Here is a 518,338-nt window from a genome sequence, read left to right as displayed (position 1 = left end):
GCAGTCTCATAGGGCTGAACCCTTAACATGTGGAACTGATCTCCAGGTGACAGAATTGAGATGAGTTGTAGGACACTATAGGGGAGGAAAAACTTTTCCCTTCCTCCTTCCTAGGCTCTGTGGCTGGCCTAATCATTGAATTGACATAAGAGGGAGTCACAGGCTAACTAAGCAGATTTAGTGTTGTACATATGAGAACTCATAAAAATATAAGACTCAAAGAAGTAACCAAAGCAGACAGGTTTTTTTACCTTTTAGATAAAGAAATAGTAAATCTGTGAAGAATTGACAAGAGAAAGAAGTTGGGGCTTGGGGTAGCAAAGTAGTGAAGGAGTAAGCAAGGTTTATATATACAGCATTCTGGACCCTCAGTTCCCTATCTCTGGTGATAAGGATGTCTTCTGCCCAGGTACCCTTCACATGGGAAATTTATTTCTTGCTTTCAGGGAGATAAAAGAGGATCATGATGTCCTTGTTGCACTGTTTCTTAAGGAACTTTAATTCAAAATAATCCAAAAGTCAAACAGGCATAATTGGGGGCAGCCTGCCCTGAACCCCAACAACACAAGTAAAAGGAAGACGACTGGCCCAAAATGGAGTCACTTATGCAAAGCCCTATGTCAATGAGCTGAGAGCTAATAACTTCATTACAATTTCAGCTCTCCCAGAAGTGGAATCTTAAACCAGTCAATGAGAAATCACCTGATCAGCACTAGTTAGGTAATCAGCTTACTAGATCCTCATCATCTCTTAAAGGAAAGTGACTTTAGCAACCTTGTGATAACCAACCCACTTTTTCGCCTAGTATGACTTCCTTGTTCCTGCTCCCTTTTGCCTATACAAGTCTTTCATACAGCTCCTCGGTGCTTTTTTCTATCTGCTAGATGGGGTGCTGCCTTCTTCTAATCAATTTTTGCTCAAACTCTTATAAATTGCTAATATGTCTAAGTTTCTGTCTTTTAACAACACCCAGCTGGTGTCAGACAATTGCTTGGTGGTGTGGGAAAACCCACACACTGGAATTGGGGCCAGAAATGGAAAGGCATGGGCACTGGGTGGGGCAGTTGGTGAAGCATCTGACTCCTGATTTCAGCTCAGGTCACGATCTCAGGTTCATGAGATCCAGCCCCTCACTGGGCTCTATGGTCAGCGTGGAATCAGCTTCAGATTCTCTTTCCCACTCCCTCTGTCCCTCCTGCTCGTTCCCTGTCTCTCACTCTCTCAAATAAATAAATAAATAAATAAGTCTTTAAAAAAAAAAACACAACAGAAATGTAGAGGCCAAGGCCAGGAGACTTTCCCAACGAAAGGATCTTAGCAATGCTGGGATTTGTGTTCGGTGCTCAGGACCCATTTCTTTCTTCTTCTTATTTTTTTTTTTTAAGATTTTATTCATTTATTTGACAGACAGAAATCACAAGTAGGCAGAGAGGCAGACAGAGAGAGAGAGGAGGAAGCAGGCTCCCCGATGAGCAGAGAGCCCGATGCGGGGCTTGATCCCAGAACCCTGAGATCATGACCTGAGCCGAAGGCAGAGGCTTTAACCCACTGAGCCACCCAGGCACCCCTCAGGACCCATTTCTTAAGAGAGATGCTCTGAAAGCATTTCAGTTCCCAAACTTTGTCTGTTGGGGCACACGGGAATGTGTTCTTTGTGAATAGGCATGTTGCAGTATTTCTTTACTGTTTACAGCAATAAATTATTATACACAATTGAAATATCCTTAAAAATAGATGTTATGGTGCTCACCTTGGAACACATATACTAAAAAAAAAAAATGATGTTATGGTAAGTTTGCAATTACATCAAAATAACAAATTACCAAGAAACAATAATTTGGAGGAAAGAGAGCGTATTGTGGTCCAGATGAAATAAAATTAGCCACAAGTTGATCACAATTGAAGTTGGGTAATGGGTCAGAGTGGGGAGAGAATTCATTCTATTTTTCTGTCTAGTTTTTGTATACGTTTGAAATTTTCCATAGTAAAAATTTTATTTATTTTTAAAAGATTTTGTTTATTCATTTATTAGAGGTCGGGGAGAAGGAGCAGGGGGAGGGGCAGAAGCAGTCTCCCTGCTGAGCAGGGAACCCAACATGGGGCTCCATCCCAGGACTCCAGGATCATGACCTGAGCTGGAGACAGACACTTAATTGGCTGAGCCATCCAAGAGCCCCCATAGTAAAAATTTTATTTTTTTAAGATTTTTTTTATTTCTTTATTTAACAGAGAGAGAGATCACAAGTAGGCATGGAGGCCGGCAGAGAGAGGGGGGGAAGCAGCCTCCCTGCTGAGCAGAGCGCCCGATGTGGGGCTCGATCCCAGGACCCTGAGATCATGACCTGAGCTGAAGGCAGAGGCTTAACCCACTGAGCCACCCAGGAGCCCCATAGTAAAAATGTTAAACAGGAAGAGAGAGAGAGAGAGATTATGGCATGTCCACAGAATGGAATATCATGCAGCCCTCAAAAAGAAGAAAAGCAGTATTTCTATACCACTTGGGAACCATGTCTAAGACATATTGGTAACTGAAAAACAAGCAAGGTACACACCCATGTGTATAATATGTTTACTCTTATGAGAAAGGCACGCCCTCTCTATATTTGCTTAACAGTATAGAACATCCCTGCAAGGCATACACACTAGCATATCCCAGAAGATGGACCCAGGAAGTCCCTAGAGCTCAGTCCTCTTATTTCTTCTCTCTGCACTCACTCCCTGGTGATCCAAATCAGTTGAACCAGCCATGACTCTAAGAGCCATCAACTCTCAAATGTAGAGCTTATATATGCAACCTGAATGTCTAACAGATACCTCAAACTGAATGTAGGGAAAGAACTGTCTCATCCTCCGCTTCTCCCCATCCCACCAGCAGCCCATCTCAATTCGTAAAGACTAACCTCCTCCCAGGTGCTCGGGCAGCAAACCCTGGCTCAACCCATGAGTTCTTGCTTCCTTTCATAGCCTATATCCAATTCATGAAAGCATCCTGCTGCTTTAATGCCAGAATCCAACCACCTGTTAGCACTTGACTGAAGCTGTCTTCTCTTAACCTGGATTGCGGTAACGGGAAAATTCACTCTTTTTGGCAGATGGTTCTATGAACTTTGGCAAATGCCGACTCATAACCACCCCTACAGTCAAGATACAAAAGAGTTCCACAACCCTCCGAGTAACCCCTTTGGGATCAAACCGTCCCATACCTTTAAATCCTGGAAGCCACTGATCTATGTTCCTGTCCCTATAAGACTTGCCTTTCCCAGAATAATATATATATATAGAAGAAGGGAGTAGGTAGCCTCTGAGTCTAGCTTCTTCCACTTAGTATAATCATTTGACATTCATCCATGTTGCTGCATGTAACCACACTGTGAGTTCCTTCTCATTGCTGAGCAGTATTCCACTGAGTGGATGGACCACCATTTGCTTACCCATTCATCCGCTAAAGGACAGGAAGACATTTTACCAGAAATGCACTGATATTTTTGACTTTTAAATTAGGCCAAAATATTACCTATTTGATAAATAAGTAAATATTTTTTAAAAGATTTTATTTGTTTATTTGACAGAGAGAGAGAGAGAGCGAGCAAGTGAGCACAAGCCGGCAGAGAGGCAGAGGGAGAGGGAGAATCAGGCTCCCTGCAGAGCAGGAAGCCCGATGCCAGGCTTGATCCCAGGACCCTGCAATCATAACCTGAGCCAAAGGCAGACACTTAACGACTGAGCCACCCAGGCGCCCCAGTAAATATTTTTTAAATATAAAATAATGTCCTAAAGGAACCAGTGGAACTGAGATCCTTTTGTTTTTAGTCAGTGGAAGAGTCGTAAATGCTTTTGCACTGTTGCCTGTGGATGGACTTCTCACCACCTGCCCCAGGCCCACCCCTCTCTGCTCTGGCCATCGTGAACCTCTGCGACCCTGCATATGGGCAATGCTGATCCAGCTTGCCCTGCACTTGCTCACCAGCTATGCCCTTTGCCTGGCATACCTTCTGGAAGCTTCCTCCATATTTCCCTCACTAGTCACAGTTTTAGTAAATGACAGAAATCCTCCATGAAACTGAAGCAAAAGTGAAAAACGATAAAAGGAGATTCACTGGCTATTCACTATTGCTAAAATCACAGGCTCCAGGGGCTGTCCACTCGTGCTTGAATCCTACCCTGCCACCTGAAAGCTGTGTAGTCTTGGGCAAGTTACAGAACCTCTTGTGCCTCAGTTCTGTCATGTGTGACATAGGACATAAGAGTCCTTAACTCCCAGGGTTGCAAGGATTAGATGAAGTGGTATTTGTGTAGAACCTAGAACAACGTCTGGCATAGAGTAATTGCTGTATTAGTGTTTGTTAAGTTCAATAAATCAACCAAACTAAAAGGTCTAGAGGAAGCACTCATCTTCACGTCAGCCTCATCCAGGGGCTCAGACAATGACACAAAGTCACCAGCTTTGTTCTTCACCCCTCTGGGTTGCTTCCATTGCAGGCAGACTCTCTCCTCATGATGACAGGATAGCTGCCAGCACCGCCAAGCTTACATCCTCAGCAACCGCAAGTCCCCACATTGAGTCTCATTGTCCCGGATGAAGTTGTGTGTCCCTGCACCAAGCACAGACATAAAATGCTCTGCCTAGGCAGGTGTCAGTCATTAGCTCACTCCAAGGGCTGGGGCTGGGCGGAGTGGAGGTGTTGTTGCCAGCAAGATAAAATCACACTATGCCTCACTTATGCAAAGTTGTCTATCCATCCCACTGAATTGAGTTTGCTTTAGGCCAATCTGGTGCTCTGAAGTCCCCCCACCCCCGGCCACCCCCAATCCTAGTCGGCTGAGGGTTCCTTACACATCTTTGACTGCCCAGGGCCTGACACAGGCAAATGTTCCCTAAGTGTTTCTTTTTTTTTTTTTTTTTTTTAAGATTTTATTATTTATTTGACAGACAGAGATCACAAGTAGGCAGAGAGGCAGACAGAGAGAGAGAGAGGAGGAAGCAGGCTCCCCGCAGAGCAGAGAGCCCAACGCGGGGCTCGATCCCAGGACCCTGGGATCACGACCTGAGCCGAAGGCAGAGGCTTTAACCCACTGAGCCACCCAGGCGCCACCACCCTAAGTGTTTCTTGACTGGACTCACCCCCCCACAAACCTCTAGCCCATAAATACAAGCCCCTCTGCAGCAGACTTCTGGGTCTCATACAGTTCCACAGGCTGGGCACGGTCCCTGGGAAGTGATTGGCAGGAAACGGCCTGCAGAATTGTGATTATTTGGGATTTGTTCTTAATGTTAATGCAATGCTGGTTCCTTTCTGTTTCTTTAATGCCATTTTGTACTAAGGTAGTTCAAAGTTCTTTACAAGCAGCTAGTAATTAATTCAACTTCATTAAGGCCAATTAATCCAGGATTAATTATAAATTTGCCCAGAGGAAGTTATTATACTTTGCTCTTTGATTTAGGTTTTGGCTTCTAAAGATTCTTTTAGGAGTGAAATGGAAATTTCCCTTTTCTCTGAGGGTAACTACCTTGCCAGCGATTCTGTTAACCATGTACCTTCCTCAATATGCCCCATACTAACCTCAGATGAGACTGTCACTTGGGCCATCAGCTGCTGCATGCCATTCCCAGTACTAAACAGATCTGTTGATGCCACTAGCCACAGGGTGAGGAAGAGGGTGTCCTGGCAAGAATTGGTCCCACATAGTTTCAGATCAGAGCCCTAGCTCATGCTGGCTGTGTGACCATTTCTTCCATCCATGCATGGACATGATAATGTTTTACAAGATCATTATAGTCTATACTGGCTAGAATCTACTCCCTTCTTTTCTGAAAGTCTCCTTGGTTCTCCTTGGAGGCATCACACCACCTCTTCTCCAGGTCACAGTGGAGACTGCCTCCCCTCTACTTTCAGAGTGAGCCTGAGACCCAGGTCCAGCGGTAGCAACTGGTTGGGTAGGGAGCATGCGATCCAACTGGCACAGCTGGAGGAAAGCCTGGAATTGTTTCCCAGGGCAAGCAATACAAAAGTGTGTGCCCTGACACCGGACTACAACCTGTAGAAATCAGTCTGGGCTGTGGTGAGCTCCCAGGAGGGGAGGCTGGCTGGGGTAGTATAATGGACCTCCAAAGATGTCCCTGTCCTACAATCTTTTACCCCATAGTAAAAGGGACTTTGCGGGTGTGACTCAGTGAAGGATCTTGAGAAGGAAAGGTTATCCTGGATTATCCTGTGGGCCTGCTCAAATCACAAGGGTCCTTTTCAGAGGGAGGCAGGAGGGTCAGAATCAGAGAGATGGTATCATGAAATGCTCCACTGGCCATAACTGTCTTTGAAGATGGAAGATGGACGCAAGCCCTCCACAGGCTGGAAAAGGCAGGGCAGTGGATTTGCTCCTAGATCCTCCAGAAAGGAAAGAAGCCCTGCCAACATCTTGATTTTAGTCCGCTAAGACCCATTTTGGATACTGACCTCCAGACCTCTAAGAGAATAAATGTTGTTTTAAGCCACTGAGTGTGTGCTAATTTGTTGCCCCAGCAACAGGAAATGAATGCAAGCATTTAATTGGAGGTCTGAGTCTATTTTCATCTTTATTACACAAATGAGAATCTCCTAATTCCCTCCCAACTGATCAGAGGCTTTTACCAGGCTTGCTCCACATCTTAGACCTAAGGATCACTAAGACTTACACCATAAACAAACTCAGTCCCTGTCTTCTGCTCAGACCTGCTACTTTCATCCAGGGTACCCTGACCTCTGACTGCAATGTGCATCTGACATCAGTAGGACAGAGCCCTTGAAGCCCTCAGAAGCTGCAGGCTCTGGCTGTTTTCCTAGGCTGACACTGGGACTTGGTAGATGCCACTAGCTTCCCCCATTGCAGTGGGACATGCCTGCTGAAATGGAAAACCTGTTCCCCAGAATAGTTACAGTAGGAGACAGAGGACTAGCCCTTGCTAACCTGACCCTGTCTCCAGCCTGACTTCCGCCTCTACCCCCTACAGCAGTTTCTGTGGGTTCCCTGGGGTACTGTTTCTGCTGAAAAAAGCATGGCAAAAATGACCCACTAAGTCCAGGAAACACACAGAGAAGGAAGATATAAAAGGGGAGACAAAAGTCCATCCCTTTGTATTCCAAGGCTCTGATACTACTTTCTGTGCCCTTCCCGACACTAGAGCCCCATGTAAAAGATCTCGTTTAATTTTCTTAGTAATCCTATATGTGAGTGTTGTTACTGCTGTTTCACAGCACAGTGGAGTGGACCTAGAGAGATAACTTGCTCAGAAAACATCAGGATTTGAAGCCAGAGTAGGAGGCCTCCATGCTGCCAGGAATGCAGGACCCTTCTGTTCCCGGCCAGCTGATCCTTGTTCTTTTAGTTTCCTTCAGCCCCAGTGATGTGCACCATCTTCATAATCTGTGTCCCATCCAGGTACCACCTACCTCTTAACATGTTCCCTTAAAGTAACCTGCTTTTCAGCTTAAATAAAAGGATTTGCCTATACATCAGAAAACGATCACAGTAAGTAGGCAGAACCACAAAACCCTTGGTTGCAGAGTCCTTAGGGAGATGAGCAAGTGGTAGAAAAGGGTTAAAGTTACACTCTTCCCCCTAAGACTTGTAGAAAGAGAATTAGAAAGGGAATAATGTTCCTACTATAAAAATCAATATTATTTAATTTTAGGTCTTTGTACCACCTCTAAGTTACAAGAAAAATTATCTCTGTCTGCTCTGTCCCCAGAAATCAGCCCAGGCTGAAATAACAAGCATGCCAATTAGGCTGGCAATGACCAGAAAGGGGCATGATTCCGAACGCTGAATGCCGGGGAGGATGTAGGAATGCAAGATCAGTGAACAAGCCGATTAGTTTTTGAAAGTGGTTCTTTCACATGGGTATTTGATTTGATGCTGATTGGCAGGGATCTTGGTACCATGGCTCTGAAGTGTACTCTGCACATTGGGAATTATCCTGTTTATAATAAGCATAATAGTCTCCTTGGTGTGCCATATTCTCTCCAAAGCTTTAAATGCAAGTTCCCAGCCACTGCCAGTGAGGAACAAAAACAACTGACCTAAAGAATGTAAACCTGACATCGTGACCTGTGAATACCATACAAGATTCAGCAAAACACAGGATTCTAGAGCAGTATCTGGGAGTAGCACTAATGCTTTACATTTTGATTACATCTTTTGGGTGGACTAAAAATCTGATCAAAAGGGGGAAAACTGTTAAAAACAAGACAACAAGCTCCCAGTGGACTCACTTATGCCAACCCCCACATCACCAAACCAAGACTTAATTAGTGTTGCTCTTCCAAGGAATAGAATCTTTTTTTAAAATTTCATTTTATTTATTTGACAGAGAACGAGAGAGAGAACACAAAGGGAGAGAGCACGGAGGGAGAGGGAGAAGCAGACTCCCCGCTGAGCAGGGAGCCCAATGTGGGGCTCTATTCCAGGACCCAAGGTAATGACCTGAGCTGAAGGTAGATGCTTGCTTAGCTGGCTGAGCCACGCAGGTTCCCTAAAAATAGAATCTTAAACTAATGATCAGGAATCGTCTGATTGGTGCTAGATAATCTGCCTGATAGAGCCTGCATCCCTTAATAGCATGTAACCTTGTAATAACCAACCCATTTTTGGGGGAGTTGTTGTTTTTTTTTTTTTTTTAACTGGGACTTCCTTATTCCTTCTCCCTTCTGCCTAAAAAGTCTTTCACTTTGTGCAGCTCCTCAGAGATCCTTTCTGCTAACTGGGTTCTACCTGATTAATGAATTGTTGAATCCAGCCAATAACATCTTTAAAATGTGCTCAGTTGAATTTTGTTTTTTAAGACTGCAAAGGATATCAAACGATACAGATCAATAGCCAGATGAAGAGAGACACATAGGGCAAGGTATGGGGAAAGCTACCACCATCTAAGCACATTATCTTCCCCAAATCTCCATGTGTTCATCAAGCTCTCTGAACCCTGTCCTTTTGGGTTTCTATGGAGGCTTATGTACGCATGATTGACGAAATCATTGGCCATTGGAAACTGATCCAACCTCTAGCCCCTCTCATCTCCCTGGAGGCCAGGGGGTAGGATTGAAAATGCCGACCCTTTAATCCCTTGGTTAGTTCTCCTGGTAACCAGCTCCCATCGTAAGGTGTAGTCCAAAAGTCACCTTATTAACATAATAGACATTTGAGCTTTCATAACTTAGAAAATACCAAGGGCTTTAGGAGCTTGATGCCAGAAACAGTGCAAAGACCTGTTAAAGAACAAAATTCATTTGAAGATTAATTGGCTTCATTTAATGATTCATGAATAGAGCAACATCCCATCTTAGCACATAGAAGGGAGTTCCAGGGAGTTGTACAAAATGAAAGGCTTTTATAGGAAGAAGAGGGCAGAAAAAGAAAGTTTCTAGGAAGGAGAGGATTGTTTCAGGCCATGTCTCCTTCCTGTGGGGGAAGATAGGGGTCTATAATGCAGATTATCTCAGTAGTGTTAACCAGATAATCCCACACTGACTGGTTAAAATCATATTTCTGGAAGGGGTTGAAACTGCAATTAGGTTAAGTGTTAGTCTTGGTTTGCTGCCATGGGGCTTAACACAAGTGGCTCTATTTTGGATCTCTTGTTTCTTTTTTGCCAGACCAAATATGTATTTCTTATTATAAATCACAGTATCACAGCTTCTGTGAACAGTGCTGCTATGAACATTAGTGTACAGCTATCTGCTGAGTTCCTGTTTTCAGTTCTTTGGAATATATACCTAGGAGTGGAATTGCTGGGTTGTACGGTAAATTTGTGTTTAACTTTTTGAGGAGCAATGAATTGTTTTTCACAGCAGCTGTGCTATTATGCACTCCTGTCAGCAATCCCCAAGGGTTCCAACATCTCCATATCCTTGCCAATACTTGTTATTTTGTTTTTTTCCTTTCCTTCCCTTCTTTCCTCCTTCCTTCTCCTCCTCCCCTCCCCACTTCTTGTTCTTGTTCTTGTTCTTCTCCTTCTCCTCCTTCCCCACAACCTCTCCCTCCCTCCTCCTCCAACTTCTCCTTCTTCTTCATGATAGCCACCCTAATGGGGTGAAGAAGTATCTCAGTGATTTGTACTTCCCTGATGACCAATGACATGGGTCATCTTTTCATGTACTTATTGGACATCTGTGTATCTTCTTGAGAGACATGTCTATCAAGTCCTTTGCTCACTTTTTTTAAAAAAAGATTTTATTTATTTATTTGACAGACAAAGATCACAAGTAGGCAGAGAGGCAGGCAGAGAGAGGAGGAAGTAGGCTCTCTGAGGAGCAGAGAGCCCGATGCGGGCCTTGATCCCAGGACCCTGGGATCATGACCTGAGCCGAAGGCAGAGGCTTTAACCCACTGAGTCACCCAGATGCCCTTTTGCTCACTTTTTAAAGGGTTGTTCTTTTTTTTGTGTGTGTTGACTTATAGGAGCCCTTTCTATTTCCTAGATACTAAACACTCATCAGATATGTGTTCTTGTTCTTCTTCTTTGAAGATTAATGTGATTAATAACTAATGTGATTAATATAAAGAGATATATAAAGAGAGAATATAAAGAATATAAGAGAATATAATATATAAATAAAGAATATAAGAATATAATAATGTGATTAATAATGTGATTAATAGGGCGCCTGGGTGGCTCAGTGGGTTAAGCCGCTGCCTTCGGCTCAGGTCATGATCTCAGGGTCCTGGGATCAAGTCCCACATCGGGATCTCTGCTCAGCAGGGAGCCTGTTTCCCTTCCTCTCTCTCTGCCTGCCTCTCTGCCTACTTGTGATCTATCTCTGTCAAATAAATAAATAAAAATCTTTAAAAAAATAATGTGATTAATAACTATTTTCTATTTTGTGGGTTATTTTTTCACTTCTGTTGAGAGATAAAGTCTTCGATGCACAAAAGTTTCAAATTTTGATTAAGTCAAACTTCTCTATTTTTTTGTTAGTTTCTTATGCCTTTGGTGCCATATTTAAGAAACTGGTGCCAAATTTGGGGCACTTGGGTGGTGCAGGCAGTTGAGCATCCAACTCCTGGCTTCAGCTCAGATCATGATCTCAGGGTCATGAAATTAAGCCCCACATCCAGCTATGGGCCCAGTATGGAATTTGCTTAGAGTTTCCCTCTCCCTCTGCCCTTCCCCCTGTTCTCACTCTCTCTCTCTCTAATAAATAAATAAATCTAATTTAAAAAAAGAGATACCATTGTCAAATACAAGGTTATGAAGATTTGCCACTGTGTTTTCTTCTGAGAGTTTTTTTATAAGATTATATTTACTCATTTGAGAGAGAGAGCGCACCAGTGGTTGGTCGGGGGGGTACAAAGGGAGAGGGAGAAACAGGCTTCCTGTTGAGCAGAGAGCCCAACTCCATGCTCGATCCCAACACCCTGGGACCATGACACGAGCCAAAGGTAGATACTTAACTGACTGAGCTGTCAGGTGTGCCTCTTCTAAGAGTTTTATAGGTTAAGTTCCTTAGAGCAGATTTGGGCTCTATTTTGAGTTAATTTTTTGTATATTTTGTAAGATAAGGGACCAACTTCTTTGTTTTGCACATGGATATCCAGTTTCCCCAGCACAGTTTGTGGAAGAGGCTGTCCTTTCCCATTGACCCACTGAATGGTCTTTGTACCCTTGATCACACATGTGAGAGTTCATTACTGAGTTCTTTATTCTGCCTTCAGGAGGCAGCAGTGAAGGCAGGGGTAGGCTTGACCTGGGCTTCTGCGTTCAAAGGTCAAGTGTGAAAGAAGCCAAAGAAAAGAAGAAGCAGAAGAGGGTTGAGAAACAAGTAGCTGAGATGGTCAAGCTTGGAGTGGAGAAAAGTGGAGTCAAGAACTAGAGATGAAAGAGCAAGGAGTTGGACTACCTCACAAGGAGGTAGAGTTTTGGAAACATGATATTCACTGTCAACATTATTTAAATAAAGGGAGAGGACGAAGACCAGGAGAAGCTGAGGAAGACAGTTCCAGGGAGGATCCCGAGCAGAGCCAGGGTGGGAGGGGTTGGTTGAGCGGGGCCTCCCGACGGAGGCAAAGCAAAGGCTTGGGAGTCAGAAAACTGTTAAGGAAGCAAAAGTCAAAACTTAAGCTCTAAACTTGTTTTCTTCATCTCCAAATCGGAGGTAATAACTTGAGCTGAAGGGTATGACGTTCAAATGCGATGATAGGATGGTAGGATTAGGAACCCGACTCCAGGACCCCACTTCACTGCCGCACTATCAAAGCCCGAATAAGATCCCTTCTCTTAAAAAAAAAAAAAAAAAAAAAATCCCTTCTCTTCTCACTTTAGGACCAGAGCAGGAAGTGCCGGCTGCGGGGGAAGCCAACTCCGAGACACAGCCGGAAGTGGGTGGGCGGAGCCCTACCGGCAGCCTCGATGGGCATAGACAAGAGCCAATGGAGAGCGGAGGCGTTCCCGCCCTCGCCAATGGATCGCCGAGGAAGGCGGGCCTTGACAAACCGCCCTAGTAACAGCCGCATGGTAACCCAGGTGTGGGGCGTGTGGTGCTCGCTCACGGTATTCCACGCTGGTTTTGGCTCCCGGCGTCTGCAAGATGAAGATTGAGGAGGTGAAGAGCACCACGAAGACGCAGCGCATCGCCTCCCACAGCCACGTAAAGGGGCTGGGGCTGGACGAGAGCGGCCTGGCCAAGCAAGCGGCCTCGGGGCTCGTGGGCCAGGAGAACGCGCGAGAGGTGTGCCGGGCCCGGGAGTTGTGAGGCCGCTGAAGTGGGGGCTCAGGGCGGGGCGCGCGCATGGATGTCCCGCCGACCTTTCCTTAGGGCGGTGAGAATGGATTATGGGGTGGGGGACGGCGAGGGAGGTCCGCGCTGGGATTCGGAGAGGGGGAGTCCCGGGAGAACCGGTGATGACCCCGCGCGGGCGGTTCACCTTACTGACAGCATCGCTCTTGAGTTCCCTCTGCACCTTGCTCTCCTCGTGACGCAGCGATAAGCTGGGAAGAAGTTAGTTAAGGTCCCTGCTTTCTTGGAGCTTACATTTTAGTGTGGTTTGAGACGATAAACGTTTAGCCGGTAAATAAAATAATTATTACATTTTGGTGGAGGTCAGTTTCCCCAGGGCCTTGTCGGACATGGTAAGGAATTTGGATTTCTTTTGCAGCGGGAAGCCATGGGGATTTTAAAGTAGGGACGTGATCAACCTTAGAAAACTCACTTTGGTTCACAGGGCTTGGGGGCTGAAGGAGGGAAATGAAATTAGGGAGAGGAGCAGTCTGCTTCAGCCATGCTGCAGCGTCCTTTTTGACCATTCCAATCAAATCCACTTTTCTTAAGTGGCAATGATGCCAAGTAATTTTGCTTACATTATAACCATGAAACCATTCAAACTCTTTGTATTATTTTATTGCAGATGAAAAAATTGAGGGTTCCCACTTGAGGTCACTGCACCTACCCATTTGCCACTCAGTTTAGTAATGATGGTGCTGGGATTTGTATCCACAGGTATTGCTGGCTCTCAAATCAGTGCTCTCCCTATGATATTACAGCCACATTTTAGCCTGTGCTCTAAGGTGAGATCCATGCCCCTTGGCCTTGCCGTGGTTTAGTAGTTACAGACATCTGCACTTAATACCAGCTTAAGACTATAGCCGTTTGGCTAGAAGAAAGGGTCAAAGAAAAGCCTCTGGTTTCTATTTTGAGCATGATCTTTTAAAAAATGGAAACATTTGGGTGCCTGGGTGGCTCAGTGGGTTAAGCCGCTGCCTTCGGCTCAGGTCGTGATCTCAGGGTCCTGGGATCGAGTCCCACATCGGGCTCTCGGCTCAGCAGGGAGCCTGCTTCTCTCTCTCTCTGCCTGCCTCTCTGCCTGCTTGTGATCTCTCTCTGTCAAATAAATAAATAAAATCTTAAAAAAAAAATGGAAACATTGACTGGGTCAGGGGGACTTTGAAACTTCTCTTTGCCAGCTTCTGCTTACTGAGGACCTGTTACTGAAAATAGTTAACACTGGCTGAATGTTTGCTATGTACCAGGCAGCTTTATTTCCGTTGTTCAGTTTTCACCTCCACCCTGATAACTGGCCTACTTTACTCTGTCTCCTTTCAGATGTTAAGAAAGAAAAAGACTTGTATAGTGAATACCTATGGGCGTAAATACTACAATGAACATTTTACTCTGTAGGTTTATCCTCCATCTGTTCATTTATCCATCCATCAATCCACTTTTGGATTTCAAAGTAAGTTGCAGACAGTGGTACACTTTACCCTTAAGCCCTTAGTGTGTGCCACTATTATGACCTGTTTTCAGAGGAGGAGATTTGATTCACACAGGTTAGGTAGGTAGATCATTCAGGTCATTCAGAGGGTAGTGGTAGAGACAGAATTTAAAACCAAGCCTGTCTGATTCCAAAATCCATGCTTTTTTTCTTTCTTTCTTTCTTTCTTTCTCTCTCTCTCTCTCTTTTTTTTAAGATTTTATTTATTTATTAGCGAAATCATGAGTAGGGGAGTGGAGCAGAGGGCAAGGGAGAAGCAGACACCCTGCTAAGCAGGGAGCCTGATGCAGGACTCCATCCCAGGACCCCAGGATCATGACCTGAGCAGAGAGCAGATGCTTAACTGACTGAGCCACCCAGGCGCCGTCTAGTATCAGTGCTCTTAACGTCTGAGATGACGCTTTACGCCTCCTTATGAATATGAGCTTCCTGACAAGAGAGTTGATTAAGTATTATTATATACACCAAATCTTACTCATTATCAGGGCTCAGTATTTATTTATTTATTGAATTAATAGGCATCCCGCTGCAGCTTCCGGGTCCTGGCATGACTCTTGTCATATCAGCAGTCTCCCTGGTTTTTAATATCTCATCTGAAAAATGAAGAGAGTTAGACTAGTTAAAGGCCTTTCCAGTTCTTTTTAAATTTTAGAATTCACTGAACATATCTCACTGGAAAGAATTTGGTGCTTAAACTGAGAGAGAGTAAATGGAAGAGGTCCTAGTGTTTCAGTAAGAGCACACGTCCATGCTTTGGAAACTTTCTTCCCCAAGAATGCTGAGGATTATAATATCACAGCGCTCTAGGGAAAGACCATAGTGGGTAGCCTCTTTCTTCTTAGAAATGCAGCAGCTGAAAAATAGCTTGTAGCCTTTCTTCAGGGCACTGTGCTTTTCCAACTGAGCCCAAAATGGAATACAGCCCGTCCACATGTATTCTTTAAACCCACATTTTTGGAATGGCTGTGGAAGTGTGGGACCAAGGTACTTCTCCAGAGAGAAGAGCTCTGGCGTGCCCTAAGTCTTATATTAGGTTATTAAGTCAATGTAAGAAACCTTGTAGTCCTGGGATATGTGTTCAATAAGTGTGACTCTCAGCCTTCTTTGTATAAAGTTAAATATTCTAAAATATATAAAAATCAGTAACCCATTTGTGGAATTTGCACTTCTACACACATATATTTATATATCTATATGTATATGTATGTACGTGCTGTAAATGGCTTAATAGTACCCAGAGTTAGTATGAACTTAAGGTTTAACAACAAATCATCATGTAATTTACTTAAAAAAATGTTTTTAAAAGATTTTATTTATTTGACAGAAAGAGAGAAAGAACACAAGCAGGAGAGTGGGAAAGGGAGAAGCAGCTTCCTGCTGAGCAGGGAACCCAGTGCTGAGCTCCATCCCAGGACCTAAAGGCAGACAGGAGCTAAAGGCAGACACTTAACGACTGAGCCACCCAGGTGCCCCAAGTAATTTACTCTTAAGGATTTGAAAGACAGTCGATTAATCTTAGGGTGCTCTCAGTTTAACCTCAATGCAGCATTTGCTTTGCAACATTCTGGGAATTAACTGATGGCCAACTAGTACTGTATGCTTTGATTCTTAACCCTTAATGGGTTAATTTGGGACTCTGTTGAAAGCTGTGAGTCTCCTCCCTGGAACATATGTACACAGTTTTGTTTTCAGTTTTATTCCCAATCTCGGGATGTGTGTGAGCCCCTGGAGTCTATCCTTGGCTCCCAGGCTAGAAATCACTGCTCCCTTTAGTACCCCTACCAACCATTCTCTACATAGCACCATCAAGGTCTTTTAAAAAGAAATCATCATGGGATGCAGAGCCCAAGACCATTTCAGTGACTTACTATTACATGTAGATTAAAATCCAAACTTTGTTAAGTACTAAAATCCTGTTGTGAGTCCTGGCCCCTGCCTGCCTCTTAAACCTCATCTTCCCATTCTCCTTTTACCTATGCTTTGGTCACTGCAGCCTTTCTGTTCCTTGGATATGCCAGGCTCATTCCTGCATTTTGATTTTACTGTTTCCTTTGTCTGGAACACTGCCTCCCCTTTGCCCAGAGCTTCATATATCAAATACAGTGTCCTCAGAGAGGCCTTCCCAGATCATTACCACCCCCCACCCCGCCCTTTTTTTTTTTTTTTTAAAGATTTTATTTATTTATTTGACAAATCATGAGTAGGCAGAGAGGCAGGCAGAGAGAGAGGAGGAAGCAGGCTCCCTGCTGAGCAGAGAGCCCGATGCGGGGCTCAACATGCGGGGCTCAGTTGGAGGACCCTGAGATCATGACCTGAGCCGAAGGCAGAGGCTTAACCCACTGAGCCACCCAGGCACCCTGCAGTAGTGATCTACCATGTTTTTGTGTGTGTCCCTTCCACTAGGCCACAAGCTCCCAAGACCACAAGGCTTTCTTTTCTGTCACCCTCCACTGCTCCCAATACCTAGAACATTGCCTGCAGTGTAGTGGCGCTCGGTGTTGGCTGAATATATGTGAATTGTTTGGACCAGAAACTGGACTTTATCCCCATGTGAAACATTTTAATACTCATTTATTATTTCTTTCCATTGTGGTGTCTAGGCATGTGGTGTGATAGTAGAATTAATCAAAAGCAAGAAAATGGCTGGAAGAGCTGTCTTGTTGGCAGGACCTCCTGGAACTGGCAAGGTACTCATTTTCTTTCATTTTTCAAATCTACCCAAGAGAATGATCTTAATGTTTAAGCCAAATTGAATTCGTGTCTTAACTAGTCTTTGTTTAGCTAAATTGGTTATATGTATGTTTGAAAAACTAATGTGCAGTAATACAATTGAGTATCTAAAATCCATGCTCCTAAAATTCAAATTATCCTGGCTGACCTCCAAAGAAGAGAGGATGAAGTCCTTGGAGGGGCCTCCATTGTGTCTAGAATTTGTCCTTTATCTCTTTCTAGTCTCCTTTGCCTTGGAAATAAATTTCTGTTGGCCTAGGACTTCATTAAATCTTGGGGATGACATCTTACTTGAGGGGGAAAGAAAATCAGTCAGTGACCATTTTTTTGAAGGTTGTGTGAGGAATGGTGAAAAAAGAAAGAAGAAAGGAATTAGATGCTTTTTATCTTTAAGGGACTTCCAGTGTCCAGGGCAGAGAGAAGAAACCATGAGAGCACAAAATACTTCAGTTGACCACTAAGCTGTGAGATACTGACCTATACTTTTTAATATGTAATCATAATAAATATACAATTATGTATTTAATGTCTTAAATGCAGCTGGATGTGAGCCAGAGGTGGTACTGAGGCCTGGTAAAGCTGGAAGGATCGAGACTTGACATTTGGCCTGCAGGGTTGGGAGAGAGTTAGGCTTTGCAGGGGAGATATCGACTTCCAGGCAGAGGAGGCAGTAGGCTTGTTGGGGTCTGTGAGAGGACTAGGCAGGTACACGAAATGGACCAGAGCCCCCAGTCTCTGAGTCATGCATGTTCCTCAACAGGGCCACTTGTGGAACTGTGGGAGCTTGGGATTGTGTTTGTAAAGACATAAGCTTTAAATTCCAGCTCTGGTGTTGACTTGCCGTGGGGACCCGAGGGAGGTATCTTCACCTTTATTGAAGGAGCATGCGCCTCATTTCAGACGGCAATTACACTGGTCAGTTGTAAGATAATGACTTGAATTATCACTTTGAAATCATGTAATTGAGTTGATGGTATATCTTATACTGGTTTCTTATAATAGAGGAGGAAGTGCTGTATTCATGAGGAGCTTTTAAAGTGCCATGTAAGGGGTGCCTGGGTGTCTCAGTGGGTTAAAGCCTCTGTCTTCGGCTCAGGTCATGATCTCAGGGTCCTGGGATTGAGCCCCACATTGGGCTCTCTGATCAACAGGGAGCCTGCTTCCCTTCCTCTCTCTCTGCCTACCTGTGATCTCTCTCTCTCTGTCAAATAAATAAATAAAATCTTTTTTAAAAAATGTTTAAAAAAAAAAATAAAGTGCCATGTAAATGTGAGCTTTAATGATCTCGCTGTAGGCAACATCTGGTTGTTCAATGTATTTACCATTTATTTGCTTACTGTTCCTTATATCTTAGACCTTCCCTCTCTCTCCATTCTTCTTCTTAAAGTACATCATTTAGAAATTGCTTCTAAGGGCGCCTGGGTGGCTCAGTGGGTTAAGCCGCTGCCTTCGGCTCAGGTCATGATCTCAGGGTCCTGGGATCGAGTCCCACATCGGGCTCTTTGCTCAGCAGGGAGCCTGCTTCCCTCCCTCTCTCTCTGCCTGCCTCTCTGCCTACTTGTGATCTCTCTCTCTTTCTCTCTCTCTCGCTCTGTCAAATAAATAAATAAATAAATCTTAAAAAAAAAAAAAAAAAAGAAATTGCTTCTAGAAGTTTGTTGGTGGCCAGCTCAGGTTTCTAAGTATTTTGTTGCCCTTGTTTTTTTGTTTTGTTTTGTTTTTTAAAGATTTTATTTATTTATTTGATAGAGAGAGACAGCGAGAGAGGGAATACAAGCAGGGGGAGTGGGAGAAGGAGAAGTGGGCTTCCTGCTGAGCAGGGAGCCCAATTCAGGGCTCCATCCCAGGATCCCGGGATCATGACCTGAGCCGAAGGCAGACACTCAATGACTAAACCACCCAGGCGTCCCTATTGCCCTTGTTTTGAAAGATCTTTATGTTGGATATATAATTTTTTGGAGAGCTGTTTTCTCTTGTATTCTGTATTGTCTCTCTTTTTTTTTTTCTGTATTCTCTTGATGCCTGCTACCTGTTGGCTTTCTTTTTGCTTTTGAAAGTCTACTTTTTTTCTTTTTTTAAAGGTTTTATTTATTTATTTGACAGACAGAGATCACAAGCAGGCAGAGAGGCAGGCGGGGCAGGGGGGGAAGCAGGCTCCCTGCCAAGCAGAGAGCCTGATGCGGGGCTCAGTCCCAGGACCCTGAGATCATGACCTGAGCTGAAGGCAGAGGCTTAACCCACAGAGCCAGCCAGGTGCCCTGAAAGTCTACTTTTGAGGATTTTGTCTTTCTGGCTGTTTTTGAGACATTTTTGGGTTTGGTATCTCACAATGAGATGTGTCTCTTGATGCCTCTTCACTGTGGAGTGCAGTACCATTATAGTTTCACCTCTTTAGACATTGCCTTTCCTTCTTCTCTTTGAGCTCTTCTGGAACTCCGGTCAGATGATGTCTGATTACAGAGGTTCTCAACCCCAGGCAGTTTTGCCCCTGTAAGGGACATTGGCCAGGTCTAAAGAGAGTATTGGTTGTCAGAAGCTGGTTAGGCAGGGACTGCAGTTGGCATCTCATGGGTGGAGGCCACAAGTGCTGCCAAACACTGTGCAGTGCGCAGGACGGACCTTACAGGAAGGAATTATCCAGCACAAAGCTCCAGTAGTGCCAACATTGGGAAACCCTGGGCCAGAGCGTCTTATTTTGTCTTCTTTGTCTTTCAGCCTTTTTTTCATATTTTCTCTCTCTGGCTCTGCTGCATTCTGAGCAATTTCTTTAGACCTCTGTTCCAGCCTAATTGTTTTGTAGGCTATAACTAAGCTGCTGTTTAATTCATCCCATTGAATATTCTTCTTTTTTTCATTTTGAAAAATTTGAAACCTAAACAGAGTTGGAAGAATGGGATGATGATCCCTTTTATACCCCACATGTAAATAAGTAATTGTAAATATTTTGTAACACTTGCATTTTTGCTGTTTCTGAACCATGTGAAAGTCAGTGCAAAGACATTCTCCTATGACACCAAAGTACCAGTGTCCGCCTAAGAAAATTTAATGTTGCTAACATTATTAGCTGATGCCTAGTGTATGTTAAAATTTCTCCAAGTCATTCCAGGTTGGGGTTGTTTCATTTTTTATATTTTTAAATTCAGAATATAATTGTGTCTTTAGTCTCTTTTTAACTAAGCAGTTACCCTCCCTGGCCTTTCTTCATTTTGTTTTCTTTTTTGACATCGGCAGTTTTGAAGAGTCCAGGACAGTTCTTTTGTAAGAAGGTCCTACAGCTGGCCTGCAGTGATTGTCTGATTGTTTCATCAGTAGGAAACATTAAACACTTAATGGAACCCTGCACTGGTGATGTTGTATCCCACTGCATCCTAGCAGGAGCTGACAGGACAGGCGGGCCAGAGGCCAAGTTCTGCTGTGAAGGTCGTGGTTCCTTTTGTAATTAATTAGTAATCAGAAGCACTGAGATGTTGCGAACATCCTTTCACTGTAAGGGTGTAGCCCTCCCTCATGGTTATTGCTATATCAGTTACCAAATAGCTGGTTGCTAAACGGTGATTTTCCAAATCTGTCATTCCACATGTATTAGCTTGCTTTTGGTTTTGTTTTTGGTAAAAAAGGAACATCCCTATCAAGTTTGAAATTTTTTTTCCTATAAAATACGGATTTTAAAAAAAAAAATCGGCGGGGAGCCTGCTTCCTCCTCTCTCTCTGCCTGCCTCTCAGCCTGCTTGTGATCTCTCTCTGTCAAATAAATAAATAAAATCTTTAAAAAAAATAGTTTAAAAAAAAAATCTGGCTTTTTTTTTTTTAATTTTATTTATTTTATTTGAGAGAGAATGAGTGAGAGAGAGCTTGAGAGAGTAGAAGATCAGAGGGAGAAGCAGACTCCCCAAAGAGCTGGAAGCCCGATGTGGGACTTGATCCTGGAAGTCTGGGATCATGACCTGAGCAGTCGCTCAACCAGCTGAGCCACCCAGGTGCCCAAATCTGGCTATTTTTGATAACCTCTTGTTCCTTGTTCGTGACTCAGTGTCTTCATTTTTTTCTGTATTCTCTGTCTGCTTATGAGCTCATGTTTGGTTGATCAAGTGTGCGAGGCTCCTTCTGAGAGTGCTTGTAAGGGGTCCGACTGCCCTACCCAGGGCACTTGCAGTGAATTTTGTGGCATGGGTTTTCTGGTCAGCCATGTAAAGAGTAATCTGAAGGTGGTTTGAAAGCATGCTGTGGGGGTGCCTGGGTGGCTCAGTGGGTTAAGCCTCTGCCTTCGGCTCAGGTCATGATCCCAGGGTCCTGGGATTGAGCCCTGCATCGGGCACTCTGCTCAGCGGGGAGCCTGCCTCCACCTTTCTCTCTGCCTGCCTCTCTGCCTACTTGTGATCTCTATCTGTCAAATAAATAAATAAAATCTTTAAAAAAAAAAGAAAGAAAGAAAGAAAGAAGGCATGCTGTGGAGACTTTACTCCTCACCCAGAGCCATGGCAGGACAGATAAGTTTATACCTTGTACGTCAGGGTATTTTTTGTTACGGCTCCACTTCTCTACTCATGCATGGTCCTTCGGGGCCTCCGTTTTATTCAGGGGTTTCTCTTACCACTATATCTTGCTGAAGCTTCTCCTGTCTGTCAAACCTTCTGAACTTTCCAGGTGATGGTAGTTTACTACTCTGGATTTTTTATTATTATTTCTTTATTTCTCGGTGTTTTGTAACAGGAAGGATTTTCCGTGGCTCTTTCTGGTGTGTCATATTCCTGGTAGCATAAATTCTTCATTCCTTTTATTTATTTATTTGAGAAAGAGCAAGAGCACATGTGTTAGTGCAAGCACTGGGGAGGGGCAGAGGGAAAGGGACAAGCAGATTCCGGGCTTGATCTCGTGACCCTGAGATCATGACCTGAGCCAAAATCAAGAGTTTGAGGCTTAACTGAGTTCCCAGGTGCCCTCTTTGTTCCTTTTTTTTTTCTCATTTTTTATTTATTTTTTGTAAATATGTAATATATTTTTATCCCCAGGGGTACAGGTCTGTGAATCGCCAGGTTTACACACTTCACAGCACTCATCATAGCACATACCCTCCCCAATGTCCATAGCTCCACCCCTCCTTCTCCCAAACCCCCCTCCCCCCAGCAACCCTCAGTTTGTTTTGTGAGACTAAGAGTCACTTATGGTTTGTCACCCTCCCAATCCCTTTGTTCCTTTTGTAATATTGTAGCATTTTCCTCCTAGGAAATAAGAGAAGTTCTCAGCACTATAGACCCTTTCCATGTGTATGAAGGTGTGTGGTAACTCTCCTACTTTACAGTACACTATGGGACCCATGGTTCAGGCAGCTTAACTAAGTGGCAGGCAGAGATGTGCTTGTTCTAGAGCTGCAAATATATGGTTCGTATGGAGAATCCACTCCTGAGGACCTCACGTTATTAATAATGGGGCTTTATATTTGGGCCCTGGAGAAAGGAGATGTTCAGATCAGATTGAAAATAGGTTTCTTCAGACTTCTTTTGGCAACAGGCTCTTTTTTGTGTGCCACTTGCCACTTAACGTAGGGGTGCTCACAAAGAAATTGTGTCTTGGGGCATGGGGTTTGCATTTTGGCTTTGCTGCTTGGTAACTGACCTTGGGAGAGTTGTTTGTGTGTTTCATTTTCTAAATCTATCAAATACAATATCAGATATCAAGTACAATATCAAATACTAGATCATCAAGTTCATAGGCTAGTTGGGAGGATTCAGTGAGACCTCATGCAAGTGATCAAGCACCATCTAGCACAGATGTGGGTGTAGTAGCTATATTGTATACCTACCTTCTGGGAACCATTAAATGGAAGAAACTAGACACACCTGAAGCACTTTTAACCAAGTAGTTGTCTTACTTTAGTGGGACGATACTGATCATCTCTTCTGTATTAGGTGGAGGATGGGGGGATGCCATTGAACTAGATATAGTTTCTGTCTTTGAAGTTCACAGTTGAAGGTGTGGAGGCAGGGCCTGTGGAGATAACCTGGGTCTGAGAGAGGAGCGGCCGAGAAGGTGGTGGGTTTGGATAGAAGGTAGATGTGGTACTAGAGTCTGCTTCTCACACTGTACCCTGTCACGCTCCAGAGACTTTCTCTTTGCTTTTAGAATCCCAGAGAACAACAGTTTTAGAGGTGTCGGCCCCAAGGGCACAAACTCAGATGCCCCCTCAGGTCATGGGGGAGGGAAGTGCCTGAGTACAAGCACGAGAGAGGCCAGAGTCGCCTGCCCTCACCCAAGGTGGCAGCTGTTCCAGAGGCCCACACTAGGTGCCACGACATGGTAATGAGAGCTCACTGTGGCCAGACCTCATTCCTCAAAAGAAGCAAATACCTGGATTTTTATGTGAAGTTTCCCAACATTAAAAACTGGGCAACAAATTGAGTTTAAAAACACGTATGAGACTCAGCAGGGTGAAACAGAACCAGGCTGTGGGCGACTGATTGGGGACTTATATGACTTAAGCTAGGACTTTGATTTGGCAGGTGGGGAAATCGAGCACCAGAGATTTGCCATGTACCCAGGGTCATCATGAAAATTAGTTGCAGAATGAGGACTACAACCCAGTTTTTGCCCTGCCTGCTAATGCTTTTTTTTTTTTTTAAGATTTATTAACCTATTTATTTGGCAGAGAGAGACACAGAACACCAAGTTGAGCAAAGATGAAAATAGGCATTCAGACACTGTGGCATTTCCCTGTTCTGTACCAGCTCTAACAATTTGGATTTTCATACTCGATCCATGACCATGCAGCTGTTAAGTCTGCTTGTGTTTAGCATCTGCCAACTGTAGCTCTCTGACTAAAAATCAGTTTGTAGTTTACAAGGGCATGTTCAAGTGTAACCTAGGACCAGCTCATAACTTAAGAACTTAGCTCCCATGTCATCCTTCACCGTGTGTGGGCCACTTAATACAAAGTGAATGCCATGTGATTCATTCTTTGATTAGTGGTTTTCTGATGGGCTGGAGGTTGGTGTCCTGTGCCTGTAAAAACCACCCTGGAGTAGTGTTCGGAGCAATTAGGACAGGGCCCTGTTTTGATACTGAGGAAAGTGTTTTAGAAGACTACTGATTACGACGGGAACATAATCTCTGGAACCTACTGCCAGACTTCAAGTTCCCAGTCTGCCATTTTCTAGATTATGGTTCCCAGGATGTGTTATTTAATCTCTCCCATGCCTCCATTTCCTCATTTGTAAAGTGGGGAGAGTTTAGTGTCTACTTCGTAGGGTGCGTAGAGGGTCATGTGAAGTACTTAGAGTTGGGGCCACGCTGTAAGTGTCAGTGAGTGGTAACTCTTGTAATTACAGGAATGATTAAAGATGCCATTTGGGTTATAAATTGCCTGTCCACAGAAGTCTTTCAGCATTTATTGTGTGAAACACGTCAAATGATATTACAATTAGGACTAGATTTTCAGTTTTTCCTGGTTCATATTTTTTAATACCATATGTTTCTGAATTATTCTATTTTCAAGAATGTAAAACAAGTGCATTTCCACTTTTCTGTAGACAGCTCTAGCTCTGGCTATTGCTCAGGAGCTGGGTAGTAAGGTCCCTTTCTGCCCGATGGTGGGAAGTGAAGTTTACTCCACGGAGATCAAGAAGACGGAGGTGCTGATGGAGAACTTCCGCAGAGCCATTGGTGAGTATTGCGTCTGTGGCAAGAGTTCTCACTTGCCCAGTGCTCTGAAGCCGCATTGTTGTATGAATGCCTTTATGACTTTTATTTGTTGTACTACCATTTTTCTTTTGGCACCATTAGTGTTATCTTTGCAAGCCAAACAAGTACCCAACTTTTCAACTGAAGCACTTTAGCAGTTGGCAATTGTGGGCCCTGGCTTGGGGCTGGGGTTTCTCACCTGACAAAATACATGTGGCTGTGAAGTGATTTTTTAGAAAACAAGTCAGATTTTCCTGGCAGCCTTATGCTTTTAGAGATGACTGTCCACTGAAAAGGCTTGGACTTAAGCCAAAAGCTTTGTGTGTCGTGATGCTGGAATGCTCCTGATCCTGGATATTGAGCCAGAATTGTGGCCTGTCAGAGAGCACAGAAACCATGTGGGGACAGGCAGAGATTTCAGGCTTATGGTGCCACCCTCGTGGGGCTGGGGGCAACCATATCAAGTGCTTGTTATATGCCAGGCCCCTCCAACATTGATTATACCCTTTTGTTCCCCAAGAGAAAGCTCTCTGACTCATTTTGCATCTGATGAAACAGAGTTTCCAGAAGTTAAATGACTTGTCTACAGTCACCCAGCTAGTAAGTAGCAGGACTACAGTCTGATCCTGTATCTGGTTCTGGAGCCCATGCTATGAAGATCTGCTGTGAAAAAAAAATGGCCTTTCCCAAATATTTACTTCTTGTCAGCCAGGATGTCTGGGTCAGTCTCCTTGCCCCATTTTTGTTGAACTAGCTCTGGGAAAATCCCAGCTTCCCTCATATCTATGTAGATATAGCTTATTCCTTCTAAGATATCAGAAACTACTTGATGTTTGTCTGCATACGTGGGCATCTGTCTTTAGGATACAGTTGCTGAGTCATGGGTTATGAACACTTGTCAGAGTGCCTGTACAGTTTTCCAGGCCCGTTGGTTGTCAAAACAAGGTAAACAGTCTTTTTTTTTTTTTTTTTTTTTAAGATTTTAGTTATTTGAGAGAAAGTGTGAGAGAGAGAACACAAGTTGAGAGGTGGGTAGGGGGAGCAGCAGACTTCCTGCTGAGCAGGGAGTCTGACTCGGGGCTCAATCCTGGGACCCTAGTCATGACCTGAGCTGAAGGCAAACACTTCACCAACTGAGACAGCCAGGTGCCCCCAAGGTAAACATTCTTAAGAAGGAAAATTGCTAGAAAACTTCGAGGAAATGGGGAAAGTAAGAAAGAGTAGATTTGTCTAGCCCACAATCCTTGCCTTGAGACTGCTAAAGTCTAGGTCAGGGGTACGATCATGTAGGGCCTGAGGCCATGATTAGGGCTTTTCATTTTTCACTGAGTGAAAGGAAAAGCAGTTGGAGAGGAGTTTCGGTTGTCCAAGAATCCCGCAGGCTGGGGGATGGAAAAGTGGACAGTGAGGAGAGGGAGGCGGGTAGCAGGGAGACTGAGGAGTCTGAGCAGATGGTGGGGGCTTGGGCCAGGGTGGTGATGGCAGAGGTGATAAGAAGTGGTCAGATTCTGGATGTAGTGGGATGTAGAGCTGACAGAATTTCCTGAAGGATTAGATGGTGTGTAAGAAAGAGAGGTGGCCATGTTGGGGGGTGGGAAAGAATGGAGAGGAGCAGATTGGGTATTTATTAAATGTCTGCTGTGGATAGAATATCCACTGCAGGGGCGCCTGGGTGGCTCAGTGGGTTAAGCTGCTGCCTTCGGCTCGGGTCATGATCTCAGGGTCCTGGGATCGAGTCCCATATCAGGCTCTCTGCTCGGCGGGGAGCCTGCTTCCTCCTCTCTCTCTCTGCCTACTTGTAATCTCTCTCTGTTGAATAAATAAATAAAATCTTTTAAAAAAAAAAAAAAAAAAAAGAATATCCACTGCAGCCCCAGTTCCTGGCACAGAGTGAATGCTTAGTAAGGTTTTTCCGAATGAGAAAAGGGGATGGACTATAAAGCTGGTAGAAAACAGAAGGCTTTAGCTAAAGATAGCCCTCAGTGTGTGTCTGGTAATAGATATACTTTGGTTTACACAGGGCTTTTATTTTTTTAAAAAATTTTTTGGAGATTTTATTTATTTATTTATTTGACAGAGAGAGAGGGAGGGAGCGGGAGAGGGAGAGTGAGGCCCCCTGCTGAGCAGGGAACCCAATTCGGGGCTCGAACCCAGGACCCTGGGATCATGACCTCAGCTGAAGGCAGACACCTAAGGACTGAGCCACCCAGGCGCCCCATGGAGTTGGAGTTAGTTGCCAGTGTTTAGAAGTTGGGGAATGTCCTATAAAATCCTCCTTTCTGGCTTTTGGAGAGAAGCGTTCATTCCCACACAATGAGTGATAGCCAGGTTGGGGCTGAGCCAGGTTGGGGCTGAGAGGTGCTCCTTGGCAGAGCGGGCTTGGCCCCGGGGGGATCTGTGCTGCTCCTGGACATTCACTGGGTCCCTGCAAGCACCACAGTGTGGGGCTCTTGTTCTAAGCTAGCGGGATTGTGAGCCGTGTCTGTAGGCTAAGCTTTGTGTTATGTAGATATGGGGTTTTTAAAACTGTAAAATATTCCTTGCTGGAAATCTTTGTTACTGGAAACACTGCATTTTTTTTTTTTTTTTTTGGGTGGCTGTTTTAAACAAATACCATGTACATATAGAAAAGTAGGTGCAGTGCACATGTAGTTTAACGATTAATTATGAGGTCAACACAGTCACCAGTCAGCTCGTGGTACAGAGCAGGGCCAGCACGCAGCTGTTGCCAGGCCCTGGCTGGCCATACCCCCTCACTTCTCCCACGCCAGCCTGCGGGTGCCAGAACTGTGTGTTTGCGCTTCTGTGTGCGTCAGGGCCGGTAATGGCAGTGGGGCTGAATTTTGCCCCTTACCTTTTATCTAAATGGAACCTACTGCAGGTGTAGCTTTTTGAGCAGTGTTCATGTTTGTGAGTTTCAGCCAGTGTTCTTAATGTGTTCTATTGTCTTTGAACTTGCATCATATATGCAGTAACAGTGGACATGGCTCGCAAGACCCTTTTCAGGGTTCAAAATCTTTGAGTCCTTTTTAAAAACTCGTGAGCAGGGCACCTGGGTGGCTCAGTGGTGAAGCGTCTGCCTTCGGCTTACCATGATCTTATCATGATCGTGTCATGATCCCAGGGTGGGATCGAGCCCCGCATCAGGCTCCCTGCTGGGCGGGAAGCCTGCTTCTCCTTCTCCCGCTCCCCCTGCTTGTGTTCCCTCTCTCGCTGTGTCTCTCTGTCAAATAAATAAAATCTTAAAAAACAAAAAACTCCGTGAACATGTGCCAAAGATTTTGTTCAACTACTAGTTCATGAGAGAAACTGTAAGATACTAGAACTGACTCAATTATCAGAGTACATCTAAAATGTATTTTTATTTACTGAAAAGTATTTTTCTGACATCAACAATCTGACAAAACTGACTTTTACATAAGTGCATGTGTTTAGGTCACTTAAAAGTAACTTTAATGCTTTTAAATTGGAAAAAATAGAGGTACATTTCCTGGGCATCTGCTTTGTGATCTGCGATTTTTGAGGGGAGGGGGCAGTGCAGTTCTTTTGATGGCAGTGAGGTAAAGAGAATTTCTTGATCCTGTCACAGAATAAAAAGGCAGGCCATTGACTGTCTTCAAAAAGGAACCCTGCCCATCTTCCTCTGCCTTTGAATTCCTGTGAAGTTGGCAGAGGGGTGGGGAGGAAGCGGTAAGCTGACCAGAAATAAAAAGCAAGGAGTCTGTGCTGTTTCCTTGACGTGATGAAGGTCCCTGTCAGGGATTTAGAAACCTGAGCCAGCAGATGAAACCTGTGTCATTTGTGTTGCCATTGCCAGAGATAGCGCCAGCTCGGCCCCTGCCCTGGCTAACAGCCGCTTTCATTGTCCGTCAACCACATCCCCTGCCTGCTTGTCAGCACACAGCGACTTCTAAACAAATATGGGGACTAGTGAGAGATGGGAATGCCTTTCTTCCCCACTCAAGGAATTTCATGTCATGGTCATTAACAGGAAATAGAGGGAGCATTCCATTGGAAGGCATTTATCTCTGTGGGATATAAAAGTTTTGATTAAAAAAAAAATCAAAGTTCATTTTAAAAGTATAGAATTTTCTGAGTATGTCACAGTCTTCTGATACATTCATGTAGGTTTCAAAAATTTTTGTCTTGATCTTTAGGAACTAAGAATTTGGAAAGGCAGGAATGAAACACAGCCTCTCTTTTGGGGCCATTCCAAAACTTCCATTTGTAGGCTATCAGATTGAACGAAGGTAGAGCAGAACGTCTCCTTAACTTTAACATCTCAGAGCCTTTGTCCTGGTTGGGTTTCTGGGGAAAGAAGGTAACCGACCCAGTAATAAGATAACAAGCACGTTTAAAAGTGGGAAGTGATCGAGAGTGTCGGACACCGTTGGCCGTGTTTCTTTGTGCCATTGGGCTGTTTCCATATCGGAACAGAGGTGGCTTGGTGGTGAGCACATCTGAACCCTATCTGGGCCACCTGTCATCAGAAGCAGTTTACAGCCCTACATTGTGTGTAGGATGGAGTTCTTTACTCCTAAAATGAGTGATTTGCAGCTGTGGCTGGACATTAGAATCACTGGGGAAGCTTGAAATGAATGATGATGGCAGTCCCAACCCCTGAGATTCAGAGGCAAATGGTCCAAGTCCAGCCAGGGCCTGAAGAATTGTAGAGGCCTGTCGTGATGCTGGAGGGTGAGAGAACCATGATGTAGACTCCAGCTGAGCTGTAGAATACTGTTTTCTAAATGCGAGCCATCAGTGTTCCTCCTTTGCCAGGTCTCACTAGTATTACTTAAATTTTTCTTTTTTAAAGTGACTTGGTCATTTTGTGTGTACATAACAAAAAAGTGCGTGGATCATAAGTGTATATAGCTCAGTGAATTATCATAAACTGAAAACCCCTGCACTCAGCACCCATTCAAGAAAGAGAATTGCCAATACCCCAAGTACCCTTTGTGTCCACCCCAATCTCCGTCCTTCCTTTTCCAAATTAATGCCTGTCTTGCTTTTAACATTATAGTAGTCATGCCTGTTTCTGAACCTCATATATGTAATCAGGAGGTATAAATGTATATATTCTGTGCTTGACTTCTTTTCCATAAAATAGCTTTTCCAAAATACTTGGGTGCTAGGTGGTCTATGGGATGGTGTGTGAGATTCATCAGGATTGTTGCACATAGCATGCCCATACCTGGTGCATATATATCTTAAGGAGCAGAGTTCCAGGAATATAAGGTATCCATGTTTTCAACTTTAGGAGATGATACCATCTTGTGTCTAAAGTGTTTGTATCAGTTTACACCTCTATTTGCAGTGGAAACCTTCCTGCTCTTCTATATCCTCACAAGCTCCCATGGTTAGCTTTTAACTGTAGGTTGTAGAACAGTATTTCATTGCTTTTTTCTTTTAGTTTGGTAAGTTTCAAATGTACCAAAAGGAGTCACGTGATGACCTTCCCTCCTGGTCCCATCACCAGGCTTCAGCTCATACTTAATCTTGATTGATCTATAGCCCCCATCATTCCCCTCCCAGATCCTTTGAAGTTAATTGCAGACCTTTTTCATCCATAAATATTTCCCCATGCATCTCTACAAAATGAGGACTTACAGAAAACCCCACTGTACCACTGTCAATGCCTAGAAAAAATGAACAATATATTCCTTGATGTCATCAAATACCTACTTAGTATTCAGATTTCCAGTTGTCCCGTGTTAGTGTGTTTTTTTTTTTTTTCCGAAAAATTTTTAAATTATTATTTGAATCAGGATACAAATAAGGGTCTGTATGATAGCTTGGTTGATATGTGTCTTTATATATTTTTAACTATGGGTTTCCCTTACATTTCAGTTTTTTCCTTTGGGCAAAGCATAAATTAGATGGAGACTAGGCTCACACCCTGGGGCTGGCAGAAAGGGCCTCCTGAGGTCAGTGGGCACATGCTACCTGAAGGGGAAAGGACAGAGCCAAGTGGTGTGGGAAAGGTTGTCAGCCACTCGGGCCCTGTGGTGTGGTGTGATGTGGTGTGGCCTAGTGGGAAGAAGCTGGTGTCAGAGCCAAAGACTTGGACTCTAGTCTGGGGTCTACCATGAGGGAGGAAAGGACCCTTGACTCCATCTCTTAGAGCTGACCTCCCTCTGTCAAATCTGTAAAAGGACATAGGAGTGCTGACTCTGGTTGTTTTCACAGGGCTGGGTTGGGATATCCTGGCCCCTCCTCTCGCCCTTACGATTCCAGTGTAGGATGAAATGAGGCAGTGACACGTGTGCCCTCTGTAGAATGGGTGGGAAGGCCGCTTATGCAGGCTGCCACAGTTAGAGGTTTATAGTGTGCGCCTCCTGATGTGGCCTGCAGCTTTCCTTAAATGTAGGGATTTCTTCTGGATGCATCTTCAACTAGTTTGACTCAAGGATGTTTCCCTCCTTGCCTCTGGATTGATGGCAAGTACAGTGATTGAAAATGATTTTCTTGGGGCGCCTGGGTGGCTCAGTGAGTTAAGCCTCTGCCTTTAGCTTGGGTCATGATCCCAGGGTCCTGGGATCGAGCCCTGCATCTTGGGCTCCCTGCTCAGCGGGAAGCCTGCTTCTCCCTCTACCCCTGCCTGCTGCTCTGCCTGCTTCTGCTCTCTCTCTCGCTGTCAAATAAATAAATAAAAATATTTTTAAAAAAATAAAATGATTTTCTTTTGATGTAGAATCCTTGGAAAACAGATTTATTGGCTGACTTACCTGAAATACTTCTGTGGTTTTGGAGAAAAGCATTTTGTGTCCCTTGACACCAAGACTTTGGGAATTTGGGAGAGCTTCTGTGTGCACATGTGTTTTCGGAGAAGCGGTGTTCAGTGGTATACATTGGTTTACTTGTTGTAAGGAAATCTTTACTTACTGTTAATTATCATTGCTTTGTTAGACAAACCCAATCTTCTTTTTGTTATTTTAGCATATTATTAAAGCGTAATATATACGTATGGGTGTGTACACACACACACACACACACAGACACACACACAAAATCACAATCATAGATGTTTAGCTCAATGAGTTTTCATAAAGTTAACACACTCATGTAACCAGCACTGAGATCAAGAGACACATTAGAACTTGAGAAGCTCCTTAAAAAAAGCACTCCCGAAGCTTCTTTTGTCCCCTCCAGTCACTCCTCCCTGTCCCCCTGCACCAGTGAGCAGGGACATGCCTGTGTTTACTTTGGAGGAGTCAGAAAGGTTTGATACAGACTAGACCTCGGTTTTAGGGTTGGGGGTGTTATGGTGGACCCGGGCTGTTGCATCACCTGGCAGCCTCCTTAGAGAGCTCATTACAGAGAATGTGTGGAAGTATCTGTAGACATATTTCTTGGGTGCTAGATGTTCTGCCTGATGACACCTCCAACCCCCTCAAGTAACTTCCTCCATTCATTCACTTACATGTGTGGCTGTTGTTGACAGTCTAGCAGAGCGAGAGTCGGATTTCCTGAGTGCCAGCAGTCCCATGTATGAGTGCTGGGTAGAAGGCACAGGTTGCCATGGGAGTCATCTGGAGGGTAAGGAAGAAGGTGTGTAAGGCAGGCTTTCTAGAAGGAGTAGGTATTTGGGGGCGCCTGGGTGGTACAGTCTTTTAAGTGTCTGCCTTTGGCTCAGGTCATGATTCTGGAATCATGGGATCAAGCCCCACGGCTTCTCCCTCTCCCTCTGCCTGCGGCTCCCCCTGCTTGTGCTTTCTCTCCTTGTCAAAGAAAGAAAGAAAGAAAGAAAGGAGTAGGTATTTGAACTGGGGAGTTGGCAAAGCCAAAAAGGAGGGAAGTACTTCAGGCAGTGAAAACATTTCATAAAAAGGCACTGAGATCTTGTTCTAAAAATTAATTTGCTGGGACTCCTGGGTGGCTTCGTCAGTTAAGCCACTGCCTTCGGCTCAGATCACGATCCCAGGATTCTGGGGTCGAGTCCTGCATGGGACTCCTTGCTCAGCAGGGATCCTGCTTCCCTCTCTGACTCTGCCTGCCTCTCTGCCTGCTTGTGCATGCTCTCTCTCTCTCTCTCTCTCTCTCTCCACCCCTGACAAATAAATAAAAAAAGTTTAAAAAAATCAATTTGCTAATAGTTCTTAGTTTGTCTGACAACATTTATTGAACAGCTAATGTTCCTGATGTTTAGAACAAGGAGAGACATTTACCTTTGCTGTTAATATTCTAATCTGAAAATTGTGCTTTATTATTGAGGGTTTGCTTTGGAAATTGTGGCCTTGGAAAACTTGTAAAACAACCAACCCATTGCAAATATGGAATGACAAACTGGGTCTTTCTTTGGGTGTGCCCTGAGGGTCAGCCAAAGTCCTGGGGCACCGGGCAGGTCACGTATCACTCGCTGTTGGCACGGACCTCTAACTATACCTAGCTTAGGCCTGATTGTGTCTCAAGGATGTGGGTAGTTGCTCCATTGGTTTTAAATTCTTTTCGAGAGTCAAAATTGGCAGGAAACGAGGGCATAGGAGGCTGCTGCTCTAGTGGAGTAGAAGAGTTTGGGTTCAGAGACTGGGTTAAAGACTAAAGCTGAATTTCATCCCCGTGGAGGTGTAGCCGATGTCAGAAACAAGCATTTGAGCATTTGAGAATGCTAGCTTGTCTCTGTAGTTCTAGATTTGAACCTAGAAAGTCCTTTTGGAAAGTTGAAATACATTTTTTTCCACATTCTGAAGAGCTCCTCCAGGTTACGTTTATGTCTGCAGTGTTTTTCTACCCAGAGTGATACCCTTGAGTGGGCATTAGTAAGGCGGGTGTCTTGGTGACACGGAAGTTTTGTGGCTAAAAAGGCTATTGAGTAAGGAGAGAGAATGTGAATATGTGAGAGAGAATTGTGCTTCACCAGGGCTCACCTGCCATCTCTTCCAGGGCTGCGGATAAAGGAGACCAAGGAGGTTTATGAAGGCGAAGTCACAGAGCTGACTCCATGTGAGACAGAGAACCCCATGGGAGGGTACGGCAAAACCATTAGCCATGTGATCATAGGACTTAAAACAGCCAAAGGAACCAAGCAGTTGAAAGTGAGTACCTGTGTGTGGACTCTTGTCTTGCCTCAGAATCTTGGCACTGTGTGGCCTTGTTCAAGTGATGTAACCTCTCTGTGTCTCACTTTTCTCTGTGTGGTCTGGGTGATCATACGTCAGAGGGCTGTTTGGAGATGTTACGTGTATTAAGCACTACCTAGAACAGGGTGAGTACACAAGAAGACCCAGTCAGGATAGCTCTTATTTTCTCATTGACTCCTAGGATGCAGTAAGTTAAAACGTGAGCTGTGTGGCTAGTCGTGTCTACCTTTTGCCATCCTGTATTCCATAATCTGACCATGTATCAAAGGCCCTGGCCCTGTCTCTGAACCTGCGGATTAATGTTCATGCTCACAGAAAGAAGCGGCTTTGAGTCATCTGGTAAGAGTTGTAGAACAGATGGCGGATGGACATCCCAAGAGACCAAACACAGAATTCTGACTGCAGTTCCTTTTATGTGTCAGGGCCTAGAAACTTTAGTGGCCTCAGTTGACTGTGCTCAGCCAGAGCTTTGTGGAGAAGCCCTGGTGGTGGCGGTGTGGGAGGCCATCACCCTCCTCAGACACTTGTCCTGTCAGCCTTGGGTATAGGGGCGCCCAGTGAGGGGAGGAGTGTGGTTTGGAGTGTGCAGCAAAGTCTGAAAGGGAGACCAGGCTGTGCTGCTGACACCAGTGTGGCTTTTGGCAAGTGACTTAATCTCTGAGCAGTAGTTTCTTTATCTATTAAATGGGGATAATGATTGCCTAACTTGTAGTGTTCTTAGAAGGATATAGAAGTTGTAGCTTTGGGGTAGCGCCTAGTTATCTGAGAAGTGGTAACTCTTGATGTTATTGTGAGAGTCTTCAGTTAGAGAAACGCCACAATTGGGATTGTAGGCTTTGCCTTATCTATTTATTTATTTATTTGACGGACAGAGATCACAAGTAGGCAGAGAGGCAGGCAGAGAGAGAGGGGGATGCAGGCTTCCTGTTGAGCAGAGAGCCCAATGTGGGGCTCGATCCCAGAACTCTGAGATCATGACCCGAGCCGAAGGCAGAGGCTCAACCCACTGAGCTACCCAGGCACCCCTAGGCTTTGCCTTATTTATAATAAACAATATCATAGTAATTATAATAGCATCTCAGCTCTTATTTGCTGGGTGTGCCAGGCCCAGGCTAAGTGCTTTAACAGATACTTAGTCTGTTGTCATGTCTAGCTTTCTACGTGTATGTGTGCTGTGTGTGTAATTTCCCTCATGTTCCAGATGAAGGAACCGAGGCCTCATCAGGAGGTTAAGCGCTTATCCTAGGCTTGCACAGCTGGTTAAGTGGCAGAGCGGACTGTCCGAGTCCCAGCCATTATGCTGTCCACCCTCCAACTTGCTGGGGGACCTTTGGGAGTCAGTTGGGTGCTCTGGGCCTCCATTTGCCCCTCTGCGAACTGTGGTAGATTGACCATATAATTTCTCCATCTTCACTCTCCTTTTTTTTATGGATTTTATGGTTCTTTGATTCTTTAAGGTGGTTTCTTGGTCACTGCTTTATGGAGATCATAAAAATGTCACTTCTTCAGAGGGTCATTTTTCTTTTTCCTAACAGGGTTTCCATCTCAGGAGCTTGCCTCTGCAAATATCTCTTTTAAACCTCCCCCTCATCTCTCCCATTCTGTATTAATTAGATTTCTTGGTAGGATCTGCCGCTTTTCCAGTAATTACATCTTCAGTCAATTCATTTGGGAAATTAACCGATATTAAAATGCTTGAGAAAAAAAAAAAGGAATACTCCCCAGTGTAGGAGAGCTGAAGTAAGGCACGCAGTTTACATTCCAGCTCTCCACTGGGATGCTTTGCACACTTTCTTCAAGAAGATAACCTAAGGGAGAAAACGAATTTTTTTTTCTTCCCAAATGAGTACTTCTAGCTACTTTGAGCGTATGTACAAGGTATTTGGACAAACGGACCTCAGATCCTTGGTGTAGGTATTGAATTGCAAAGGAGAATAATCATACTTGCCATCATTATTGTGTGCCTCACTCGTGCCAGGCCCTGCATCAGGGGCTTACCAAGCACTGTTCTCATGCTCTAGGAGGCTGCCGGGCCCTACCCCGCCAATGACACAGAGCCCCGGGTTTACTCTTGTGATTGCTGTCTCTAACAGCTTTTTGAGTTTTAATTTAATTTAATTTAATTAATTAATTTATTTATTTTTATTTTACAGAGATCACAAGTAGTCAGAGAGGCGGGGGGGGGGGGAAGCAGGCTCCCTGCTGAGCAGAGAGCCCGATGTGGGACTCAGTCCCAGGACCCTGAGATCATGACCTGAGCCGAAGGCAGAGGCTTAACCACTGAGCCACCCAGGTGCCCCTTGAGTTTTAATTTTAAATAAAATTCACCCATCTTGAGCATACAACTCTAGGAATTTTAGTCTGTTTACAGAATGGTACAGGTAGCGCCACAGTCCAATTTTATTTATTTTATTTTTATTTTTATTTTTTCAATTTAGAACATTTTCATCACCCTGAAAGAAACCTCCTGCCCGGTGACAGTAGCACCCATTCCCACCCACATGCCCTGTAACCACTGATCACTTTCTGTTTGTATGTGTTTGTCTTTTCTGAACATTTCAGTATCAGCGGAATCATACAGCATGTGTTCTTTCATGTCTGGTTTCTTTCACTGAGTCCTGAGTTTTTACTTTCTAATTTTGTTTGAGACAAAGCCCAAGTCTTTTTCACATTATAAAATAAATACAAAGTTTGAGAAAAACAGCTCTCCTTGAAGTTTAACGGAAACTTATGTTCAAATCCTAAGTCCTGACAAAAGATGCTGTTTTAGAATATTGAACATGAAGGGTAGCCTGAGTTTGGACAACCAGAAGAAAAGCTGTGGTCAAAAATACGCTTCCCTCCTTTCCTGGAGGTATAAGCAGGCAGGCCCTGGGGAGCAGACAGAGATTTGGATCAGAAGGTTTGCTTTGTGTTTCCCTCTGGATGTTTACACCTGGGTGCTGTTGTACACATGAGGAAACTGAGGCTCAGAGAGCCTTGTCTAAAATCAGAGGACCACCAAGTGCCAGCCACGAAGAGCAAGCAGGTTCCAGTAGGTGCTTCACATGCGGGCAGTTCTACCCCCACCGGAGGTGAGGAGGAGAGGAGCTGAAGTAGGGAGCGCAATCTCAAAAGGGGTCATAGGGCCTGTGATCACGCAGACACTCACCCGAAAGCAGTCAGAGCCATATTTGTCAGTTTGCAACCTCAGGAGTAAGAGGAAGGAAGATAACAGGTCTATCCTTGTGTTCCCCTTGTGTGCACTCACTCTCCGGCTGTCTCTAGGACACACATCCCCAAAGGCAGTTGTCTCATATGTCCACACGCACACACATACATATCCACAGATGCACACACGTACCCCACCCCTGCACAGATACACTTTCTCCATAGTCATCAGCTACCTCAAGTCTCTTGTGGAAAGGGGCCTTACAGCATGTCAGAAATAGGTACTGTATGTATTATAGTTCCCTGAGTTAAATGTATTTGGGTTTGTTTGTTTTTTTCTTTTAAGCTGGACCCCAGCATTTTTGAAAGTTTGCAGAAAGAACGGGTAGAGGCTGGAGATGTGATCTACATTGAAGCCAACAGTGGGGCCGTGAAGGTAACACCACTCTTGGTTCGCATGGGGAGGCCTAGGTGATGGGGGGTGGGGGGGTAGGGGTGCTGTCTTCAGGGGGTATGGGGTACGGGGAGGGGCTGGCGTCTGGTGGGGGTGCTGAGGGAAGGTCAGCAGTTGCCCCTCCATGTTGAATAAAGTTTGCTTTCCCTTTATCTTCATTCTTTAACCTTCTCATGATTAAAACAGACAGTCTGTTCGAAAAATACTAAAGCCTGTTTAGAGGGGGAGTACCGGCAGAGAAAGCAGAACAACTGTAGTCATTTTCAAATTGAAGTGTGCAGTGTTTAATCTTCCTTTTATCTCTTTGGTATTTTCTTCCCAAGATATATGCATGTGGAAAGGAATGCTGCATTAGTTGGCATTCTTTTTATATCTGATTTTCAGTGTCCTGTACAGTGTTCCTCACTGTTTAATGGATGAGCATAATACTTCATATCATACGATAAATCACCCACCTACAAAAGAGTCTGAACGGCTCCCTCCGTCTCCAGTTAATCTACTGGATTTGCCCTTTATCAGGAATTGCATACAGTTAAAAGAAAGAGAGTGGGGGAAAAGATTCTTGGAGAAAGTATCGGGTGTTTTTCAACTGGGTTTTTGGAGCCCGGTGATGAGCAGATAGCTTCCTTCTCTTGGCAGCAGGGGCGTGGGGTGCACTTGGAATTTGTCAAGTAGGCTGTCAGGCCCGTGGCTGGGAACGGAGACTTTTATCTCACTTAGCGCTGTGCCATTTGGGGACTTGGCAGCCACTGCTCACCGGGCACTCAGGTTTCTTTCTTTCTGCAGAGGCAGGGCAGGTGTGATACCTACGCCACTGAATTCGACCTTGAAGCTGAAGAGTATGTCCCCTTGCCAAAGGGGGATGTGCACAAGAAGAAAGAAATCATCCAGGATGTGACCTTGCACGACTTGGATGTGGCCAACGCACGGCCGCAGGTACCGCTTTGAGGCCGGCGTGATCTGGCGCACGAGCCCTTTTGTGTGCACGCGGAAGCTCTGGGAATGAATTGTCAGTCTTGCTGCTGTTTCTTAGGGCAGACGGTCCTTTTCTATCTGTAATGTTCAGCAATTAACATCGACATGAGCTACGAGGGACTCTTTTGTTCCAACTCAAATGCTCTAGTCACAGATGATTTCATGTGTATTGTTTCTTATCCCAGCCAAGCCTCTGGCCCTGCACTAGCCAGCTTCTTCCGTGGCTTCCCTCCAGCAAGCGGTCTCACGCCTGGGATTCTCTGGGTGTTAACGGTGGGGGGCAGGAGTGTTCTTTGAGCCCTTTGCAGGATTTCTGAAAGCCTGACAAAGCTGTGTCTTTCCCCCTGCTTAGCAAATCTTCAGTGTTTAAGCTCAGAGCGGGAGTTGTGTCTGCTCCTTATGCCCACCGGATGGGTCCTTATGCCTTGACTAGTAGAATGTGGGGCAAGTACAGTATGACTATGACGTCTCTGCAAGATGTATGATTGTAAAACCCCAGCTCTCCTCTGCTGCTAGTCCTTCAGTGTGATTTCCTCTTCATCCTTAAAGAGTCCATCTCTGCACTAGCAGGGAATAGGCTTTCTAACTGAAACGTTGATTCCTGGGTGTTTCGCTGCTTAGAGCCCTGGCCAGAGGATTGCTGAAGAATCGTTTTGGAGACAATAGGTCCCTCTGTGTGTGGAACTGCTGTCCCCAGGCCAGCCTCCCGGGAGCCTTCACCTTGGTTAGATTCAGGGATTGTGTCACTCCGACACTAATTAGCTCCGCTGTTTAGTCGCTTGGTGTCCCTGGGTTTTGTGTGATTTAGGGCGCTCTGGTTTTGAGTTTCCTCCTCTGTGAAGCAGGCCTAATAGTTCCTACCCTGCAGCATCAGATGTTGTAGGTTCTCAGGAAACACTCACTACATTTTACAACTGAGCTTTTAGTGAGCACCTCCACCTCTGTCCCCGGGCCTGGCCAGAATGGGCTGATGAAATGCTAGGCAGGTGACAGAACAGCCCCTCTTGTGGACCACCTTGGGAGGGGCCGGTGGGAGGGCGTGGTGGGTGGTGAGCATGTTAGCAACCGGCCATCCTGCAGGGTCAGCTTCCTGACCACGCTCTAGGCCAGGACTCACTGAAAGTGACTGTGCAGTCGAGTCTAGAGAGGGGAGGCGTGGGAACACAGATAAGTTGCTTCCTGCAACAGTCCATTCGTCCCCTTGGGAACCAGAGCATTGGCAGAGGGTAGGCGTTGGATGCCCCATGAGGGCATTTGACCTGAGCTCTGATGGGCAACTGGAGCTTCCCAGAAAAGAGCCCGTGCTTCCTGGCAGGCGGACTAGAATGCAGAAGCACTGAATCGTACAAGAGCACGGGTGTTCAGAGAAGAGTATGGTCCTGTGTGCTAATCAGGGAATTCGGGATCTGAAAAGGGTACGGGCTGGAGAAGGAGATTGGGGCAGGCCTCACAGAGCTGGGACTTCCCATGAAGAAATTGTGCTCCTTCTTATACGCCAAGGGGAGCCTCTTAAAAATTCCTCTGTGTTTAGAAGCTCCTCACGCTTTCCCGTGAGGGTGTCTGAGGCCTCCACACCCAGGAGCCTGTGTCTGGTTGACATTGGGAAGCAGTGTGGTGATGGTGGCAGTGAAACTTCTGCAGCTGCCTCAGAAAGCAGGACTGACTCTGTGAATCTTCTGTTTTGCAGGGGGGACAAGACATCCTGTCTATGATGGGCCAGCTGATGAAGCCGAAGAAGACAGAAATCACAGGTAAGAGAAATAGCAAGGCCTGTGAGCAAAAACCAGAACCTAGGGCCCTGGATTCTGATGTGCTGTGTAAGGCTTTTCTGGGCCTGAGGAAATGCCTTGGGACCGGTTCTTTCTCCCTTGTCATTCAGAGCCTGGGTTCCCCCTTGCAGTCTGCGGCTGCTTTAGGCTGCTCTCGGTAGAGCATACCGTGTGCCATACCGTGTGCCAGCTGGCACACCCTCTTGAGGGCATTCAGTATCCTTGCTCTCTTCTTTGAAGATGGAGGCTGTCGCAATCTCTGGTCCCTTCAAGGTCCTGGAAACGGGGATGGTGTCACTCCGGCTGTGCAGGATGGCTCCTGCCAGGCACTCCCAAGCACAGTAAGCCCCACGGCCTCAGTCCCAGGTCCCCTCACCCTGCAGCTGCAAGGCCGCTCACAGCCTGCCTGGCTCAGCCGCCTGGGCACCTCCCAGAGTCTGGCAGGAATGTTGCTGCTTCCTTGTGGACCTTGAGTGTACCCTGCTTCTCTTCCCAATGGCTACATCTGTCTTTTTTTGAAGCCCCACCTATAGTTCTGTCACTTTAAAATGTGAGATATTAAAGCCTCTGTTGTCGGTTCCATGTGAGGCAGTGGCGTGATCTGAGACCTTTCTAGTAGAGTTGCCAAGAGCAGTTTCTATGTTTCCACCATGACCTTCTCTTTTGTGCATCCCAGCCTCCTGGTTGTGGGAGATGCAGCAGCAGGTCCTCATGCTCTGTGTTTGGGAGCAGCTCCCTCTCGTGGAACTGCAGGGGCTGGCTCGGAGAACAAGAACAGGGACCTTAGCTGACCCCATGTAATTCTTGAGACAACCATCCCCCTAGAGCTCTGAGGTTGGACCTTTCCTCAAAACCTGCATTCCTCGGGGTGCACGGGTGGCTCAGTGGGTTAAGCCGCTGCCTTCGGCTCGGGTCATGATCTCAGGGTCCTGAGATCGAGTCCCATATCAGGCTCTCTGCTCAGCAGGGGGCCTGCTTCCCTTCATCTCTCTCTGCCTGCTTGTGATCTCTGTCAAATTAAAAAAAAATAAACCTGCATTCCTCACAGGCTTCTTTCCGGAAAGGATTCTGTGTGCACCTGATTCCTCTATCTAGGCACTTGATTGAAAGTTAATTAACCTAAGCTTTGTCCTAGCTGAGTGCAGAATAGGACAATTTACATAGGAAAACTCATTTCACACAGGGCTCCCCAACTTCTTGTCTCTGGGATGTGGCAGGGCCCTGGGTGGGCGGGTGAGTAATAAGGCAAAGTGGAGAGTGACCAGGGGACGCACGCCTCTGCGAAGACACGCAAAACTGTAAAAGCCATTTGAGGGCTTAACAGAACCTGTTGGCAGGGGAGGCTGCCAGTTCTGTGACTTCTCCATGGTGATTATCCCCATTTTCAGATCATGATACTGAAATGAGGATGTAACCTGCCTGGGGTCATATAGTTAGCAGTTAAAGTGGGCCCCAAACTTGGCTTTGGATCAATTGGGCTGGGGGAAGAGGAGAAGAGGTGACCGCTTCCCCACCTGACCTTGCCTGTGTCTTCTTACTGTCTCCTAGACAAACTTCGAGGGGAAATTAACAAGGTGGTGAATAAGTACATTGATCAGGGCATCGCTGAGCTGGTTCCAGGTGTACTCTTTGTCGATGAGGTCCACATGCTGGACATCGAGTGCTTCACCTACCTGCACCGGGCCCTGGAATCTTCTATTGCCCCCATCGTCATCTTTGCATCCAACCGAGGCAACTGTGTCATCAGGTAGGGTGGCTCCCTGCTGGCTGTGGGGCTTTACCGCCTTCATCTGGATTCATGTTTTCCTCTGGGATCACTTTCAACCCATAATGTCATGGGTCAGGATGGAGGTGAAGGGAGATCATGTTCATTCTGAGAGCAACCCGCCAAAGTGTCTTGTCTTCACAGGCAGTTCATGCATCAGCCACATTCCATCATGGCCACCAAAGGCAACAGTCACCTGTTAACTAAATATGAGGGCCTCCTGCATGGTTTCTGGGGTTAACATTGTGGTGTGATTCGGTCATTCCGTTGGAATGAGCAAAGGCAAGGTCAGATAGGCTGGCCTAGAGTGACCTTACGTATGTGAATTTCTATCCTCATATTAGCTGTGGGGGTTAAGTATTCGTGGCTTTGTGTTTTAGATGAAGAAACAATGGCAGAATAACTCCTGGTCATAAAGATCGGCTGAGGACCTGGAGCCTTCTGATAATGAATGCAATAACAAAACCAGGATTTTCTCTCTGGAGCCACACTGGTGCCTGACCCTTCCCCTACTAGTACCCCCCTTAGGCCTGCCTTCGGGAAGGGTAGATGTTGAGGCCTGGAAGGCACATGCCTGCATGATGCTCAAGGTCAGAGGACTTTATTGAGATTCTTTTTCTCCTGAGTACTCTGCAAACGAGCAGGTGAGCCCCAGACAACACACTATCTTCTGAGCTCTCAAGGGCCCCGTCCTTGGTCGATTTCTCACTCTTCTGATTTTTTGTGCTCCTGTTTGAATGCTGGGGCCTGGTCCCGACAGTGCTGGGGCATGAAGCAGGGTGGCAAGAAGCCCTTTTCAAGCCTGCCAGGGAGCAGTGGAGAACAGAGCCCTATTCTACACTGGGTGCTCCTGGCAGTAGGGGTGGTAGGAATCTAGAAAGAGACCCTAAGGCCCATGGGTATCTCAGCACAGAGCTGGAGTCAGACCAAGTTAGGAACCCAAATTGCTGGTTCACCTAGACTGGCCTCTGAATGATGGTAGGTTGTATCCAGGACTTTAGCTGGCTCTTGACAGGGCTTTGTCTCCATTGATTGTTCCAGAGCTGTGCTGCTGGCTCAGGGGCAGCTCACCTCTCAGGTGATCGCTCTGGCAGAGAATTAGGATTTGCTCATATGGTTCAAGTTCATGTGGAAGCAGCTTGTAGTCACTCTTTGAATTCCTGTATTGTTTTTTTTTTTTTTAAGATTTTATTTATTTATTTGTCAGAGACAGAGGGAGAGAGAGCGAGTGAGCACAGGCAGACAGAGAGGCAGGCAGAGGCAGAGGGAGAAGCAGGCTCCCTGCCAAGCAGGGAGTCCGATGTGGGACTCGATCCCAGAACCCTGGGATCATGACCCGAGCCGAAGGCAGCGGCTTAACCCACTGAGCCACCCAGGCGTCCCCTGTATTGGTGTCTTGACAAGACTATCATCCCAGGTGTTTTCTGCATTCTTGGGGAGAAGGCAGCTTGTTCCAGGGCCAGGCCAGCCGTTGGTGAGAGGAGCTGGCTGCCTGGGCAGCCTCTGGAATCCTGGTTTGTGGCCTGGTGCCTCGCGAGCCTGGCACCCCTGTTGCATAGACCCTGTAGCTTTGCTGGACTTGTGTTTGCTTTGGTCAGGCCAGGCTTCAGTCTGGAGTTGATGAAAGGCTTAGCCTGGGCCGATGGCACCCCCTGCTGGGGAGGTCTGCTAACAGCCCAGCGTCCCCAGACAGAGTTCACCGAGGGCTGCTGGGGGCTCTGGCTGCCCACGGCTGCCAGACTATAGTCACCCCAGTGGGAGGAAGGTGCTCGGAGTGTGGAGCTTTCTGCAGCTCTGCTGAAGCAACCAGAATCGGGGCATCTGCTCTAGATGAGGTTTTGGTGCGAAGCCCTGGAGCAGGTAGGGATTTTGTTGTAGTGCTGAGAATGATGTGCAGTTAGCAACAGTAGAAATAAGAGCCAGCATATACTGAGTTGGTCCTTCTTTGCACCTTTTTTTTTTTAAGATTGTATTTATTTATTTGACAGAGATCACAAGCAGGCAGAATAGCAGGCAGATGAAGGGGGCGGAGGGATCCAGCTCCCTGCTGAGCAGAGAGCCCAATGCGGGGCTTGATCCCAGAACCCTGGGATCATGACCTGAGCTGAAGGCAGAGGCTTTCACCCACTGAGCCACCCAGGCGCCCCATTCTTTGCACCTTCTGTGCACACTGCTGGTCACATCTCAGCTTACTGAGGAAGGCATCGGTGTTCTCACTGTTCAGATGAGGATACCGAGGCTCCACCATGATGGGGGACTTGGCCAAGGTCATACATCTCAGCAATAAGGCTGGGATTTGAATCTAAGGTGTTGGACTTCAGAGCCAATGCTCCCAACAAGATGTGAAGTGATGACATTTCTGGAATATTGGCACAGTTTGGGCAACATCTGACTTGCTTCCCGATAGACTTTACTTCTGGGGGGAACTGTTGACCTTCCATGCCCTTCAAAACTGTATCTGATCTTCAGAGCTCGAAAGGAAAGGGAAGAGGAGGGAGGGAGCTCTCTGTAAATGAGGGCTTTCTCTGTGCCCAAAACGGTCCACAGCACTCTACATAGGTTACCCCATGTAATCTCAAGCATCCTGACGATTCTGTAGGCAGGTGACCTTATTTCCAGGGAGGTGGAAATAAGGTCACACAGGAGGTGACGTGAATGGGCCACAAGTCTGAGGGTCGGCTGGCTCCAAATTTCCTGCCACCCCGGTTCTCCTGCACTGTTTCTTGATGGTGTGGGGGGTGGAGGGGGGTTGAGCTGGTGCAGGTCTGTGAAAGTGCAAATTGCCCCCTCTTCCTCTAGGTCTTGTTTCCTTGTGCACAGGAGATGGGGAGCCATTCCTGCAGGAGCACCTTGAGGCCTCAGGCTCCTCCTGGGCACCTCTGGGCGCCCTCCCTTGCCACCCTAAGAAGGCCCTTCTGTGCCAGGACCCTCAGCCATTAAATGAGAGCCCAGCCTTGGTCCCAGCTCCCCAGACTTGGGAGGTTTTTTTTTTTCCTGTGGGGGGGGAATAGCTCCCGGAGTTAAGGAGTCTGCAGGAGTTTCTCTCCACAAGTCACAGTGTTGCACCAAAGAGCAAAACTTATAACAGTGTGGTCTCCACTCAATGTGTTCCTGAGGCAGAAGATGATACATTTGAAGAAAACAGCTTAATGGATATAGAATTCACATACCCTATGATTCACCCATCTAAAGTGTGCAGTTCAGGGTTTTTTTTTGTTTAGTCACAAAGTTATCCAGACATCACCACTACCCATTTTAGAACATTTTTGTCACCCCAGAAAGAAATCCTTCACCCATCAACAGTGATCCTGTTGCCACGCCTCACCCCCAGCTGGTTTCCCCCACGCTCCCTCCCCGCGGCCCCCAGCAACCATTCATCTAGTTTCTCTATGCATTTGCCTTCTCCAGACAGTTCGTATGAACAGCTCCGCACATCCTGTGCTCTTTGGTGCCTGGCTTCTCTCATGGAGCTTAGTGTTTTCAAGGTCCGTCCGTGTCGTAACCCATGTCAGCCTTTGTGGGTTTTTAAGGCTACGTAGCATTCCAAAATGGAACGTTTAGTCATACATTGACTGTTTTGTTAGTTGACGGACATTGGGTGATTGGGTTGTTTCGCTCTGTGGCTGAATACTCTTGCCTGAACATCTGTGTACAACTTTTAATGTAGACTGGTTTAATTTTTCTTGGGGACATACCTATCAGTAGAATTACTGGGTTAGATGGGAACTCCTTTTAACATTTCAAGGAACAGCTGGACAATTCTCCACAGTGGCTGCACTCTTCTCGCCAGCAGTGTCTGAGGGGTCGGTTTCTCCACATCCTAGATGACACTTAGTCTTTTACAGTCTGGCCTTTACACCAGTCTTTTACAGTCTGGTCTTCCAAGCGGTGTGGTGTGGTAACCCACTGTAGTTTTTTTTTTTTTTTTAAGATTATTTATTTATTTATTTGAGAGAGAGAGAGTGTGAGAGAGAGCATGAGCGAGGAGAAGGTCAGAGAGTGAAGCAGACTCCCCATGGAGCTGGGAGCCTGATGTGGGACTCGATCCCGGGACTCCAGGATCACGCCCTGAGCCGAAGGCAGTCGTCCAACCAACTGCGCCACCCAGGCGTCCCAACCCACTGTAGTTTTGACTGGCATCTGGCTGTTGAGTTGGAGTATCTTTTCATGTGTTTTCAGCCATTTGCATATCTTCTTGCCTGTTATTATCATTTGCCCATTTTTTGTTGTTGTTCGGGTTGTCTTTTTATTAGCGAATTCTTCGTGTATTCTGGATACTAGACCTGTAGTAGGTGTATGCAAATATATCCTCCCATCCTGTGGGTGGTTTTTTCAGTTTCTTCATAGTGCCTTTACGTTTTGATGCAGTCCAGTTTTTCTGTTAATTTCTTTGGTTGCTTGTGTGTTTTGGTCTCATATCTGAGAAACCTTTTAAGGTCACAGATATTTAGATCTGTGATCTCCTCTAAGAGTTCTGTGTTTTAGCCCTTACATTTCGGTTAATGATTATTTGTGTCTTTTTTGTGTGTAGTATACGAGGTGTGTCCAGCTTCACTCCTTTGCATGTAGATGTCTGGCTGTCTCAGGACCACTTGTTCGTCACTGAATCTCCCTGGCAGCCTCCTCAGAAAAGCAAATGGTTTCCTTCTTAGCTCTCTGCCCGGGTCCACTGTGTCTCCTGTCATCAGAAAAGCTTTGTGGTGTCTGTGTCCCTGCAGCCACAGAGTGATGTAAAGAAGCAGTCAGGCAGTGATTCTCAGCTGGCGATACTCTGACTTGTCACGACTTTGGATGCTGCTGGCTTCTGGTGGGTTGAGGCCAGAGGGGCTGCTGAATATCCTGTACAATGGACAGGAGCAGCCCCTACAAAAATTAATTGGTCTACAATGTCCAAAGTTTCAGCGGGTGAGCCCTGAGTTGTAGTAGTAAGATAGAGGCATTCACAGATGAGTCAGCCCTTTGCACCTGTAGGTGTAGCTGTAGGATACATTTCTAGATGCGCGGTGACCTTGTTCTGCAGGCAGGCCATGTTGGATTCCCAGGAGAATTAGGCCTGTGACGTCGAAGCACAAAACTGCATCTATGGAAGAGGCACGGCATTAACGCAGTCTGAGCAATTGTCAAATGGCCTGTTGGGCTGACACCAGAGCTGGAAAGGAGCCTCTGGGTACAAGAACGAATCTGCAGTTTTAACCAAAATGTAATTATTACAGTTTATTATTAGTGATATGACAATTACGGCAGCCTCATTAGGCAGTGAGGGCTCTGCACCGAGATCTCCTTCTGGGCTCACCACCCGCGCAGGCAGCACTGGTAGAGAGGGGCTTCCATTCCCTCGCCCACTTAGCAAGTGATGTGACAGACCCTTATGTGGGACTTTTGCAGAAAAGAATCCCAGAAACCATTTTTTACTAATATGTCTCCTAAAAGAAACTTTGTACCTAATATTCAAAGCTTGGACAAATGTTTCAGCTTTAATTCCTGAAGAATGCTTGGTGCTCTTTATTTTTTTTTTTTTTTTCCTCAAAAGATTTTTCTTATTTATTTGACAGAGAGAGAGCACAAGTAGGCTGAGAGGCAGGCAGAGGGAGAAGGAGAAGCAGGCTGTCACTGAGCAGAGAGCCCAATGTGGGGCTCAATCCCAGGACCCTGAGGTGATGACCTGAGCCGAAGGCAGAGGCTGAACCAACTGAGCCACCCAGGCACCCTGCTTGGCACTCTTTAAGTGGAACTTTTTGTTTAAATTTTTAGTTTTGCGGATTCAAAACCATGAGAATTTTTTCTTTTTCTTGTTTTTTTTTTCTTGCATAAAAAGGGGAATATCAAATTAAATTTAAAGAAGAAAATCAGAAATTATCTAAAAAAAAAAAAAACTGGAGCAGATAAGCTCCAGAAAAAGAGTCTTGGTGAATGACTTTATTGGGAAGGTTGGAGAAAAATAAAGATGCCCTTTAGCTTAAGAATTTGTAGGTTTAGGCACCTGGGTGGCTCAGTTTGTTGAGTGTCTGCCTTCAGCTTGGGTCATGAACCCAGGGTCCTGGGATCGAGCCCCCCATCATCAGGCTCCCTGCTCAGTGGACAGTCTGCTTTTCCCTCTCCCTCTGCTGCTCCCCCTGCTTGTGCTCTCTCTTCTTGCACTCTCTCTCCCTCTCTCTAATAAAAAAAATCTTTTAAAAAAAAACAATTTGTAGGTTATCTGCAAATCAGCTCATTTCAGGAGTAGAAGAATCCGTGGTTCTTAATATAAAAATTTATGCAGTTTTCTCTTTTGAGTGTCTTCTGTACTTAAGGAGGCAATCATTACAAACTCTCCTGTGTCCCCTGCACGATAAATTCTTTGTTCCAGCCAACTCTAGTGGAGGGGCAGCTTGTGCAACACCATCTGCCTGGACAAAGAGCATCGCAGTATTCCATTTTGTTGATTCACCTGTCTCTTTACATGTGTCCTCATTAATTTCTGTGGTAGTCACAGTCTCTCCCACGTCTCTTAATACCACATTTAAATGTTGATGAGAAGCATATAATCTGTCTCAAAGCTCTGTGTTGCTTCTCACATTCCCATAAGTTCACTCGTCCAGGCTGATACATTTCTAGATGCGCGGTGACCTTGTTCTGCAGGCAGAACCAGGGAGAGACCCAGGGACTGCTCGTGCAGACCCAGGGACTGCTCTGCGGTGCTGGTGGTTTGCTGCTACTCCCCTCGTCTGCCGTGGTTCAAGCCCCCATGAGAGATTTTGACATTTGATTAGACGTACTTCATTTTTCTTCTAATCTTTTCTTCTTCTTTTGAAGAATTTTCTTTTCTTTTTTTTAAGATTTTATTTATTTATTTGAGAGGGAGAGGGGGAAGCAGATTCCCTGCCGAGCAGGGAGCCTGAGAGCCTGATGTGAGACTTGAGCCCAGCACTCCAGGACCCCAGGATCATGACCTGAGCCACAGGCAGACCCTTAACCCACTGAGCCACCCAGACGCCCTTAACCTTTTTTCCTTCAGACTTTTTATCTTTGTTATTACAACTGAATCAAAGATGATTTACCATGAGTGTTCAGAGTTTGGGATATTTAACATGGCAAAGTTGAGATCTTTTAAAGAATTCTCCAGAGAAATCCCGAGTAGAACTTAAAAAAACCAAACTTGCCACCTAAACAGAATTAGATACCTGAAAATCAATTGTCGTTTTCAAAGGTTATTTTGAATACGAAGTTGAATGTGAAGATCGTAAGCATCCCAAACACTGAGAGTTGAATCATGATAGAATTTAATCTTTACAATTCTTCCTTGTTATTTTGGAAATATTTTTTGATGGGTGAGATTTGTTTTCTCTGAAGTTTATATTTGCTACTAGTCTATTTCCCTGTTTATTTTTAAAGATCTTAATTGTTTTTTCATGTTAGATGTAACAATTACTCATTAAATGTTTTTATTTTAAGCGTTTTATTCTTTCTTTGAATTGTTTTTATTTTGGGAAAATTTCTGTAACAGAATTTGCAGTTTGAATTCTTTTTAAGTATACACCTGTCTTGAAAACGTTCCTGTCTCTGCAAACACTGTGCCCATTAAGCAGTGAGTCCAGGCTTCCCCTTTCCCAAGTCCACAGTAACTTTTACTGTACTCTGTGCCTATGAATTTTCTTTTGCTCGCTATTCCCCCAGAGGAATCCTGCAACATCTGCCCTCTTATGACGGGCTTCTTTCACTTAGCATGCTGTTGTAGTGTGCCTCCAAGCGTTTTAGGCCTGCGATAGTCAGTATACATTTACACTTCAACTGACTGGCTAGAATTTCATCAGCTAGATTTCTTTACTGAAGTTATACTTCTTGAAAGCTCACTTATATCTGAAACTGAATATTCTGATAGTATTAACAACTAAACCCAAATGACCTGCCTTGTTCTGTGTTCTACTGATGAGTTACGATGGTAGACTGTGCAGTCTGGGATAAGTTCAGGAATGCTAGAGTCAGTGCTGACATCGAGTGGCTGCCGCCATGACTCCCGGAGGCTGGGGCAGGGGCGCCTTAGTGTATTGGGCTTCAGACACAGTGGCTGAAGCTGGCCTCATGTGCTGCCAACTCTGCTCAGCACATGTCCTCTTGAGTAGCTGGTGCCTCGTGGCCTCTTAGGTTGGAAGGGCTCCCTCCTGCGCTACCCTTCCTATGACTTGGCTAAGGATTCGAGAGAAAAACAGGCACAAAGGATATGATCAGACAGTTCCCAAAAAGAAAGAAAATAATTAATGGATATAAGGGAAACATTGAAATGATTCATTAGTAATCAAGGAAATGTAAATTCAAACAAAGTGTCACCCTTTCTTTTTCTAAACCGTTAAAGCAGCAAAATCCTTAAGAATTAGCATACCCGGTGCCGGCTATAGTGCACTGAGATCAAATTGCTTGTGTAGCCGTGGATTCTTTCAGACATATTCAGGATTATAGCAGGCACTCAGAGTTGCTGAGGAAATGTTCATGGCTGTATGCATGAAATTTTTGATCAGACATCATTAATAATGGCAACAGTTGGAAACCACCTAAATACCCAATGGTTTGGGTTATGGAAAATACTCGATAGGTCATTTATTTATTTATTTATTTTTAAGATTTTATTTGAGAGATAGTGAGAGAGAGCATGTGCACACACGAGCAGTTGGGAGGGGCAGAGGCAGAGGGGAGAAGCAGACTCTCTAGGGAGCAGGGAGTCCAATGTGGGGATATGAGGCTCGATCCCAGGACCCTGGGATCACAGCCTGAGCCCAAGGCAGATACTTAACTGACTGAGCTACCCAGGTGCCCCGTTGATGGGTTATTAAGACTGAAGCAACATGGACAAAAGCAAAACAAAAAACCAAAAACTACACACATAACATGACTTAATAAGGGCATCTCTGTGAAAATTTGGTAAATATCTATAAGACTTTCATTTATTTATTTTTAAGATTTTATTTATTTATTCGACAAACAGAGATCACAATTAGGCAGAGAGGCAAGCGGGGGGAGGGGAAGAAGGCTCCCCGCTGAGCAGAGACCCCGATGCGGGGCTCGATCCCAGGACCCAGAGATCATGACCTGAGCCCAAGGCAGAGGCTTAACCCACTGAGCCACCCAGGCGCCCCTATATGAGTATTTTAAATAGGATTTTAGGTGGCCTTTTTTCCCTCTTTCCCCAATTTCCTGTTGTATTGATAATTTGCTACAATAACGAAGTTGCTTTTGGTGCCACCTGAATGTTAGTTGGTTCACTCTGTGGTCATGGGTCGACTGAGGATGTGAATTGCCTACCTTGTCATGGTGAGTACCTCAGCCATGTCTCCAGTCTCGTTTCTGGTCTGAGAGGCCTGGGTGATGTGATCATTCTGGCCCTTGCAGGGGTACTGAGGACATCACCTCTCCTCATGGCATCCCCCTTGACCTTCTGGACCGTGTGATGATCATCCGGACCATGCTGTACACCCCACAGGAAATGAAACAGGTGAGGCTCCCTTTCAGCCCTTCTCTCTTCCCCCCTCATCTGCTCCTAGCGTTCCCCGATGCTCTGCAGAAAGGTCTCCGTGGAGCAGACCTGGCTCCCGCCACCGTCCTGGCACTTAGCTGCTGGCCTTAGGCAAATTGCAGTACTCCGGGGCTTCAGTCCTCCCATCTGGAAGCTGGGTGGGCTGAAACTGTGCCTCAGGTGTCCCAAAACCTTAGCCATCTGTGGGTCCTGGCCCTTGTATTTGCTACTTTAGCCATTCTGATAAACTTCAGGAAAGGGACTGTGAAAAAATCAGCTTGATGACAGCCATTAGGGAGGCCACCAGCTGTAGGACAGAGGCAGTAAGATATGATTTAGTGATCACAGGGCTCTTCTGCTGAGTAGGCAAAGCCAAGTGCTCCATCCCACCAAGACCCACAGCAGGCTGGCTCCGACAGGGCACAGAACCTGGAGCAGGATGAGAGCCTGTCTGCTGCAACCAGAGTGATTAGTGGTGGGTTTCCTGGGGGCTGTGGAGGCCATAGAGATGATGGTGACACAGGGTCCCAGCTTAGAGGGGCATCTGGAAGTGGTAGTCCCAAAACCAACCTATGAGAGGCTGAAAGAGGTATACCTGACACAGAGCGTATGCTCAGTATTCTCTGTGAGCTCAATTTGTGTTAGGCCTGAGGGTGGGAGATGACAGGTGTCTGTGGTCAGGCCTTACCCCAAAGGGGATCCGTCCCAGTTTTCCCCATAGGGTTCGTCTCTTGCTTGATCTGGATTTGGAGTACCATGTGCCCAGGTGCTTTACAGTTTGATTTCTACTCCCCTTCCTGGTACTGCCAGGTAGTCCTGGATCCCCTCTCTTCCTGTGGATGGCTCAGTCCCTGAGTGGCAAGTCCTGGGTGCGGAGCCCAGGCCACATGCCCAGCAGTGGGTTGTGCCCTAGGTTGGTGTCCCCCTGGGGCAGCACTGCCATGCTGTTGCCCTGCCCTGCCCGTCCTTGTGCCGGAGGGTCTCGCTGCCAGCATGGGTCTCTCCCTGTGGGCTCCATGTGGCCACAGACCAGGTGGACCAGGGCTGCACTAATGTCTCAGCGGGCCCTGCCTGCACCCTCGCCTCTCACAGAGCGCAGGCCCTCTTTGTTGGATGTCATGCTGGGCCTGTGGACACGCTTAGCCAGCAGGATTCCATTCGATCCCCAGTACCTATGAGTTGGGAGAGCTCTTATCACTGTCATTCTTAGAGATGAGGATGCAGACACCGAGGCCCACTCGTCTGCCCAAGTTCATAAAGCTTGTCAGTGGCCAGTAAGTGACAGGACTGACAAACTGGGGCCCAGGCTGCCTGGTCCGGAAGCCCATGTTCTTCATCACTGCGCCACCAGCTTCCACCTGCTAGAAATAGCTCATTTGTGGGGGGGACTCCCTGTGGCAGTTTGTCAGCAGGGCCTTTCCTTTTGGAGCTCTGAGGGCCTCTCCTGGGCACTCCTTGGTGGCCCCCCTGCTCACTGTGGCCCCGCAGCCTGGCCCCTCGGATGTTTGTTGACCAGCACCTGCCAAGTGCCATGGCGATATAGGGAGCTGGAGACTGCCAGAGTGGTAGTAGTGCAAGGTGGCCGTGGGCACGTTTGGAACAGAGTGTCCATGACTGGGGCCCTGTCACCAGATTGTGGTCTCCGGCTCCTGGGTGAAAACTGGGTGGAAGGCAAGGCATTTGCTGAACAGAAGCAGAGGCAGAAGCAAAGGAAAAGTTGATCGCCACCCCAATCCTTACTGTGGGGACAAGAGCCCCATGTTGTCCTGCCAGGAGAGGCCAGCCCCACCTGCTCGAGGTGCTTTGTGGCTGAGTGACTTTAGCCATTGGTGCACCTTTGTGATCCTTGGCCTTCTTGATCCTCCAGAAGGTCTGCTTTCTCTTTTCCAGGTTGTTATGAGGACTAAGTGACAGTAACTGAGGGAGGGGACTGGGCTGGCGGTCCTTTGTCCCAGTGCAGTTATTACAGCTACTAATGGCTTATAGGTTTTCACTGTCACCCGCTGGGGGCCTTATAGCAGCTCCCAGTAAGCAGGCTTTGAGGCTCCCGAACAGCAAGGGTCCTGTGGTCACAGAGATAAGCTGCAGAGCTGGGACCCCGCACAGAGCCAGTTCACCTTTGTTGCCTCCATTCAACCCTGGAATACTGGGTCGGAGCTGTCCTGGAATGTTCCGTGCTGTGCCTCTGGCTCCTTGGCTGGTTCCCTTCTTGGTGGAGTCAGGAGGGCCTCTTCTCAGGCTTTCTCTTGGGTGAGCAGAGGTCAGACCAGCTGCCAGGATGCACATTGCTTTGTTCTGGTGGGTTCAAGGGATAACCTCAGCATTTTTACTTAGCCCGGGTAGGTTTTTAAAGAAACAAAGTAAATGTAACTTGTGTACTCTGCCATCAGTACCGACACCCTCATAAACTATCCCTGCAGGTTATTAAATGATTAAAGATCTAATTTATGAACTGTCCGTTTCTGAGCAGTCTGAAGCAGAAGCTCTTGGGATTGCTCTGACCTGCTCTCTCTCTCTCTCGCTCTCTCTCTCTTGAGAGCAGCCCTGACATTCCTGAAGCCCGACTTTGAATGCTGTACAACTTGCTGAAGGCCAGATGCTCTGGGCTGAAGCTCTCCCCTTCAGTATCACTGAATGTACTCCCCTCAGTAATACTGAAGGCTTCCTGATTCAGTATTTGCATCTCCCTAGAGTTTCTGAAGCCCCCCCCCCACACACACACACACACTCCGGGACATTTTTCTTGGCAGGACCAGGAGGCTTCGTTAATCCCCAGCTGTCAGGGAAAAGCCCTTTTCTGTTAGAGCCCAAACCTGCCTGGCTCTGGCTGTCGTGGTCAGAGGCCTTCTGCTGGAGCCAGGAGCAGGGATCGCTCTTTCTACTCCATTCTGTGCCATCCTTATGCCCATCCTGTAACTTCCCTCTTCTCAGCGGCATTTAGCTTTATCCCCTAGACGGTGGAACTCCTCACGCACAACAGAGTCTTTCGCTGGAGGTCAGATGCCAGCAGCCCACTGGCTGAATGAGAGGTTCTGTGTAGCCAGTGCTATGATTGTGAATGACTCGAACAAGTTGCCAACGTTTAGAAATTGGGACGTTTCATACAGAAGTCTAAGTTTGGAGTCTCTTTGGACTGAATGAAACCTCCCTACGACTATCTGCCCTCTGCCTTGGTGGCACCGGCAGCCGGCAGCAGACAGGCCACCTTTCCTGGCTTGCGCGGCCCCTGGCCTGGTCCAGTTCTTCGGGACCCGGCTTTGCTCGGGAGCACGACTTTTCCCGGTCACGGCAGCTGACCTGCCCTCACCGGAGTTCCCAGGCGCTAAGCTGCCAGCAGGTCTCTGCCCAAGAGCCACAGGCCGGGTGTGAGGAGTCCGGCTCCTAAACCGCCCCTCCCTCTCTGCCCCTTGCAAGGCTTTAGCCGAGGGCTCAGTCTTTCCCATTTCCTATGCCTCTACCTCGGCTGTTTTTATGGCTTTAATTTAAACAAGGGCTTCTTGATATCTTGTTTACGAAGCTGCCAAAGTGAAAAATTCCTGTATTATATGAGGCTCGAAGTCCTCGAGTTATCTCGGCTCCCCAACACACAACATCATTATCCCAGCTGCCCCTTATCACTCAGCGCCGGCGCACCCGCAGGATCCCGGGGCCGCGTGTGTTACCGCCGCCCCACCGCCGGCCCGCCTCCCCTCCAGCTTCCCGGGGATCCTCACACCGCAGCGGGCGTCAGCCTTTCCGTGAGAGATTAGATATCTCCCAGTGATGTTATGAGGGCTGGTAAATCTTTAAAAGAAACTTTTTTGATTTATTTAACCATTGTATTTATCAAGCAAATAAAAAATGTCTCTTCCTGCCTGAGTGCTCATATAGGTGGTGGTGCCCAGGCTGGGGAGGCAGGTTTCGGAGGGGCCTGTGTTCTCCAGATCCTGGGACTGCATCAGGGAGGATGGAGAGACAGGAGCTGAGTACCCTGGTGCACACCTCCTTGGGCTACCAGCTGCCGTCTAGGCACTGCCAGCCCCAGCTGTGAGCTCTTCACAAGGGCTGTGGGGTGTCTTGCGCCCCGAGGTGTGCCAGGCCAGCAGCCCCAGGTGGAGGCCAGCTCTCTGCCCCTCCAGAGGTTTGGGCCTCTTTGGCATTGTTGGTGCGGGACAAGACATATGGGACAAGGTCGCGTTTAAAGCACTTGATAAAGGGAGCACTTGAGGCCGGTTGCTGTTGATCATAGTCTTTCTCCTCCAAAAGATCATTAAAATCCGAGCCCAGACAGAAGGAATCAACATCAGCGAGGAGGCGCTGAACCACCTGGGGGAGATCGGTACCAAGACGACTCTGAGGTGAGCGCGTCTGCCTGGAGCTGCTCCCCACCTGCCTCCTACCTGCTGGGGCCTGCCCAAGGGCCCTGGGGGGGCCACCAGGGACCGCATTCTGCGACATAAAGGCAGGTCCCTCTCTCAGGGCATAGGACCACGTCTGTCCTCACTGCTCTGATGGGGCTTGTCCTGGGCACTGTGATTTCGAATGCAGAATATTGCAGTGAAGGTGCTCATAGAGCTAGAGTAACGGGTTGGGTCCCCTTGTCCTGCAGCGGATGCTCCCCTGTGTGGAGAGCTTGCTAGCTTCCTTGGTGCAGGCGACGGACGACCCAGAGATCAGGGTCCAAGGCATATAGCTCAGCGGCCAGGCCCTGCTTGGCCTCTCCCCTGGGGCTCTTCTCCAGGCTGGGGGGGGGAAGGAGGGGGTGCAGATGAGGGGGAAGGACGAGTGTGGACACAGATTGCTCTCCTAACTGTTCACCAGTGGTCCAAAGCCCACTGCCTGCAGGATGTCCGTCTTATTGCTTCTGAAACCATGACCTCCCAGCCCCTAACTAGTTCCTAGTTCTGTTTTCCTTTGAGTCTGTTGGTTGCTCCAAGGTCGAAGCAGAACTGCGAGCCATTTCATTTGGTTGGAGGGGTGCTCTGAGAACTCCCAGTGTTTCGTGCCTTCGTGTGGGGAACGTGCTTTTAGTTGGCTGTGTGTTCATTTGCCTGCTGTGTGCTGGGTCTGGGCCTTAGCATTCCTGGCCTGCACCTGTGTGCCCACAGTCCGTGATTCCCCCTCCTTTTTATTTTTTTTTTTTAAAGATTTTATTTATTTGACATACAGAGATCACAAGCAGACAGAAAGGCAGGCAGAGAGAGAGAGGGGAGAAAGCAGGCTCCCCGCTGAGCAGAGAGCCCGATGTGGGGCTCGATCCCAGGACCCTGGGATCATGACCTGAGCCAAAGGCAGCGGCTTAACACACTGAGCCACCCAGGCGCCCCCCCCTCCTTTTTAAAAAAAAGATTTATTTTATTTACTTTTCTAAGTAGGCTCCATGCCCAGTGTGGAGCCCAACATAGGGCTCGAGCTCATGACCCTGAGACCAAGACCTGAGCTGACATCAAGAGACGCTTAGCCAACTGAGGCACCCAGGCATCCCAGAACGATTTTGTTTTTAAGGAATCTCTACCAGCTATACGGGGCTCAAACTCATAATGCCGGGATCGAGAGCTGCACGCTTTACCGGCTGAGTCGGCCAGAGCTCCTGCAGCCTCCCGGAAGAGCAGTGCTGTTACTGCAGTTATGGGGGACTTTGAGGCCGGCAGAGATTTAGGGGCTAGGATGTGTTGTGCTGGTGACTTCTTTCCTCTCATGGAGTCACTGTGGCAGGTCCTGTGGGTGTGGTGAGAGGGCTCCCACCTGTGGCCCTGTCTCACCCCTGCCCTTTGCTCCCATCACTCTAGGTACTCAGTGCAGCTGCTGACCCCAGCCAACTTGCTGGCCAAGATCAATGGGAAGGACAGTATCGAGAAAGAGCACGTCGAGGAGATCAGCGAGCTCTTCTATGATGCCAAGTCCTCAGCCAAAATCCTGGCTGACCAGCAGGATAAGTACATGAAGTGAGATGGCCTGGGTGTTCTGCAAGAAACTTCGGGCATGCCTGGCTGGGTGCCATCTGCGAGCAGGAGGCTGGCTCTGTGCGCGGGCTGTCCCCTTCAGCCGTGATGGGCAGCACCTGCTCGGTGTGGAAAGGATTGCTTTTTAAATTATCCTTAACTTCTGCGGTTGCTTTGAAGGAACCCTGCCTCACCTGGCATGTTTTCTAATAAATCGAGGTTATTTTGATGACCTGTCTCTCGTAATTTTTTCTTACAAATAGACTTTGCACTTTAGCACAGTTTTAGAGGGCCCGAGTTGTTGTGAAGGTAGAATAGGGAGCTCCCAGCCCCCCATCACCACTTTCCTTAATGTTAACATCTTGCAGGGCTGGATGGCTCCTCGTCCCAGCTAGGGAGCCAGTGTTCTTATGTTGTACCCCGCTCACCCTTCCTGGGTTCCGGAACAGCCTCCTCTGGCCTGGGATCCTGCCCAAGACGCCACGGTACATGTCGCCCTTACACCTCCTTCATTTGCTCTTGGCTTGGACAGTTCCTTAAATGCTCCTTGTTTTCACTACCTTAATGGAGAGCAGCGTGCCGGTTGGACATCCTGTCGGATATCCCACAGTGCTGTTGGTTTGATGTGTCCCTTATGGTCTCTCGGGGTTTTGGGTTCTTGGTGGCAATGCAGTGCCATTGCCATCACACCACACCAAGGGTGTGCGTTGGCATGACCTTCCCCTGTCGATGGTTGGCCGCAGTCACCTGGCTGTGGTCACATGCACGCTCTGTAGTGTCCTCTCTGGAAGGAGTCACTAAGCACAGCCCACATTGTAAGGCTGAGGAGTTGTGCTCCATCTCCCGCTTTTTTTTTTTTTTTTTTTAAGATTTATTGAGAGAGAGAGCATGCATGCATGACAAGAGGGGAGGGGTAGAGGGAGAAGAAGACACCCCGCTGAGCTCAATCCCATGACCCTGAAATCATGACCTGAGCTGAAGGCAGACACTTAACAGACTGAGCCACCCAGGCTCCTGAGAGCTGGACATCTGGATAAATTATTTGGCATTCTGCACAGGAGGTAACTGGTCTCCCCATTCGCTCCCATTTGTCTATTTACTGAATCCCTTGTATCCAGATGAATCCGGGATATTTATCATATACTTGGGGTTACAATCTGGTACTATGTTATCTGTTCTGTGGCTCTGATTGGTTCGGCTTTGACCCTTGAGAGCTCTTCCGGTTAGCTCCTGTGTTCCTTTGACATATTAGTCCACTGAGTGGGGCTTTTAGCCCTTTGAGAGGAAGGGGCAGCGGCAGCCCTGACGGACAGATGCCACAGTGGGACATCTCACCTGGTAGGGAGAACATAGCTTTCTGCCCCTTCCTCGGCCAGTCCTCGTCGGCTGGCTTAGCCACAGAAGCGATGCCTCAGTGAAGGCTCAGTGTTGGCTTTCTGCCCACCAGAGGACAGGAGAGGGGACCCACCAAGATGGGTATCTTGATCCAGTCAGGGCTTTAATCCTAGTCAGCCCTGATGGCCTTGTGGGGCAGGCATAACTGTTGTTCCATGAGTGATAGCCACCTGAGCATGTCTAGAACACTCCACGCAGGAGAGCTGACACGGGTGTCTATCTAGCTCCCCAAGGGTCCCCTGACCACACTCATCCCCAGGAAGGCCCCAGCTAAGCTGTGTGATCAGAGTGGATCTTCTGTGGGCCTGGATCCCGAGGGAGGTGCCTGCATGGGAGCCTTATGGGGGGACTTGGGGGTGAGGGGAGACCGGGTCCAGTCGGGAGATGGTGGGACGCTTCCTGAAATCAGGGCTGAGCACTGCAGCCTTACCCAGGCTACCCAGATCTTCTGTCTTTGTGTCTGTGCCTCTGGCCTCCCAACTCAAGCTATGGTAGAAAAGAAGAATGACACCTAAGGTGTGGCAAGACCTATTAGGTCCTAGAGTCAGTCCAAGTGAGGAGGGATGGGGGGAAGGGTGTGGTCACAGCCCTCTGGGATCTTGGCCTTGGCGGTACCCAGGAGCCAGCCCACCTCACTCATCTGTGCTCCAGTAAGGGAGATGGTTCTGGATAGGTAGGAAGGTTGGGTTATTTTAATTTTCCTCCTATTTTTTCCAGCAAGGCCTGTGATTATTACATTAATCTTCCAGGCGAAGTTTTTACGACCGATCCCTCGCGGACTATGAGAAGTTTCTCCATCCATTACCAAGAGGGAAACAGACCCTGGTGGGGAGGAAAATATTTGTTACATCTTATCAGGCTGACACACAATCTAACAACAATTACAGCAGCCCCATTTTTTGCACGATTTCAGCTCCAGAGTGAAAAATTGTGGTAATATTAAAGTGAGTCAGGGTGGGGGCTGGTCCTAGAAGAGGCTGGTATTCTAAGCTCTGATCTGGGGGACCTCTCCCGGGGGCCTCCGAGCAAGCCAATTGGGTGGCTGAGTGGAAGGAGTGTTTACATGTAAATCCCAGCTCCCCGTCCTGTGCTAATGGTCCTGGAGATGCTGGAGATGCTATGTGAACGCCAGAAGGGCTCCTGAAAGACAATGTCCCAGCCCTCGCTGGGAAAACCGCTTGTCCCCCTCCTCCTCAGCCCAAATACCTTCCCAAATACCATCACACCTCTTAGGGTGCCCTCCCTAGATTGGTTCATGGGATGCTGTGTTTTTAGAACCAGATAGATAGATGCTGGTGTCGCACCAGAAAGGGACATCTTGGTTCGCAATCATTCCTCAACGTTTTTCTAATAAAACAGCTGTACAACATTGGGGACGGACTACCTGTTGGCCTCCATTTCTGACCTCAGGGTCAGCAGGCTTTTGCCAGGAAAACAGCAAACACCAGTCACCCGGTGGTTCTCCGTGCCTGCCACGGCCAGCCCTGGGATGTCAGCTGGTCACACCTGAGCAGCAACTGCTTGAGGGGTCCCAGACAGGCAACAGGTGGGAGACAGGAGCAAGCGGGTTCTGGGGACATGGCACACAGGGATGTGGTTTTGATTGGGTTTGGCCCTTGGTCCTGATGAGGCCTTTCGTCCTTCCGGTCCTCTGAGCTTTGGTTTCCTCCTCCAGAAGATGGGGGCAGTCTATCCCAGTAGATGATGGGTATGGGGACATGGTGAGGTGGTGTGTGTTTGCCTCAGTCACTCCAGATAGTAAAATTCAGGGAGCTCCCAATCCCTGTCCCTCCTGGGAAAAGAGAAGGTCACAGTGTGTCCAACAGGAGGCAGAAGCTGGCTAGGCTCCATCCCTCCCCATCGCAGGCCGCAGCCTTGAAAAGGCCTAGAAATCCCAGGTGGATGGACCCTTCCGTTAAACCCAGAAGGACCAGCCCCTGCTCAGGGCCAAACAAGCTCCAGAGCTGAGAGCTGGTCAGGGCACACACTTTTCCCTCGGTTTCCACAACTTCCAGAAACAATATGCTGCCCCTCACTGGGCCCCTTGGGCTCCCCAACCCCTGAGCGAGGACCAGCCAAGGTGGGAGCAGCGGGAGTGGAGAAATGGCTGCCCCCTTGTACCAGCCAAGTAGTGACAACCGCTTAACCAGGTCAGCCCTACCTTTTGGTCTCTGGGAAACCGTCCAGCCAGGTAGCAGACGGGGGTCCATGCACCTGGGCCCACCTGCTGGGCCCTCACCACGCCTCCCCCTCCCATCCATCCCGGGATGGCTGCGGGAGGCCGGCGCAGGGTGACTGGGCAGCCCAGGGTGCAGGGACAGCCGTGCAGCGGGGCCGGGGGGCCGGGGAAGGGGTGGGCCGGCTGCGGGGGCTGGCTGTCGGCCCGGCTGGCCCCGTCGCCCCTCCCCGTCACTCGGAGGCAGGCGCAGTGATTAATGGCCGGGCCGCGCCGCCCGTGCCGCCATCAGCGCGCGTCTGGGCGGCGATGGATGCGGCTGTCAGGCCGGCCCGGCCCGCGCTGACCCCCGGCCCCGGCCCAGCGCGATCAATGGGCGGCGCGCGGCGGGCGGCGGCTGGGCCGGCGCGATAAGATGGGCCGATGGGCGCCCGCCGATTGCCCGCTCCGTCACCCGCCGTCACCGTCCCCGTCACGCCGCCCGCGCGCAGATCGGCGCCGTCAGCGCCGCGTGATTAATGGGGACGCGGGCAGCGGCGGGGAGGGCGCGGGCGCGCGGACCCCGCAGCGGAGGGACGCACGGCGGCGGCGGGGGTTGCCGGCTGGGGCCCCTAAAGCCCGGCGTGCCACCTGCCATGGGCCTCGCGCCCCGCACACCGCACTCTCCTACCGGGGTACCGGGGTCACCGAGGAGCCACGGAGTGCGTGCGGGTCGGGGGCACACGCTGGTTGCGCGTGTGCACCAGCCCAGGCAGGACCCAGGACACGCGTGCGGGGGACCCAGTCACGAGGGCTGGGGCAAGGACGTGCACAGCTGGCACAGAGGTGTCGCTAAAGCCTGCTCTGGCCCACGTGCCCCGGTCACACAGGGGCCTGCGTGACCCCGGCTGTTAGCACACGGCGGGCTGGGAGTTGGGGGGGACAGGTTATGTGACCTCTGTTCCCTGCCCCTGCCTGGCCCAGGCCTCGGCCCTTGCAGGTCTATCCCTACAGTCCCAGCCACCTTTGGAAACGCCTAGGTGTGACCCAGTCAGACCCCTACTCAAAACCCTCGCATAGATCCGCATGGCCCAGGGGACAAATCGTAAGGCTTGTGATTGCCCCTGCGCCTCCCGCCTCAGCCCTGCACCTGAAGGGTACACTCACAGCGCTCCCCTGAGCGACACCCCAAATCCAGAACACCCCGCTTCAGCTCGGCGTTCTGAGTTCATTCATCCTGTCGACACACCAGGTGACTGCGGAGAAGAGCCGGCAGACCGCCAGCGCCGAAGTCCACGGATGCGCTGGAGGTGACCCGTCCCCCCGCCTCTCCTGGGGAAAGAGCCAGGCCACCTGGGACAGTCAGCCTCAGAGGCACCCACTCGTCAATAAACTGATAGGAAGGAGCCGTGGGCCTGGTGCTAAAAAAGGCGCTGGGAGGGCTTCCCAGAGGAGGTGACCAGAGCTCAGGGAGAGGCCAGCCGCCCCAGGCCAGGGATAGCAGGGGCAGGGGGCCTAGCAGGCGGGAAGCCCGAGTGGCCGGAGTGACCGAAGGCAGCGCGGGAGGGGGGCCCAGCTGCGGCCTGTTTGGTGGGCGGCGGTGTCTCAGGGGTGAGCGACAGCGGGGACAATGCCAGTCCCTCTCCCTTTTCGATTCCCGGCGTTCTGGAGAGCTTCCCCACCGCGGCGCGGCGCCCGTGACCGCGGAGCCACAGCGCCCTCGCGCGGCCAGATGCGCACAGCGCCTGCCCACCGTTGTGCCCTGGGCCGCCGCATGCCGGTACTGGAGGGTGGCGGGCTTGCCTTAGGGTCTGAGATCCCAGCGCAGCTGTCCAGCCTGCTTCCCTACAATGGAGGCCAAGGCCAGGGCGGGCAGGGAGGGAGTGTCTGTCCAAAATTGGCTGTGGGAATAGGGCAGCCAGGTAAAATTATTGAGCTGGGATTAATAATAACAATAACAACACTATATAACAGAATATATATATAACAATAACAAAAAATATATATCCGTATATATTTAAGTGGATAATTTAGATCATGGTTCCAAATGTAAAAAAACAAAAGGAGTGCACAGTGAAGAATCTTCATCTCCCCCTGCCCTCACCCATCCTGTCTTCCCTCTCCAGAAGCAGCCCGCCTTACACCAGCGTAACTCTCCAGAGATGTTCTCTGTGTACAAGCCAGTGCCACTGCATAGCATGCTTCCCAACGTGTATGAAAAAATTTGAAAGGTAAAAAGTTGCAGGAACTGTACGGTGACTACCCATATCATCTAGACGCTCTCCAGCCTTCCCTGCATCCAACTCCATCTAATCTTTTTTCATTCATTCCAAATCAAGTTGTAGCCATTACACTTCATGCGTAAATACTGTAGCATACATACAGCAACCTAGAGTTCGTGTGTGTGTGTGTGTGTGTGTGTGTGTTTAAAGATTTATTTGAGAGAGAGCATGAGCAGGACGAGGGGTAGAGGGGGAAACAGGCTTCCTGCTGAGCAGGGAGTGTGATGCTGGGCTCAATCCCAGGACCCGGGGATCATTACCTGAGCTGAAGGCAAATGCTTAACCATCTGAGCCACCCAGGCACCCCATGTTTTCCTTTTAAGGTTTAATTTATACACTGTGAAATGCACTAATCCTAAATGGACCAATCCATTGAGTTTTGACAAATAAAATGCAAACCCCTATCAAAGATGTTACTGTTGCCCTAGAAAGCTCTCTGGTGCCTTTTCGGAGTCTCAAACACACTAGAGACAGAGACAGAGACAGATGTCTGGATGTTCTCACCATAGATAAACTTCCCCTGCTCTGGGACTTCTTAGGACTGGGATTGCATGGTGTGTGTGCTCTGTCTTGTGACTGGTTCCTTTCAGTCCCTCAGGTCCCTGTTCCTGGGATTCACCCACGCCCCAGTGTGCATCTGCGGTTGGTCCTGATTTCTGGAGATGCCGCTGTCTGGGTGAACCACCCTTTACTCATCCGTTTACCTGCTGTTGGCTGGCCTATTCTCACTTCTCAGCTTTCATGAATAAGCTATTTCTTTTAAGGAGGAAAATGTTAGAGATGCCTGTCTTATTTTTAATTCTTTTCCAATATTCATCAAATATATTCTCATAAGGGGCGCCTGGGTGGCTCAGTGGGTTTGGCGGCTGCCTTCGGCTCAGGTCATGATCTCAGGGTCCTGGGATCGAGTCCCGCATCGGGCTCTCTGCTCAGCAGGGAGCCCGCTTCCCTCTCTCTCTCTCTCTGCCTGCCTCTCCATCTACTTGTGATTTCTCTCTGTCAAAATAAATAAATAAAATCTTTGAAAAAAAAATATTCTCATAAAATAGTGAATGGTATTAAAGAATGTGCATGCGATGTACACTGTTTTTAAGTAATCTCTACACCCAACGTGGAGCTTGAACTCAACCACCTGGAGATCAAGAGGTGTCTCTGAGCCAGCCAGGTGCCCCAAACATTCTCACAGAAGTCTTTGTATAAGCACAAATTTTTATTTCTCTTGGGTAAATACCCAGGAGTGGAAGAGCCAGGTGTAGGTAGGAAGAGCCAGGTGTAGGTACAGCTAGGTTGCTGTATGTATGCTACAGGGTGTATGTTCAGATTCCTGAGAAATTGCTAGACCTGTTCCCGATGCATGATCTACCCCTCTCCAACATCTTAAACACAGAGTGTGGCACACGCTCATCCTGCTTCTTGGCAGTTTTCTTCTCCCTCAATAGCACATCTTGGGGGCACCTGGGTGGCTCAGTGGGTTAAAGCCTCTGCCTTCGGCTCAGGTCATGATCCCAGGGTCCTGGGATTGAGCCCCGCATCAGGAATTTGCCAGGCCAACAAAGAGAGACTGGGGAGGGCCTGGAGGCCCAGTAGACGTTGCAGAATGCACATTGCTGGGGTGTGAGTTCTCCGAGGGTACAATAAAATCCTCACCTCTTTACCCCCAGGGGCTTAATGACGTGTGTTGAGTGGAAAGGAGTGGGTGATGTGGAGGTGGGCTGGCCAAAGGTTCTGGGGCAGGGTGATGGAAAGCCCCAGAATGTTTGGGGCAGGGGAGTGAGGAAGATATTGCCACCAAGGGGCACTCCTGGGACTCTCCAGAACCAGGCACTGGTGGGTGTTAAAGTTTGTACTAGAGCTTTTGCTAATCCTTAGACGGTGATCACATGCCCAGCCCTGGCCCTCAGCAAGCCACACTCTTCCCTAGAACATGGGCTACCTCTCTAGGCAGGGATCAGAGGCTTGTCTGTCTTCCACACTGCGCCTGAGTTCTTGACTTCTCAGCCTGGCTGGGACTTGGGCCCAGGACAGGCTTTCAGCGGGAGCAGGATGGGGTGGGGCGTGGGGCAGGGGTGTCAACAGGTAGAGGACTGGAGCAGGGTCACCAGCTGGGACTGAGGATGCCCCGGACAAGGGCGGGTTCCCTCTGGGTTCCCAGCTGAGGTCAGCATGGGGAAGCTCCCAGGAATGCGGCAGGTTTCCGAAGCCCCTCATTCCTGGTTCCAATGATACCACTCACAGAGGTACCCACAGGCAGACCCAGAGCCTCACAAGAATGTGGGGGCAGGAACAGTGTCTTTGGACTTTGTGTCCCAACGCTGCGACTAAAGTGGCTGTGTGACAGCTGGTCACACTGCATCTCCGTTTCTGCACCTAATGGGGAAGAGCTGCTTCCCCAAAGGCCTCTGGCGGTTTGAAGGCGGGAGGAGGCCACGTGGAGGGGTGGCTACACAAAGGTCCCACCTGGCAGCGTGGTGAGGAGAGGCAGAGCCTGGTACCCGGAGCCACATTCCTGGCAGTGAGGAAGGGGGCGGTGCCTCCCTGGGGGTCAGAGCTTTGAGTTTCAAGTTTCGGGAGGTCAGAGCCCAGCCCCGGCCTGCCTCAGCATTCCATAGTGGCTGCTTGTCCGGCTCCGGACTGGGGCCTCCGAGCTTGCTCCTGTGGCCAGGGGGCAGGAGGGAGCATGGGACAGAGAGCCACACACCCTGTCTGGGGGCAGCCTTGGCACAGCATCAACAGGCGGCTTCTGTAGGGCCAGGCTCCAACCCCTGTCCCTCTTGTGGTCTCATTGCCCTGGCCCAAGGCCATTTTGGAAATCTGAAGTTTTCTAAGACAAAGCCTAAGGCTGTCCTTGGGACACCCAGCTCACCTGTCACTTGGGAGTCACTGAGGAAGCACCAGCTAGTGGCAGTGGTAGAGGGTTTGGGGTGAGGCCTTGTCTGCGACAAGCATGTTGGCTTCCAAATCCAGGTCTGGGTGAGTGGGAAGTGTTTTCCTCACATCATCCTGGAAACATTGTCTGCTGTTCTCATTAGAATGGAAACCCTTGGGAAGACTCCTGCATGGCTGCTGTCTGCGACCACCATCCACGCGATGCTAGGATCCAGGGCAGGGTGGCAACCCTCCTGGCTTTGTGATGGGTCTGGCTGGCCAGGGACCGGATGTGCAGGCATGCCCACCATTGCAGCCGAGGGCCACTTACCTACCCCTTGGCCTGGGCTGCAAGGCTGGGGTGATGTGGGCCACAGGGACAGAGTGGTGGGCCGTAGTCACAAGTGAGACGCCAGTCCCCTCCCGTGTTCCCGGGAGGGCCTCGGGGCTGCGCACATGCCAGCCCCGCAGCAGCCAGTCACCTGCGTCTCACTTCACCAGAAGCCAGGGAATGCAGCAGATGCCACCAGAAGGCAGTTTCCCAGGCAAAATGCCTTTCTAAGGAGGCACTTCCATCCCAGGGAGACCTAGGGTGCCCTGTGCCAAAGCAGGACTTGACCATGCCTCACACACCCCAGCTCTGCACCCACTGACCTTCTTGGGAGCTGTAAACCAAGAGAACGTGACCAAGTGGCTTGTAAAAATTGGCTTTATTTGTCACTTATTCACCTTAACTCATTTATGCCATTTTGGCGTCCACAGTGACAGTCCCCTGGAAGCTGGGGTCAGCCCCCTACCCACTGTGATCACAGACCACAGAGCAAGAGCCACGCAGGGCCCCACCCATGAGGCTGGCGCCCACAGCGTAACCACGGGTGGGGCCGAGCAGATGGCGTGCCGCAGGGGGAGCATTGAGTCTCTGCTCAGGACTGGGTCTGACAAGGCCACGTGTGATATGGTGGGATGCCCTGGACTGAGGGGTCGACAGACCTGTCGGGCCCATCCTGCTTCTGCTGCTGACTTGCCAGGTGGATTCAGGCAAGTCGCTTCCTGTCCCTCGGTTGGTCTGTTCCTGGTTAGCGCTGTGAGTGAGGTGTCCTAGGAGCTCAGACTCGGCTCTACTGAGTCGTGACCATGGCTCTGCTTCGAAGGCCACTGTGTGCCGGCTGCTGGTGGGGCATCTCTCTCCGCAGGGCCCCGGGTGCTTCCTTAGAGCTGGGGCTTCCTCCAGGGAGAATTCTTCAGGCTTGTGGCACCCAACTCTGCTGTCCCTGCTGCCAAGTACCACCTGTCCCTAGAGGAGCCTCCCTGCCGGCCTCGGAAAAGGTTCCACTGCCTAAACCCTAGGTCCCCTGTTACCACAAACAGAACTCATTCTAGACATCACCATGAGTCTTTTCCAATCACAGGCTGGAGCAACTTACTAAAAAACACAAACAAAAACCAAAACCTAAGCTCTCTGACCCTGATTTTGCCACGGATGTGGGGCCCGCACCCTCCTCTCTGCGGGGTGGTGCTGACTGAAGCTAGAAGACAGGTGGCATCTGGGCATTTACTTAACATGTATTTGGTCCTAGGCACAGTGGCCTGTAAAAGTGAAGCCACTGTCTTTTCCTGTGTGAGGGCTGCTGTAGGCGAGCGGTAGGCCCATCCAGCGACAACCGGAAGGAGGGTACAGACATACATCACTTCAAGGGTCACGCAGCGTCCACCCGGCTGGGCCAGGCGCCAGCCTGCAGAATCCTGGCCTCACTCCTTCAGAGGACACAAACCGACGACAGCCAGCCAGACACAATGGAGCCAAGCTGACTCCGTGCTCTTCAGCCTCAAAGCCCAACCAGAACAGTCAACGAGAATAGCCAAGAGGCACATGCAGAAAAATTAACAGACGGCCCAAGAATGTCTTCTGGAAAACCCATCCCTTTCTTTCGAAGAGGTTTGTTCCTAAAAAACTACTTATAAAAGGGGGAAAACAATGGTGTCTTCCAGAGAAACAGTTTGAAGCCAGGTATTCTAACCCCTGATTGTGATAGGGACTCACCAGTGAGTCATGTCCACCAGAAAACATGATTTGCTCTCAGCCTCGTGCCCTATGGCAACGACGGAGACACAGCTATGAGGTTTGTGCTTCTAATCAAAAAGTTCCCGTGCTTGGGGAACAGCTCAGACCACTGCAGCTGCCTACGGCACTGAGCAGGTGCAAAGGTTAAAAAAAAAAAAGTTGTCTGGGGACAGTCCTTTGCCATCCCCACCTCTGGCAGTGAGCTCCATAAAACCTCCCTCCTACCGTTCTTTCTGCCAATGCCAGCATAAAAAGCAAAATTTCAAACTGGAAAAATTCTAGCACTTTACAAAGTGGAATGAAAGAGTATGAAATTCAAAAACATTATTAAACAAAAGTCCTGGTGCTGTAGCAGCACTCCTGCAATGAGCACCCCACGGGCCTCACTGTCCCCCTCCCTTGCAATTCCAGGCAGGGCCCCTCTCCTGGTCCAGGGAGACGTGGCTCAGAAGAGAAGGGCCCCCATGCTGCCGACCTCGCTCTGCTCCTTTACGAAGATTTCAAAGTATTGGTAGATGATCGTGACTGCGAGCAGAATCCCGGTTCCAGACCCGATGGCACCCAGGAAGTCGGCCAGGACGGAGAGGGCCCCGATGCACAGCCCACCAAAGGCCGCGGCAGTGGGAATGTACCTGAGGAACAGGGGACTGATGAGCCATGAGCCACCATGCAGACCCCCAGCCCCAGCCTGGCCTCGGGAAGGGACCGGAGCTTCGGACATGCCCACATCTGATTTAAGATCCTGACTCCGAGGTCACTCCACTACCTCCTTGAACCTTCACCACTCACACACCTTGATGGTCTGGACTAGGGCTGTGGTGTCCAGTAGGTGCCACATGAGCCACATAGCACTCATGAAATGGGACTAGTCCAAATCGAGATGCTGAAGACATCACATGAGGTTTTGAAAACAGGAATATAAAATAATTTACGATGCTTTTTCTTATGTTTATCTACAACTTGAAATTAAATTCTAGACATGGGAAGTTAAATAAAATATATCATTAAATTTACTCAGATTCGTTTTCATTTTAAGATATAGCCTACACACAAGGTTTTGTAAGTTTCACATATATTTTTACCTTTTTAATGTGGCTAGTAGAAAATTTAAAATTTCCTAAGTGGCATGCAATCTGTTAGGACTGAACGGTGGGTGTAAATGGAGAGGCCGCAGAGGAATTAAACGAACGAAACTGCAAACCACCCCTGCTAGAGATCTGAAAACAACCTGAAACTTGAAACACTGGCTTTTCCCGTGGTTGCTTCCTTCAGGTGAGGCAAGCAAGCTACAGGCAGCGGGACAAGCCTGGCTGGCCCCCTGACCTAGGGAACAGTTTCGTGGGAACACAGCCCCTTCATCCATGTAGGTACTGTCAGCGGCCGCTTCCCAGTGGCGGTGGAGGAAACGAGTAGTAGCGACAGGCTTGAAAAGCCTGAGATACTTAACATCACCACCCCTGCTGCCTGAGGCAGCTCCATGGTAAGTGGAGAGGAGGTGCAGATGGCCAAGTCCCCCATGAGCACCCCAAGGGCCAGCCTACAGCTCTCTTCTGCCCTTCACCCAACACCCAGCTGGTCACCAAGTGCTACGGCCGCCCTCTCCTCTGTGTTCCCAGGTTCCTGCAGCACTTGGAGCCCTCCTGCCCCTGGCCCACATTCCCACAGCGGCCTCTCAGCAGTCAGCTGGCCCTCCCTCTGGTGGCTCTGCCTCTAGCACTGGGTCTCCTAAAGGGACCCTGGACACTGCCCCTTCCCCCAGCAGCCAGCTGGCTGCCCATACCCTTACTACACCCTCTTGTACCCGCAAAGCCACATGCCTCTGTCTTACTCCCTGGCGGCTCTCTCTTTGAGGAGAGGGCAGCATGCTTTTATTACCCTCTCCCCAGTCTCCAGCATTAAGCAAGAGTGTAGAGGAATTACAGACACAGGGGCCTTTTCTATCTCGTTACCCAAGGGTAGGAGTTAACGGACTGGAAACCCCTAAGCCAGATCAGGATACCTGGTATGGAAGGAAACCACAAATTCAGAGTCTGAGGGCCAGGGGTCAGCACTCACCGATTGAGCTCATGGACCATGGAAGTCTCTCGATGGCCCCGCATCACCATCTGCTGCTCCTTTAGCTGCTTTGCAACCTGCATGACACCCACCAAGGAGACACCGTTAAATTGGAGACCTGAACTTGAAGGAAGGTGGATGCCTCCTGGTGGGGCTCAACACTCGCAGCTTTTCCTCTTCTGCGCCCTAAGCCCTCACACAGGTAACTCTGACTTCACCGCAGAGAAGTCATGGGGCGAAATGTGACAGCACACTGTGGCTCTAGCTTCCCCAACACAGCACTGGCTTCCTGCTGGCATTCATCTTTGGCCACTGAGGGTTCACAACTGCCCCGCCATGAGCATGAAGCATCTGTGGGTGTCCACAGACCACTTTCTTAGCAAGAGGAGACAGGCAGAGACCCCTCAGACCCCAAATGGGTGAGGACTACTGTTTCCTGGATTAACCTCCTCTCAAGAAATTTGCTGTTAACTCCTATATACTCACATCTTTGGCAGAGGAGCCCGAGACCTCAATCCAGGTTTTGGAGAAGAACGCACACGAGCCAAGCATGAACACTATGTACACCACGGCATGGACGGGATCTTCTAACACGGAGCCAAAGGATTCTGGCGGGGACAGGTAGTAGCACAGGCCGCCAACAGGATACGCACGTGCCGGGCCCCCGGAGGAAGTATCCTGGAAAGGTTACGCACAAAGCCTGTGAAGGCCGCTTCGTCGTACCTCCGCATCAGGACAGAAATGGTTTTGAGCAGATGACACAGATGACGATTTTGCTCAAGGGCCCATAGTACAGTTCCCTCAACAAAAAGGGAACTGAACATGCTGAATGTGTAAAAGGCATGATCAGCAAATACCTATGGGTGAAATACGTGCTCATAGTGAGATGCACCGGTGCACAGCCTGCAACCTGCGCTAAAACTGATGGTTTTAGCCCCGAGCAGCTGTACTTACAGACCAGGTGCCCAGCAGGCTGACCAGCAGGTTGCCACTGAAGCGGGCAGACAGCATCTGGGAGATGACATACAGGTTGGACACCAGGGCGGACTGCAGGATGATGGGGATGTTGGAGGTGTAGAAGAGCTTGATCGGGTAGGTGTTGTACTGGCCTCGGTAACGGGCTGACTTGATGGGTAGGTCCACGCGGAAGCCCTGAGACGCCAAACAGAGTGGAATGCCCTTCACTGCCTCATCCGGCCTGCTGCCCAGAAACCCAGCCCAGCCGGGGACAGCTGCCAGGGAGCCAGCTGCAAGCATAGCTTCCAGGACTGTGGTTCCCCTGCCTTACCCACCTCTGCACCTGGGGGAACCAGAACAGAAGGTTCCCAGAAGGGGTGCCTGGATGGCTCAGTCGGTTAAGTGTCTGCCTTCAGCTCAGGTCATGATCCCAGGGTTCTGGGATCAAGCCCCATGGTGGGCTCCTTGTTCAGCAGAGAGCCTGCTTCTCCTTCTGCTCCTCCCCACTACTTGTGGGCTCTCACACTCTCTCTCTTGTTCTTTCCTCTCAAATAAATAAAAATCTTAAAAAAAAAAAAAGGTCTCCCAGAAATACTGGCTCAAAACTGCACCAAAGCCTGGCAGAGATAATCCTATAATCCTACTTGTCAGAAACCAAAATCCAGCACATTATATCCAGCTCTATGTAGAATATACTAGAAAAGCCTGAAGAACACATGCTCAAGTTCTAGCAGTGCTTCTCTTGCCTGTACTTTCAGTGGCCCCAAGACCCATGCCACCACAGCATCTGCCTCGCACCCCAGAACAGCTGTTTAAGAGGTTTCTGATAATACGCAGAAAAGCCAAGCTTTTCTTTTTCTTTTCTAAGATCTTATTTATTGGATAGACAGAGAGTGAGCACAAGCAGGGGGAGTGGCAGGCAGAAAGAGAGGGAGAAGCAGGCTCCTCGAAGAGCGAGGAGTCTGCTGTGAGACTTGAAGCTGAGCTAAAGGCAGACGCTTAACCGACTGAGCCACCTAGGTGCCCCAAAGCCAAGATTTTCTATGAATATGACCTCTCCCTCGGAAAGCCTTGGAGGAAGGGTTTCTTTTATATCATTTTCACAAACTCTCAATGCCTAGGACTCAGAATATGTAAGATTTAAAATAAAATCTTCATGCTCCAAACACATACTTGCCAAGCCCCTAAAGAGTCCACTTATTGGTAATGAGGCATCTGAGTCTCAGCCAAAGGAATAGTCATTTGCTCCTCAGAAAAAGCACTTGCCTGGTTTAAATACCTTTCCAACAAGCATTCAATTACTCTCTCAACTGCTGTCTCTTCTTGTCAATAAATATTAGAATACAAAGTGGCTGATCAAAAAATACAAAGATTAGCCCGACTAGAGAAAAGTGACCAGCAGTGCCACTCTCCTGTTCAGAAGCAAGTGACACAGACGAATCAGCTGAAAGATAAGAGGAAAGCCTTTTCTAAGATGAAGCTCCTGCCTGCAATTATGGTACAAACTGGTTAAGACAGAGAGAAGATGTTAGTTTGCTTGCTTTTCATTTCTCTTAAACTAAGAACTTAATATCTTCTCTATCTGCCGACAGCCCCAACCCAAAGTAACATGATTCCAGAAATACTAGCTCTGCCTCACGTGTGTTCAGCAAGTCCCCTGACTCAGTAGGAGGCACCTACCCTGCTCGCCTTGGGCTTTGCGTCCTTTAAATGCCATCTCATTTCAATACAATGGGATGGGACAGGCCCCGCCAGGGTGTGGGTGAGGGATGCCTAAGCCAACACATGCTGACACACAAAGGCAGACCATTAAAACTTGGTGCACTGGGATCTGGACACACCTGGAAATAGATCACCACTGCGAAGACAAAGATGGTGGCAATCAGATTCATGAGGTTGGGAAGATTCTGGCGGTAGAAGGCCTCTCGAAGGGCTCGGACCTTGTCAGTGCGTGTGGCCAGTAGATGGAACAGTGCGATGATGGCGCCTTCAAATTCCATTCCTGTTGGTGAAGGAGATGATGTGCGTGGTAAACAAACAAACCATCAACTAAATTTGGCTCTACTGATTTTCTCAGTGGCTAAAAAGACGAAGTCCCACCCTTCACAGTGCTCACTCCCAAAACCCCAGGGAGAGAGTTCTCTCATCTACTGCTTCTGTAGATAATGCAAACCTGCAGAAAGGGCTAGTCTACCTTTTTTTTTTTTTTTAAAGATTTTATTTGTTTATTTGACAGACAGAGATCACCAGTAGACAGAGAGGCAGGCAGAGAGAGAGAGAGAGAGAGGGAAGCAGGCTCCCTGCTGAGCAGAGAGCCCGATGCGGGACTCGATCCCAGGACGCTGAGATCACGACCTGAGCCGAAGGCAGCGGCTTAACCCACTGAGCCACCCAGGCGCCCTATTCTACCTTTTGATTTAACTCATCTCAGTTCTTCAGCATGAGTCATCAGCGGCTACTGGACATGTGGCATGACGATCAGTTACAAAACCATAAAGGCAGGGTCTGCTGAACTCTGGCTGAAGGGGCCCTACACTGAAGGAGGGCCTCCAAGCTGCCAGATTCTCTTCCCAGAAATGCCCGGGCAGTCCAAGCATCTGCGGCTCTGAGGGGCAGGTGGGGGCTCTGCTCCTGACACTGATGGTCAAGTGGAAAGGACCACATGTGTGCCCCCCGCATGGCTGATCCAAATCTGAGTTGATACCCTACCCCGAGAGGATGTGGAAGGAGGTAGCCGGTATGAGCTGGGAAGTCACAGCCATGACGCAGACTGAGCTTCCCAAAGAATGGAGGGAAAGAACGAGACTGGGTACTTAACCTGAGGAGCAGGCAGCAGAGGGACAAGTTAGAGGAACTTGGGGCACACAGGGCATTAGTAAGGCCTAGAGGTGTCTTAATTTTCAGGAAGTTTATAGAGTTAAACAAACCAAAGCTAAAGCAGGTAACAAGAGCGCTGCGTTGCTGTGTAATCTCTGCTAACCCACGACAGTCTACGCCATAAAATACTCAGGCAGCGCGCATGCCTGAGCTAGTGTCTAGAGCCATGGTCTCTGAGGGTGGCTGGAGGTACCGGTACCAGTGGCATGAGGTGTGCCTTGGCACACCTGCTACAGCATGTGCTCAAGTTTTGAACACATGGTGGCTGGCACCACCTGCTCTGTTCCCAAACCATTTTAAGAGGATGCTTCAGGCCAACCTTCCAATGGGGATCACCACTGACCTCTTCTGGAATGCGGCTTCTGTGAAAGAAACACTATTCTAATGGTCTGTAATTCCTCACCTCACCCTGTGATGCTGTGCTCAGTCCTCACGCACCCCCACTCCCAGGCTTGTGACAATGCTGCCTTCCCAGGGCACAGGGTTCAGGGATCTCAGAGCAGGGGCCAAGACAGGCCTTCAGAGTCCACCGCCCCAGCTGCCGGGGAGGAAGAACTTATTCCCTTCTGCCCTCCGTCCACACTGCCCCCAACTCCCGTACCTCTGGCCACAGCTCTGACTCCTCTACACCTTGTTCATTCTGCACCAGCTACACATGCTGACCCTGATCACTACACTCCCACCTCAGGGCCTTTGCAGCTGCTTGTTCCCTCTAAATGGGACATTCCTCCCCCACAGAGCTGCAAGACTCCCTACCTTCTGCAGAACTTTGTTCCAAGGTAGGGGGATGCTGGGAGGGGGGTCTTCCTGATCACCCAGACTAACCCTGTGACAACCCTCCCAGCATCTCCATCTTCTTTCTCTGTCTCGTTGTTTCCTAGGTACCTGTTCCAACACCTGCCATGTGGAACACTCAGCTTACTCCGTATTCCTAGTGTCTGACCCTTCACAGATATCAGGTAAAGTATTTGTTGAGTGAAGGGCAATGCCAAGAGTAAGCTCTAGTTCTCCTACTTTTTAACATAATTTCTTAAAATTCGCCACCTGCTCCATCTCTGGGAACAAGAGAGAACTTCCAAGTGCGAAGAGTTACTTCAGGCGCAGAGGTAGCTTTGTACCTGCACGGTCCCACTAATTCCATTTAAGCTGTTCCCACTTGCCCTTCACAGGTCTGTGACATCTGTGACCTGTGCCTTCCTCCAGGGTCCAGTCCTCGGGACCCCACTCTTCCCTCTCCCCCGAACCCACAGCTCTCATGGCAACACTCACTGCCCACTTGAGCGGCTTGGAGTGACCCCTCCCAGCTGCGCTTCTCTCTGGCTCAGTCTTAAACACAACCAGCTGAAAGCCCAACACTTTTAAAGCCAGAAACAAACCCAACTCTGCTCTGCAATTTTCCGTCACCCTTGAAAGAACCTCCTCTGTCCCGTCTATTACGCTCTTAGCACCTTGTGCCTTGGTCTGTGCTTTCCACGACGGGCTGGCTGGTCAAAGCTGGACAACGGAACAGCCGCCGGGCTGTGTTCTCCACCTGTCTTCCCCTCCAGTCCAGGCTGAATCACCCCTCCCCTGCTCCAACCCCCACTGCCTCACTGGCCTGCTCCTCAGTGGAAGGTGGCTCCTCTGCTGGGGCTTCTGAACCTTTACTGACTCCTCCCCTCCCGGCCCCAACTCTGGTGCCGCATCTTCAGACTTCAGGATGCCCCCAGGCCAGTTACAGTGACAGTCTTCATACCCCTGAACCCCTAAGATCCTTTCTCCCGCCTGCCTTTTCACACCCATCCCTGAAAAACATTACCCTCCACCCTCTCCTTTCTCCCAATTTGTCCTGAATTTCCTACAATTCCGGAAGTGCCCAGGGAGGAACCAAGTCCCTCTTCTCTGAGGCTCTTCTGACAGTTCCTACGTCAAGCTACGCTCTTTCCCTTGTAATCTACTGGGTGCATGTGGCCTTCATTTGTCCAGGGACCTACTTTGAGTATCACTAATGAGATCATGTGGTCTCTGGACGCCAGGGACTGTTTCCAGCATTCATCTCAAAGAAAAATACTCAAAACAAAAACAAAAACAAAAAAACAAACAAAAAAACCCCACAAAAAACCCCAAAAATAAAATAAAAAACAATACCCAAACATGCATGAGTATTTATTTCTCGCAAGTCTCCTCAGAGTGTGTAACATATTTAGTGATGAAAAAACCTGATTTTCCTTTCCTAGTAAGTCACATTTCCCTAAATATTTAGGAAGTTTTATTAAAGACACTGCCTGTAACAAGAGTCTCTTCTTTGTAGGCATAACATGCAACACTTACATGTAACATGCATCTACTCTGAGCCAGGACTCACAGAATTTCATATTATTTCTCATTAATCCTGGTACCTACAGCTGATATGCAGAGGAATGTGCCCAAGGCCATTTAACCACTACCAGCAACAGCCAGGACTTAAACCTAGTGAGCTCCAAGTTCAGGCCTCTCTCCCAAAACTGCTCCAGATCCGAGCAAGTGTGTTGGTTCCATAATCTCTGCTTAATCACTGTGAGCGACTGCCAAGATATGTAAAGATGAACCTCTGAGGATGTGCACTATCTCACTGTTGCAACAACAGTGACACTGGAAACGACGTCAATGTCCGTCACAAGACTATAATAAATGCTGCCTCATCCTTGCAATGGAAGTCCACACTGCACTAAGGAAAACGAGGCAAAATTATGTATTCCGACATGGCAAATGTCCATGAAATACACAAAAAAATGCAAGCTGGACATCTTTATGAGCACAGACCTATCTGTGTTTTAAAAATTCTATAGATAGTGATCACTTTAAAAAACAAAAACAGAAACTCTGCAGATACACACAGGAAAATCAGAAGAGATGTACCTAAAACTAACCTGATTCTTCCTGGGAATGGGGGAACTTCTGTTTCTTGTCTTGCACACGCTGATACTTTCTACTAAACCCTGTCCCCAGGAAAGACCAGGGCCCTTACCTCGGCCAGTGTTGACAGTGGTGGGGCTGAACGCCTTCCACACGATGGTCTCGCAGATGTTAGTGGCAATGAAGAGGGAGATCCCAGAGCCCAGGCCGTATCCTTTTTGCAGAAGTTCATCCAAAAGTAAGACAATTAAGCCAGCAACAAAGAGCTGTGAAAATTTAAAAAGAAAAGAAAAAAATAAAATAAAGCAACCCACACAGACTGCTGTTCATAGGCCTGTTCCTTTCCTTCTGCAGTACCAAGCTTTTCTGCTTCTCAACACTAAAGGCAGGGTAGACCTTGGACAGTAGAGCCTTTCTCTGGTGAACTTGGAAAGGCCACCACATGGGCCCTGGCTTCTTCTCATGCTTCTGTTATGCCCACCTCAGATCTGTCATTCAGGAAGTCTTAAGTATGAGGAGCTACACAGAAGGGGGGACACATGAGAGCCGCACTGACCTGTATGGTGATTAACAGGCAGATTCCAGCGCCCATTTCAGAAGGATCTCCGTACATTCCTGTCATCACGTACACGATGGACTGGCCGATGGTAATGATCATGCCAAATACTGGAATCACAAGAAACGGTCTTCTCAAAGTGGGACACTACACAGTCTGGAGAAAACAGTTCTGGAACACCTACTGTGTGCCAGGCACTGGGGAGGACGATGATGGGAGATGTAGAATGCAGGCATGGCCTGTGAGGAGCTCAATCCAGGAAGGCTCAGCAGCTCCATGGCCAAACTACAAGAGTACTGAGTATAAGTACTCAAATGCCTTCTAACAAAAGCCTGCAACCTCTTCAATTCCAGCTTCTCCAAAATCACTTTCCTTTCAGTGATGGCAGAGTTGAAATGTACTAATACAGTTCATTCCTTTTTTGTCCTTAAGATTTCATTTATTTGTCTGACAGAGAGAAAGCAAGAGAGCACAAGCAGGGGAGAGAGAGAAACAGAGTCCCCACTGAGCAGAGGGCCCAATGCGGGGCTGAATTCCAGGACCCTGGGATTATGACCTGAGCACAAAGCAGACGCTTCACCAACTGAGCCACCCAGGCGTCCCACTAATCTAGTTCTTATGAAAGGAGAGTCAGGGAGCAAGGGAAGATGACATCCAGAGGCATGTGATCTGGTGATGGTGTCAACCTGCAGCACCCAAACTCAAGTCAGGTCGCTTAGGTTTTGGAGAGCTCCCTAACTTGAATACATGCCCGGGCCCTCTACTGGCCTATCATTTGGGTCTGAGTCCAGCACACTGAATATTATCTCTGGGATAAAATGATCCATCCCTTCTCAGCTTGTAGTTAATATAGTTTTAAAGGAAAAACTCACAAAGCAGTCAATTTAGTTACTAGTTCCATTTCCTCAGCCACAAAGCTCTTCTGGCCAACGAGGTAAATTCCTTTTTGTATGCACACATCTTTGTTTCTTGTAGCTCATTAATCTCTGTTGTTAGGCACAGTGGAATCCACATGTTTTTATTGATTTCACAATACTAGATGGGTTTGGGATTCAATTTTAGCTTTTCTGCTTAGTTTGTGCATGAAATACAATTTTATTCTAAAATGCCCATCAAATAATTTCTATTTAACTTTTTAAAAAAGCACCTAATAAAACAGATATCTTGAGACAGAAAAATTACAAAAAACTGTTCAAGAATAAAGAGAAAAGAGCTAATTTGTGCTTTTGAAAAATAATACATCCTGATTTGTACCTGAAACTGGTAAGTCTGAACTGGATTAGTCTTTCTTGCTCAGTCATTTCACCTACTAACTCCAGAAGATCTCTAGAACATGCTGGTGTGGAATAAAACAAGGCTGTGCAGGCAACTCTAAATGTGATTTCCTAATTAATGCATTTCGCTTCACAACCAGAGGCTGTATGTGGTTCATTCTGAGAACTGGTTACTATTACTAATGACACATTACTTGCTATAAAGCAATACACTATCCTCACTGTTACAGATGAAAAGACTGAAACTTCAGAGACGTCATCTAACTTCATCCCAGGTCACAGAGCTAGGAAACCGCAGAGCTGGACAGAAAGGATCCCTATCCCCTAAGTGGAATCCTTTCAAACTCTGAGCAGAGAGAAAATACCACGTGTTGGGTAGCTACGGCGCACCAGGCGCTGAAAGAGGTTTTATACACGCTATTCAAATGAAGTCTTAAAATAGCTCTGAAGTTTTCCTTCTAAGTGGTAAGAAACTTGTGGCTGGTGGAGGGCGAGACCTCCAAGCCCTGCTCCTTCCCCTTGATGACACCCGGTGACACCCACCCCCCGCCTCATCGACTCTATCCAAGTGCTCTCTCGTTAACATAGCCCACAGTACACCTACAGGGTTGGTGGGCCAAGGAGGTTACATCGTACAAAAAAACCTATTTTGATGCCCTAAACTTCAGAGCAAATTTGAATTCTCACCTGCAGACATCTGAACATTATTCAAAATCTCACTTACACTTTTGGGCTCCATTGAAGAGGGCTCGGTCTTTTGGGGTGTCACCAACTTCAATTATTTTGGCACCAGCCAAGAGCTGCATGATGAGGCCGGAGGTGACAATGGGAGAGATACCCAGCTCCATCAATGTGCCTTGAAGAAAGAGCAAGGCAAAACACAGCCAATATGAGCTTGGAAAAGCAACACATAATATTAAGAAAATGAATGAGCAAAATTCAACGGTGTGCCCTGTATACAAATCTGATGTATTTCAGTTTGCTAGCAGCATTTAATTTCAAAATTAATCCCCAAATATCAACGATTAGCGTATAATTCAATTCATTCTATTCAGTCTGCCAGGCAACATCTTATTCTATTTAGGAAGTCACGTGGCATTTAAATAGACGACAGCCTTTAAATTCACCCCAAACAGATTCATTCTGGTTTTACAGAGATAAGGTTCGTCTCTTCATCAGTTAATAAAAAAAAGGATAACATTCAAATAAATTCCGGAGTTTGGAAAGAAGGTCTGCACCGTTGTATCTAGTTGTGAATAAACTTCTATTTCCATTATGCTAAAATGAGCTATACTTCCAACTGATTTAGAACTTAATTTGAAATGTTCAGAAAGTAAGTTAATCAAAAGCAATATCAACATAAATGTTCAAATTCTCCCCACCCATAGGTAAATGGGTTAGAGTATACAAAACGCTGTTACATATTTTTTTGGACACGTATATACAACCCATAGATATGAAGATGTAGCTCAGAAATAAGTTACATATTCTAAAGAATGTTATCAAAACAGAAGAAAGACCGGTACAAATGTCATCATTTCAGCTGTTTAAAAGCATTCTAGTTTTTCCACGTTTTTTTATCCTCCATGACCTAGACTTATCTTGTTATTACAGGTTTTGTGTTGCATTCAAATGCCACAGCGCTGAATTGGCCATCTGCTCAGGCTATTCAGCACAGCGCACCAACATTCCTCCCTAACACTCTGAATTCCACATAAAGCCGAAGCCTGTGATTTAACCGAAGGAGGCCAGTCAAATCCACACCGGAGAGAGGTACAGAAGGCCAGAGTCCTACCTCTGTTTGAGGCAAGAATCACTCTCATCCAATAGAAAGGGTCAGCTGAATCTGAAGACATGATACCAAACAGCGGGATCTGGAAACAAGCAGAGAAAAGGAGTCAGCACGCTGACAGTCAGCACGCTGACCCCCAGCCTGCTCTTCACCCTACCCCAATTCTGGAACAGGAACTGCGCTTACCTGGCAGCATACTAAGAAGATAAAGAGGGTGATTGCAGTCCACAGCACTTTCTCCTTAAACTGAATCTATAGTGGAAGAGAATGCATTAAGGCAGTATTTACAAAGACAAGTGCATAGACATGAACTCGAATTGGACCCCTTTCTCTGGCTCACCAGAGAAGTGAGCCTTGAACACTCCAAGCCGAGTGCCAAACATAAGCACTGAAACGTAAGGATGTGTGTTGCAGGCTTTCTATGTACAAGACAGGCATACAGAGACCTTTCACATACGATTTCACTGGAGCCTCATGTCACTTAATGTTATCTTTACAATGAGAGAATGGTCTTAGGAAAGCTAACTTGTCCCAAATCTCACAGCTGAAGTGAGTTTTGAGTGCAAAACCTGTGCTCTTAGTCACCAGAATTAACAGTTTAGGATCAGACCCCAGATGGAACAATGTTGCAACAGCAAGGGATTCCTAAAACAGACCAGACCTTACAAGGAGCCAAAGATAGTGATCATTCAAAAAGGTTCTGTAGCTGATAAAATCTTGCAATTCTGTAGCTAACTAATTTGCAATGTGTGACAGTTTGATAGTGTATTTGCTATGAATTAAGGGTAAAACAATGTAATAAAAAATACTGGGGGGGGGAGGCAGGGAGAGTTACACCTTTAACCTACTCAGTGCCTACCAACAGCACCTACTTAAGACTTTTCACATCTCCATGGGTACACATGTAGGCCAAGTGACTACTGGGAATTATTTTATAGATGATGAGTGAGTACCATCAGGAAAATTTAGAATCCCTGCCCAAGGTCCCCCTGGTACCAAGTAGAACTGGCAGCTTTTCCAGGTGTTCTGCCTCAACTGACTGCCTTCCCTAGTACTTGCTGCCTATCCTGCAAGAAGGGGTTTAAAGGGCTTAAAAAAACACTAACTATTGTGTGGACTGAGGATTTTGATATGGAAAAATATCTTCTGAGCGACAGCATGAAGTGAATAGAACTGTGCTCTGAAAAAGTACTTTTTAACTGGACGGGAGGAGGAGTCCCAAGTCTACATGAGCTCCAAGACAGAGTCTGGCTCTCTGGTCAGAACAGAAGTTGAGGTCTTCCATGACTGCCACTTTAGGCAGGCCCCAAGGAGACCAGCACACAAAGGCGGCGGGCACTTAGGGTCTGACACCCCACATGACGCTGGGGTGAAGTCACAAAACCCTCCTTCCTCTTGAGAATGCTCCCCTTCCCATCTGTCACCTCACCAAACCAAGAAATTAGGAGGCCAAGGGAAGGCAACACCACTTCCAGCTAACCAGGAACACAACAGGCCTGTGTTGAAAGGATTCTTCATGGGAAAAAAAGAGTAGATGATTTTTATAAGACTCCTCATTTCTTAATAACCAAGTCTCCTTTCCTGGATGCAGCCAAATTCAACAGCAAAAGTTCAAAAGCTCTTTATCCCAGTCCTGTCTACTTTACCTTTGAAATAGCTGCTGAATCAGCCAACAATCACTTCTCATCAAAAAGCTTTTGATATTGATAAAATCTTGCAATGCTGTAGGTTAACTAATTTGCAATAGGTGACAGTTCAACAGTGTATTTCCTATGAATTAAGGGTAAAACAATGTAATAAAAAGTACTGGGAGCGGGGAGACAGGGAGCCTACCCCATATACCCTGTGTTACAAAAGCTTTGAAACCACTCTCATCTTCCACTGACTTCTAGAACATTTTCTCATCACCTGGCCCTTCCATTGCTCCCCATCACCCTTTATGTTCTAGAAATATGGAACTACAGCTAACACCCTCCCACCTGCTCGTCTGCTTTGCACACATATATTCTTTATACCTGGAATTCCTTTCCCTCCCCTCAAAACAAAAAACAAAACAGAACAAAAACCCTTCTATTCTTCCATTAAAACCACCAGAAACCACATCTTCCAGAATTAATCCCTTTCTGAGCCACTGCTACAACCTGCACTTATTTTCACTGCTCCATCTACCACACTTAGTTACAAAGCCAAGGTCAGACACCTATTAAAAGGTTTGTGAAGGGTGGGTCCCAGGCTTGTCTACCTCCAGAGCCATACCCTTTCTACTATGCTAGGGAGTTGGGGTAGAAGGGACAACTTTGTATTCTGCCCATTGAAAAGGGCACGTATGTGGAACACTTACACAAAATGATTTCAAGTTAAAAAAAAAGGGGGGAGACTTCAAGACGTAAGTGTCCATATTGACGTTAAGTACACAGATGTGTATGTGAATGCATGAACAACAGTCTTAAAAGAATCTAAAGGCAAAAATCTTTCACTATTCATTCTCTTGAATGTAAGAATCTAAATAAAACTTCCCCACTGTTTAACCGCTACACCAGCATTGGCAAAACTTGCTATCCTGGGCTGTAGCTGTGTAGGAGCGGGAATTCTGATAAAGGTTCTACATTTTTATCTTCTCATGTTTTAATGTGTCTGCTGTAAAAAGCAGGGTTCACAAAAACGCCCTTTTTCTCTGTACCTTTTATGGAGACTGTCAGAGTCCTAACTCATTTATTTGCACAGGATAAAAGGACTGCTCTTACCCCCTTTTAACACATGCATACCAAAACCTCCTGGGGGGGGGGGACCCAGCCACGGAGCGCTCGTGCTGGAGGTGAAGAAGGAAAGGAAACTCAATCCGAGTATCCTGAGGCTTCTGGGGCCTTACTCATTCATCTCCGAGTTCCACTTTTGGGACCGAGCAAACCGGAGGCTTTGTTTGCTGGAGTAATATCCTCAAAAGATGCTCCAAATATAGCACCATGATTTCGGTGGAAATTCCCACACAACCAGGTCACCTTCCGACAAGACTCAGGAGTACACACCGCTACACGCCAGGAGGAAGGGGTGCGAAACCGAGTTCCCATCTGGTGTGCTGAAGCCATTTTAATTGTACTGTAAACTTCGGGCGCCCAGACAGTTCATGAAACCTCGGTGGACGGCGATTTCGGGAACTTACCTTCCTCTCCGGTTTTTGAATTTCCGGCAGGATGACACAGAAGGGCTTGATGACTTCCAGAAATTTGACTTTGATGGGAGAGACAAAAGCAGAGTTAGGGCACGTAAAAACCTTCCCCGCTCCCTTGGGGAAGCCCTTCGCCCAGCGTGAGCAGGAGCAGGGACTAGAGGAGCAGACCGCGCACGGAGGCTCGCGGGCACCCCAGGAAGGGCCGGGGCGCGGGCCACGGTCTAGGGGAGCCGGGCGGGCCTGGGGGGTGGCCGCTCGTCTGGACCGGTGAGGGGAAGGGGCATTTTGATCCTTCCCGGCCTTGCCGGGGCTGCCCTGAGGGACTCACTCGCCATGGCGGTGGCTGCTCGGGCTCCGGGTTCCCCTTCGGCTCCGCTCCACTCCGAGTGAAGTGAGGCTGTCCGCGGCCCAGCCCGCTCCCGAGCGCTGCACCTCCGCCGAGAGACACGTCAGTGCTAGCACCGCGGCAGCGGCGCGGCGCGGCGCGGGGCGGAGCTGGGGGCGGGCCGCAGGCTGCTTCCGCTTCCTGCCACGCGCTGTGGGCCAGCCGCGGACCCTCACCGTCGCCGCCGAGACCACAACTCCCGGCATGCAGCGGGGCTCCTGGGCCTCCCGGGAAGAGGGTGCGAGACTCCGGGGCGGGGCGGGGCGCGGGGCACGCCGGGATTGGGAGTGTGCGGCTGCACTGTCCTGGCCAAGCGGGAACGCGCGGGTGGAGGGTGTGTCGTGGCTCCAGAGGGCGGACGTTGTGGTCTGGTGGAGAAACTGAGGCCGCTGTTTCGGGCCGCTGCGCCCAAAGCTCTGAAAGTAAGGCGGTGTCTCAGGTCACCTTTATGCCCTTCATAGTGCTTATAACTCTGAATTAGTGAATAGAGCGTAAGCTCCTTTGATGCGGAGCCAGTGTCCCAGCGCAGACGGAAATGCCCAGCTCCTAGTAGTTGCTTGGTTGGTGAGGCCGACGGAACACCCTCGTTTATTGAGTCATTCAGCAAATCCGGAGGCTTGCCCTGGGCACGGGGTCTCGGCAATGACTCCTGCCCAGTCCTTGCCATCTGAGGACGAATGGGATGAATTCCTGGAAGATAGGAGCAGAGAACTGGGACAGCTCAGGAAATAGGTTGGGGAATCCAGGAAGGCCTCCCAGGAGAGTTGATTTTGTGCTAAACCTTGACAGATTCCGGCGACGAGACATGAGGGAGGAAGGTGCGCCAGGTTGAGGAAACCTTTTGAGCAAGGCATGGCGGTATGACCGCCTGAGATCTATGGGGGGAAAATGCTCTGTTTGGCTGCAGCAAAGGCTATGTGAAGGAAACAATAATTTAACGTTCGTGGGGGACAATGGGTGAGGATGCTAGACGGAGAATTGAATTTATTTTCGAGCCATGTGTAATTACAAGGTAGCATGTGGTGAGTGCTCTAAAACAGACGAGAGAGACTTCATGTTGATCCTTTAGAGGAAGAGGAGGTGGGTGATGCTGGCTGGGGATTAGGGAAGGTTTCAGGAACTAAATCATGACCTGGACTGATCTAAGTTGGAGGTGCAGATGTGGCAAGATACTTCTCGGGTAATATTAATTTGGGGATTGCTATTTCTATTTGACCCCCTCCCTCCCATTTCTAGGGTGTAGCCAGGATTTGCAAATATTTACCTCAGAAATTTTGGCAGGACAGAGAGCCTTTTTCTGAGACCCAAACCCAGAGGTGGGAAGTTAACAATGACTACGGGAGGCAGGCAGGTAGCTTTAATTAGTGAAATGGTGCAGGTGTGACATCATGTGATATTCATCCACCGCACAAAAAAAAGCGACCACGGAGTCTGCTTGTGGAGCTGCTTCTGAAATGGAGGACCCACTGATAATCTCTTCTGGAGTTTTGATCAGAGGCTAAACTTGTAGCCCCTGGACTAAATCCAGCAGACAGACCAGAGTTGATTTAGTCAGTATGCATCCTGAACCATACTGATGGTTAAAATATTGAAGTACCTAATACTAAAGGGTATTATAGCAATTGTGGTAAGTGTTACAGTTAGTTAATATAAATTTTAATATAAACTCACTGGTGATAGTTTTAGGATATTAGTACCGTTGGAAATGGTATTAATGATATAGCGACATCCAAGAAATATTCATGATATAGTTTGATCTGTGTCACTGAAGGGACTGGCTAAGTTGTTCATGTAAACAAAATATTGATTGCTTCAGGAGAATCACTGGCTTAAAATAATTTTATTCTTGGCCCTTTGTAATTCTTTTGAAAGTAGTTGTGCAGTGCTTTATACACTTAAGGTGTTATTATAAAATATTAAAACCCAATACCTAGAATGAAGAGAGAAAATCTGGATAAAATTTTAAGACTTTTAAATATAATAAACACGAATCTTGTTAATTCATAGGAAAAAGAAGGAACTATAATAGTAGTGAATCCTGGCCTGACACCTGTTGTCTGTTTTGGTGTGGTGCAAGAATCTGCACAAAATGAAACTCATAATAAATAAACTTTATTATATAAAATTTGCAATCTGGAATGAAAAATAACTTGATTTTTTTCCAACCAAGAATTTGACTTCTGTCACTTGGTAGTGACAGAAAAGTTGGGTGCAAATAGTGCTTAAAAGTTTTGTATTTACTACTGAGTATTTACACTAAAGATAAAAATGTAGTGATCTGAAGGGGAAGGTACACCTGAATGTTTATAGCAGCAATGTCCACAATAGCCAAAGTATGGAAAGAATCTAGATGTTCATCAACAGATGAATGGATAAAGAGATGTGGTATATACCACATCTCTCTCTCTCTCTCTCTATATATATATATATATATATATCAGCCATCAAAAGAAATGAAATCTTGCCATTTGCAATGACATGGATGGAACTAGAGGGTATCATGGTTAGCGATATAAGTCAATTGGAGAAAGACAACTATCATATGATATCTCTGATATGAGGAATTTGAGAGATTGGGCGGGGGTTGTGGGGTTTAGGGAGGGAGAAGATGAAATGAGATGGTACCACAAACCATGAGAGACTCTTAATCTCAGGAAACAAACTGAGGGTTGCTGGGGGATGGGGTGGGAGGAAGGGGTTGGCTGGTTTGTGGACATTGGGAGGAGGGTATGTGCTATGGTGAGTGCTGTGAATTGTGTAAGACTGATGATTAACAGACCTTTACCCCAGAAACAAATAATACATTATTTGTTAATTTTTTAAAAAGTTAATTTTTTAGTAACCTAAAAAGAATGACAAAAGGCAAAGTAGTCCACAATTATTAAAATTCCTCTTTAGAATTTGTTAAAAAGTTTTGTATTTAAAGATTAAAGTTCTAAATGTTTAATTCATCAGGATGCTGTTAAAACTTGTTCAAGTGAAATCTTTGACACTATATAACTGGGCATTTTTATAAAAATATTTAATTGAATTTATTTTTTTTTTTAAGATTTTATTTGTTTATTTGACAGAGAGAGAAATCACAAGTAGGCAGAGAAGCAGGCAGAGATGGGGGGAAGCAGGCTCCCTGCTGAGCAGAGAGCCCAATGCGGGGCTCCATCCCAGGACCCTGAGATCATGACCTGCACGGAAGGCAGAGGTGTAACCCACTGAGCCACCCAGTTGCCCCTTTAATAGAATTTCTAAAGGAATGCTATTGATATGGATTTGGGTACTATGGACCCACTTGTTGCAAAACGTAGATGAGAAAACTTTTTGGAAAACAAATCAAGGCAGTTCATTTAATTTTTTACTTACTAGATCACCAGTTTATTATAAAAAGAGTACTTGGAACAGCCAGATGGGAGACATGCATAGGGCAAGATATGTGGAAAAGGGCACCCAGCTTCTCTGCCCTCTCCAGGTGGGCAAGTGTCCCTGAATCTGCATGTTTCACCAACAGGGAGGCTCTCCAAACCCTGTCCTCTTGGGTTTTTATGGAGACTTCATTACCATAGGCATAATTGATTAAATGATTGGCCATTGGCAGTTGATTGAACCTCTAGCCCTTCTACCCAGGCAGATCATTTTAAATCACCATCAAAGAAACTTATTTTGTTTTACTTACAGGTGTTTGGATAGTTTGCTTATAATACAAATTTTGTGGTTTTGAAGATAAGGGTTTTTCTTGATCTGATGGTACTGAGAACCACATTTAATACAGTGTATTGAAGTTTTTTCACAAGTTCAATACAAGAAACTTGTATTGGGCAAGAAAAATTATATTTAATTGAAAAATATTTCCATAAAAATGTCATTGAAATATTGTACGACAACTAAAAAAAAAAAGTCATTGGATTTTGTACACAAAGTACCAGTGTAATATTGGAGTCTGGGGTTTTAGCCAAAAGCTTAGAAAAAATTTGGATGTATTAACTTGGCACTAAATTATCAAATTTAACTAATTTTGGGTAAAGCAATACAAGATATAAGTCAAGTAATTCTCGTGTTTTCCTCAATATGCTGTATTTACTATCACACATCAAATAAAGATCAGAAAGAACTGCAAATTACATAAAGAAAATCAAACCTTGATGGACAGCTTGAAGTGCTAGAGCTTCAAAAGCAGTTTGGAAATCAGTAAATTCTGTATATTCATTGTCAGAGAAAACAGAATGGTTAGTGATTTCAAAAACATGTTTGAAGTGTTTTGGCCTTAATAAATGATATTTTCACGGAAATGTCAAAATATGTTTCAGCTTAATGAGAAAAATGCTTTAATTATTGTGGCTGATATTTTAGTGAACTATAGATGAAACAGGAGGATGTATGTAAACTGTCATAGTCTGTTAGGGTTGCTATAACCGAATGCCACAGACTGAGTGACTTATAAACAACAGAAATGTATTTCTCACAATTTCAGAGGCTAGAAGTCAGATAAAGGTGCCAGCATGGGGCAGGTTCTGGTGAGAGCCCCCTTCCAGGGTTGCAGACAGCAGACTTTTTGCATCCTCGCAGGTGGAGAGCAGAGGAAACAAGGTCTCTAGTGACTTTTTGTTTGTTTGAGAGAGAGAGAGGGTACGAGTTGGGTAGGGGGTAGAGGGAGAGAGAGAAAATCCCAGGCAGGCCTCACGCACAGCGTGGAGCCCAATGTGGTGGTCAGTGTCACGAACCAGAGATGTCAACGACGCTGAGATTATGACCTAAGCCGAAATCAGGAGTCGGATACTTAACCAACTGAGCCACGCAGGCACCTCTCTCCAGTGACTCTTACTAGAACACTAATCCTTATGACCTCCATGTTGTGTCTTTATCTAATTCGTTAGATATTAAAGAGACGTTAAAGAGACGGGTAGGACTTCAGTATGAATTTTGGGGAGACATTCTGTCCATACCATAAACAGATAAAGGAAACTTTGAAACAGAAGTGGAAGGTAGAGATATTAAAAAAAAAGATAGGTATACTGTTTGAAACTAAGCAAAGTACCAATTTCAATTGAAAAACTGTTAAGATGAAAAGGTATTTGAGGACAAACGTGAAAAATGTAATGAACTTTTCAATTCTTTCAGCTGAAATCTGGCCAGCTGGTTTGTGCAGTTCTGAAGTTTGAGGGTGAACAATTAAGCCAACTCACTAAAAGGCAATTCAACAAATGACTTGTGTGATTTAGTCACTAACATAACTACTGACTATAGAAGAGCCTCAGATGAAGTCTGGAAAATGTTTAAATGTAACTGCTATTCATCAGAAGCTGCGGATTCAACACTGAACTATCACTGATGTTCAGAAAAACTGTCTATTTAACTCATCTAGTGATTATCAACTTAACTCATCTAGTGATTATCAATTTAATGTAGAAGTTGCTGGAAGAATTTGATGTTGCTCCTTAGGTCAAATCATGACTTATACAGGACAAAATTTAGTGACAGCTGCACCAAAAGGTGAATAATTTCCAAATATAAACAAATGATTTACCCTTACTGGAATGATCTGATAAATTATTTTTTTGCCACAAACTATATATATTTTTAAATTTCTTTTCAGCATAACAGAATTCATTGTTTATGCATCACACCCAGTGCTCCATGCAATACGTGCCCTCCATAACACCCACCACCTGGCTCCCCCCACCTCCCACCCCTCGTCCCTTCAAAACCCTCAGATTGTTTTTCAGAGTCCATAGTCTCTCATGGTTCATCTCCCCTTCCAATCTCCCTCAACTCCCTTCTCCTCTCCATCTCCCCATGTCCTGTTATTTGTTATGCTCCACAAATAAGTGAAACCATATGATAATTGACTCTCTCTGCTTGACTTACTTCACTCAGCATAATCTCTTCCAGTCCTGTCCATGTTGATACAAAAGTTGGGTATTCATCCTTTCTGATGGAGGCATAATACTCCATAGTGTATATGGACCACATCTTCCTTATCCATTTGTCCATTGAAGGGCATCTTGGTTCTTTCCACAGTTTGGCGACTGTGGCCATTGCTGCTATAAACATTGGGGTACAGATGGCCCTTCTTTTCACTACATCTGGATCTTTGGGATATACCCAGTAAGGCAATTGCAGAGTCATAGGGAAGCTCTATTTTTAATTTCTTAAGGAATCTCCACACTGTTCTCCAAAGCCACAAACTATATTTTAACGTCATTTTATACTATAGTTTATTTAGAAAATAGCATGACATGTTTTGAAATTTTGATTTACATATTGATCTGTATATTTATATTACTATATTTTGCCTATCTCTGTGGGAGATAGTTTTTGTTGTCTTTTTACAAATCAAGAGAGACTGCATACAGCATAAAATCTATATTTTTTACTTCTTTTGAAAATCAGAAGACCTTGCAGCATTGCACCTACATTCCTACCTGTGAGAATTCAGCCACATTGCGTTTGCTCCCTTTCGATCAGTCCTGAGCTCTTCAGCTCTCCATCATCTCTACCTTTGCCTGTTACTTGCCTGATCTCTATGAATTTTTGAAATTGTGGCCCCTGCTTTAGAGTTTTAAGCCTGGATTCTGGCAGGATGATGGTGTCATTTGCTCCACTTACTAAATCAGAGGAATCAGGAAAAGAACAGATTGTCTACCCTCACCTCCATGGTGGGTGGGCAAGTGTGTGAGTGTGTGTGAGAAAGAGAGGGAGAACCACGGCTTGATTTTAAACATACAGTTTGATATGCTGGTGGTACATATCAGGGAGGAGAGGTCGGTAAGCAGAGCTGGTGCTGAGAGATGGGTTAGGGTTAGAAGGGTTTGAAGTCCTCTTCTATGAGAGTAGATGAGATTTCCAAAGAACAACGTACAGAGAGAAACCAGATACAAGGAAAGACCTTGAGTGAGAGCATCACCCATATCTAAGGGTGAGGAGAAGGAGGAGTGGTGGTTCAAGAAGTAGAAAGGTTGAATGGAGGGGGCTTGTTCTTTTGGCAAGATTGTGACTGTACTAGTTAGGATGTAAATTTGGCTTTCGCTGCAGAGATTCCAAAAGACAGTACAATAAACCAAAGGAAGCCTGGGTAGCAGTAGAACTAAGCTCTGCCTGTCTTATCACTCCCCTCACATTAGAGTGGCATCCTTGTACACAAAATCCATCATGGCACATCACTGCGTCTACATTTGGCACGCTTTCCCTTTTAACACACAACCTGGAAGTCAAGCACATAACTTTGGCTCACAACCCATTACCTATCACCTGGTCATGTGACCACACTTAAAAGGAGGCTGGGAAATGTAGTCATTTCCTAGAGAGTTATGTACTGGCTACAAATCAGAATAACCTCAGAAGGGGGGGGAGAATGGATATTGGGAGACAACCGTGGTGTAGGATGTTAACATAGGAATTACCTTAGATACAAGTCTAGAGATTGAGTTTTGGATTGGAGATTTGCCAAATTGAATGTGTTCATTTTCTCTTTTCTGTGGAGGAAATTGTTCCTTTCTATTTTTATTTTGTTATGTTTAAAAATTTTATTTGTTAAGGTTATTTATTTATTTGAGGGAGAGCGTGAACGAGAGAGAGCAGGAGAGGGGAGAAGGGCAGAAGGATAGGGAGAAACAGACATCCCCCTGAGCAGAGACAACCTCCCCCCTGCAACGAGGGCTTGATCCCAGGACCTCGGGATCATGACCTGAATCAAAGGCAGATGCTTAACTGACTGAGCCACCTAGGCACCCCTGAGTTCAGATTTTACTTAGTCAAAGAGAGGTGATAATATCCTTATGGAGTGGTTGTGAAGGTTAAGTAGAATAACACACATGAGAAAACCTAACAAAATAACAGGTCTAGACAGCCTAACACTTGCTAATTTCCTTTTTGCTATTAATCCAAGCCTCTCTGAAGCATCCAGAGGCAAATTCCTCTTTCTTGCAAGAAGAAGTGACTATAATAATCATTACTGCACTCGCTACCACATACTTTTTGCTGTGCTCCGTGTGCACTGTTAGGTAGGAATGCCTCCCAGGGCCACACAGTCTGGGCCACTGGGTTCCCCCATCAGGCCAGTCACAGACTCCAATGAGGATGACGTCACCTGGGGGTGGCAGTGCAGCAGTCCTGTTTCATGTGCACTGATCAGTCCTTACTGATATTGTGAAGCAGGTATTATTAACCTATTTTGCAAAGAACTTTGTGACTTAGGTTAAGGAATTTGCCCAGTGTTACTGAATGACTCCGGGACCCAAACCTATGGAAACCGTATCCTTTGGAGATACTTGCTGCAGCATTGTAAAAATAATCTCAGGATCCACAGTTACTACAGTCTTCCAGTGAGGGAAGGGGAGGCAGAGGGAGAGGACAGACCATTTCAGTTTTAAAAACCATCTCCAACCCCCCCAAATAAAAACCGCCTACCAGAATCCGGGAACTGAGACTATTGCCAGCTGTCTCATTTACTATTCTTAGCCTCTAGGAAAGGGACAGAAACATAAACAGTCTGGAGCATCTTCTACCTCTTCCAAATAATTTGAAGCAAATATAGCAATTGTGAAATGTGTCATATTGACAAGCTTTGGAAGGATATGGTTTATTTATTTACTCAGTAGACACAATCTGAGTGTGGTAGCACAGACATCTTCCAGGGTCCCGTCAGGGTCAGATGGTGCTGCTTCTTGGATTTTTCCTGTGAAAATAAATGCTCATAATTTTGGAAAGGACCTCAAGCACTTTTGTTCCAAACATGTTGGCCTCAAAGAGAGTTAGTTCTCTGTTGTCTCTTATTTGTAGGATTTTAAAAAGATTTTATTTGTTTATTTGAAAGAGAGAGGGAGAATCAGAGTCCCTGCTGAGAAGAGAGCCTGATGTGGAACTTGATCCCAGGACCCTAAGATCAGGACCTGAGTGGAAGGCAGACACTTAACCGACTGAGCCACTCTGGTGCCCTATAGGATGTCTTGATCAACACCTCTTTGAGGGCAAAGAGCCCTTACAAAGTCGTTTGTTTCAAAGCAAATGAATTCCAGATACTTTTTAAGAAAACAGTTTATCTATCACAAATAAACCCATTTGCAGTGGTTATCTCTGGCCTTCAACACTTAGATTTGGGGAAACATCCCCTGTCCCGATGTCAGATCTGAGCCAGCACTGGCATGGTACTCGATATGACACTTATAAAATGCTCAGCATGCCTCCTCACTTGTCCAGCTAACTTAATGGCAACCTTCGCTCTAAAGAGTGCAGCTGGGGAGTAAGTCAGAGGAGGACTCCCATGAGAGGGGTCCTAGTGTCCACCTTACCTTAAAAGAAACATGACAGAATCTATTTGCTCTTCTAGCGGTACAGTGAGATAAAATTCAAAAACCATAAAGTCCACCCATTGAAGGTGGCTTTTAGTATATTCTCATGTTCATACAAACGTCACCATTACCCGACTTCAGAACATTCTCATTGCCCCCAAAAGAAACCCCATACTCATTAGCTGTCACTGTGTGGGTTTTTGTGTTGCTATTTGTTTTCAGTTCTCTCAGTTATGTATACATGGTGTGGCCTTGCTAAGTCATACGGTATCATCATGTTGAACTCTTTGGGGAATTGTCAAACTATGTTCCAAAGCAGTTGCACCATTTTACATTCCTGCCGGCTATGTACAAGGGTCCAACTTCTCCACATCATTCCTAATAGTTAGTATTGTCTGTTGTTTTTTTTAAATTACCGTCTTTGTGGGTGTAAAGTGGTGTCTTGTTGAGGTTTTGATTTCCATTTTTGATGGCTAGTGATGTGAATGTCTTTAATGATCCTGAGAATTTTCTTTTTAACACTTTTTGGCTACTCGTATATTTTATTTGGAGGACATCTGTTCGAATTCTTTGCCCACATTTAAATTGAGTTGCCTTTCTACTCTTGAGTTACAAAAGTTTTAAAATACATTTTGGATACAAGTCCCTTAACAAATATATGACCTGTAAATATTTTCTCCCCTTCTGAGAATTGTCCTTTCGCTTTCTTGACGGTAACCTTTGAAGCACAAAAGTTTTTACTTTTGAGGAAATCTAATTTACCTATTTTTCTTTTTTTGCTTGTGCTTTGGATACCATAAGAAATTCTTTCCTAATCTAAGGCCAAGAAGATTTACACCCATTTTTTTCTAAGGGTTTTATAGGGTTCTAAGGGTTCTCAGATCCATTTTGAGTTAATTTTTGTATGTGGTGTGAGGTAGGGTCCATCTTTACTGCTTTGCATGTGCATATTGTCCCTGCACCATTTGTTGACAAGACTATTCGTTCCCTCCAAATTCTTTTTTTTTTTTTTAAAGATTTCATTTATTCATTCGACAGATAGAGATCACAAGCAGGCAGAGAGGCAGGCAGAGAGAGAGAGAGGGGGAAGCAGGCTCCCTGCCAAGCAGGAAGCCTGACATGGGGCTCAATCCCAGGACCCTGGGATCATGACCAGAGCCGAAGGCAGATGCTTTAACCGACGGAGCCACCCAGGCGCCCCCCCTCCAAATTCTTATGCAGAAGCCCTGACCAGCCCCCAGTACCTCAGAATGTGACTGTATTTGGAGGTAAGACCTTGAAAGTGTTGATGAGTTAAAATGGAGGCATTAGGGTGGGACCTCACCCATCATCTGACTGGTGTCTGTGTAAGAGGAGAAAGTGTGGATACACGGAAAGACCCTGGGTAAGCACCTGCATAGAGGGATGGTCATGTGAGGAGGCAGCAGGAGGACAGCCATCTGCAAGCCAAGGAGAGAGGACTCAGAAGAAACCAACTCTGTCGATATCTTGATCATCGACTTCCTCCCCCAAGAACCATGAGAAGTAAATGTCTCTTGCTTAAGGTACACAGTCTACCATATTTTGTTATGGCAGCCTTAACAAACTAATACACCTGGGATGAAATAAGAATAGACTCAAGAGCAATTGATAGATGGGAGTCCTTTTCCCCACACTGCTGTCTCAGAGTGATATGTCTGCATTTTCTTCCTGTGGCAGCTCTCATTTCCTGTTGCTGTCAGTGTCTTTCTCTGGTAATTTCCTGTCCCCTTTACTACCTTGATATCACCTGAAAAAACAATATCCATGGTAGTTAAACCTGTACTTCTACTGATGTCAGTGCAATTGGTAAAGACCTCCCCCAATTTTCTCCTTCATGAAAACAAGAAAACTGCCAAAAATGGTAAAAAAAAAAAATCAACTTATTTGGAGCTCTGAAAAGTAGCCAATGGCTTGCAACAATCTGGGTGAGCATTTATTCAAGAAAAACAGCTGAATCATGATAAAGGTAATGAGCTTTGTGGTGTTTTCATGTGCCTGTCCTCCTCTCCCTGCCACCCCCAGCTCTCCAGCTCTCCAGCTCTCCAGCTCTTCTCTTCCTCCGGGAAGACCAGGAGGTGCAGTCATGATGAAAACCAATAGCCTGGCAGTCACTGGAGGGTAAAGTATGGGGTGGAGCTCCTTGGAAGCCCCATTTCAAGAGAATTACCAATATTTGACTTGCTTGGAGGGTCTCCAGAAGGCCCCGCTTGAAAGATCCACTTTATTTGACTTGATTCGGAGCTCAGAAACCCCCAGTGCCAAAAACTTATTCCCCAAGGACATTCCCCAGTAACATGTACAGGCAAGTGTTCAGCTTCACAACTGCCTGAAGTAGCAAATAACACTTGAGACAAGTAATAGGTTAGCCGAAAAGCTTAAAGGGCAGATCTGGGGAATGGTCCTCCATAGCAGCTTTGAAAAGCTCTGAAATATTCCTGCAAATCTAGAAGGCCACATGCATGGGTTGAGCATTCCCGTGATTATGGCTGTTCACGTGCTCAGCAAAGACATGAAGGGCCCTAAACTCTAACATCTGGCTGACCTTGAGTATCTACCCCAGCAGGAAATGGAAGGTCAGGTGGAGTTGTCTGCTGACCAGCTGAATGTTGAAGGTTTGCCCATGCAGAGAACCCCTCTGTGTAGATCGGGAGAATATGTGCTTAAGGAAATCCCTGTCTAATCCACTGACACTGACCACTTACCACTAAGCTAACCACAGGGCTGATGACTCAGATAACTCAGCAGACTTCAGTGGTCACACCACAACAAAGAAGACAGAATTAGTTCATATAAAGCACTAAACAAACAATAACAACAATAAATATAAGCCCGAGAGAGGGACAAAATCTGCCTCCAGAGTTGTCCCATTATATTGTTTAAAATATACCACTTTCGGGGCACCTGGGTGGCTCAGTTGGTTAAGCATCTGCCTTTGGCTTAGGTCATGATCTTGGGGTCCTGGAATCAAGACCCATGTCTGGCTCACTGCTTCTCCCCCTCCCTCTCCCTCTGATCCTGCCCAGGCTTGTGCTCTTGCCCTCTTGCTCTCTGTCAAATAAATAAATAAAAATTTTTAAAAAGATGAAAAGATAAAATATCCAATTTTCAACAAAGACTTGAAAACATGCAAAAAGAAGGAAGATAAAAAAGGAAGGAAGTAAGGAAGGAGAAAAGAAAGGAAGAAAGAGAGAAAGAGAAAAGAAAAGAAAGAGAGAGAAAGAGAAAAGAGAGAAAATACAGTCCATACACAGCAAACAAAGGCAATCCATAGAAGCTGTTCTTGGGGAAGTCTAGATGATGGACTTCCATGACCTTAAATCAGCTCTTTTCCACATGAACAGAGTTAGAACATGTCTAAAAAATTAAAAAGAAACTAGGAGAACACTATCTCTCCACATAGAAAATCTCAATAAGGAGCTGGAAATTGCAAAAACAGAAATTATGTAGTAAAATAAATACAGTTGTTGGGGCTGATTACACGTTAAAACCTGTTTAACCCCTAGGGCCTTCCTAGGCCTGCTTAGCCATAGTGACTCCATGTTGCCCTGGTAGCCATTTTGTTGTCTAATAAATGCCTCAGCAGTTACTGATATCAGTTCTGGGTAACCGTTACTAAAACACACACCTAAAACAAGGCCAAACAGGTGGAAACATCCAATCAGCCAAAACCACATACATAGAGGTCTGCAGTAGTGCCCTATAAAACTAGCCTGTAAGACCAGGGGTTGTTGCTCTCTTTGGAGGCAGTCCTGGCTGGTCAGTCTGACTTCTAATGCTTGGCATAGAATAAAGGTTTTCATAACTTTCACTTTGTCTCAGTCTCGTTCCCCTGGCCAGCCAGTCTGACTTCTAATGCTTGGCATAGAATAAAGCTTTGCATAACTTTCACTTTGTCTCAGTCTCGTTCCTTTGATAACAGACCCCAACATTTGGGGGCTCGTCTGGGATCAAATGATGAGCCCTGAGTCAGCATCAGAATTTCTGGGAAAAGCCTCCGGAGGTAAGATCTCGAGATTTTATTCTGTGAGATCTGGTCTGTCTGTCTGGTTGCAGAGCTCCAGGGTATAGCCCACCAGGGAGAAACTGGATGCAGCATTGCTCCCCAGGGCTGGAGTGGATGTGGGGATGTCCCATCCCTCCACTGGGAGATTGCCAGGGGGTACGGGTCCCCCTAGGCGGTCAGGGGACCGAGAAAATCCCCACCAGCGGGTGTTTGCAGGGGACTGAGAAAATCCCCACTGGCCGCTGGGTCTGTGGTTGTCTTTGTCTTGTCTTTTTGTTGTCTGTTATGTTGTTTGTTGTGTTTGAAGGACTGGGGCAAGCAGAGAGTAAGGGGACTCTGACTTTATCTCTCTGTTCCTCCTAATAGATGTGGGGCTTCTCTCTTACTCATTTCTTGTGTTAATGGCTATAACTGAAGCCAACTGTGGTTAGTCTAACTCAAGACAGAGACTTTAAGGAATATTCCTAAGCAACTGCCGAAACTCCCTCTGTTTCGGGGAAATGCCATGTCTTCTCTGGCCCGATGTGGACTGCCTAGCCCCTCCCCACTTGCTGGCAGGAAAGCATGGTGTCTACTCCTCTGTTGGGGCTGATGGCCTCTAAGGCTGGGAGCCCTTTCTCTGCCTTCTGGCGGCACTTTGTTCTTCTGTCTCCCCCTTCTGTTTCTGCACCAACTTGGGTGCAGCCTGCATAACTGGCCTCTAGACCATCCTCAGTGCTTCCTGCACCATGGCTCCTTCCCTCTTCACTGTCAAGGAGCAAGAAAAGCAGCCCCTGGACCTAACACCCCCCCAATCCAGATCTTTCCAACCGTGTCTCAGGTAAACATTAAAAGTGGGGTGGGCCCAGGTGAAACGTAAATCAGTATTTGAACTAAGTTAAGTTTGTTGGTTTGATTAAGATAGATATGTTTTTAAAGTTAATAGCAGTAAACGTGAAACTTCAATCAAAGTTTACTGAAGGTCAAATAAGATCATGTTATTTGTTAAAATCTGTTAGCTAAGAAATAACTGAACTGATGGCTAATTGTCCGTCTCAAAGTTTTAATGGGTAATTATTAAAATAGCTTTCAAAGTCTTTGATAACCTGAAAGTTTAAAGTTTTGGTTGGATAACAAATGGAATTAAATTATGGACATCTAGGTCTTAACCAAATGGGATAAAATGCTAAAACATTGAGTACTTGATGTAGGTTTGTACTTTTGGCTTCTTACTGCAAAAAAAACTAAGAATATTTAAATCTGTTGGTAAACATGTTTTGTGCTTAACTGATTGATAAATTTACCATCTAAAGAATTCTGTTATAACAGTTCACAATTGGTTTATATTTAATCATCACTAGAGATTAAGGTGTTTCTAAGAGTACAAAATTCTGCTAACTGTAAGACTGATGAAAATAAGGGAAACAACTCTGTATGTGGGAAAGTAGATATGTAAGAAAGATAAGGAAGGGAAATGCATTTTGTTAAAGTTAAAAGGTAATTTTGTCCTAAATGAGATGGTTGTTTGAAAGGAAATGGCTTGGGACAAAACCTAAATGCAAAAGAAAGTTGTAAAAGGCTTGTGAAGGTAAATCTTCAGAAAAAAATTTTTAGGTATGGTCAGGATGGACTAAGATTGAAATAAAAAAAGATAAAAAAGCTGGTTTTCTCTCTGTTTAAAAGGGAAAAGTTTTCTTAGAATTAAGTAATCTGCTGTTAAGAAGAAAATGTAAATGGTTTTCTCTTTGCCTGCCCAGAGAAACCAGTTTCTATGTTTTGTTTTATCAGATCTTAAACATCCATAATCCTATTTAGGCATGTGTTTTAAAAGGTTTTAACAACTTCCCCAAGATTTAAATCTTGAACAAAATCTTGATTCTCTTGTAAAAAAATTTTATCTTCAAGGAGAGTCATATAAAGGACTTTCAGGACAAAATACAGGTATACAATATATTAAACTAAAATGGGTAAAAATTTCCAGAACTAGTAACATGGGATTGTGATCCCCAGCGAATGGAAGACTACTGCCCAAAGGAACCCCCTGACTGGAATCCAAACTCTGATTAAGGTAAGGAGAGCCTACGTTTCTACTTCCAGGCTCTGCTTGGAGGCCTCTGTGGGGTTGCAAGGAGACTCATAAGTTTATCTAAAATTAGTGCGGTGACTCAAGGTAAGGATGAGTCTCCAGGAGCTTTCCTAGAAAGGCTTATTGAAGCCTATAAAATGTATAGCCCGATCGACCCTGAGGTGCCCAAAAATCAAAGGGCAATAAGTATTGCCTTTGCCAGTCAGCCAGCCCCAGATACAAGAGGAAACTTAAGAAAATTAAAGGATTCGAAAAGAAAAAAACTGACTGAGTTAGTGGGAGCAACAGAAAAAATGTTTAACAACAGGGATACACAAAAAGATTAAAAACAGACTAGAAAAATAGTTAAAGTTTTGGCGTTACATGAGGCGGGAAGAAGACAGGGGTAAACAGGTCAGTAAAAAGGGAAAAGGCAGGTAGGAGATGGCCAGTGAAAAGAAAAGCCTAAGCACAGAAAAAGCAGGCGGAAAGACTTACATTCAGACCAATGTGCTTACTGCAAGGAAAAAGGACACTGAACCAGGGAGTGCCCTAAAAGGAAAATAGCAATGCTGGCCACCAAAAACTGAAGGGGCCATGTTTTGGAACCCCTCCCCAAACCTCGGGCTAAAATTGAGGTAAAGGGAAAATCAATTGATTTTTTTGGTGGACGAAGGAGCCCAATTTTCATCATTACTAAATCCTATGGAAAAACTATCTGGAGAGGAAGTCTGGGTACAAGGGGCAAATGGCACAAAAAGACCTAAATGAATAACAAAAAGGACTTTAAATTTGGTCTCGGGAGAGGTCCAGCATCAATTCTTGGTCCTCCCTAATTCCTCGTATAACCTGATAGGAAGAGATCTCCTCCACAAACTACGGGTTGACATTCAGTTCTCGGAAGGAGACGCGACTCTGACTTTGGGACAGCCCATTGTGCAGATGCTTGTGGCAGCAGTAGATAAACACCTACTTTACAAGCCAGTCTCAAAACCAGAGGAGACAGGGGAGGGAAGCCTTCTCCAAATCCCACAGATCAAGTTTCTTGAAGTCTGGGCAGAAGGAAAGCCCCGTGGCCTGGCCAAGTGATGGCTTCCAGCAGTGATACAGTTAAAAGCGATGGCCACAGCTGTTCGTGTCTCCATGGAACCCACCTTTGCTGCCCGTCTAAAAGGCTGAGATTGGGGAGTACCGACCCATTCAGAACTTGCAGGAAATCAACAAACGGGTTAAATATATCCACCTGATGGCGCCTAACCCCTATACCCTACTCTCCTTCCTGGGCCCCCAAAAAACTATAAAAAAGGGGGCCTATTAACAGCTGAAGGAAAAAAAACTAAAAACAGAGAAAAAATATTGGCTCTCCTCCAGGCTATTTGGGACCCAAAAGAGGTGGCTGTTATGCATTGCCCCTGGCACCAAAGGGGACTGATCTGGTTTCAAAAGAAAACCAACTAGCAGATGGAGCCACAAAACAAACAGCCCAAGAAACGGTGCAAGAAACGGTGGTTACACTCCTGGCTCCAGCCCTACCTAAAAAACCAGACTATTCAGAGAAAGATTTAAAATATTTACAAAAATGGACTAAATTAGACTATAAAGGGGATTGGGCTAAGACTAAAACAGGAAAGGTAATTCTTCCTTGAAGACTAGGAAAAAAATTAGTAAGCCAAATACATCAGGGCACTCATTTAGAAACATGCAAGCTTAAAGAGCTCTTGGGCAAGCAGTTTCAGGTATCTAAATTAGGGTGTATGGCTCAGGATGTGGTTGATAGATATGCTCAATGTCAGGTGGTAAATGTGGGAGAAACTAAGTTGGGAAGAGAAAAAGAGAAAGAGGTAGAAAACCAGGAGTTTATTGGGAAGTGGATTTTACAGAGATAAAATGAGGAAAATATGGACACAAGTATATGTTAGTTTTTGTGGATACATTTTCAGGCTGAGTAGATGCCTTTTCTGCCAAACATGAGATGGCAGAAGCGGTAGCCAAAAAAACCAAAACTACTAGAAAAAATAATTCCTAGGTTTGGGTTACCTCTTGCAATCGGGGCAGACAATGGCCCTGCATTTGTGAGTTCAGTCTCACAGACATTGGCCAAGGCCATGGGCACTAATTGGAAACTACACTGTGCCTACCGGCCCAGAGTTCCGGACAAGTAAAGAAAACAATCTGAACTCTTAAAAAAAACCTTGACAAAGTTAACTCTGGAAACTGGATGGGTGGATCTCCTTCCCTTCGCCCTCCTTAGGGCGCAGTGTACACCCTACTTAAACAAGGTTACCCCATTTAAAACAATGTTCGGGAGACCCCCTCCACTCTGCCCACAGCTACAAGAGGTTACCCTAGCAAAAATGATCAGTCTGTACTCCAGTCACTGCAGGCACTACAGTCTGTCTTAAAAAGAGCCCATGCAGGGATCTGAGCTGCCTACACTGAGATGGAGACAGAGGTGGAACCACATCCTTACCAACCCGGAGACTTGGTTTGGATATGCCACCACCAAGTGGAAAACTTGGAGCCTTGTTAGAAGGGACCATTTACTGTCATCCTATGAAGGACCCGAGGGATTCCGACATCTTACTGCAGGGATAAAATGAACAAAGCGTGTGGTTCCCATCCTATTCCTAAAAAAAGGGGAGCTCTGCATAGCCCTGGGAGACAAATGCTGCTTCTGGGTAGGTGAGCATGAACAACAATGCAGGAACTCCCAGGGATGATATAAAAGTTTGTTCAACTGGTCTCCATGGATGACTTCCCTAATATCAGCAATTACAGGCCCTCTGGTTTTACTAATACTAATGCTACTTTTTGGCCCTTGCATTATTAATGCCCTAATGTAATTTGTACAAAAAAAGAATTGGGGCGATAAAATGTTAGTCCTACAAACTTAATATAACCCCTTACAGCAGGAGGACATAGAACTGGCTGAAGAGTCAAGAAATTGACTAATCTCCAAAGAAAAGGGGGGAATGTTGGGGCCGATTCCAAGTTAAAACCTGTTAAACCCCTAGGGCCTGCCTGGGCCTGCTTAGCCATAGTGACTCCATGTTGCCTAGGTAGCCATTTTGTTGTCTAATAAATGCCTCATCAGTTACTGATATCGGTTCCGGGTAACCATTACTAAAACACACACCTAAAATAAGGCCAAACAGGTGGAAACATCCAATCAGCCAAAGCCACATACGTAGAGGTCTGCGGTTGTGCCCTATAAAACTAGCCTGTAAGGCCGAGGGGTCATCGCTCTCTTTGGAGGTGGCCCTGGCTGGTCAGTCTGACTTCTAATGCTTGGCATAGAATAAAGGTTTTCATAACTTTCACTTTGTCTCAGTCTCGTTCCTTTGATAACGGACCCCAACAGAGTCACTGAAATGAAAAAAAAAAAATCCACAGAGAAGCTCAACAGCAGATTTCAACAGTCAGGAGAAAGAATCCACAAACACAAAGATAGAACAGTTGAGATGATTCTTTCTGAGAGAAACACAAAAAAGAGCAAACCAAGCCCAAGGCAAGCAGAAGGGAATCTATAACGAGTAGTCATATTGATGACCATGAGACCCAAAATGGGGGGTTCAGTTTAGTACAGTAGTTAGGCTTTCTTACGGGGGATTGTAAGGCGTATTTTGTATAAATTCAGGTCCCAGATACAAAAGTGTGTTGATCGTAGGATAAACTCCAGACTTCCAGAATGCCTAGTCCCAGTGTTGTTTCTGCTGGGACGTCTGTGGGCGGTGGGAGTCCCTTGGGTTGTGGGCAGCACCTTGCATCTACCCTCTGTAACACCTTCACACCTTCATTCCCTCCCAAGAAACCGCCTTCAGAGTGCAAAGGATGAGTTCACTCTGATGTAAATAAAGCAAGTCATTAACGAGAAAGCTCTCACAGCACAGTTCACTATGATCTAGGCACACATGTGATTTTATGTATTTCTCAATGGTATCAGCTAAATACTGTTGGTCTAGGAATTACACTTATTAGAGAATCTTTATTCTCCCATGTTAGGAATAAATGAAGTGTTACACCGGTAATGACTTACATTTCCAAGGCTCTTGTTGCGAATCATGGGGTCAACTTGTATATGCCTTCCATAAGGATGCCTTCCATCCTTCCAGGATGGGCAAGGATGCCAGAGAACTCACAAAACAAAACAGAAAAATCTGTGAAACAATTCGAGCCCTCCCTCCCCCACCTGTAGTTGTGTCCATGCCACTGACCTGTGGCAGAGATGGGGCCATATCTTCTTGGAGAGAGTCCCTCTTCTTGGATTGATCTGTTTGCTCCCCTGTGGCATTGTATTAATTGCCTCTCATTTTCTGTTTCCTTACAACTTTTAAAAAAAAAAGATTTGTTTATTTGATGGGGGGAGAGCATGAGTGGAAGGGGCAGAGGGAGAGGGAGTCGGAGAGAATCTCACATGTACTGCCAGCTGAGCACCAAGCCCTACATAGGGCTGGAGCTCACCACCTTGAGATCATGATCTAAGCCCAAACCAAGAGCCAGCCACCCAACCAACTGAGCGATCCAGGCCCCCCTCTAATATGAATATTTTTGCTGCACAACAAGTTACATCAAAACTTGGCATTTTAAAGCAACCATTTTACCGTGCAAGTAAGTTTTGAGAATTTGGGCAGGTCGCTGTGGGAATGGCTCAGCTCTGCTCCTCTGTGTTTGAGGCCTCCACTGGGAAAATTTGGCCACTGGGGCCAAGCTGCCAGATAAAATACAGGACCCTTAGTTAAAGTTGAATTTCAGGGGCTCCAGGGTGGCTTAGTGGGTTAAGCCTCTGCCTTCAGCTCAGGTCATGATCTCGGGGTTCTGGGATCGAGCCCCACATCTCTGCCTGCTGCTCTCTGCCTACTTGTGATTTCTCTGTCAAATAAATAAAATATTTAAAAAAAAGTTGAATTTCAGGTCAACAACAAGGAATTGTAAGACATACTTATCCTAAGAAGTATTTTTTGAATTTGAAATTCATTTGAAATTTATTTATTTTCTTATCCTATCTATCTATCTACCTAGCTATGTATCTCCCTAGCTATCAGGTCATCCTGGCTAGGGATGGCTTGACAGGTGGGGGCTAGACTCACTTGGATTCCTTCTCACTTCCATGTCTGGCCGTCTGCTGGTGCTTCCACAGGGGCTGTGGAACAGAGCAGAAGTATTTGCAGCTGCTTTGCGTGGCCTGGGCTTCCTTGCAGCATGGTAGACTTGGGCTAGTCAGACCAACACAGGGGCTCAGGACTCCATGTGGCTCAGTTGGTTAAGTGGTCAACTCTTGATTTTGGCTCAGGTCATGATTTCATGGTCGTGAGATTGAGCCCCATATTCTTTCTTGCCCTCTCCCTGCCCCTACCCACCCCCCACAAAGGAACATGGAAAGGTAATCTATGATATTATAAATTCAGGGTAGTGAGTACCTTCGGGCGTTAGGGCAGTGGTTGGGAAGGGACACGGGGGTTTTGGGGGGGCTGGTCACGATCTGATTCTTATTCTTGCTGCTGGGCAGTGGGTGTGCGCATGTTTGGAAATCCACCCCTCTGAGTGCTTAGGATTTGTGTGCTTCTCTCCATCTGTCCTCCTCGATTTCCATCTGAGTTGGTCCACAATCAACGTGGTAAATTTAACCACATCACCCTTTAGGCAAGGTTTCTGTGCCAAACAACAGAGCAAAACCGATCCCTGTTGTCACCTTGCTTGTGTGACATTCCAAGTCCTGGCAGCCACCTGTAGCCCAATTAGCAGGGGTCTGGATACACGGGGAGTCGTGAGGCACCAATTCAGGCTTGACCTGTCTCTTCAGAAAGACTCCGAAGGGCCTCAGGAGTCAGAGAACACAGCTGGTTCGCTTTTTCCAATTATAAAATAATTCAGGGCATTAGAGAATATTGGAAGATACATAAAAATACAAACACATGGTTGAGAATCTCCTGTAATACCCCATTGGGAGAGACTCTAATGTGGGTCGGTTTCCGCTGTCTTTCTTCATTACCTACTTTTAACATAATTGTGACCACATATTATTTTGTATATTGCTGTTATATAATCTCTTAAATCATTGTAAATTTTAAAGTATCTTAATATTTAAATGAGTCCTCTAAATATTTTCAATAATTCACACATTATTTTCCTCCTGTCACTAACAGTTTTTCCATTAGCTTCATATTAATACTATACCCATGGGAGGAACAGCCAAGGAGCCTCCGCAGTTTATGAAACGATTTCCCTGAAATGGTGGATTTAGATTGCTCACATTTTTTTCCTCTTATAAATCCCAGTCACATTGGGATGAATGTCTTCATGACTAAAATGTTGCCTACATATCCTGTTAAGTCATTAGGATAGAATCCCCAAAGTGAGAATTTCTAGGTCAAAGCAATAAACACTTTATTTTATTTTTTAGAGAGAGGGCCCAGTGCGGGGCTCCATCTCACAACTCTGAGATCAGGACCTGAGCGGAAATCAAAGAGTCAGACATTTAACGGACTGAACCACCCAGGCTCCCCTTTGATCCATATAAACACATTTCTTGAAGACAGACTCTACCTAGCTTGACTCTTAATAAATGATATCAGTCAGATGGTATGTTATTTTACTTTTTAAAGATTTTATCTTTAAGTAATCTCTACACCCAGCATGGGGCTTGAACTCACAACCCTGAGATCAAGAGTCATAAGCTCCACCAACTGAGCCAGACAGCCCAGCCTCATGATATTTTAAACAAAAAAGGCCCCATAGTTCTCAGTGAGGTAAAAAATAGGGCCACAGACATGCATCTAGCAATTAGGGTGACTTTGTTGGCAAGGCCAGCTCCCGAGCCTTCTAGAATATTCCCCCACCCACCCGCATGGCATCCTCCTGGTGCTTGGGGCCTGTGGTTTTCTGCAGGATGGTGGCATTCTACTGGGTTGTGTGGGGAGGTCTCATGTTTAGGGGACGGGAGCCCTCAACACTAGGGGGCTGAGGTCTTCTGTCTGTCAGTGTTTGCTGCACAGGTGAAGGGCTGAAGAAAGCAAGGCTGCTATGAGTTGTAGGGTCTGAGATGCAGCTCTACTCAGGCTTGGCTCCCAGTTCTCAATATCCATTGCCACTTGCTCTTCCAAAAGCAACGAGCGCTGGGGAACAATGGAGAACAATGGGAAACCAGGCACGGAGGTCATACTTGGAAAAATGTTGACGTCTTTGTCTTTCCCTTTTGACTACTGAGCCCACAGCTTTCTCTCTGGGGAGGCCTGTCTGGGATGAGATCAGAATTCCTACAGAAAGTATCCAGAGGAAAAAAGATGATTACATTCATGTTCTGATATGAAAAATAGATGTTTGCAGTGAGACAATAGGCTTGAAAGCCAGCACTATGGAGCGAGAAAGGGTTTTCTAGTTCATTTAGCTCCCGTGTCACCGATCCAGATTCGTGGGCAGCTGAGAACCTGCTCTTTGTTGGGGGGACACCTTCTACCTGTGAGGCTGGGCCAGAGTCTTAGTGTTCAGTCTAATTTTATGAAAAAGAGGCCCTCCTGCTTTGCAAGGCCAGCCGGATGGTGGAGAGGAGAGGGATGGAGGGAGGGGTGGGGAAAGAGCCAGGTCTCCGTCCCCCCGTGGGGGGTACCTTGAGGGGTCCTCCTTCGGGGAGGTGGGGTGGCTGGGTAGCATGCTGGCAAGGTGGAATATACCTTGGGCCGTGTGAGGGGCTCCTTAGCACCCCTGAGCTTTCCTCCAGTCTTATGGGAGAGCAGGCCCTGGTTGAAGGACAGTAAGTTGACCCGGCAGGGTCTGGCTGACCCCACATCAAAGGGGGGCTGGATGGACTGTCTGGGACATACTGGGCCCTGAGCAAGGAGGGTGGGCAGAGGTAGGGGATAGAAGGGAGGGAGGTGGAGGGCAGAGGGGTAGGGGAGAGAGAAAGGATGAGGGAGGAGAGGAAAACAGGAACTATCTGGCCTTCCACTCCAGCTGGGGATGGGACACCCAGGGGCATCCCTCGCCTGGACAGCAGGGGCGCTAAAGGCCACAGGCAGGTCCAAGGCTGCCTGTCCTCTGGGGCAGCCTGAACCAACCACCGATGTACCCCGCCAGAGCCAGGAAGGGAGGACAGGAACATGTGCCGGAGTGATTCTACCTAGAGACGAAGCACAGAGGACTTGTTTAAACTTCTAGTTCAGAGGAAAACCATCCCACTATCTGAATGGCTCCCCCTGCCCCAGCCCCATCCCTCTCCCCGCCCCCCTCCTCCCCATGAGCTGGGTCTTGTGCAGGAGCCTGGGTCAGTTCTAGAGAGGAAGATAAAAAGTAATTTCTCCTGGGTTTGGGGGAAGTGGGAGAATCTGTGTGATCCCATGACAGGCTTGTCTACTTCCTGCTCTGGTCTCCTGCCCCTTCTTTCCCACTACACCTGCCCTCCCACCCTGATATTTTGGTTGGGGCACCCCCTCAATGCGAGGGGAAAAGCATTGGCCTCTGAGCCAAGCAGTGGTCTCCTGGCATGGCTCAGGTCCATTCCTAGGGATATTGTGATTCGAGGGCCTTCTATTTCTACCTCTTCCAAGTCCAAGGGTCCTCCCTGCCCCAACCCAGGAGTTACCCCCGATAGCATGCTCCTAACTTTATTTCAGCATCTGCTTCCTGGAATCCTGGGGGAACCTAGCTGATAGGATCATAGGAAGAATTAGCTACCTTTCCAGCACAGCTGGGACCCAGGCCTGCTGGATCTGAGGTCATGCCTCCATAACTGTCCCCTTAAAGAAGAGGCTTGGGACAAAGTCCCAGAGAGATAAATCTAAGGGAGAGTCTTATGCTGTTGGAATTAGGGGCTCAGGTGTTGCAGTCAGAAGGCCCAGCCTCAAACCCAGGTCTCTGATGAACGTTGACACAGTAGGCAAGCAACTCAACCTGTGAATCATAATCTCCTGAACCAGTACAGAGGACAAATGGAATAGGACTCCCTCACCGCGGGGCTGCGAGAGCTCGGTGAGCGTAAGTGAGTAAAGTCCTTAGCACACTGGGCACTTTCTAAAGCAGCTCATAATTAATAGCTCCTCTCTGTGCCCCCCAAATTACCCCCCCCTGCCCCTGGAGTTTTGTTAAAAACAGCTCTTCATTAACATGAGCCCAGTGAAAATTAGCATGGGTCTAAAAAGAAATCAGAAAATTAGGACGTGAATAAGAAAGAAAAATCAAGGTCATTATCTTGCTTCATAAATTTCCTTGTCCTGTTTCCTAACCGTGCTTAACCCAACCATCACTTTGACAATGCCCAGGTTTGGAAACTTGAACCCGTCCCCTTGTCATCATGCCCTCCACCCCAATACCGACCTCCCAATGTTTTCTGCACCCCTCTCCCCCATCCCGCCCTTGTTTGGGCATATCACTGTCCGCCAGGACACATGCATCTCTAACTGCTCCTTCTCCCTCCCAGTGGCATGTCCAGCTCACCTGTGGAAGCTTTAGAAGCTCTCCTGTCTGTTGCTCAATGGTCCTCGATGGTGTTTGTGTTCAGTTATGGTTAGGTTTGGCTGCTTATTACCGAAAACCTCCAATACCAGCAGCTTATCCATGATAAGATTAATTTCTTTCATTTTTGAGAAGTCTGGAAGTAGCCTTTCCAGGGTCCCTGACAGGCTGCATGGTTTCAGATACCCAGGCTCTTTCTATCTTAGGGCTCTTCCACGTGTGGCGCCTCATGGTCCAATGTGGCTACTCAAGGGCCAGCCCTATTCCCACAGGGTAGCCAGTAGGAAGGGAGAAGAAAGGTCACCCTTCCTTCCTAAAAGACCCTTTCTGCAAATCTCCAGACTTACTGTGGTGATCATTTCACAATGTATACAAAACAAAACAAAACAAAACAAAATCAAAAGCACAAGAAAGAACCGATGCCTTCGCACCTCTGTCTTTCAAAGCATGTGTCTGGTAAAATCTCAACTATGCTTTCCCTGCGCTGGCCCAGCTGAATGGGACTGGGCAGACTGGATTGGCTGTGAATCCACCTGACCTTGGATGGTCCCTAGCCCTGCCCAGTATGTGAACTCCACCGGTGTTTTCTCCTCAGATCGTGCTTCTCTTTCCTGGGAGACTTTTTTAAAAGCTTTTTGTTTGTTTGTTTATTTAAGATTTTTAATTTATCCATTTGACACAGAGAGAGAGAGAATGCAAGCAGGCAGAGGGGGAGGGAGAGGAGAAGCAGGTTCCCCGTCAAGCAGAGAGCCTGATGTGGGCCATCCCAGGACCCTGAGATCATGACTTGAGCCAAAGGCAGACGCTTAACTGACCGAGCTACCCAGGTGCCCCAACTTTAGACCCTTTCTACTGACTTGCTCGCATTGAAGATTAGGTTTGCTTTCTTCCGCCTTTTTCCACATCCTCTACCAACCCCACCATGTTTGTGCCCAATATAGCTGTGTCCCCATTTTGGTCAACTTGATGCTACTGTCGTCACAACTACGTACCTATTGTTCCCAGCAAAATAGTGTCCATTTCCTTCCTCACACATGTTTTCCTCTGCGAGTTAACTACTTTTTTCATTTGTTTGACTTTGTAAGTGCCAGTCTCTCACTTATCCTCACATCCTTGGACAAGCTCAGTGACAATGCTCAATGTAGAGGGAAGAATCAGGTACCCTGTAAGGGTCTTTGCTTAGAGGTCCCTCTTGCTCGTTGGGTTCCTATTTGGACTAGTGCCCTCCTGGCCTGCAGCCCACCGGTGTCCTGGTGCCCATCTCCTCACAGAGATGTTCCTTTATGCCTCCTCAGGGCTGAGTCTCATTTCTTGGACATTAAGCCTTCCCCTTTCCCAGTGAACTTCCTGGTTTGGTGGACTACTTCCTCTCTCACATCTTAGAGGCATGCGGCATGGGTCCTTGGGGGACTGAAATGTCTTTATCTTACTTTCTTTTTTTTAAAAATTATTTTTATTTATTTGTTTGACAGAGATCACAAGTAGGCAGAGAGGCAGACAGAGGGAGAGGAAGAAGCAGGCTCCCCACCGAGCAGAGAGGCCGATGCGGGGCTCCATCCCAGGACCCCAGGATCATGACCCAAGTCGAAGGCAGAGACTTGAATCCACTGAGCCACCCAGGTGCTCCTCTTTCACTCTTGTGGGGAAGCTTGGTTGCTATGTAGAATCTGGGTTAGAAATACTTGTTCTTCAAATTTTTGAAGCTGTCCCCAATGCTGTTGAGAAGCCTGAAGTCATTCTGATGGCTGGTTCTTCATGTGCGTCTACTTAATTTCCTCCAGAATCCTTTAGTGGAAATGGGTGGGTGAGGTGCAGACCTGGCAGCTGGGGGTCTGGGAGGTGAGTGGGGGAAGAGGCTCGGGACTTCAGGCTCTCTTGCAAACCCCTGTCTCCTGCTGGGCCTCTGTGCCCCATCCAGGGTCCCCTTGTTCATGTCCCTAGATGTAGTGTGGCCTACAGATAAAGCACAAGATTCCTAATTAAATTTGAATTTTGGAGAAACCATGGTGAATGTTTTAGGATAGTGTCCTATGTAACACTTGGACATACTTATACTAAAAAAAATTATTAGGTGTTTATCGGAAATTCAAATTCAGTTGTGTATCTTTTTTTTTTTTTTTAATTTGCTAAATAGGGCACACCTATCCCAAGGCAACCTCTTTTTTCCTGTCTGGGGAGGTCAGTCACCCAGGTGAGAGGGCTGGGGAGGCATACCCGCACAGACTTTGATTTCCAACCCAGATTTCTACAGAGCAGCCCAACTCACGCGAGGGCAACAATAGATGGAGGACATTTTTGGCCCCTGATCCTCCTATCTTCAGCCTCTCCCAGCACAGCCCTGCCTTTCCAGGGACGTGGCTGTCCAGTTTTCACGCTTCCCCCTCTGCATGCCCCATCCTTGCACACAACGGGCAGAGAGAGGAAGACGAAATGACTCCGTGTTTGTCTGTTTTCCAGATTCGGAAGTTCCATTCACATCTTTCCCCTGTTACCATCTCTTTCTTGTTCTCTTTGGCTAGTGGGTTTTTTTTTTTTAATTCTTTGATTCTCATTTCTGAGGTGTGTCCTGAGGGAGCAGAGAGAATTCTGGGGTGAACTTTTGGTAAAAGATACACAGAAAAGTGTGTAAATTATGAGCTCAGAGCGAAATGAAGTCTTCCAAGGTGAATGCGACCTCGTGACCAGCACACAGCTCAAGAGAAAGAAGCATGATTAGTACCCCAGAGGGCCCCTGAAACCCATTCTAGTCCCTATCACCTCTTTAAGGATAGCTACTACCCTGCCTTTTGGAAAACATTTTGCAAGGAGCAAACAGTAAATAGCTTAAGCCTTTTAGGCCAGAGGGTCTCTGTTGCAGCTACTGAACACTGTCCTTGTAGCATGAAAGCAGCCACGGGCAACAGTAAATAATGGACTTGGCTGGATGGCAATAAAACTTTATTTACAACAGAGTGTTGGGCAGCATTTGGTCTGTGGGCTGTAGTTTGCCGATCTCTGTTCTGGGCAATGACTTTGCCTATTGTTAGACTTTACAGAAAGGAAATATTGCTGCATATACTCGTTTATGTCTGTCTTCTTCCCCTCAACATTTTGTTGGTGATATTCAACCATACTGTTGCTTACAGTTATAGTCTATTAGTTATTTTTTTAAAGGTTTTGTTTATTTTTTCCTTCCTCCCTCCCTCCCTCCCTTCCTTTTTAAGATTTTATTTTTTTAAGTAATCTCTATCCTCAGTGTGGGGCTTGAACTCACAACCCTGAGATCAAGATCCACATGCTCTATTGACTGAGCCAGCCAGGCGCCCCTAGATTATTAATTCATTTTGCTGTGTAGTATGTTGTTGTGTATATACAAAATATATTTGTCCATTCTACCATCAAAGGGCATTTTGGTAGTTGCCATTTTGGGCTATAATGAAGAGTGGCATGAACTCTTTTGTACATGATTCTTGGTAGATACATGCACTATTTTGCTTAAAAAACGTATACTCCCAGGAGTAGGACTATTGGCAGGATGCTTAAGTAACTATTTTTGATCAGCTGTATTCCAAAGAGAGCTATTACATGACAGGTGAACTTGGTCGCTTTGGGTTCACGTTCTCCTTCCTTCTTCCCAGGGTGCTGCTTAAAGAACTCCTGGGTGTGTGTGTCTGGTTATTGGTTGGGCTCTTTTCATGGTGGCCTTGCTCGAGTCAATAGCTTCTCCTGGTCCTCAGATTCAGCTACAACAAAATGTAGAAAACGCTCTTCAGGCCGTTGTTGGAAGGTGGTGTAACAGGGTACATGTCTGGTTCTGAACGCGTGGTGCAAACAATGGCTGCCACTCCCTTGTAGGGTCTGGGCCCCTTCCTGGTTTTGGATGATTGATTGGTTTGGGGGTCTTGGTTTCGCTCAAGAACTTTAAAGAAATCACAGGTGAAAGTGTCTGCAGGTATGGGCCTCAGAAGGCGCCTGTCATCCGGAAGGAGCTCCATTCACGTTCAAGTTTGATAAAGTGATGCTGGGCTCCATCTGGAAATATAGGCTGCAGGCTGAGATGCAGTGAGCCCACAACTCAGTGGTCCCCGCCTGGATATTTGCCCTAGAGAAGCACCTGCCCCTTGAGGGTGACCAGGAAACTTGGCTGGGACTGGCAGAGAATTGGAAATCAAATAACCATCAGTAGCCAAATAGATGACTACATTTGGATGACAGGAGTACTTTATAGCGGTTAGAAGAGGACTTAGACCTACGTGGGTCATGGGTTCACGGGGATAAATCTCATACTTGTAATGGCGAGTGAAAATATCAGGTTGCAGATCCGCATGTAAGGTCTGATAAGATGTGTATGAAGTTTAGAGCACAAAATGATACTCTGTTTTGCTGATGGTAAAACACACACGCAGGATATAATATTTATAATATATGTGCAGTAAATGTGTAAAAATGTGGAGGAGAAGGATTCATGCCAGCTTCAGGGGAGTGCTTACCTCGGGGAAGGGAGAGAGAAAAATGGGTTTGGGGAGGCTGAGAAATGAAGCTGATGTGGCCAACTGTTCACCTTGTCAAAGATAAGTGTTTGTTACATTGCTCTCTGCATTTTTAGAGATATTGGCTCCATTTAAAAAACTTTAAATTATTTAAAAAATGCTCAGAGTTCCATTTTTGGAATGGAAGTGTGAGGAGCTCCTTAGATCCACTAAAAAAGCAAGACTGGGAAAATCTTCTAAGAAATCATTTAAAAGCTCTGGAAATTGTCCTAAGGGCACACGGCAAAGGAAGAACCGTTTATTCAAAAAAACCTCCTGAAACAGGGTAAGAACAATGAGTCTGTGACATTTGAACCATGACTCCTTCCCTTCCCGACCCTCTTAGCTTTGACAACAGAAGCTCTGCTCCAGGTGAGGCAGCCAGAACCCAGGACCCAGCTCCTCCAAGCTCCCAGTTCAAGGTTATGGTTTCCCCCTGGGAGGGGCTGGCTGCCAGCATTTCTTATCAGTCCTGTGTCAGAAGGTCTTAAGACCATCCCCAGATGCTGTGATTTGCTCAAAGGACTCACACAGCTTAGCAGTACTCATACCATGGCTGGGACTTACTACAGTCAAAGAAGGCAAAGCAAAGTCAACAAAGAACACAGGAAGGTGTGGGGGGGTGAGGATCCCAGTGGAAATAGGTGCCAGCTTCCCAGCGGAGTCACACAGGACACAATCAATGTCCTCTACCACACATGGGGGATGCCACCAGTCAGGGGCGCTCAAGAGAGATGCAGTGACCAGGATTTTTATTGGAGATTGGTCACGTAGGTAGCTTCTGCCTAGCACATAGCAAAATTCTAGACCCTGAGAAGGAAGTCAGATGTTCAGTGTAAAGCATGTGGTTTTGCATAAACAATGAGGCACATAAGCCAGTCTTATCAGTCCGGGGAGTGGGTACCTTCCAAACCCAACTTGCCAGATGCTGAGCAAGGACAGCTTTGTAAGAAGGCCTTTCCAAAGCAGCGAGGACTTCAGAGTTAACTCTTTTGCACCTGAGCCTCTCCCTGCCTCTCAGCTACCTGTTGCAGAGGCTAAATTCTAGATGAGTGTGGCCACAAGTTAAAGGCTCCTTCCTTCCATGTAGCTCCCGTTCACGGAGTAGAGGCTCTCCCTTAGGCATGATACACTATGTGTATCAAAATAACTATTGTCCCAGCTCCTTCACAGCGTGGAAATTCTGTACCAGAAGAGGCAAGCTGAGAAGCCAGGGGCAAAGCGGTGTGTCACTCCAAGAGACCCCTTGCCTCTGCCACAAACATGTATGGAGTCCTGTTATAGACTGCGCAAATTAGGCCAGGGGTGTGAGGTGACCAGAACTGGTCCCCATCCTCAAGGAACTCATGATCTTAGGGGATGAGGGGATGGCGGGCCCATACATAGAAGATTCTGGCACTGTGGACTTTTCAGAAGTCCCACTGGCCTGACTGGCAGTGGCCACAGGGACAGACTTCTATTGGAGTGTTTCTCAAAGCAGGTTCCATGTAGTACCTGCAGGAGAGTCTGGATGGGGTATGGAGAGAGAGAAGAGAAAGGGTTGGGGTTGGGGAGAAGGAAGGGTACACAGAAAAATGCATATTCTCAGGCTTCTCCCTAGACTTTCTGACTGGGACTTTGAACTGTTAGCGTGTTCCTAGGTGCTTTCTATCAGCCTACGGTAGAGGCTTCAGTGCAAGAACTGCATTTTTAATGCAGTTCAAATGCCCTGTCTTCTTCATCTGAAATGCACACCCTACTTCCTGTTTGTTGAAGCCCTTTTGCTTCAGCTCTTTGGAGAGAGCTTCTGCAAGCTCAGGATCCCCTGGAACTTCTTTTGTGTTTCCCTCCTGTGATTTCTGCCACCCAAATAATGATAGAATAATTGCTCAGAGCAGCAAGACAGGCGCCGACCAGCGCCCTCTGCCAGAACTCTGCTCAGCATCTCAGCATCAAGCCTGTATCCCTGAGCATCTGCGCCTTATCTCGATTCACTCTGTGCATCCGTTAGCAAGACGTGTCCTGAGGTATCAGAAAAGCCTTAGAGAGGTTACTTTTTGAATCTGGATATGCTAAAAAATTTTCCATATAAATGAATGGTGATTGCTCCTTGCTTTAAGCCATTCTGTCTTGTGTGAGTTTTCAGAGGAATGCCCTACTTTTGGAGAGGAGGGGAAACCAGTAGGACCGTTATGTTTTCCCTAGATGTCTGCCTACAGAGGCTCTAAGGCTGGGGCCTGCGATCTTTCTGGTACAAAGGGAGATGAGCTTGTGTTGGAGAAATGGGAAGCATGTTAGATCCACGGAGACATCTCCTGGACACATGTGGAAGGATTGTAAGGGAATTGAAACAGAAGTGACTATTCTGCCAGAGGGCTTGGTGAGCTTTTATCTTAGTATGCCGCCTGCTATTGTTGGTGGGCCCCCAAGGTGGGAGGCTAGGGGTCAGCCTCCTGAGCCACCCGCTTGGCCTCCTGTGGGGTCCGGCTGTCCTGTCCTCTGAGCCAACCTGGAATGGTCAACGCCTGCCTTGCAATGTGCCTGGCCAGTGGCAGGTGAGCCATACGATTTGCTCAATGACTGACCCTTTCATTTCTCTTGACAGGGTAGTCTTACTATTTTCTTAATACAGAAAAGGAAGCTCAGATTCAGACAAGTTAAGTGGCTGGGCCAACGTCACTCAGCCGGGGGTGGGGGCTGGGGTCAGATCCAGGGAATGCTATGTAGGTCCCACTCTAAAGCATGTTTTAAAAAAAATATTGTACACGTATAAAATATGTTTTAAATAGATAGGAAAACATAGGGAACAATACGACCGATACTCGTGTGACCATCACTCGGCTAAACAAACCCTGACGTTGTGGCATGTACTTGGTTGGGAATCCTTGAAGTCCAGGAAACATTCTGATGAACCTAAAGTCTGCTTTGGGTCCTTCTCCATCACGTTTCTCTCTCTCCCCACACACAACCCTGTCTGAGGTCATTGTGAATCTTTGTCATCTGTGCTATTTATTTATTTTTTTTTTAAGATTTTATTTATTTGACAGAGATCACAAGTAGGCAGAGAGGCAGGCAGAGAGAGGGGGGGAAGCAGGCTCCCTGCTGAGCAGAGAACCTGATGCAGGGGCTCAATCCCAGGACCGTGGGATCATGACCCCAGCCGAAAGCAGAGGCTTTAACCCACTGAACCACCCAGGCACCCCAACTTTTATGACATATGTACACATCTCTAAGCCATAGACAGCATCGTTTTGCATGTTTTAAGCTTTATGGAAGTAGTTTCCTATGGGATCTATAATTCTATTTTCTTGTTTTTATTCAATACAATGTTTCTGAGATGTATCCACACAGATATGCACTTTCTGGTTTGTTCTAACTTCCACAGAGGGTTGAAGGCACCAGAGAAGCCATCCATTCTCCTTTTGAGGGACATAGGGGTCATTTTCTGACACCCTGCCTTTTACTGCAAAGAGTGCTGCTGTAAATGCCTGGTGGACAAGGGTTTCTCGCCGGTGTGCACCTAGGAGATGTCCCGCACCAAGCCATGCTCCAAAGAGGCATCCCCGAAGTGCTCCGTGGGGCAGTGGGGGTGGGGCCAGGAGGGGTCAGGACAGCCTTCTCATTCTTGCCCTCTGCTTTCCGCCAACGCGGGGTTGCGAAGTCATCTCTTCGGGTCGGCATTGCTTTTCTCTGAATTCTAGTGAGGCTGAGCACCTTGTCATTTGTTTACGAGCCATTCAGGTTTCCCGCTCTGTGACATCAGCTTACCCCTCTTGCTCGTTTTTAGTTTTTGTCTCCCCCCCCCCCACCACCACCCAGTAGACCTTATTTCTGTGCTCTGTTTCCAGACGACGTCTAAGGGACTTCGTCACTCCTGTTCTTGCTTCTCCTGATCCCCGCGGTGGGGGGTGTGTCGGGAGCCGGCTCTGCACCTGTAAGTTGACTGCCGGGGCCTGGGAAGCGAGCCAGGTTCTGGAGTCTGGGGCTCCGGCGCAGGAAGGCATCCGGTGCAGCCACCAGGGGGAGGAGCTGCTTCACTGACCGCGGTCTCTCGCTCACTGTCGCCTTGGGGGAGCCGCGGGCTCCAGGAGAGGGGCGGGGCGGGGCTAGCGCCCCAGGAGGGGCGTGGCCTGAAGCCCCAGCGCAGTAAGACCCCCCAGAAGGTGGCGCGGGAGGCGTGGCGCTGGCTGAGCTGGCCCTTGCTACCTGGCACCTGACGCCTGGGCAGAACAGCCCTTATCCACGGGACAGTGATCCCTTCCCTGCCTGAGGAGACAGGGGTCTGGGGCTGGAGCCACCAGATCCAAGTCTGTTTTCCAGGTGGCCCTTGGGTTTTCCTGCTCAATATGCTACCATCCTTCCTCCTTCTTGGTTTTAAATGAACCAAAGAGCAATCCCGGCAGCTCGACCTCCCTTCTCCAGGGAGCCTGATGTAATTAGTGTTCTTGGCTCTGGAGTCCTGACTCCACTGAGTTTCACATCCCGCCTGGCAGCTGGCTCCTGTCTGACCCACAACCACGGCAGGCAGAACTTGGGCTGGACCAGGCGCGGGAGAGCCAGGAGAGCTGAAACCCTGGACTGTGAGAGTCTGGTCTGGTGGCTCCCAGCATGGAGACAGGGCTGCCAGGCTGGCGGCTTTGGGTCCCCAGGAAGCAGCCCATGGGTGCTCCCACCGGGACCCCGAGTTGGAGGGACACCGGGCAAGTGGTTGGCACACAGGGGCCGGTCTGGGTGTGAATCCCGAGTCAGTGTGCCCCCAACCCTGTGACCTTGGACAAGCATCAGGTTTCCTGTCTCTAAAATGCTGCACACAACAGCAGCAACTACCTCACAGGGCTGGCGGATCTTTGGAGGTTAAATGACTGGAGCATGTAGGGCACTGTAGGGAGCTGCTGTTGGGTCAACTGCCATTAATCATATAGAGAAAAACCTCCAGCAGGCAGTACGAAGGGATGGGAAATTATGCATCTTTCTGAAAGACAAAGTATGTGCTTAGTTCAGTTGCCAGACAGAGTATATTAAAAAAAATATGGTTTCTCCCTTCTGTCTCTGATCCCAGTCTCCCAGTTCCAGAGTCCTGGAGGGATGCACTGTACCAGTTTCTCAGGATTCTTGCCACATATCCCCATTCCCCGCCTCCGCACCCCCCCCCAGTCAGTGCTATACATGTATAAACACACACATAGTGACATACTATTGGGAAAATAATGACAATCTCTTGTCAACCCAGAAAACCTCTCCACAAAGGGAGAAGAGAAAGAAAACAGTTTTGTTATTGCACAAGCATTGAACCAATCTGCAATGTGCCTCTTAGGTGATCTACTAAAGAGATCGCAAAGCTTACCCTTTCCTACAGCCTGGCAGGCACAAACCACCATACACAAGCTAGTTGTCCTTATCCAAAGGAAAAGTAAAATTCTTCCTATCCCCTGACAAGCAGGCAGTTGCATCTTGGGGCCTGGCTTTAAACTCCTGGGAGAAGGGGAGACGGGCACCAACCTTCTGGATGTTTACATTTGAGAGAGGGAGACTTGGCTTAAGAAAAAGCCAGTCCTAGGTTGCAAAACTGTCAAGAAACTTATTTAGCTTTTATTTATTTTTTAAAATGTTTATTTACTTATTTTTTCTAGCAATCTCTACACCCAGTGCGGGGCTTGAACTCATGCCGCTGAGATCAAGCGTCACATGCTCTTCTGACTGAGGCAGCCAGGTGCCCCCTTGTTGAACTTTTAAAGAAGATTTATGTACATCTCAATAAAACAGAAATAGCATTTAGGATCTTCCTAACGTCTTTTTAGAGTTTGCCAGTGTCTTCTATTTCAAGATAAGTCTTGCTTTTTTTTTTTTTTAGATCCAGTCTGATAATCTCTGAATTATAATAAAAATTATTTTTATTTGAGTGTCTAGCTTATTTATATCTAGTGTAGGTATTCATATGTTTGTGATTACATCTCCCATCTCGCTCTTCGTTTTTGATTTGTCTTCTGTTCTTTGTGCCTTTTCCTTCTTTTCCTGCCTCCTTTGCACAGTAATTGTTTTAGTATTCCCTTTAATCATCACTATTGTTAGCTGTACTTTTTAATTTTATTTTGCTGCAGTTGCTCTAGGGTTTACAATAAGTGCCGTCAACTTACTGCCTTCGACTTTCAGATAATATTAGACCTCTTCTGATACAGCACAAAGCCCTCCTAACAGCATATGCTTTATTTCTCAGTTCCTTTCCTTTGCTCTGTTGTTTTTACATAATTTACTTCTGTGTATATCATGAATCCCACAATGACTGTTATCAGTTTTACTTTAGTCAATGGTCTTTCATTGTATTTATTATTTTTCATTTTGTTTACTTTCAGAGGTAGAGTTTAGTGATTCAGCAGTTCCATATGACACCCGGTGCTCACTACATCGAGTGCCCTCCTTAGTGCCCATCACCCAGTTATCCCATCCCCCTACTCACCCCCTCAGCAACCCTCAGTTTGATCCCTCTAGCTGAGAGTCTCTTGTAGTTTGTCTCCCTCTCTGATTTCGTCTTAATTTTCCTTCCCTTCCCCTGTGTTCATCTGTTTTGTTTCTTAAACTCCACATGTAAGTGAGATCATACAATAGTTGTCTTTCTCTGACTGACTTATTTCTTTTAGCCTAATACTTTCTAGTTCCTCCACATTGTTGCAAATGACAAGATTACATTCTTTTGGATGGCTAATATTCCACTGTATATATGCACCACATCTTCTTTATCCACTCATCTGTTAGTGGACAGCTGGGCTCTTTCCATAAATTGGCTATTGTGGACATTGTTGTTACAAACATTGGGGGTGCATGTGCCCCTTAGAATCAGTAATTTTGTATCCTTTGGATAAAAACTAAGTAGTGAAATTGCTGGGTCATAGGGCAGCTCTATTTTTAACTTCTTGAGGAACCTCCATACTGTTTTCCAGAGTGGCTGCACCAACTTGCATTCCCACCAACAGTGCAGAAGGGTTCCCCTCTCTCTGCGTCCTCACCAACATTTATTGTTTCCTGTGTTGTTAATTTTAGCCATTCTGACTGGTGTGAGGTGGTGTCTCATTGTGGTTTTGATTTGTATTTTACTGATGCCTAGTGATGCTGAGCATTTTTTCACATGTCTATTGGCCATCTGGATGTCTTCTTCGCAGAAATGTCTGTTCATGTCTTCTGCCCAGTTTTTGAGACAGTCAATTGTCTTCTAAAAAATCATTCACTTCAGACCCAAGTGGCACATTGTAATTAAATTTCTACTCATTTACATTGTGCAGTCAATTGTTGAACAATGTGGGGGTCAGTCTCCTCATTCCCACTGTACCCTTGGTTGACCTCTTGCCTGGCTTCCGCCAACAGCTGTCTATCAGGTGGCCCACACCTATCCATCCTGAGGTATGACCTTCAAAGTGATCTTTATAAAATCCCACACTGGCTTCCACACGTGCACATCCAGGGTCCTTCCCAGCCTGGCCCAGTCTGCCTCTCCAGCCACCAATCCACATACTTCTGGCACAGAGCTTCTCTCTGTAACCTGAACACACCAGGCCCTTTCCTATGCTGGGCCCTTTGCCTAGGGTGTTCCTGAGCCTAGAACACCCTTCTTTGTCTATCCAGCAAACCCAAGCCTGAGGGTCTCCTATCCTCTGAGCCTGCAGCACCCTCTAAAACCAAGGGTCCTCTTCCCTGGGCTTCCCCCAGCACCTTGGGTCACATTGGTTGTACCAGAGAAGCATTTAAGTTAGGTTATGGCTTGTGTCTAGTTGTTACTATACTTCTTTGAGTCTATGGCCAGTATCAAAGGCTTCATGTTAAAGCAGAGTGGAAATAATCCTGTAGGCAAGGAGGGTCTTTCCTTCTCATGGTCCCCACCCCCCAACCCCCATAAGGATGTCATGGAGGTCTCTGAGACCACAGCTCTCATAGTCACACAACTGCATTTACACTTGCCTTGTAACCCCTGGGGCTCCCAACCTTCAGTGAGCCTGGAAAGTCCTGCACATGTTGTGCACAGACGTACTCTATGGCTAAGTCAGGCATTCATTTAGTATGGTAGGCAGAATAATGGTGTCCCTCAAGTGTGTACATCCTAACCCTTGGAAACCTTGCCTGTTGAATGTTTTGTGGCCAAGGGAAATTAAACTGCCGGCCAGTTGACCTTAAGATGGGAAGATGATTCTAGATACCTGGGCAGGATACCTGGATACCACCAGAAATGGGGAGGGATCAGAAGTGGGAGACAGAGGAGGCAGAACAGAAGAGATCCTTGGCTTTGAAGATGGAAGAAGGAAATACAAGCCAAGACATGCCAGTGGCCTCTGGAGACTGAAACAGGCAAGGACGTGGATTTGACTCTAGAGCCTCACCTCCCGGAGGAGCGCAGTCCTGGGGCATCCTGATGTTGGCTGACTGACGTCCATTTCAGATTTTGAGACTACAGAAGTGTGAGATCACAGCTCTGTATGGTAATGAGCTACTAAATTTGTGGTTGTTTTTCTGGCGCGATAGAAACAAATGCAGAGATACCCTGAACTACACTGCACTTTTCCTGTTGTGGGTGTAGACCCTACTTCCTCATAAGGTGTCAAGTCCCCATGTTTGCTTTCTTTCCTCCTCCAGAACGTGAACTCATCGAGGGCAGAGCCCCGCATCACAGCTCAGACCATGAGAAAGACCAGGTTCTCCCACTGCTGGTGTTTTGTGATCTGCCTCATGCAGCACCCCTCTGAGAAATGCCTCCATGGCCTCCCGCTTTATCCAGGATACTCTGGTAGTGCCAGGTCTGGGGCTGGGGGAGTGGCTCAACCAGCGTGGGGTGCTGTCAGATCCGTGCCATGGGGACATTCCTGGCCCCTGCCCTCTTCCTGGTCCACCCTCCCAGGGCCCACCCCTCCGAGGCTGCAGGCCCAGTGTTGGCACGCTCTCCTTAGAATGGGCTCTGGGGACCCTCCAGCACTGCAAGGGCAGAGTAGGGGCCATCGGTGGAGGATGCTGGGCCTCAGACCCAAAGGAAGTGCCCTGGGATGCTCAGTACTTCCTGGGCACAGGAAATGAGAGAAATGGACATTGAATTGCAATATAAAGAAAAACAAAGGCGACCTTTCATTAGTGCATTTTTATTCTGGAAGTTCAAACTGAAAGCATCTGCTCATTATAAAGTCAATCAGTGGGAACAGTGGTGCTTTCTTGGTGCACACAAGCCAGACCCAGACATGCTGGCCGCCGCCATCTTTTGCCAGCCCCCGGCATCCAGATCATTTCCCTACTGTGTTCTGCGTTCCATGTCCAGAAATCTTGCCTCACGAAGATCAGAACTAGCAAAGAGTTGAAGTCATCAAGAGTGCTCCATGACATACATATCCCCGCATGAAGAGATGACCTTCAGTTGAGGTCAAAACTGGAGCAGTAGGAATTCAAAGTGGCATCTCTGACAATCTCGGACAACAGGAGGGTAAAGGTGTCTTGTGTTTAACTACGAATATGAAAGTCAGACAAGAAGCACCCAGGATACTAAAAGCAAAACCTTGCTTATTCCCCTGCCCACCACCTGGAGGAGCTGAGGGGCTGAGTCTGGGAAATGAAGAACCATCTCACACCGAATGCATAGCTCCCCTATGGTCCCCCCAGAGCGCACTCAAGCCCTGGGTTGCTGTGGGCACTGTGCTTTGGGAAATGCGGATGACAATGAAAATGGTTCTAGAAATAATGGCAGCTAAAGGCTGTTTGTTGTTTCAGTATCTGACAGCCACTTTGCTTAGCACTTTCTCACTCAGTCCTCATACCAACACTAAAAAGCATTTTTCTCCCTTTTCTGCATACGGGGAAAATGAGGCTTTGGAGAGGTTATCTTGCTGGAGAGATCACACAGCTAGCGAAGCAGCAAGGCTGGCAGGAGAGCCTAGATCTTGAACCCGATGGATGGATAAGTTGTATCATGACACACTGACGAGGGCTTCCTGGATGCAGGAAGTGCAGCAGCTTCTAGTGTGTGCTTGAGGGGTGGGGCAGGCTCTGCGGTTCTGCTAAGAGGAAGTCGGGGAAACAGAGCTGGGGAGACTCTCTGCGACCACGGCTGCCACAGCCAGCACAGCCCACTCAGAGGAACTACTCTGCCTTTGTAGCAAGACCCCCCCCACCTCCCCCCCGCCACACACAGAGATTAGGAGCCTTGGCCAGGGAGAAGCATCAGCTTCTCTTCACTTTGCTCAGTGCAGGTTCCAAGCGGCGCCATTGCAAAGTGACAGGCATGGCCCCTGCCCTCCTCGAGTCTGGCCTACTTGGGGACAACCTGCGTGGGGTCTTAGTGGACCCCCGTCATGGTGGCAGAAGCAGGTTTCCCACTGGGCCTGCCTCTTCAGCCTGCTTCAGCAGCTGGAACCTGGGAACATGGGCTCATGGTCGTCATGGTCACATGACCTGGCACCAGACAAGAGCTGTCTCAATCCAGCATTGTCTCCCTCTGAGAAGGTTCTAGGGAATTTACTGAGAACTCCTGTTTCTAAAAAGAGCCCTGTGCAATGGGAAACTCTGGAGAAGTAATCGAGGAACAGCTATGAAAGTGCACTCTTTGAATCTACTGTACTTCCAGAAGTATGAATGGTAAGTCAGGTAGATGGATTCCCCATGTGTCATTTAAATGTCACCCCTAAAGTATATTCAGGGACTGGCTGTTTTCTAATTATGCTCAACTGTGGGCTGGAGCAGGCGGCTCCATCCCTATTGGTAGTCTTGGGGAAGATCCTGCAAAGGCTAGGTAAGAGGGCAGGCAGCTGGCAGCCAAAGGGATGTGCTTCTTCTCTTCTCCACACCAGAGCCTTGTCAGGGCCAACCTGCACAAGGTCATGTGTGCTAGAGGGCAGCCTGGATAAGTCTAGTCCGGGACACTGCCAGGGCCTGGATGAGGGTAGAGTTTCTCTGCGCACTGTGGTTGGGCTTGAGTGCCTGAGCTGTTAGGAACTTGTGGTTCACTGCTAGCCCCATTTTGGGCAACGTTGCTGCAGTAGAAGAGTATTCTACACGAGAATAGAAAGTCTCTGTAAGATTGAAACTGGAAGAGAGCACTGAGGGACGTTTTCCTTTAACATCACAAGATGGTGAGATGATTCCCCTGCTCAGAGACCAGGTCCACAGTCTTTGCTTTTACAGGTGTTGGTCACTTGTCTATAATCTCCTTTTCCAGCCTTGGTAGCAGAGCCCATGGCCTGGGCAATCTGACCCAGCTCTGGGCTGTGGCTCAGCTGTTTCTGTGATGTCCCTATGAGCTGCACCCATGGGATTGCTTCTTCACCATCTGAGGCCCCAGTAAAAGGTCTGCTCCTTGGCAATGCTGTCCTTGAGTCCCCAGCAGTGTGAGGTCCCTGCATCCCTTGATTCCTATGGCACTTATCCTGTGTTCTTCCTGTGCTGTTGCCACATTTGACCTTGTAATATTTTGTCCATGCTAGCCAACTGCAGGTCCCTATCATAATATCCAGCACACACTGCTTTGCACATGGACCACTATGCAAAAAACACACATGTTCAGGGTGACTGGCTGGTGACTGCGGGCTTTCTCCATTCCTAGTGCCTCCCGTGTTAGACACAGCAGGAGGTCCTACAGCAAATACTGACCTCAGTGTTCATGGCCTTCTTCCACCAGATCTGAAGGTGGGGGGATGAGGTCTCGGGGGTTCATCCTGGCCACCAGACAAACATCATAACTGTCATGCATGAGGACATTGATGGCTACAACATTCCATTGGTTCTCCCATGGGTCCAGCTCCAGTATTTCTTTGGAGATAACCTCATGTCGATCTGAAAAATAGCAAAGTAGGAAGACAAAATGTCATGAGGTCTGAAATTCAGAGGTTATCTTTACTCTATTGGAAAATACCCTCTAAAAGGCATCAAGCACCAAAAATTCATGAACAAACAACTGAACAAACATACTTTCAATGGAAGACACGGTGTCCCTAACGTTTAAGAAACTAAAAAAGGCCATGTTATAATGCACATTAAAAATTATTATTATTATTTTAAAGATTTTATTTATTTATTTGACAGGCAGAGATTACAAGGAGGCAGAGAGGCAGACAGAGGGGGTGGGGAAGCAGGCTTCCCGCTGAGCAGAGAGCCCGATGCAGGGCTCGATCCCAGGACTCCGGGATCATGACCTGAGCCAAAGGCAGAAGCTTCAACCCACTGAGCCACCCAGGCATCCCCCAAAATTATTTTAATAATTGACATATTAATAGGGCATACTGTTGTCCAAATTTAGTAATTGATTATGGGAGCTAGGGATGGAATTGCCCTTATTTCTATACCTAGAGGGGAGATACAGCTGGTAACCGTGTGTGAGTTGCTGGCCTCCCTGAGCTTATGTTTCCTTAAAGGCAGATGGGGATGCTAATACTCAGCCCAAGGTTCTTGCAGGAAATAGATGGCACACTCTAGCTGAGTAATTTGAAGAGAATTTAGTGAAGGGACCGTTGGAAGGGTGCGGACAGGGCTCAGGAAGACCCACTGTAAAGAACAGCCATTACCACCCTTAGACCTGAGAGGCAGCAAGGGGAGGAATGGGTACTGGGCTTGGAGAGGGCAGCTGTCTAAAGAGTGCAGCCTGCCAGGAGCTGACGTAGGCAGGGAAGATGGAGCAGCCATCCTCAGCAAGCCCACAGGGAGGGGGCAGGGACAGTAAATTCCCTGACTCTACCCTCCTTTTAACCAACAGTCTCTGTTCTTGGCTCCCACTGGATGGACTCAACCAGAAGCTAGAGGAGAAAGACATCTGTGAATGCACCAGTATTTGTCAACTTCACAGGACATAGAGCATGACAGAGAATGGGGCAGAGTGAGTCTGGAGGATTTCCAGCCTAGATGATTATTTCACAATTTTATGATGATCAGAGGAGATAATGTATGCATAAGTGCCCAATCCTGGCATATTAAAGTCAATTTTTGAAAATGATCCACGCATGCTTGCAAATGATGGTTATTTTGTAGTTGTTGGTGCAGTGTTCCATGTGCATTCATTGGGTCATGTTAGTCAACCCTCCTGTGTATTTATGGATGTTTGTGGGCTTATTCTTCCAGTTACTGAGGGAACTGTGTTAAAATATCTCACTTAGATTGTGGATTTGTCTGTTTTTCCCTTTAGTACCGTCAATTTTTAGTCTACACATTTTGAGTCTGTTATTAAGAACATATAAATTTTACCATTTATAAATTTATTATTATGAGTGATCCTTGTACTCTAGGATAAGTTCCGTCAGCATTTTTTTTTTTCTCTTTAAGATTTTATTTATTTGACAGAGAGAGAGAGAGAGCACAAGCAGGGAGAGTGGCAAGCAGAGGGAGAGGGAAAAGCAGGCTCACCCGCAGAGCAGGAAGCCCAATGCAGGACTCGATGCCAGGACCCTGGGATCATGACCTGAGCTGAAGCAGTCACTCAACCAACTGAGCTACCCAGGTGCCGCTCCATCAGCATTCTCTTGACTGATATTATAAATTCTGAAAAGTAGGATTTTTAAGAACCACTCTAATGATCTTCATCTTTTAACCTGGAGCATTTAGTCTGTTTACATTTAATGCAATTACTCATATATTTTGGTTTAAATCTACTGCCTCATTTGTGGATTGTCCCTATCTTACTTATTCTTTCTTTTCTCCTTTAATGCCAACTTTTGGTTTGGTCAAGTATTTTTTAATCATTCCATTTCCTTCTCTCTATTGATTTAGAAGATATAATCCCTGTTTATATTTTTTTGGTGGTTATTCTAAAAAGTAAAACATGCATAATTAACTTATAAAGACCTAAACATAATCAATACTTGACCCTCTTCTTGGAGGGCTTTATAATAGTTTAATTATATTTACTGTCATCCTGATGTATTAGCTATTGTTGATGTGCATTTTAATTCTATATATCTTTCAGCTCTGCAAGACATTATCATTATTGTTTTATACAGTAAATGCTCATTCAGAATTAACCCACACATTTATACTTCATTGCTCTTCATTATTTCTTGCATCTTAGAGTTCATCTAAGATACTTCTCTTGTGCCTCAAGTATATTTGTAAGAGGTCTAGCATGTTGTTTCCTTGAAAATGTCTTTTTTCACCTGCCTTTTCTGAAAGAATTTTCACTCCCCAAACACCATAAAATAGTAAGAGTAGCTATTCATTCTATGCATACTGTGTACTGTGTCTAATGTGCTAGTTGCATTTCAGGCATTATGTTATATCATCCACACAGTAAGCCTGCAAGCAGGTACTATTGTTATTCCAGTTTTATAGGTTAGGAAAAACTTACAGCAATTGAATGCTGTAGCTACATTAGAAGCGGCAGAACCACAAAATACATCCAGATGTGTGGCCCTCAAGACCCTTGCTCATAACTACTAAGCTGTTGAATCAAGGAGGACATCATGGTATCACTGTATTTTTCACAGCTTGTTGATGAGACCAATAAGTGGGGTGTAAACCTTATACAAATTTGGTGATTCTCTTTAAGGAAATATTACAAAATTACAAAACCAAAATTAGGTATGAAAATAAAGATTCGCTTTTTTCCAGCTTTCCTGAAGTTGATTGACAAAAACTGTCTCTGTTTATGGTACACATTGTGAAATGAATACCAGAATCACGCTAATTAACAGATCCATAACCCCACGTAGTTACCTTTGTGTGTGTGTGTGTGTGTGTGTGTGTGTGTGTATGTGCATGTGTGTGGTGAGAACACTAAAGCAAATTTCAAGTGTATGATACATGTTGTTAACTATAGTCATCATGCTATGCATTTTCAGAACTTACTCATCTTATAACTGAAAGTTTTTAGCCTTTGACAACCGTCACCATTCCCTCTACCTGAAGTCCCTGGCAACTACCATTCCACACTCCACCTCTGTGAAATTGACTATTTTAGATTGCACATATAAGTGAGATGGTATAGTATTTGGGGTTTATTTGTGTGTGTCCAGATTATTTCATTTAGCATATTGTCTTCCAGGTTCATCCTTGTTGCAAATGGGCAGGATTTCTTTCCTTTTAATGATTGAGTAACAGTCCCTGGTGCATACACGTGTGTTTATCACATTTTCTTTCTTTCTTTCTTTCTTTTTTTAAAAGATTTTTAAAAAAATTTACTTATTTGGCAGAGACAGAGAGGGAGAGAGAGATCACAAGTAGGCAGAGAGGCAGGCAGAGGGGGAGGGGGAAGCAGGCTCCCCACTGAGCAGAGAGTCTGATGCGGGGCTCGATGCCAGGACTCCAGGGTTATGACCTGAGCAGAAGGCAGAGGCTTAACCCACTGAGCCACCCAGGCACCCCTTTATCACATTTTATTTACAACAACTCTGTCTAGCTAAACTTTCTGTGATGAAGGAAATGTCATATAATCCATGCTGTGCAATACAGCAACCATTAGACACATATGGTATTGAATAATTCAAAATGTAGCTAGTGAGACTGAAGAACTGATTTTGAACTCTTATTTAATTGTATTAGCTTGAATTAACACAAAGCTCTAAATCTCTTTTTGTTTCAGTTTTTTAAAATATCTCTTTGATCTATCAATTTCTGAGAACAGTATCTTAAAGTCCATGCAATTTTTGTGGATTTATCCTTTTATCTTATGATTTGTAGAAGTTTCTGTTTTATATATTTCAAAGTCATTAAATGCAAAAGGGCCATGCCTGTTGTATTGGTTAAGGTTCTTGGTAGCAACAGCAGAAACCAATTAGGGTGGGCTTTAGCAAAATGGGGATTTATTGGAAGGAAGAGAGCTCAACAGATTGAGGAGAGCTGGAGGTTTGGCAGGAGGCTCTGACAGGGTAGAGCACTGCCATGGCTCCTTCCCATGGCTGGCTACTGTGGCTATGGACACTACTTCTAGAAAGGCTGCCAGTGTGGAAAAACCTGACAGATGTCCAGTACAGGTGTTCTATCTTCTTGCTTGTTAATCCTATGGAGATGGAACAGCCTTTTCCATCTTCGTTACTGCCATCATCTTGGAATGCATCTTTTACTATTGCCACACCCGCTAACTGTTTTTGTTTTGCTTTGTTTTAGCTGGGGAAGGCTTCTGGTGTCCTTATTCAAATTAATGCAGGCTGGGCCCTTTTACAATTTCAGAGTAAACAGTTTTCTTCACTAATTTTGCTTCCTTCTGCTCATTTCAGTGTTTATTGGGGAGACATTTTTAAAAAAGATTTATTTATTTGAAAGAGAGTGAACATCTGGCGGGGAGGGGCAGAGGAAGAGGGAGGAGAGAGAGAATCCTCAAGCTGACTCCATGCCCAGTGCAGAGCCCAATGTGAGACTTGATCCCAGAAACCTGAGATCATGACCTGAGTTGAAAGCAAGAGTCAGATGCTTAACCAACTATGCCACTCAGGTGCCCCTGGGAGACATTTTTTAAAAGCCATCTATGCTTTCTAACATATTAAGACACTAATCTAACATATTAATCCACTAATCCATTAATCTAACAGATTTCTAGAAATCTGTTACTTTATTTACATGGAATGAAAATTATAGCCTCAGTGGCAAAGAGGCCAACCAGTGAGTTTTATTTATTTTTAAATATTATATGTTTTTATTTGAGAGAGAGAGAGAGAAATAGAGCACAAGTGGGGTGAGAGACAGAGGGAGAAGCAGACTCCCCACTGAGCGGAGAGCCCGAGGTAGGGCTTGATCCCGGTATCCTGGGATCATGACCCGAGTAGAAGGCAGATGCTCAATGTACTGAGCCACCCAGGGGCCCTGAGAGTTTTCTTGAGTATGAAAGCTCTGAGATAGTGTACTAGAACACAGGTCTGACTGTGGAGACTTGAATTCTCAGGAAGAGTGCGGACCCCACCACAGTTGTCACCCAGAATCATGTGGCAGCACCTCAGGCCTATGTGGGGCCATCCTGAACGCTGTCCTAAATTTTTACGAACGGAGCTCATAAAGCGAGGAATCAGTGGTTGGCATTTGTGTTTACCTAATTATGTGAGTTTGGGTTCTGGAAACATTACGAGACTAAGAAGGGGCAAGAAACTGGAGGCTGAACTCAGTGTCAGCTTTTTTCAAGGCAGTTAATTTTCCAAAAATAGACACACTTAATGCAACAGCATCTTAATTATTGAAGGAGTTAGGAAGCTCTCCCTGCATCCTGACACCTCCAGTAGTAAGCAATTTAAAACACCATTTTACATGAAGTATAAAAAATTCACATTTTTTTTTTGAAGTAAATGATGATATGGCAAAGGAACTCCATATGTGAGGTAGACTGCCTTGGGCTGTACCCCCAGGTGTTTTAGGGGGTGCTCTCCCATGTTGAAGGTCCTTCTGTGGAAAAATTGGAGAAGGAGACTTCAGTCTAAATGTCATCCTTGAATTCAATCAGACTAGTGAAAAACCCAAAGTCTTAGGATATTTTTTGTCCTCTGTAGAATTGTTTCCCTTTGACTTGCTCTTCTGTGAAATGTTAACTGCTATTTTATTCATTATAAGAGTACTATTGAGGGCATTTTCCACAACTCTAAATGAGGCTGTGGGGAGAAGTTTCTCCCACGTTTAGAAGATATGTACCTTCTAAACCGTGGTTTGTTCTTCCTTTGAGGACACTGCAAACAGGACATCTCTCTTTTCTGCTCTGGCCTCTAGTGACCTCAGAGATAAGATAGCAGTCCATAGATCGCCAATGAAAAAGACCTTTAGGCACTTTTATGTAACAACGTCGCCTCATCTTGCTTTTCTATCTTTATTTTCCCTCCATTCATTTTCCCAATTTATTTTAATTTCTATCTTATTGTGGAATATGCCTCTCTAATAGCCATCTCAAATTCGATTTCATTTTGAATGAATGGACATGTGAATAAATAATCAATTATAGAATGAATAATGGACCCCAGGCCAAGTTGGTTTGTCCCCAGCTGAGGGGTGTTACCTATATTCTCCAGGATGGCCAGTGAAAGGGGCCTTTAAATGCCCCTGACTCACGCAGGAAGAGGAGGATCATGAGTGTCGCAAAAAGGCATAACCAGTAGCTAATGGCCTCGGCTGGTGGAGGAGGCCAAGAGTTCATTCAAAATGGCAAAAAAGAAACAAATGAATGGCTGAGTATATGTAGTTGTCTATCTGCAAAGGATGTGAAAGGGAGAGCAATGGCTCTTTATGGCCCTCTAGAGATTTCAGTGTAATTACAAAATCATGTTACATAGTTACAGTCTTTGTGTATAAATTCAATGAGTTGATCAAAGATTTTATATTTTCCACCAAGTTGAAGGAATGGATAAAGTAAAGCCTCTTTTGATCAAGGGATAATTTTTATTCAACATAATGGATTGTAAATGAACTCCTACTAAGTATCCTGGGATTATTTATGAGAAATATAGAATGTGTTGTATGCTTAAATTTGCATGTAGGAGTTAAGATAGGAAATTATTCTTTCAAGAAATTTTTTGACTTTTATTTTCCCAAGAGGAAGACGTCATTTTAAAAAATGGGATTATGGGGCACCTGGGTGACTCAGTCAGATAAGCATCTTCCTTCAGCTCAGGTCATGATCTCAGGGTCCTGGGATTGAGCCTCCCTAAGCAGGGAGCCTGGTTCCCCCTTTCTTCCTGCCTCCAGCTGTCCCTGCTTGTGGTTGTGCTTGCACTCTCTCTCTCTCTCTCTGTGTCAAATAAACAAATAAAATTAAAAAAATGTGTTATTCAAACATTTAAAAAAATAAAAATGGGATTATGCTTTCTTTAAGCACAAGTAGAAGATATAGGAGACAAAATTAACCGATACAGACCATTGTATTTAATGTAAATATTGGTATGTTGGATTTAGGTCACTATTTTATTATTTCTTTTATTTTTGTACCTTAATTTTTCCTTTCCTTCATTTTGAATTATTTGAATATTCTTAATACCCCATTTTAATTTATCTTCAGTTTTTAGCCACACCTGCTTATATATTTTTTAAAGATTTTATTTATTTATTTGACAGAGAGAGATCACAAGTAGGCAGAGAGGCAGGCAGAGAGAGAGGGGGAAGCAGGCCCCCTGCTGAGCAGAGAGCCTGATGCAGGACTCGATCCCAGGACCCTGAGATCATGACCTGAGCCGAAGGCAGTGGCTTAACCCACTGAGCCACCCAGGCGCCCTATGTTTTTTTTTTTAAGTAGTTGTCCTAAGGATTGCAATATGCATATTTTTAAAAAAGATTTTATTTATTTATCTGACACAGAGAGAGACACAGCAAGAGAGGGAATACAAGCAGGGAGAGTGGGAAAGGGAGAAGCAGCCTTCCCACCAAGCACAGCGCCCAATGTGTGACTCAAACCCAGGACCTTGGGATCATAACCTGAGCCGAAGGAAGACACCTAATGACTGAGCCACCCAGGCGTCCTGCAATATACATATTTATAACAGACTAATTAATATATTTCCAGTGGAAAACAGGAAGCTTATTACCATATAGTTCCTATGTCTACCTTTGGGGAAATGGTCCTCTCTGTATAACATTAATATACACTGAAAATGGGGCACCTGGGAGCTCAGGTTAAGTGTCTGCCTTTGGCTCAGGTCCTGGGACTGAGCCCCAAGTCAGGCTCTCCGGTTAGTGGGGAGTCTGCTTCTCCCTCTACGTCTTCCCCTCCTCCTCTCTCTGCTTGTGCTCACTGTCTCTTCCTCTCTCTCTCTCTCTAAAATAAATTTTAATAAAACCCATAAACTGAAAACACTGTCAGACCATTCACCATAGCAACTTCATTCTAAGCATGTCGCCTGAGGCAAGGGAAACAAAAGCAAAAATCAATTATTGGGACTTCATCAAGATAAAAAGTTTCTGCACAGTGAAGGAAACAATCAATGAATTAAAGGACAACCTACAGAAGGAGAGAAGATATTTGCAAATGACATATCCAATAAAAAGTCTACAATATGTAGAATCCATATATATATATGTAAACTTACCAGACTCAACACCCCAAAACCAAAAATTCCAACTAAAAAATGGGCAGAAGACATGAACAGACATTTCTCCAAAGAAAACACCCAGATGTCCAACAGACACATGAAAAGATTCTCAACATCACTCACCAGGGAAATGCAAATCAAAACTTCAATGAAATATCACCTTACACCTGTAAGAATGGCTAAAATCAATAACCCAAGAAACAACAGGTGTTGGAGAGGATGTGGAGAAAAAGAAATACTTGTGCTTTGTTGGTGGGAATACCAAGTGGTGCAGTCACTGTGGAAAACAGTATGGAGGTTGCGACCCAGTAATCACACTATTGGGTATTTACCCAAAGAATACAAGAACACTAATCCAAAGGGATACATGTACTCTTATGTTTATAGCAGCATTATTTACAATAGTCAAGATACGGAAGCAGCTCAAGTGTTCATCAATGATGGATGCCATATTTATCTATCGATTGATCAGTTGATTGATAGGTAATGGAATATTACTTAGCCATAAAAAGAATGAAATCTTGCCATTTGCAATGACGTGGATAGAGCTAAAGAGTATTACACTAAGTGAAATAAGTCAGTCAGAGAAAGACAAATATCACATGATTTCACTCATGTATGGAATTTAAGTAAAGGGGAGAGAGAGAGAGAGGCAAAGAAATCCTTAACTTTAGAGAACAAACTGATGGTTACCAGAAGGGATGGGTTGGTGGATGGATGAAATAGGTGTTGGGGATTCTGTTTCTCTTCCTTGATTCCTGAAGTTCCAACTTTCTCTGAATCATTTGCCTTTGATCTGAGGAATTTTCTTTAACTTTCTGTTGGCAGGTCTGTTGGCCATAAATCTCTTAGTTCTTCTCCATCCGAGAATGTTTTTTTTTTTTTTAAAGATTTTATTTATTTATTTGACAGAGAGAAATCACAAGTAGATGGAGAGGCAGGCAGAGAGAGAGAGAGAGAGAGGGAAGCAGGCTCCCTGCTGAGCAGAGAGCCCGACATGGGACTCGATCCCAGGACCCTGAGATCATGACCTGAGCCGAAGGCAGGCAGCGGCTTAACCCACTGAGCCACCCAGGCGCCCCATCCGAGAATGTTTTATCTTAATTTTGCCTTCATTCCTGAAGGGTATTTTTGCTGCTTATTCAATTCCAGATAATTATTTTTTTTCAGAGCTTAAAAGCTTTGTTCCATTGCCTTATGACCTAGCTTGAGAAATTCACACTCATTTTAATACTTTCCCTTCATATGTTATCTGTTGTTCTTCTCTGGCTTCTTCAAGATCTTTTCCTTATCTTTAGTTTTTAGAAGTTTGGTTATGATGTGTCTGGGTGTGGGTTTTTTCAAGTTTATCCTGTTTTTATTTTTATTTATTATTATTATTATTTTTTTAAGATTTTATTTATTTGACAGATAGAGATCACAAGTAGGCAGAGAGGCAGGCAGAGAGAGAGGGGGGGAAACAGGATCCCTGCTGAGCAGAGAGCCCGATGTGGGGCTCGATCCCAGGACTCTGAGATCATGACCTGAGCTGAAGGCAGAGGCTTAACCCACTGAGCCACCCAGACACCCTATCCTGTTTTTAGTTCGCTGAGTTTCTTTATTTAAATTTAAATTCAATTAATTAACATATAGTGTATTATTAGTTTCAGAGGTAGAGTTTAGTGATTCATCAGTTTTATATAATACTCAGCGCTCATTATATCACGTGCCCTCCTTAATGTCCATCACCCATTTACCCCATTCCCCTGCCCTGCCTCCAGCAACCTCAATTTGTTTCCTATGATTAAGAGTCTCTTATGGTTTGTCTCCCTTACTGATTTCATCTTGTTTTATTTTCCCTCCCTTCCCTTATGATCCTCTGTTTTGTTTCTTAAATTCCACATGAATGAAATCATATGATAGATCTCATTCTGAAATAAGACAATCAGAAAGATTGACTTATTTCAGTTTGCTGAGTTTCTTGACTCTATAAGTGCATTTCATAGTCAAATATGGCAATTTTTCATTATTCTTTAAATTTCTTTTCTTCACCCATATTTCTTCTTTCCTTCTGGGATCATGACATGAGTATTAGACCTCTTAGCATTGCCTCATAGGTGCCCAAAGCTCTGTTCAGTTTTTTCCCCCAATTTTTTCTCTTTGTTTTTCTGACTGGATAATTTTATCTGTCTTCAAATACACTCACTTTTCATTCTTTCCTGTCCTCTCCATTGTGATCTTGAGTCCATTCAGTAATCTGTTATTTTGTTTTTCTGTTCTAAAATTTCCATTTGCTGGGACGCCTGGGTGGCTCAGTTGGTTAAGCAGCTGCCTTCAGCTCAGGTCATAATCCCAGCGTCCTGGGATCGAGTCCCACATCGGGCTCCTTGTTCAGCAGGGAGCCTGCTTCTCCCTCTGCCTCTGCATCTGCCTCTCTGTCTGCCTGTGCTCCCTCTCTCTCCCTCTCTCTGACAAATAAATAAATAAAATATTTTAAAAAAAATAAAATTTCCATTTGGTTCTTCTTCTTTTTTTTTTTTTAATTACTTCTGCTTCTCTACTGAGACTTTCTATCTTTATATACCTTTCAAAAGTAGTCACTTCTTGGAGCACCATTATAATAACTGCTTTAAAGCATCTGCCTAGTTATTTCAAAATTTGTGACATCTCGGAGTTGGCATGTTGTCTTGTCTTCTCCCTTGTGAGATGTTGATATTTTCTTGGTTCTTGGTATGTCAAGTAATTTTGAATTATATATAAGCATTGTGAATATTATGATTCTGGGTCTTGTTTAAATCCTATGGAAAATATTGATTTTTTTTCTAAGCAGAAAACTGACCCAGTGAGGTACAACACCAGTTCCCACCTACCTTTTGTGGGCTGTGCTCCTGATGTCAGCTCAGGGTTCAAAGCCCTCACAGTGTCACTGGGCTCTGTGTGTGTGTGTGTGTGTGTGTGTGTGTGTGTTTGTTATGCAGTGGCCAGGCAGGAACTGGGCAGTGATTACTATTCAGATCAATTCTCAAAGACTTTAGTATACCATTTAGGACTAAACCATCCATGTGCAGGTGAGGTATGAACCCAGGAATTCATAACCAACTTTATGGGATTGATTTTTTTTTGTTGTTGTTGTTGTCAAATGATCCTTTATTGAAATATTTTCCTCTGCAGTTCTAACTAACCAGCATTCCACTGCACCACTGTTGATGTCATCTATGAGGCCATGAAGGTGGCGGCCATCAACATTGCAGCCCACAGAGTGGGCAGTCCCCAGGATCTCTTTAGTGGTTCCGGAGATGGAACTTGGCTAAAGCTAAGTGGCTTTAGTGGCTAAAGCTTGGTGCTGCATCTGTCAGGCAAGGTCGACAATCTCATCAAAAGTGATATTTCCACTGTGCTTCATGTTTTTCTGCTTCTTTCTGTCTCTTGGCAGTTCCTTAAGGGCTTTGACAATCAGGGCAGAGGCAGAAGGTACCACTTCATTCTGAGTCTCTCTGTTCTGAATGATCAGTTTCACTGTAATCCTTAGACCCTTCCAATGACTGTTTGCCTTGCTGATGCCATCACCAACATTTTTGGGGGACAGACCCAGGTGGCTGATGTGGCACGGACCGCCCCACCCATCCACCTCAGGTATACGACTTTGACATCCATGGGGTTGAACTTAGGGGGCATGGTGGAGGTGGCTGGTGTCAGATGAACCTGGATTTGGGGCAAATGAGGACAGTTGCGCCTTCACTTCCTCTGAGTCAGAAGCCAAAAGCTATGGGATCATTTTCTTGAGCTTGTCCCTACCTTCAATCTTCCTGACACCTTTTTCCCCCCGTAGGAATTCCCTTATTCCCCTTCTTGGTCTTCTGGCTAAAAAGCTGGGGCTTTATTTTTTTTTTTAAGATTTTATTTATTTATTTGAGAGAGAGAGAGACAGTGAGAGAGAGCATGAGAGGGGAGAAGGTCAGAGAGCGAAGCAGACTCCCCATGGAGCTGGGAGCCTGATGTGGGACTTGATCCCGGGACTCCAGGATCACGCCCTGAGCCGAAGGTAGTCGTCCAACCAACTGAGCCACCCAGGCATCCCAAAAGCTGGGGCTTTAGATTCCCCATGGTGCTGCCCACTTTCCTTGAATTTGTTTGCTTCCAAGTCTAAGGGCCAGTAGCTCGAGAGAGAAAGGCAATGGGATCTTTCCTCCCATTCTTGGGACCAAAGGTCCCCTGGTCAAGAGAAAGGGGTGTCAGCCCAGTCTCTGCTATTGTCAGTCATCACCTGGCGTTGCCTGAGGACTGGGGTGGGAGAGAATGGAAAAAGAAGAAGACAACATCCCCCACTTCCTCTGACCCATGTGGTCCTCTTTCTTGTTCTTTGAAACAGAAGTAGAGGGCTTCTCTTAGAGCTCTTTCTGTCCACCCTTGGTGCAAAGTTCTGGGTTTCAGGTCGCCTTTGAGTCTCAACCAACAGGTACCAAGGGAAACAATTGCGGGAACTTATCATTGATTTGCTGGTACTGCAAGTTCTGGTTTTTTCTTCCCCAATCTGCCTATGACCATTTAGTTTCAGAGCTCGCAGGTAGCTGCTCCATGCGTTCTGCCCAGGGGCATTGCTTGCATTCAATGGGAATGCAGACTCCATCTTGACTGGAACCCAGCTTACAGTCTCTAGTGGAAATCGGGGAGATGGCCCTAGCTTTTGGTCCAAAGAGATGTTGGGGGCTACCTTAGCAAAAAAAAAAAAATAAAGAACAGAGTTCCTATGACACATACATGCAACGGACACTACCCAGCTGTAACACTGAGCAAGGATGACCTCTGTTACCTGATTCGGAAAGACTCCTGGGAGACGTTGTTTAGTGAAAAAATAAAAATGCATGGTTTTAAAGAATCGCCTCACAAATAGTAACTCTACAGTGAAGTTAGGCAATACCTTGGCCAGGTAAATAAAAATAACATTGCCGGTGAGGGGCAATGGACTTGAGTTGTCTCTAGATGTCATGTGCTGAGGACATAGCACGGATGTAATATTCTAGCCTGAAATGTATAATCCAGGTTTAATTACAAGGAATCTTCAACTGGATCTCAGAAGAGGAATATTTTATTTAAAAGGAGGAAAGACTGTATTATTTTAAAATGTCAGTGTTATAAAAGGCAAAAAGATGTATGTAGAAATATTTCAGAGTTAAGCAAACTGAAGAGACATATCAAGAAAATGCTATACCTGATGGTAGATGGGTATGGAAAGGAAAAAAATGGTGTGAGGGACTTTATTAAGTCAGTTGACAAAATTAGAATACTAAGAGTAGAATATATTAAAGTATGAATCAATGTTAAAATTCCTAAAATTATTAGTTACACTGTGGTTATGTAAGAGAATATTCTTTTTATTCTGCACACTCCAATATCTAGGGGTAAGGACTGTGATACATACAACTTCTCAAATATGAATAGAACAAAATTCTGTATCTGTCTGCGTGTATGAATATATACATACCTATGGCCAGATGATTCTGTGACTAAGAAAATGCTAAATAAAGCAAAAGGGGCAACATGTTAGCAATAGGTGAATCTGTGTATTGATTATGCTGTATTGATTATGTTTTTGTTTTGCCACTTTACTGTAAGCTTGAAACTAATTCTGAGTCATTTTAAAAAGAACAGAGTTCCCTAAATCCTATTCTGTCTTGGCCATTGTGATGTCAATGCTGCAGGCTCCCAGGCCCTTTCTGCTGCCTGCAGTCCCACGCGATAGTAGACGGGCCCAGTGTTTCCTGGCTTGGAGACTGGAGAGAAAATCGTATGTCATGCGAACCAATCAATGTCAGTCTTTCCAGTTCGCAAAAACTTCTAAAACATAGATAGATCTGTATGCCAACTCAGCACAGAACACTGAGGCTGCATTCCTATTCTGGGATGCGTTCTAGAAAAAAGAACGCGAAACCAGTGATTACATGGTAAGAAGAAACTTGTGCAAGATGAAAACAGTGAACAGTCGGCGAAAACCACCAGAAGCCGAATCTGTTCAGAGGCAGCATTTTAGTTAGAAGTAATAAACCGTCTTTGTTTGAAGGTGGGTGGTTAGGATGGTGTAGCAGCCACCATCGGTGGCATCAGTGACAGATCAGCTGTCAGCCACATCCTCTTGGTGATGTTTGTTCCAGAACATGCTGATCACATCCTCCTGCTACTATTGACAAGGAGTCAATCTGAGGATAAGTACCTCAGATTCCCCACCACAGGGAACAACCCGGAGGCTGATCCATACTGTCTCTTGAGTTTTCCAACAAGATTGAATGCCAGTGGCCCATGGTGGTAATCCGCCAGTTAATTCTTCCTCATGGCCTCTTTCCTTTCCTGTCTCACTCGCGTCTCCTCTCTTAATGCCTCCCAGAACTATGTAAACTCAAATCCTGTCTCACTGTTTATTTTTGGAGGAGCTCAGCCTAAAGCAGATGGTTACTTTTATTTATTGGAAACTTAATTGGAAAATGAGGCCAATCAGTGTGGAGGGAAAAGCTGGTGTGGAACAGCGAGTTAGTCCCTTAGCAGTTAGGACAGGAGCGATGCAGTAAGGCTGCAGGATTTTGGGATGATATGTTAGCCTGTCACTGTCTAGTGACAGGAGGTCCTATCTGTTGGAGGATACTACTTCCTGATCCCCTGCACATGAACTGATCCCCACTCCATTGCTCTGGTGTCTAGAGAACAGTGCTGGATGACCGGAGTGCCAGAACAAGGTGAAACTGATGGCTGTCGCGCCATCTTGGCTTGTATCATGGAAGGTCTCTGGGAAGAACACAGATGGAAGTGAGAGAAGAGGAAGGCAGACTTGGGATGAGAAGCAGTAGAAGAAGACACTTGTATGGCTCTCTCAAAAAGAGTTTGAGAACCCATCATTTTGGCTTCTTTGCCTTGGTGACCAGCAAGCTGAGCTAAATTCTGGAAATTTCCCTTAGCTTAGGTTTTCTGATAAAACTATCTTCTCCACTTAATACGAGGCATGTTTTTAGTTTCATTGCTCCTATGCTTATTCTTTAAATGGTCTCCATTCTTTTTGCAAGTACAAACGGTAGATACGACATATAAAAAACAAAAGTAGCAAATCTCCTTCAGGATATTACAATTTTAGTACAGTTTCTCCAGGGAAGATTGAAATAACGATGGTAAAACAGACAAATTCAATTATACTGTATTTCTCTCTGTGGCTGATAGTCCTAAGATAAAACAGAAGTTGATTGTGTAGTTGCCACCAAATCTTTTTGTTCCTTTCTCAACTTTTTATTTTGAGAAACTGGAAGTAGTGGAAACTGGAGTACAGAGAATACCAGCAGACTTTCCATCTGGATTTAATAATAGTTAACATGTCTCCATATTCTTACTGCTTCCCTCATGTGTACACATGAACACACATTTTCTTTTTCAGAAACATTTAAAAATTAGTAGCAGACATGACACTTCACCCCTAAATACTCAGCATGCTTCTTCTAAGAATAAAAATATTTCTTTACATAATTACAATACCGTTATCAGACCTAAGAAAAAAACATTAATTCCATCATATTAAATAATATCCTGTCCATGTTCTGATTTCTGCACTTGTCCCCAAACTGTCCTTATATGACTGCTCTTTTCAATCAGAATGCAATAAACACTCACACTTTATATTTGGTTTTTATGTCTTTCTGATCGCTTTTCATTTAGGATGGCACTGTTTTTGTTTGTTTGTTTGTTTGTTTGTTTGTTTGTTTTTAATTTCCTATGACACTAAATAACTTTTTTGGGTTTGGACCAGTTTTCTTGTTTGAATGTCCACATTCTGAATCTGTCTGTTCCCGCAGAGGGTCATTTAGCTGTTCCTCTCCTTGCATTCCCTATAAACTGGAAGTCTGGAGGCTTGATTAGACACAAGTTAATAATTTTGGTGATGGTAGGTAGGCAAGATCTTCCTACTGTATTACCCAGAAAGAATAGACAGCCGATCCTTGAACAACATGGGTTTGAATCACATGAGCCTGCTTATATACAGATTTGTTTCTATAAATAGTACTATAAGTATATTTTCTCCTTCTCATGATTTTAACCATATTTTCTTCTCTCTAGCTTACTTTAATATAACTATTTTAGTATATAATGCATATAACATACAAAATACGTGTTAATTGACTGTGTTATCAGTAAGGCTTCTGGTCAAGAGGAGGTTATTAGATAAGTTTTGGGAGAGTCCAAACTTATACATGGATTTTTGACTGCATGGGGGTGGGGGTCGGCACCTCCCACCCCTGCATTGTTCAAGGGTCAACTGTATCATACAATTATCCTATTTTTAATGATGATTATTTGGTTACAATGGTGACCGTCCAATTTCACTGTTGTGGAAGTCTGTATTTTTCCTCATAGTTAGTATCAGTATTGTGGTTAATATTGGGCAGTACTTTGGTGCTATGTCCGGATCCTGTTCTTCATAGCCTTTCAGTCAATGCTTTTCATATCCACTGATGATTTGCCTGAACCAATTACTATATTAGGGGTTGCAAAATGACAAGTCCATGTATCCTTCGATCGTTCCTTTTACATTTATTATATATTTAATCAATTACAATCAGTAATGACTTCGGATGTTTAGATTATTCCAAATTTGGCCACTGACTACCCTTTTAGGCTGGCTTCTCTGTCTTTTGATATGACTCCCTTAAGCGTTTTCTGGTATGCTTTCTGGTAGTACAAGATCACAGTTTTTGTGCTCCAAACCTGGAATCAGCTGTTTCTCTACGGAGCACAGCTACCTTCTAAGTCTCTGGCTGAAAACGTTATTCCACTAATGTAGCAACTTCCAGTTTTGCTCTCACTTTGCTCCTTCAGGGCTGGGACCACATACATTCGTTCTCCAGGGCTTAACATAGGTTTATTACCCAGAAGTCACTCAACAAAGCTTTGTTGAATGAATGAAGAGCGGACATCAGCCAGAGTAGTGGTTCTCAATTCCGACTGCGTATTAGAAGAATCTGAAGAGCTTTGAGAACATGTGGATGCCCCGGTCACATACCCAAATATTCCCATTTAATTTGTTTGGCATGGAGAGACAATATAGCCACCTGGTTAAAAAAATGCAGACTTCGGGGCCAGATGATCTGGATTTTGGACCCCAGATTCGACATTTACCCTCTGTGTGACCTCTTTCGGTGGCTTCTGTTTCTGCTGTGAGGATCCACCTCACAGGCTCCTGTGAGAATTAAATCAATTAACATATGCAAAGTGCTCAGAACAGCTCCTGGCAGAGTCTACACTAGCTAACTGTTAGCTGTCCATTTTTTTTTTTTTTTAGATTTTATTTATCTATTTGACAGAGAGAGAGGCAGTGAGAAAGGGAACACAAGCAGGGGGAGAGGGAGAGAGAGAGGGGAAGCAGGGGAGCAGGGGATCAGGACCTGAGCCTAAGGCAGATGCCTGATGACTGAGCCACCCAGGCACTCCTTAGCTGTCCATTGGAGTCTACATTTGTTAGCGAGGTGATTAATTTTTTGAAGTGCTTCCCAATGTGTTTTCTCTTTTTGATAACTCAGGGTTGTCCTCAGCAGCCTTTCTACCTTTAGGACTGGGCCCTGAGAGGCTGAATGAGAGAAGACAGAGGGGTGGTTTGAGAGGAATTCTTGCTGGAGCTAGGGGAGGCAGAGAGCTCTCAGGTCCTGGGTGGAGGAAGGACAGATTCCTAGAATTATCCAAGGAAGATGGTGAAAATGTGTCAGATGGGCTAAGGGGGACTGGAAGCAGAAGGGACTTAGGGCTGGACTCTGGGGGAACCTCTCTGCCAGAGCCTCGCCCACTAGGGTAGCCAGATAGAGCTGAAATGGAGAAAACCACGGGCTCCCTCAACTTGCTCACGGAGGTCCCGTGTCACCTTGGAAGGAATGGGAGAGTAGCTACAGATTGCAAATACGGGTAAGTGCCAACCGGCTAGTGCGGGGGTAGGAGGTGAGGGGATCCTCCACCAGAGATTTAGGGGGAAACATGCTAAAACCAGAGGCTGGAGGAAAGCTGAGTCTCAAAGAGCCAGTAGCTGGAATGAGCTGAGGTGGGGGCTTTGCCAGCGGGAAGGCAACTGGGCCCTCTGGGAGGAGCCCCTCCTCGTGGGATAGCCGAGTAATCCTGGGGGCTCACTGGAGCTAGAAAACATGGGGATGGGTCTTCGGTATTCAGTTCATTACAGCTGTCACCGAGATGTCTGCTCCCCAGGATCACCTGGTCCCTTGAAAGGCAAGATTTCTGTGTGTCAAACATTGACACTGGGGTCTTTTGCAAGATCCTACAGCCACTAGGTTGTCTTCTCCTCCTGGAGGCTTTTATGAGCAGCAAATAGTTTCCTGCCACTAGGGGTCACCTGCCACCACTGTCTCTCTCTCTCTCTCTCTCTCTCTCTCTCTCTCTCTCGGTCTCTAGAAACCTACATTTCTGTCCCTAGATGAGCCATTTCTGCCTCTTCCAAGCAAAGAACTCGCCCATGCACTTTTCCTGTGGGCAATTCAGCTAATTCTCCTCATAAGTGCCAAACACAAAAGCCACATTACTTTGGGGGGAAAAGAAAGAAGAGCTCCTTTCCCCTTAATACCAGATTTATTGTGATATAATATACATGCCATAAAATTAATCTTTTAAAAAATGTATAATTCAGTGTGTTTTAGTATATTCACAGAGCTGTGCAACTGTCACCACATCTAATTTCAAAACATTTCTCCTTAAAAAGCAACCCTGTACCCTGTACCCATTAGCAGTCATTTCTTGTTCCTGATTCCCCCTGACAACCACAAGTCTACTTTCTATCTCGATGCATTTGCCTTTTCTGCACATTTCATATAAATGGAATCATACACGGTCTTTTGCGGCAGCCTTCTTTTACTTCGTATAATGTTTCCAAGCTTCAGTTACGTGGTAGTTTGTGTTAGTATGCTGTTCCTTTTTATTGCCAAATAGTATTTCACTGTATGAATGCACCCTATTTCCTTTGTGCATTCATTAGTTGATAGCGATTTGGGTTCTACTTTCAGGCTGTTAAAAATACTGCTGTTGTGAACATTTGTGTATGGGTGTTTGTGTGGACTTCTATTTTTAATTCTCTTGGGTCTATACCTAGGAGTGGAATTGCTGGGTCCTAGGACAACTCTGTGTTTAACCTTCTGAGGAACTCCCAGAGTTTTCTAAAGCAGCTGCCCTATTTTACATTTTCATCAGCAGTGCAGGAGGGCTCCAGTTTCTCCAGCCCTTGTCAATATTTGTTATTTATTTTCTTTGTCATAGACATCCCAGTGGTGGTGAAGTGTTAACCTCATTATGGTTTGATTTGCATTTCCCCGATGGCTCATGAGGCTGAGCACGGGCCATTTGTTTATATTCATTGGAGAAATGTCTGTTCAGGTCCTTTGTCAATTTTAAAAAAAATGGGTTCTTTTTCTTTTTATGATTGAATTGTAAGAGTTCTTAATATATTCTAGATACAAATCTTCTTATCAGATATGCGGTTTGCAAATATTTTCTCTTTTCCTGTGGGTTGTCTTTTCATTTCCTTGGTGGTGCCCTTTGAAGCACAAAAGTTTTTAATTTCCATGCACCATTTCCTCACTTTCTCTTTTTTGTTTGTGCTCAGACGTACCTAAGAAACCATGGCCTCATTTGGGATCACAAAGATTTATGTCCGAGTTTTCTTCTAAGAGTTTCACAGTTTTAGCTCTTATGTTGGGGTTGTGGATCTACTTTGAGTTCATTTTTGTCCATGGGTGAGGTAGGAGTCCAAATTCATTCACTTGCATGTGGACATCCAATTATTCCTTCACCACTTGTTGGAAAGGGATCCTTTCTTCATTGAGTTGTCTTGGCACCCTTGTACCGCCCTGGAACGTCAAGTGTATTCCACTGATCTGTATGTCTGCTATTGTGCTGGTTCCACACAGTCTTGATTATTACAGCTTTGAAGGGAGTTTTGAAATTAGGAAGCGTGAGTCTTCTAATTTTGTTCAAGACTTTTGCATAGTCTCGGTCTCTTGCATTTCCATATAAATTTTAGGATCGGTTTGTCAATTTTTCTGTGCAATCTTTTGGATTTTGTTTAGGTTTTAATTTCTTTTCATGATGTTCTGCACTTTTCAGTGAACAAGTCCTGCACTTTTTAGGTCACTTAGATTACTATGCATTTTATTCTTTTTGATACTATTATAAATGGCACTGTTTTCTTAATTCCATTTGCAGATTGTTCATTGTGAGGGTATAGAAAATATAATTTTTTTTTTTTTGTATATTGGTCTTGCATCCTACAACCTTGTTGAATTCATTAGCTCTAAAAGTTTTTTTTTGTGTTTGGATTCTTTGGGATTTTTCTAAATAAAAGATCATGTCGTATACAATTATTTATTCTTTTCTGATCTCAGTGCGTTTTGTTTGTTTTTCTTTCCCAATTGCCTTCATTGGAACCTCTAGTATAATATTGAATAGAATTCTTGTCCTGTTTCCGATTTTAGGGAGAAAGCTTTCAGTCCTTGACCACTAAGTATGATGTTAGCTGGGTTGGCCCTTATCAGGTTGTGGAAATTCCCTTCCATTTCTAGTTTGCTAGGTGTTACTGTCATGGAAGGGTGTTGGATTCTGACGGATCTTTTTCTGCATGTATTGAAATGATCAACCTCTTTTTTGCCCTTTACTCTACAAATACGATGTCTTGAATTGGTTAACTTTCACATGGTGAACCAACTTTTCATTCATGGGATAAATCCTGCTTGGCATGGTGTATAATTTTTTTTTGTATGTTGCTTGTATTTTGTTGAGGATTTTTGCATCCTTATTCTTAAGGGTATTGGCCTATAGTTGTTTTGCAATGTCTTTTGTCTAGTTTTGATATCAGGATGAATTGGAAAATGCTCTCTCTTCTCTATTTTGTAAGTTTGTGAAGGACTGGTGTTAATGAGCTCTGATGTTTTTGAAACATAATGCTGGCTTCCTCACTCTGTTGGAGGTGGAGAAAGAGGTTTTGTATTTGCTTTTGTGTTTGTTTCTGTCCCCTGACCCCATTCTGCGCTGGTGAGTTCCAGGACTCTGTCAAGAACTCTGCAGAGAATGAGATTTTACAGGGTAGCTTGTTACAGTTTTGTGGACACCGAGAGATGATGTGAACCCCCAAGGTCTGAGATGAAGGGCAATGTCATTCACAGAGACAGTAGTAGTCAATGCATCAGCATTCTTTATTTGAGACCCACAGAACAGCATGAAGAGTGACAGGTGATACCTGTGTAGTCAATGGGCTGCATTATAGGAGAGGAACCATGAGCTTAGGGACCCTAAATCTTTTTTTTTTTTAAGATTTATTTATTTATTTAGGGGGACAGAGGGACAGAGAGGGACATAGCAGACTCCCCACTGCGCATGGACCCTGATGTGGGGCTTGATCCCACGGCCCTGAGATCATGACCTAAGCCAAAATCAAGAGTCAGGTGCCTAACTGACAGAGCCATTCAGGGGCCCCAGGACCCTGAATCTTTCATAATGGCCAGTAAGTATACCTGCCTTTTGCTGCAGAGGAAGACACTGTTTGTGTTTTCTGGGCTGTATGCTATACAAACATGCTTAAAAATATAGTCCAGGACAAAGACAGTCAGTGCTGTCACAAGACATGCCTGAGACTCATGGAGAATCAGCTCCCAACAGACGTCCTAGATAATATTTTCCTTCATATCCCTCCCCCCAATCCCCAGTACTCCTGCATTATATGTACTATTATTTATACATTTTAAGTTTAGTTTTTGATTTATCAGTTCTACATGCACATGATGTAAAAGAGTCAAACAACTTTACAAGGTGTATTCCTTAAAAACAGTCATCTCCTCCCCTCCCCGCCATTTACTGCTCCTCTTTCAACTCTGGCTGAGTCTGCTGGCATTGGGCATTGCTTCTGTAAATAATACTTTTTACACTACTGACGCTGCTTGATTTCTCAGAGGAAGGTATTGCCTCTCGGCGCCCACCATGGAAAATGGAAAATGCGGTTCCACCTTTCTTTCACATCCCCGTGTTTGCCTACTTCCTGGTTTCCTGTTTTTCCCGAATAGTTAAGGTGTGATGTTGGTCAGCGCAGGATTTAATACTTACATTATTAGACGCTATTATTATAAAAGCTATTCACAGATGAGCCTTGTGCCATACTTCTCCTTTCCTGTGCAGCTTCTTGTTTTCTCCAAGCCAATTGCTCGGTTTGGTTCGTTTTCATTGCTCTTCTCCAAATGTCTAAATGTCTGGATCTTCCAAAACCTGAAGATCTCATCCGTTTTCTCTGCTGGCAGTCTTCTCCCACTAAGCCTTTCGAGCCGCCCCATTCTGTGCTGATCTCCCCTCAGATCACCCCTCAACATCTTCCTGGGAATTTCTTCTTTTCTATCGTGTTTGATCCTGTTCCCTGGATCCAGTGTTGATTCTTTTTTGGTTTATCTGTCCATTTTTGGTGAATCGTATCCTAATAAAAGGGCACAGAGGAGTTACATGTTTTGAGACATTGCTTGGCTGAATTTGTGCCCTCCCGCTTAATGAATAATTCAGCAGGTATAGAAGTGTGGGTGGAAAATAATTTCCCCATAGGATCTTTGAAGGCATTTACTTCATTTTCTTCTGGATTCCAAGGTCTTGGTTCAGAATTGGATGCCGTTCTGATTCTTGACATTTTGTATGAAATTTATTCCCCTCTCTGTCTGGAAGTTTTGGGGATCTTTTATTTGTCCCTAAGTGCTTTAGTTTGGGTTGGTTTTCATTCACTGTGTGTATTTCATGTGGTGTATCCTTGTGAACTGGTGACTTCAGTTCTGGGAAAATTTCTTAATTTATTTTACAGATGATTTATTCCTCCCCATGTTCTCTGCTCTTTTTTTACTGGAACTCTTCTTATTCAAACGATGGACACTTTGGACTTGTTTCCTGTCTTACTTTCCATCGAACTGGTTTTCGCTCTGCTTTCTGAGAAGTTCCTCCCACTATACCCTCCAAATTTCCTATTGTATATTTAATTTTGCCTATCATACTTTTAATTTCCAAGAACTCCTTGAAATATGCTTTTCCTGTTCATTGACAGCAGTGTTTTCTCTTACGTCTCTGAGGACACTTCTTCTGTTACAATTTCCGTTTCCTCCAAGTTGCTCTTTTTTATTTGTTTTGACTTTTTCTCTGATTTACACACTTTTCCTCAAATCTCTGAGAGCCTCCAGCTGTTTGTTCATCTTTAAGAGTGGGATGCTGTGAAAGCTTTCTCTGTGAGGTTCTCCATGGGGTGATTTGGCTTTGCCTTATCAGGGCTGGCCAAAGACAAGTCTTCGAGTCCCATGCCTGGAGGGTATGGTTGTCCACATTCTGGAAGCCAGGAAGGAAGAAAGGTGGGGATCTCAATATTCTGTGTGCAGCTGTTCACTTACTCTACCTGCTTCAGTACTGAGCACCCGCCTTCCGCTCCTGGCCTCAGCCTTGGTCTCCATTAGGGTGGAGGCAGGGCTCTGCGTCTCTACTGAGAGTAAGGAGGAGAGTCAGGTCTTCCTTTCCTCTGGCAGCATCACCTTCATTCCCTCCTCCAGAGGTGCCTGTTGTTGCCAGTCACTGAGGTTGCCCAGGGTTCTGTGCTACAAATCTGGGGGTTTTGTCTGTATGCTTGCTTTACCTGTGGCCAGTTCAGGATCGAACTTTCTCAGGCCTGGTTAATTACTACTTATTCATTGGCCCTCCAGCTTCCAGAATTTGGTTGCTGTTGCCCTCCCTCTTCTTTCCTTTGTCCGACTGGGTTTATTCCTTTCACTGTCATTTTAGTGGGGCTTGGGGAGAAAATAGAGGTGTTCAAACTAGTATTTTAACCAAAACCAAACTATTAAATTTATCACATGTTTATGAATCTGTCTTTCTTGACATGTTGGACATACTGCTGGCATCCCAAATGCTTATCAAAAGTTACATTTCAATCACCTTTTTACTGAATTCACTGAGTAGATTATAAAAGATTAATTTCTTGATTGTGGTTTTCTCACTAAATAAATGGGATGACTAGGTTCGTGTCACACGAGGAGAGAAAATTCAGTGCCTGTTTTTAGATCTGATGCTGAGGTTGCTGGTTCATCATAAGCATGCTATTATACAATTGCTCCATTTTCATAAAACCCCAGTGATGATTCGTTTAGCTTATCCCAGAAAATCCACTGTGTTAGAACCAAATAATTAAAATGGACTTTGAGAGTCATATGGTAAATCCCTTTCCCTCTGGCTGAAAGCATCACTACAGTACCAAGAAAAGAGATTGTTTCTTGGTATGAGTGTAGACAGGTTTGAAAAGCTGGAAGGTATCAATTCTCTAACTTGATATTATACAAGGAAAGATAAGATAAAGATGGAAGACAAAACAGAATTATCTTTCAGGTCCTTAGATGCTAATTGCCACCCATCCCTCTGGATGCCCTGGGGCTACCTTTTGTAATTCTCTGTTCTTCTCTTCTGGTCAGGAGAAAGCCAAAAGCCAGAGGATGGAGAGGAGATTTGTGATCGCAGCTGGAGGAGAGCCCTGGTTGGGTGTGCGGGTCCAGCAGCTGGGATCTCTCTCCTGGCTCCTTGTGTCCTGGCTTGCGCCCAGAGCATGAACCAGGGGAAATCCATCAGATCTCCTTCCTGAGCCAGGTTTCTTGCTACCATGATAGATTCCTTTACATAAGGATGTGATGTTTCATATAAAAGATATTAAAATAGTTTTTAAAAAACCTCTTTGGAAAGTCCTTTGAAGAAAGAGAGGGAAAAGGGAAATGAAAGCTTTTTATTATGGGAATGTTCAAGCGTACACAGAAGTAGTGAAATAATGTGCTGATGCATCCATTAGCCAACTTTAACAATTATCGACATTTTACTGATGCCATAAAATCTGCTCTTGCCCCCCTCACTCCATTGACTTTTTTAAAAAAGTATTTGCTGGAGTAGATGAAAGTGAGTTTCAGACAGCATATCCTTGTCACCCATAAATACTCTTAAATGATCTCTAATTGTTCACATTCTTCTTTTTCCTTTCTCCTTTATACAAACCCACAATGCCACTATTATCATAACCTAACAATGAACAATTCCCTACTATCCTCTAATATTCTAGTCCATGTTAAAATTTTCCGGACTATCTGAAAAATATCTTTTTATGCAAGATTTGTCCAATTCAAGAGCCAAATAAGTCCTACTCATTGTATTTGGTTCATTTATCTCCTGTCTCTTTTAGTTTGTAATGATAACCTCATTCTTTAACTTCCATATAACGATGTACATTAAAAATGAAGGTGGGCTTATTAAAGACTTGGCCTTGTTGCAATGTCAGCTTTATTTGAATCTGGCACCCTTCCAAAGTTTGAAGTGCTCTCAAGGCATGCTTTTCATGGCTATGTACTGGCCTAGTGCTTCTATTAGCGAGGTTAGAATTGAACAGTTAGTCATTTTAATATAACTGCACTCTGCCTTATTTACTGATGCAACCAATCAAGCTTTGCAGGAAGTTGCTTATTAGCTTTGTGCGTATTTAAAAATGTCCCCGTTACATTAAAAATGATAAATCCATACTGTATATTGCAAAGATGGTACAATTTGATAGGTGGGAACTAAGTGTGGTAATAAATACATGCATTAGGCATTACTTTAGAAATGCTTTCAAGCAATTTATTTGAAGTGGGAGCAGTGGAGAAGGGAGAAGCGCGTCCTCTGAGGACGGACTCTCTTGGTCAACAAGGACAGCAATAAAACCCAGCACTTCTCGTCGCGACTCCACTTCCACGTGTTCTTCAAGCGTCAGCCCTGCAATGAGGATTTGACTTGCTTTTCCCAACTCTGTTCTCGTACTCAGCTAAGAGTTACTGAGTGTCTGCTCTATGGCAGACGCATTATAAACTAGATCTCATTTCACCCGAACGGTAGCCTGTGAAGGCAGTAGCCCTCTTTTGCTGATGTGAAAAGCCAAGTTCAGACCTTGGCTCTGAAGGCCGGGCTTTTGCCAGGGCTCACCCTGCTCTCAGGATTATTCTTTGGCGGCCATGTCAATTAAGGGGAGAGGTTAAAGTCAATGCCGAGCGAGGTTATCAAGCATTTGCAATGGGATCAATACCTGCTCCGTGGAATCCCCCGCAGACATAGAGCTTCCCATCCACGGCTCCTGCATTGGTGGAATTGGTTCGGAGGGAGAGCAGGGGACTTGGCATAGGTGGGCCCTCTCTCCAGAAGTCCCCATCAGGGTTATAGATCTCCACCACATCAAGGCACTTTCGAACCTGGCCTTTGTCTCGACCTACACAGCCAATTCCACCTACAGAGAACAGTACACGGAAATGAGATGACTGAGAATTTCTCTGTGACTCGCACCCCCTTCCACCTACAATTTGTATCACACATTACAGGCCTTTGACTTTTCTGTCTTGCCTGGTGCTCCTTCTCAGGTAATTTCTAAGCAATAGTGATGTCTGTTCTGTGCTCCATAGCCAAGTTGAATATCACCTTTTTTTAGAGTGTTCTGTTTGTGCTTATGCATGAAACTGATCCACTGCAGGCTTTATGTTCTACAACATCCAACGCTGGTTCACACCATGAACAACCCCATTAGGGGTTGTTTCATGTTTGCTTGCCAGGGCAGCTTGACTCGGACATCTGTCTTTCAGATGATCCTTGCCAGCGATTTCACTGACCTGCCAGTAGGGGGCGTCCTTTCTGTTCCTCATCGATGTAAACCTGTCTCTTCCTCTCCTAACTTGCGGGGACTTTTCCCCATTAGGGAAGGGCCATTCTTCGACAGATTTCAGGTTGGGGGGTCAAAGAAAGGATCCAAACCCAAATGCCCGGTGCCTCTTCCATTTTCAGATGATACAGTTCATTGAACAGATACTGGTAATAAGTGAGAGTGGTGATGGCAGAGGACTTTGGAGGAAGGCTCTTTTATAAAATTTTTATTATTTATTTTCCCCCCTTTGCTGACGGAGCCCAGCCTGTTTCCTGTGTGGATCCAGGGCGTGAGGCTATCAACTCAGGAAGCTCTTAGCAGCTTTCTCTCTTATCCGACTGGATAAATAATTTAGCCCATTACGGTGCCAAGTCTGAGCCGCAGCCTTTCCGAGGAGGGGAACACACTGGCCTTGGTTAACTGCAAGGCTCTGTGCTTCACGGCCCTCTTCCAGGGTGGCGCTGTGGTAGCTGGAGGCTTCCTAGTCCAGCAAAAAGTGGCATTTCCAGTTTGTGGGGCAAGACAGCTTCGAGAAGAGGACTTCTCCCCAGGAGCTAAACCTGGCCACTTCCCAACAGGTAAGAACGAGATGCTTTAGTTACCTGCTCCCCAAGACCCAGGAGAGATATTGCTAGGCTGGATGATATTACAACCACTTTGGAAGACCTATGAACAAGGGGAAGCGAACAGGTTAAGTGCAAGTCCCTGGGAGCCAGGCTGGGGCACAACGAGCAACCAGCGTCCTGAACATAACTTAGATGTTTCAATGAAGGTCCATTAGAAAAGCTTCCCCAACATCGTGCATATGAAGAATGGGCATTATTCTTTCGGTTTTTGAAATAATTAGAGCGCTTGCCGTTTTTGTTTCTCTGTTACTGAGTGTATTTAATTATAACGTTCAGCCCTTCCTCCGCTCTTGGAAACATGTGCCCTTTCTGTTTGGTTGGCAGACAGCGCACACGCTCCCCTCGAGGGTGCCATGGCTGGCGGGGTATTGTCTCAGCTTCTGACCATTAACGCCTGAATGCGTTCTCCTTCTCACTTGGATGTAATCCCACCATCAAGTACACTTAGAGCATCACTCTAACAGCCGACTAATGAGCTTAAACTGAAGGTGAATCCTGATTAGATAAATAATCAAATATAAGTGTGATCTTTATTAATAAGTCAGCAGCAGCACTACAAGAGAACTCTTTTGATGAGAGAAATCTAGGGTAGAATCAGTACATCTTCAGAATTTCAATGAGATACCTCCATATCTTTAATTTATATGCTACCAGAACCTCTCAGCCTGACTTTTCTGTATTCAAAACAGGCCAATGGGTAGAAACTGTCTTTGCGAGTCATGCCCAAATGGACCTCGAACGCCAACTCTGCACCTCAGTGTTTTAATGGAGGTGGGGGAGGGGAGGGAAAAAATGACAGGACAGTGCCTCCCTCCCCTCGTTTCTGTTTCTACAAAGATGAAGACCAGCTCTTCTTGGGTTTGGCTGCTACAGATTCATCCCTTTCTTTCCTCTTCTTAGCAGGCTCACACGCAAAGCCTGTCAGGGAGCTGGCTGAGGGCAGAGGTGAGCCACCCGCCTAGGACTCCCTGTCTTCAGCTCCCTGCCTACAGTGGCCCTGGCTCCCGGCTCTTGCCTGCTGAGCCGCCTTCAGGTGGCGGGCTTACTCTGTTCTTCCCTGGGCTGGATCCAAAAGAGGAAGGGGATTGTGTAATTGGTCTGACAAGCTCTCAAAGTTGCTTGCATTGCCAAAGAAGCTTTTGAAACAAGCTTTAGTAAATGTCTTTGCTGTCGTAGGCTCCCTTGTGACACAGAAAAAGCAGGTAGGCTTTTGGGAACAGACAGATCTTGGTTCATATGCTTGTGTCCATTTCCTAACATGGGTCCCTTTGATTGCTCTAAGCCTCAACCTTCTCATCTGTAAATTAAAGATAATAATATCACGTTCATAAGTTGTGGCAAAGATTAAGTGATTACATAACTGTAAAGGGGTAAAAAGCCATTACTCTGGGAATTTCTTTATTCTCATGTACTGCTTGTGAACAAAGTGTTTGGCACCTTGCAACCATTCGGTCATGTTAATTCTTTCTCCTGCATGTTCTAGAGTGTTGGGTAAATAAGCCAGTGTTCACCAAAGTGGCTGAAATCTTACATTTGCTCACTCCGAATTTAACTATTTTCTAGGTCTACAGTTGATGGCCTACTGACTGTATGGTCAAATCTCTCTTAAAATTTTCTTCCAAGGTTGGATAGAGACAATCAAAATGTCAAAGGGCTACCGTTTAAATAGGCCAAGCGTTCACCTCAACCATTGGCTGGGGAGGAAAGCTCCCTGACAAGATTTAGAGGAATTCATTTGTTGGTGAACATCTGAGAGAGGTAGACTCTGGCAGGTGACATCCTAAAGGCCAGGCAAGGATTTTGCAATCCCAGGCCTCCAGGAGGGAAGCTGGCCCACACATCTGAGAGGACAGACTACTTCCTGACTCGCACGTCAAAGGCAATCTATTCACTGCTGATATGATGCCTGTGACCATTTGTTCTCACTGGAGTTGTCTGCTCTCTGAGCTTTTTCTACTCTCATTTTAGAGTTCCCAATGCAGAGCCCAAGACCCTGGAAGACAAAATCTTATAACTTTCTTAGTCTAACCAGGCGTCTCGGGTGTTTTTAGAAAAAAAAAAGTCTTCAAGGACTGGATTGAAAGCGCGCTTATCTGCCATTTACAAAATTCTGGGTGGTGCTGGCCTTGCTTATTTAGTGTGTCTTGGCTCACAGATCGTGGGCTGATAGTCCTCATTTATGATAAGGCCTTCCTCTTCACCTGCTAACCCTTTACCGTGCTTTGCCAGTTTTTTTTTTTTTCTCACCAGGTTAAGAAAACAATCAACTCTCTGCATTTGCTTTGCTCTTCAAAACACAATACCATGAAAATCAAATAAAAGAGCTGAAAAGGAAGACCAAGTTCCATTTGTTAAAGCTTGATTTTGCTTGATTTTGGAGGGAAAATCAGCTGTTTGAAAGATCTCACATTTCCACCAGAATAAGAAATACATTTCCCAGTGGAAATGTGGGTAGCGGGATAGTAAATTCTGGCACTGAGCCTGTGGGTGCCAAATAAGCTGCAGTTACAAAATTGCTGTCCCCTCTGATTCTGAATGGCCCCTGGGCTTCACGTCTTAATCCGGTACTGGGCGTCAGTGGATTTCACTGTGTGAGTGAAGTCTGGCCCCATCCTGTCAGTTCTTTCAAGCCCTGGACCCATCTTTCCCTTGTTCCTTCCCTGTTCCTCTTCATGAGCTTGTCCTGCAGGCCCTGGCAGGTCTGAAGGCTGAGCTGGTTCAGGGAGACCAAGGGAGAGCCTGGGAACGCTGGGTAGCAGCAAGTGTGCCCGGTGACGTAGAGATGTCACAGCAGGTCAGAGGTGACAAGGCACAGCCTCAGATAAGTAGCACCACTATCCAGCTTGGTTTAGCACCATCTGTATCTCAGCCATCGCCCTGTTCTGTTGGTTGCGCCTCAACGCGTCTCCTGTCTGTCCCTTCCTTGAAAGATACGCAAGCTTTCATGACCCAGACACGGCCTGGAGCCTCACCTTTCCCCCAGCGCACTCCACCGCATTGGGCAGTGGGCACGCTGGGCTGCGTGCTGTTCCCCAAACAGGTTACAGCTGTAGAGCTCTTGGCCTTTGCTTGGCCTGGTCTCTGCCTAGAATGACCTCTTCTCTGCCTCCCCCACTTCATAACCTCCTACTTCTCTTTTAAGTCTCAGTTCAATAGTCCCCACTAAGAAATCCTTCATGTCCAGGGGACCTGGCTGGCTCAGTCCATACAGCATGTGACTCTTGATCTCCGGGTTGTGAGTTAGAGCCCCAAGCTGGGTGTAGAGATTACTTAAAAATAAAAAATAAAAATAAAAATAAAGAAGACTTTCATGTCTCTCTACACAAAATTGTTCATTCCTTTCTTTGGCTCCCACTATCTTTTGAACAGAAATCAGATTCTTATAAGATATATTGTTCTTTATTTAGGTTTGTCTTGCTATTAGTTCAGATTATAAGTCACATGAGGGCAGAATCGTGTCTGTCTAATTTACATCTGTATTCTCAACACTTTTTAGAGATAGTTAAGAAATAAAAATTTAACTAAATGTATAAAAGGATCAGCTCCTTACCCTCACCCCAGGTATCTTATCTTCTTATAGTTTTTTCTTGTCAAAACAAAAAGCAATGACTTTCTTCCCAGAACGGGACAAGCCCTGAGTCCAGAGAGCTGAAAACTCACTTCCGGTCAGCTTAGAAATGTCATCTTCTTTAGGATCTAGGACTCTAGGTCCAGTCTGCTGTTGGGATTGTCTCTACCCCCAGGTTGGCCTGCCTAAAGAATCAGTCACTTCTCTTAACCCGGGCTGGACCTAATCTGACAGGACACAGGTCAACACTCTGCTAATACTTATCTGAAGTGGCCTTGTGAGAACTAGTCACCGGATACAGTGCACAGCTGAAAAATGTGGATACACAGGATATGAATCCTTCTCTGAGCCACTAAGTATAATGTCTTCTGTGTAAGGGATCTTAATAATATTTACTGACTAACTATTCATCTTTGGCATATTTATCTCATGTGTAAACAAAATGATTTGCAGGAAGTCATCATTTTGTGCTCATTTCCATATTTGCCCAAGGACTAATAGAGAAAGAGAGTGATAAAAAAATGATCACATCTATGAATTAGGATAAACTAGTTGATGAAGGTAATACATTCTACTCCTTTATGATGTTTTAAAACATATATTATGTTATCTCTGGCTTAGTGAGTTGAAGATACCAGACGTAATTAAAGATTTTCTTAAGGATTCAGGAGTAACCATATGACCCGTTGTCATTAATATGCCATAGATATGGACTAGTTGACTCTATACCTCAGGCTTCATGAGAACAGACCTAAGATTTACTTTCTTGAACAAATCCTTGCCATTGGTGTGGCTTTTAGCAATTTATCTCTTCTCATAGAAAAAAGCATAGAATGTATAGTTGCACAATCCTTTGGCTACGGAACACTATGCTTTTCTGCAAACATATGCAACTAAATCAGTGGCCAAGACAACCCTCTCCAAAGACACTTCTCGTTCATTTTCAGCACTTTTTCATCAGCAGCTTTCTCATTGTAGGAGCTTCCAACTTTGACTTCAGGATAAGGAACACTTTAAACTTCTAATTAATTTTAAGCAGTGTATGTTTTAAATATCCCCCTTGTGTTTGTCCTAGATATCAGAAAATAACATGCTTAAGATTCTTTTGTCCGTAAGACACAGTCTACTGGGAAACCAAAGGCAAATATGAAACCATAAGTGATATAGCACTATAATTATACATGGATTGAATAAAGCAGAATTTCTAACTAACGGTCATAATGAAATGTGGGACTGTCAACTCTCCGTGAACTTTTAGGGTATCAGTGATAAAAATTCCAAATAGCTAAATTGTAATTTGGGAGCTGCAGGCAAACTTCGGTCTCTTAGAGACTTATTTCGGGATTCCCTGCTGAGAGTGCCAGATAATCAAGGTTAAAATCCTTCAGATGGGGGCGACTGGGTGGCTTAGTTAGTTAAGGGTCTGACTCTTGATTTTGGCTCAGGTCATGATGTCAGGGTCATGAGATTGAGCCCCGCATTGGGCTCTGTGCTCAGCGGGGAGTTTGTTTGAGATTCTCTCCCTTTCTGTGGCTTTTCCTCCTGCTGAGTCTCCCTCTCTCTCTTTCAAATACCCAAATAAACCTTTTTAAGACTCCTTCATTGATTAACTGGAAACACATTTCGTGGACATCCACAACAAAAAGATGATGAGGTTTCACTCCAGTTCAAAGTCCCCTCAGCTGATGAATCTCTAAATCCAAGCCTTTTCTCAGAGAAAGATGACACAAAGAATACCTTGTCTGACGTCTTTGGCCATTGTAAAAACATAGTGCCCCCCCTCTTTTCTTTTCTTTCTGTCTCTCTTTCTTTCTTTTCTTTTTTTTTGTCCTGCATGAACTTAAGAAATGTCTATCTAAGTCCAGAACACTTCTGGGATTTGATCAGACCATACCCAACAGCCTGCTCTGATAACTTATGAATGCCAGAATACTTTTTTTAAAAAAGATTTTATTTATTTATTTGACAGAAAGAGTGAGCATGAAAGAGAGCATGCGCAGCAGGGAGGCAGAAGCAGGCTCCCCGCTGAGCAGAGAGCCTGATGCGGGGCTCGATCCCAGGACCCTGAGATCATGACCTGAGCAGAAGGCAGATGGCCCCCAGTGCCAGGATACTTTGACCGAATGAGCTTGCCATCCTCCTAGGGTATCTGACTACACTCTGCCCAGGGGAAGGGAGTTTGACTTGTTCATCTCTGCATCTGTTCTACAAACTGGCCCCGGGGCTGGTTTATGTCGTACGTGCTTAGTAAATATTCTGGGCATGTGATCCCTCCACCTCTTCACTGTTCTCACCCTTATTTGTATTTCTCCAAATGTAGTGTCCTATGATTATTCATGCCAGAACTGCCTGGATGCTTCCTACCATTCAGATTCCTAAGTCCCACTCCAGACCTCCTAGCTCAGAGTATGCTGAGCGTGAGGGTCAGGGAGCTGCCATTTTAACAAACTGAGGTAATTTGAGAAACACTTATGTTAAATTTTTAAAAAATGCTTAGAGAGTTTTATCCAAAGAAAAAGGCAGAAGTTTACCATAATGAAACTTAACTTCTTTGATCTCATACAATCATTCAACTCTAGAGAAATCTTTGAAGTGCATTTACTCTAGTGACTGGAACCTTCAGGGTGACTTGCCCTCTGCCACCTGCAGTGGCTCTCCAGCTGGGAGGCAGACCGCAGTGCGACCCTTTCAGTAAGCTAGTGAGGCCTAGAGTGGTCTCCTGGAGAAAGTGACACCAGTGGTTTGGGGCATCAGCTGTGCAGGAAGACTTTTGTTGGCTGGCTCCCCACACAGGGAAAGGAAAAGTTCAACTTTAAAAAAATTACTCACAATGCCTGTAACTCTGATGATCTTTGTGGCTTTTTAGGGGGTGGAAGAACAGGACAAACTGTAGAGATGAGAGAAGTCAGTGCGGTAAACCAGTATTGACCAAGCTCCTATCACAGAAGCCAGGTCCTGGGCTGGCTCTTGGAAGGGATGTGGACACGGAAGATGCAGGATCTCTTCCCGTAAGCCGTCTGACTGTAGTGTGAGGAGGGCGATGACCGACCCAGAGCCGCTTGTGCAGGGAACCAGAGCAATTAACTCTCACTTAGTGCTCCCACAACCACCAAGGGCGTTTTTTGCCAGACGTTGAAGGATGTGTAGGAGTTAGTGAAATGGAGGTGGAGGCATTAAAAACAGAGGCGGGAGAATAGCACAGGCACAGAGTGGAGGTGTGTTCAGGAAATGACTGTCAGTTCCCGTGGCTGGAATTTACGTCTTGTGGGGTTGGGAGGGAAGAGGCTGGAGGAGATGAGTCTGCATAGACAGGCTGCGGCCAGTTTGGGACATGTCTGAACATTTCCTCAAATAGATGCTGGTGCTCACTTTCTGTATTGGATTTTCCTGACCCACCAAGCTGAAGCACCTTCTGAATACAATTTGGCTTTTTAAGAACACTTGCCAGAAATCCATATTTATGAGTATCCATTGTCATTTCAGAAGCAAGTGTAATTAATTCAAAAGTAGGAGATCTAAAATGCTTGCTAGTTTATTTCACAATGGCTTTCTTTTTTTTTTTTTCCAAAGAAACCCCTGGTACCATATTTAAAATCAATTTTTTGTAATACACTCAACAAGAGCTCATGGCTAGGGTTTCATGGGGTGGAGCCCAGAGGTTTTTTATTTCTTATTTTATTTTTCAGAAGTTTGGTATTTCTCAGAAGTTTACCAATAGGAGTCTGCATTTAATCATCTCCTACATTATTACTTTTAAAAATATAATTTTAAACCTTGAAAACAAGGAGTTAACATTTTCTTACAGTAATAGGATATATTACCCTAAATTTTTTAGGCTGCCTGTTTAAAGGACATTTTTTGGAAGACTAGGATATATATGAGTTAAAGTAGCTTAACTATAATAAGCCTTCATAGTATACATGACAAAAGATTGTTCTTAAAAACTAAAGCATTTAAAGATGGAATGGCTTTCAACAGTACTGTCTGGTCTCTTCCCAGAGAGTTTTGTTTGGTTCCAACATTGAGCCCACGGCCCACTCCCTTCCGCGCATCCCAGTGAAAATGGCTGCACTCCTGAGAAAGTCCTCAGAAAAAAAGCCAAAATGAAAATCAGTCAGTTTTAAATCCCTGGGTTTTCAATAGGGTGTCATTAACTCATAAGGCTTATATAAACTCTTGAAATTATTGTAGACTCTCTAGGAAGTTATGCAACAGAAGGGCCAGCTATAGTGTGCAAAACTGATAAAATACATATATGACAAAGTGAATAGTGGAGTCACTTACCCAAACAATCTGTATTTTTATGTTAAGAAGGCAACTGAGAGATTTCCAGGAAAAACTATCCATTATCTGACAAATAGGCCTCTTGGCTAGATTGCCATAATCCCAGGAGCTGTTTTCAACTAAGTTCAAGTTGTTTTGTGTGGCAAGACACTTTTCAAAGACATTTCTGTAGAAATTTAAGACATGTTAACTGAAGCCAATATTCAAACATCTTGAGAACTCCCATCAAACCTCTAGGTTAGCCATGGCCACGGTGTCCGGTGGTTCAAACTGAAAAAATACATTCCAGACAATGTTTTCTAAGAGTCCCTCATGTGCTAATGTGCACCTGCTCTACACAGAAAAGCCGTCTTGTGCATGGGTAGGATGTCGTTGGTGCATATTTATAATGGGAGGGAATGAAAACAGTGGATCGGCTGAACATTTTCGAAGAGCTTTAGAAAGAGGGTAGAACTGGACACACAGCCACTGGGGATCTTAAACTGAGCTTCTTCCCACTTTTTCCCCACACTCCCACCCTGCCCCAGAAGTATTTACTCCATGGGGCATCCTTAGACGGAGGAGACCATCAGAACAAGATTCTGTTATAACCACTGTCATGTTCTCCTTTGTGTAATTTTAGTCTTTACTCCTTTGATCATATTTTTTTTCCCTTTACTGGTGTACCAAGGGCTGATGACCATCCTAACTTTTTAATTTACCTCTCTAAGTGATTGCCTATGCAGCTAGTATGCTATGGAGATATGTCAAGCTGATGTTACCAATAATGATGCAACACAAACATGAAAAAGATGTCCCTGTGCCCAGAGAGGGGGATAACAATTTTCTCGAGATTATTAAAAAAAAAAAAAACCCACAAAATATACACACAGGTGCCTCCAAATGGTGTCATTTAGACCAAGTTCTCACACTGGTGCTTACGCCATAACCTCATTGCAGTTTCAACCTCCCCCGGAAATGTGGCCTTAACTGGTCAGGCAGGAACTTTTTAGTCCCTGCCCTGAGTCTGCCCTTGGGTCCTCTCCAGCCCCCCTAGGAAAGATGAGGTCATCTGCACAATCAGACACCTTGCTTTTCCCCCTAGAAAGCAGCCTTGCCTAAAACAAGCCTCTCCTTTTTGCTAATAACTTTCTTGTCCCTACCCTCTGTCTGTAACAACCTTCCATTATGTACCAATCCTCAGAGTGCCTCTCCACTTGCTAGATGGGGTGCTGCCCCATCAAGAATTGTTGAATAAAGCCAATTACATCTTCAGTTTTATTTGGGTGAATTTTGTTATCTAATAGGATGTAATAACGACTGTTTATCATGAGCTCTAGAGACAAAATACCTCCAGCTCCAGTAAAGCCAATCACATCTCCATTGCAATGTTCAGGTTCTTTCCTTCTGGGTGGGAGTCAGGCTCTTTGCCAACCCAGGACCGGGACCAATTAATTGTTCTATCAGTCTGTTAGATGAGGAGTATGACCCTCCAATACCCTCTGGCAGGCTATGTTTTCTTATAAAGGGTCTGAAGGGATAAAACCCTTCCCACGCTGATGGGACAGATTCCTAAGGATAACAATCCCATCCCCAGGTGCTGCTCAACTCAGGTGATCCTCGAAAATTTCTCCCTCGCTTTGGCGGATATCGAAAATAGTAAACAAACTATTTGTTTACTATTAAAACTCCTTTGCCCAAATAGCCATGGAAATTAGCATAACCTTTGATTTTCTATTGCTAACCCAGAAGAGTCTGTGCTATTGCTGACACTTCATTTTGTACCTCAATTACCACAGAGGTGGTAGAACAACTTCTATCCATGCAAAAAGAAGAGGCAAACTCTTAAGGAAGACTTAGGGAATTGATGGGCCTTGTTTTGATGATGCGACCTGGAAAAGTTGAGATCGTGCCATGAGAATGTCCTCCACTCCCTTCTTGTATTACTTTGTTATACTTATATATCATACAGCTTGATTTATTTTTCCAGAGTCTTAAGTCTACAGTGCCATGTAGACCATGTAGGCACTGTCCTAACAAATGTTTCAACAACTGATTTGAAGAAAAAAACAGGATGAACTCATGCCAAGCGACAAGCAAATTAAAAATCAGACCCACAAGTAAAACCTTGTCTTCAAAAAGAATCAACAATATTGGAGAGCATCTGGACAGCCCCAATAGTGTCTCCTGTTGCTTAGGGTAGTAAAAAACTAGAAAGGGGGAGAATGAGAATATATCAAATTTCCACACTCCTACCAAAGCCTAGCTGTTCTGTGGCTAGAGTAACCAATCAGTATCAGAAGTGATTTTCAGCCTGATTAATCAATCAGTGACAACATGCTTCAGTTAACCTGCTTCTAGAACCAGTCAGTTATGGGGAGCTGCAGACTCTGAGTCAGCTGACCCGCTCACTGACTCCTCAGCTACAACTGGCAGGACCCATCCCTGTCTCTATAATGAACACCAACCATACTTCTAACGCTGACAGCAACCCACTCCCACCTGTGTAACAAAGACAATCCAAAATAAACTCCTGCCCACAACCCTGAGATTAGTAGTCAGCTCTGTTCAGTCGCGGGATCTCTGACCAGTTAGCCATTCCTACACATAAGGAAGGAATACGCTCTGCTTTTTTTTTTTTTTTTAATTCCAGATATTAAGTGCTGGTCTCATCCTTGAACAGTGATCAATAATTGACACTTAATTGAGAAACAGACTAATTTATGATGCACTCAGAAATGAAGATATTAAAGCATGAAAGTACCTCAAGCTCACCTTCCTCTACCAAGCTTTGACTTATGTTGTCCCTGGTGCCAAGCATCTTTCTCCTTTTCCTTCTGCTGACTAAGTCTTACCTATAGAGTGAGTGACTTTACCCTCCATATGTCCCCACGGTTGTACTTAACTGTATGCACAACTGATCTGACTGTATCTTCTTCTGGTCCACCAGGTCCTTCTGGGCATATAGTGTGATTTCATTTCTAGATGCTCAGCACCCAGCCCAGAGTCTGACATATCATATGCCCAACAGGTATTTGTTGAACAACTCGAATTACAATATGATAAGAAAATACAGTATCTCTCCAATGGAAATTATTAGTCTATCTGATCAGTCAATGTTATGCAATTGAATCTTGCCTATTATTTAAAAAGGCTTACCTTCCACTGAGTTATTTCTCCCCTTAATTCAGAAAGGCCAAATTTTGCTCATTTTCATTAATCTAGTTCCTAAGAACTGTTTTCATTCCTAAGTCTCTTGATGTTGCTTCTTTCCCATTAGCCCAGGCTCTTTCTACCTCCTTCTTCCTACTTCCCTCACTATACAAATTATGGGTTTCTATACCATATTTTCTTTCCTTACTAAGTGTGTATCCCCCTCCCCTTTACACGTTTTTAGCTCAATGACATGTTTTAAAATTTTAATTTTTAAAAAATTTTATTGTAGTAAGAACATTTAACATGTGATCTATTCTCTTAACACATTAAAAAATGTGCAATACAGTATTGTTGACTCTAGATACAATGTTGTACAGTAGCTCTCTGATTGTATCCATCTTGCTTAACTAAGACTTTATGCCCATTGATTAATAACCCCCATTTTCTCCTTCCTCAGACCCTGGCAATACCATTCTACTCTTTGATTCTGTGAATTTTACTATTAACGATACCTCAGATAAGTGAAATCATGCAGTTTTTGTCTTTCTGTGACTGGCTTATTTCACTTAGCATAATATCCTCAAGGTTCATCCATATTTTTGCATATTACAGAATTTCCTTCTTTTTTAAGGTTGAATAATAGTCCATTGCATGTACATGCTACATTTTATTTGTTCATCTGTCAATGAACCCTTAGGTTGTTTCCAACCCTTGGCTATTGTGAATAGTGCTTCAACAAACATGGGAGTGCTAATATCTCTTTGAGATCCTAATTTCAAATATTTGGATGAATATCCATATTTGGATAAAATCCCAGAATAAGCTCTGGGATTGCTGGATTATATGGTATTTTTAAATTTTTTATTTAAATTAGTTAAATTAATTTACTTTATTTTTTATTTTTTAATTTCTTTTAATTTCTTTTTAAGTTTTTGGGGAATCGCCATACTATTTTCTATAGTGACTACACTATTTTGGATTAAGGACTTAAGTATAAGACATGAAACTATAAAACTCTTAGACGAATACTTAGGAGAAGAACTTAGCGACATTGGTTTTACAGTGGTTTCATGGATATGACACCAAAAGCACAGCAACAAAAACAAAAATAAACAAATGGGACTACATCAAACTATTGAGTTTCTGCACAACAAAGGAAATAATTAGCAGGGTGAAAAGGCATCCTGAAATGGGAGGAAATATTTGCATACCATGTATCTGGTAAGGGGTTTGTAATTTTAATTTTTATACATATTGCCAATATTATTATAAGTTCAGATAGCAATAAGCAAAATTTAAAAACTACAAAAGTAACAGAAATCACATTATATTCTTACCCAAACCCTATGAGTCAAACTATAAAGCCAATCCTTAAACTGGAAAGAAAGCAAGCATAGATAATAAAACTTGCATTTTACCCAAGCCATAATTTAGCTACTTCCCTGGCAAACCATTACAAAAGTTATTAGAGTCAGAGGGCAAAATTAGCTAAATTTGATTTTTTAGCTCCTTTCCTTTCTCTAGCTCACCATCCAGCTTGCACATCAACTGTATAGCAACTAAAATTCAGGTACTGGAAAGAAGCAGAGACCTCACTTGCTTCAGTCTCTAAAGAGTAAGAATTTCTTTTTCTTTTTTTTTTTTTTTAAGATTTCATTTATTTATTTGACAGACAGAGATCACAAGTAAGCAGAGAAGCAGGCAGAGAGAGAGGAGGAAGCAGGCTCCCTGCCGAGCAGACAGTCTGATGCGGGGCTCGATCCCTGAGCCAAAGGCAGAGGCTTAACCCACTGAGCCACCCAGGCGCCCCAAGAGTGAGAATTTCTTAAGAGACCCAGTTAGAACTTTAACTTCAAACATGCAACCATTCTGTTTCTCAACTTGGATTTTGTGAGAAGACCCTACAGAGCCTGTTAAACAGGACTTAGAGATGAGATGTCACAGGACTTACATGCTTACATAGTGGTAAACAAGATTTCCTAAATCAGCGCCTACGGAGAGCATCTAGCTTATGATTTTTGGCAAGAGGTAAGGAAATAGTGAAATCCTAAAGCCCTAATCTTGAAGGCAGAGAGTTGCAGGGTCAGCACCACCCAATATATAACTCAGCAGGGTTACTGACCCCCACCCTCAGCTGACTCAAGGTAGAGACAGAACCAGGTACTTTCCTAAGGGCCTCTGTAAACCCCTGATGATGGCTACTGAAGCAGTCTTAGTTGAATGGCTGGACCAAAATCAGTAACCTTGATGTAAGAAGGTAGAAAGTGAGGCTCTGTTGTCAGATGACTGGTTCTGTTTCTGCCATGCCATTTAATACCTGTGAGCTTGAATAAAACACTTACCCTGAGATCTTGTTCTTTTCCTTTTTCCCCTTTATAAAATTGTCAAATAAACATATCATACAAAAAGAATTCCATCTAAGGAAATGAAGTACAGCAATCATTTTTCCACTTCTTGGTAACATGTAGTAGTAGGTATTGGCAGGCTATCGATCCTAACGCAACTAGAAAAAAATGGGTAAAGAAAGTGGGTAAATTGAAAAAAAAAAATCACATTTTTAAAGATGTTAGGCCTTGAAAAAAAATAAGGACTGGATGAGCTAAAATTCCAGAGAAGAAAGAGCCCTTTCTGGGCCATTTTTTTGTACCTGGGATATTTGCTTATTTTGGACCAAGGCAAAGAACTGGATTGGACACAGACAGGGGTACTCTGGTGAGGGGATTAGAAACCAGGGTGGGGGGCAGGGGGGAGTTGTGTGGGGCTAGTGTGACAGATTAAAAACCAGAGAATCTGCAAAGAGGAACTTCCCACATGTGGCCAATTTTTTTTGTTGTTGTTTTTGAAAATGCTGAGTTATAAAGGCAATCTGGGATTCTGGGCCAAATACTTTTAATGGTCAAAGGAACATCCCAGAATTGCATGGTATGTAGAAGACCAAACCCAACTAAAGTGAGGGGCCCTGCTGTAAAGGAGAGGTCTCCCCTTGAGATATTGTCAGGTCTTAAAGCTGTTCATGAAAGCTAACGGGCAAAGCTAAAAAAACTCAAGGGAAGAACTGAATCCCCACAATCTTAGGGGAGAGGACAGAGATCCATGAATTGCTCAGTCCAAAGCCTGGAAGACCAGGAAACAGGGACACACAACAGGCAAACTGAGTGTTACTAAAGCTTGACCCAGCCCTGGCCAGCTCAATCCCTGTTTGGCTTTAGGTGACTAGTTCCTTGCTCTGTCTTACCAATGAAGGGCAGAGTCTTCCCTGGTGGAAGGACAGCACTGGGGACCTCTTTGGTGCCTTCCCATTGTTCAGCAGACAATGAATTACCAGGCATGTTAGTAGGCAAGGGCCAATAAAAAGAAAAAAAATAATCGGAGCAGACTCCTGAATTATTCAAATATTTGAAGTAGTAGACCATTAAAACAACTCATTAATAATATAAAATAGAGGAAAAATGGACAAAGGGGAATGAAATATTGAAGAAATTCATGCAAGAGTTGGAATCCATGAAAAAGAATAAGGTGGACATTCTGGAAACACAAAAATCATATCTGAAAATAAGAACTCATAGGATAGTTAACAGCAGTCTGAACACTATGGAAGATGGGATAAGTGAATCTGAAGATAGCTCAATAAAAATACTCAATCTGAAGTATAGGAAGAAAAAAGTATGAATGGAGAGTTCGGATAAGATCATGGCTTACATCTAAAGTCAAACATACATCTAATTAGAGTCTCACAAAGGGAAAGAAGGGAGAGAAAAAAGTAGAAGCAATATTCAGCAAGATAACAGCTGAAGATTTTCCCCAGATTGATAAAAACATCAATCTGTAAATTCCAAAAGCTCAGTGAACCCCAAACAGAAGGAAAACAAAGACATCACACTTAGGCAGATCTCAGTGAAATTGCAGAAAACAAAGGTAAAGAGAAAGTATTAAAGGAAATATTTCCCCCCAGTCTACAGTGTATCTTCAATTTCTTAACAATGTCTTTCAGAGAATGAAAGTTTTAAAGTATGATAAAGTCTAATATATCAATATTTCCTTTCATAGATTAAGGTTTTAGTGCTATATATAATAACTCATTGCATATCTCAAGGTCATGAAGATTTTCTTTATTACTCTGGGAGTTTTAAATTCTTGTGTTGTACTTTTTTTTGAGAGAGAGAGAGAGAGAGAGCATGTGTAAGTTGGGAGGTGTTGCAGAGGGAGTGAGAGAGAGAGAATCTTATGCAGGCTCCATGCTCAGCCTGGAGCCCAATGCAGGGCTTGATCTCACAACCCTAAGATCATTACATGAGCCAAAACCAGGAGTTGGACCCTTAACCAACTGAGCCACTGAGATACCCCATTGTTTTACATTTATATACATGATCTATTTTCAGTTAATTTTTGTGTAAATGTGAAGTTTAGGCTGAAGTTCTTTTATTCTCTTACATATGACTGATTGTTCCAATTATCTTGATTGTATTAGATTTTAATTTATAGAGGTGGCTGAGTGGGGAGAGATCAATGACATTGAAATAAGAATAATTAGTTACAATTCCTAAGAGAAGTGGGCATGCCATGCCACTAGGGGCCACAGGGAGAAGAAACAAGGTCAGTCAGGAGGCAGAAAGGGCAAAGGGAAAGCATATATATAAGCTCTTTTTACTACAGGGCAGGAAGTTGTTAGGTTGAGATAGCCCCTATTTGGCACGAAGAGAAACACAGATGTTAGGAACTGTGGTTGGAAATGATTTGTTATATCATTTTCAAACATCCACAAAACCCAGAAGGCAAGAGGGATGTAAACTTTGGCAGTTAGTTTGGTCCCATGATCAATGGAAGCCAAATCTTAAATGACAGAAACTATGAAAGTCCATTAGAACACCAATGCTCTCTGTTGAAAGACTATCCTTTCTTCACTGAATTTCTTTTGCATCTTTGTCAAAACCCAACTGACCATACTTGTGTGGACCTATTTTTTGGGCTCTGTATTATGTTCCATGGATTATCTACCTAACTTTGTGTGAATGCCACACTGTCTTCATTTTAGCTTTATAGAAAGACCTTACAACCAAATAGTGTGATTCTTCCAACTTCATTCTTTTTCAAAATTGTTTTAACTACTCTAGTTTCTTTGTCTTCCCATATAAATTTTAGATGACATTGTCTACAGCTGCAAAAGAATTTCTGGCATTTTGATTATAGTTGATGGCATTAAGGTTATAGAACAATTTGGGGGAGAATTGACATTTTTACTTGCATCTTCCAATCCTCCTTGATTTCATCAGCATTTTGTAAGTTTAGCATATAGGTCCTATACATGTTTTGTTAGATCTATATATAAATATTCCATTTTGGGGGAGCAATTGTAAATTGATTTTTCAAATTGTTTTTGTACTTTGCCAAAGTATGGAAATAAGATTGATCTTTTGTATTCTTTGGCAACACTAAATCCATTAATTCTAAGAATTTAAGAAATCGATTCTTTGAGATTTTCTACACAGAAGATTCTATGTAGATGTCATTTAAAACAGAATTTTAGTTCTTCTTTTTCTTTGTCTTTTATTTCTTTTTCTTTCCTTATTGCATTAAGATTCCTAGTATGATGTTGAATAGTGACTGTGGACATTCTTGCCTTCTGCGTGAAGTTAGAGGGAAAGCATTCAATTTTCCCATTAAGAATAATGTTAACTGTAACTTTTTCATAGGTCCCCTTTAACAGGTTGAGAAGTTGAGGAAGTTCCCTTCTCTTCTGAGTTTGCTGAGAGTTTCTTTCTTTTTTTTAATATTTAAAAAAAATTTTTTTAAAGATTTTATTTATTTATCATAGAGAAGCGAGAGCGAGCACAGGCAGACAGAGTGGCAGGCAGAGGCAGAGGAGAAGCACAGGCAGACAGAGAGGCAGGCAGAGGCAGAGGGAGAAGCAGGCTCCCTGCCAAGCAAGGAGCCCAATGCGGGACTCAATCCCAGGACGCTGGGATCACGAACCGAGCTGAAGGCAGTTGCTTAACCAAATGAGCCACCCAGGCGTCCCAATATTTTTAAAATTTTTAATAAACATATAATGTATTATTAGCCCCAGGGGTACAGGTCTGTGAATCTCTAGGTTTACACACTTCACTTGCTGAGAGTTTCTAATCGTGGATGGGTGTTAAAGGGATTTTTCTGTGTCAATTTGACGTGATCACGTGTTTCTTCTATAGACTTAATATAGTAGAGTACATTGATCAATTTCTGAAAATTGAACAAATCTTGCATTCCCAGGATGAAACTAATTTTTGATCATGGTGCATTATTCTTTTATATATTGCGGTGTTGAACTTGCCAATGTTTTCTTGAGCATTTTTGTGTCTATGTTCATGAGGGATATTTGTCTGTAATTTTCTTTTTCTGTGCCATCTTTGGTTTCATATCAGGCAGTACTGCCTCATAAAATGAGTTGTGGAGTGTTTTCCTTCCTATATGTTTGGAAAGAGGTTACAGAATTGGTGTTCTTTCTTTCTTTTTTTTAAAAAGATTTTATTTATTTATTTGATAGAGAGAGATCACAAGTAGGCAGAGAGGCAGGCAGAGAGAGAGAGAGGGAAGCAGGCTCCCTGCTGAGCAGAGAGCCTGATGCGGGACTCGATCCCAGGACCCTGAGATCATGACCTGAGCCGAAGGCAGCGGCTCAATCCACTGAGCCACCCAGGCACCCTGGTGTTATTTCTTTCTTAAGTGTTTGGCTAAATTTATCAGTGAAAACTTCTAAGCCTAGCCATTTATTTTTTGGAATGTTATAAACTAAGAATTCAACATGTTTAATAGTTTTGAGTTACTGATTTCATCTTGAGTGGCTTTATGTAGTTTGTGGTTTTCAAGGAATTGGTCCATTTCATTTAAGTTGTTGAATATATATCTAGAGTTGTTTGTAGCACTGCTCTATTATCATTTTGATGTCTGTGAAGACTGTAATAATATGCCCTATCTCATTTTTGATACTGATAGTTTGCACCTTATTTCTCTTTTTATGTCATTCTTGCTAGAAGTTTATCAACTGTATCAATCTTTTCAAAGAAACAGCTTTAGTTTCATTGATCGTCTCAATTTTTTGTTTTTACTTTAAGCTTTCAATTTCATTGTTTTCCATTATTTCCTTTCTTCTTCTTCTTCTTTTTTAAAAAAAGTTATTTATTTATTTATTTGAGAGAGAGAGTGTGACAGAGAGAATGAGCATGAGAAGTGGGAGGGTCAGAGGGAGAAGCAGACTCCCTGCCTGATGCCGGGCTTGATGCTGGGACTCCAGGATCATGACCTGAGCCGAAGGCAGTTGCTTAACCAGCTGAGCCACCCAGGCGTCCCTTCTTCTTCTTCTTTCTTTAAAAGATTTTATTTATTTATATGACAGAGAGTCAGATCACAGGTAGGTGGCGGTGGATGGGTGGGTGGAGCAGGCTCCCCGCTGAGCAGAGAGCCAGATGCAGGGCTCGATCCCAGGACTCTGAGATCATGACCTGAGCTGAAGGCAGAGGTTTGACCCACTGAACCACCCAGGCACCCCTCCTTTCTTCTTCTTAATTTGGATTTATGTTGCTCTTCTTTTTATAGTTTTCTAGGGTGAGTGCTTAGATATTTAAGACCTTTCCTTTTTTCTAACATAAGCACTAAATGCTACAAATTAAATTCTAAGCAGTACTTTCACAGCACTCCATAATTTTTGATACAGTGTATTTTCATTCAGCGCAATGTATTTTCTTTTCTTTTTTAAAGTTTTTATCTAAATTCTAGTTAATGTACAGCATAATATTATTTTTAGGTTGTATAATATAGTAATTTAACACTTTTGTACAACACCTGTGCTCATCACAAGTGCACTCTTTAATCCCCATCACCTACTTAACCCACCCCCCACCTCCCTTCTGGTAACCATCAGTTTGTTCTCTACAGTTAAGGACATGTTTATTATTGAGAGGAATGTTAAATAAATCTTTGTTGATTTGTCTCTTTTGCCTTTTGGTTCAGTCAGTTTTTCCTTCACGTATTTGGAAATTCTATTGGTTAGGTGCATACACCTTTACTGTTGTTATGTCTTCTTGGTAAATCAATCATTTTATCATTATGTAATGTCTTCCTTTATCCCTGGTAATTTTCTTTGACATTAATAGAGCCACTCCAGCTTTCACTTAATTAGTTTTGCATCATTTATTTTTTTCCATCCTTTCACTCTAAAGTTATCTGCATCATTATAGTTGCAGTGGATTTCTTGTAGACAGCATATTATTAGATCATTCTAATTTTAATCCATCCTGACAGTTTCTGTCTTCTGATGGGTATCATTATTCCATTTGCATTTAAGGTAAGTATTTTTATGGCTGGAATAAGGTCTACCATTTTATTGTTTGTGTTCTGTCTATTCCTTCTGCTCTCTGTTGTTGCTGTTCCTCTTTTTTTCCTTCTCTACTCTCAGATTATTTGAACATTTTTTAGTTTTCTATCTTAATGAATTTATTGTGATTTGACTTGCTGTTTATAGTTCTTCCAGTCACTGGTTTGGGGATTAATAAGTTACTTAACATTTCATAATCTAGTTAGAATCAGTATTTCGTCATTGTAATTGGAATGTAGAAAACTTGCCCCCCTCTAAATCCTGTTAACCTTCCCTCTTTATGCTATAAAATAGATGTCTCATCTATTACATGCATTGAAAACCCCATCAGAAAATGTATTTTTATTGGGAAGGGCATGTGCTTTTGGGTAAATTAGAACGGGAGGCGAACCATGAGAGACTATGGACTCTGAAAAACAATCTGAGGGGTTTGAAGTGGCGGGGGGTGGGAGGTTGGGGTACCACGTGGTGGGTATTATAGAGGGCACGGCTTGCATGGAGCACTGGGTGTGGTGAAAAAATAATGAATACTGTTTTTCTGAAAATAAATAAATTGGAAAAAAATTAAAAAAATGTATTTTTTACTTTCAATCATTAAAGGCATTCTAAAGCACTCAAAAGAAGAATTTTCTATTCTTCTATTTTCATTCCTGATATTTCCAGTTTCCTTTTGTCATCATGTCCCTCTGTCTGAAGAACTTCCTTAAAAATTCTTTTGGAGTAAATCTCTTGCTACTTGCTACTTGCTAAATTGTTTTAGAGTATATCTATTCCCATGCATTTTAGTTTTCTTTCCTTGAAAGTATTTTGTTTCTACTTCTGAAAGATATTTCATGAAATATACAATTCTATGTTGACAGTTTTCTAACACTTTAAAAATGTTTTTCTTTTTTTAATTTTTATTTTATTATGTTATGTTAGTCACCATACAGTACATCATTAGTTTTTGATGTAGTGTTTTTCCACTGCCGACTTGCTCTTGTGGTTTTTGATGAGAAATCATCATCTTTTCATGTGTTTACCAGATAGGCATGTATCTTCTTATGTGAAATGTCTATTCAAACCTTTTGTCCATCTTAAACTGGATTGTTTTCTTATAATTGAGTTGCAAAAATTATTTACAAGCTATTTGTATTCTGAATACAATTTAAAAAAAAGATTTATGTATTTATTTGAGAGATAGAAAGCAGGGAGAGGCAGAGGGGGATGGAGAAAGAATCTGAAGCAGAGTCCACACTAAGCATTGAGCACAGAGCCTAAAACAGGGCTTGATACCACAACCAGGAGACCACGATCTGAGCTGAGACCAAGAGTTAGATGCTCAACCGAATGAGCCACTCAGGCACCCCCTGAATACAAATCTTTTATCAGATATATGATTTATAGTTATTTTCTCCCAGTCTCTGGCTTGTGTTTTCCTTTTATTTTTTAATGTTGCCCTTTGAAGAACAAAATTTTTTTAATTTTAAGAAAGTCCAAACTCAACACTTTTCCTCTTATGGATCATGCTTTTAGTTTCATATTTTTGCTTATCCAAAGTCACCACATTTTGTCCTATGTTTTCTTAAGTCTGGAATCCATACAGAATTTTTGTGTTTTTTTCTTTATTTTTTCCTCCTCCCGTCACCCTGTGGTGTGAGGTATTGGGTTAAGCTCATTGGTTTGTATATAGATATCAAATTATCTTGGCGTATTTGTTGAGAATTTCATCTTTCTCCACTGAATTGCCTTGACAACTTTGTCAAAGACCAATTGACTATAAATATAAAAATTTATTACTAGACTCTCTTTTTATGTTCTATTGATTTAGCTGCCTGTCTTTAGGCTAATAGCACTATATCATAATTACTATGTAATAGGTTTTTAAAATGAGTTAAGTCCTCAAACTTTCTTCTTTTTCAAAGTCATTTTTGTTATTCTACATCCCTTATGTTTTCACATAATTTTAGAATTAGCTTGTCAACTAAAAAAATGTTGGTGGGTATTGTGGGGAGCACATATTGCATGGAGCACTGGGTGTGGTGCATAACACTGAAAAAAAATTAAATTAAATTAAAAAAATTAAAAAAATGTTGGTTATTTACAATAGCCAAATTATGGAAACAGCCCGTATCCACTGATAGATGAATGGATAAAGAAGGTATGGCATATATATAATGCAATTAAATCTTATTCAGCCACAAAAGGGAAATCTTGCCATTGGCAACAAGCTACAGAGTATAATTTTAAGTGAAATAAGTTAGTCAGAGAAAGACAAATACCATATGATTTCACTCATACATGGAATTTAAGAAAATTAGCAAAGGAAAAAAAGAGATAAACCAAAAACAGACTTTTAATTATAAATAACAAATATGGAAAAAAAAAAAAAGAACAAACATGGTTACCAGAGGGGAGGTGGGTGGGGGTTGGGTGAAATAGGTGAAGGGGATAAAGAGTGCAGTCATCTTGTTGAGCATTGACTAATATACAGAATTGGTGAATCACTATACTGTACACTTGAAACTAACATTGTATGTTAACTATACTGGAATTAAAGAAATTTTAAAAAGATTCAAGACAAAAAATAGAAATAAAAACAGTGCTGGGATATTATAGGGGTTGTACTGAACATATAGCTCAATTTGGGGGAATTTCCTATCTTAACAATGTCAAATCTTTGAATACATAATCAAGGAATATATCTCCATTTATTTGGATCTTCTTTAACTCTCAGGAGTGTTTTATAGTTTTCGGCATATGATTCTCACAGTTTGGGGGTTAAATGTATTAATATATTTCTCCTTCTCCTTCTTTTAAGTAGGCTCCATGCAGAGTGGAGCCCAATACAGGACTTGAACTCATGACCCTGAGATAAAGACCAGAGCTAAGATCAAGAGTTGGATGCTTAACTGCATTACCCAAGTGCCCCTCTTCTTCTTTTTGATACTGTTGGAAATATAACTATTTTCTCAATTTTGTTTTTAGAATGTTCATTTATAGCACATAGAAATACAGTTAATTTTTGTATACTGACCTCATATCCTGTGATCTCTTTAATCTGTGATGTTGGCTAAAATTATTAGCTTTAGTAGTCTTTCTTTTTTTAATTTACTTTTTGTAGCTTCATTAGGACTTTTTTACACACAAGAATATATATAATCTGTGAATAAGGACTTTTTAATTCTTCATTTCTAATCTGTATACCTTTAACTTCTTTCTCTTGCCTTATTGCATGAGTTGGAACCTCTGGTTCAATGTTGACTAGGAGGAGCAAGAGCAGGTATCTTTCCCTGTTCCTGATTGGAGGTAGAAAGATCACCACTAAGTATCATGTTAGCTGTAGGTTTTTCATAGACACCTTCTAACAAGTTGAGGAAATTCACAGACACTTTTTAACAAGTTGAGGAAATTCCCTTCTATTCCTAATTTGTTGAGAATTTTATCAATAATGGGGGTTGACAACTTTTGTAGCAACATGGACGGGACTGGAAGAGATTATGCTGAGTGAAATAAGTCAAGCAGAGAGAGTCAATTATCATATGGTTTCACTTATTTGTGGAGCATAACAAATAGCATGGAGGACAAGGGGTGTTAGAGAGGAGAAGGGAGTTGGGGTAAATTGGAGGGGGAGGTGAACCACGAGAGACTATGGACTCTGAAAAACAATCTGAGGGGTTTGAAGTGGCGGGGGGTGGGAGGTTGGGGTACCAGGTGGTGGGTATTATAGAGGGCACGGATTGCATGGAGCACTGGGTGTGGTGAAAAAATAATGAATACTGTTTTTCTGAAAATAAATAAATTGGAAAAAAAAATAAAGTACACCAAGACGGTAAGAAAAAAAATAATAATAATGGGGGTTGAATTCTGTCAAATGCTTTTTCTACATCTATTGAGGTGATCATTTGGTTTTTATCCTTTATTAATATGGTGTATTAATTGAGTTTCAGATATTGAACCAACCTTGCATTCCTGCATTTCTGGATTAAATCCCACTTGTCCATGGCATATAATCATTTTTTATGTTGCTGGATTCAGTTTGCTTACTGTTTCTTAAGGGTTTTTTATGACACATAATTATTTTTTATGTTGTTAGATTCAATTTGCTAAGTGTTTCTTAAAGATTTTTGAATCTATGGTCATGAGGGATATACACCTGTGGTTTTCATTCAATTTAAAATATTTTATTTCCTCTGTGATTTTTTACTCAATATTGTAGAATTATGCTGTGTAATTTCCATATATTTGAGGATTTCCTTTTTTCTGTCTTTGATTTATAACTTAATTATTTTATCGTTATTTACTTTGAATAACATCAATTTTTTTAAAGATTTTATTTATTTATTTGACAGATAGAGATCACAAGTAGGCAGAGAGGCAGGCAGAGAGAGAGAGAGAGAGAGGGAGAAGCAGGCTCCCCGTTGAGCAGAGAAGCCTGATGTGGGGCTCAATCCCAGGACCCTGGGATGGTGGCCTGAGCCGAAGGCAGAGGCTTAACCCACTGAGCAACCCAGGTGCCCCAAATAACATAAATTTTTAAAAATCTATTGAGGGACACCTGGGTGGCTCAGTCATTATCAGCTTAGATCATGATCCCCAGATCATGATCCCCAGGTCCTGGGATCAAGCCCCACATCAGGCTTCTAATTCTGCCTCTCCCTCTGCCCCTCCCCCTGCTTGTGCTCCCCCCCATAAACAAATAAAATCTTTTAAAATTTTTTTAAAGGGGCGTCTGGGTGGCTCAGTGGGTTAGGCCGCTGCCTTTGACTCAGGTCATGATCAGACAAGGTCCTGGGATGGAGTCCCGCATCGTGCTCTCTGCTCAGCAGGGAGCCTGCTTCCCTCTCTCTCTCTCTGCCTGCCTCTCCATCTACTTGTGATTTCTCTCTGTCAAATAAATACATAAAAATCTTAAAAAAAAATTTTTTTTAAAAATCTAGAGACTTATTTTATGACCTGGCATATGATAAAGCCTGGAGAGTGTGTCTTGTACATTTGAAAAGAACATGTATTTTGCAATTATGTGTACTATAAACGTCAGGTAGTTTAAGTTGGTCGATAGTGTTGTTCAAGTCTTTATAATTTTGCTGATATTCTGTCCAGTTGTTCAATCAATTATTGAAGGTGGGATACAAATCTCCTAATGGTGATTTTCTAGTTCTAGATTTTGCCTCATGTATTTTAGAACTCTGTTGTTCAGTGTGATATATTCCTGATATATTGATCATTTTATTATAAAATTTCTCTTTGAAGTAATAGTTATTTTCTTAAAGTCGATTTTGGATGATAATGACATACTATCTTCAATCCTCTTAAAGTTACTCTGTGCATAGTACATCTTTCTCTATAAAATAATAAAACTTTCAACTTACTTATGTATTTGAATATAAAGTGTGTCTCTTATAGACAGCGTATATTTTCTTATTCAGTCTGAAATCTCTGCCTTTTGATAGAAGTATTTGGTCCATTCCCATTTAATGTAATTTTTTATACAGTTAGATTTACAACTGTTATATTGCTATTTGTTTTCTGTCTCATGTCGTTTTTGTTCCTCTGTTCCTTCTTCACTGCCTTATTTTGTTTTTCATTTTCTAAGTGTACCATGGTAAATCTTGATTTTTAAACTGTTCGAAATTTTTTTTAGTTGCTCTAGAAATTCTAATGTGTGTGTTACTTTATCACAATCTACTTCAGATTAATATGGTTTTAATTTTATTAAAATATAGCAACACTGTTCCAATTTATCTTTTCCTCTCCAATTCTGATATTGTTATATGTACTATATCTATATATGTAATAAATCCAACAGTATAGTTCCATGATTATTGTTTTATCTGCTTTTATATCATTCAAAGAAGTTAAGAGGTGAAAAAATAGAATATGTGTAAAGTCTTCTATATTTACCTACATATTTGTCATTTCCAGTGCTTTTCCTTTCTTTTGTGGATTAGAGTTATTCTGGTGTATTTCTTTTTAATGTTAAGGATTTCAGTACTTCTTTAATAATCCTTTAGTATTTCTTGTAAGTCTGGTAGCCACAAATTATCTCAGCCTTTATTTATCAGAGTATGTCTTTGCTGCATTTTCATTTCATTTCATTTTATTTTATTTTTAAGGATTTTATTTATTTATTTGACAGAGATCCCAAGTAGGCAGAGAGGCAGGTGGGGTGGGGTGAGCAAGCTCCCCACCGAGCAGAGAGCCTGATGTGGGGCTCAATCCCAGGACCTTGAGATCATGACCTGAGCTGAAGGCAGGTCCCAACCCTCTGAGTCACCAGGGGCCCCTGCACTTTCATTTCAAAAGAATAATTTTGCTGAACATAACAGATGGACACAGAAACGTTCTTTGTTACTTTCCTTGGAGTATTTTGAATATATTATTTCAGTACTATCTTGCCTCCACTATTTCTGATGATAGTCACCTGTTCAGCATATTATTGTTCCCGTCTACATGATGTCACTCTTTTCTTACTGCTTGTAAGAATTTTTTTTTCTATGATATATGATGTATTTTAATGATTAGTCTACATTGTGTTTAGGTGAGGATCTCTGTGAATTTATCTTACTTGCAGTTTGATGAACCTCTTACATGTATAAAGTTTTTTCCATCAAGTTTAAGAAGCTTTTGACCATTATTACTTGAAAAAAAAATTCTGTTCCTGTCTTCTTTTGGGAATCATACTTTGTTGGTAGACTTGATGATATTTCATATCATCTCTGAGGTTTTCCTAATTTTCCTCCAATTACCCCCCTCTCCTCTTTAGATTAATAATCTCCACTGATCTATTTAAAATGCACAGATTCTTTCTTCTGTCAGCTCAAATCTATTTTTGAGCCCACTTAGCACATTTTTCGTTTGTTTCTTTTAAATAATTTCTACTTCTTCGTTGATATCATTGGGGAGCCAATGTCATTTTATTTTCCTTTAATTATTTAAAATTCTTTAAAAATAGTTTTTGTTCATTTAATGAACATATATTTAATAGCTAATCTGAAGTCTATGCCTGCTAAATCCAACATTGGGGGCCCCTCAGAGAGATAGGTTTATTGAATGTTTCCCTGCCTCCACCCCAGAATGGGTTTCACTTCCTTGTTTGTTTTCCTTTGTATGTAAACTTCTGTTGGTAACTAGACATTTAAAATAATATACTGTAGCAACTTTTAATTTTATTTTTCCTGCTAGGTTATTTTTCTCTTTTGTTATTGTTACTGTTGTTTTTAACTAATTTGCTTAGATTTAATATGCCTCTCCTATGGTTTGCTTTGGTCTCTTCTCCATTTAAAAAAAAATTCCCTCTCTCTCTTTAAAAGCATATGGGTGGTGCTCGCTTCGGCAGCACATATACTAAAAGCATATGGGTGGGCGCCTGGGTGGCTCAGTGGGTTGAGCCGCTGCCTTCGGCTCAGGTCATGATCTCAGGGTCCTGGGATGGAGCCCCGCATCGGGCTCTCTGCTCGGCGGGGAGCCTGCTTCCTCCTCTCTCTCTGCCTGCTTGTGATCTCTCTCTGTCAAATAAATAAATAAAATCTTAAAAAAAAAAATAAAAGCATATGGGTTGGGGCACCTGGGTGGCTCAGTGGGTTAAAGCCTCTGCCTTCGGCTCAGGTCATGATCCCAGGGTCCTGGGATCGAGCCCCACATTGGGCTCTCTGCTCGGCGGGGAGCCTGCTTCCTCCTCTTTCTGACTGCCTCTCTGCCTACTTGTAATCTCTGTCTGCCAAATAAATAAATAAAATCTTTAAAAAAAAAAAAAGCATATGGGTTACTCTTATTTCTTCATGGCTCAGGTCTAGTCAAGACTAATTGTTTATACTCCCAACACTAGTAAGGCTTCCAACCTCGCTTTGTTGATCTGTGTGTAGGTTTTGTGTGTTGGAAGCACATTCAAAGCTCAGGTAGTTTGCAAGTCTACCATGACTTTTACTTTCTGCCTGGCCTTCTCAGATCTCTGTACATGCGCTCAGACTCCCGGTCACCCAGGAATGTGTGAAGAGCTTATATCCTCTTATGGGCTCCATGTCTGCGCAACTTCCCTAGTCTCCAGGGATGTGTGAAGAATTTATCAAGACCGTCTAGGACTCTCATAACCAGGTTTTTCCTGGAAAGTCACTATTCAGTTTCTGGCTAATTCTCCCATCCATTGCTGTCCCAAGCAGGACTAAAATCTCAGGTTAGGTGAGATGCTGGCTTTTCCCATTTGTCACCATAAGTATGGGTTTCCCACCCTTCACTCCCAAACTCCCTATGGCAAACAAAGTTACTGGTTTTTACAGCTAGCCCACTCTGCTAGAATTCCCATGCTGGATCAACTGAGGTAGGGAACTGGGATAGCTGAGGAAAGAATGCCAAGGACTGCCTGAAGATTTACCTCAAGTTTAGCTCTTTTGAGAAGCTAACCTCTTCTCAGTTTGTTGATTTTGGCTGGTTCCTAGAGACCTGAAATGGTTGTTTCTGAAAAATCTGTCTGGTTTTACAGTAGCTTTTGGGGGAGAGGATGTCGACTCATTCACTTCTTTGTAACTGGGAGCCTCCTGCTTTTCACTTCCCTTTTGGTCTGCCAAATTCCTATTGCCATAACAGGTCTTAGAAGCTCTTTAGAAAATTTAAAAAAAAATGTTTTCCCAACATTTGTTTTTCAGTATTTTCAGTGGAAGGATTAGTCTAGATATCTAGTCTGCTATACAGAATAGTTACTACTTTATCAGTTTTTTATGACTATTAAATGAATTTCTTTATGCAAAAAATTCAGCAGTGTCTAGAACACAAAGGGGCTCAAAAAAAAAAAACAAAAAACAAAAAACAACCAACCAGTAATTATAACCAAGTCTGAACACTTAAATTGTAGGGATTTTACAACTTTTATTTAATCATGGCTCTAATATGTAGGCATTCCAACTTTAATATGAGTCAAAAAATGATTTACTAGACCCAGGACATGCAGGTAGTAAATGGTGGAGCCAGAATCTCAATCCAAATCCACTTAACTCCAAATCTGGGACATTCCCCACTTTACCACACTGCTTCCATGGGGAAGGAAATTTCAGAGGCTGTTATTTTGGGGCAGCCTCTAGAGTAATTAGGAGATAGTAAGAAATTAAACCTATTACATTATGAGGGAGAAGGGTTATAATAATAATTGGCACTGACCCCCATCATAGTGGGGCATCCATTGATTCCCAAAAGCAGACAGGGCTAACTAACTAACAAATGACTGTAACACACCTGTACGGACCATTGAAACAGATAAAGTTTTAGGGTTCTATATGGTATTTGCCCAAATTCCAATTATACATACAATGAACAACAAAATCTGAACTGAGGCTGCCACAGAAACACCTGAACAACTGAACTTCATTCCATTTCAAAGCTTCCAAGTATATTTGGGAATTAAGTAGCAAATGTTGGGAATGTGGTCTCTTTTGGATCAAATCTTACAAGATGGGGACATTTATTTGAGTGATTATGAATTGGTCCTCAGTTCTGAAACCAGATTCTAAGCTACTACAGATCCAGAAACCAGATTCTAAGCTGCTACAAAAGTAGTAGCTTAGAACTACTTGCCAGTTCTAAGACTAGCAAGAGACTTGACTGGTCTCTCCATTTCCAGTCTCTCCGCACCTTTGATCTGTTCTTTAACCCTCATCTCACCAGTACTCCCCAAACATTCTTTAATCATGTTGCTTCTGCATAGTTTTTCAGTACTATTATACTCTTGATTCTCCACTATAGTCCTTTGTAACCTGGCTCCTGGTTTACCTATAAACTCCCTCCTGCAGCTGCCTGTGCCTGGTGGGTTCCTCCAAGCTTTTGTTAGAGCTTTCTCTTCCTCATCTTCTCCCCTGCTTCTCCCCTACTGCTCTGCTCTATCTCCCTCCCTGGGTGTACACTTCTCTGTCATCTATCCAGATCTTACTGGTCCTGCAACATCTGCCTCCTTTCATTCATGTGGACAAGTGGACACTTGTTCATGCCAACAAGGGTGAGCTCCAAAGGTTGTCTCTAAGGTGCATTTCCCCATGTAACTTCTCAAAAAACAAACAAAACACTACATTTTTATCCCACATCTAGCCTAGTTGTGGCTCCACATTGCAGAAGTCTCGTTTTTGTTCAGTTGATAAATCGCTTTTATCCCACTTTTGACTACCTCCAACTTTAATATAATTAGGAGATCTGCCCTTGTCTCCCCGGAGTTATACATCTATTTAGGCAATCTATCCTGGTTTAGATATTGTCTCTTCTGGGCCTATGACACAGCATATGGTTATAACAAAGTAACGAATATACTGCCAGAGGAAAAACTTAATTATAATTATGAGTCTCATAACTGAGGTAGTCATAAATTATGTTGCATAATGTTCTTAAAATTATAAAACTATTAATATTTGAGTGCATTAATTATTTTGCTTCATGCTGTGCAGGCAGCCAAGAGATAATGGCTTCCCTTTAGCGAAAAAACTCCCCCAAACAAACAAACAAACGCCCCAAACCCAAAAACCCCAAATGCTATTCAAACACTTGGTTTGCTCTCAGCCCATATCTCATGTTTTTTCTTTGCCATCTTTTTGGTGCCCATTACCTCCCCTATGTTTTTGCCAGTTAGTCATCAATGTGCATGGGATGAAGTAAGAATACTGGAATACTAATCAGTTTACCAGCTGGTCAGCCTCCATGTCCCAGTCTCACCCTTTCCCACACAGGACAGGGACAACGGAGAGGGAGGAAAGGTGATAAAATGTGCTTAGAAAAGCAATGGACTTAATAAAAGAGCAAAAAATAAGAAGTGAAGAAGGATAAGGGAAACATAGGAAATGTTCTAGAACTTTTACCCACTTTAGTGGAAATGAACCAGTCTTTCACCAGCTCCTACTGGTTAGTACAAGACCACATGTATTTAAGAAATAAGAAAAATACATTCAGATGAGAATTATTTGATAACACCTCTACAGAAGTTTGGTGGGTGAACCAAAATGAAGAGAGCTGGTATAATGTGTGTCTTACCTATGATGGCTTACTTTATGAGCACAGAAAATCACAGCTGGTTGCAAACACCCGCACTTCATCAACTAAAGGTGGCCAAAGACTTATTCCCATTTCAAAATATTTTACTTGATACTAAATATAAAGATGTTTCACTAATGATCTTGAATTACAAGGGACTTGAAAATTCCATACAAATAATTTTGCTTTCCTTAAGTCAATGGAATTCCATTTAATCTTACCTGACTGTGCTCTAGGAAAACAAGAAACAAAGGAACATTTTCGGCTAGTAGATACACCAGAACTGGGATGCGAGAGGAAGGGAGACCAGGTCGCTTTTACTGAGGCAAAGTACGGAGAAAAATAAAAGTAGTCATACTCTTTTAGCAATCTGCTTCTTCTTACCCAAAACATAAATCTCACTGTTGACTACTGCTGTACTGAATCGGTATTTAGAGAACTTCATGGGCGCCCGCTCTCTCCATTGATCTTGGCCGGGGTCATACTGCAACAGTCTGTTGCTTAGTCGATCTGGTTCTTCATCAGGGAGATCCATCTGTGTGAAATATGACAGCCGATATAATAACATACCACTGGGAAATCTCTGTGAGTACGTGAGTGCAATTAATCCAAGCAGGCGACCAAGGAGATGAAGAGGACTTAGCTGCTGAGCCTCATACTCACAAACACACCGGATCCCCTGACTTGGGATGATAAGTCTACTGCCAATGTCAGAGGAATTTACATCCTGTAATAATGGGGCTGGGGGATTGGCTCATAGCCTGGGATCTGAGCAAGGAGACAAGATAGCACTTATTACAAAAATGAAGCAACTGTAGAGCCTTGAAAATGAAACCCAACTTTCTTGAACAATATTTAAAGTGTAATTTTGTTTCAACAAACTTTATAGTGCTGGAGTTTAATGATTTTTTTGAGAAACTAAGTTTAATAATTCATAAGGCATTTTCTTTATATTTTTCTGATCCAAATGGAATAAAATTAAGAAAACATTTTAGTGTTTTAGTAATTAGAGTATTTTTATACCAAAATTATGACCTATATGGGAATGGTCTGAACTTCATCTTCAAGATTGATGGATTAATATACATTATTTGCTGTTATTATTATGTATTTATTTTTATATACATTTTTAATGACTAGAGATAGTAAAAATTGAATAATTTATTCTTACACACATGAATATGGTTTCCTCTATCATAAACTTCAGGCAAAGTAGTGTTCCTGTTTTTTTTTGTCTTCGATGTGTCAAGAACTTTTATGACTTCAGTCTAAGGATGCTTTTCAAGTGTCTTTTGTTTTGGATGCAGGTGTTTGACACAGAAATAATTGCCACACTTATGAAAGTTGTAATTAATTTAATTACTTTAAATACACCAGGAATTATGATCACTGTGATGCATTCACAACCCCAGGTTATCTTGCAACTTAATGTAGTGTTTTAGGTAGAGACCAGCAAAAGCTTTCGTTATGCAATAAATACCCACATGTCATTTGTTCTAAGACATTATACAGTAACATGTTTGACTTTATTGTTTTAATTTTCCTTCTAAGTTTTAAGTATTTGATCTTTATTTTAGTGGCAAGAAAAACCAAAGAAAAGCTTCTACATTGTCTTTGGAGCTTATTCATGCAAGATTAACTAAGTAATGTATAGCTCTGAAAATGCTTAATTACAAATAATTGGTCAGGTTTCAGCCACTTGCTGTGATTAAATCTGTACTACTTTTTGGTACACAGGAAACCTGCCATAATGTATTAAATGTGAAGTTTAAGGTTTAAAAGCAGGTATGATATGCTATAAATGGCAAAATTCAAGCTTATGAAATGAATGCCAAAAGCATCAGTTTTATCAGTTATTATCACGAAGCAAATTGCCAAAACAAGAAAGCATATAGGCAAAAATAAGTTTACTTTTAGTCATGGGGATGGACAATGAGTTAGTAAGATTCATCTCATGAGAACGACTGGCAAGCCAGGGCAGAAGGCAGCTGGCCTGCTGCTACTACCATGAGAACTGAAGGCACTGGGGGGACACCCAGAGAGAAGAGGAAGAGCCACTGTGGTTGCCCTTTATTGACTTTGCAGTCTTGGCTTGCCATCTCTTCGCTGGGCTTCCATGCAAATGGTATCCTGGTTTCTCTATCCGCTGGTGCCCAGCAAAGCCATAAAACGTTTAAAATCACAATCTACTTTTGTGGAAATAATGAGCCATCACAGGTTGAATATTCTGGTTTCCCATGTAGAGTAAGAACTTGAAATTTGGAAAAGACCTGAGAGTTCCTTGTCCCAGCTCATGCAACCATTAAGCAGACAGAAGTGGGATGAGGAGCCGGTGTCTCCGTCTCTTACTTAGATGCTCCCTACAGATAATTTCTCAGCATAAGCATCTTTCATAATTAGCAAGAATGGGAAGGATTATAAAGAGCATAGCATGAATACTGAATGCAGTCATGTCTATGAATAACACACTTTAAAATTCATTCTCCTAAACTGCTTTAACACTTTACAATCTTAAGTTTAATATTCTATAAAATAAAAGGCATTTTACCAAGATGTAAGACATGCTCTTTTAGTGTTCAGCAACTACAATATTTTTCAACCCAGCGGCCAGACATAGCACAGCCATGCCAATTAAATATACAGGAAATTTCTTAACCTGAGGGGTCCAGCCTCCGATCACGTATAGTTTATTATTCACGGTTACTACGGCATGGCATGCCAACTGCAGTGGAAGGGGACACACCCTTCTCCAACTGTCCCGTTCTACAGAGTACTTATCCACACAGTTTGTAATGAGATACTGGTTTTTGACTTTCATCTGTCCTCCTATAACATAGAGGTCATTATGGACACTGCCCAGAGCATAGAGCTCTCGAAATTCAGCGGTGCATAACTTTTCCCAAAACTGGTTTCCTCTGTCGTGATACCTGCAAATTGAGAGAGAGAACCCAGGATTAGTGTTAACTGGAAAACTTACCCAAGAAACACACTTAAATTTCTTTTCCAGCTAGAAACACCACGATTTGGTTCATCTAACGGGAGAGGAAGAAACATTAATACAAGATCGTAATGTAGGTTTGTGCTTCTTTTTTTTTTTTTTTTGGCAAGGGTTGAAGAACAAACTGTAATATGCATGGAAATAATTAACCAGATCTCCCTGCAGAATTTTAGAAAATATATTGACAAAATATAGATTATCTAGGACTAGCTTTCATTACCTAATTCTGGGAAAGAAAATCTAGAACAAATAGGAATGCTTGCAGCAAGTCATTCGTAATTTTACTAAAAAAAAGGAATAAGCAAAAATGAAGAATAAAAAAATGACTTATTCTGTGGGCTAGAAGTCTCACTTTAATACTATATTTAAGCAATCAACTTTCCAGTAGAGAATCTCAAAATATCTCAATTCAGAGATTTCTGATGGGACAAGGTAAGGGATGTAGAATTTTAAGGTTTGTTCTTGTAGTTCTGACTTAGAACAGAGTCAAGAGCACATGTAAGTGTCTGCTACATTTAACATCTCTTTTCATAGTCTGGGTATAATATTACTGAAATTATCAGTAATTGCTCCCATGAAAAAATATCTCAGTCTGGAAAGGGTTTTGGGAGGTAGGGACATCAGGATATACAGTCTTTCAATACCTCCTAGAGTCCAACACATTAATTGATGGGGTGTGTGTGTGTGTGTGTGTGTGGCATTATGTAGTAATTAAATGTATGATTTTGTGGGTATCCTTTGTCTTGCCTCTTGATAACTGTAAGTCTGTTTTCTCCAATCCTGATTTGGGATGCATAGTCTAAGAAGAATAAAAGTATTTATGAGGACAGTGGGATGTGAAATTAGATCTGTCCTAGAAAATCCAGAATATATTCTGGAATTTGAAACTAAAACAAAACCAGGAAAATATGGAAAATAAGAAAAAAAAAGCTGTTCTGTTTGGAAATAAATGAAGAAATGATGAATGTTCTACACAGAGTACAGTTTTAAAGTACAGAGTACCATACAGTTTAAAGTATGCTACTTATTTCGTATCAAACACTTGACAGTAAATTGGATTATTGGAGTTTTGTCCAGTTGTTCTGAGTCAACTCTTACATTTTTCCCTAGAGAGAACTCCTTACTTTAGGCTTAACAGGGAAGCTGGAAGATATTCCCTTCCTGGAGGGCATGTCTGGCTTGTCATAGTCTAAATGCAGAAACTCAACAAACCCAGTCATCACTGTCTTTCTGTATAATGTAGGTAGGAAACCAGTCCCTAGAATACAGTTGATATTTTTACCACTACTTTTAATTGTACTGGATTTTAGAAGAGGAAGGAGGATTAGGTGGCAAGCGTGGGGGATACTGAAGTAAAGCCAGGGGAAAGTATATCAACAGAACTAAAAAATGGGATTTTGGCTTTCTGAGACATGGGTTAAGAAAACAGGTCAAGTATGAAGCACATCCCATGAAGGTTGGGAAGTATGTGTTTGTTGGGCAAGCTTGCTAATCTGATTTTTAACACCTTGAACTGAAAGTGGGGAGAGAAAACACCCAGATAAAATTATAACACATCTTATTAAGAAAAATGGATATGACATGAAAAGGAAATAGTGACAAAAGTGGCTCAACATTCACAGAGGTTGATAGTGTTAAGACAACACTTACATGCTCAATGGTGTGTACACCTAAGTAAGAGAGAGAGTTGAACACAGAAAGGTATATCTTTTCTGAAAAGAAATGGCCTACTAGAGTGTACAGGTATCCTTCCTAAGTCAAGAAGAAATAGATCTGCATAGTAATCTATGAACTATATAGAGTAGAGGCAAGTTGAAGAACATTTAGGCAAAGATAAAAGGGATAAGAACAGAAATAATAGAGTAGGAATGTACTGCAAGATGACCATTTCTCACACATATCACAAAACTGGCACTAATGTGACCTTCAGGAGTGCTCTAAGATTTAATTATCCAGATATCTGCTGGAAGTCTGGCTCGTTGAAGCCCAAAGCTATGCATCTGAAATTTTCATTATTTGCTATGCTGACCATTTCATTATTGGAGGAGGTGAGCAGGGTAAGTGATACTTTGGGCCTAACACTGAGCCCTGAGAATGAGCTGGTTGGTGATGGGAACATGGCTGAGTTGAATACAGGTAAGAAGGAAAACACAGAGTATATAGTTAGACATGTGTCATCAGAAAGGGAAGTGGGTTAAGCCGCTGCCTTCGGCTCAGGTCATGATCTCAGGGTCCTGGGATCGAGCCTCTCTGCTCGGCAGGGAGCTGGCTTCCCCCTCTCTGCCTGTCTCACTGCCTACTTGTGATCTCTGTCAAATAAATAAATAAAATCTTTAAGAAAAAAGTTAAGAGGAAAGATGCCTGAGGATCTTAAGAAAAAGATACTTGGACAGGGATGGATATTTATTAAAAATAATGGCAGTCAAGAAATGGGCAGAAGACAGGAACAGACATTTCTCCAAAGAAGACACACAAATGGTCAACAGACACATGAAAAAATGCTCCACATCACTCAGCATCAGGGAAATACAAATGAAAACCACAATGAAATTCCTCCTCACACTGGTCCGAATGGCTAAAATTTACAAGTCAGGAAACAGCAAATATTGGTGAGGATGCAGAGAGAGGGAAACCCTTTTACACTGTTGGTGGGAATGGAAGCTGGTACAGCCACTCTGGAAAACAATATGGAAGTTCCTTAAAAAGTTAAAAATACAGCTACTCTATGACCTAGCAATTGCATTACTAGGTATCCAAAGGATACAAACAGTGATTTGAAGGGGCATCTGTACCCTGATGTTTATAGCAGCAACCTCTACAAGTATGGAAAAAGCTTGGAGGTCCATCAACAGATGAATGGATAAAGAAGATGTGATATATATGTGTGTGTGTGTGTGTGTGTGTGTATGACAGATGAATGGATAAAGATGTGATATATATGTAAATTATATATATATTAAAATTTTACATATATAAAGTTTATATTTATATATTACTGAGCCACCAAAAAATGAAATCTTACCATTTGCAATAATGTGGATGGAACTAGAGGGTATTATGCTAAATGAAATAAGTCAATCAGAAAAGACAATTATCATACGATTTCACTCATAGTAGAATTTAAAAAAACAAAATGGAGGATCATAGGGGAAGGGAGGGAAAAATAAAATAGGACATAATCAGAGAGGGAGACAAACCATAAGAGACTCTTAAGTCTAGGAAACAAACTGAGGGTTGCTGGAAGGGAGGTGGGAGAGGGGATAGGGTAACTGGGTGATGGGAATTAAGGAGGGCACATGATATAGTGAGCACTGGGTATTACATGCTTCTGATGAATCACTAGACTCTACCTCTGAAATGTACTATATATTAATTGAATTTAAATAAAAAATTAAAACTATGGCAGAACTGTGGACCATCTTGATGAGGAAGAAGAAGCTTTGCAAAGAACCTGAGATACTTGTATAAGTGACTCTATGATGAAAAGAAGGGCCCTTGGGATCTGACATCTGATTATTCTGATTATTGGGATCTGGTTATTCTGAAGAAGGTTGTGCTTACTGCCCAGGACGTGCTTGGCCCTTAAGGGCACAGGGCCTGGTCACTCACCCAGGGCTCTGCCGTCCCTCCCCCATCACTACCAGGGGAGATGAAGGTGAAAAGGGGACAGGCCTATCACTTAAAGCAGATAATGGAATGTTAAAAGATGACAGGAAAATAGTAGACTTCTTAATTCTTTCTTTGTCCCAACTTTGCCAGCAAGAAGAATTCCTTTCTCACTGAAAAGTCTGAACAAATCCTCCTAAGAGGGAACTGAGAAGGGGAGGACGCTGAAGGACAGCTTTACTACCTAGTGCTTATTCTATGTACCTATTTCTTATTTACCCAGTTAGACAGAAGCCCCGAATGCTCACTGAATACTTGAAGAAACAGTAAACGAATGTATAGTCCTCACACAGGAGACCTAGAGGACATGCTACTTCTTAGCAGACACTCCCTTCTCCTGTGATTCTGGGCCTTGAAGCCTAGAACTCTTAGGCCATGAACATTTTATGCTCTTGGAGGTTCAGGAAAGATCTACAAATTAGGGATACAGAGTGAAAACTGACAGATAATTAGCAATTTTGGGGTGAAGAAAATTAGTAATTATTTACTACTCTGAATTATGAACTGAAAAATCTTTTCAAAGAAATCCATATGAACCAACTTTTCCTCTTGTTAAAAGTCATCTTACATTCTCCAAACTTGTACTAAGCAATTGTACCCTTTCATATGGACCAATAATGAAATCTGAGCATGAAACTGTACAGTGGAATCACAACATATATACATTTAACTTATGGAAATCCAGCTGCATGTGCATTACAAATAAAAGGAGAAAGAATAATTTTAAAATGTGGGTAATTTCATTATGAATTTTCTATACATGTAAAATATGTCAATTACAGGGTAATTTTGACTACATGTCATTGAAGAGATGATCCTCTTTCAGGAGGACTTTCTTCTACCCTTGCTAATGTCAGAGCAATTTGCAAATATTGGAGACATACAAACCTATAGATTTCAACATTCTTATTCTTTTGTCTAGAGAGTTTAGAGGCACTTGCTTCTCCAGACACAATTATGGTGTTGTTTTCCATGACCACACCGGCACACACGGTTCCCAAGCCCTCTCCATACTTGGGAGACGAGACAAAATAGGTCTTTCGTGAAGCGGGATCGTAACAAAAACTGGCGTCCCCATAGTTCCTGTGTCTTGACCTGATGCCTGAAGAATTGTTGCCAATGCAAAGCAAAAGACTAGTAGTCTCCATGCCGTAACGAAGATTCAGAGAGTGCTGCTGGGGTGTCTTGATGGCTTTGAATGCGTTCTGAATTATGTCAATGCAATCCGCGTCACACAGAAGCATTGTGTTCCTATTTAGGGCTTGTCTTAAAAAAGAAGGATTTATAAGTTCCAACCGGACTTGCTTCAAAAGTTCAACCAGATGCTCCGTGCGCAATTCTTGGTTATGATTTACCCATTTCAGGACTAAGTCCAGAATGCTCTCCTCCCTGGATATGTTAAGGTCATCCGATTTAATAAGCGTCAGAAATTGGTGTGCTTCGATTTCCAATATTTCTTCATGTAAGCTCACCTCAGCAAAGTGCTGATATAAATATTTCTTCGACTGATCAGATAAATCTTCAGCTCCAATCTGCTTTGCAAAATAATAGATACCCACACAGTTCGAGGCATCCATATGGTCCATCATATATTTTTGACACACGTTGAAGATTTCTTCCATCTGCATAAAATAGGCAGCCATAGCTACGGTCTGCACATTGGTGTTATTGATCTCTAAAGCCGCATTGTACATGTAATTCAGTATCACGGACACGCTTTCTGCTGTGATATCATAAAGTATGACTTCCCTTTGAGTACATTCGAGTAGTCCACAGGTGAACATAGCTTTGAAATAAGGACTAAATGCAGCCAGGACCAGCCTGTGGCAAGGAAATTTCTCCCCTTCTGCTATGAGTACAACATCGATCATTTCTGCTAATTCTTTCATGTTCTTAACTTGATTCAATAAATTCAAACTATGTTGGTATTTTTCTTTTCCCTCAGCTTTGCACTCCATGATACACTTTTCAGTGCTTCTAAGTACGTCTTTTTCAAATGTAGCTGGATTCTTGTGGGGCTATTTGCATGTCTGATTACTCACAGAGCAACAGAGATACGCTGGAACACTCCTGAGGGAAAGAAAAGAATCGGGTTTCCTGTAAGAACACAATTCTTGGTGATTTAAATATGCAGTATTAGTGCTAAGAAGTATTTATAAATAAATGTTATTCACCCCAAATGCAGTAGTTTAAGACAACTTTTGTGTCTAGGAATAAAGTCAGTAATTGTATAAACAGTAAATTATCAACTACTAATAACATTTCACCTAATCAGCAGCAGAGATCTTTCTAGGAGGGCTGGAAAGTCCTCCCTCCCAAGGTGAATGAAGAGAGAAGTAAGAGAAGTCTGTATAGCAACTGCAGTTGCCAGCTGCCTGCAGGCCAAGGGGGTATGGAAATTAGGTTAACCTGCTCTCTGAGGAGATGCATCACTGCAAATGTCATGTATACCTGCTGAAACAAACAAACAAAAAGCCCAAAACAGGGACGCCTGGGTGGCTCAGTTGGTTAAGCAGCTGCCTTGGGCTCAGGTCATGATCCCAGCGTCCTGGGATTGAGTCCCACATCGGGCTCCTTGCTCGGCAGGAAGCCTGCTTCTCCCTCTGCCTCTGCCTGCTATTCTGTCTGCCTGAGCTCGATCTCTCTCTCTCTCTCTGATAAATAAATAAAATCTTTAAAAAAACAAACAAACCCAAAACACCCTCAAATGTTATAACGGCCCCAGAACCACGCAGGATGGCTGAGAAAAAAAAGTCCATTAAAATTATGTTCAAACTTTTCCTATGGGGCAAATAATTCAAAACAGTGCTTTGGAAAACATAACCAAATGTCTGCTGATCCGAGAATTCACAAGACTTGAAACTTAGAGCTAAATCATCCTAAACTTAGAAAGTGCACAAAAGCCATCCCGTTTCTCTATCCCCACTCCTTGCTCAGCTTCTCCTTGTTCCTTACTTCATAGTGGCAGAGATGGACTCACTTCTACCCTTAAAAAGCCCTCATCTAATCAGAAGTCTCTTTAAGCTAATTGTCTGTCTTCCCCTTGCCCAGGGGAATAGAAACAGCGTTTCAAGGAAGCTAATCAGCTGTTTGGATTTAAAGAAGGAATTCCTAGAGTCAGCAACCTTCATATTGAGGAGCAGGTCTTCAGATCCTGACACCCTTTCTAGTTCTTACTTGGCTAGAAGTTGTATGTGGTTAAGAATGAACCATGGTAGAAAAGCCACTCTTAGGAATTAAGAGAGGAAGAGAAGTGATGATTTTAATCATTTGAAAGCATAATTTGTCAGCTGTCAAAGTTCTACATTTCTATAATCCTATTAAATTTAGAAATCTCAGTGAGGAAGGGGAGGAGAAAGAAAGAAGTCTAGAAGATATAGTGGAACAAGTCCTTCATGAAAATTTTCCCAATCTCGTGAATGGAACCAGCATTCATGTACTAGAGGCTGAACAGTCTCCACCCAAGATTATACATTCCAAAAAAACATCACGACACCTGATAGTTAAATTGAGGAATTATAATTGTAGGTATAATCTCTTGAAAGCCGCCAGGGCAAAGAGGCTCCTTACTTACAGACGGAAGCCCATCAGAATAACGTCAGACCTGTCCACAGAGACCTGGCAAGCCAGAAGAGGCTGGCAAGATATATTCAAGGCACTAAATGAGAAGAACATGCAGCCAAGAATACTTTATCCAGCAAGACTGACATTCAAAATGGATGGAGAGATAAAGAGTTTTCAAGACCGGCAAGGCTTAAAAGACTATGCAACCACCAAGCCGACACTGCAGAAAATATTAAGGGTGGTTCTATAAAAGAGGAAAAATCCCAAGAATAGCATTGAACAGAAATATAGAGACAGTCTACAGAAAGAAAGACTTCAAAGGTAACTCGATGTCAATAAAAACGTATCTATCAATAATCACTCTCAATGTGAATGGCCTAAATGCACCCATAAAACGGCACAGGGTTGCAGATTGGATAAAACGACAGGACCCATCCATATGTTGTCTACAAGAGACCCATTTTGAACCTAAAGATACACGCAGACTAAAAGTGAAGGGATGGAGAAGCATCTTTCATGCCAATGGACCTCAAAAGAAGGCCGGGGTAGCGATTCTCATATCAGATAAATTAGACTTCAAACTAAAGACTGTAGTCAGAGATACAGAGGGATACTACATAATACTTAAAGGGACTATCCACCAAGATGATCTAACAATTGTAAATATCTATGCTCCCAATATGGGAGCAGCCAATTACTTAAGAAAACTGTTAATCAAGATAAAGAGTCATATTGATATGAATACACTAATCATAGGAGATCTTAACACGCCTCTTTCAGAATTAGACAGATCATCAAAGCAGAAAATCAATAAAGAAACAAGAGCATTGAATGACACACTGGACCAGATGGACCTCAGAGATATATACAGAACATTCCACCCTAAAACAACAGAATACTCATTCTTCTCAAGTGCACACGGAACCTTCTCCAGAACAGACCACATACTGGGTCACAAATAAGGACTCAACCGATACCAAAAGACTGAGATGATTCCCTGCATATTCTCAGATCACAATGCTTTGAAACTGGAGCTCAATCACAAGGAAAAGTTCTGAAGGAACTCAAACACCTGTAAGCTAAAGACCACCTTGCTTAAGAATGCTTGGATCAACCAGGAGATCAAAGAAGAACTGAAACAATTCATGGAAACCAATGAGAATGAAGACACTTCGGTCCAAAACCTATGGGATACAGCAAAGGCGGTCCTAAGGGGAAAATACATAGCCATCCAAGCCTCCCTCAAAAAAATTGAAAAATCTAGAACACACCAGCTGTCTCTACACCTTAAAGAACTGGAGAATCAACAACAAATCAAACCAACTCCACACATAAGAAGGGAAATCATCGATTAGAGCTGAGATCAATGAGGTAGAAACCAGAGATACAGTAGAACGTATCAGTGAAACTAGAAGCTGGTTTTTTGAAAGAATCAATAAGATCGATAAGCCACTGACCACACTAATCCAAAAGAAAAGAGAGAAAGCCCAAATTCATAAAATTATGAATGAAAAGGGAGAGATCACAACTAACACTAAGGAAGTAGAAACAATCATCATAAGTTATTATCAACAGTTATATGCCAATAAGCTTAACAACCTAGATGAAATGGATGCATTCCTGGAAAAATATAAACTACCAACATTGAACCAGGAAGAAATCGACAACCTGAATAGACCGATATCTAATAACGAGATTGAAGCAGTGATCAAAAACCTCCCAAAAAACAAGAGTCCAGGACCTGACGGATTCCCTGGGGAATTCTACCAAACCTTCAAAGAAGAAATAACACCTATTCTCCTGAAGCTGTTTCAAAAAATTGAAGCAGAAGGAAAACTTCCAGACTCTTTCTATGAAGCCATCATTACCCTGATCCCCAAACCAGGCAAGGACCCTACCAAAAAGGAGAATTTTAGACCAATATTACTGATGAATATGGATGCTAAGATTCTCAACAAGATCCTAGCCAACAGGATCCAACAGCACATCAAAAAGATTATCCACCATGATCAGGTGGGATTCATTCCTGGGCTACAAGGATGGTTCAACATTTGCAAATCAATCAATGTGATACAACAAATTAATATGAGAAGAGAGAAGAACCACATGGTCCTCTCAATTGATGCAGAAAAGGCATTTGACAAAATCCAGCATCCATTCCTGATTAAAACGCTTCAAAGTATAGGGATAGAGGGAACATTCCTGAACCTCATCAAATCTATCTATGAAAGACCCACAGCAAATATCATCCTCAATGGGAAAAAGCTTGCAGCCTTCCACTGAGATCAGGAACAAGACAAGGATGCCCACTTTCACCACTCTTGTTCAACATAGTATTAGAAGTCCTAGCAACAGCAATCAGACAACAGAGAGAAATAAAAGGTATCCAAATTTGTAATGAAGAAGTCAAACTCTCTCTCTTCGCAGATGACATGATTCTTTATATGGAAAACCCCAAAGACTCCACCCCCAAACTACTAGAACTCAGACAGCAATTCAGCAACGTGGCAGGATACAAAGTCAATGTGCAGAAATCAGTGGCTTTCTTATACACTAAAAATGAAAATACAGAAAGGGAAATTAGAGAATCGATTCCATTTACTATAGCACCAAGAACCATAAGATACCTGGGAATAAACCTAACCAAAGAGGTAAAGGATCTGTACTTGAGGAACTACAGAACACTCATGAAAGAAATTGAAGAAGACACAAATAGATGGAAGACCATTCCATGCTCTTGGATCGGAAGAATAAACATTGTTAAAATGTCTATACTGCCTAGAGCAATCTATACTTCTAATGCCATTCCGATCAAAATTCCACCGGCATTCTTCAAAGAGCTGGAGCAAATAATCCTAAAATTTGTATGGAATCAGAAGAGACCCCGAATCGCTAAGGAAATGTTGAAAAACAAAAATAAAGCTGGCGGCATCACGTTACCTGATTTCAAGTTTTATTACAAAGCTGTGATCACCAAGACAGTATGGTACTGGCATAAAAACAGACACATAGACCAGTGGAACAGAGTAGAGAGCCCAGATATGGACCCTCAACTCTATGGTCAATTAATCTTCGACAAAACAGGAAAAAATATACAGTGGAAAAAAGACAATCTCTTCAATAAATGGTGCTGGGAAAACTGGACAGCTATATGTAGAAGAATGAAACTCGACCATTCTCTTACACCATACACAAAGATAAACTCAAAATGGATAAAAGACCTCAACGTGAGACAGGAATCCATCAGAATCCTACAGGAGAACATAGGCAGTAATCTCTTTGATATCAGCCACAGCAACTTCTTTCAAGATATGTCTCCAAAGGCAAAGGAAACAAAAGCGAAAATAAACTTTTGGGACTTCATCAAAATCAAAAGCTTCTGCACAGCAAAGGAAACAGTCAACAAAACAAAGAGGCAACCCACGGAATGGGAGAAGATATTTGCAAATGACAGTACAGACAAAAGGTTGATATCCAGGATCTATAATGAACTCCTCACACTCAACACACACGAAACAGGCAAACATATCAAAAAATGGGCAGAAGAGGGACGCCTGGGTGGCTCAGTTGGTTAAGCGGCTGCCTTCGGCTCAGGTCATGATCCCAGCGTCCTGGGATCGAGTCCCACATCGGGCTCCTTGCTCGGCGGGGAGTCTGCTTCTCCCTCTGCCTCTGGCTGCCACTCTGTCTGCCTGTGCTTGCGCTCTGTATCTCTCTCTAACAAATAAATAAAACCTTAAAAAAAATGGGCAGAAGATATGAACAGACACTTCTCCAATCAAGACATACAAATGGCTATCAGACACATGAAAAAATGTTCATCATCATTAGCCCTCAGGGAGATTCAAATTAAAACCACATTGAGATATCACCTTATACCAGTTAGAATGGCCAAAATTAACAGAACAGGAAACAACATGTGTTGGAGAGGATGTGGAGAAAGGGGAACCCTCTTACACTGTTGGTGGGAATGCAAGTTGGTGCAGCCTCTTTGGAGAACAGTGTGGAGATTCCTCAAGAAATTAAAAATAGAGCTTCCCTATGACCCTGCAATTGCACTCCTGGGTATTTACCCCAAAGACACAGATGTCGTGAAAAGAAGGGCCATTTGTACCCCAATGTTTATAGCAGCAATGGCCACGGTCGCCAAACTATGGAAAGAACCAAGATGCCCTTCAACGGATGAATGGATAAGGAAGATGTGGTCCATATACACTATGGAGTATTATGCCTCCATCAGAAAGGACAAATACCCAACTTTTGTAGCAACATGGACGGGACTGGAAGAGATTATGCTGAGTGAAATAAGTCAAGCAGAGAGAGTCAATTATCATATGGTTTCACTTATTTGTGGAGCATAACAAATAGCATGGAGGACAAGGGGTGTTAGAGAGGAGAAGGGAATTTGGGTAAATTGGAAGGGGAGGTGAACCATGAGAGACTATGGACTCTGAAAAACAATCTGAGGGGTTTGAAGTGGTGGGGGGTGGGAGGTTGGGGTACCAGGTGGTGGGTATTATAGAGTGCATGGCTTGCATGGAGCACTGGGTGTGGTGAAAAAATAATGAATACTGTTTTTCTGAAAATAAATAAATTGGAAAAAAAATAAAGTAAACATGAAAAAAAATCTCAGTGAGATTTCTCCATCTCAATTCTCACTGTATCTCAATGAGAAATGACACTTTTTTCAGTGTTGAATTAAAGTTCATTGAATCAAAGTATTAAGCATGAGAGAAATGTTTAAGAATACAATGGCAACTATAAGACCTAAAAATCACTGTGCAGGAGTGTGTGAAATGATAACAACTAGCTGATCTAAGAATCTGTGTAATTGAAAAAGGAATAAAATAATCCTTGCTAGATTTTCCAGCATTAATGCCTCAGCTTGACTTCAGTAAAAGCTTAAGACTATCTTTGTGAGGCCTTGTAGGTTAGAAGTGAACCCTTGTTTTTTACTTTCATTTGTTTAGATTTTTACCAAGAGAATCCAACTATGGGTAATTAAGAGGTGATTATATTTCTGAGCTCTCCTACAACACATTATGAGTAGCCCAAATCATATTATGTGGGCCTCTTTGTACATAAACACATCAATCAACTTTATAGATGGCAGCTGTTACTTTGAGATGAAAACCAGAAAAGTTTCCTTATAAGGAGATAAATATTAACAAGTTTCTCCTATTCCATTTGTACTGATACCTAAGACTCACTCAGAGGATACCAATACCAGTGCTAGAAAGCCAAGAGCAGTTTCCAGGTAGGATCACTAGATCTGGTACAATGCAGGCAGTCCAGACTCCTTAGTTTCCAAAGTGTTGATCTTGATGTTGCTAGGAAGAAATGAAATGCTGGGGGCTCAAATGTTATGACCGCAACCCTAGTATTTTGTATCTTTTTTTTTTTTTAAAGATTTATTTATTTATTTGAGAGAGAGTGTGAGAGAGAGCACCAGAGCGTTTTGGAGCAGAGGAAGAGGGAGAAGCAGATTCTCTGCTGAGCAAGGAGCCTGACACAGGGCTGGATCCCAGGACCCCTGGACCATGACCTGAACCAAAGGCAGATGCTTAACTGACTGAGCCACCCAGGTGCCTCAGGATTTTGTATCTTTAAGACAAGAACCAAACCACCTTGTTGAACTCTGTGGCACGGGACTACCTTAATAAAAACACAGGCAGCATTAGTTTCAAAGAGAAGTTAAAAGTTGAATAAGTAGTACAGTGTGTGTTTCTCTTCTCTATAAATACAGTAGTGCCTTATAAACAACTTTACGGTGGACAATTTTGGATTTCCCCCAGGATCCAATCTGTCTTCTGATGGAATGGATGGGGTAGGTCCACTGTGACTGGTTCAGGGATGAGTGTGAGACCAGAGATGGGCTTAATCAGAGTGAAGCTCAGGTCTCTGGTTCAACAGGGGGCGTGTCCAGGTGTTACACAGATGAGAGGTCTGCTGCAGCCATGTCCCTATAAGCCAGCACAAGGACAAAGCAAATACAGAGAAGAAGGCAGGGAATCCAGAGCAATGGGTCTGGAACATGCTTTAGATCTGTATTTTTCAGTTTTCAGTGACAAACCATTCTTTTATTGTTGAAGCTGGCTTGAATTGGGATTGCTGTAACTGACACTCAAAAGTCCTTACTGGTATGACTGGCATATGGGAACAGGTTGAAAAAAGGTTGTTTATGGTAATTGCAATGATATATTTTGTAAAATTCCAAATTCCATATATATATATATATATGTATATATATATATTTTTTTTTAAGACTGTATTTATTTATCTGACACAGAAAGAGATATCACAAGTAGGCAGAGCAGCAGGCAGAGAGAGAGGGGGAAGCAGGCTCCCCACTGAGCAGAGAGCCTAATGTGGGGCTCGATCCCAGGACCCTGAGATCATGACCTGAGCTGAAGGCAGAGGCTTAACCACTGAGCAACCCAGGCACCCCCACTTCTGGTATATTCTTATGTCTTCTATTAGTATACTGTCAAGTAAAATAAACAGAGGAACTTCTAATTATCTTTATTCTTTAAAAAGATTTTATTTATTTATTTATTAGAAAGAGTGTGCGTGTGTGACAGGGAAGAGCAGAGAGGGAGGGAAGAGAAGGGGGAAAGAATCTCAGGAAGACGCTTCACTGAGCGCAGAGCTAATGCTGGGCTTGATCTCACAACCCTGAGATCATGACCTGAGCCGAAACCAAGAGTCAGATGCTTAGCCAGCTGAGCCACCCAGGCACTCCTTCATTCCTTCTTGATAGAAGACAATATACCTTAAGTCACTCTTCTAAGTTTATCTCTTCTCATTAAATAGCCACAACATCTTACAGGTGCAGGAACTGAGTTTTGAACCCAGTTCTATCTGACTCCAAAGTCTACACCGTTAACCACTCACTTTCGTGCAAGTGTGGGCAAATTAGGGCCAGAGAGTAAATATTTCAGGCTCTGTCGGCTCGAGGGTCTCTGTCCTAACAACTCAACTCTGCTTTTGTAATGAAAAAGCAGGCATAAACAATACATAAACAAATGGGCATGGCTGTGTGCCAATGAAATGTTTTAGGGCTATTGAAACTTGAATTTCATATATTTTCACGTGTCACGAAACAGTATTCTTTTGATTTTTAAAAGCTATTTGGAATGATAAAATCCATTCTTAGCTTTTGGGCTATACAGAAAACGACTCTTGCTCTACTGTTATAAATAAATCCACTCTCTAGATCCTGAGTAGGATAATATCTCATCTGGGTGCCTAACCTCCACTTCTCTGCTTAAGGCCAGTTAAAGATCTTTAAATCTTTAAATCTTTTTGATTCAAAAAGATCATTTGGTTCCCAAGGTTCCCAAATAGAAATCAATTTCTTGAATAAATACTTTATTACATACAGCCTGTCTGCCCCAAACATTGGCTTCAACAAAAACAAACACTTTTAAAACAGAAATAATTGTTCCCAACATTCTGAAGGAACATTTATACATTTTTAGATGGGCACATATATTTACTAAGTATCCCCTCCTTCTACTTGCCTTTTATACACCTCCTGAAAGCCACTCAAAATTTCTATGGATTTATGGACCAAATGAATTTACTGATGGAAACCCTGAAAAATACCCATGCAGTTGAATGCACTGCCACACTTCCAAGACATTCTCAGTATTGGGTCCTGTATCTATAAGGTACAGAGAAGGTACTAGCATTGCAGATGGGGACTTTGAAGGAAGAGAGTCCTGGGTTTGAATCTCAGTTTAGCCACTTACTTGCTATAATCCTAAAATGATTTAACCTTTCTAAACCTTGGTTTGTTCATCTGTAAAATGGGAAGAATGTATATAAAAGCAGTTAGGTCAGTTCTTGGCATCCAAGTGTTCCATAAATGGAAGTTATTGTTATTTTACAGTAGTGTAACAGAGTGCAGATCAGACGCTAGAAACACAGACTTTGGCTGGTTACTGAGGCCTGGCTTTGAATCCTTGCTCTGCTATCAATTAACATGAGCAAGTTTCTTAGCCTTGTTCAGTTTCCTCACTTGAGATTAGCTTTGAGAATTATTTAAGAGTTGGGAGAACGACATAAGGCCATGTATGCACAATACACCATTTGCCTGGTAAAATCTGCTTGGTACAGCTGAGGTGGGATACACCTGTATAAATACTTTTCTAATAATAACAATGTTTGGGTCCATATACAAATTGCTTGTGGGTACAGACACAGCTCATAAATAAGAGAGAGCTGACAGCAACTTTTTCTTGTAATGAGGGCAGGGAGGGCATTCTACTCTCATCAGCAAAACAAAACTGTATAAATGTTCTCAATGATATCAATGGGAAGTTATTCTCTGCTCCAATTTATAGAAGACTGAACTGGTGCATTCATATTAATAGTACCCATAATAATAGAGAAAAAATGAGTAGCAAAGATAAATACAAATCACAAGAATAAAGCCTAATTACTTTGCAAATCCAAAATGCAGTTATACCCATGTCCAGTATATTTAGTTTTCAGAGACGGACTGCTACAAATTTTAATGTGGCATAAAAATGTTAATTTAAGCTGCCAAGGATTTGCTTTTATAATGCTTAATATTATAATCTTTACATTATCTTTAAAGTTGCTACTTTTTCTACATAAGGGATGATGCATGAGCTTGCTTCCATGTTTTGTGGAAGTCCAAACTAGTTTAAATTCACAGTAGCACTGTTTGAAATAGCAAAAATTTGGAAATAACCTAAATACTGATTAATATGAGAGGAGAAAAACTGGAGGATATCACTCAAGAGAATATTGCACAGCATAAACAAAGAATGAAGTAGAGCTACATGTATCAACAGGAATTTCAAAAACATCATAGACTTAGAAGAATAGATGCTACATACCACGGATCTCATGTTTAAAATATGCAAAATAGTTATGTTCTAAATAGGGTAAATATAGACAATATATTCTGAAAAAATAAATATAAACAATTGGTAAATACAGGGAAAGGTATATGGGAGTTTTTAAAAATACCATTCTTAGAATTGTTCAGTGAATTTGGAATTACATCAAAATAAAAAATGAGGGGTACCTGGCTGGCTCAGTCAGTTAAACGTCTGGCTCTTGATTTCGGCTCAGGTCATGGTCTCAGGTCATGATCTCAGGGTCATGAGATAAGAGCCCTGAGTGGGGAATCCCCTTCAGTGGGGAGTCTGCTTGAGATGCTCTCTCTCTCCCTCTGTTCTTCCTCCCATTCAAGCTCCCCCCTCATAAAGAAATCTTTCAAAAACCAAAAAATAAAAAGTTAAAAAAATTATATATATATATATATATTTTTAGATTTTATTTATTTACTTGACAGAGAGAGATCACAAGTAGGCAGAGAGGCAGGCTGAGAGAGAGAGGGGAGGAAGCAGGCTCCCTGCTGAGCAGAGAGCCTGACACGGGGCTCGATCCCAGGACCCTGAGATCATGACCTGAGCTGAAGGCAGCGGCTTAACCCACTGAGCCACCCAGGCACCCCCCAAAAGTTATATTTTAAGGATACATGCAACTGTGGTGGAATATAAAGAAATGAAGGCTAATTATAAAAAATATCAAATTCAGGGGTGCCTGGGTGGCTCAGTGGGTTAAGCCGCTGCCTTCAGCTCGGGTCATGATCTCAGGGTCCTGGGATTGAGTCCCGCATCGGGCTCTCTGCTCGGCAGGGAGCCTGCTTCCTCCTCTCTCTCTCTGCCTGCCTCTCTGCCTACTTGTAATCTTTCTCGGTCAAATAAATAAATAAAATCTTTAAAAAAAATATATCAAATTCAGGATAGGGTTGCCTTGAGGAAGTGCAGAAGGAGGGGATACTGTTGGAGAACTGCACTTACCATGGTGAGCACTGCATGTCTGAAATTGTCCAGTCACAACTTTGTACACCTGAAACTGACATAACATGCTATGTCAAACATACTTCAATAACAAAGATTTAAAAAAATATATCCGAAGCCTATTTTCACCAACACCGCCCCTCAAACATCACAAGGCCCTTCACAATCCAGCATCTCCCCACTTTTCCTGCCTCATCTCCTGGCTTTTCTTTCTTACACTTTTCAGTCTTTTAATAGCACCAAACCATTAACTATTCTAATGCATACATTACCTTTACACATGTTGGTCTGTCTGGAATATACTTCTCCCCCTTTGACCTGAAGAAATACAAGTGGCTCTTCCAAATTCAGCTCAGACATCACTCCCCCACTGAAGCTTCCTCTGCCCTTCCTTGCTTGCACCTTGAACATAGTAACTGTTGCATCTCCCTGCCTCCCCTTCCAATGATGAGCACACTGAGAGCAGGGGGCTCATGTTTTAGTCATTTCCATACTCTTTAACATCTGTCTGTGAGGATGCCTGCTACCTTACGGTTGCTCAATAAGGTCTGTGCAATTAAAGGTTTTCCTTCGTCCTAAATTACAGGTTGATGATAACCTTTTTTTCTTCGTGTTTTAGACCAGTTAATAAATGATTATCTTGAAGATTCTTTTCTACCCTCAAAAGTTTTGTTTGATTCTTTAAGCTCCTAATGTTTTTAGAGAACTGAAGCCAGAGATCACAAATTGGCTGGTCACAGACTTTTTGGTGGGGAGGGTGGCAAAGTTGTTGTCAACACACAAAACTGCCACATTGTAACATCTACTGAAAAAAAAAAAGGAAGGTATGGCAACAGTGGAGACTTAATTCCCATGGTGACAACGGTGTGCAGGACCTGAGTAGACAGTTGCCACCTCTCAGATGGCACATCTACTCTCCTTTCCCCAGCTCCCATTATCGTGAATGTTAGTCCTCATTTATAATTCTTCTCACACTGCTGCTTCCCCCCCACCCCCGCCCTTTTAGTTCACTTACAGCCACTTATTTGTGACCTCTGGTTTTCACCATTCCATCCTCACGCCTTACTTTGCTTTGGTATTACAACTTTGCATAGACACTGGTAAGAAATGGCTCAGAATACCCACACTACCCTAAATGCACTTTTTTGAGTCTCCCACTTCTATGGAAAAACACCTATTCACTTAATAGCAATAATCCATCCCACACACTAGGTGTTTAATAACCACCAGGCCTATAAGTGATAAAGCTAAATAAGAGAAGTTTCCTTTTTGCTTTCCTTTAAGGAGTTCACACTGTTTTGCATTCTCAGGCGCTTTATACTTTTCAAAATGCTTTACTGTGCATTATGCAGTAGCTCATTAGTTCCTCTTAAGAATCACGGGGCGGTGGGGGAGGGGGGATGCAGGGCAATTATATTCCTGGCTTTAAAGTTGAGAGAGTTGCCTGGGAATACTTTCGATGCTTATTGAGGCTTTTTAAAGTGCCAAGGCCCTGGGCAGACAGCCAGGAAGGGAAAGACAGAAGGCGCTTCCTACCTTTATGGAGCTTACAGTCTAGCGAGGGAGGCAAACGTTAATGTAATTAATGCTAGGGCAGTGACTGCAGCCACATTAAAGAGGGAAGAGGGGCGCCTGGGTGGCTCAGTCGTTGGGCGTCTGCCTTAGACCTAGGTCATGATCCTGGGGTCCTGGGATTGAGCCCTGCATGGAGCTCCCTGCTGGGTGGGGAGCCTGCTTCTCCTCCTCCCACTCCCCCTGCTTGTGCTCCCTCTCTGTGTCTCTTTCAAATAAATAAATAAAACCTTAAAAAAAAAAAAAAGGGAAGGGAAGGGAAGCGACTCCCGGCTGAGCAAAACTGGTCTCGAGAAGGAAGTGACTGCTGGGCTAATCTGTTAAGGCAGGAGCCAGCCCCATGATGACAGGAGGGAAGCGCAGTGGGCCCCGCCAGTGCCAAGGGCCGGGGAGGCTGCCCCCCAACTCCGGCCCTCGACCTTTCTCCATTGGCCTGGCCCTCGAGCTAAGACAAGGCTCTCAGAAGGGGCCGCGTTCCCTCTGTCACCATTACTTACAAGCTGCTGACCCCCGGCTTGAGGCATTGCCCCACTGGCTCCGCAGAGGCTGCCGCGATGGCGCCGTGACCCGGCCCTGTGGCCGCACAGACGGAGCCGGGCTGGCCGGGGCGGGGCAGCTAGCGGGCTGAACCGGCGGGCACTGCCCAATATGGGCCTCTGAGGCCCCGGCGATATAAATAGACCGCGCTGGGAGCGCAGGGCACCGAGGGCCCGCGCCCTGCGGAGGGGGAGGGTGAGCGCTGGCAGCTCCTCAGAAGCGACAGGTGCTCGCCCTCGGCGCCCCGGGAGCCCGAGCTCCGGCCGCTCTGCGCCTGCGCGATTCATCCTTGCGGTCCGCGACGGCAATCCACAAGTGGCAGGCCTGCACGCCACTCTGCGCCTGCGCCACTCTTCCCGCGCAGGCCCGCGTGCCAGGACCGCTGAACGTCCGCCGGAAGTGGGCGAGGATATGGTTTAAAATGAACCTGGAAATCAGATTTTTAAAAAATAACCCATCTATACGCTTAATCATTTAAAAAATGCAAAACGACCCAAACCCACTATGTATGGGCTCACTGAATGTGGCCAGGAAATAGGGTTGCCAGATGAAATGTCCGATTAAATATGAATTTCAGATAACCAACAGTTTTTAAAGTACATATCCTAAATACTGCATGATCAATTCACATTTAACGGAATTTGGGTGCTTGTTGCTTCTTTTGGGATCTGTACTTTTATTTGCTACGTCTGGCAAGTGTACCTGGAAAAACCAGCAGCCCTATGACCTTTGGTCTCAAGTGGAAGGTCCCCTGGCAGCCTGAGAAAAGATTGATTAGTTATGCCCAGGTTTGGGGTGGGGCAGGGAAGAAGAATGTTCCCTGGAGGGAAGTGTAACAATATCTGCTGTGTGGATAAGGGAGTAGTATTAGGTCAGCCGGTTTAAAATAAAACAAAATTGTGGTAGTACAAAATTGTTCTTTTAACAAAATTTTATTTCTTGTATTCTGACAGTCAGACGTCCAAAATGGGTCTCTCTGGGGGTAAAAGCAAAGTGCCTGCAGGGCTGCGCCTTTTTTTTTTTTTTTTTGGAGGCCCTAGGGGAGAATCTGTTTCCTTGCCTTTCTAGTTTCTATTAACTGTCCTCATTCTCTCTGCAGCTCTTGGCCCTTTCCTCCATATTCCAGCTGGAAACACAGCTGAGCCTTTCCCAGACTGCCGTTGGTACTGATTTTTCTGCTTCCCTCTTTTTTTTTTTTTATTTAAATTGTGGTTAAATATACATAAAGGTGACCGTTTACCATATACATAAAATTTTAGCCATTTTTAAGTGTACAATTCAGTGACATTAATTACATTCACAATGTTGTGCAGCCATCTCTAACCGTTTCCAAAATTTCATCATCAGAAAGAAAAAAAAGTTTCCCAAACAGCAACTGTATACCCATTAAGTCCCCCCCACCCCCCACCCTTGCTCCAGTGTTTCCCCTCTCCCCCCAACACCTGGAGACCTCTATTCCACTTTATATCTCTATGAATTTGCCTATTTTAGGTGCTTCACACAAGTAGAATCATACAGTATTTGTTCATAGGTGTCTGGCTTATTTTAGCTAGCATAGCAACCCTAAGATTTATCCATGTTGTAATAGATACGCGTATTTCATTTCTTTTAAAAGTTGAATAATATTCCATTGTGTGTGTGCACATGTCATATTTAAAAGAAAACACATTTCATGTTGGTAAGTAAAATTCCTTTAAGCGTTTTAGAAGCTCATGTCAATCCTTGCATGCATTTATATTTCCATGTACATATTAGAGTTGTTCGATAAAACCTTTGTCTCCCTTTCCCACAAGCTCCTGATCTGTGAGCCCTGTTTAGGTCCTTCTACACCTGATTCCATTCCTGCTTCTGGCTTTGCTTACCAGATGATTGTGCTAAGTTAATGACTCTTTCTTAGTTTGCTCTGAAGACTGTTTGATGTCTCATGTGGCTACTTTATTTCCCCTCATTCATTTGTTTCTAGAGGAAGTAAAACTTGGTGTTAAAAGCTAGGGCTGCCTGTGGGTGGAGAGGCTAAGCTGGAAGCTGCTGGGCTCTCTGGGATGTTAGCTGATTCTCAAATGATTTGCCAGATGATTAATGAAGGATTAATATTATCAAATAGACTGATGTACCAAAAATTTGTTTTAGGGAACGTGCTTTTTGAATAGATTATATGTGAATATGTACTTTACTCGGGAGTGACTTACTGCTTCATTTTTTTTTTAAAAGATTTTATTTATTTATTTGAGAGAGAGACAGTGAGAGAGAGCATGAACGAGGAGAAGGTCAGAGAGAGAAGCAGGCTCCCCGTGGAGCTGGGAGCCCGATGCGGGACTTGATCCTGGGACTCCAGGATCATGACCTGAGCCGAAGGCAGTCGTCCAACCAACTGAACCACCCAGGCGTCCCTACTGCTTCATTTTTAGCCTTCACTTTCTTCCCATGTTGAGTTGCTTCTCCTGTGTTCCTTTGGGTATATTTTGCCATTTCAGTTTAATTTTTTCCTCCTTCTTGCGCCTTGAAGCTAATCTACCCCGTGCCTGGCTCCCTTTGATGGTGATTGCCTCTGGGCAGCTATTCCTTGATAGAGAAGTCACTTTTCTCCTCACATATCCAATCCTGTCCCATGACACTTCCACCTTTTAAAGGAAAGTACACACATCTTAACTACTACTCCTGACACTGGTTCCTATCTTGAACTACTATCTATCACTTGGGTTGAGCAGTTCCTTAACTAGGGAAAACCAGGCATCTAAGTGAAAAAATGAACAACCAACCTGATTATTTTAAACTTAATTCATCTCCCCCACCAACCACCAAAAAAAAAAAAAAACAAAACAAACAAACAAAAAAACCCCAGCTGGCCACAGAATGACAAATGGATACACACCAGCGGTATCAGCTTTCTTTTCTTGGTCTTCATTCTTACTCTCCTGCTGTAGTTCTTCTGCTCTATCTTCTTGTCTATGGAGTGATATTTTTGAAATATTATCTATTTCTTCCCACCCTCCTTCCTTCGTCAAGTATTTCCTTATGATGCTTTGCTTCTCTATACCATTTCAAGGTTGAAAGCATTCTAGGCTCATTTCCTCTGGGGGGATGCGGCGGTGTGTGTGCATGGGGGAATCAGGACTCAGAAAACCTGGCAGGTGGGGAATGGAAGAAATGCTCTCTTCTGATTCCAGGAGCCCGGCCTCTTTCAATCAAGAGAGAAATGAATTATTGGCATGTGTAATACATTTGGGAGAAAACCTAACTTACAGTAATGGATCTTCTTCCCATAGTACTCCTTTCCCCAAATGAGAAACAGGGAGGTCTCTGGAGGAGAAGAAACAAAGATCACACCCTGTTGAGCCAGACTAGGTGTGGGGCAATTTGGCAGCCAGAACCCAAAGAGAGGAAGACTCCATAGCATCTTGGCCAGCGAGGGCTTCAGGTAACCATTCCAGAGGCTGGCAAATCCTGCTGGGGCCCCAGTGGTGGAGAGAGCCACCGAACCAGAGAGGCTGGTGCAGACTGGTAGGCGGAGACTTGTGAAAGACCAAGGACCTTGGGGCAATGGACCTCTGGTGGGTCAGTGCAGACAAGTGGCAGACTTTGAGCATAAAAATGCATGCCCCTTGGCCTGACTCCATTTTGTTGGTCAGACACTCCTGCCCCCGCACCAGAACTTAGATGTGACTCTGGGAAAAGGAAGGTTTGGCCATACTGGTGGCATGGGAACTTCCACTAGAATGTGTTGGCACTAAGAAAGTAGTATTTCACCCACACTGTAGTTTTTGGACCGAGGGCTTGACCTCCGGAGTCTGGTGCAGAAGCTGAGCATCAGCAGAAGTGGCTTGTCACCCTGTAGGGGAAGGGATGCAGGGAACCCCGAGAGATTCTTCTTTCAGCTTTAGTTTCAGCAAGCAACCAGGAGCAACTTGAAAGGGAGAGATAAGAAACAGGAATCCAAGTTATCACACCATTGATTTTGCCTTTTGTCTGTAGCTGGTTCTTTTTTCATGCTGAATGTTAGCCCCTTGAAGGGAGTGTAGTTTGTCTCTCTTCTTCTTTGCTAGATCCTCAGCATCTGGAAAAGTGCTTGGCACAAAGGCGTGCTCAATAATTATTAGGGAATGAACCAGTAAGCGGGTCAGAGCCACTTTGTATGGGTAGTGGAATTCAGTTCAGCTAGTGTGGAATGCCCAGGAAGCAGGGTTGGATGTTAGAGCACTGGGGACCGTGTGTCCCGGGGCCACAGTCAGCAGATAGGCCCCCATTGCCTGCTGCTGTGCCCTGAGAGCGCATGGACTTTAGAAAGTTCCACAGCTGCTTCATGCTCTCCCACAGAGCTTGTCAGAGGACCTGAGTCACCGCCAGGTGACCTGTGGGTGTGCCTCTGACTGATGAGGGAGCAGGAGGCTGACTGAGGACAAAGCAAAAGCTGGCACCTTGCACCTCCTCTCTACCCACTCCCCTCAGTAATATATGTGACATTCCTCAGGCACCTGTGGCTGCCCTAAAAGAAAACCAAATAGTTAACTTGCAGAGATCACAGTCCTGCAAGACAAGAGTCTCCCTTGGTTTACCAATGTCCTAGAGATTTACAACAAAGAAGCTATCTAACAATAGCACAATTTCCAGAGGCAAATAACTCAGTTCCTCAAGCCCCTAAATAAAGTTAAATTTCTTCTAAACCCAAATCTCACTAACAAGGACGCTTGATAGCAGGAATGTAACATTCCACCAGGAGACTCCCAATTGTCTTTATGTTAATGCCCCATTAGAGGGAAAGCGGGCTTGGCTTGATAGTAACCAGGCCTTCAATATCCTGACAGTCTTCTTTACCCCAGTAGCCCTTCTGAACACCCCTTTGTCCTCACCTACCCAACTCCTGTGTATATAACCAGCCACGCCTCACATGCCTGGCGCAGCACCTCTTCCTGCCCACGGGTCCTGTCCCCGTGCTTTAATAAACCACCATTTTGCACCAAAGATGTCTCAAGAATTCTTTCTTGGTCATCGGCTCCAGACCTCAGTTCTAGAATTTCATCATGACCACAGAAGCCAGGTCCCCTCTCCACACACTGGCTTTGAGAGAGGCTGAGAAATGGAACCTGGAGAAACAAGTATTTTTGTACTTTCCAGCTCTTATAGTTGGAAGTTTGGAATATGTGTTGCCACACCTCCTCCTCCTGAGGTTTGTGGGCGGTGAGGAATGAGGCCACCAGGACCTGATGGGGCCAGAGGCGTGGGGGTGGGGGGGAGTGGGGGTGATATTTGCGCCTGCAGCTTCAGCTCAGCACCTGTGGGTATGGGAGGGTGGAGGTTGTAGAAATTGCAACACCTTCATTTTGCTATTCTTCTCTGCTGTTTGGATCCAAAGGGCTCCAAGCATTGTGGCCTGTGGCTGTCACATGGCACTCTCCCTTCAGAGCTCCATTCTGTAGCACGTGTGCACACCTGTCATAGTTTCCCATCAAGCCTGAAAACTCCTAGAGGCCAAGGGCTCTGTCCTGTTCGCCTTTGTGACACATTCACATGCCTGCCTCAGGCCCTCCAGAAAACAGGGTCAGGGAACGTTCACTGATTTGGATGACAGAGGCAAGGCTGGTAAGCGACAGGAAAGCAGGGCTGGGGATGGGACACCGGGTCCTAACCTGGCACTGCTTCTGAAGGCCTCATGGCCTCTGGACACTCGGACTTCTGGAGGAGGAAGGCAAAGTGATAATGCATCTACCTCACAGCCCGGTTATTAGAAGGATGAGCGAGGAGAGCAAACAGATGTGGAAAACTGCTTTGATAAACTATAAAATAACTCACCATCATTTTCCCTGATGTGGCGTGTGATATTCACTGGAAACTCCTTTCCCCTAAGATCTTGAAAATGGGACAGAAAGCCATTTTCTTCCCCATGATATTGATCGGATGCTGTATTGAGGTAGAGATATGGACCACATTTCCTTTGGAGGTTCTTCCGCTTCCAGAATCCATCACAGGGAAGCATGGGGAAGGGAGTTATCTAGCTGCTAAGCCGGGCTTTCCCCCTTCTATGATGATAAACCATTATCAGACATTCCAGCCTTCAGCCTGCCGCTGTTCAAGGCTGTACCCTAAATCCAATAGATCTGAGGGGTTTTCAAGGATTGTGAACTTTCTGGAAACCAAATTTCTCTCTATACCCCAAGATTATTTCATTTTCCCCAGCAATGAAATCCTCAGATCCTGAGTATATGAACCATCAAACCTTGCTTTTTTAGCAAGCAGGTATAACTGATTTTGCTGTCTGTTGCATTATTATACAGTGACCAATACTTATATACGATGTAAGTTAAAGTATATAGGTTTTGCTGCTCTAACAATGAATCTGATTGATAGTTGCCTAGTGCAAAAGGAAGCTTGTTTCTCTTTCATGCAGAATTACAGGGATTGAAGAAGCAAATGGGGCAGTGTGAGTTAGGCTACAATAATAACAGGCCTCAGTGTTTCATGACTTTACATGATAGAAGTGATCTTTTGCTTATGCAAAGCCTGAGATAGGTATTCAGATCAAGGTAGCTGTCCTTCATCTAGTGGTTCAGGGACTCTGGCTGTCAGGGGCCCTGCTGAGGGCTCCAAGGTCTTAATTTCCTGGCCAGCTAGAAAGAAAAGGATGCAGAAAAAGATGTGTAGCAGTTTTGTGGATCAGGCCCAGAAGGGGCAAATCTCACACCTGCTCACATCCCTTTGGATAGCATGAGGTCATATGGTCATGCCTACCTTTGAGGAAGGGTGGGAAGTGGAATCTAGTTCTATGTCCAAAAAAAAAAAAAAAAAAGACAGAAAGGATTTTGGTAGGTAGCTGTTGTGGACCAACCAGAAGCAGAGACACTGAGTGCAAACCAGCATTTACGAATGGAGGACACTAGTTCCTTGAGATGTTTAGAAAATGGAGTTCTGAGTCTGAACAGTTTGAGAAAGGCTGTGTTCCATATCCGTTATTGGAGAATCGGAATGCAGAATTAAAAGTTCTGATGAATCCTGCAGTAAAGATGCAAAGATTTCCTTAACGTTCTTGACTCTAGATCAATGATGTGAGTATGGGTCTGGATGTAATGCATACTAAGAATCTTGGGAATACTAAGAACGCCTGGGAAACAGGTGTGGAAGAGGACCTCAGGATAAGTTTAGAATATGTTCATATAGAAGCCTTAGATCTCTAGAAAGGCAAGAGCTGAGAGACATCCTAGGAAAGGGGGAGATTCCAAGTGTCAGAGAGGTGGAAGATTATGGGATCAAGGCAGGGAGGTGGGAAGGAACCAGAAGCTAAAGTGGCACAACCACCACCCCGCCCCCCCATCTCCCAACCCTACCAAAGACAGCTGGAAAGGAAATGACAGAATGCCGTCACTCATGCATGTCGATGCTGTCTTCTGCCTGGCTCTCCTGCTGGGGCTCTGACTCCATCTCCAGGAGGTGGTGGTGCCAGTGATTAGTGGGTCATGTGAGCCTTGCTGTTTGCTTTATGCCTCCTGCCTACCCAGTTCTCATTTAATCCTCATGCCTTCCAAGAGCATGTGTGGGGAATAATAGGGCGTTGCCGCTGGCTATAGAGGGATGGGCCACGGAACCCCGCCCCCTCATTCCATACCTGTTATACCAGCTGCTTCATCATCCTACTGATTATTTTACCTTTGCATCTTCTTGATAGTCCCTGAGTGTGAAGAGAGGGTCTCCTGTGGTCTTTTCTTGCTAGAGCTTAACAGAGCAAGGCTTTGTGGCACTTTGCTAAATAACCCCCACCACCTCTACTGTTATGGGTTGAACTGTGTCCTGCCCAATTCATTCGTGGGAGTCCTAACTCCCTGGCAACTCAGAATGTGACCTTATTTGAGATAGAGTCTGTACAGAGGTAATCCAGTTAAAATGAGGTCATTAAATGTGGGTCTTAATCCAAATGACTGGTGTCCTTATCAAAAGGGGAGACTTGGAGGCGCCTGCATGGCTCAGTCAGTTAAGCATCTGCCTGCCTTCGTCTCATATCATGTTCTCAGGGCCCTGGGATCGAGCCCTACATTGGGCTCCCAGCTCTGTGGGGAGCCTGCTTCTTCTCCTTCTGCTCCTCCCCCTGCTTGTGCTTGCTTTCTCTCTCTCTGTCAAATAACTAATCTAAAAAAAAAAAAAAGGGAGTGGGGAAACTTAAGACAGACAGGCACACAGTGTGGTTGCCCGTACAAGTGAAGTTGGCTTCTACAAGGCAAGGAAAGAGGGCTGAAATAGACCCTTTCCAGTCCTCAGAAGGAAACTGCTGCCCCTGCCATCATCTTAATTTCAGACTTCCAGCCTCCAGCTCTGCCAGAAGATAAATTTCATGCTGTGGTGGTACTACTGTGTGATGCTTTCTTACAGCAGCCCTAGAAACTTACCTACCACCCCACCCCTAGTCCCAAGCAAATTCAGTCTTCATTGTGGTGTTCAGGTTACTATAAAAATCCCTGCAAGGGTTGTATTGTCTTCTGATCCATGAACATGTTATGAACAACTTAGTCAATAGCTTTGCCCAAATCAGGACACACTGTGCAGATGATCATGTCTTTAATTTACTTTACAAAAGAAAATGAGTTTAGTTTGACCCAATTTGCATACATTTATTTGTTTTTGTGGGGGAGTTCATATTGACTGTTAGAGATCACAGTCTTTTCTAAATGTTCATAGCCTATCCATTTGAAAATATATCCCAGAATTTTCCCAAGGATCAACTTCAAGTTTGTCAATCCTAAGGATCATAATCCACTTTTTATCAATTGCAACACTTGCCCATCAGGAGACTTACTAGATTTGAATTCCTTTAGGAGGCCTGGAAATTCTCTTGTGCTGTTGGCTCTCCTGTTTGGGGGTCTTTCTCCTTCTCCTTTCATTTTGAAAGAATTTCAAACATACAAAATGGTTTCAAGACTATTACAATAAATTCTCATGTATTTTTCCACCTAGGTTCACCAGTTATTAACTTTTTTTTTTTGCCAGTTATTAACTTTTTGCTGCATTTACTTTCTCTCGATGTGTATATCATAGATACTTTTATTTTTTATTTTACATATAATTGTTTTCTGAGTATTTGAGAATAAACTCCAGATATCATGACCCTCACCCCTTAACACTTACATATGTAATTTTAAGAACAGAAATATTATTTTACATGTCCATGATGTGATTATTAAAATCAGGAAATTTAGCATCAATAACAAAACTGTTACCATACCTACAATCCATACTGACTTTATGCCTAAGCCCTCATGTTACCCTTTATACCATTTCCCCCAATGCAAGAGCACATGTTGCATTTATTTATTTATTTTAAAAGATTTACTTATTGGGACGCCTGGGTGGCTCAGTTGGTTGGACGACTGCCTTCGGCTCAGGGCGTGATCCTGGAGTCCCGGGATCGAGTCCCACATCAGGCTCCCAGCTCCATGGGGAGTCTGCTTCGCTCTCTGACCTTCTCCTCGCTCATGCTCTCTCTCACTGTCTCTCTCTCTCCAATAAATAAATAAAATCTTTAAAAAAAAAAGATTTATTTATTTATTTGAGGGAGAAAGAGACAGCATGAACGGGGATGAGGAGGGGGCAGAGAGAGAGGGAGAAGCAGACTCCCCACTGAGCAGGGAGCCCAAGATCATGACCTGAGTGGAAAACAAGAGTCAGTTGCTTAACTGACTGAGCCACCCAGGTTTTCCTCTTTTATTTATTAATTTGTTTTCACTACTTTTCCCTTATACCAGAATTTCACTTCTTTGTCCTCATTGCCAACATGGATTTGAAAGTCTTTTGTGATGCCGTTAACAATTCTCATCCAAATCAAACTAAACAAGGTCCCAATTTTCATGACTTAATGTTGGAGGTAGAGAGTGGTTTTGCAATAAAATATCCTGTCTGAGTTTGAATCCTTGTTCTATTATTTCTCTTTTGCCTCTTCTTGGACAAGTTTTCCTAATATCCTTGAACTTCAGTTTCCACACATATAAAAATGTTGAACGTAAGCACTCAGCTTGCAACATTATTGAACTGAAGAAGGAAACATGCACAGTGACAAACACAAGGCACATAGTATGTGTAGAATGATATTTCTGACTTTCCTTTCTTTCCTTCTTCTTCTGGCCACGCCTCGTATCTGTCCCTGGTGTAGTATATGCCCTCGTACACTCACTGGAGTGAGATTCCCCACTCCAGCACGGAAGTACATTCCACTGACTGATTCCACCAGCTGAATGTTAGCTGCTGGCACCCAGCAGCAGCTTTTTGTGCTTCTAATAATTTTCTTCTTCTGATAGATTCTTAGAAGTGGAATTTCTTGGGCAAAAGGTGTACATACCTTCTTTTTGGTTTTATAATTTTTAGTAGTTTGTTTAAAGTTTTTAATTCCAATTAGTTAACATGCAGTGTAATGTCAGTTTCAGGTATACAACATAGTGATTCATCACTTCCATACAACACCAGGTACTCATCACAAGTGCCTTCTCAATTCCCATCACTTATTTCACCCATCCCTCCCACCCACCTCTTCTCTTGTTGACCATCAGTTTGTTCTCTACAGTTAAGTGTCTGTTTCTTCGTTTCTTTTTCTCTTTCTTTCCCCTTTGCTTGTTTGTTTTGTTTCCTAAATTCCACATATGAGTGAAATCATGTGGTATATTTCTTTCTCTGACTGACGGATTTCACTTAGCATTATACTCTCTAGGTCCAACCATGTTATAGTAAATGGCAAGATTTCATTCTTTTTTATGGCTAAGTAATATTCCATTCTGTATATATGTATATATAAACATAGAGGTGCATGTATCCCTCTGAGTTGGTGTTTTTGTATTCTTTGGGTAAATACACGGTAGTGCAATTACTGGATTGTAGGGTAGTTGTATTTTTAACTTTTTGAGGAAACTCCATATTGTTTTCCACAGTGGCTGTCCCAGTTTGCATTCCCACCAACCGTGCATGAGAGTTCCTTTTTCTCCACATCCTTACCAACACCGTTGTTTCTTGTGTTGCTGATTTTAGCCATTGGATAGGTATGAGGATTCTCACTGTAGTTTTGATCTGACTTTCCCTGATGATAAGTAATGATGAGCCCTTTTCATGTGTCTCTTGGCCAACTGCATGTCCTCTTTGAAGAAATGTCTATTCCTGTCTTCTGACGATTTTTAGATTGGAGTGTTGAGTTATAGAATTTCTTTATATGTTTTGGATACTAACCTCTTATGTCATTTGCAAATATCTTATCCCATTCTATAAGTTTCCTTTTAGATGTGTTGATTGTTTCCTTCGCTGTGCAGAAGCTTTTGATTTTGATAGTCCCAATAGTGTATTTTTTTTTTTCTCTTGCCTCAAGGAGATACATCTAGAAAAAAAGTTGCTATGGCCAATGTCAAAGAAGTTACTGCCTATGCCCTCTTCTAGGATTTTAATGGTTTCAGATCTCATATTTGGATCTTTAATCCATTTTGAATTTATTTTTATATGTGGTATAAGAACCTGGTCCAGTTTCTTTCTTTGGCACATTGTTATCCAATTTCCCCCAGCAGCATTTGTTGAAGAAACTGTCCTTTTCCCACTGGATATTGTTAAAGCGTGCATACTTGACCTTCAGGATTTTCACCAGCAGCCTGTGTGCAGAGGGTATCAGAGCACCGAAGGCCTCCATCTTGGCCAGTGCCAGCCTCTGTGGTCTTTCCTCTGTACTATTCTGTTAGGTGAGAATTATTATCCTGTTTTAATTTTTGTTTTGTGTTGTTAACAAAGTTGAACATCTTTGCATATCATTACTGTTCATTTGTATTCTTTTGTAACTATTCTTGCCCAACTTTTTTTTTTTTCTAACTTTTCTTGCCCAATTTCTTTGCCCAGTTTCCTTTTATGGGTTTGCTTTGTTTTATTATTGGCTTATTTGAGATAGAATGATATCAAACATTAAGGTTTTTTTTCCTCTAATGCATTACAAATATTCTTCCCCTCCTCCTTTGTCTATCAACTTTATGGAATTTTTTTTTAAAGTTCTGTTGTTTTCTGGGTTTTGCAATATGGTTAGAAATGTTTTTCCCCAATCCCAAGATTATTTTAAAAATATGTATCATTATTTCTTCCAGTGTGCTTGTGGCTTTGTCTATTTAAAATCTTTAGATTTTTGACCATTTGGGATTTATTTTGTCATCTCCAAGAATAAATTTGGGATTTATTTTATGTCATCCCCAAGAATGACATGGGGATCCAGATTTATTATTATTTTTCCCCAAGTGTTGAGTTAGTTATTCCAATTCTATTTATTGATCACTCCATCTGGAGTGTTCTGATTTGAAATTCTAACTTTCTCCTATATCAGATTTCCTTATTCTGTCCATTTCTGTACTCTCTTTTTTCCTATGGGACTGTCTGTCTTGTCACAGTAACATAATACTTTACCTCCCCTAGCTTTAAAATATTCTTTAACTCATGCTAGGATAAGTTTCTTTTTATTTTCAATATTTTCTTGACTCTCCTTATATAACTTTTTTGACTTCAGTTTTAGCATCATTTTGTCAGGTGTCCAAGAAAAAGCACTTTGTAATTTTATTAAGAATTGCAAAAAATGTATTTTTTGGGCAACAAAATAATTTTATTTGGGGAATATTATTTGGGGAAACAAAATAATTTTACCATGTTGGGTACTTTGTCCAAGATTCAGACATGCCACTCCATTTGTTGAAGACTTCCATGATAGTCCTTGATAGCATCATTTTTTTTTTTTTTTTCACGAAAAGTGCCTCTAGTTCTTGGCCTGGGTGGATCTCACTGAGGGGACACACACCATGCATCATGCACCTTAGAAAAAATTTAAGACTTTAAAGGGCAATTTGGACTATCAGTAATTTTTCCATACATACAGACTTTAGTACCCAACCCATGTGGGTACAAAATCCTGTGTACTGTTCCGGTGACCTCTGGAGGGCCAAGTGGGTTAGAGCCATTTTCATTCTCTCATTCTCGTCTTTATTTTTGTGTTTGTTTATACTGAAATAACTAAATTAAACCGAGTACCATTGAGGAAAACAGTGCTCTATCTGGATACCATTTAATCCAGAGCACTTACGTAGTTTTTGGTGCTATGTAATTTGCCATGATCGGCTCAGTGGTTCCCCTTTGGTTTCTGGGAGCTCGCTGCAGAAGTACTGTAACTTCTGAAGGCAGGGGTCTGTTAAATGTTAAACTTGTGCAAATTTGTTACACTCCAAGTGGGCCTATATGCAGTTGTGGAATTGGTCAGGTTGTAAGATGCAATATACCACTTTTTACCAATAAGAGTTAAATGGTGTCCTGTAACCTTGGCGGGTGCCAAAAAAATCCAGCATTCCTTGGAACGCTTCAAAACTTTTCCTTATTAGTGCAGATCCAGTCACAAGCTTCCCTCAAAGACCCAGTGTTGTAGGGTGAATAGCGAGATAACCGTGGATTCTTTTGTAAACCTGTGAGACTTTGTTCAACTGAAAAAAGTGTTTTCACTGTAATTATTTCTGACCTGTTTAGTGGTTTTCTACCCGCCCCCTGCCTTGATCCTTTATTCCCTTCAAGTGTGCTAGAGCCATAAAAAGGTTACCAAGGAGTGGGGGTGGATAGTCCATTTAGGTCCAGGAAGGTGGGATTTAAATATAACTGTGTAGCTGACAAAATGATTTATTACTTTGTAGGTCATTGGAAAAGAGCAGAATTTCTCAAACTGTGTTCCATGGGCTGATATTAATCATACAAATGCCCTAAGCACAGAAAGTTCTCAGGGTTCCGGGGCCAAGTTGGCTTAGGAAATGCTGCCTGCTAATTCCCCTCTCAGAGCTCTACAATGTGCATTAGCATATTAAAAGTACTGAGAAGTACAGCAGGAAAGGATCCAGTTTTAATTCTGCTGAGTGATTAAGCAAGTATATTAGTGGAAGGGATAGTTTCCTTTTAGGCCAAACAGGTTTCTCTTAACACCAACTTTGGAAGGGCTGGAGCAGATTTAATGGAATTTTACCCCCTCTTTTGTCACAGGGTTCCAGCAGTCCGTTAAAATGTGTGTCAGTGTCAGAATACTAGAGCTAGATTTTAAATGAAATGCAATCAGAGTCAAATTCCATTGAAATATAACTTGGCTTATTTATTCATAACATCAGTGGTTAGATACATAACATAACATAAGTGTGTTAGATACAATACAATGAATGGTGGACCTTTAAGGGACATTTTCAGAAAATGACTTCCAAGGGTATTCGTTGATTATTCAAATCATAGGTCTTAGAGGACTTTTGAATCTTTAGCGCTGTGCTGAGAGTGAAGAGCGGGAGATACTTTACAGAATGGGAGTGATAAGGGATAAGAGAATTTGGAGAAGATAGAAAACTTTTATCATTGGTGCCACTCCTGGCTAATCCTTGGGCAGAATTCTGTCACCAGCTTTCAATGGCTGTGGGAGGAGCAGTGTCAGCTTGAGCCTGAGAGGGGAGGTGGCTCCAGCTGGAAAGTAGGTCACCTTTCTTCAGTGGGGCCCTTGAGGGTTTTGCCTGGGACACTGACACTCACAGATGAAATTCTGACATGTATCCGTTAGTTTGCAACTATAATATTGCTGCCTAACAAAGCACCTCAAAACTCAGGTGCTTAAAGCAATATTCATTTTTTACCTTGGGTTGGCCTGGGGTGATCTGATCTAGGCTCAGCAGGTGGTCCTGCCTCAGGTCATGGCTGCTAGGGCAGCTCTGCCTCCCACTTCCTGTCTGTGAGTGGGCTGGAGCATCTTGGCTTACATGTCCTTATCTTCTCTGGGCCAGCAGACTCCCCAGGAATGTTATTCTTATGGATATGACAGAGGCTAAAATGGCATCTTGCAAGCCTGTGCTTGCGTGTCATCTGCTAACATCCCCTCAGCCAAATCATGTCAAAGGATGGGAAACTCTACCTGGGTCCTTGGATGTTACCTAACAACAGGCGTGTCTGTCTACTCTTGTAACTGGGGAGCTGGTAAAGAGCTAGAACCATAGTCTAGTCTGACACATCGTGGGAAGGGCCCCCTCTAGGATCCCAGGGTGATGATGCCAACTCCCTTGCAGGAATGTAGATTTCACTTAGGGCCTGAGACCGCAGCTCGGGCTCCTAGGTATGAAAAAGTCTGTCTGCATCCAGTTGAGACCTGAGGGCTGGAGCTGACTTTGAGTAACATAGAGCAGCCCGGAAATGGAAGTTTGGCCAGACAAGTGGGCTGCCCTCCTGCCTGTATATTCTTTTTTTTTTTTTTTTTTAAATATTTTATTTATTTATTTGACAGAGAAAGATCACAAGTAGGCAGAGAGAGAGAGGGAAGCAGGCTCCCCGCTGAGCGGAGAGCCCGATGCGGGACTCGATCCCAGGACCCTGAGATCATGACCTGAGCCAAAGGCAGCGGCTTAACCCACTGAGCCACCCAGGTGCCCTTGCCTCTATATTCTAGCCACATCTGCCCACTTCTCAGACTCAGGCCCTGGCTTCAGCCAGCACGTACAGTACCTTCACACAGATTGGAGGAGGAGGAAGGTAGCCCATCCTTTTCGGGGAACCACTGCATGATGAACTTCAACAACCAAGAGATGGCAGAGGAGACCTCACAAAAGGATTGAACATTGGAAATATTTGACAAGAGACACAAGGCACAAGCAAGGAAGGGGATGAGATGAATGGAACAGAGTGTGGGGTAGACCGTGCAATATGGCTTTTCTCCCACACCGACTCTGGGCTTGGCCACATGACTTGTTTGGTCAATGGCATCATAGTAGGTGTAGTCCAAGCAGGGACCTGAAAACACTCGGGGGTTAATACTTGCTTCTCTTGCTGCCGGAAGCCCGTCGGCGGCCATCTGGCCATGGGAACAAGCCCAGGCTAGCCTGCTGGATGACTAGAGGTGGATGGCTGTTGTCTCAGTTGATATCTGGCCACTGCCAGAGCCCTGAGGGAGCCCCCTCAGGACCCCTCTTGCTGTCAACCCCTTAACTAGACCATGTGACCAAACTGGCTTCGAGGAGCTAGCTGCTCAGCCAACCCACAGGACTATGACAAATAATGAATGTTCATTGCTCTAAGCCTCTCCCTTCTGAGTTATTTTGTTAACCAGAGAGAGCCAAATGATACATAATGTCGTTGTCATGTGCCCCGGCAGTATATAAATAAGACTGAATAAGCTCGTGGATCACCTTGCCTTTAATGCTGAAACATTGTGTTGTCCAAATCGAGGAATATTTAAGAATAAAAAGATAAACTTAAAGAAAAATGGTATTATTGAATAGATTAGGTAGGAAAAGATAGGAAGAGGTCAAGGAAGAAGAGACAGAAGCTGATTCTATTCGCTTTTTAGACAAGGTGTTCTAGACAAGACATTACAGGTTTTCTATAATGAATCTTCTTTAAGAGATGAAACACTGCAATAAACATAGAGAAAAGACATCACATGTATATCAAAAGATTATACCAAATTTCATTAGATTTTTTAAAAAGATTTTATATATTTATTTGACACAGAGAGAGAGAGAGAGATCACAAGTAGGCAGAGAGGTAGGCAGAGAGAGAGAGAGGGGGAAGCAGGCTCCCCGCTGAGCAGAGAGCCCAATGCGGTGCTTGATCCCAGGATCCTGAGATCATGACCTGAGCTGAAGGCAGAGACATAACCCACTGAGCCACCCATGCACCCCAGATCTTAAGATTGTATCGATAGTGAGATCATACACATCTCAATTTCAAGGATGTTAACATGGGGGCGGGGGTGGGGAAGTAACCAGGAACTGCTACAATGCAGCACTTAAAAACAGAAAACATTGTATAAAATATGACAAAACTGAGACCAGACACATGTCATACTAACAAATGTAAATATAATTCTCCCATTAGAAGAAAAAGATCTTCAGACTGAATCACAAAGCAAAATAGAAAAAATTCAAACTAACAGCCATTTGTAACAACATGGACCTAGAGGGTATTATCCTAAGTGAAATAAGTCAGACAGAGAAAGACAAGTGACACATGATTTCACTCCTATGTGGAATTTAAGACACAAAACAAATGAACAAACAAAAGAAAAAAGAAACAAGCAAACAAAAAAACAAACAGACTCCCAAACACAGAGAACAAACGGATGGTTGCCAGAGGGGAGGTGAGTGGGGGCGGGGGGGGGGTGAAGTAGGTGGAGGGATTTAGAGTATACTTATGGTGATGAGACTGAGGAAGGCACAGAATTGTCACATCACTATATTGTGCACCTGGAACTAATATAGCACTGTATGTCAATTGTGTTTCAATAAAAAAAAAATAAAATAAAAAACATACACAAAGATACACCAGCAAAAAAATGAAGTGGGTATGTGTGTTGGGGGTGGGGGTCATAATCTTAGTATAAAACAAGGTAAAATTCAGGCCCCAAAGTATTAAATAAGACAAAAGCTGGCACTTTGCCATGCCACAGACTACCATGGAAATACAGCAGTTACACAATCTATGCATCAAATTGTAGCATCTTCTATTAAGCATAAACAAAGGAGACTTAAGGAGAAGTAGGCAAAATGCACCTATCCTAGACCTTTACTCATTTATTTCAATGGAATACAGATAAAGCTGATGAAAAATTGTTATATCCACTCCATTAAATATGTCATAGCCATTGCAAATGAAGATTATACAGTTCTAGAGGAAAAGTGTGCAACATATGAGAAAAAAATACATCACACATGTGTAACTGTGTTATCTCATTATAACCTGCAAATTGGGTAATTAGAGGTGCATAAAGATTGGAAGAGCCACAGGAAAGCGTAATTCATTGTTTGAGCAAAAAGAATTGAGAGTCTATAGATTTTAGCAAATAGTTTTGATGATTTCAGTATTTTAAGGAAAATGCTAATTAGCTATTTAGCATAAATCTGGATATTCCTTGTAGAGAACTGCTACAGCAACACTGACCCGTTGAGGGTACACGTAAAGACATCCAAACATGAAATACAGTCATTTATGAATTCATTCATCATATGACTAACCCCAGAGCATCTGACTTAAAACCCAACTGAAAAGGTGAGATTAACAAAGACAGTGTAATCAGGACACTGAGTGGGATATTTGCTCGTTGTTTTCTGTGCTCCAAACATTAGCCTTGACACGTGAAAAATATTTCCTACCAGCTATTCTTTCACTGCAATCTGTAACACTTAGCTAAAAGAATGGAAGTGTCTGAAACAAATAATACTAAATTCCCAGAGAATTACAGATTTCCAGGGACATGGGATGGGGAGGGATGAAGGGTACAACAAGGAAATTCTGAGGAATCATTGGTTTCAAACAAGGAAACTCAGATTGTTTAAATGACTCCCCTGTGGTCACTCAGCTAGGTAGAAGCAGGATTGAGATTAGAACAAAATTCCTGCTTTCCAGAAAGGAAAAATGTTAAATGTCTTCCAGCTCCACCACCTGGATATTCATGAGACTTAGAACCAACCATAGTTTAAGATAAATGTTACATTTCATGTGTTAGACTATATATGTGTTAAAATCCATACATTTTTGATTTTCTGAACCTTTAAGAAGTCTTGTATGGAAGTCTCATGCCTTAGTATTTCATATCTTCCTACAACATCATGTCAATACAGTAGCAGATTTTGTCATCAGTTCTCTTGTGGTCACGGGTCCCCTTGTTCATGGCAGCTGTCTTATCGACCTCATTTCCTGACTTGGAATGTGCCAGTCAGCTGTGGAAAACAAAACCCAAGATGCACAAAATTTAACAGTTGTATACATTCATTTAAAAATAACAATGCATGCAGGGCTTCTTATGTTAAAAATCTTCTGTACACATGTTTCAAAGCCAAAGTGCACCAAATTTCCCCAAAATAAAGATTGTAGAAACATTAGCAGGCATGAATGCACTCAGAAAGCTGATGGTCCCCGAAGCCAGATGTGAGGCTAGAATGCTGGGGAGAGATGCAACAGTGGTTTCCAAGTTAAACAAATTTTCAAAAACAGTAAACAGGGTGAGTGGATAAGATCTTGGGTCAATGGAGGGAACCAGGGAAGAATCTAAGTGTGGCCCGTGAAGGGAAGTCTTTGGGATGAATGCTTGAAGATTTGGCTTATAGATGTTTATTCAGAAATACTTTAAAGCACCTGGAGTGTGCCCAGTTTTGCATAGAATGTGTTGTTAATGTCAATTGTCTATATGTTTATTTCCATTTTATAGACTCTTTGTGACAGAACTTCAATCCCAGTATTGGCCAGCTACAGCAGATGCCCAGAATATTCTGCGCAGGAGGGGAGGGGAGGGGCACAGGGAGGGGCCGACTCCCTGCTGAGCTGGAAGCTTGATGTGGGACTCAGTCCAGGACCCTGGGATCATGACCCGAGCTGAAGGCAGATGCTTAACTCACTGCACCCCCCAGGCGGCCCCCTGAACATGCTTTTTTTTGGTCTATTTAACCTCAGCTGGAGACTGGGAATGCGAGGTCATTCAGTACCACTTCAAGTGTAAGATCTGTATATATACTTATAATCGATACATAATATATATATATGTGTGTGTGTGTGTGTATGCTATGTATCTGTTTTCCTCTTTTGCATTGAAGAGTTGTTTTGAGTTTGAATTGTCCTTGCTGTTCCTCTGTTAGAGCGTATCATCCAGAGGATTTTCTGCCTTGTTAAAATGCAATACAAGCCAACAGCTACTCAGGGGTTTTTAATTTCTTATGTTGTATTTGGCCTTCAATAGAATACATTCCTATGTTTAGAAGCCATTGTCCTGCTTCGTATTATGTTATATGATCTTTGTATTTTGAGACCCTTTTGAGCTTTTTTTCTTGAATTTCACTTTCCTTCAAACAATGGCTGTTTTATAATTCCTGTGTCTCAGGGAAGGAGACAGGGAAAAGGATAGAGTGTCAGCTGGGATGGGACCAGTTGTAGGACATGCTGGTGAGAAAGAGGAGGCTGGGACCTGTGCTCAAGACAGCAGGTCAGCTATGAGATGGGCCCAGAGGGAGACAGCCTGTAAGTTATTTTTCTGTGTTCAGTTATGTTAGGTGACCTTGAGCTGCCCTATTTTGATATTTACCTATTCAACAGACTTCCAGTCTGGTCATGATGGAGTAGCTGGTATTAGGTGTAAACTTCTACCCCTAATAACTATTTTAAAAATGGACAAAATGTAAGCAATACTTTTCAGGCATTGGACAGTGAGTAGTCTAGAGCCATGATCTTTGAGCCAAGGGAAACCCTTGAGCTGACTTCCATGTTTACCCTGGCCTTCCACTTGGGCATGATTTGCAAACCACAATGCAGGAAAATAATACCCTAATCACATAATTACCGTTTCTTTTTTGTGGTGAGAACACTTAGGATCTACTTCTTAGCCAACTTCAAGTACATAATACGGTGTTATTAGCTGTGGTCACCATGCTGCATGTTAGCGCTCCGGGAGCTGGAAATTTATAGCCTTCGACCAACATCTCCCAACTTCCCCCAGACTTCAGTCTCCTGTGACTGTCACTCTACTCTCTGTCACTCTACTCTATGTTTCTGGCTTTTTTAGATTTGAATTTTTTAGACATAGAAGTGAAATCATACAGTATTTGTCTTTCTCCGTCTGATTTATTTCACTCACCATCATACCCTTAGGTTCCACCATGTTGTTGCAAATGGCAGGATTTTCTTGTTTTCGATGGCTGAATAATATTCAATTTGAATGTGTATATGTATATAATACACATTTATATAAAATTGTGTGTACATATTATTGTGTGTATACATTGTTTGGTGTGTGTGTGTGTGTATACACATATCACAACTTCTTTATCTATTCAACCACGAATGGACACTTGGGTTGTTTCCATGTCTTGCCTCTTGTGTATAATGCTACAGTGATATCTTTTCAAGTTAGTGATTTCATTTCCTTTGGATATATTCCCAGAAGTGGGATTGCTGGATCATATGGTAGTTCTATTTTTAATTTTATAAGGAACCTCCATACTGTTTTCCCTAGTGGGTGCACCTGTTTACATTCCCACCCACAGTGCACGAGGGTTCTCTTTTCTCCACATCCTTGCCAGCATGTGTTCTCTTTTGTCTTTTTGATGATGGCCATTCTAACAAGTGTGAGGTGCCATCTCACTTTGTTTTTTATTTATATGTCCCTTTCATGTACTTGTTGGCCTTTTGTATATCTTCTTTGAAAAAATGTTTATCTGGGTGTTTTGCTTATTTTTAATTGGATTATTTGTTGTTGTGTTGGCATTGTATTACTCCCTTTTTAAAACTGTTGCTCAGTGGCGCCTGGCTGGCTCAGTCAGTGGAACATGCCACTCTTGATCTTGGGGTTGTGGGTTTGAACCCCACATTGGGTATAGAGATTACTTTGGAATAAAATCTTAAAAGGAAGCCCAATAAAACTGTGGCCCAAATGTGATTTACCATAACATAACCAAAGCAGGATGGAGTTTTCAAAAAGACTTTGTTAAATATCAAGGAGAATAAAAGTGAAAACCGGGAATATACAAGAAGCATAAAAAGAGTTCAACTTACAAAACATCTTAGTTTAACAGACTTGATTGGGACATAGGCCATGTGCCACTCACTTCTTCCTTCTCCAGCCCAGTGGCTGGTACATCTAGACAGGCTCTCGACATGGGCTCTTAATTCCCTGTTCCTGCCTGTGTCCATTGCAGAAGGCATCACCAACAGCTCACAGACTCAGCCTCTCAGACATGGTAAATTGCTCACTGCCTGGTCAAAAGAGTGATTCTACTTTATCTGCCTTTATAAAGCCCTTCCTCTGTGTTCTTGTTTCTGGATTGATAGACTCCTCCTGGTCCCCAGATGATAGGTCGAATTTTGGTAACTGACATAATGGATTATCTCAAGTATGCCCCACTCCATGGGATATAAGTCCCACAAGTAGCGTTGCCTACCCATCTACCAACCCCAGCCCCAATGGAATAGATGTTATGAGTACACCGCAGTTGTGGGTCCTTCTCCAAACATTTGGTTAAAATGTGAGCCTGCTGGGGGGGTTTTCTCTCCCATGTTCTCTGCTGCTATTTTGCCCAGTGTTTTAATTATTTATGGCTGAGTAACAAAACATCCCCACCACTGGTCTTAAAAGGAGTCAAAGTCCATGAGTCGGGGGGTTGACTGTGCCAGCTAGGTGATCCTTGCTTGGGGTCTCTTATGAGGTTGTAGGTAGTTGGTGTCTGGGGCTGGCTCATCTGAAAGCCTCTTGAGTCCCATGTCTGGCACCTGGGAAGAATGGCGGGCATCCCGTAGGCATCTCTGTCTGATCTTCCCACAAGAGGTCTCACCAGTATGGAGCCTCTTTACATGACAACCAAAGCCTCCATTCACGGGTGGTTTGTGAATCTCTGCCTTTCCTATTCAGTTTCACCACGTGGGGATGAAAGGAAACTGTTTAATACTCACATAAATAGTGTGCAACCGGGACCACAGCTGTTTAAATTCTATACAATCAGGAAGAGAAATTTCAAGAAGGCATCTAGTATACAAAAGGTAACTAGTCTTTGATAGGCCATCGGGTTTTCAATATCGTTGTACTGCTTCCTGAGGAACAAGCCGGGGAGGGGACAAGTCTGGACCTCCTGTATTTTGGGAGCTGGTGATGAGCACTGCAGAAGGTGGGAGGGCAAGGCACGTGATCGGGGCTCTGGCTGCCTGTATTTAACTCCCAGCACAACCACATCTGCTGTGGGCTCTCAGGGGATGTGGTTTCCTCAATCCCTCTTGGCCTGTTCGCCCTCCTCGGAAAAAATGAGAATCCTAGTAGCACCCATCCCATGGTTTTTGTGAAGCATAGATTAGGTGTTTTACCGAAAGCATTTAGAACATCTATCTGTCTATCACACAATAACACTCAAAAAGCTGTTAGCTATTCTTACCACTCACACAAGGTCTTAGAGTTTTTGCCATGAAGCATTGGATTTTTATTGACAAGGCTTTGGCCTGACGTCCCCCATCTCTCGGAAAATGTTGATGTGAGTATACATGAGTAGACATAAATAGAAAGAAGAATAAAAATGTTCAGATGGGTTTGACACAAAGACAATTCTCCTTTAACAATTATGAAGCTATAAAAAGAATGAGAGCAGCTAGTGTTCTCAACACATTTCCAAACAAGTTGGCTCAAGGATCAATTACAGTACAGACAAGTACTAAGGTCCCCCTGGAAACTCCTTTGCACAGCCCTGTGAAAGTTTCAGGGCTGATTGCATTTTTTTTGGCAGCAAGAAAATTTGTCAAGCAGGAGTGTGAAAATTGGAATTGTCAAGACTGCAACAAAAAGCAAGCACATGTCAGTCACCATTTTGAGGAAGCATCAAGGTTGAGCCTCCCAGCTGCTGTCCTGGGTGAAAGAAAACACAGGCCCCTGGCTGGAAAGAAATGAAACATAATTATGTCATGATGAGCTGGGAGAAAATGGCAAGGAAAAATTGCGATGCAGAGCATGATGGATGCTGTTTTTTCGATCGGAACTGCTGGAATGTTGCAGTAGAGCTGGGTGGCATAATAACTCTGTTTTCTTTCCCAACTTGGCAAGCAGAAATGAAGCAGCAGACCACCTCATTTTATTTTGTATTTTTTTTTCTCAACCAGATTATGTCAGGTTTTGTAGAATGGGTCATAGAGTCATTGATAATGAAAATAAAGCAGATACACCCTTTTAAGGCACAGAGCTTAATTCTATTGACTAGGAATTTCCTGTTGCTTATATATATTTTGAAAATTCCACGGGGGTGTTCTCTGAGGGTAATTTACATGATGGCAAACCATCCATCTTTGAATATGTGACTTCCGAGTAGTGTGGGTTTTATTAACATCTGATCTGCACTAATCACATTTTAATTCGTGATTTATGTCACAATCAGGAAGACTCAAATCATCAATCAGGGAGACTTGGTTTCTATTTGTTCTTCCGCAGAGTGTGCATTCTAGTGGTTTGGTTGCTGGTAAGTTAACAGGTGTTCTGCAGAGAGGTGGAAGGTGCATTCTGTTTTAATGTAGTATTTAAATTTCATATGTTTTTGTAACTAAATAGGAAATCAGAGTGATGATTCAGGTATTTTAAAAACCAAAGTATTCATAGCATATCCTTGTATTTGCTGGGGGATTAATCATTTCTATCCTTTCCTTTTCTTTTCTTTCTTTCTTTCTTTCTTTCCTTCTTTTTAGAGATTGAGAAATTAGGGGCAAGGGGGGGATGGGGAAGAGGGAGAGAGAAAATCTCAAGTCAGTTTCATGCCCCTCCCTGCCCCCAATGCAGGGCTCAGCTTCACAACCCTGAGATCATGCCCTGAGCTGACATCAAGAATCAGTCCTTAACCAACTGAGCCACCCATGTGCCCCAATCATTTCCAATTTAACCAAATGACCACAGATATGTGGGGAATATTTTTGGCATGCCATATTAAAAACAACAACAACAATAAAATGTGTCTGAGCCACTTGATTTAACAGAAGTAACAAACATACATTAAATGTGCAAGGTGTATATTTTTTAAAGTAATGTTGGGGTCCAGCATGTGGGGTGAATTGGCACCTAAAAGACCACAGGCACAGAGACCAGTTAGGACATTATTTCAATGGTTTGGGAAGGAGGCAAGGAGCACCCGACCCCAGGCAGTGGTGCTCAGTTGAAAGCAAGGAGAGAGCCTTGGTGGCAATGAGGAGAGACCTTTGAGAGGACCAGATGATAAACGGAGTGACAAGTCATGAGAGGTAAGGATGGAAAGGATGTTTCATACAAGGCTACCATGAGACTAATGTCTTCTCTCCAATATTATTTTCTTCACTAAAATCTTCTACCATGTTTAAAAATCAAATGATCATTATTATAGTAGCACTTAAAAATTCTATATAGTGTTCACTGACTGCTTTCTCCTTCTGTGCCAAGTCTTTTATCAGTTCACTTAGAACTCCAGAATTTAGGGCACCTGGGTGGTTCAGGTGGTTAAGTGTCTGTCTTTGGCTCAGGTCATGATCCCAGGGTCCTGGGATTGAGTCCTGCATGGGGCTCCCTGTTCAGTGGGGAGTCTTCTTCTCTGCCTATCCCCTAGCTTGTGCACTTTCTCAATCTCCCTCTCTCTCTCTAAGTAAATAAATAAAATCTTTTTAAAAAAGAAAATAGAACTCCAGAATTCATTAAAAATCACATAGTTTTGTTGACTATTTGCTTATAAATTGTGTGTGTGTGTATCTCAAAGTCACTTGCATATAAGACAGAGAAATTAAAGATCTAAGTAAGTGGAAAAATATACCATGCTTATAAATTGGAAGGCTCAATTTAGTTAAAATGTCAAATCTTCCCAAACTGATCTTTATTTTTTTTTTTTAAGATTTTATTTATTTATTTGACAGAGAGAGAGATCACAAGCAGATGGAGAGGCAGGCAGAGAGGGAGATAGAGGGAAGCAGGCTCCCTGCTGAGCAGAGAGCCCGATGTGGGACTCGATCCCAGAACCCCGAGATCATGACCTGAGCCGAAGGCAGTGGCTTAACCCACTGAGCCACCCAGGCACCCTGATCTTTATTTTTTTTTAAAGATTTTATTTATTTATTTATTTGACAGACAGAAATCACAAGTAGACGGAGAGGCAAGCAGAGAGAGAGAGAGGGAAGCAGGCTCCCTGCCAAGCAGAGAGCCCAATGTGGGACTTGATCCCAGGACCCTGAGATCATGACCTGAGCCGAAGGCAGCGGCTTAACCCACTGAGCCACACAGGCACCCCCAAACTGATCTTTAGATTTAATCTGATCTCAATCAAAAGCCCAGAAATAATTGATAAGTGAATTCTAAAACTTATATGAAGTGCAAAGAACATGGAGTCTTTTGGGTAAATTGGAAGGGGAGATGAACCATGAGAGACTATGGACTCTGAAAAACAATCTGAGGGGTTTGAAGTGGCGGGGGGTTGGGAGGTTGGGGTACCAGGTGGTGGGTATTATAGAGGGCACAGCTTGCATGGAGCACTGGGTGTGGTGAAAAAATAATGAATACTGTTTTTCTGAAAATAAATAAATTGGAAAAAAAAAAAAAGAACATGGAGTAACCAAAACAACCTTTAAAAACTACAGCAAAGCTAAAGACCTCACAATCTAATTTCAGGACTTACTTTAAAGCTAACACAATCACACCCAGCATGGTATTTGGTGGAACAATGGACAAATGGATTATTGGAATAGAAGAGATTACACATACACATAGTCAATTGATTCTTTAGCAAATGACACTGGAACCCAAATTTTCAAAATGGGTGAAAGACTTTAACAGGTCCTTCAAAAAGAAAACAAACAAATAAACAAACAAACAGAAATAGTCCATGAGCACATGAAGAGATGCTCACCTCTTAGGCACCAGAGAAATGCAATTTGAAACCCAAAATGAGGTCCTGTTGTAGGTCCAACCAAGTGGCTAACATTAAAATGACAGACAATATCAAGTGTTGACAAGGATATGGAACAACAAAAGTCTCATATATGACTTGTGGGAGTATAAAATGGTACAACAACTTTGGAAATGTACCTTACAGTTTTTATCAAAGTGAAATAAAAATGTAGGTTCACCCTAAGATACACAGAAAAAATAGTAAAAACTGAAAACAATGCAAATGTCCAATAGTAGGAGAATAGACATACAATTTGCAGGATATCCATAGAATGAAAAAATCAGTAATAAAGGGGAACAAGCTACTGAATCTCGAAATAATGAATCTCAAAAGTAATATGAGCAAAAATCTCAAAATGTGAGTAAAAGAAGCTAGGCACAAAACAGTATATATGCATGATTCCATTTATATGGAATTCTAGAATAGGCAAAATGATCTACAGAGACAGAAATCAGAGTAGTGGTTGCTTTGAATGGGGAGAGTTGACTAGAAGTGGGTACAGGGGAATTTTTGGGGGTGATGGAGATGTTCTGTATCTTGACTGCATGTTAGTTACATGGGTGTAGATATTTTCCAAAATGCATTGAATTGCATGCTTTGATCTGTGCATTTCACTGTATGTAAATTTTACTTCAATGAAAAAAAGTGCCAAATTCCCAAGAAATGGTAGTTTCATCTAATATTTATATATGAGAGGTCTTCAGAAGTCTTCTGATGTAGTCCCACATTAATAATGTAGGAAGCACTAAAAACTCCAATTCCACATTATCAGCACTCAGGAAACATGAATGTGACCACACCTGTTTCAAGAGCAGTTTGTAACTCTTATTATTAAACATCTGTAACTGTCAATATCTTGGGTGTTACCTCATCCTCCCTTTGCGTGGTAAGAGATCTTAAAACCTACTTTCCCCTGGCAATATTTTTGGGGCTTAATAAAGAAGGAGGAATTACGATTTTTGTGATCACTGCTGACTTGAAATCTCTGCTTGTACTGATTTTGTATCCTAGATTGTTGCTACCTTTGCTCTTTTCACACTCCTTTTCCTGGGATAACATCCACAAAACTAACACAGTATTTTCACTCAAGGTTGTGTATGGAGTCCATTTGGCTGAACTTTTGAAGCCATGGAACAGTTTAACATTGAACATTACACATCAAATGATGGATGTGTTTCTGTGGATCTTTCATTGGTCATTTTTTACATTTGCTATCAAGCATCTGGCCATAAAGCTGAGCTCTCTCCTTTCCACTTCTCCTCTTCCCCTCCTTGGCTTGCTGCAATCCCAGAGCTCCTTTTCACTTTGTAATTATGTGTAGTACCCTGATCACCAATCCGGGCTGGGCTCTGACGTCTGACTTTCAACATGTTAGATGGTCCCCTAACATATCTACAGAGATTCTTGAAAGGGATCTCAAACCCATGAATATTCTCCCTTTCACCTCCTTCCACACAAAGAAATATGGAAAGTTCAGATAAACATCCTCCAACTGGAAGAAAAGTGGATGGAATATGTAGCTGTGCAACCCTGGAGAAGAGAAAAGGAGAATCTTTGAAAGTGAGACATCTCACACATCAGCACAGATCATAGAGGAGGCCAGAAAGGGCCATTTTCTAGGATACTTTGGTATTTTGCCCAAAACATGAAGAAAATGACTCAATGCCCATGAGAATGGGACATATCTCTGTGAGGATGGTTGTCCCACATACAGGACACTAAATGAATGCTTTAAAGAGAGAGTGATGGTCAGTGCCCTGGTAAGGGCTTTAGGAACCTCCAGCTGGCTCAACCTTGCCCTCCACCCACATGGCTCAGGCCTTCAAGTCATATATAATTTAATATAAAACAATTCTTGGGCTATAGATTGTGGCTCAGAGGGAAAGACAAAGGAGTGTCAGATCAGGTGGAAAAATATCAAGGGGAACTTATCCACATGGTAGTGGAACAAATAGAAGATCTGGACAGATGGGTACCATCATTAGCATGTGCAAGAGGAAAAGAAATGGCATGTAGCTATGCAAGTCTTATAACAACAAAAATGCACAAAATGTTGCATGGAAATAACAAAGAACCCAGTCTGGAAGCAAACAAAATCTAAGGAACAGAAGGAAACCTCCAGGTGTTTTTCATGATATGGAAGAACTACAAGAGGGTATGAACTCAATATAACTAGCTCAATACTGGGGTAATAAAATAATAGGGATGCAAAGGAAAGAGATGTGGAAGAACAGTGAGACTCCAAACACTATTACAGATCTGATACATAATTTAGAAAGAGCTAAAAATAAAATTCCTAACAGAGGAAAAAAAAAGAAGTTTGAGATAATCACAGTAACTTCAAAGGAAGAGTATGAAAGGACTAAAGCAATTAAGAAGATGATGGAGAAGCCACTGGGTCGCTTAGCCGGTTAAGCATTTGACTCTTGGTTTTGGCTCAGATCATGATCTCAGGGGTGTGGGATCGAGCCACAGGTGCTGTGCTTGGCTGGGAGTCTGCCTGAGATTTCTCTCCCTTTGCCCCTCCCCCACTCGCTCTCTCTCATCCTCTTAAAATAAGTAAGTAAATCTTGAAAAAAAAAAAAAGGTAATGGATTTGATTCATTTGAAATGAACCAACGTAAAGATAACTAGAGTTAGTCAAATACGGAACTCAAGATATTGACCAGAAAGAATTTTCATAAATATGAGAGAAGAAAACATCCCCATCCCATGTAATGAAAGAACAGTAGCATCTTTGGCTCATAGGGGCACATATTATCTAGGGGAAAATTTATACAGAACAATCAATATCTTACACATTGGAGTTATTGGACTTTGAGACTAAAGACATAATTTTTCAGGCATCCAGATGGATAAAGATGTCACTTATGAGGGAAGACATCACTTCTGATTTCTCTACAGTAGCATTCATTTCCAGTACACATTGCAGTGGAGTAATACTGATAGCATTCTGAGGGGAAGAAGTTTTGACCCAAGGTGATGACAACCAGCCACACAGTTCTTTTAGTAGGAAGGAAACAGGAAGTCACACTCAACCATGAAGGAGTCCAAGAAATATTGCAATGGCACTTCTTGTAAAGAAAAATAAAAATGACTTGACAATAAATGGAACCAATGATGAGATTTATTTTTTCTACTTTTATTCAGTTAAAAAAAGGTCAATGTTATCGTTAAATTCATATAAAAACAAGCTAAAACTGAGCAACTGGGGAAATGTTTATTGAACTAAATGTAAATGTTAGAACACTTCACAAAATGAAAATAGAGTTAACAAGATGTCGGTGGGTGACGGAGGTGTAAGAATAAAATCTCATATATCATAGTAGGGAATCAATACTTTTTATTCAAAAATTGAGGCAAGTAGAAATACATACAATAAATTCAACTTTTTGGTTGATTTACAAACTTAGAGAAATCTTTTAGGGACATCTTTCTGAAGTTCAGCAATTTCTTAAATTTCACACATTTTTATTCTTTTGGTGAAGTCAAATATTAAATAAAAATCCTTCAATTTGTATATATCTTCTTTTTTTTTTCCAATTTATTTATTTTCAGAAAAACAGTATTCATTATTTTTTCACCACACCCAGTGCTCCATGCAAGCCGTGCCCTCTATAATACCCACCACCTGGTACCCCAACCTCCCACCCCCCCGCCACTTCAAACCCCTCAGATTGTTTTTCAGAGTCCATAGTCTCTCATGGCTCACCTCCCCTTCCAATTTACCCAAGAGCACATACCCTCCCCAATTTGTATATATCTTCTGATGCAGGTCTGGAATGATATTTATGCCATGCTTAACACTGTTTTATTTTCCTGGTGGTGGAGTTTGGCCAATTTTTTGTTTTGTTTTGTTGGTTTTTTTTTTCTTTTAAAATGTTTTCTATGCTTTTAAAATTATTTAATTTTTTAAAAAATTATCTAATTTTTGATTTTTATTTTTCATTTAACTGAAATTTAGTAAGTTTTTGAAATAAATATGAGGATGGCCAATACAATTTAGAAAAGACGCACCAGGGGCAACTGGGTGGCTCAGTTGGTTAAGCACCTGGCTCTTGATCTCAGCTCAGGTCTTGATCTCGAGGTCTTGAGTTCAAGCCCCCGTGTTGGACTCCATGGTGAGTATGGGGCCTACTTTAAAAAAAATTAAAAAAGAAGAAGACAACAGCAAAGAGGGGTGACTTGCCCTACCAAATACTGAAACATTATGATGCAAACGCAGGAAATAAAGCAATGTGGTGTGGCGGGGGGAAGAACAGGTAACTATTTCCCTGGACCAGAGTGGAGTCTATATCCTGACTCGTGCTTTTACAGGAATTGGTGACCATTAGGTATTATTTAATAAATATGTTAGGTATTTGAAGAATAGGTTGAAACACTGTCTCATAACATGTAACACAATAGGTCTTTAATACTTTAGGAATCTAAGAGTTTAAAAAAGGAAGAATAAGAGGATGCAACCCAAGATGAGGAGATTGTAGGTGATTTCTGGGTAAGGAAGGACTTTGTCATTTTGATGTCTCTAGAAGAAAGACAAATGAAAATGGTGATAATATTGACTACTTGAAATTTTAAATATTTGTTTGTGACAAACCACCACACAAATGATTAAAATCAAATGTGAACTGGAAAAATCTATGTGTGTATGTGTCTATTTAATGGGTACATATTATCTAATAGATAATATGTATCTAATTAATATCTTTAACATAAAAGCACTTGCAAAAATGAATAAGAAGGGGTGCCTGGGTGGCTCAGTGGGTTAAGCCTCTGCCTTCGGCTCAGGTCATGATCTCAGGGTCCTGGGATCGAGCCCCGCATCAAGCTTTCTGCTCAGCAGGGAGCCTGCTTCCTCCTCTCTCTCTCTCTCTCTCCTGCCTCTCTGCCTACTTGTGATCTCTGTCAAATAAATAAATAAAATTTAAAAAAAGAATAAGAAATGAATGGCATAAACAGACTAGTCACAAAGACAGGAAACATTAAAAAAGTGAAAACGAAGCAAATAGTTCCTTTTTCTTATAGATAAATAAATGTAATTTTCAAACTATGGGATGTTGAGATTTTTTTTGTATATTATATATATATATCTATAACAAAGTAAGTTTAATACATATATCATATATATATAACAAAGTAAGTATAATTCATATATCATATATATATATATCTATCTCAAAGTAAGAAATTTTAAAAATTGGATAAAACTCAAGGTAGGTGAAGTTTCAGGTAATGTGTACTCTCCTGCACTCTCAGCAGAACTATAATGTAGTACAATATTTTTTTATGGTTAAAGTTTAATATTTTGTGTGGATCTGACCATATTATTCTTTTCTCTTAATTGAAATATAGTTGAAATACAGTATTATATCAGTTTCAGGTGTACACCAGGACTATTCGACAATCCTGTTCATTTTGAAATATTCATCATGATAATATAGTCACTGTCACCATAAACCTCATTTTAATATTATTGACTATATTTCCTATGCTGTAGTTTTTAACTCCATGGCTTATTTATTTTATAACTGGAAGTTTGTACCTAAGATGGATGAAATTGTATAATTTTTTAGGACCACGTAGCAGTTCATTCTATCAAAACCTTTCACCCAACACTATTTCTTTTTTTTTTTTAAAGATTTTATTTATTTATTTGAGAGAGAGAGCATGAGCGAGGAGAAGGTCAGAGAGCGAAGCAGACTCCCCATGGAGCTGGGAGCCTGATGTGGGACTCGATCCCGGGACTCCAGGATCACGCCCTGAGCCGAAGGCAGTCGTTCAACCAACTGCGCCACCCAGGCGTCCCTCACCCAACACTATTTCTAAAGAAATAGGCTGAATACTCTGCAAAAAAAAAATAATAATAATAATTTAACAGCATTGTTCATGATAATTGAGAACTTCTCCCCAGCTGTTCCATACATTTTTCTCATCCTCACCCTTCTGATTACTACCAGGAGAGATGATAAAATTTATGCTCACTTCCCCCTTCCACTTATCCCTGACCAGACAATTTTGTGTAAGTCCTATTATTTTTAGGTTGCCATGGTTTATATTATTTACATCTGTTTTATCATGGTGAACAAGTCTTCCGTGCTCTGATTCTAAAAATGGAAAGCCAATAAACTTCACTTACCGCATGACGATCATGTAAACATTCCTTCTGGAATTTGGAAAAAACACCAGAGGCAGGGGTTTTCATCTGCTTAACATGAATATAGCACAAAAACCTAGAAGAGAGCCTAGAAGGAAGCACTGAATAAATATTTGAATAAGTATTTGCTGAATAAGTGAAAATACTCAGTGGTATGATTGGACCCATAGAGAAGAAAATGTCATTTTTTGCCATTAATACTGTGGCTGGCGAGAGGCCAGAATGCAGTACAGTTCCTCCAAGAGAGCTAAGGAAGTGACCGAGGAACTTGCTTAAAATCCATCGTCTTACTCTGGGCTACCACACCGGGATTTCTGAAAGAGCTGCTGGCAATCTGCATCTCTCACAGGCACTTAGTGTGATTCTCCACACATTAAAGATGGACACTCCTCATCCTGCTGGATCCTTTTATTTTCATTCTGGCTCACTCATTCTTTCTGGGCCACATACAGATGCCACAATTTGCTATATCCTATGAGGTCTTTTTATTCGAGCCTTGTTTGTTTTGCGAGAATACCTAGGATAGATTTTTTAAAAGATTTTATTTATTTATTTCAGAGAGAGAGAGTGCACGAGCAGGGGAAGGGGCAGAGGGAGAATCAGGCTCCCTGTTGAGCAAGGGGCTTGATATGGGACTTGATCTCAGGACCCTGGGACCATGACTCTAGCCAAAGGCAGATGCTTAACTCGACTGAGCCACCCAGGCATCCCTGGGATAGATTTTCTTTAAGTATGGAGACTATGGCCAATAAATTATGAGTTCTTGTCTTTTTACACGTCTTTCTCTTACCTTCACATTGATCTAAGATCTGGGTGGGTTTAGGACTCTGGGTTCCAAAGTCTTCACCCCAGAATTTTGAAACGTGGCTCCACGGTCATCTTGTGGCTAGGATTGCCAGTGATAAGTCTGGTGGAAAAGCCTAATTCCCTTACCTTTCTCAAGGCCTGCTTTATCTCTGAGGGCTTCTTGACCTTCGTGCTGAATTTTCATCCGAATGTGTCTGCCTGTGAGTTTCATGTAAAATGAAATCCTGCTTGGCCTTCAATGCTCTTTTAGCTTGAAGCCGGTCTTCCATAGAGCCTTGGGCTGAAGGGGGAGGTTGGGAAGCTACCACACCCTCTAGGCCAGATGGGGGCAAACTTTTTCTGGGAAAGTGAGCATTTTAGATCATATGGGAGGCTCCCAGGGCCATGCTGCCCACTAGGGGGCCTCTAGCAATACTACTCCATCCTCCATTGCAAAATGGCAACCAACATCTGCGGCTGTGTCCCAGGGAACCTTTACCGGTGCATGCTGAGATTCGAATTGCATGTATTTTCACATGTCACAAAATATTACTCTCATTTAGACTTTCTCCCCCAGCTATGGAAGAGGTATTTTGAGCTTGCAGGATCTACAGATATAGGCAGACTTGGTTTTGGTCTGCAGACATGACTTTGGCCTCCCCTGCTCTAGGCCAACAGAGAAAGCGTGATATGGTATTTTTCCCAGTTTGAGAGGCTCTCTTCAGTGTATTTATTTTGTTTGCTCTGTATGATTTTTTTTTCTGCCATTAATATCCCCTTTTCTAACAGCAAGCTCTTTGATTCCCCAAAAAATAGATGTCTTTGAAGGGTAAACCAGCTTGCTGTTGGGGATACTTTGGTCACTCCAAGGGAAGGACCTTATATGGGATGGATTCAACTCAGGTAGACCTGGGTTCTCTAATTTTACAGACTTATATAAGTGATTATAACAAAAGAAGAGAAAGATGTAACTGAATGCAGATCCCAGGTAATAAATTAGTACATCAGAAACACATCTCCACAGTTTACTTTTTTTTTTTTTTTTTTACATTTTCACAATGAAGCTGATTCAGTTACTGCTCCATGTCCAAGATGGTGTCCGTAGGCTGAACAGCATTTACAATTATCATTTTAAAAATTATTTTCTTGGGTGCCTGAGTGGCTCAGTCAGTTAAGCATCTGCCTTAGGCTCAGGTCTGACACCAGCTTCCTTGGCTCAAACCCCACATGGAGTTCCCTGCTCAGTGGGGAGTCTGCTTCTCCCTCTGACTGCTGCTCCCTTTGCTTATGGTCTCATTCTCTCTCTCTAATAAATAAAATCTTTAAGAGATTATTTTCTTTATGCCATTGTTTCTTTCCATTTTGTCTAGAATTCCTAAGAGTTGAGTACTAAACCTTGGATCTATCTTCTACGTCTCTGAATTTTCTTCTTTCATCCTTTTCATCACTGTCTTTTTGCTCTTAGATTTATTTGGTTTCATTTTCCAGATCACTAAGTTGGTATTTCCCTATACCCACTTAATGTCTTATTTCAGGAAGCATGTTCTGATTTCTGAGAACTTTAGGGTTCAGATGATTCCTTTGACATAGTAGGAAATAATGCTGTGTGCAGTACTTGGAATGGATGATATCATAAGTATGTCCATACTGTGGTCTCTCAATACCATTCTCACAAAAAAGAAAGCAGGCTTCTTGGAGGAAAAGCTGATTCCAGGTCTGGAGCAAGAAATATGCAAGATGAACCACAGCAACTAATTAGACAGCAGGGAAAGTCATGATGAGGACGGAGATTGTGTCTGGAGCACCCGGGAGCCAACCTGGAGAGGTTCCCACTGACCAAAGATGGGACAAATGGAGCATCAAGAGGGATAATAACTGTAATGAATGGAAACATAATATATGTTAGAAGAAATGAGTTCATAATGGCAAGCATACAGTAGCCTTCTCTGGAGTGTCCTAGGGAACCAGTCATTATTTTTTAAAGTGGCAGTAGAGGAAAAGAAACAGACACTTACTTTGCTTCTAGAACTTAGAGGAACTTCGTTTACTTACTTACTTTACTTAGAGGAACGTAAACTGTTCCTCTAGTTAAGTGAAGAGATGGTGTGTTTCCCATTATAGGTGTATTCCAGCAAATAAAAAGAAGGGATGCTAGAATCTGAAAGGCATTGTTTTACAACATCAAAAAGTACCAGTGGATTTTGGCAATGATCATGAACAGCTGCCAGTCTCACAAAAATAGGGACAGCCAGACATGAAGTGCCTCTAGAAGGAAGGAAGTTCACAACACTTCCTGTGAAATTGTCTTTTCACCCCAGCCCCCAGCCAAAATCAAATCAAAATCTAACAGTGCCTCTAGACCTAGCTACCAGTCTACAGAAGATAGAGGCAACAGAGGAAAATGTTCAGAGACACCATGGAGACACATTCCACAAAATCCAGACCTTGCGGGGGGCAGTTTCTGCCAGACCGACAACCCAATGGATTCTTCAAAAATGTATTTCAAAGGAAAGAAGAAACAGTGACAGAGACTGAAGCTATAGATTAAAAGGGACTTAAGAGACATATTAACTAATCATGCATGTTTGGGAAATTTGAATACCATTTGGTTATCCAATAATATTAAAGAAACTTTGAATGGAATGAATGGAATATAATTTTGCATATGTGATAATGGTATTGTGATCATGCTTTTTTTTTAAAGAGATACAAGCAGAATCTTTTAGAGATTGGGCTGTCTACAAATGAAGGCTGTGATGAGTGGGATGTACTTTAAAATAATCTTGCAAGGGGGGTGCCTGGGTTGTGTAGTCGGTTAAGGCGTCTGACTCTTGGTTTTTTCTCAGGTCATGATCTCAGGGTTGTGAGATCAAGCCCTGTGCCAAACTTTGTGCTCAGCAGGGAGCCTGCTTGAGAGTCTCTCCCTACCTCTGCCCCTCCCACTCATGCTTTCTCTGTTTCTCTAAAATAGATAAATAAATCTTTAAAAAAAAATAAAATAATCTGGGATGGGAGTCAGTGGGATTACAGACAGAGGAAAATTGGCCATGCATTAGTAACAGGTGTATTTGAGTGATGGGTATATGGGTTCACTATATAGTCTCTCTACCTATGCCAGTGTTTGAAATTTTCCAAATAAAAAGCTTAAAAAGCAAAGTGAAAAGACAAATGAAAAATCTATGGAAATACTTCCATCGTACATCACAGACACAGGGCTAATCTGGTTAATGGGTGGAATGGCTAGGAATCTCGAGCAAAATGAAGTAACAACCCAATAAAAAATTGCCAGTTGGCAAAAAAAGAAATCTAAATAGCTCTAAAGTATATGAAATATGCTTAACCTCACTCAGAAGAGAAATGAGAGTGAGACTGTATGAAGAAAGCATCTCTTAACTATGGGATGGACTGAAATCCCAAAGATTTCCAACATAGTCCGTTGGTGAGGCTCTGAGGGAAACAAACCCTCCCCTACAATGTTGGGGGAAGTGCAAAATGGCCGAGCCCCCCAAGGAGAACCTTTTGGCAATATCTATCAGGATTACAGATGCCTTGGCCCTTTGGCCAGGCAATCTCATGGCTATGGTCATATCATACAGACATGCCTAACACACTTAGGAAGTTCAGTAATCCTCTGAACGAAGTAATGTATAGCCATGAAAAAACTATGTATTGATGTGGTAAAGTCTCTAGGGAGGAGCATATTAGTAAGTGGGGAAAAAAGCAGAATGGTATTGTAAGGACGGGGATTAAATTGTGTCCCTTCAAAATTCGTATGTTGATGTCCTAACCCTCAGAATGCCACAATGGCACCTTATATGGGGATAGGGTCTTTAAAGAGGTGACCAAGTGCAGATAGTCATTAGGATGAACCCTAACCCAATATGACTGGTATCTTTATAAAAAGGGGAAATCTGGAGACAGACATGCATATAGGAAGAGCACAAGAAGAACAAGAAGATGAACAAGAAGATGGCCATCTACAAGCCAAGGACAGAAGGATGGAGTAGACCCTTCCCTTCTGGCCCACCTTGATTTTGGACTTCTAGACTTGAACAGAGATGAAAGATTTCTGTTGTTGAAGCCACCTGCTTTGTTCATGCAGGTAGCATGCCACATTCTGTGTAAGACAAGGAGGAAAAGAAGTGTATGTTTTTCATATTTGTTTGCATTTGCACACAAAGTAGGGCTGAAGGGTGAGGGTGGGACCGAAACTTCTCAGTGTATCCCTTCTTTTTCTTTGGTTTTTGAATCATATGACGATAGCACCGATTTTAAAAGTTAAACATTAAAATGAATTTAGGATTAATTCTGTTTTTCTTGAATGTTCTGAACATCTCTGATTCCATCAGGATCAGTTGTCCTTCAAGTTTCTGTCCATCTTCCTTTCATTTGATGGTAGCTCTCATCAAACGTTTCATGACTATTTGTTGCCCTGTGTATTTCTTTTCTTTTCTTTTTTAAAAGATTTTATTTATTTATTTGACAGACAGAGATCACAAGTAGGAAGAGAGGCAAGCAGAGAGAGAGAGGGAAGCATGTTCCCTGCTGTGCAGAGAGCCCAGTGTGGGGCTTCATCCCAGAACCCTGGGATCACGACCTGAGCCAAAGGCAGAGGCTTAACCCACTGAGCCACCCAGGCACCCCGCCATGTGTATTTCTTTTTTTTTTTTTTTTTTTTTTTTTTGGGGTCATGGTTTGTAGCTTTATTGAATGTGTGACATTCCTTTTTGAAAGTCCATGGGATGTTTTCACTTCAGAGAATAATTTCTACATCCCATTCGACACCAAGAAATGGGTAATTATTATATCACGTCGTGGTTATTTATCACAGTTTGAATGGAAATAAATTACTTCAAAGTGAAATCATGTTACGTGGTTACCTGTCTGCCCTATTTTTTTTTCCAATTTATTTATTTTCAGAAAAACAGTATTCATTATTTTTTTCACCACACCCAGTGCTCCATTCATGCTGTGCCCTCTATAATACCCACCACCTGGTACCCCAACCTCCCACCCCCCCGCCACTTCAAACCCCTCAGATTGTTTTTCAGAGTCCATAGTCTCTCATGGTTCATCTCCCCTTCCAATTTACCCAAAAGCACATACCCTCCCCAATGTCCATAACCCTACCCCCCTTCTCCCAACACCCCTCCCCCCAGCAACCCACAGTTTGTTTCGTGAGATTAAGAGTCACTTATGGTTTGTCTCCCTCCCTATCCCATCTTGTTTCATGGATTCTTCTCCTACCCACTTAAGCCCCCATGTTGCATCACCACTCCCTCATATCAGGGAGATCATATGATAGTTGTCTTTCTCCGCTTGACTTATTTCGCTAAGCATGATACGCTCTAGTTCCATCCATGTTGTCGCAAATGGCAAGATTTCGTTTCTTTTGATGGCTGCATAGTATTCCATTGTGTATATATACCACATCTTCTTTATCCATTCATCTGTTGATGGACATCTAGGTTCTTTCCATAGTTTGGCTATTGTGGACATTGCTGCTATAAACATTCGGGTGCACGTGCCCCTTTGGATCACTACGTTTGTATCTTTAGGGTAAATACCCAGTAGTGCAATTGCTGGGTCATAGGGCAGTTCTATTTTCAACATTTTGAGGAATCTCCATGCTGTTTTCCAGAGTGGTTGCACCAGCTTGCATTCCCACCAACAGTGTAGGAGGGTTCCCCTTTCTCCGCATCCTCGCCAGCATCTGTCATTTCCTGACTTGATTTTAGCCATTCTGACTGGTGTGAGGTGATATCTCATTGTGGTTTTGATTTATATTTCCCTGATGCCGAGTGATATGGAGCACTTTTTCATGTGTCTGTTGGCCATCTGGATGTCTTCTTTGCAGAAACGTCTGTTCATGTCCTCTGCCCATTTCTTGATTGGATTATTTGTTCTTTGGGTGTTGAGTTTGTTAAGTTCTTTATAGATTTTGGACACTAGTCCTTTATCTGATATGTCGTTTGCAAATATCTTCTCCCATTCTGTCAGTTGTCTTTTGGTTTTGTTAACTGTTTCCTTTGCTGTGCAAAAGCTTTTGATTTTGATGAAATCCCAAAAGTTCATTTTTGCCCTTGCTTCCCTTGCCTTTGGCGATGTTCCTAGGAAGATGTTGCTGCGGCTGAGGTCGAAGAGGTTGCTGCCTGTGTTCTCCTCAAGGATTTTGATGGATTCCTTTCTCACATTGAGGTCCTTAATCCATTTTGAATCTATTTTTGTGTGTGGTGTAAGGAAATGGTCCAATTTCATTTTTCTGCCCGTGGCTGTCCAATTTTCCCAACACCATTTATTGAAGAGGCTGTCTTTTTTCCATTGGACATTCTTTCCTGCTTTGTCGAAGATTAGTTGACCATAGAGTTGAGGGTTTATTTCTGGGCTCTCTATTCTGTTCCATTGGTCTATGTGTCTGTTTTTGTGCCAGTACCATGCTGTCTTGATGATGACAGCTATGTAATAAAGCTTGAAGTCCGGAATTGTGATGCCACCAACTTTGGCTTTGTTTTTCAATATCCCTTTGGCTATTCGAGGTCTTTTCTGGTTCCATATAAATTTTAAAATTATTTGTTCCATTTCTTTGAAAAAGATGGATGGTACTTTGATAGGAATTGCATTAAATGTGTAGATTGCTTTAGGTAGCATAGACATTTTCACAATATTTATTCTTCCAATCCAGGAGCATGGAACATTTTTCCATTTCTTTGTGTCTTCCTCAATTTCTTTCATGAGTACTTTATAGTTTTCTGAGTATAGATTCTTAGCCTCTTTGGTTAGGTTTATTCCTAGGTATCTTATGGTTTGGGGTGCAATTGTAAATGGGATTGACTCCTTAATTTCTCTTTCTTCTGTCTTGTTGTTGGTGTAGAGAAGTGCAACTGATTTCTGTGCATTGATCTTATATCCTGACACTTTACTGAATTCCTGTATAAGTTCTAGCAGTTTTGGAGTGGAGTCTTTTGGGTTTTCCACATAGAGTATCATATCATCTGCGAAGAGTGATAATTTGACTTCTTGTTTGCCGATTTGGATGCCTTTAATTTCCTTTTGTTGTCTGATTGCTGAGGCTAGGACTTCTAGTACTATGTTGAATAGCAGTGGTGATAATGGACATCCCTGCCGTGTTCCTGACCTTAGTGGAAAAGCTTTCAGTTTTTCTCCATTGAGAATGATATTTGCAGTGGGTTTTTCATAGATGGCTTTGATGATATTGAGGTATGTGCCCTCTATCCCTACACTTTGAAGGGTTTTGATCAGGAAGGGATGCTGTACTTTGTCGAATGCTTTTTCAGCATCTATTGAGAGTATCATATGGTTCTTGTTCTTTCTTTTATTGATGTGTTGTATCACATTGACTGATTTGCGGATGTTGAACCAACCTTGCAGCCCTGGAATAAATCCCACTTGGTCGTGGTGAATAATCCTTTTAATGTACTGTTGAATCCTATTGGCTAGTATTTTGGTGAGAATTTTTGCATCTGTGTTCATCAAGGATATTGGTCTATAGCTCTCTTTTTTGATGGGATCCTTGTCTGGTTTTGGGATCAAGGTGATGCTGGCCTCATAAAATGAGTTTGGGAGTTTTCCTTCCATTTCTATTTTTTGGAACAGTTTCAGGAGAATAGGAATTAGTTCCTCTTTAAATGTGTGGTAGAATTCCCCCGGGAAGCCATCTGGCCCTGGGCTTTTGTTTGTTTGGAGATTTTTAATGACTGTTTCAATCTCCTTACTGGTTATGGGTCTGTTCAGGCTTTCTATTTCTTCCTGGTTCAATTTTGGTAGTTTATATGTTTCTAGGAATGTATCCATTTCTTCCAGATTGTCAAATTTGTTGGCGTAGAGTTGCTCATAGTATGTTCTTATAATAGTTTGTATTTCTTTGGTGTTAGTTGTGATCTCTCCTCTTTCATTCATGATTTTATTTATTTGGGTCCTTTCTCTTTTCTTTTTGATAAGTCTGGCCAAGGGTTTATCAATTTTATTAATTCTTTCAAAGAACCAGCTCCTAGTTTGGTTGATTTGTTCTATTGTTTTTTTGGTTTCTATTTCATTGATTTCTGCTCTGATCTTTATGATTTCTCTTCTCCTGCTGGGCTTAGGGTTTCTTTCTTGTTCTTTCTCCAGCTCCTTTAGGTGTAGGGTTAGGTTGTGTACCTGAGACCTTTCTTGTTTCTTGAGAAAAGCTTGTACCGCTATATATTTTCCTCTCAGGACTGCCTTTGTTGTGTCCCACAGATTTTGAACCGTTGTATTTTCATTATCATTTGTTTCCATGATTTTTTTCAATTCTTCTTTAATTTCCTGGTTGACCCATTCATTCTTTAGAAGGATGCTGTTTAGTCTCCATGTATTTGTGTTCTTTCCAAACTTCCTCTTGTGGTTGAGTTCTAGCTTCAGAGCATTGTGGTCTGAAAATATGCAGGGAATGATCCCAATCTTTTGATAGCGGTTGAGTCCTGATTTAGGACCGAGGATGTGATCTATTCTGGAGAATGTTCCATGTGCACTAGAGAAGAATGTGTATTCTGTTGCTTTGGGATGAAATGTTCTGAATATATCTGTGATGTCCATCTCATCCAGTGTATCATTTAAGGCCTTTATTTCCCTGTTGATCTTTTGCTTGGATGATCTGTCCATTTCAGTGAGGGGAGTGTTAAAGTCCCCTACTACTATTGTATTATTGTTGATGTGTTTCTTTGATTTTGTTATTAATTGGTTTATATAGTTGGCTGCGCCCACGTTGGGGGCATAGATATTTAAAATTGTTAGATCTTCTTGTTGGACAGACCCTTTGAGTATGATATAGTGTCCTTCCTCATCTCTTATTATAGTCTTTGGCTTAAAATCTAATTGATCTGATATAAGGATTGCCACTCCTGCTTTTTTCTGATGTCCATTAGCATGGTAAATTCTTTTCCACCCCCTCACTTTAAGTCTGGAGGTGTCTTCGGGTTTAAAATGAGTTTCTTGGAGGCAACATATAGATGGGTTTTGTTTTTTATCCATTCTGATACCCTGTGTCTTTTGATTGGGGCATTTAGCCCATTAACATTCAGGGTAACTATTGAGAGATATGATTTTAGTGCCATTGTATTGCCTGTAAGGTGACTGCTACTGTATATTGTCTCTGTTCCTTTCTGATCTACCACTTGTAGGCTCTCTCTTTGCTTAGAGGACCCCTTTCAGTATTTCCTGTAGAGCTGGTTTGGTGTTTGCAAATTCTTTCAGTTTTTGTTTGTCCTGGAAGCTTTTAATCTCTCCTTCTATTTTCAATGATAGCCTAGCTGGATATAGTATTCTTGGCTGCATGTTTTTCTCGTTTAGTGCTCTGAAAATGTCATGCCAGCTCTTTCTGGCCTGCCAGGTCTCTGTGGATAAGTCAGCTGCCAATCTAATACTTTTACCATTGTATGTTACAGACTTCTTTTCCCGGGCTGCTTTCAAGATTTTCTCTTTGTCACTAAGGCTTGTAAATTTTACTATTAGGTGACGGGGTGTGGGCCTATTCTTATTGATTTTGAGGGGCATTCTCTGAACCTCCTGAATTTTGATACTCGTTCTCTTTGCCATATTGGGGAAATTCTCCCCAATAATTCTCTCCAGTATACCTTCTGCTCCCCTCTCTCTTTCTTCTTCTTCTGGAATCCCAATTATTCTAATGTTGTTTCGTCTTATGGTGTCACTTATCTCTCGAATTCTCCCCTCATGGTCCAGTAGCTGTTTGTCCCTCTTTTGCTCAGCTTCTTTATTCTCTGTCATTTGGTCTTCTATATCGCTAATTCTTTCTTCTGCCTCATTTATCCTAGCAGTGAGAGCCTCCATTTTTGATTGAACTTCATTAATAGCTTTTTTGATTTCAACTTGGTTAGATTTTAGTTCTTTTATTTCTCCAGAAAGGGCTTTTATATCTCTGGAGAGGGTTTCTCTAATATCTTCCATGCCTTTTTCAAGCCCGGCTATAACCTTGAGAATTGTCATTTTGAACTCTAGATCTGACATATTACCAATGTCTGTATTGATTAGGTCCCTAGCCTTCGGTACTGCCTCTTGTTCTTTTTTTTGTTGTGAATTTTTCCGCCTTGTCATTTTGTCCACATAAGAGTATATGAAGGAGCAAGTAAAATACTAAAAGGGTGGCAACAATCCCAGGAAAATATGCTTTAACCAAATCAGAAGAGATCCCAAATCGTGAGGGGGGATTTCTCCCCCCTCACGATTGGGTGAGGGATCTCCTCTGATTGGGATCTCCTTTGATTGGGATCTCCCAATCTCTTCTGATTGGGATCTCTTCTGATTTGGGGATAAAAAGAGGTTCAAAAAGAAAGAAAGAAAAAAAGAATTAAAAAAAAGAGATTGAATTAAAAATTCAATCAAGAATTTAAAAAAGAATTAAGAAAAAAAAGATTGAAGAGATTAGGATCTCTTCTGATTTGGGGATAAAAAAAGGTTCAAAAAGAAAGAAAGAAAAAAAAGAAAAAAAAAGAATTAAAAAAAAGAAAATGAATAAACAAAAGTATAAAAAAAGAAAAATATATATATTAGATAATCTAGTTAAAAAACGTTAAAAGAGAAAAGGGTAAAAGTTATAAAAAATTTTAGCAGAAGAAGAGAAAAAAAATGAAAAAGAAAAAAATTAAATTAACTGCAAGACTGAAAAATCACAGGCAGAAAGCCATGAGTTCCGTGGTTTGTTTTCTCCTCCTCTGGAATTCTGCTGCTCTCTCCTTGGTATTGAAACTGCACTCCTTGGTAGGTGAACTTGGTCTTGCCTGGATTTCTTGTTGATCTTCTGGGGGAGGGGCCTGGTGTAGTGATTCTCAAGCGTCTTTGCCCCAGGCGGAATTACACCACCCTTACCAGGGGCCGGGCTGAGTGACCTGCTCGGCTTTGCTTTCAGGAGCTTTTGTTCCCTGAGCGCTTTCCTCCGTAGAGTTCCGGAGGACGGGAATACAAATGGCGGCCTCCTGGTCTCCGGCCCGGAGGAGCCGAGAGCCCGGGGCCCCGCTCCCCTGTGCGCCCTCAGCGAACAGCTCCCAGTAACTCGCGTCTGCCCAACCTCCGGCCGCGCTCCGAGCTCACCGAGCTTGCGACCGGTTCAAGGCAACTCCAAGCTGCGAGCTTACTGTCGGCTCTGTCTCTGCAGCCGGCTTTCCCGTTCCAATATCCGCAAGCTCTGCGACACTCGGACACCCCCGATCCTTCTGTGACCCCGCAGGACCTGAGGTCACGCCGACCCCGTGTGGGCTTCGCCCCGGTTTAGCCTCCGGAGCGATGTCCCTCAGCGGAACAGACTTTTAAAAGTCCTGATTTTGTGCTCCGTTGCTCCGCCGCTTGCCGGGAGCCGGCCCCTCCCCCCGGGGTCTATCTTCCCGTCGCTTTGGATTCACTTCTCTGCCAGTCCTACCTTTCAGAAAGTGGTTGTTTTTCTGTTTCTAGAATTGCTGTTCTTCTTCTCCTCGATCTGCCGATGGATTTGCAGGTGTTTGCAATCTTTAGATAAGCTCTCTAGCTGATCTCCTACTAGCTGAGGTAGTCTCAGCCTGCTACTTCTCCGCCATCTTGACTCCTCCTCCCGCCATGTGTATTTCTTAAGGAAGGATGATCCTGGGCTGTGTTGGTTCCCCTGGTGTGGGCTTCTCTCCCCCAGGGCTGGAGCTTGTGATGGCAGCTTCTGTGTGAACCGGCCGTGGAAGCCCTTATGGGTGGGGGTTACCTGCACGGCGCAGGTCAGGGAGCTGTCCACAGGGGGAAGAGGGTTGTGTTCTGCTGTATCCCAGTCCTTGGCTGAGCAACTTGCCTTTTCCTTCCGCATCTTTCCTGTGCTCTGCTCTGCTTCTCTCATCAAGGACCTCAGCTGGGGTCCTGCCCTTTCTCTGGCGCGCCTTCGCTGCCAGGAAATGAATGTATAGAGAGAAGAGGACTCAGATTTCCCCAGCGGTTCTGGATGTGGTTCAGATGCCCAAGAGTGGTTCGCTCCTGCTCTCTGTACCTACTGATGCACATCAGAGGGTTTTTCCAGGGCTCCCTCAGGAAGAACAAAACAGCTTCATCCTTTGCCCTGATTTCTCCATCCATCAGGCTCCAGTGGCTTGCTCCCTTCCTAAAATTCCTCTAAGGCTCTGGTCTGCAGGGGGCACCCTTTCTTGCCTTCCAACGTTGTGATAGCTCATAAGTGGAAAAATAATTTTTTCTCCCATCATTACAAAGGGATGTTGGGAAGCAGGGGCGGCAGGTGTGCGTACTCCTGAAATAGGTCCCAGGAACCTCTCTGGTACCGGGTTGTGATTTGTCAAGTCTAGGGTGCACGGGTTCAATATATTCATTTCAGAAGACAGGGAAATGTAATACATTCAAGTAAGGTGTCAGAATCAATCAGTATTCCAGAAACACACACACACACATACACACACACACACACACACACACACACACAACCATTGACCTACATATTTCAAGCAGAGAGGGATTATATGAAGGAAATTGGTTTTTCACTAAGGAAGGGTTGGAGGTACATGAAGGGGGGGAGGTGTTGGTGCCCAGAGACCAGGGCGTAAATGAATGTGCCGGTGCCCCTGTTGGTGTCCACCACGCTGTCACTATGGAGACTGCCTGTTGCTTGTCGCTGCAGATGCCGAGGCTCCCTTTGCTGCTGCACACCGCTGGAAGCTGCCTTTGGCATCTGGGTGGCCTAAGTGCCTCCCCCTGGAAGAGCCCAGCTGGACGCCAGCTGTTAGCGGCACCTGGGCAAGGTCTTTCTTGCTTCCATCCCCTACAGCATAAGGGGGGACAAGAAAGGATAAGGTTGAAACATCCCAAAGGACCAACTCCCCTGAAGCAAGGAAGTTGCATGGGAACTGGTAATCAGATCTTATTGAGTGGCTTGCATGGGAGTTTCAGAAATAGCTCAGTGGCCAGACCACCTGGTTCAATCTTTGCCTCGTAGCAGGGCAGGGATGACTGTGCCTCAGTTTCCCCACTGAAGTTGACCTATGAGCAACACCTCACAGGGTTGTCGTAAGGCTAAGTGAGTTAATGCATGCTTGGTCCTCAGAATTGTGCCTGAAACATTCATCCTTTCTGGTGTCTTAGGAAAAATAAGGCACTCAGGGAAGTCACCGTGTTTTAAAAACTCTTTTCTCATTTGGTGGAAACTTGACTTTATGGAAGGCTATTTTAATAGTCTTTAGTGAGGTAGTTCATGTTTTTAGAATCCATAAATCACTGGGAAGTTTCTCTCTGAAAGGAGAGCCATGTGAAATGTATGTGACTGAATTGGATCATAGATCGTGAGCTTTAATTTTTGGTGTTTATTTAAACATTTTTTAAATTTAAATTCAACTTAATTGACATCCAGTGTATTATTAGTTTCAGAGGTAGAATTTAGTGATTCATCAGTTGCATAGAACACCCAGTGCTCATTATGTCAAGTGCCCTTATGATTTCACTCATAGGTGGAATTTAAGAGGTTTAACCATTTTGAGTAATTATTCCTCCTCAAGCATTTTTTTCTTACAAGAAGTTCTAAAATAATAGAATATCTTAAAATATTTAGAATTAAGTTTTACTTATATCTGTGCCTCAAGAAATGTGAAAACTATGGATTGGTGGGGGGGAAGGAACAGACAAGGATGGTTTAATGATAGCTGACTGATTATGTGAACATGGAATTTGGAATTTGGATCTGAGTCTCAGTCTTGCCTCTCACCAGCCCGTAGCTCTGAGTCACATTTATATTGCCTTGTTTTATCTTCTTTCTCCAAAGAGTGAGGAGGCATTGGATCAGGTGCTTCCTCCAGCCCTCTGAACCTGGTTAGGATGCAGTCCTATGTTAAACTACTATGTGTTTGAGATTGAATTGAGTCAACCAAGAGCTATGGCCTCGTGCATGTTTAATCAGATTGCCCACTGATGTCATAAAGACCATGTGAGGATAGGGGGTCTAATAATTAGGACACCTCACTTTATGGCAAGGGATAGGTTCAAATCTGAGATTTTAAAAAAAGTAAAGCTGAATGATTTTTCAATATAAAATATTTTCTTTATTTCCAAAAATATCTCCCATATTGTTTTTGAAACTTCAAAATCTCCTTGGCATTTCCATAAAATGTTTGAAACACAAAAAGATTTACACACAGCTCTTCAGGAGGGCTTGGAGAACTCTGTGACTTTGCGACTAGAAGTCGAACCTCTCAGCAGGACATGAAAGATGAGATCATGGTCTGGTGTCGGTTCTCCCTTCCTTCTCCTCACCCACTCCTTCCCCACCTCCAAAACTTCCCGTTCTGGCCACTAAAGCAACTCCTAGCCATTTCTTAATGTCTCCTGCAGCCTCACTGTCTAGACACTCGACAAATGTCAGTTAAATGGACATCTCAATTTTGCTTTGATCTACATCCAAAAGATAAATAGACGTTCCAAAGAGAGAGAGAGAAAGAGAGAGAGATATGAATTCACAAACTAGAGGGTTCAGGGAGACTAGTGTTATTACCAAGGGCAGCCAGGTAACCTTAATGAGAAGATTATTTCAGTGAATAATGTATTTGTTATCCTTCAGGTGCCCCGGAGGTAGACTGAGGAGGGAGGCAGCATGATCCAGTAGGCAGAAGGAAGCATGTTGAACTGGGACAGTTTTGATTACTATCTGTTTTGATTAATATCTGGTCAGTAACTGGTACAGCAGGGACGCTTGAATAGGGCACTTGAGTAAGATCCTGGAAGCTACTGTCCATGCCTCCTTTGTTAGTTGACCTACAGATTTCCCCCGACGATTTTATTATGAAAATGCTTCAACATATAGAACAGTTGAAAGACTTGTATAGGGAACTCCCATTTATCTGTCACCTAGATTTTTAAATATTTACTATACACTTGCCTCATCACCACTCTGTCCATCTGTACCTCTAAACATGTCCAGCTTATCATGGTGCATTTCAAAGTGGGTTGCGGGCATCAGGACTTTACCCTGAAACACTTCAGCATGAATATCATTAAGCAGGGTTCCATGTTTGTTTCCTCTTTTTCCTTGGAGGAGAAATTAACATCCAGGGAAATGCCCCAATTTCAAGCATGGGTTCTGACCAATGTGCATACCTATGTAACCGAGATCCTCATCAAGATACCATCACCTAGGGCGTCCAAAGGTACAAACGTCCACTTACAAAATAAATAGGTCATGGGGATGTAATGTACTACATAGTGACTATAGTTAATAATACAGCATTGCATAGATGAAAGTTGCTAAGAGAGTTGTTCTTGAAACTTATCACAAGAAAAAAAATTCTGTAACTATATGTGGTGATGGTTGGTAATTCAACCCACCGTGATCATTTTGCAACACATATAAATATTGAATCGTTATGTTGTACATTGGAACCTAATATGTTTCATGTCAATTATAATTCAATTAAAAAAAAAGAGAGATACCAGGAATTTGTTCTTGCTGGTTCCAAGTCACCCATCCCCACCCTCCAGAGGCAAGCACTATCTGACTTCACCATGGATGAGTTTTGCCCATTCTAGAACAAATGGAATCACTGCACGCATACTGTTTTGTCCAAGGCCATTCATCCACTCAAGGATGCCCCACAAGTTATGTACCCAGTCATCAGTTGACTACACGTGGGTTGCTTCCAGCTTGGGACCATTATGAACAGTGTTCTTGTGAATATTCTTGCACTAATGTTTGTATGGACATGTGCTTTCATTTCTTTTGGCAAACACCAGGTGTGATTTTGCCCGGGCATGGCTGAGGTGTGTGTTTTGTTTTATAAGAAAGCGTCAGACTTTTTTCTAAAGTAGTCATATCATTTTACACTCTGACCAACGATGTGTGAGACTTCCAGTCATGCTATCCCTAGACTAGCATGAGGTATCATCAGTCTTTTACATTTTAGCCGTTCTGATGGCTAGGCCTGTAGGTTGCAGACTGTGAACATGTCTGGCAGGTTCTAGGGTAGAAGACAGGGCAGCTGGGATGGGCCATGGCCTTAGAGGGCTCAGGGAAATAGCTATTTACTAATTAAGTCAGAAGTGGGTCCTGTCCCAGCTGAAGATCAGCTCCCTCTGGAGTTGAGGAACCATGGATTTTACCCTTGCTCTGCCACGAGCTTGGGGTGTGACCTTGAGACTTTCCTGCCATTGAATCCCAGTTGTCCCTTCTGACATGAGAGTGAAGCAGATGATTTCCAAGGTTCCTATCTATTTTTAAATTTAATATATACACACTGATAAGGCTCATTGGATTCCCAGTGTGTTTTTTTTAATCTTTTAAAAAAAATTTATGTATTTGACAGAGAGAGAGATCACAAGTAGGCAGAGAGGCAGGCAGAGAGAGAGGGGGAAGCAGGCTCCCTGCTGAGGGCCAGATCCCAGGACCCTAAGATCATGAACAGAGCTGAAGGCAGAGGCCCAACCCACTGAGCCACCCAGGTGCCCTCTCCCCACCAGTGTGGTTTTTATCTGCACCTCTCAAATTTGAGCAAAGTGGACTTTTCACAGCCTGTTTATTGGGGACTTTTTAGAGTGCTTTGGAGGCAGACTGGCAGTTTTATTTGCTCCAACCTGGGGGCGTCTCTGCCCAAGGCAATGGCATGTAGGGAGGTTGCAGCTGTCCAGAGTGCAGTGGTAAGTATTTTAACATTTCAGATCCCGGAGAGTCAGGAAATCCCAATTTTGTTCATGCTGCCTTTTTGGGAGTGGGCTAGAATACTTTTGCCTCTTCTTTCCATCCCACTAGGAACAACCCTCAGAATATTTTAAGGCACCCTTCAATGCGCACCCTGTCTGTTAAAACTGATTGAATCTCTCCCTCCCCTCTAGAAGCACTCCCCTTGACCGGACTCAGGGCACTCACCATTCTCCACGCATGGGCTCCTTTTCTGGACACGTTTTATGGCTCATAGGCTGTGAGCTCCTGTGAGGGCAGGCGTCCTACCCTTTGTGTCCTCTGTTCTCCCATGGCACCTGGCAGGAAGCAGGGGCCCCACGTTACTCTTGCAAGGACTGAAAATCTGTGCGGTGGGGACTGAACTGTCACCGATCAGGGTGTCTGGGAATGGGTCTGTTGGGTAGGAGCTGGTGAGAGCTGCATTTCGGCGCCTGCCTGCTCCCCTGAGTGGTAAAAATAACCACAGACAAAGCCTGGCCCTGCAGAGGCAGCCACTTCAGGAATACCCAGAAAGCCACCTGCTGAGAATATCACACCAAATGGGGGTGTTGAAAGAGTAGGTGTTGTTAAGAATATGAGAATTGGAAATCTGATCTATATGGAAAACACTCATTAGCATGTGTCAGATGTGGACCTGGACCAGGGGTGGCTTGCTCAACAACCCTGAGTGTTCGGGTCACTGGGTAGGAGAACGCCTCACCCAATTGTCAAATGACATGATTTCTCACCCCTGAAGCCTCGGGTTCCTTTTCCTTGGATAAGTTTCCTTTTCCTTTTCCCACACTCACCAAGATCCCTCTCTGATTTCTACTGTTTTCCAAGCAACCTTCTGCCCTGGGAGGAAAACCAGCCCGCCAACATGAATACTGCCATATACTCGGCAATTACATTTAGTTTAAAAAAAAAAAAAAAGTGTTCGTTTTTTCAATTATAAAAATAATACATGCTTATAATAGAAAATGGGGAAGTATTAAAAACTAGAAAGGAAGAAATAATTATTCATGATTTCACTGCCTAGAACACCCACTGTTAACATTTTAGTGGATTTCCTTCCAGTCATTTTCTATGAATATTTATATAGTTGGATTTATTTTCCAGGACACTCTTCTTCTTGCACTTTTAACTTGAAGTTATAACACGAACATGTGTCTGTGATGGATGACTGTAGATATTTACTATCTCACTTCTTACCTTTTTTTTTTTAGATTTTTGCTTAAACTCTCTAGAAACATCAGTAAAATTCGAAGTATATTTACCTTTTGGGGAGCCGAGGTGGCTCAGTTAGTTGAGTGTCCAACTCTTGATTTCGGCTCTGGTCACGATCTCAGGGTCATGGGATTGAGTCCCAGGTCAGGCTCAGTGCTCAGCAGGGAGTCTGCTTGGGATTCTCTCATCTTCTGCCCCTCCCCCTACTCATTCTCTCTCTCTCTCTCTCTCTCTCTCTCTCTCTCAAAAGAACAGGGAAAAAAATATATCTTTTCCTGCTCACGACAGCAATAGAAGCTCATTGTAACAACAACAAAAAAAAAATCAAAGATGACAGGAAAATGTAATTTGGAAAGAGTAAGTTCCTTACACTTCCTCTCCTCAGATATAATCACTATCATGGGCTGAGCTTTAATATACATATATTAACATTCATACACTTATATACATGTACAGTTTAAAAATTTTTATTACTTAATCAGTACACTGTGAAGTAATCAGAGCAGTGAACGTGTGGAATAAAACGTGGACGGGCATGCCCACCCTCAGCCCTCACCTCCTTCCTTAGGAGTGGTAACAGTTAAGCATTTGGAATGTGTCTTTCCAGTTCTTTCCCTAAGCATTTGTGCACCTATGAACATGTTCATTTACATTTTGCTGAGGGCTGTTTTTGTCCTAGAGCTGTGGAACTGAGTTTGTGAGACAAACATTGATGTGACCTTCACCACCTGGCATGACTCCCATAGATACATCACTTTGCTTGGCAAAGGTGTTTTGCAGTAATTCAGGTGAACTGTCAGTTATCATGGATTATCTAGGTGGGTCCATGGAAATACGTGGGCCCTTAAAAGCAGCAGAAGAAGTAGATCTCAAAAGTTCTCATCACATGAAAAAAAATTTTTTTGTTACTACGTATGATGATGGACGTTAGCTAGATTTACTGTGGTGACCGTTTCACAATGTATACAAACAGGAATCATTACCGTGTATGCCTGAAACTAATATAATGTTGCGTGTCAGTTATTCCTGAATTGGCGGCAGAGGGGGTCTGGGGGGCAGTGGCGGAGAGTGGAAAAGGAAAGTAGAGAAATTCCAAGCACAAGGGGGCTTGAAGATAGAGGAGGCCACATGGCTGGAAACAGGACCCTCAGTCCTATCCCCAAAAGGAGCTGGGTTCTGGAAGCAGGTTCTTCCCCAGAGATTTTAGATAAGAGGCTAGCAGCCAACATCTTGATTTCTGACTTGTGGGCCCTGAACAGAGAACCTAGACATGCGGTATCAGACTTCTGACCTACAGAGCTGAGAGCTAATAAACAGGTATTGTTTTAAGTCTCTATGTTTGAGATCATCTGTTATGTAGCCTAGAGCAGGAATACAGATTTGTGGTGTAAATATTTACTATGGGGCTATTTGCAGTAAACGTTTGCTGACCTTGTACTAGATAGCCCCATCTCCCTTTCTGCATCAAAATCTCCTTAGCCTTCACCTCTTCTGGATGATAATTCTGGACTGTGCCTCCAGGTCCCTAAAAAAAAAAAATGTCTTGTATCTCTCCTTCTTTTTCAGTTGTTCTCACTGACTACTGATCCTCACTCCAAAACTCAAGGTGGGCTCTGCTTCCCTCTCTAGCCTATCCCTCACTCTCCCATGGTTTTAGCTTGATTAAGTGGGTGATCAGTGCTCACACTATCATAGCTATGGAAATTCTATTCTCAACTATGGAACTGCCGAATGTAGTAAATTTTTACGTTTTACTTTTTTTTCCCCCCTCTCCACAACTTTTGCTTTCCCTGGCATTAAAATTGTCTTTGTTTTCATGAATTTATTATTAATTCAATCCCAGACTCTGTACCCATTGTCTATCTTTTCTCACAATCAGGTCACATACCTCAGATACACTATCAGTTCATCTCTCTGAGGAAGTCTCTTCTGGAATCTTCTGAACCACTCCAACTTAGACTGCTGCACAGCTGTCCTTCTGGAAAGCCTCTCCAACATCATGTTGCCTGTACCCTTTCCTTTGTCCCTATGTGGGATCTACTATTTCCTGGATCCCTAGTGCCTTCTCTTTCTTGGTTGAGTCATTTGTTTGAGAACATCCTCCAAGAGCCTCTTCAGATAGGCTGTGTGGGAGGCAAATTTCTTGAGAATCTTACATTTGAAAATTTCTTTATTTTCCTCTCACTCTTGACTGATAGTTTGAGGAGAGAGAGGTCTTCCAGGCAGGAAAAGAGGCTTACCTCCCTGCCAGCTAGGTTCTAGTGTTGCTCTTTAAAAGTCCAAAGCTGTGGGTGAGTAGAATAATGCCCCATCCCAAAGATGCCCTGGCCATAATCCCTGGAACCTGTGAACCTCTTATTTTACATGACAAAAGGGACTTTACAGGTGCGATTAAATTAAGGATTTTGAAACCAGGAGATTATCCTGGTGGATCAAATATAAGAGAGAGGCAGGAGAGTTAGAGTCACAGAAGAAGATGTGAGAGTAGAGACAGAGGTGGGGTGGGGGAAAGAGAGAGAGAGACTTGAAGATGCTTCTTCGCTGGCTTTGAAGATAGAGGGGCCATGAGCCAAAGAATACAGGTGACCTCCAAAAGCTAGAAAAGGCAAAGAAACAGATTTTCCAGAGTTTCCAGAAGAAATGCAGCTCAGCCTGCTGGTTGAGTTCAGTCCACTGAGACCGGTTTGGGATTCCTGACCGCCACAACTGTAAAGATAGTAAGTTTATGTTGTCATAAGGCATCAAATGTGTGGTTATCTTTTGTAGCAGCAATGGGAGACAAATACAAATGCCATTCAGTGGTAGTCTGATAGATAGCCGATTACAGGTGGATAGCAATCTGATTCTTGATCTTTTCTCTTCAGTCTTTCTCTGTCTCTGGAAACTTATAGGATCTTTTTTGCCTCCTGCATCCTGAGGTTTTGGGGTGCTGTGCCAAGGTGGGCACTTGAGGGTCGTTATGATGGGCAATTCATCTTCTGGGGGTTTTAGATTCCTCCCTCATCTGTCCCCACCCAATCTCTATTTGATTATCTTTTTTTTCCAAAATGCATGCTATTTGATGGGGCACCTGGGTAGGTCAATGGGTTAAGGCCTCTGCCTTCGGTTCGGGTCATGATCCCAGTGTCCTGGGATCGAGCCTCAAGTCAGGCTCTCTGCTCAGCGGGGAGCCTGCTTCTCCCTCTCTCTCTGCCTGCCTCTCTGCCTACTTGTGATCTCTGTCTGTCAAATAAATAAATAAATCTTAAGAAAAAAAACAAAACCCAAAAGGCATGTTATTTGAATACTGGACCTCACGGACTAGTCCTTTAATTTAAAAAAAAAATTTGTCCTTAACTTCCAGCTTTTTAATCTTTTTATCTATTTTGTGTCTTTTTATCTTCTCAACTTTCTATTGAGCTTTTCATTTCAGCTATCATGACTTTAATTTCTAGGATTTCCTTTTTGTTCTCTGAATATTAATTTTTATGACATCTTGTCTGGTTGCAATATCTTCTTTTATCTTTCTGAGGCTATTAATAATCTTTTTGTTTTCAACATTCTTCTCCTTGAAAAAATCTGTGTTTCCTCCAAATTCTTATTCTCTGTCTCCATCTTGATCCATCTCCATCTGTACCTTGGTGTCCATCTTTGTGTCAGAGTTTCCCCTCTGACATGCCCCTACGTCTCTTCATATTCAGGAATGGCACTAAAATGGTTATTGGAAACCAGGGGGCATAAGTGGGGCCTGTTAACTTTGAGCTTCACTGCAGGGTGGTGTGGCTAGGTCACTTAGTTGGGGCTGTCCCAGTGTCATTCCACAGATTCCATCCAGAAAGATCCTCTGGTCTCTGCCTCAAGGAGAAGATTTCTTACAAAGCTGTCATCATCAAGACAGCATGGTACTGGCATAAAAACAGACACATAGACCATTGGAACAGAATAGAGAGCCCAGAAATAGACCCTCAACTCTATGGTCAACTAATCTTCGACAAAGCAGGAAAGAATGTTCAATGGAAAAAAGACAGCCTCTTCAATAAATGGTGTTGGGAAAATTGGACAGCCACGTGCAGAAAAATGAAATTGGACCATTTCCTTACACCACACACAAAAATAGATTCAAAATGGATTAAGGACCTCAATGTGAGAAAGGAATCCATCAAAATCCTTGAGGAGAACACAGGCAGCAACCTCTTCGACCTCAGCCGCAGCAACATCTTCCTAGGAACATCGCCAAAGGCAAGGGAAGCAAAGGCAAAAATGAACTTTTGGGATTTCATCAAAATCAAAAGCTTTTGCACAGCAAAGGAAACAGTTAACAAAACCAAAAGACAACTGACAGAATGGGAGAAGATATTTGCAAACGACATATCAGATAAAGGACTAGTGTCCAAAATCTATAAAGAACTTAACAAACTCAACACCCAAAGAACAAATAATCCAATCAAGAAATGGGCAGAGGACATGAACAGACATTTCTGCAAAGAAGACATCCAGATGGCCAACAGACACATGAAAAAGTGCTCCATATCACTCGGCATCAGGGAAATATAAATCAAAACCACAATGAGATATCACCTCACACCAGTCAGAATGGCTAAAATCAACAAGTCAGGAAATGACAGATGCTGGCGAGGATGCGGAGAAAGGGGAACCCTCCTACACTGTTGGTGGGAATGCAAGCTGGTGCAACCACTCTGGAAAACAGCATGGAGGTTCCTCAAAATGTTGAAACTAGAATTGCCCTATGACCCAGCAATTGCACTACTGGGAATTTACCCTAAAGATACAAATGTAGTGATCCAAAGGGGCACGTGCACCCGAATGTTTATAGCAGCAATGTCCACAATAGCCAAACTATGGAAAGAACCTAGATGTCCATCAACAGATGAATGGATAAAGAAGATGTGGTATATATACACAATGGAATACTATGCAGCCATCAAAAGAAACGAAATCTTGCCATTTGCGACAACATGGATGGAACTAGAGCGTATCATGCTTAGCGAAATAAGTCAAGCGGAGAAAGACAACTATCATATGATCTCCCTGATATGAGGGAGTGGTGATGCAACATGGGGGCTTAAGTGGGTAGGAGAAGAATCCATGAAACAAGATGGGATAGGGAGGGAGACAAACCATAAGTGACTCTTAATCTCACGAAACAAACTGTGGGTTGCTGGGGGGAGGGGTGTTGGGAGAAGGGGGGTAGGGTTATGGACATTGGGGAGGGTATGTGCTTTTGGGTAAATTGGAAGGGGAGATGAACCATGAGAGACTATGGACTCTGAAAAACAATCTGAGGGGTTTGAAGTGGCGGGGGGGTGGGAGGTTGGGGTACCAGGTGGTGGGTATTATAGAGGGCACAGCTTGCATGGAGCACTGGGTGTGGTGAAAAAACAATGAATACTGTTTTTCTGAAAATAAATAAATTGGAAAAAAAAAGAACTCAATGATAGACCAATATTGAATGCATTTACAAAAAAAAAAAAAGATTTCTGGAAAATGAGTTGAGAGCAGGACTGGGGATTTCAGCATCCAATATACACATAATCTTTTTGTATTTTTGGAATGACAACGCTGGCCTCAACTATGCCTTGTGCTTCCCAGCCCAGAAGACTCACTTTTATTATCCTTCCCTCCCAGAACATTTCTCATCCTCTGCTAGGATGGGAGAAAGGCAGTAACAAATGATGCAGAATGGGGAGGGGGTCTCAGCGGCTGGCCACTGTTGGAACCCCCCCCTTATCACCATCGATGTCACCCCTATGTCCAGAAGTGTCCAGTGCCCCTCATTCCTGGGCATCCCAGAATTCTGCTAGGTAAATCCTCATTTCTCCACTGCCAGCTTAGTGTTCCTGTGGCTGCTAAGCATGTCATTCACCTCCCTGCCCTCTGCATTCCTGCTGCCAAAGCTGGGTCCCTATCATCTCTTTCCTTCCTCCTTTCTCTGCAGGTTCTGGCTTTAAAGCCACCCTCTTCTTGGCATCTCAAAGAGGTTTGGAAGGGAGCAAGAGAAATGTCTATGTTCAATCTGCTCTCTCTACCTGGTGTAACATGTTGGGTACCCCAGGAAAATATTTCTTTTAACAGCTCTCTTATACAAAATCCTTTTCATTAACAATCATGAAATAATAATAATAATGATAATAATAATAATATAATACAAAGAAGACTATCTAGAAGAGAAATATTGCAGGGAAAATTTTTTTTATTGAACTTCGTAGTTAAATCATGTCAGGGCCCATAAACACGAACAAGGAAAAGGCATTGGGTTAATATTTTAATTACATTAATTTTATTTTTTTAATTTTTAAAAAAGATCTTATTTATTTATTTGAGAGAGAGCACAACAGGAGGAGCGGCAGGCAGAGGGAGAGAAGGACCCTGGGATCATGACCTGAGCCAAAGACATGCTTAAGTGACTGAGCCACCCAGGCACCCTAATTACATTACCTTTAAAGGGTAAATTTACACTGCATTCATACTCTCTTTCAGTGTTTTGAATTTTAAGCAGAAGTAAAAATCGCAACGGATCCTTCCTGGGTGGCAAAGTCAGTTGAACGCCCGCGATGACTCTTGGTTTTGGCTCAGGTGGTGCTCTCAGGGTTGTGGGTTCCAGACCCGCATGGGGCTCTGTGCTCAGCTTGGAGTCTGCTTAGGATTCTCTTCCTCTCCCTCTCTCTCTGCCCTTCCTTCCCCACTCACTCTCTCTTTCTCTCTCTCAAATAAATAAAAATGAATCTTAAAAAAAAAAGAAATAAAAACCCCAAGTCATCATATAAAAGAATAGCAGAACTGAAGTAACTCAAGTTCCCTTTTCTCCTCTGTGAAATCACTGTGCCGTCACTGTTCATTTTGAAACTACTGTTTAAAAGCAGAACATGGACTGTTGGTACTGAGGATACGCGGAAGATAGGAGCTCGAAGGGAGCGCAAATGATTCCAGACTTCTGGTGGTGGCTGGACCTGCCTGCCTTTGGGACCTGGGAGTTCCCTGAAGGAACTGGGTGATCTGTTCCCACTGCCTTTAGGATAAACGTCATGTTCTAGAAGATTCTAAAATCATTTTTAATGTAAGATTTGTGGACTACCTACTGTACTCCACATACTGACAGAGCTTTCAGCTATGTACTCTTTATATGGTATATTTAATTGAGTCCTCTTCCGATGATTTTGGCAACATTCACTACCTACTAGGTCAGGCAGTTCCTCATCAGCTGAGCCCACATTTCAATGCTGAGATGGAACATCCTCCCCTAATGAAGTTGGGTTGTGGGTAACCCCACCATCCAGCTGCATGAGTAAATGATGTCTACAAATGTGTGGAGAATTGAGGGAGGGATTTCCAATCCCCCTGAGAAACTTTGTCCCCTTGGTTCCCCTCCCATCCAGCCACCAAAATTCCTGGCTCATTCATAAGAAGTCTGTCACTGGCTCAGCCTTGTCACAGGGGCTTGATGGCTTTGGATGTCACTTGTGGAAGCTCATGTTAATGTAATTATATTTTATGAGACAGTTGTCCCCTTACTCTTCTGCATCAGCTTGTGAACCTCAATGTGTGTGATCAGTGACAAACTAGATGATGTCCCAGACCATGTCTCCTGTCCTGTGGATTCCGCTGCCCCCGGACAGTTGCCAAGCCCATTGTGAGCAAGGGACCCTTGGGCTGTAGACTGAATGTTCATGTTTCCATAAGTCTTATGTTGAAACCTCAACCCCATGCAATGGTATTAGGAGGCAGGGCCTTCTGGAGGTGACCAGGTGATGAAGGGGAGGCCTCATGAATGGAATTCGTGCCCTCATGAAAGAGACCTCAGAGAGCTTTCTAGCCCCCCTTTTCACCACGTGAGGACACAGTGAGAAGTCAGCCACTTACAACCAGGAAGAGGGTTCTCACCAGAACTTGACCAGGCAGGGTCCCTGAACTTGGACTTTGAGCCCCATGAGAAACAAACTTCTGTTGTTTCTAAGTCACCCTGTCTATGGTACCTAGCTATAGCAGCCAAAATGAACTAGGACACCTTGCTTTTTTCTTTTTCTTTAATGTAAATACTTTTCTTTATTTTCTGCATTGTCATTGGAAGAAGGATCTGGAAGCTCTCTTGAATACATTATCACAAGTTGACCCCCTTATATTAGGGAATATATATATTAGGGAAATTCTTTCCCTAATAACATCTTATTTTTCTTCTCTAACTCCCATTCTGACAAATTTCAAATCTACCCCAAAAGTTAAAAGAATGATACAGTGGAAAAGTACATGATCTGTATCTATGTACCAGTTGTTAACGTTTTGCAACACTTTCCCCTCCTCCCTTCCTCTTTATCTTTCTCTCTTTTTCCCCATACACTTCTGTACAAATACATATTTTTAAAAAATCATTGGAAAGTCAATTTCGTCATCACCTCTAACTACATCAGCAAGTATTTACTAAGAGAGAGGACATTCTCCTAGGTAATCACCACACAATGATCTCAGCCAATGAATTTGCCTTTGATATACACTGCTATTTAGCATATATCTTGTATTCACATTTCTCCAATTGTCCCAACAATGTCCTTTGCAGTTTTTTTGATCAACGATTTAATCAAATTTTGCATTAATTTGTTCTATTTCTTCACCTCCTTTAAGCCGGAAGAGTTCCTTTTCCTTTGCAGGCTCATGTTTGTGCTTCTGTGTGGGGGTGTGTGTGTGTGTGTGTGTGCACGCATTTAAGGATATCCATATGACTAAGTCCAGTCCTGTTTTTTCCAGAATGTCTCTTGATTTGAGCTTGTTTTATGTTTCTTTATGCTTACATTCGGATCATATATTTTTTGAAGCAATACCATAGAAGTGATGCTATGACACCTGATGTCTGTCACTTTGTACCTTACTCATGATCATTTGGCTAAGGTATTACTGTAAAGGGGCCCTTATCTCTTTTTAAGAAACTAGATTCATTTTAAACATTTATTTTAAGTTGGTTTAATGTATTTTATTCACTTATAATTAACATATGGTGCTATATGGGAAACTGGGCTTTTCCATTTTTTCTTGGGCTTTAGTTTCTACCCAGGTGCTGTGATCTCCTCCAGTGAAAAGCAAACATTTGTTGAGCTCCCTCTAAGGGTCACATGTAGAATCTCATTTAACTGGGCTGTGGAATGTCCTCATTTATTCTCATTTACAGACAAGGCAGTTGAGACCTAGAAAGAGAAGTGATTTGTTCCAAGTGGCACATAGGTGATACACTGGGATTCAGACCCAAGGTGGTGTAAAGTGGACATCTGCCTTATTTCCCTGCCCTACCCTGCCGAGAAATCTGTTCCTATCTCGTTACTCTGGGTGGGGGGTGGAGGGGGGCGCTGGAAATGCTCAACACAAGGACGGTGGATACAGCAGAGCTCTTAAAACACCTGCAGGTCAGAGACATTAGAAAGTGTTCTTTAGGGACGCCTGGGTGGCGCAGTTGGTTGGACGACTGCCTCCGGCTCAGGGTGTGATCCTGGAGTCTCGGGATCGAGTCCCACATCAGGCTCCCAGCTCCATGGGGAGTCTGCTTCGCTCTCTGACCTTCTCCTCGCTCATTCTCTCTCTCACTGTCTCTCTCTCTCAAATAAATAAAATAAAAAATCTTTAAAAAAAAAAAAAAAGAAAGTGTTCTTTAAGACAGTGCTGGAATTAGTGCTTACAAAGCACATGTGATTGGGGCAGCACTCATTTATTACTTGCTGACATTGAGTAACCTCTGGCATCCTGACATTCTACTTTTGAGAAATCAAAAAATCACTCTTAAGCTGTCATGTCAGAATAAATCAAGCAGAAGACGCAAGCCTGTTATATGAGTCTTTCGCCAAGATAGTCCAGAGATCACCGGTACAGCATGCAGAGGCAGAGGCTGCTAGCAGTCACTATAGTCTCTATTCTCCCCTTCATGGAAATAGGACCTCCCAGTTTGAACTTGGCAGATGGCTGCTCTATGGCTGCCCAAAACAAGAACTACGTTTCCCAGGCTTCCTTGCAGCCACGATCTTAAACCATGTCTGTATGCTGCATGAATGAGCCATGGGTGCAATTTCCAAGTTGTACCCTTAGAGGGAAGAGGTTTGTGCCCTGCATGTCCCTTCTAGATAGCATATGGAATGTGAAAACATAAAAGTGGTAGGAGTGAGTTACAATGCATTCGGATATAGATGAGGTAGGGGTAGACTATGGATGTGGAGAATAGAGAACACACTGGAACCATGTAGGGGTGAATGGAGAGTGCATTGGCACCGCATTGGGGTGAATAGAGAGTGCCCATAGGTTACAGCCATAACAAGGGTCACCTTGCCAAAGGTCACCTTCCTGCCAGCCCAACTCTGCCCATGGTCATATGATTATGTGAGGGGAAAAAAAAAAAAGAAACGACTTCATTTTTAAACCACTTTTATTTGGTGACTTATTTTTTTAGGACAGCGGAACCTATTTCCAATGTAACAGCTGGGCCATACTCAATTTCATGCTACCTGGCTCTCCTCCCTCCTGTCACATGGGAGATCAAGGCCATTATGACTGCGCATGGTTTTGCTTGTGAGTTTTTCCTTCCCCTCCCCTCTTCTGCCTGGTAAACTCCTCATCCTCTGATACCCCACTCAGAGTGGATTATCTTCCTCCCCGGGAGCCTTCCCTGACTCCCATCCTTTGCCGGGTAGGATTCATTTTTTTCTCTTCTCTGAGTCCATGTGAAAGTGTCCAAATTGTTATTGGCACTTACCTATGCCTACAGTAATGATTGGCTCACATGAGCTCTCCAACTAGACTGTCATCTTCTTAAAGTCAGGAGCCATATTTTATTCTTTTTTTTATCCCCAACAGCAGAGTTGTAAAAGGCACTAATAGATCTTTGGTGAATGGATGAATGAACACAGATGATATAATTACATGTATATGCATACAAACCCTTATTCTTTACGAAAGTGTTTCCTTCTTTACCTGACACCTCTTGTTAATAGCACCCCCATTCCTCCCACAGTTCAGTGAGCATAAATTTACTATTGTGTAACTTATAAACCAGGGGCCGATTATACATTGCCTAAGAGCTTGCACAATAGATTTGTCAGATGTCCTTAGCTGCAATCCTAGGAATGGGCTCCCCCACCCTGGCATTGGCACGACTGCAGAATACTAGTTAAATCAATGCCGTTGCTCTATTGGTTTCTGTCTCCTTTCAGTTGCAAGCAGGCGATCTGGGTTGCAGTCCTAGCTGTTTGCAGAAAATGCTCAGGCGCGTGCTCAGAGCTAACAAAGAGCCTGGCGTGTTTTCCTGCCCTGAAACACTGTGGAGTTCAAGGGCTTTTCAGGCTAGTGTGTTCTGTTCCAGTGGGTGTCATGTTTTGCCTTTCTTTTATTCTGTGCCAAATATGCTACCAACTCCAGCAACCCTGCAGGTGCGTCTGATACTACTTTTGTCCTAATGCTAATAGTGGTATTAAAATTAATTTTCTCCTCTCTAGAAATACGAGGTTAGCATTTTCTAGGTTTCAACATGCAACATGTGTGATGAGTCTTGAAGCTCTCCCACACTGATGGGACTGAATTGCCATCCATCCCGGGTGCCTCTTAAGGTGGTGGCCTGTGTATTCTTGTATGTAGCCTGGGCTTTATTTTTGCAGAGATTTATCTTAAATGTCCCTCATTTGTAAAAATCCTACAAATTTTCCCCTGCCCAATTTTTTCCCCCTCAAGTTGTGGATTTAAAAAGAATTAATTGGCAAAGTGGATTCTCTTCTCTGATCATGCAATATTAAGGTGTGTAGAAAGCATATCTTTAATCATGGGCTTATTTGCTCATTTTTTGTGTCCTACAGACAGAGAACATAAGCTGCAATAAGAGAGGCATCCTGTCTGTTTTATTCTGGCTGTCTCCTCAGCACCTGGCACGTACATGGGAGGTGCTCAGTACATCTGTGCAATGGCTGAATGGATTGTGTCTCTCCTTTTGTAGACATATTTGCTGCGTTAGCCAGCTGCTCTGAGTGGGGCCTGCCTCTCCGAATGCGGGAAGAATCTTGTTCTCTGTGCTCACCCCTCGCCCTTCACTCCTCACCTCTCCCAGAGTTGGTGGTACCAGACACATTTCTGACCCCCGGCCTGCTGCTTTGCCATGCTGTCTCCCGTGGGATGAGTGCTTATTTGTGTTTTCTTTTGCTTTCTTCTAGGTGTTCTCTTAGTTTAATTAGATTAACTAATTTGTCCATAAGATGAGCCATCCACAAATGCGAATGAGAAGAATTCTATGTTCAGTCCCTGATTATCTGTGGGTAGAGTGTACACTTTGTGGTCTGTCAGTGGAAGTTTGTAACAGTTTTATTGACCAGATTGAAGTTGATGGGATGCAACCATGGTATGTTTCGCCTACAATATTTTTTCTCAAGCTCTGGTAAATCTATCCCTTAATAACATCTTTGACAGACCTCTGAGCTTTCTGGTCACTCTTATGAATTAAAATGCCCAGTTATCTTAAAAAAAAAAAAAAGATGAGCCATCCAAACTAAAGTAACTATTTTGGAAGAGAACTGAACTTATTTTCAGAAGACAGCATTTTTAAAACGTGTTTTTGAACCTGACAAGAAGGGCCTAAATCAGGACAGGGGCTTCAGAAAGCAGACAAGGAAGGCGGTCAGTTTCTTTATTTTATTTTATTAACATATAATGTACTATTTGCTTCAGGGGTACAGGTCTGTGAATCCTCGGTCTTACACATTTCACAGCACTCACCATAGTGTGCACCCTCCCTAGTGTCCATCACCCAGCCACCCTATCCCTTCCCAACCCCACCCGCCAGCAACCCTCAATTTGTTTCCTGAGATTAAGTGTCTCTTATGGTTTGGCTCCCTCCCTGGTCCTATCTTGTTTCATTTTTTCCCTCCCTACCCTCCACGGCCCCCTGCCCTGTCTCTCAAATTCCTCATATCAGAGATATCATATGAGAATTATCATTCTCTGGTTGACTTATTTCCCTTAGCATACTACCCTCTAGTTCCATCCACATCATTGCAAATGGCAAGATTTCAGGGTTTTTGATGGCTGCATAGTATTTCATTGTAGCTACATACCACATCTTCTTTATCCATTCATCTGTTGATGGACATCTAGGCTCTTTCCATAGTTTGACTATTGTGGACATTGCTGCTATAAACAGTGGGGTGCACGTGCCCTTTCAGATCACTACATTTGTATCTTTAGGGTAAATAACCAATAGTGCAATTGCTGGGTCGTAGGGTAGGCTGTCAGTTTCTTATGTAATGATGATGTCAGAGGGGAAGGGATGGAAGGAGGGTTGGATGGGGGAAGAGAGAGAAAGACAGAGATTGAGGGCAAAGGGCGAGACTGCATATCATGAAGTTTTCCACAAACACAGAGTTCCATTCAACAAGTGTGGACTAAGCCTGTCCTATGTGCAGGTGTTCTTCTGGACCCCAGAACAAGAGAGACAAAGTCCCTATTGTCATGGAATGCTCATCCTAGATCACCACTGTCCAATGGAAACCGACTGAAAGTCACAGATGCAAGCGCCATGTGGAACTGCAAATCTTCAGGTAGACACATGGACAAAGTAAAAAGAAGTAAATGAAATTAATTTCAAGACTAAATTATGGTTAACCCAATATATTGGGTTCATGCAGTCAGTCATATAATACATATAAGATTCTTAGATGTATACTTAGATGTCTACTTCTTAGATGTATACTTTGTATTCTTTTTTAGGCTAAGTCTTTGAAATCCAGTGTGTATGTTACACTTAAAACCCTCTTCAGTTCAGATGAGCCATGTTTCAAGTGCTCCATAGCCACATGTGGCCAGTGGCTACCTTGTTGAATGGTGCCATTCTAGATAATAAAGATGTAATATATAGTAAGTATACTTATAAATTGTGTAATTTTAGTATCAAGTATTGTGATATATTATGAAGAATTCTCAACAGTAAGGCATTAGCAAGAAAACCAAGAGGATAAAGGGGCCATCTGGCTGGGCTGCTCTCTGTGGAGCTGATGCTTGTGCAGAGACTGGAGGAAGTGAGGGAGGGAGGGAGGGAGACTTGCTGGGGCTAGAGAAAGAGCATCCTAGGTGGAGGGCTCAGCAAGGGCAAAGGCCCTAAGTTGGGACCCCATATGGAGTGGTCAAGCCCAGGCAAGATGGCAGGTGTGGCTGGAGCAAAGGAAGGGTGATAATTGGGGAAACCAGTTTAGAGCCATCACAGCTAGGGTCTGACCCCGGGAACCCTGCAGGCCAGGCAGAGAGTTCGGCCTACCATACACCTGTCTTGTTTCTGGGGGACATGAATCCACACTCCTGTTTCCTAGATGTTCCATTTTCTTCCCCCGTGTTGAACAGCAAAAGTCTACAAGCCTCTCTCTGCTACTGTCTCAGGACAACAGCCCTTTAAATGCGGTGGTTGGTGTGTCTTCTCTTTCAGGGTCTCTAACAGTTTCTGTATTACAGCTACAGTCACGTGCCCCGGACACAGGCACAGCACATCTGGGGTTTGGAGGGCAGCAGAGGCCAACGTACAACTGTTCAAAGGCATTTTCTCCCTGCAAGGTGTCACGTGTCACTAGCATGCCCTTTGTATTTGCACACATCACAGTCATGTTTAGAAAGAGAGCTACAAATGCATTATCAGCTTTTTTCTAGGGTCAGACACGCGGAACGGTTTTGTCCTTTCTCTTACCCCAGGAAGCCTGACTTCACCAGCTCATCTTCTTGCCACTGATCAACTTAGTCCCCACACTCTGAACACCGGTGGCATTTGTAGCACGGGGACCACTAGACACCATCCCCAGGGCTGTGCATCTGGTGAGGTCAGTGAGCACCTGTGGGAGGGAGGGTGCATCCCTAAGGTGGTCTGAGAAGCCCCTGCTGTTTCTTTCCTTAGACTTCCCCAGTACATTGCCAATGCATTTTGGTCACCCCTTCTCTCTTCCTTCCCCCCTCCCACCCCCTTCACCTGCAGTGCCTGTCCCCATTGGCTCCATAAACTCTTGCTAGCTCTCTGGGAGGTCAGTGTGGAATGGCCTCCTCCTCTTCCTGCTTTTGGGCAAGCTCTGACCCATCCTTGCGGAGTCAGCCAAGTTATGCTCATCACTCTCATAAAGTGATGTAAGATGTTAGGGGCTGTGCCCTGCCCCCAACATCTGATGGGGAGAACCCGTGCTCCTATTACTGCAAGTGTGGGGCTGTTGGCTAGGAGAAAACCGTGTTTTTTCTAACCTCTCACAGAGAAGTGCTAAATGTTACTGTGGCCTATAGGGACAGATTTAGGGTACTGGTGCCCTGCTTCCTGCGCCAGGCCACCATTTCTCTCTTCCTGTTCTGAAGTCTGTTGGCAGGGGTGGGGGGGGAAGTTACCACAGAAATGCTCCCTACTGTTCCAGCTTAATTTCTAAGCAGAGTTTTAACTTCGGTGAAGAACCACACGTTCTTTCCAACATTTTTGTGAACTTGTTCTCTGTGCCAGAATTTAAAGGATTTTGTGTCTTCCAGCATCTCTTTTCCCTTTGTCACATGCCCAGGGTGTCCCTCTCTTCTTGTGTTTCCTGAGCACAGACGGGAACTTGGTGCGCAACTACCTATTCAGCTTCAAACCTGGGTGTTTTGGGTTGACACTTCACACATATATACTGAGGTGGGAAAGATTGGAAAGGTTTTAAAGGGCCGGAAGTGTTTCCTGCTAGAATAGCAACAGTTCAGACACCATATTCGTCAGAGCAAGGAATGCCAGCTGCTGTAACAGACAAAACCCAGAGTCTCAGTGGCCTCATGTGGCAGGAGGCTTTTATTTCTCCTTTGCTCCACGGCTCAATGCAGGTTGCTGGTGGCAGGGCGTCTCTCTGCTCCACGTGGTCATTCAGGAGCCAAGGCTCTTCCCATTTGTGGCTCCACACCAGCTTTTAGATATCTTTCGATCTTCCTCTGGCTGGCAGACAGGGAAAGGGAGAGTTTTACAGGCTGGCATGCAGCTCACTTCCCTCCATATTCCACTGGCCAGGAACTCCTGATGCTGCGAGGTGTCTGAGAAGCGCAGTCCAGCTGTGTGCCCATGAATGCTGGCGATCTTCACCACAAATGCAGGTTAAATACATCATGCATCTCACAGAGCTATCCCCTGCTATACAGGTAGATGAGTCAGAGGGGGCTTGAAAACTACGAAGAATGTATCTGTTCTTTGGGGAACACTCTGCCTTAAGTCACTTTGCTGGAGAGTTGAATCCCAGCAGTGGACGATTAGGAGGGACCTGAGAACCCCTTTATAGAGGTGGTTTTCTAATAGCCGTGCGATTCCCTGTTTTCATGTCTGGATCCCTGATGCCTTTGGAATTTGTTCCTGGGTAAGCTGTGAGCTGTGTTACCTGTTCCCAAATAACCTAACAGTTTCCCAAGGCTGTTTGTTAAAAAGACTCAGTGATTTGAGATGGCATCTTTATCAAATACCAAATTCCTTTATGTGGCTGAGGCTATTTTTGGACTTTCTGTTCTTTTCCGCTGGTCTGCTGGTCTCTTTATATGCCAGCACCACGCTGTCTAAAAAGGTATGCTTTAACATCTGGTAAGACATTCTTGCCTCTCAGACATTCAATGCTATTCTTGCATTTTTCAAATTAAGAGTTTTAGAATCAATTGGCTAACTCCACAAAGAAGCATGTTGCTATTTTTATTGGGATTGTTCAAACTTTATAAATTAATTTAAGGAAAATCAGCATCTTTATGATGTCATTCTATCCAAGAACAAGGAATGCCTTTCCATTTCTTCGCATTTTTCGTCTTCCAAAGGTGTTTATTATGGGTTATGTATATTTCTTCTTCAGTTTATTCCTAAATATTTTGCCTTCTTTGTTGTCATTATAAAGGGATTCTTTCTTCCTTAGTATCCTCTGATTATTCCATGTATATAAATATAAATACATATATACATGTTTACTTAAAGGCTATTGATTTCTATGTGCTAATTTTATATTCTGCTCTCTTATGGAATTTTTTTTCAACATCAGTAGTTTTCAACATGCAAATTTCCTGAGAGCCACCTAAGGAATACTTCCCAATAGAGATGCTGAGTTTCCCTCCCCAACACAAGGTTGCAGGAGGAGGTCAGGGAAGGAGAGTTTTAGCACCACTCTGCTTCTCTGGTCAAAACCCACTGATTAAGACCCACACTGTGAGTAGCTCCGATCATGAGTCATAGTGGGGCTGGGCCAAGCATGAACATTCAAACTACAGAGACGCACATCTACAAATGGTACAGCAGCCTTGGGCAGCAGAACTGGACACTGAACAGAAAACCAGGTCCAGGGGCCCGGCCCTCCAAGTCCTGGGGAGAAGGGAAGACCTCGGAGTAAGCCCCAAAGGGGAGCAGGACAGTGACTGTAGATACCTGGTATTACTTGTTTATAGATTTACGTGTTTATTCTTGAACTTCAGGTGCACAGGGCTGAGCCAATCATCCCCTCACTCCATGCTACTTTATCACGGTTGGTTCTTTCTTCTTTTACTTACATTTTTCTTCTCTCTTCTTCACTTATTATTTTATTGTTTGCTGTTTATGTTTTTGTATTATTTTTCATTTATCATTTTTTTGTATCTCCCATCCCTCTCCCAGTTCTCCTTCCAAGGAAATATAGCCCTCCTATCCTGTTTATATTTCATGTTTTAAATATATGTTTCTTACAGAGTGTCTATGTTTTAAAACTCATATAAATGGAAGTATGCTCTAGATTTCATTGTTTTTCACTGTGTTCACCAAGTGCTCTGTAAGATCCATCCTTTTACTTTGGGTGTGTCTGACCATTGCTTGGAATTCAGTGTGACTTCCTCTGATGTATCTACTCTCCCAGTGATGGACACTCTGGACGTGTAGACAGCCCTCCACAAAGAATTGTGCTGCCCCCTCTGTACCTGTGTGAGAACTGGAATGTGAGAGGCTGGCCATAGGGTACACATACTTCCCTGAGAGTGGCTATCCACTCCCACCAGCTCCCCACCCCCAGTCTTGTACCTGCTACGAATTCCCATGGCTTGACTTTCACTTGGTGCCAAGCTAATGATGTGCTAATGTTATCTAGTTGTGCGATTCTCTAATGACTGACTGCTGAATTGGAGCATCTCTTCAATATGTTTGTTAGCTTTTTGAGATTTTCTTCCTAAAAATTCCCTGTTCATATTCATTGCCTATTTCTTAAAAATGAGGACAGTTGTCTTTTTCTCGTTGACTTGCAAGAGTTCCATGTAACCTTTATAAATGAATCCTTTATTTTGGCAAATATTCTTACCTTTTCTTTGTCTCCCTCATTTGACCCTTGGTGTCCCTTGTTGGAAGAAAATCCTTTATTTTAATGTAATCAAATCTTTTTTTTTCTTTCTCTCTCTCTCTCTTTTCTTCTTTTTTCCTTCCTTCCTTCCTTCCTTCCTTCCTTCCTTCCTCATTCCCTGCCTCCCTCCTTGCTTGCTTACTTACTTGCTTTCTGACAGTTCTTGTTTTTAAGATTTAATTGAAGACATTCTTTCCTTCACCTGGGTAACAAAGATATTCTCGTGCCTTCTATTAATTTTTAAAGTCTATCTTTCACTTTTGGGTATCCTGTCCAAGTGACAGTAAATAGAGATTCTGTGTTATTTTTCCAATACCATTTACTAGGTTCTTTGCCACCTCTGGCTCTTTCTTGTTTGTGGGGAGAAGCTGGTGATTCAATGGCATTCATATCTGGATTGAAAATATTATGATCAATTATATACACATCCCTAAATTTAAGTCACACATTCTGTCATTTTGAATATTCTTAATCCCTTTGTTTTAATAGTCTGAAACTCTTTTAGGTGTTGAGAGGTAACACCTGGGTCCTAGTAGACTAGGGTTGCCAGATTTGGCAAATAAAAGTATAGGATGCTTGGTTACATTTGCATTTTGAATAAACAATGAGTAACTTTTTAATAAATATGTTCCAAATAATGCCTGGGATGTACTAATAAACCGAAAATTAAGTCACTGTTTATCTGAAATTTAGGTGGAGCTAGTTAGAAAAGGAATAGCAAATAAAGCCAAAAACCAGCAGAAGAAGCGAACTAATAAAGGTAGAACAGAAATAAATGATCTAGAAACAAACAAAACAGTAGAATGGATCGACAAAATTAAGGAGCTGGTTCTTTAAAGAATTAATAAAATTGATACCCCCCTAGCCAGAGTTATCAAAAAGAAAAGAGAAAAGACCCAAATAAATAGATGGAACAAGCTTCCTGCATCTTGTCAGACCACCTATAGGAACATGTCTTGACTGAGTCTTCCTGCCCTCCCTCACCCCTCTGCCCTTGTCCCCGTTAGGCACAAGGACATTGGTTACACACTATTCCCAGCCAGCATGGCTCAGTTCTTGACCTGAGTCTTTCCAAATAAGCTATCCTTTAATGAATATCTCAGTATTTCATCTAAGGGTTTAACTAACACTTCTCAAATGTTAACATGTTCATGAATGACCTGGCAGCCCTATTGAAATGTCAGACTGTTATGGTGGGTCTGGGGTGGGGTGTGGAATTCCCTATTTCTAACAATCTCCTGCCACAAGCTCATGCCGCTGGTCCATGGACCATATTCCAGTAGTAAGGACCCGCTGGGTGCCTGTGCTCATCCCTAGGGGGCCTGGGTGTCAAAGCAGACTTTGGGAACCAGAGCCTAAGATGGCCTACTCATGTTCCTTTCCTCCATGCCAATGCCTGGCAGGGGACAAAAGCCCGCATTAGAGAGAAGATAAGCTTCAGGTCACAGGCTTGGGATTCTGCCGGAATCTTCACACATCCTTCGTGGTTGTTGAAGATGAACGTTGCCATCACATGACTTCTTGCATGGACCGCGGCGCTATCCTTCACAGCCTGTTCACACGTACACCCTCCTTGGGGTGCTCCCCGATCTGGCTGTGATGGTAGCATTCTTGGCCCTCTTGCTCATTAGACTGCAAATCACATGAGAGGAAAGATGGTGGGTTTAGCTCCGCACCCCAGCATCCAGCACCATGTCCAGCCTGAAGCAGTTGCTGAGTAAATTCAAGTTACTTGAAAGAAAGAAAGAAGAAACAAATACTGATTTCTATTGCCAAGATGGTCCTTGAAGCCATGTTTTGATTCGCTTTCAAGGGCTCCCTGTGCAGGGTTGTTTTGCTGTGGCCATGGGTGGACTTTCCTAAGGGAGGAATGAGTCCTGGGAAGTTTCCCTCTGTTTCCTGTTCTCCTATTCTCGAGTTGTCAGCTGCCTCATCCCATTCGCCTACCCCACTCTTGGGGACTTAAATAGGCCAACTTCTCCGCTTGACAGAATTCCCATTTCCCAGTGTCCCAGCTACTGAGTCTTCCCCACGCTGATCTGGAGAGACCCCTTGGTCTTTGGTCTCTTTAGCTCTTTTCCTTTTCCCCAGACATCTCAACAGCAAGCCCGGCAGCTCCTGCTCCCCGCATCTCTGACCTTCCTTCTACCTGCCAGTTCCGAATGGCTCTGAAAGCCAAAGACAACCAGTTAAGTTGTATTGATCAATGTTCTTTGATGGCAAGCTACAGAAATCAAATATGGCTGATGTAAGCCCGAGGGACCTTTCTTAGAGGTCCGTTGGGTTGCTCACAGAACACACTAAAGACTAGAAGGCCTGGCTTGGCGTGACGACTGGGGTGTGCAACAGAGGTACTCAGAAAGAAAGCCTGAGAACGAGTGAGCTCGGTCTTGGCCTCCCAGCCCGCGTCATTCTGCTCAAGAGTTAGTCACAGACAGTGCGGTGGCTTCCGTGTCCCTGGTTGGCCAGAGTGATGCAGGCACTTTGATAGTTGCCCCAAGAATTCACACAGCGGTGGAGGGCTCCTTAAAAGGAAATACAGCTGTGGTTGGAAAGGAGCAAGTATTGCCTGGTGCTCAGCAAACAAACAAATCAAAGAAAACCAATGTCCGCATAGACCTCTTCCAGATTTGAAGGAAATGAGGGGAAATCTGAGGCAGGTCTCTGGCAGGATGTGGCTGAGAGACCTTTGAGTATCTTCATTCTTTCTAGTTGCTTTCCATAACAGAAACACTAAGAACCTATTAGGAATGTAGTTCCCCCAAGATACAAAAGGTGGGGCCCAGGCTCTTTTTCTAATTCAGATTTGGCCACCAAATTGCTGTGCAACCTTGGGTAAGTCACCTCACCTCTCTGTCTCAGTTGCTTTACCTATAAAATGATGGCCTTAGATTCCGTGACATCTAGGACTACTTCCAGCTACAAAATCCTCCCCAAAGCTTGCCAATTTTGTTTTTACACTGAAATATACATTTAATATTGTATAAGGTAACACGATTTCAGAAGACACAGAGTTCTCAGGTGTGTGGTATTTGCAAAAGCAACTTAGAGGGGAGACTTGATGTTGTGCTACAAATAATAGTAACAATAATTATAACAATGTACTTCATACATAAAGGATTTGTTAGATGCCAAGCATTGTTCTGAGCATGTTAAAGTATTAGTTCATTAAATCTTCACAATAATTCTGTGAAGCAAGTTCTATTATTACTTCCATTTTACTGATAAGGACATGGAAGCACAGAGAGGCTGAGTAACTTGCCCAAGGTCACACAGCTTCTAAATCCGAGAGCTGAGTCAGATCCCAGGGTCTGTGCCTTTAACAATCATACCACATGGCCTCTTTAACCCAAACCAGCCAATTAAAAACAAATCAGGAAAAAAAAAAAAAGAGCTACTGTTTAGAAAAACCCTGCAGTGTGCTTCTCCCCCTCCCCAGCCTTGCCTAGATTATATGGAAATTTCTATACATATGCAGCAGTCTGCAGTTACTCAACCCATCCCTGGACTTTCCCTGCCTAATCATAACCACTACCTCATTTGCCTTCAAAGACCAAAACCTAGAATTAGGTCAATCGCTTCTATTTCAAAAGAAGCCAAAAAAAAAAAAAAATTTTTTTTTTTTTTTTCAAAAAACAAAGTAGAAAGACGTACGTGTGTGACATGCCACTGTTACTTGCCAGCAGGGGTCCATTTTATTTGTGCTTATAATGACCCCAAAGGAATATTTTTCAGCATGCAGAACTTTTAACCGCTCCATTAACCAGATTAGTCAGTGCAGGAATTTCTCCTTTACCGCTGAGAACAGATCTCGTTATAGTGATTGGGCCCACTTACTAATTGCTGGCTTTCTGGACTTGCCAAATGCATTTAAAGAAGGTGGTGTGTAGGTGGGGGACCAGTATTTCCATCTTGGTAAATTTGATTGTGCTTAATGGCCTTTCCTAATAGGGCTGGCCCTGGTGCTTAAATACATAGCAAATATAGCCAGCCACAGAATGTCTCTGAGAGCTTGAAGCGACCCTGGGAGAACCTCTGGGACAATCCTATGCTGACCCACAGGAAGCCGAAGCCCAGAAGTGCAGTAGTAGGCTGGTATGGAAGGAGCCCTCACCAGAAAAGGCAGGTTTGAGGCCCAGCACGGGAGGCAGGGAGGCCAGGCCCACACACAACTCTCCCACCAAGACCCCATCGCTGTGTCCCCACCACGGAAACCACAGCTTTGCATTCTCTATGTCCCGCGTGCTCTGCAATTTACCTGATATCTTTCTTTAAATCAATCCCTGTTTTAAACTCCTTGTCTTTTTCAAAGTTTTCTGTAAATAGAAAATGAACCCTTGCCACACATTTAAGGTAACCCTATAAATAAAATGAATGATAACAGGAACAAAGCCAGGTGGTGTAAAAGGGAGAGGCGCGAACATTGGAACGTTACCCACGAGTAAAAACCCAACAAAGACTTTGTTTTTGACTCATCAGAAAGATGAAAGAGAAGAGGGCCTTTCTCACTGTGAAGCTGAGTGTTATTTAATCCCTGAGTGTTGAACACCTACATCCATTTTCCTTAGCAGCCTGGGCTCACACCAGCCTGTCGCAAAAGGCAGAACACAGCAGGTGCATGCGTCGGGTCCAGAGACTGGCTCTTCCCCTTCCCCACATACAGCCTTAGGCAAGTCAAGGGATCAGTGCGGTTTCCTCAGCTGTAAAATCCCTGTGGGGGCCCTCCCAGGGCCTCTGTGGCAATGGTGCTAGTGTTGACAAAGGTAGCTATTCATCTACCTCTCTATTTGGATTCCAACAGATGCAACTTCTGTGGGAACCACAGTAAAAGATCAGAAATTCCCTATTTTGTTTTTCCTGCTCAATTCCTAGTGGTCAAGGAAAGGCCGGAAATTGCCTTGACTGCTACACCTGCTGTTCTGGGATTATCTCTTCTAATGACATTGCCCTTCCATTGACGTGGAAGGGTAGATGGAGGGCAGAGCCAGCTTTCTGGAACTTTACTGCACCCACACATGTGCTAGAACTTATTTCACATTTAGTACCCAGCAGCAGCCCTCTCTTAACTATGGAGAGGCCCCAAATCTCTATAGGAAGAATTTTTTATTTTTATTTGTTTTAAAGATTTTATTTATTTATCTGACAGAGAAAGACACAGCAAAAGAGGGAACACAAGCAGGGGGAGTGGGAGAGGGAGAAGCAAGATCCCCACTGAGTGGGGAGCCTAATGGGGGGCTCCATCTCAGGACCCCAGGATCATGACCTGAGCTGAAGGCAGTCACTTAACCAACTGAACCACCCAGGCACCCCTATTTTTATTTTTTTAAAGACCGTATATTTATTTGAGAGAGAGAGAGAAATCACAAGGGGCAGGGAGGGGCAGAGGGTGAGGGAGGAGCAGACTCCTCCCTGAGCAGGGAGCCCAACATGGGGCTCGATCCCAGGACCCTGAGATCATGACCCGAGCGGAAGGTAGACACTTAGCCGATGGAGCCGCCCAGGTGCTCCTACAGGAAGAATTTATGAAGAAGGATCTTTTTTATGGAAAAAAAATAGGGAAAGGGGCCAAGGCAGAAATGATTTGGGGAAAATTTTTACAACCATTTCAATAAGACGGAACAACAAAATCAACACACCTTGTCACAACAACATTAAGAATATTTATGACCTCTCCGTAACAACACTGGGTACATGACTTGGTTGGTTCTGTCCTCCAGTAAATTCTTTTTTTGTAGGTATTGTATAGAGTACAAAGTGTTTCTTTTTTCCTTTCCCTTTGTTTTGGAAAAACCCAGTAGTCACCCTGAGTAGGGGAAAACCCCAGTTCTCTCCGGTAGTGTCTCCTTTACTTTTACACAGAACACTTCCCTTCTGGCGCTCCTGGTCACCAAACGTGGGGTTTTCCCTGCACCAAACAAGTCTGTGACCTCAGATGGGGGTCCTATGATCTAACTCAGTTCTGACTATGTCTACCTAGAGGTAGTGGAAACCTGCAAAGTCACAACGCAAAGGCCATTCATTGGTGCCATTGAGGCAACAGACCTTCTCACCTGCCCTGAAGAGATGTTTCTCAAGCCCTGTCCTTAACGCCGACACACAACAGTTTGGTCCCACCTCTTCAAGAAGCCCAGCAATGGGGACCCCACAGAGACGCAGATAGTCCCCTCTGATGCCCGTGCGTCTTACTTTCTCCATTCCTCCTCAAGGTATTTCTGGCATGTTCCACTCTCCTCAGACCTTGGAGCACCTATCAAAAGCCACACAAGACCCTGCCGGGTGGCTGCCTCCCATGACAGGAACCAGGACTCAAGAGTGGGAAGGAGACTCACCACTCACTGTTAAGTCTGGTTCTCATCAGAACTTCTCCCACATGTGTAAATTCCCTTAACTTAATGGTGACATCGTCTCATATTTTGCCTATCTAGAGCCAGGCATTGTGCAAGGCAATGGACCTGCTCTATTCCAGTCAGTGCCATGAACTAGATAGGATTCTTAACCACCCTCTTTTTGCAGAGGCATAAAGAAGGTAAACCAATCATCCAAGATCGTGTAGTTCAAGTCACCAGAGCTGGGGACCAAATCTAGGTCATCCGACTCTGAAATGCACAGACTTCTTCGCCACCATATACCATTACCTCTTCTTCACACAAAACATCTTGAAAGAGTTGTCTCCACTCACTTTCAACCCATGGCATAGCTCAGTGCAGGCTATCTTTTGTCCTGGTTAAACCACGAACTGAGTTCTCTCCAAGGTCACAGATGACCTCCTTGTCATTAAATCTATTGAACCTATTCCAGTCCTCTTGTTTGATGTCTGGACACCATTTGACCTTGTTGGTCCTTCTTACAACATGCTGTGTCTTTAGATTCTATGAAATACACCTTCCAAGGGATCTTGTTCTGTTCCTATCACCTTGGTAAAGTCTCCCTGTCCCCATCATCCTCCTCCTTCTCACAAGGATCTCTTCTGGGTTCATGGTTCCTGGGCAACTGAATCCATTCCCATGACATCAAGTACCACTTACTTCCAAGCTCCCCTCTCTGTCCCAACTCTCCTGCTGTGTCAGCTACTACTCAATTAGGCTTTGGCTTGGATGTCCCAGAGAGGCCAAAAGTCCAGAACTACACATCATACCTCATCAACCACCACCAAAACCTGCCCCCTTCCTCATGTTCTGACCCAGTGAAATAAACCAGACACTCAAGGGTTAGCTTTTTAATTTTTAAACAAATTTTATTGCAGTGTTGTTAACATACAGTGTTATATTGGTTTCAGATGTACAATATGTGATTCCACACTTACATACAACACACCCTGCTCATCACAGTGTCCTATTTCATCCCCATCTCCTATTTCACCATCTCCCTCCCACCTTCACTCTGGTAGCCCTCTATGATCAAAGAACCTGTCTTTGCCCCCCCCTTTTCCCTTTACTTGTTTTTCTTTCTTAAATTCCACATATGAGTGAGATCATATGGTATTTGTCTTTCTCTGACTGATTTTGGTTAGCATTACACTCCCTAGTTCCATCCATGTGATTGCAAATGGCAAGATTTCACTCTTTTTGTGGCTGAATAATATTCCACTCTGTACATATATCACATCTTTTTCTCTTCATCCCCATTTGTTGGACACTTGGGCTGCTTCCATATCTTGGCTATTGTTAATAGTGCTGCTATAAACATAGGGACAAATGTATCCCTCTGATTTAGCGTTTTTGAATTCTTTGGGCAAATATGTAGTAGTGTGACTACTGGATCATAGGGCAGTTCTAAGTTTAACTTCTTCAGGAGCCTCGATACAGTTTTCCACCAATAGTGCACAAATGTTCCTTTTACTCCACATTCTGGCCAACCCTTCTTGTTTCTTTGTGTTTTTTATTTTAGCCACTCTGACAGGTGCTGTATCCTGTGACCTTACTAAATTCTCGTATTTTTTTTGGTGGAGTCTTTAGGGTTTCTTCTATATAGTATCATGTCATCTGCAAATAGTGAAAGTTCTACTTCTTCCTTACCAATTCAGATGGCTTTTATTCCTTTTTCTTGTCTGATTGCTGTGGCGAGGACTTCCAGTATTATGTTGAAAATAAGTGGTAAGAATAGACGTCCTGGTCTTGTTCCTGACCTTAGGGAAAAAGTTATCAGTTTTTCTCCACTGAGTGTGATGTTACGTGTGGTTTTTTTTTAATATCTGTCTGGCCTTTATTAAATTGAGGTATGTTCCCTCTAAACCTACTTTGTTGAAGGTTTTTGTCATGAATGGATGTTGTACTTGGTCAAATGCTTTTTCTGCATCTATTGAAGTGATCATATGGTTTTTATCCTTTCTCTTATTGATGTGATGTGTCACATTGACTGATTTGCAAATATTGAACCATCCTTGCAACCCAGGAACAAGGCTCACTTGATCCTGGTGAATGATTCTTTTTAATGTACTGTTGGATTCAGTTTGTTAATATTTTGTTGAGGAGTTTTGTACTTACATTCATCAGAAATATTGGCCTATAGTTCTCCTTTTTGTATTGTCTTCATCCTGTTTAGTATCAGGCTAATGCTGACCTCATAGAATGAACTTGGAGAGTTAGTTTTTCTTTAGTTGGGTGCAGCAGAGGGTCTAGCAAAAGGGCAGAAGCATGCACCACCTGAAGCCAGCAGTTTCCATCCAGCCGCAGTGCTGACCACCATCAGGCACAAATGTGGCCCTCGTGTTGCCAGGCTGTTGGCCTTTTAGAGGAAATCCAGAGACCAACACTATCACATGGAATGTGGACTACTAATGCAAATATTTTGAAAGCACAGCAATGGCCAATCTCAACCTCCTGCAGACCAGATACAATGCACAGGCTGCCAAGTTACACTTCTGCCTGCCCACTCTCCTGACGTCAGTGTGCTCTAGCCCAGTGCAAGGTGCAACTCCCACATCTCTGGCCTGACCTTTCTCTTCAGTTTGAGACCCACAAGTCCAGCCTCCCTTATCTTGTGCCCAACATATCCAGCACTGTGGCCCCTTGTGACCACATCTCTCCACTTGTCAAGAGAAGCTGGGAATCTGGATTTGCATGTGAAATTACCAATTTTAAAAATCCAAATGAAAAATTTTCTTCAGGGCGCCAGGGGGGCTTAGTCAGTTAAGCATCTGCCTTTGCCTCAGGTCATGATCTCAGGGTTCCAGGATCGAGTCCCACATTGGGCTCCCTGCTCAGCAGGGAGTCCGCTTCTCCCTCTCCTCCTGCCCCACCCCCTACTTGTGCGTGCTCTCCCTCTTTCTCACACACACACTCTCTCTCTCTAATAAATAGATTTTTAAAAATCTTAAATTTTTTTTCTTCGGACAAAAAGTACCTTTCGTGGGCCACTGAGGTGTCACCCTGCATTTAGGCAAGCTGACTGCCCACCAGGCACTGAGCTTAGTGCTACACAGACATGATCTCAACTGACCATAGCCAAGGCCAGCAGTGGGTATTCGTATCCCCCCATTTCAGGTGAGGAGACAGTCTCAGGAAGGCCAAGTAAGTTGCTGGAAGTTACACAACTGGCCAATGGAGCATATTTCAGAGTTTAGGTATTTAAATCTGATTTTCCTTCTAAGTTTATTCAAAGTCTTACGTCTTCTCTATCATTCACTCTAATAACCATCTTCATTCCCAGCCTCCACCTCTCTCCATCCAGAAGTGACCCACAGTTGAGGTATACAGCACCCCAAAGTCCTGTGATTGTAAAAAGCTATAGAAGTTAATTTGCCTTTGCCAAAATTTCTAATAAGAGAAACTCTTGGTTTTCTTATTGTCTCCTAGTTTTTTCCTACTTCCTTCCTCCCCACAGCTATTTCCAGCATGTTCCACTCAGCTCAAACCTTAGAGCATTTCTGGAAAGCCACACAAGACACCAGTGGTAGCAGAAAGATACCACTTTTATTTGAATTGCTGCCCTATCCTTTCATCCCAAGCTGTAGGGACAGATCCTGCCAACTGGCACTCTTCTGGAAGATGATTGTCTCTAGAGTGTTCTGGTCTAGAGAGACTGGGTCCTGAGGTCTCTGTGGGCACATGGGTAGGCAAGGAATGCTGGATTATATAGCAGATATGGAACATCTGTATTTGCAATAGCACAGGAGATGTGCTTTTCCCTACTCCTCCCAGTAAGTCCAACTAAAAACCCTGTACATCATATATAAAACAAAGTGAAGGAGACTCTGAAAGGGGAGAGAAAAGGCAGACCAGCCAGAGACCTCAGGCGCAAAGGAACAACATGGAGGTTGAGTGCCTGGATTTTTGTTTTACCTCAGATATTCCAGTCTTGGAGCTGGAGAAGCCAGCAACCCAGAAACATCATGGGCACAGACCAAACAATACCCAACCAATCAAAGCCCGCTCTTTCAAGCCAAAGGACCAGGAGAGAGAAAGCTGAACAAGACAGAAAAGTTTCAGATATTGACCTTTCTATACTAGTCAAATAACATGGAAGAAAAACATGGTGCAGTTCCACCCACCAAGGCTGAGTAGGCAACCTGGGCTTCTAGCTCTACCTGGGAGTAATGAGGCCACACCCACCCATCCTCTGGCCTGCAGCAGTGTCAGAGAGGACCAGCTAAGACAGCAGATTTCAATAAAATCCAGAGTCTCACCACATAATACAAGACCAGACCATCTGGGTTTCCACAGAAAATCACACAGCTCATCAAGAACCACAGAAGACCTGAAATTGAATGAGAAAAGACAATGACTAGACGGCATAAGAAAGAATAGAGACTTTAAGGCAGCCATGATAAAAATGCTTCAAGGGACAATTACAAACATGGCTGAAACTAATGGAAAATAGAAAGTCTCAGCTGAGGAAGAACCAAAGGGGGAAATTGTAGAGCTGACAAATTCAATAACTGAATTCAAAAAGCTCAGAGGATGGGTTCAGAGGCAGAATGGAGGGGAGAGAGAAAAGAAGCAGTGAACTGGAAGACAGGGCACTAGAAATTACCTCATCTGGACAATAGAGAGAAAATAGGAAAACAAATGAAGAGAACCTCAGAGACCTATAGGACTATAACAAAGATCTAACATCATATCATTGTGCCTCAGAGGGAGAGGAAGAGAAAAGACAGTGGGAAGGACAATGTTAAAGTAAAGAAAGAGACAACACTGAAAGCTAACAAGGACACGGAGAGAATGGCCCTCTCACACATTCTGGGTGGGCATGTGAAAGGGCACAGCCGCACTGGAACACATTTGGGCAGGCTCTTTTTCTTTCTTTTTTTAAAGATTTCATTTATTTATTTGACAGATGGAGGTCACAAGTAAGCAGACAAGCAGGCAGAGAGAGAGGAGGAAGCAGGCTCCCTGCTGAGCAGAGAGCCCGATGTGGGACTCAGTCCGAGGACCCTGAGATCATGACCTGAGCCTAAGGCAGAGGCTTTAACCCACTGAGCCACCCAGGCATCCCTGGGCAGGCTCTTAAACAACATGAAATTTCTGCAATCAAATGCTCTACCCCTGAACTGTTCCCCCAACAACTTGCAATTTCTGTATGGCCCAGCAATTACCCTCTCGGGAAATGAAGACTCATGTTCCCACGAAAACCTCTACATGGGCTGAAAAAGCAGCTTTATTCATGATAGCTCAAAGGGGTAATGACACAAAAGTCCCTCAATGAACTGTGTGGTTCATCCATACCATAGAATGCTACACACAACACCGGAAATGCTGAAAAAAAACAGTGAATCCTAAATGATCACGTACTGTGTGATTTAAGTCATAGAACGTTCTCGAAATGAGAAAATTTTAGTAACAGAGAACAAATTAAGCACCTGGAATGGGTTATAAAGGAAACGGGGTGGGAAGGAAGTAGCTCTGTATCAATGTCGGTATCCTGACTGTGATACCGTCCTACAGTTTCCCAAGATTTTACCACTGGGGAAAACTGGGTAAAGGACACATAGTATTTCTCTGTATTATTTGTTACCAACTGCTGTGAATCTACCAGTATCTCAAAATAAAAAGTTTACTTCAAAAAAAAAAAAAAAAAAAGCCAGATCTACAACAGCAGAGTCTCAGTCTCTTCAGTCCTGGTTTCCCAACCTGCTGATGGCACACCACGCTCTCATTTATGCTGGTAACCAAGCAAACAAATCCTCAAACTCTCTACCACCATTTCTACAGAGGCTCTGCTGATAACTTCAGCAAAATATGTCCTCCAAACTTTCACACTAAAGTTTTGGAATGTTGGAACTGGAAAAAAAACAAAACAGACGCAGCCAAGGTTTATTGGTGGCCTATGGCCCCTCCAACCTCTATCAGATCCCCAATTGCCCTGCCTTGAAGAAATTACCATCCAAGTAAATACAATGTACTTAGCAGGGCCAGCGGGAAGGCCGGGAAGGCCGGGCCCCCAGCTCCCTGCCCCAGGGCTCTGGACTGGTCCTGTACGGCTGTTATAAATTGCCCCTCGGTGAAGTCACTTAGCTGTCCCTTCTCTGTCCCAAGCCTGATGAACTGCCTGAGGCCAGAGAGCTGGCGAGCCACTGGGCGGCACTTAAAACCCAGAGCTTCTCAAAGGCTATTGTTTTAGTTCTTAAGTTAGATCACAGGCTCTAAGCAGCCTGGGCCCCCTACACTCCCACAATGTGACATTGAGATACCAGTTTCTGGAGGACAGCAGTTCTTTTCATCACTGCTATGGTGTAAAGTTATTTGTGAAAGAAGGAAAGGCACAGAGGCCAGCTGAGGTCAGTGTGAGCTGAGGACATTTGTCACACTCCTTGGGGACACAGGTATTGTCCTACCCAGGCTGCCAGTGAGGAGATTAAGTCCCACAGGACAAATGGAGGAGCTAGAACAGGTGTTCTGACTCTAAGTGCAGTGCTGGTTCCTATAACCCCACAGGCTACATTGCTAGTTGTACTGGAGAGCGTTCAGACCTTCCCTTGGCTTGTGTAGATGCACCAGAGATTTTGTTTGGGCGCCTGCCTCTGGGGACTGGGGGACGGTTGCTGGGGATGCAAGCAGAGGGACAAGTCCTCCACCAGTCTGCCTCTACCCTACCACCTAGGTGCATCCCCGCCCCAGCTTTTTATGTGTGTCTGACCATGTGTGTCTCTGTGGGGGTGTGAATGTGTGTGTGTGTGTGTGTGTGTATGCGCACGATATGCTTGTCTGCCCATATGTGCATGTCATGTTTGTGTGCTTGGTGAGGTCTATGGGTGTCTGCACATGAGTGTGTCACACTGTGTTCCTTTCTGTGTGTGCCTGTGTAGGTTTGTGTATCTCCGTGGCCCCAACACCTCGGTCTTTGGGTACTGAGTATGTATGTGCTTGTGTGTCTGTCTCTGTGTGTGGTATGTCATTTATGTGTCTGTATGTGTCCATGCATGTATATCTGTAGGCACGTCTATGCACATGCCTGTATGTATGTGTGTCCTTGTGAACATGGAGCGTCTACATGTTATCTGTGTGTCCCTGTGTGTTGTCTGTGTCTGTACGTGTAGTACCCGGGTGTGGGTCTGGGCATGTATGTGGTCCGTGTGTATGTATGCGTGCAGTCTGTATGTTTGGTGTGAGCGTGGGTCCCTACGTGGGTCTGTGTGCGCTAGATGTGTTGCGCGTGGGTGTGGCAAGTCCTCCCGCGCTGACACTCTGGTGAGCCCAGCTGGATTCCAGGCCTGGTGATGGTCCCCGGGCGGCCACCCCGGGGCGCGGCCTCCCGCGAGGCCGGGCGGGGAGGAGCGCGTGGCCGGGTCCGCGGGCTGTGCCCCCCGCTCCTCCCCGCGGGGCCGGGCACACGTGGGCCCCGGGCGCCGCCTCTTCGCACCGCCTGCCGGTCCCGCGCGTCCCCACCCACCTCGGGCCGCCCCCGCCGCCAAGCCGGCCCGGGGATAAAGTGGCAGCGCAGACACCGCGCCCTGTCGCCGCGGAGCCGGCGGCGCGCAGCTCGGCCCGACACCGGCCCGCCGCAGACGAGGACCCGCGGCACTCGGGGAACGCGACAGCGGCGCTCGTGGCCCCGGTAACTGCCTCCCGTCCCCTGCCCCAGCCAGCAAGTGCCGTCCCCAGGGGTGGGGAGCAGCCTCGGGGGTCCCCCGCACGCTCGGCGTGGGCTCCCGCGCCCCCTGGTGCGCGCGCGTGTCTGTGTGGTGCGCGTGTTTGTGTGCGCGCGTGTGTGCGCGCGCCCTCCCCTGCTCCCTCGCACCAGCCCCCAAACCAACTTGTCCGCGTCAACTCCATCTTCCCGGTCCCCCGTCGTCCCCGTGCACACGCCCGGCGAAGTCTCCTGGTTTTTCCCGTGGCTTTCCCAGTGACAGCTGCGGGGCTCCTCAGAGACAGGCAGGAAAGCAAAGTTTGTCAGGAGCCTCGGGGGTGACTTTGCCCTGGGGACCCGCATTTGTGCGTGTGCGAGGTGCCTCGGGGTGCGCGGTGCTAGTTTCCCAGTTTCCCTGGGCAGGGGGTGCGGGGCTCGGAGCCCCTCCCCCCACCGAACCCCTCCATGGGTTTGTCTAGGGAAAGTGATGACCTAAACTAGTAGTGGGGCATAGCAGGCGCGTGTTCCCCGCCCCTGGGGAAGGAGGGGAGCCCCGGAGGGCTTGTCAGTGCAAGCCGGTCGCCGACTGCCTGGCTCCGCACCCCCTAAAGCCCGAAAGGCAGGCTCTGGGGGCTGGGCGTGGGGGGGGGACAGGGGCTGGGGAACTGCTTGAATGCTGCCCTGTGACCGCCGAGATGAGGGAACAGCCCTTATTTGCCTGGCTCTGATCCTCCATGCTGTCGTGGTTGTGGAATGCAAAAGCCAGGACATGATGGAAACAGGTTTGTCACGGAATCTTTGGAATTTCAGACAGGAGGAATTAATTGGAGTATCATCCACCTCATTATTGTGCCCCTTTGAAACTTCCTTGGGGATTTTGAGATAGATGGGTCTTCTTGCAGCTGGGTCTTTATACCCACAGAGCTGACTATAATTTCCACTTGATTACTGCTAAAATAGTCTTTAAGATGAAGTTTCCTGAAATGATTTAAAATAAACACAGATGGGAAGGGGGAAAAAGCTGTAATGAAGCACTTAAAAAATAAAGTGAGCATTTTCTTAAGAACAAATGGGATTTTTCAGTCTTGGAGAGATTGCAAGAAATATATGGGTTTTTAAGAATCTTTGAAATGGAGGTTTTTTGGTTTTTGGTTTTTTTTGTACTGCTTAAAAAATATTACTGACACCGAATAACGCTTTTCTCCCCATCTCTGTGTGTTTTGCCATATCTCTGACTTGGGAATATGTCCTCTTTTCTTTCAAGGGCTTGACGATCCTTCCAGAATGCCGGAGGAAAGTTCTCCCAGGCGGACCCCGCAGAGCATTCCATACCAGGACCTGCCTCACCTGGTCAACGCCGACGGGCAGTACCTTTTCTGCAGATACTGGAAACCCACGGGCACACCCAAGTAAGTCTACCTCACATTCTCACCTGCCTCTCCTCCTTCACATGGCATCTCCTTTGGGGCCACTTTCTTCATGACCTACTTCACGTCAGGCACAGCAGTGCTAACAAAGCTGAGATTTATACTTGATCTTTTTTTTTTTTTAATTAAGAAGCAGGAGTTCTATTTTCATTATAACAACTAGGATACTGATTCTACCGTATGGCAGTGTTCAAAAATTCCACATGACTTTATTTTTTGTGCTGGCGTTGATTTCCTGTGGTACAGGCATTCCTTTAAAAAAATCAAACCCAATGACTCCAGAAAGCCACCTAAGCAGATAAGAAAATCAAAACTGTATCTATAGAGTAATCTTCCCTCTCTTTTCCTGCTCAGTTTTAAGCTTCTGAGGTGTCCTAGGTGTACACCTAGGAAGAAAGGGGCCTGGGTATTTCCTTCTGATTTCTTGCCAGCTTGATTACTTCGTCCATTTTTCATCAAGGATTTGTCTTGCTATTAGAAACAGGCGTCGGGACTATACTCCATCAGACAGCTGGTCTCCTGCTGCTCCCCTCCTCTTGTACAAAACAGGGAAAACCCTGCTTGTTTGTGTTATTCAGGGAAAGAAATTATTTGTGGTGCCCAATCGGCCTGGGGACGGGGGAGCATCTCCTGTCCCATGGATATCTTACCTGCCTCACAGGCCTCTGGTCTCCTAGCAGACAAGGTCTGGTGTGGATTATGTCTCTGTTTCAGTAATCACCTGACCCTAGGACAGCCATATAGTCTCGCCTGTGTTTTCAACAAGGTGTATGTAATCCAGGTAGCTGCCCATGAAAAACACAGAGACAGGGACTTTTAAGGACCTGGTTTAAAACATAGTCTCAGGGCAGCTGTAAATTGGCTATCATAATGGGCTGATAATAGTTCCTTCCAGTTCTGGCAAAATCTTTCTCGAAGATTTCCTCAAGAAGAGAGTGTGTATGTCTGCATGTCTGTCAAATGGAGAGAGTGGGGCAGGGAGGGAAGGAAGGAGGGAGGGAATGAGCGGGGAGAGGGAGAGAAAGGGTTGTTAGGCATTATCCTTAATTTTCCACTCTGACTTAACTGGCTATAGAATTGCATATTCTTGGTTCAGTTTTGAAGAACTTTGTGGTATGTGGTACATTATTTGATCAATGTACAAAAAGAGGACAAAGAATCAGAAGGACATGTTTTTAATGCCCAGGTCCTGGACTTTGGGAGCTTTCCTTGGTTGAGTGGAGAAGCCATCCTAGTTTGAGGTCAAGGAAATAAGGAGGGCCTCCAGAGGGGGCCGCGAAGGGCGGTGGGCAAGGGGGTTGGGAATGGCCGAATTGGCTGCCCTTCCTTGGCTGTGAGTGGTTTTCACAATCTCGCTGTGGGGAATTCTGCTGGCTCCTTTACTTTTGCTCCACTTAGATGCAGCAACAGCCTCTGCCCCTGCCCCACCCCTGGTAGTTCGAACTAAGAAGTTCAGGGTTTGTGTTGTGGTAGCTGCCCGTGGCTGTGAGAATGTGGGTGGGTGGGTGGCTGAGGCAGTTGGGTCCTGAGAGTTGGGAGAGAAATGTGACCAGGAGGCTACCGCTGCCCCTCCTCTGCCTCTACCCCCTGGAGATGGCATAGATAATGGGGAGTTGGGGCCAACGTCAGGAGTGATCTTCAAACCATTTTACCACTAGTCCCGACCAATCAGAAATTCCTGGAGGCAGGTGTTAAACCTGTGGTTTGCCTCTCTGGATCTTGAGGAGAGCTAGGGCTTCCTGGAGGAAGTGTCGTGGCAGCCAGAGTGATGGGGAGCAGTGAGGGCCTCGGGGCAGAGGTTTATGCCAACTGGATGAGAGCATGTCCGTGTATTAATAACCGAGAGCAGCTGCTTGGGCAGCTAGCCGCTACTGTGCAGGCCTGCCTTCTTGCGTGTTCTGGAACATCTCTGCTGTGGAGTTTCAACACTGTTGCCTATTGCTTTCAGGAAGGGGGAGGGGACCGCAGGTCACCATTGGCCTCCGGGGAGTGTCCTCAAGGCCCTTTCCCAGTTAAGCTCAGGGCCTTCTCTGTTCTACCTAATCTGTGGCGAAAACCCAGACTAATGTCACCTTCTCTCTCTATCCTTCCACTCTGCTCCCTTTAAAAAAAAAAAAATCTTTCTCACCGAAGACCTTGAGATCTCAGAAGCCACCCTGGACATCACCTGCCACAGAGGGTCTGTGTGCTCCCCTCTTGGTCTCACTGCTTTGGGTTGGTTTTGCTGTCAGCAAGTTGCTGCAGCTCCTGGGGTCTGCCTCAGAGCTCCTGGAACTTTCTGCTCTCATGGGACTTGCTGGGATCCAACAGCAGCCCTACGGGCGGCTCAGAGCAACCCTGGGTCACAGGTGTCAGCCATAGCTGGGAAACCGGCCTAACCTGCTTGTGGAAACAGAGGATGTCTTTATAAATGCCAGCTTCTCTCTCCAACTGGAAGAAGAAAGCATTTCTTGGGATGGTCATTCTAATGTGTGTGTCCAGATAGGACGCTGTGTTTAATAAGGCAGGACAGAGGCTCTGCCTTGATTCATTTCATGCAAGAAAATTTTAAGCTTGCATTGGGCAGCGTCAAGGCCAATTCACGCTCCTCGGGTAGTACTTCCAGGGATAACAAACCTTATACTTAAGGTAGAGCAGAATTCTATCAGCTGAGTGTCTCATGTTAATTGAGTATCAAATACGTGCCGGGATCTGGATTCGGCTCTAGGCACACATTTGGACCTCACATCAACCTGTGAGGCTAAGCTTAGCATGACTATTTCCATTTTATGTGTGGGAGCACAGGCCCAAGACGACCCAGGTAGGGTAGCTGGGTGCAGGTCGAAGTCCTCTGGCTCCAAGTCGGGTGCTCTTAATGCACCACCGAGAAAGACAGACTTGCGTCGTTTTAAGCAGCGTCTTCCTGATCAATTCTTGCATTTCTTTTTTTTTTTTTTTAAAGATTTTTATTTTTTTTATTTATTTGGGAGAGAGAGACAGTGAGAGAGAGAATGAGCGAGGAGAAGGTCGGAGAGCGAAGCAGACTCCCCATGGAGCTGGGAGCCTGATGTGGGACTCGATCCCGGGACTCCAGGATCACGCCCTGAGCCGGAGGCAGTCGTTTAACCAACTGCGCCACCCAGGCGTCCCAGTTCTTGCATTTCTGATTAGGGTTAAAGATCACTTTACCGGTGGGGAAGAGTAATAGAATAATGAATTCTCCCTAATCGTTTGCTCATAATTACTGAAAGTGGGAAATAGAGGAACGATACGGATCCGTTTGGCAACCAAAAATCCAGCGGTGTGGCTGCTTTATCCAGACGCCATATTCCGGACTTTGACCATCCTGGTTCTTCCGCCTGTTTCCACAGTGGGCGTGTGTTGGATACACAGATGGGTGCCCTCCATCTTTCTTTAAAGTCGGTACTTCCCTCCGTGCACTTGGTCTCTGGGCAGCCCCTCAGCTCTGAAGAGCAGACAAGCGTTCCATCTCTAGCTTCTGTGGCCTCCTGGGGGAGCTGTTCCAAAGAGCGGTTGTCTCTTGTCCCTGGGCTCCCAGAGGTCCCTATGCACACACCCTGCCTAGAGACTACTGGAATACACAAGGGACTCAATTTTGAAAGTTTCATTTGGCATTTTGTTCCAGATTCCCCTACATTTTCCAAGACCTTTCAGAACAGAAGCCCCCGGAGTTCCTTCTCCAGACCTTGCTGCCTTTGTGCTCTTTCCCTTTCTGGCGTCTGACTTCCATCTCAGTAACCACCTGGTTTTTCCCGCCAGTCACCCCGCAGCCACACCCATTTGTGGCTGCCAGTGCCTCTCCCCTCCCAGTTCCACCAGTCTGGGCTGTGAAGGGGGTGGTGTGCAGTTAGTGTGGTTTTCAGGGCTTTCCTCTTGGTGACATAGAGTTGGGGCTGGGAGTGGGGCACATAGCAGGAAAGGGCTAACAAGGGTCATGTGGCATCATTTCTGGAACCTCTGCACGGTCTCAATCTTGGCCATTCTCAGTGGATCTAGAATCAATAAACCAAGGTCCCTGCTCCCACTACTCCCCTCCTGTCCCTTATTCCTCGGAACCAGGCTCAGCTGACATGCTCTACCTCTGCCCTGGGTCATGTGGACCCCTTTCTCCACGAAGCTGTCACAACCTGTAGCTGCATTTTTGGGCATGCTGTTTTAGGACACTTCCTCCCACCCATGCAAATTTACCTGGAGAAGAAGTTCCTCAAAGCTGGGATATATTTAAAGGCTACAAAACATGCTCCCTTCCTGCCACCCTCATAACGTCCTCCTCTCAACAGCCACCAGCCCCCTGGGCGTGGCACCAGTGGCTCCAGAAGATAAGGGCTCCCTCCCAGCCGACTGGATCCAGACCCTGGCAAGGTAGCGTCTCCATCATCTGACTGGACATAAATTTGATCCCTACTGCCTTCTGGAATTTTGTTTTCCTAGATCAGACTGGCTTTTCTGGTGCTCCCTCCCCCTTCAGTTTTCTAATCAGGTTGTAAGTCAGTGATTTAGTGCCCCTGTCCCTGCCCCCCAGCCGATATCATTGGTCCAGTGTTCTGGGCAAGGTTGCATGAGTTCTGCCTACAGCTTTGAGTGTCTCCCCTACCCTGTATGTCCCCTGCTGACTCCTACAGCTCTCATGACCTGTCCACACTTTGAACTCCTGCCACCTGTGGGACTGGGTGTTACTGCATCACTTGCGTTTGGTTGCTACCTCCTCAGTGTGGACCAGATCACATCCCTTCTTTGTCCCTACAAGGAACCATCTTGCACTCCATCCTCTTGGTCTCCACGGGTGTGAGGACACTCCAGCTCCTCTGACAGCCAGCCCCTGAGACCTGCTCCCTAGTTGTACGGCGCTGGCAAGCTGTGGGGCTCTTCGGAAGCCTCTGTAACAGCACAGGCTCTCAGGGCCCACCTTCTGCTCTTCTGGCTCAGCCGCCATCATGCTCCCATTCAACCAGCCAGTTCAGCCAACACTTAGTTATTGATGTCTACACATTCAAGGCATTGTGTTGGGCACCAGGGTGGGGAGAGGGTGGCAAAGACTGCTTTGTTTAATGAAGGGCTGGGGGTAGGAGAGCTCATGGATAATTGCAGTGTGATCTGGCAAGCCCCTAGGGATAGGACCACAGCCAAGCCCGGCAGAGCCTGTGTGCAAATGAGGAAAAGAGGTCCATCCGGGTAGACCCAGCCTCTCGGGTGTGTGGCTGAGAAGCAGAATGTGGGCTGGATTTCAGCTCCTACTCATCCTTTTAGTCAGTGCCCTTGGCCTTCAGGAAGGGCATGCCAGGAGAGGGAGTTGGGGCAGGAAGGCATGGGCTACACGAGATGTTCAGGAGCCCCAGCAGTGGTATTACTGGGGCAGAAGGCAAGAAGGAGCCTAAGGAAGCTAGAGAGGTAGGAGGGACCCATCCCTGGTGGTTGGGGTGGGCAGGGGAGTCTCTGGGCTGTGCTCTGGGCTTGGCCTTGAACCTTCAGAGAGTGGGGGTCCCGTAGGTAGGTTTTAAGTCAGAAATGCTATAGTCAGATTTATAACTTGGATAGCCAGCTGGTTGGAGGTGTTTGCCATAATCCAGAGGACAGGTGAAGAGGGCAGAGTCTCCAAAAAGCAGTGGGTCCACGTGATAGCAGTGGGAGGACTAAAGTTGCCCACCCCTGGTGATGATGGCGGTAGAGGTGGGGAAGGACAGCTCCCAGGTGTCCCAAGGGATGGGGGCATGGGGAATACAGGGTTTTCCTTCCTCGCACACCCCTTTATTATCTCTGTTCTGAAGATGCCTGCTCTGCTCTCTGATGGTGAGGACAGGAGGGGCCCCATGGGATGCTTCCCTGGAGTAAACCAATAGGAGAAATGAAGAAGAGGGAGCATGGCCAAGCAAACCGAATTCCCAGTAAAATATTAATGATGGGGTCAAGTTCATTTTCATGCAGGTGAGAAGGGAATCCCATCTTACATTAGCTGTCCACAATGAGGACTCAGAAATGAAGCGCCTTTGACCGAATGTGTTGTTTTATGAAATTCACACCTAAACTCTGAGAAAGTGGACCTCACTCTGAATTTATAGCAACGACACTATTTTCAGTCAGATCAATCAGCTTTTCAGTAGCAATCTGATTTTCTTCTGCCTATTTTAAGGAGTTCCAGAAGTTTCTTTCTCTTGTAGGAGCTGTTGTTTCTCCTTCTGGTGCCTCTGCCTTTGTTATAGCATAGCAAACTGCCTTATTTTTAAATAGGGCATCGCTTCTGGGCGGTTTCTTTTTTTTAAAAGACTCTTCGAATAGCAAAGATTTTTTGATGGCCAGAGGAAGGGCCAACTGCTATCTTTGCAGTTGATTTTTCCAGCAGCTTCGTTTAGGGATAATTTCTTCCAGTTGCTATAAGAATGTTCTGCCGATACAGATCTGGCTTTGTTCTGTGGTGGAATCTAAGGGAAAAAATAGCAAAATAAGCTGCTTCTTGAATAGCACCCTTGTCCACCACTGTCTATTTATCGGCACCTGGAAGGTTCAGATCTTAATCCCCGAGGCGCTGTGTCTGTGAACGCAAGCCAAACCGTTGGTGATTACATACATGGAGGAAATGGTCTTCAGTGGTGCGAATTTTTACAGCTGAGATTACAAGACGACCCTTGTCCCATATTTTAAGGTCATCCAAGGTTCTTGTTCATTTCACACAGCCTTGTTCATCGGGGGTGGGGGTGGGGATGCTGACGGTGGTCACGTTGTTCTCTCTGTGTTGGAGACACACACAGCAGGGGACTGTGTGGAGCCAGGAGGGCCGCCACGAGAGCAGTGAGCCCCATCACTCCATTTGCAGCTGTCCCATTCCACATCTGTCACCAGCCTCTCCTGCAGGTGCTGACCATTCCTTTCTTCTCTTGGCGCCCAGCAAATCCTTCACTGTGCAGTGACGAAACACCATCCCTCCCCTTCCTCAAAAAGGTGCAAACAAGCTGTTTCTCATGGGATCACAGCTCTAGTCACATTTCTGGAAGGAAAGAGAAGAAGGAGGGAGGCAGGGTGGGAGGAAGTATGGAGGAGGGAAGAGGAGAAGGGGGATGAACAGAAGGAAAGAAAGAAGGTTTGGAAAAATACATTTGCAGTTGGTGTTAGGATGGAGGGGAATTGGACCTTCCTTTTTCCTTGAACAAATTGCCCAAACCAGAGATATTTACATTTCTGTGGGGTGGGATTTGTAGAGGTCGGAGTGAAAATGGATGACTGTGTGAAGTCACACCTGTGTGCTGCTGCCTCCAGAGAGCAGATGTCAGGTGCAATGTCCCGGAACGAGGCTTAGATTCCTGAGGTGGTGGTGTGCTTCTCCCACCAAAATGCAGGCTCACCAGTATTTTGTTTCTCTGTGCACATGCGTGGGGTCCCGGGTGTCCAGAACAGCCGTCAGCCCTCGGCAGGAGCTTGATGAGTGCCTGTTAATGAGTGAATGACTCTACTCCGAGAGAGGAAAGAAGCATGTGAGCCTGTCCCCAGCAGAGCTCTCTCCTGCTGGAGGAAGTCATACTGGGGTGCTAAGGTTTCCTTAGAGGTCCCCAGTTCTCCCGAGCCCTGGGGACTCCCCCAAGGAGGTGGTGGGGAGTTTTAGGGGGTTAGAGTCTGTGGGCCTTTTGACATCATGGGTAGGTTAAGTATATGCCTTTTTCTGGAGAGAAAGAGGGAACTCGGGTTCCATCAGACTCTCAAAATTGGGGTGGTCCCTGACCCCAAAGTTCTGTGTAGGTATCATTATGTTGCCGATGGGAAGATTGAGGCTCAGAGGGTAAACATGTGGTCACCTAGGGGGGTTGGCATGGACCCAGGGATGAGCTCCTGCCCACAGGCTCTCCTCTGTGCCATGCTATCTCCCAGGAGTTACTCCCATGCCACCTTCTCATGTGTTTAAGCCACAAGGTAGGCCTTCGCAGTAGGGGTATCAACAGATGTCCAATTTGGGGCAGGGCTTAGAGAGGCCTCAATTGGCCACCTCCCTCCTCACTGCTGGAAGCCTTTTGACAACATCTTCATTTTGGTGGTTCTGCTTTTCCTGGTTAGAAGCATGTGGGCACCTAGGCGATGCCCCAGAATGCTGAGTAAAGGATGTTGATGGACTTCAGAAAGATGGCAGTAGACTCACTTAGAGGCCCAAAGACAAGGGCCATACATTCCAGAAGGAAAAGAAGACCAGAAAGCCACTAGGAGAATAAGAGGACAATGTGGTAAGGAGGTATGGGGGTCCCCTAATACAGAGGGGGAAGGAGGGGAAAGAACAGAAGGAGAAAACCTTGAAGGGAAGGCGAAAACTCTATCTTTGGTCTCACATTGCCTCTGGTTAATCTCACCTTGTCAAAGCAGGTCAGTTCTCCTCAGGCCACTTGCACGCTACTGGATTATGGAAGATACCTGCTAGGGAATTGCTGCTTTCACTTGGTTGGAAGTTTTGCTATGTCTATCCTGTTCAGCTGATCTTAAAGAGACATGTTCCAGGGAAAGCTGGTCTCTCTGGGATGCAAAGCAAGATGGCATAGTGGAGAACAGTGTACGCCACAGAGCCAGACCGCGGGGAACAGACTGCTTCCACGTGGATAAGGCATGGGGCTGTAGGCCTTCCTTGACCAATCTCTGCATCTTAAAAATGGGGGGCACCAGCCCCTTTTCCCTAGGGTGGTCATGCAGGTCAGATATGTGTTGCAGTTCATGTTGGGCACGTAGTAAATGAAGGGTGAGTGTGGGCTCTTATCACTTAGTTTGAGCTCCTTGCTTGCCTCCACCATCAGTCTGGGAGGCCAAGAGGAAGGAATGTGTGGTGGGCTGGTCTGTGACCCACCATTATCTCTTACTTCCCAACACCCTCCTGGCAAGATTCAGCCACATTAACCCTACAGCGAAAGCAATAATGATCTTTTTTTTTTTTTTAAAGATTTTTTATTGATTTCTTTGAGACAGAGAGAGAACATGAGCAGGGGTGGGGGTGTAGGAGGCAGAGGGAGAGGGAGAAGCAGACTCCCCACTGAGCAGGGAGCCCCATATGGGGCTCGATCCCAGGACCCTGAGATCATGACCTGAACTGAAGGCAGATGCTTAACCAACTGAGCCACCCAGGCGCCCCGCAAGAATGATCTTTATAAATTCCACCTTTATAGCTCTGCCCCATGACTGCAGGCTGCCTGCTTTCCCCCAGTCTTCAGCCTATTTACTGCTTTTTTTTTTCCCTTAACAGTTAAACAACAATTCATTTCTGTTTTGGGGCACCTGGCTGGCTCAGCCCATGGAGTGTACGACTCTTGATCTTAGGGTCTTGAGTTGGAGCCCCACGTTGGATGCAAAGACAACTGAAAACAAAAAATCCTCAGTTCCATTTCAGTGGGATTTCAAACTCCCTAAATAACAGAAGTTTAATAGAAATAGATGCTGGGTGCATAGTTTACAAGATAAAGGAACCACGAAAGCCGTGAGGGAGCCGTTGGTGGTGAAATTCTTTTTGAGATAACACATGGTTAGGACCACGAGATACATTTATCTCACGCAAAAGCTCCGTGATAGTATGTGAGTATACTCTTGCCTTGGGTACCAAACCAGCCTTGGCAAATAAGGCTGGAAGTCTGTGCAAGCAAACCTGAGTAGAAGCATCCACTCCATTTCCAGTGGTCTGCGTGTTAAGACACTTCTGTCTCGGGCATGTATGTTTCCTTTGGTCCTGATTGTGTATTGGGGTGGTGTGGAATGTTTCTATTGCATGAGACACAGTTAACTGGTACAAGTGCCATCCTGCCATTTACTGCATGGAGTGGGCGGGGCAGTCTGGGGCATTAGTCATCTGTTGCTATGTAACAAAGGGTACTCAGTTCAAGATTCTGCGGATTGACGATTTGTGTGGGGCTCAGCCAGGCAGTTCTTCTGCTGACCTTGGCTGGGCTTCTCATGCATCTGGGGTTAGCTGTGGGGTCTGTGGGCAATGGCGGGCCAGCTAGGGGTTACTGGTCTCTGATGGTTTTACTCACAGGCTGGTATCAGCACACTGTTGGCAGGAGTTCATTGGTTCTTCTGCATGTGGTTGGGAACCCTTTATCACACTAGCTCAGATCTCTTCTGAGGGTGGCCATGTTCCAAGAGCAACAAGGCAGCAAACCCCAGTGTGCACATGCTTTCCAAGTCTGCTGGGGTACAGCATTTAAGGGTCCCGCCATCAGAGTGAGTCAGCCCAGAGGCGGTGTGTGAGGGCGCATCCAAGGAGCCAGGATGAGGGGAGGACATAAATGAGACCACTTTCGATGATGTTCTTCCACATGGGGAAAAGATCTTTGTCCCTCAGATTCAGAAAACCAGCCTCGATGTTTTATTTCTGCCTCTGCTTCTGAGTACCTTTAGACAAGGTACCATCTCTTAGACCTTTAGGCAAGTTCCCAGAGGGCTTTGCATTTTATATGATGGCAGAACAGCCCCTGAGCTTCTACACAGCAGAAGTCATGTTTACGTTGTTTCTTGTTTTAAAACGATTTTATTTATTTATTTGAGAGAGAGAGTGTGTGTGTGAGTAGGGGGTGGGGCATGGGGAGAGGAGGGGAGAGAATCTCAAGCAGATTCCATGCTGAGTGGGGAACTCTTTCTCTGCCTGCCTCTCTGCCTGCTTGTGATCTCTCTCTCTCTCTGTCAAATTAATAAATAAAATCTTAAAAAAAAAAAAAAGAAACTGACTTGAGAGAAATAGAAAATCTGAATCAATTCACAAGAGACTGAATTAGTAAGCAGAAAACTATTCACAAAGAAAAGCCCAAGCCCAGATGGCTTTACTGTTGAAATCTACCAAACATGTAGGGAATGAATATCCATTCTTCACACAACCTTCTAAGAGAAGAGGGAACACTTCTTAACTCCCAAGTGGTTAGTGTCATCTGGATACCAAAAGCGAACAAAGACATACAAGGAAACAAAACAGAGGCCAATGTTCGATATGTATATACATGCAAAAGTCCTCAATAAAATACTAGCAACAGAACCCAGCACCATTATACAGAATTATACACCATTACCAAGGGAGGTTTAATCCCCAGCATGCAAGAGTAGTTTAATATCTGGACAGCAATTACTACAACACACCATATTGGTAGAATAAAGAAAAAAAGATCATCAAAAATATGTAGGAAATGTATTTGATAAAAATTCAACACACTTTTATGATAAAAACGTGCAACCAACTAGAAGGAAACTTCCTCAACCTGGTGAAGGGCGATGACAAACAGCTCAAGCTAGCATCATACTTAATGATGAAAGACTATATTCTTTTCCCCTAAAGTCAGGAACAACACAAGGATAGCCATCTCCCCATTGCTCTTCAGCATTGTACTAGAGGATCTAGTCAGGGCAGTCAGGTGAGAAAAAGAAACAAAAGACATCCAGATTGGAAAGGAAGAAGTAAAACTATATTTGTAGATGACATGATCTTGTATATGGAAAATCCTAAGGAATCCACTAAAAAAAATTAGAACTGATAAATGCACATGATGAGATAAGATACAGACACAAATCATCTGTATTTCTACATACTTGCAGTGAACAACCAGAAAACGAACTTAAGAAAACAATTCCATTTACAAGAACATCCAAGAGAGTAGAAATACTTAGGCCTAAGCTGAACCAAAGAAATGCAAAATTTATACTCTGGAAACTGCAAAAACATTCTCAGGGAAATTAAGAAAATCCAAATGAGTAGAAGACATCACCATATCAATGGGCTAGAAGACAATATTGTTAAGATGAAATACTCCCCAAATTGATCTACAGGTTTAAGACTTCTTTCTAGAAATTGACAGACTGGTCTTAAAATTCATGTGAAAACTCAGGGGGCCCAAAAAGCCAATCAAACTTGCAAAAGAACAACCAAGTTGAAGGACGCATATTTTCTGATTTCAACACTTAGCATGAAATTACTATAGTCAAGACAATGTGCGTAAGGATGGAAAAGAATCAGGGGTTCAGAAAAAAAAATGCATCTATGATCAATTAATTTTTGAAAAGAAGGCCTCAATAATTCAATAGGAAATATAGTCTTCTCAATAAATGGTACAGGGACAGTTGGATATCACCATACAAAGGACTCGAAGTTAGACCTCTTCTTTATACCATATGCAAAAATAAACTAAGAAACCTAAATGTCAGAGCTCAAACTATAAAAATCTTAGAAAAAAACATATGCATCATTTTCGCGACCTTGGATTTGACGGTGGTTTCTTCAGACACCAAAAGCACAAGTAACGAAAGAAAAAATTGATAAATTAGACTTCATCAGCGTTACACACCTTTGTGCTTCAAAGTAAAAACTATCAAGAAAGTGAAAAGACAATTAGAAGAAAATATTTACAAATCATTTTTCTTCATGGGGAATCATACCCAGAATATAAAAAGAACTCTTACAACTCATGATAAAAAGGCAAATGACTCAATTGAAAAAATGGGCAAAGACCTGAAAACATTTCTGCAAAGATCTAGGAATGGCCAATGAGCACGTGAAAAGATGCTTAACATCACTAGTCCGCAGGGAGATGGAATCAAATCACAATGAACGACCACTTCATACCCACTAGGAGGCTAGAATCAAAAACACAGACGGTAAGTGACATTGGTGAGGCTGTGGAAAAATCGAGATCCTCACGCCCTCCTGGAGGGAGCTTGAAAAGGTGCAGCCACTTTGGAAAAAGAGTCTGACAGTTCCTCAAAGTTTCGACGAGGTTACCATACGACCCAGCTGCTCCATTCAGTTCCAAAGGCAACTGAAAACATATGTCCACACAAGCGCTGGAACATGAACGCTCAGGGCAGCATCATTCCTAGCAGTCAAGATGTAGGAACAAATCAAATGTCTGTCTACTAACGAATGGATAAATAAAACGTGGTATCTCCAGACAAATAGACTATTACTTGGGCATAGAAAGGAATAAAATGCTGATACACAGCCCAACAGCGGTGAAGCAGAAGCCGTTCTACCGAGTGACAGAAGCCAGTCACAAAAGACTTCATATTATATGATTTTATTTCTACAAAGTATCCAGCAAAGGTAAATCTACTGAGGCAGAAAGTAGAAGAGTGTTTCTTAAGAGCTGGGGTGGAGCTTGGAGGGAAGTAAGGGGTGATAGTTAATGAGTATAGGGTTTCTTTCTGGGGTGATGAAAATGTCCTAAAATTGATTATGGTGATGCTTCACTACTGTGTGAATATACTAGAAACCATGCATTGTACCTTTAAAAGAGTGAATTGTGTGCTCTGTGAATTATATTTCAATAAATCTGTTACCTAGGGAAATGAGTTAAGGATTATTATGCAAATATTTTAAATGATGTTTACCATCAAAAAATCCAATAGTACAGAAAGTTGTTTAGGAGATAATGATCCATGGGGATTACAATATAAAACTGTGATCTTAGTCATATTAAAAATATGATCATGGGGAAAAAAAGATAAGACATATGTATAGTGGTCATTTCTAGGTTGTGGAATTGTGATGGGCAATTTTCATTTTCTTCTTCAGACTTCTCTGGTTTTCCCACATTTCCTAAAAGGAGCTGTTTGCGGGAAGGCTTTGGAGGTCTTGAGAGCTGGGCCAGGTCTTGAGGGGTGATAGAATTGAGCAAAGAGGGAAGTGTGTCCCTGGCAGGACTGGTCATGGTGGGGACAGAGGAAATGGCTGGAGCCTGAGGGACGAGGCTCTGAAGGCAGGTGCCCATCCCATTGGAAAGGGCTCACGTGCTTTGTTTGGACTCCTACTTGCGGGCATCGGGGAGGCTCAAAGACTCCCTTGTCGGGATTTGGTGGGAATTAATACAGGGAGAAGAGTAGAGACCCTTACTGCAGAGAGACCCACAGCAGACAGAGCAGCGGGAAGCATGTAAAGGGAGACCAAAAACCTAGTAGGTAGTTGGAGGGAGAACTTGTAGAGAGCAGTGTCACAGGAGAGCAGTGGGTTGCTGGCTTGGGCTCCCATGGACAAGCAGCTGGCCTGGGAGTCCCGTCCCTCCAACTTGGGTGGTGTCAGCCACAAAACGTGGAGAGGGCTAAAAGGATGACCTCACCATAGCACTCCTTTTTTTTTTTTTTTTTAAATAAAGATTTAACGTATTTATTTGAGACAGAGAGAGAGCGCACAGCTGGGTGGGGGGAGCAGAGGGAGGAGAAGCAGACTCCCCGCTGCGCAGGGAGCCCATCATGGGGTTTGATCCCAGGACCCACAACCTGATAAAGGCTGATGCTTAACCGATTGAGCCCCCTAGGGGCCCTATGGCACTCCTTACAGCTCTTCTGAAAATGATTTGGGAACTCCCAGAGAGAGGGGTATTGGATATAAGTAGGCCCTTGGCTTTAATGTCTCAGAGAGAGAGTTTGCATAACTCACAGCACCTGTGAAGGAAGAGATAAACATGTAGCTATAACCATCTGCCCATGCAGCCAGCCACCCATCCATCCTCCCATCAGTCCCCTCATTCATCCATCCATCTGTATGCCTCCATCGTTGTTCATCATCCATCCAACCATCCGTTCATCCATCCATCCAACCATCCATCCACTTCATTCAACCAACATTCACTGAGCACCAACTCTATGTCATGTCTTTTGCTGGGCCTTGAGAGAGAGAGAAACCATTGAGACCCCACGGTCCCTGCCTTTGGAGGACCCACAGGACAGAGAACAAGGCAGGAAGACAAGCCCCTTGCACATGTGCTAAGGCCCAGGGCGGTCTGGGTTCTAGGCCAGGTGCTTTGCTTGGGGAAGCTTGAGAGCTTCATCGAGGGTTTTCCCCTTGCAGTCCTAGCTCACGCCCTGCCCAGCCACTGGGTGCATTCAGAACCCCACACACCACATCTAAGATGGGCATTGTCAGGTTCCATCTCAGCAGGCCCCAGCAGAGAGCTGGGGAGAGAGCCTGGCTCATCTCCGTGGCTGAACTTCAAAGTGCAGCAGCAAAGCCAGACCTCCTTGAATATGCATCTTTGAGCCCGTATGGTGTTTGAAAAGGAAAGAAATGCATCTTCAGAAGGGCCCAAGCCGGCGTCCAGCACCTTGCTACATACTTCTTGGCTCTCTCTCCCTGAATCTCATGTCACTGTAGGTGGTGAGAATCATTCCTGCTGTGTTGTTGATGGGGAAACAGAGTCTCAGAGAGCCACATGCTCATAAATGGCAGAGCCAGGATCTGAACCCATATCCGTCTGCTTTAAAGACACTTCTTGCTCTAACATGCAGCTCTGCCTCCTGAAACCCTTCCAGGGCCACTCATATAACCCTGCTGTGTGCACAGGTGCTATTCAAAGCTCACCATGACCCACGGAGGTAGGGATGATAACCCCATTTTACAGAGGAGAGGATTGAGGCTCAGTGGTTCTGATGAAGTCCCACCATGGGATGACAGATCTGTGGTGTGAGCCCGTGGTCCATTGTCCACCCCTCCACACACATGGGTGTCCCAACTCCATTGTGGGCTCTGATCATGCCAACCCAGCTGTAGCTGCCCGTTGGGACCATACCCAAGCTCAAAGCCTCATGGAGCCCATAAAATTGTAACCATTTCCCTTAAATTCATCACTGTGTGCCCATCTCACCTCTCCCGCATTCTCAATAAATTCCTGATCGTTTATTGCCATCCGTTTGGCATTTCACCACCCAGAAGAACTTAGAGCCATCTGCATACTTGGAAAGTTCATGCTGTTCTCCTTCCAGGAAAAAAAAAAAAAAAAAAGTGTTACATAAGATGGAGCCCAGCACACGGGTATAGGAAGGTCGGAGAGCTTCATCTGACTAAAGAAACCCTCTGCTAGCTCCACTCCCTGTTTCCTGCTTCATCCAGGTCCAAAACCGCATCACAGCTGTCTCTTTAAATATTTTCCCTTGCAAAGCCTTTGAAAAGAATCTAAATGATATCACTGTGCCTGCATAGAATTGCTCTCTCTCCAAGGCCTCTGTTGGGTCTGTGAGGAGAGGCTTCTTCTGGAGAACTCTGGGCCTTCCTCATGGCAGTCGGTACTGGCTACTTTGTCCTTTGTCCTTCAGGCAGCGAGGGGGGCATCTTGGGGGGAGGCTGAAGGTTACCATGGATCCTCTCTGGGGTTCCTGGCTGGCCAGACTCTTGCCATTTCCCCCTCGTGGAACAGGCTCTTCCTTCACTCTTTCCTCTTAGGTCATTTAATTTTGTGGTTGTACATAAAATTTGCTCTTTTTTGGCGGGGTGAACATATTCACTAGAAGCCATGGTGAAATGAAGGGGAAGCAGAAAGGTAGAAGCCCTGATCACCACAGGAGAATTGTATTAACAGTGGCAGACTCTGACAAGTTGGAAAGCACCCAAAGGATGAGCTAGTTCCAACTCTTGGCTCTACAGATGGGAAACTGAGGCACAGACATTAGGGTCATGCATCCCCTCTCAGAGACGTAGGTAACAGGCGTTGGGGAGTCTGAGCGAAGTGCACCAAGGTCCTCGTTCCCAGGAAGCCAGAAGTCGGCTGGCAAGCCAGGAAACCATCAAGGGATCCTTGCCCAGTGGGCGGAATGTGGACTAGGTGTAAGGGAGCGGAGGGATTGGCTGACTCTGCCGGCGGCTGGGGCGGCTTTGCGCCATAGTTACGTGGGTCTGGACTAGAACCTGCTGGCCAGTGACAGGGCAGGCCTGGAGCCCACGCTGGAGCTGGCCTCATCGGCACAGGGCCTTTTGCTTCTTCCTCCCAAGAGCATTTTGGAGGTTTGCCTGCTACCTGACCACCTCTCATTCGAGTCATCCCTGCCCCATGCCTCCTTTCCGCATCTCTAGTCTCCCATGAGTCCTCAAGGGCTTCCCAAAGGTGGCAGCGAGCAGCTGGGCAGGGACCGGGGGGGCCTGGAGACCCCGCAGGGCCTGGTCGGTTCTGTGGGCCTACCGCAGAGAAAGAGCTGGCACGTCCTCAGGAGACCTGTGTCGCCCACACGTTGGGTGTTCACACGTCACCTGTGTGATTTTCACTGCAGCCCTTTGAGTTGAATGTGATTTCCTCGAGCTGTCTTTGACTTGCTTTCTTTTTCATTTCAAATCTATTTTAAGAGGAAACGTTATTCTAACTCAGGAAATAGAAAAACTGGTATCAGATGCCATCAATAGAAGGAGAGACCACAGGAGAAAAGCCAGCCACAGTGCTAACTTCCGCTCCCCACTGGGCTAGCCCCAGATCCCCCAGCCCACAGCCCTGCCAACTCCCCGTGTCCTGGAGATCGGCTTGCATTTGAGACATATTTAAAACAGCACCTCCCTGGGACCCTCCTTCCCGTGCCCCCAGACTGGAATAAAGAACCTTGCCCTCATGTGCTTTCATGTTATTTAAGGTTGTCACTGGACCTCCCTTGTCCCAAGCGCCACCAGCCCTGGGGGCCTTAGAGGTCGCGTTTGCGGTGTTGTGGTAGTTTGGCATCTCCAAGTTCATCATACCGACTAGTAAATGTGGACAGTTTGTGGACCATCCCTGCAGGAGACTGACAGTCGAGGTCTCTTCAACATTTCCCCCATCCCAGGTGTGTACACACCCCTGCAGTCAAGAGTCATGCTAGAAATAGATGAGCGTGCCTTCCCCTCCCCTTTTCTGGTGGCATGTCCCGATACAGCGAAACCTTCCCAGATGGCCTGAACTCTCCCATGCCCTGGCCATTGCTGCAAGCCTGGCTGGCACCTGGGAGGAGGTAGGGGAGCAGCTGGAGGCCAGGTCCTCCCCTGTGCTCCTTCAGGTGGTCTGCAGGTGGGCAACCCCCCGCCACCCCTCCCCAGTTGGGAAGAAAGGCAAACACACGCCCTTTTCTGTGCGGTAAGAAAGAGACCAGGCTTGGAAGGCCGAGCTCGGAGCGCCTCCACACAGAAGCCGAGTCGGTCACAGCAACATCTGGCCCCTTGGCCTGCCTGTTCTGGAATCGTGGGACAGCTGGGAAGCTCTTCATTAATGGACGGTCCTAAAAATCACGCCATGTGCCTTCTACAGACCATTAGTGATTTCCCAGAAGGCCTGTTCCAAATATTGATCTGGACAGTGGCCTCTCAGGGGCCCTTTGGCGTGAGGGCCTGTTCAGAGCAGAAGAGGTCTCTGAAGAGACCATGCATGCTAATGAAGGCGCTTAATCTCTTGGCCTTTTATAGAACTGCTTTGCCATTAAAAAGAAATCACTTCTGGAGGTTGCCTGCCTCCAAGTGTAGGGAATTATTTTCAGGTGGGACAGAAGTGATGTTGGAGGAATAGCCATTTCCATAGAAGCTTCTAACTTCGTTCGAGTAAGGCCAATACCTGTCTCACATCCCCAGAATCAGCGTGTTTCCGGCACAGCTGCAGGAAATTGCAGGAAGAGGGGCGGAGGGTGGGAGGGGCTGATCCGGTTTAATTAGGGAAGCCAGGATGTCACTTCTGTTCATCATCGCATTCTGGACGCTGGGACTGCTGGCAGCTAAGTGCCTCCGTGGGCCCCCTGGGCGGTCATTTCTGCACTGTTATTGGCAGCAGTAACACTTAAGGTTCTAAAGTCGTCTCTGACCCAACTCTTGCTGTCGCTGTCCAGATTTAGTCCATGCCATTGACACTCGGTGCGGCGGAAGGCGGAGGCGTACCGCGTAGCTGTTGACCGCCGCCCTTCAGTGAAAACCCATCGCTGCAGCAAGTTCGGCTAGCATCCACCACCTCACGCAGCGCTAACAAAAAGTACAGGAGTAGAAAAAGGTGTTTTCCTTGTGACAAGCCCCCTCAGGATCTTAACACCTTTCCTGTATGCTGCACAGCAAGGCTAGCTTCAGCTGCCTCGCTGCCTGGGACTGACTTCTCTTGTAACTGGAGTGTGTACCCTTTGGTCCCCTTCTCCGGTACCCCCTCCCCTCTGGTGACCACAGACCGATCTCTTTTTCTATGAGTTTGGTTTTTCTCTTTCTTTCTTTCTTTTTTTTTTTTTTTTGGATTCCACATAGAAGTGAGATGGTACAGTATTGAGCGCAGTGCCCACAAAGTCTATCCATCTTGTCACACACGGCAGGATTTCCTTCTTTTTATGGCCGAGGAATATTCCATTGTGTATGTTGGTACATATCCCCCACAACGTCTTTATCCATTCTTTCATGGGTGGACGCGTCAGCTGCTTCCATGGCTTGGCTATCATGAATAATGTGGCAGTGAACACGGGTTGCAGATGTCTCTTTCCCATAGTTTTCATTGCCTTGGGATATAGCTCCAGAAGGAGAATTGCCGGATCCTAGGGTAGTTCTATTTTTAGCGTTTGAAAAAGCGCCATACTGTTTTCCTTAGTGGCAGCCCCAATGGACCATCCCACCAATAGAGCTCAAGGTTCTAGATTCTCGACCTCCTTGTCACCTGTTGTCACCTGTCTTTTTGAGATGAGCCATTCTGAGTGGTGTGACGTAACAGCTCATTGTGTTTCAATTTGCATTTCCCTGCTGACTCTGAGATTGAGCACCTTTCATGCACCTGTTGGTCGCTCGCGATCATTGGGAAAAAATCTCACAGCAGTCTTGAATCTAGTATCTAATATGACCGGTAGTGTGGGAAGAAATTCTGTGTTGTTAGGGGTGAGGCAGAATATCCTTCTGAACCTTCACCTTGACAGTGTTTCTCCAGGTGCTTGACACGGCTCAGAAGATATTTATTAGGTAAGTATTCTGGCTCTGGCACTAGATCGAAAGCTCCACAAAGGTAGGGACTTTATTTAATTCACATGTGTCCCTGGAGCCTCAGTGAGTGCGTGGCCCCGACAACACGCTCAACAACTCTATAAGTGAAGAAATGAAGGACTGAGAGCTGCATGGGCATCAGATTAATGACAGGCAGTCCTTCTGTTCCTTTGTGTAGCTTTATGGGTGTGATCTTAGCAGCCCTCCAGGCTCGTGGGGCTTTGTCTTTTCTAGGAGGAAAAAAACCACACACACATAAATATATATATTTTAAAGAAAATCGATGCTTTGGGAAATATTCCAGAATCTTACATGCATCTGAACTTTACCCTGCGGTTCTTATTACCATGATTTTTGGGGTTCTTGCTTTAAAATGGATGTGAGGATGGGAAAATCAGTTGTGGCAGGAAGATCATAGCTAATCACACAGGGGACCAACATAAAAGCTACTTCCTCTGGCATAGGAGGCCGAGCCCAGGGTGGCCTGGCTGGCCGATAGGAAAACATTTTGATGTGATGATACGGACAACAGCTGGCTTTATTGTGCGTATCCAATGTCGTTTAATTCTCCCTGCAAGTCCTGTTGTTTCCCTATTTTACAGAGGAGGAAACAGTGAGGTCAGCAGCCCAAAGTCACAGAGTTAGTCTGGATCTGAACCCAGATCAGCTTGCTGCTACACATGTGAGGAAAGTTGGTAATGAGTCTGGCTTTGTTACCGGTACAGACCAAGCAATGTGAAAAGAGACCTCCAAACACAGTGGCTTTTTTGAGATGAAGATTCAGACTCCCTCTCCCTTAGCAGTCCAGGGGTAAGCGGGCCAAGTTGGTGACCTAGCCTGCTCCATGCAGTCGTTCAGGGGCCCAGGTTCCTTTCCCCCTGTTGCTCCACCACCCCCATAACTGTGGGATCACGACCAAAGCTGGGCCATCGCCATTTCTGTCTTCCAAGTTCGGGGGAAGAAGAAAGAGAGCAAGTGTAAAACAAGCAAATTTTTTCAAAGTGGGTGTCTTGGAAGTTGCATACATCACCAACGCTCGCATTCCACCGGCCTAAATCAGTGATGTGGCCACACTTAGCCAGAGGCAAGCCTGGGGAAGTTGGTCTCTGCCTAGACAGCCATGTGCTCAGGTCAAAGTCTATCACTCCGGATGAAAGGGAGGATGGAGTTGGGGGCAGCCCATTTGCAGTCTCCTGTGAAGATGGGTTCCTCTTTCGTGAGTATTAATGCTGGTCTGTTGCAAGGAAAGTGCTATCTATGTTCATTATTCTCACTCTCGCATGTGGTCCTTTATTCACTTAAAAAACGTTCTTGGGGCTTCCGTCGTGGGCAGCTCTGGGGTGAGGAGCTTGGGGGCCCCTGAGAAGCCAGAGTCACTGTTTCTACCTGTGTCACGGTGAGGAGGTGAGACCTCAGCCACGAAGCCCAAGGGAACAGAGAGAGTGGGTTCATGGTTGCATTCATTCATTCTCACTTATCCACACTTGTCTTTCCAAGAGGGGACGGAGGTAGCGTAAGTATAGCGGGGCACCGTTGGCAAGTGCTGTGGACACCCACCTTCTCTTTCATGTTCTCCCCCTCCCTGGGAGAGGCGGGGTGGGTTCCAAGAAATCAGGAGGCTGGTGGGGAATTGGAGCCAGCATTAGGAGCCAGGCCTCTAGGGCAGTGTGATGAAATGAGCATAGCACAAGTCCAAGGTCAGGTATATCCAAAGTCGAGTTCTGACTTTTCTGCTAGCAAACAACCTCACTTCTCTGAGACCTTCAGGGTCCTCAGCTTTAAAACTGATGCTACGCTTTCTTATGCAAGAATCTCTGGGTGGAATGGACTCGACTTGGGTTAAGTGGATGCTCCCTAGGTAGGCAGGTCCTTGCCTTCTGTCTTCTATGGGGCACTTGGTCCTTCATGCTCGATGAGATCCTGAGAATGCACCGGGAGGACGTGGAGGCCACAGACTTCAGGAAGCTAGGCAGAGGGCCCTGCCTGTCCCTCCCAGTCCTCTCCTCCCTGCCCCTCCCTCCTCCTGGGAGCTGGGCTGCTCTCTCATCCCCACCCTGGTTACCTGCAGTCCTGTTTTGGAATTGCTTGCACATCCAGCTGCTCTGCTCCAGACTTCTCTCGGGTACTCCCGGGCATGCTCACGTCATCTGTGGCCTCAGCTCACTGTGGTCCTGACCACCCCACCCTCACCAGGGCCCCGGCAGTTGGAGCACGCTGGGAAGACCCCAGAGCAGAGGCTATTGGGACGGGAGACTTGGGCAGAGTAAAGAGGCTGGGAGGGGCAGGAGAGGGGCTGGCTAGGTGAGGACCGAGGTCGGATGAGTCATTTGTGGGAGCAGAGCAGTGGACAAATTTGTGAACACAATAGAAAGCTGGGGATTGTGTCAGCACAGATTTGAGTGGGAGAGGCTGGGAGCAGGGTGTTGAGCTAGAGGCTGTTGCAAGAGTCCAGGTGTGGGGTAGCATGGGCGGGGGAGGTGACAGCAGAGGGAGTGGCGAGAACAAATAGGAAAGGGGTGGACACTGGGGGAGGGCCTGTCTGGGGGAGTCGGTCCTGGGACTCCCTGTCTGGGGGCCAGCTGCAAGAGCCACAGGCTTGGTCACAGAAGTGAGAATGAGGCTGGAGTCCACACTGGGCCCTTGGAGCCAGAGGGGACCCAGGGCTTGGAGCCCAAAGTCAGAGACTGGAACCCACAAGGATGAGCGCCTGTCTAGCGTTGCAGTAATCTATCTTGGGCACCAGTTGGATGCACACTGACCTTATAAGCAGTACAAACCTTTCTTTTTATCTGAATCCAAACCTCCTTTCTCCCTAAGTCTGAACTACCCTGTACTGGAAAAAAATCCATTTTTCTCTAAACCTGATGAAATCCATCAGCAGATATAATGAGCCAATGTCCTGGGCCAAGTGTGGCTCTGCAGGGTGCAAATGAGGGAAGAGAGGGAGGCAGTCATTGATTGGCAGAAACAACAAGGAAACAGGTTATTCCAGCCCAAAGTGATCTGGGCGTTTGACACAGCTGAGCCCAGGGCCATGGGAACCCAGTGAGAAGTGTGACTAATTCTGGCTCAGGGAACCAAAAGGATGTTGTCACCCAAAAGGTCTCATTTGAACTGGGTGTTGCAGAATGAGCAGGAGCTCACCGGCTGAGAGGAGGGAGAGGGACTCTAGAATGTGATCACTGTGGGATGAGGTGTTGTAGCCCAGAAGGCTTATAATGTGCCAGAGACACTCAAACTCATCAGTAATGGGGAAAATGGGAATTGAAATACCATTGCACACCCAATTTGACTGGCAAATCTGAAGTCTGACATTACCAAGTGGTGGTGAGGTTGTGGGCAAAGGAAGGCTCTTATCTCTAAGGAAGAGTGTAAATTGGTCCCACCTCTTTGGAAAATAATTTGTCATCATCTGGTAGAGGCTGAACAGCTTCACACCCTCTCCAGTGACTCTATTACCAGATACACATGCCGGAGACACTCTTGCCTATGAGCACCAGGAGCCACACAAGGATGGCCATTGCAACAAGACTTGTAACAAACCCACATTGGAAACAATCCAAATGCCCATCCATAGGAAGATGGATAAACACATCATAAAAGAGCCTTCAGGCAGAATAGTATACGGTAGTGAAAAAGGACTCCAGATATCTACATGGATGAGCTCCCCAAGCATGCCAAATAAAAGAAACAATCAAGACCCAGGGAAAAAAGCATCAGGATAAGTCTATTCATGTAAAAGTTCAAACACGGGCAAAACTTAACAGATCATCATTTACCTACCTGCATAGGTGGTTAAGCTGTGAAGAAAGTGAAGCAGTGATTATCCCAGGAGTCAGGACAAGTTAGTGGTGATGTCTTGAGAGGGAAGGAGGTGCACACTTACTTCTGCAGTCCTGTGATGTTCTGTCAGTTTTGGGATGATTATTTAATCTGCACAGGTAAATTCACAATAAGAAATCACACCAGCCTTGCTGACCTGGCAACACTGACCTTGGTGTTATTGGGATAGGGGCTGGGATGTGCCTGGAGATGGGGCTGGAGACACCTTGGGAAGGCTCTTCTGTGCGATATAAAGAATTTTTGTTGTTTTTTATTTTATGTTGTTTTCTTAATCTGGAGTATTTTAGGAGATGAGTGATATTCCGAATATACAACATCTCAGGGATGTGATAAGGAGTTGTAAAAAACCATAATAAAAGGACATTCTAGGTCTCAATCCTTCTGCCCTGGATTTCTGCTTTCAGAGGCCTCCCAGCTCGGAAAATAGGCTGTGGGCCGAGGAAGGCTAGACTGAGTATTGAAAGGTGAAGAGGAAATATTATTGAGGAGAGATGGTACTCCCGTGTATCCAGGGGACATTTTTCTTTGCCTACAAAAAGCAAGCTGGTGACCATGGGCCCAGCTAGAGACTTGGCCTTGCTCCACTGTCCCCAACTCTGCTTGGGACAGCCACATGGGTGGGATGCAGGAGTGAGACAAGCCAGTAGAGAGTGACTGTCCCAGAGGCTAGTGGAGAACACCCCTGGGAATTGTCCTCCACAGAGAAACAAGGACAGTAGGGATGGGGCTAGGGGTGATGTTGGTGTTCATGAAGCCCACAGCCCACATGTGCTGGCGACAGAGCTGCATGACCTGCTTCTCTTCTGCCAGCCATGACTGCAGGCACCACAGTTGCTCGCAGGCTCCCATGAGACCCTGCGATGTAAGGCATTGCCTTCCAGAACCCCTCGGTTTAGCAGGCTAGATAAGGCAGGCATCTGGGTGGCCCAGGGAGGGGAATGCGCTAAGTGCCCAAAGAGAGATGTTAGCAGTATGATAAATTAGGTGTTAAAATGCATCAAACTGTTTATCCCCCTCTGTCTCGAGCTGGTTGATGCTGGATTTGCTTTTGCACATTTATATGAAAATACATCGCTGCTGTGGCTTGTAATTTTCTAGTTGAACAGCTTCAGGGCGGGCCCACTTTGGAATTTAATTATCCTTGCGCTGGGAAGGCTTTACTGAGATTCAGTGCTCAGGAGACTGGATGGCCCCAGGCATCTTGTGATACTAAGGAGCACCCGTGGCTTCAGTATGTTGCTGTTTTGAGGGTTGTGAGATAACGTCTTTTTGATGGTGCAGGAATGGAGATGGACAAGTCTTAAAGTAAATTCTGCGTTGCCACCATTGTGTAGCAGAAGAATCTCTCATCCACTGGACACCTAACTAGAGTTTTTGAAGCCAGACCCTGATTTTGGCAACCCGACTGCATTAGCTCCACATTGCTTTGTAGGGAACGCCCAAATTAAGTGTAAAAGAGTCAGCTACTGATCCATGAAATGCAGGAGGATGGCTGCTCCAAGTAGCAGTGACATCATCCTAGGGGGAAATTGGGGACTGAAAATCTGAAGGACCAGGTATCACACAGCCAGGAAATATAATACAGGTAGGAATATAATCTGTGGCTGTCCAGAGTATGGTGCTGAAAAAAAAGGCTCATAGGCTGCCTGGTGTTTGGCAGAGCAGGGAGCTGTGATTGATTAGTAATGTCTGCTCTGGGTTCAGGAGGGGACTATGGGTCTGACTGCCATGCTTAATCACTTCTTAGATACCTTGCAGGTGCTGGGCCCTGTGCTGGGGGCTTTCTCAGACTTTGCCCGCATTCACTCTCAGAGGGACTCTGAAAGAAGGTGGCAGTGTTCTTCCAGTGAGCAACTGTTTGTGGAAAGAAGCTAAGGAATTGAAAGCAGAATCCGAAGTGAAACATGCAGCATGGCTATAAATTATAATTACAATTGAAAGTCATAACTATACATTTATAATTAAACTGTTAGCAATAACAAACAAATATTAATATATGTGGAGAGGAAGAACCAGGAAGGAGATAGAATGTTCATGCTGGTTATCACTGGATAGTGAGGTTATGGATAGATTTTATTTTCCTTTAGGCTTGTCTGTATTTTTCCATTCTTCAGAATGACCCACATTCCCTTTTTAAACATACATAAATTATGTGTGTGGACGTGGGTGTGTGCATTTTAAAATATTATATATAGAGAAAGATTTGGTGGCATGCTTTTTCTCTTCATGAATGCACCAGGAACATTAATTACTCCTTCACAGTGTACTAAGGTAGCTACTTAGAGTAATGCTAAGCCTTTTCCTTCATCTAGACTGAAAATTTTGGGCAAGAACCCCCCCCCCGCACCCTCCCAATCATCTCCCAATTTCTAGTACTGAACAAATCTTGACTTTCTTTGGAAAAGCTGAACAAAAGATGAAAAATCACCAGCGATCCAAAAGACTTAGCAGTCCCAAAGAAGGACTCCCTTCTAAGGAGTCACAGAAGCAAGGATCTTAGGAGATAGCATTGCTACGAGAAACAGAGAAACTTGTCAGGAACTTCTGGCATGATTCAGGAAGACTTGGCTTCCATAAGCTAAGAGTGGGCACTTATGAGGAAGGAATAAACTGACACCTGAAAAAACTGCATGGAATCAAGAGCTCTGAGCTTTTTCCAGCCAGGGGAGCTGAGACTGTGCATATAGAGGGCAAAGCCCAGAGGCTGGCACAGAGAGGAGAAAAATACGTGGTTATAACTCTTTTAAGTTTTTATTGCAATTTCCAGGTAGTTAAGATACAACGTAATGTTAGTTTTAGGTGTACAATTTAGTGATTCATCACTTCCATACATCACCTGGGGCTCATCACAAGTGCCCGTCTGAATTCCCATCACCTGCTTCACCCATCTCCCTCTACCCATGTTGTTATACATTTTAAAATAAAATGACATTTCTGTTATAACCAATACAAACATAACCTATTTTTCTAACGATTTAGTAACTTTGGCTTCTGAGGAATTATGCTAAGTGGGGTCTTTGAAACCATCCAGTTTGGGCAAATCAGCCAAGCCAGGGTCTGCCTTCCTTCTCTGTAGACACAGGCTGGCTGCGGAGCAAGCCCCGACCGTGGCAGTGGGAGCTGCTGAACCAGCAGGGGCCAAAGGTGGCTGTTGTCCCGCCACGTGCCTGATGCTACTCTGATGGTTTCTCTGGGGGAGCCATCGTAGTTCGCATGTTGGAGCTGGGGAGAGTTCCATCTGGCTCACAGCCGGGGGAATGGAGAATTCCTTCAGACTTGGGTAGGTTGACAGTCATCATCACTGCCCCAAATAAAAATGTTTCAAGTATGACCCTCCCCCCACCGCCCCCGGGGGATGAGGTTCAGTCCATTGTTGACACAGATGTGATGACAGTCCATTGATGACACAGATTTTCTATCTCTGCCTGATGTGAGTCAGAGATAGAAAAACCCAAACACACAGACCAGAAACCCAGTAGGTGATCTGGCATGTAAGTAAACAGTTGTCTGGAGCATTCTTTCCAAGTGCAAGCCTCCTTTGCATGTTCTCACATGACTCAATTCATACCATCCTGACACGCACAGAAGGGGAAAGGGAAGCCCAAAGAAGAAAACCAGCATTCAGGCAGGTGCAACGCTAACTGTCATTTAAACTTGGAAACGCCTGTGCAAGGAAGGGATTCTCGTTCTTCTTTTGTAAGGAAGGCAGTTGAGACAGTGAGTGACTTTCTCAGACACCAAAGGTAGGGTTTGGACTGTGCTGGTACTAAAATGCCCTGGTCCTAGTCCTGGGAAGAAGTTGGGGTGGAATAATCAACAATGAAACATATACAAAGAGCCTTGCTCAACAAATAAGAATTTTTTGGCTTTTGCAGAGCAGGACAAATAAGAAATGCACAGACACTTGCAACACAAAACAAAAAGAACCCGGTGCCACTGTGTGGAATAGTCAGGACGTGAAGTTTGAACTCCCAGGGTGTCTTAAAATAGGAGGGTACACAGACAAGAAAAGAAAGAGAAGGGACAAGGAGGGCGTGACTTTCTAGTTCCTGGGCCCAGTGGGGGACAGGATGACCTGGCAGACTTTTCTAGGATCCTGCTCTTTTAAATGATCCACAAACGAGCTCCTGAGGGCATGCAAAGCTCAGAACGTGGGGAACGTGGGAATAGAGCTCAGTGGCCTCCACTTCCCTTGTCTTCTATCTCCAGGAGCATTTTGGCATTGGGAGCGTGTGCTTCCTCAAAAGGAAGAGGCAGACAGACCAGGTGCTCGGCCAGCCAACCTGAAGCGTGCACTTTGGGGACCCCAGCAGGGTTCTCCAGTGCGGAAGGGAGAAGTGGGTGGTGTGGTGGTTTGGGATCACTGTGGGCTCTAGGGGTAAGTAGAGCGTGAGGGAGCACATGTGGGAGAAGGTGTGTAGGCTCAAAACCAGAGTCACACAGGAGATGGGCAGGTAGAAGGGACTGGGCAGAGTAGGGGCCCGGAACTAGAGACCCAGGCATTCTGCCGGGTGCAGAGTGGGGAGGCTGCGCTGTGAGTCATGGGGAGATGAGGGGAGCTTTTTCCACTCTGACCTCCCTGGAGCAGTGGAATTATTTTACTCACAGGATCCTTAGGTGACTTGACATATATCTGGTCTGGCAAATCAATGATAAATGAATGAATGGCTCAGCACATTTATTTCAGGCTTGTACAATAGAAGCAGGCCTTGGATAGGTAATGTCTGGCCAGTTTGGAGTTGTTAATGTCCTTTGTGGAGGCTCCTCTGAGTAGAAGCCACTCAGAGCCCACCGCTTCTCTAAAACCCAAAGAGCACCTCATTTCCCTCTCATGTGAGATCATCGGAATTTAGCATACTGGTTATGAAAGAGGGGCCTCCGATCGAATTTTCTTCCCTCAAAGGTTGACATCTGATTGAACGTCTGTGTGCCCATTCCCTAATGTGTAAGATTACAGCAGATAATAGTTAAGTAATTTTTAGATCATACCCAGTGATACAACACTAAAAGCTTGAGTGGCCTGCTGGGATTCCTGACCTCACCCTCAGGAACCTGGCAGGTAGGTGCTATTGTCAGTGCCCATTTTACAGATGAGAAAACTGAGTCAGAGAGCAGCTGAGTCCCTCGTCCGAGGCCTGTGGCTAGTAAAGGCCAGAGCCAGGATTCAGGTTCAGTGACTCCAGGGCTCCAGCCCACCCCATGCTGCCCGTACTGATCTGTTAGCACTGCTGTTGCTGGTGGGGGAGGGGAGGGGAGGCACGGCCAGTTTATCTTCTTTCCGTGATCTGTACTGAATGCCTTATCTACCTAGACAAGCTCTTCTGTTTTATAGGTTCCTTATGATAATAAGTAAATAAATAAATAAAATGTGGAGGCTGACAGCAGCATCTGAGTTAAATACACTGGTCACAAAGCTGTTCTGTGTTCGAGGTTGTACACATTTCAAAAGGCACATTAAATGATCAAATGGTTAAGGAAACTTCCTCTGTGGCCTTTTAAAAATTATTGTAATTTTATCTTCTCCTCTATTGCAGATCTGCTTTTAAAAAAAACTAAGATTTTAAAAAAAATTTTAAAAATTATTGTTATTTTATCTTCTCCTCTATTGCAGATCTGCTTTAAAAAAAAAAAACAAAACTAAGATGGGGGTTGGGTTTCAGTGATGAGTCGTCTAATTCCTATCATGCTTCTGAATCTTGAGTTTGCCTTCCAGTGACAGGCACGTGTCCCTCTGGCTTATCACGCCTAGCCAGAAACCTTCAGCACGTCCACGCCCCTGAGGGTGTAATCAGGTTCCGTTCCTGCATCTGAGGGCCCCTGCAGTCTAGCTCCTGTCCCCACTGTCCCCACTCTGCTGAGCATTGCTGGCTTTTGCCCTCCTCTGGGCCACCCCCTTCCTCAGAGTCTCATGAGTCTGTCTTGGCACCCCCGAGCTTCTCCTGGGTCCCCCATCACCTCAGACACCCTGCTTGGGTCCTCCTTGCTATCCTCCTCCCATCCCTTTGGGCCAACGGCAGTCCCAAGCTCTCAGCTTGAAGTCTTTGGATCCAGTGCGAATGACAGAAACTTCCATAGCCAGGCAAGGCAAAAGGGAATTTACTAGGGGGAATCAGAGGCTTTCAAAATAGTTGGAGGGTCTGTAGGTGTGGCCTGTGGACCTCCAGGAGCTCTCCCCTGGCTGTTCCAGCCCACGTTTGTCTCTGAGCCACTGTTACCCCGGAGCCACTTAATTCCCTCCTTCATTCATTCTGTCATTCATCAGTCAGCATTTACAGAACGGAGGCCATCCTAGCTGCTACGGACAGGACACCAGGATGAATCAATAAAACATAGCCCTTGTCCTCAAAGAACTCATGGTCTACTCACACCAGATTTTGATGAGTCCAGGATAAAAGAAATAGGAATGGAGTGTTATTAGGACTTCGGGAGGGAGCCACTGGCTCAGCCTGGGGGACCCTAGGGAAGGCTCCAGAGTTCGGAGAGGGTAGGAGTCGAACCTGAGCCAAATCACGGGCGGGGCAGAGATGGTGGGTTGAAGAACCAGATGTTCTTCTTTGGCTGGTGTACAGAGTGGGAGAAGGAATGGGCTGGGGCGGGAGACCGGAGGGAGAAGCTGGTCAGGGCAAGGGGCTTTGGGGACCACCCGACCAAGCACCGTGACATGATTGCCTGGCATCTTCCTCTCGCGATACCATCACACCGTGGTCCAGAATGTGCACCTGAGAGCCAGCCTGGCTGCGTTCAGGTTCTACTGAGTTCTGAACCTACTGTCTGTGTGACCTCAGGCAAGCTGCTTAGTCTCTTAGGGCCTCACTTTTCTCATAGGAAAAATGGGGAAGATCGCCAGACCCACCTCACGGGGGTGGTTGTGAGGGTGAAACGAGTTAGCGCCTAACACACTTAGACCAACAGCGAGCCCAGGTGAATATCAGCTGTCAGCACTGGCTATTAAGTAATGCCTGACTCGGCAACAAGCATCCTGCCGGGTTATTTTCCATAAATTCTCTCAATCAACCCTCAAAAAGACCCCGGGAGATAGGCATTATTGATCTGTTTTACAAATGAGAAGTCTATTTCTAGCTCTCCCTCTGAAATTTTAGAACCCCTTCGCCGGTTATGTTCTATTTCCGTCCCCGCCGCACACTGTTTGTGCCGCGGGAGCCCTGCCAGCGACGGAGAGGAACAAAGTCAGCCCGGCGCTCTGCGAGAGGAGGGAAACGGTTAAATCTGGATTCCAGCAGAGCCCGTCAGGCTTCCACTTTAGCTATGGCAAAGGGGTCCAAGTGGAGCCTGACGATCCCACTCACGGGCCCGATGACAAACGTGCCGGGCGATTTTTTTTTTTTTTTAAGTCCTAAAACTTGGCAGGAAGGATTTGGGTGAATGTGGATAATGAAGTGAGCCACCCAGCTGCCTGAGTGGGACGCCCTGGGGAGGAATGAGGACTCACAGCACATCCTCTCCCCAGATCAGGCCGGCAAACGCCCTCCCACCCCCTTGGTCTGAGGACGATCGAAGGGTCTGCGGGGCTCGTGTCCTTCCCCTCCCCTGGGTCAAACAACACCTGCTGGCAGGATGGGGTCCACCCGACACATGGGGTTCCTCCCTCAAATCCCGGGTTTCCTGAATTTCTCCTAATAAAATGAGCAGAACATTTCCTCTGTGCGGCATTCAGCCCCTCCTTTGATGGAGCTTTGCCATGGCTTTGGAAAGGGCAGGTGAGAAAGAGGCTGATGTTTTCCACTCTTTTCCAGGCGAGAAAGAGGTGGTTCATTTTAACCTCCTGACAGCCCCAGGAGGGAGGCGTTGTGATCCCCTCCCCCCCCCCCCGCAGATGGGCACATGGAGGGGAAGAGGTCCCAGCCAAGTACCACAGTCCTGTAGGTGACGGGGGTGGGGGTGTCCTTGGTAGAAGGGAATGCTTTTCATTCCAGCACCCGTCTCCGTCTTTCAAGGCATTGGTGGCTTACAGGCTTGTTTCCTGCCCATTTCCAGGTCCCTGCCCAGTGTGGGTCCATGAATGAGCCTCACCTTCTTAGGAGGTGGGTGGTAAGCCAGCAGAGAATGTGACAGGAAAGTCAAGGCACCTCAACCTTGAGCTGCACACCTTTACATCCATGTTCTCATCATCTCAAACCCCAGTGAAGAGGTGCCGTGTCCCTGTTTCATAGGTGGAGAAACTGAGGCCCAAAGAGATCTGGAAACCAGTTTCTGGAAGGGCTGGAGTATAAAGCCAGGGCTCTGGACCACAGGCAGGCCATCTGTGCCTTCGGAGGAAACAGCTTCACGGCAGGCAGTTACAGAGTGCTCTCTGTCTTCCAGGAAACCCCAGATGGGAGCCTCTCATCCCATATGCATTTGGTCATTTATGTCATAGTGTCCCCCGAGGTTGGTGGTGGTAGGATTATCCCCATTTTACAGGTGAGCACACTGAGACCTAGAAAGTTTGGTCCCTGAAATGGTGACTAAACAAAGGAATAAAGGGAGAAATCCTTTTTGGATGCCGGGGAAATTCAGCTTTGTCAAACCTGGGGCATGGCCGCACCAGCCCCAGTTTAGGCATTCTGCGAAGTTCTGCGGCATGTTCATATCAAGGGCTGTGTATGCTTTGCTGGGAGCTGCCCCGCCTCCCAGGGCCGGATGCCAGGCAGGCCATCTGCTCCTGGGGCTGGGCCTCCCCCTCTGACAGCCATTGCCTTCTCTCAGAATGACTGTCTCCCAACGGGCTGCAGCCATTAAAGAAGTTCCAGGAAAAAGATTTTCGCCAGCTTCTTCTGCAACCTAATTTCTGCCGCTGTGGGTATTGCCTTGTCTCTGTAAATGGCCCTGCTAGTTTTCTGTTGCTGTTCTTCGTCGAGGTTGCAGAATGCCAGGGCGGGAGAGGAGGGAGGGCACCACACTGTGCCTGGCACCTGCTGAGAGCCCAGACTGCAGGTTCCTTGACAAACACCACCCTTCTCTCCCTCAGTTCTCCGCAGCAGCCCTAGAAGCTTCAGAAGGTCAGATCCATTCACTGCCCTGTGCTGAGCCATCTGTATGCAGAACCCCCCCAGTTCTTTACTCCAGGGGCCCTCCGGGCTTTGGCTGCCTTCCTTCTCAGAGCCCTTCCTGGCCACTCCCACCTGTCCCTGGTGCTTCTCATAATACACACCTGCATATTCTCTGCTGAGCACCTGTCTTCCTGACTGAGAGCTGTGTTGAGGGCAGGGACAGTGCTGTTTGGCCCTCTCTGGGTCCCTGGTGCCTGGCACGTGATAAACCTCGAGTCAGTATCTCTGGATGGCCTCAGTTAAGGTCCCCAGTTGCTGCCGTCCTCAGAGCTGAGCCACCAGGTGTCTTGTGTCCAGGGCCATGCATGGGGACACCTGGAACCAAACTCAGTCATCTTGGCTTCCGCCTGCTCTATTCCCAACCTCCCAGCAACTGGGGTGTTTATTTAACCACATCTTGGTTCCTTGGTGCTGAAGGTTTTCAGAGCAGAAACAACAACAATCACATTTTGCAAAACCCCAAAGGGGAAGTTCTAAGTGGAGGTCAGCATCCAGTGGTGAAGAAGGGAGCTCTATCAGACAGCTCCAGGCTGGGGGTTCCCCTTCTCCCAGAGAGCCAGAGCCCAAGTGCCGGGGTGCAGCTGGACATGCCCCTGGTGCTGGCAGGGGTGGGACCTAGAGGTGGGCCGCCAGTGACTGGGGAGCAGACAGACAGCTGGTGTCACACCTACAGCAGGTGCTCGGAGCAGGAGGAAGGTCTGATGGGAGAGCAGGGGTGTCCTGATGGGAGTGGAGGACGAAGCCTTGGAAAACCCCGTACCAGACTGACTTCCCAACGTGCCTTCCCCTGGGCATGAACTCCAAACCTCGGGGGCTATGGGGTTGGCAGGTGAGGGCAAAGAGATCCAGGCTCTGGGAGTCATGCAGTCAGCCAACAAATCCTTACTAAGCTCCTACTGTGTGCCCGCATTTTTGCCAGCCGAGGATACAGCAGTAAACCACATAGATGACACCGCGGCCGTTAAAAGCACATTCTAGTTAGAGGAGAGGGAAGGAAAAGTGGTAGTAGAGAAGTAGTTTTGGACAGTGACCCGTGCTCAAGGGCCCCTTTTCAGTGCAGCGCCCACAGACGGCCTGAGATCCACGTGACGGTCCAAGCCACCACCACGTGCAGAGTGGGGGCAGGGTCCCTGGTCCATGCCTGGGTGGAGGCTGAGGCTCTCGGGCTGGAATGGGCTTGCCAGGACCTGCCGGGGTGTACACACCCTCCAACCCCGTGTTCTATGGCAGCACGTTAGCTGCCACAGTGGAGTGGCAGTGACACAGTGACACTGTGGAGATAGGCAAATGCTGTAAATCAGGACCCCCCCACCCAGCAGTGCACCCCAATCGGCATATCTGAGCATTGGAAAGGAGGCCACAGGCAGAGGGGAGGAGGGAGGAGAGGATGTTATCACAGAGGCAATAGCTTTGTTCTCTTGCCGTGAGAAGTCTCTGAAGGCTTTAAGGCAGAGGAGTAATGCAATTTGATGTTCACTTTGCCAGACAGATTCTACAAAACAAAGACTCAGGTCCAGGGAGCAAGTACGTACGTGCAGGAAGGGGGAGGAGAGACGAATAATCAGAACTGGGACCCAGGCAGGAGGCGAATGTACAAACTAAAGAGAACCCTCCCCCCACCCCACCCCACTCCACCCCACCCCACCCCCACCCTTACCACAGGGGCAGCTTAAGACCATTAGTCTTCTGAAATGGCTGGTCTGGCTCTGGGGAGGTGGGTCGGGGGGAGGGAGCCGAGCCTGCCCTGCTGCTTCACCCATGCAGAGAAGGCCCACAGAAGCCTCTGCTGCCTGCTGTGGGGGGAAGCCAGGCCAGTCGGCTTTGTTCCCAAAGGGAAGGCAGCAGCAAGTTCTGGAAGCCTCTGCATCTCTACAGAAAGAAGCTGTGGTTTACCCAGCATGTTCCCTGGGGAGATGAATGGCTCCAAAGTGGCTATGAGTCTCCAGGCCAAAATGGCTACATTCTTGCCACTGGTGAGTTCCCAGTGGCATCTGAGCCACGCATCCTAGCCCACGCCCCATGCTGTGAAGAGAGCAGGTGCTTTTCCACCTCCGCTGCTGCGCATCAGAACGCCCTGGAGAGCTTTTCCCACCCTGGACCAATTAAACCCAGAGCTGCTTCTGGGGGAGGGGGGGTGAGACCCAGTCTCAGCATTGCGGAAATCTTGCCGGGAGATTTCAAGTTGTAGGCAAAATTGAGAACCGCTGGATTGGAAGAAATTTCTGTGGAGTCAGAGGCCAAGTATTTTTCCACATCACGTCTCTGGGGGTAGGATTCTATTAACAAGCAAGTCCAGGCAGAATGGCATGCCTCGCGCCACTCGTTTGGGCGCTAAGTGAGACCCTGCAGGGCTCCTCCACCGAGGGGGACCTTGACCGCAGGGAGAAGCTGGCTGCAGCATGACACCGCTGGAGCCCCAGTTCCTGGGCATTAACTGTGGGCTACCGCATTCCCCAAGGATGTTAAAGGGCTTGCACCATCCTTTTTGGAAGCCCCGCCCCTTTTGCAGATGGGAGTGGACTATTTAGAACTTCTGGCGTAATCCTCAGTAGCTGAGAGAAAGACCCATCAGCCGACCCCAGAAGCGTCAGATGGGTGGTTGGAATCTGCCCGGGTTGATGTCTGATCTGGAGCAGGTGGCTGGGGATCCCAGGAAGCAGCAAAGAGGGTGTGAAACGTATTCTTAGGGAAAAGTTAGAGAGGACAGATACCAAAGGCAAATGAGGTTCATGCTGCTATTTTGTGCACTGCTCAAAAAATAAAATGGGTATGCAGGGCAAAACGAACAGGCACAGCTCTGCCCCTACACAGCCTGGCAGAGAGGAGTTGGAGAAGGAACACAGGCTTTTGAATGAGGTGTTCGCTCCAGTCGCACACATTTGCTCGTCCCTGTTGGGTGCCACGAGGCTGGGATCTGGCCCCAGGGTTCTGCCAGTGGCAAGGTCGATGAGGCTCCCAGGCCCTTGAGCTGACCTTGAAGAGGAGGAGAGGGCCAGGAACCAAGAAAGCAAGTGAATGGCAAAATGACGGCATCCTGTGTGAGCAGTTACAAACCAGTATGAGTGATGGTCAACTGAGCTGCGTGGTAAGGGCCAGTGTGGGTCAGAAAGACCGGAGTAGGGGAGGCCACCCTAGGTGGGATGGAGGAGAAGCCTCTTTGAGGTGGTGTCTGTCCTGGGACCAGAGCACAACCAGCAGCAATGGGAGAACACAACCAGAGTACTCAGAGAGGATTGGCAAGGCCAAAGGCCCTGAGGCAGGAAGAACGGAGCCCCTCATGAGGACAGGGAGGTAAGCTGGGGAGGTGGCCAGAAGGAGTGGGGAGGCAGGCAAGGGAAAGGATGAATTGTATTCTGAGCCCACCGGTGGTTCGCTGGAGGCCTGAAAGCCGTCAGTGACATGCTCAGATCTACATGTTACCAACTTGCTGTGCGGCTTGGGCTATAAACTTAACTTCTCTGATTTTCATTCTCAGCTGTAAAGAAACCAAAGCCCGAGTTGATGATAAGGGTTAGAAATCGTCTATGTAGAATTAATAGAGGAACTGATGTGTTGTGAATGCTCAGGAAAATGGCAGCTGTGGTTCTCCCCTCCTCCCTTTTCCCCCTTCTCTGTCTTCCCCTCCTCCCTCCTCTCATTATTGGCAGAAATCAGATGGGTGTTGTTCATAGCACTCACTCTTCGCCCGAAGGGGAACCTAGCATCCCGTGGGTCTTATGCCAAGAATAGGAGTCTTGACAACTGTCTGAGACTCTCAATGCTCTTTCATTAACCCCCACCACGGGTAGGCTGACTCTGGCTAGTTCGGAGCTGGGGTGAGCCATAGCATGGGGGTGCTACTCTTCGGGTCCCAGAGTCACCCTGCCACGTTGGAGGTTTTCTGGGGTGACTGAGTGCCCAGCCAAGCTCTGCTTCTGGATCCCGGGGCTTCTCCTGCACAGATCTAGTGTGCAAAAGACAGCTGCTTCTTGGAAAACCGCACAAACTTCCTTCGTGCAGGATCTCCACCCTGTTAGCTACTAAAGAAAAGGCAAAGGCCAAGTCTTCACATGTCCTCAAGAAGGTTATAACTGGTGGTGGTGCCAGGCAGAAAGCTGATGTTGCCCCCGTGTCAACAGAGGGATTACCGAAGCGGTGGGGAGAGAGAGACTTAGCAGAGCCTACTGGAGGCTCTGAAATCTTCTCAGAGGAGGGAACCTCAGGGCTGGGTCTTTTTTTTTTTTTTTTTTAAGATTTTATTTATTTATTTATTTATTTGACAGACAGATTGCAAGTAGGCAGTGAGGCAGGCAGAGAGAGAGGCGAAAGCAGGCTCCCTGCTGAGCAGAGAGCCCGATGCAGGGCTCTATCCCAGGACCCTGAGATCATGACCTGAGCCGAAGGCAGAGGCTTTAACCCACTGAGATACCCAGGCGCCCCATCCTGGCTGGGTCTTGAAGGAAGGACAGGAGTGTGCCGGCTGGAGAAAGGGGGACAGGAATACAAGGGGGCCAGTGAGGCAAATTCCAACAACCCAGAGAAGTAAGCCTTCCACACACAGGAATGGAAAGGGCTGGATGTCAGTCAGGATTCTTCTCCTCACAAGGGGCTAAAAAGAGCACGACAGAAGGTGGGGCCGGGGGAGAGAGTGGGCTTCAGGTCAGGCTGGATTCAGGGTTCCAGTACCTCCTTTTAGGACTTGCTATCCCCTCCTGATGTGGTGTCTCCACTTGGATTGGCTCATCATCCATTTCGGCCAGAAGGCTGGAGCCGCTCAATGCCCACAGCCTTTGTGGCTCACACTTGGCAGAAGCTAAAGCCACTTTCTCCTGGAGCTCCAGGGTCCGCTCCAATCGCCTTTAGTCCCCTGCCTTGTCCCTGAGGCAACTGCAGTGGCCACAACCACAGCGTGTCCTGGTGGGCTGAGGGCTGGCTCACCAGAAACTCAGTCTCCACTCATTGCTGGTGTCCTGAAAGCTCCGTGTTGCTCAAGCCGTGCTAGACACTCCACAGCCCTCCTAACCCAGCTCCCTCTCACCCCTACAGGGCCCTCATCTTTGTGTCGCATGGAGCCGGGGAGCACTGTGGCCGCTATGATGAGCTGGCTCAGATGCTGATGGGGCTGGGGCTGCTGGTGTTCGCCCACGACCACGGTGAGTACCCCCTGGGGGGACAGGGCCCACGCTGCTGGCCGGTGCCTGACAGTTTGGGGGACCCCCCCACTTTCCACCACCCCACCTCCCTCATCCCTCCTCCTCTATTATTCTGTGATTCCCGCGGTGACACTGGGAAAAGACGCTCTCCATGGGATGTTTCTGAGTTAAAAAAAAAAAGTAATAATAATATGTAGTTACGTAAACAAAAAAATATGTCTGACCAGCACTTTCTGTTGCGTCTGGGATTGAATGCAGGCTGATTAGAAATCTCAGCTGAGAAAAAAAAAACCAAAGCCAGAATCTGTTTATACAAGAACTTGCCTCAGGCCAAGGAATCCTCTCTTGCATTTATAAAGGGCTTTCTGCGCAAAACGGGCCCCAGTTTTCTCCCAAGGGACTTCAGATGGATGTGGTAATAGTCCGCCAAGTACAGCTCAACCCCTTCCACCACAAGACACTAAGGAAGCATTTCAAGCCAGGAGAATAGGAAAACTCTCAGAGGCCGTATCGGTCCCAAGAAAACCCCAAACACACACATGTGTGCATACACATGTAAATACATGCACACACATATTCCCCAGCCCGATTTTTTTATTCTTCTTTCTATAACAAAATCCACACTAACCATCCAAATGCAGTGTTTATTGCCTAAGCCCGTATGTCATCCCTTCATCATTTTTGTGACATTCCTCATGGTTTGGAAGGCTCCCGATTTAGCTCTTCCCCTGCTTAACAGTCTTGAAGAATGAAGTGTTCCCTGTGACTGAACACGGTGATTTCTCTACAGCCGCAGTGTAGAAATCTTGCGTCCCGGCTCAGATCCAGCAATGTGGTTGCTATTTTATGTGATTTGAAAATAGATAATTAAGTGGCATTGCTGCAAAGAGGGAAAGGGGAGCAGTGACAGGGCCCCGGAGTCCTTGCGAAAGGGAGGGAACGCGAGAGCAGGGGATGAGAAGCCTGCTGGGAAGTTTTGAATATAAAGAATTAGGAAATGTGGATTTACCAAGAGCCCTTTTTAAGCCAGCTATGAGCAAACATCTTCATAACTGCGAATATTGACTAAATTCTTTCTTGTTATGGTCGTAATGTTCTTTAGGGCTTGGCAAATGGTCGCGGTAATATTTGTGAGGCTGTTTGAGATGTCGTATTTGAGCACTGTCCTGATTTTCACTCTGGGGACTGTGTTGGTATGAGCCTGGGGACTTTGTATAGAGTGTAAAAGCCCAAGATGGGAACACTTCTCTTCCGGTTGTCTTTGTTTCTGTTAATATCTGCTGCAATCATCCCCTCCCTCTTCAAACTGAGCAACCTAGGGACATACTGGCAGAAAAGAATATTCGGGCTTGGCAAACAGCGAACACCTTCACCCAGAATCCAAGGAGGGTTGTGAACCTTGGAATCTTTTACCTTCTTAGGAACTCCCCTGGGCCACACCTGTGGGAGCACGCACCTGTTGTGCCCTATTTATTTGGTCTGATGGCAGAACTTTGAAAAACAAGTTTAAAAGGCTTCCCTGTTTGAGGAAAAGGAGAAAAGAAACAGCCCACCTATTGATGTTTCCAAAATAACATCTAGGATGGGCGCATCCTAGATGTTCTAAAGTTAGTTCAAAAGTGGTCATTGATATTCACCTGCTCTGAGTTCCTTGGTTTATCGTCTTCTTCCCGTGACTCATTGGAAATCTCCCTGGCTAGTGCCAGAGGGTGGTGTTTTGTTTTGTTTTTTTTTTTTTTTTTTTTGTTTTGTTTTTTCCAATTTATTTATTTTCAGAAAAACAGTATTCATTATTTTTTCACCACACCCAGTGCTCCATGCAAGCTGTGCCCTCTATAATACCCACCACCTGGTACCCCCAACCTCCCACCCCCCCGCCACTTCAAACCCCTCAGATTGTTTTTCAGAGTCCATAGTCTCTCATGGTTCATCTCCCCTTCCAATTTACCCAAAAGCACATACCCTCCCCAATGTCCATAACCCTACCCCCCTTCTCCTAACCCCCCTCCCCCCAGCAACCCACAGTTTGTTTCGTGAGATTAAGAGTCACTTATGGTTTGTCTCCCTCCCTATCCCATCTTGTTTCATGGATTCTTCTCCTACCCACTTAAGCCCCCATGTTGCATCACCACTTCCTCATATCAGGGAGATCATATGATATTTGTCTTTCTCCGCTTGACTTAAAGATACAAACGTAGTGATCCAAAGGGGCACGTGCACCCGAATGTTTATAGCAGCAATATCCACAATAGCCAAACTATGGAAAGAACCTAGATGTCCATCAACAGATGAATGGATCAAGAAGATGTGGTATATATACACAATGGAATACTATGCAGCCATCAAAAGAAACGAAATCTTGCCATTTGCGACAACATGGATGGAACTAGAGCGTATCATGCTTAGAGGGTGGTGTTTTGTTCAAGAAATGAACCCGGTTGAATGTTTGTGTGACTTTGGTGGTCGTCTGGGGATGAAAGTGACCATAGCTCACTTAGTAGGACAAAGCCTCGTGAGCAGGCTGGCCATCATTGCAGGGTCTCATGCGGCTGGATCCTGGTGGTTAGTGATCTGTGCTTTATTCCTTCTTGCTAACACGTGTAGAGAAGGAGGGATTCGAACCCAGACCTGCAGGTTCTGAAGCCTGGCCTCCTTGATGACAAGATGTGGATGATTCAGTAGCCAGACCAGGAATGATTACATACAGAGACACAGGCAGGCTTCTTTCTTTCCTACATAGATTTTCAATTTAAATAGAGCAGAGAGTGGGAGAATGTCAGGCACTTACTGGGCCAGTTGGAGGTACACAAAGGATTAAAAATGCAGAGCTGAGAAAGACTGTTCTAGAGCCCGTGGCCTCTCCAGGGCCAGCGTGACCTCAGACCCTACCCCACCTTCCATCCCACATACTCAGGCATGTTGTCATCCTGTTGTCAGAGGCGTGCTGCTAAAACATTCATGCCAGACAGCAAGCGGGCTTGGGTGCAAACGTACCTGGGTCCAAATGCCCCCTAGGCTGAGACTCCAGACCTGAGAACTCAGACACCATATCGAACCATTCCAAACCTCTGTTTTCTCATCCACCAAATGGGCAAGGCAGTGCTGTCCTATAGCCAGGATTTTTGTGCCATAATGCTTAGAGAGTGCCTGGCAGAGCATGGTAAGATGTCCCCCTGCACTCTGCCCTCTCCCTGACCCCTTCCAGCCACCGTGCAGACCACCCACTGTGCCAGGTACCCACACGGGGGGGCTCCAAGGCCCTAAGCAGGAACAGCTAAGCTGGGAGCTGGGAGCCAGGGGTGCTGGGTTCTGGGGCCCCTGTTGCTGCCCTGAGCCGGTCCTCTGTCTGGCCCAGAGAGGCTGGCAAGGATAGATTTTTCAAAACCTTTACAAAGTGAACAGACCTGCTGCTGCTGGTTTCTATAAACACAGTTTGCAGAAATGCGGGTTTCTATAAATCAGCCACTAGCTTGCTTTCAAGTTACCTCTCATTGTCCAAGTACGTTCTACTATCTCATGGTTTAGGCAGAGACCCGGAGACACTGTGCCTGTAGCCGTCTGGCTGTGTTTCCCAGCATGCCGGGGAGACTGGCAAGCACAGCGCCGGGCTCAGTCAGTAACCCGTTGAACTTTGCTGTTTTAGGATTTTGCAGGATGACAGACTGCGTGGGCTTGGCCACAAACGAGAGCTGTGATTCCTGCCCTTGGTCAAGGGGCACCTCTGGTACATTCTACCCTCCCTTAATGATGAATATTACGACCCCATTTTAGGCGTGAGGATTCTGAGGCTTTATTGCCAAAGGGCCCATTCTGATGGCACTGAAACATCCACACCAGTCAGGGGCAGTTTTCAGGCCACAGAAGCCTGACCATAGGAGCTTCACAAAAAATGTCTAAGACCGGGGGGGGTGGGGAGGGAGGGAGGGTGAGGGTGGGGGGACCCCACAGTACCTCCAATACGGGAAGCTCCATCTGTGGTCTTGCTCGGTTCTTGTTAGCTGTGGCTTTCCCATCCATGGCAGCCAGCTCCAGCCTCCTGTTCTCAGCAGGAGGGAGATGGGGCACAACACGGCATGGCAGGGGCTGGGCTTATACCAGGAGAGCTCACCAGCATTCCAGCTACATCTCCTTGGCCAGTGCTGCATTGCAGGGCTACGCCCCTAGCTGCAAGGGAAGCAGTGAAATCTCATTCATTCAGGTTTGTCACCGAAAGGGGCATTACTCAACCATCTTACTGTCTGTTTTTTGGGTTATAACAGCACCTCCTGTCTGTCTCATCCATCCATCCTTTTGTTCTTTCAGAAGGTTTTGGTGCCAAGGTCATGATTGGTAGCATCAGTAAGTGGTGGGTAACATTCCTAATTGTGCAGCAGGCCTGGGCTCAGTGCCATGTAAGGACAGAGTCATGGATGCAGAAACTGACAATCTGATGGTAGACTGACCTGTGTTCCCCAGAAAAATTAAGCGGCCCCTGTTACGTGTCCAGCTTCACTAAAGTAATCAGTATCCTGAGTGGTAACTCCTTCCTTTGGAGGAAATAGACTTACTGAGTCATCCCATGTCAGCCCCTTGCTCTCCCCAGCAACCTTCTTGTTTCCCATGTGGGGCCCAGGACTGAGCAGAGGGGAGGCCTCACCCCTCTGCTGATCACCCTTTGTGATCCCAAACCCACCAGACCAGAAATCTTTTAAGCACACATAGCAGAATATCAATAGAAGAGTATCCACAACCGCTGGGCACTGTTGGGTGTTGGCCTTGTGGAGAGGACCCAGCAGAGTGGCCACTGGAACACCAGAGTGGCCAGTCTGGTGGCCTAGATTGGGACAACAGTCCAGTGAAACTTGAAAGCGATGTGGTTAGAAGCCAGAACAGAGGAGACCTGTAACTTGGGTGTGCTGAGTAGGACACAATGTCTCAGAGGTACACAGGCTTCACCTGACGCCCAGAGCACTGGCAGGGGGGCTGGGTCTTGTTGGATGAGTAGGAGCCTGCCAGGAGAAGCAAGGTGTGGAGAGAGGCACCCGTCACTGAGAGCAGTTGGCTCTGACCTTGACTGCCTGTTGAAATCCTTGGGGAGTCTTGAAAAATACGAATGCCTGGGCCCTCTCTCCAGAGAGACTTGGATTTCTTATGTCTTTGATGTGTCTGGGGTATGGAAACTTCAAAATGACCCCAGTGGGGTCTCATGTACAGTCAAGGTTAAGAAGCACAGTTCCAGGCAGAGGAGACTGTACAGGGAAAAGTTGATGCACAATATGACATGCTTATGTCATGTTCGGGGAGACTTCTGAGCCCAAGGACTCAGTGGACCCTGAAGTTCAGCAACAGTTACCAGGGGGTGGGGGTGGGGGTGCGGGGGAGCCGGCCCCTGGCAGGCTGATGAGTCCCTCTAGATACTTGGAGCCCATGAGGGGGTTGATGCAGGGAGAGACAGGCTGGCTGCTGGGAGCAGGGAGGGCCATCAGTAGACAGGTGGGCGGGACCCAGCAAGGGAGAGGTGAGGGCAGACCAAGGTGAAGGAGCTTTTGGCACGTCTGAACAGGTGGAAACACCAGAGGATGGGATTTTCTGTGCCATTCTAAATATAGTGCTAAGAAAACCAGGGCTCATGCTTATGCCATCCCTCGGTCACCAGCTGCTCGCGGTGACTCACTGGAAATCCCTCTGCCTTCCACAGGAGCCGAGAGGCTGGTGTGAGCAGGGGAGAGGGCAAGGCACTAGGGTGGGCTCCCCTGTCCCACTGGCAGGCGCCGCCGCAGGTAGAGGGCCCTAGACACTGACCCGGTCCCACCTGGAATGTGGGCATCTTGGCCGGTCCCAGGTGACCTAGCTGCTGCAAGGGGGAGCAGTCTCCTGACTCTGGACCTGGCTGCCTGAAAAATACATTTGCTGAGGCCCGAGCCACTCTGTTTCTATTTCCAAAGTATTAAAGAGCCATCCTCAACTGATTAACAGTGAATTAATTATGTACAAATATTTGAGGGAAAGTGTTAAAGGGGGTTTGTTTGTTTTATTTTTTCTAACTCAGCCGGAGTGTGTGAGAAGAGGAAGTTCTGAGGGAAGGTTTGTGGGCGACAGTTATGCCCTATTCTGTTCATGATGGGGGCTCTACCCGGTCCCACGAAGGGTGTTGAGGAAATTCAGGGTTGGGGGAGATGATATGTGTGTTTTACAAACAAGGAGACAGTTTTGAGTCAAGGTCCCTTGCTGGATCTATTCTAAAAATTGGTCACCATCAGTTACGGTAATAGATTTTTCTTTGAAATGTTTGAAAAATGTGTCAGCATTTCTTGGCTTTAGTAAATATGCAAGTGAGAAAAATGGAGGGAGTTGCGTTTTGTTATGAGACGTTCAGGGGACCCAGCTCTGAGGACAGGCCACCATGACCTTGCCTCTGCGGTGGCAGGTATAGGAGGTAGCCTGGGCGCTCTCTGTATCCCACGAGGGCTTTGCAGTTTCCTTTCTCCGTCTCCCCCACCTCTTCCTCCTTCATTCAGAGGTAAGTACACCCAAACCTTCCACCTTGGGTATAAATATCTGACATGAGTTTATTTGATCACTTGCGTCTTTCTTGAACAAAATATAAAAATTTCTGTGGCCTTGGTTTACTCATTTATAAAATGATGTGATAATAATAATGAGGCTATATGGTCGTTGATAGAATGAGAAGGATAGAATGAGAGGAAGCAAGGTTCTCACACTCTAGTGGACTGCAGTGTTCCAGAAGGCCCACGGAAACCCAGATGGCTGGCCTCCGACCCCCGACGTTGTGATTCAAGAAGGCAGACTGCGAGGAGAAAGGAGGCCAGTTCACTGCAGATATTTCTTATGTACAATTTCCTTTAAACTACAGTGTAGATATAGCTAAAATTTGAAATGTAACATTTTTCTTTTTTTGAGACTTTATTTATTTATATGGGGGGAGCGGTAGAGCTAAGGGAAGAAGCAGACTCCCTGCTGAGCAGGGAGCCCAGCTTGATCCCAGGACCCCAAGATCAGGACCTGAGCCAAAGGCAGATGCTTAACCCACCGAGCCACCCAGGCCCCTGATTTCATTTTGTCAGAAATGTAGAAAGTGACTTCTTCACATGGGAATCAGGCACATTGTTTGCTCTGCTTTATGGAAGCAACAAAACCCTGTTGCCCTTTTGAGGCCTGCAGGTCTGAATCCTGAATCAGGAGTTTGTGTTAGGGGCTTCAGAAGCCAAATGGATGCTTCCGGAAAGTCAGTGCCACCTTTCTTGTCTCAGTGCTGGCCTGATTATTTACCACCCAGTTATTTTTCAAAAGGAATTTACCCCAAGGGAATATTCATTCATTTCAAAATTATTCACATGTCCCCAGAGAAGGAAATATTTAAGGTTTTCTGGTTAAGGAGAAAACAGACATAATTTTGTGTCTCTGGAAGACACAGTTTCTGAAGTGTTCAAATGAGTCACTTGGAGGAGGAAAGAAAAGTGAAATTACTTATATGTGATGCTCTGTTTAAAAAAAAAGACTGAATAATTCCAGGGAAGGAAATTCTTCTCAGCACCACGGACGCTCTTTGTCGTGGTTCAGGAACTGAGAAAAGATGTATATAATTAGAGTGTATACATAGGATTTACTTGGAAGTAGAACAAAAATGTAGACCTCGGTGTCTGCAAGACCCAGGTCCGAGTCCATTCAACCACTCACTCTCCGTGCGACCCCAAGCAAGTAACTTAACGTCTCGGAATCTCTGTTTTCTCATGGACAGCAGAGAAGACTCAAAATCTCTACCTATCCCCTGGCATCAGGGCTGGGAGGATTAAGGGAGATTATCCGCGTAGAGGGCCTGGCTCACTTTAAGGACTCCATAGGTTCTGGCTACGGTGGGATGACTACTTCATAGTCCTAGGAAAACCTGAGTCTGACACCGGTTGCCACTTCTCACTCCCGAGGGCCGAGTCCAGATTTTGAAAGTGGAGGTCATGTGACTTTTGCCATGGGGCATTTACAAGAGTCATCACAGGATGAGATGATATTTGCATCTGATTAATATTTATTAATAATTACTGTACACCTGACTATCCACACAAAAGGCTTTTTGAAACACTGCCCATGTAGACCTTACTGACCGCCTGAAAGTAGGTACAGTTGTCATAGGTGAACAGAGCTTGTGAGCACCCCAAGTGCCACCTGCCCTGCTCCCCACGACCCAGGGCCGGAAGTTAGTTACTGCATGGATGCTAACTGTCGGCCGATGCTAACTCGGGGCATTTCCTCTCACGAATTCTGCACGGCAGACTGCTAGCCTCGGCATCTGGAGGCCCCGTCTCCACACAGGGCAACAGAGGACAAGGACGCAGGTGCCGGAGGCCTGCAGTCCCAGAGCCCCTGCTCTTGGCCCCTCCCCCGCAGACGTGCCACACCCGCTCTTCTTTTAGGCTTCAGAGTGCCAGGGGTATGCTGTGTGGATGTTCTTGAAGGAGAGTGTGTTCTCCCCAAGTTCCTCCCTTATGTTGGAGCGTGGGTTTCCCACATCAAGACAGAGAAGGGAGGGCAGCTGGCCCAGGTGAGGGTCGCTTCAGCAAACAAGCAAACAAGCAGGACCCAGGAGGCCCTGTTGGGGGATGGGACACCCAGAACTCAGCCAGACCCCACCCTTGCACAAAGCGCATGTTGTCACGGTAGGGACACGGGCCCCTACCAACTCCGAGACAGGTGGCCCTCGACATAGCGAGGAGGGAGGATGACTGCAGGAGGGAGGGCGGGGCCTTGGCTGTCCTTGCAGAGGAAGCCCCATGAAGGCTGAGGCTTCCTCCACTGCATGGCCCTCACACCCCCTGGCATGGGGTGGGAGAACAGGCCCCCCTAGGCAAAGGTGGAGAGGTAGGGGCAGCACGTGGAAAAGAGCTTCTCTGTCACAGGCTGGCACCACGAGTCGTGGACGTGTCGTCCCACTTTAAAGATGGGCATACCGAGCTTTGGGGAAGCAGAACAACAGGTGCATGGTAGGAAGAGCACCCTGGATTCCCTCCCTGGTCCAGGGTGTTCATGGCTGAGAAGCCACCATTGAGTTCAGTGGTCAAAGCCTGGGAACCAGGTGACAGAGTGTGGGCAGGATTTGGGGGAGGATTGTCCAGCCATACAGGAGGAGGACGATGTGCTGCTGTGGAGAGCCTCACCGATGGCTGGGACCTGGGCTCGGAGACAGAGCTTAGCTACGGTCAAACGGATCAGCTGCTGAACTTCTTTTTTTTTTTTTTTTTTTTAAGATTTTATTTATTTATTTGTCAGAGAGAGAGGGAGAGCGAGCACAGGCAGACAGAGAGGCAGGCAGAGGCAGAGGGAGAAGCAGGCTCCCTGCCGAGCAAGGAGCCCGATGTGGGACTCGATCCCAGGATGCTGGGATCATGACCTGAGCCGAAGGCAGCTGCTTAACCAACTGAGCCACCCAGCTGCTGAACTTCTATCACCACCTTCAAGCAGCTCAGAGTTGCCCACAGTGGCCAAGGGTATTTCAAGGCCCTGGAAGCATCAGCTGCCTCCTAACATATAGCTCTGTGCAGACGCTGGCCAACAGCCATGCCCACACCTGGGCTGCAGCCTCCCCAGGGACCTGGCCACCTCCCGTGGCTGCAGCTCGCAGACCCCGCTAATGTCTCCCTGCAGCTTTCCTTCCTTTCTTTGCCCTCCACGCTCCTGTACCGTCTTTCACTTGCTGGAGGATAACTCTTCTCTCACGGTGTTTTTTTAGTTATTTGTTCATACATTTGCCTCCCCTGCTAGACTCTTAATTCCTGAGGCATTTCCCCCAGCACCGGAACCTTGTCTTTTCTTTCTTTCTGTTTCCCCAGCACAGCTGAGATTCTGGTCCCTTACTGGGGGGAGGTGTAATGGTTTTGTGAATTAAATGTGCTTAACAGCTCCCCAAGGATAGCAGTCTACCCCCTGTCGAGTAGGGTTCCATCTCTGGGAGTTCTCAGGATGGCGGAGCAATGGGAGTGATAGAGTTGTGGAAGGGGGAAGGAATGAAACTCGAAGAGAACTTGTGGAAGGCAGGGTCGTGGTGGCAGAGCGTAGAGCAGAGGAGGAGATCAATTATCCCCCGCCCCCCCCACGCACACTGGGTCTGTACCCAGTCTGCAGCTGAACTTGTCCGGGAGGGCACTGTGCTGGGACAGTGGAGGTCCCCAGCTGGATCAGGGCAGGGTTCACACCCCAGGTGGCCTTGGCCACAGCAGGTCCCCTAGGAAGCAGAGGACATACTCTTGGGTGTGCCTGGAGGCCTTGGGCCCATCCTGGAGATTCTCACTGCGGCTGAGGTCAGGGCTGCACATGTCACAGAGCTCATGACAGCTGGATGCCGGCCAGACATTTTCAGTGTCCAGAGCAGCTTCAGGCTGTCAGGAGGGCTGATGACTTAAGCGATCATTTTATAATACCCTTAGTTTTCACACCAGTAGATGCCCCCACTGGTGCCTTAGAAGGCATGTGCTTTGGAGATGACGTGCCTTCTAGAGCCCAGCACACCTGTTCTGCGGCTGGGTGCAGTGCGGGCAGGTTTAGCAGAGCGCTGAGAACACATCAGCTTGTGCACAGCCGCAGGCTCCATGAGACCAGTTCCCCACTGCCATGCGCTGGGCACCTTCTAAATTTAAACAGTCTGCCCCCCCCGTCTAGGTAGCAATTACCTTGGATTATAAAACTAATCCCATTTGCAAATACTGAGTGTTTTCCAAAAGGGATTCCAGTTGGGTGAAACACACACGGGTCCCTAATCGGTGAGGGGAGTCACGCAGCCTCTTGAAGCACACGTTGAGACCAAGGGTACATGGACGGGAGTGAACTAACGTGGCTGCCCAGGGTGAGAGGGACCCCGGAGTGACCACTGGGTTAAATCCCAGCTTTGGCACTCAGCAGTTGAAGGGCATGGCCAAAGACCAGACCCCCAGGGACCCCCATTTCCTTACCCGCGAGGTAGAACTGGTTATAGCAGTCCCGGCCACAGAGCCCCTGTGAGTTACCATCTGAAAAGCACTCAGGGCAGGATCCTACGCAGGTCAGCATGCTATGCTCCTAACTGCTCCTAACTGAGGCCGAAATAACGGTCATAATGACAGTCACTTCTTGGTCACTGACAAAGCAGCTAGCTGCAGCGAACCTGCAAGGAACGCCCCTCTTCTTTTCCAGGGGGACGTGGGGTTGGGGGTGGGGGCACAGGGGGCAGTGCAGGTTCAAGGTCCTGACAGCAAATGACAGGGTTGGGCCTGGACTCCAGCTTCCCAGGAGCAGGTCCTTGGGCATCTCCCAGGCTTGGAAATGGCCACCACCGCCCTTTTGTAAATGAACATTCAAAATAACTCTGGCTGCAGATGGACCAGAAAAAGAAGCTACTTCCAGAGATTTGGAACAGGTAGGGCCGGGGCTGGCTGCATTTGCATGTCGCTGGGAGAGGCTCTACAGCTCTGCCAGGCCCGCACTGGAGGCCTCAGGGGACCTCCGGGGCTGCCTGGGGGAGGGGACGTCTCGGGCTTGTGAGCCTTCCTGAAGCTGGAGCTCAAACAGCACATGACCAGGAAATGGCTGGCCCACCGAGAACTAAAAATAACCGTCCGCCGCGCTGCCAACTGGCAGGGCAGGCCAGGAGAACACAGGCGAGGGAGCGAGGGGGGCAATGGACCTCATGACAGCAGGCAAGGGGCTTCCTCAGTCTGGGGGCAGTTTTCAGGTACCCATGTTACTAGCATGGAAAAAATAAGTAAGTAGCTGCACAGTTCTGACACTCTCCTCCGGGGCTCTAGCTTGCGGCTCTGTGAATTCTCACCATCAGTGCCTTGATTTCTCTCCTATTAGTGGTCAAAGAAAAAAATTAAAGCCAACCCAGGGACCCCAACCTTGCCTGGGATGCTGAGGGGCATTTAGATCTCTTTGGCAAGCAGTCTGGGGTACCATGCACGTTTGCTGCTTGTCTGGAATCTTCGAGAATGAGGAATCCTGTGTGTGAACATAGGGCAGCTCTGATCCCCCAGAGGCCAGCCCTGTGAAGTGAGAGGGTAGGATGTGAGAGACCCCAGGTGGCCGGAGGGGCCTTGAGCTCTGGAGCCAAGCCCTGTTCAGTGGCCGGCCAGCTGTGCACGGGGCCTCTCTGGGCCTGGGTTTCCTCATCTGCACGTAGCGAGACCAGCCGCCCCCGCATGCTGGGCTGTTGTAACTGAGTGACTGATGTAACGCATGGACCCAGCGGGAAGTGGCAGGGATGACGCCTGACAGTCTGTGTACTCAGGGTTCCAGGCCATTCCACAGAGCCATGCATGCAGAAAGTTGTTTTCCCTGCTGCTCTGCGGGCTTCTACCCCAAACCTGGAAGCAGAGGTTGGGCAGCAGGTGGCACTGCCTGCTGGAGAGCGACACCCCCTCACTCGTAGCGTCTCACCCCAGCCCTGAACCAAGCCAGCAGCCCCCACTCAGAGGTTCTAAAGAGACACAGCCACCAAGAAGAACTGGGTCTGCCTGGAGAGTTCCAGAAAGCAGGGCCGTCTGGCCATTGGCATCCCTGTGGCTCCCTCTCTCACAGATCATCCCTCCCTCGGCACAGTAAGTGCTTGGAGAACACCAAACAACGGAGGCTTGTGGATCTCTGCGTCCTTCTGGGGACCCAGGGTACAATAGCTGCGCTGTGAGTGCATTTCAAGGCATTTTGATAGAAACAGTGATTTCTCTGGGTTTGCCCCTGTGCAGACTGGAGCATTGCATACCTGCGTGTACGAACTTGGATCAGAGGACGGGCCCTATTTAAAGAAAACCAAGTAACACTTTACCACCTGGGAAAATCTGTCATCTCTGTGCTTGTACTTTTTTCTTGGATCACCACCCTTGCAACAATGTGGCGAGTCAGCCTGTGTGCCCATTGAGCAACTAAGCTCAGAAATGCAGAGTACCTTGCCCGGGGCTCCATAGCCTTCCAGTGCCAAAACCAATTCAAATACCTGTGCTCTTCCACCTTGCTGGAATTTTCACTTTCAGAAGACTGTTCTGGGTGCAGGGTGCCCACGCAGCAGGCGCTGTCCAGGCGGCGAGGCCCGCTCTTGGGGCTCTGCCTCCTAAGCAGCCTGGCTTGTCGTGCAGCCCCCCGCAGGTGCCCTGGGGTGTCTACACCATCTGACAGAAGCACCGAGCGGCTCTAGGAATAGCTTGTGACGCACAGTCTGTCGGGATGTGGTGCCAGCTCCCTGGTGCGCACCTTCTGCCGAGGCTCTGCTCAGAGATGCTCAGACTCCCAGAGGTGGCACCTGAGCCCAATACAGTGGCAAGGGCTGAAGCCAGCAGTAGAAACACAGTGCTTTCGCCCCTGCCTCAGCACCTCTGCCGGCGGCCACACAGAGTGCCTCCTGCAGGCCTCACCCAGGGGCTGGCTTCCTGGTTTCAGCTTGAGCTCAGCCACAGGTGTTTTGCTATGGGACTCCCCTGGATAGAGGCAGAGGGACTTGGGCTCGGGGCCTGGCCCTCTGTTTTTGGTTCTGTGGCTGCGACCAGTCAGTTGACCTCTCTGAGCCTCAGTTTTCCCATCTGTGTAATGAGCTGGAGAGATCCCCTAGAAATCTTGAATCAAAGAACCCAGCACAAACTCTGCATGCCGTCGACACAGTTCTGTCCCTTCCTTCCACGCTGCTCTCATCTGGAAGGTGGCACTCTCTCTACCATGCCGCTGGCTACCTTCCTCCAGTGCTGAAAACCAGGCCTGCAGGGCAGGGTTGCCAGCAAAGATTGAGAGTGTGAGAGGCAGGGGCCAGCTGTCTCTTTTCCTGGAGTTGGGGAGAAGTGCTGGATCATTTAGGCACCATAATAATAATTATTTCTTTTCCCAGTTATTGTACAGTTGTCAGTGGATGGGAAGAATCGCTCAGAGGGTTTATTCAGTACAAACTTTCTCTTTTACCAAAAAAAAGAGAGGAATTGTCCACAGCTCTTCGTTTGAAGGCCAAAGGGACAGATTCCAAGGCCCCTGGATGCAGGGAGGTAGGAGAGTCTGGGCTGCTTGACAGCAGGTAGGGCTCTGGGGCAGAGCCCCCCACTCCTCCCAGCTGACCCACCAACCAAGAGCCCCTGAAACGATCAGGCTCTCTAGGCTCGAAAAAATAAAATGGCACACTGTCTCTTTGAGCTTAAAAAAAAAAAAAAAAAAAAAAAAAGCGCCTCTTTGAGCAGAAGGTGAGATGAGGTGTGGGAACACACCCATGGTCAAGATATCCAAATGACCACAGGTGGACGAAGACATCCCTTTGAGCACAGACCCAGAGCTTCACAGAACACCTGCCGTGTGCCAGGCACGGTGTTGGGTTTTGTCACACGTGCATGTGTGATCTAGGGACCAAGAGAGGGGTGAGGCCTGGAGAGGTTTGAGATGGTGGCCCATCAGCTGGGGGCCTCAAGACAGGGTTGAGACCCGCCTGGCCTGGGGTGTTACAGCTGCCCCCGGAACAGAATAAGGGCGCTGGTTTGTAACAGGAGCTATTCGAAATAGCTGCCTGGGGGCCTCCCAAATTGTCCTCACCCGCCAGGAGTGACGTTTATACTCACCTCTTCAAGAATGATATTTCCCCTTTAGTAATAGCTTGTCATTGATGTGATAGACTGCTTTTCCCATAAAACTGATCTGATTCTTAAGGTCTTTTTGAAAAAGCAAGAGAGAGAAAAGAAAATTGCCACTTCCCCCATTTTCCTCCCTCCATGCCGCAGAATTGTTAGGAAAAGAGACTGACACTTTGTCTTTCAGAGCTAACAATGGAATGTAGCGGGAAGGGAAGTGTGGCTGTAGGTTTAATTTTGCAAGGCGACCAGGCAGACCGTGGGGGTTCAGTTTGCTAGGAAGATTTCTTGCTATTGACCATTGGCAATGTCTTTCATATCCCCGAGCCTCACTTGTGGATTATTTGTTCCTCTGTAATTTGTGGAGCACCTGCCCACAGCTGTAAACGAGACAGACAAAAATCCCTGCCCTTGTTAGACCCTAAGTGGGAATGAATGACTTGAGAGTCTATAATTTAGAGGTAAGGGTGAGGAAGAAAAACCAAAAGAGTGGTAGAGCAGGGTAGTGCAGCAGGTGTTAGGTGCCATTCTAAAGAGGCCGGTCCCCCTGGGAAAGTGGCAACCGGACAAAGGGAGAGGAAGAGGAGCAATGGGTGTTTGAGGGGAAGAGGTATAGCCAGTACAAAGGTCCTGGGGTAGGAAAGTGTCTGGCTGATGAGAGGAGCAGTCAGGAGATAGGGGGTGCTGGGGGAGGAAACGGAGTGGCAGATGTAACAGAAGATAAGGAACGGCTCATGTAGGGTCCAGGGAGTTTCAGTGTCCCCATCTGTAAAACAAACAAAAGACCCACATGTCTGTTGTACAGATTTGATGGGATAATACATACCAAGCACCTGCATGTATGCTAGGCATTGACCAAGTGGGAGCAAGCGTGCATTGCTCTCCTACATCAGAGATGCAAGAAGCCACCTGGCTGTTCATTCCCAAGGTGTCAGCACCGTGTGGATGCTGCAGTCCAGTCAGGGTGAGCTTGGGTTCAGACTCACCTGATGGGCATCAGGAGGTACTCTCTCATTAGCAGGACCCCCTGCCCCAGCTTTGCAACACCCTTGCAGCTTCTTCAGCTATCCCCAAGGCTCTGCGGGGGCATTATCTTTCAGGGGGTCCAATAAAGAGCATCTTTCTCTGATAGAATTGATTAATCTGGGGACTGAGCATACAATCCTGCCGGAGCTTATGACCGGGCTTCGGGCTGATCTCAGTGGTCTTTAAAAGTGGAGAGTTCCAGGGACACCTGGGTGGCTCAGTTGGTTGAGCAGCTGCCTTCGGCTCAGGTCATGATCCCGGCGTCCTGGGATCGAGTCCCGCATCGGGCTCCTTGCTCGGCAGGGAGCCTGCTTCTCCCTCTGCCTCTGCCTGCCTCTCTGTCTGTCTGCCTGTGCTCGCTCTCTCTCCCTCTCTCTCTGACAAATAAATAAATAAAATCTTTAAAAAAAAAAAAAAAGGTGGAGAGTTCCGAAGCTAAGTTAAGACCTTTGAGGCCAGGAACCATGTCCCTGATTTTGTGTGTGTGTGTGTGTTTGTTGTGTCTTATGTATTAATATGTTTCATATATATTACACACAGGCACTGGGATATGCCTAAGGCAGCCTCTAACAGTAAGAAGTCTACCAGTGTTTTTTAGATGGCTGCTTTTCCTGCCTCAATCAGTTGTCAATCACCACAATGATACTGTGTAACAAAGTCTCCAGAAGCTGATCAGCTGAAGACAACAACTTTTTCTTATATGTCTGTAGGTCAGCTGATTTCCAGTTTTCTCCATCTGTCTCTCCTCCTCCTTTGGCCAGTGATGTCAGGGACACAAGAGAGTGGTGGAGTCGTGTGATGCTTTTTAAGCCTAAGCTCTCAGACTGTCCCATCATCAGTTCCTCCCAGAGCAAGTCATACGGCCAAGCATAACATTCACAGGCTGGGGACGGTATGTTCCTCGCCTGGTGGGAGGATTCTGCATAACCTGTGACAAAGAGCAGGGCTGAGGGAGGTCTCCCTAGAAAAGACCTAGGACCTGTCCTGCTGTTGACGGAGTGAACCATCAGGGATGGAACTCAAGGTGATTTTAAATAGGACACAGGCAACCTCTGTTTGATTTAAGTCATATGTATTTATGTTGTGATTTCTGTATGAGTTAGGGATTAAGTTTGGCTGCTAGAAGAGAGATTAGTCATGGCAGTGGATTAAGTGAAAAAAGTTACTTTCCCTCTCACTGAAAAGAAGTCTGGAGATATTCTGAGCCGATGTTTTAATTATTACTCAGGCATGGTGGAGTCAACAGATTAGGACATCACCACCATTGGAACAATAGTTTGTCACTCCCAGTTCCCAGAGGAGGGGCTACTCCACACCAGGCAGGGCCACAGTGGGGAAGCAGTGGCATGGGTCAGGAGGCAGATGAAACAGGGTAACTGTAGGCAGGAGCTTTTATTGTGGTTTCCACGGGAAGGAATGGGTGAGGCAGGGTAAAGCGGGTTTAGGATTGGCTAGTTGGAATAATTTTATGACTCTGGAGGGTAGGGACCACTCTGGAGTGTAGGGTTGGTCGCTAGTGGTCTGATACCTGACCCTGGAGTGAGTAGGGCAGAGGGATATTGGCCTGAAATGGGAGAGCTTGGGAGAGCCTGAGAGAGGAGATCAGAGGTAGTCGCAGGGAGTGGGCTTTGTATTGGTTAGTTTGCATATGAAAGGTGCCCTCAAAAGCAAGTTCTTTGGTATTCTCTAGGAATTGGCTATCCCCAGGAGGGAGAGTTTCCCCAGGGTTGGTCAGGCCTCACATGTCAAAATAGCAGAATAAAAGACATGCTTAATATACCCTGAGATTATGGTTTCATTGTATTATGAAGAAACCAGCTTTCTTCTATCTGCTCTTCTCCCCTTAGAACATCCAGCCTCAAGTTTCCCTCTTGGTCCAAAATGGCTGCTAGAGTTCCAGCCATCACATCACATGTATGTTTCAGACATCAGAAAGAATGGCTACCTTCTTATTAAGAAGCTTTCCTGAAAGTTCCATATATCAACTTCCTTTTCTATCTTAATGACTAAAACTTGGTCACATGGCCACCCCTAATTGCTAGGGAGACTGAGTGCTTTAGCCAGGTACATTGCCAGACTGAATACAATTGGGTTTAAGTTACTAAGAAGGAGAAAATAGGTACTGGGTAGGCAAATAGTAGTCTCTGACAGTTACTCTCTGTTTATGGGAAGTAACTGGTTTTCCATTAACAGTAGTGATAGAAAGTATCTTCTTCTTTTTTTTTTTTTTTTAAGATTTATTTTCTTACTGTGAACAAATATTCAAACCTTTCTAATTTTTTTTTTTTTTTAATCAACTCCTTCTCCCTTTCATAAAGAACAGAGTATGGCTAATGTGCACATAGTTTTAACTTTGGTTTCTCCCGTGTTTCCAGGTCACAGTGGCTCATGAGAAGTGAAATTGTTTGATTTAAGGTTTCATCTTCTGCTTTTCTTCTTAGTGTTGAGCAACTTAGGGAACCTTCCCCATGCAGATGGGTCGGTGTAGGCCAAAAGAACAGCCCCTGTGTCTGAGGGGCCCATCTTAGCATGGTCCCTCCTTGCCGCCACTGCTGGGTCAACACCCAAACCCAGGTGTCGTTCCTAGACAATTTTTTCCCTTGGGGTCAAGGTAAATTCGTAGAACAGAAATGCACAGAGTCGAGAGAATGTTACCGTGCAATGGGCTAGGATATGCGAACCAGAGGACGACACACCGTTAAGAATACATCTTACAAGATGCCTCCCCTCAAAACCCCTTTCATTCTGACATCCCCCCTCCACTCTCCCCGTAGTTATCAGTTGCTGCGGGGGTTGGGGGGGGCGGCAGGGTGTGAAGCCAGCTAGGGAGGGGAACCCAGGCCGTAGTTCCAGGACCCTGGCCTTAAGGACTAGCAGTCTCAGGCTCAGAACCAGCTGGAGGTGGATTCTGCCGGTCACATGAGCCCTCAGTGCCTCAGTTTCCGGCTTGGCAAACTTGGCTTCAGATTTGTCATTTTACAGTTGAGGAAACTGGAACAGAAGTGAAGCATTTCTTACAGTTTCAGAACATATTGGTATGAAGCTTTTTATATATTTTTCCTTCCTTATTTTGCCTTTTATGGTTGTGAGGGCAACAGCAGGACTGATTCCCTAAAAGGGAGAGACTTTCTCGTTTCATCCAGGTGTCTTCTTCTTGCAAGGGGATCAGAGAAGCTTGCCACAACCTTGGTGGGAATGTGGACAGCCGAGCCTGGCAGGTCCCACGCTTTGGGGGTCAGCTGTGAGTGCCTCGCGCAGGCTGGGGCCCTGAGTTCACAGAAGGAGGCACCAGTGGGAGAAGGAAGCTCCAAGACACAGAGTGAAACCAGAGCTTGGGGAGGAGTGAGAGTGTGGCCTCCTCTCCGGGGCTTCTGGGCCTCAAGTTATTCACAGAAGGAGCTGTCCCCCTCTCCCCACTCCCCTGAAGGCTACATGCTGTCCTTATTAGGGTCACCCTTTGCAAGGAGCACGGTGAGGGTCAGAGGACATTTGTGTACCACGCTTCCAAGGACAGAGCAAAAACTCAGACCGAGGAATGTCCGATGCTGGAAACATGCTCGGCTCAGCTGACCTGTGTTCTGCTGTCAGCAACGGCGGGGGAGTAGGTGGGATGTGACCGTGGGAGCAGAGCTGTGCTCATTTGGGCCATTTTATGTGGGGGCCTCCATAGCCTTGCCTGACCCCTGAGGCCCTGAGAACATCACTGGGTTCTCATGACTGCCAGGAAAAGGGTACATTGCCGTCCCCATTGTTGGCCCCCAACACCTGCAGCCCTCCCTGGTCCAGAGCCCTCGCCCCTCCAGACAGCCTTACAGGGCAAGGGTGCTCTGTGCTTCTCCACTGTTCTGTTACCTCTTGTCTTCTTTTCTTCTGTTTGGATTTCTTTTATACTTATTTCTGTGCATATTGTGTCTCTCATCTTTGCTGCGATTCCTTTTACAGTCTTCCCAGAAGAATCTGGTGTTATTCTATAAAGCAATGGTAGATTATTTTTTTTTCTTAATGCAAGACTGCTGACTCAGGGAAAAAAAAAAAAGTAAGGGCACAAGAATAAATAAATGCAGGGGGAGCATGATTTCTTTTCCCTCTGTAGAAAAATAGAGCAACTTCAGTTCACATGCTTTTTATTTTTTTATTTTTTAAAGCTTTTTTTTTTTTTTTTTAAATGGACAGACTGAGATCACAAGTAGGCAGAGAAGCAGGCAGGCTCCCTGCTGAACAGATTCCAGGTCCCTGGGATCATGACCTGAGCCAACGGCAGAGGCTTTAACCCATAAGCCACCCAGGCACCCCTCACATGCTTTTTAGATTAAGGCAGGAACGATGACATGGTTTGAGGAGTCTCATGCCAAGTACACTTGAGGCTGTGGGAAAAGAGGAAAGGGAAGGAGCCCAGCAGAGGGGGAGGTGACAGAAACCAGAAAACACTGGGTTTTGCAGGTTTTGCAGGAAGGGTGGCTCATTGGTCTGTGGATTTTGGGAAGTCTCCTTCTGCTGCTATTTTCCCTTTAAAATGCTCACTTGGCCAATGAGTCCACATTTCTGCTTCCAACCTAGAGGGACCTGTGAGGTGTGCCCAGAGAGACCAGCCTTGTTCTAGTGAACAGTCCAGAACAACCCATGTGCCCGCCAACAGAGGAAGAGTTAGCTAGACTAGGGCACATTCATATGTTGCTGGTTAAAAAGAAGGAGAATCAACTATAATTTTGGCTTTGGAAAGTTCTCCAAGGTCTATTGTTAAGGGTAAAAGTAAACAACTGTTTTTTGGAAAGAAAAAGAAGATCATAACACGAAATTATATGGAGTTACGGACCCAAGACTGTGAGTGTGTAGAAACATACCAGGGCGATCAGGTGAGCAAATCTTAGATTGCATGCGGGTCTTTTGTAATTTAGAAATAAATAAAAATTTTTTAACAATAATCAAGAGATACAGTGCTTGTTGACAAGATATTATTTGTGGCCCTTTACCTGCCATTAGTGTCTGACCTCCCAAAGGCCCCGTTGTGGACCTGAAGGTCCCAGACACCCCGCACAGGAGAACAGTTCCCTTGCTAGAGCCTCACAGCCTAAAACAAAATCCTCTAAGGGCCAGTTTAGACTGAACCAAGGTTGGGGGGCATGGGTGACTCAGTCGGTAAAGTGCCTGACTCTCGACTTCAACTCAGGTCACCATCTCAGTGCTTGAGATCAAGCCCCTCGTTGGGCTCTCTGCTCAGCGGGGAGCTGCTTGAGATTCTCTCTCTCCCTCTCCCTCCTTCTGTCTCTATGCCCCCCTCTCTCAAATAAATACATAAATCTTAAAAAAGAAAGAAAGAAAAATCGAGCCAAGGTTTTCTTGCCCAGGGACGTTCATGACGGCAGTCATTAGCTTTTGCTCTCAAAAAAGCACCCCAGAGCTGAGCGGCATAAGACAACAGCCCTTCTTCTAGATCATGACCCTGAGAGTTCCTGGGTGAGGCCCGGCTCCGCTGTAGGTCCTCGGCAAGAAACCTAGGACCTGAGGGTCCTGGGCTGCGGACTGGGGTTGGTGGGGCCATGGAGGTGGCTGGGCTGGTCTGCGTCAGCCAGCAGGTGAGCAGAGTTTCCAGATGCTGCAAGACCTTTTTGAGCCTAGGCTCAGAGCTGGCCATATAACACCTGCTCTGCATTGTGTTGCTCAAAGCAGGTTCTGAGCCTGGATTCAAGCCTGGCTGGGAGGAGCTGCAGGGGCCCCTGGGAAAGGGGAGTGGGGTGGGGGGATGATGAGAGGGGAGACTTGGCGCCACGTTTGCTGTCAGTCAACCACGTGACCAAGATAAGCTTCCAGGTGTGTTTCTGAGAAGCCAGAGCAGGCAGAATAGAATGGAAAGCATTTCTCAGAGCTATTTTGATAAGTGCTTTTTTCCAACCAAGGGCAGCTCGGTGGAGGTTAAGGTCTGGTCTTGATGGCTCTGATCAAAGCCAGCAGAAGCATCATTGCTATATTAAAGGACCCTGGAGATTGATTGTCACTATATTCCCCTCCCACCCCCGCTCATTAATTTTCATATCCTCATCCCCTAGCCGGGTCCCCATGCGTCGGTTTAATGCACGGATGCGTGAACTCCAATTACCATCATTTCTTGAGAGTAGATATGATTGTAGGCTGATTGCTGAGCTGGGGGATTTTGTGTTCATGCTTTATGTGTCTGTACATAGGTATAAGCGTGACTTCCAAAAAAAAAAAAAAACAGCCTTTATTTTCTGCTCCTAATGACAAAATACTAGTTCATTGTACAAATTTTGGAAAATATAAAAGAAGGAAAAACAAATTAACCTTAATCAGACTACTCAGAAACAACCAGTACCCTCTTGTGTGGTATATCCTTGTAGCTATGTGCACGAATTTATGGGGAGTGTGTGTGTGTACATGCAAGCGTACACGTGTGTACCCTTGTGCATGTGTGTGTGTATACATGTGTGTGCATGTGCGTGTGAGGGACTGAGGCCAGTGGTTTTGCTGGCAGAACAGGCTGCTGTTGCCTTGAGTCCCTGCAGGTCCAGCCTCCCACCTGCTTCAGAGGCATGCTCTGTTCCCCTCCCGCGGGTCCTGGGCCTCACTCCCTTGGTGGTGTACTTTCCTCTGTGTTGTTGTTAGTCATTTCTGACCTTGGAAAAGGGGAGTGCAGAGATTGAAGCTTGTCGGGAGCAGATCTAGAGACTCTCTCTTTCCCTGTACATATGAGGACACCAAGGACCCAGAGAGGGCAAGGGTCTAGCTCAGAGCCAGCCATGAGGCTGCAGGCAGAATGGGGATGCTTGACTTCATCTCCACAGCAAACCCAGAAGGAAAAGGGCCCTGAATTTCACCAGTTTGGACATAGAGGTGACAACTCGGCAGGGAGCCTCTGTCCGCACCACTCCCTTGCTCCACTGGGAATCTCTTCCAGGGACCCTCCCCTCCCTGCCCCCTCCAGACCCGCTTCCCTGTGCTCCTGGAGCCGTGGGTACTGGGAGCATACATCCCTAGACGTCTGCTAGCTTCCCCTGTCCCCTCCTTCCCATCTTTACTGGAACACCACCTTCTCACGAGCCTCTGAAATTGTCACCCCCATATCCACACCACACATGTGCCCTGCCCACATGCCCCCTTCCTCCCACCAGCAGACCTGCTCTGCATTTTCTGTGTCTCTCATCTGATTCCACTGGAATGACAGCAGGCCTGTTTGGGGGTGTGGAGGGGGGCTCTGTTAAAATGGGCATTATCTGAATTTATATATTCTAAAAGTGTTATAATGGGAAAGCCCTCTGGAACTTTCACATTGCTCTGGTTCAGTTTGATAATGGTCAGAATCCCGGGGTTGGGAGATCAGGCTTTGCACCCAGATCACGGGCATCTCGGCAAAGGACCATTTGCAGGCTGCAAGCATAATGGGGCCTTCCACACAAAGTGGAGGGAGCACCCCCTGTGGCAGGGGCCCAGGGCACCACGAGGAGCACAGAAACCGTCGTGTCTGCGGGGAGGTCTGATGGTGGAGGCCAACCTTGTGAGGTAGGCAGAGGATGGTGGCATTCTGAGCAGAGAGTTACCTTTGCACCAGAACAGAGTCATAACTGAGCTGTGTGGAGGGAAGGCAGACCGTCTGTGGTTGCAGGAACATAAGGGAAAGGGTGCCATGCACACTAGTTGGCTTGGCTCCCGCTGTCCTGACAAGCATCGCAGGCCCTGAGGGAGGAAATTCAATAACACACATTGACTTCCTCGTGGTTCTGGAAGTCCTACATTGGCAGGGTTGGTTTCCTCTGAGGCCTCTCTCCATGGTGTGCAGATGGCCGTCTTCTACGTGTCCTCGAGTTGTCGGCCGTCTGAGTGTATCTGTGTCCTAGTAAGGACACCAGTCAGACTGCAGAGGGCGTGCCCCTTGAACCTCGTTTTAACTTAATCACCTCTTGAAAGGCCCTGGGTCCAAACACTGTCACATCCTGAGGTACTGGGGGTTTAGGACTTCAGCCTAAGACTTTGTGGGGGCCACAGCTTAGCACCTCACACAGGAGTGAGTTAGGTGAGTGTGGCCAGCTTGGGGGGCTGTGGCCAGCTCTGCGGGCTTTCTCCCCGGGGGTTATTGAGGGAGGAAAGTGTCAACAGATTCTGTGGTCCAACGCTGAATTCAGAAGCACTCAGATTGGTCTCCGAGGTTCCTTTGAACGCCAAATGCCTCCTCTTGGTGTAGAGGAAAAAATTTCCGAGGCCACAGAAGGCAGACATGTTTTTATGGAAGAAAGGACTAAAATCGCCCTCTGTATACCACACCAGTGGGAGTCACAAAGTATGGCCACAAGTCATTTGATATTTGCTTCCAATTACTTTTAACACGTGGCATTTGGGAGAACACTTCTGAATCTTCTCACGAATTACTCTTTACTCTGTGTCAAACCTTTGGGGCCCCTTCCCTCATGAAATCCTGCTCCTGCCGGGAATGCCTCCCCTTTCTGGACTGTGACTGAGTGACAGGCTCAGGAGTCTGTGAGCCAGTCCCAGGAACCTCAGGTGTGGAACAGGGCTCCAGCCCCAGCAGTTTCTGAGTGTTTCCTTTGAGATAGTCTTTGAGGAAATGGAGAGGTATCATCGTGGAAGATGGTGTCCTCAGGGAGCCTGGGACCGTGTGTCCTAAGTCTCTGGACAGCCACCTGATGAAACATACCTCTGACTGTGCCCATTTGGGGCCAGTCTGGCTTTGAGAGACTGCAGCCAGTTCACCTGGAATGAACCTCTAATTTGTGACCCAATGAACCGCAGTCTCTGGTTCTGGTTAGTTCTCTTACTCCTGAGAATTTGCTATAGGTCTGGCACTTTCTAAGCACCCTGCCCCGAGGGGCACACTATCTCTGGGGAGGGTGTGGTGTGTGGTTCTACATCGTGAAGTCTAATTACACTGTGGAGTGGGGACACTGGGACCAGGGAGCCTGAGCGCACGGGGAGAAACTGAGGGCCTTCTAGGGGACAGACAAGATGAGCCAACTTCCACACAGAGCGAGGGGGGTGGGGAAGGGATGACAAAGGACCCTCTAGGCCAGCGAGATGGGAGGACATGGCATATCTGTGAGCCTAGAGGGTGAGAGTTTTACTCTCAGAAGGAGGGTGGCCACCGTCTGCATAGGGGTGATGACGCAGCTCAGACACACCTAGAAAACGGTAGCAACAGTGATGTGTGGGGCTCCCATAGGAGAAGACTCAGTGTAAGTGGTCGCCTGTATCTTGGTTAGGGTTTTTTTTCCCTGAAGCAGAGTGAGGAAGACTTTCCCACTTGAGCAGGACATGGGCTCATGTCAGCAATCCCGGGAGCCCTGTCTCTTCTGCCCGGCTCCGCCCTGCTGTCACATTAGCCATTTCCACCTGTTCCCGTCCGGGCCACTCTCTCCCAAGCTCCTGGCTGACAGGTGTCCCCTTCTATTTGAACTCTGAAAAGTAACAAGCACTTTTGTGAACACAGTGGGCAAATATAGGCAGTTTCACAGCTGGTCTTTTTTTTTTTTTTAAATAGATTTATTTATTTATTTGACAGAGATCATAAGTAGGTAGAGAGGCAGGCAGAGAGAGAGGAAGGAAAGCAGGCTCCCTGCTGAGCAGAGAGCCCGATGTGGGGCTCAATTCCAGGACCCTGGGACCATGACCAGAGTCGAAGGCAGAGGCTTTAACCCACTGAGCCGCCCAGGCGCCCCCACAGCTGGTCTTTTAAGAAGTCAGTGCCCCACTTAGCCTTCTCTGTTCAGCCTCAGTGGCTCACCTGGCCCCGTTCATGGAGAGAGTTTCTGACAACCATCTTTGGAGGGGAGCTCGCTCTGGGCGCAGCACCCCTGTCCAGCCTTGCTCGGCCCGAGGGAGGAAGGCTGTGCTGGGAAGGCTGAACAAACACCAAGCTGCCAACAGCTGCCTCTACCTGCTCCTTTGTGTAACCTTCAGCCACCTGCCAGCCGGATACACCTGTCCCCAAGGGCAGTTTTAACCCATAAGAAACCGGGACCACAGCAGCAAGGTGGCTGGCCCCCACACTCCCCCAGCTACAAAGCAGGAGTCAGGATTTGAACCCAGACCCCTTCTGTGGTCTTCCAGGAGCTCTGCCAGCCAGTGGGCTTACAGAATGCAGTCACATACATTATTCAGAACATAGTCTGTTTAATCTGTCCCCTAACAAAAATCAAGGCGGTCTGAAGGACATGGAGAAAAATAGTTTTAACATGAAATATTCTGTGAAAGCCGCGTCAGGTCAGGAATCTGCCCGATTTGGCACATTGTCGCCCATCCCTCTGACCTTTTGCCCTTTTCCTGCCTCTAAATATATGAAGGTTTTTAAAAATACATTTACCATTTTTCTGAAGTCTCAAACCCTTGGGGTTACTGATCTCATGGAGTAATCTCCTGGCATGCTGTAATTTGCCTCAAGCATTATTCAGAATTTGCAGAGTGTCCTGTTATTTTTCTCACAGACTTTTAATTCCTTGATCTCATTGCATCCTGGAAGTTTCTGAGCATGAACACCTTGCCCCACCCCACAGCTGTTACCTGTTTTTATAAACTTTCTGTATATTCAACATGACGTTCGTTGGAAAGATCTGGGTGAAAGGTCTGGTATTTCTGGATGATTTGGGCTAACCCAGGATCTGTTTGGGAGGCAGAATACGAACAGGAGGACGGCCCCCACAGGCATGACACGTGGGAGAGTGATCGCTAGTTCCAGAGTGGGAACCAGCCTCCCTCAGCTCTCCAAAACCGAGCTGTCATCTTACGGTGTGATGCAAGAGAGATATCCTCGTGCTAGACGCCAAGAACCTGAGTTATGACACTTTTTGTCATGCTGTTTTCTCTTATTTATACAGTGGAGAGTAGGATGTTTTCAAATAAGCCCTCTAAACATGAAATCCTGAAAGTGTATTATTTGTAAAATGCTACACCGTTAACAGCCTTTTCGCTGGTTACATTATAAAGCATGTTGTAACAGCTTAAAAAAAAAAAAAAAAAAAAAAAAACCTGAGCCAAAATGTGTTTCCATTGCCCATATGCTGAATGCTGGCATCTTTATACCTTTTTCAAGCTGTTGTCAATTAGTAAAGAAATTAATTTCCGCCTTTAGGTCCTTTGTAAAGTTGAGTGTGTGCTTGGATGCTGTGGAGAGCTAGAATGGAAGGCAGTTTCCTTCGGTGGAAGGGAACTCGGTGCACTGCTAGCCAGGGGCCAAAATGCTGTTCCCAGTGTCTGTGCAAGGAAGCCTGGACCGGCAGCAAACACAAGAGGAGGAAATGGCTTTTGTTGAGGGAAACAAACCGTTTTTCAAGCCAGCAAGCTGTGATCTTGGACTTTTCGCCATATGCACGTTTTGTAAAAGAGAAAGAGCAAGAGACAGGAGCGGGACCTCCCTGGTCACATGCTCTTCCTTGCCCTGGCTGGGGATAGACGCCTCCTCACCGGGATCACATCGCCTCTGTGGTTCCTGGGCCCTAGGACTTTGAATCGCTCTTTGTTCCCACACTCTGCTCTTGGAACCTAACAAGGGCATTTTTAGCACGAGAGGCATGTGTAGGCTGATGACCATTTTGTCCCCACCTTGGGGGGCAGCAAACGGACTTCAGCCTTAGGCTGCTATTCCTTTACTTTTCATTTGTCATTGGTCTTCCATTCTTACCCTTTGGTAGCTACTATTGCTAAGGGGGTTTCTGCTACTTGATGCCACAGGAGCGCAGAAAGCAAACCAGACCTTCATTGCAAAACAGGCTTAGAGACCATGATCTCTAAAGTAGGAAGGAAATATGGGGGTGCAGACATGTCATTCCATTAAACCCTGAGGTTAACACTGGGAGCAGACAGCATAGTCTGGGGAAATCTTCTGGAACTAGAAGACTGTGGCTCTGAGCCTCTGAACTGGATTTCTGTCACCTCACCTTGCAGTGCATTCAATACAGCTGCCTGCCCCAGAGCTTCCAAATGAGTCAACTCTGGGCCTGGATGATTTTATGAACCACTGTTTGGGTCCCATTTATATCCTATGCTCACTCCCCACCAAAAGCAGAGAAGAAAAAACATGACTGGAGTTCCATGTTCTTCAGACCAAAATGATAGCTTCCCCTGGGGTGCCTGCATGGAAACCAAGTGAATTTCTACCTCCCATGTAATAAACAAAGACACAGCTCCCTGTGCAGACAAGGATGTGATGAAACTCACACTTCCGGACTTTGTGGGGGACGAGGAAAACTTCCCATTTAGAAAAGCATTTTTGGTTTCTACGAATGGGGACTCCCCCAAATATTCCTATCTTTTGGTCCAGAAACCCCATCTTGGCAAGTTAATTCTAATAATTCTTTAAACATCTGCAACAAGATGTTCACCCAGTGTTATTGATAACACCAAAGATTGAAAGCACTCTCAAAGCCTTGCCATTGAAAATAGTTGAGTCCTGATTTGACCCCCTTGCTGGGATAGCAGGCAGTCAGTAGAAATCACAAGTACAAATTAGGTAACAATGCAAGGGGGGATATTCATATATCATATATAAAATTACGAATCAACTTTAGGTTCCCAGTCCCCAGCCAAGAATGGGCACACAACAGGTGTTTAGGAAATACTTATTTGGTTGAAATGAGCTGTGTTTCCATCTTCCTGCAGCAGCCCTGTTAGAGAAGTCCAGGTTGGTTCACAGGACTGACCTCCTCCCCAATCATGCCCTGGCACCCATGCCCCTGGGGACTGGAAGTGGGGTCGAATTACACTCCCTTGCTGGAGTGTAATTGCTGAAAATCACATCTAAGGCCACCTTCTCCTAAATCTTCTGCCCCTTTGTAAGGCGCATCCTAGGTGGCCCAGCAGGAGACCTGTGCCTGACAAAGAGCAAGGCACCTGCATCCCAGGCTGGGAAGAGCCTGAGAAGCCCTTGCCAGCCTGCCGTGGCCCTGCGGGGGGTCATGTCCAGAGTGGCATGCAAGGCAGGTGGCCTCCCAGGGGCTGTAGGCAACAGAATGATTCTGTGGGTTGTTAAAAACGTAAGTGGTGAGCTCTTTAGGCAGCCTGCCACAATTTGAAGTTTTTCTCCCAGCAATGCGTCCTAGGTCAGTTCACATGGTTCATGTTGTCAGGCTGTTGAAATGAGACCGAACTTTAATAATGCTCATTTCTGGTTGGCGAGGGCAGGAGTGGTTTGTTGTTTTCCATTCGTTTGTTCATGTGGTTTTGTATTTCTGCAGCCAGTACCTACGGATGACTTCCTCTGTGCCCAGCACTGACCCCAACACTTTACGCAGATGATCGCCATTAATCTTAGCAACAATCCAAGTTGGGTGGGGCTACGATTACCCGCACTTTACAGCTCCAAGGAGTTGAAAACCTTGCATGATGCCTTGCTAGAATGAAGCCAAATTTGACCTGAGGAAGTCTAACCCCAGAGTTGCTCCCCCACCCCTGACCCCACACTCCATGGCTACCTCCATGCTTGTCTGGTTTTTTCCAGATAGCTGCCTTGAACATGTATTACTGTAAGTTTAACTGATGCTTATGGCTGGCGGCTTCTGTCCAAGGCCTCCCTTTGCCTCATCCCTTATTCTGACAAGACCGAGTTGGTGGGGGCATGCCTGAGGCTGGATTCCAGGGCCCCCAGCCTCCACCCCTCCACCCCTCCACCATTATCATGTGGGACCCCCACCCTGCTTGCTCCTTGGGAGGGGGAGACTTGGTTCGGGAAACAAAGCTTCCTGGGGTGTGGCTTGCCCTCATATTTGCTAGAGGAATCCACAGGAAAGATTTAAGTCATCGTTTACAAATTTCCAGGGATCACAGGCACTTCTGACATCATTCCCCCTTGCTAACGCCTTGGGCCATGTTAGTACAGAGTGAATGCCAGGTTTGAGGAGCAGAGGACCTCCCTGCATCCTGGAGGGGGTCGGTGATGCGCAGGAATAAAAAATAACACAGTAGATGTCCCAGTGCAAAGAATGCAAGGCGTCTTTGGGTCCAGACCCCGTCCTCATAATAACGTGATCATGACAATAGGTATTTATTGAGCCCACATGCACACCCCCACATAGTGCCAACCACCTTACACTCAGGCTTTCACTCCATCCTCATGGCACCCCCATGGAGTGGGCTCCGTGAGTGTCCCTTACAGCAGGCGAGGAAGCTGAGCCTTTGGGGGTGAAGTCACCAGTTCCAGGTCACATGGAGGCTGAGCTGACTCCAGCCCTCAACCCCTAACCCCAGTCCTCTAGTGCCCAGCCCTCTCTGGCTTTTGCCTCCTCTTCTTGCACTGGACAGTGATCCTTAGTGTTCTTATTACCACAGCGCAGGAGTCACAGAGCAGGAGGCTGGCACAGGCACAAGCTTATAAGAAAACTTGATGAATGAGTCTCTTTTCTTTTTGCCTTCGTACCATCTTAGGTCCACATCTTGAATTTGCACCCCACTTACTTCATGGGGCTGAGAACCTCCACCTCCTGCCTTCTCTGAAAGCTCTGGGACGGCGACCTCAGCTGGTCTTGGGGACTTGTCTCTCTCTGAGGCTTTCAGTAAGCTCTGCTTTGTATATATTAAAAGTGGAGCATCTCACATCTTGGTGAAATGCATCTGTGCGTGTTTGAAAGCCATGCAGTGTACCATGCGCATCCTCCTTTGTTTTTTCTGAGCAGCCCTCGGTCGAGTTTCCACAGGCGCTGGACTTGGGTCGCTGCATTTCTGTGTTTTTGTCGTGTTTACCTAAACACACTCCAAACAAGCTCCCAGCGCTGAAGAACATCCCTGGGGGCTTCTGGAGTCAGGAAAGGACATGACAGATCTAACTTAATGTTTTGGAAGGGGAAGAGGAGTCTGTGACGTGTGAAACCTGGGGAATTTTAGTTTGTAGGAAACTGAGCTGAAAGGTTATTTCATATTTCATGTCTAAGAAAGCCATGCTTGTCCCGGGGACGCAGACCAGCTGCCCTCTGTCTTTTTGGAGAGCTGGACAAGACTAAATCCTTGTAAGTGTGAGAAATAAAGGTCAGATGTGCAGAAGAAGGCTGGCACAGAAGAGGGCTGAACCCCGAGATAGTTCACAAGTTTTCTCGTCTCAAACTGTATGTAGGGCCAGGGTTGGGGCGGGCGGGTGATAGTTAGCATATGCTGACGGCCTGCTGTATCCCCAGTAGGTTATACCATTTCATTTATCCCCCCAACACCTGCAGGAGATGGGTACACGCTTTACCCATTTTACACCTGGGCAAGTAATCAAGGTAACCACCCTCATAAACTTTGTGTTCCCTTCCCTCGCTTTGCTATTTTATGCTTTTATCACATAGGCATGGCACTCTCAAAGAGTACATTGTTTGCTTTTGCTGGGAGGTTTTGTTATTTTTTTTGTTTTTTAGCTTTATAGGAAATGGCTGATCTGCACAGTTACGCCATCTTCTGTGACTTGCTTTTGTTCACCTTATATTTTGTTATCTAAGTTTCGTTCATGTTGCTACACGTAGCTTTAGCTCATTCAAGCTTATTCAAGCTTATTCATCTGACTGTAGCAGATCCCCTTTGCTACAATATATCCATCTCTGGCTATGATCAGACTGCTATGGCCCTATGCCTGTCTCCTGGGGGGTGCACAAGAATTTCTCTTGGAGGTGTTTATACCTGGGGTGAAATCGTTGGGTTGTAGAGTACAGAATTTCCACCCTATGAGATGCCAAAATGTTTTCCAAAGTGGCTATACCAGTGTCTCTCCTTCCTGTGATACATACGAGTTAATAATTCCATTAGACTTAGAAGTGGAGGCCTCGAGAGGGCCTTCACCTTGCTCCTAACAGTGTCCATTCCACCCTGGCAGTCAGCCACAGCCAATTCTCCCGCTGGGTTTGAGGGGCTGTGACGCTCACATCTCGCTCCGGCTGGTCGAGGCATATGACTTGCAAGGACAGAGGCTCCACGATGATCAGTGATCATCTCTCTGGTCGGCCTGACCACACACATTGTGAGCGCCCCAGCTTCCCCCCCGCCCCCCGCCAAAGCCCAGTGCTTGCTGACCTCCAGTGGGTTACCCAGGAATGCAAGGCCAATACCCTAATTGTGGTGGGAGGAAGTGCCCGTTCTCTCACCAATGGATGTCCCCGGGGAGACCAACACCAGCTCCCCAGAGCCTAGGCTCCGAGTTAGCTCCACGTGCCTCCCAAGGCTGCCTTGCCCATGGGAAGAAAGCTCCTCCAGAAAATCTAGAGAACTCACAGAACTGCAGTGCATAACACAACGGGATGGAAAATAGCACTTCTGAAGGAGCAGAAACTGGGAGAGATTTCTGCTTGTACAGAAGCCCTTACACAGGTAGGAGGCTAGGAAAACCAAAGCCGTAGGGCACCCCCCAACCCCTCCGCCACAGACACCTCCCTGGAGATGTCCGGGCGCCGCTTCATAGGACAGATGTCCAAGCTGTGACCTGGGTACCCTGAGGTCTTGTGGAACCCTTGGCAGCATTCTAGACTTTCCGGGCTGACCTGTGACTTTCAGAAGCCACAGGAACTGCGGGAAAACGCTGGTCTGATGTAGTCTAACACCTATAGTCACACGCCTGCATTTTAAATAACACAAGCCAGGGGAGGGTAAGTTGTGGCTGGCTAGCTCTGCCACACTGAGGCTTCCCGTGGACTTAGCAGCTTCTGTGGGTCTCTTGGTCAGCAGGGGAAGTAGGTGCTGCTGTAGGCCAGCCCTGGAGCTGAGGGCTGCCCTCCTCCATGTGGGAGCCTGGTGGGTGGAGGCAGAACCAGAGACCAGGACCAGGACCTCAGGCAGGACCCTGTATCCTGCTTCATTAAGGAAAGTCTCCAGTTCGCTGTGTCTTCCATCTGCACCCCCTATCCGGGGGCCTCTGCCCACCCTGCTGACTCCCTCCCTCCACCCGGAGGTGAAGCATTCCCTCCTAACTCCTGGCAGCCAGAGCAAAGGCCCCATCAGCTGAACAGGGATGGGTCATCGTGTCCATGCGGACACCTTCGAACACAGTGCTCTCCTAGACATGAGTTCTCCGGTGAGCATCTGTCGCTGTTTGCTGTTTGCTGTTTGCTGTGGTTAATTTCGATGTCTCTGCCCAGCCTGCATGTTCCCGCTGTACTCTGCTCTCATATATTTGGGAAGGCTCGCAACAGATGCTTCCTGGGGCCCATGTTTGCACATCTGCAGGTAGTAACAGGCTCAGCTGCTTGGCGAGTGTGACCCACCCCGTGTGAACCGCAACTGATGGGCCACTCCCGGGACTTGCCTCAGGTGCGAGCAGCTCTTGACACAAGCCTGGAGGGAAGGTGCCCGCCTTGTGTGCTGGTGGCAGTTTCTTTACCCAGTGAGGAAGGGCTTTTCTCTTCATTCCACCGCCTTCCGAGCTCCCACTTCCTGCCCATGTTTCCCATGGAGGTGACAATGAAAGACACTGGATGTGGAGTCTGGACCTGACTCACCGCAGCACAAGCTCCATTCAGTTGGCCGGAGGGTCTCTTTCCTCTACTGGAAAGTGGGGCGCTGGAACCCTAACTCACAGTCGTGAGGATCACAGGGAATAAACTCTGGGAAAAGGGCTTTGTAAATGATAAATGGCCACTCAAACATCGGGTGTTGTTATTCCCGCTTTGTGAGCCTTTACTCTGTCTTCCCTTACTTCAAGCCATCTTGTCCCAGCGTTTTCTTCTATAAGAAAATGAATATTGAGTAGGATTGGTTCCCTAATAAAAGGGATGTGGGGTAGTCCTTTCTTTTTATTCGAACATTAACAGGATCATCAGCTTTCTGAAAAAGGGTTCTTGAAAAGACACAAGGGAAAGGAGAATCTGAGTTGCACATGCGGACTGTTTGTGGTTTCGGAAACTCCGTCCGTATGGTGGGAAAGGAAATGGATCACATCCACTGTAGCCGGAGTCGTGGAGTAAAGCTCTTTGATGCGTGGCCATTATGGAAATACTGCCTACAGTTCATTTCAATGGACATTCATCAAGCCCCTCCATTCTGCCAGGCTTGTGCACAGAGCCCCAAGGAAGTGCAGGTGACTACAAGGGGATCCCCGCTCCCCAGGACAGCCTGGCAAATATGGGGTACATGCATGCTGAACTTCCTCCTTCATGTCCTTAGCAGACATCACTCATCACACACAGCACTCTCCTCTGCCCAGGCCAGGCAGACTCGCCTTAGAATCCCCCGCGGCACAGTGCAGCGGGGGACCTCGGGCTACTGTGGGCTCAGAGCACCTTCCAGAGGGGGAGCAGGGCAGTGCTGAGCCGCTTAAAGCCGGGAGAGCTTGTGGCAGGCAGGGAGGCTGGTCAGGAGGCCGTGGCCAGTGAAACCCAACAGGGGCCTCATCCCTTGGGAGCGACTGATTCAAGAGGCTCTGCCGCTGGAAATCCAGAAGGAATCCGGGATCAACTAGCCATCGGGACAGAATTAAAGTCAAAGGCAACATGAAGCCCCATGTGAGTAGGAGAGCCCCTCTGGAAGCAGTTTGAGGAGCCACAGGACAGCCGGGAGTCTTTCTGACCAGATCTGCAGTCTGGAAGCGTTGGAGCCAGAGACTGTGTAGCTAGGAGAGGTATATAATCGGAGGAGAGCCAGAGCATGGGAGCCACACACGGGAACGAGGGCAAGTCGGGGGAGTGCCCAGGGCCTCCTGCATGTGGTCCGTAGAGAGGAGAGGCAGATATTGTAATACTTAATAACAGGAGCTAGCCCCGGAGTAAGCAGACTGGCGGAACTGGGCAGAAATCCAGAAATAGACTAGATTCAAGTGAAAGTGGGAACTATGGAGTGTGACAAGGATGACCTCACAATCCAGTGACGTAATGAAGGAATTTTTCACGACTTCCATTAAGACATTAAGACCCACCTCCACGTTGCAGCTCGATAGGAGTGACAGTTTCACAATATTGTGAGTGTCCTTCAGGCCACTGAGCTGAACACTTAGAAGTGATGCAAGTAAATTTCATGTTATGTGCATGTTACTACAAAAAAAGAAATGAAACCGTAGAAGGACTTACAACGTATGACTGACAACACCCTTTAGAACCTTGAAATGGAGAAAGCCTTTATAACCAAGAATCAAAGTTCAGAAGCCATTAGAAGAAAGGACTTATTATTTGGCCATTTAAAAATAAGAATCATCCACACAGCTAAACACAACATAAACAAAGTAAAAGGACAAAAGACCAACTCGTAGAGAAGAAGCTCTTCAATATCAAGACAAAATGTGAGACAGAAAAAAATAAGCAAAGACATGAATTCTCAGTTCACCACAAAAGAAATACAGCTGGCTCTTGAAGAATGAGAAGATGTTCAAATTACACGTTCTCCCCTATCTTATGGGTAAAAACCCAAATGCCAGTAGACATGCTTTGTTGGCTGGGGGAATGAGTCTTTTCCCATACCTGGGGGTTTGAGTCAAGACCGGATATCCCACATGAGGGGAATTTGGCAGAAACTGCCAAAGTGACACAGGCATGTACCTTTCAACCGAGCAACCTCATGTCTAGACATACACCCCAAAGATGCCCCTTCACCAAGGTGAATTAGAACACCCCCAGGCAATTTATTATAGCCTGCTGTTAAAGAAACCAGAGATCAGCTAGCACACAGATAGTTTCCGACGAGAGACTGCTTGCAGAAACTTCCCTTTGCTCACACCAAGGGGTACCTACCACACATGGCAACGTATTTTTGCAAAAAAGAAATGCTTCGAGAAAAATCTGAAAAATAACTAAAATGGTTAACCATAGGGAACAAGAGAGAAGAGGTGGAGTAGATAGGCATAGAAGTAAGACTTCACTGAGTGAACCTTCTTATAAATTTCTAATCGTTGTTCCAGGTCAGTGTGTATCTATTCAGGAAAGAAAATTAAATTGAAAAGCAAAACTTCTAGGTGGAAAGAAATTTATTTCGAAATTAACAAACGTCATTGTATATCAAATTAGGAACACAAGCCCACGGAGGAAATAATTAGGACATATTTGCAATAACTTGAACTTTAAAGACAAGACTCTGGCATATCATTACTGAAGTATATTCTAAGGATAGGGGGAGGAAGGATGGGGAATTAATGTGGAATGGGTGTTATCAGTCCTCTCCAGCTGCCATGACAAAGCGCCATAGACGGGACATCTTAAACAACAGACATTTATTTACTCGCACACCCGGAGGCTCGAAACCCAAGACTGAGGTATTGCAGGGCTGGTTTCTTCCAAGGCCTTTCTCCTTGGCCTGCAGGTGGCCACTTCTTGCTGTGTCCTCCCATGGTCTTTCCACTGTGCACATGCCCTTGACGTCTCTGTGTCCTAATCTCCTCTGCCTAGAAGAACAGGGGTCAGATAGGGTTAAGACCCACCAGAACGGCCTCATTTTAATGAAGTCGCCTCTTTGAAGGCCCTGTCTCCAAAGGCAGTCCCATTATGAGCCACAGGGGTCTAGGACTTCAACGTAAGAGTTTAGAGGTGGCGGGGGACACAATTCAGACCCTGACAAGGAGTGCGGAGTTTCAATTCAAGGATGTTCTGGACGTGGATGCTGGTGACAGCAGCACATCCTGGTGAATGTACTCAAGCCCACTGAACCAACTGTACACTAAAAAATAGTTGAGATGGTAAATTGCATGGTATCTCTATTTTGCTACAATAAAAAAATAATAATCAATTTAAGGAGGGAAGAAACCCTCCGGGGGCGAGGGAGCAGACGGTGCTATTGAGACGGCGACTGCTGGTGGGCTTCCGGCACCACGCGATGGTCAGGAAGGTGGCGGGGCTGGGGCGGGTTGTGCGTGGTGGACCGCAGGACAGCAGGGCACAGGAGTTTGTCCCCTGCCCAACGAGGTGGGTCCTGAATTTGAGGTGCGGGCAGCCTGTCAGTTCTAAGCAGTAAGTCCTTCCCCTTTCTATCTGTGAAATGAGTGCTGCCATCGTTTCTCCCGTGACAGCTGTCCCCGCAGAGATGGCAGGAAGAGTTTGGGCAGATACCCTGGCTGCGTGGCCCCTGTTCTTTGGGATCTCTTTCTTTCTGTGATTTTCAAACAGTCGCGTGAGGGGCTTGCAGCCTGAATAAGGAAGCCGCAGCCGCCAGCACGCTGTTTCTATAGCGACTGATGTCCTTCAGAGGGAAAACGTAGAGAGGCCCTAAGAAAAGAACCAGGGGAAACGAACAGCGCAGAAACGCGACAGATGATAAAGTCCAGGAGGAATACACTGTGACCTAGTTTTTGCGCGGCTTCGTGGAGGCTCCTGGCAAACACCCGGGGCTGTTTTATCTCATTGTGTGTTTGTCAGATTGTCATCGCTGAAAGCTGTGAGTGAGGTGACAAGATGCAACACTTTGACCCGGTGAAAGTCTAATGTTGAAACACAACTGTGAGGACCAAGGAGCTGGGAAGACCCCAGAAAATTCTGAGCCCCATCAATTTCACTCCTGGCCACTCGGTAGAAAATCAGACCTGTTGAGACTCTGTACACCTGTCTGTTCTTCCTTCCTTGGAAACAGCCACAAGGAAAGCATCCTGGCTGCGTGGACAGGCTTTGCAATGTTTCTGTCCTTCCTTATCTCATTTCCAGGCTGTGGGATCTTGGGCAAGTTCCTTAACCAGTCTGAGCTTTGGCTTCTGAAGCTGTAAAACGGGGAGAGAACTCCCACATGGGAGAGTGGTTGGAAAGAGAGGATTCCACGGGATGATACATTTGGGTCCTCGGTCAAGAGTGGTCGGTAATTCCAGTGGGGAAACCACTGGGCTCAGGTGGCTCATGGCCTCCTGGTAACTGTGATTCTCTCATCTCCCATTCCCTTCCAGTTGGCCACGGACAGAGCGAAGGGGAGAGGATGGTAGTGTCCGACTTCCACGTTTTCATCAGGGATGTGTTACAGCACGTGGATATCATGCAGAAAGACTACCCAGGGCTTCCTGTCTTCCTTCTGGGCCACTCCATGGTAAGCAGACCACAGAAGACCCCGCCCGAATCAAGCCCGGTCCGGTCCCCAGCCTCGCTGTGGGTGGGAGGAGTGAGACCCCCGTGATGAAGACAAGGTGCTCCCCACCCCACCTGCTCTCTTTCTGGCTGCCCCCCCCCCCCGCGTGCCCTGTACTTGGAGCTCCCGGGCATTTTCGCACTCGGGACAAGCCAGGTTCAGCGTCCTGGAGACAGTCCAAGAGGGAGCTTCTCATTGAGACCCAAGATGCCAGGAGGCTGCCTGCCCATCCTTTCTGAGGACCTCTGCTACAGGGCCTCTTTGGAAACCAATCTTTTCTTTTCAGGCTCTGTTGGCCCCTCAGTGCCATTTCACGGTGAGACTCCCAAGGGCGCCTCTCCCTGCAGAGCCATTTCTCAGAGCAGGGATGGCTCTTCCGTCAGCGAGAAGCCCAGGGAAAGTGCCCAAACCGTGGATGCTTGCTCCAGCCTGTACAGTACGAATGGGAACTGGGGACACGGTCTCCCCAGGGAAACAAGTCCTTAAACGCCATTCAGAATCCTTTCCACCTTTTAAATGTATCTAATCCCCTAAGAATCCACCAAGTATAATCTTTAAGTCCACAGCCTGCAAATGGGCAGCACGTCTCCCCCTGGGCATCCTGACAGGTTGGCTGGCAGAGAATTTTGAACTGATGATATGTGAAGGTGGGGGGCGGCGGGGGACTTTTCCCTTTGGGACCGGGCTTCCGCCCCCTTTATGACAGCCTGTCGTGCTTCCTGCATGTCTCTTACCTGCCCGGCCTCTATCTGCCTTTGTGGTCCCACCTACCCTCATCCTCAGGCCCACAACCAAAGCCTCATGCTTCCAGCACTGTTCACGCTCACTAAGTATTTTTCTTGGAACCCAAATTTCTGGGACCTTGACCGAACCAAGAAGGAAAAAAAGAAAAAGTATAGCCATCTCTTCTTATAATCCGATTACCAAAACAAAAATCTCATATTAAGGCTGACGGCATGAATGCATTGGGGGTCTGCCAGCTTTTGGCTGGAAATGAAGTAGGAATGTGTTGTTTAACTGGCGGCCCACAAGCAGGAACCTTATTTATATCTCTCTGAAATGTTTGCTCTTGGAAAACCCTGAGGGGGGAAAAAAAAAACGTGTGTAATAAAATAATTGCAGATCCAGTTTATCCAACATTCGGTGGAGTCTACTCCAAGGTAAGCTCCCCACCCCCACCCCACCTGGGGCTCCGGGCCAGGCCTGCAGCTCCGGGGGAGGGTGTTGATGGTGGTTTATTAGAAATATGTGTGCTGGTGGAAGCTGGCATGTGCCCATCCTGGCCTGTTTTGCTTTGCAGGGAGGTGCCATCGTCATTCTCACGGCCGCGGAGAGGCCAAGCTACTTCTCTGGTATGGTCCTTATTTCGCCCTTGGTTCTGGCCAATCCTGAGTCTGCGACAACTTTCAAGGTAAACAGACTTCCGGTTCTGGGCGAGTCCTGCAGGGCCTGGGGGTGGGGGGCGCTGGGCATCCATGGGCACGTCCTTTCCTGGCTAAAGTCTGAGGGGAAGGGCCGGAGTCCGTTTTCGGACCTCGTCCTTTGCCGTGTGAAGGTTTGGACAAATACCAAACCTTGTCGCCATGGGGGTTCCGTGATGTCTGAAGTCAGGTGTGTTTTCTCCCTTAGCGATGAGAGAAGAATGGTTTCCTGTTTGTGTGTGTGTTTTCTTGGTGAAAGTTGAACAGGGAAAAAGTGACACATGTTGGGAATCTAGCAAAATAACCTTTGTTAACAGTTTGTGTTGAGGGCCTGGGCTGATTTTCATTGACTATTTGCCAGCATGAGCCAGAAGTACACGCTGAGGGGAACGGCCAGCAGTCTGTGGTGGTGACGTAGGGGGGTCCGCTGAGCAGCAGCTCTCCTCCAGCCTGGAGCACGTTTTCCTTTGCTCTAAGGATGCATCCCTCTGTTTGAGCCATCATTTTGTTGTCCCGGTACGCGGTGGCATGCATGGACATGCTCTTGGTTCTGGGGCTCCGGGCGACGTGCACATGGTACACGAGCTAACATTCAGTTGACCTCTGAACAACACAGGTGTGAACTACATGAGTCTACTCATGCATGGATGTCTTTCAACAGATAAAGGCAATTACCATATGGTTTCACTTATTTGTGGAGCATAACAAATAACATGGAGGACATAGAGAGATGGAGAGGAGAAGGGAGTTGAGGGAAATTGGAAGGGGAGATGAACCATGAGAGACTATGGACTCTGAAAAACAATCTGAGGGTTTTGAAGGGGTGGAGGGTGGGAAGTTGGGGGAGCCAGGGTATTAGAGAGGGCACGAATTGCATGGAGCACTGGGTGTGGTGCAAAAACAATGAATTCTGTTAAGCTGAAAAGAAATTAATAAAAAAAGAAAAAAGAAAAAAAAACAGATATAGGGCTATAAATATATTTTCTCTTCCTTACGATTTTCTTCCTTCCTTCCTGATGATTTTCTTAATCACATTATTTCTTCAGTTTACTTTAGCGTAGGAATATAACGGATGCTATGTAATCCATACAAAATATGTGCTAATCACCTATTGATGTAATGGGTAAGGTTTCCAGGCAACAGTAGGCTATTAGTAGTTGGGTTTTGTGGGCGGGGGGCAGGGCAGGGAGGGTCAACATTATGTTTGGTTTTCAGCTGGGCAGGGGCTCAGCGCCCCTAGCCTCAAATTGTTCAGGGGTCAACTGAAGTGCCTAGCAGCAGAACAGGTGCTTCGTCTCAGAGAAAGGAGATGAGAGCGTGGCGTCTCAGGACTGCTTGCTGTGAACGTGGGTTGTGAATGTTCTGGACCTATCCTTTAGTGGCATGAGGTTTAAGAGAGAGCATAAGTGAATGAGAGTTAGAGAATCCCAACGCCGTGCATCCCCAGGGAAGGGTTAATCTTATGCCAGTGCCAGTAGGGCTGCCCTCTGAGCCAGTTGTCAGGACTCTCAAAAGACTCAGAGGGTGAGGTGGGGGTCATGGGGCCATGGGGAACTGGCAGCCATCCGCCGGTGGCTTACCCTCCTTTCCCTGGCCTCACCGTCAACGGCGGCAGGACTTCTAAATAATTGCCCGGTAGCACTGATACCTCCAGTATCCTCCCGAGCACCCAAGTAGAGGAGCATAGGACAGGAATAAAGGCTTGTAAGAATGTTTTCAAAGTGTTTCCTCCAGCCCACGGCCAGAGATGGGTGGGCAGGTCCTGTGGAGAGCCTTTCCTTTACATACAGAGAAATGGAGACAGGCTGAGCCAGAGAAAACCTGGAACTATCTGATAGTTTAACCAGAGAACAGCGATTTACTTAATCCACCGAAGAATAGAGATGTCTCGCGTCTTTGAGTGTTGCCCCATTGGAAGGAAACCACCACTGACTTGTTGGAACCAACTGTCATTAGTAAGTTTCAGTGCTGTGTAGGCGGACAGCAGTGCAGGTGGACGCCACCCTGTTTCTGCCAGGGAAAGAAATGAAGGTCATTCCCAGGACCACAGGTAATGCCCACATGGGCTACTTCCTGGTCACTGACATGTGCAAGAGGATGTGTGACCTCCTGGGTGGCTCCCCTCATGACTGTAATCAACTATATAGCATGAGGGCAAATCACCCACATCAGGGATTCTTTTCCACGTAGAACGAGCAAGACCAGGATCATGTGGAGCGGGGAGTTCTCACGGCACCCATGTGCTTTGACTCAAGAAGGTGTACTCAGTTCAGTGAGCGTCCAGCATGTGCCCTGCTTTCCTCTGCCTTATCGCCCCCGGGAGAGGTTGTGACCTTGTTTTGTGAAAGGGAACACTGAGGCTTGGGCAGGGCGAGTGACCCGCCAGGATCACACAGCTTGCCTGATTGATCTGAATCCAGGGCTGTCCACTCTCCCTCTAGGATGTTTCCCTAGAGAAGAAAATAGGTATTTTCTGACGTGAACGTTCTTCCTTAGAGACAAGCCAGAGACCTTGGGACTTTCCAGATAAAATGCACAAGGGGGTCATGGCAGCAGGGCCCAGAGGTGGGCCCCAAGGCTTCCCATCAGAGTCTCTAGCAGACGTGGAACTTCCAGGCAAGGCTACCAGTGTGACCTCTGCAAGCCCTGTGCTAATAGATCACCTTGTCAATTCAGGAACCAGCCGTCCCTGGGGGGTGCTGGTCTCCTCCTATTAACCAAGACAAATTGGATTTCCTGTTGCCCCCAGACCTGAGGACACATCTTCCCCACCACGAAATCTGTTGCTGCTCCTGGGTCTTGCGCAGTTTTGACTGACAGAGTCCCTGATTCATCTGCCTACCCGCCCCCAGGGTGACTGGATTACCCCGTACACAGCTAGTCTAGTGCGACAATCTTCCTGAAAGCGTCTTGGAGAACCTTTGTTTAAAATTTAAACATTGTTAGAATAACACTTTCACAGAGTTCAAACGTTAAAAGATGAGGAGAGGACAGACAGGGGGCTGTCTCTGCCCAGTGGAGGCCGGCCGCTGGAGTCTCCATCTACTGGGACGCACAGGCACGTGCTACTCGTTGCTGTGTTTTACACAAACGAGAATACCCTCTCTGTGCCTTCTGCAGGCTTTGTTCTTTCTGCTGGCTTCATTTTTGTGGGTTTGGCTTTAGTTTGGTTGTTTTACTCAGCATATGATACCACTTGCGCCTCCTTCAGGATTCAGGAATAGTTATTCCCATCAGCATTAAGTGGAATAGTTCAGGCTAGGTCCTGGAATAGGTAAAGTCTCCCTTACAGACCTCCAAGAGGACTGGCTTCCCAGAGACCACTCCCACCTGAGAGGGCTGAGGTGGAAGAGGGGGCCTTGCCGTGGCCAAGACAGAGGGCAAAGTCAAGTCCTGGCTGCACCCCTCCTCCCAGTGGACTGTGCCGGTGGTTTGTTTCATGGCACTGAACGCCTGCTGGAGAGATTCTCCAAATCATCGAAGTGGGCAGCTTTGAGTACAGACAGGAACGTGGAAGAGGACAGTCCCTACCCCCTGGATTGTAGGAACACCGGATCCCCATGCCAGACCACACCCCCTGGCCACACACACCCCACCAGACCTGCACACGGCTGGTCTTAGCTCCACACTCCCTTTTCCACAAGCTGGGGTATGTTTAGCCTGGAGGACAGACAAGGAGGACAGGGGTCTGGCCCCCAAACACTGTGTGTTTAGAATGTGATTGCACAAGGGAAGGGACCACAGGAGAAATTTGGAAACAATATCCAGTGTATCAGAACCAGTCTCAGCTGCGTATGAGGCTGTTTCCTGGAGATTCTCTCCATGTCCTACACCTGGGGCGGTGCAGCGCTAGAGTCCTTCCCAGGGAGCAGAGGTGAAACCCTGGGCTGCCCAGCTAGGTGTGTGTGTGAAGGAGACTCGGCCTTGGCCTAGCCCCAGGGATAGCATGCAGGAACGTGGGGTGGGGTGCAGAACCACTCACTTTTCTAGGTGGGTGAGATGAGGAACAGCTGAAATCACCCTGGGCAGTGCCTGGGCTTGTTGGTGGGGTGGGGGAGCTCACCCTGCACAGAGGGTAATCTTCTAAATGATCTTCTTTGGTAATCTTCTAAATGATCTTCTTTGCCTCTTGCCTGGAGGTTGTCCTTGGGGATCCAGGGTCAGGGACGCAGGAGCCAGCCCACCCCATTCCAGATGCTTCCACTCCCTATCAATCAGGGCACCTGGCCAAGTAGAGAGGAGAGAGCCGCCATGAACCAGGCCCTCAGTGCATGAGCCGCCCTATCTCGGTTCCTTTCCGCCACCACCCAGTAAGGAGAGAAAGTCATTCCCAATTCACAGACAAGAACGTGGGGCCAATTGTTTTGCTCAAGGTCAGCTTGTGCCCCAACCCTGGTCGGGGAGCGAGGCAAGATACTCCCTTTCACCCCAAAGCATGCCTGCCAGCGGTCAGCTGCCCTTGACTGGAGGGCCTTCTCATCTGTTTGTAGTCACCAGGCTCTAGAAGGCCCTGGGAACAATCTGGGTGCTGGGAGTGGAGGGGAAACAGGAGGCAATGGGTGGGGGGGGGGGATTGCCCCTCTTTCACATGTGCTGTAAAGTTAGACCCAGGGACCAGGACTTAACTACAGTCATGAACGGGCCCATGAATCTGGCAGCTGGGATGTGCCTGGGGATAGGGGGTGTTCCTTCTGTCCTACAGGTGCCTGAGCTGTCGTAGCTGGGGGTTCAGACTTCTAGACGCTGGCATTCAAGAAACAAGTCATCTCCCCAACACATCTTTTGGGAGCCCCTGCTGTAGGTCAACCACAGGGCAGACAGCGGTGAGCCGCTGCTCCCCCCTTCCCAGCTCGACACACAGAAAAGGCACAAGGCACTTTCTAGTCTCCGATGGCCTAAGGCTGCATTCCTCCCCCACCGAGAGTTTCTGGGCTGACCCTTGCAGAAGGCACCCTCACAGAAGGCCTAGCTCTCTGGCCCCCTTTTGTACAAGTTGGCTTGCCGGAGCCACTTTAGAAGATCGCAATTATAATTCCCTCCCTCATGTCAAGTCTTTTGTCAGCCGCAGAAGCTTCAAAATGATCTTAGGGAGCCATTAAAACCTTTTGGATCAATAGAGGCTTTTGGGCCTCTATTGTCACTAGTCACTAGTATTTAAAGGGATGGGCTCAGCATTTCATCCAGGAATGGCCCAAGGGCATGTCAAGGGCCAGTGACACACTCTGGTCCCTGGACTTCACTTCTGGAAGAGTTATTCTTTTTGGGGGGGGGGGCGCAGTAGTTTTCAGGGTTCTAGCTGTGACTGTGAGGCTTGTTGCAAACCGTCACTCTGAAAAACATTGGCGGTGCTCTCTCTGCAGTCAGACCAGGAGAATTGGTTGACTTTCTCCTGGGGACAGAAGCCAGAAGGGCAATTAGGGAGGAACTCTGTGGAAACAAGTTCCCAGGTAACCTTCCCAGCAACACTTCGAGGTTTGTTTCATTATCCCCATGTGAGAGATGAAGAAACTGAGGACCACAGACTTCTTGGTGATTCAGAACCAGAGTTTGAATCAAAATTTGCCTGGCTCTCAGTCTCCTCTTTCTGGGGCTGGGAGGCTGGCAACTTGGGGCCCATTAGCTGTAAGTCTGCCCCCAAATTACCCTCCGGTGATGAGACCTGGGATCCCTGCTGAGCCAGGACCACTGGGTGGCACAAACCTGACTCAGCCTGCAGGGGTCATGATTTGAAGGGGGAATCTCACCTCAGCGGGGGCTGTCTGGGGTCACTCCTCCCTGGAGCTGGATCCAAGGCTCTCTCCACACTCCTGCAGGATTATCCGAAGAGCGTGAGCGAACTGGGAACAAGAAGTTTATTCTGTTTGATTCCAACTTCCTTATGGGTGAGCTGCACCTCTCACTGGGGCCTCTGCCGGCTTTTCTTGCCTTCCCTTAAAGGCGATGGAGGCCTCTCCCAGCTGATGGTGGAGGCTTAGGGAGACTGGTGGTGGAGGCTTAAGGAGATCATGGTGGGATGCAGCAGCACCGACCCGGGCAGCCTGAACAAAATTGATCCTCAGGGTGTGGGCTCTGTCAGGTCGTTTCCATCCCTACTCTTTCCTTACTACATGGCCCTTCCTCACCTCATACCCCCTTCTCAGCCCTTCTGGCTCTCTGCATTACTACAATCAACCCACTGCCCCTGCTCGATTCATTCAGCCCTGCCTCACCCTTTCCTCCCCCATCAACTAGGCTAATGGGATAAACAACCCCTAGAAGAATAGCAGGGAAAAGGGTTTTCTTTCGCACCTGTTCCAAGTATCCTGCCCCTGCAACTGTCTTGGATTTTTTTGTGGGGAAGTGGCTAAGCACCTAATTCTTTTTGTTTTTTTTAAGCCACATTATTTTCATCAAAAGATTTGCCTCTACCTTCAGGAAGGCAGGTCCAGCCACCTGCCACCTCCCCTCCTGAGCCCCGTGCACCCTTGCCCTGTCTCCTCCTACTTATTCTTTGGGGGAAAGGCCTTTGGCAGCTGTGGGAGGGAGCTGTCTCCCCTGCACTTGGCTCACTGTACTTGGAAGAGGGAGGCATAGCAGCCGACTGGTCTGGCTGTAACTGGTTAGTTTCCTCCACAGAGACCAAACCCTGCCATTGTTCATTTTGGGACTTTTGTTTATTTGTTTAAGATTTCATTTATTTGAGAGAGAAAGAGAGAGAGAGCATGTGCACAAGTGTGGTGAGAGGGAGGAGAAGGCGGAGCAGAGGGAGAGGGAGAAGCAGGCTCCTTGCTGAGCAGGGAGCTCAATCCCAGGATGCCTGGATTACGACCTGAGCCAAAGGCAGACACTTAACCCACTGAGCCTCCCCAGGCACCCCTGGCTTTGTTCATTTTGTACAAAGCAAACACTTCTCCAGAAATGGCCCTTTTTTTAAATTTTTCTTCCAAAACTCTTTCCCTAAAAGTTTCCTTTAGCTGTAGAAAGCTCTTCTGTTAAGAGAAAGAAAAGTGTTCTCTAGGAGAGAGGACTGGCATCCTGTCCTGCAGGCAGAGTCCTTCCTGGCCCTCTTGTCCCCTCCCTTTGCCCTGTGAATCCAGAGCAAGGATGGTTTGAGCCACTGTGCTGCCTTTTCTGATCCTTGTCAAACCTAATCTCACAGCATCTTCTCCTGGAAGTGGGGGTCTTGGTATTTTGGGGCATAAATATGTTGGTTTAAGAAACACCAGTGGCAAGAGCATAGATTCGAAGATGCAGGTAAGTCTGTCTCCTCGCCCCGGGCCGGCCCCTGTGTGCCCAGGTCCAACGTGGAATCGGGTGACGGTCACAAAACGTAAATTGTTGGTGAACAAGAAATCTGGTGGTGGACTTAGGAGTGCTGGCACGGAGGCTGTGTGGACTCCCTCCTTCACTTTGCTGGAGGATGGCTTGGCTGTAGAGCTGGTGTGCCCCCAGGCCTTTCCCTGACTGTCTGCCATCTAAACCGGAAATGGGTAGGAAACTGAAGGGTGGGAAGACAGCGGTGTCCTTGAGCACGCTGGGCCAGACCAGACAGGCACACAGGCCTTTGATTCCAAAGCATGGCAGGGCCGCACACCGTCAACCGTCAGCCCTCAGGCCCACTCAAGGAGACATGGCGAGGGTCACCAAGGACAGCAAGATGTCCAGATGACAGTTGCTCAAGCTTTGGGCTACACGTTAAGTCCTTCTCCAACAGTGTCGCCCTTGGGCCAGTCCTACTGGAGGGAAGAAGTCCCACGGAGTCCTCCACCCTCCTGAAGCAGTTGGACCCCAGTGGGGACCAGAGGGCACAGCACCTTGCCTCCCTCCCTGACCACACACTCATCTGCTGTATTTGCTCTTCATTTAAACTTTTCCTTTAACCTTTAAAAGCATACATCCCAACTCCTGAATTTAGGTTCCCAGAGGAGCCTCCAATTTCTGGAGTTCATAGACGTTTGGAAACATCCAAACCCCTTCCTCTGGGAGAGCTCTCCAGACTCCAAGCCATCCCGGTCATGTGCTTGTCTGCGGGGCTGCTTCACGACCCTGCCTTGACACTTGAGCCCTGCCCCACAGGTTCTGTCCATCCCATGAGGCTGCACACTGTATGGCCAAGTCCAGGCCCTTCCCCAGTGCTCCCAGTTGGATTCTCTTCTATGTCTCCACTAGACTCTCACACGTCAGCTCAGGTGCTTCGTGGCACCTGGTGTGTTGACAGCAGTGAGTTGACATGCTTGGGGATCGCTGGCTTGGCCCCCAGGCGTGGGGGGTGGGAGTGAGGCTGGTCTTCAAGGCAGGGAGCTCCCATCTTTTCCTGAATCATGCAGACTTGACTGTGTGGACCTCAGAGTGGCTGGGTGCACCTGTGTGCACCTGTGAGCACCTTTGCACCTGTGAACAAAGCCCTTTTTTCTTCTCTGCCTGATTCCTAGCCGTGTGAGAGGACATCCAGCTTGTACAGCCCGAGGACACAGGATGTTTTATAGCTCTGAGTGTCAAACGGGTAGCGGGGTCCAGCACGTGACTCCACAGAGAACCCCAATGGCAGCTGTGTGTGGTCACCCCCAGGAAATTCAGGCCCCCACTTAACACTCATATGGAGAGAGAATAACCAAGGCCAGTGGTGTAAGGGAAAAGCACAGTGTCGCCCAGACCGTTGTCCCCGTCCCAGCTGGCTGTGTGGTACACGGCTGAGCCTATTTCCTTGTGCAATAAAGATGAACCCTCACAGCATCTGTGTCAAGATTAAAAGTCTGGGCATCTACGGCTGTATGCGACACAGCAAAGATTGTCCTTCAGTAGACGTGAGTGCCCTCACCCCCGCTGAGGATACCGAGGGGACATCACCTCTCGGCTCCAAGATGTGCGCCTTCCACAAAGACTGAGAACTCACTGCTCGCCACCTTCCCTGCGATTCTAATTTCAGCAAGTCACAGCTCACTTGTGAAATAGCATCTCTCCCCCCTGAGTGTCTGTGCCCAGTGCAGAAACGAGAACAGCCCCCCTCTGCGGGGAGAAGTGTGAGATCCAGGCTCACACTCTTCCTGGGTAAACACCAGATCCTGCAGGAGAGACGGGTGGGGAGGCGCGGCTCGTCCCTGCATTGGGCTCAAGTTTAAGGAGCACGGATTAAGCACCTACTGTGTGCCAGGTGCTTTATCACACGGTGGTCCTCTGGGGAAACGCCAAGGTCCCCACTGACAGCTAAGGGAATGGGGGCTCCATGATGCTCTGATCTCACATCCAAGTGTGCAAGTCAGCACAGCCAGGGATCAAATCAGGTCTCTTTCCTTCTGCCACGCGTCTCCTGATCAAGCTGGTGACGATTTTTGTCTCCCTCTGAGACAAACCAAGGCCATCCACAGATTCTTCCCTATCAGAGCAGGCTTCTCTGGGATCTTCCGAGCTATCCTGCTTCACAGGTGATCTGGGTGGTTCTGCTCCTGCTGTGTATTTTTAGGAACCTCACAGAAGTGACTCGTGCCTAAGACCTCAGCTAGGCAGCTCCCTCAAAGAATTCCAAACTGCAACCGATGAGTGACTGTGGGGAGGGCGGCCACACATGATCCGGAACAGGCAAAAAATAGATATGGCATTCCTGCCGTCAGCTGCAGCGGCCCACCTCCCGCCCGGCTCCCCCCACGACACAGATCTGAGCCAGACTAACTGGAGGTTGTCTGAATCAGAGCAGGCAGAGTCCCGGGGTGTTCAGCCTGGGGAAGCGGACCTGGCTGATGTTCAGCTCGGGTGTCACTTTCCTTAATTTATTGTAAACTGTCCTGTGGGCAGAGCTGGGCATGGATGCCACCGAACTCACACCCCTTGTTTTCCCCTCCCTGCTAGGTCTTCGCTGCGAAAGTTCTCAACCTTGTCCTGCCAAACCTGTCCCTGGGCCCAATTGACTCCAGTGTGCTCTCTCGGAATAAGACGGAGGTGAGTCTTTCTGAAAACCTGGGGGCACCTGGGTGCTGCTGAGGGACTGAAGGCAGCAGCCCTGTGGGAAAGCTGAGTAATGGTTCCGTCCCTTTCGCTGAGGCCCTGCGTGAATTGATGGGGACATGAAGATGCGCGAGGTGCCGTGTGGCTTCAGAATTAGACGGGAAGGGACAGGAGCAAATCAGAGAAAATTGTGTGAACCAGCGAGGTCTCTTGTGGCCTCAAGTGAAAGAAACCCAACTCAAAGTGATTCAAGCAAAAAGAGGTATTTATTGATAGATGGAACTAAAGCCTTCAGGCATGGCTGGATCCAGGGACTCAAAAGTCTTATTCACCATCCATCTCTCCCCAGCGCTCCAATCCCCTGGCTTGGCTTCACTCCCAGGCAAACTTTCCCAGAGTGGAAGCAAAGATGGCCACCAGCAGCTTTACCTAAGCAACCCCAGCAGAAAGACAGTTTGTTGAAAAGCCAACAAACATCTCAGGGCTGATTTTTACTGGCATACTGTCCAGGCCTGACTTACTGTCCAGGAAAAGTCATGGTGTTCACCCCACCCAACCTCATGGGTTCAGTGTATAGAGGGGCAGTGCCTAGAGGACTCATTGGGATGAAGGTAACAGATTGAACTCAGGCCAGGCCAAACATCCTACGTCCATGGCTTGGGAGGTGGGAGATAGTGCTGGAGCTGGAGGGAGTTCAGAGGAAGAGGGTTCCTGGCAATAGTAACTGTGCTGCTAATGACCTGGCATGAAGGGAGGATGGCCCATTTGCAGACCAGTCAATAGCTCAGTTTGGCCACAGCAGAGAGGGCAGCAGGTGACCAGCAAGGGGTAAACTGAGGTTAGATCACAAGGCACCTCGTGAACCCCTTCTCCTAAAAGCCACTGCCCTTCCAGAAATCCATCACAGCCCCCCAAGCAGAGCTATTACCTTCTTACCTTCTGCAAGAGCAAAACCAGCCGAAAGGAGCTCAGAAAAGGCCAGGTGGCTTTGAAAGAAAGAGGCTGGGAGGTTGTGCCATCTGGTTAATGTCACCACCTCCAGGACCAGGCACCAAGGTCAGCAAGGACAAGAGGTCAAGGTCAACTCATGTACCTGAGATACTGGGTCTGAGTATAGTCCCAAACCCCAGAGATTTGGGTTGGTCTATTAAGAGACTGCTCAGGGAGCCGGTGCACTTCCCATCTAGCTGAAGTCCTGTACCTTGTACTCCGCCTTTGACTGGGTGCCGGCCAGGTGCTGGGAACTCACCTGCCACACGGCAGCCCCAGGCTGCAGGTGAGCACATGGAGACTCCACAGATTTGCCACAGGGACCTAAGCCTGATCTAGGTCTCAGACCTAGCCTGAGAGCGTAGGTGGGCGTGCTCTTCCACCTGGTCTATCTGTGGGGGCAGGGACCCTGGTGGGCTTATGGTCAGCGGATAGGAGGCAGCCCTGGGCATCTGGAAGACACCAGAATTATCTTCAGCATTAAGCAAATCATTTTGTTACTCTTCTGCCTCAGTTTCCCCTCTTGCCTTAGGAATTGGAAACCATGGAATCATTGACTTCCCAAGACCCCTGGAAAATGGAGTGGGGTGCTCTGGTATTCCAGTGGCCTTCCTGGGTTTCCTCAGGACCTGGGCACTCAGGGTTGTAGCTTCATTATAGAAAGTGACCTCCTGGCCCTCTGAGTCACTTAGAGGATGGACAACTAAATGGTGATCGGCCTTAATGGGAAGAAGTGTTGACCAGAGGTCTGACTCCTAGACAGCTGAAGGCCACCTGTTTGTAAATGACACCAGCAAGAGACCCTAGGGGATGGTGGGGTCTGTAGGCAACCACCCCCGCCTCTGGGATGTCCCATCTGCCCAAGTCATCCACCTTCAATTGAAATGTTTAATTCATTTTAAAAACCCACTGCCTCCCAAAGCCAAACCTTGGGGCCAAATTTGACCCACCGGGATCAAAGAATATTTGAGAAAAGACAAAAAATTTCATTTCCAAAGGCCAATCTATATAGCAAAAAGGCACCACTTTAGGATCCAGAAACACAAAAGCCAAACTCGTGCTATTCGATCTAATACTGATGATGTGTGTGAACGAGGTTGACATTAACCCCATTTCACAGATGAGAAGACTGAGGCTCAGGGATTAAGTAGGGGTTTATGTGCCGAGGGGCACAACTCATCAGGACCAGAGCTGAACCCATCTGATTGAGAAGCCCACGCCTGGCGGCCTCATCCCAGCCACTATCGACAATCCCTAACTCTTTCCTGTCTTACAATAGCTGGCCTGTGGGCAGGATTCACTTTGTGACAGAGGCCCGAGGGGGCAGGGTCTCCTCCACCTGCTGGCATCCTGAATAATGGCTTGAATGTGCAATCTCTAGTAAAACCAATTATCTTTGCCTCAGCTGTGCTGGCACAACAATAAGGAAGAGAGAGAGAGAGAGAGAGAGAAAGAGAGCACCCACTCCCTTTGACATCTTTCGGATGAAACGTCCAGGTGCAAATTCAAATTGTTTATCTTTCCACCTGAAGGTACTTGGGCATAAAGGCAGGGGGGAAAAAAAGATAATGAAGTTCCAAACCCTCTTTGTTTAAAAGGAGCAAATTTCAGAGCTTTTATCTCATTTTTGAGATCATGGAAAATTCCACTGAAGGCCTTACAGAAACCGGGAGTTGTGTGAGCACAGAGCAAAGCAGGATCTTCCCTCCCTGTTCCGTCCAGCCCGCACCCCGCAGCTGCGTACCCTCATTTCTCAGGTTTCTGAGTGGTCAAGCTGAAGGGGTGATTCTTTAGAAATGCTAATCCATTTCCCTGCTGGGAAACTCAGAGGAAGGGAGGTAGCCAGTCAGCCTGAAGGCTGGACTCCAGTTGAAATAAACAAGGAGCAAGAGTTTCCATTCCTCCACGGAGAGAATCGGCCCCTCGCTCATCGCCGCTCTGAGACTCCCTTTGAACATTCTGCTGAGCCTTAAAAATAGCAACGCCCAGGGGGAAAATATGTTCAGAAAAGGCACCTCCCCGGATCTAACATCAGGGTGTCTTAAGGCACATCTTTAGCTAAGATATTTCTCACGGAACCCTGCAGTTATAAAAGCCCCAAAAAGAAAAGAGACATTTGCCTAACAAGCTCACTAAAGCAGGACCCGGTGGAAGGGACCGCAGGCTCTTGGAAGGTCTGGAAGTCTGTCTGTGGGGAAGCAGGCGGCTCTGAGTGTCAAAAGCCCAACGTGCGTCTGGGCTTTGCTGTGGCAAGTGTTCTCACAAGCCACCCAGGCCTGTCAGCATGACACCCTTTACTCACAGCACCACGGCACGGTCACTAGCCAGCCCACGGAGACACGTTCTCCCAGGAGGTGCAAAGCCTCTGGGAATACAGCCCAAAATGCCTTATAATTGTCCTGACACCAGCCAGTGCGCAACTGTCGTAGCCTTCTTCCGAGTCACACACTGGAGCCCTTGTATCCCGCCACAGCTCCCGGATGCCAGCTTGCTACCAGTCTCTGGATCTGTGCAGCGTGGGCCCAGAGAGGGTAACTCACTTCCCCAGGGACACACAGCTACTAAGTAAGGATTTGAGCCCAGATCTCTCTACTCTGAGCCAAGTGCCCTTGGCACAAAAATCCCGAGAACAAAGAAGTTGCCACTTGGGCAATTTTTTTGTGTTTGTCTACACATTTAGCATCCTTGACCAGAACATTGGAGTGCTGACGTAGTCACCATACCACCCTCAGTTGTGGGGGTTTCACAATGGGATGAATCCCTCCCACTCTGAAAAGCCTCGAATGTTCTAAATAGTTCTCCGGCCAAGGATGTTGGGGCAAGAGGTGAAGGGAGGAGGTTGCTGACGATCTCCTCACACCCTCAAACCACAGATAACCCCCCATTTCCACACGTGCAGAAGACCCTGCTGTCTCTGAGCTCCATCCTGCCTGTGGAGCAGGTGGAGACTGGGAGGAAGGCCGGACTGTGATTCTGATCAGCCCCTCTGCGAGGGGCATCCACTGTGTGTACATGGAGGCGATTTGTCTTCGGGACCACGTCTGTTTTCTATAAATATGCTGGCTGCCCTCCAAGCGCATCCTGGCTGCCGGCGCTCCTGCCAGTGGGGCCATATGGTGGATTCCAGGCACCCGGATTGCTGTTAGCGGTGGCCAGCTCTCTTCCTTTCGTTCCTCCTGGGGGTGGGGGGTCGCCGCCCCAGCCCCTGCCGGCATTTCAGAGGTGCCCCCAGGCTGAGGGTGAGGCTCCCTTGCCCCTCTTGCCCGCGGGACTCCCACCCCCTCTGTGAGGAGGCCTTATCTGCCCAGGGCCCTCAGATGGCTCCCACCTGGGTTTGGAAAGCTTGGCCATCACCGAGGCTTTTGACTAATTGTCCCCACAGCTAAAGATAGGCCCAGCCTCCCACTCTGTCCCCAGGACACAGCCTCCCACAGAAAACCCCTCTGAGAACTGGTTATTAACTTTCCAGTATGCCCGGTTTGGTTAGCTGATTTTATTTTGTGACTCTCCATCATTCCTAGCTCACGTGCCCCACAGAGAACTTGTCTGTTTGAAGCAGCTAATAATTTACTAACACCTTAAAAAAAAACAAAACAAAACAAAACAAAAAAAACAGGCTGTTAGAATGTCTCTTGGAATGTCTGTGTCCATATGGGAGTGCCTAACAGGGAGCACAGGGCTTGGTCTAGCTTGGTCCTGGGCCCTTGCACACGAGGGGTCCGCGCACCTGACCCACTCCACCCCCTCGCATGCTTACTGTCCACCTTCTCTGCCTCTCCTTCTGCTCTCCTTCTGCCACCAGCTCTGAGAGAGGCAGGTTCCTCTGGGCAGCAGCTCAAACAGCAATGGACAAGCCAGTGAGTTGGCAGGGAGACCGTCAGGGGTCGTCCCAGCTGCCAGCTAGACCAGAGACCACGGGGTGCTCTCCCTGCCCTGCAGCTTCTCTCCCAAGTACCTTCATGTGATCCAAGAAGAAAGAAGCCGCACGCTTGGCTGGGTTCGCATGGGAATAACTCTGGGCCTCACTCTCTCAGAACACACTCCATTACCTCGAAGCCACACAGGAGCTAAGATCTGGACCCCCATTCACGTGAGGATGCAGCCAACTCGCCAAGCCTTGGCATGAAATGACCTAGGCACACACTAACCCTGAACAGTGGACTCTGCCCACAGGGGTCTCCCTGCCACAGGCCTACCTGAGGGATGTTTGGCTTCCACTGGCAAAGGGAAACTAAATAAAGAACCTAAAAACTGGGAGTGTGGGGGAAATGACCTTTCTCCTCCAACTTTAATCATGGAAAATTGCAGATCTACAGAAAAGTCCCCATGGTAGTACAAGCTCTCCCATAGACTCTTCCCCGAGATCCACCAACTGGAAATATTCCGCTGTGCTTGTTGAATCCATGCTTAAATATGAAAATATCAGTATGGATATCTATTTTATCTCTTTAAAAATTTATGGTGGTACTATATACAGAACATAAAATTTACCATCTTAACCATTTTTACATGTATAGATCAGGGGCATAAATTACACTCCCAGTGTTATTCAGCCTTAACCACCACCATCTCTAGAACTTTCTCATCTTCCCAAACAGACACTCTGTCCTGAGTAAATAGTAATTCTCTGTTCCCTGTCCTCTCCAGACCTTGGCAGCCACCACCCTACTTTCTGCCACTAGGAACTAGACTATTCTAACTGTATGACTGTGACCATATAGTAGGTGTCCTCTTGTGACTAGCTCATTTTGCTTGGCACCATTTCTTTAAAAAACTCATTCATGCTGTAGCAGGTGTCACAACCATCTTTATAGGGTGGAATAATATTCCATTGTACACACAGACCATGCCTTATTAATCCATTTGTCCATCAATGGACGCCTAGGTGGCTTCCACCTTTTGGTTACTGTCAATGATGCTGCTGTGAACATGGGTGTGCAAATATCTATTCTAGACCCTGCTTTTGATACTTTTGGGTTTATGCATTTCTCTAATGGCTAATGATGTTGAGTATCTTTTCATGTGTTTATCAACTATTTCTGTATCTTCCCTGGAGAAGCATCTGTTCAAGCTCTTTTTCCTTTTTTAATTAGGCTTTTTGTTATGTTGTTGTTGAGTTGTAGGAGCTCTTTATATATTCTAGATCCTAACGCTGTATATTATTTGTAAGTATTGTCTCCCAATCTGTGGCTTGCCTTTCTACTATGTTGGTAGTGTTCTTGGATGCACAGAAGGTCTTCATTTTCATGTAGTCCCATTTACCTACTTTTTTCTTATGTTGCCTATGCTTCTGATATCATATTCAAGAAATCATTGCCCAGTCCAGTGTCATAAAGTGGATACGCTGTTTTGGCTGAACCTTTTGGAAGTTACGTTGCAGACACCAGGATCCTAAACTCCTGAATACTTCAGCCTGTGTTGCCCCAGGGGAAGAAACCAGAAGGAGGATATTTACACGTAACCCCATGTCATTATCACACGCTGGAAAAGTGATAGGAATTCCCAACCCCATCCTCTAGCTACACCATATTCTGATTTCCTTAGTTGCCTCCAACTTTTGATTTTAAGACTCATGGTCACATATCTTGCTATTTTGTGACCAGCCGTTAGGGAGTTGGTCTTGTGAGATCTCTGTAATGCTTTCTTATTCCCCTCACCATTTAGTCAGTCCCCGGGCCTCTGAAAAGGTGGTTGTGGCCAATGTGACTGGGTGGTGAATATGGTGGCTGCTTTTCCCCTTCTTTTGGTGACCACTCAGGAGCTGTGTCTGGGTTTCAGGGGTCACAGTTCAGGGAGCCCCACTCCAAAGGAGCGAGCAGGGCTGTTTGTCTATATCACTCATGCTGGATTTGTGCAAACCACCTGCAACCACAGGCCCAGGGTCATGACCTGCCAGCCCAGCTCATGGCTCCAAAAGGCAGAGACCAGAATGTCCACGAGTTCAAGCTTAATAGAAAAAGTAATTCTTGGGAAAGAATGTTCAATAATTCATATATTTCTGATTAAGTGGTAACTCATCCACAAAAGCTGATCCAATTAATCCTTTTTATAACCACAGTGGAACGGAAGTGTCCTTATTTCTGGTGGTTCTTGGCTAGTTCAAGAACTTCAAGCACCAAAGTTGGGCGCCTACTCCAGTAGTCATAGCCTTGGGCATCCTGGTGAACAGGGCTTGCCTTCAGTCAACCAAGTTGGGGAGGCTTTGTGCCAAGTTAGGCAAGACCCCTGCCTCCCCTCTGCCATCCTGCAGGCGGCACCTCAGGTCAGCAAACTCCCGTGGAACCCCTGCTTTGGGCCAGGCCCTGAGCTGGAGGCTGGGAATACCAATGAGCCACCCTGTCTTCTGGGATTACGGTCCCAGGGACAGAAAGGGACACCACTGGTTCTGGTAGAGGACAAAGAGGCAGGCAGCAAGCTCCATGGGGAGAGCATAAGCTTTCCAGCAACAAGGCCTAAGTCCGGACCCAGGTCCTTGACCTTGTCTCTTTCTTTGTGCCTCAGCATGACCTTGGAAACCCACTCAGTGTCACTGATCCTCAGGCCCCTTGGGGGTGCAGTCTGGTGTAGTGTCCATGCCACAGGGATGGGAGCTGTTATTACCACATGTGTCATTAAAGATACAAAAGACTTGGGGACAGAAGTGCCAGTTTCCCCAATGGTGTCTGGGCCTGGGTCAATGGCAGAAAACACTTGAACTGGCCCCCAAGAGGGAACAGGGCTCCTCAGCAAACAGGATGAAGGACGTGGGAAGGGGAATTCTGGAAACTGGAAATGTCAGGGGCAGCCCCAGTAGTAGGCACAGAAGATGGGCAGAGGAAGGAAGGACAGGAGCAGCCCCTCTGCCAGCTGTGGGCCAGCGAGCTGGCAGTGGAGGTTCCCAGCTGCCACCCAGGGTCCAGAGTGCTGCTTCTTGGGCTGGTGGAGGAAGGTCGGCTCACTCATTCATTCATCCTCCCAGTGTCTGCCCCCCGGGGCACATTCATGTGTGCAAGGCACCCAAACACCTGACCATGGTTGGGGGCACATGCGGGGCTGGTGGGGGGGCATGAGCCTGAGAGCCTGGGGAGGAAGAACTCCCTGGAGAGGTGAAGTCTGGCCGGAGACCTGAAAGCAGAGTAAACATCGGTGAGATAAAGAGCGTCAGGCTGGAAAAGCATCAGAGATGGGAGATGAAATCCAGTGCACATAGGACAGGATTTTCCCCACTACAAATCGCTTCTTCCACCATTCCAGACAAACGTGGAACACAAATGGATTGCCTCTGCAAAGACCTGCCAGTCCATTTTAGGCTCCCCAGGGTTTCCTAAAGATCACTTGGATAGAGTTGCCATGCCCTCTCTCTCAGGCAGGCCAGAGAAGGTGCTCTGATTTGTCCTGTGAAGAGAACGAATGGATTACAGAGACCTAAACAATGGAGGAAGGAGGTGGGGATCACCGGATGTCTGGGCTCTAAAGCACAGGCGGAAGCGTAAGGCTTCCAGAGGAATGGGGAGGGATTCAAGGGAAGGAGGATCAAAAAAGCCCAGCTGTAGACACATCTGTAGGTACCCAAGGGGGAATCACAAGAGATTGGGACTGTGGGGCTACACTGGGAGATGGTGTCATGTGGTTCTGAGCCCCGAGGGAGCCCCCCAATCCCCTTCAGCAGCCTGTGAAGGAAGGCAACCTCTGCGACCCACCAGGTCACTTCATTATCTCTCAGGCCTGGAGGTTTCTGGTCCTTACCAAGGACCCACCCCTTCCTTCTCTGGGGAGGGCCACCTCCACAGCTCCTGGCCATCTGTGTGCACAAGACCCACTTGTACTTGCTCTTCTCCGGACAGGGAGCCTAGCCTGGTGAGTGGTTAAGAAGGCTTATATGGAGCCCAGTGGCCTATGTTCTTATCCTGACTCTGCCCCTTACTTGCTGTGTAACTTTGGGTGAGTCACCTAGACCCTCTGGGCTTCAGGCTCCTCACGTACAGAATGGCGGTAATAACACTAGTCCCTGCATAGGGTTCCTGAGAAGTTTCTATGAGCAAATACAAGAAAAGCACTTAATATAACATCTAGGGCAGAGTTAAGGGCTCAGTATGTGAGTTATTTTTAATATAATTCTAATCAAGAATGAATTCAGCTTTTCATCACAGAACTGATTTTCTAAAAATAGGTCAAGAGAGTTGACGGTAGGGGTGGGGCCCAGAATTTGCTTGACCAAAAGTTTAAGAAAACTCCCGTCTGTGGATTGCAGCTATATTTACTGTGCTTTGGGGCAAAGTTTTCTTCCCACAGGGACACTATGTACAGAAGTCAGAAGTCTCATTGGCCACATCCCTCCCTGTCAAGTTCAACCTTGCTAACAGCCCTCAGAGCCTCAGAAAACAGCAAGGGGCTAGAGGGTCACTAAACACACCCAGGAGGCCAGGAAAATACTCTCAGCTTATCAGACTTATAACCCAAGGAGAATCTTTGAGGTCCCCTCTACGGGGAAACTGAGGCCCAGGAAGAAGAAGGGCCTCATCCGAGACCTCGTGGGTTGGGGTCTCTGAAGCAGACCCTGTTCTGCTCCAGCAAAGAGCGGTTCTCCTCTCCTTGCTTCCCAGTGTCAGACTCAGATGCCACCCACACATCATCTCCACCGCTGTGGCCCAGACACTGGGCTTGGCACTAGGGCTTTATCATCTCACTGAATCTCCCAAGGCACTTCTACCATCATCCCATTTCACAAGATTAGCAAACTGGGTCTTGGAGAGAAGAGCCTTGTCCAGATCACATAGCTAGGAGGTATCAAGGTTGGTAGGCCTCTCTCCTCTAGTCTTCCTTATGTTGTTCTGAGACTTCAAGTCTCAGCCAGTGGAGGTGCCCCAGGAGTCATTTGTCTGGAGCAGGAATTCACTCCCTTGGACTCAGATCAGCCTCTGGCTGCTATGTTCCCAGCAGACACTGTTCTCAGCTGGCAGGACCAGCTGTGGTCCAAAAATAGAGGGAGCTGGGTGTGAGAGAGAGTACCAACGACTGGTTCTTTGGGGTGTGTGTGTGTGTGTGTGTGTGTGTGTGTTTTAAAGATTTTATTTATTTATTTTAGAGAGAGAGAGAGCGAGCATGAGGGGGGAAGGGTCAGAGGGAGAAGCAGACTCCCCACTGTGCAGGGAGCCACTCGATCCTGGGACTCCAGGATCATGATCTGAGCCGCTTAACTGACTGAGCCACCCAGGCACCCTGGTATGTGTTTTTAATTATTTTAATTAATTTGGAGAAAATTATGATTCATATGTACTTCTAAAAATAAAACAATACAGAGGGATCCCAGGTACCCTTACCTAGGTCCCCCCTGGTGGTGACATCTTGCAAAGCCATAGGACAGTATCATAACCAGGATACTGACATTGATAGAGTCAAGCCCCAGAACATCCCTATGACCACAGTATTCCTCTTTTCGCCCATTATGGCCACATCCACTCCACTTCCCACCCACCTCACCCCTCCTGAGCTCTGACGACCACTAACCTGTTCTCTCATTTTGTCATTTCAAGAATGTCATGGAGATGGAATGCTACAGTAAGTCATCGAGTGGGACTGACTCTTTGGTCTCTGGTTTTGAATGGGCAAGTTCTCCTGACCAGTGCTCAGGGCTTGGAGCTGGTGTAGGAGGGAGACCCCTGTCTGTCTCCTTCCTGGGGGTGACAGGACATATTCCCATCCAAAAGGAGGACTTTGGGAAGATTTAGATCTTAAGCTCTCAACAAAGTCTGCCATGATTGGGCAAGAATGGTTACTTGCGGGGAGGAAGGGAGGGTTGGGCCCTCTGAGCCTCAGTTTTTCTGCATGGTATGGTCCTCCTTTCCCTCCTGGTCCCAGTTTCCCTCTGCCCCTCGGCTTCCACCCAGGTTCACACCAGGGCCTGCCCTTTCCCCAACACATCTGCTAGTTCCTTCCCTGGGCCCATAATAGACCATTGTGTAAACAGGGCCTACGTGATCAAGACATGGAAAAACGAAGCAGGAAGACGTGACAGGAAGACACTTGGGCTGTCAGAGCAATTAAACGGATTCCTCCAGGGCCCTCACATGCCCAGGAAGGTCTGGGTCAGCAGGGCAAAGTGTCGGGAAGCTTTGGGAAGGACATAATGGGCTCTGGCCCTGTGCTCACATTAGCACACATTCCTGGCAGACAGGGTCCTGCATGGAGCACGGCTAGTCTGGGCTCACCAGCCTGCCAGGACCAGACCACAACAGCAGGGGTTTAATAGGAGAGAGGCTCATTTCTCTGTACAGTGACTTCTAACAGCCAAAGGCTCTCATCTTTTTCTTGCTGTTTCCAGGGTGCAGCCCTCCTCTGTGTGGGCTCACCTCTCTCCCTTCTCCTGCTGTGTTCTGCCCTGGTTGGTAGGAGGAGGAAAGGGGGCAACAGGAAGACAAGCCTTGATGAGAAGTTGCACCTGGCATTGGTGCTCACTTCCTATTGGCTGGGATATGGTCACATGATCACACCACTGCAAGGGAGGCTGGGAAATGTAGTCCTTTATTCTGAGTGGTAGTGTTCCAAACCAAACATCCAGGGTTCTATAGGGGAGAACAAGAACTGGGAAGCTAATGACAGGTTCTTCCTCTGCAAAACAGGGATCACAAGAACCATTCCTCTTCACGCAGCATGCTTATGAAGGTCGTGAAGCTTAAACGGGTTGAGCACTTAGGGCCAAACTGGTGGGAGAGCTCAGAAATAACTGTTAGCTGTCCTTCTTTCTTTCTTTTTACCAAATGTGATCCTACATGTGACACCCTGGTCATGTGTCAGGTCATGGGTTCTGCCGTTGCCATTGTTCCTGTTAGCGTCAGTTTGAGACACACTTTCAGCCCAGAGCTCTCGTGGACCCGGCAGCCCTCTCTCCAAGAGGTTTCCTTACAGACCCCTACTGATCCCCTGCTGTGGCCATGCACTGTCCCCACCCTGCCCCCAGACAGATGGCCCAGCCCTGCAAGAGTCATACCAGCTCAGCTGCAGAAAGTGGCTATTCCCTCTTGCATGGCTTTTCACAAATGGTCTGGTTTGCTGTGCTCAGTCCCCAGGATGCGAGGAGTCCGGGGATGCCAGCACTAACCCAGGACAGCCTGTCCCCTTTGGCACGGATCCAGGATTCTGGCCCAGGCCCTGTAGGGGGTAGTGAGGAAGGGGAGATGGAGCCCCCTTGTTCAGAGAATCAGAGTCCGGACACTGTGGACACTCTAGCACCTCACGAGACCACTGTTCCTGGACATCTTGTCCCTGTGGCTTCTCTGCTCCCTCATCCAGTCCTGACACTGCACTTCTCCAACTAGCTAAGATCCTGTTGGCGAGGATGAGGAAAGTGAGTGAAGGGGCATTGTGGTCTCCCACCTGCCTATATGGGCCTCAGAGAGTTCCAGAAACTTGGTACCCAGATTCTGACAGATACCCCATCTCAGGCCATAGGGAACAGGCAGCTCACTGTTCCCTCAAAGGCAGAAGGAGTCAAGGCAGAAAGTAATCTGGAGAGAGCAGGACAGGGTTCTAGGGCTGCCCCACCAAAGACTGGGTGGGCTTAGGAGCCATGAACAGGGAACAGGGTGTCAGGGTCAGGTCCAGTGGGCTGACGGTTAGGAGGGAGGACCTGCCTCCAGGCACATCCCACAAAGGCGCAGACATGATAAGGGCGTCAACTGCCTCCTAGTCAGGGCAGCAGGCAACCTCTGGACCCCAGACTTGCCGCAAGGCTCGCTGCTCCCGTGTGCCTTCAGGACCCCTCCCACCAGCCCCGGGCCTTCAGTAGCTCACGTGGGCTTCTCACCTGCTGCAGCCAGGCAGACACTAAGGGAAGAAAACCAAATCTACACAAGCTAACACCAGAACATCTTCAGAGCCATCCCTGAGTGAAATCATCACAGAAAACAACAGGACGCTGCTTACACCTTTTAAGTGACCAGTGCGTGCTTTGGAACAGTCTGTGCGCACGTGTATGAATGTGGACTGCGGCAGAGCCTGGAAGAAGAGGCTCCGGAAGGAGTGCAGGTCTGGGTTCTGGAAGGGCCAGCCACGCTGCCGGCTCTCGGCACCCACACCATAGACCCAGCTCACCCGAATGGAACCAGCTATTCAGGCCTAAGCAGAAGGAAGACTGCTGGGGAATAGGTCTGCTTCTCTGGACCTGGAGCCCGCAACCCTAGCCACAGACTGATGGAAATCTCTGTCTCTTCTGCCTGCAGGTGGAGCTTTACAACACGGACCCACTCATCTGTCGGGCAGGTCTGAAGGTGTGCTTCGGCATCCAGCTGCTCAACGCCGTCACACGGGTGGAGCGGGCCCTCCCCAAGCTGACCTTGCCCTTCTTGCTGCTCCAGGGCTCTGCTGACCGCCTTTGTGACAGCAAAGGGGCCTACCTGCTCATGGAATCCGCCAAGAGCCAGGACAAAACGCTCAAGGTGAGCAGCTGCCCCCTTACCCCGACACCAATCCCCCAAGGCAGGGGGAAGGTGGCACTGGTGACCCCTGTTCCCTGCCCCTGGAATAAGCACCAGAAATCCCAGGGATGTGTTAATTCTAAGGGAGTGCTTGAGCCACTAGCTGACCGTTCTCATGACAGAGCCTAAAGGGAGAAGGAGGGAACACTGAGAAGTTACCAGTTCAGAAAGAACACCTGCAGCCAGGCACTGAGCAAAAGAAGCCCTAGAGGGGATGTCTTCAGCTCTGTCGTGACCAAGGTCAAGGGCCTGTGTTCTGCCCGGCCTCCTGAGGCAGCGGCAGTGGCAGCAGCAGCAGCAGTAGCAGTAGGTCCCAGCTCAGCTGCCATCACCGGGGCCACTGAGCACACAGGGGCAGGGTTCCTGCTGGGATCTGGTCTTCGAGGGATTCTTTAAGAGCATGTCCCGCAGAGGGGACAGCACCTTTGGCTTAGCCGCGTGCCATGTCAGACACAACAGACCACAAGGCACCACCTCGGAGTAGCTTTCACACTGGCACATGTTGTCGTGGGGTTGAGATGAGCCCATCTTGTTTGCCTGATGGAACTGGGAAGAGCCCCAGCTAGAGGAACGCCTGCTGGGTACCCGTCAGGGGACAGCTGCTCCTGAAAGTGGCTCTCCGTGGCTGGCTGGACAGACACAGCCCCGGGGTGCATTCCTGAGCAGACACATCTTTGACCGTGATACCACAGCCCAGCCACCACATGTGGGGGCCCTGCACCCGGGGCTTGTAGGGAGAGGAGACAAGTCACACAGATTCCACGCCTATTGAGTGGCAGAGTCAGGACTTGAACTCAGGTCCTCGGCTCGAGCTCCTGGCCCTGGCGCCAGGAAGACCTCTCGGTTAATCATTAATTCAGCCACTCACAGGCACCTACTCTTTGCCAGGTCTGGGGAACATACAGGCCAAGTCCTACTCTCCCATGTGGCCTGCATCCCAGCGGAATGAGCAATAAACAGAAATCTGACTGGATTGATGAGGCAGGGGGTTGGTGCCAGGGGTGGGCTGGGTGACCAGAGGCAATGGTGAAGCTCTTACTTCAGATGGGGTGCTCCGGGAGAATGGCCGAAGAGCATTCCAGGCCAAAGGAGAACGATCACAAAGACCCCCAGTTGGTGAGATCATGGTGTGTGAGCCGAGCAAGAACGGGGAGTCCTGTCCTGTGTGTCCCTGGAGAGTCAGGACATTTCTCTCGGATCCACGAGGGGCCACTGGCCTGTCTGAGGCTGGAGAGTGGCCTGTGCTGACTTCAATTCTCCAGGTGGCTTCACAGCTGCCATGTGGAGACACGAGTGGAGGGCAGGAGCCGGCTGGGAGGGATAGTGATAGAGGGACCAGGGCGAGTCCTGGGCAGTGAGCTTGTACAGAGAGGAGGCGTGGCATGCGTTCTGAGATGGGTAACATGGGAGAGATCTGGGGAATATCAAGAATTTCATTTTGAGCTACCTATTAGAGAGTCCCAATAGAAATTCGGAAAAAGACTGGGGCATCTGGGTGGCTCAGTCAGCTGAAACCTTGATTTCAGCTCAGGTCATGATCTAAGGGTGGTGAGATCCAGCCCTGCGCTCAGCTCAGAGCCTGCTTGAGATTCTCTCTTCCTCTCCCTCTGCCCCTCCCCCCATGCTTTCAAAAGAGAGAGAGAGAAAGGGAGGGAGGGAGAGAGAGAGAAAGTAGGGAAGGAAGGAAAGAAAAAAAGAAAGAAAGAAAGGAAGGAAGAAAGAAAGAAAGAAAGAAAACTCGGAAAAAGAAAGGAAAGTGGTGTCTCTAAAAGGTACTCGCACATCCATGTTCATAGAGACATTGTTCACAGTAGCTAAGAGGTGGAACCAACCCAGTTGTCCATCGATGGACGAGTAGATAAATCAGATGTGGTCCAGACCAACAATAGAATAGTATTCAGCCTTAAAAATGAATGAAATTCTGACTCATGTCACAACATGGGTGAACCTTAGGAACATTATGTTCAATAAAATAAGCCAATTGCAAAAGAAAAAGTACTGTATGATTGCACTTGTATGCAATATCTAAAGTAGTCAAAAAACCATAGAAATAGAAAGTAGAATGGTGGTTGCCCAGTGGGGAATGAGGAGAGGGAATTTAATGGGGCCAGAGTTTCAGTTTTGCAAGATGAAAAAGTTCTAGAGAGCTCTTGCCCAACCACGTGAATATACTTAACACTACTGAACTATGCACTTGAAAATGATTAAGGTGACAAATTTTATGCTATGTTTCTTAACACGGTATTAAAAATAGGAAATTTGGAGGTGCCTATTAGCAGTCCCACTGGAAATGGCAAATCAACAGTCAAATATACACATCTAGAGTTCAGAGAGAGGTCTGGCTGGAGACAGAAATTCCTGAGTCACCAGCACATGGATGGTTTTCAAACCACGAGACCGGACGAGGTTACTCCAGGGAGGGAGGAGGAGGGCCATGGCCATGCCTGTGGGCCACACCAGCCCACAGAGGTCGGCAGGGCCATGGGTAAGCCTAGACTGAGAAGGGGCTGCTGGCAAGGCAGGGAGACAACCAGAAGGGTAGAAATCCGTGCAAACCACAAGAGGAGAGGGTTTCTAGAAGGTTAACACTGGCCAACTTTTGAATGACGCTGAGAAGTCAAATCATATGAAAGCAGAAAGTGTTCCCTGACTCCTGCAATGTGAAGGTCACCGGAGCCCGTGCCAAGAACGCTCCTGAGGGCTGGTGGGAGGGAAAGTGAGGATGGAATAAGCTGCGCACCAGATGGAAGGCGGGGATGTGTAGACAGAGAGTGGAAATCACCCTTTTGAGATGGAGGCACAGACAGGTCCATAGCTGGAGAGAGAAAGAGAGTCAAGGGAGGGTGTGAGTTGATTTAAGAAAGGGAGTGCTGGAACAGGATGGGACGTTTAAATGTATCTGAACCACCACCTGATCAGAAGGCAATGACAGCATATAGAAGGGAGCCCTTGGCGCAGGGGGGTGTGCCTGGACCCCCGGCTGTGCTGCACCCCACACACCTCCCCCGCCTACACCTGTCCCCTCCTGTGGCCCTGACCTCCTGTCTTTCCCAATTTGCAGATTTACGAAGGTGCCTACCACATTCTCCACAAAGAGCTTCCTGAAGTAACCAACTCTGTCTTCCGTGAAATAAACATGTGGGTCTCCCAAAGAACAGGGGCGGCGGGAACGGGGTCCCCACCCTGAGCGCACCGGCTACATGGCTGGCGCACGGCTGGGGACCTGGGCAGAGAACGGGCAGAAGCTGGCTTCTCACGCGTGGCTTGCCGGGGGAGGGGGGAGGAAATCACAAACTGGAGGAATCCCTAGCACGATTTTGTCGATTGTTGTATACCAGGCTGCCTGTTACTGGGTCTACCTTAAGGTGTAGACACGTTGCGAAAAAATGGAGAAGGGTCACAGGGAGGAGATGTGCTCCGATGTCCTTAAAACCAAGTGAAGCCTCTGCCCTGTCTCCTCCCCCGCCCCCCTCCCCCAACAAGTTTCCCAGGAACTCCTGGTGTTCCTTGAACACCTGACTGCAATAATTAGAGGAGTCTCCCAGCACCCCCCACCCCCCACCCCAGGACCCTCCCCAGCTAGCCCCGCTCTGTGGCCTTTCTCTGGCTGTGGGATGAGGTGGCAGGGGCAGCTCCCCCGGGGCAGACTCGCTTGCACTCCGAGGCCCAGAACATGCCCGGGACTTCCTTGGCACGAGGAGCCGCCCGTGCCACCCATGTCAGCTCCTTGTCAGCCTGGAGCTAGGCTTTGGGAGGGGATGAGGTTTGGCCCACACAAAGAGGACTGGGCGGGAACCCCTCCTTGTTGCCTGGGGAACCCGAGGCTGCCCACCGAGTGCTTTACACATTCAGAGGCTGCTCTTCCCTGTGGGACCCGTTGGACCTGACACTATGAGAGGGGAATGGTATTGAAGAGGAAACATTTAATATATAATGTATATTCTAAAGCAGGGATTATTTGGGTGGGTGGGTGGGTGGGACCAAGTGTGGGAGCCTGATGCCCCTGCACAGGATGGGACAAACTGGCCACAGGGCCCTAGGTCGAGGTGTGACCCCTGGAAGCAGGGCCAGCAGTGGGCGGTGCCACGCGTGTCCCTGGTCCTGGCCTGCCCACAGCCACCCTGGGAGCCTCAGTTCTGGCAGCATAGCTCCCTCTGGTGGCAGAAGAGGAGAGTCCCGACTCCATGGCCCTGCCCAGGGCTGCAGCACTGACCCCCCTCTCGCAAGCCCCTTTCCCGGAGGCCAGGACAGGAGGGGCCAGCGAGGGCTGGCATGGGCCCACCTTTCCCAGCAGAGGGCCCCGCAGCGCCTGACCTGCCTTTCTCAGGTGCCAAACCCCACCTGCCCACCCTGGGCCCTCCCTTAGCGCCAGCAATAAATGGGGATCACCGGCCACTGCTGGGGGTGGGGACTTTCACTTTCAAATGGGACTTTCACTTTCAAATGGGTAACAACTTTCAAAAGTTGTTACCTTGAAGCTCCTTAGTGCACATATGACCCTGGGTGGGGGTGGACCCGCGAGGGGGACGCCTGCTTGGCCCGCAGGGTGCAGTCGAGGGACCTCAAGGCCCTGGATGAGGCGGCTGCTCCCGGGCCAGGCCCTCTGAATTTGGGGACTGGGAGTTGGGTCTCCCACCTCTCTTCCTGCAGCAGTGGGAACTGTTGCCCTTCACCCACGCCCTGTTCTGGGGCTTGCTCTGGGTCCCCAGAGGGGAGGGTCCCCCTGCTCTCCTTCCAGAGGCCCTGACCATGGCATAGCCAAGCGCTAGTCACCCTCCAGAGGGCAGACCCCCGGCCCCAATGGGAAGTCATGCTGACCTGGGGGTGAGGTCTGTGTTCTCCTGCCCTTCAGGGCGGTGGGCAGTGGGTGGGGGTAGGGGCAGGGAGAGGGCAGGGCCCACGGCCCCACAGAAAGAGGCTTTCTGTGACCCATCTCCCTTCTCTGGCTTCTCTTTCGGAGGAGAAAAAATGTAAAATATGCACTGAGAGAGAAGGTCAGCCCCTGCCTGTTCAAATTGGGACACTGTATGAATATTTCTGCTCCTCGGCTGAGGAAAAACAGAAATGCCACCCACAAACCCACAAACCCCCCCAAACCTCGGGCACCCCTAAGCTCAGATCAGGAATTCTCGCCCAGAACAGGGATAACGCAAGTCACACGAAGCCGCCTCACCTCCCACCCCTGACGCCTCTCCCAGAGCATGTGCCGGCTTGGCCATTTCCCTAATTAAATATCAGGCCCATGGTTTGACCAGGAGTGATTTGGACGCATGGATTTATTCATATGAAAGCTCTGACAGAGGCATATTCAGTCACATTTACATATCTGGTTAAAGGTTAAAAAATTGCCTATATTAAAAAGAAAAAAGAATTATTTGGAAGCAGGACTGTCTCCTAAAACAGGAGGGGACAAGGACATGGCTACACCCACTGCTGAATGGGAGCAGGTGTGGGAGGCAGACACCAGCTGCGTCTGTTGTCCCACTGGGGCCGCACCAGGGCTATGGGCCCGCCTGTCCTGGGGGAACTACGCAAGGCTCGAGTTCATTCTCAGTGGTGACGGCTCCATGCCAACATTGGGAGCTTCAGAGTCATCCCTTCACCACGATGAGGAGCTGAGTTTGGAAGGGAAGCGAGGTCATTCTTGGCCCGGCCTCGAGAAGGAGAGAAGGACCCCGGAGACGTGCACCTCCTGGGACCCAAGGTCCAAGCACTGACGTGGAGGCAGCCCCTTCCTCTGGAAATCGGAGATCACCCCGGTTCATACAGAAACCATGGGGTTCAGGCCTGGCAGTCCTTCTAGGAAAAGATGTCCCTTGCAGCGGGAATGGAGGGGGGCGGTGGTTGCTCCTTTGCAGGGATGGGGTGTGGATGGTCACAGGTCCCCCCTCCCAGCTTCCAGGGGGGCACCAAAGGAAGCCTGGGAAACCCGCCTGCTCTGTTCTGCACTGTGGCAAGGTCCCATGCTACCTTTTCTCTCTTTCACCAATCACTAACATAAACTCATTGGGGTCACCGTGATCTTCTAAGCAGTTTGCCACTTACTGTCCCTGCAGCTCAGCCACAACCCTCTGCGCGTACCGTTACTGGGACTCGCGATCCGTTCAGAACTATCAAAGGAACCATGTATGTCACAGCTAATCCTAATAAACCGGGTGTTTTCTGCACGTGGGTGTGGTCTGTCTGTCCCATCCGACACTACAGAGCTCCCGGAGTGCGGTACGGAGAAGAGCGGCCCCCTTGCGGGGCAGTATTGCTGTCTGGGCTGAGCGAGTCATCTGACCCAAGCCGGTGGGTGGGGACTGGGCTTTCCCTCCTCCATTCTTGGGGACTTGTGGGTGGAGCAGGCGGCTTGCGGGCTTGCTCCTCCCGACTTGGTCACCGCCGGTAATGGGGAGCCCGGGCCTCCCGCAGCTCTGGACTCCACAGCTAGTGCCCCCCCCCACCCCTGGGCAGCTCAAGTCCACTCAGCTCTCGGCTCTCCTGCTGCTGGGCTCAGGGCTCTGCATGTCCTCCTCCAGTCTTGGGTCCCACAGTCCCCTCTGCCTCCACTCTGCCTCCTGGGGAGGGCCATAGGCCACTTCCCTCTGACCCCACGGCTGTTGCCTTCCCCTTCCGCCAGAGGGCGACAGCGCCCGACTCGAGGGAAGGGAGGGGGTGCCCTTTCAGCCATCCCCTTACAGCCACAGGAGGGGGCGTTAAGTGAGTCAGAGGTGGCCTTCTGGCCTCCCGGCCTTCACCCTCTTCCTCCCGTATCCCTGGGCCCCCACACGCCAGCCTCCCTGCTGGCGACCTTGGAGACCTTTCCTGACCACCCGGTCCAAAGCCAGCACACCCTCCCTGGTTCCTTACCCACCTTCTGTACCACCAGCACACTACTGCCCTCTGACAGGATCTGAGTTCTCTGCCTGAGTACACAGTAGCTCTGTCCCTCCACCGGAGCCGAGCTGCAGGATGCTGTGGGCTTGCTTAGGCCTCTGGTCTCCAGACTTGTCCAGTGAGGGAGGGAGGGGATGAAGAAGGGAGGGAGGCCTGCTGCACCAGGCACGACGCAGGTCCTGGCGCTGCCCCCCAAAATGAGCACAGGGGGCACAAACCTGCCACCCGGTGTCCAACAGTTGTGGGGGCAGGAAGAGGGGGCGATGAGAGCACAGGCGACCAGCCCAGAGGCAGCCCTGCAGGAGAGCAGAAAGATGAGTAGCAGTGGGGTACACAGGCCCTGTGGCAACGGGGCTCAGGGCAGGACTTGAGGGTGGAGGGAGCTCAGGTTGGCACCCACAGCAGCACCCAAGGATAGTGTAGTGAAGGGGTCCACGGGGGTGGCTGCAGAGTCAGGACCAGCCACAGAGAGCCCACAGCCCTGACTGAAGAGGGTATCGGTGGAACACAGTGCTGCCCATGTAGGAGGGGGGTCACCTGTCAGGCTGTGGCCTCGGGTAGAGGACACAACCGTGAACAAAATGGAGGCTAGCAGGGAAGGGCAGGCTGGCCTCTTTCTCCTCCCACCTTCCCCTCTCACTGCAGGGAAGTCTTAACTACATGGCCCAAGACGGCTGCTCCAGCTCCGGTGACTGCACCCTTGTTCCAGCCTGTTCGAGGGGAAGAAAGGAAGGGGCAGGCACGTACCTTTCAAGGAATAAACCAGAGCCTGCATTTAGTATCTCAGATCACATCTAGAAGCCACAGCTAAATGCATGGGAGGCTGGGAGGTGGTGGGCCAGATGCCCACAGAGCAGGACAGGCTCAGGTATCAGGGGAGAGAGCAGGCTGTGCCTGAGAACAATGTGCCTGCACTGAGGCTTTCAAGGACTGGAGGCCCAGGGTCGGTATCTGCCTGGAGGATGCTGACGGGGCGAGAATGAGTGGAGGTGAGGCCAGGCCTGACTGGGGCGGGGACACTGGGGACAAAGGGAATCCGTGGCTACCGAAGAGGTAAAATCAACAAGGTTTGGTGACCCTTGAGGGCAAAGGGGTCTAGAGGGAACAGAAGGAACGCATGCACATTCCCAAAATGCTACAGATAAGAAAAGCTTACAAAGTAAGCCCTAAAGTGTCCCTGTTCTATCTTCCAGGAAAGAATGGAAATTCACACTGCAATTCACATTGGTTGAGCTGCCACTCCTGGCAGGAGCTTCCTCATGGGGGCCCCGTGGAATTTCCACACGAGTTCCGCTGGTTGGTCGTGTTGTTCTCCTTCAGACTGGCCAGCAAAGGCTCCAAGGGATTCAGTGATGGGCTCAGAAACAGAGCAGATTCAGAGCTCCAGCCCAGGTGTCCAAGACTCTGGTGCAGGATACCCCCTCCCTACCAGAGAAGGCAGGCGATGACAGAGCCCCAGTTGCAGCACCGCCAATGCAATGCTCAGATCTTAAACCATGTGTATAAGGGCCTGGGATAGCCTGAGGGTGGCCTGCTGGTTCAGACATAGAAACTCCCAGAGGCCTAAAGGCCCCAGCCCCCGCCTCTGAGGCCTGCCAGTGAGACTTTCCCCAAGTGAGAAATTCTTATGCCTTCAGGATGTCTGCTCGGGGACGAAGGCCACTCCTAGTGCTAGCAAGAGCACATCCAACTGTATGACGCCAGCACCAGATGTCAGCCTCAGCCCCCAACAGGGGCTCTTGGGTCCGATGCAGTGATGGGACATTGAGGACTGTGCAGTTTTCCAGGTGGACGAAAGAACATATGCAGAACCGTCACTCTCTTTTTTAAAATTTGTATCACTTTGCAATTGGGGAAGATTTTAATTGATGGTTGAAAAAATATGTTCTATTTCCGTTATAGACCTGCCTCATGTAATGATTGTTTGGGTCAGGACCAGGACCAGGGTGAAGCCAAGTAAGGCCCTTGCCTTGGACACAATGTAAAAGGGGCACCGAGAATTTTCATGAGCAAGATAAGTAATGCTCTCATGGGATATAAATTAAAAGTAATGTAAAAAATGCATGATGAACCAAATAGCAGCACTTTAAAGACAGGATCGGGATTCCTGATGTTTCTCCCAGCTCTGGCATGACTCAGCACACAGCACTTTACTGACCTTGCCTCCCCACCAACAGCCCACCGTGGCTCCTTTTTCTCTCCCCTGGGGGTGGGGGTGGGGGGGACAAGCCGACCACAAGCCATGTCTGTTGCTACTTGGGTCAGAGTTCAGCCGATCCAGTTTTCCTTCAGTGAAACAGGAGCCAGGATCTTGAGTTGGGGCAGAGGGCGCCCCGAGCAACCTCAGGGCCACGGGAAGCTGAGCCACACTGGCTTACTACCATTTCCTTCCCCACGGCTCTCGGAGGCTGTTTTCATTGTTGCAACACCGCGCTGAACACCTTCCCCACCTTAGACCACAAGCGGCTGAGAACAGGAGGAAGGTGTGATGAGGTGGTTGGTGAACGCCCCTGTGGCCGAACTGCTGAGGGGACTGGCCACCGTCCCAGGGAACCCGGACTCTCCAGGCCTCAGTGCCTCCCTGGCAGGCACAGCTCACCAGTCTCACTCTCTCAGGGACCTGCAAAGTGCCACATCCAGAGCATTTCCCCTGAAACCTCCCCGCTTAGGTTTTTCCTTACAATCTGTTCTAAAACAAATACGTTTTCAAATATTTTAAAAGATGGGTTCGCTGTGTGAGTTCACTTTTGTCCCCAGTATCTATTTTTTATTTTTATTTTTTTTAAAGATTTTATTTATTTGACAGAGAGAGAGAGCGAGCACGCTTGCACAAGCAGGCAAAGTGGCAGGCAGAGGCAGAGAGAAAGGCAGCCTCCCTGCTGAAAAAAGACCCCCATGCGGGACTCGATCGAACTCTGGGATCATGACCTGAGCCGAAGGCAGCGGCTTAACCCAGGTGTCCTTGTAGCATCTCTCTGACAAATAAATAAATAAAATCTTTAAAAAAAAAATGCATCATAGTCAGGGTGTCTGGGATACGGGGTGCAGTCGGTTAGGCATCCGACTCTTGGTTTCAGCTCAGGTCTGATCTTGGGGTCATGGAATCAAGTCCCATGTTGGGCTGGTACCCAGTGTGGAATCTGCTTGGGATTCTCTCCCTCTCCTTTTGCCCCTCCCCCCACTCGTGCTCACTTTCTAATAAATAAAATCTTTAAAAAAATGCATCATAAGGGGAGCTTGGATGGCTCAGTGGGTTAAGCCTTTGCCTTCAGCTCAGGTCATGGTCTCAGGGTCCTGGGATCGAGCCCTGCGACTGACTCTCTGGCTCAGCAGGGAGCCTGCTTCCCCCCCTCTCTCTGCCTGCCTCTCTGCCTACTTGTGATCTCTGTCAAATAAATAAAATCTGTAAAAAAATTTTTTTAAAGTAAATGCATCATAATTTAAAAAATTTTTTCTAAGGGTTAAACTTACTACATACCTTGGCGCATGTAGGAGTTGGTGTGGGGTCTAAGGTGGGACCTGTGGCTCTTGTGCCACCAGCCTGGACCCACCCTTCCTGTCTGGGTGCCCAGAGCAAGCAGAGTGACCTTGCAAAGCTTAAGTCAGCCCCTGCCGCACCCTCCCGGCTCTCCCTCCACACCTTGGGTGGAGCCCAGCATTTCACAAATACACAACAGCTCACTCTGTGGGCCTGTGTGGGCCCCTTCCCAAGTAGCAGGAACTCACCTTAAATGCCCCAAGCAGGGAGGGGAGGTACAATCAGAGTCATCCCAATTGACAGCTGGGTAAACTGAGGCACAGAGCTGTAACCAGGCAGTAAGATGTAGAGCCAGGGTGGGAACTCTGGCCATGCTGGCCTCCCTTGGTCTCATCCTGGGCCTCTTTAGGTTCCTAGGCGCAGCCGCCCTCCACCCAGCATGCCCCACTGTCCACTCGGCAAGTTCCTCTCCCCCTCCCTCCCACACATCACCTCCTTACCAACTGCATACCTTGTTCATCCGACCCATCCGACCTTACAGCTGACCCCATGTGAGCACTGTGCCAGACCAATATGGATGAAATGCATGGGGACTTAAGGAAAAGACCCCAGAAGTTGTGGAGCTGACGACCAAGAGTAAAAAGGCGCAAAGGGCCAGAACAACAACTGCAGGGAGGGCCAGGAGCCCGACTGCTATGCCCCGGGCAGAAAGGGGCAAGCGTCAAGGTATTTGTGCCTGGGCCTCAGGACCCCAGGGATTGGGGTGAGGGACCAGCTACAGGACATCCTGAGAAAGCCACCTCTGACATCCTTGATAACCACAACGCCTGTGGCAGAGCCTAGGAGGTTGCCCCAGGAGGGAGGCTGGCCCTGGGTAAGGGCTCCCCACAGCCAGTGGCCAGTGGGCTGGGGAGTAGAGGGAGCCAGGCTGGGGCTAGCTGGGGTCACTGGGCTTCCTCCTACCCTTTCCACTTCTACCCTTGCTCCCTGGCTCTCCTCTTAGAGCTGCAGAGCAAGCTGCTGCTGCAGGGCTGACGGAGGCCTCTCCCTTCTGGCCCTGCCCACCACCCAGCCTCGGTCCTTGCAGGTGGAAAACACAGGTGCTTGTGGGGAGACACCATGGCAGGATGAACAGCCTCTGGTGTATAGGCACTGCTCAATAAACAAGGGCTAGAAACCAGTCTGCCTTGGAAACCAGTCCTTTCCTGGTGTGAGGGGGAAGCAGCCTCTGCAGTCGCCCAGTCAGCCCTCCCACTAAACCTCCCCCAAGACCACTGAGGGCGGGGGGGTGGGGAGGGGAGGGGTCAGACTTCACCAAGAGGACCCCAGAACAATTGCTGTGCCTGAGGGGAGCCCCACTGCTGGGGAGGCTGGGCCCAGCAAAGAGGGGCTGCCTACTCAGACCCCCACACACTCCCAGCCCCCAAGGAGCCCCCATTGGGCACCAAGGCCTTCCCAACTTGGATGAGGGGCTCTAAACCCAGAGCTTCCTCCCTGGCCCTCCCCAGCGCCATCCCTGGAGCCCACCCAAGACACAGGCTCAGGCTCCCACAGTGAATCAAGCTTTATTGCCACACACAGTCTTTTTTGCTCCCTGTGGGCCAACCTGCACCTCAGGGAAGCCTGCTTGCTGGCTTGGCTTGGAAGCAAACAAGCCAGGGCCAGGAGAGAGGGGGTGTGGAGGGGTTCCAGGGGAGGGAGGCCCAAAGAGACCCTTACCCCAGGTTTCCCTGAGCAGTGCCCAGCCCCAGGGCCTTGGGGGCTGGCTTGTGTTGGGGGAGGGGAGTTCACCCTGACCCTCCCCTGGGGCTCTCAGGCACGTGGGGAGAGGGGTACCCCACAGAGCCCCCTCAGCCCACCACGATGCCCTCAAGGGTGCAAGGAACAGAAAGACGAGCTGCAAATGTGCACACGCACGCATGTGCATGCCCATGCCATGTGCGGATAGTCAGCAGTCCAGGCCGATGGACACCAGCAGGTCCTCCAGTGCCCGTAGCCGCTGCTGGGCTTCCTCAATGGCGCTGTAGGTCTGCACCGTGCTAGCCACGTGGAAACGGATGTCGTCCACCAGCGGGATGGAGTCCGTCTCCTGCCGGGCAGCCACGGCCGCCGCCTCCTCCCGCACAGCATCCACGAAGTCTTCCCGCTCCACCAGCTGCGGAGAAGCCAGCTCAGAGCTGCCCGCCACCCGCCCTCAGCCTGCCCCACCCACCACGGCTCCCATGGGCCCACCTTCTCGATGACCTTGGCCATGTACTCTGTGCACTGGTCCTCAAGGCGCGCCAAGCGGAACAGCTTGGCCACACGCCACACGCCCACCACACTGTCCTCATCCAGCAGCTGGGCCAGACTGCGGCCACACAGCCGCTTCAGGCCCGGCAGCAGGTACATGTCAGCGACGCTCAGCACATCATAGGCGGCCTCAGGGGGCAGCTGCAGTGAAAGAAGGGGTGTGGGAGGGTGTGCCCCAAGGTCACCGAGGCCACTCAGGGCCCTGGCATCAAGGCAGACCATGAGCTCCAACCCACACCTCACAGGGCCCAGACTGCTGCAGGCACTGTGGGACCAGAAAGGCTGAAGGGGCCTGGGGTTCCCAGGCCCCAGGCAGGCTTGCAGGCCAGAAGCAGCAGGGCCTCAGCAGGGGAAAGAGGCTAAGCTGTGAATCACACAGAACATCTTCTGAAATTCTAGCTGTGGGACCCTCCTAGGCAAGTCACTTCATCTCTGTGTGCCTCAGTTTCCCCCTCTCTGGGAGGCACAACCATGCCCACCTCAAAAGACTGTCAGAAAACAGAAGGTGCTCCTCTAAACTGAGGCAGGGGTCCCTCACTAAGGCGGTGCAGTAACTCTTCACCTGCTCCCCCACCCCCACACTGGGACTGCACACTGGGAGTGGGCTCAGCTCCCATCCAGACTTCGGATAGGCACGGGCAGCAGGCTGGAGACAGGGTGGGCAGGACCTCTGCTCGCACGTCCAGGCCACACGCACTGCTCCGCCAGGCCAGGCACTTTGCCTGGGACACACACATCCCTCCCCAAGAGCCCTTGAAAGAGAACAGCTATCAGCGCCTCTGCTCTCTAGACAGGGAAAACTAAGGCACGGAGCAGCTGAGTAACCGGCTCTGAGGTAACACACAACTTGTGGATGGCTAACCCCAGGATCAAACCAGGTTTGCAGCCCAGGCCCACACTCCTAGCCATTAACAGCTATCCTCAGTGGCAAAGCTCCCTCAGGAATTGAGGGGGGGCGGTCATGGACCCCAGATGGCAGGAGCCAAAGAGCTGTGCCACAGGAGGAATGAAGTTGAGGCGGGAGGAATGGAGGCCAGAAAGGGTGTCTGAGTGCAGTGGCTGCTGGCCTTAGGGATGGGTGCGCTAAATGCGGCGAGCACAGGGCTAACATCACAGACCAGCTGGTCTCCTGAGCCTTCCTCCTGACCAGAGGCCACATGTCCCAGCCTGCACTCTGGCAAGTGAGTTCTCTCCAGAGCCACAGAACTGGCGTGTGTGGCCTCCACCTGGCCTATGACAAAGGAAACTGCTTGCCTCATCTTCCTCTTCCTCCTGACACATGAGTTAGCCCACACCCCGACCTCCAGATGCAGAGCAGAACGCCACCTCAGGTGCTGAGGACCGGGTCCAGCCTGCTCTTTCCCAAGGAAGTGTGAGTGGAACACAGCCACACCGGCTCACTTCTACCCCAGCTAGAGGGTGCTTGGCGCGATGGCAGCGTGGACCGGCCGGGGCAAGGATGCTTGTGCACAGAGCACTTACACCTGGTCCTTGGAGGTCTGCAGACCCCCGCCCTAGGCCGGGTCACGGGGACAAGATGGAGGGGACAACCTGGGTCCCAGAGCACGCACTTGGTACACGCACCTCAGACATGAAGGAGAAACAAACTTCTCTCTCCTTTAAGTTACCAGATGTGGGTGCTCTGTTTATCGTTTGTCCCAGTGGCCTTTTACACACACACACACACACACACCCCTTCGGCACTAGCTCTGGCTGCCCGTGTCACCCACATGTTAGGGATGCTCTGGGGCAGCTGAAGACCCAGGGACACAAAAGAACAGGGCACAGAAATCCAGAACCTTGGGCATGGGCTGCTATCTAGAGGCAGGAGGCTCAGGGTACCGCACTGCTGTAATTCAGGGTTACTCCCACCCCCACCCTCCAACTGGAGAACTCATGGACCCCAGGTGGCATGTGCTCATGGTGAGGCTCCCACCATTTCTTCCTGCTCTGGAACTGACTGAGGCCCCCTCTGCCTGAAAGACAAATCCAGACATGTCCCACACTTCCTCTCCAGCCTCCTGGAAAACCAGCCCCATGGAGCCAAGCAGGACCTGGGTCCTCCCTTTAAGCCCTGTGGAGACTGGGCTGTGGCCCTGTCCTGACTGTCACACCCCCCCAGACCAGTGCCCCCGGCCCACCCGAGCCCCGCACCTCTGTGTGGTCGCTGTAGATGTAGTAGAGCACGTGCGTGAAGATGTCGGGCGAGATGCCGTGGAGGGTGATGGCTGGGAGGCCACCTGAGGCCTCCAACTCCTCGTTCTCTCGGAAGTGGTCATCCAGCAGGGCCCGGAAGTAGTCACTGCGGCCGCAGAAGAAGGCCTGGGGGAGGCTGGGCTCAGGAAGGGCAAGGGCTGGGGCCCATGCCCAGAGAGCTGGCCGGGGACTTAAGGCAAGGGGGCGGTGGTGTAGAGGGGAAGGGACGGCACCTTGTGGCAGAGAAAGCTGCAACCTTCCACCCGGAAGCAGACATCAGGACAGCTGTTGAAGCCGTCAGGGCAAGGGAAGGGCAGCTCCCCGAGATCACCCTGGTGGGGGGAAATGGGAAAAAAAAGACACCCTCAGAGCAGGGGTGGACAAGGGAGAGTAGCCAGCCCCAGTCAAAAGCCTGTTCTAGCTCAACCCCTGAGGGCTGGACTGCTGCCCCATTTGAAGACTTGAGTACAACACCAACAACAAAAGTAAAGTAGGCTCAGAAAAGGGAAGCGACTGGGGTGTGTGGGTGGCTCAGTCGGTTAAGCACCTGCCTGTGGCTCGGGTCATGATCCCAGGGTTCTGGGATCAAGCCATGCATGGGGCTCCCTGCTCAGAGGGGGAGCCTGCTTTTTCCTCTCCTATCTCTCCCACTGTTCCTGTGTGCTGTCAAATAAATAAAATCTTTTAAGAAAGAAAGAAAGAAAGAAAGAAAGAAAGAAAGAAAGAAAGGAGGAAGGAAGGAAGGAAGGAAAGAAAGAAAGAAAGAAAGAAAGAAAGAGAAAAGGGAAGTGACTCACTTCAGGTTACACAAGGGTTGAACCCGAGAGTGGGACCTGTCTAGCACAGCTATGCCCACATCAGGCCCCATCCCAGGGTGCCTTGCACTTACACGGAGCTCAAGGGGCAGGGCGCAGTCGGCCAGCAGGGCCATGTCCTCCCGGAGCCGGGGGTCTGCTGGGGGGGGCTCGATAGTCAGCACCTTCACACATGTGCCTGGCTTGGATGCCACTGTGGAGGGGAGAGTATAGCTTCAGGGAGCCAGGTGGGCCTCGCCAATTCCCACCTGATGCCCTGGACCCCAAGCCTGGACTCACCGAACTCGGACACCTTCTCGCACTTGGCCTCCAGGTCACTGAGCAGGTCCCAGAGCTGGCACTGCTTGGCCAGGCGCTCACAGTCACTAACATGTTCCACACCGATGTCCAGGCGGCCTAGGTGCGACACAGGAGGCTCAGGACCTGAGAAGAGCCCTCCACTGTCCCTAGCACTGGGACTCCTGGATCTACTTGCTGCCTTGGGTTTCCTATCGGGAGCCACTGCCTGAGTTCTACAGGCCCCGGGACAGACAGGAAGAGGGCTCAGTTTGCAGGCGGGACAAGCTCTCCCTGAGCAGACACACTGGCTCATTGTCTCCTAGCCCATCCAGGAGGCAGGTGGAACTGCCCCACACTGCAGGGGATTAAGTATCAGGAGATAAAATGGGAGGTCCAAGGCTACAGGTGGGTCTGCTGCTGGACAGAAACACCGTCCCTGCCTGTCCACCCTGGGCCCAGAGATTCACCTGTGTACAGGTACTGCAGCAGGGCTCCAAAGGCCACGGGGTTGATCTGTAAGCAGAGACAGCCAGGAGGAGAGGTCAGAGGTGGCCACCCAGCACAAGCCCCCTGCTGTCTCAATGCCCCCCGGGATGGACGCACCAGTGGGTGCCTCAGGACCACGACGTTCTTGCCCTTCCATTTGGTGTCCAGCATGTTGGCAAAGTAGGCACTGCGCACGCCCAGGACACAGCGATGTGCCCGGAAGGGCTTCCCGTGCACAACAAAAACCACATCGCTATGGATGCCTTGCTCCAGAAGCCTGGGAGGGGGATGCAGAGGGGGTGTTCAGTGTGCGACTCCCCCCAGTCTCAGCACAGCAGCCCCTATCCCACTGTCCCACACGCACACCCAGCCCTGCACCCCATCTCACCGCTGCAGGAAGTCGTCGTAGTAGTCCCGCCTCCTGCAGGAGGCTGTCACCTGCTTATAGTCACGCAGGGCCCGGCGAATGGGGTCACTCAGTGCTCCATAGAGGCAGCGTTCCCCATCAAAGGTGTTGGCCTCACAGCGGGCTCCTGGGGGTAGCAGGGCTCACCGGTCAGCAGGGTCAGGAACACGCACACCGTGGCTGGGATAGGGCCTGGAGGAAATCCTCATCTCTCCCCCTGCAACCTTCCCACATGTAGGGCCCAGTCCTGTAATGTGGAGCCCCTTCTGAATTACCCTGGGCCCACTCTGACACTATAATCTCCCCTGCCAGGACACAGGCACACAGGCACATCTGAGCACCACACTCTAAAAATAGAGCAGGCTCAGAGACTGCCCTGTTCTATGCACTAGAGGGACAACCATAAACAGGCAAGTACCTGTTCTAACTAAGCTGATACTCTAGTGGGTCAGTGGCCAAAAAACAGGTTAATAAGTGGCAGGTGCTATGAAGAAAAAGCAAGTAAGACAAATGGTAACAGCAGTTGTGGTTGTCACATAGTGAGGCCACGGAAGGTTACTGGGGCTGTGACCGCATGCAGAAACCTGAATGGAATGAGGAAATCAGCCACGCAAAGATCTGAGAAAGGGCCATCTAAACAGAAAGAGCAAGTGCAAAGGCCCTGAGGTAGAGGCAGACTTGGAGTGCCAGAGCACTGGAGAGGCAAGTATGGCTGGAAGACTAAGCACTTGGGGAACCAAAAGAGGTGAGGCCAGAGCAGGAACAGCAGGTCAAAAGAAGCACAAAGACTGGCAAGACATTCTAGTTTTATGCTAAATACAAAAGCAATCTTTGGAGAACTTAAAGCCTATCAGGCTTAGGAGACCCACCAGGCTGCATTATGGAGAACAGACTATAGGTGGGGCAAAAGGGACAGTCAGGAGACCAGAGAAGGCTGGCTTTGAGGCTGGGGAGAGGTGCTATAGTTGGGCTGGGTGGTGGCAGTGGAGATGGGGAAGTGGACAAGGCAGAAAATAGGTTCTGAAAGTAGAACCAACAGGACTTGCTGATTGGATGTGTGTGGGGGTGACGGAAAGACAGGACTTGATGGTGTTTGCAAATGCAATACACACACACACACACACACACAGAGCCTCAGCACCCCTCTCTCACCATTGGCCAGAAGATAGAGTACTAGCTCCTCGTGCCCACACAGGCAGGCATAGTACCTGAGGGAGAAAAAGGAGTACAGGAGGGAGTTACCAGGACTGAAAGCCCCCTGCCCCACACCTGCCATGACCACCCACCCAGCCGGCACTCACAAAGGGGTGCTGTCCCACTTGTCCCGCACATTCACCTCCACGTCCCGTTGCTCCAGCAGGTACCTAGGCAGGGAGGAGGTCAGAGCTCGAGTCAGGACACGTTTATGGTCTGTGAGAGGAGACCCACAGACTGGGGAAAGAGAGAAAACATCCCTTTTGGCTGAGGGAAGTCTCCCCTAGGTGAGGGCAGATGACAGGCAGACCAGAGCAGAAAAGGCATTCGAAGCAAACGGACCAACATAGGTAGACAGGGTGTAGAGCTGGGAACTCAAAAGGCAAACACTGAGCCTCAGAAGCAGGATCCCAGAGCCCAGGAGGTCGAGAGTCTGGCCTGAAGGCATTTGGGAGAGAGGAGCTGATGACGGTCATCTGTTCTGCCAGAGCCGTCTGGCTGCCTGGGCCAGCAGAATGGACCAGGGAGACTGGAGTCAGGGAGACCAAGAAGGCTGCTGCAGGTGTCCGGGTGGTGTGGAAGCGTGAAGAGAAGTGAAAAGATTCTAGAAGCCAGAAGTCAGGAACATGGTAGCCAATGGCATGTAGGAGGCGAGGGGGGCCATCATGGATGGTGATGAAGCCATCACTGAAGGCAGGAAGCCTGGGGTAGACGTCCAAGCTGGCGGGGAGTGCTCTTGAGTTGCACTCAGCTTCAGGGGTTATCAGCTAACTCCTAGGTGACAGCTGCTGCTGGGGGGCAGGGAGGCGGGGACCAGGGACGCTGTGGGAGTCAGGAAGCCTGAGACCAGCCCAAGCGAGGTAGTGGTGGGTCAGATACAAGGAAAAGGGACGGAAGGGCCCACGAAGTGAGATGCCCCACATCCCAAACAGGCACCCCGTCACTCCCTGTTCTATGGCGACTTCTACGCAGATTTGCTTTAACTACACTTAGGAGTTTCCAAACTCCAAACTGGAGTTTCCAATCCAGGGATCAGAGGTTAATTCTGGGTGCTAGGTGTTCCCAGCATGCCAGTCCCGGAGCGCATCAGCGCGAAGAGCCACGTTTAGAGTCCCGGACCCGCCTCGGGGTCTGACCTCCCGGTCCTGAGCACTCAGAGGGCGACCCTCCTCTCCGCGGCTCCGCGTAGCAGTCCTCTCCTCCGGGACCCCAGGGAGTAAAACACCCCCAGCACTCCGTCCTGGCGAACCCCGGCTCGGAAAGCTGCCTCGGCCCCCTGCCGGGGCGCCCAGGCGCTCCTGCCGGATGTGGCCGTCTATGGTGGGTCCGGCGCGGGGGCTGCGGCGGCGCAGAGGCGCGCGCCTGTCCCGAGCCGGTCCACCGCACGCACCGGGGCCGGCGGCGCCCCTCCCACCCCGCACCCCGGGGGCTGCGGGGTCCTCACCGCACTCGGCCCACATCCCCCTTTCTGCAGCTGGCGAAGAGGTCGCTGGTGTCCATGATGCGGGTAGCTCGGACCCCGGCCGAACGACCTCAGGCGTCGGTGGCTGCAGCAGCGGCGGCGGCAGCTGCGGCGACGCGCCCCGGCCGGATGTAAACACACGCGGCCCCGCCCCGCTCCGCAGCGGCGCCTGGCGCCCGGAGGACCGACTCGGGCCGCGCCGCCCCGCCCCGCCCCCTGCGCGCCCGCCCCGCCCCGCCCCGCCCCGCCCCTCCCCGGAGCAAGAATGAGTCCGGCAGGCGAACTGGCTGGGCCCGGTGTGGTCTCCGGGCGGGTTTAATGGGGGTCCCGGGACGCGGCCGGGAAAGCGGGGCCGTTCCGGGACCGGCCCCTTGGGACGTCAGGTGGGAGTGGGGAGGGCTGTGCCGAGACTGTTCCGTGAGTCGGTGGGAAGCGGGAGGACCCCGCACCGAGGGCCGGGCTGCGGGAGAGCGGCCGGGACCGGGAGGGGAGGGGAGGCGCGGCTGACCGCTCTGGGTCCGCCCGGCTCGTCCCGGCGCAGCCCCAACGGGACGAGGGCACGGTCGCGGGGTCACAGCGGGCCAGAGCTGCTGGCGGGCGGGCGCCCTCACAGGTGCGTGTCCTCCTCGAACACGTCCGAGTCCTCGGGGTCCCGCTTGCCCCCCATGAGCGCGCTCCAGCCCCCTGGGCCGTTGACGGCCCCGCCGCCGTTCAGGCTGGGCTGCTTCTCCTGCATCTCCGACTGGCTGTCGCTGGCCACGTCCAGCGTGGGGTTGTCGTGGCAGCCGTTCTCTACGAAGCGCAGCTCCTCGCCGTGTGACTGTGGCGGTTGGGAGAGGGCCGCTGGGCGAGCGCCCCAACCCAAGCCCCCACCCTCCCGAACAGCTCCGAGCACACGGCCTGGAACCATTCACTGTTCCTTCCCTGGTCTGTGAGACCCGACACAGGGAACCCCCAGCAGACCCTCGAAAGATGTCTGTCCCTTCTGTCCTGTTCCCACAACCAAACTCCTGATGAGACTTTGCACTCAGCAAGCGGGCGGCCTCCCTGACACCATCTGATATCGCCCCACAGCCCCCACAGCTCCCACAGCCCCCACAGCCCCCACAGCCTCCACTGCACGTCTATCACCTATGACTGGGCAGGTGCCCTGCAGACAGGAGGGATAAACTGCGGAGGAGGCTCTGGACAAGCAGCTTCAGGAGCGGACCCCCATCCCAGGACAATTACTGCCACCCCACCTGCAGTGTGGACAGTGAGTCTCAGATGACTGAACCCTCTGGGTACTCTCTCCTCCATAGGCAGGACCCCCAGCCCAAGCCCTCCTGCCAATGTGCCCCCATGCTCACCACATGTTTGAGCTTGGGCAGCCGGCGCTGCCAGCAGTTATAGAGCAGGCCCAGCACGATGATGATGACACAGATGGCACCGATGACCACCAGCACCACAAAGAGCGTCCCATAGTCACTGCGCACCTGGCTGGCCCGTGCCTGGCAGCTGCTTGTAGTGGAGTAGTTCTGGATGCCAATCTGGGGGTGGGAGGGGCCAGTTTCCCCAGCTGAGGTCCTGGGTGTCAGGGCTCCCCACGGGGCTGTAGGGTTGGGGCTCAGGGACAGGGGACAGGCTTTGAGAAGAGCTGGCATGCTCCTGACTATGCGCTCTCAGAGGCCTGGACCTGTGCTCACCTGGGACTCCCATCCCCGTCTCTGCCCAATCGCCATCCGTTCACCGGATGGCAGCCCCAAGCCTCTTGATGCCATGCCTCCATTCCCAACCTCCCCTTACATCCCCTCCATGGCTCTGCCCTGATCCTGTCCCTGTTGGGGCAGACGTCTGCCTCCCCTAATGATTCAGGTCCCTGAAACACGGCTTCTACCTTGAGTGTGGAGGTGTTCTGTCACCATTATGGACAGTGCAGATCAGGATGCTGGGGACAGCCCACATCCTGGGCCACCACCAGCCTCCCAGCTTCCCCCCTTTTCCCACTAAGAGTGGGTGGTGACCAATGGCCCACCACCCATTTGGCTGGCCAGTACCTCCACTACACTGCAAGCTGTCCTGGGTGGGCTGCTCTTCTCAGGCCTAGAGGCTGCTGCACCCCTACTGGGCCAGGCAGGTGCACTCTCCACAAATGAGCACCTCAAGCAGAGAGCAGGAAAGGGAGGTGCTATCCTCGTAGGATGACAGGTCCCAGGGTGAGGGGGCTATCTACTAGCTTCCAGTGCAGCAGCCTGGGAGCCACCCTTTCTGCCTTGAACTCCTCTACATGAGGCCAGGTCTCATCACTGCCTGGGTGTCTGTGAACATCCTGTCTATTTCCAGTACTTTTCTTTACTGACTTTTTAAATGATCAAAGATCAGTTTCTCTTGCCACCTAACTGAAATTGCTAAATTTGCCAGACGAGGTCAGTCTGAATAGTGCCCAGCAAAGCTAGAACACCCAGAGGCAGGGAGAGGCAGGAAGTTTCTGTGGGAAAAAAAAGATGAAGACCAGCCCAAGTTTCCACCTGTCCGCCCATCCCAGCACCCTGTGTTCATGAATCCAGAACTTAACAGCTGGGAAGTCCCTTGGTAACCATCCAGGTAGTAAGGACAGCATTGTGCTTAAAGGCCTGGGCTCTTAAATCCTTCAGGCCTGGTCTAAAGCCTGGCTCTGCTGCTTTCTGGCTGTGCGTTCTCAGGCGAATCACTTCCCTTCTGTGGGCTACAGCTCCCATCTTAAATAAGACACCAATGGTACTCAACAGGGAACCCTGTTTAATCCTCACGAGGCAAGGGCTGGCGCTGAGGGCTGAGAACCCAGCGCAGAGAACCCAGCGCAGTCTGGCACTCAGTAAGTGTTCAGTGTGCTTATCAAAAAAACCCCAAACCACCAGCACCACCACCTTTCCGCCTTGCATGTGACAGATAAGGAGGTGGGGTGCCCGGTCATGCACAGCTCATCTCTCCCAGCTGTGAAATACTGCAGAGCCTGGGAGAAGGGAGAGGGCTGATGCCAGGTCACTGGGTTTCACAGTGAGCAATTGGCATGGTGGCTGTCCTGGGGAAAGGAGGAGAGAAGCCCAAGGTCCTCCCCATTAAAGAAAGTGGAACAAGGAGCAGGAAGACCAAGGAGAAGGACCAAGGGGGGCTGCCCCACCCACAGGCCCCGGCTCTGTTCAACCGGGGTGCTCAACAGGGTGGCTGGCAGTGCAGAAGGACAAGCTGGCCAGAGTGTTGCTCAGCCCATGTCTCTAGGACTGGCCGTGCAGCTGGCCCAACTGCATTGGGTCAGGGCTGCTCCTCAAGATGGTGGGGCCGTCCCCTGAGCACGAGCCCTGTCCTGCCAGATGATGCCTGACTGATGGCTTCTGAAGCATGCCCACGCCTATTGTGTTTTCTTTTGTGGTTTCTGAAACTGCATCATGCTCTCCTACCCCACGAGGCCTCTACCCAATTCCTAGGGCAATTCCCACTTACCCACAAGACTCCCACTGACCAGTCCAGATCCCCCTCGGAGGTCCCAATCTGAGTCCTATCCTGACCACCACCCGCTCCGGGCCCTTTCGCAAACTGCGGTGGTGCATACACATTCCGAAGCATTCGTGCACTCCATCTCTCCCACGGGAACTGTGTCTTAGGAGGACTGAAAGGAGGAGCTGTGCAGAGCAAGAGCTGGACTTCTGCTCCTTTGCACCACGTGCCGGCTATCTCCCACTCTCAGGGAAGGCAGCCCTGCTCCCAGAGCTGTAAGGAGAGAGAGCAGAGTAGGTCCCTGCCTTCTTACCTCCACCAGATTCCTGCGGATGTCACCCAGCATGGAAAGGACGTCTTGAGTGGGCACCACCCCTGGGGGAAGACACCATCATCAGCACAGCCTTGGCCACTGAGGCACACCCAACTCCCTAGGATATCCTCTGGCCTAAGACTCCAGAGGCTTGTTTCCCTGCTCCTGACCACATGTAGACCCCTTGGTGTATGCACTCCCCCTCCCCCCAATGCTCGCTTTCCACAAGCTGCCTCATTGCAAAGGAGTGAGTGAATGGGCACCATGTGACAGGTGGGACACCGGGCGGTCACTCCTACAGCCCCACACTTCTGCATTCTGAATATGCCCCCTCTGCAGCCCACCACTCCTGTGCAGTGCCTATTGTCTCCTGCCATGGTGCTGAAACCACACCTCTTCCCCTCCTGGTCCCCACGTTTGCACCCTCCTCCTCTTTGCCAGAACTCCAGTTCAACTCCAGTTGAACCCTACATTAGGGGCCCAACCACTACCTCTTGTTGCAATCCTAAGGTCCAAGGTCAAAGCCTCTGGGTGCTTTCCTGTGGTTCTGTAGACCTCCTGCAGCCCACGAGAAGTGGTTTGATGCTGCCTCCCTGGGCCCTCCCTTCCCTGTGCTGCCCCCACTCACCCTGCTCGCCCACCAACGTCATCAGAAGATGCTGCTCCTTCTCACTGGGCTTGCTCAGGGAGATGTGCCAGTCCCCATGGCGGCCACTGCCATGGCGGGGCAGCACCTCCTCCACCAGGGCCAGGAGCTGCAGCCCTCGGTGCTGCCGGAACACTTCCTGCAAGGACAGAAAGAGAACCCCTAACCCAGTAAGCGAGAGGGCTCTACTGTCACCCTACGTCCAGGTCTAGCCCCCACTCCAGCCTCCAACCTCCCAGTGGCCAAACCCTGGGAAAGGCCATCTGGCTATTCCAGAGGGGACTGCTCTTACAGACCTGGAGACCATCGAGAGTCTCTGAGCCCAGCCTTTGGGCAGAACTGTGGGAATGTCAAGACACATATCCACTGGGCATCCAGATGCTCCTTCCTGCCTGAGCCTCTCACATGAGGAGGGTGTGGGGACTGCGGGGGGATACTTGCTATTGAACTTGAGGACAGATGCATTCCAGTGCAACAAGTCTTGAAGTGGGTGTGTCATGTGTGATGGCCTACGGAAGTCTGCTCATCAGGCCTGAGTATTCAAGTGTACAGCGCAAGGGATGAACATACTGGGAGGTCAGGCATGCAACAGACCAAAGATGCACCCCAAACCCAGGAGGAGAAGTGGGGAGCAGTAATAGGCTCACCTCTCTCCCGTCATTGCAGAGATACAGCCCAAAGCAGGGGAGTCAAGAAAGCTGTCTGAGTACTCTTACAGTGGCACTGGTGGCCAGAGGAACTAAAACAGATGCAGTTAAAATGGTAACTGCTGGAAGCAGCGGCCAGGGGCAGGAGGAGGGATATAAGCAGATTTTGTTTTCACCTGACACTAGCTTGTACTGTTTAGATTTTCCTGACCTTGTGTAGATATGATTATGTAATTTAAAAAACAACAACAAGAGGCAGGTACTGGCCAGGAACTCAGTGAGTGGCAGAAACCCAGGCAGGCTATGACCTAGTCCCTCAGGGAAGAGACCTTCCACTGGCCCTGCAGCTGCTCCCCACCCCCAGGCTCCTCTCCAGCAGCCTTCTTCCTCCAGTAACCAGGAAATCACTGACCCCAGTTCCTGGCCTCCAAACCTTCTAGCAGCGCACCTGTCTCAGCTGTTAAGCTTTCTCTTGAGTGTCCGGCCTTAGAGCTTTGACCCAGGGCTGCCTGCCAGGCCCAGGCATCTCATCAGACCATGTGGGGCCCTGACATTCCCATCTCCTTTCTGGTAAAGCCCAAGCTAGCGAGGCTTCCTGGTCATCATCCCAGCATAAAGGCCACCAAGGGGACTTGTTACCACGGCAAGTGCCAGGTGCAAACGTGAGCCTTGGCCCTCACTGGCTGAACAGAAAGTCAACTTGGTTCTGAATTTGGGAGAGAACTGATACCTGGAGATAGTTACATGTGCCTGGGAAAGCTCTATTCCTGAAATAGTTCTTACCGTCTTCATGTGCACGTGTGTGTATATGTGTGTAGGGATGGGGTACACACCTGCATCTGCCTGAGCAGCAGGCTCTGTACCCAGCTTACAAAAGGAACACATCCCCACCACAGGCAATACTTTCCCCCATGCCACAGGCCTGTGATCCCCCATGTGTGCAGACCCATGTTCTGGGTCAAGATGTCTGCCTGGCTTAAGCCCACAGACCCACAGTGTCCATTATGGCAGCATCTGATGACTATACATTTCGTGCCATTTACTTTGTAGATGGGAACTGAGTGTCAGTGGCCTGGGGAGAAAGCCCTGAATTTGGAGTCAAAGAAATCTGGGTTCAGATCCCGGTTCTGCCATTCATTAGCTCTGTGACTTTTAGCACAACACTGCACCTCTCTGAGTCTCGGCTTCCCCCTCTGAAGATGTAGCTTTGGTCCTAACACCATGCACTTAATGTGAGGATTAAAAGAGAAGTGCTTATTCAGTCACGGGTGCCAGGACAACTGATTATCCCAGTGTAAAAGGAAAAAAAAAATCACACTATAGTCAATTCCAGATGGATACCAGATCTAAAGCTTTTAGAGGTAAGCAAAGAAAGTTATCTTCAGGGGTGCCTGGGTGGTGCACTCTGTTGAGCATCTAACTCGGGTCACACAGACATCTCAGGATCATGAGATCCAGCCCCATGTTGGGCTTCATGCTCAGTGCAGAGTCTGCCTGAGTTCCTCTCTTCCTCTCCCTCTGTCCCTCTCCCCTGTGTGTGCTCTCTCTCTCTTTCTCTGTCTCTCTCTAAAATAAATAAATCCTTAAAAAAAAAAAGCTATCTTCATGACCTCTGAGTAGGCAAAGATTTCTAAAATGGACTTAAAAACACTAACCAAGAAGGAAAAAATTGGTAAGTTAGATTATTTTATGATCTATTTTTTAGAAATTGAGAACTTCCATTTATCAGAAGGTACCATTGAGCGAGGAAAAGGGCAGCCCACCGAATAGCAGCAAATATTTATGAGATATATATGTGTGTACAAACACACACACACACACACACACACAGAGACATCTCATATCCAGGATATAGAAATAATTCACAGAAATCAATTAAAAATAGTCAAGATGACCCAATTGGATGCAGTCAGTCAAAACACATATGAAAGGGTGCTCAACTTCATGAATCAGGAATATACAAAATAAAACCACAAAGTGATACCAGTACAATATACAGCTGAAAATTAATTAAATTAAATGAAGAAGACAAGGGGAAGGGGGAATGGCGACAGGGGAGAACCAGACGTGTCATGTGCTGCTGGAGGCAGAAGAAGTTGTGCAAACACTTTGGGAAGTTGTGGGACAGCATCTGTTCAGGGTGAAAAGAGGCAGAGACCATGGCCCCGCAGTGTCACCCATGAGAACAGTGTCCAGATGCTCACCAAAATACGTGTCTGAGAACATCCACAGTAGCCCATGCCCCATAGCCTGAAGCGGAACTACTCCAAGGTCCAGCAACATTAGAGTGGATACATGAATGGAACACTAGACAGAAGCACAGTGAACAAACTTCATTATGTGCTGCCATCTAGATGAATCTCAAAAAGAAAACGCTGAGGGCAAATAGCCAGACACAAAATACTGCCTACTGAATGACTCTTTATACAAAGTGAAAGAGCATGCAAAATCAATGTATGGGGTTTTAAACCAAGAAAATGGTTTCCTTTGAGGGAACAGTGTCTGGAAAGGAGAGTGAGAAGGGCTTTTGGCAGTGCCGATCGTGTGCCACGTCTTGGAGAGGGCGCTGATTACATAGGTGTGTTTCTTTTGTGATTATCCATCAAGCTGAACGCTTAGGATCTGCGTGCTTTTCTGGACATACACTGTCAGTCATTAGAACTTTTCTAAAGTGCAATGCTCTCTTCCCTGCTGACTCCTGGGTGGATGGTCTTTCCCTCATATCACACTGTTTCTCCCACAGTCAAGGTTCCAGCTCTCCTGCTACCATCCAAGCCCTTGTATCCAATACACTAAAGTTACATGTAACCCCTCGAAATGTCTGGTATGGTCCTGATGGCAAACAGGAAGGGACACGTAACCCAGCCCATCATTTTGACTTGTGGCATTACAGCAGATAGAGATGACGAAAGTCCTGCTCTTTCACCTTGCTATAAACACAAACAAACACTGGGGGTAAAATATAGGCAGAAACAGAGGGAACTCAAAGCCAGAAGAGTGAGCAGGTACTAAAGCTACAGCAGTTTGCAGGGGTGCAAGACCCAGAAATGGAACCCAGGAGCTGGAGACTTGGCTTTAAATGTTGCACATTCTTGGCCCCCACGAAATGAAGAACTACAGCAGAGTACCACGATGGAACCTGAAGCCCCAAAGACCCGCCCTTTCAGTGAAATTGGACTCAAAAACATTCCTGCTCACCTGGAGGAGCTGTCATGGGCTCTCCCACCTGCCCAGGTCCATGGGGAGGAGAAAAAATGTTATCCAAGATCACTTAAAAACTCAGGCTTGTGCTTTACCTGGGTTTGGAGTCCAAATGTCCTTCGTGATATGAAAATCCAAGCCAAGAAATTAAGATGAAAGCTGACCTACGAATGCTGGAACTTCCAAAGTTTCCCTGAAACCACTCTGGTGGAAATCTTTTACAACCTGGGGCTGAAGAGGAGATCACAATAATAAAGAATGATCTATACCAGGGAACAAGGTACAAAGCCACAAACAGGAGAACTGACATTCCAGGATGTCCTATTACTAAAACAAAAGGAAAGAAATCATGAAATCAATATACTTAAGCTAATTCAGAAAATGAAGCAATAGAAACCATAATGATAGAAGGGAACAAAATGAAGAACAAAGGGAAGGATTTGGAACCAAGGAGAAATTCTAAAAATATAAAAGTTATCTATATTAAAGATTCAATGGATGGATCAGACAAATGATTAGACACTGCTGAAGAGAGTTATTAATTTAAAAGATAAAGCTAGGAAATTATTCAGAATGCATCAGAGATATTTGTTTATTTATATTTTGGAGAGAGAGAAAGCGTGAGCAGGGGAAGGGACAGAGAGAGAGTGAGAGAGAGAGAATCCTCAAGTAGCCTCCCGGCTGAGCATGGAGCCCCACGTAAGGCTGCATCCCAGGACCCCGAAGAGCTAAAACCAAGAGTTGGATGCTAACCCACTGAGCCACCGAGGCATCCCTCATCAGAGAAATTTTAAAAAGAGAAAGCATGAAAGCATTAGGAGACATTATAGATAGAAAAATAAGGCCCAATAAACTTCTAATGAGAATGAGAGAGAAATGGGAAATCGGTAGCATGTAACAAACTGCATATTCAATCCTACTCCCAGGAATTTACCCTGAAGGTACATCCCAACAGCAGAAAAATACACACACACACAGTCATTCAAAGCAGCCTTATACATAACTGCAGGATACTGGAAACCACCCAAATGCCTACCACAAAGGAAACTGAATAAACAATCCAAAATACATACACATCATGGGGTCATTATTATTCAGTTGTAAAAATTATTATTCAGTTGTAAAAATAAAATGATTGAGAATAATCTCCATGAACTAACATGAAGTGATTTCCAGCATACATTGTTAAGCAAGAAAAGCAAAATACAAAAGAGTAGTGTTATGTATGAACGGAGTTGCGTCCCCCCAATAATTCATATGTTGAAGTCTAACCCCCAGTGCCTCAGACTGTGACTGTATTTGAAGACAGGATCTTTCAAGAGGTGATTAAGTTAAAATGAGCTCATTAGGGTGGCCCTATCCGATCGGATGGGGTCCTTACAAGAGGAGATTAACGACACAGTCACACACAGAGGGACCACGATGTAAAAACACGGAGGGAGGTTGACCATCTGCAAGGCAAGGAGAGAAGCTTCAGGAGAAACCAATTCTCCTGACACCTCCATCTTGGACTTCCAGCCTTCAAAACAGCGAGTGAATAAATTTATGTTTTTAAGCTACCCAGGGTGGTACTTTGTTATGACAGCCCTAGCAAACTAATAAAAATATAAATATATGCTACCTTTCCTGAAAGAAAGAATGGAAGAAATGAAATATCTGTCTGCTTATTGCTATAAAAAGAAACCCAGGAAGAATAAGCAGAAACTAATGACATTGGTTACCTAGACGGAGTGGGTGGGAATGGAGGGCAAGAGGTGATGGGGGGGAGGGGTATTTCTCTAAGCACACATTTTTGTGCCATTTAGATATTTAGAACCACACTGATGTTTTACACGGTCAAAAATACAACTGAATCAACAAGGATGAAGGGGGTAAGGTCCAAAACTGAATACAAACAGTAACAAATAAACATAACTATATCTCAAATGTGTCTCAACTTACTCTCAGATGGTCTGGAAAAATGCTAAAAGCTGTTGAATCTGGCTGAAAGATACAAAGGATATCTTTGCACCAGTCTTCTGAAACTATATCAAAATGAAAAGCTACCAAAAAAGAACATGAGAAAATTAAGGACATTCTTTACACTAATAAGGGCTGATACAGACATATTCTTGTAGAAAGAGCTGCTAAAGGGTATATTTCAGGAAAAGGGCAATTAAATTTGCAAGAAAGGAATGGGAATGTGAAAAGACATGTAAGCAAAGAAACAAATGTATTAATAAAGTAAAATAAGCACTGACTGATAATAATAATGACTGATCCTCAACACCACTAATTATCAGAGAAGTGGAAATCAAACCCATAATGAGATTCCACTTCATACCCATTACGATGACCACTACTCAAAAAAACCCATAAAATAGGGGCACCTGGGTGGCTCAGTTGGTCAAGCTTCTGCCTTCAGTTCAGGTCAGGATCCCAGGGTCCTGGGATCAAGCCCCACATCAGGCTCCCTGTTCAGCGGGGAACCTGCTTCTCCTTTCCCCATCCTCCCCATACTCTCTCTCTCAAATAAATAAAATCTTTAAACACACACACACACACACACACACACACACACACATAAATAGAAAACAAGTGTTGGTGAGGATGTGGAGAAATTGGAATCTTGGTCCACTGCTGGTGGGAATGTGAAATGGTATAGTCACTGTGGAAAACACCACAGATTTCTCTAAAAATAAAAAAATAGAGGCACTATATGATCCAGCAATTTCACTTCTGGGTGTACATACCCCAAATAATTGAAACAGGGTCTCAAAGTAATATTGGTGGATTCACATTCATAGCAGCATTATTCACAACAGCCAAGATGGGGGCAGCTACCTGAATATCCATCGATAGACAAATACATACACAAAATGTGGCCTATAGATACCATGGAATATTATTCAAACTTAAAAAAGGAGGAAATTCTGACACACACTGCAACATGGATGGACCTTGAGAACGTTCTACTGAATGGAATAAGGCAGCTGCAGAAGAACAGATACTGTTTGAGTCCACTTGTAAGACGTACTCAGAGTAGCCCACTTTCTAGGACAGTGGTTATCAGGGGCCTGGGAGAGTGATTAATGGGGACAGAATATATTTTTTAAGATGGAAATTCTGGAGATTTTTTTCATAACAATGACATACTTAACACCATTGTAGTACCTTAAAATGGTTAAGATGATCAATTTTTGTTAGATCTTTTTACCCTGGTAAAAAAATCCATCAGAAAAAAAAAGCAATGACTAATTAGGCAGTGATCAAATAGTAAATGAGAAAAACTATCAAGACAAAAACAGGGAAAGCAGAATGAAAGCATTTTTATATATGTATGTGTTACTTGGAAAGAAGACAGACAATATCTTTAGACTTTATTGTTCAAATATGCATATACAAAATTTAAGGGTCTCAAGGACCCTTACTGTGGTCTCTAAGTACCATTTCCCAATAAAAGGAATGAGGGCTTGGGGAAATGTTGATTTCATGCCTGGGGGAAGGAAAGTACAAGATGAGCCCAAACATCCTATCACACCAGAAATCAAGGAAACTATCAAACATTAATTAGTTGGCCAAAAAGACTTAGAAGCCAACTCAAAGAGGTTCTCGCTGGCCAGAGATGGGGCATGTAAAAGCATCAGTAAGAATAAATAGTCATTATAATAGATTCAAATCATGTTTTTAAAAAATCTACTTGTTTATTATTTATAGTGGGAAAAAAAGAAAACAATCTTCTGGATCACTTTTGAATTAAACACAGGCATATACTTTCACTTTTCCCCAAACCCACTAAACGAGAGTAAAGAATTTTTTCAAGGTCTAAAAGCACAAAGACAAAAACAAAACAAAACGGAAGAGGAAACAAGAACAACAAAATCTGGGCACTGGAGGCATATGGATGAGTTAGAATTTCCTGATCTAGCAAGCCCCAAAGAGCCAGATCCTCAGCTGAAATGGGACAAGCTGAGAAGGAATCACATGTACACTATGAAACCCCCAACTAACATGCTCTTGAATAGGCAGCATGGGTTACCTTCTGAAGGGAGGATGAAAATGGTTCTAAAAATAGGAGAACTGTTTGAGAGGCTGTTTAAGAAGCAGCTGGATCCCTAATTCCTCTTCCCAGCACTGCAGAGCTGACAAATGTCCCTGCCCCCCGGCAGAAGCCTGGAAATTGATTCTGCAAAGAGGGTAAAAGAGAAGCCCTCTGACCCAGAGGACATGTGGGCACCACTTGCTCAAAGAGGGAGTAAATGAATTTGTCTGTGCTCTATGAATTTGCCCTAACACGGAGGTGCCCAGCCCTCTCCCCACCTTGCCTCCCAGAACACTGACAACCAGCCCTTTATGCTCCCAGTAGGACAGACATTCCTTTTTCAAAGAATCTAGTCGCCCAAGAGGAAGGACCTAAAAATGTTGACATTAAAAACTCAAATGGCCCAGCCAGTCCACCGTCCTGAAAAGTCAGTTAATAAACCCCACTCCAAGCTCAAAGCTTCATACCAGCTTTCTGATGGCCCTCCTTAAATAGCTCTGAAAGAACCTACCAGACATCTGGGGAGCAAAGGCAAGTGAGAAAACCAAGGCCAAAACCAACAAATAAGGAAAGCAACTTTTTAAAGACAGTTTCAATATGTTACAGGCGATAAGACATTGCACACGTGAACAGAATTATTCCTTGAGGGCTCCTGGTGTCTCAGTGGGTTAAAGCCTCTGCCTTCGGCTCAGGTCATGATCCCAGGGTCCTGGCATCGAGTCCCGCATCGGGCTCTCTGCTCAGCAAGGAGCCTGCTTCTCTGTCTCTCTCTGCCTGCCTCTCTTCCTACTTGTGATCTCTGTCAAATAAATAAATAGAATCTAAACACACACACACACACACACACACACAAAACCTATTCCTTGAAATTAAACAGAGTAGGGCAAGAATAAAAGAGCCCTTAGGAATTTAAACATACAAAGGCACTCCTCTTTTAGACTTGGGTGTGTGCTGGCTCCTCCCCTGGGTTAGGCTAGGCCCCTCCCCACACCCAGCATGCTCCCCCCTGCCCAGGTTTGGCCACACACCCCCTCCCATCCTTCCCCGTGGCCCCTCCTAGCTCGGCACTCACACAGTCTATGTTCTCCGTCATGTTCAGAATGATGTAGTTCTTCCCAGCCAGATTGCTCCAGTCTTTGCAGATCACCTGGATAGTGAGACCAAAAGAAGGGCCACAGTTACAAAGGCACAAGGAAAGGCAACTGGAGAAAGCACAGATGGAAACCCTTTGAGAAGCCGATGGGAAGGCCAGCTGCAGGTCTGTGACAGCTAGGTGGGGGCCGGCAGCCTCTGCAGGGTGGCAAGCCCGGGCTCCAGCCACAGGCTCACAAACACAGATGTCTCTAGGGACCACACGGAGGATGTCTTCAATGAGAGGAGGGGCCTGACAGGGCTTTGCCCGAGCTACAGGCCTTCAGTGGCAACCCTGTGTGGGTTTCATGTGCCCTAGGCCAAAGGAAAACAGGCCTGAAGGCCAGATGCACAGTCTGGCAAGTTGGGACTCCTCTTCCCTTCTCTCCCTTCCCAGGGGCGAACACTGGCCCCGGGCGTGTGTGCTGGGCAGGGGTGAGGAGGAGAGCAGAGGGCAACTGCACGTCCAGGGTGGGTGTGGAGATGGGGGCGGGGGCACAGGTCAGGCGGTGGGAAGGCCATGGGAGGCAGCAGTAGCACTGAATGAGGCCAAGCTAGGGAAGCTGAGCTCTTCCAAGAGCTTTGCGTGTTAAGTGTGGTGAGAACACCCGTACAGGGCTGTGAGGCGTGCATCCCAAAAGTTCTGCTGGGGTTCTATGTGCTATCCAAGGGCCTCCCACCTCACCCTGGCAGACCCTCCCATCCCCACTGTACAGCCAGCGGATGACCAGACCCCTTAGAGAAAGGTGCCACCAAATGGCCTTCATGTGTTCTCACTTTACCTGAGTAGAATCCCAGGGTATTCTGGACTGGGCTTCGGCGGCCTGTCCTTCTTGGGGCTGCTGGCTAAGGTCTTCTTGCCCCAAAGTAGCAGAGGAAGGGGTCAGTTCCACATCTCGGGGGGCTAGGGGGAAAGATGCTGAGGCTCCAGGGTAAAGGGGATCTTCATCTGGGCTCTCAGCCCCACTGGGAGCTTCTGTTTGGGGAAATGATGCCAAGAACGGCGCCTCCCCTTGCTTCCCAGTCAGCCCCACTGCTCCCACAGTGGCCTCCTCGCTTGCTTCCCGAGGGGCCTCAAACTCTACCCCATGCCCCTCGGCTGGCAGCATTGTGCCCCCTGCCTCCTGGCTGATGAAGTCCTGACCCCCCAGGGTCACTGTACTCGGGGTGACTGCAGGCGGTGATAGGCTGGGCTCCATACTGCTCCCCACTTCCACACCTGAGGAGGCCTGGTCCCCAGATTCTTCATGCCTGTGTTTGGCAGCCCCTGGCATCTGGCTGCTGCTGGTGGGAGAAAAGCTGTGGACCTGAGTATGGGCTTCTTCTTGGGATCCATTCACAGGCAGGAGCTCCTCTTCTTCCTCTTCCTCTTCCTCTTCCTTCTCTATCTCCTCCTTCTCCCTCTCTTCCTCCTCCTCTTCCTCCTCTTCCTCCTCCTCCTCTTCCTCCTCTCCAGGAGCCATATGCCATGGTGGCTCCACCAGGTTCATCTTGGGCAAGGGAGAGGGCAGACTCGGCACCTCTTGACCCTGGCTGGTGTCTTCTATTGGACCCGCTTTCTCAGTCAAGTCTGGAAAGACGTAATCTAAGGACAGAGACAGAAACCTCATTTGCTAGTTTCATCATCCATCACTGATCTGTTCAGTATTCACAGAGCAGATGACATAAAGCAACCATGAGACCCACAGGGGGACAGCAGGGAGTCGGATTACCAGTCCTTTTGGAAAGGAGTGGGAAATAAAGCTGGACAGTGAGGGTCGGGGGTGGGGCAGACTGTGGGAGAGACAAGGGCCAGGCTAGGCCTTCTTTCCTTCATGATGACGAAAATGACACAAATCTGCCACTAAAATTCTGTGAATACAGGAATGTATAAAGTAGAAAGAAAGTGTTTATGATCGCACCCCTGGGAGATAGCCCTCGTTAACAGTCCACGACAAGAAGTAAACATCTCTATGGTTCTTACGATGCATTTGTGTTTCCTCTTCTGGGGATTTTGCCAAGAAGAACCCAGACAACCCATTAGAAAAGGGTCCCTTTATCTCTTTCCCAGTGGGTTGTAATGGGAGGCCTCTTGGTAAAACCCTCAATGAGGTCTGAGAACCTTCTGATCACAGAGACAGACAAGACACAGAGATCGTGACCATTGTTCCTAAACTGTGCTCTTTTGCTGAGATTTAGGCCCTGGCTGGGAAATAAAAGAAAGATATCAGGGGAACTCAACAGAGCCCACCAGCTGAGCCCAGAGCCTCCCAGAATGGAGGGGGTCACTGTTGGCAATGATGGGGAATTTTATCCTTCCTGCCATTCCTGGGAACCATATCTCGAAATGCGGGACTTAGGAGGCCTCCTGGACAAGCAGGACTTGTTCTGGTTTTGCAGTGAACTCTAGGCCTCTTCAGGGTAACAACATAGGAAACTCATGGGCCTGTTCTGTTGGGAGATTCATTCAAAATACTAGAAGTGATTTCTAGGTAGCAACTTTAATTGGCTGCCATTTTGTTGCAAAATAAGTATCAAAGGCTATTTTAAAATACTCTTTAGACCTGAGAGGCAGTTTAAAGTAGTGAACAGGGCCTCCTCCTTCAAAATTTCTATCAAATGATAGAATGGCTTCTCAACTGTCAAATTAAAGTTTTAAAGGTTTTGATAAATTTCTGGGAATATGGAAAGCGGATGAGATCACAAGAACAAATTAGCCATTCAGCCAATACAAACACCGGGAAAGATACTGGAGAAGAGAGGCCCTCTTCCCAGCAGAATTAAGGAGAGAGAGCAACTATGGGAACAGCAAGAACACAGAACATTCAGGTAATGGAAGATAATTTTTAAATTCCAGTTAATATCTCAGAGAGATCAAAAGATATTGTCTCCCTAAAATAAGAACAGGGTAATAAGAGAATCAAGTAGTCTCTTAAAAAAAAAGAAGAAGTAAAGAAAAAGGTTTGTGGAAACTGAAATTAAATTGTCAAAATATAAAAATTCAATAGAACAGCTGGAAGCAACAAGGAAAAGCCTCAAGAGCAAAAGTAAAAGGACAAGATAGAAAAGTTAAAAAATACAGATGACCAGTGCAAGAGATCTAATATCTAACTAACTATTCCAAAAAGAGAAGAACCCTTAAAATGGAGAGAATAAATAACCAAACAAAGAAGAAAATTTCCCATATCCCACAGTGGGAATCTTTACATTGAAAGGGCATATAATTGAGGTAAGTGATAAAAGACTCACACCTAGCCTCATTCTCATATTTCAGAATTCTAAAGAGCAAGATAAGATCCTAAAAGTTCTCAGAGAAAGAACAGGTTAACCTATAAAGTAATAATCAAATTATCTCCAAGCTTCTAACTCATAACACTAGACTGCAGGAAGCTGAATTGAAAAAGCATTCAGAACTCTGAAATGACTGTATTTTGAACCTGGTGTTTTATACCCAACTAAAGTGGGTATAAGTGTGATTACAAAAGACTTTTTCATATATGCAAAAGACTTAAAAGTTTTTCAATCCACAGATTCTGAGAAAGTACTTAAGGAAGTTCTCCAAGAAATCCAAAGAAGACATGGAATCAAGAAACATGAGAGGAAGTCATAAAAATAAATCTCTTGAGGGCGCCTGGGTGGCTCAGTGGGTTAAGCCGCTGCCTTCGGCTCAGGTCATGATCTCAGGGTCCTGGGATCGAGTCCCTGGGATCAGTTGCCTGCCTCTCTGCCTACTTGTGATCTCTCTCTGTCAAATAAATAAAATAAAATCTTTTTAAAAATTATAATAATTAAATTATAATTATATAATATTATATATTAAATTATAATCTTTAACTGAATAATCAAATGTCATTTAAACAAATAAATGAATATTTATTTAAATGAATAATTAAAATATTCTACCCAATCTACTTTTGTTAAGTGTATTCTTTTTGAGTAGAAGTGATTGGTAACTTAACATCTTCCTCTCCCCAGCCCCTGCACACACTCTGTAGGGAAGCTTACCTATTCCCTACACAAAGCAGCCATGGTGTTCAGGGGAGAGGTATGTTTCTGGAACAGAGACCACAGAATACTGTGGAGACCCACACCAGCCTCTGATACTGCACAATCTAGTATCACCTTTAAAAATATCAAAGAATGATCAAGATTCATAGGACATTAGGGGAAAGCCAGACTCATGAAGAAGCATGAAGGAGAGAAAGCAAAGCAACTCACTTCTGAGAGAAGAGTTAATCTAGTAAACAAAGAAAACTTAGAAACATTTCTTATTAATATCTGTAGAGAGACTCGAGGAAATTACACCCATAAAACAAGTTTATAAAAGAATAGAAGTATTTTACTTCAATAGAAGTAAGCACTTTTTAATAGATGTTTACAATCTGAAATACAATGCATAAAAACATAATTGGAATGGACAGGATGGCCACTTGACAGGAAGATGATATAATAGCACACCACATGGATGCTGGGGAAATGGACGTATACGACCCCTTACAGGCACGAGATTTTAGGGCTTGAAGATTGCCCTGACAGCAATGTGCAAGAATTTGATGACAGAGGGGACAAATGAAAGCAGAGGAAGAGTTGGGGTCTTGCTGCAATGTTCTGGGAGAGATAAACACAGATGATGACATTGGAATGAGGAGAGAACAGGTTCAAGAGAGGACCCCAGGGGCACCTGGGTGGCTCAGTCAGTTAAGCGGCTGCCTTTGGCTCAGGTCATGATCCCAAGGGTCCTGGGATCGAACCCCGTGTCAGGCTATCTGCTGAGCAGAGAGCCTGCTTCTCCCTCTCCCTCTACCTGCCGCTCTGTCTACTTGTGCTCTCTCTCTGTCAAATAAATAGATAAAATCTTAAAAAAAAAAAAAGAAAGATGATAAATCAAAGCAATCAAGGGTAGACTTGACACCCTATGTGCACTGGCTAACAGGAAGAAGGGGGCACTCTGGCTAAAGATGGGGGCAACCATGCCCGTAGCAGAAATGGTCTAGTCTAGAGGCAAAGTGCATAGAAAACCCTTAACAATATGTATCAGGTAAACCCTTGACTGCCAGCTTGCCTCCTGAACCTGCCCCCTTAGGGAGAGAAAAGAGCCTCTAAGGGCACAGACTGCTCCTTCATTAGGCTCCCTACTGTGTGATCACTCCCAGATAGCCAGTCCCTGACTCATCCTTTCTCAGCGAGTTCATGGATTCCAAAGACTTTATCTATTGCCTCCTCTGCTAAAGACTCCCAAATTTACATCACCCACCAGGCCTTGGCCTTCTCCAGCTCTATGGTTTCCTGAGACTTGACAAATCAGTAAACGCCACATCCTGAACGCAGACTCAGCAGGATTTTTTCCCACTTTTTTTTTTTTTTTTAAACCACCTCTCAGCATCCAGAGTTATTCCTTCTTCTCTTATTGTGTGATCTTGGTCCTACTGCTAATCAGCAGTGTGCCCTTGGACATGTGCTTGACGTCCCTGTGTCTCGTTTTCCTTCTCTATAAGATAACAACAGTACCTAGCACCCAGGGCTGTGGTCAGGAGGCACTGAGATAAAACCTGTACACAGCCCACACTACACAGCAAATGCGTGATTGATTTTAAGTATTCCTCTATCTCCTCCTCCTTCTTATTATCATTAAATTTTTATATGGTAAAATCGTAAGGGGAAAAATGGCACAATTTTGGAAGTCTGCTCCACAGGCTGACAGACAGGATAAGCGCCTGCATGATAAATAAATCAACATGAATCAAGGGAAGAGGGAAGGGCAGGGAAGGACAAGCCTAGATATGAACTGAGTATCAGAAAGGTCTCTTACACAGAAACAAGAAATTAATGGGAGACCCAGTGGGGGTGCAGACTGTGAACCAGAGGTGTGGTGGGAAGTGGAACGTGAGCAGGCGGGGGACAGACCCAAGGGGGACAAAAATGGGGATGCTAGGGGCACCTGGGTGGCTCAGTGGGTTAAAGCCTCTGCCTTCAGCTCAGGTCATGATCCCCATGTCCTGGGATCGAGCACTACATCGGGCTCTCTGCTCAGCCGGGAGCCTGCTTCCCTTCCTCTCTCTCTCTGCCTGCTTCTCTGCTTACTTGTGATCCCTGTTTGTCAAATAAATAAATAAAATCTTAAAAAGAAAAGAAAATGGGGATGCCAGAAGAGTGGGGAGTGAGACGGGATCCAAACATGAATGTGGACTGACCAGTAAAGAAGCCATGTTCAGTTCAAGAAGAGAACCATAGTCTGCTTAACTGAGAAAGATACAACAGTACTTCTGTGCCGTCCCTGCCAAAAATGTAGACCCCGAGTCATGGGGAAACAAGAGACAAAACTGAGGGGTAGTCTACAAAATAACTAGCCTATCTCTTTCAAAACTGCTGGGGTCATGAAAGACAAAGACTGGAGAAATTTCCAGAATAAAAGTGACTAACGAGGCATGACAACAAACACAGTACCTGATTTTGGACTGGACAGTGAACTATAAAAACTAATTTTGTTTTCTTTTGCTACAGCAGACACCAGGGGGGTGGGGGAGTGGCAAGTTTGAACAGAGTTTGTCATCATATAGTAGTATTGTGTCCGTGTCAATTTCCTGATGGTCACTGTACTGTGATTCTGTAAGAGAATGTCTCTGTTCTTAAGAAATGGACACTGAAGTATGCAGTGTAAGTAAAGGGGCACTGTGTCTGCAAGCTACTGTCAAATGGTTCAGAAAAAAATTGTATGTTCATAAGCACATACACATATTTGGTAAAATATTAACAGTGCAGGAATCTGAGTGAAGGGTGTGTGGGAATTATTCTTGCAAATCTTCTGTAAATTTGAAATTATATTTTAAATAAGGAATTACACAGAGAGAGAGCCCACATCACTTTAAGTACTGGCTAGTGAAAATGCCAGGGCCACCAGGAGAGAAGTGAAACGTGGCAGGGGAGACAGGGCAGGCCATCCTGAACTAGGAGCTTCCAAAAGCTCCAGGAGGAAGGAACACAGTTGCTGTGAGAGGCGAACAGTCTCCGTGGATGGGGAAGAATGTGTTTTTCCCATTCTGGTGTCCAGGGAAGGAGACCAGGCTTCCAGAGACTTGTGACACTGGCCTGGGAGAGGAAGCTGGGGCAGTCATTTTGGAGAGGAGGATAACGAGGTAAACTGGCAATGGAGGAAGAGAAGGATAGCAGGGGAACGGAGCAGGAAAAGAAGAGGGATACGGGAAAGGATGGCTCCACAGTGGGGGAGGCACAAAGGGCCTGGCAAGGCAGGTGGCTGCCCCAGCCCCTGGTCTCCCAGTGCAGTGACAGAGTATGTCCTGAGCCCTGTCCATGGCTGTCACCGACAACTATGACTCCACATGGCGTGAGCCTGTTCTGCTTAGTGCCCTAGACTTTGCTTCCTAGCCCATCTATTTCAGCATCTGGAGTCAGGACAGGCAGGGGCCCGCACACCCCGAAACCGGTCTGGGACGAAGGCATACCAGCAGGGCACTCGCCACACACCCCACATCTGGTACAAGCAGAGATGCCCAGGAGATACGTTCAAGACAGCAGGAAAGTCGGTCAAAGCCCCAGGAAGATAGTGACAGTTGGGACACTAAAAAGAGGTGAGAGGTGCCTCCCAGCTCAGACCCTCCAGAGGGAGCTCCAGCCTGGCCTCAAAGCATGGGAGGTCAGGAAGTAACTACACTGCAAGGACACCGCAAGGTCTCACCTCGCCATCGGTGAGACTGCGGAGAAACGCCTGGGACCTCCACCAACCTCTTCCCCCTGCCTCCACAGCGTCCCTCCCTGAACGCAGGGCGGCAGCTCTGTGAAGTTGTAGTACCCCCTGGTGGCTTACATTGGAAACGACGTCTTCCCAAACCACCCCCCATCCTCAAAGGAAACCAGGCTTCCAAAGGACACAGACTTCCTTTTACAGTTGAGGAAAAGCGAAGCTCACAGAGGCGAGGACACTTGCTCTAAATTGTGAAACTACACTTATCACAGCTGTGAAGTTGTAAAACCCAGGCTTGTGTGTGGTTAGCCGGTCTTTCCAGACATACCTGCTCCGTTAGGCCAATGCCCAGACTCGGCTTCAGACGCAGGGGGAGGAGCAAACTGACAGGGGAGCATCCTCTCTCCCCCTCCATCTGCACCACAAGCCATGGGCCATCTCTTAGAAGCTGGGCTTGGATCACCAGACTAGTTGACAAGTAAGGGCTCAAGGCGCAGCTTCAAGGTTCTACAGGCAAGTGCTAGAATGCTGGCTAACCAGCTTCTAGGCCCGCCTACCAGCCCCTGGGACCTTGAGGCGGAGGTGAAATGACATAATGCATTCAGATCAGCTCTCCCAGAAGGACTGCTCTTCTCCCTCAGGCCATATCTTAAAGTCACACTGCTGTCACACTCCACTTGCCCCAGCTCACTGCAGGGGAATCCGCTGGCACGTGTTCCTACAATGGGACTCCACTGGATGCCCTACAACCTTCAAGGACCTAGGATTCTAGCTCAAGAAGGGACCTGGAAGGGGCACCTGGGTGGCTCAGTGGATTAAGCCTCTGCCTTTGACTCAGGTCATGATCTCAGGGTCCTGGGATCAAGTCCCCCATCGGGCTCTCTGCTTGGCAGGGAGCCTGTTTCCTCCTCAATCTCTCTCTGCCTGCCTCTGACTACTTGCAATCTCTCTCTGTCAAATAAATAAATAAAATCTTAAAAAAAAAAAAAAAGAAGGGACCTGGGAGGTCATCTGGACAGGAGATGGCTAAGTAAGGTGGGCTGCCACCCTCTTCGAGAATATACCTCCTTAGAGAGGCATTTCTGTGTTGGTGGCTTTTGTTTTCTCCCCAAATTCCTTAAACCCAACTGCTGTGGTTCCTGTACAACTTTAGCCCATTTCTGTTTTGTCTGTTTACATGAGGAACTTCTGGGAAGCATCTCCCTCGGGATAAAAACCTACGTATTTTCTCAGTTGTTCCAATTTAGCCTCCTTTGCCTGGGGCTCGACAACTGGGATTATCCCTCATTCTCAGCCTCCTCTCCCTGTCATTCTTCATGTCTTGTGGAAACTCTGGATTTGCCACACAGTTGTTCCAGTGGTCACAAAATCAGCAGAGTAGGTACACAGTAAATATTTGCTGAGTGAGTTGCTGAAAAGTGAACAAGATTCATGGGCGACAAGCTAGCTTATGCGAGCTGGAAAGTAAGGTTTCCGGACTCAGGCAGCACGGTCTGAATTCAACACAGCGCTCAAGCTGCTCTCTCCCCATTGGAGGTGATCTTGTGGCTTGGAGGCAGCAGGAGGCCACCCTGATGAAGCTCCAGACCTTTGGACAGCTTGGATTCTCCCGGCTTTTTCTTTTTCTTTTAATCTCACTCTGGGGGCTGGCTTTTGTTCCCTAAATAGATCGTGTTGCATTTTCTCCCTCCTGTGTTTCATCGGTTTTGTTAAGTCTTTCTCCAGCTTATCAAGGTCACACTGGACTTTGTTTCTGCCTTCCGAGGTTGCCATAATCTCATGGATGACCCCTGGCATCCACTGAAATATTAATGAACTGACTCTCCTGCTTAAGATGTGAAATTAAGACAGGCACCAAGCCAGCGGCCTTGGAAGATCACGTAAATGTCCCTTTCGCTTAATGTCAAATCATGGAAAATTGCCCCCCTGAGTGCAACACTCAAGCCAGTTATTCAACTCAGTGTTGATACGAAAACCCTCACAAAATTCACAACAGACTGGCATAAAAAGGAAGCGCAAGGGGAGAAGCTTTCAGTATAATTAAAAATGACTTTTTAATGGTCAACCTCAGTAGTCATCAAAGAAATGTAAATTAAACATGATGATACAGTTTTGGGGGTGCCAACCTGACAATATACGTATATATTTAAAGATAATACCGAGTATTGAATGAGTGCAGGAAACAGGCACTCCATCTGCTACTGATGGGAATGGAAATCAGGCCACATTGGGGGTGGGGGGCTTAATACATATGAAAAGCTTTAAGAAGAGACATTCTGAACCTGTCATTTCACTCCTTGAAATACACGCTAAGGAAACAATGAGGATGCTGGTAAGGACTTGGTTTCAAGGATTCCCATCATGGCGCAGTTTGCAGAACAAAAGACTGGGGACCATCCAGCGCTCAGGCGGCAAGCCACTGTCCGAAAGGGCGGTGGCTGGGCCAGGCTTGGGAGACTACTCCTGCCTTAACAGTGAGGGCAGACAGCTCCCTTAGCTGGCTTGGAGAGACACTGGGAAGTGAAACAGTAGAACCTGTGCACTGTAATTCCATTTTTATAAAGGCGTATTTTATGCATTTCCCATGTAGGAAAAATTCCCAGAAAGATACATGCCAAAATGTTAACATTTGCCAATTCTGGATGATTGGATTAGGAGTGGTTTTTACTTTCTTCTTTTCCGCATTTTCAGATTTTCACATAATAATACTTATTAATAGTGTAAAACAAAAGTACAGTTTCTTGTGGGCATCTAGGTGTAAGTGCTTCTGTTAGCTGGTCTTAGCAAACATGCCTGATGCGTGCTCTGTGACCCAAATCATTCAACAGCAGGTATGGTATCAATGCTTAGGAGCCATTTCCAGGTCCCAGCAGACTGGCTTTGATGATCTACTTTCTACAAAATTCTTCACAGGCAATAGTAATTCAAGGGGTCTAATCAATGATTTCACATGGAGGGGTAGCAGATCTTAAAGCAGAAATCTCAAATTGGAGATTTCACTCTGCAGCCCATTACCTGTGTGATTTAGTACCACGTTTAAACCTCTCTGAGCTGGTTTCCTTAGTTATAAAACAGGGATCCTAACAATGCCTGCTTTTACAGGTTTTCATCAGGCTGCTGTGAGGTTAAAAAAATAATGTGAATATGAAATATATAATAATATAAGTACTCATGAATGTTCTTTTATGCCCAACCAACCATCATTTGGCATGTACTTCCCTCCTCTTGGTACAGGAGTGTGGGGCGCTACCCCCTGGCTTCGAGAGGTGCTCAAGAGCTAGTACGGACCAGAGAACCCAGTCCCTCTGGCCTCAGGATTGGGTCATAGATAGGCTCATGACACAGGGGAGACAAGCGAGTTTCCATCTGAGACTTTTCCAGAAGTGCTGGGGAAGCAGAGTTCTCTCTCTGCTGCGGCTGCTGAGTGAAAGAAAGGACACTGGAGTGACTGGAGTGGAGGGCTCTCTGAGCCACCGCACAGGGACAACGTGCCTGAGAATGAAGTCAGCCAGGGAAAGCTAGGCCTGATGGAGGAAGACAGTTGCCTATGCCCCATTTCAATATCTGGATCCCAACCTGCCTAGCTTCTGCAGTTACTGAGCCAATCAACACCCTCTTTTTACACACGGCTGTCAGCATGTTTGAGTTGGGTTTCTAGAACTTGCCGACCCTGAAGAGTTGTTGTTTTTCTTGTAGAACACTAATTAGTAGCTTGTTCACTAGGAAAATTAAAATCGCATGCAGAGAATTTCATTAAGGATATCGGAGAATGAAAGGGTGGAGGGTGACAGGAAAGACAGCTTTGGGATGAGTGGGTAACCCGGGAAAGTGTTCTTAATCATTAACAATCTTGTCTGAATTACTTGATCAGGTCTTAAGTTGGCTTGATGCTAGTTGGTGGAGGGCCAATCTACATTCTATTCTTTGCCCTTACTTTGCTGAGATCACTCTTCTCACCTGGAATGTCAGAAAACCGTAATGTTTTAAATCTGGAGAAGGCTTCAGTCTATCATTCCTCACTTACAGAGGAGAGACTGAAGCCAAGATCAGACAAGGAACATGCACTCAAGGTCACATCCCTCATCATCAGCCGAGCAGAAAGACCAGTGCCTGTTTTTGCTGTGGGACCTCAGGATCGTCACTGTAGAAGGAAGGCTCTAGCTCTGGCTCTTCTAGGTCCAGCAAACTAGCAATGAAAAATATAGCAAAGTACTCGTGACAACAAAGCACACTGGTTTCCTTTCTAACACACGCTATCTCTGTGCTCCCACAGTGGGTCACTAGGCCTAGGTGCTCAGGAGCCATTGATTCCAGGCTCAGCTCTGCCGTACACAAGCTATGTAGCCTTGGGCAAAGCTCTTACTCTCTCCGGGCCTGGGTTTCAGCATCTGTGAAGCAGTGACAACTCCTGCCTGTGGACCCTACAGAGTGCACAGAGTTGTAAAGTTCAAATGAACTAATCACAGAGAACATTCTAAGGAAAAAAAACGGTAATATTTACTATGTAAAATACAAGACATTACTGCTATTCTCTAATAAATAATTGAGCTGAGAGGCATAGGTTGCATAGAAAGAGCCAAGACTATGGAGTCTGGAAACTTGGGCTTGATTCCTGGTTCTTACACTTGGTAGCTGGGCTGTTATGCAAACTCCTGGAGCCTCAAGTTTGTTCACTGATCAAATGGGAGTATTCTGTTGAGATTAAATGAGATAGTATACAGAAACACCTAGCATGGAGCCTGGCACACACTAGGTGTTCATGTATGGGTTGATGTCATAATTACCAGAAGGGTATTGGGTCTGAGATTAGACCCATCCACCACCTGGCTTTCAGCAGTCATTGCTCTTGGACATGGATATAGCCATGTCCCCATGAGCTGTTAGGACAGCACTTTTCATCGTCACTCGGACCTCTGGACACACTCTTCCTCCGGGCAGGCCCTTTGAAGTTTCCTCTTCTCTAACCTGAGGGACAAACCCAAAGAGGCAATGCCCTCTTTCCTTCCAGAGAACACTAGACGGAAGCCTCTGACTTTTAGGGTCAGGAGCAGAAGCAGGCAGAGGGGGCTGGCACATACTGTCCTCTCTGGGCTTCCTCCCCCTACAGATGAGCCTCACACCTGGAACACGCTCTGTCTCTGGGATGACCTCACACCGTATTATCAAGGTACCATGAGGACGCAGAAGCAGAAACGACTAGCTTCACGGCAGGGCCACTAAGCTCACGGAGATGCCCCTCTAGGCAGATGACTTAGAAGAAGGCACTCCTTCCATCTGGCCTGACTGCATGAGTGGCATGCAGGCTGGACTTGAGCCCCAGCTCCCCTGCTCGGCAAGGCGCCCCTGGACAGGGCACCATGCGCACAACCACGTGCAGTCCTGCCCGCTTGGTAGAGATCCAAAGGCCTCTCAGAAGCTGTGTCTTCTGAGCTAGGTGCTGCAGGATGATGACAAGTCTGCCTGGCAGCTGGGATGGAGAAGAGCGCTCCAGGCAGATGGGACAGGAGGAAGGGCACCACAGGCTCAGGGAACAGGCCTGAGAACACACCAATCCTTGATCCAGCTCTGTCTCATACCAAGTGCGACCTTGTTAGAGCACTTAGCTTCCCTGTGCCTCAGTCCCGCATTCGCCAGTGATAATAGGCTAGTGAACCGAGGCTTGCAGGAGCAGGGAAGGAGATGAGGCCGAGGGGCTGGGCCAGAGCATCAAGAGCACTTTCTGCAGTACTAAGATGTTTCACTTTTATCCTGTGGGTACTGTGTTTTCACAAATTGCCTTGGAGGTGTACAGAGAAGAGACTGACCCAAGGAAAGGTAAGGGCCCCATGGGAAGGTGAGAGATGTGGAAGCATGGGAAAAGCAGCCTTCCTTACTCTCCCTCCTCCAGGGCTCTCACCCATTCTTCGTGCAGGGCACCTGAGTCCCCATCTCACAGTTGTTCAGGGTGTAGAGCAGAGGAGAGGAGACAGACCACGCTGTAGAGCCAGCACAAGGAGGAGAACAGATGCCAAGTGCCAGTGACAGAACACGTATTCGATGACTTTCTATTTTCACTATTAAGAGACGCAGGGAGGCGAATGGGAGAAGAAGAGAGAGAGGAAAAGGAGGGAAAGGGAAGTGAGAGGCAAAGAAAATGAGTTCCGCAAAGCCTCAGGGCCAACCCACTGTGATCCTGAGGAAGGTCCTGGGCTCAGCACTGTGGCTTTCTTGGCTAAGGCCCTTGGAATGACTGCTTGTCTTAGACTAGATTCTCAAGGGTCTTTCCAGAGTAAGACCCCAGCACATCTAATTGTCTAGTGCTTCTTTTCCGACAAGGGGATAGATTTATCAGCCTATTCTGCTGCGGTAACAGGCTAGCTTAATGGGGGAAATGAACTAAATCCCTATCTTATACCACATACCAAAGTAAATTACTGCTAGAATAAAGAGTTAAATGTAAACATTTAATGTTAAAAAAATAGAGGAAATAAAGGTACATATATCTCAGGGAGGGAAAGGATTTTTCTAAACATAAAGCAAAGAAAAACATAAAAACATTTCAAATGAAAGACTGTGAAGTTTGTAAAAAAAAAAAAACTAATGTATGTCAAAAATTACTATAATAACAAAAGTAATTGATAAACTGGAAAAATGTTTTCTATACACATCAGAGAATGTATTCCTTTTATGTGATGATAGGTATAGTGATAAAAATAATTAAAACCCCAATAGAAAAAAATGGAAAAGCATTGATACATAATACAGAGTACATAGAAGTACCAAGCGCTATACTGGGAGTGTTCAGTGAATCACTGCATTTAAACCTCACAACCCTATGATATTATTTCCTGGATGGGGAAATAGGCTCAGGTTGCTCCTTGCCAAAAATCACATAGCTGTTAGGTGTTGGTGCTGAAACTTTGGGATCTGCCTGACCCCAGAGCCTCATCTTCATTATACTATGCCTCAAATCGGAGAGGACCATAAGAGGTCAGAATACATACATACATGCATACATACACACACATACATGTTAACATTCACTAGCAATCAAAAGCCATTATAATTTCCCTATCAAGTTGACCAAAATTTCTAAATGACAAAACGCAGTGGTGAGGAAGGTCCAACAACCTGCCCCTCATTCCACCTCCGGTGGGTATGCAAACTGGAAAGACCTTCCTCGAGGCTGGTTTGGAAATATTTAACAAAAGCCTGTGGAAAGATTCCATTCTTTGTGCCAGACATGTTCCATCCCCTCCAGATCTTCTCTCTACCCTGTCCTCTGCCCTGGGAGATGGACCCTGGGAGTTACCGCAACAGGCCAAGTGTCCCTGCTTCCCGACCAGACTCCCCGAAAGAGGCAGGGGAAGAGAGATTGACAGGGATCCTGGAAGAAGATGGGAGGAAAGGGGGTCAGCTACTTCCTCCCCTGGTTTCTCCCCTGCTGGGTCACAGCTCTTGCCAGGATCACTTGCTTGCCAGCACTCTCTGTCCCTCCTGGTTCCTTTCATCCATCTCTCCCTCCATCCCTTTGGGTGTAGGAAAACTGAGTGCTCTGCTGCCCAGGACCCTGGACTCCTCTGTGGTTGGCCTATCTCCTGCCCATACCTTTCTAAGTTCCTTATTCTATAAATAAACTCTCTCTGGGTTATCTCAGTTTGGTCATATCTTCTTTTTCCGTCTAGGACGCCGATTGATACATCTTTACACCTAGAATTTTATTCTAGAAATGTATGATGAGGAGACAATCAGAGACGTATAAAAATATATGATGATAGGTTTAGCAGCATTAAAACTGGGAACAACCTAAATATTCAACAATAGGGAGCTGATTTTAAACCTGTGATGAGCCACATGACGAAATACTATGTAGTCACTAACAATCAGGTTTAAAAAGAGTATTCAATTATGTGGAAATACATTTATTAAATATTTTAAGTGAAAATATTATGATCCCAATTTGGCACATAAAAGGGACTACAAGGATGTATCCCAAACTATGACTAGTGATTCTCTTTTTGTTGTGAGGTTACGGGTGACTTTCATTTCCTTCTTTGCATCTTTTGTATTTTCTACAATTTCCAAGTACTATTTTCATAATTAGAGGACACAAACCCAAAATATTATAGATGCTAAAGAGAAAAATTCAAACTGCGTTCTGTAACAGCCTGCCCCCGTGTTCACGGCACACACAATGTGGCAATCTGACATTTACAAACAGGCTCCTGCTGGCCAAGAACATGCACAGCTGCTGAAGCCAGGAGCATGGCCAATGTGCTTCACCGCGTCTGCATCCGGCTCCTAACTGCATGCATTCCAGCTTGGGCTCTGGCCCCAGGTGGCTGGCCCACATAGGTCCATCAGCCATGCTCTGGAAACTAGCTCTGGGGCATGACTGAGAGAAGGGTGGTGCCTTGATCCGGGGTCAGAGAGACCTCAGGAGGGGTACAGGAACCTTCAACAGGGACAACATAGCACAGCAGGGGATGAACCCCTAGACCTTGGGAAGCCCTGGCTTGGATCATGGCTGAGCAGATGAGCAGCTGATGAATTTAAGGATGCTCTCAACCCCTCTGAGCAGTGGTTTTTGCATGTTTACATGGGGGGAAAGTTACCCTCCCAGACTGTTGCATTCTATGGTGTTACACGAGTGCAGAACATGGGCTCCCTAAACAGCAGCAAACGTTAAAGAGAAAAGAGCCTCGGGGACCAGTAAGACACCAGGGGTCCCAGAGACTTGGCTCTGGAGGCACATAAAAGCTGGCAGGGAGAGACAAGAGATAGGATTTGAGCAAGGAAACGGTCCTCTGGCATTTTGCCTCGCCAGCCTCCCTCCCAGCTGCGAGGTGCACCCAGTCTCAGGTAAGAAAAGCTACCTGCAGTGGGTCCCAGGTCCAGACTGGAGTCATTCAGTGCCTCCTCCTCTTCCCAGAAGTACTGTGGCGGCTGCAGAATGCGTGACTCTTCGCTCTCTTCACTGGGGAAACCCGAGCCGGGGGCTCCCAGGCCTGCTCCCAGTCCCATGGCCTCACTGGGCTCCTCCGAGTCCAGCGGCTCCAGACCCGTGGGCGGCAGGAGATCCAGCAAGGAGGTGGAGGTGAGGCCCTCTGGGCCAGGCTCATCGGACCCTGCTGCACACGTGCCCAGGGACGCTCCTGCACAGACATGAAAGCCGGATGGTTAGAAGAGGCCAGAAAGGCAAGACTAGCATACGGTTAGGACACGCCTCCAACAGCAAAGAACACAGGGGTGCCTGTAGGGACTGCGGGGGGAGACACTCCTGACATCCGGGGCTGCCAGAGGATTCTGAGATGCTGTTCTCACTCCACAAAGGCCGAGCTGTTCAGCCCTCTGGGTGGCAGGACCAAAGGCGAGCCCGAGGGAGGTGGGCCGGAGAGCGTCATTAGACTCAGCACCGGCTTGGCGGTAGCAGCTGGGGGAGTGTTTGTTCACTCAGAAAAGGCCACCAGTGGCCACCTTCACTGCAGCTGTGCTGGGCTGCAGCGGGCACAGATGCAGTGAAGAACAAGTCCCTGCTCTGAAAGACCTCGTGTGCGCACCGGTCCCCAGGCTTCTGTCCTAAGCTGAACGTTTTCCAAAAGTGCATTAAGAATGAGATTCGGATGTCAGCAATCCGATCTCCTGAACAGTCTCTAAAGACTAGGTGAGACCACAGGTCAGATTCAGCCAGCATTGGTCCTAACATCTTTGTTTAGCATCTTGGATCCCTCTTTCCTAATTTATAAAACAAACGAACAAAACCCAATAAATTAAAGGGCATCTTTCTTCCATCTCTCACTTCCATTCACAGAGAAGAGGAAGACAGCCCTATGGGCCAGCTTCACACCTTAAGCTTAATCACACAAATATTACTAACTTGCTCTATGTCTTCTGGAAAATTGCTTAAAACCTCTGGGTCTACCTCTCCTCATCCTTAAAAATAAGGAAGGTGGTTAAAATGATCTCCAAGTTCTCTTTTCCAAGACTAATGTTCAGTGATACGATCAAGAGTTATATCCTGCTCTCCCCCGTTGCAACTGGGCCCCAGCCTGAATAGTTCATGGAAAACTTTCATGATGTTTAGAATAAAAAGTGAGAGCTAACACTATTTGTGCTTCATGCTCCATGCTCCGCATGGTCTGAATCTGAAGCTTCACAACTGCTTTCTGCAGTTGTGATAAGCCCTAAGCTTGGCACCCGGAGCGTGGTGGAAACCCCGTGAGTTATGTGTGCATGGTCAGGCAACACGGTACCACGGATACAGCATCTGACCGAAAGGAGAGCCCCAAGGGAAAGGGGCTTAACACAGTTAAAATTTGTGTGGATGAGGATAAACAGGTCTTGATCTCGAACACAGGAGGACGGTCTAGTAGAGAGAGCTTGGGCCAGGGAAGCAGGTTTGGGTTCTGGCTTCCCTGGGGAAGCTGTTCTGGGTAAGCTACTTCACCAGGGGCCCCAGGTTCCTCATTGGTAAAGCAAAAATTCCACAGCCCTCGGGAAGGCAGGGACCTCAAAGGAGGGCAGCTCCATGCAGACCGTGCCATAATGAGCAGACTGTATTCCAGAAATCTAAGTATTATTATCCTTTACAAAGAACAGAGAACTGGGATGTTCTTGGCCAGGAAAAAAGAACATGCAAGAGAGACAATGGTCAGTATCTTCAAATATATTAAAATAAAAGGTTGATGTGAGTCATAGAAATCAGAGTTATTTTATGAGACTTCAAAAACAAAAACAAAACAAAACAAAACCAGGACTAATGGGTGGAAACGTGGGACAGCATGCAAGCTTCAAAAAACCTTTAACCAAAAACAGGTAATGCCTAGGGCCACCTGCCCCCACCCGCCCAGCTCCCGCTTCTGCTTCCAGTCCCTGCTTCTGAGAAGCTCTCCCTGGTATTCCCAGTGTAGGCTAGGCACCACACCTAGTACCATAGCCTTCTGAACCAATCACTGCACTTTTCTCTCAAATTGGAGATGGCCATCTATGGCCTCCTTCCCTCACTCTGTATGCCTCGTGTCTGAGTCAACTTGGTCGGCCCAGTGCCTTGACAGACTCTGAAATATGACAGGAACACAACAGGTGTTTGAATAAATAACCCTCTTGTTTCACAGACGAAATAAGGGAGAGCTCGGGACCGTAAGGTCACAATCACACAGCCAGTTAATAGAAGTGCTTTCTCCCCTCAAAAATGACCACGGTTTGAAAAGTGTAGTCTAAATTTTAAATGTGATACCAGCAGATACAACTGTAGAAGTGGTACCCCCAAGACTGGGGGAGCCAAATGCAATAAACTTACCTGAAAAAAACTCATGCAGTCCACAGAGAAAAAAAGTCAATTGACAAGAAATGTTTGTAATAATTAAATAAACATTTTACAGATCTCTAGGTCACCTGAGCAGCCAATCTTTGAAAAAGTCATTGGGTGAAAATCTGTATCTACATGAACCAGTCTCTAGCGGGTACATTGGGAAAGACATTATGTCAGCCTCTTTAGTAAAGTACAAACTAGTTTTATTTAGGAATTCTTGGGATTTTAGCCTCTGGAGGCTCAGACTTGCATTGCCTCTTCAAAACCTGAGTGTTGCCTCTCTTGGAGCTGAACTGGGGCCTGGTGGGAGAGAAGTCACTCCCTTCTAGGCCCTGGGCCTTCTTTCCACAGTGGCATGGATCTTGAGGAAACTGTATCAGCCCTCTCAAGGAAAGTCTGACCAGCAGTCCTGTTGGTTTCTCGCTTCTGGAAATCAAATACTGTGTAGTCAGTGAAGCTCCCTGTTCAGAAAACTGCAGACTGTGGAATTCCCTGGGACCACTCCCTACCATTTCCACAATGAGGTGAGTTTCTCCATTCTCTGAAACTCTCTCCTCCACCTGTCAGGCAGAGACACCACCATCTCCTTCCACCTCCTCCTCCCTCCTTCTCTTCCTTTCTCAAACTTCTGATATGAATGAACAGAAATTTTGATAATCTTGCCGAAAAGCTATTGTGAAAAAAGGAATCTGGGTCCTCACTCTTCTCCAGTAAACAGTTCCATTTTCTTGAACTTCTTTGTCCCTGTGATGGTTATTTTTTCTTTATATAGACCTTGATATTTTCAAAAGCCTTAGCAATGGATAATTATTTAGGAACTGTAAGAGCTTGCTTATTTTCCAACTTGCCTACCAAAATAGTAGCTGAGCCCTAAGCATTCTGTGTATAATTGCTTTTACACTTAATAATTAATCTGCCTTAACTGAGACTCCATCTGATTTAAAATTTCAGATTTATTCTCTTTGTGACTGATTCTTTTTTCCTTTTAAAGACTTACTTATCTTTGGGGTGCCTGGGTGGCTTAGTGGGTTAAAGCCTCTGCCTTCTGCTCAGGTTATGATCCCAGAGTCCTGGGATCAAGCTCCGCATGGGGCTCTGTGCTCAGCGGGGAGCCTGCTTCCCCCCCTCTCTCTGCCTGCCTCTCTGCCTGCTTGTGATCTCTGTCAGTCAAATAAATAAATAAATAAAATCTTTAAAGACTTACTTATCTTCAGAGAGAGGGCACACTAGCACATGCGGAGGGGGGCAGCAGGAGAGGGAGAGAGAATCTCAAGCAGATGCCATGCTGAACATGGAGCCCGACACAGGGCTTGATATCACAGAATCACAACCTGAGCCGACAGCAAAAGGTGGACACTTAACCAGCTGTGCCACCCAAGCGCCCCTGATTTTCTTTTGTTCTCCTCTAGCATCTATAATTTTCTGATATTTCATCACTCCCAACAGAAAGAGGGAGAGAAAAAGAAGGCATGTGAAAAGGATTTGGTGACCAGCCTCAAAGAACTAAAAACCTGACCCAAACTCGGAAAAAGAGGCAGAGGAAGCAGGTTTATATCTCAGGGGATGAAAAAAACAAGGCCTTAGTAATCTGCATGTTTTATCTCCCCTGCAATCTGCTCCTGATCCAAACATCCCTTTCTGATTTCCACCATCCACTACACCCCCAGCCTTCTCCTCATCAGCAGCTTTGAAGTACAGCTCTCCCTAAGCCCTTGCCAGACACCAATACGGGGGCTGCCCGGCAGCATCTGCCACACAGCCCCCACACCCGTAAGTGTCAGCTACAACAGAAATTGTCTAGCACAATCACCCTACCACATACACACTCACACTAGTGTGCATGTCTGGATAATCTGAGAAGCAATGCCCAAGTGCTCTTGAAAGGTTTCTACAGAAAGGTGTATAAAAAAGAGACGTACTACCAGACACATATGTGTCACCAAGAGGAAGTAATAATGTACACCACAAAGTGTGTATGGGAGGGAGGAGTTGAGAGGGAACACAGAAGGAGTAAAGCTGCCCACAGTCATCCATGCCTAGCCACAGCTGGACATGGGTCCCGCCACACGCTGCTTGCCAGTTCTGGTATGGCTGTTGCACAAAGAAAGAGCAAACTAATCAATATTTAATTTATTTGTTGAATCTCACCTCTTCCAGAGACGATTCAAGCTATGCAAACATAGACATAGATGTGTGTGAGCACATGAGACAAACGCCAATGAACATACTTCTGTGCACACACTTAGGTCCTTACCCATCCCTGGACTGACGGTGGGGGAAAAAGTACCCCCTGCTGAACTGAGCCTTCCTAGGACAAGCTCAGGTGCAAGAGATCCCTTTCCCTGTCCAGTCATTTTCCCTGGGATTCTGTCACTATGGGCCCATGGCAATGGCCCATCTCACTGCCGCTGTCAAAGACTGCTCTCCCCTCTCGGGCAGAGACCCTTCAAAGGCCTCTCCTTCATCACAAAGATGCACACCTGTGCCTGTGTCTTTGGGGGTTAACCTCACAGGAGGTGACTAAGTAGCCAGTGTCCCAGGTCAACTCCCACACACACACACACACGTTATACTCCTGCATGTCCATCAGAAGTGAAATCACTCAAGGCCATCTGATGAGTGAACACATACACTATATACACACATGCGCGCACACACTCATTCCGGTGTGTCTCTCTACCAACACCAATTAGCAATTGCCCCTTAATATGCACTCGTTGCATACCGTCCCTTCTGCTGTGTCCAGCACATGGAGAAGCTGTTCAGTCATGTCCTTATTTGACCCACTCCTGCAGACAGCACTTCTACCCACCCGCATTCAGTGGTGGTAGCCTGTCTGGGAGGCTGCCACATACCTTGTGACCACCCGCCAGCAAACACCTGAATCCCATGTATCCCCTGGGAAGCTTCCAGCAGGCTCTGACACAGGCACATCTATTTCACACCTGCCCCCCACACCCAGCCTGTCATCACCCACACACTGCCCTGGGCACTGCTGAACTAAAACCACATCTCAGAGTGTCTCTCACACCCATCCCTGCGTGGCAGCTGCGCAGGAGCTATCCAGCAGTGTCACTGTCACAAGCAGAGACCTGGGTGCTCTCATACCTCCTCTTTGTCAGCTCCTAATAAAGTTGCCCAGCACAGTCTAGACAGCCATTCGCAATGACACACCCCTCCTCCTGTCCGGTAGCACCATACGCGCGTAAACACACACCCCTCATTGTCGCAGCAGCTGTGTGTACGGCTCTTTGGCACTTTCCCCCTCGGAGCCGCAAGACACTGGCGCCCACGCTCACTGTAGTGACCCCACGGGACCTGTAAATGCCGCCTCCCCATCCCTGAGTGGCTATCGCGGGACTGGCAGCCAGGGTCTGTCCTCCTCTCGCTCGTGCTCCCGCCCTCTCCAAACGCCCCCCGAACAGAGCCCCCAGGGAGCGCGTGCAGCGCGCCCGCCACCACACTCCTGAGTGTGTGTGTGTGTGTGTGTGTGTGTGCGCGCGCCGCGCGCACACGTACGCCCCCGCGCCGCGCGCACACGTACGCCCCCGCGCCGGGGACCGCTTTCACACGAGGCACACGCTGTGGCCCCACGCCCCCCGCCCTGGGAGCGCGCGTGTCGCGGACGGCGCAGCAGCCCAGCCGAGCCCCGCGCTCCCGCGCCTCGCGCGCCGGCCCCTTTGTTGGCGGCCGGGGAGCTGTCCAGCACCGCGGCCCGCCGCCACCGCCGCCACCCGCCGGCCCCGGCCCCGCGGCCGCCCGCCCGCGCAGCGCGCACTCACCCCCGGCCAGCAGCAGCAGCAGCAACGGCGGCAGGAGCGGCGGCAGCCGGGCGGCCAGCAGTAGCCAACCCATGGTGCAGCCGTCGCCGCCCGCAGCCGCAGCGGCGCGGCGCCTCGGCGGCGTCAGGGGCCGCGCGGGCGGAGGCGGCGGCGCGCGCCCGCCCCATTGGCCCGCGTGGCCGTCACTCACCCCCGGCCCCGCCCGGCCGCGTGCCGCGGGCGCGCCCCCGCGAAGACGAGGCGGGCGCGCGGGCGGCCGCCCCTCTTCTTGGGCCCGGGCGCCCGGCCGGCCAATCAGCACCACAGAGGCCTGTAGGGGCGGGGCCGCGGCTGCGACCGCCTGGAGGTCCCGGCCTCGCACCTCGCGACTTCAGGAGCTGCGGCCACCTGCCTGAGGTGCCGCGACGGAGGAGGGCACGCCAGAGCCATCTAGTCATCCATTCCCCTGGAAACATTTCCTGAGCGCCCAAAAGGCAGCGGAGGGTCACTTGCATGGAAGGACACTGATCAGAGAAGATAGGACACGAAGAGTGGCTTTAATCCTACATCAAGGCACTCTAGGCGGAGTGGGGTCAGGGAAGGCTTCTCCAGGGCACGTCATCTGGGCAAGCAATCCTTTGTGCCTCAGTTGCCTCAACTGTTACGTATGGGCTTCCTGTTATCAGAACAGTGTTGCTTAACTTCTGTAAAGTGTTTGGTCCCTTTTGGCAACAAAAGTTCTTTCATATGCGGGGCTCCACAGTTGTGAACAAAACAGCCACAACCCTTATCCTCAGAGCTTAGTCTAGTGGAGAAGACAAACCTAAAGACCAACACGACACACATATGATTGCTGATTAAATTGTAAGGTCTGTTAAGACGTATAAGGGAATATGAGACAGTAGAGAAAAGGACCTTCACACATGCCTTCCTGGAGAAACATTTAAGCTGGCACCTGCATGGATGAATGGGTATTAGGTAGGAAATCGGGTTAGGGAGAGAATCTTCCAGGCAGAGAGAAAAGTGCATTCGTAATTGCTGAGTTAGGATGGAGCTCAGCCTCTATAAGCAACAGAGGAAAAGTCTTGACCCTTTGGGGATGAGTAAAATTTAAACATCTGCAGAAGCGATAATTTCCTGGAGTTTTACTTTATATGCAGTATACTCGGAAAACATTGCTTTAAAATAAATTGTTATATTGAATCTGCTTTTTCAAATTATATTCCCATCCCTCTATCCAGGGGTGTTATCACTAGATATTGTAGATAATCCCAAAGGATTTTCCTAGGACTAAATAGTTAGGAGAAATGGGAGTTGGGGAGGAGGGGGATAGGGCAGAAATGGGTACCTGGAAAAGGAAAGAACATGAGCATGGTATGGTAATAAATGATGTACCAGACTAAGGGGGATAATGAGTTTCATGATTAGCATGGGGGCAAGAGATAAGGTTAGAAAGATACATGGCTTATGAGCTAAATATCTTGATGAATTCTTGGTTAATCTGTAGTAAGTCCTTACATTATAAATGAAGAAACACAAGGAGAAAGTGATGGGTCTAAGAACATATCAAAAAGTTGTACCATAAAATTAGAACATTGATAAAGATATTCTCATTTAATTAACAGAACTACATCATTTTATTTAGCCCATGGTCAATTTAAACTCCACAGGCCATTTGAGTCAATGAACATGATGGGTTCTAGAAAATTGAGGACCTAGTAGTAAAAGATCTTGAACATCGTAAGTTTAGACTTCCTTTTCTTCTGTAGGAACCATGGCATGTATTTTAGAGAATTCTGAGGGCAGCAGGGAGGAAGAGCAAAATGGCCAGTGGAGAGAGTGCTGTAGTAGTCTCAGTGGCAGATGGTAGAAGTCTGACCTAGAGCTGACATAGCAGATTTGAGAAAACACTCCAGAGGCAACCAACAGGACTTGGAGAATGACTGAATTGAGTCATGTTGACTGCGTTTTGGGGTGCTATTGTCTATGCAAGTACAAGTTAAAGGAGACCTAATCTAAAATGGTTCATATGCAAGCGCCTGGGTTACTCAGTCCGATAAGTATCTACCTTTAGCTCAGGTCATGATCCCAGGATCCTGGGATCGAGCCCCATGTCAGCTCTCTGCTCAGGGGGAATCCTGCTTCTCCCTTTCCCTCTCCCTCTGCCTGCCGCTCCTCCTGCTTGTGTGTTCTCTTTCCCCCTCTCTTACTTCGTCAAATAAATAAATAAAAGCTTTAAAAAAATAGTTCATACAAAAAGCCCATGAACAGGTAATGGCGATAAAGTGTAAAGCAATTTTGAACTTAAAATAATACAGTATTCAGAGAAAGGAAATTAATAGTTCCATTATTCTAAACTGTTTTAACTTTGTTAGCATTATCTTTTTATAATAACTTTTATTTTTTGGAAGAAACAAATAACAGAGGATAAATCCAGAAAGATGTCATGAAAACCAATTGTTAAAACTGGGAATATCTGACTTGGAAAAGAGAAAAGTAGGGTGCATCTAGACCCATCATCTATTTCCTTCTTTCCTCTGTTACAATGAATGAAACATCCTCTCTTTATCACTGGCCAGTCTCCTCCACCATTGCATTCTTTATCTCCTATTCAAAGACTTCCATATTAAAATATTCCTTTTCTGACAGCGTCAGTTTTCCTTTCTCTGGATCATTTTCATTAGATACAAATGTGGTCCACTACTTCCACCTTGAAAGCAAGTAAGCAAGCAAGCAAGAAAGAAAGGTTGATTGAGGGATATGAAATCGTGCTGGTACACTGAATACATGTCCCTGCTTTCCCCTCTTGCTTTTGACTCCTAGAAATGAGAAGAAAGATAAATATATACACCTAAGTCCAAAACAGCACTGGAAAACAAGATGGGATCAATTGATGGTCTAAAATGAGGAAGAATTGCTTGGAAGATTAAAAAGCAAATGAGATTTAATTGATGGAGGAAACTGCAACCCAAAATGCATACCTGTCTAAATAATCTTAGGTTAAAGAGTAAATCACAATATAAATTTTAGTCTATTCATTAATTAATGACAATATGAGAACATTGTACATCAAAACCCATAAGATACAGCCAACAATTCAGAGAGGATTTATAGTTGTAAATGTATTTATTAGGGGGAAAAACACAGGTTAAATGTAAACGAACTAAACATTCAATTTAAGAAGGTTTAAACTCACAAAAACACACACCCCCATATACACATGAATCAATAAATTTCTATTGTTGTTAAAATAACAAAAAAAAACCCAGTAGAACTGATTGTTAAAAGCCTGTTGTTTGAAAACATTAATAAAACAGTCAAATCTTTAGTATAAGATAAAAAAGAGAAGACATAAGTAAATACCATTAAGAATGAAAAAGGGAACAAAACTAGAAATAAGAATTCAAAATTATAAGCAAAACTTGATATATATCAATAAAATTTGAAGTGTATTTGAATGCTTTTAAGGAACACACAAACTACTAAAAAATTGATTCAAGTAGTAGAAAAGTTAAACAAACAAATAACAGTGGGCGGGGTGGGGGAAGACAGTAAAAAATTGACTCTTAAGGGGCGCCTGGGTGGCTCAGTGGGTTGAGCCTCTGCCTTCGGCTCAGGTCATGATCTCAGGGTCCTGGGTTCGAGTCCCACATCGGGCTCTCTGCTCAGCAGGGAGCCTGCTTCTCCCCTCTCTCTCTGCCTGCCTCTCTGCCTGCTTGTGATCTCTCTCTCTCTCTCTCTGTCAAAAAAATAAATAAAATCTTAAAAAAAAATCGACCATTAAAAAAGACATAAGCGGGACTGCCTAGGTGGCTCAGTAGCTAAGCCTCTGCTTTGGCTCAGGTCATGATTCCAGGGTCCTGGGATTGAGTCCCACATTGGGCTCCCTGCTCAGTGGGAAGCCTGCTTCTCCCTCTCCCACTCCCCCTGCTTGTGTTCCCTCTCTTGCTGTGTCTCTTTCTGTCAAATAAATAAATAAAATCTTAAAAAAAAAAAAAAGACATAAGCTCCTTTTGGAATGAGAGTATTCTGTCAAACCTTCAATGTATAAACTCTTAGAAAGTTAGAAAGTGTCCCAATTCGCTTTATGAGGTTTGTGTAACCCCAGTGCCAAAACCAACTAAGAATAATGCAAATGGAAAAAACCCTAAGCCAACCTCCCTTAACACAGATGCAACTTGCTTAAAGAAAATATAAGCAAGTTGATTGCAACAATGTACTAAAAATATGTTATGATTAAATAGGGCTTAACCCAGGGACCTAAGATTGGTTGAGTATTAGCAAAAGTCACTAATATAGTTCTCTGCATAAAGTGAGTCAAGAAAAAAAATCTTAAGAGATGCCCCCAAAAGGAGCATGTGATGAGACTTAAAACCCACTCCTTTTATAAGGAGCAAACGAAAATGTAAGAAGTAAACCAGAACTAGAAGGAAACTTCTTTCATTCAAAAAGGATATCTCAGGGCACCTGGGTGGCTCAGTGGATTAAAAGCCTCTGCTTTCGGCTCAGGTCATGATCTCAGGGTCCTGGGATCAAGCCCTGTATCCCTGCTCAGCAGGGAGCCTGCTTCTCCCTCTCTCTCTGCCTGCCTCTCTGCCTACTTGTGATTCCCCTCTCTGTCAAATAAATAAAAATAAAATCTTTAAAAACAAACAAACAAAAAACTCCAAAAAGGATATCTCCCAGAAACCTACAGCTATCACCAAACTTAACGAAGAAACATCAGAGGCATTCTCATTTAAGTGAGGAATAAGGAAAGGATAATCATTATCAACACAAATATTGAGTATTCTGTAAGAGACAATGCAATAAGGCATGATAAAGGAAATGGATTAAAAATATTGGGGGAAATTTGGTAAAACTAATTATTTGCAAGTGTACTGAGAAAATGCAAGACAATCAACAGAATCACTAATTGAAAACATTTACTAGGAGTTCAGCAATGGGTGCCTGCGTGGCTCAGTTTTTTGGTTTCAGCTCAGGTCATGATATTATGGTTCATGGGATTGAGCCCATGCCAGGCTCTGCACTTAGTGGGAGTCTGCTTGGGGATTCTGTCCCTCTGTCCCTCCCCCTGCTCTCTCTCTCTAATAAATAAATAATTTTTTAAAAAGGGTTCAGCAAGATTTCTGGATACAAGATACATAAATCAATAACTTCCTATGTATAATCAAAATAGGAGGAGAAAATATCCCAGTCACAACAACAAGCCAAGAATAAACCCAACTAGATGTAAGAGAACTAAATGAAGAAAATGCTAGACTTCCATATAATACTTCCAAAAAGGCGAAAATGTATCTTGTCCCTGGATAGGAATATTCAGTATTATAAAGGTGTCAGATTAATAAAATTTGATGCAATGCCAACAAAAAACCCCTGAGACTGTTTTATGGAATTTGAAAAGAAGATTTTAAAATTCATCTAGAACAGACAACATCCAAGAAGAGCCAAGGACATTTTTATCAAAACATAGTATAAAATATAGAAATTAAAATAGTGTGGTATTAAAACCAGAACAGATGCATAAATTGATGAAATAAAACAGAGAAGTCAAAAGCAGACCTCGGTACACTTGGAAATTCATGATAAAGAAAGCTTTTCAATGTAGTGGGGAATAGCTACTCACTCAGTAAATGGTGTTGTGTCAATTATACTACTTGAAAACATGAAGTTAGATACGTACTTCCTATCACAGTATCAGACTGAAGAACTGAATGTAATAATCTTTGAAAGCTACTCTAAGTAATGATAAGTAATACAGGAAACATATTAGCCAACAAAATGCACAAATGAAGTTATTGAGTTTTATCACTACATAAAAATAAACACCAAGCATTTAAAGAAGAATCAATAGCAATTTTTCACAAACTCTTCCAAAAAAATAGAAGAGGAGAAAACACTTCTCAGCTCATCACATGAGGTCAGTATTATTCTGATACCAAAACCAGCCACAGATATGATAAGGAAAAAACAACAACTACTACAACGACAACAACAACTACAACAATAACAACTATAGACTAGTATCTCCTGTGATCATAGATGCAAAAATATTCAACAAAGTACTAGAAAACCAAATCCAGCAACATATAAGAGTTTTACATTATAACCAACCGAGATATATCCCAGGAATGAAGGGTAATTCGAAATCTGAAAATGACCTGAAAATTAACTAATACAATATACCATACCAATAGCATAAGGGCCAAAAGACACATGATCATCAACAGGTGAAGAAAATATATTTTACATAATTCAACAGCCCTTCATGATAAAAAAAAAAATACTTAAGATACTAGGAATAGAAGGGACTTTTCTCAACCTGATAAAGACACCTATGAGAACCTCCAGCCAACATCATACTGAATGGTGAAAGACTGAATGCTTTTCAGCTAAGATCAGGAATGAAACAAAGATGTCTACTCTTGATGCTTATATTCAATATTGTATAACATTGTCTGGTTCTGGCCAAGACAATTAGGCAAGAAAATCAAACAAAAGTTATCCAGATTAGAAAGGAAGAAGTAAACCATCTCCATTTATAGATAACATAATCTTTTATATAGAAAATCCTAAAGATTCATCCAGTAAAAAAATTATTAGAATAAAAGCATTTAGCAGGATACAAAATCAATATACAAAATCAAATGTGTTTCTATATATTTCTGTAGTAGGCAGAATCATGTGCTCCAAAGATGTCCCCTGTCCTGATCACCAGAGTTTGTGAATACACTACCTCACATGGCAAAAAGGACTTTCAGATGTGACTACGTCAAGGATCTTGAGATGGGAAAGTATCCTGGATTATATAGGTGGGCCCAATATAATTACAGGATCCTTAGAATTGAAAGAGGGAAGAAGGAGGGGTGCCTGGATGCCTAAGTTGGTAGAGTATGCGGCTCTTGAATTTGGAGTCATGAGTTTGAACCTCACATTGAGTATACACATTGCCAAGAAAGAAAGGAAGGAAGGAAGAAGGAAAAGGAAAAGAAAGGAAGGAACGAAGGAAAAGTAAAAGGGAGGGAGAGGAGAGGAGAGGAGAGGAGGGAGGAAGAATGGGAAGGGGAAAGGAAGGGAAAGGAGGAAAGAAAAGAAAGAAAGAGAAAGAAAGAAAGAAAGGAAGAAAAGAAAAAGGAAGGAAGGGAGGAAGTGGAAGGAAGGAAGGAAGGATGGAAAGAGGCAGGCACTGGCACAAGGATAATCACATCCTTGGATGAAATTAGGAGTTTAGAAATAAGCCCTCACATTATGGTCACTTGATTTCTTTTTAAATTTTAAGATTTTATTTATTTGAGAGAGAAAGAATGAGAGAGAGAGAGCATGAGAAGAGGGAGGGTCAGAGGGAGAAGCAGACTCCCTGCCGAGCAGGGAGCCTGATGCAGGACTCCAGGATCATGACCTGAGCTGAAGGCAGTCACTTAACCAACTGAGCCACCCAGGAGTGCCAGTCACTTGATTTTTGACAAGAGTGCCAAAGCAATTCAACGGGGAAAGCATAGTCTCCAGAAATCATGCTGGGACATAGGGATATCCACATGTGAAAGAATGAAATTGGACCCCTACCTCACACTACATACAAAAATAAACTCCAAATGGACTAAAGGCCTAAATGTAGGAGCTAAAACTATAAAACAATTAAAAGAAAATATGGCAGGGGGCACCTGGGTGGCTCAGTCTGTTAAGCATCTGCCTTTGGCTCAGGTCATGAACCCAAGGTCTTGGGATCGAGCCCCAAATCAGGCTCCCTGCTCTGCAGGAAGCCTGCTTCTCCCTCTCCCACTCCCCGTGTTCATGTTCCCTCTCTTGCTGTGTCTCTCTCTGTCAAATAAATAAATAAAATCTTTTAAGAAAAATTTGGAATTCATAAATCTGGTAAGGTGCTTGTTTCTAGAACACATAAAGAACTCTTACAATTCAATAATAAAGAGACAACCCAATTAAAAATGGGCAAAAATCTGAACAGGTATTTCTCCAAAGAAGATATACCAAGGACATAAAAATATGCTTAGCTTCATTAGCCTCAGGAAAATGCAAAACAGAATCACAACAAGAAAGCACTTTACTTGCACGGAGACAACAAAATCAAGAAAGACAGTTTGTGTCAGGCAGGATGTGGAGAATTCAAAACCCTCATGTCCTAGATGATAATGCAAAATGGCATAGCTGTTTGGAAAACAGGCTGGTGGCTCCTCACAAGATTAAAACCTAGAGTTGCTAATGACCCAGCAATTCCAGTCCTAGGTACGATCCCAGAGAACGGAGAACATATGTCCATACAAAAACATGTTACAGGAATATTCATGGTCGCATGACTTGTAATAGTGAAAAGGTGGAAACAACCCAAATGCTTATCAACCAATGAGTGTGGTGTATCCATCCAATGGGATGTTATTCAGCCATGGAAAGGAAGGAAGAGCTTATACAGACTACAGTAGGGATGGAAATTAAGAACATTATGTTCAGTGGAAATAGCCCTTCACAATTCCATGTGTATTGTTAAGATTCCATTTACAAGAAATATCCAGAATAGGCATACCATAGAGACAGAAAGTGGATTAGTGTTTGATTCGGGCTGGGGAGAGAATGGGAGGGGAGTTGACTATTAGGTATTGGTTTTGGGGAGGTGATGAATATTTTAAAATTCTAGAATGTTCTAAAATTGATTATGATGACAGTTGTACAACTTGAAATATGTTAACACCATTGGATTGTACATTTTAAATCATATGGTATGTAAATTCTATCTCAATAAGCCTGTTATATAAAAAAACATAAGAACATAAGCATATGCTTCATATTATCTTTTTTTTTTTTTCTTTTGTGTGAGAAAGAGTGTTCAGGGGAGAGTGGTAGGGCAGAAGGAGGGAATCTGAAACAGAGTCCATGCTGAGCATAGAGCCCAGCGTGGGTCTTGATCTCATGACCCTGAGATAGTGACTTGAGCCAAAATCAAGAGTCAGACACTTAACGAACAGCCACCCAGGAACTCCTGTTTTGTATTATCTTTAACACATGCACACCCATTAACAGTACATAATATCAGTATACTTTTCAATTTTACATATTTGGGATCATATCCTTTGGCATCTTTTTTTTTCACTCACAGTTATGTTTCAGACTAATCCATTAGCAAACTCTTTTATTGTGTGAATACAAACTTTGATTATCCAGTTCTAAAATACATTAACTCTTTTGACCCTATACATCTTGCCAATTGCCCATTTCCCTGCTCCCCCTTCAGAGCCAAACTTCCCAAGACTTTTCTTATTATGCAACTTCTATTGTCTTACCACTTAATTCCCCCTTATTCTATGAACAGAGCATTAAAACCGCTCAAGGTCACTGCCAGCCTCCATGTTACCATAAATACCCCATTTCCACTTAACATGCCTATTTCAAACAATTCCCCAGCATTTCTAAGCTGGGATGTGTTATGGTTGATGGCATCTAATCATTCTAAATGTTAGCATTTTTGTCTTAGCAGCACATAAAATAATGGTGATTTTTATAATAGATGGCATCTTAGATGCAATGAAACTTGGTACGGTGGACAGGCTTGTCATTTCACCTGAACGTACAGCTATGTTGGCCCCAACTGACCTCAACCTTCCTGAATTACTTTCTTCTGGCTTCCGTAAGCACATCATTTTCCTTCCGCCTTCTGCCTACTCCTAAGTGTCCTTCCCTGGTTCAGATAATGGGCCCTCAAGTCTCCTTCGGTGCTCATTTCTCATCGTGCTCTGCTGGGTGATTATACCCAGCCCCACTGTGACGGCTGTCAGATGATTATAGCTCATGCCCGAAACTCTATCAGCAGTACAGACTCAAATCTGCCTGCAAAGCTCACAATGCTACTTGACGTCTACAAGGCATTCCTAGCCAACACACCCACAGCGAAGCTACCCACTAAACCTTAATCTGTTTATCGAGCGAGGAAACCTGGTCATCATTATCTACCGTTTCTTCTTTTCTCCCACTCCCTCTTCTTATCCATCAATAAATCTTGCTGAAATTGCAAAATCCAGCTAAACGGCATCTACCTTCTTCCACCCCCTAGTTCAGACCACTGCCATTGGCAGGTGGCTCCAGAGCCTTCCGCTCACCTCTTCCTCCTTTCTCCCTGCAGTCGACAGGGCCCAGGAGGAGCCCCTGTAAAATACATGGAACCCTTTTACTCCCCGGCTTACCACCCCTCAAGGGCTGGCTCCAGCAGTCAGAGTCAAGCCCTAATTAGGCCCATGTGATACTGTCCTGTAACGTTGTGACCATAGCTCACAGTGCTGGATGGTGGATTTAAATGTTGCTTGGAGTAAAAGAGTCCTTAAAATTCCCCATCACAGGAAAAGCATCTGTAGCTATGTGGGGTGACGGATGTCAACTAGACTCCCCATGATCACTCTGCAGCATGTACAAAGATCCAATCACGTTGTACGTCTGAAACCAATAGAATCTTATGCATCAATTATATCTCAATGAAAAAAACAATCAGATCTCTCATCTTGGTTCCTAAAGAACAGAACAATGTATAGTATACATATTTTGTCTTCACCCCCGGCTCCTGATGTCTTTATAATTTCCTAAGTGATAGGAGGATAGGAGCATCTTTCGTTCTAATATCTCAGTTTTATCTTAGCTCCTAAAGCTCCAAGTAATAAAGGTGGAAAGAACGTCGTTACTTATTCCTAACAAACCCTTTCAATTACACAAGAGCTTAAAGAGGTGACTTTCGGAAAGCCCCCAAGGATGCCTTGGGAACCAACCCTGGGATGGAAGGGTTGGAACCTTCATCCCCAGTCCCTGGCCTCTGGGGCCAGGACTAGAGGCTGAGCTAATTACAAATGGCCAATGATTTAATCATCATGCCTAGGGAATGAAGCCTCCAGAAAAACCCCTAACTAAAGGGGTTTGAGGATCTTCTGGCTTGGCAAACAAGAACACAGCCATGTGCCAGGAGGGTGCCACCTCCCTAAACTCCAAAGGGACAGAAGCTCCTGCATGCAGGACTCTTTGGGATCCCACCCCCCCATGTCTCTCTCCCTCTGACTGATCATTTGTATCCCTCAATATGTAGTAATTATGTCGGTCCTAATAAGCTAACTGTTGTCCTGGGCTCTGTGAGCTGTTAAAGCAAATTATCAAACCTGGGGGCAGGTCGTGGGAATCTGTGATTTGCAGGCAAGTTGAACCTAAGTGTGGGAAACCTGGGGCCCCACTACATGCAACCAGTGACTGAAGTGGGTGCAGTGCTACAGGACTGAGCCCTTACCCTGAGGGGTCTGCATGCTGATTCCAGATAGTGTCTGAGCTACCTTATATCGTAGGACACCCAGGGACGCCTTGGTGGCTGTCGGTTCAGCGTCTGCCTTTGGCTCAGGTCATGATCTCAGGGGTCCTGGGATCCAGCCCCATGTCCGTCTGGGGCTCCCTGGTCGGTGGGGAGTTTGCCTCTCCTTCTCCCTCTGTCCCTCCCCCTCTGCTCATGCACTCTCTTTCTCTCAAATAATCTTTTTTTTTTTTTTTAAAGATTTTATTTATTTATTTGACAGACAGAGAGAGATCACAAGTAGGCAGAGAGGCAGGCAGAGAGAGAGGAGGAAGCAGGCTCCCTGTTGAGCAGAGAGCCCGACGTGGGGCTCGATCCCAGGACCCTGGGATCATGACCTGAGCTGAAGGCAGAGGCTTTAACCCACCGAGCCACTCAGGCGCCCCTCAAATAATCTTTAAAGGAAAAAACTGTAGGACACCTAATGTCGGACTGTGAAGTGAATTGAGGTGGTGTAGAGAACCCACACATCTGGTGACAGACGTGTTCTCTGCGTAGAGACTCTTTCCTTTCAGGCTGTAAGCACTCCAAGGCCCAGCTCCTGCCCCAGCCCTTCCCTGCCACCCCTCAAGCTCCAGCCATACCAACTGCTTTTTCCTGGGGACTGGCTCCTTCCCATTCTTCCTCCTAAAGATCTCACATTTACAGGGGACACTTCCTCATCCCACCCCTCCCCAATTCAGTTGCCCAATTCTTGACTGCTTCCTTTGAGATCACCCCACATCCCTCAGGGCCTTCCCCTTATCAGACTCACCAGGAGATGTGCAAGGAACAGAATAAGGAAATCAAACAAGAGGTTCATTGAACATCTGCAGGACTTTCACAGGAAGGACTCATCCTGGAAGTCTCCAGAAAGGATAATTTGAACCAGAGTGAAGCTGTAAGGAGACATTTCTTCTACACCTCAGGTAAGAAACACTAAGAATGGTAGGTGTCCACCCCTCCTGAGGGCAGCTGATCAGAGCTGGGTGTTTCCAGGTAGAGGCCAGATGGCGGTGCTGTGGAGATGAACAATAGGGCTCCCTTTGGAAGCAGGGCCAGATTTCCTCCAGTCCCTTCAGGTGTACAAGTCTGTTCTCTGGTTCTTGTGGATTCCACAGAAGTCACAGAGGCAGCAACTGCCAACTGAATTCCCTAGGAAAAGCAACACCATTTTGGCCTTTTGCACATCCACAAATAAGACAGCTCTTACAGCCAAATCTACCTCCGACAAACACCAAAAATGAAAGATGGGAAAGGTCTTCAAGGAGAGTGCAGGAAAGCCCGCGTGATGACACGAAGACACAATTCAGACTAACAGCCACCACTGTTTAGATTTTATTTAATTAAAAATAAAAACTACAGAAACAAAACTGAATGTACAACGAGAGAATGGGGACTAGCTAGTAAAAGAAAACCAACGAGCACAGCCATGGTGACCACCAGTCCTGGCTAGGCACAACTGGTACCAGGGACAAGCCTCATTCCCACCTCCCAACCCAAGCAATCCCTGGCCCCAGGGGGGAAGCTGGGGGCTGGGGAAGGGGCCACGTCACATGTTGTATGCTCTTCTGCCCACATTTTCTCTACTCACAGAAGCCCAGAGAAACCTGTGGGACAGGTGTTCAGGAAAACACTAAAAATACCTTGAACTTGCTCTTTGGCCAAAGCATAGAAACATCCAGGACCAGAACTCACACCAAGAGGGCAGCAAGTTCTCGGAACACCCTCATATGCTCGGTCATCTAAAACGGACTGCGGAACCCAAAATACAAGTGACTCCGGTCTAAGGGACAAAGCGGAGACCAAGCTCCCATAGATGGTGGGCTGCCAAGAACGTGACAGAGGGACACTGGAAGAGTGTGCCCACATAAGACAGCATGAAGGGCAGGGAGTGGAGCCATAGAAACAAAGGGCCTCATTCCCAGCCCTGCCTGAGCCCAGGAAGCGATGGTGGGAGCTGAGTGGTTCAGCCGCAGGGCTCCACACACCCTCTGGGGTCCCTTAGTGGTCAGCTGTTGTACGCCTGAGAGCGGGTGGAGTCGGCCCCACCAGGATCTCAACGAGCTGCTGTGGATGGCCCCAAGCCTCAGAACTGCTGAAGGATCACTTTCCGTTTCAGGTCATGGCTGAACCTGTTCATCCTGAAGAGTTCACTGTCATAAAAAGCAGACAGGTTGTGGATGTTGATCTGACGAGCCTGAAAAGAGAAAACATCAAGAGAGCTATGAAAACGAGCTCCAGCCGGTTTGCAGCAAAGCCTACGGCGCTGGTGCAATGTCTGAGGGCCATCCCTGGCGGGGGTAAACTGAGTCGGGGTCTGGAGGCAGACACGAGGCTTGAAATCTTAGCTCTGCCACTGCCTGTAAACGTGGACAAGCTCTGTCCTCAGTTGCCATGTGTCTATCTCCTCTGTGAGATGGGATGGCAGTAACAGGGCTCACCACGGTCAAGTGTAACTACACAGAACGGGGCTTGGTACATCACGAACATTTACGGAATCACTCCCATCCGAGGCCTGCCTGCTTCACCATGCAGCAAGGACTTCCCACCCCCAGAGATGCCAGACAGCTCCCCAGGAAGCAGCCCTCCCTCCCAGCTGTGCCCCTACCTTGTCCACCAAGTCCTTCTCAGGCACTTCGATAGTGTCCTGCTGGGCCCCAAAGCGGTTGCGCTGGTATGTCACCTGTTCCGCCACTAACTGCTTCAGTATGAAGAGCAGCAGCTCATTGTTATCACGCCGGAATGAAAGGTAGCGGGCAAAAGTCTGCAGAGGACAGCCGAAGTCAAGCGACGTTCTTCCTCACTAGGACCCTCCAGGCTACCAGAGGATGACCAGTCCCCATCACGGCTCACCCCGCGACTGGCCCGAGCAGCCAGGTAGGACAGCAGAGACCAGATCCAGAGCCTCAAGATGCCCGCCATGGCTGCCACGCCCCCAGGCCCTCGCCAAGGCTCCCACCCACCTTCCGCATGCTGCGCATGACGCTGAACTTCTGCGTGTCGATGAAGCTCTCCAGCATCACGCGGATGGCCATGCTGACGTCATCCTCAATCACGTAGTCCCGCAGGTGGATGCGTGCGTGGGCCTCTGCCATGCGGATCATGGACTCAATGTGCCGCACGGTGATGGGGATGCTGCCTGTGGCCTGGGGGAAGGACGGTGTCAGGGCTCCTCAGGCCGGAGACAGAGGCAAGGAAAACAGAAGTAGCGCTACCAGCGGCTCCTACATAGGCCGCACGCTCGGGGCCTGGCCGCATCCCACCTGCACCTTCCCTCCCACCGCTCACTGGCCTGTGACCAGTTGTGCTTGTTTCTATCTCATGTGAGTGCTGCACATATCTGTGCGACGTGTGCTGAAAAAAAGCTGTTTGTAAAAAAGTAAGCCAAATGCTCTCCAAGGACCTCATGAAGTTGAAAGGTTAAAAAAAAAAAAAATCAAACCAATGAATAAAAAAAACAAAGAAGCTGCTCTCTTGGTTAGGTGGGTGAGACCTACCAATCCACAAGAATTCTGCAATCCAAGGGCACCTGGGTGGCTCAGTCGGTTAAGTGGCCCACTCCTGATTTCAGCTCAGGTCATGATCTCAGGGTCATGAGATCGAGCCCCATGTCAGAGAGTCTGTACAGGGATTCACTCTCTCCCTCGCCCCTCCCCTCGCTCACTCAAGTTCTCTCTCTCTCTGAAATAAACAAATCTTTAAAAAAATGAAAAAAGGGTTCTGCGTTCCAGCGGCACACTAGCTGCTATTATTAAATTTCGCTCCACGACAAAAGAACGCATAAGCGGGGCACCTGGGTGGTTCAGTGTGTTGAGCCTCTGCCTTCAGCTCAGGTCATGATCTCAGGGTCCTGGGATCGAGCCCCGCATCGGGCTCTCTGCTCAGTGGAGAGCCTGCTTCCCTGCCTCTCTGCCTACTTGTGATCTCTGTCTGTCAAATAAATAAATAAAATCTTAAAAAAACCCAAAAACAAAACAAAAAAACAACAAAAAAAGAATGCATACTCGTTCAGACTACCTGTTTAGGTGGTGAGATTCACAAAGTTAGCACAGAACTTAACCAGTGGCCAACACTCAGGAGACCTTGGCCCCATACCCAGACAGACAAACACTCGTACATCTACATTCCATCTGAAACAAAGTGGTCAAGGTATCCATGTTATCACTTTGGACAGGCATTCTAGCTCTAGTGCTTCTTCGATGAATGGACCGCACAGCTAAAGAAGCTTCTGCTGAGCTCCCCCCGCGCGCGCCCTGCCCTACTCCCCTAGGCCCGGCAGAGCCTTGGGTCCTCACCATGGACTCTTTCCTCAAGTCACTGTACATCTTGGCCACCTTGTCCTGGTCCATCTGGTTGAGCTTCGGGTGGACCCTCTCCTTGGCATAGATGATGTACTTCTTCAGGACCTCCTGCGGCAGGGGCTCCACACCGTATGTGTTGGGCATGGAGGGCTCCTGGGTGCCACTGCCACCCAGCCCCTCCTCCTTGTTGCTGGGGTGGTGTCTGACATGGCTGCCAACCACAAAGCGGGCCAGCATCTCATCCTAAGACAAGACAGATGAGAGCATGTTGCAGGGTGAGTCTTGTGCCCGGCATGGAGAAAGCCAGCTCGCTGGAAGGAGTGGAAGCTGCAGGTGCAGGAGGAGGACATTCTCGCAACGGCACCATCTGATGCCTACTACGTGCCAGGCAGCAGAGGGTGCGGGGGGAGGTCACCGCTGCACATGACAAAGCTCAAGCTTGCCTCTCAGGGAGATCAGAGGGGACAGGTGCAGTTTTCCCAATAGCCACAGAGAGGAATGTGCCCAGGAGGGAGGGCCCAAGGAGACTCCTCCAGCCAAGGCTGCCAGAGCGCCTCAGCCAGTCAGCAATCTAGGAGGAACTTCCGGGAAGGGAAAAGAGTTTGATGACAAGCCAAGGCCTAGCAGCTGTGGCCAGGGTGGGTGAAGTGAAGGGAACAAGGAGGAGAGAGAGGCCCAGGAGGCATCTCGGGGCCCAGGGGATTCTCTGCTGGTTACAATGGAAGCTGCCAGCAAGTGGAAAAAAGGCATTAATTCACCTTCTGTGTTTCAGAAGACAGGCTGGCCTCCAACTGGAGAAGACCTTAAACAGGCGTGGGAGTGGAAGCCAACATCCCGACCGCAGTACTCTGGGTCAGAACAAGAGAAGCCAAGGACTTGGCTGCAGCAGGGATGCAGTGAGAGGCAGGTGGGAGCCCACGGTTGGGCCAGCAGGGCCCGGTGGCAGACAGTGGGCGATGCCAAAGGGGCAGCGGACACAGGCCAGTGAGGGAAAGAGAAACCAAGGCTGACTTTCGATCAAATGCCGTCTGAGCAGCATCCCTATCTCCGCGCCTGACACAACCCAGGCCCTCACACCTTACTTAAGGTTCCTGGAATCACTGCATGAGGCCCGGGACATGGGGTGGTGTACCTGGACTGGGTCCACCGTGTCCCTCACCACACACAGGACGTCGAAGCGGGAAATGATAGGCTCTGTGAGGTCCACGTTTTCTGAGAAGGTGAGCGAGGGGTCATAGCGGCCTCCTGCAACACAAAGGCACCTGTCCATCAGGGTGCACGCTCCCTCGACCTGCTCTTCTTCTGAGCACAAAGTTCTCGCCAACCTCCCGCTGTTTCAGTGACAGGAGAGGAAGATGACTTTGGGAAAGGAAGGCTCAGTGCCTGCTATCTGCCAGGCATTCTCGACAAGACATGGAAAATGGCTTTCCTGGAGCACTGGCCTGAAACAGCCTTGAGACTAAAAGTCTAATCAACTCCCAGCAGGAAAAACCAAGAATAAGGTGGGCAAGGTACCAGTCTCTGTCCACACATGCTGGCTGGGATCAACAACCAACTCCACCCCAACTGAGACAACGCACTGGATTTTTCTCTTGTCTTCTGAGGAAAGTGTTCAAAAATGGTTCTGAGAACATGGTGCAACAAAAGACCCCAAGTCTTGCTTCTGTGCGCCCCTCGCAAGAACCGTGGGAGAGAGAAAGATTTTCTGGTGTTCAGTTCCTTCCTCAGATGTCAGGACTGGCCAAGGGACACTGCGAGCTTCTATTCCCTGAGGAGAGGCCTCCCTGTGGCACATCCCTACCCCCACGGCTGTCGTGCCTGGCGTACCTATGGGGTTGGCCGCAGCGATGATGGTGCAGCGAGCCTGAAGGGAAGTGACGATGCCGGCCTTGGAGATGGAGATGCTCTGCTGCTCCATGGCTTCGTGAATGCTGGTTCTGTCCTGGTCATTCATCTACAGGAGGTTCAAACGTGTGATGCTTGGCCCCAACGGCTATCCCACTAAACCTGTTTCCCCTACTGAGGACTAAGCCAACACATCCCGAATCCTATAGCCACACGGCCTAAGGACTCACCTTGTCGAATTCATCGATGAGACACACTCCTCTGTCAGCCAAAACCAGGGCTCCTGCCTCCAACGTCCATTCCCTGCTGACGGGGTGCCGCTGGACATACGCCGTGAGGCCCACAGCCGAAGCCCCCTGCCCAGTGGTGAAGATGGCTCGGCTAGAAACTTTCTCGATGTATTTCAGGAACTGAGACTTGGCTGTGCCAGGATCTCCACACAAGAGCACGTTGATGTCACCTCGCACCTTGTGCTTACCCCCTGGAGAAGGCAAGGACGGAAGTGGGGATGAAAGGGAGGGTGGGGTGCAAGACATAGCCAGGTTATCCCTAATTTCTCAGGCTGCTTATGCTGAGGGCAAAACATACTCTTCTAGAAAGGGATACAAGGCCCTAGGACGAGCAATCCCACTGTTGAGAACCAAACCCAGAGTGATGGGGGCACAGGGCCGCAAGCATAAAGATGCCCCTAGTAAAGACTGATCTCCAGTGAGACAAACAGCTATGTACATTGTGCTATGGGGACCTTGATACGGTTGCTTAGGAGAATGAATCTGCTCAGTACGCGCCAATGCAGAAAGGACGCCCCACACATGCTCATGGGCAGGGAGAGGTAAGCTGCACACTTTCCACAGTCACTTAACGCAGGCACAGGAAACACTGTGCTTATAAGCAGAAACATATGCACACCGCGGAACTGTGTCATGTGTAAGTACATGTGTAGTCTTTGTGAATGGCCACACAAAGGTCCATGAGTGACCCGCCAGGAGGGGACTGGACTAGAAATGGTGGTCAGTGGGACCTCCACCTTTCTGTGACTTCTGACAATTTAAGAAGAGGGTGTAATTACCTCTACATATTAACATATTAGTTTTATAGCTAAAACAGCCCAAGGTGCCACAGCCATGGGCTATGCTCTCCCTACAACGACTGAATCACACGTGGTCTGGCCATCTGCTAACTTGTACTTTCTCCCCAGGCACCCAGTGTCCTGTCTTGTCTGATACTCGCAACATTGAGGAAGGAGCGGGGAGTGGCGCCCAATGCCGCTCACCTGGATTTTTGGGCTCCCCTCCAAACAGAGCCAGCGCCAGGGCTCTCTTGATGTCTTCGTGCCCATAGATGGAAGGAGCAATACTGGCAAAGATCTGCAAGGGAGGAAGAACCAGTGAGAAGATATGTCTCTGCTCTGAGTCTGGGCCAACCCCCCCGTCAACACACACACACATGGTATTTTCCCCCACCTGCTCCAATCTTAGCAAACAGGGATGTCTCCAGCCCCAGAGTTCACACACCACAGCTGCCAAAGTCCCACCAGGCCCCAGCACTAAGCCCTGCCCTCTGACCTTGGGCCAGGCGATGAGTTGGCTCTTCCTGAGAATCACAGAACTTCACAGCCTGACAGAACCTCAGGTGGACCCCCTTTTTGGTCATACGTCAGAAAGGACTACCCAAAGGTAGCAGAAAGAAGGCCCAGGCCCACGAAACGGTGCAATGGTGGCTTTGACAACACAGATGCAGCAAGACCCCTCCCCCGCGCTCTGTGACTGCCTGAGCCTCGGTCTCCTCAGATGGGAGACAGGTATCACAAGCCAATTCAGAGGACTGGGTGGGCCCCAAGTGAGAGGTTTATACAAGCGCCTGGCTCACGGCTATGCTGTGGTAGCCAAACGTGATAAATATAGAACATTCAGGCAATGGGCCCATTGGGAAGTCGTCATTTCAACTGGTAAGTCACGGAGACATCTACTTGTGCCTGAGAGAAAAAGACAGGGCAGGGAAGAGGAAAAAAGAGAGAATCTCAAAATCTGCATGATTTTTAAAGACAGAACCAGCAAAGACAAAGAAATGTCCTGCCAGTAGGAAGCAGCTTCCATCTCCACCTGCACGCTTTTACTATTCTCAACCTTTCTGCCACCTGCACGGAGGGGCTCCACAGAAGCACTGCGTGCACCTCCTTTCCTCCTTACAGGTCACACCAAGGTGGCTTGTAATGCAGCAGGCCCCGGGGGAAAGGGAGCCTGGAAGCAGGAAAGTCAGTGCTGAAAATCAAGAGGGTGCCCACCCACCCCCACACTGTATTGGATCTGGTTGTCCCACCTGCCCAGCAGGCAGAGGGAAGAACTGCTTCCTCAGGGCTCCCTGGAAGCATAAAGGTAGGTGGGAGACATCCAGTCCTTAAAGCTGGAGTCAGGGCTCAGCAGTTTATCCTGCAGACGGCCACTGGGAGCTGCTGCCAGGGGGAAGAGTGACCAGCAGGTCCTTCTGGAAAGAGAATCTGCCAGTACCACTGGTACTGAGCCAGGCATGCCTGCTGCTGTTACTTCATATAATAAGTCAGGGGTGGAAGTCAGTTTCCACTTGGATACTTTGGCTGGTTCTTTTCTTGGCCCTAACGTTTCCTACAAAACCTAGCCCAAGGGGAGGTAGGACTGCATTAATTGATGCCTGGAGATTGGGGCCTGATGCCCGTAGAGGCTGGCCTCCCAAAACACTATTTCCCACAGAAAGAAAATTCTACTCCCCACGGGGCTATTAGGAGAAATGGCCAATCCCAGGTCTGGGGCAGGAAATGGGCAAAAAGAACCCACAGTGTCTTATATAAAATAAAGAAGAAAGTATCAGAGACCCAGGGTCACACCAATAGGACTCAGGATGATGGGCTTCACCCTTGGCAACTAGCCAGGCATCACCTGGATGGTCACCATAATGCCAAAGCCTTGATGACATTTAAGTCTGCTCATCTGTGATGACACTCAGTGGTCACCTCAGGAGAACCATTCGTGATTCTGAAAATTGGTCAGTGAAGGGAAAGGATCAAGCACAATCCTACTTTTACTATAGGACCTCTACCTGAGCATAGTCCAGTAGTTAATAAAGCTAAGTTTCTCTATGTAGAAGCATTTCAAAAAATAAATGAAGGAGGACTTGGAGTTAGAAGACTATCATTTCACAAGCCCTAATAAATGTGAGTGGGTTTGGCCAAGGATCATCAGCAGCCGCTAAAATCACAAGGAAACAAGATGTGAGGTGCCGTGTGGGAACACAGACCACTGGCCCACCTCGCCACGAAGCCCACCTAAAAAGAAATCAGCCTGGAGACTGATTAAGCGTGTGCATCACGGTGACAATTCACAGAAAAACTGGAAGCCCAGGAACATGTTCGACAAAGACCTCATCAGCACCATCCACACCGGAAATCTCAACGGGACAAACGACCTATGTTCTTCCACAAAAACAGAGGAGAGGGAGAGGGGACCTGAAGACAGACTGAAGAGCAGATCGGTTGGTCCCAATATGTGGGCCTTCCTTGGACACGAACACCAAGAGACTTTTAAAGAAAGAAAGAAGTAGGATAATCAGGGAAACGTGGCCACCAACGAAATACTTGCTACCACGGAACCGCGAACATTTTTAAAGTGTGGCTGCAGTGCTGTGGTTCGGTGCAACAGGGAGAGCCCGTTAGAGATCCACAGTTACAGGTCAGACGCCACATGGGCAACTATCTACAGTCGTTGAGGGGACTGGGCACGAGTAGATAGGACACCGGGGTAGTCCGACTCCAGCCACGGGTGGAGCCAGGGGTAGGACACGTGGGGTTCACTGTAACCACTCCATGAGTATGTCTGCGAGTTTCTGTAATCAAGTTTTGATTTTGAGACCAGGACTCGTGCTTGGGTGGTCACAGAACTCACATACTCAAGCCCCCCTCCCCGCCGCTGCCCCCAACACACACACATACACACACATCCTTCCTGAGCTGCAGTAACAGGGAAAGGGAGCAGAGAGTAGTCACCAGAGCGGAGTCAGACCAGACTGCCTGGGTGGAGATCCCAGTTCTGTCATCAGCAGCTATGCTGCATGGTGGCTTACTTAGCTGGGCCTCAGTTTATTCATCAATAAAATGGGCACCCGTGACACCTCCATTATAGGACTGTTACCACGGTTACTACCTAGAAATTACCTACACGTTGTCAAGCAGATACTCTGGGCTCAGTATGCAGGCCTATTCCACTGTACCCCTACCTGTGCTGGGAATGTCGGGAGAGACAAGCCACCATGGATGTCTCATTCTCCTCTATGTCTTGTGGGCGTGCAATGGTGCCTGTCCCTGACCTCTCCTTACCCAGACTGATTCTCAAAGCTGTTCCTACAGCAGGCACCCCTGCAAGGGTGAGGTAATATCTCCCTCCAGGACCAAGAGCAGCAGGCTCCCTTCCTGCCTGTCATGTACCAGCTGCCCAAGCTCAGCTCCCTTCCTGCAAATCACCCACTGCATCCAGACGGGCATCCTTAGAGTCTGGAGGACAAGGAGGCCACCACGCTAAAGCTCATGCTGCCTGTCGCCGACCAGGTGGTCCGAGAGAGTAACAGGCGAAGGTACCCCCTAGGAAGAAAGGAAAAGTCAGGGGTTCCTGCGTGGCTCAGTCGGTTAAGCATCTGCCTTTGGCTCAAGTTGTGATACCAGGGTCCTGGGATCAGGCCCCACGTCAGGCTCCCTGCTCAGTGGGGAGTCTGCTTCTCCCTCTCCCTCTGTTCCCCCACGTGCTCTCTCCCTCTATCTCAAATAAACAAAATCTTTAAAAAAAAAAAGGTAAACTAAAGCCTGGACCTACCAAGAAATGACACACCTGCCGTGAAGTATTCCACTTAACCCTCATAATGATCCGGGTTCCCCCACATCAAAAAGGAGGAAATAAACCAAGGCTCTTGTCACTCTGTCTGTTCCTAAGTGAGAGAGGCAGGACATGACCCCATATTTCTCTGAATCTGGAGTCCATGCTCATTAATTCTCAGCACACACTGCCCTTTCCCCCAGCTCAGAACAGCCTGCCATGAAGGGAGGCCAGGTTCCCACCTGCATAGCCACTGGGACCACAAGACAATGCACAGGAAATGTCTACTGTGCCCCAAAGCTATTTTTAATCCTCCTATGGTCCTTAACGTTTTTAACATCCACTGTCCTGGCCGGCACGCCCATCCAGTGTCTGTACCAGTAGTTTAGACTTTGTACTGACATGCAATAACTAGCCGCTGAGCGCAGCATTCGTGCGCACATATCCACGTAACCCTTGTGACAGCTCTACCCAGGAGTACCGCCTACCATCAGCTCATCCGTAGAGTACCTACACCTCACCTGATCAAACTGAGGATCAAGCCAAAAGCTAAACCCAAGGAGTCTGGCTCCAGACTGATTCTCCTTTAAAATCTAAGTGCTAGGCAGGGAGGGCACTTACCCCTTTATGATTTCTACCTGTCAGTGGCCAGGGCCCACAAAACCAAATGGACAGGAAGGCAAGCTGAGTTCATCAGGCTGCAGAGGAGGGAGCAGGGGGTGGCGAGGACAGATGGCAGGGAGCATGTCCTGTTGGCAAGGGCAGCTGCCCCTCAGCTCTCCCATCAGTCATCACTGGACAGAAACAAAGACCTAGCAATGGCAGATGCTTGGATGGTCATAAACCAGGGCTTCCAGATTTTTTTGTGGCATCTCAATGCCTAGAGGATGATAATTACTTCAAAAATAAAAGCAAACCAAAAGAAAAGTAAACACAGAACCACCCACCAACCCAACAAAACCCATCAGCAAGCCGTAGATGGCCCACAGGCCACCAAATTGCAAACCTGTGGCTTAAATAGTTCAAATGAGCCCCCTCGTGACAACATTCTCCTCCTCTCAGTTTATCCCCAAAACTACCGAGTATGGTTCCTGTCTTTGTCCAAGTTCTTAGTGAAAATATCCACCCTGACAGTGAACTAAAGGGGTCAGTACAGATCAACCCTTCCTGGTATCACACAGCCTTCCTTCCCTGATGAGGCTTAGAAAAGTGTCCCACAGAGATCTCATCCTCTCTAGAAGGATCCCCTCTAGATCCTTCTAAAGGACTTTTATTTATTTGACAGAGTGAGAGATCACAAGTAGGCAGAGAGGCAGAGACAGAGAGGGAGAAGCAGGATCCCTGCTGAGCAGAGAGCCCAGGGCAGGGCTTGATCCCAGGACCCAGAGATCATGACCTGAGCCAAAGGCAGACGATTAACCCACTGTGCCACCCAGGTGCCCCAGGATCTCTGTTTAGAAGTCACCATCTCCAACCCTGATAGGATCATAGTGTAAGTGTGCAGGTGTAACTGAACTTGGAACAGTCACTACCATGATGCCGGGACATGTCTGCCTGGCATAGTCAGCTTCATGAACAAGGAGGCAGACAAAATAGCAGCTATCACCGCACAGAAGTGTGGCAGAGCCTTCTATGTTAGGGCCGCTGGGGGCAGTTCTGAAGTCTGGGGCACAAGGCACACATAGGGCCTGCCCTGTCCAAAGCCTTGTTTAAGTCAAGCACACCCCGCCTCCCACACTCTATCTGCCACCGTTCCTGTCTCCTCAACAGAGTGGGAGAGCAGTGGCTGAGAACTGAAGCAGAGGTAAAGAGGGCACTAGCAGAATGTTCTAGAAACACACTGCTCCTTTAGCAGCTCGGGCACACGTGTACACAACTGACACACATCAGGTCATAGGCAGCAAGGCCCGGGTCACCAGCCCTGGAGAAACTGGCTCAAATACCGGTGAGGGGTCCAAAATCATGTGCATTGTGTTAGTACTAATTTTCTTCTGGGAAGAACAGGAAGCAAAGAATCACAGGCTGTGGCTGTCTTCCCATGTTACTGATCCCATGAAAAGACTTTACTATTGGGGATCCTAATTCACTATAAGCCTCAGGAAGGGAAGGACTGTGTCTGACTTCCACCACGATGCTAGAATGCCCTGTGAGGTATTCAAGGACTGAGTATGCTGGCACAATGAAGTTCTTGTCATCCCAAGGCTGGGGAAGCCCCTAGTTCTCCTGCTGAAACCCCAAATCTCGGGTGGCCCAGGTGGAGGTGACAAAGGTGAGTGCACCAGATGTGGCCCCGCCCTCAAGGGAAGGATCATCAAGTCAGACGGAGCCCCTGCGAGTCACCTAACCCGAGGCTCTGGCTCTTTAATCCCTAGCTCTCCAACCTTTGGCAAAAACATCTACAATTACAAAAACCCAAAAGCCCAAAACTCCCTCGGGGTAGCGTTCCTCCTGGAGAAACCAGCGTTGGTAGGAGTCTGACACCAAGGGACACCCTCGCGAGACGAATTATTCCTAATGCTCTGTCCGTTTCAGCTCTGAGCCTGGGTTCGACCCGACCCACTGATGTCTCATCACAGCCCTATCCCATTGAGGGGTAGGTCCCTGAAGCCAGCACTCCAGCTCCTCCCCCAAAGCACAGGCACCCCCTGGTCAAGGCACGGTTACGGAGCTGATGCCAGGAAGGGAAAGAACGGACAGAGCCCAGATCCTAGGACCCGGGAATCAGCACCATGTTCTGGGGCCTCCTCTGGGAGCATGACAACCCTGCCCGGACTTCCACCTGCCTTCTCTCCGATCTGCTGGTCCTTGGAGAGGCTGGTGATCATCTTCACATCTTCATCTGTCAGTTCCCCCACGGCGACCTTGTTGTCCTTCTTGGCTACATGGTTGGCCAAGATGACAGTGGCAAAGACGGGGAAGCCGTTGGCCGTGTTAAGGGAGCCATCGTAGTTGTTGTGGTAGATGCCAGTCAGCTCCTGAGAGGGGGAGACAACCCAGAGGGCCAGCCCAGGGTTAGGCTCAGGGGCGGGGTCCTCTTCCCCACTACCGCCATCATCTGATTTCTCAACTCCTTCCTGCCAGACGAGATGAGTAACCCAGACCAAAGCAAAACTACTCCTCCCTACATTCCAACCCAAGAGGCAAGGCTCTTCTCCTCCCAGTGACCGGAGAACTGAACTCAGCCTACTCCTCCCGCGGCCAGCAACCCTTTCTGCACCACAGATGCTCATGCTGATGTCCTTAGCAACTTGGCTCCCTCCAGGCCTGCTCCTGGGCCACTTACTATCTCGTCTCCTGGCTTGCAGCTGTCCACCAGATCAGCAAGGAGGATGGCATCCTTGGAACGAGGCAGCCGGCCGGCTGCCACTTTGCCGGGACTCTCCTGAATTCGGATGCGCTGGTAGTTCTGATAGATGGTCTGCGTGGGACAAACAGAAGGTCACAGGAACCTGTCTCTGTATGGTTGACCTTGCACTCTTCTAAGCCTGGAATTGCTACGTCATCTGACCCTGGTCATGGCCCCAAGAGTAAGGAGAACAGACAGAATTCCGATCTCCATCAATGAACCAGAAAACGGACAGCTGAAGCCAGCAGAGGATGAGACTGCTGTGACTGACACATGGACAGTCCCCATTCTCACCTCTACCATTGTGGGTGCATCCTTACTGCTAGACAGTCACGCACCTGCTTGTAGCCAAGCGCTGGTGCGTATGGATGCCAAAGCCACATTGCCTGGGTTCAAACCCTAGCTCCATGGCTTCAGCTGTGTGATCCAGGGGAAGCGATGTCTCCACTCTGTATCTTCTTTGCAGAATGAGGATGCTAACGCTCTAAGAGCAATCTCACAGTGAAGATTAAATCACGTCATACAGAGAAGCCTGGGGGGCTTAGTTAAGCGTCTGCCTTTGGTTCAGGCCACGATCTTAGGGTCCTGGGCGTGAGCCCCACATGGGGCTCCATGCGTGGCAGACAGTTCGCACCCCCGACCCCCACTCATGCATGCTCTCTCTCTCTCAAGTAAATAAAATCTTAAAAAAAAAAAAAAAGTCATGCCATACATCAAAAGCACTCAAATCAATGCCCGACAAGACAGTGAGCTCCACCAAGTGTGGCCTCTGTGGCCAAACATTACATGGCAATGTTGTGCCGTGCAATTTAATTAATGTCCCTTATTTCATTTATAGTCTAGAGAAGAGACCACATAATTCAGCAGTTAAAAGCAGATGTTCTGGATCCAAATGCCAGAGCTCTAATCCTTTGGGCCTCTTTCTAGCTGGGTGACTTCAGGGTCAATAATGCCACTTGCCTCAAAAGGTATGAGGAAAACTGAACTATACATCACCCACCCTCTAGGGGCCTTGCAAGTACTCCAGAAACTTGAGCTGTAGGTATTCCTCGTGTAGAAGCAGAGCCTAAAACCCTGCTCCTGTGTCAGAGCTTTCTCAAGGAGCTTCCAGGGTAAGTGGATTCTTGAGGATGCGTAAAGCAGGCAGGGGAAGATTCCGGGCAAGGCGTGGGTTCACCCTCCCCAGGGCAAGGTGCACCTGAGCTTTTGAGCAGGTCTGTTTTCGGCTGTGGGCTGCCATAAGCAGGAACTCTCAGGAGCTTTCTGGTAAGAAGGTCCCAGCTAGGGCACTTCTCAGAGGTGCAGAGTGCTGGGAGCGTGGCAGCCAGCATTCACGGCCGCAAGGCAATAAAGGGGGTCTGGGCAACCCCCACCCCCCGCAGGTACTGCGATGACCCCAACTCTACAGAAGAAATCATTCAAACACAAAGGCAAATGGCCCAGCAGCTTTAAACAGGGCCTCCTGAATCCAGGGCAGCAATGTCTTAGCTATGATCTAGAGCCCCCCACCGAGAGGCAGGTACCAGAAATGCCAAGGGAAAGCCCCATGGGAGTGAGGGATGGGAAAGCAGGTGCCTTACTAAGGAGCTAGCTGATTGAGAAGTGAGCCCAGTTTTGCCAGAGCTTCCCTTTTTTTTTTTTTTAAAGAAAAACCATTAACTTCGACATTTTAAGCAAAATGGCTCGTTTTAAAATATTGGCTTGTGGGGCACCTGAGTGGCTCAGTGGGTTAAGCCTCTGCCTTTGGCTTAGGTATGATCTCAGGGTCCTGGGATCCAGCCCCACATCAGGCTCTCTGCTCAACAGGGAGCCTGCTTCCCCCCAACCCCACCTCCTCTCTGCCTACTTGTGGTTCCTCCCTCTCTGTCAAACAAATAAAATGTTAAAACAAAACAAAACAAAAAAACAAATTTAAAAAAAAAATTGGCCCGAATTCTTGAAAAAGAGCCCACGGGCCAAACTAAGCAGGCTGGCCGGGGAGCTCTGGTTCACCTGAGGGTGTGGCCAGCACAGAAGTCCACCTCGTTTCCCCTGGCTGCTGAGCTCATGCACCTGCCTTAGCCACGGGGTGGGACCAGGGTAGACAGGAAGGGCAGCCACTGGCGGGCGCGGCCTCTTACCTCCTCCATGTTGACTTCAAAGGGTCCGGATGATTGGCATTCAGGGCAGGAGCCCGGCTTCACCTCCTGGTTCTGGGACTGACAGAAGGGCCCCAGCACGAAGTTACACTTGTTGCAGTTGTACTTGACCATGCTGAGCTGGGGCAGGACGCCCGTGCAGCTGGTCACCACACCACTGGTGCGGATCAGCTGGTTCAGGTGCAGTTGCCTGTGGAGACAGGAGGGCCCGTCAGAGGACTGGAGGCCAAAGCCTGACCCGTGGCCTCCAGAGATCAGCGTCTGACGTGAGGTGGGTCCAGGAAAACTTGGAAGACCGCCAGATCCACAGCACCACAGCTGGTCCAAGCCAGAGGGCCCGGTGGTGAGTGGGGGCTCCTTGGCCCCAGGGCCTCAGCTCCCGCCCAGCTCCGAGCTCACCTCAGCGAGCGCAGCTCCTCTACTAGAGGCAGGTGGGAGATGCGCACGTGGATGTGGCTGGCGATACGGTCGTACTTTGGGTACATGGCCAGCACGACCTCCAGTGCAGCCTCGTCAAAGATCTGCAGCAGCTCTGCAGGCGCCTCTGGCAGGAAGTACGCCAGGACATGCTCCCGGGCCGCCAGGTCCTCGTAGTTCACCACCAGGCTCTCGCGGTTCTCTGCAGGAGGGAAGAGAGACTGAGCACAGAGCTTGGCGGGGGACATGGCAGGTGACATCCCTCTCCCTGCGCAATGAGGCAGGCCTATCTGCTGGAAGCCCCAGCCCAAACTTTGAAGCCTGCCCTGCTTTAGCTGTGTGGCTCTGGCAGTAAGTGACACATCCTATGCCTCAACTTCCCAATCTGTAAAATGCAACACCGCACAATGTAGGAAGTCACACTATGTGAAACGATACATGTGGGGTGCCTCTCATAGAAGGGCCGCAAACTCAAAATGCCTAAAAGGGCCGAGGAGGAAACCCATGAATAAACCACATCAGATACGAGACAAAAAGGAGCGACATCGACAATAGCAGAAATATTCACAAGCCTCTTTTTAAATGTAATTCCTGTCCCAAAGAAATGTGCTATTTTCTACCTGAAGTAGTAATCCAGACTTTGACATTAAACCTGCCACATTTTAAGTACGTCAAACAATGCTTCCGTGGTCTGGATGTCGTCCCTGGATAGCACCGTCCCTAGCACAGACATGCAGTGCTTTTTGTGTTTTGCCCGAGGATGGGCATCTCGGGCTTCAGGTGCCACCTCCTGTCCAGCCATGGGCAAGGGGCCCATTATTCCCTGCACTTCACATCTCGAGTCAACGTGCAGTTGAAGGCCCAAGAGAATGACCCCCCCAGGGGAGAATCGGCAAGGTGGACTGCAGCGAGTGGAGAGGCAGCAGGGACACACAGGAGCCGCACCTTTACACATGTCGCTGATGCGCTCCTTGAAGACATTATGGCCATGGCCATCCACATGCGTGCGTAGGAAGTTCTTAAAGCGGTGGTGGATCTCCAGGCGTGGGCCTGCCATGCTAACCCACTCACGCACAGAGTGGCCTTTGAGGTCCTCCAGGTTCTCGATGCTCTCGATCATGTCTTCATCCTCCTCGCCATCCTCCGTGGCCCTCTCTACATGGCGTCGTTTCCGGGAGGGGCGCTCCTCGTCCTCCTCATCACTGTCTGGGGGCCAAAGGGATACCCTCCAGTGAAATTTTCCCACCACCTTCCATCTACCTTCCCCAGAACTCCCTTTCCAGCGCCCCAAGGCTCTGGAAGCTTGGAGGTACCCTTCGAGATACAGACGCTGGAGCCTACCATACAGAAGCCCACGGCGCATGCGGCCCAGGCCCCGGCCGGCCTCTCGGTCACGCTGCCGCATGGCCCGCTCTGCCGCCTCCCTCTGACTGGCTGTCAGCTCCTCCACGTCCTCATCGTCCAGGGCCAGGCCCTCGGCCTCGTAGACATCCAGTTCCGGGATGGCTCGATAGTCCCTGAGGGAGCCCCAAACAGACCGTTAATATCAAAAACAAAACAAAAGCCGCCCCAGGAACTGGGCCTGCTCCAGAAGACTCGGGAACCCCAGCCTGCCCAGGCCATAAGAGTCTCCAAGCCAGAAATACAAAAGGCTCCAAAAGGGTCTCCAACAGAGACTAAGTGTGCTCTGTGCATACAATGGAGTATCACTCAGTCTTCAAAAGGAAGAAAGTCTGACTGTGGGTGAATCTTGAGGACAATGGATTCAGTGAACTAAGCCACACAAAGGACAAACACTGCAGGATTCAGCTTGGGGACATAAGAAAGTGCTGGAGATGGTTTCATAACAAGAGTGAACTCAACGCCCTCAAACTGGACACTTGAAGATGGTTAAGATGGTAAATTCTGTGTTATGTGTGTTTACCACCATAAAAACGGGGAGAGGGACCTCCAGACAGCTTTGAGCATCCAGTCAGAAACAGGAATTTGAGGAACCACAAAACCTTCAGGCAGAAAGGCCCTTCAGACAGCTGACCCCAACTTCCCAACAAATTCTCCCTGTACCCCCCACCCTCAAGACAATGCTGCCTCAAACCCCTTGAAGTACTGGGAAGGTCTTCTATTGACATCAGCCAAACCAGCTTCTCAGAAACGCCCGCCCACTCAATTAACCCTCTCAGCTACTCCAACACCTCTCCAAGGCCCGTGGCCTTGTTGTCCACGATGTCTCTGGGCAGGTATGTGAAGGGGAATGCTGTCTGGACAAAGAACCCACTGAGAGCAAGGATGGCTCTCCTCCCCACAATTCTGGGAAGGAGACATCATTACTCCATCTGAAAGATGAGGAAAGATGAGGATGATAGGGCTTTTGCCAAGAGCCACTCAGCAGAGCTCAGTGTCAAAATGCGGTCCAACCACAACCTGCAGGCTCATTCCCTAATACCACACTACCTCCCCAAGATGATCCTCTGCAATTCTCCAATTTTTCAGGGTAAATGGTGACTGGGGGGACTGGCTATTTTTGTTTTTTAAAATAAATTCAGAATAAGTAATTCCATATTGTTGATGCCAGAAACAGATCCCACAGGAACCAGGTAAATGTGTGGGCTGACCCATTTCTGAATTCTTAAATGCTCTCAGTTAAAAGGTATCTGTCTGACTCTTTAAGAAAATTTTGAGTCACATGAGATGTCCTCTATCCCCAGTGAAATTCTAATCAGCCCATAAAAAAATTAATAAATGGGGCACCTGGGTGGCTCAGTTGGTTAAGGTCTGCCTTCGGCTTGGGTCATGATCCCAGGGTCCTGGGATCGAGCCCTCCATTGGGCTCCCTGTTCCGCGGAAAGCCTGCTTCTCCCTGTCCCAATCCCCCTGCTTGTGTTTCCTCTTTTGCTGTGTCAAATAAATAAAATCTTTAAAAAAATTAATAAATTAGGTTTTATTAGAATTTAAAAAAACTTCTGTGCCTCAAAAGACACCATTTAAAAAAAAGTGAAAAGAAAACATTTGCAAATCATGTATCTGGTAAAGGAACTGTACCCAGAATAAAATTTTAAAACCTCTTACAACTCGATAATAATAATAAAAAAAAAAATCAAGCAATCCAATCATAAAATGGCCAAAAGATCTTAACAGACATTTCTCCAAAGATATACAAATGGCCAATAAGCACATAAAAAGATGTTCCACATCATTAACCACCAGGGAAATGGAAACCAAAACCCCCATGAGACATCACATCACACCTAGTGGGATAGCTATCACCAAAACCCAAAAAATAACAGGTGTCAGCAAGAACTGGAAGAATTTGCAGCCTCATACACCACTTGTGGGAACATAAAATGGTGGCTCTCTTTCAGAAAACAGTCTAGGAGTTCCTCAGAATGTGAACTACAGAGTTAAAATATGAGCCAATGATCTCATCCCTAGGTGTATGCTGAAGAGAATTCAAAACGTATGTTCGTCTAACACTTTGGAGCTGATTTGTCCAAAGGCTCCTGATTCCTTCCAGAGTGTGGAGCATATGGCACATCCACAATCACCTGGGTGATGATATTTAATGCAAAGACCCGAAAGGCCCAGGGATCCCTTGCAAGTCTCTCCGGTGGCTCACAGAGAGCACCACTGCTCCACAACCACCACCCTGCCGTGGACCGTGGGAAGGCCTGTACGGTACTCTCCTACACCCTACGTTTGGAACCCCAGAGTCAGAGTCAAAGAAGGCCCCAAAAGAGTGTCTTCATAAGGCTGTGGGGATTCAAACAATTCTACCAGTAGTATATCTACCAAATCCTGGTTGTAAATATGGGGCAGAGCAGCAGGAGAACTCTAACCTTGCTCCCTTGCATAGTCTACTCCATGGCCTTACCACCGAGTCTCAAAACCTTTAATACGTGTGTGTATTTTTTTTAAAAGATTTTATTTATTTATTTGACAGGATAGAGAGATCACAAGTAGTGAGAGAGGCAAGCAGAGAGAGGGGAGGAAGCAGGCTCCCCACTGAGCAGAGAGCCCGATGCGGGGTTCGATCCCAGGACCCTGGGATCATGTCCTGAGCCAAAGGCAGAGGCTTTAACCCACTGAGCCACCCAGGCGCCCCTAAGTGTTTGTATTTTTATTAATAAGTGCGAAACTATCTAACCCAGGGCCTGATACAGATTAGGCGTAATAAATGTTTGCTGAAATGCATTGAAATCTTGATTCACCAGCCTCCACCCCCAACATTTCTTCTATGTTGCAACAGCACAGTAACACTCAGCTGCTTGCTTCCTGTTCTTCCAAGTCAATCTCAGCATCCCTGATGTGGTCCACCACAGGAGAGACTCCTTGCATCTCCTGGGGCACATCTTACAGAGCCAAGGTTTACCCAGGACTATGTATGATACTGCAAGTTACTCAGGCCTATGTTATGGTTCCTTGGACCTGTTTGCCTCCCACTAGGTCCTGCATCAAGGTGCGCTCATAAGCAAGGATACGGATTCCTCTGCCTCCCCAGTACCCAAAGCAAGGTCACTGGACACACCATGGGTGCTCGGCAGAACTATCTGAATGCTCAGCCTTGCATGCAAATACCTCTCCATGCCATCTCCGATAAGCTCCTCTCCATCTTCTTCCTCTTCATCCAGGGGTCCCTCTGTACCTAGAAGTCCCTCAGACTCATCCTCAAAGGGGGGAAGATCACGGCCAGGGCTGGAGGTCAGGGCATCTGTGCGACGGGAGCTTCGTCCGGGGCTGGAGGTGAGAGGATCACTTCGCAGCCGCCGGGCTGGGCTGGAGGCCACAGTGAAGGACTCCGATGATTCCTGCAGGAGAGAACTGAGAAGGTGAGGGCTGACTTAACATCCTTTAAGGCAGCCCTCTCCACCCGTGACCCTGTCCCCTGACACTCCAAAGCCCTCCAGCCTCAGGACTTTGCATCTCAGGTTCCCTCTGCCTGGAACGCTCTCCTGTAAGCTCTCAGAGCCAATGGCTTCTCGACATACAGGAACCAGCTCTAGTATCCCTTCCTCAAATACTCCAGGCACTGCCATTTCCCAGTGTTTTCTCCATGACAAGTCACTAAGAATACCTTATTTATCCGTACCTATACCTTCACTCCTCCAGCCTTTCTCTCCTGTAAGCATGCCTTCCCACCCACAATATGCAAGCCACTGCAACAGGAGACAAAACACGACAGTGACCAAAGCACAAGAGATCTGGAATGTACAGGCTGGTGGAGCGGAAAAACAATAAATAAAACAAAGGGACAAAAAAACCACTACAATAATACGTGTTCGAAGATGCGGGGCCTTATCCATCTTGTCTTACACCCAGCGCCAAACATAGGGAGGGAGCCCCACCAGCATTTGCGGAGTGAGTAAATGATAGTGGCCGAGTCGGCCACTGAGCGCGGGTTACGGAATTCGGGGCTCCCAGCTTGGAGAGCAGGGAAGAGGAGGCATTCCCCGAATCCCCGGGGATTTGAGCGGTTTTGGGGGTCCACAAGGGAGGAGTATTGGAGAGAAATCCGCTTCAAACCAGAGCCCAGGGACCCAACCCCATCTGGAGGCCCGATCCGGACGCGGCGGAGTAGGGTGAGGGCCTGAGGACTAGAAGCGCGCAGCCCCTTGCCCCGGGTCCCGGCGCGCGCCCGGCCCCCGGCCCCCGCGGACATGCCGACTCGCCAGGACCAGCCGCCGGCCCCCACCCCTGCCTGCGCCTCCGTCCCGCACCGCAGGCCCGCAGCCCGCTGGGTAAAGCCCGCGCGCTCACCGCCATCGCAGCAGTACCACGCTCCCCGCCGGCACTCCAGCAACAACCAGTTTTCGCGCGAAAACCGGCTCACGTGACCCTCCGGAGCCCGGGAGGCGACTCAGGAAACACTGCGTCATGACGTCAGCCTCATCTGCGTGCCGGGGGGCGGGCCAGAGGAAGAGGCCCCGCCCACGCCTCCCAGGATCCCCCGCCCGCCCTGCCTTGGCGCGCGAGTCGGGGAACCTCAGCGCGGCTTTGACCTCCAGCCAGGGGGCGGTGGGGACGAGCCTCGCCTGCCGCCGGCGTGACCTCGCTCGCCCTGTGGCCTTTTTACAGAGGAGGCAGCTGAGGCCTGTTTTCTGAGGTCTCATGAGCCGCAGGTCTCTTTTCAGCTACTCCGGAAGCTCTCAGGCTGAATTCTTAGAGCGCCCAAACAGCCCCAGGATTGTCGGCCACAGTTTGATATTCCAGTGGGAGCTGTTTTCACAGAGGAAAGCAGAGATGCAGAGGCGGTCCAGAGAGAAAGAACGTCATTTGTAAAGATGGAGAGAGCCTGGCACAGCGGGGATCTCTGAGCAAGTCTGTAGTTTGGGTTAAACAGCTTGTGATGGAAATCCCTCAGGTTGCTCCTGAGTGGTGGTGGATTGACCCAAGCTGTGAGCTGTGGCGGCTGTTCTTTCTCCAACTACACCAGCACCTCAGGCTAGGGCAGTGCCCCTGGTGAGGAGGGCGGGGCTGGATGTCCCTCAGCCCCCTGTACTTCTGTGCGGACCCAGTATCTCTGGATGGAATCCCGTGTAGGTGCCGGCGGGATCATGAGCACTGGAAATATCCAAGAGACATTTAGGAGATAGAATTTACTGGCATTGGGTATTAAGGACAGCAAAAGGGCAGGAAGACATCCAGCAAGACACCAGGATTCTGGCTCGGGAGACGGGTGGATGATGGCACCACTTGAGATGGGGAGTACGGGAGAGAAAGAGGAAACGTTTGTACCTGACTGTGTTGTTTTGGGGGGAAAGAGGAGAAGTTTGTTTCTGGCTGTGTTAAACATGGGCCCTGAGTAGAGATATCCAGGAGGCCATTCAGTGTTCAGGTCTGAGGCTTGAGAGAGGGTTCGGGCAGTGGTTGTTGATCATCTGGAGAGTGGCTGGACCGTCCAGGGAGTGAGTGCAGTGAGAAGAGAAGGCCCAGAGAGGTTTCCCACACTTGGGAAACCCTGGAAGACAGGAAGCACCAACGAAGGACTCTGGGCAGGAGATGGGATACTGAAAGCTGCTGAGGAGAAGCCGGAGAAGAGATCATGGGTGGGATTATATTAGTTATCTATTTCGGCATAGCAAATTATCCTGGAATCCAGCAACTTGAAACGATGACTTGTATTATCTGAGTGTCTGTGGGTCCAGGATTTGGCTGTGGTTTATCTGGGTGCCTCTGCCTTGAGATCTCTCACAGTGCTGGTAGATGGAGGGGTGTCTGGGTGGCTCAGTTGGTTAGGTTAGGTGACTGCCTTTGGCTCGGGTCATGGTCCCAGGGTCTTGGGATGGAAACCCACATCAGGCTCCCTGCTTGGCGGGGAGCCTGCTTCTCCCTCTCCTGCTCTCACTGCTTATGCACACACACTCTCTCTGTCAAATAAATAGTAAAAAAATGAAATCTTTGTGGATAAAAAGATGGTAGATGAGGTCAGCAGGTGACAAGCTGCCAAGAGTCATGTTTGGTAGGGTTCAGGAACCACACTGGTGGCCCCGGCGAGAGCAGGTCTGTGCTGGGTCAGTGTCGAACACCACACTGGAGTGGGTTAAGGAGGAAGGTGCTGGGAAGTAATAGGGGGTGAAGATGAACAACTCTGGGCGCCTGGGTGGCTCAGTGGGTTGGGCCGCTGCCTTCGGCTCAGGTCATGATCTCAGGGTCCTGGGATCGAGTCCCGCATCGGGCTCTCTGCTCAGCAGGGAGCCTGCTTCCTCCTCTCTCTCTGCCTGCCTCTCTGCCTACTTGTGATCTCTCTCTGTCAAATAAATAAATAAAATCTTTAAAAAAAAAAAAAAAGATGAACAACTCTTTGGGGAAGTTGGGCTATGGCAAAGCAGTAGTGACTGGAGTGGGATGTGAGGTCTCTGAGGAAGGGCTGTTTTTTGAGATGATACTTGGGCATGTTTACATACTAATGGGAGAATGGAAATGTGGAAGAGGGTTGGGGAAGCCTGTTATGGTCCTGATGATCGCCGTCTTCTTATAGTCACACCTTTGGGTAATCTCCTCCCACACTGATCAACATCGATCTGTGTGACCAATAGCACGTAGCAGAAGTGACTGGATGTCATTTTGTCATTTTAAGTTATATAAAGATTGTGGCTTTGCTCTCCCTCTCTGTCTCCCTCTCTCCGTCAAATTACTCAGTCATGTGGAACCCAGCTGCCATGTCCTGAGGCCACACAGCCAGCCCTGTGAACATGCCCATGGAATGGAGAACTGGGGACCCGAGTGAGGAACTTCAGCCTGTGGCTTTCATCCTCAAGAGCTCCCTCTGGCTGCTCCTGGTCTAGGCACTGTATCCTATAAGGAGCCAACTCATTTCTGATTGAACTTGGCCTTTCCCCTTTGTCAGCTGGTCATGAGGGGCCTCCACAGTAGGTCATAGGTGTGAGTGAGGGAGAGGTGGCTGGTGTGACAGGAGCAGGTGATGTGGAGCTACAGTGGATCGCTTATAATCTGCTGGGCCCACCTGAATTTACAACTTAGCAAGCCCAATAGAACCCAGTTCATCAGGGACAGCCCTGGCCTCATGGTTACTTGCTGTCCCCTAGTCATCTCCATGAGAAGCCAGCAGCCTAGTGGAATTGCTTTTTTTTTTTTTTTTAAAGATTTTATTTATTTATTTGACAGAGAGAGATCACAAGTAGGCAGAGAGCAGACAGAGAGAGGGGGAAAAGCAGGCTCCCTCCTGAACAGAGAGCCCAACGCGGGGCTTGTTCCCAGGACCCTGGGATCATGACTTGAGCTAAAGGCAAAGGCTTAACCACTGAGCACCCAGGCGCCCCAGTGGAATTGCTTTTTGAATTTGTATATGATTTTTGGGTGTAGGTGGCCTGGCCTGCCTCTAGAACCCTAGAGGTGTACATTCTGGTTTTCCCACGAGGGCTTGCCATAAATGTACACAGCACATTTACCTGCCCCATATGGCCCTAATATTACAGAGTCCATGGTTCCTGTGACCTAGGGGACAGCCCCTTCCTGCTGTGAGCCTCACTCAAAGCTGAAAGCTTTTACATTGCCCAGGGATGTATAGATCAGAGCAGAATTTTCAGGTGTAGAATATACTGCTTTCAGAACCCAAAGAGTGGGTTCTGGCATTGTGCCTCATTCCCTGCAATGGGGTGTGTGAGATGCAATCATTTGTCCTTTGGAAGGGACGTCCTGGTATGTCCTGGACTGTTAGACTTCCCTGACGTGGCAAGACCCCATGTCTTCACAGGGCTTATCCTCCACCTTCTGGAGCACCTAGGTCTCATTGAGGTATTCATTTACTTATTACTTCTCATTCAGCTGGCCAGAGTAGTAGGATATCATGGATACAGTAAACCAAGGCAACGTTCTCTTAAATGTCCAGATGGCCAGGGCCCTTTGGACCATATTATGACAAAGGTGGTAGAGGGACCATTGGCCTGGTGCAAGACCGTGAATGTGAGCGGCTATCTTTCCCTGTGAATGTCAACACTTCCTGATACGTATGGTCAGATCGCAGGCCCCTGCTGGGTGTCTGAGGCCATGCCGATGGATGCCGGTAAGGACACCAGCTTGGAAGTTGCAACTGAGGCTACTCCTTGTCTGAGTCCATAGCAATCCACTGCCACTCTCTGTATTGTTTTAAGTTCAGACTGATGAATTCATTAGGGATATGACGGGGTTTACCCGCAACTCCATATGCTTTAGGTCTTCATGGATAGCGCTCATCTCTGCATTTCCCCTGCTAGGTGATAATGTTTTTTGTACTTACTATCCTGGCTGAGGTGGGCGGGTGGGTGGGGACAAGTTTCAGGGTCTTTCACTGGACCTTCACCTCTGGGAAACCTCAGAACTCAGACCTCAAAACTCTGGGAAAATTCAGCCTTGCTGGCTGCTCCTTTGTCCTCGATGATTACACAACAATTGCCCTGACTTTTCTTCTGACAGCTGAGGGCCGTGTGTTGTTTCTGTTATTTGCAGATTTCCATTGCTTTCATGGAGTCCGGCCCTGTAGCAGCGAAGGCCCAGAGAGCATGGCCACCCTTGAGCCCCATGTAGGGCTTGAACTTGGGAGTCAGATCTTTGTTTCTCAAACCACCATTTCTTGAACTTCATTGACACCACACTTTGTCCTATATGTAGGGGATACTGCAGTGAATAAGACCCTGATTCTGCCCCGAAGGGGAGGAGATGAAATAGATACCCTCAGTTTCACCACAGATGAAATCCCTACACGTGAGGTCCCAAACTCAGAGTACAGAATGTAGAATTGTCCATTGCAATAGTAATAGCAAATTCCCTGCCCTGGAAAATCTGTACTGTGTTAACACACACACACACACACACACACACACACACACACACGATGGAGGGTAGTCTTTTGGGCTGGTCACAGTTATTCCATTTCTTCTTCCTGGAACATGGTAGGAGGAACGTTTCCTGCCCCCTGGAGGTTAGGAGTGGCCTAGGACTTGTTTTCGCCAATTAAATGTGAATAGAGGTGATGCTCTTAGCTTCCTGGCAACTCTGGAAGTTGACCTTGACTCCCCACACAGCCCTTTCAGGAAGGCAGGCATCAGCCTGGAGCATGGCCCCTCTTGGCACCTACAGAAACTGTGCACACTGAGCTGACCATGGTCCAGGCTGGGAAAGTCCCAGACTAACCGAATCCCAAACTGTAATGAGGTGGTGACTCCATCTCCTGTTTTAGAAGAATGGGGCCAATCTCATTCCAGCCCAACTGTGAAGCAGCTGTGTTATCACGGGGTGTGTGTCTTGGGGTTACTGTGATAAGTGGGTGTCTACAATATGCACCAGGCACCAAGTCAGCCTCAGGATGTTGCAAGGAATGTGACAAACATGGTTTTGTCCTCATGACACTGACAATTCTAGTGGAGGGTGGCTGATGAACTAGGAAGCAAGTAAATGAATATAATCACGTTAGAGAGATGGTGCTTGGACGGAAATAGAGGGGGCATTATGTGACAGAGACTGCACAGTTACTTCAGCTAGGGAGTCAGGAAGGAGTCCTTGTCATGTGACAAGAAGCCAGCCCTATGGGACGGGTGCAAGAAGAGGGAGGCAGGACAAGCTTCAGTATATTCAAAGAAGAGAAACAGAAAGCACTGTGGGCTGGAGCATGCCGACTGAGGAGGGGAATGGGTGGGAGAGGAGGACTCAAACGTGGGAGGGCCACGCAGGGCCAGCGTGAGGAGAGCCCGCCAAGAACACAGCATAGATGTGAGAAGCGTAAGGATGGGGCAATCGCCGAAGGCTTCCCAGAGGAAGTTGCCTGAAGAACCGTCGAAGTTAGAGATGAGACGAGGAGCGGTTCAAACCACCCCCGCGTCCAGGCTCTGCCACTTCCTAGTTGTGTGCTTTGGGCAAGTTATTTAACGTCCCTAAGCCGCAGGTTCCTCCTTTGAAAAGGCGACTAATAACAACCGCCCTGCAAGGTTGTGAAAATGAGTGCCTGAAACCCGGATGCCAGCGTGCTTTGATGGTGGACGTGGAGGCAGCGTGGCGTGCTGTGGAAGCGCGTCGTTCCGGGGGAGGGGTTGTCCCTACCCTTCCTTCCTCAGCCAGGTGACCAAAGGTCAGCCGGCCCGACAGCCGCTGCGGGGCGCCCGAGGCGGTGGCACGCGAGGGGGCGGTCCGCGGAGGCTCCTCCCTGGACGGTCGGGCCGCCGCCGGGCCCGGGAGGAGGAGCGCAAGCTGGAGCGAGAGGGTCCGTTGACAGCTGCTGACAGCTGGCAGGCGCGGGGGCCAAGAGGCGGCAGCGTCCTTGGCTCTCGGGTCCGCGATCCTGGCCGCCTTCACGGCAAGGTACGCAGCAGCTTCCCTACCCCGGCGCTGCTTTCCTCCCCCGCAGTGCTAGCTTCCTGTCTCTTTAAGAGGTCAGCGGGTCGCCCCGCCTCTTAGGGATCTAATTGGCTTTTCCCGCGGCTTGCGCCCTCTTTTTGATGGAGCTCCATTTCTATAGGCTACTGGGGTCTGGGGGCGGGCCTGAGTGCTATAAGTAGGGGCTGTGGCTGTTTTCGCAGTTTGGGCCCAACGAAAAGGTCGCTGCTGCTTTCCGGTCGCCGCTGCCGGGAAAGGCTACTTGCTCTTTGGGGGCCGGTGGGCCCGGTGCGCTGACCGCTTTTCCCCTTTCCTGCCGGCCCCCCATTTCTGCGGAGCCGGGTGCCAGCGGCTCTTGCGCGACGCTCCCTGGCCCCGCAGCCTGCCCCGGGCGCTGGAGGCCAGACTCCCGGGGCAGGCGCCTCGTCGGCGCTCTCTTCGGTGGCGAATGAGCGGCCCGGGCGGCGGGGCCTGAGCACGGCCCGGGGCCCTCAGGTAAGAAGGGAGTCTTTTCCCGCCACACCTGGAGGAGGAGCCCCGTCGCCGCCCGTCCTGAAGCCTTACCGCGGGGCTGGGCGCCCCCTCCCTCTTTCGCGGCTGGGACCGCCACTGCAGGGACGCCCCCTGGCCTCCTCCGCACCTACAGCCCCTACCCGGCAGGGAGCATCCAGAGCCCGGGTGCATCTAATGACTACCCGCGACAGCTGCGGGAGAGCCGGGAGCTGACCCGGACCTCCACCGCCATCCCCACGGCTCGTCCGGGGCCCACCTGTCGCCGCTCCTTCTTCCGGGAGTGACCCCTTCCCGCTCAGGGCGAAGCCTCAGAGGACCCCCTTGGAGAAGTTTCAGAGGGCCAAGGGGGCCCCCTGGGTGAGGACTCACAGGAAGAGGCGACGGGTAATGGGAAGGCCCGGAGGGGTAGGGGTGGCAGAGCGCTCGGTGAGGGGCAGTGAGCACACCTACAGCTGCGCAGGGCCAGGGCTGGCCAGCCAGCAGGGATGGTGGACCCAGTGGCTTGAGACTGTGCAGAAAGAGTCTAGAGTCAGTGGCCCTGCATTTGGGCCTGTGCCTCGGTCCACAGACAGGAGACAGGACCTGCCTCCAACTTTGCCGTGGCCTTCAGCAGCCGGAAAGGGGCAGGAGGTGGTGGTTATGCAGCTAGGGCTGCTGTTGCAGCAGGGGCCTTCTGGGAAGCTCAGAAGTGCTGCATCCATGGGACCAGGGGAAGGAGGGTGGAGGGGTACTTTGCTTTCTGCATCTGTGGTAGTGGTGGGGCTGAGGGTCTTCCCAGGTGATCCTTCTCCCACTCCCCTGGAAGGGCTTGGCTGCACTCTGCTGGAGGTTCATCTGTCCCCATCGTAACATTTTGTTGAGAACTTATTCTGTACCAGGGACTATTCTAGAGGATTGGGTCATGAGCACGCCTGGGGTGGGCAGCCAGTAAACACATCAGGACCCACTTCAGATGGAGGCCAAGTGCTGTAAAGAAAACACAGGGCGGGCTAGCTGAGGGAGATGTGTTAAGGAGGGCTTTGAGGAGGTGGCCTGAATGATGAGACAGGCAGAAGGGCCAGCACAAGAGCCCTGAGGTAGGAGGAAGCTTAGCAGCTTGGAGAACAAGGTGGAAGCCAGGGGGCTGGAGGATGGAAGGCATGAGGCAGGGCAGTAGGCAGGGGGCAAATCAGGAGGGGCTTCCCTTCGTCCTGGGGGCTCCTGCCTGGGCTGCTGGCAGTTTACCAAGAGTGGCCTGTCTGGAACAGCGTTCCCCTCCCCACACCTGCAAGCCTGAAGGATGAGGGGCTGGCGTCTGTCCTATGGAATCTTCTTAATCTGTTTTGTTTTCAGAGTTTAGATAATCTCACCTGTCTGCTAAGGGTCAGAAGCACTGAGGGGGCATTGCAGCAACTACGAAGTATAGCCTCTTTTTGCTCGGGGCTTTCTGTCTTCTCCAGGGTTTTCCATCCAGTCCTGGCTAACCCCATTGTACAGATGAGAGACGGGAAAGCTGAAGCCCAGAGAAGGGAAGATCCTCTCCAGGGGTTCATTACCAGTCACTCTGTGACTGGAGCCAGTCTTGCCTCATAAGCTGGCCACAGAGGGAGGGTGGAAAGGAGCTGGAAGCCCAAGTGGAGAGTGGGAAGATGGCCTCTGGAATGTTAACAAGGTCAGGAAAGTACCTCCCAGGTGGAAGAAACAGTCTGTTCCGGTTTCCCTGGTCCTGAAAGACCTGCGTTTGCCTTAAGCCACTCAGCCTCCAGGAAACTCCTCTGCGAATTCCATCCCTCGAATCTGGGCTCTACTTCTTCTTGCTCTCAGCCAGCCTTCCCACCGTCTCCTGTCCCATCCTCTGTCCCCCATTTCCTGAGCCTGCAGACCCCTTACTTCTCTGACACCACCCAGGCTTCTGCTCCCAAGCCCTGGAGCTTGCCCAAGGTGTGGGGAGGAGAATATGGGGCCAGTGACTTAACCCTCTTGTGCCTCTCCTTTCCCCCTCTGTACAATGGGCACAAGAGTAGTTCCATCTCACGCAGAGGTGGTGTGATAGTTGAGAGCGTCACTAAGTGTGTAAAGCACCTAGGCCTGTGTCCGAGGGTAGTGTGCATTGTTGTTTTATTTTTTATTGTTGCTTCAGTTATTTTACAAGCTTTGACACATAGTGGCAATTCTGGTAAGGCCAACAGCCTCATAAGCCAACAGTGCTTCTTTGACCAGCAGAGAAGAGGCACCAGCTGGGATCATATTAGCAATGTGGGCTGTCATCCCCGCCCTTGGCCTGCGGAATCAGAATCTGCACGTTCATGATGTTCAGGTGTGAGAAGCGTAGCTCTAGAGCCCAGAGCCTTACATCTATAGGTGGAGAAACTGGCTCCCAGAGACGGGCACTTGGCAAAACACCACTTGGGGGCCTGGGCACTGGAAATAGACAACCTGGCAGGTAGCTGGGAGGCCCAGAGCTTTGTCCGAGGAGATAACAGAAGTACTTCCCTTGCAGGCTGGGAGGGCTCAGGGAGTGTGTCTGCTGCAGCCACTGAGTCAGCAGGGGGCACTGGTGGAGCAGTCTCCTTCCAAAGGGGCCCTTGCCCTCCAAGTAAATCCTTCTTCCCTTTACATCCCCCAAGCCTTCCTCTTGGGAAAAAAAGGCAGCAGTTACCAAGGTGTGACCTTTCTTAGGCATTTACTTCTCTGTTCTTGTTTGATTCTCCTGACAACTTTGTTGGGAAGGTGTTATTTGTCCCTGTGACACAGGGAGAGGAGAAATGACTCACTCAAGGTCACACAGCCACATAATGGCTGAGCCAGAAGTGCATCCCAAATCTGTCCGACTCCATAACCCATGTCAGCCAGAAAGTTTTCCTTAGTGAATTAGAGACATCAGACTCAACTAGATGTAAGCAGAGAAGGGAATTTGTGGGATTTTATGCCTAAAAAGAGTGCAGGAGTAGTACTAGCTTCAGGTCTGGCTAGATCCAGGAGCTCATGTGAGGCTCTATCCCGGTATGGATTTCCATCTGCCTCTCAGCTCTGCATCCCTCTGTGTTGGCTTTATTCTCAGGTGGGTACCCACATGTGGGGTCAGAGTGGTCCAGCTGTCTGGTACCATGACACTTGGAGCGGAAAGTATCTGTTCCTAGCAATGACAGCAAGTCCTGTACTGATTCTCATTGGCTGGGACAGTGGAGTGTCCTGATAAGCCAGGCTTAGATCATGAGCACACACCTTGGGTGTTGTGAAGGGCTTGAGTCAGCTGTCCCTCAATTTCATGGACAGAAACCTGGGGAGCTGAGGTTCCCCTGTCAGGAAAATGGGGGGCTGGACAGGCAAAACCAAGTGATGCTTCCCCCATCAGATTCTATCTGATTCTTCCTGCTGCTTGGCCCTGGTCATCCTCACTGGCTTTTTTTTTTTTTTTTTTTTTTTTTTTTTTTTTTTTTTTTTTGGCTACAAGAGACCTCTTGGCTTCTCAGCAGTTACTGGGTGCTTTGCCTGCCCTCTGGGGCCTGCCTCTCCTAGGTCTGCTTGACACTCCATCCTAGGCCAGAGCTGGTGTTGGGTTGCTGGGACCTGAAGTTTGCTCCACAGAGAATGGTGAGGGGCGCAGGGGGAGGTGGAATCTGTCTCCTTCAACTCAGGTCACTTATCAGTCATCCTCCCAGGTCACAGAAGTCTTGGGGGGAGTGGCACACCCCATGCTCAGCATGGCCACGTTCACACAGCAGACCCTCAAGGACCCCATGCAGGTGCCAAGAAAGGGCTTTCCTCCTGGAGGGTGTCTGTCAGCGAGGAGAATGTTTCTTGGGAGACTTCCCCCATATTTCATCACCTGCTGTTGCCTAAACTTGGGACCAGCAAGGAGAATGCCCCTCCACACGTGGACCAGAGTCTCCCTTCGGGGCACTGTTGGCAAAGGGGAAGACGATCATTCATTTGGTGGGCTGTCCCACGTGTTGCAGGACATGTGGCAGCCTTGGACCCTGTCCACGAAAAGTCGTAGCACCCCACCTCCTCCATCCCCATGTCAACCTGGAGAACCCCTGTGTGCTGAGGTGTCCAGTTCTGTTCCACACTGCCCCTTCCCAAGGCCATTAGCTTACTGTTGTTAAGATTCAGCTTCTGGCCCAGGGGCAGGGCCCCTGCCTATGCAGCAGGGCATCACGGAGGGGTCCTGGAATAAAATTGCACCTTGATAGCTGGGGAGAAGGGGGCCGTGTTTGGTGGGGACATGTTAGCAGCATTGGGCTAGCTGGTATAAAATACCCAGTAGCCAGGCCAGAAGTCACCAGTTCTTGCTCTCTTCCCGCATTCCCTCGGGGTGTCTGTGGGCTGCTCATGTTGGCTGACCCTCCCAGGGGTATCCCAGATCCCTCCACTCCACCCCCACCGCAGCCACTGGTCAAGCCACCATCCTCCTGCCTGCACTGGTACAGTGGCTCCTTGGTCTCCCTGCCTCCCTCCCCCGGTTCCATTCCATGTTCCTTGGCATTCTGAGGGGTCCTCTCCATGTGGACATGGGACCCTCTCACCTGCCTTTGTAACACCCTTCTCATTGCATTCAGACTGCAGTCACAGTGTAGGTGGCCATATGGGCCTGTGTGACCTCGCTCTGCCGGCCTTTCTAATCTCCCCACTACCCACACTGGCCTGCTTCTTGCCCTTTGACCAGGCCAAGCCTGTTTGTACCTCATGGCATTTGCTTTCACTGTTCTCTCCCAGGTGTGCTCTTTGTCCATATTTTTCCAAGTCTGGTTCCTTCTCAGTTATTTAGATCTAGTGCAAATGTCAGCTTGTCTGACAACCCAGTCCAAAGCAGTACCTCTTCATATTCATTGGGATTCTGGCTTAGCTGTTGAAATAAAGGTCAGGAAACAAGACAGTAGATTATTCCTGTGTATTGCGTGATGGTCTGTATTCAAGCTGCCCAAGATGTGCCTGGAGGCATGTTGGTCTGGGACCCAGACACTTTTTCTCTTTCTCTCTTTCTCTCCTGTTCTCAATACATGGTTTCAGTTTTGTGGTCTAAGGTGGCTGCTGTTGCTCCTGCCACCACATCCCTATTCCAGGCAATAGGAAAGGAGACTTGCTTGGCCTGAAATGGACCAACTCATTAAATTAACTACTCATTTCCAATTGGATTAAACTTGGTCATGAGGCCATATAGTGGCAGTGGAAGCTCAGAAAATAGCCATCATCCTGGGAAGCCATATGTAAGGTAAAATCCACGGGCCCCAATACTAAAGGGTAGGGGTGGATATTGAGGACCCTGGTAGTCTCTACTGTGTCACCCATTCATCGTTTGGTCCCACTCCTCCGTTAACATGGTTTTCATGCTGGCTGCCTGGTTGGTGGAAGAATGCATGAAGAATGCATACTTTCTTTGGACCTACTATGTGTGTTGGGCATATGTTCTTTTTTCCTGTTGGTTTGGCCTCAAGTTGCAGGTGGGGATGTGACCCCAGAGCCAGAGACTGGCCTGTTGAGGAGAAGGAAGGAGGAGTCCGAGCCCCAGGTCTCAGCCCATCTGCTTTGGTCTCCTGTCCCTTTCAGCCAGAGGCAGCACTTGTGTTCCGTGGCTTGGAACAGTAGCTGGGAGGCCCTGCGTCCCCTGCAGCCCTCACCCCGGGCTTCTTGGTGCTCAGGGGTAGCCTTAGTGACAGCACAGACGTGGGTGCCCATGGCACTTGAGGGCATTTGCCCATGGCAACAGGGTGCAAGGACCCAGTGACCCGGCCTGCTCCTTGCTGAATGGGAGACCTGTGCTTAACAGAACACCTCTTTCTAATTTTTTTAAAACTTACTGACGTGTAAATCAGTATTAGAAAGGTCACAGACCACAGACTCAATGAATTTTGCCACAGTGAGCACACCTGTGTTCCCACCCACCCCACCCCCCGTCACCATCAAGCACCAGAAGCTGGAATGTCCCCCCCCCGCCCCCACTATGCCCTCCATCCTCCACAAAGGTGACCCTCACCTGGGTCTGTGCATGGCTCAGGCCGCACACATGCACTCCTAGCTAGCCCCACTTGGCCCCATGTCCGTGAGGCCCTGTCATGTCGCCGACATAGAAGTGGCCTGTTCTTTCTCTTTCTGTTCTGCTTGTATGAGTGGCACCACGTACGTGTGTGTACTGCTGAGGGCGGGCGTCTGGGCCATTGCTAGCCCTGGGCAGTTACAAGTGTACCCAGAAGTGGAGATTCCAGGTCATAAGGCTTCTGTTCAGGTCATTATTTTAACACTGGTGTCTGTTATGTCCTGATGCCCAGGCCACGCCAGGCTCACCTGCCCTGCACCCCCCTGAGTTCCCCAAGGAAGTCCCTGTTGCTGGTACTGTGGACCCAGCTCTGGTCCAGTCCCTGAGAGTCCAGCGACCTAGGAGCCTGTCTGGTCCAGGGGGCTCCCAAGGCCCCACGCCACCAGCTCTCCTGTCTTCAAGGCTGGACTCTTCACCTCTCATTCAGAGGCTCTTGGATGTGGGTTCCCCTGCTGACTCCCATGTCTCCTGGCATCCCCCCCATCATTGCCTTTGCAGACACAGCTCCCTCTGCCGGGGGGGGGGGCGCCCCTTATGCCGTGTCTCTCCTTTCCTCCCCCTTTCCGCTTGGAGACCTCCTGTGCATCTTCCTGGCAAGATGCATGTCCCCCTGATTTGTGTCTCCCTTTCCAGGGAGGCAGCAGAGGATGGCAGGGGGTGTGGTCTGCCTGAGGTGCACACGGTGCCCCACTCTGGCGCTCAGTGGCTGCGGGATTGCAAACTGTCGGTACCCCGCCTTCCTCCAGTGGGCTGTGTGCGGAGGACTCTGAGGACTGCATGCGTGCGGGCTGTAGGGGGCGCTAGATCTCACTTCAGTGCCCACCACAGCCTCCCAGGGTGAACGCTTTCATTAGTCCTGTTTCAAGGACACAGGGACCTTGCCCCTCTGCTCCCTGTCTATCTCCCAGACCCCCAGGGTCAGGGAGAGGAGCTGGGGTCATGCCAAGTAGCCGGCTTTTTTGTGCCTGGCACAGAGGAAGGCTCAGTCACTGGGAGTGGCCTTTACTGTGTGTGGGTCATGAGACAGAGGCCAAGGTAGCCGACTGGGCCCCTGTCCGGGTCTTGTGTTGTGGCATGTGGGGGAGCCACACCTCAACTTCTGCCTGGTGAGGGGGAGAGTGGTCCACCAGCCCATGGTAGGTAACCACTCTTGGGATCTACTGGGAACCTGACACCAGAGACGCAAGGCCACATAGCTGCTGTGCTACTAACGTGGGGGCTCTCACTCCCCCAGGGCCAGCTGCTGGCAGAATGGACATCCTGGAAGAGGTGATTTGGGCCAACGGGAGCACAACCTCGCCCCCACCCGTGGCACCCAACATCAGCGTGCCACATCGCTGTCTGCTGCTGCTCTACAAGGATATCGGAACCTCCAGGTGAGGCAGGCTGTGGCCCTGAGTGGGTTTCCCCTGTGCGCAGCATGCATGGGTGTGGTGTGTTCTTGGGGGTGGAGACGGGGGATTGCAGCCAGAACCTTACCAGATGGCTGGCTTCTGTCCCCATCTGCCAGGGTCCGGTACTGGGACCTCTTGCTGCTCATCCCCAATGTGCTCTTCTTCATCTTCCTGCTCTGGAAGCTTCCGTTTGCTCGGGCCAAGATCCGTGTCACCTCCAGCCCCATTTTTATCACCTTCTATATCCTGGTGAGTTCACTCCCGACGGGTGACAGAAGAACCTAACTCCCAACGGGCGTAGGTGAAAAGGGGAATTGAACCCTCCCTTGCGGGTGTCCAAATTAGCCAAGAGCAGCTGTAAGCTGACATCCTGTCTCCCTGCCCATGCCAATGGAAGAGGACCGCTTTCCTGGTGGTGCTAGTATAGACCTGGGACTCGCTCTGACTGGCCTGCCTTGGATCCCCTGTTGGTCGCTGAGCCAATCTCTGTGACTAGCAGGAAAGGGGCACTCGGGGGCTGGGAGGGTGGGGTCAACTCAGCCAGGCCGTGTGCACTGCAGAGGGTGGTGGCCCTTGGAGGAAAATTGGAGAGCCGTTTGTAGAAGGCAGGGGAAGAGATTCTCGCAGACAGAAGAGAAGAACACCCAGTGCTGCCTCCATGAAGCAGTACCAGGGGACTCAGTGCTGCCCCTGCCCTCGTATTCCTGGGGACTTCTTTCTAGAGAGCTCAGGAGACAGTGGTGAGCATTGGCTCAGGCAGATTGCCTCCAGCCCCAGCTGTGCCAAATGACCCTGGACTGGTGGCTTGGCCTCTCTGTTCCTCGGTGCCCTCCTTCCCATATCATGTGTGCTGGGCCTGCTTTAGCCTGTGGCACCAAAGAAGACCACGCCCTTAGCCCTAGCCCGCTGGCAGCCAGCCATACAGTAGGCACACAGCATTTGACTGCGTCTACAGCCCGTCCTCTTGAGTGGTGTCAGCCTCCATGAGAGTTCCACACGGGGTTCGTGGCACAAAGGACAGACTGTGTGTATGTATCTGGACTCTTGTGTTTGCATGTATCAGAAAACCAAAGTGAAACTTATGGAAGCTGGAGGGAATGTATTGATGGAGAAACTGATAAGTCCCGGGGCTTCAGACTGGCTGGATTCAGGGGCTCCATAAGACTGTGGGGGCACAGTCTCAATCTCCCTGTCAGCGGGGGTCTCTCTGGTGGCCTTGTCAACAGTCTTGCGCTCATGGAGCCAGGCAGCCCAGCAGCTCTGGACTTACAACCTGCCCCCCACAACCCTCCTGCCCCACCAGCTTCCTTTCCAATGGCTGCACCTGGTGTTCTAGCTGTGCCTGTCACTGGACTCCCTTGGGTCTCACCCCATCCCCAAATCAGGGCAGCAGTCTTCCCCAGGGTCTCTGAGGTCTCTTCCCTGCAGCCTCCTCTCCTCCATGGCTGGGTATTAAAAGTGCTAATATGACGGCACTGAAGGAAAATGTGTACCCAGCCCTTACCGGCTGCCAGGCCCGCTTCCGCTACATTGATTTATCCATTTGCTCCTCACAGCCATCAAATACAGTAGGTCCTGTTTTTACCCCCAATTCATAGATGAGGAAACTGAGGCACGAAGGTGCAGGTCCTTGGCTGAGGTCACAGAGGCAGGAGGCAGCAGGGCTGGCATTCCAGCCTGGCTGTGGGGCTCTACCGTGTCACCCCATTAGGCATTCTAAGGCTGCCGGTATAGCCAGGAAACTGAGGCCAGAGAGGGAAAGGCCAGGTGGAGGTTACTGGCCGTGGAGGGTGACCCCACCTCCCTGCATCCCACTCCTGACTCTGAGTTTGGAATCCTTCCATTCTCAGAGAATCTGAGGCTCCTGCGATGCACTGTGCCTTGCAGTGGTCTCATTCCCTGACCCCATCATAGCATCCCCACTCTTGCCCACCAGGTGTTTGTGGTGGCGCTGGTGGGCATTGCCCGAGCCGTGGTGTCCATGACGGTCAGCACCTCGGATGCTGCAACTGTTGCTGATAAGGTGTGGCTGGGCCTGCTGACAAGGGTGGGGGGATGGTGCGGGGCGCTGGGGAGAGGGGTGACTGGGCCCCCAGGCTGACACTCTGCCCACTCTGTGTCCAGATCCTGTGGGAGATTACCCGCTTCTTCCTGTTGGCCATCGAGCTGAGTGTGGTCATCCTGGGCCTTGCCTTTGGTGCGTGTGCTGCTGGGGCCAGCGCTCTCCCTGTCCCTCCCTAGCGGGCACTGACCCCACCATGGTCTCCCACGGCTGGCTTTGTCTCCCTGACCAGCACATTTCTTTCAGGTCACCTGGAGAGCAAGTCAAGCATCAAACGGGTGCTGGCCATCACCACAGTGCTGTCCCTGGCCTACTCGGTCACCCAGGTAAAGGGGGAGGTAGGGGGCAGGGGCAGCTAGGCGGGCTCCCTGGAGGAGGTCAGGGTTCATTGAGGGCCGAGCATCCTCTGCTCCCTGGCTCTGGGTCCAGGTTTGAATTACCTAGGGTGCTTGTTAACAAGGCAGGTTCTGACCCCCTACCGACCATTCTAGTCTAGTAGCCCGGGGTGGGGGCGGGGAGGATGCCTGGGACCTGCCGTTGTCACAGCAGCCCAGGTTCCCTAACATACAGGTTTGCAGACCACACTGAGAGCTGTACATCTAGAGACTCCTTCCTTAGAGTTGGCAGCAGCTACCTCCTGCCGAGCTCAGTTCCCTGCTCCACGGCAAGGGCCTCCTCTGGGTGTTGGAGCCAAGTGGGTAGGGAGCAGAGCGAGGCCACAGCAGTCTGGAGCAGGCCCGGCCAGGGAGCTGGGCTTGCTGTGGTGGAGAGCTCTTGAGTGCTTTGTATTAGGGAGACCCCAGGATTTCTGGGTGGCAGGAGACTGAGGCCATCCCCTGCCTGCCCCTGCAGGGGACTCTGGAAATCCTGTACCCTGACGCCCACCTGTCGGCCGAGGACTTCAACATCTACGGGCATGGGGGCCGCCAGTTCTGGCTGGTCAGCTCCTGCTTCTTCTTCCTGGTGAGGTGGAGAGGACCCCTCCCCCTTTCTGGGCCTGGCACCCTGGGGGTGGCTACATGGGTCTCAGAGCCTGAGGCAGGGGTCCGGACGTCTTGGTCCCCGGCTTAGCTCTGGGCTCGGTGTCCCCAGCATCCTTCTCAGCCGTGCTCTGTCTCTGCAGGTCTACTCTCTGGTGGTCGTGCTCCCCAAGACCCCACTGAAGGAGCGCATCTCCCTGCCTTGTAAGCAGCCAGTGGGTAGCTCTGGGTCGGTGCTGGGTGCAGGGGAGGGTCCTCTGCTGGAGAGCCCTTGGTGAGAGGGAGGGGTCCTCTTGGCGGCCCAGAAGGGCCTCAGGTGACTCCTGGGGATGAAGGGTGGAGGCAAGGGCAGGGCCTCACGGTCCCCAACCCCCCAGCACGAAGGAGCTTCTATGTGTACGCGGGCATCCTGGCGTTACTCAACCTGCTACAGGGGCTGGGAAGTGCGCTGCTCTGTGCGGACATCATCGAGGGGCTCTGGTAGGTGGGGCGAGGCGGGACTGGGAGCGGTGGGCAGGGGGAGGCTAAGCCCAGGTCCCATTCAGAGAAGGCCCCTCCCTGATCCGCTCCTCCTGCCCCGCCCCCAGCTGTGTAGATGCCACCACATTTCTCTACTTCAGCTTCTTTGCGCCCCTCATCTACGTGGCCTTCCTGCGAGGCTTCTTTGGGTGAGTTTTCCCACCGGGATGGGGCGGGCGTGGCGCAGGCAGGGGGCGTGGGAAGTGGTGGGGGGTGGTAGCTGGTGCCCTGCTCACCACCCAGCGGCTGGTGGTTTGAGGGCCATGGGCGCCCCCGCGTGGCTGCCTGCAGTACTGTGCCTCCAGCTCCCTGCGCATGCGCATCCTCTGCTTCAGGGTCCCCCGGCTCCCTACTCCCACCCAGTTCAGGCACTGGGAAGGATGAGACAGATGGTGTGTATATGTCTGTACCCACGCGTGCATACACACATATAAGCATATGCACATACATGCATATACACATTCTATATGCAACACACACAGGCATATACACTTTCCGCACAAGAGAGTGTCTATGCGCAGTGTTCTACACTTGCTTGCTTTTCATTTTAGAAGACTCCGCTCACTCTTTCGGCAAGCATTCACTGAGTACCTATTAGATGTTGGGCACTGCTGCAGCTGCCACGTTCTGACAGGGAACAAAGAAGACAGAAATCACCACTCTCCTGGATGCTCACTGGGAGTGGCTGGGAAGGGGAGCAGGATTGCGGGAGGCTGGTGTGGAGTGGATAATGGGGGAGGTGCACGTAGGTGCCTGTTTGTGTTTGGATGCGTGTCAGGGAGACAGGATGCTAAGGACATGGGGGATTGATGGTTGGATCCTGGGCCTTTGATGTGGTGGAAAAGTTGGATCTGAAGAGGTGGGGGGGGCTGGAGGGGGGTGGGCAAGGCATCAGAAGAGGGGTGAGAGGGGTTGGATTGGCTCTCATCAGCCCAGCCCTGATCTGTGTGGGACCTTGCACACGCATTTATCTCCCTGGCCTTGGGCTCCTTTTTGTAAATTGGGTACAGCTCTTCCCTGTCAGAGTTACCCTGAGCATTGAGGGACCCCCTTCCACCTGCCCTCTCCCTGCTCAGCAACATGGCCCAGGAAAGTACCAAGTAGGTGGTCATAAAAGCTGCCATGGTGGAGGTTGCCACTGGTGTTTGCTGAGCCTCTCGGGCCAGAATTTACCTTTGTTTACCCTTTGCTAAGAGCCTCTTGAGATCAGAGTTGTACCCATTTTACAGTGAGAAATAGGCAAGTGAGAAACGTGTCCTTGTCCAAGGTCACACATGGGCTGAGTTTTAAAACAGGTCCCATTGGACTCCAGAGTCCAAGCTTTGGGGACCTCCTGGGGCCGCCACTGGGCAGCAAGGCTTACTGTTCCGAGAAGGAGGCCTCTCCTGACCACACAGTGGGGCTCCACCACCCCTCTCTCCTCCCCACCAGCTCGGAGCCCAAGATCCTCTTCTCCTACAAATGCCAAGTAGACGAGACGGAAGAACCAGATGTGCACCTGCCCCAGCCCTACGCTGTGGCCCGGCGGGAAGGCCTGGAGGCGGCAGGAGCCGCCAGCACGCAGTTTGACTCAGCCGGTGGGATGGCCTACCTGGATGACATCGCTTCCATGCCCTGCCACACGGGTAGCATCAACAGCACAGACAGTGAGCGCTGGAAGGCCATCAATGCCTGAGTATGGCCACCGTGGCCCGGAAGGCCTAGTGGGGCCCCTGGAGGGCAGGCTGGAGAGAAGACTAGGGAGCGCCAAGTCCCTGGTGGGGAGGAGGACGAGGTCATGGGACCTTGTGTGGGCAGCAGCTCCAGGCAGGCCCTGTCTCGCCCCCTGTGCCCCCAGTTGCTTTTGGCCACCTCTGCTCTAGCTGGGGGCTGCCTCCCCCTTCCACCTGCTCTCTCCCTGTTCCGCTGGCCCAGACTCTGATCTCTCAGGGGCAGGTCTGGCTGGCTGGGGGCACCTCCTTTCTCCAAAGCCTGGGCACCCAGGACCGGTCTGGCTCTTCTAATCCCTCTGCCTCTTCCCCATTGTGCTTTGGCCTCCTCAAAGCCCACTCTGGCAGGTGGACAGAAGTGTGTATATTTTCTGGATCTATTTTTTAATAAAAAAACAAAAGGAACAGAAGGTGTCGCTGTAAGGGTTCCTCTTAGGAGCCCGAGGGCTGGGGTGAGACCCTGTGATGATCAGAGGTCCTGGCAGGTCCTTCTGTGTCCCAACCCCTGGGAGGCTCTGGGTTCCTTCATTTGTTCAATGGAGGAACACTGGCCAGTGCTCAGGCCCTGGACTGGCTGCTGGAGAAGTGGAGGACAGTCGGATTCCAGTGCCCCATATCTCGGGTCCCCATCCAAGCAGACAAGAGGATCGTGGAAAGGGAAACATGGTTCTGTGAGCTGCTGTTTCCCAACCCTGTTGGGGAGCGTGGGGTTTGGAGTACGCGCTGCAGGTCCTGTCCTTTCTCTGCACCTTCTGCTCTGCTCTCCTGGACCGGCTGCTTCCCCTCCCCTAGCTTGAGCTCACCATCTGTGAAATGGGGATAAAGAAACCTGTGTTGCAAGGCCTGCTGTAAGGATTACCAACACAGGTTGTGACTGTGGGGCCAACGTGCCATGCTCCCCAGGATCCGGGACAGAAAGCTGGCCAGGAGTGGGCCAGGAGGTTCCTCCTCAGAGCTTTCTTAGAAGCCTGGTGGGTGGGAGATGGAGGCCTGTTGGGCATTCCAAGCAGGGCACATATTGGGGGCCGGGTAGAGAGGCCTGGACAGGCCAGTGCCATCTGAGAAGCTAGAGTGACAGCCTGGGTTTCCTCAGTGCGATGCCTGAGCAAACAGCTCTGTCAACAGAGAGGCACCCATAGACAAAAAAAGGCTTGAAGCCTACTGCCCATCTTAAAATTTGTTTTTTAATAGGTAACATGCACAAGAAAAGTTCACCCTGTGCAGGGAGGTACACAGTGAAGCATGAATCTACTCCCTGCCCTGGCCTAACTTTCCCTGTCCCCTGCCCCAGAAGCACTGCCAAGGCCAGGGGCTTTGCTGCTGGCCGGAGGTGCCTGTGTGTGTTCACACTTGTGTATGCGCTTTACCCTGTTCTGGGAATGTAGATGTTCTGTCTGTCTGCTCTTCACTTGACACTTGATCTCGGGATCCTTCGTGTCAGGTAGCAGGGCGGTTTTTGTTCCTGATACATTTTGCGACAGTAGACAACTCAGTGACAAACATCCTTTCAAATATGCTTTCAGTAACTCATGCACGTGGAATTACTGGAGCACACAGTCTTAAATTAGTTTTAATTAGTCTTACAGTCTTCTGGCAGAGACTAATAGCTGTCCTCCAGTGTGCCCCCCTTTTCTTCCATTGTAATCGAATCCCTGATTTTTTAAAAAGCTGGGTACACAGCTTCCTGGAGCAAGACTACATTTTCCAGCCATCCCTGTGGGTGGGTGTGGCCATGGGACTAAGTTCTGGCCAATGGGATACAAGCATGCATGCAACTTCCTTATGGAGAGGACAGGCTCTGTGCCTTTCTTCTAGGCTGGCATCGTAGCAGCCATCTTGAGTCACAGAGCATCTTGGTAATGAAAGCCTTTCATGGAAGTGCAGCAAGATAGAAGGAGCCCATGTCCTGATGCTGGTGCGTCTGCAGTCGCCTTGGACTTTGCACCTTAGGATGACTTTTTGAGGATGAGTGAGAAATAATGTCTACTCGATTTCAACCCCTTTGGATTTTTCTCTTATAGTTGAAACTAATCTGAGCCAACAGGCTCTTCAAAGAGGCTGGACCACTGTTAACTTCTGTCAGTAGGCCTCACCGACACTGTCTGCCATTCATATTTTTTATTTTCCTGAAAAGACCTGCTCACTTCTGTTCTGCCAGGACCTCATTCTGTGTGTTGTATCTGGATGGTAATAAACATCATGCCGAAGACCGACCAGAATACAGGGGTTTCTGAGACCTTGGTATGGTGATGGGGCTCATTGTATGTGGCCCAAGTGCCAGTTCTACATCCCTACTGCTGCCACTCACGGGGTGTGGACTTGGGGGGCAAGTCATGTCTTCTCTCTGACCTTCAAGTTCCTCATAGTGTCTCAGGGTATCAGATGACCAATTGCCACCTAATACCTAATTTCCCTTTCTTAGTGACCTCGCCCTGATGTTTTGTGGTTCAGGGAAGCACCTGGGTATAAGGTGATGTTCCCTGCCCCCACTGTAGTTACTCATGTGACTAAAGTCTGGTCATGGGGTGTTAGCAGAAATAGGAGAAACTTTCTTTAGCGCAGACTGTTTGAGGGGAGCTAACTCAGCTAGGAGCTCTGCTCCTTTGTTCTCTTGTCTTTTTCCTTCCTGCTTCCTGGAATGCAGATGTGATGGCTGCTTCTCCAGCAGCCATTCTGGATGATGAGGTGACATTGGGAAGTTCACCCTCATCCATCGAGGATGCTCAAATAGACAAAACGATAATCCCTGTCCCTAAGGATGGTGGTGTTGCTGTACCAGCAGTGGACTGCTACCAACAGGCATCTTTAACATGGGAGAAAACCCAACTTGTTTATAGCAAACTTGGCCCTAATGGAAACGTGAGGATCAGAACATGCCCCCCAAGGGGTCACTTGCAGGAGACAGGATAATATTTTGAGATGGTAATTGTGTCTTTTCCTTCCTGATCTTCACCTTCTTCTCTTTCCCATGTCAGTGGGAGTTTAGTCTTGTCCTTCCTTGCCCAGGGAAGCCCACAGCTGGTGGATGACCTCCTGACTTTTTCACAAATCCCTTGGGTTACGGAAGGCAGCAGGGACTGGTGGAAAGAAACAGGTGGGGATTCCCTTGGGAATGAGGTCTATGTGTCCCTGGATGTTGAGGACCCAAGCATGGATAAGGGCAGGCTCTGGATAACACAGCACTCTTGTGAGCGTAGGAAGGAAGACCCTGGGCACAGGGTCCTTGGCTGCTGCTAAAGGGTCCCCTGGCCCAAGTGTGACGTGGACACAGCCAAACTCTGATATCTGCAGGTCCCCGTAGCCAGGAGCCCCAGAGGCCTCAGTGATAACAGGTGTGAACACAGGACCATTGGGGTATTGGCCTGCTGGTGTTGCTGCAACAAAGCACCACAGACTGGGTGGCTAAAAAAAGATAATTTTTTCTCCTGGTTCCAGAGGCTGGAAGTCTGGGATCAAGATGTGTGCAGAGTCCGCTTCCCTGGAGGCCAGTCTCTCTCTGGCACACTTGTTCAATCCTCAGCTGGCCTTTCTACTGTGCATGCACATTCCTGCTGCCTCTCTGGGGGGCCTACATTTCCTCTTCTTCCAAGGCCACCCTGATGGCCTTATTTTAATTTAATCAGTTCTCAAAGGCCTTGTATCCAAATACCATCGCATTCTGAGGTGCTGAGGCTTAGGACTTCTCCTAATTGCGGGGAGGACACAATTCAGCCTGGGATAAAGGGTACTAGAGCTTTCCTCTCCTGACAGCCTGGCACTGCACCAGACCCTGGGAACTTGACCAGAACCACAGACCAGGCAGAAAGCCCCAAAGAATGACAGGGGTGAAATCTTCCACCCACTCAGCAGGATAGGGTGAAGTAGGACATTAAGTGACATTCTAGAAAGCCACTTGTATGTGTGTGGACTGGGATTCATGGTGCCTGTGTGAAGAGTGGGGGGTTCCTCTGGAGAATTGCCCACACGTCCTGCTTCTCTTCCTCCTGAACACGTCTACAGGATTATTGTCCTCATCCATCCCCCTCAGGGAGAAGTGTAATGCCACGGTGTGACTCACTACATGGTTAGTGAAATGCCAGGAGAAGTGGCACGTGTCCCTTCTGGGTGGAAGCACTTGATGGCTAGCATGTGACTCGGTCCTGCCAAGTCATGGCAGCACCTGTCAAGCCAGGGATGCAGGTAGGAGCTCTGCCTCCAGACCTTGCAGGGGCTACACTCTTTCGGATCTTGCGGGGACTGCTGTCTCCCAGAGAGCTGGTCTGCTCTTCAGCCACGGGTCATTCACAGCAGGCAATTCTGCTAAAGCCCTGCAAAGGACCCCCTGAGACGGGCATTCTCTGTCACTCCCATCTTACAGGTGAGGGCTCGGAGGCTCTGACGGAGCCAGCGACTGTCTTGTGGGAAGTGGAGCTGAGAGGTAGACCTGGGAACGTGGGCTGCCCCAGCGTGCCCCCAGCAGCAGCAGGTGTCAGGGTTGTGAAGGGGAGCTGTCCAGAGAGAAAGCCGGAGCCATCGGCAGGCCTGAGTGTCGTTGGCTGGTTGTCCCTGGGGGAGAATGACAGTCGTTATGCAGGGACCTGTGCTGGTGGCAGTCCCTAACACTACCTGCGTGCAGGTGGAGGGACATAGTCCCACACTGTTAAGTTGCCCACTTTACAGATGGGGAAACTGAGGGATAGAGAGGCCACATGGCCAGCACAAGGCTGGGCGGGATGTGAGCACAGGTCGCTGACCACTGGACTCCCCTACTGAGACTCACAGAAACACTTCCCACGTAGAAAGGGCTCTGAGCCTGGTTACTGGGGCTGTTGGATCCAGGTGAGGAATCTGCAGCCACTCCACGGACGGTCTAAGGGTACAGAGAAATCCCCACTGGACTGCCCTTGAGGGGAGCAAGAGCCCCCTGGGGTGCCCCTTGCTCTCCATGCCTCAGCTTCCCCACCTGTAATAGAGCACCAACCATGCCCACCCCTCCATTCCTGCACAGGGCCTGGCGCTAAACAGCTTTTCTGTCTCGGGGGCTGTCCACCTTCTGTTTCTAAGCAGGATTTTTTTGGAGGTAGGGGCGCCGGGCCTGCTTGCGGGGAGCGGCCCGTGTAATTGGCCCCACGGATCAGGAGGTATCGGCTGGCCATCCAAGCGTGGCCAGCGTTTTATTTCTCATATTGTTTGGGGACAGTGACTCAGCTGAATGCACCCAGCAAATCAAGACCCAATCACCCGCTGTGAAGAATGTTTAAAGCCAGGCTCCAGTCAAGATCTCGTTAGGAGCTCCGGGAGGCTCTGGGATGCAAAATCAGTTCCACTTGGCCAGGGCCGAATGGCATTCTGGGGAAGATGCGTCTGATTCGAGGTGGAAAATTGGAGGCAGCCTTTCCAGTGGGCCAGGGTCTGCCCTAGGCCGTGGGACTGGCCCAGCTCACACCCTCACGTGGTGGGCCTGCTCCCCTGGGATTGGTCCTGGAAACTCCCAGACCAGCGTGGGGTGACAGCACTCTCATGCAGCCAGGGGAACAGCCCCTATGAAGGTGGCCTTCCAGAAGCTTCCTATTCTTCCCTGTTGTGTACATTTCAAATACCGACTCTCGTTGTCCTCATAAACAGGTGGCCCATGGGTGTGCACGATGTTTAAAAAATGGTTTTCCAATTAGCTGTCAGAACTTAAGTACTAGATAGCACACACACACACACACACACACAGATTTTTATCTTCTCAAAAAAAAAAAATTCACAAGATGCAAAAATCCGAGATAGGAACATTCCCCCTGCCCTTCCCCCATGTCCCCCTGGCCTACATCAGTTCTTTGTGTCTCAGGAGCGGCCTCTCAACATGAGGGGGTTTGAAATAGCTGAGAGACTCTGAGGCTGAGGCATTGAGGTGACTTGTCCAGGATGCATCCTAGTATTTTCCACCATGTTATCCCACAAAACTTTACTGAGCACCTACCACGTACCAAGCTTCTGTGTTCAGCCGTCTGGACACAGAAGGGACACATGAAAATGAATTACAAGCTCATGTTATGGAGGGCTTCTGTGCCAGCTCAGTGTCCTGATGAAACCACCCCACTCACCCTTTCCAGGACTAGCCCTCCTGTACCATCAAGGCTCCCTCCCCTGCCCATAGTGGGCACAGGTGGGACCTAGCCCATGAGAAGCTGCAGTGATTGGCTCAGAGATGCTTGTGACATGTGGGGAACGGCCAATCAGAATCACAGAACTGCTTCTGGCCTTTAAGAACATGCAGTCTCTTTCTGCTGGGTTGACTAAGTTAGTGGACTGTGGTCCTGGTGCTGCCGTCACTCCCTTGCTAGAGCCTCTCTAAGGATGAAGCCACCGCAGACCGCTGCAGAGGCTAGACAGAGATCAAAGCACAGGAACAAATCATCCTGCAAGTGCCTGGATGTAGCTGTGACCGAGTGCAGCTTGGTCAGGGTTTCTAAGCACCAGAGCTAATGCAACTCCTTCTTTGCTCAAGCTAGTTTGAACTGGGTTCTTAGCCCTTGTAACTAGAGGAGTCCTGGCTGATGTGAGAGAGAGAGGGAGTTGTTTGGAAGACACTGGGGGGCTGTAGGAATGGAGAGGGAGGCCCTAGTTCTGCTGGGGGCAGGATCCTTCCAAGAGGGAGACTCTGGGCAAGCTTGAGGGGTGAGGTGATGTTAGTGAAATGAAGGGGGAGCAGAGCAGGTGGACATTCTGGACAGGGGAACACATGAAAAAAGACTGGTAGATCAGTGTTGATTTGAATGGGACAAGAGAGAGGCACTTGGGTGGCTTACTCCGTTAAGCATCTGACTCCTGATTTCGGCTCAGGTCATCAGGGTCCTGGGATTGAGCCCTGCATTGGGCTACCCTCTCAGTGGGCAGTCTTCTTGTCTCCCTCTCCCTCTGCTTGCTCTCTCTGCCTCTCTATCAATAAATCAATAAATCTTTAAAAAAATGAGACAAAGGATCCTCAGAGTCTTGGTTCAAAAAAAGACTCTAAGAACATCTTAAGTTTTATTAATTTTTTCCCTTTATGCAAGTGGCAATGATCCTCTTAGATTTTGACCCAGGAATTCCAGAACATAACAGATGCGAAGTTAAATATTATCAGCAGGACGAGAAATGACCGCGTAAGGAACAACCTCCCCACCCCCAGTCCTGAGCCTTGCAGCCTTCGAGGGCTGAGGTCACATTTCCCAGGACGCTGCAGCCAGAGTCTTACAAGGCTCTTTAGCACCAATAAACCTGCTGAGGACAAGTTCATACGGACAGAAAATAGAACAGGGCTTTACATTTTCACATCGGTCTCCACACTAAAGAGGAGAACATACGTGGTTTTTTTCGGTGAACATTTTCAATCCACCACTTATTGGAACCGGCTTTATGATTCCAAAGAGTGTCTATGTTTTTGCAGCTGTAGGGGAAGCAGGAATAATTTTTGCTTCTTATCTTGCTGAGATGTCTTTTACCAGCAGTTAGAAAGGCTCAGAGTTTTCAAGTCTAAGTACTGAAATTTCGTTATTTGGCACCAAGAGGAGGAAAAAAAAAACACAACAAAATCCGCAGCTCAACAAGCTGGAAACTTCGGCTATGAAAAGGCAAAGAGCAGAGGGGGATTAGCAAGTAAGGGAATTGGGGCGACTGCCATTTGCATCTGCGCTGAGGGACAGCTTGCTCCCAGCATGCTTGGGGAGCCATGGGTGTGGGAGGTCGCTTTGCTGTGAGTGGACATAACCTGGACCCAAGTGGCTTAAATAAAGAGGGATTCTTTTTTCCCGACAAAACGTGAGGTCAGGAGGCAGCAGCTGAGGGCTGGTGCAGGGCTCTGTGGTATCATCAGTGCCCAGCCTCCCCCTATCATTATGCTATGCCACCTTGGTCTTGCCTTCCAGCCACAAGGTGGCCTCATCATCACAAGAGGGCTGCTGCAGCTCCAACAGTCTTCCCCATCCAGTTCTAGGTAAAAAGAGGGAGAAAGGGGTGAGTGTGAGGGGTGAAGAAAACCAGTGCTGTCAGTTGTCATCCCTTGTATTTGAGGATCTTTCCCATGAGAGGCACTGAATGACCTCACTTTCACCTTCTTGGCTCCAGTTCACTGACATGGCCACTACACGGCAGGGAGGCTCGACTGTGCAGGGTTCTCCCTCTCACTCTCTCTCTTTTTTTCTGAGCTGGGCACAGGCTGCCCCGATAAGCTGGTAAGAAAGAAGGAAAACAGATATTAGGTAGGCGGCTGGCCGTCTCCGCTACACGTCCTCACAAATGCTAAAACTCAGTGGATGGCCTGGTGGTGGAACACACACTTGTCCCCGTTTCATGCTTCTCCACGGTCACTTAGGTTCTTTAAAAATAACTTTAATGAATTAAACATCACGGATACAGTGAGAACTACCCTCCCACCCTCCATGTAAACTTTCCTTCCCAATTCTCTCCCCTGCCCCCACAGTAGGGAACCATGGCCCTGAATCCTGAAAATCCTGAAATCTTGAATTTTGTGTTTATCCACGCAGCAAAGACAGGTGTACTTGTGAATGACGTGCGGTAATGTCCTGTGAGCTTGAAATTCTTCAAGTGTGTTCATACTGATCCCTGATCCTTTCTTTCCTCAACGTGTATTTTCGTTTTTTTTCTTTAAACAAAGATTTTATTTATTTATTTGAGAGAGAGAGTGAGTGAGAGCATGGGAGGGGGGTAGGGCAGAGGGAGAAGCAAGCTCCCTGAGGAGCGGGGAGCCTGATGTGGGCCACGATCCCCAGACTCTGGGATCATGACCTGAGTGGAAGGCAGATGCTTAACTGACTGAGCCACCTAAGTACCTTGCAAAGTGTGTTTTTCTTTTTCTTTTTTAAAGATTTTATTTATTTATTGGATAGAGACACAGTAAGAAAGGGAATACAAGCAGAGGGAGTGGGAGAGGGAGAAGCAGGGTCCCCATTGAGCAGGGAGCCTCATCCTAGGACCCTGGGATCATGGCCTGAGCCGAAGGCAGAAGTTTCATGACTGAGCCACCCAGGCACCCCGCAATGTGTGTTTTTCTATCAGTTTTGTTTGGGGGACTTCTGTGAGTCGATACCGCCGGCCACTAGCCAGCGTTCTGTTGTACAAACAGCACATCATTTACTTGTCAGTTCTGTCACTCAGGTTCTTTCCAAATGGTGACAGCAGATAATGCTGTCACGCACATTCTTGTGTCAGACTTCCTGGCTCACAGGTGCATGTGGGAGTCTCTCTGGGGTGTAACTGCTGGGACAGAACTGCCGGGGGTCACCGGTGGATGCATCTTCTGCTTCCTCCAAGTGGTTGTAGTGATCCCTGGAGCAGGAATGTGGTGCACGTCAGGGGTTCTCCCCCCTTGGGGTTTCTGGGACCCTTTGAGGAGACTTGTGAGGTCAAAGCTGTTTCCATAATACTGTAAGGCATTAACGGCTTTGCTCATTTTCATTTTGTCTTAAGTGTGCCATGGAATTTTCCAGACCTGACAGGTGAGGATGTCGTTGCTCTGACAGCCAACAGAATCTGTGCTTTAATTTTCATTAAAATTAAAATTTCAGTACAGTAAATGTTGATAGACAAAATTCCCATCCACAAAAGCTCTTTGGGGCCCTCGATAATCTTTCAGAGTGTAAAGGGGTCGCGGGACCCGAAAGTTGAAGATTTCTGAGAGACAGACCCACTGGGTGGGACCATAGGAGGGACCCTGCAAACTTGAACTGCATCAGGGCTGTGGCAGCCTGTGACCTTCTCCTCCTTCCCCTTCCCTTCCCCTGGCTCCCCACCCCTCAAGATCTACTTCTTGAGATGCTGATGATGAAGTGATTTCAGGGGCAGATGGGAAAATCCTGGTTGTGCTGAATTCCCCTACCTCTTGGATCACCAGAGGACAGCTCAGGAAGCCATAATGTTACCCTCGAATTTCTCAGTACATCTAACAGAACTGCAACCAGCCAGGTGGCCGTGGGGGATGGCCAGACGTGTGCATGGGTCTCCAACCTCTCCAATTCCATCCCTACTCTGGAAAACTGCACATCTGAGCAGAGAATCCTTTTCCAGGCTGGGAAGAGCAGTGGAGTGCAGTGGGAGGCAAGAAGCTGGAGAACCTGGTATTAAGTCAGACTCTGCCTCTAAGAGGGACTTGGGGTCAGTCATTTTACTCTCTGGCTTCAGTTTCAGACACACAGAGAAGATACAAAGACAGGACAAAGAACTCTTATTCCAGGTGCCTGGGTGGCTCAGTGGGTTAAAGCCGCTGCCTTCGGCTCAGGTCATGATCCCAGGGTCCTGGGATCGAGCCCCACATCGGGCTCTCTGCTCAGCAGGGAGCCTGCTTCTTCCTCGCTCTCTGCCTGCCTCTCTGCCTACTTGTGATCTCTCTCTGTCAAATAAATAAATAAAATCTTTAAAAAAAAAAAAGAACTCTTATTCCCACAGACAGTCTGGGAGCAGTAGTAGCCAACTTGATGCCCCCCACTTAGAAGACATTTTTGCATATTTCCCTCAGATAGACCATTCAGATCGCAGCCTCCCCCCCAAATCTGGAAAGCCACACTGATAGGACACCCTAATCTGATCCACAGACCCTGTTCACATTTGCCAAATGTCCCAGTAATGTCCTTTATGGCAAATGCATCCAGTTCAGGACCCCATACTCAGGACCCCGAATTTTCCTGTTCCTTGAGTCTCCTTTAATCTGGAACATTCTTCAGGCTTTCATTGACTTTCATGACTTGGATGCCTTTGAATGTTATTCTATTTTATAGAATAACTGCTTCCTAATTATTAGATCCAGCCGGTGTGTCTTTAGGAGGGATATCACAGAACTGATGCTGCGTTCTCCCCACCGCGCCCTGTCACAGGGCTCCTGATGCCCTCTTGTCTCTTTGTTGGCATTGACTCTCCTTACTTGAATACAGAGACATCAGCCAGGCTTCCTCACTGCAGAGTTGCTCTTTTCCCCTTTGTAAGTCAGGCGACTCTCTGGGGAGGTATTCAGCCTCTGTTAGATACCCTTGTCTCCCTCTACCTTTTCCCTGCTAGTTTTACTCTCTTTTGATTCTTGCCAGCAACAGTGGTGCCCAGACCGGTTGCCAGATGGTGACTTTCCTTCCAATTGTACCATTTTAATCCTTCCACAGTCATAGGTTGGCTTCTGCTATCCAGAAGAGCATCCCTTCTCACTGTTCATTCAGTCCTTATCTATATTTATTATGTTTATTTTTATTTATGGGTCAGAAGAAGATAGGGACCCCTCTGAGAGTGAAAGCGGGCATGGTTAATAACAATGCAGGGAAGATATGCATAAACAGGGACTGTCCCCCCACAACTGGCTGGTGTGCCCTCCTACACCATCCTCCCTCCCCCACATCACGTGGCTTCCTGCCAAGGAGAGTGCTGCTGTACCCCTCCAAAAGGGAGTCCAGCCCACCCAGTTCTGGAAGCCAGGGCTCGAAGATCCTCTTGTAGCTTCCCACCCCACCACATCCATTATCAAGTCCTGTTCATTTTATTTCCAGAATAGATAGCCTCAGTCTACCTGCCTCTTCCCTGCGTCAGCCTGGTCCTCACTCCCACCCTTTGCCTCAGAATAGTGCTGTCATTTCCATCCTGCCCCTGTTATCTTCCCTTTGCAGATTGAGGCCAGAGGCATAAATGCAGCTTTGAGTCTGTGGCTCTGTGTGCCCTCCTACAGCTTCCCCAGCACGACCCCCAAAGACCTCAGCAAGGCTCCCAGAGGCTCTGCGCTTTGCACTGGTCTTACCAGCAGCCACACTCCCCTGTCTACCCTCTAGAAACCCCTACTCTGGACCCCTCTAACTTTGCTTTCCAATACTAACCTGAAAGCTACTGAGGGTAGTAGATTTTCATACTTGTAAATTTTTATAGTTATAAAATCACTTTTTTACAACCACTCGATTAAATTAGTTTGGAATGATATTGGGACATTATTTTGGCATCTCCCTGCAATTCTGATTCAGTCCCAGGAACTTGGCTTTGTAGGCCTCACACCGGCCACAAGAGGGCGCTCTGTAGCCTTCTTGCGGCGCTTTCTGCCCGAGCCCTCCCTTGCAGCCACCTGCCCCTGCATTTTCTCACCCACGAAAGAGCTGGTCAATGAAACAAATTCTTGGTAACGCACCGTATATAGCCATCTCCGAGATGAAACCTGATATAGTGGTGTGAAAACAGTCATGTTTGTAGAAGCCAACTCAAGATCATTTGCATATTTGGAAATGTTTTATTCGGAAATTTAGTGCACATCCAATATTGAATATCTTCTTTAAATGCTTTGTATCTTATTCCTCTTGTCACACTTTAGGATAGAAAGGAAGGGCCATCCACTTTCCAGCACACACCTCATGGAGGTTGCCTCATGCCCCCCGTGTCCCCCCATTTCTTCTTGTTCCGATGGAACTGTGATGTGCTAGAGGTGGGATGTCCACTGTGGGGCACCAGCCGGTCAGCATCTTTGCACACACAGGCTCCTTCTGCTTGGAATGTTTCTGGTCTCCCTCCATGGTTAATTCCTATCTATCCTCCAGTCTCCTGCTCAAACGCTAGCTTTCCTTGACCTTCCAAAGAAGGTAGGCGTGCCTGGTACATAGGCGCAGGGGTTTGCTATACAGGTGTGTATTAGCTCCTGCTGCGGTCCACACACAGCTCTCAGGCCTTTTTTCTCCAGTGACCCATTTAATCCTTCCGGTGGAAGAATAGGGCGGGCACTGTGGGTATCCCTATTTTACAGATATCAAAACTGAGGCTCAGGGAAGTTCAGTGACTTGGCCACGCTCATCCTGCTGGTAAGTGGTGGAGCTGTGTGATTCAGACCCAGGCAGTCGGGCTCTAGGCCCATGTTCTCAGCCCTTGTATGATGCTGTCTCTCCTTCACACACTATCCTTTGTAATGCTGCATTTATTTATGATATTATTCGGTTATTGTGACATCTGTCAGGGCACCTGGCACAGGCCTGGTCTTTGGTAGGTATTCAGTATATATTGGCTGAATGAATGAATGCATGAATGAGTGAAAACAATTTTTGTTCCTTTAAGTGATCGAAATATCCACCTTACCCTGAGCTCCTCTTTCATGGAACAAAGGGATATGAGGCTGGGGAAGTCAGAAGCCCTAGATCAGACCCAGAGCCTAGGGAACTGATGGATGGTGGATACTCAGAGGGCAAAGATAGATCACTCTGGGCCAACTTTGCCAGAGCGAACAAGGGAAGGCTTCCCTGAGGAAGTAACTTTGGGAAGGGTTTTGCAGGATGAGTAGGAGTTTGCTGAATCACAGAAGTCCAGCCTGATAGGACCTGCGGTTGGAAACATCACCTGTGGTGAAGTTTCAGCCTCAGCTTCAAACTGCAGCCCTTCATTCAAGTTGGGAGGGCCAGTGCAGGAAAACAGGAACAGCAGTGGGGACCAGTGAAACAGCCCACTGTTTTCCAGTCATCCCTTCTGCCAAATCATTTAGTGCTTTTCAAAGACAAGCAAGTCAAGCCTTGTTTCCACTGACTTCTGTGATGTCGAATAGCTGTTTCTGGTCCGCAGCTGCTCTCCTCCTCTGTGGCTGGAAGCCTTTTGGATTTCTGGAGTCCTTCCTTGAGACTGCAGCTATCCCAGCGGTGAGGCAACTGGCGAGAGTTATCGGTTCTGACCCCTTCATTGTTGGCTGCTGGGTGATCGAGCAGGGTGGGACAGGAGAGCTGGCTCCGACCTCTGGATCCAGAGTTGGCCTGTGACCCCACGGTTCCTTGGATGCTGTGATGGTTCAAGCGAATGTGCACTCTTAGCTGGTCCATATGAGGAAATCCCAAGCTGTGCCTGGAACTGCAGGGAAAAGAGAAGGAATCGGGGTCACAAGCCAGGAGCTGATGCCTGGAGCTGGGGGCGAGCTGTCTCTCCTCCACGCGTGACAGCAGACCCAAGTGCTGCCAGGACAGAGCCAACCAGAATCAATTCTGAATGGATATCTTTTAACACCAGCATACCTGGGCTGGAGGTCCTGGACTGCCAATGAGTCTGATGTCTCTCCTGTCATGGAAAGCCAGGCTGGGTTGGGCTCCTGACCCTGGCTACTGGGGGCACCCTAGGGGGAGCTTGGGAATCAGAATGCAGTCTACAGACCCTCTGACAGCCATGTTCAGAGGGCAAGCATGACCCTGTACAGGCATGGGAGACAGTCCTGTACTTCCCCAGATATTAGGCAGAGGAGGCGGAAGCACGGAGTACTCCTAGAGACTAAGGGTGGAGAGAAAGCACACCCCCCCTCTTTATGCAAATCAATGCAACAGATTTGCTTGGGTACCTGTAAGAAACTACAGGCACAAGCCCAAAGACACAACCGTAATGGGATACACACGCACAAATATGTTTCAAGTGATTTTTAAAAATGTGCAGTTCCCCCCCCAAAAGTACACACCCTCTGACCTAGAAATTCCGTTTCTGGGAAGCTGCCCTAAGGCAGAAGAGAGGGTGTGTGCCAGGACTTAGCTTCAAGGAATTTCCCTGCAGCGCAGCTTGTAATAACACAAAGTTGGCAACAATCTGGATTCCAATAAGGGAGTGGTTAAATCCTGCTGTAGTAGGAGAGAGCACAATGGTGCGCTATTCAGCCCTCAAAACCAAAGCAGAGCTGTTTACTTACACTGGAAGATGAGTATCATTGATTGTCGAGTGAAGGAAAAAAAGGAGAGTTTGCAAAATAGTCTGAATGCTACGAACCCGTCTGGGTGAAATTGAAGTCAGAATCGGGATGCACTAGGGTCTGAGCATAATCGAAGTTGTTTCTGAGTCCATGGGATTAGGGCACTTTTCCTAGTCCTGTAGAATGCCAGTATTGTTTTGTGGGTAGGAAAAGCCAACTGGATTTGGAACAGGAATATGAGTTCTAAGCCCACATACTCCATTATGTGCAGAAATGAGGCCTGTGTACATACTGAGAGGGCACTGTTTCTTCTAAAGCGCAGGGCTGGAAACAACCATGATGTCCAGCAATAGGGGGAGTTACGAAAGGCATCAAGGCGGTCATTCAATATGGCAAAGACGAGATAGGCTCTGATAAAACAGTCTCGGAGATACAGCGAGCGGGGGAGAAAGGCAGAATTATGTTTATGGTATGTGATCCTCTGTGTTAAAACGGTCTTATGCATATACAAGCACAAGATACCTCTAGAAGGACCCACATGAAATGTAACAGTATGGGTCTGGGGAAAGGAACTGGTGGTCCGGGATCAAAGTGGGGGAAAAAGGGGGTTTTGTTGCTGCAAACGCACTTACACTTTGAATTAAAACACCATTTGCTTGTGTTCCCTATTTGAAAGCATGGCTTAAACATAAAGAAAGAGAAAGCGCAGCCATGCTTAGGTAAGCACACAGCAGAGAGATCCAAACACGCCGGCAGAAACACCTGCTCTTCCTAAACACAGACACTACTCAGACCCGCATGTGCGTCTGCCTGGACAGAGGCTCAGCTCTGGCGCACCCGTCCCTACCGCCTCATGTGGGGCCGGGGGTGGCGGTGCAGGAGCAGTGGGCTGGCCGGGATCTGTGGCGGTTCAGGGCTCTGCCTCTTTAATTCCCTCTGGCTGAAATGCCAATTTTCTGCTAGGCTGGCCTGGCTGCTGCAGAACCGCTTCTGTTAACAAACTGCACCGAAGAGCAGAGCAATTAGGCAATTAAACTGTTTTAAATTGAATTTAGAGCCCTGATATTTCTCTGGGAGGGTGGCCTCTTGGCCTCACCTCTGCCCTGTGCAGTGGATGAGAGAAGGGAGGGGCGAAAGGGCAGAGACTGATGACGGTGCCTGGGCAGGGCTGCTCAGGGCAGGCTCCAGAGATGGGCACTGAGACCTACCGCCCCGAGGGCATGCAGCCTCTCCTGGCTTGTCCCTGCAGGCCGGTGAGACCTCTGCATTCATCCATCCGTTCGTGTGTCAAACACATGTCAGGCAGTGTTCTAGGCGCTGGGACCCAGCAGCGAATGAAGTAGACGAGGGCCTCGTCTGCTGGGGCTCCATGTTCTATTACAAACAAAGCAACGCATAAGCAAGATGATTCTGGAGTGAAGTGGAAAAGTGGGAAAGAGAATGGGGGAGAGCTGTGTTAACTAGAGTATTCAGTGAAGGCCTGTCCAAGGAGGTCGCACTCCTGCTTCGAAGCTGAGGATGGGAAGACACAGTCATGTTAAGAGCGTTCCAGATAGAGCCAAGAGTAAGTGCAAAGGCCCTGAGGTAAGCCCAGTCTTGGCTAATATGCGCAAGACCAAAGGCTAGTATGGCCAAAGCAAAGAATAAAGAGGAGCCAGGAGAGACTGGTTGGGGCTTCCTGCGTGTGGGCCCTGGTCCTGTGAAGTTCACTGCAACTGTGTGGAAGGGGAGGTGTTATGCAGGTTGCTCCACGGAGGGAACAGGACCAGCTGTAGCTGCCCTGATGTGTGTGTGCCCATGTGGCTTGCCTTGGCAGAGGAAGCAGGTGGCTCAGAGGGCAGAGTCAGGGACAGGGAAGCACTCCTGCTGAGTGAGGAGGAGTTTTTAACAGAGCCACTTGGCCATGGAATGCCCTGTGTGTAAAGTGGTGAGCTTCCTGTGTGGGAAGGTATTCAAACAAAGGCTGGGCAACAAGTTGAGAGGACTTTACAGAGGGAATTCCAGTGTTACGCAGTGGGTGTTTGCTGTTTCCTGGGTGGGAATGGGCTTGATGGGTCACGTGCCCATCCATGCGTGATGTAGGGCATGGAGCTCCCCTCTCTGGCCTCAGTTTCCTCTGCAATTGCTAGGTCATGAAAGGAGCGAATGCACGCAAACACTTGGAACAGAAGGTGGCTCATGGCGAGCACCATACCCGGGGAGCTGCTATATTGTTTTAATGGCCCGTAGGCTCTCATCTGCCTACTTTTTCATCTTTTTTTCTTTTGATTTGAAAACTTCAAATCATGTATATGGCAACAACAAAAAATAAATTAAAGAAAATCCAACGCTCCAAAAGGAACGACAATGAAAGGTGAGTCTCCCTCCAAACCCTGGCCCCGTGCTCCTCCCAGAGGTCACCTTTGTGGGCATTTTTCGAGGGGGAGGGTGTCCTCCTTCCAGATACTTACACACAAGGAAACATACATTTTCCCATACACACTCGAGAAATCTATATTTATGCTTCTGGCTTCTATCCCTCACTCCTCATCAAAGCCATAGTCGTTGATTTAAGAATTTTAAGTTTCTGAAGAGAAAATACATGCTTACAGGGTTTAAAAACTTCAACGATCTATCCTGAGAATTCTCTTTCTCCTCCCTGCCCCTGACCACACATTTCCCCAGACGGGTAAGCACTCGTACTGGTTTCTTAGGGACCCTTTCAGTGCTTCTTCACACAAACACATACAAATAGGCTCTTATTGCCATACCCTGTTCTACAGAAAAGCCTTACTCTAAATACACAGTTCCGCACTTCGCTTTTTTCCCCCTTGATGTTTGCGCGCATGCAGATTTTTCCGTATCAGCTTCGGAACCTCCTCCTTGCCGTTAACAGGTGTGTGATATTACTCTGTGCACCCAAAGTGGGGTTTCTGTAACTGGCTCCTGCGGGGGTTGTTTCCAAACACAGCAGCAGCGGCTCACTGCATTGCAGGGAACCCCAAGATGCCTGCTGGATCATGCCCTCCAGGGGGTTGCTGGGTCAGAGGGTAATCACGATGCACATATATGCAGAGCCTCCCCTGGGGAGGGTGTCCACTGTGAGCTCCCACCAGCAGCCGGAATGGACCTGTGTCCCATGGTATCACGGACAGACTGTCTTGGCACCTGATAGAAGTGCCATTCGGATGAGGGAGAAATGAAATTTCTATTTCTTTTCTATGTGTGAAGTTGGGCATTTGTTGTATGTGTAGGGGACTCACAAGTTTTCTTTAAACTGTCTATTCATGTTCTTTGTGTGTTTCTTATTGGGTTGTCTTTTCTTGATTTCTAAGAGCTTTTTATATATTGGCTAAATGAGAACAAACTAGGGCCCATCCATGGGCTACATCAGGCCTTATTTTTTGTAAATGCAACTCTACTGGAGCCAAACTATGCTCATTGAGTAGTTTTGATCTTACAGCCTGGAAGATGAAAATGTTTACCATGTGGCCCTTTACGCAAAATGTTTGCTGACTCTTGTATTAGACTTTTGTTATAGGAATTGCAAAGATTTTTCTTGGTCTGTCATTTATCTTTTGACTCCCAAGGTAGGTGTTTGCACATCTTTAACCGACCTACAAACTTGACTTTTGGAGGGTCTTGTTTCTTGAAAACCATCATCTTTGGTTAGAAGAGCCTCAAGTTCAACAGTTATTTCTGCTTCATTCCAGAGCTGAAAGGAAATGCATGAATAAGGCAGATTTTTTAAAAAAGATTTAAAAAAAATTTATTTGAGAGAGAGCATGAGCAGAGGGGAGAGGGAGAAACAGTCTCCCCTCTGAGCAGAGAACCCGATGCGGGGCTCTATCCCCAGGTCCTGGGATCATGACCTGAGCTAAAGGCAGACCCTTAACGGACTAAGTTACCCAGGCGCCGCAGTAAGGCAGATTTAAACTAAAATGATATAGAAATTTTTGGAGAGGGCGCCTGGGTGGCTCAGTGGGTTAAGCCACTGCCTTCGGCTCAGGTCATGATCTCAGGGTCCTGGGATCGAGTCCCGCATCGGGCTCTCTGCTCAGCAGGGAGCCTGCTTCCTCCTCTCTCTCTGCCTGCCTCTCTGCCTACTTGTGATCTCTCTCTGTCAAATAAATAAATAAAATCTTTAAAAAAAAAAAAGGAAATTTTTGGAGAATTTAGCTTGGATTCTAACTGCTGAAATTTAATGGTTTGAGAGGTGAGCTTTTAAGCCACGTGGGGGAATGATGACCCTTGTTTTACAGATGAGGACACTGAGGCTCAGATAATCGTGTAGCATGCTGGCTTGCAGGGACAGCGCTGCTGGACAGCCCCGCTGGCAGGCCCGGCAATCTAAATGCATGACCTTGGCCATGTCCCACTGAGAAGTGAGATCCAGGGTTGGGGGGCTATCAAGGTCACAGGAGGGCAGCCAGGGCTGGGGTTAAAAGTGAGCCTCCTTCCCCTGCTCGGCTCTCCGTACTGCCGCCCGTGCGTTCTGCGCCCCCACCTCGGTAGCCCCTGGCTGCGGGGACTCCAGCTCGGGTCCTACCCGCGCAGCCCGCGCGCAGCCCGGGCGCGGCGCAGCCTTGGTGCGATACCCGGCGCGGGCAGCAGGGGGCGGTGCTACACCGGGCACCGGGCGCTCAGCCTGCGGGGGGGGGGGGGCGGGGAGTGGGGGGCTCCAGGGCTGCTACAGGCCCCTTTCGGTGGCGCTCACTGTGGCTGAGGCGGCGTGTGCTCTGCTGCCTGACTCGGGACGTGGGGGAGCACTGGCTCAGATCTGCGCCTGCACCCCCTGGCTTATAACCCCCACCCCTCCTCTGGACCCTAGTTCCGGGACCTCCTCGGGCACCTCCCAGACATGCCCCAGCCCCAGACCTCACCTCGTGTCCCCCACCGTGGATCCCCAGCCCGTGCCCCTCCCCCAGTCCTGCACCCTCCGCCCCGGGGCGCAGAGGGCCTCCCTCAGGCTTCATTTCCTGGCCGGGAGCTGTGGGCTTGGAGCCAGACTCCTAGGGTAGGAGTTGAGCCTGCCGCTGGCCTCCGTGTGGGATGGAAAGCCCACCACTGAGC

General features: G+C 47.0%; 8 protein-coding genes and 1 pseudogene across 15 annotated transcripts; 3 read left to right on the top strand and 6 right to left on the bottom strand.

The window, feature by feature from the left end:
- Nucleotides 1-12,462: 12,462 nt before the first annotated feature.
- RUVBL1 (RuvB like AAA ATPase 1) lies at nt 12,463-57,466 on the top strand. The gene is made up of 11 exons (XM_044252883.1): nt 12,463-12,695; nt 16,836-16,922; nt 24,489-24,621; nt 33,523-33,674; nt 37,216-37,305; nt 38,110-38,259; nt 39,986-40,049; nt 41,616-41,814; nt 51,193-51,295; nt 55,562-55,653; nt 57,085-57,466. Exons 1-11 carry the CDS (start codon nt 12,555-12,557, stop codon nt 57,242-57,244), a joined length of 1,371 nt encoding a protein of 456 aa, XP_044108818.1. The 5' UTR covers nt 12,463-12,554; the 3' UTR covers nt 57,245-57,466.
- Nucleotides 57,467-66,625: 9,159 nt separating this feature from the next.
- Nucleotides 66,626-84,021, bottom strand: SEC61A1 (SEC61 translocon subunit alpha 1). The gene is made up of 12 exons (XM_044252882.1): nt 83,879-84,021; nt 83,542-83,609; nt 80,568-80,633; nt 80,385-80,463; nt 79,314-79,445; nt 77,316-77,425; nt 76,872-77,025; nt 72,850-73,010; nt 71,006-71,203; nt 70,538-70,729; nt 70,052-70,128; nt 66,626-68,628 (listed from the first exon to the last, which is right to left on the bottom strand). The coding sequence occupies exons 1-12, from the start codon at nt 83,883-83,885 to the stop codon at nt 68,442-68,444; spliced, it is 1,431 nt and encodes a 476-aa protein (XP_044108817.1). The 5' UTR covers nt 83,886-84,021; the 3' UTR covers nt 66,626-68,441.
- Nucleotides 84,022-124,820: 40,799 nt separating this feature from the next.
- On the bottom strand, nt 124,821-198,238 carry KBTBD12 (kelch repeat and BTB domain containing 12). The gene is made up of 6 exons (XM_044252877.1): nt 198,219-198,238; nt 190,333-191,514; nt 185,437-185,707; nt 183,165-183,315; nt 151,235-151,432; nt 124,821-125,002 (listed from the first exon to the last, which is right to left on the bottom strand). Exons 2-6 carry the CDS (start codon nt 191,400-191,402, stop codon nt 124,821-124,823), a joined length of 1,872 nt encoding a protein of 623 aa, XP_044108812.1. The 5' UTR covers nt 191,403-191,514; nt 198,219-198,238.
- LOC122908421 lies at nt 132,939-136,827 on the bottom strand (annotated as a pseudogene).
- On the top strand, nt 152,241-393,191 carry MGLL (monoglyceride lipase). 4 transcript variants are annotated; one of them, XM_044252879.1, is made up of 9 exons: nt 289,031-289,252; nt 289,735-289,879; nt 327,461-327,567; nt 364,903-365,039; nt 366,379-366,489; nt 376,322-376,411; nt 389,605-389,652; nt 389,740-389,820; nt 392,921-393,191. In XM_044252879.1, exons 1-9 carry the CDS (start codon nt 289,144-289,146, stop codon nt 393,044-393,046), a joined length of 954 nt encoding a protein of 317 aa, XP_044108814.1. In that variant the 5' UTR covers nt 289,031-289,143; the 3' UTR covers nt 393,047-393,191. The 4 variants fall into 4 exon arrangements, with proteins under 4 accessions (XP_044108816.1, XP_044108815.1, XP_044108814.1 ...); XM_044252881.1 differs by lacking the exon at nt 289,031-289,252 and adding an exon at nt 152,241-152,418 and having other exon boundaries at nt 389,605-389,820; XM_044252880.1 differs by lacking the exon at nt 289,031-289,252 and adding an exon at nt 288,387-288,458 and having other exon boundaries at nt 389,605-389,820.
- An 8,571-nt stretch (nt 393,192-401,762) lies between these two features.
- ABTB1 (ankyrin repeat and BTB domain containing 1) lies at nt 401,763-409,456 on the bottom strand. 2 transcript variants are annotated; one of them, XM_044252876.1, is made up of 12 exons: nt 409,329-409,456; nt 407,992-408,054; nt 407,843-407,898; nt 406,673-406,817; nt 406,402-406,561; nt 406,266-406,311; nt 405,799-405,915; nt 405,594-405,712; nt 404,938-405,036; nt 404,663-404,830; nt 402,449-402,649; nt 401,763-402,371 (listed from the first exon to the last, which is right to left on the bottom strand). In XM_044252876.1, exons 1-12 carry the CDS (start codon nt 409,382-409,384, stop codon nt 402,165-402,167), a joined length of 1,437 nt encoding a protein of 478 aa, XP_044108811.1. In that variant the 5' UTR covers nt 409,385-409,456; the 3' UTR covers nt 401,763-402,164. The 2 variants fall into 2 exon arrangements, with proteins under 2 accessions (XP_044108811.1, XP_044108810.1); XM_044252875.1 differs by lacking the exon at nt 409,329-409,456 and adding an exon at nt 408,227-409,112.
- A 495-nt stretch (nt 409,457-409,951) lies between these two features.
- On the bottom strand, nt 409,952-446,109 carry PODXL2 (podocalyxin like 2). The gene is made up of 9 exons (XM_044254850.1): nt 446,065-446,109; nt 445,242-445,818; nt 439,292-439,570; nt 423,541-424,343; nt 422,700-422,774; nt 413,741-413,897; nt 413,113-413,174; nt 410,696-410,875; nt 409,952-410,166 (listed from the first exon to the last, which is right to left on the bottom strand). The coding sequence occupies exons 1-9, from the start codon at nt 446,107-446,109 to the stop codon at nt 409,954-409,956; spliced, it is 2,391 nt and encodes a 796-aa protein (XP_044110785.1). The 3' UTR covers nt 409,952-409,953.
- Nucleotides 446,110-458,114: 12,005 nt separating this feature from the next.
- On the bottom strand, nt 458,115-479,509 carry MCM2 (minichromosome maintenance complex component 2). Its single transcript, XM_044252874.1, has 16 exons — nt 479,426-479,509; nt 478,247-478,476; nt 475,016-475,191; nt 474,620-474,880; nt 473,657-473,876; nt 473,240-473,447; nt 471,057-471,191; nt 470,557-470,748; nt 464,212-464,305; nt 463,169-463,419; nt 462,921-463,047; nt 462,226-462,338; nt 461,088-461,336; nt 459,756-459,938; nt 459,401-459,556; nt 458,115-458,989 (listed from the first exon to the last, which is right to left on the bottom strand). The coding sequence occupies exons 1-16, from the start codon at nt 479,429-479,431 to the stop codon at nt 458,879-458,881; spliced, it is 2,712 nt and encodes a 903-aa protein (XP_044108809.1). The 5' UTR covers nt 479,432-479,509; the 3' UTR covers nt 458,115-458,878.
- A 5,830-nt stretch (nt 479,510-485,339) lies between these two features.
- On the top strand, nt 485,340-499,071 carry TPRA1 (transmembrane protein adipocyte associated 1). 4 transcript variants are annotated; one of them, XM_044252870.1, is made up of 11 exons: nt 485,340-485,458; nt 493,237-493,378; nt 493,513-493,645; nt 495,333-495,419; nt 495,521-495,593; nt 495,705-495,784; nt 496,311-496,421; nt 496,582-496,642; nt 496,816-496,918; nt 497,026-497,106; nt 498,389-499,071. In XM_044252870.1, the coding sequence occupies exons 2-11, from the start codon at nt 493,254-493,256 to the stop codon at nt 498,630-498,632; spliced, it is 1,098 nt and encodes a 365-aa protein (XP_044108805.1). In that variant the 5' UTR covers nt 485,340-485,458; nt 493,237-493,253; the 3' UTR covers nt 498,633-499,071. The 4 variants fall into 4 exon arrangements, with proteins under 4 accessions (XP_044108805.1, XP_044108804.1, XP_044108806.1 ...); XM_044252869.1 differs by lacking the exon at nt 485,340-485,458 and adding an exon at nt 485,694-485,968; XM_044252871.1 differs by lacking the exon at nt 485,340-485,458 and adding an exon at nt 486,033-486,343.
- Nucleotides 499,072-518,338: the final 19,267 nt, after the last annotated feature.

This window comes from Neovison vison, chromosome 6, assembly GCF_020171115.1.
Source record: "Neovison vison isolate M4711 chromosome 6, ASM_NN_V1, whole genome shotgun sequence".
Classification (NCBI taxonomy): Eukaryota; Metazoa; Chordata; class Mammalia; order Carnivora; family Mustelidae; genus Neogale; species Neogale vison.
Note: the sequence above shows the minus strand (reverse complement) of the source record. Positions and strands in the feature narration are given on the sequence as shown.

Excerpts from the sequence above, each read along its gene's own strand:
- RUVBL1 (XM_044252883.1), top strand. The coding sequence starts at position 12,555 with ATGAAGATTGAGGAGGTGAAGAGCACCACGAAGACGCAGCGCATCGCC. Across the intron at positions 12,696-16,835 it reads GCCAGGAGAACGCGCGAGAG|GCATGTGGTGTGATAGTAGA; the intron begins GTGTGCCGGGCC and ends TGTGGTGTCTAG. Across the intron at positions 24,622-33,522 it reads GAACTTCCGCAGAGCCATTG|GGCTGCGGATAAAGGAGACC; the intron begins GTGAGTATTGCG and ends CATCTCTTCCAG.
- SEC61A1 (XM_044252882.1), bottom strand. Across the intron at positions 79,446-80,384 it reads GATTCTTGCCTCAAACAGAG|GCACATTGATGGAGCTGGGT; the intron begins GTAGGACTCTGG and ends TCTTTCTTCAAG. Across the intron at positions 77,026-77,315 it reads GCCTGTTAATCACCATACAG|CTCTTTGTTGCTGGCTTAAT; the intron begins GTCAGTGCGGCT and ends AAATTTTCACAG.
- KBTBD12 (XM_044252877.1), bottom strand. The coding sequence starts at position 191,402 with ATGGAGTGCAAAGCTGAGGGAAAAGAAAAATACCAACATAGTTTGAAT. Across the intron at positions 185,708-190,332 it reads AAGAATGTTGAAATCTATAG|GTATCACGACAGAGGAAACC; the intron begins GTTTGTATGTCT and ends CTCAATTTGCAG. Across the intron at positions 125,003-151,234 it reads CGGGGGATTCCACGGAGCAG|ATCGACATGAGGTTATCTCC; the intron begins GTATTGATCCCA and ends GCTATTTTTCAG.
- MGLL (XM_044252878.1), top strand. The coding sequence starts at position 289,144 with ATGCTGCCCTGTGACCGCCGAGATGAGGGAACAGCCCTTATTTGCCTG. Across the intron at positions 289,253-289,734 it reads CCAGGACATGATGGAAACAG|GGCTTGACGATCCTTCCAGA; the intron begins GTTTGTCACGGA and ends TTTTCTTTCAAG. Across the intron at positions 327,568-364,902 it reads GGTGTTCGCCCACGACCACG|TTGGCCACGGACAGAGCGAA; the intron begins GTGAGTACCCCC and ends ATTCCCTTCCAG.
- ABTB1 (XM_044252875.1), bottom strand. The coding sequence starts at position 408,360 with ATGACCGTCATCAGCTCCTCTCTCCCAAATGCCTTCAGGCCAGACTCT. Across the intron at positions 408,055-408,226 it reads CACCCTGTCTACCTATGTTG|GTACCTGCTGGAGCAACGGG; the intron begins GTCCGTTTGCTT and ends CTCCCTGCCTAG. Across the intron at positions 402,372-402,448 it reads TGGCCAAGGTCATCGAGAAG|CTGGTGGAGCGGGAAGACTT; the intron begins GTGGGCCCATGG and ends GCTTCTCCGCAG.
- PODXL2 (XM_044254850.1), bottom strand. The coding sequence starts at position 446,109 with ATGACGTGCCCTGGAGAAGCCTTCCCTGACCCCACTCCGCCTAGA. Across the intron at positions 439,571-445,241 it reads CGCGCGGCGCGGGGGCGTAC|GAGCGTCCCTGGGCACGTGT; the intron begins GTGTGCGCGCGG and ends ATGTCTGTGCAG. Across the intron at positions 422,775-423,540 it reads TACCCTGGGATTCTACTCAG|GTGATCTGCAAAGACTGGAG; the intron begins GTAAAGTGAGAA and ends CTCACTATCCAG.
- MCM2 (XM_044252874.1), bottom strand. Across the intron at positions 475,192-478,246 it reads ATCGGAGATGGCATGGAGAG|GGACTATCGAGCCATCCCGG; the intron begins GTATTTGCATGC and ends GGGCTCCCTCAG. Across the intron at positions 471,192-473,239 it reads TTGAAGTCAACATGGAGGAG|ACCATCTATCAGAACTACCA; the intron begins GTAAGAGGCCGC and ends TGTCCCACGCAG.
- TPRA1 (XM_044252870.1), top strand. The coding sequence starts at position 493,254 with ATGGACATCCTGGAAGAGGTGATTTGGGCCAACGGGAGCACAACCTCG. Across the intron at positions 493,646-495,332 it reads TTATCACCTTCTATATCCTG|GTGTTTGTGGTGGCGCTGGT; the intron begins GTGAGTTCACTC and ends CTTGCCCACCAG. Across the intron at positions 495,420-495,520 it reads CTGCAACTGTTGCTGATAAG|ATCCTGTGGGAGATTACCCG; the intron begins GTGTGGCTGGGC and ends CTCTGTGTCCAG.